This window comes from Molothrus aeneus, chromosome 8 (assembly GCF_037042795.1).
Source record: "Molothrus aeneus isolate 106 chromosome 8, BPBGC_Maene_1.0, whole genome shotgun sequence".
Taxonomy (NCBI): Eukaryota; Metazoa; Chordata; class Aves; order Passeriformes; family Icteridae; genus Molothrus; species Molothrus aeneus.
Window position 1 is genome coordinate 8,510,761 of NC_089653.1, and position 486,880 is coordinate 8,997,640.

At 42.5% G+C, this 486,880-nt stretch overlaps 8 protein-coding genes across 51 annotated transcripts; 4 read left to right on the forward strand and 4 right to left on the reverse strand.

The window, feature by feature from the left end:
• The first annotated feature begins 482 nt into the window (after positions 1–482).
• Positions 483–42,405, forward strand: TM9SF3 (transmembrane 9 superfamily member 3). Its single transcript, XM_066554292.1, has 15 exons — positions 483–612; positions 8,554–8,749; positions 12,235–12,357; positions 17,047–17,207; positions 18,763–18,840; positions 19,773–19,904; positions 20,423–20,589; positions 22,962–23,056; positions 24,961–25,091; positions 32,636–32,775; positions 34,314–34,382; positions 34,474–34,620; positions 34,770–34,853; positions 34,964–35,040; positions 39,482–42,405. Exons 1-15 carry the CDS (start codon positions 535–537, stop codon positions 39,547–39,549), a joined length of 1,746 nt encoding a protein of 581 aa, XP_066410389.1. The 5' UTR covers positions 483–534; the 3' UTR covers positions 39,550–42,405.
• Positions 42,406–96,481: 54,076 nt separating this feature from the next.
• TLL2 (tolloid like 2) lies at positions 96,482–133,897 on the forward strand. Its single transcript, XM_066554330.1, has 19 exons — positions 96,482–96,539; positions 99,011–99,181; positions 99,988–100,105; positions 100,511–100,689; positions 100,980–101,085; positions 105,979–106,103; positions 109,865–109,980; positions 111,904–112,006; positions 114,807–114,923; positions 118,365–118,510; positions 119,448–119,643; positions 122,943–123,068; positions 124,783–124,943; positions 126,297–126,477; positions 127,769–127,894; positions 128,705–128,832; positions 129,607–129,820; positions 130,846–131,096; positions 132,268–133,897. The coding sequence occupies exons 2-19, from the start codon at positions 99,076–99,078 to the stop codon at positions 132,400–132,402; spliced, it is 2,634 nt and encodes an 877-aa protein (XP_066410427.1). The 5' UTR covers positions 96,482–96,539; positions 99,011–99,075; the 3' UTR covers positions 132,403–133,897.
• A 4,222-nt stretch (positions 133,898–138,119) lies between these two features.
• LOC136559213 (cytochrome P450 2C9-like) lies at positions 138,120–143,618 on the reverse strand. Of its 3 annotated transcripts, none has more exons than XM_066554238.1 (9): positions 143,439–143,618; positions 142,945–143,107; positions 142,320–142,469; positions 141,855–142,015; positions 141,275–141,451; positions 140,634–140,775; positions 140,140–140,327; positions 138,854–138,995; positions 138,120–138,575 (listed from the first exon to the last, which is right to left on the reverse strand). In XM_066554238.1, exons 1-9 carry the CDS (start codon positions 143,616–143,618, stop codon positions 138,394–138,396), a joined length of 1,485 nt encoding a protein of 494 aa, XP_066410335.1. In that variant the 3' UTR covers positions 138,120–138,393. The 3 variants fall into 3 exon arrangements, with proteins under 3 accessions (XP_066410335.1, XP_066410336.1, XP_066410337.1); XM_066554239.1 differs by having other exon boundaries at positions 141,275–141,442; positions 141,846–142,015; XM_066554240.1 differs by lacking the exon at positions 141,275–141,451.
• A 3,669-nt stretch (positions 143,619–147,287) lies between these two features.
• On the forward strand, positions 147,288–151,532 carry LOC136559613 (zona pellucida sperm-binding protein 4-like). Its single transcript, XM_066554919.1, is given in 15 exon segments — positions 147,288–147,486; positions 147,829–147,909; positions 147,912–147,946; positions 148,025–148,040; positions 148,043–148,099; positions 148,102–148,125; positions 148,684–148,731; positions 148,734–148,838; positions 149,210–149,347; positions 149,350–149,384; positions 149,551–149,648; positions 149,983–150,113; positions 150,309–150,509; positions 150,571–150,717; positions 151,501–151,532. Coding segments are annotated over 15 exon segments (1,347 nt in total).
• A 4,282-nt stretch (positions 151,533–155,814) lies between these two features.
• Positions 155,815–186,540, reverse strand: LOC136559379 (uncharacterized). 2 transcript variants are annotated; one of them, XM_066554554.1, is made up of 9 exons: positions 186,483–186,540; positions 176,289–177,148; positions 168,935–169,096; positions 166,221–166,407; positions 165,267–165,421; positions 163,957–163,983; positions 162,401–162,519; positions 158,474–158,598; positions 155,815–157,975 (listed from the first exon to the last, which is right to left on the reverse strand). In XM_066554554.1, the coding sequence occupies exons 1-8, from the start codon at positions 186,523–186,525 to the stop codon at positions 158,502–158,504; spliced, it is 1,650 nt and encodes a 549-aa protein (XP_066410651.1). In that variant the 5' UTR covers positions 186,526–186,540; the 3' UTR covers positions 155,815–157,975; positions 158,474–158,501. The 2 variants fall into 2 exon arrangements, with proteins under 2 accessions (XP_066410651.1, XP_066410650.1); XM_066554553.1 differs by having other exon boundaries at positions 176,289–177,151; positions 186,483–186,538.
• Positions 186,541–208,634: 22,094 nt separating this feature from the next.
• Positions 208,635–230,304, forward strand: HELLS (helicase, lymphoid specific). Of its 2 annotated transcripts, none has more exons than XR_010783994.1 (21): positions 208,635–208,767; positions 212,386–212,508; positions 213,807–213,866; positions 214,350–214,386; positions 214,479–214,543; positions 215,007–215,048; positions 215,807–216,031; positions 217,188–217,370; positions 217,604–217,747; positions 218,312–218,508; positions 219,183–219,279; positions 220,217–220,378; positions 220,887–221,029; positions 222,181–222,319; positions 223,727–223,810; positions 223,898–224,017; positions 224,354–224,470; positions 225,394–225,553; positions 227,421–227,484; positions 227,761–227,857; positions 228,021–228,043. XR_010783994.1 is itself a non-coding variant. In XM_066554373.1 (21 exons), exons 1-21 carry the CDS (start codon positions 208,663–208,665, stop codon positions 229,872–229,874), a joined length of 2,475 nt encoding a protein of 824 aa, XP_066410470.1. In that variant the 5' UTR covers positions 208,635–208,662; the 3' UTR covers positions 229,875–230,304. The 2 variants fall into 2 exon arrangements, 1 of the variants encoding a protein (XP_066410470.1); XM_066554373.1 differs by lacking the exon at positions 227,421–227,484 and adding an exon at positions 229,777–230,304 and having other exon boundaries at positions 228,021–228,097.
• A 4,277-nt stretch (positions 230,305–234,581) lies between these two features.
• Positions 234,582–279,253, reverse strand: PDLIM1 (PDZ and LIM domain 1). 5 transcript variants are annotated; one of them, XM_066554457.1, is made up of 8 exons: positions 279,179–279,253; positions 266,255–266,406; positions 256,554–256,638; positions 246,300–246,490; positions 243,651–243,986; positions 239,775–239,929; positions 236,741–236,858; positions 234,582–235,118 (listed from the first exon to the last, which is right to left on the reverse strand). In XM_066554457.1, the coding sequence occupies exons 2-8, from the start codon at positions 266,320–266,322 to the stop codon at positions 234,932–234,934; spliced, it is 1,140 nt and encodes a 379-aa protein (XP_066410554.1). In that variant the 5' UTR covers positions 266,323–266,406; positions 279,179–279,253; the 3' UTR covers positions 234,582–234,931. The 5 variants fall into 5 exon arrangements, with proteins under 5 accessions (XP_066410554.1, XP_066410553.1, XP_066410555.1 ...); XM_066554456.1 differs by lacking the exon at positions 279,179–279,253 and adding an exon at positions 278,867–279,009; XM_066554458.1 differs by lacking the exons at positions 243,651–243,986; positions 279,179–279,253 and adding an exon at positions 278,867–279,009.
• Positions 279,254–281,166: 1,913 nt separating this feature from the next.
• Positions 281,167–438,838, reverse strand: SORBS1 (sorbin and SH3 domain containing 1). 36 transcript variants are annotated; one of them, XM_066554419.1, is made up of 37 exons: positions 438,775–438,838; positions 399,612–399,670; positions 361,294–361,400; positions 344,412–344,467; positions 343,511–343,576; positions 341,425–341,520; positions 338,341–338,460; positions 336,819–336,845; positions 336,533–336,648; positions 332,582–332,953; positions 329,491–329,632; positions 327,349–327,378; positions 326,007–326,182; positions 325,227–325,290; positions 324,018–324,092; positions 323,633–323,695; positions 319,795–319,842; positions 319,557–319,680; positions 317,472–317,586; positions 314,175–314,258; positions 311,351–311,416; positions 310,680–310,781; positions 309,283–309,332; positions 306,296–306,471; positions 303,167–304,687; positions 302,352–302,437; positions 300,649–300,816; positions 299,169–299,215; positions 297,561–297,675; positions 297,328–297,453; positions 296,096–296,290; positions 293,445–294,173; positions 292,011–292,127; positions 286,399–286,458; positions 285,566–285,756; positions 284,201–284,313; positions 281,167–283,395 (listed from the first exon to the last, which is right to left on the reverse strand). In XM_066554419.1, exons 4-37 carry the CDS (start codon positions 344,419–344,421, stop codon positions 283,328–283,330), a joined length of 5,658 nt encoding a protein of 1,885 aa, XP_066410516.1. In that variant the 5' UTR covers positions 344,422–344,467; positions 361,294–361,400; positions 399,612–399,670; positions 438,775–438,838; the 3' UTR covers positions 281,167–283,327. The 36 variants fall into 36 exon arrangements, with proteins under 36 accessions (XP_066410516.1, XP_066410518.1, XP_066410517.1 ...); XM_066554421.1 differs by lacking the exon at positions 341,425–341,520; XM_066554420.1 differs by lacking the exon at positions 336,819–336,845.
• Positions 438,839–486,880: the final 48,042 nt, after the last annotated feature.

Here is a 486,880-nt window from a genome sequence, read left to right on the forward strand (position 1 = left end):
CCGTGCAGAAATTGCGCCTAATGTCCAAGCTCGGGCCCCTTTCCGCTTGTCCTGTCACTGGCTCCCAGGGAGAAGAGACGGACCCTGCCTCGCTGGAGCCTCCTTTTGGGGAGTTGCAGAGAGCGATAAGGGTCTCCCCTAAGCCTCCTCCTCTCCAGGCTCAAAAACCGCAGCTCCCTCAGCTGCTGCTCCCAACACTTGTGCCTCCAGAGGGTTCTTGTACACTGCCCTGCGTCCCGCCCTTCCCAAAGACCTTTCCATTACTTTATCGATCAAAACGAAATATCAATTACAATTCCATCCCGTAAGAACGGCGCTCCCGCTTGCCGCGCTCGGTCCCAGGCTCGCGGGGCGAGGCCGCCCTGTGCCCGCCCTCGGTACCTGCCGGGCTCCGCCCGCCCCGCGGGGCTCCCGTATCGCCCCCGCGGTTCCGGCAGGCGGGAGGGTGACGTGGCGGGCGGGGCGGAAGTGGCGTCGGCGGCGGGCGCGGGCCGGTGCCGCGGCGGGGCCTGCTGGGGACGCCGAGGGCCCGAGATGGCGGCGCCCGGGCTGCTCCTGCTGCTCCTGCCGCTCCTGCCGCTGCGCGCCCGCGCCGACGAGCACGAGCACACGGTGAGGCGGCCCCGGCTTCCCGGGAGCGGCGCTTGGGCCGGGCCTCCGTGGCGCTCCGCGGGGAGCGCGGCTCGGTGGGCGGGAGGGACGGGGAGCCACGGGCCGCGGCCTCGGGGGGGGCGGGCGGCCGCCGCCCCGCGGGGCTCCCGCCGCGCCCGCTGCGCTGCTCGGGCTTTTCCGGCCGCGCCGGGCGGAGCCGGGCCCCGCGATCCGAATCGCGCTCGGGGAGCACCGGGGCGCTCGGGGCAGGGCCGGCGGGTTCTCTGATCCGGTTTGCACATCCTTGTGCGGCCGGGCGGGGTGTCCCACCTTTTCCTGGAGCAGATAAACGGCCCGGCAGGTACCGTGCTTTGTTTGGAGAGCGCTGTTTGCCCTCCTCTTGGGTGGATGTTTGCTCTGGCTTCAGAGCTCAGTCCGAGCCGGAGCGGTTCTGACAGCTCCCCTCGGGAAGAGGCACGGATAGCGTGGGAATGGGCTGGGGAGTGAGAGCAGGACGGGGACACTGCCACGGACCCGCAAGGAAAATGGGTGCAGAAAATACTACTGATCTAAGAGCTCGCCCATTGGCATGAGGATAGTTTTTCTGAAGTGCTCGCAATATTATCCAAAAAGAATCTCTAGGAAAAATATACTAGTGCTTCGTCAGTTTCTGATTTTACATCAGAGTGCTTTTCCCGTGGCTTTCAGTGTGAGAAAGTGGAAGTTTGTGTGATGAGCTATGATTTTGGAACAAGACTTTCCTAGAAATCATCTCTTCTGCAAGTGGAGTGTATTAGAACGTGGCTGTGATTAAACACTGGCTCTCTCAGACTGTTAGTACTTTTTTTACTCTTGAGCAGCCTGGCTGGTAAACGCTTGCTGAGTTTCTTAACATAGTTTTCTCAAGGTGAGGTTGGTAAAGCTTACCAAGTGTTCTTAATGAAACAGATAAATGTATTGATAGCTTTTGTATAAGGGGTGGTTAATTAGTTGCCTCATTCCGTTTATTTTTGAGGACTTTAAAACTGATTAGGATTGTGTTTGTTTTTTGAAAGGGAAAGAACTTTATTAGTTCTTCAGATAATGACAGAAAAGTTAATCTAATATTCAGTACTTTCAAGAAACAGATATTCTTTGAACTAGTTTAGGTGCCAGTTTTCTTGCTGAACATATGCTTTACAGTGAGGCTTCTGCTGAGGTGAGATGGTTTTCAGCATTGCACTGTGTTTATTTTAAGGGCTGGTTGACTTAAGGGATTATTCATTATTAAATTAATATTGGTAGTTTTCTAGGGAAAAAAAAATAAAGCTGCCACTGAATTTATTTGGGTTTGAGCTCTCCCTTCAAAAGTGATTGTTTTAGATCTTCTGTGATGGTTTTAGATCTTCTGAATGATTACCTAAACAATTACCCATGGAGATCACAAATTCCTTTTGAAGGCTCGTCATTTTTTTCATCTAAACTACTCAACTCTGAGGGATTGTAAGTCTATTTTGGTTTAGTATTCTTGTTCACATAGCGTCCAGTTTATTAACTGGATAGGTTATGTGATAGGTTAGGAATAGTTGGTGTAGAAAGACAGTTTCCTTTTTTTGGAAGGCTATCTCCTTGCTTGGGTATTTTGATATTTTAATCTTGTGTGGGAGATTGGAGTGGAAGCATTAATAGCATGAATGAAGCATGGCCAGGGTTTTGTAGTAGTGTACTGATGTTAAGATAAAGAACCTGAAGGAAATATTCCTTAAATACTGCATTTTAATGAATTTCACTTTTAAATATGATTGCAGCTGGGAGATTAATTTTCTTATAATCAAAGTACTTTACTACATTTTGAAGGCTCTGCTCATTTTTGGAGAAGTGGAAGGGAAATTTAGGATTTGATAATCCCAAACTAAATTTTCACTGCCTTTAAGACTCGAGACCTGTTGGTAGGAGTACACATCCTTGTCCTTCCATTTCCTCGGTGTGCAGCTCCCTGGGGGAAGGTATGCTGGTGCACCTTACACAGCTGAGCAGGGTGTTGTCAGTGCTCAGCATGTTGGACATACAGAAGTGCTGTCTTAAGCTTTTAATGCTGCTGTAACATGGAATTGTATGCAGTGTGTGCTGTAATAGGTATTACATGTGTCCTTTATTTTAAGGTTGTGGACTTCTAAGCAAATACTATAAAAGGTAATTGTGAGATGACTCTGCATGAAGCTCTAGGTCTGTGCTAGTGTTTCTGGAGATGTTAGGTATGGATAGTGTCATTGAATCAACAGCTTATATCCTTTATCTTAAATTTCAGTCTTTAGAAATCACATCTGCCTTTCTTTGGAGGAAGAATAGTTTAAATACAATTATAAGATAAAGACATGGTTATTTAAAATGAATAGTAAGTGAAGAGAAATTTTTGCCACAGTATTTAAAATCTCCATTGTCTAAAGACAGTACAGCAGCATAACTTCAGACCATGACAGAACAGTTAGTTTATCGGGAACTAACTGAAAACTTGTCTGGTGATTCTTTAACTTATTTTTATGCTTCAGAGCATGTAATGTACTTGCTCATTGCCTATATTATAACAATTGCAACATTTCTTGACAATTGTCCTTTCATTTGCGGAAGCGATAGTATCAATGGGGTGCTGGTGGCCTTATCACAATGTATACTGATCCTGCAGAAACAGGGCTGGGGGCTCCTGCCTGGCCTTTGCTTTCACATCTTCTGTTGCTAGACTTGTTGAAATTGATGATGTAATAGACAAACCATAAAACATTCTGAAATATCCTGTGGTTTTTGTTGCAGGAGAATGGTCTAGAGAGTAGGTAGCATTTTAATTTTAATGTTGCTTCAGTTTAATTATCGGTGCTCTGTAAGAATGGAAATACATGAAAAACATTGAAAATAAACAAAACCCAGCCTATATTGCATAGCAAAATTCCTAATTTAATATGGTTGAGAAAAGCATTTTTGCTTGATTTATACCCTGATCAAGTACGTTAAAACCCTGAGAATGTAAGGCTTACTTAAAATTAGTATGTAAAATTAGGAACTTTGTATAGTATCTGAAAATTGTCAGTTAGAGAAGTACTGTGGAAAACATTTCCCTTCATGTAAAATACTTATTTGCACGTGAAGTTGAGCACAGATGAGTGGCCTGATTCCTCTTTGAAGTTGTGTTTCCATTTTGAAGAGGTGAAATAAATGTCACGGAAGCAGGACGTGGTGTGCCTGAGCAATCTTGTGCATCTAGGAAGTGTAACAGTAAAAGTACTGCATGTACACAAGTTCAGCCTGTGCCACTGGTGCAGTTCTAGACACATCTTGATGAGGCCTAAAATTCAGAGAGAAATAAAGAAGTGTTACTGGAAATAGCCTGCTTTGTCCAAAGGTGAGCATGAGGCTGAAACCCACAGTTTAATAGGGTGTGGATGTGAGCTGCAAACATTGAGTATTATCACAGTGCTCAGTAGATGGGATATCTCTAAGATACTGGGGACTGCAAGCCTGGGATATTACTTGCCAGCTGAGTCTTGCTTGATGCCTCCTGTATTTCTTGTCTTGCTTCTACATCTTTGCTTTGCCAGTAACAAATAATGTTGGTTCTTTTTTTCCCCCGGCAAGATGTGCATTGTAGAGCACGTCATTCCAGACATCTGTTCAAGGAAAGGAGTAAAATCACATGTTTTCTGAAAGAAACTGTCTTGATTTGAATTTATTTTGCTGAATCATCACGTGAGGTTTGGCAGATGTAATCCTCTTCTTGTCTCCCATCACTTTTTTGCAAAATGTTTTCCTGGTTTAAAGAAGAATATCAGCAACAGTCTCATATCTATTTCTGTAACCTTTTGTAACTGACTTCATCTAGCCTTAATTGTTTTGTAGAATAAATAGTCTATTTTTAGGGTTAGCATGCTAATTTCTACAGTTGAGCAAAGAGAACATAAAGTTGCTTTCCACACCGTGAGTGCCCTGTTGGGTAACAGGAAAGAAAAGATGCATGTGCTGTACTGAAGGCAATATTGCTATACTTGAATAGTTTCTAAATTGTATAGACGTATGGAAATTGTCTTTATATTAAGCCTCAAAGTAGTGCACACCCCCAGTTTTTCACTAGCTGTATTACACAGAAGAGATGCACTCCTGGCCATGTCAGGCTACACAGGGTTCCTGCCACTTCAGTGCCACTCTGCAGGGAGTAGAGTGGACCCATCAATACCGGCAGCCAGGAGGAACTGTGGATGGGTTGGATGTGATTTTAGCTTGCACGGGCACATCCCTGCAGCCCAGTGCTCTGAACAGGCAGTGTGACTATATTGTGCTGCTTTGGAACAGATGTCCTCAGCTGTGGTGAGGGTTGTAGTTGATACGTAGTTGCATTTGAAGTGCAGGTTGGTTCTCCACCACCTGGTTGGCAATTACAGAAAGAAGTTTCTGAAGCTTTGTCTCCCTTAGCTTAAGAGATTTATGGTAGGTAGCTTGTGTCTATGCTGAGACTTTTCAGGCTGCATCTATAAATATATCATTATATATTCCATATAGCTACAGAAATTACTGAGCTGATATTAAGCATAGTGCAGAAAAATATATGAAGCTTACAGACATTTTTTCATAAATTACAGTAAGTGAAACATAAATAAAATTGTGTTCTGTAGCCTTCTCTCACATGTGAAAGTACTGAACTGTGGGAGTTGTGGCACTGTGACCAAGTTGTTAAATGCTTGTATCTGTGAATATAATTGGGATCTCTGAGCTATGTGCAGTATATTATCCCTTCATATGAACCAAAACCAGAAGAGATTGCTGAGATATACCAGAGTACAGATTGCATCTTATTTGTTGACCTTCTTTGCCTTGTCATTTACTATGTTCATCTTGGCTTACTTTATGTTCTCTCTCTCTCTCATAGTGTGACCTTTTTGCTGAAAGGTGTGTTACATGTAAGGCTTCTCAAAACTTAGCAGCCCTCATAAAGAGGTGACAGGACAGTATCCTACAAAATACTCTAGTGCTTTGTCTTGCCTAAATAAGTTTTCCTTTGTGTTGGCACTGTTATTTATTGTGGACTTTTTGATATTATGAAGGCCCTAATGGAACAGAACAGAAAAGAAACCAGACAGAAAGCCCACCATCAAACTGCCACCCTTGAACTCTTTAATAGCACTGTGTTCTTGCCAACATCTTACCCTAGCACTAGGCTAAGAATGCAAGGATAAGATATGTCATGTCGGAGAAATGTATTTAAATGTGAAAGCTCATCCTTATAAGTGACAATGAGCAAAACCCAACAAATGGAGAGAGAAGAAAATGTCCTTCCGTTTCTGCTAGGCACCACCCCCAAATCTAAGCTGAAGGTGCTTAAGTTGTTTTACTTGCTACAACGCCCTTAATTTGAGGAAGTCACTGGGAGCACCTGATGGGTGGCAGATGGCTGTGCCTAAGGACTGTGTGAGTGAGGTGCACCCTGGGCTGGCTGAGGTGTTGTGTTTCTTTATGTAGCAATCCTGAAAAGATTTATCTAGTGCTGTTCTGGGGTGGTTGTGAGAAAGGAGGAAGTAATAAATGCAGACTGAGTTCTTTGCATCTGTTTGATGTGGCCCCTTTTTCTCTCTAGAGTAGGTTGATGGCATCTTGGAGTCATTGTGGGAAAAACATGTAGGCCCTGAAGAGGGTCTAAGCCACATGCAGATAAGAGACAAGCAAAAAACAGATTGGTTTTTGCAGATGTTGTAATTACTACTTAGTTACATTGGTAGATCAGAAAACAAAGCAAGATTTTGCATATTATGTTCTAAATCTGTTGGTTTCTGCCTCATCTGTCACGAGTTCCAAAAATGTGGAGGTCCCAGCTCAGTATGAAGCATATCAGAAAGGAACAGCTGAGGAAAGCAGTGGTCAGTGCTTTCTTGATTCAGGCTGTCAATGATGAACTGACAGACCCAAGGATGTTGTCATATTCTATTACTGAAGGTTAAGTAGAGACATAGGTCAGCTCACATGTAAGCTGTTTGGTATAAGTAGTGCTAAAGTGGGCTCTTGACAAGTAAAGACCATTTTGAGAAAGGGCTGGAAATATGTTCTGCAGCTGTTAGAGGAAGAAACAGAAGACATGATAGAAATAACAGGCTAGGAAGAGAGATGGACCAGCTTGTCCCGTGCTCTCTTGGCAGGAGCTAGAGGCGGATTCCAAGTGCAGACTCCACTGTCTGTTTCTGCAGCTGAGGGGATTGGAACTGGGATTTTGCTTTCTTTCTTTTATCTTTCCCAACTTTGGACAACTGTGCTGCACTGGTATAACCTTTCTGATTGCTGACAGAGAGGAGGAATGTCTACTTTCTCATGCTTTCTCTTGTTTTTATTTGATGTTTCTCTGACATTCTTTAGCTGTCAGAACTGCTCTGAAGTGTGTGCTCTGCGAAGGGGCAAGTTTGTGAAACCAGTAAGTGTTTGGTCTCTGCTGCAGCTCACAATGAAATTAGTAAGATATTTTAAGTTTCTTGTTGGAAATCACTCACACAGGAGGCTGGAATGACCTTTGTACATCTTTGTAAACAAAAAACGATGAGCCTTTAATTGAGATGGTGTGTTAGTTTAAAGGGATGAAATTATTTTCCGAAGCATGTTTATTTAAATCCTTGAGTTTAACTTTTAAACACTTCATCTGGATTTTTTTTTTAATTTCTGCACTGACCTCTTGGTATGACTGTGGTTGTTCAGAATAAATGGAGTTGAACAACCTTTGTTCATTTATTAAAAAGGGAGATACAAAACTGTGTTCAGTATTTCAGCTGTGCACTGTATAATAGTTATGTCTAATTAACATTTTGCTTTCTTTTCTTCTCCAAGGTGTTTTGTGTCTGTGTTATGGTCTTATAACAATACTTTATATTTCTGTACCTAAAAAAATTCAAGACCTGTATAGTGACTTGCTTTTATGTGTATATAATTTTAAATAGAGTTTTTTCCTGCCTTAGAAGTTACATTGTTGTCCCTGTCCCTCTTATTCTGTTGAAATTGTAGGTGAAGTAGTGTTGTGTGAGAGACTTTGTGTAGTAATCAGCAAATCTGATACCTCATCCAGATGCATACAGATATAATGCAAATTACTATTTCAGATCATTTAATTTTCCTGAATTTGTCCAGTATTTGAATACTGATAGATTAATGACCTATAAGTACCTTTTTTTGTTGTTCAGAAGTAATAAGGGCTTGGGAAAAAATATTGGCTCCTAGACAAGGAATATATTTTCCTGGCTAACAGTAGCTGTGGAAAGTGAAGAGTAAATGTTCCCAGAGAGAATTTTATGGCAGCCACCAGACTTCTTGCTGTTCTGTTTTTTCACTGTGGGAATGCTGGAAATGCATCAAAATACAGTTCTTCTGTCTGACTTTGGCTCTTGGCTACTATAGGTACGCAACAGTTTAATTTTAGTGCTTCCTGTGAGGCATTGTGCTCTTCTGGGAATTTTGAATGCAGTTTATACCCTTTCTAAAAAGAAAGGGAGCTGTATTTTAGGAAAATACAAAATACCTGGCAGTGTGGGTAGATTGCCTGACTACTTTGCTAAGATCTTGTTTAACAAAACATTAATTTGGTGTTTCCTTTATTTCAGTTGAGATAAGCAGAGTTTTGCTTTTAACTGATCTGTGTTTTTACAAAATTAGTTAAAGCTTATTTATTTTCAAGACTTCTGCTCGCTGCATCTTCTACATCTTTCTTAAATCCCCCTTGTCTGATACTTCACTGATAGGCTGTAAGAAAGTGTATGATCAACTTGGCTTTTTATTCCCTATGAAAGCAGGCTGAAATTTTATCCTGGAGTCCCTGTCATGTGAAAGACAAAAATGCTCAGCTGTCTTTAAATGTGGCTGTTGCCTGTGATTGAGCAATCCTGCCCTGCTAGTTAATATGAATAAGAGCTTCTTGAACATTTTTATTCTGCTGAGCTTCTCATCTAACTCAATAACTTTGTTTTTCAGTACCAAGATAAAGAGGAAGTTGTTCTATGGATGAATACTGTAGGACCCTACCACAATCGCCAAGAAACGTACAAATACTTCTCTCTCCCTTTCTGTGTGGGATCAAAAAAAAGCATTGGCCATTACCATGAAACCCTAGGGGAAGCACTTCAAGGAGTTGAGTTGGAATTTAGTGGGCTTGACATCAAATTTAAAGGTAAGTAATTCAAAGTGCATTTAGTCACTTAAAAAAATACACAAACTCTTCAAACTTGATCTTTTAATGAGAAGAACTGAAATTTTCTTGCTGCTAGCAGCTGAGTGTATTTTGTATGGTTGATTGGTACTACCACTGACTTTTGAGTTTACACTTCCATCTGTGTGCCCTTGAAGGAAAATGCTTGCAGCAGATATTGCTTCTGAAGTAACTGATATCATTTTACAAAGTAAAACTAAGTTTTCTGCGTATGAATGTTCGGTAATTTACTGGAATTAATGTCCTGGAATTACCGGTTCTGAAGATGTAATTTTTTCCTGTGATGATGAATACTTGTAGACTTACTGCAATTGCAAAGGAGTAGCAAGGGCTCAATATCTCAGAGTTCCATCTCAACACAAAGTTGATGATTGTATCCTTCTGATTACTGTCTAGTTTAGAATAACTTTGACAAATACCTTTGTAGTGCTGTCTCTAACTCATGCCAATCAGGCTGGAGCAGGATGAAGCTAGTTGTTGTTTTTTTTTCCTGTTGTTCCCTGTCCTCACCATCTTTCCATACTGTTCCAAAGAAGACATTTAACTTCTTTAGCAAATATATTTCTTGGTATTAAGGCCTGAGTCTTCTATTGCATAATTTCCCTCTGTGTGTCCTTTCAGATATCTGTAGCTAATAGTTGCAGAACTTCAAATAGTAACAGATTCTTTTTGCCTCTTGAATTTTAACATTTATTAATTTAATTCAGTTTATGTTTCTGTGTATCTTTTTTTCCAGAACACTGCATTTCATCACTAGGGCTTAACTGGATGGAGAACTTAAGCATAGTATCTCTTGTCTGAGCATTTACAGTCAGATGGGATTTAGTTTCTGTAAGCTGTAAATTTTTATCCAAAACTGGACATCTGTAAAATAAAAGAGCTAATGATGTTTTTGCTAGCAGTCGGATAAGTTGAATAAAAGATTTTTACAAAGTTTGTTAATATCTTAAATTCTTCATAATTTTTAAATTTGCATAGAGTTTGGAGTTGAATCTTTTCTTTTAAGAAAGAAAGAGTACCTGTACAAACACTGGGAAACAGTCCTACTACTGATTTGTTACACTTGTAGCATGCTGAAAATTTTGCTCAATGTGGGAGAAATCATCTTCTTGTCAAACCTCATAGAATGTCCTCAGAAACACAAAATGGAAAGGACAGTGAAGGCAACTGGCAGCAATTCAACAATTGGTGAAGATTAATAAAGTTTATTCATTTTTTAGAGGCTTAGAAGTTGTCATAAACCCAGTACAATTTGTATCCAATTTATGTATTGTAAAATTTGGATTTCATAGACCAGTCTCTAACATTTAGCATTTGTATAATGAATTCCTTTCCAGTTAGATTGTTAAATTGTGATGGTAGCTCAGTTTTTCGGTGACATTTTAGTGGTAGACCTTGTTCTATGCAGAAAGGATGTTCACTTTTATTTTTTCCCCTTGTAACTTGATTGTATCAGTGAAATTGAAAAAATATTTTTCTAATGGATGAATTTTATTTCAGTGTGATTGATATCGGCTTCAACTCTGCATCAGTGTTCCAGAAGTTGCTGCAATTAAATTGAAACAGGGCTGTTAGTGTTTTTGTGGTGATTTGGCTTTTTGGTTGGTTTTTGTTTTCCTTTTTCTTTCTTTTTGTAAACAGATAGAGGCTTGGTTGGTACCAATAGATTCATGTGTTCTTAATTAAAGATGCAGCTTGAAGGAGTGTTGAGTATCTAAAATCTGCAGCTGAAATAATTAAGATAATAAGTAATCAACTTGCACAGATTTTCTTCATGAATATGTGAATGATATCTAAGTTCTGAGTTTACAGGCATCTGTGCTTTTCTTTATGTGCCTTTGGCATTATGGCAAGATTAACAGTTGCAGGCATTTCTTTCTCTTTAAAGTATTGTATGAGTTTACAAAATTAGATTTGAACTTCATACTCTTAGGTTTTTATTCTCTAACGTTAGTAAAAGGGAAATAGAATTGTTCTAATAAATTAGCTTCTGCAATAAAAAATAATTCCCTTCTCAACATTGTTTGACTGGACAGCAGTAGCAGGTAAGCGTGAAGCTGCACGTTGTTCATCATATTCAAAGAATTGTTTAGGCTACAGCTGTTATTAGCTGAAGTACTAAACTGTGTAAGTAAAACTGGCACTTGAATCAGTAGGCATTGCCTGTATTTTTTGAACTAGAATAAAAACATGATTTTGCAGAAATGTGCCCTTCTGAGAGTGAAGGTTTTCACTTGCACTCCCATGGTGGTGACTGGTGGAGCAAATCTACAGTGTATTCAAGCCTCCATGAAGTAGTGTTTATTGTACTAAGTGGGGCATATGAAAGGATACGAGCAGTCAGACAAGATAGTTGGGTTTTCCTTTTGTTACAATATGAAAAATGTTCTTACATCACAGGTCTCAAATCTGTATAAATACCTGTGTGAAGAAAGAAATTAATTAATAACATACACTCATATTGTAATATAACTTCTGTGTTTTTGGTTGGCTTAATTATCTTGTCAAGCTAAATCTAGGATAATAATGCTTTTTAATTAATATGTCAAGTTCTTTACTCAAGTGTTTGAGTGACATCCTCTGTTACACCTGAGACCTAATAAATTATTAAATGGATTGAACATTGGTATCATGGTAACTTAAATTTGAAAATTTATTTTTGATATTACCATACTGTGCTGTTAGAGAAGATGAATGTAAAGAGGAAAAGGATGATTTAACAAAATTGCATTTTGTACTTCTTCCGAAATGTAAAAGAATGGCTGCTAACAGTGTGACTTAGGAATTATAGATAGGGAAGAATAACTTTCTGGGTGAAAGAGGTGGATTTATTTTATTTCCAAACGCAGCCTTTTGTGCATCCTTTGCGTTATTCCTATTTTTGTCTTCTCTCCTTTTTTTCTCTGTCTTTACTCTGATTGCTTTCTTTCTTCCTTAGGATAGTTACTTCAAAACTGCTGAGAACTTTGAAAAGTTTTAGGTTTTTTTACAAACATTATTCCTAGTCAGTGAAGCCGATTATACTAAAACAAAGATAATGTGTAAACAGTTTTAGGTATTTCTTAATAATTTCATACCTCTTGTTAAAGTTAGAGAGATCTCATTATCTGTTCAGGTGAATCTGTCATCAGCTTTTTTACCTTAATCTAGTGTGGGTGAAGCAGCAAAAGGATACTGTGGAACCTTTCCCTGTCCAGTATGTGGGAAGCCTCTGCATGCAGAAGTGTAGATTTCTGAGCACAAGAAATGTGCTCAGAAATCTACATGCATCTACACTTTCATGCATTTGCTTTAATGGTTCTTTTTAAAATGTCCTTTATTGTTCTCTACTTGAGGATACCCAAGAGGGCTTGGAGACTTCAGCTCTGTCCATTTCTCCATTTGATTTGCCTTCACTTTGAGCCAGCTCATTAATAAATCTTCAACTGTGCTTTAATTTTTTGCAGATGATGTGATGCAGACCACTTACTGTGAAGTTGACTTGGACAAGGGAAGAAGAGATGCATTTGTGTATGCTATCAAAAATCACTATTGGTACCAGATGTATATTGATGACTTGCCAATATGGGGTGAGTGATTTTGTGTATTAATGATTGGATTACACCTACTCAAGTCCTGTACTAGTGGGTTTCATGGAGTCATTTAATGACTAAGCTTTGTTACAAGAATTTCACAAGAAATTTACATGCAAGTCAAATTCACAAGAATATGAAGTAAAGTAGTAGAGGACATAATCTTAACCTGCACCATGGGAGAGTTAGGTTGAACATTAGGAAGCATTTCTTCACAGAAAGGGTGATTAGACTTTGGAATGGGCTGCCCAGGGAGATGTTGGAGTCACCATCCCTGGAGGTGTCTAAGGAAAGACTGGATGTGGCACTCAGTGCTGTGGTGTAGTTGACGAGGTGATGTTGGGTCATAGGTTGGACTCAATGATCTCAGTGGTCTTTTCCAACCTAATCAGTTCTGTGTGAAATAAGTTGAAGGCTTATTGCATTGAAAGAACAGTAGGATGGCTGTACTAGTGAAATACAAAAACAGTGAAAAGCTGTTTTGTTTCTAAAGCCCTGATTTAATAACAATAAGTTCTTAGGTTTAAATTTGTTCAGATGTTCAAGTAGGTGGTAATTAGGTAGGTTACTTGTAAGGGCCATGTTATTGTGATCATGAATAACAAGCTTATTTGAGAGTTGAAACTTTATTTTGCTACTTTTCTTTATTACTCATGCAAAAACTGTTTGGTTTAATTTTATGGGAATTTAGTGGCTGTTAACAGTGTTGCTTTGTTGTCTGTGTTTATATGGAGTTTTATTTTACTTACTCTTTTACAGTTCTCAGAATTTCTCTTGCTGAGTATTATTTACCTGGGTTTAGAAGTGCTTGTGTCTTGAATAATAAAAATGTGCGTATCTTTATTGCCATTGTCTCCTAAGGTCTCTGTGTTTTGTTGCTCCCTCAACCTGTGATCACTTACCTAGTAAGGAGTGCTCTGCAGATTGCACTTTGCACTGATAGCAATCAACCAAACTCTCCAAGGCCTAATCTCCCTGTTGTAGATATTTAAACTGAAAGGAAATGAAAAACAGCCGTAAGCTCTTTGTTGCCTGTGTTCTGTGAAAGAGGTAAACCTGCCCAAACTAAACCAAGTCCCACAGCACCTACAGAAACACAGTTCAAGTCATGCAAGAAAAGTTCTTTGATAGCTGGTATGAGTAATGCTATCCATCATTAATTCATTTTGACAAAGGCTGCTTTTTTTTAGCTCTTTCTTATTTTATTTTGTTTTAGAAAATATCTGTTAGATGAACATGGCAGAAATATTAACACTTCATTCATTTATTATTTATCTGGTTGTCAGGAAGGTCTGGGTTTGTTTTAATGTGTCTGTTTTTAAGAGATACCATTATAATGCCTGAAGAGAAGTACTTAAGTATTGATTTGGTTCTTTTCAGCTGATTTGTTTATTGTGTGTAATGGCTCTGTAGCCAGGCTTGGAGAAGACCTGAATTATTCTGTGTGACCTTTACTGTACTGCTTGTGCAATTGCTGGTAGGCTTTTTAAAAGCATGCATGAGTGACAGTTGTTGCTACAATATTTGTTATGGCTTTGGCCTTTCAGCAAAAGACCAGTGAATTATTTTTCTAGACTAGTGGCAGATATGTAGGGTTTGAATTGCCCAGGGATAATGGATGCTAAGCTGACTTCTTTGGAATCCTGTGTGGCTAACAAGTCTTGGAGGCTTTCTTTTTTGGAATTTATTTTTCTGGTCATGTTTCATCATCCAGAATGCCAAAAAACAAACATACCTACTAAATCTTTTACACGTGACAAATGTTATGCTCTCAGCTAAAAAATCTGGTTTCCTGTGATTGAGTGTTTTTAGTGTTTCCCAGTAGTATGCTTTTTATGCACAAGAAGTCAACTAGAAAACATGTAGAATATAGGTATCATCTTTCTAAGATACAAAGAAGCTGCTTTTGATAGTTTGGAACCAGGATCTCAAGCTGTGCTACATAATGGGAACTCCAGGATCCTAAGTACAGGTAATATTATGTAAGGATATAATCTGACATCAGGTGTGAAGGCAAGTGGTGCTGACAGTTTTGGTCTGTGTCTGCTGCAGGTTAGGTGAAAGTAGCAGGACTGCAGGTTGGTCAATATTAGCCTGACTTTTATTCAAAAAATTAAAATGAGTTCTTGGTGGGGGGCTGAGAAAGGAGTGGATGCACCTGAACTAATTAGAAGAGTTTATCTGCAAGTCTGAATTAGTATTTTGGACCTTTGTTTTCCCAGTACAGTGGAGAAAACTGGGAATATAGCTTATCTGCAATAATTTTGGTTTTCCTGGGTCTCTGTTCAGCAACAGAAATGTTTTGGGCTCTGAGTGCTGCTTAAAACTTAAAGCACTGAGACTTTCTGGTAACTGAACAGTTTTTATTTTAAGTATTTCTGTTGTGAATATGGCATGAATGATGCTGTACAAACTGCAGAGGCTGTACACATGCCTCTGCCAGCTTGCTGGTGCCTTTGAGTGTGTTGTGTAGACTTGTCTAGTACCATGTAATGTGGTGGCAGGTAGAGACACTGAAGAAAGCAAATATCTTTTGCTTGATTGTTGTTTCAGAGCTGTAACTATTTCTAAATAGTTACTAAATTTCAGTAATTATAATGAAGGGAACTGTTGGGACTGTTTAAGATAAATGGATATGGGTGTAAGATCAGAAGTAGTTATGATGGCATCTCTGAAATACTCTGAATACTGAAAAGGGTTTTTTTGGTTTCATGAGGATAGTGTCCAGAACTGGTTACCCTCAGCTTGCATTAAAAATAGCTTGTGCTGAATGACTTTTTTGTTACTGTGTGAAGGCTCTCATCTTGATCCACTTTATTTGGATTACCTATCTTGAGAATCTCACTGCCCAGCATGTATTGAATGTACTGTATGACCCAATATCCTGGTTTTTTTCATTGTTGCTTTGCATCTTGTAGCTGGATTAAACCAAAATCTTGTTCCCTAAATGTAGATGGCTGGAATCCATTTTTAGTGCTACCAAAATAAAGTTCTCTGTGAAGAGTGTAAAAGAAAAGGATTCAGATGGTGCTAATGTTTGCTGAGAATTCTAGGCAACTTCTCTTTAATTCTATTCTTAAAGCAGACCATTCACTTCCCTGGGCTCCACCAGATGCATTCCTGGCACTCCTCCTGTCTCCTGGCAAACTTTAGTTAAGTTCATCCTTTATGTTCTTTATGATTTTCCACCTTGCTAAGGCTTACAGCTACCAGACATATGCACAAACACTAATTCTCAAAATTCACCCTGAAAGTCCTCAAGCCCTGTAAGGACTACTGTATTTTCAGTAGAGACTAGGCATAAATTAACCTTTCTTAACTGCTGATAACTGAAGGTCATGACATCAAAGAGGGCTCTGTAAGGTTTACACTATTTTCTAATCTGAAAAAGGCAACAAGATCTTTCTAAGTGCATTCAGAAAAAATTATTCCATTTTATATTTTTTCCTGAATTGCTGTCCCACAGTGGAGAGAGAGACTAGGCTTAATTGTTTCAGGACATTCCCTAGCTATGTGAAGCACTGTGTTAGTTCATTCCTTCAGTGAGTGATTAATCAGAATGTTCTTTAAGTAGTTTAGAGGTCTGTATTGTCTGGATACTACCATGGGAACAGATGGCATGGCAGGTGCCAGGCTATATGGTGGAGGCACAAACTGGCACATATTTTGTGTAGATGGCATATACAAGGCAATCCTGACAGATGAGCATGAGTGAAAAACTTGACAGAAATACTACCTTGAAAATTAAAAAACACAGGTGATGCACAAAGGCTCTTCCTTCATATACCTGGTGCTTTGAGGTAGTCTCTTCCATATCCTTCACCTACTTGTTCTCCCATTCCCCTCAGCCTTGTGTATCTTGGGTGCTGCTTTTTTTGTGACTTTCCATTTTGTACATCTTGCATTTGATCTTTGATCTTGACATCAAAGGTGACACAGCCTGGGAACTTGTTGACTGTTAAACTTTTTATTTTCACCCGGCATAGCACAGTCTCTGGAATTCTTCTGTGGTAGATGAGACATTTTGCACTAACTTACTGAAAATTAAGAACCTAATCATAGAATGGTTTGGATGGTTTGAATTGGAAGAGAACATAAAGCTCATCATGGTACAGCCACAGCTTGTCTTGGGCAACCTGCAACCTGTACCATTCTCACAGTAAAGAATTTCTTCCTAATATAAAACCACATTTTTGGCAAGCATTGGAAACCTGTGTGCAAACAAGAGCAAAAACCATTTGTTGGGAAGTAAACTAATGAGGATTACAGAGAAAAAGTAAAATTCTTAAGAGGAAGAAAAACGAGCAAATAGATAGTTGGAAGATGGGAAATTGTAGAGGTCTTGGCTAAGTTCTGCTAGGAAAAATGAATCTCTATTTAGCCAGTTATTTATCTGGTAATAATTGCAAATAAAAGTAGAGACACTGTTGTTGGGTCTTCTGCAGTGTTTGTAGCTGCAAGCTTTTTCTTTTAATGTCATTACAAAATGCTTCTTTCAGTGACCCATGGATTGGAAGTGGAGTCCAGATATTAGAGTTGAGAAGAAAAGTATATGGTCTTCTGTGTCCTCTTGTTTATGATCCTTTTTCTCCTGGAAAAACTTTGTAATGCATGTTTTTAAAAAGTAAAGGCAAAATATCTGAAAAGCATACCTGTAATACATGCTTGCACTTGTTTTCTATGCAGGGATTGTTGGAGAAGCAGATGAAAATGGAGAAGATTATTACCTTTGGACTTACAAAAAACTTGAAATTGGTTTCAATGGAAATAGAATTGTAGATGTCAATCTGACCAGTGAAGGAAAGGTGAAATTGGTACCAAACACAAAAATCCAGATGTCATATTCAGTAAGTAATTTGGTGATGCACGTGTAATAAGAAATTCTACATGGTGAAATAACTCAAAAATAGGTACTTGTATACTATAATATGTACTGATATGTTGGGCTGTGTTAGAGGAAGATGCATCTTCACTCCTTCAATTATTCTGTTTTGTTGCTGAAAAACCTTGATAGATTTATTAATAACGAATGTAAAATTATGATTTTTGAAGTACTCCAAACAAACTGGAGCTTCTGTAATGTGCAGAAAAGTGTTTTAGTGGGAAAGGAAGATACCCTGAAAGGATGGAGACTAGAAGTATAGAGGACCCATGAGTAGGTACACATTGTCTTCATGTTTGGACTTCTGACCATTGTATCATGGGTTTGAACTGGATTCTCAGCTGGTATAAGAACCCACTGTAAGCCTTTATACTTTGCAAGCAGTTAATGTCAAAATTTACTTTGTTTTGCAATTCCAGTAGAAATTTCTTATTTATATAACATGATTTATAAGGTTTTAAATTTCTTTTTCTGAAGCTCTCTGATATGATATTGAGTTGCTATGATAAAAGGTAATGAATAAACAATGCTTGCTGGTTGAGACAGATGAATTTTTTCAGTTTTCCTCTTTATTTAGTTGATATTACTTAAATCAAGTGATGGTTCACTTGTCATGTTCAACACGTGTATAGTGAAACCATTTTTTAATGCACTGCTTTGCTTCCATGCGTAGATGTGAGCATAGGATTTTATTTCAGAAAATATTCTTGCCACAGTTACATTTCTTTTGTGATGAATAAGTTGTATAGTTTAAAGTGCAGATAACTGGATTTTGTATGTTCATTTTAGAATTACATTTATACTAATTTCCCTATTTTTGCTGCAAAATTGATAGTAGAAATTTCAGAATTTGCTATTTCAAATTCTACCATCATTGTGAAGTCCATTTGCTCTAAATTTTAAGTTGGACAGCAACTTAAAAGCTGAGTAGCAGCCAGTAATAAAAATAAAATAAGATATTCCCTTGAAAGACTTTTTAGCATGCAAAGCTCGGAACTTCTCTATCAAATTCTGTTGGCATTACTGGGCAATTGCTGGGATGGCCTGTGTGTGGTTTAATTCACAGATTGTCACTGGTGGATTTGTTCTAAACTGTGCTTCATTGTGGCAGATGCTCAAATGAGAAATGTATCTGCTTGAAACAATTTTGAAAGCTACTAATCTTGAACAAAGTTGTAATTTGAACTGAGGAACATTAATATCAAACCTCAAAGTGAGTAGTGCTGACATCTTGGGGTTTTTAACATGTCTCAGGACTATGGTGAGTGATTGGGGTGTTCAATCTACATTTATATGCTTCCTTCTATACTCAGTAAGAGAACAGCTGGTGTTCATTCTATGCCTGACCTGTAGATGCCAGTCTTTAAGAACATCATTCCATTATTTTTTGCCAAACCCCATTCATATTGAAGAAGACACCTAAAGTGGATGATTTTTAATATGTGTTCTGAGTTTCTGCATGTGAGTATAGCTAAAAATACTGAAAGGACCTTTTCAAATATAAACATTTCTCTCTTCAGGTGAAATGGAAGAAATCAGATGTGAAGTTTGAAGACCGATTTGACAAGTATCTTGACCCATCTTTCTTTCAGCACAGAGTATGTATTGTTCCATGACAGCCTTACAATACATCCCTTTACAATGGTTGCATTAGTTTAGATGTCATGCAATTTTTGGATTACATCCTTGAATTTTCATATTTTCCAGGTGCTCTGGGACAATAAAGCAGGGAGGTCTGACTATTGTTTAAGTGGCAATGTTGCTGCTAAAATAGGATGGCTCCATTCTTTTGGAGCGCTTCAATAAATGTGCAGGCAAGCCTCAAGCTTGCAGAAAATACATTGTAGTTCAAAAAAATACATTCAGGTGACCAGAAGCAATGAAACTTCAGGGACAGGACTGTGCAACTGTGTAAGCTGAATAAGTGCAGTTGGCCATTGGTACACTTCTTTCTGAAGTAAATGCAGAGCAATAAGCATTAACTAAGCCAGTTATCAGTTGTGGCACTATCAGTTGTGTTTAAATCTGTGGTTGTAATCACCTTAGGGGTAGTTGCTGAAAAACCTCACAGTACTGAGCTGTGCTGCTTTCTGAATGGAGGGACTTGCATTCTGTTTGGAGCTCAGTGAAAACCAGAAGTATATGCTTTTGAGAGCAAAAATAATGCTGCTGCACGTTTTCATCCTGTGCAGAGCAGTAATTCCTTTGGCTTCTCTACTTGAACCTCTTCTCTAGGAAGGCAGCAGTACATCATGTTGCCTTTTGCTTACCAAGGGAGCAAGCACAGCCAATTGTTCAAACTTTGCTGCTGCTTAACTAAGTTGTGATAGCTTGGTCCTGAGCAAGGCTGGCTGATAAAAAGGTTTATGAGTGGTGTTTCACAGGCTAATTTTAGTGTCACTCTCTGAAAATGTAGTGTTACTTAGCTGGTGCTGACAAGTCGTCCTTATAGGCAACAATTTATCATTATTGGAACAATTTGAAACACATTTACAGCTCTGAATTTTAGGTGTGTGTTTTCTTTTTGTAGATTCACTGGTTTTCAATTTTCAATTCTTTTATGATGGTAATCTTTCTGGTTGGCCTGGTGTCTATGATATTAATGAGAACTTTGCGAAAAGATTATGCAAGATACAGCAAGGAGGAAGAAATGGATGATATGGTAAGACCTGCATCCATGCTTTAAAAACTCCTTTTTTAAGGCTTATTGTTTTCCTGTTGTACATTCATTGTGTTAGCAGCTCTGAATGGCTTTCTTCAACTGGACAGAAAATGCCTTTTGTGTGTCTTGGAAGTGTTACTGGTTTTCTTTATAACATGCTTCTAGGTTGCGACCCAAAAATCTCTCTCTAGTCACTGTGTTAATGTTCATATCCAACCTTAGGATTAACTAGGTCCATTCTGACTTTGTAGTAGAAGCCTGATGTACTCCTAAGCACCTCAGAGGCTTTAGGGACAGGGAGGGATTCTGATAGATTTTATTGTGTCATACATTCAGGTAGTAATTTGTTGTCTTCATAAGCATCTGAAAAGTAAACTTTTCGATTTGATGCATTTAGAAGACAAGACACACTTCACTTGAAGTTGCTTTATTAAATCAGACCTTTTGTTTTTATGTAGCTTGTGTGTTTGTCTTTAATTGTCATGACTAGACTTAAAATTTGTTGTTGTTGTTCCCAGGACAGAGATCTAGGTGATGAGTATGGGTGGAAGCAGGTCCATGGAGATGTGTTTAGACCATCCAGTCATCCTCTAATATTTTCATCGCTTATTGGGTCTGGCTGTCAAATTTTTGCTGTGTCTCTTATAGTTATTATTGTTGCAATGATAGAAGATTTATACACAGAGTAAGTATAATTGTGCCATGTCTTCCATATATAAATGTTTAAGTGAACAAAATAATTACAAAAATTATTGTTCTAACTGGCCTGAAAAAAAGTGTTTGAAAGTCTCTAGTAGTAATCTGTAGATCAGATGTAGTATTAAGAAGTGCTCTTTTAATTTGTAATGAAACTTTATCCTACTGTTATCACGTTAGTCAATCTCCTTTGATTTTCCCTTTTAGTGCTTGCTTTTTGAATGATTTATTTTGAAACTAGTTTGTTGTTCTGCAGAATCACTAGTAGATAAAATATGGGAATTATATGGATTCAAAGGTACATATTTCACTCCTGGTTTCACCCAGAGTGACAAGATGTTAGTATATTTCTGGCCCCACCATGTCCTGTGAAGACTGAAATAAGAGTGTGCTCTGTTGTGAATAGTCCTGTTTTCTGCTGACAAGTCAGTATTAAGTCAGTCTTATCACAAGTCTGCTTGGGAATGAAAATGTAATTCTTTCAGTTCTTTTGAACACATTGTGCTCAGCCTGTGTTGATGTAAAATCCCCAGAAATACGTCCTGACCGGAAAGAATCAATCAAAAAAAAGAAATAATACTCAAGTTTAAATTTAACACACTACTTGTAGTTCACCTGTTTTCTTCCTTTACCTCTTAATTTGATTGAGATTTTTGGGTTACTGGGTGGACTTCATCTGCTTCTGTAGTGATTGTGTTTTGGGTATTGGAGGGAATTATTGGCTTCTGTTTGGGTTTTTTGGGTTTTTTTACAAGTGATTTGTTTTAAGCAGTGACTAAACTTTGATCTGCATCACTTGTAACTTGATTTTAGCAAGTTGTAATACTTCTGATGTGCCGCTAGAGGGAACTCTTGCTTTTCAATTTAGTGGCCTTTTACCGGTGTGTTTAAAAAGCCACTCTGTAGTACCAGAATCTTGGCATATTTTCATTTTCCATAGGGTGTTATTCCCCTCCTTGTGTCTCATGGTTATATTTCTGGACAAGCATACACACACGCTTTTAGTTGTGCAGCATATCAGCTCCACAGAGGACAAAATGAAACCATTTCAGAATGTATGTGCCCTGTAGGGAGGCTGTAGGTTAGTCATGTCACTTGTAAAATGTATCAGATTAGTATTTTTTGAAAAGATGTGTGCACTTAGTCTTTTATTGCAATAGGCCTTTCTGTCACTTTCAAAGTGAATTTAATTCTGGGTGTGTAGTGGAACAATTGACCAAATGTGGTGCAGACAATTGTTATGTTTAGGAAAATAGCACCAAGTCTGGTGTTTTTACTTGTAGTCTGGATTTACACAGTGGCAGTGCCATTTCAGACTGTGCCTGCTCTTGGGGGTTTTGCATGTGTCTCTAAATTGTCATAAGTTACTAGAAGCTTTTAAAAAACAAATACTGGTAAAACAGTCCTTCAGTGTGTGTGACCAGCAGTTATATTTGCTTTGGTCATGCTGTCATGGAAGCTTAAGTGCTAAAGATTGCTTCTTTGAGTACAGCAGGCATCCAGGAATGGTTCCTCAAAAACCAAAATGGCAGTAACTAGAATCTCTCAGAGCACCTAATTTGAAGAAAGAACAGTAAGTCAGCTGAAAACCTACTGCTATTTGCTGTCGAAGAATAGCAGAGGGATGTGGGGAAACAATTTTGTTAATGAATAACATTTATATCTTCCTATTCTTAGATATGATCTTTTAAAATGTATTTGGAAATGGCTTCTTTGATTTAAAATTATTAGCTTTGCTTGTAAAATTTCAGAAAAATTATGCCAAAATTAGTAGTCCAACATTTAATGGGGTGACATTTAAAAATTACTAAGCTCTTCTGATTGCACTACTTAATGCTGATTTGTGACTTCATTATAGTATTTATAGTTTCTAAATCTAATTTTCTGCCAGATGAGCACTTTCCATCTTAAAAGTTAATTTCTGGGGGATGGCAGAAACATTATTCACAATCTTAGTATATTTTTGTTAATACTGGCCTTTTGACATTTTATCTGCAGTTGAATCTTACACTTAATGGATGTCATGTAAATAATTATTTATGCACAAAGTAGACACATCCAAATGTCAGGGTATATTTATCAGAGGTGAGAGTCTGTACTCCAGTTAAAATAAATGCATGTTAGGAAAGACTGTAGTATGTCCAAACTCTCTTTCCCACATAGAATTAGACTTGGCCAAAGCCTTGTGTACAAACAGTTCTCATTCTTACACAGATTTCACAGTTCAAGCACTTCTAAATATTTGTATTACATAAAAATATTAAATAACTGCTTCTGCTAAAAATACAAGGTTTTTTTGCTCTAATCATGTTTGGTTTTGTATGTCATTATGCCATTTACCAAAAACATCTTTTCTTGTAGGAGAGGATCAATGCTTAGTACAGCTATATTTGTTTATGCTGCAACATCACCAGTGAATGGATATTTTGGAGGAAGCCTTTATGCTAGACAAGGAGGTAAATTGTTTTAATGTTTCAGCATTTTCTTTGCTTTGTTAAATGGAGAAGTTATTATTTTATGATTTGTACCAATGTAGAAGAGTCTTCATGGAGTTAGATGGAATCCATTAGATTCCTAATAAAGAGGAAATATTTTGGGTGTATTTAACTTTCATATTATCTACTCAGTCAGTACTGGCTATGCTTTCTAAAAAGCTAACTGAAGTCTTAGGTTAATTTAAAAGAGCCAAAGAGCTGTTAATAGTTGTGACTTCCAAATTGCTTGTTATACTCTTGTATATAATTTTTGGCTCATGACATCCACAGAGTATAATAGCCTTTCTCCTTTGTGTAACATGTTGTTAAACAGCTCATGTCATCTTCTCCAGATGACTCCTACGTGGTCCTCTTCTTTATGCACTGGAGGGGTTGGGTTTGGCTAACACAAAAAGGACAAGTATAGATTATTTACTAGACCATTAATTGCAGATGGGGAGAACTGTTTATATCATCTTTCTTTTAAAGAGAGTTGTTCTACTTTCCAGTATTGCTCTGCTTTATAATTAGCAAATCAAAATGAGCATCAGTAGAGAGCAGAAGCCAAGTAAAATTGACAGAAGATTTGAACAGGCTGTCTTCAAATGCTCTCCACTATGCCTCTGAGTTATGACCAGTTAGATTCTTGCAGTGCACTAGCTTCATCCATTCCCTATGCTGCAATAAAAGAATAATCAATATCTATTATCTTTTAGAGTGCTTAAAAAAAATTCTGGTAAGTTCATTAAAGAAAATTTGTATCTTTTTAGCATGATATACCTGTTAATGTTCAATCTCAAGTCCACTTTGAGTTTGGAGGTTAGAAGTTTATTTTCATGTGGCTTGTTTATAAAGCTAGCAATTTGTACAAAACCAGATCTAGTTAGGAAAGGGGTTGCTGTGCTGTAATGTATTGTGATCTGTAGTTGAGCCAGATAAGCTTTTTTTTTACAGGTAAACATGTAGCAAACCATGAAATGCTGATTATGTGGGCACATGGTGAAAATACTTATGATTGTCTTGAAAAAATATGCTTTTAAAAAACATTTTTTACTTACTGCATATTAATATCACGGTGTATAAATGTAGACAGTTTTTAAGAGCATAGAAAGTACAGGGAATACAGATAGGGGAAATTTTTAAGGAGTTGCCCAAAAGGATTTCTTTGAACTCCTCAGGGAGGTCTAAACTTAGTAATAACTGCTAACAGATGTTCTGTTCCCTTGATGCTTGGACTTTAGAAATCACTTTCTTTCTACCTTTTCTGTATATATATAAAATATAAAGAGTCCAGTTTTCCTGTATGTTAAATGCTGTGGCATTTTGCTTTTTAGCAGGGATAGCCCTTTCCTTAATGCATCCTGAAGGTGTGTCTGGGTTGGCTGGGTCCAGCTTGGACCAGGGCAGCCCTGAGCAGGAGCTGCCTGGAAGCAGCTGCAGTGCTGAGCTCTCCTGGGAGCAGTGCTGAGCTCTCCTGTGCTCTCCAAGCATTGTCTAATGCAGGTGCTGCACAGGGCCAGCTCTGCTATCTCTGTCTTCTCATCTGCACCTACGTGCACCCTCAGCTTTCGCACCCCAGGTTCTTTGGCCAGCTTAGTCAGCATATGCTGTTCTTCAGCTGAAATGTTCTCATGCTGTATCCCTTTTCTTCTTTTCACCTGGCCCACTAAATTGATTAATGTGCTGCATCTTGTGAGTGACCAGAGTTAGCTGAACCTTAGTTTGCTCTTAGCTCTTGTATTGATGTAGTATGTTGTTACTTACTTCTTTCACTTTTTCTTGGGAGAAGTAGTCAAACATGTAAATTCTGGAGTGCTTGCTAATTTTTTTTTTTATTTTAAATGTGCTGTATCTTACCAGTCCCGTTGAAATGTCCCTTCTTACAGGAAGGCGATGGATAAAGCAGATGTTCATTGGAGCCTTCCTTATTCCAGCAATGGTGTGTGGAACTGCCTTCTTCATCAACTTCATTGCCATCTATTACCATGCTTCAAGAGCTATACCCTTTGCAACCATGGTGAGTTGTTTCAATGGCAAATTTAAATTCCACTGTACACACAGAAAAATATTATTTTTTAAATCGAAATATATTTGTGAGTCATAGTTTAGAGCTAGCTAATTAGAAGTTTATCATGGAATGGGGCTTAAGGTGCTTCAAATAGAATTAATTTTAATCACAATAGCAACAGCTGCTGGATGCCAAAAACAGTCTTATCTCTGCTTAAAGTGACACTTAAAGTGACGTTGCTGATTCTAGTCACCTCCTCATTAACAGTATTTTCAAAGCATGCCTAAATACCAGCTTTTTACCAGTTGAATTCATTTCTGTAAAACCACTAAATGTAATATAAAGCTAAACATGTTTATAAATTCTTCACTTATTTTTTCTCATTTTCTTCTTCAAGAAAATAGATTAAAATTCTATCTTTGAGTATGTTTGTATTAGTTGGTCAATGTGTCCCAAAGCAATATTGTGTTATTTTCTCTTTCCTATGCTAGCAACTATATACAGTACTGTCATAAAAGTTTACAGCATTGATCTTTGATATGTGTAAAGAGACTGTTTTACTGCTAAGCAGGCAGTTATGGTATCCCATCTCTCACTTGTATTCTCATTTGAAGGCCAGGAATGCTGAGGGAAGGCAATTCCACGTGTGCTGAAGTTTGTCTTGTGAATCTGTTCAACTGATTTGTATTTTAAGACCGTGGGCACGTGCATGGAAAAGCAAACTGATATATGAATCTTCAGGGTTCAATTCACCAGGATATTAGGACTCTCTATACACAGCGATTTTAATGTTTGCAAGGTTTTATGAAAGCGTTTGAATCATTGTGACTGTGGCAGTAAAACTTGAGTGGAGTTAGCAGGCAAGCAGGTTATGAATCGGAAACTTCATCAGCATGAGCAACGCTCTAATGGCTTCAAATCAACAAGCTGGTTTGTAGAAGGAAATGGAAATTGTTTGCAATTACCATGTTATGCTTCAGGTTGAAGTCCCCAGGAAGCCCTCTGGCTTTATGGATGAGATCCCTTTGTGTCTTTCCACCTCTGTTTTCAATGTAAAGAGGCTTCTGGAATTGTCTAATGTAAATTTGCTGCTTTCTTGGGGAAATAAAACCTCTGCCACCTAAATGTATTAGAACACAGAAATAACTTCCTTTACCCTGACATGTCTTGAAACCATCCTCCTTGGTTTAAATTGCTGGCCAGTATTGCCCCTTCATCTTGACTGCCATAAATCTGGGAAAAGCAGAAACTGAGTTACTGAAAAAAGTTCCATAGCAAAAAGTTTGCTAAGAGACTATTCTTAAATATGTCATTCTGTACTTAACCAGTTTTGCATTGCCACTTCCCAGTGAAGTATCTAAGTAGTCTCTGTGATTTAATTCTTCCCTCCAGAGGGATTTTCCTATGGAATTTAGGCAAGGGCAGCTAATAGAATCAAATCCAGGACATCCAAAGTGACACTCAGTTCTGTATCTGTCACCTACCTGGTATCTGTTTTTCTACACTTTGTCTTGAAGTCCTCAAATTGATTGGGCTCTTCAGGACCTTCATGCATTGTTGTAGTCTGTTTTGAACTTCAAAACTTCATTCACCTTGTATAAGTCATTCCTGGTGTCTGGGATCTCCTTGAAGATGTGGTAGGGTCTGGGAAAATGGAAAGCTTGTTTCTGAAATCAGTCTTCACTCTTGGGACTCTCCCTTTAGCCCTTTTAGATATACTTGCAAGCTGTCTTACTTATGGAATGCCAAACCTTCTGCAGGGAAATAAGCCATGAGCATAAACAAAGGCTTAATCTCTTCCTTGGGGTAGCTTTCAGCTGTTCTTCCCTTCAGAATGATATCAAGAATGTGACAGGTTTTATTCAAATATGAGACCTTTTTAAAACTTAATGCATTGAAGCTTTCCGGAGCATATGAAGGAGATACAAAATCTGCTTTTTTCACTCATCCCTTCACCTTTATAGGAATGCAATGGATACTGTTCAGTTATTCATGCCTTTGGAGTCCAAATTTGATTTTTTGGTGTATTTTGTTTATTATGTCCTCTTACTAGTGAACATTGAGTTCTGAAGTTGTTATACATCTTGACTTACTGTCTGTTGATGTTTATCAGTCTTTCTGGTATATTTAACAATCATCTTTGTATTTGTGTGTGTGTGTGTGAATGATATGTAAAAAGTGGAGCTTGGGAGATTTAAGAAGACTTTAAAAATAATGGTATGTGAAGTGATTTCTCCATAATAAGTTTGAGGAGTATGTTACTAGTTCTGTGCAGAAATACTGACTAATGCAGAATTTCTACAGAGTACAGCATCATTGAATTTGAAGGGACCATTTTAATTCTGGCATTTCATAAGTTGTGACTGCTTACCTTGTTCTGTGAGTGATGCATAATTTAAAGATTTCCATTAAGGCTACTATGACTAATGTAATATTCTGACTGCAAAATCTATGCAGCTTCTATTAACTGTTTTAAGATTTATTATTTTTGTTTTGTTTGAACAGTAGGTTCCTTTGTGGCTAAGGTTTCCAGTGTGCATTTTTAATGATTTAATTAAATACGGTTAAGGACACTGTATTTCTCTTGGGATGGAGACCCTATTGTTTGCATCTTTTGTACCTTGTTTTGAAAAGAAAAAAGTGTTTCCTCCAACAGATAGCTTAATCCAAGCTGTAGGTTTCCCTGACAGCTTTGAGTTGATATGAGTATTTACTGCCACTAAAAAAAGAGGACCTGGTAGTGCCAACCATTTTCACGCCTTAAGCCAGATAAAGAAATACACCTCACTAAAAAAAGAGAGAAAATCCTGTTACATGCATTCAGCAGAAAGTGACTGTGCAACCATTGGTCAAACTCCTTCATTTTGCTAAAAATAGACACTCCTTAATTCTTCTGCCTACATTTTCAGCAGTTCAATTTATTACCCAAAGCTGCAGTCTAGATTAACAACTTAGTTGTAATAAAGCTTGTAACACTTTATGTTGAAGCCTTCTGTTCTATTCTTTTCCTTGTAATGTTTGGACAATGTGCAGAAAACTGTTGTGTTACAGAAATTTCGTAACCTCTGTATGGGAGGGAGTCTCATGACTGAGAGTGCATTTTGGTAGCTGACAGGGAAGATCAAGCTGCTGCTTTGACAGTTAATTTTTATTGCTTTTCTTCACTGTGCCTTAAGCAGACGTGGCACCATAGCCTGCCAGTAGCTGTTTAATATTAGATATGCTCATAAAAATTTTAATTATCACCCTTGAAAGAAGTTTAATCTACAGTTGTCAGGAAATATGAAACATGTGGCACTAGGAAATAAATTATATCCCTCTTCACAATGTTTTCTTTCAAATATGGAAAACTGAATTCTGCACATTCAGTCAAGGGCAGTAGAATATTCTTTCCCCATCAAAACAAAACAAAAAAGGAGTTAGAAGGAATGCAGGCTTGGTGAGGTTGACAGTCTCTTCTACAGCAACTAAAACCTGCAAACTAAATTGGCTGCTAGTGTATAAGATATTTTGTACAACAAAATTGCAACAGTCAAAATTAAAGAAGTATTTTTTAATGTACTGGCTTGGTACAAAAACTCACATAATTTGTTTTGGGTAATATAGATTATAAAGAACCTCTTCTTGTTTGCTTGATGAAAAACCAGGTTTGAAGATCCGATGTATTTGCCTCTTTGCATAATTTGTGTTTTATGAAGTAGTCGTTAAAATGGTTCTCTGAATTTCTCATGGCTGATGTTACAGTAATAACTCTTAAAACACTCAGAAAGATATAACTTTCTTATCTCTGCCTGTCACACAACTACTGTTACTGGGATTGATTTTTTTAGTATGTTGTCAGTGACTTTGGCAGGAGGGTAGAGCAGGTTTATCTGTTGGTCTTGTCTTCATTTCTCCTTTCCATTTGTGATGGTGGAGGCCATTAAGTGCCTGAACTGCTTTTCCCATTGTATTCTTACTCTTGGAAACCTTTTAGGCAGAAGTCTTGTAACTTCACCTTTAAGATGCTTGTTACCCCAATATCCCGTGTTTGCTTCAGTTAGGATTTAGACTCTGTAGGTTTGGATATTGCCCAGCCTGCAAACATTGTCCTTGGCATTTGTGGCTACGGGCACTACCTGTTTAGTTTGAGAGGAGGGGCACTGGTTTTACCTCAGCCCTGTAATTAAGAGGAACATGCCTGAAAACCACCAGCTATCTCCAGTCATCTCTCACATCTAGGGAAGGCTTATTATTGCCAAGAGTGAAGAAAGTTGTTTTAACAGTCATCAGTCTGAGCAGGTAGACTACCTGTGAGTCAATGAGTCAGAAGCAAGAAAGAAGATGCTGCTGAGTTCAACATGATGTGTACAACCAGTACTGGTTTTGTTAGTCATCTTACTAAGACCAGTAGGTTGCTGTCTCTAGAATGGTCTTATCTCAGTAAAAAGAACATGCACAACTTCTTCATTCTGGACAGCTTATCAGAGCCAGGTGGGAGTAGGAGGCATTTCTGAGCCTCTGCTATCACTCATCTTTGTTTGCTCAGTTGTGTCTCCTTTGCACTCCAGACTCAGCTCACATAATTTTTAGACCCCTGAAGTGGCTTCAGGATAAAAAGGAAAAAATGTACTTCACTTTCACATGTCCTCAGAACACAGGATAGCATTAAGACAGGTGGCATTTCACTGTTTAACAAAATGTTGACTTTATCTAGTGCTGCTGCTAGGTATCACTGAAGATGCTGGCTGTTCTGTTTGAAATCAGTTAATTTTTCAGCCAAATGGATAACAGAATGTAAGGTGTTACACCATTATCAGTAATACTTTGGCTGATCTGATAATGAAACCACAGATTTTTTTGATGGATGCCAATTATAGGTGTACTAGGGATAGCTTGACTGTACGTATTGAAGACATTATTCAAGGGACCTTGATCTGTTTCAGCTTGTTTTATGCAGATGAACATTTTAGATTTCAAAGCTACTGCTGAGTCAGTTTCCTGGACACAACAGCCAAGCCCTGCTGGATCAGGTTGAGCCCTTTCCTTTCCCACCTGGTTTGAAGCCATTCAGCTGTGCTGAGGGTGTCACTACAGTGAAATGCTACTGACAGCCTTGTTTCATCCAGGAGTTTGCCAGCTAATCAGTAATTAGGCCTGGATGTTCCTTGCTTGGTTCCTTGTCCAAGGTTATAATCTTTGTGTGTGGGTTCTGTAAAATAGACACATTTTGCAAGATGGACAAAAACAAGATGCTAAGTGTTGTTCCAGGTGAGCTTAGAGCCCAAGGCAGTTCCTGGGCAGTTTCTTTGTGCAGTAAGGCAGTGGATTCTCTTTCTACCATGGTCCCCAGTCAGGTGAAATTTTTAAGATCAAGAAATCAAGCTACAGTCATCTTAAAACCTGCACTATAAAAGACAGTTGTGGCTGCATGAGCAGTACAGATGCCCTTTCACACTGCCTGGATCTGAGCTTTCTGCCTCAGCCAGGTGTGAAAGCTACCTGCTAGAACAACACCAAAGAGCAGGAGGGACCACCTGACACATCCAGAGGGCCTTGCAGGAAGCAGAGCACACTCTCCTTGAAAATGGAAGTGGTTTCAATTTGTTCAGCTCAGAAATTTTTTGGATACTATCCAAACTTTAATTCTTGAAAATCTCTTCTACCCACTGCACCTCAAACAAGCTGGGACATTTTGGTGAGGATTTTAATAAATGTAGCACTCAAGATGATGTTCTTTGATGTTTCTGATACTTTTTGATATTTTTCTCTGAAAATTCTCATCTGCTCCTTCACTTAGACTGAGCAGTTTTCAAGGGCAGAACCTGTATCCATTGAGTGAGTTGTATGATTCTCCTGAAATTTATTCTTAGGCAACCTCAGTATCCTACTTAAAACATTATGCTTGCTTACCTGTGTTTTTTGAGTAATGGAAGAAGACAAATGAGAGATACTAAATTGATTGTGTAAAAGCTGCTTTATTGTTATTATATTATTTATACTTCAAGTATAAGTACAGCTTTGCGTCTTCTTATTTATCAGCGTTGCTTTGTATTTTAATGGCTCATGAAGTAATTCTTTAATAACCTCTTCTCAAAGATATACAGAGCAGTCTGGAAAGTGCTTCTGCTTGTTGAGCCACCAGTTTGGTGTACTCCTCCTGTGAAGCATGAAGGCTTGCTCCATCCAACCCCAGGCAATGTTTTCCCTTCACATCTGTCCTAAGCTAGCCAGTAATAGAAGAATAACCCACTGACTTTAGTCAAATGCTGCCTTAAATTTGTGTTTCACCTATTGCTGAGTTTGTATTGAACTAATGTCATTCTTTCTTTTCAGCTGCTTGCTGTAGATTTCTTAGATACAGCATACATGAGCAGCTTTTATTGATCCTCAGAGTAACTGCTTCTAAAGCAAGTCAATGTGTGCTCTTAGATCTGTTCTGCGCTCTGTTGTTTTGCGTTAATCTGGACTTTACTTTCTGCTGGAGTGAAGGCAAATGTAGCTCCTTTGCTCAGGAGGCACCAGGGTGTACACAGAGCCTCAGGCAACAAGGCCATTAAAAGGCAATATTTTCATATGTTTGCATAGAAAAGGTCACAGGGTCAGTATTCAGTACTCTGGTGATTGCATTATGGGCAACTGTTCTGTCTTTAATTATCAATATCAAAAAGTTACCAAACTGTCTAATGCTATTTCTTTCTGTGCTACAGAGTTATGAATACAGAATGTCTTGTTTCACACTTGAAATTTTCCTATTTTGGGAGATAAATTATATTGCCTTTAAGGAATAGAAAAAATGGAGCTAGATAAGTATAGTGGCATAAAAAGATTCATGGTAGATTTTTAGAGAGGCTGTTCCACTGGAAAGAGCTGGAGCATTGGTTTGACCTTTCCTGTATTGTACATAAACTTGATTTCTATATGTAAGTAGGTTTGTTATGTTTCTAAATTATGTATCTTTGTGTACCAGTGGCCACTGGTTTCTTTGTCAGTCAATGTTCTTAATTGCCTGGTTGGTCCATAGTGGAAAACATTGAACCCAAAATTGAATCAAAATTGGTAGCATTCTTACATGGTTTTGTGATTGTTATTGGGTTGGTTGGTTGGCTTGGTTTTGGTTTTTTTTGTATTGGATTAAAAATTTTGCACCCAACACTTGTAATTTTGTGTGCAACTACCTAACTGCTAGATGTTAATTCCCAGAGAAATTCCCACTTGCACTCTCTGCAAAACTGTAAAAAGTGCTAACAACACTTTCTGTTATGAAGTACCATGAAGATTTCTTTTTATTTCTTGTGCAATGTATTGAGTATAATAATTAGGTGGAAGCAGTAAAGCAGTCTGTAATGGTTCTGTTTTCTCAACTGATGGATGAAAATAGGCTTGATAATGTTTATTAGAAAGTTTCTCAGGGAAAAAATGCTTCTATTTGATAAAATATATGGTGACTAATGCTTCATAAGTAGGAGTATGATTCTACAGCAATAACTACTAAGGACTAATACTGGTTGATTATCTTCTATTGTTGTCTTAGACTAATTTTTTTAATTGCAACTGCAAATTTTTGCTTGCAGGTGGCAGTGTGCTGTATTTGTTTCTTTGTCATCCTTCCACTGAACCTCGTTGGGACTATTCTTGGCCGAAATCTGTCAGGACAGCCTAATTTCCCATGTCGTGTCAATGCAGTGCCTCGTCCTATACCAGAGAAGAAATGGTAAAGACGAGCATAATGTTAGCTGGAAATATTCACTTCAATACATTTAAAATGGCTTTTCTGGTCTTCAGCTTTAATGGAATAATTGCTTTTAATTTAAATTGAGTTATGCCTAGAAGAACCACTCAACTGACATTTTCCTAATATGATTTTTCTTTTGAATTAAAACACCGTGGTTAATAGTTGTAGCAGATTTTACACTCCTGGATCACTGATTCACATTTTTCCTGAAATGCTCTTTAGTCCCTGTGTAAAGGGGTGGTGCCAACTCAGTTCTTGTGTAGATATATTGACACTAAAACCTCTCCACTTCAGTTAATGCCTCCTACAGGTTTAGGATTGAGTGTGCCTTGGAGGCAGAAATGTTCTGATTAATGGTCTCCTAACACAAGCTGAGACATATTTGCAGGGTTATGGTGGGGAGAAGCTTGCAATGCTGTTCCCAATTCTGTACTTTTGTTGAAGGCACAGAGCCTAAAATATTACAGGTATATGGTTTGAACTGTGAAGAAGGCTTTATAATTTTTGATGTGAATGCAAAGTGGTGCCTAGTCTCAAAAATTATACTTAGGTTTTTGGAAAATTATGAATGCAATCACTTTTTCCTATTAATTTAATTCTGAGGTGAAAGCAGCAAGCTACGGAAATTAAAATATCCTCAGAGGATTTTTAATAGACTTTTCTTGCTTTCCCTGTTCAGAGGAATGGAACAGATGAAGTGAAAGGGGCACTGAAACATGTAAGCCTGTAATGTCCAAGAAGTGCAGCACACTGAGTCTCTTGTTAGTGGTTGGTTGTGCAGCTCAGATGTTAGAATTTAAGTTATATTGTGACTGGTATCTTGGAAATCTGATGGATTTTTCTGGATCAGCATGACAGTTAAAAATACTTCTCTTGATGATGATGAAGTAACACACCATCAGCTTAGACAAGTCTCCCTATAAATAATAAAAGAAGCAGCAAATGAAATCACCGGTTACTACCTGGATTCAGCATCATTGCAAGTGCTACAGAGAGGTCACCTTTTAGTGACAGGGTCTTTTACAGGTAGCTGGGTATTCATGTTTAACTATATGTTCATGACTCAGTATAGCATTAAAAATGAACACTGGTTCTTATCTATATAACCATTATCCTGTGAAATTTTGCCTGTGCTTTTTGCTGTATCTGTAGCCATCAACAGCACTGTGTTTTCACTGCTTTCCTGCAGGGCTAGTGGATGTCATGGAACTTGATTGCTTAGGCCCTTTTTGTCCAGAAAGATTCTTTCTGTGGCCTTAAGGCTGATTAGAGGGCTAATCTTATGCCTGTAGGTGATAGGCATGAGCCTCATGTTTTGTTTCACCTTTCCCCAAGAGTAACTTCTTGTTTTATCCATACATGTGACATTTTTGAGGGAATCTTTCTAATCTGCTGGTATGAGACAGAAGTGTTCTTGTTAGCATGCCTTTTAAACAATCTTCTGTGCTATATTAATAATCTGGTCTTAATAAATGACGAATTTCAGTTGTCCCTAAACTAATCCTAATATCTTTCAGGTTCATGGAACCAGCTGTTATTGTTTGCCTAGGTGGAATCCTCCCTTTTGGATCAATTTTTATTGAAATGTGAGTACATCAGCTGTTTCCCAGTTTGGTTAAAAATTACAATTTAAGTTGAATTACAATATCATCTGCATATTTTGTTTACTCTCTTCAGGTATTTCATTTTTACTTCATTCTGGGCTTACAAGATCTACTATGTTTATGGCTTTATGATGCTGGTTCTGGTTATCCTGTGCATTGTGACAGTTTGTGTGACCATCGTTTGTACGTATTTCCTGCTAAACGCAGAGGATTACAGGTGGTAAGTGTTGCACTGTTTTCATAGTTAACCAGATTGGGAGACTTTTGTGGAAAAGCAGTGTTTCTTCAGTCTAGATGAGTCTTTTCCAAGTGCATTGTGCTTGAAGCCTTTTGGCTGGTTGTATGATGGAGATGTATGTTTACTTTTAGGCAATGGACAAGCTTTCTTTCTGCGGCATCAACTGCGATTTATGTTTACATGTACTCCTTTTACTACTACTTTTTCAAGACAAAGTAAGTGATACTTTTCTTGCTTGAGTATCAGATTTCTGTACTGCCAAATCAGTTTTATTTATAAAAAACGGGGAAAACGGCTAGCATAAATTTCTATCTTTCTTTTTCAGGATGTATGGCTTGTTTCAAACATCATTTTACTTTGGTTATATGGCGGTATTTAGCACAGCTCTGGGAATAATGTGTGGTAAGTTCCAGATATTTTGAAGGTTTTCTAACAATTTTTTTCAGACTCATATTTCTGACCTTAGTTTGTGGTTTTGGTGGTAGAGTGTGTATGTCTGCAAGATCTGCTCAAAAAGTCTTTAAGAAGAATCTGAAGAGTTTTCTGCTTATACTTGGTTCCTGCTTTATATAGGAGATTCCTATGGATTGTCTCTTCTGATAGGAAAATAATTTATATACTGTGCAGGGAATTTCACCCTCTGTGCAAGCTTGAAAGACTCAGTATTTGGCAAGAAATCCTGCAAAATAAATTCCAAATGAAGTTGAGACCATGCTAGCATTTTGCTTTGGATTTTTTACTGTCACCCAAGACAAGGAGCTAGGTGCACCCTTTGAGGCATCAATGATAGCACCATAGTGATGACAGGACCGTGTGTGTCTTGTGGCATGTATATATGAGGGTGAGCAGAACAGAGGACTGAGAGCTTGAGGATAACATTTGAGAAATAAGTATTGTAATATTCACAGGTGAGGAGAGTGCAGGGTGCTCCTGTGTGCAGCTGGATTTCATTGCTTTTTAAGATACTATTTTGACAGATGCTTATGGCAGTGAGGTCATCTGTTAAAGCCAAAAACTTATTCACATGTTAACTTTATTTTTATCATTTCCTTTATGACCTCCAGCAAGTGCTTCTTGATTCTTTTGCACTTTTCTATAATGTTGGTTTTTTGGTAAGTGATCTTAATTAAATACTACTTAGCAGTGAATGAATAGTCCTATAGCTACTGGGGAGATTTCTTAGAGTTATATTTGAGACACTAGATGTCTTACAGGAACTTATTTCTGTAAAGTATATATTTCTTGATACCTGAAAAGGGTGATTAATATTACAATGCTTTATAAAAAGGGAAGGGAATTCATCATTTAACAGCTGAGTACCTGTTCCCCTTTTCTCTCATACAATGTAATTTTGCTTCATCAGGTTCTTGGCACATTACAAGACTTCCCTGCTGTTTTGGTAGTCTTGCAGCCATTTTTTTTCTTTAATAGGCTTATACTTTTCAGCTCTAATGTTTTCTTTCAAAAGTGCTCAGGCTACTATTGATTAAAATGTCTGTGATGCAGAAGCCAACCTTGTCCACCAGTTTCTGTAATTAAAATGTGTTTTAAAATACAAAACTGGAAGATTGTCAAATTATTTCTTCTCATGGTAGGACACTTATTTGATGGAATATTAGCGTAAAATCCAAATTTTTCAAAACCAGAAAATACTTCAGCACACTAAACTTTATTTCCACAGCTCTATTGAAATTTCTTTTTGTCTTTTTAAATGTGTTGGAAGAGAAGCCGTGAGATTCCTTTTTACTGAGAAGTGCCATTTTCAGTATGTGGAGTGGAGAAAAAAAATCCCCTGTCAAAAAGCATTTGTGTAGGGAACTTGCAGCCATTGAGGTCTAACAAAAACATTTGTGTTAAAGAACTGTGCAGTGTGTGTGCTACTGCCTGTAGGTCTGTGAAAAGGGTGTGGAGCTGTTCTCTGGAGGCTCACATGGGTGGGCGTGTTGGGTATCACAGTTGGATGTGAGATGAACTAGTTAGGGTCCAAAGCAGCCACAGGGAAACTCTCTGTAGGAATGGATCATCCAGCTCTGGGTTTAATGCCCTTGACAATGCCTAGTGAACTCAATCCCACATGTAGAGGGATGCTTTGATCCACAAAGTTTGCTGCTGTCTGCCGAGCATCTGAGTTCTGGGACCGGACAGTGGGGAGCCTGTGAGAATTTCCAAACCTTTTGAGCTCCTCATGTTTCCCTCTTAGTGGCAGAAAAGGTTAAGACTCATTTCCCAACTTAGTGGAAGGCTTAGGGGCTACATAACATAGAAAGAACTCTTGCAATACCACACTTCAGCATTTAAGTGTGCTTAAAGAGCTTTAAAAAAAATTTGGTGCTTAAAAAGTCACAACTGTAGTAATTGGTTTGAAGTAATAGATGGGAGTTAATCTCTTTTTGCTTTGTGGTTGTTCTTCCTCAGTATTTGGATTTTTCTCTTTATTTAAAAGCTTATTGTTCTGCTGAAATATGCTTGCAGTCTATTTCTGCTGAACCTAAATAGGCCATAACCAGGTTATAAATATCATCTGCTAAGGTGTTTAATAAACAAATAAAATATTTCCCTTTACTATGTATTTTTTTATTCAGATGAGCCAGCTGCCTTGCATTTGAATCAGGAGGATGTTCTTTAGTCCTCATTGCCCAGGGTTTCTGCCTCCCTGCCCCATGTTTTATTCAATGCTGTGAAGTAGCCTTGAGGCTTAACCCCTGCCTTGGGTATTGGCCATTAGTGGCCTTCCTGGCTAAGGCACCTCTCTGATTCAGAATAGGTTATGATTTGTTTATGGGGATGAGAGCTTGTGGTCTCATGTGACTGCTGCTCTCTACTCCTCCCCCTCCCTTCCACCTCATGCATTCTCTAGATCCCAAGTGAAGCACAGTTAATGCTTTGTTCTCTCAAATCTCTGTGATACCTGGCATCACATCACTAGAGGAACTCTTAAAGAACAAGTTCTGGAGTGTATCTCAGTTTAGCACTGGAAATGGGCATTGGATCTATTGGCTGTGTTTGCTTTAACAGGAAAAGCCTGGTGAGTCTTAAAGCAGAAGTCCAGTGCCATTATTTTGTTAATTTACTTCAGAAGATTAATTTCTTGACAAGCAGCAGAAAAATCTGCACATGCTTCTGTATGACTCCAAGCTCTCATCATCTCTTCACAGCCTGCACTTGGGTCTGTCCAAGTGCTGCACTGGTCTCTCCTTGAACAGTCATGCCTTCCTTCTGCTGCATCCCCAGCTTGCTTGCAGGCAGCAACAACCTGATCTTGTGTGTGCTGTACTTGCTTTATGGAACTCTGCTTTGCCCAAGTTAGTAATGCAAATCTCTTGTTGCTGGCCAGTGGAATGGTTGCCATGATATTTATACAACTTGGAATGCTGTCCTGTACAGAAGCTGAATCCACAAGCTCCTTACTGCTCCAAAAACGCTGGAATGATTTATTATTATTTATTTAGTTTTGCCTTGTGCAGATTTCTTGATTGGGTATAAATATTGGACTTTTGAGGGTCTAAAAATGAAAACTTTGTGACAGCTTAATGGCTGACTTCATAAATTATCCCATCAGTCTCCAGGATTTAAAGAACTCTTCAGAATCTGAATAATTCCATAGTCAGCAATGCCAGCTGCAGGTCTGTACAGATTTAATATGTAAAGGCAAAACAACCACTTTATATTTTTACTGGAAAGTTTGGCTTGAAAATTTTAGCATGGGTTAGACTTCTATATTTAACATGTCTTCTCCAGTTCTGGTGCATCCTAATTCAGTGCAATGCTTTGTTCTGGGCTTTTCTTCATTTCTTCAAGGAAGGAAAAATATCTTCTCTCTTAAGAGTGTTCTTTACCAAGCATCCAATCATTTAATGTTAGGAGTTCTCTGTAGTGATTTACAGACCCTGACTTCTCTATCCATTCTGTAAAATACAACTGTGTTGGCAGTCAGACAGCAGTTGTCTCTAATTCTTGCCTGATTTTCAGCTTCACTTCAAACATGACGATCAGCCAAATTGACTTACTCTCATTTTGCTTGGAAGAGATGAAGACATTCCCTGCTGATGTTGTAAGACCACAGTATTTACTGAGCCTGGCAAACCTGAGCTTCTGGGTTTGACCAGGAGAGCTGATGAATCTCTTTCTGAGAAGAGGCCTTAGTCCAGTGCATTTCTTTAATTTTTCTGGATGTCCTTAATACTGCAGTATTTTGGGTTTAGCATAAACTGTTGCCCCTGTCAAAAACTCAGTGACCTGTTCTTTTATTACTGCTGTGACAATGCATACTTTGTTCATGACTCTTACTAATTTGAAAACCACAGGTTGCAATTTCTTGAACTACTAACTGCTACTTGTTAATGTCTTTGTACAGACCTCCTTGGAGTGTAAGACTCCTGGGATGGAGATCTATTATTATTTGTGCTTTGTGGGAGGGGAGAAGCCATCTGCCAATAAAACACTCATCCAGAAGGCATGTAACTTATAATAAAAACCTGCCCTCCCATCCACCTTCCCTGCAGAGTGGGTGATTGTATGTTTTTTACCCTCTGCTCAGAAAAAATGGACTTGGTTATTGGCAGCAGTAGGGGGGCTGCTATATTTATCAAGGCCAAGTGAGCTTGGCCTCTTGGTAAGATGGTTTAATGGATTTGGATTGCTAGACAGGGGAAGTTCCTGTCAGCCTTTCAGGGGGAACATGGATAATTAGAGTTTGAGAACAAGTATTGCAGGTAAGAAGTTTCTGTGTGCAGAGTAAATGCTTTGTGTGACTTTCTCTGTTGAAGTGTGCGTGGTTTATGCTGCTGGCTGGTTCTGATGATCAGCTCTCTAACATATGGAATGTTTTTGATTTCTTTTGCAGGAGCTATTGGTTACATGGGAACAAGTGCCTTTGTTCGTAAAATCTACACTAATGTGAAAATTGACTAAGGAAATAAGAAAATTGAACTATGGATCAGCTCCTGTTTTCCTGGGGATGAATTTGCACAGCAAAAAGCGCGAGAAGAGATTTGGGTTTTAACACTGGGCACTATATGGGTCTCCATTTCATGGATGGCTTAAAGTAACATCTATTTCATTGATCCTAGGTTCTTACTGACTGCTTTCTCCAACTGTTCACAGCAAATGCTTGGATTATATGCAGTAGGCATTACTACAGTATGTGGCTAATCTTTCCCCCCCAAAAAACCAACATCAAAAAACAAAAAACCTAGCTCATTAAAGATGAATAGACTAGCTCTCTTCAGTGAAGAGGACAAACAGTTTGTTTAAAGCATTTGTTCCATTCAATATAAAGAGGGAAACTTGGCTGCTAAAACTACTTGATTAGTAGTCTTCCTGGTACTCAACATTTCTAAATTATGTAAAAATGCTGTTCCAGAAAGATTACTCTTCTGATTTTTACTGCCATTGCCAGGATAGGAGGTATGTTTTGTATTTTCAACTCCAGGTGCTTTTTGGTTTATTTGCAATATCAACTACCCTACACTCATTTGTTAAAAAATAATTTAAACATATATAAAACTCCCATATGCATGTAATATATCAGCTATTGCTCTAGTTGGACCAACTTCCCTTTATTTATCTTTAAAGTAATATCCAGCTACATCTTAAATCCATCCAAAGAAAATACAGTCTGAAGACGGGATGTGTTCTCTGCAATGCAATTTACTGTACAGTTAGAAAGCAAAATGTTAAATGAAGAGGATTGTTTGTTTTTTAATAAACACTCTGAGGTCTAGATTAAAACAAAACCAACGTTTTAACTGAATGTCTAAAGTGATTCTCCTTTTTTCCAAGTTAGTCTTGCATATTTTTTTTTGGGTTTGGGTTGAATGAAGATTTTCCTTTAGACATCATACAAGGGGTAATAAGTGTATATAACATTAAATAATGTAACTTAGATGTAGATCCCAAATGTATTTGGATGTACAGATTTACTACAGAGTACTTTTTCTGATGATTCGGTGTAAAAATGTGTGAATTCGGGTGGCTTTTTACATCTTGCCTGCCATTGCATGAAAAGTTGGGGTTTCTTCACAATGTGTGTATGTCATGCTTTTCTGTTCTATTTCTCAAGCTCTTACAGGAATTAAATTTGTAATTTAGAACATTTTAATTTTTGTTAATCCTATCTGAACACTTTTGTAACATCAAAAGCACAGTTGCTTTAGAGTGTTCAGAAAACTAAAATAAACTTTTCAGACAAAATGTTTTGATTGTGAAAATAGATGAGTTTGCAATTGAGAATGTTTGAAAAGGCAATACTGCTGAGCACCAGTTTCTGTATACAATATTAGTGTGGTTTTCATCTATCAATCCCCCTTCTTTGAATTCAGAATTTGTTTACAACTGTATTGTACAATACAACTCCAAAGCGAGTGACCAACCCAAAAAAGATTCTTCTTGGCTGTGGCAAAGTGTTTTGTGATCCAGCCAGTGTACTGGGAAAAGTGGGGGTAAGTGTGGACTGAAATAAATGGGCAAATAAAGGTTAAGTCTTTCTAAGATGACTGTTAATTATGCACTGTATTTAGTTAGAAATATCCTGAATGAGTTTGTGACAGATTTGAGAGCCACTGGGCTTGATTTTTTCATGGGTTTTTTTTCAGACATCTGCCATGTAGGAATGTTTTCATCAGTGTGGCTATCTGAAATAGAGCACATGCCATGTAAAAGGAAACTTCCTGAATTTAAAAAATGAGCCAAATATTTGTATTGATTAGCACTGTACTGTTTCTGTATAAAAAGTACAGATAATGCAGTAGCCACAATGAGAAACATCCGTATTTAGCTTGGTGAACTGTACAGGTAGGTAATAGAGGGAAGCAGTGCATCCTTGCTGCATATGGCTTCTGAAAAGTATTTTAGCTTTTAGCTCTGATTTCCCTGGCCAATTTTAACTAATCTGTCAGAAAATAATTAAGTTTTGCTTCAAGTGAATCATTGCTGTCTGTAGGTAAACACTCTGCTGCACAACAGAATAATTTTTGTCTGTTTTGTTTTGAAGTACAGGCCAATTTTAAGATGAGCTTATAAACTGGGTCAACAGTTAGTTTATCATTGTTCCAAAACATGGAGACTTAAAGCAAAGAATGGATTTTGTACTAGTACTTGCTGTGGGAAGCCCTCTTTTCCTTCTAAATCTGAAGTGAGAAGCCATTTTCTCCATATAATAAATACATTAAGTATTTATCTGCCAAGATAAAAGTTTTAAAGGGAATGTTATGATAATGGGTCTGGTTCTCTGTTTAGAGCCCTGCTATGTGATTAGTCTATCAGAAACTTCACCAAACCATTTGTGAATTTCATTTAATCGCTTTTTAATGCCACAGGATGGTGGGTTGCCTACTTGCTTTTTCTATCCTCTGGTATTACTGGCTTTTGCATATCCAGACAGGATTGTATATCTTCTAAAGTGACGTTGGAAAGATACTTACTGCACAGGCATTGCTTTTGTTTCTGCAAGCAGGTTCCTCTGGAGAAGTACTGTGTTTAAATAATTGACATTTTTATACAGCCACCCTAGCACGTAAATTGGGAGTTTGCTTTGTTTTCTCCCTTTTGGTTTCTGAAGGAGTGCAAAATGTGACCAGTTTTCAACAGCTTGTCTTTATGGTTGCTGTTTGGGGCAAGGCTGTTTGCTCCCCTTCCCCCTCCTTGCCCTCCTCCCCAAAAATGTGGGTATAGCTTGAACCATCTTGCTTAATAGAAATTGGAAGCTCTCTGCTTAGATGATGTAGTCCTTCCTCTTTTATGGAAGAAATAAAGATCTTACAGACAATACTCCTCTTACCATGGTTGTTTCTTAAGAGTTTCTGGTCCTTGAATTCAGGCTTTTTGATAACTCTTGAGTTGGCTGCTCAGCGCTTTTCTTCCCATTTCTTGGTACAGAGGCCAGGGATTTGGGCAAATAGTTGCATAAGCAATAGCCAGTTTTGACCAAATGTTTTAAGTAAATATAATTGTAAATATTTTCAGGTGAGGCAGAGTGCAACATAGAAAGTGCCTCTTGTCATTCATATATGAAAATATATGAGTGCTGGATTGGAGGGAATGGACACTGTAAATAATCATTACGTTATGCTCTTTTTGATGTCTGAATGTTTTGAAGCCATAGTGTCTATTAATTCCTCTCCAAAATTACATTCCAAAGTGTATAAAGGGCACAAAAATTGTTTTTTGTAGGATAGTCCTAGGTGTATTTCTTTAACAAGTTTCAGGTTAAAAAACAAACCCAGAACACTAAAACAGTAGAAGTGATAGCACATTCTTACCACTATCATTACTGCAGAGCTAACACAAATGAGAAAATTAAGTTTTGCTCTAACTTCAACATCACCAGTATCCAGCCAAATTTGCCCAAGGGAGTGTATATATACACGGTTTCACTGAAGACAGCAAAATTCTGTAACTGAGTGCTTCAGGAATTTCTCCACTGCAATGTGTCCGGAAGGCATCAGCTCAGGAAAAGACAAGTCTCCTCTCTAGTCTGTGGACAAGTAAACTGAATAGTTGGAGCTGGAGTTTAGGGCTCCTGTTTTCTTGAATAAATTCTTGACTCTGCAGCTTATGGTTCATTTCAAGTCTGTTGGAACTGTAAATTGACGAAGAATTCCAGTTTTGGATCCCTTGGATCTTTTCCTGGTTAATGCACTATGGCAGAGCAGCCCTGCAATGGCTGTTAGCACTGCTGCCATCTACGGTCACTGTCTCATACCAGGGTTAGCCCTGAAGTCACAAAAGCCCCTGCTGTAGTTGGACTGTTGGAATAAAGCCACGCTTGAAAGTGTTGGAGCAGTGTGTTTATGGCTTGAATTCTTCAGGAGCATCATAGCTCGTTTAAAAAATAAAGTTTTGGTGCCATTTGTTTTCCAAAGCCTTTCAAGGGAACATTTTCATTCTGCTAAATGGCATCAGTGAGAAAATCCTCAAAACTTGCAGAGGAGACATCTGCACGTGCATTCTGCAAGTAGTGTGTTTTTATCCAGGAGTGCGTTTTCAGTTCAGGAAAGGGGTTCTTTCTTACTTTCAGTATTTTCATTCAGTGGTTCTGAAATTTTTCTTCCAATTTTGGGAGTTTGGGTTGTGGGGGGAAACTGTAAAGATAATGGGAGGACCCATGAATCTGGAACGCTTTGTGTAGTTCTTGGAGAGAATCACTTTAAGGGGCAGGAATTCATTTAGGAAAAGGATAAGAAAATGGCTTTTTTATCTGGTGGACTAACCTATTTTAAAGGCAGACCTTGAAACAGGTATGCTGTTAACAATGTCATTGCCCCCAGCCCTGTACCAGTTACAGCGTTCTTATTTTCATCAGTGTATTTGCCAACAGTGCAATGCTTTTGCAAAAAAAACAAGGACTCATCTGCTGTGAACAAGGGGGTGATATTGCCTGGTTTCAGCATTTTTGCCTTATTGATGTATTGATTTTCTCACCAGCTCTTAATAATACAATACAGAACAACTTGTCAAATTTCTCTGGAGGTCCTACCATGCTGAGGCTTGTTTGGTTGTGAAAACCAAACCCATTTGAGCTTTCTTTACATTCTACACAGATCTCCTTCAGGACCATGGGCTTGGAGCATTCCAAAGCATTCCTTCACCAGCTTGTGCTTATCCTTCAGCTGGCATTGCACGACTACAGCATTCCAGAAAATACATGTATTTGTAGGATTGGGAGTTTATGTATAATTAACAAAATACCTAATTTTACCGAACTGTTATTTTAGGATTCTCCTAATACTGTGAGGTCTGCTTACCCATATGATGTAATGGTTACCTAGATAGATTCCAGTTCACCAAAGCTTAGACCTAAGTCCTATAAACTGGAAATGCTGGATCTGGATGAGAAAGGCCAGTCTCCAGCAGTTCTGTGTAGCAAGCTGCCCAACCTAGAAAAATGTGCTACAGTTGGACACCACACAGTGAATTTTTTTTCCTGAACCCTGTGTGTCACAAGCTTTTATTTGGTTTCTGAAATGTTTTGAGAGCTGTAGTAACTTTTTCTGAGTAGCTTCGAAACAGGGCTGAGAACATCATATGAGGCTGAATTCAAGGAAGCTTTTGTGGCTGCTTGTTCTCATTTTTGAAAGGTTTGTATCAGGAAGTTCAGATTTAGAGCACTAAGCAAGGTACAGTGGTTTTCTGTGCTGCTAGATATGTAATTCTTTAGATTTCAATTTATGCTGTTTTTTCATTCTGAATAATTTGTCTTATCACTTTATTGGGCTGAGAAAAGTGGGTTATGTAATTAACTTAGTGTGAGGCTTCTCTTGCTCTGCTACACAGGAGTAACTACAAGACTGGGGTGGAAATATTCACCTTATTTTGTTAATGCCTGACCAGACATTAGCAGGTGAATAGTGAACATTACCTACTGTTTGCTTTAAAAAGATGTGACAGTTTTAGAGTCAGGTACCCATTTACCTGCAAGAATTGGAGACCTGTAAAATGTTGAAGAAATACTGTTAGGTTAAGTTCTGCATTTGGATTCTGCAAATCATTTTGAGTAATTTTAATTGGCAAGCTAAAAGGTGATTTTTGTTAAGAATTTTTTTTCTGTTCATCTCACTACCAGAAAGTGATTAAACACCCATCTTTGTCTGAAGCTGAAATTACCATAATTTTTAATTATGTGTATAGCAAAATAAATTATAAAAAAGGAAATTACTGTTCCTGGTTTTAGTGATCCAAAGAGTGACTTGTAAGATGAACCTATTTTAAGGTGTTGCTTACCTAAGAAGATGAATACCTGCATGTTCTCTGTCTGTGGTTTGGATGAAGATGTTACTATAGTTATTCTCTGTACAGAAATCCTGTGCAGAAGCTGTAACTGGGAAAATTCTCTAAGGCAATTTTTGATAGAGCAACATCTTTTCTGAGAGATTCATTAAATTCTACCCACTTGTCAAACAGCCTTAACTCAGGTAGCATATGGTCCAGCCTCTGTAAAGGATGCCTGCCTGTGAGCAGGGAAATGCAACTATCCCATCTTCCCATCTTCATCTTGTAACAGAGGATTGGAGATATGTTTATACTTTCCCAGATTTATTCATCTGCATAAAGAGGAGGGGAAAAAAAAAAAAAAGAACTTTTCCTATGGCAAAAAGTACTTTGGAAAAACCAATGGATTCAGCTCTTCAAATTTTTAACAGCAGATGCTTTTCCAAAGATGTTCCCATGCCCTTCTTCTTAACCTTGCAGCAGAGATCATCAAAACCACCAGCTTTGCTCAATGCTTCCCAAGCTTAACTGACTCCTGTGTGAACCCTGAAAATGGATTTTAAGTGAAGTAATGAAACATCAGTTTGACATGCCTCAGTTTGGGAGACAGTGGTCAAGCCAAAATTCATGCTTCCAGATAAGACAGATTTCTCTCCCTGCCTCCCACGGCTTGTCCCTATACAATTCAAAATTACCCCATAAGTATCTTGGTTTTTCTCACATAGTTCAAGGATTGCAGTAATGATGGGAAAAATGTTTGGTGCTTTTTTATGTGGGGTGACTTCAAATCCTTCCTGTTGCTACTTTGGTGAACAAAAAGGAATTTGCCAACCATGGCTTACTTCTAGTTTCTCTAAGTGTCACTGCCTGTTTTGACAAGGCTGTTGTTAATTATACATTGAGTTGTTAGTGCACAGGTGAATGTGCCTGTGACTACAGTGATCTCTCTACAGTGGATTTCAGAACCCCTGGGACATTTAAGCATGTATGTGTCAGCATCTTGAAAGATTCCTTTTAGGCAGCAAATAATTTAACCTTATGCAGGTATTTCCTGGGTGGTAACGCAATAAACTTGATAAAAAATTTACCCACCCCCAATCTACTGCACAAGAAACTAAAATGGGTGATGGAAGGAAGAGAGCGCAGGGGTTGACCCTTACTTAATCACCTGGATTTGTCTGTGACTGCTCAGGGAAGAAGGGACATCCCAAGAGTGGTCAACTCTAGGAGTGATAAGGAGTGTGAGAGCAATAGACTGCTAGATATAAACAGTCAGAGGAAAAGGGAGATGGAGAAGTGAAGTTTTGTCAGGGTAGGAAGCCTGCAATGGTTCTAGGAGTAAATGAGCTTCTGCTAGAAGGGGTGAAGCAAAGAGAGGGTGATGGTTCTGCAGAGGGCCCCATGGTGCAGCTCACTGGGCTACACCTGCAGCAGGAGTTCTTTCCTACCATGAAAAGAAGCAATGAAAGAATTTAAAGGAGAAGTGAGGGGCACTAGAAATGCAGAGGGAAGAAGAAAAGAGTTCTGGGTTCAGAGTCCTGCTCCATCTCTCCAGGACTCTATCTACCCTTGTATTGGTGATGCAAACACCTTGGTGTGTTTGGTTTTTTGTAGACTTGGCAGCAGCTGTGGAATCAGCAGTGGGACAGGCTCCAAGGGAGTGGTGCCTCAGACACTTTGTTAGAAGAATTGGTGGACCCCAGGTGCTGGCAAGAGGGAAGAAGCAGGTCTTGTGGAAGACCTAGCAAACTTTGTGTGTGTCTTGGCCTCAGGACATATTGTGTGCAGGGATATTCCATTAGCACTAAGTAGCTCACACATAGCTTTGCTCATGGGTGCTATTCAGAAAGAGCTGTGTGCGTTCTTGCTCAGCGAGGCTTGAAAGGACAGTGGATTTTGTCTGTGTGTGTTGGGCAGGAGAGGGTTCTGCAAAGGAAAAGACTGCCTTTGACAGCAATGGATATGGATTGTTTTCTTTCCAGATAATTAACTATTGGTGTCACAAGTTGCTCTGCTGTTGTGAGACTTCACTGACTTTTTAACAGCTCAGGTGAGAAAGATCCTTTCACAGGGCCGTGTTCCTTAGTTGCACTGATGTGGCCCTGCCAATCAAGATGACATAAGCTGATCTCCTAAACACCTGGTAGCAGTCATTGCTCTGGGTACACTGCCTTGGCTGCCAGTTGCAAAGTGCCAGGATTGTTACTGAGAACTATTTCTGGAAGGTTTGAGCAGTTCTCATGTTAGAGACTTCCAGAGTTCCCTGTAGTAGGGCAGCATTACTTTTTTGTGTGGGTAATAGTGATAGACTCCTCTGAAGTCCCTCACAGACTCACTCTAATTGCACAATTAAGGATCCATATTTTAATTTGCTCTCTTCCTCCTTCAAAGCTATAGGATGTCCTCTTCTCCATCCATCCACATCTATAATGGAGGTCCTGTGTGCAGAAGGGGTCAGGCTCCCCATTGTAAATTGTCATGCTGGAAGAGCTTAACAAGCAGTTTCCATGTGGTCAAATGACTGTTCTTAGTGGGTGACAGCCCAGCTTTCCACAGGGATGACAAGGATCCATGATCCTGATAAGTGAAGCTGTTGACCACCCTTACAAGGTTCAAGCTTTTGTTTTCCGGCTTCCCATACCCTCAGAAAGTTATATTGCCAGGCTTTGTGCAGAGAGAAAAGAGCAGCTAGTGCTCATCCCACTGGGGGTTCTGAAACACTGAGAGGTGAACAGCTTTTCTTTTAAAGATGAGCTTTCCTTTAAAGATTTTCTCTTAAAAATAACCTTTAGACTGCTCTTCCACCTGACAAAATCAGAGAAAGTAGCAACCTAATACAGAAAAAGTAAAAGTAGATAGTGTGTAAATGGGCAGTATAAAACTCAGGAAATTGATAAAGTTACTTTACTATGTTTAGTCTTGATGGCTGTTTGTCTACACTCTTCAAAAACCTACAGTGATGGAAACTCCCTGGTTCTTTGTGGAGGGATAGAATGTAAGGAAATAGTGCAGAAGGTAGTCTCACCCCTGAGGAGCTGCAGCTGTACTAATCACCAAAGATCAGGAACAAGCCTGCCCTTAATAGGCCACAGCTGTGTCCAATAAGAAGACGAGTGCTACAAAAGAGTGGGGTAGCTGGGTGAGGAGAGAGCTGGAGTTTGTTGGCTGTGCTGTGAGGAAGAAGAAGTTGGTGCTATGAGGAGCTGCCCATGAGAAATCACCGAGAAGGTATGGGAACTTTGCAATATGATGACAACAGTTCTTCATGGCAATCTGCTCTAGAACTTCCCTGTTTCACTGCTAGAAAGCTTGCCTGAAACCTAGATCATTCTTGGTTCACTGAATACCAACTGTAAGAAACTGCAGTATGTTTGAGTAGCAGAGCTGTTCACCACTCATGTCAGAGTTTGATGCAGCCTTTTTGGCTTCTGTGAAGGTTTGAAGACAATTTTAAATATTAAATGAGTGGCAGGGACAAGAGTCAGGAACAGTTTGCAGTAGACTGCATTGCTGCTGAGGAGGTGCCAGAATCATGTTGTGCCCTTTTGTGCTGAGTTATCATTTCATTGCTGTTGGCTGCAAGAGAGAAGGGACAAATTTATGGATGGCAAATGATTATCTGTCTGAGTGAAGGGAGGGCTTGGAGCCCGTGCTGTATTGCGAAATGCTGCTTGACAATCTTGCTGTGGGAGCTGGGAAGTACACAGCTGAAGGAGCAGTTTTGGCACCAGCAGACTGTGTATACACATTCACCCCGCTGAGCTTGTACCTTGTCAGCTGTACCTGCTCACTGGGATGCTAGCTGAGCCCTCTCTGCGAAATGCTGTGTTTGCCAAGCAGCATGAGCACAGGTGACCATCTAGGAAATATTGCTCCAGCCTCAACCTAGCATCTTGCAAGACCAGAGGCTGTGCTAGGCAGTGTTGAATTCATGTGGAACCATCTGGCTGGCCTTTGTGAGATTATCTGTAAGATGATTCAGCACCCAGTGAGATGGCTGGGCTTTGGGTCTCTGCCCTTTCCCTGTCACTATGCAAACAGCAGAGTCACCATGCCTGTGTGATCTACCTCCAGGGCAGCAGCCCTAAAAGTATGATGCTTTCCAGTGTGTTACCCCATGCTTTGCTGTTAGAGCTGTCCAAGATATTGTACAGGCTCACACAGCCACCAGATCAGATACCAAGGTGTAGATTTTGAAGCAATTGAGCATCTTGCATGTGATCCATCTTCCTGATTTCCCAGGTTTTGTTGTATATGGATCATGCCAAAGCCCAAATTAACAGTGTAACAGCCTAATTGCCTCTGAAAACAGCTGTGAAAAGCAGGTGAGAGGGATAAATGCACATCTTGATGTTTAGTCCCATTTTTCTTAATTTCTCCCATTCTTTAGTTTGGAGTGATTTCCCCCCCCCCCCCCTTCCCCCACCGTTCTCCATCCACGGTGTAACAACTCCACTTACACGGGGGTTATAAGGCTGCCATGTGAAACGTTGATTCTCCCGGCGGCGGACGAGCTAATTCTCTTTGGCTGCCCCTGAAGTACCGACTGAGGGAAAGTAATACTAGATAACGCTAGTAGTATCTAAGGGCACTATTAGTAATTTCCAGTGTTTGAAGCGCGTTATCGCCGCCGTCGGGCTCCGGCTCCCGAGCGCGGCGGGAGGCAGCGGCTGCCGGGCGGGGCGGGGCCGAGGCGCGGGCGCAGCGCTGATTGGCTGGCGGCGCCGTGAGTGGCAGCGGCGGCGCCCCCCGCGGCCGCGGGCCCGCTGTGGCCGCGCAGTGCCCGCACCCCGGGCAGCCGCGCCGCCCGCTCCGCCCGGCCGCCGCCATGGGCCGCGGGGCCGCCCCGCTCCGCCGCCTGCTGCTCTCCCTGCTGCTGCTGCCTGCCGCGGGCACGGGCGCACCCGGAGCCTCCTTAACGCTGGGGGAACCGGAGACGGCGGAGGAGCTGATGGAGTACCGCGACCCTTGCAAAGCCGGTAGGGAAGCGGGCTGGCTGCAACTCTGGGAGAAGTTTGGAAGCGCGGCGGCGGCGGACAGGTGTCCCTGCGAGGCGCTCCGCGGTACCTCGGCTCCGCCCGGCCGATCCGTGCCCAGGCTCACGCGGCGGCGGCGGGAGCCCCCCGGGCCGGCCGGGAGCGTCTCCGGCACCCCGCCGCCTTCCCCGACCCCGCGGGCTGCCCCGCTGTCCGGGGGCTGTAGTCCCGGTGGGAGGCTATGCCGGGCTCTTTTTTGTAAATCGCCTCACAGTCCCGCACCGCTGCCCCACCTGTGCCGCTCCCTCCCGCGCGAGATTCCCTCTGCAAAGCCGGGGAAACCCGGTCGTGCTTCGCATTTTGGGGTTGGGGTTCTCCCCCCGCGCCCTCAACCCTTTTTGCTTTTTCTGTGCATTTCCATTGCCTTTTGGCAGCTGTTGGAATTTGCCCCGAGCTCTGTCCGCCCCGAAGTTGCGGTGCGAGCCCCGGAGCGGCGCGGAGCCGGCGCGCCCCGCCTCGCACCCAGCCGGGGCAGGCAGGTACTCCGCAGCTGCCCCTCAGCACATCCTCTCCAGGCAGCCTCCAGCTGCTCCCTCCGTCCCTTTCTTGGAGTTGTTCGTTCCCTTGACAGACTGCACTCTGCTGGTTCTGAGCTCCTTGCTTTTTATCTTTTTGAGTTCCAAAAGAGCTGCTGTCGTCCCTAATGTTGCATTGCCATAATTTGAAGAGAATACGGACCTAGATTTTCTCTTTGGAAAACTAGGAGGTATTCTTGATGCGAGTGTAATTCGTTTTGGTTCTAGCTATTGGAGAATGTTGTGGTCTTGTGAATTGCTTCTCTGCTGAGAAATTGACAACTGATACCTTGTTAGTTGTGTTACATTTAGAGATAATTTTGTGTGAAGTCCTGTTTTCTTAATACTGTAGGAGTTGAAAAAAGAAAAGTGGTTCTTCGTGGGTGGTGTTCTTGCTCTCTTGAGTCGGGGCTTTGCCCCTGAATGTGCTGTTACTCAGTGTCCCTCGGTGATAGCTTCTCCTGTTATCAGCTCTCTCCTGCCTGCTGTTGCACTACTTGCAGCCGTATCTGCTCACATAGACGAACTCTGTCAATGTAATGTCTTTCAGAGCTTCTCTGCCTGGTACAGGAAGTTTAACTGGCTTTGTACGTAGGCTGAGTGTGGTGAGTTTCCTTCCAAAATTCAGCTCAGTCCTCTCCAGAGAGTATTTTTTGCACAAAACATTCCCTTGATCAGCAAGTCATCTGTCATTTGATATATAGTTTGGTGTGTGTGTGTGTGGAGGTTAATTCTTTGTAATGAATATGGGATCCAGCCCAAATATGCTTTACTGTATTTGTGTCTGCTTCTGAATGGCAATGAATTGATCTCTCTTGCTAGTGAAACTAGTTGTTAGTGACACAGCTATGGTTTAGACTTGGAGAGCTACAGGTACAGTGCTTCAGCCTTCCCATCTGAAAATGTATTATCCTTGCTTTCTCCTCAAAATTATACCATCATCTCTGCTGCCTCACCTGCCCTTGTGACTGCTGAGTGCTGATGTCAGATCAAGTACATGGAGGATGAGGAATGCTCCTTTAAGGACCACACAGAGAACATTTACTTTGACTTCTCTGCATCTAACAGGGAACCTGTGGCAGAAAAGGGAGAAAAAAATATTTCCGCAGCCTTCCCTTTGCCTGCCTTCATTGCAGGACCTTTTAGTTGTTCCTCCTGCAGTCCCCTGATTTTCCAAGTTCTCCCCCTCTCACTTCTGCGTGCACACAGAAAAAACCCTGGACTGCCAAGGACAGCCTCCCTTCATTTACATCAGCACCTCTTCTTGTGGTGGTCAGAAAAACTTTGTGTGTGTTATTCCTGTTAATTCAATTCAGGCAGGATCAATCACAGAAATTATCTTTATTTTCTGACTTCTCAGTGTTTGCCTTTTATGCTTTTCCAATGTCTTCTTTCCAGTAGCAAGGGAGGAGTGAATGAGGCCTGTGGCGGTCACACAGGTGATTCCTTTTCCTCCCAGGAGCAGGCTGGTGGTGCTGGCTGTGCTGGCACACAGCTGCCTGTGCTGGGGGTTGCCAGGCCCAGCACTGCCCTGGCTTCCTGACCTGAGTTTGCCTTCCTCAGCAGTGTGTGCATGTGTGGAGGGCAGTACAGTGCCTTCTGCTGTGCTGCAGCCTCCTGCTCTGGTGAGCACCATTTCTGGCTTTCTCAAGTTTCACTCTTGTGTTCTGTAGAAGAAAGAGACTCTGGTTCTTTCAGTGTGTCCTGGCTGGCTGTATTTCCAGGCTCTCTGATCCAGTTTCTCTTCATGTGGCTGTGTCCACCTAAAGTGCAGAGCACTTAGAGAACAGGACACTCCTTACATGCTGTGTACCTCTCTGTGTGCTGGATAGTTCCAGTTTTTAAAGTTAGCCCCAAGACAAACCAAACAAGGTTTGTACCACAGGGGTCTGTGTTAGACCCTGCCTTGCATTCACAGCCTTCTTCCTATTCTGTCCTAGACCATCAGCACCTAGTGGAGCTGGGCAGGTGCTCTCTGCTGCAGACACCCTCTCAAAGGGTTAGCTGAGATTAAGTGATCTATTTCTATTAGTGAAACAGGGTGAAGGCACCATTAGTAGGGTTGTCTGTCTAACAGGGCCTGTCTGGGCTAATGCCTGTATGGGAAGTGTATCCCACTCTGTTCCTGATGAGCTACAGCAGTGACAAATCTCCTTAACTTCCTCAGGCCTGAGCTCCTCCACTGGTGGGACAGTGTTGGGATCTGTCAAGAAGCATGACTGGAGAGGGCAGTGCTGTAGACCTGCTGTGAAATGCTCGGGTGTCTGGTATGTTTTGCAAGGGGAAACAGAGACTATGAGCACTCTGAGACTTGTGGTGATGCTTCCATCACTGCTGCAGGCACAGGTTCCTGTGCACGCTCCTGTGGCTGCAGATTGTGCAGGCTCTTAGCCTGTGGTCAAGACAAGCTGTTGCTCCTCTTGCATGATTTACAAAGCTGCTAGAACTACAGTGCTTTGCTTATTTCTTTTTATTTATCTTTTTATTTTTTCTAATTTCCTGTGGGCTAATGGCTGTGGCCCAGAAGCTGTTATGGATTTAAATCTGGCAGCTTACAATGTAAAGCTTGGCAGCTCCTCACCCCTGCAGCTCATGCCCTGAGATTGAGCGCAGGCTGTCGATGGTTGTTCTGCTGGACTGGGAGTGGAAACATGCTCCTGGCACACGCTCCTCTCTGTTGCATTAGTGGAGGATGTAATAATCTCCTGCAGCAAGGCAGGAGGGACAGCACAGGGCAGTAACCTCCTAGAGCACTGCAACCACTGAGCTACGGGTGCCCACACATGGGCTCAGATGATGTGTTATAACTCCACTGCTGCTCTTAACTCCACCCATCCAGGATTTTCTTTTCCTACTGGGGCTGCTTTCCTGCCTTTTTGTAAGGCAGAAGGAAACAAGGAGCTGCCTGAGTGGCTGATCCAGGGGCAGCTGAGGCAGCACTGCACTGTCAGGTTGAGTTGCCAGGGAAGGTGGCAGTGTTGGCTCTGTGGGGTGGATTTTGCTGAGTGTTGTAGCAGCTCACTGGAGCCTTTCAAAGGGAATAGTACAAAGGTTCCTGCCCAGAACTGCTCTGTAATAGATGGGACAGTGTCATAAGCCTCATGTGTGCTTTGGATGGATCTGCTGCTCAGAGGATGCAGTTAAGGACACCAGGCCAGTGTGCAGGTGTGAGTGAGGCTGCATGACAGGCAGGCAGCAGGAGGAACTGTGGATGCCTTCTAAACAAAACAAGGATGTCCTTCTGAGACTCCTCAGACAAACTGGAACCAAAGGAATTAAATAGCCTGTAATTTGTTCTGGTGGTTATTTGGGTGCAAGCTTGTACAAACTTTAATTTGTGGTCAAGAGCAGAATCTCTGAGGTTCAAAGTGACCTCTGGGGATAATCCAACTTAAGTCAACAAGGGGAGGTGGGTGTAAATAGGAGGGAGAGCTGGGCACTGAATAATTTGCCCTCTGGATGTTTATAGGCTTGATGATCCCTTTCTTCCTGCTCAAACCTCCTGTGAGGCTCTTTTCCACTTGCCAGGTGGGGAGAAAAAGCTGCAGTTTGGTCTCACCATCTTGATTCCTGGGTACTTCAGCTCTTAACATGGTACTTCCTGCCTTTGGTGAGCTGGAGGTGCAATAGTTCATCTTTCAGGGACAGTGTTGGAGTCCTGTTTCTCTCTGCCCTGGGCAGTTCATCCTGGTGTGAGATGTCCTGACTCCAGGCTGGCCAAGTCAGGACTCCCAGGCCAAAGCCAGTGTTCCTCTGTGCAGGTGTCTGCATTAGGGATTGGCAGAGCTGCCTGCCCAGCCATGTGCTCCTGAGCTCCTGCTGCCTCCTGTGTCTCAGGAGTCCTTCAGGAGGGTTTGTGTGGCTGAGGAGAGCTGGACCAAAGAGCAGCTGCCTTATAGGTACAGATGAGCCTTGCATCCAAACTTAGCTTCTTTCCATGAGGCTTTGATCTCTCCATGGCTTTTGCTCTGGGCCGTTGCTTGCAGTGCTCTGAGCAGAGCCTGGCCTGGAGAGGCTGCAAAACAGAGCAGGGCTCTGGCAGGGACATAGCACCTAGAAAGTGGATTAGTTCACATGGATTTTATGGAGTTCTCATGATATGAGCTCAAAATGGGAAGAACTGGGGCAAGAGGTGTGAAGTGGCATCAACTGAGCAGCAATTCCTTCTTTATCACTAGAAAAGTTATTAGAGAAGCAGTTTGGCAATGATAGATGATTTTTCCTGCATGCCAAGGCTACTTCAAGTGTGGATGCTGCTTGTCCATCATGGGATACTGCTATGCATTTTTGTTCCTGCTCCACTTGCTGATTTGATCCACTAACTTCTAAATGCCCCATGTATTTAGAGTTCTCACACCTAGTGCTGTCCTGAGAGCTGTAAATTGTGCTTCATTGTTGTTCTGTTCCTCACAGCTCTTCCTCTGTAAAGGCACAGTGCCTTTTGTTCTGGAGACTGCACATTTCATTCAGGCTGTGGTGCAAACATCTGAAGTCAGGTGCAGACATTTCTGTGGGCAGCTGAGGAATTTGCTCTTAGGAACTGAAAGCCTCGAGGGGGTAATCAAATGAGAAAGGGGAGACAGCATCTGTAAAGCCTGGGTCATTAGAATGTTGCTTGTGTTTTGAGTGGGATGCAGATGCTGTTTTCCTGGTTGGAAGTGTGGACCCACCGTGTTAGCAGGGCAACCAGAAAGCTCTTTGCAGGCTGTGCTAGGGATCCAGCCCACTCCTTGACAAGAGTTTTCCTGCAATCTTGCAGGTGGTCCTGTTTAGCTTGGCAATGGTGGGAGCACTGGCAGAGTGTGTGCCAACCTGCCCTTTGCTTGGGAATCACAGAATCCTGTGAAGAAAATCACATTTCCATCTTACAGGTTTTCTGTACAGCTTTGAAGCCTCTGGGCTTGTATGGAAAGTGGCAGTGCAGCTGTGGTGAAGGTACCAGAGCTCTGGTGTGGGGTCTGAGTTGTAGAAGACAGTGGGAGCCATGTCCGTCACTGGGGTGGTGGCAGTGCTGGGGGCTGAGTCCTGCTCTCCTGACTTTAGAAGGTATATGACCTTTCAGAAAAGAGAAATTTCTTTTTTTGCTACCAGTGCTTATAGGAGAGCTTTGAGAGAAGGGTCTGGGACATGACCCCGTCTGTGGAATCTTCAGTGCTGAGCTGATGGAAACTTTTATAGAGGAAGGAGAGAGTTCTCACTGGCAATCATTCCCTTTGCATTTTTTCCCTGGTACATTGCAGGAAGGGTTAAATACTCAAGGAGGAAATTGACTCTTTTTGGGTGGTCTGGGAAAGAATGAGACCAGACTGTTCAGTCTTTAATTTACCTGCTTTGGGGAGATGACAGCACTTACAGAACGGAAAACAGGTGGGTGAAAACTACTGGGGTCACTCCTCAGTGATGCAGCTGTTTGCCATTGGGGAGGTGCTTTGCAGCAAGGTAGAGCTGCAGCAGAAGTTTCCTCCTCAAAGGGAAGGTTTAAGGTGACTTTGATTATAATCCTAGCTGAGCACAAGCTAATGGCTCTGGCTTAAAGAAATAATAACCAGCAACCCTTTTATTGCACCTGAGATTCCTCAGTGGAGAAGTCAATGGCCTGGGGAACTGGAGAGCAAAACCTTGTGATCACTGCAACTTGAGATCTGGGTCTGAAGTCCTTCCTGTGTTTACCTGTCTTCTTGGGATCTGACTAAATCATGCCTGATCTTTGGCACTTCTTGGGGTGTGTTGTATCTGCTTGGCCTGTAGGAGATGTAATCCTCTGTTCTACACCTACACCTTGGGATTTAGCAATGGGCAGGACAAAAATGGGCATATTTAGGATGGAGGACTTTTTTTTTTCCCCTTAAGAAAGTCTGGTAGGGTGGGGAAGAGGTGCTTGCAGTTGTCATGGATACTTCTCCAGAGCTTTTATTGAGCTTCCAAGTCTGGGTGTAGTTCACAGGTGTCTGCCCTAAACCATAGCCTACACAGGTGGGATCACAGAATGCTGCTTGTTCTTCAGCTGTTCTGTAGCATAAGATTAGTAAAGTCACAGAGTCCCAGAAAAAGCCACTTAGAAACTGTGCTTTAAGTCTTCCAGGATTTAAAAGTGCACAAAGCTGAGGATTTTGGTTGGACGCACTTTGCATTTGTGTAATTACATTATACCTTTGCAGTTGTGCTTGGAGATTTTATTCTCCTCCTGCTCTAACCTGTGTAGTGTGCCTTGCCACTGGTTAACACAAGAAGTTGCTGCATTTATTGGTAACCCACCTCTTTCTTGTTGCTAACACTGTGCCTGTGGGTGTCTCCCAGGTGAGTGGCCTCTGGCCCAGCCTGGGGAAGAGCTGTGTGGCTGTGGGTACCCACTGCAGCCTGCTTAGGCTCACACCTTAGTCCTTGGGAAATTGGCAGTGCTGTGTCTGATACATTCCAACCTGCTTCCCCTGACACTTTCATTTCCTTCTTTTCTCCCTGGCCTTCACTGCAGAGACCTTTGTGCTCTCTGCCTGCTTCCCTCTGTGTTTTCTACAGATTCACTTCAGATGTTCCTCTGTCTCCCTCTTGCTGAAGCCTTCTCCAAACCCTGCCTGGAGAATTGCTCAGATCCTTCTCTGCTTCCTGCCCCAGGTGTTCTGCAATGCCCTCTCCCCCAGGCTTCTCCCAGGGGTCAGCAGGTTCTTCAGTCCTTGCTGTGCCAGAGCAGCCCTGCTGTGAGTGCTGCTGCTGTGCCCTGCCCAGCCAGCTCTGTGCAGCAGCCTGTGGGCTGTAAGAATTGGGCTGCTCTGCCCAGCTCCTCTTCCCTTGAGGAGCAGGAGGGGAATGCAGGGCTGCCTTCTGTGACTCAGAGTGCAGAGCTGTCTGTGCTGAGAGGGTGATGATGGCACTGGGGGGACACTGACCTGCCAGGGCAGTCTGTGGGCTGACTTGGAGATGGGCAGGCTTGGCAGAGAGGAGGCACCTCTGACACTGAATGACTCTGTTGTCTTGGATCACAAGTATTGCAGGTATTAAGCTGTAACAAAACCACTTTCAACTAGTGCTGAAATGTGATTTCAGTACTCAGAAGAGATAGATGACACAGCAGAAACTGGCTGTTGTTTTGATTCAGCTACTAGGACTTCTGGGTTTGTTTGGTTTCGGTTTTTTTTTCTCCTTTGTTGCAGCTGAGCTCCCAGAAGTGCTGATCTCCAATCATTCTTTGATGTTCCCATTCTAGCACTTCCTGAACAGGAAGGTTCCCTGTCAATAGAAACTGCTAAAATGTGCAAGGAAGCCCTTTATTAAAGAACTCTCAATGAGTGATTGCCCCTTCTTGGCCAGTTTGTGTTAGCCTAGCTTGCAATGGAGAGAAATCTCTAATTGCATGTTGAGAAGGAAGCCCCCAGGAAATCTCAGCAACTGGTAAATCCTGGTTTCTCAAGCCTCTGGTTTGAGTGGTACAAATAGAGACCCACAGCTGCTGCTGGTCCATGAATCAGCCCAACTTTAGACCTGAGTGGAAATTCATGTCCTCTCAAGTCATTTTGTGTTCATGTAAATGTCAGCACTCAAGTAAAAAGCATCTGTTTAATTTTTCCATCCACAAACCTTAATGCTATTGACAGAGCAAATCATACCACAATATTACAAGATGGAGATTTAAGCCTGCTAAGTGCTTTATCTTATCTTCCTGAGAGTTGCTGTTGGGAGTACAGTAGGGTCCCTCTGCCTCCTTATTAGAAGAGATGATTGATGCAGTACTGGGTGCTGAGAATTGCCTTTCTCCCCTTTTCGTGTCACTGTGGGTGTTGCCGGTCTCACACTCCTCCATCAGTGTGACTGAACTCAGCATTGCTGCAAACAGCAGTGCCTAATCAGCAGCACTTCCATTTGCTCAGAACTTTGGCAAAATTGGCTGGTTTGTTTGGCATTTTACATGCTGAGTTTAGATGGGATCTGCTGGAGGCTGTTAATTTCAAAGAGCAGACTTTGAAAGAGACAGCTGTAATTACAAACTGTGTCCTTCTCCCACTAACAGTGGCTGTAGCTGACAGAAGGGCTTGTCCCAGCTCCAGGGACAGACATCTGCTGTGAGGGATTGTCCACACTGCTGTGTGTTGGCAGCTTGGGTGTGATGAAGGTATTGGTTCAGTAAGGCATTGGTTTTGCTTTGAAATTCCACAGATATAAAAATCCTTAAACTCATCAGACTTGCAAAGTCAAAACTCACAGAAATGCCAGTGTTAGGTCTGCTTTAGAGCTTGTGGTGTGGCTCCTTGGGCATGAAGGCAGATGATGTGACATGGAACTCTGACTTGAACAGCTATCCTGTGCGATAAATCTAACCTGAGACTGCATTAATATAAATAATAAAGGGGGTTTCTGGCTGCATTATCCATGTCTCTCTTGCAGAAATTGGGTAGTGTGTAGTAAACAAGGAGCAGATGGTACAGCTGCCTGGCAGAGGTGTTTGAGCTGTACCAGAGTCAAGATGGCCAAACTGAGAAACTTCCATTGGTAAGTAATTCTTGCAGGCAGTGGGAGAACCCAACATAGTAACCTACAAGTTCGTGGCATTGAAAAAAGATGGAACTCTGCACCTGCGTTTCCCTCACTGAGTACCTTGGACCTAAGTAGATCCATTCCTTGTGTCACTTGTTGCCAGTAGCTCAAACTAGATGTGGGCAGGGGAGTGATAAAGCAGCAAGGCTCTGTGCTTTATTTATGGGGCTGCCAGTAGGGCTTCAGATGTGTTTGATATTCCAGAAGTCTAATTCAGCCTTCTGTTATCACCAGATCTTGTACTCTGCCATTGCCCAGATTCTTCTTTGTTTTGTTTTGGGTTTTTTTTTCCCCCCTGTGCATTTCCAACAAAGGTAAGGAACAGAACTTTATATAAAGTGACTTTTGAGAAGTTTTGGCCACAGGACCAAGAGCTGTCTATGTGATTTGCACAGTGTGATTTCTGGAGTCTGCTTTTCATGGTTCTATTGCAGTTACTCGCATCAGAGACCCATAGACCATTTTGTTTTGACTGTGCTGCTACTGCTGACCCAAGCAGGCAGAGATGCTCTGGCTTTTGGGGCTGACCCTTTGGGGGGCAGGGGTGGCCTGTCAGGCTGGTTTTGCCCTGGAAGAGGAGTCTGGTTTTTGCTGTGCTGTTGATGGTGGAAGGGTGTTGTGCTTGGTGACACTCTGAGCTGCAGCTGGTGCCTGTGCCAAGCTGCTGATGTGCTGTGCAGTGGACTGCTGTCTGGATTTAATCTCTAACCTTTGATTGTTCTTGAAAGCATGTTCTAGGGGTTTCATTCCCACCCACACTGCTCCTGTGACCCCTTCCATTTCCTGGGTGTCTAAGTACAGAACAGAAAAGATTCATTAACCTGGTGAGTAACCTCTTTTTATGAGGGAAGTGATTTTCCGTCACGCTCTGTTAGATCCCATTGATTTCTGCTTTTCCCCTCGTTGGCCTCTTTTGCCGTATATTCTCCTTTTTTTCATGCTTCAGTAGGAAGGTGATACGTGATATGCTGGTTTGGGTTGTTTTTTTTTCTGTTTCCTGGGCAAAGAGCTGGGATCTCCTGAGGCCACTGCTCAAGCGCCCACATCTCTGCCTTTTCTTGGAAAGCTTTGTTGTCAAGGCAAGATTCTGGTTGGTAATAGGATGTTGACATGAGGAGTAAAACTTCCTGGCTGCCCTCTTTTGTTTTGATGTTGAAAGGAGCATCTTTTTCTCTCTTTGCCCATCATACAATCCCTCATCTCTTGGCAGAGGTGTAACTCATGTGCCATGGGGTTTGCAAGCGTGCATGAAATGGAGACCTCAAACCATCACATGTGCCTGCTCTTTGTGTCCTCCTGGGCAGTGGCAGTGCCTGGATCCTGGTGCTTTGTGGTGAAATGGAAGGAGCTGCCAGGTTTGGGCTTGTCCCAGAGGTTTGTTGTTACAGAGTTTGGTAGTGGGAATTGTGCAGGGAAGAGGTTTCTCCTTGGATCTGACTGGGAGAGCTTGAGGGTGTCCCCTGTTTCAGAAGGGTGTCATTCAGTGCAAAATTCCACACAGGGCATGGGCAAAGTGTTTGCTTCCCAGCCAGTTCCCCTCCTCCTGTGCACACTTGTGTATTTCTCCCTCTGAGCAGTCGTCTCTGTGCTATTGCTGGTAAAGATAAAATATTCCAAGTATTACAATGCTAAATACATGCAGTCTCAGCAAGAAACTTTGGTTGTGAGAAGGCTGTTGTTGTTGTTTTCTGATGTACTTGATTTTTAGACAGAGCCTTTCTGTGATTCAAGGCAGATATTTTAGTAGTTGGAGAAATAGTTTTCTTTCCAAAAGTATACTTTCATCTTTTGTGTTAATTTCTCAACTTCCATGCTTCTTGCTAAATTCCTCTTCCTTATGTATAAATGTTCTGTGCTGGTCCTTTGTTTAACTATTGCAATTGAAACATCAAAGGCTTAAAATGGAAGGGAGTTTGCACTATTACAGGACAGGTCATTCTGAAGCCATGGCTGGTCCTAGGGCTGCTCACGTTCAGCTGATCTCAGCGATCAGCTTTGCCCAAATAGAGAGCAGAGCTCTGGGTGGCAAGGATTGTCATCTAGATTGTCCTAAGGAAAGGTGCACGAAGAAAAGGTCCCATTTATTTATGTGTCTTAGGCTGTGCCCTCCCTGAAAGAGGCAATTAAGCCCGAGGGGTCAGTAAGGGGTGAATTCTGTTTGCAGACTGATCCAGGGTGGTGCAGAGTGGAGAGCTGTGCTCCCAGCTCTCAGCAAAACAGGGCCTGACTCTGGTGCCAGGCTGTTGGAAGCCTTGCTTTCATGGTTCACTACATTATGTGTGGGGAAAGAAGAAAAAGGTAACTGCAAGTTTTTACTGGGAAAGGGGGTGAATGCTTCAGTTGAATACACTAGAAATCTGCTGAAGACTTTACTGGATCATAGTCTTTAGTGTTAGTTGTAAGCAGCTGAGAGGAAAAAAACAACAACAAAATAAAATGTCTTAAAATGCCTTTGATCAAACATTTAAAGTTCTTTTCCTCTTATTGCTTTCAAGGCTTTGAACTTTGAGTCTGTGATGGTTGGTTTTTTGTTGGTTTTATTTAAGTTTCTACATGTCCTTCACTAACCCCAAAGGGGCTCTGTAGTCTGTCCACATCAATGCAGGTTGGAGTAGAGAGGTTGGAGGTCTCATAGCACAACAGGGAAGGTTGGTAATGCTGCAGAGGGTGGCACCATCAGAGGAACAACTGGATGTGGGCCTGGCTAGGGAGGCTTGGGACTCTTTAAAAAACACACTTTGGAATGGTGTCTTCTGTCTGGTGAATGCAGGACTGGAGCTTGGTGTCCTCTTCCTTCAGGACTGTTCTCAGAAAGCAGAAGTGTCCTTTCAGTTGAAGGCTCAAAGGGTTGTGTTCAGGGGTGTGCAGATTTTCCTTCCTCTGTGTGAGGAGTGGGCCTTGCTCTGCTCTGGCTGCTGCTGTGTGAAGCCAGCAGCTTCTGCCTCCTCAAGGGCTGGTCTGAGGATGCCATTGTCTTCTTTGCAGGGAGACTCTGGAATGAGCCATGGACTGGAAGTGAGGGACAGGCTTGTGCCTCTTCTCTCCTGCTTTTGCTGGCGTGGAGGCAGGGAGGGTGACAGATCCACAGGAAGTTCTGTGCATCCTGGGGCTCTTGTTACTCATTGTCAAAAACTGCAGCAAACTCTGTTACGTTGTCACAAGCCAAGGTCCTGGCCTTGTCTCCATCACCCTGCCTTGCCCTGAATTTTGCTAACATGCATGAATACAGAGTCCTGAAATTCAGGTTCATGGTTCCAAAGTTCATGGTCTTGAGAATAAACAAAAAACTATTGTGGTGGCTGAGAGCTGCATACCCCATTAACCCAGAATCATGAATATTTATCGTGATGGATTACAAAAGAACATAGAGACTATATTGTATTTCCTATAACTTTATTTCCATGGCATCTTTTATTGGTGGGTCACTTTAATGTAAGCTTTGCTTATTTAGTTGCACACTTTAAGCCGATTAACTTTTTACTAATAAAATGTGTGTTGCCTCCCTTTGTCCCAGCTACCGTTTGTTTGTACCTACACTCCTGTGACAAAGAGTCCCAGAGAAATGCTTTAAGCCCTGAATAAATCCCACTGCTGGAGGCTTGGGCCCAGCTGAATGTGTCTGAGCTGATTTCAGCCATGTGTTTTCCCTTTTTCTCTCTTGCTGCCTGAAAGTTGGACCCTCAAAGCAAGGTCTTTGCCTCGAACACCTTTCCAGTTGTGAAACCATTTGTGGTGCTCTGGGGCCAGCAGGAATTATTCAGCCTGTTAGTGCTCTCTGAGGTGGGCTAGAATAAAATTGTAAGTGGTGGGAACTGGGGCTTTCCAACCATGAAGAGTGGTCTGTGGCTCTGCATCTTCAGTAGTTTCCCACCTGGTGACCATGGTATTCTTTCCTGCTTACAAAATTTGCCCTGTCATGCAGTGTCCAACATACTGCATGTTTTACTGTGACTTCTCTCTAAGAGAAGTGTCATCCCAGAGAGATGATTACACCCTGCCATTTTGTTAAAGATGCTCTATGAAAATTATCCTTTTTCACCAAGACCATTCAGACCAGAATTTTAAAGTTAGTTGGGAGCCAAAAGGCATGGAAAGGCACTTGGAAAATACTTTCTCAAGGCCTTTATTAATATGTTCTTTTATATTAGGAGCTTTGCTAAAGCTAAAATGATCCCTTAGAAATGTACTGCTAATACTTAAGAATGACTGATCTGCCTCAAAACGAACTCTGTAACCTGTTTCAGTGGGGCAGCAGTAAATGCCAAAGGAGATGGAGAAAAGCAGGGTAAGACAGAGTGGCACATCCAGAAGTCTCCCTGCCTGCTCCACAATCCCCTGTCCAGGGATGGCTCATTGCCTTTAATGTCATTGGGTAGCTTTGTCTTCCACCTGCTTTCTTTTGAACCTGTGTAGGCTTTTAGCATCCATAGCCTGCTGGAATAAGAAGTGCCAGAGCTTAACTGCAGCATCCCTGTGCTCTTTTCTTACTCACCTGTGAAGGAATCAGAGCATCTGGTGTCTCAGAGGTGTAGTTAGTGTTGCCTACCTGTTTCCATTCTTTTTTCTTTTTACACCAAGGCTTCCCACGTGTTGGCTCTTGTCTTGGGGAGATTCAGAGGAACTCAGCTGGTTTTAATAGCAGAAAATGCTCACCCTTTGCTGTTGAAGGAAAATTCCTTTCTTTAAGAAGTCTAAGATCGCACTGGCTGTGGAGAAGGAGGGGAAGCATTGAAGGCAGTAGCAGGCAGCTGTGCTCCACACCTTGTGGGAGCTGCTTACTGCCTCTCTGTAGCGCCCTGCAGCAGATCATACAAGCTTATAACTGGCTTTCAGCTGCTTTGGGATTCTACCTAGGAGCCAGGGGTGACCCAGGAAGAGCAGTTTTAAAGAGCAGTGGATAGGGACACTTCATAGCTTGTGGAAGTCCACAGCCTGTCCTCATTCTGTTGGCACCTGGAGAGCATGAAGTGGCAGTGCCAGTCCTTTGGGCAGCTCATGCTCAGCACTCCCTGCTGATGGCAGAAGCAAGTGCATTTAGTGTAGTGCGTTGGTTTCCCTCTTCAGGGGAATATTTTGGAGTTTATTTATTGCTTCAGATCTGTGAAGTTCCTTGGGTTTTCTGCCCCAAACTTGGCTGGTTGTCCTCTGTGTAGGACTGATGGAGCAGATGAGGTTTCACATGAGTCATGACAGATTTTCATCATCAGGTGTGTGGGGGTAACAGGGTGTGTTAGCAACAAGCTCAAAGAAATACACTGATGTGTTCCCCCTTTCCCTTGCTCTCCCTCCCATTGTAGCACACTTCTAATCTTTTCTGTGCAGTCAGACCTGGCAGGGAAACAAAGCCAGGCATGTGAAGCCATCACCAGCCATGGAAATAATGGTTCCCCATCCAATGACCCCCAGTTCCTGTGTGACAGTTATGCCATGTCCTGCAACGGGGACACTTTTGGTATTAAAGAACACTGTGAGCTTCTCCTGCCTAACCAGCACGTTAGTTGCTTTGTTTGAGGAATATGCTATGTTGGAAACTGAACTATGTTTTCTGAGCTCCCTCGAATATTACTTTTCTCAACATTCTCAGATTGTTGGACTCTGGTAATACCCCTTCTTGCCAGTGGATTTGCCTGCTTTCAGCTCTTCGGTGTCTGATGGTGAGGGAGCTCTGTCCTCTCTTGCACCTCGATATGTGAAGGTTTGCTCCCCACAGTACTGCAGGTCTGTGCAAAATCTGGAGGGGAATAAGAAAAGCACAGCTTGAAAACCTCCATGTTAGGCCATGCTGCTTTATGGTGGTTTTTGATCTTGTGCAAGGTGTGTGCCGTGCAGGGAGCACTGGCATTTGACGGGTGTTGGTGTGGCTGCAGAGGGATGATTGACAGGAGGGGGAGCAGATCTGCTGCTGCTAGGTTGTTAGAATAGCTGAATAGATGGAAATGTTTTTTGATGGGGGCAGCCCTTCTGGAAAGTGCCTGCATTTTGCTTTCCACTAATCCAGAGCTGGCTCTGAGAGGGTGAACCAGAGGCAAATCTCTGTTCTTGTCCTTTGTGCTTATGGTGGCAGAGAAAGGAGTTTGCTGCTGCTTCCTCAGGCTCTCCTGCTGAGCTAATCCTCTGTCCTTGGCATCTTCTGGAGGAGCAGGAGGGATTGAAAACCAGCAGCCACTGAAGCAAACACCTGAGCACCACCTCTTCTTTCTAACCCAGGACAAGTGTCCTGCAGTAAATGAGCCACTTTCTATTTTGGTGCCTTCCTTTTTTTTCCAGCAGGGCTGATGACCCTGCCTGCTGCTGATGCTCAGGGTTAAAGCTGTGGGACAGGAATTAGATTCTACTTTGCTGGTTTTGGGGTTGGAATTTTCCCTGACTAGTCTGCCTGTGGCTGGGAAGTGTTTTTTAGAGCCTGAGCCAAAAAGGGCTTAGTTGTCTCAAAGCAAGGCTAGCACAGAGGCTGTACTGGCACTGCTAAATTCTGGCAACTGCCTCACAGCAGCTCTGGTCCCTCTTGCCTTTGCTCCCTTCTTTTGTCAAACTGCGGACTCCCACTTCAAAGACAGGCACACTCCTGACACAAGACTTTGCTATCCAGAGGGCACAGACAGCTTGTCAGGGGAATAACTTGTCTGTGTAATGATATTTTATTAAAACTGAGAAAGGTCAAAATTGAAGTTTGCTTTTACACCTCCAGCCCCACCCTGCTTATGTGTTTGATAGTTGCTAATCTTGTGATTGCATGGCACTGCTTCAGGAATAGATCCAGTGGTGGGGCAGAGGGCACTGGTTTGGACAGACATCCTTTCTCTTCTCTTGCAGTCATGGCAGTACACACAGAGCAAGGATGAAAAAAAGATCCTTGCTAGCCTTGTGCTTTACTGGGTGTTTGGCATAGGAGCAGATGGATCACTTGCAAAAGTGCCAAGTACTTGCTGTCACAAAGTGGGGAGCAGAGCTTTGGCAAAGACTGGGCTAATGCACAGGGTGCAGCTGAGGTGTTCCAGAGGGGGATGGCCAGCAGAAATGCTTATGATTTAAATGTTTACATAGTTGAATATTTACAATGTAAGCTTATGAATGTTTGTGAAGGCCTGGGATGAGTATCTCTGGCTGATGCTTTGTATTCAGGACAAAACTGGAAAGCGAGGGCTGGGCACTGCCTACGGGTCCAACAAGTGCTCTCTGGCCCAGCCATGTCCACTGATGCTGCAGTCATGGCCACTCTTTATTCCAATTTAAAGCTGGGCTGCTGTTGATGAAGATGATCTTCCCTCTCATCCTCCTTCTCCCAGTATCAGTGAGCTGTAGGAACTGAGTACAAAGAGGGACTGATCTGGTTTTTACTCAGAACCAAAAGGTTTTTTACTTTCCAGTCCTCTGAACGCTCATGGTAGCACAGGCAAGTCCATAGGAACAAGTGATTGGAAATGAAGATGGGATGTAAAGAGACAAACCCAGCTGCCTCTGGGAGAGTAAATGAACAATTCTGCAAGCTGCATACCATCTACAGTTGTTGGTATTTCTGTTGTGCCTGTCTCATCCTGCTTGCTTGTCTGGAGAGTCATGGCTGTAGTTAACCTTCCCTGAGAGACCCTACAGTTTCCATGAGGTTGCAGGAAATTTCATGTATTGACAATCACATATGACTGGAAAGCACTGAGGATGAGTTAACAGTTAATGACAGTGTAAAAGGTAGATGATATTTGCATATGCATGAAGTATAAGCCTTGTTGAATATCATCTTCTGCTGGATGCCTCAGGGATCAGAGCTCAGCTCTGGCCTTCTCTGGGAGGTGTGAAGGATTAATGATGCCTCCTTCAAATTGCTGAACATTATATTTCTGTGCTGGCTCTTCACATCTGCTGTGGTGTGATACAGTGATGCTATGAAAGGCCTTTAAAAGGCAAACAGGTTCCACCTGAGATCCTCCTGATTCCAGAGCCTTTGATTCTGGTCTGGACCTGCAATCTATTTTGTGTGAGTTCCACCATCTTGCCTTTGGAGATGATGGTGTGTTGATTTTAATTCTATTCCCAATCTCCAGTGTACTGATTTCTGTTCATGAGAAGCCTTGTATTTTTTGCAGTGATATCCCCAAAAGTTAAGAGGCCTCCGATGAGGAGTTTGGATGTGTTCTGAGCACTTTCTGACACCAGCCTTCCATTCTTGTAGGCTCACGTGTGCTCCAGGCTTCCTGCAAAGTTTAGGGCATGAAGTAACTCCTGTAATTTGGACCCATGGGAAGAGGCTGAACTGGAGAGGACCCTGCACTAATGGTGGAGGAAGCAGGGGTGGCTGCTGTTAGTATGCTGAATTGCACAGCATTTTCATTCATTCCAGCTGTTTAATGGGATTACATGAGGAGTGGCTTCTGCCTGCAGACATTTAGTGCCTATGGAAATCTGCAGCTGTCTGAGTCGGTTATGTGCAAATCCCACACCTCCCCTTGATAGGCAGGAATTTCTGAATGACGGAAACCATATGAATCAATTGCATCAGTAATTTTTCATGTGCTTCACCCAATATCAGATTTGAAGGATATTTTCTGTTAACTGTGTCTGTGGTCCCCAACAACTTCCCCAAAGAGGGAGGAGATGCTGCAAGGTGGCCACTAGATGTAGGAGCAGGATAGCTTTGGTGAGTGTGGATCCCCTTCCCTTGAGCACTGGGAGAGAGCCCCCAGTGCAAGGCAGTGTGGAGCTGGATCATCTCATATTCCACTTGGTCTGACTGCCCTTTTTGCCGGTGAAGTGCCAAGGAGTGGACACCCTCCACCCTCGAGAAAGGGAGGGGAGCTCCAGCACATTGGTGCTGGTCTGCAGTGGATGGTCTGTCTAATAGTGGAGCACTGCGGTGGAGATCTGGGACATCTCTATCCTGGATTCTGTAACCATAAAATAATTGCTTCTTCAGGACAGGCTGAGAAGTGTCTTTGGATGGCTCTTTGAGGCGCCTGTTTGGTGCCTGCTCCAGCAAGCTCTGTCTGAAGAGACAATGTGGGTTTTACTGTGCAAGGCTACTTCCAGCAGGCACAGGCTCTGCACTGCACTTCCCTGGGTGCAAGTACAACGTGCCATTGTTGACAAGGAAAATAGTGGCATCCATTTAATTTCCCCTTTGAATTTTTAAATCCTTCTATTAGCTTCCTGTCCGTTTCCAAACAGAGATATTTCTTAAATGATTGTTGAGTGGATCTACCTCTTGGAGAGCAGTAACCCTGGGTGAAGGCCTTATTGACAGTCCTCCCATCTACACATCTGCAAACCATTAGTTTGATGTGGTCTAGCTGTAACTTGGCAAGTGACCTCTTGGCAGGCAGCAATAGAGAGGAAAGCCACTGTGTGTACTTTAGAAGTGAAGTGGTGTCACAGTGTTTAGAAGCTTCTGGTGTCACAGCAACATGTGGAAACATGAAATTATAGCTTACATGCAGCCACAGAGCTTCATTTATTCTTTGAACAGTTCCAACAGTTATAGCCTGGTGCACAATGGAAATGTCTGGATAAGGACTGAGCAAAAATCATGGCTGTTCTATGGGTAAGTAACTTTTTCTGGAAGAAGGAGCAGGATACCCTGATAGAGGTTAATGTAACACTGGAACAGATTGCCCAGAGAGGTGGCAGCTGCCCCATCCATGAAAAGCACTCAAGGTCAGGTGGGATGGGGCTCTGAGCAACCAGATCTAGTTCAGAGTGTCCCTGTTCATTGCAGGTGGTTAGAACTGGGTTCTTTCCAACCCAAACCCTTCTATGATTGTGATTTCCACATGTTGAGGTGTTCATCACAGGTCTTTTTCCAAAGCCTACCCACCCTGATCTGTGACGTGTGTTGCTGCTGTGGCATGATCCCAGGAGGAGGCAGTGTTTGGACTGGTCAGCAACATCTGACTGTGCAAGAGGCTGGGGATGCCCGGGCAGACCTGGGAACAAAGGAACTGTTGCTCCAAGATGAAACTTTTCTCTGTGGATGCCAGACAATCTTCTCATTTATTTGCAAGTGGCATTTGGTCACAGCTCTTTGGCAACATATGGAAAGTGTTTAAATTAGCCATATGAGCCATGCGTGAAACAGATGCATGTTCTTGAGCAGGCTTTCATCGCTGATGTCTGAGCGAGTGAAGGGTGCAGCTGGCTTGCTTGGGAAGTGAGAACATGTCCTCACCCAGATGTACTTAAGTGCTTGAATTAAAACAGGACTAGCATGTTAAAGAATGTATCAATAAAGACCAACTTCCTATGGGTACCTACTGCATAAATAATGTGAATGGAGGTAACCACACTTAACCTTTCACTGCTTTTGTGGCTGCTCATAGCTGGAGCAGGATCAGATGTGTCAGAAGAAGACAAGGTGCATGACTTCCTTGCTAGCATCTTTAACTTGTATCCTGGTCTATCAAACCTACTTTAAAACTCCAAAGTGTGATCAGAGCACAGCTCTACACCTTTCTGAGCAATCTTGGTAAATAGAGTGTAATGTGGTCTTGCTGAAGAAAACAGAAAACTGGCTGCTGTGACTCTTGGGTGTGAATCTTGAGAGCAATTTTGTATGGTGAGAAGTGGCACCCAAAGCTGATGCTTCTGTAAGGGGAGCTCCAGCAGCCTCTGAAGCTGTGTGGAGCTCTGTACAGAGGGAGGGCCGTGTTGCTGCACAGTCCTAGATGCTCACTGCAGCGTGCATGGCTGTGACCGTAAAAATGCCCTTGCATATTGAGAACTTTGACTTTATGCATGCCAGCTGTGATGGGATAGACCAAGGTGGGAGTCACTGAGAAATCAGTGATTGCTGCTGTAGATGCTTGGGTGACTGAGTTTAGCTGATGTGGAACAGTGACACTGAAATACAAGAACAGAGCATTTATGGCAGGGATGCTCAGAACAGGGGGAGGGGGCAGTGAACATTCTGGGACATCAGAACCATCTGAAGGAAAGCCATGTCAGGATGCAGACCTCTCCTGTGAGGGCTGTGTGCTGCACAGGCGTGTCTGCACACTGCAGTATTTATAGAGGGGTGTGCTTCTGCCAGATTTGTCGTGCTTGCCATGCAAAGCAGACTGGAAGAGTGCCTGCCAGAGCAGGCTGGCTCCATCCTGTGCTCTGTGTCCACAGGTGCAATTCCAGAGAGGCATTTGAGCAGGCTGGTGAGCCTTATTAGACACAGAAGGGGATGCAGGAGATCCTGTTTACTCTGTATAAATGATGAGGCAATCACCTTTTTTTTTTTTTCAGGCTTCTTGTAGGGGTTTAAAACGGACAGGGAATAACCAGAGGGGCATGGGATGCTTTAGGGGTTCTAGAACCAAGTGTTTCTCTGAACTAAGAGTAGTTTGAGCAGCCCATGCTGTGGGCTGTGTTACACTGAGCTTCCAGCACAGTACCCATCTGGGGCACCACTGTCTCCTGCAGGATTGTCCCATCCTGGGGGAGCCATGTCTTTAATCTATGGCAATAGAGGCAGGTTTCAGTGACCAAGGTGAGTTACTTGGTAAATGTCTGTTTCTGGGCAAGTGGGTGGTACAGGGACTTTGCTGAGGTGCACAGTGTGATGTGAGTGCCCCTTCTCAGACACTGGAGGGATGAGCCCTTTCCTGGGCTTGTGGACACCAGCAGCCACCTGATGAGCAGGAGCAGCCCTTGTGTGGAGGGGATTCCCATGTCTGTAGTACCAAAGGTTTCAAATGTAAAACCAATCCATCTTCAAAATGAGCAGGTGAACCAAGCAGCTGTTTGTGAGGACAAACACTGATACTTTGACTGATGGATGAACCTGGGTGGAGCACCTGTGATGTGTTTTGACCTCTCATTTGTTTTTATTTGTGTGGTTCTTTGTTTTTGCCGGTGGTGGGACTCTCTGGGAAGCATCCTTGTCCCAGGTGTTACTCTAGGAATGTTTTGTGTATTACAGGGGGTGCAACGCTTCATTTTGCAAGGTTATTTCTATCCTCTAAATATTTGTGGTGAGGCTAGTCCAGGATGGTGACAGCAAGGAAGGGCTGTGTTCCCTGCCAGGATGAGTGATTTCCACTCCTCCTGCTGAGTGCCACTGTAATTTTTTCACGTGTAGTGTCTCTTTCCAGGCAGTATTTGCAAAGTTTGATTTTTATAGAGAAGAGTGAAGAAAGGGTCTTTGGTTGTTTGTTTAGGGTTTTTTTGTCTGTTTTACTGGAGGGAAAATACATTTTTTTCCCCCTAATTAACACAACATAAAAGCAATGTTTAAGACTTCATCACAGCTCAGCATGTGCCTGGGACAGTGCTGATGCTTACTTGGGACAGTTCTCTCTAAAACTGGAATTGCCTAGTGCTTTGCTGGGCTGTGCTCACCCCTTTCCTCTGGTATCACCTCTTGCTTTTTGCTAGTGCTGTGACTTTACAGCTTGTGAGGGCCCCAGTCCTGTGGTTTCTGAGACCTTTGTTCCCCGGAGTGAGCTGTGGTCCTTTCTGGTTTGCAGAGTAGAAATGTGGCATTTGCCTGGTTTCTGAGATCTCATGCCAGGATGACTTTTTCTTGTCTTTTTTGCTGGGGCACCTGTGCCTGGCTTAAGGCACGAACTCCTCTGTAATGTGGGGTGCCTTTGATTACTTCCCATGCCCCCACCGTGCTGTCAGTGCTGCAGCCACTCTGGCTTCTAATCTCATTCTGATCTCTTCATTGTGGTGTTTTTGGCAACCCAAATTCCCCACCCAGGCCTGAGAATTTAACATCAGCACATTTGCATGACTGATCGGATTTGTCTCGCTTCTGTGATGACATTGTTTCTATGGAAAATTAATGGATTCTCACGTTGTATTTTTAATGGCTGAAACCACCTCCCTGCCCACCCTCCCATCTCTGAGCTTTCAGAAGGAAAGTCTGTAAACAGCTCAAATTAGCTATCCTCCATAAATAGCTCCCATTTCTTTCCTGCCTGCTGTCCGTTTCTTTTTTCTCTTCCAACGGTGCTGCAGCACTCCTCTCCTGGTGTTGGTGGAAAAAGAACAATGAGTAAAATGTGCCTATGTTTGCTTTCCTTGTCTGGCCCTTGAATAGATGTGATCTATCATGAACTGCCTCCTTTCATCCAGGACCATGTGGTTTTAAACTGTCAGCCTGCCTTAAAGTTTGCTCCAATCAGGCCTGCTTTGCCACCTTCCTTTTTTGAGGATGCAGCTCAGTTCATGGCTCCTCTTCTGTTCATTTTTTGCCATGAGCCAATTTCTTCCATGGCTGGACAGGTGACAGGGAATTTTCTGCCTGTTTGGGATCACCTATTCCCCTGTTGCAGTGCTTGGGGTGAGAATGGTGATGTTTTGACACCTGTGTGTGTCTGGCCACCTGAAAGAAAGACATCCCTCCCCAAATGATGCAATTTGAAATGAAATGTGCTTGGGGTGGGGGTGAGGGGGACAGTGCTTAGCCACTGAACCATTCTAAATGAAATTAGAAGAGTTTTAGTCTCAAATTTTTATTCTGTCATCTCTAAAGTTATGTTTCTTGTCTGAATTTTGAAGAATAAATCCAGGGCAAGTCCCATGGTATGGAATTATCTGAGGAGAAGGTCTGACCTGGATGTCTCCTCCCAGCAGACTGGAACTGGTGGCCATAAGGCTCAGAAAGTCTTGTGGGACAGCTGCTAAGGGACATGGAATATTTTAGGTCAAGGTCTCCAAGGTCATGGTACCAAAACCAGTAGTGATGGAAAAGAGCCTGAATTCCTGAGACAGAAACTGCTGGCAGCCAGTCTCCATGCCTGTCCTTGAGGTGTGCTGGGGTAAGAAGGTGATCCCTAACTGCTCTCATCCTTAAGTGGTTGACTGGTGACAGTCAGGGCCTGGGTCCCTACAAGGCAAAGGAGAAGTCCCATGAGAAGAGTTTGTTCCATTGCTGCACGGCTGGGCTGCACGTGGTTTGCCTTGCACCGGGGTGTGCTTGCTGCTAAAGATCCTGATTGCAGCCCCACGAGCCCGAGGTGGGATTATTAGGGACCAAGTCAAGTTACTGAGGACCTCAGCTGAGCTTTTTTCCTCCCTTCTGGTTTTAGGTCCAGATACCTGCAGTACCAAAGCAGCCTGGTAACTCACCTAGGAGGTTGTGTTTGCCAGCAGAACAGGCTTTCCATTAGTGCTGGGGTAATTGAGATGCACAGCTACAAATGGCAGGCAGGAAACCACAGGGACCTGATGTGTTAGTTACTTAGGACAAAAACATTGTCAGATTTTTAGGCAAAAATGATTAAGATAATGAAATTAGGTGGTTGCTTTGAATTTTTGTGGCGTGGGGGAAAAGGGAGCAAGAGAGAATCTTCTCTGTGCTGGCAGAGGCTGTGCTTGAAGTAATGGGCTGTGCCAAGTGTTACTTTTCTGGATGCTATTGTTGCTTGGGGCTTTGGATTATATTAGCATGGAAAAAATGCCTCCAAGGGAAGGGGCACAAATCACAGCTTGGCCAATAGGGAGGGAAAGAGGACTATAAAACAGAAAATCAATTTAATACTCAGTGGGTGTTTGCAGCGTGCTCACCCTTCCTTCAAATTGCCAAAGGAAAGATTAATTAAAGTTATATTGAGCAGCAAAAATGATGAAGGGGGTGAGATGGGGCTTGTGTCGTTCAACTTTCTCCATAATTAATTGACAAAAGCATTCTTGGATTTCATTACCCAGAACCTTGCCATTTCCTGCTCTTAAAGGGCAGCTGAAGCAATGCTGGATTTCCAAGGCAGCATTGCTGCCTTGCAGGTTGAGCTAAGAAGGGTCACTCCACAGGCACCTGGAGAAAGGGCTTCTTCTGTCAAGTAGTGCCCCTGTGTTATTTATGGGTCTTATCATTTAGGATCAGACCACAAAATCCTTTTATCTGGTTATGGTTTTGTTTCCTGGTTCCCCTTTCTGTATGCCCTGTGGGGTGCAGGCCTTGGCAGGGGTGGAGACAGCTGGTTCTTGGGTCTCTTGTCTCTGTCTGCTGCCTTCATTTAACCAACATAACTTTGAGCAGGGTGTGACAAAAGTTGTTGGAGAATCATGGCTGTGGTGGAATGGACAGAATCCAGGAAGGATACCTGTGTCCATCAGGGAGCAGGAGGGGGCCAGACTTGCCTGGTCATTAAAACCAAGTGAGTTGCTGAGCTTGGTTTCACTTGAAAGGGAGTGAGGTCTCCAAGTGAATTTACCTGATTAGGGGTGGCTTTGAGGCTGTTTGTCTGTCTGTGTTGGGGCAGAGCTCAAACTGCATGTGTTCATGAGTCCATGACAGCTTCTCCCTAAAGGCTGTTTCCTGCCTACACAAAAAATGTGGCCAAAAGGCACTCTGCAGAGTGTGTACAGCTTTCAGGGAGAAAAATTCAGAGATGCACAGCCAGATCCCTATCTCATGTCAGCATTGCCATGGAACTTGCACCATCACCTGGAGCAGAAAACAGTGTTATGAAACTCCCACAGCTTAATTTACTTCCTATGGAAGCATGAGGGGCTAAGCCAGGTGCTTGGGTTTGCCCCCTCATTAGAGGGGAGCAGATCCTAAAGCTGTGAGGTGCTCTGAGTGCTGGCACAGCCGCCCATCCTGGGCAGGCTCTCTTCAGAAGATGCAGGTGTTTAACCATTTCAGGGCCCATAGAGGGAGCTGCTTTGCTGCTTGTGGCATGGATTTCCAGCTGCTTGTGGCATGGATTTCCAGCTGCTTGTGGCATGGATTTCCAGCTGCCTGGCATGGCTTTCCAGCTCTGTGTGCTCACACATGCCCTCCTGCACTGCTCATTTTACAGGGAATGGGTTCTTAGATTACTGGATTGGTGTGACAAGATCATGCTGAAGTGGAAAAGATGAAGACCTTGAGTGAGGAAGTCACCAGCAGCAGGAGAGATGTGAATTTTAAAATGAAAACGCCTTTCTCCTAACCTGATTCTGGCAAGCTCTATTCCTTGGTTCTTGGTTAAAATAACATGGTATTCAGTCCAGGGACAGCAAAGCTGGGCATTGTGTAGGCTCACATGTATGTTTGCAGTTTTGAACAAACTCAAGCCCAAAGTATTTTATTATTCCTGCACTGTCACCCTCCAGGAAAGGAAATCCATTGAATATGAATCAAGATTTCTGGCAGATCACTTCCCAAGAGAGGGTGCTTTGGGAGCACTACACATGATAATTTAGCAGTTTAGGTTTCTGCTGAAATGTGAATAGGGGTTTGGACTCTGATTCCCAGGAAATTTTGATGTTTTTGAAATACTTGTTGCCATTTAGAAACAGACCATGTTCATAGACATTCCTACACAAACTGAGAGCAATTTCTGAAACAAAATGTGCTCCCTGGACAGGGGAACTTCCCAGTGAAGACAGAATCACCCAGTCCCTATTGCCAGGAAGCCCCACTGATGCCAGACACCAGCTCTGACTCCAGACAGCCTTGCTGAGAGGAGCTGTTACCACCAGAGCCTCCATGGCAGCTCATCCCCAAAGCTGGCCAGTGGGAGACTTCTGCTCCTTCTTACTGGGGAGAAACAAATTGATCTGGATGAAAACACAATGGCTGAATGTGGCAGTATTAATGCTCTTTGCTAACTAGCTGCTTGTTTCCCGTCTTCCTTTGTTTTGAGTGTTTGATGCTCATGATCTGGCTCTATTTCCAGATTGCTGGTCTGGGATTTTTTCTCTCTCCTCTTTCACTGGTTTCTGCCTTTGAGGCTTTGCTTTTCCCTCTGACCCAGCTGTTATTTTACCCTGAGGAATGCATTGAGTTTTTTCTCTAAGGTATAAATCTTAGCATAGTTCAGAATATTGTTCTGCTGGTTCCTGTGCCAGCAGGAGGTTCAGCAACAGACCTGTCTGCCTGTGAGAAAAGAAATATGGAGGTGCTGGGAACCTGCTTTGATCTGTTGATTTATTTTCTTATTGTTAGACTGCACAGTGTAAGCCCAAACAAGAGCCTGGCCAGCCCTGAAAGTGAAATCTCCCACCACCCAGACCCGTCAGGTTGGGAAGCATTCTATAAATACTCAAAAACAACTTGGCATAGTTTTGCCAGTGCCTGAGGAGCTCCTGTATGCCAGGAGGTGGGATGTGTTACCATGCCCACATATGGCCAGCACCCCTTGCCAGATGCTCCTGTGGCTCAGGTGGGAGGGACATTGGTTTTCTCTTCTATTTGGATGTGGTACGGTCAGTTCTAGAGCAGAAGGGGCTAATTGGTGCCCCAGGACCTTCCCATAAGGTGCATGATGGACAGCAGAGATGTGGGTGGGGACAGAGATGGTGCCGTAGAAATGCAGGGGTGACTGATCTCCTGGTGGGTTCAGAGCACATCCTGGGTTTGCACTGAGGCCCAAACAGAGGGTGTGGCTGGCTCATCACTGGGGTGACACAGCTGGGTCTGTGCCAGGCAGGCTCTGTCAGCTGCCTGCCTGTGATGCTCACAGAATTGGAGATGTCAAGGTTAATTGTGCAAGCACGTCTTCCTTGTATATTTTGTACTGGCACAAGTCATGAGGTACCTGTGCTTGGGAGCCCAGCTATTATCTACACACGGGCTGAGAATGCTCATGAAAACTGGGTTTGAGTTGTGAGTATTGATGAAACAAATCTGAGGCACCTACTTGGTGCTCTTTGTTTAACCTGCCCATTCCTGCATTACCCTGTGCGACACCTGCTCAAAAAGAGCAGCAAAACTGTGTTAGAACTGTCCTAGAAGGACTGAAAGGAAATCTGTCAGTGTGAGCTGTGCTAGTTAGCTGCAAATGCAGAGAAGATCCTTGAGCTGGTGACACAGCTTGGTGTGACCCCATAGCAAGAGGGCCCCTTTGACTAAGACATGGTCTTCAATCAGAGTTCAGATCCTGTTCAGCACTTAAAACCTGGCATTTTTTAATAAAAGCTTCAGATGGTGAATCTGTATTTGAGGTGGAGGGGGATGGAGGGTGATTTCCTGGCAGGCAGGATATCCATGTTTCCAAAGTCTCTCTTTCTGTCACTCTGTCACAGCTGGTTCTGGCCAGAGCTAGAGGGAAGATTGCAGTGCTCTTCCATAGTGTGCAGAGGGGCACTGCTCTGCTGATCCCTGTCACCGGGATAAACCTGTACTGGTGCTGGAATGGGGGCTTCCTGGCAAGAGTTTGTGACAGGCAAATGGATGAAAGGTCTGCTCCAACTTGGTGGCTGAAGATCAGTTCAAACACAGACACTGGGTAATGTTTTTCAAGTATGGAGTCATATTTTTCTTCTGGCAGCTCAAGTGGCTTGTGTTCTTGTAGAAGCTTGTAGCTAACTGTGGTGAGGGTGAAGGATACCCATCCCCAGGAATTTGTCTTGAAGTATTATAGATAAGCCTGGTTTTAACAAATTACAACAGTACATTTTGGGTTGAGATGTATTTTTAGGAAGAATATTATTTTGATTTCTGTCTGAATACCATAAGCTTCTTTTGGTGATTTATTCTTTTCCTTATGTGTCTTTGAAGGAGAGAAAAAAACATAGAAAATATGAGGTTATTATTAAAAAACCTGGATGAAACACACTTTTCATGGAAAATGAAAGTTTTAAACTGTTGTGAACATTTCTGAATTGAATTCTCATGAGAGACAGCACAATTATTTTTCTCCCCTGAAATAACATTGTGCTACTCAGAACCAGGGAAAGGAGAAAATGCAAGTGGGAATAGGAGAAGGGTGATGTTAGGGGGGGAAAATGCCAGTTGGAGGTGAGTCACAGGGGAGAGTGGTGAACTTTTTAGAAAGAAGACACCTTGTGCTGTCACATTGCTGGGGACTCCCCAAAATGTTACTGTGGAAAATGAGGACTGTGAAGACATTGATGGCTTTGGGCTCTGGCTGTGGGGGAGGCAGCTGGAAAAACTGTTGAGCCTGTCCTCTGCCAGGGGAAGTGTTCTCCTTCCCAGTGCCACCTGCCATGCCTCCCTGGTGTCATGGCACCCTGTGCTCAGCATGCATTCAGATGTCAGCATGTGGACTGTTTTCCTGTGGGAGAAATGTGCTGAGAATGCAGACAGCTTGCCAGGCTGCTTTTTTCATTTTGGTGCTGAATTTGTTTGTTTAGTACAGTCATCCTTCACTTTTGCCCAGGAAAGAACAGCTCTCTGGTTGCACGTGCTGGGGGTGTGAGGTTCAGCATTCAGGTGGTTGGTGCAGGTTCCCAGTCCAGTAGAGGAGCAAAGTCTCTCATGTTGGCTCCATCAAGCTCAATAAGAGCTGCTCGGCTCTTACTATCCAGAGGGATTAGTGCATTTTCTCAAAGAAAAGCTGGCATGCTCTTGCACTGTGTGTTAAGAGTTTGCACCTGGGTGTACACTGCAGAGCTCTGCCAAGAGAAACTCTGCTTTCCAAGCTTGTTAGCCTGCTGTTTGGAGATTTATATTTTTTGCTTGTTTCTTTCTTTTTTTTTTAATTGGAAATCCTCCCGCATTAAATTAAAATGGAGAACTCAGTAAAAGAATCCAGAAGGGATGGTTTCAGATGCTTCATTTGCCAGCATTCTCTGAACTTGTGACCCTTTAAAATAAAGTGCTTGGGCTTTCCTGTGGGACAGCTCCCCCTGGGTGCAGGCAGGCTTTCAGGCTTGCAGCCTTTGGGAAGGGGCCTTTAATGGCACAGGAGAAGTTGCAGTGTAGTGTTCTCAGCTGGGACTTCCAGCAAGGAAAATTGTTCAGCTGGTTGGGGACTGGGATAAATCATGGCTCCCCTGGAGCACACTGGGACTGCAGAGAGCTGGAAATAAATGCTGGGGAAATTCTGCTTTTGTAGTGGGCTATCTTTCAGGATGATCTATTACTATGTAAGAGAAAGAGATCCCTTTGCTAGAACTGGGAGTAAACTGCTGCCTTCCATTGGGAAGGGAAACATAACAATTCTGTAGGTGTAAATCCATGCTGCAGGCTTGCCCTGAGAGCTGTGTTCTGGCATGGGCTGCCTTAGCCTGAGAAACAGACTGTGTGGTACTAGGGAAAGAGCCACTGAGAGCCCAGGGCGGTGGCCATGAGTTGGGACAGTGGGTGTGACAAGAGGGTAGGGAATGCTGGTGGCAGATGGCCAGTACAGCAGTGACTTCCCAAATGTGGCTGGGGAGGTGATGGGATCCCATTTGCATCTCTGCATCTTCACTGCCACATTGTTCTGGGCAGGTAATTTCTGTGGATGGATAAAATGTCTTCTCTTCAAATTGCAGTCACAGGAACCTATGTCACTGCTTTCTTCCACTTCCACTTTCATCCTGGTCAGCTTGGGATGTTTGGCTGTACTGGTAGACTTGTTACCTGGGGGGGATCTGCCAGTGTTTTATGTTCTCTGTTCTGAGTCATGGCTTGGATTGCCCAGAGGTTGGGGAGAACCTGAGTTCTGTGTTTGTGTAGCAAATGAAGGGTCTACCCTAGTTATTGATGATGTTAGTCTGTTATAGATTTGTCTGCATTAACTATGTCCTCTTCTGGACCTGGGTTTTGGTAGCAATTTTAAGGAGACCCAGTCAAAAAGCTGGAACCAGCCTCTCTTGAGGCTGCCACAGCCAGGTAGACAGGGGAGACAGCTTTGTCCCAGGGAAAGGGAGAAGCAGTGGAGTCCCCCTCTGCTCATGCTAGGGCTCTGCTGCTTGTAGCAGGCAGCAGCAAGTAAAGATTTCTTTCCATGCCCACATCCCAGACCAGTGACATTGGCAAACACTATTGTACTGGCTGAGGTGCAGAATAGAGGAGTGAAGTCCTGCATCAGAACCAGTACCATGTTGTGTCAGACAAAACTCTGAGTTAACCCTTCTTAATTCAATTGCCATTTCTGATATTCAGGCAAAGGTCCATGTTCCATTTGGTCTTGGCAGTAAAAGTGAGATGATTGGTAAAGCACATTGGTTTTTCAGGTCTAACATGCTTTGATCAGTTATGTTCCTAGTGTAGCAATGGGATGGTTTTTCCCCTCAAGTAATGTAAATGTTGACTTAAGAGAAGTAAAAAGAAATTTCATCAAATCTGGCCATTGTTGCAGACAGTGCCTTGGTATTGTTCCTCGTCTGTCTTACTGAGTTCTCTTCAACTGTATCATTGATTAATTTGCTCTGTTTTTTTCTAAGTTTTCATCGGCCTGTACAGGCTTCTTGTATGAGTTTTAAGAGCTCTGTTTGTAATGTTTATATCTGAAAGATCTGCTAGGCTTGGTCAACAGCCTCATTGCCTGTGTTTATTTTGTTCAAATTCTCAAAATGGTACCTATTGGTACTGTGCAGCATCAACTCAGCCAGGATACTCCAGGGATATAATTTTTTCTACTCAAATGATTTCTAGTCTGTTTCTCTGAGCTGTGAATGTCTAGTGATCCGTTTGTTTACCTTATTTTCCTGCCTTCTGACTGAAATGCAAAGACTTTTACAAAACTGAAAACTCTGCAAACTTAAATCTAGGGAACTAATCCACAAGGGGACAAATAACTGGTGTTTCTCTAGCTAGGTGGAAATGGTAGGCTGGCTCTCAGGTTGGACTGGGACCAGCACAGTGTGTCTGGCTGTGTGAGATCCTGAAGCCTGTAGCCTTTAGATATCCACTGCTAAGCTTGAGTGCTTCACTGCTGTTCTCCAGTCTTACACACATTGTTCACCTGGAGATGGTGCAGTGCAGTGTCTCTGAGGATCTGAGCTGTGACTTACCTGGCTCCTTCACAGGAAATAGGACAATGCTGGTGGTTGCCTCCTGCAGGCTTTAATGAGGAGTGAACACCACCTCGTTGAGAGTCACACCTGTGTGAGTGAGTGGCACAAGGGATCCCAGTAATAATCTCATTTTGGTGGATCTCTGCTGGGACTTAATGTAAGTGCTGTCACTTGGCCTCCACTGATGTCCATCCACTGTTGGTACTTCTAGAACTGCAGCAACCTTTGACCTTTTTCTGGTCCATGAAGTCATTGCCTTTTATGTGTGGTACAAGCCAGCTGGGAACTGTACCATCCTTCCAAAATAAAAACTGAACTAATTGCACTTTGTTTCTCTCCAGCTGCCTTTTGGGGAGATATCGCTTTAGATGAAGATGATCTGAAGTTGTTTCAAATAGACAGAACTGCTGACTTAACAAAGCACTCAGATGGCAACGCAAGACACACTTCAGGTAAGGGCAGCCCTGGGGTGGGGATGCCTTCTTTCACCTGCTTTTGTCCTTAGGGAAGGAGCACTTCCATTTCCCTCCTGCTGCTGTTCCCACAGCCAGGGTGGTGTGTGCAGAGCTCAGCTGTGACACTGAGGGTGGGATCCAGCTCTGAACTTTGTTAAATAAAAATCAAGTCACAGTTTGATGTAGCCAAGATAGGTCTTGTCTGAAGGATATTTTCAGATTTATAGCACTGGTCTCTTTCTATGAGGAAATACCTTTTTGCTAATTTGGAAGGAGATGTGTTTGAAGTTGGGCCACTCAGTTTGTCAGGAGTTCTGACTCTTACTGTGCTCCTTTTTCTTTTGCTGTATGATCTTAATGGAATAACTCATTTTTTCAGCTGTCTGCCTAGTAAAACTCATTGCAGTCGTGCATCCAGACTGCCTTAGAAGTGATATTCTAATCAAAATACGTTAGCAATGGTGTTGATTTTATGTAAAGTGTGTGCTCAGTTTGTCCCCCTGTGCAACTCTAATGTGTGCTTGGTCTTATGCCAGACCAAAGGTGTTTCTTGACTCAGGACTCTGACTGGACTCCAGCTCTAACAGTCTCTGAAACACTGCATCTGATTCAGATGGCTCCCCACAGTGTTTTTCTCTCTAGTTCACTTTATGCTGCAAGAGAGAAGTTGCTGGAAGTCTGAGCTCTGAGAGGTACCAGAGGGACTGGAGACAAAGAAGGTCAGAACAAATTTCCGCTTTTCTTTGCTGTTCTGCCTCTAGGTTAGCAAGTAGAGTGAGAGGCTGAGTAGACGTGAAAATCACTGAAACTGTATGTTCACCTGATCCCTGTGCAACTCAGCTCATCCATCATTTGAAAGCACTGGTAGCTGGTTCTCTTTCCTTGTAACTGCCTAGCTGTGGCTTCAGAGCATCTGAGTACCATGTAGGTGTGGTTCTGGGGATGAGTGGTCCACCTTCCTATTGGGATGAGTGTGAAAGATGACACATCCAACACAGGCACATTTATTTGTCAATGTAACTGAAATTTTGGGTAGAGAAGGGCTGTCCAGTTCTTCAGATTATGGGTAGCTCCCTGGAAATGCCATTGTCCTGCATTGCTGTGTCACTTAGCCCATCATGTTTTTGGCTGTCACACATTCTTAGGTGGTAGGTTATTAGGAGCAGAAGATATATCAGAAAATGAGGACTAGGTGGGACAGGCAGCATTAATCTCTTTCATATCTTTGTTGATTCCTGAAGTTAGATGAGGATGTTACTGGGAAGCAAAGTCAGATATGTTTGAATGTATCCGTTTTCTCTGGTAACTTTTTTAGTTGTCATGTCTAGCACATTTCCTTCACTTGGCACTGGTGCCAGACCTGTGCCATCTGGAAAATGAACTGGGTTTTATAACTCGCATCTGTATCATTTAATGCTGGCACAGGTCTCTTACAGCCATGGCTCGTGTGGTGTGTTTGGACCAGTCTCTGCACTTTTTACTGATGCATCACACAATGCTTTGCCTTGAGTGAACAGAGACGTCATCTCACTCACTTTCCCTTGTCCTCATCTCTAGCAGGTTTCATTTGTACCCCTGGGAGTGCAGCTGACAAAAGGGGCGGCCCCTGGCACTGTGATGCTTTCTGCAGAGCACACACAGAGGGATCTCTGTGGTCACCTGCCCTGTGAGGGGCTCTTGGCATGGGCAGGAAGGGTTGATTTTTCTCTTGTGAGGCTTGTTTGACACTCTTGTGAATTGTAAGAGGGTGGCCTACTTCAGCATGGTGGGGGATTGGGCTTCATTCTTCCCTGGGAGAAAATCCTACTCCCTGCTTTATTTCCAGTAGAAGAATGAAACCTCTGTACAGAAACAGCCTAAGACCCTTTATGAATGGAAGCCCTTGAATGATAACATTTCAGAGTTGCCTAAAGCTGTTAATCGGATTAGTGGTATAGCGGAGGAAGTCCTTGGTACCTATATACAGACACCCAGGCTCTTCCTGCAGGGAGCTGCCCTTCTGACCATGCTGTTAGTCATCCAGGCATTCTTCTGGCCCAGTGTTGTTCCCTTGTTCCCAGAAAATGCTGTTCAGCTGGAAGGAGAATGGAAAATTGTGCAGTTTGTCACTGCTGGGCTGTTTGTAGGTGTGCATCCTGATAGCTGGTGTGGAGCATCTGCAGTTGTCAGGCTCTGCAGGAGGGTTGAGGTTCCCATGTATTTAGGAGTGATTGGGACATGAGGTCCTCTGGATCCAGCATTGCACTGTTTGAGGGAAAGCTTTGCCTTGGCTGGTAAAGACAGAGACTGTCAGATGTTTCAAGTTTTCCCCTTCTTCACCCTCTCCCAGTAATTGTCTAGAAAATAGCTAGGTACTTCTCTGGGTCCTTGAGAGAGAGGGGCAGGGAATCAGAGAACTCTTTGGATTTTGCCATGAATCTCTGTCCTGAGCTTAATTTCACAGTATGAGTGTGCTTCAGGCATGTTTTCTCCAATTACTTCCTGCTTGCAGAAATGCCATGGTAATTTTTCAGAAACGAAATATTTGTGATCCTGCTTGAGAGGGGAATACTGTGAAGTTCAGTGTTTCCAAGCATTTTCTCAGTAAATATTGGAGTCAGTGTTTTATTCCTAGTATCTGAAAGCAATGGACCAAATAGCATTGTCTCCTTGGTAAAGTCGCAGAGCAGGACCGTGGTTCCTTCCATCTGAGGAATGCTGATTCAGAGCTCTCTGGTAATCCCATCAAAAACTGCTCATGTGGATTTTAGAGGTGGCTGTCTCCTTGGTGCCTTACTTCAGTGCTCCAGCAATGATGTTCATCTTTGGCTTTGTCTGGATTTCTCTGTGCAGTGTACCCAGATTCTTTTGTGTTAGTGGTCACATTGGGAATTGACGTTACACAGAGAATTGCATCATTTGTGTTATGTACTTAAAGTCTTCTGGAGTGCAGTGTATGACCTGATAGTCCTTATTCATGTGAGCAGTCTCATTTGCTCCAAAGGAGCTTCCTTCCTAAAAATTTATCAGGAAGAGTACAGCTCAAGCATCTGAAAACTGCAGTAGGTTTTCAATAGCATCTTGTGTGCAAACATCTGAATTTGATTACATTGTACAAGTGGAGTTTCCTTCAGGTCCTGTTGAGGGAAAGGCAGGCATGGTGGTGGTCTGTGGCTGAGTGGAACCCATTTAATCCAAGCAGTTGTTAAAGTCTGCATGTTGATCTGCAGTGACTTGGGTACAGCTCTGAGCTGTGTGAGGCTATTTGCATGCAGTGCAGATTAACTGTGAGTGGATGCCAGGAGATGTGCTCTACCAGGAGCTACCAACTAGTTCATTTCTTTCTAGACCCTTCCATGACACCCCTGAAGGTTTTTCCCAAAGTGCTGTCCTCCAACCCATTTTTAATTGTGATCATTACATGACTTCTGGGCTCATTTCCACAGGTCTCTCACCTCAGCTCTGTTTTACCTGAAACCTAGTTTTATTCTAATCAGTCACCTGGCAAAAGAGCTGTTTAAAGTTGAACATTTGACCTTTCTTTGAGTTAAGATTTTTCTAATTTTCCAGATTTTTTTTCCCTCATTGGCTGTTTTCCTTTGAACCTAAGTCGTAAACTGAGACTTGCTTGTGATTTTTTTGTTTGTTGCTTTATATTATAAGAAATTTTGCAGACCAAACTATGTCCTCCACATCACCTGCTCATCCTGCTATCACCATGTGTAATACCATATAAAATCTGCCTAACAAGGAATTTCTCCTCTTCCTTAAAAATGTTTTGCTGCCACAAACAATGAGGCATATTGTTAAAATGCAGACCTTACTGCCTCCCTATCTCTGTTTCTGTGGGATTAAGTTTAGGTGTTATGTTTACTATGAAAATCAGGTGTTCTCATGCAGTGGTGTTGAAATGGATGCCCTTAGGATTTGGACCTGTAGAGAGACAGTAATGGTTCAGAACATAATGAAATTAATTAATGAAATTAATCTGTTACCTGGAGATCTGCCAGTGAGTGCTATCTCAGCAAGCTCATGCATCACCGACTCCTAATCACTTTGATGAAAGATTTTTCAAAAAGTTTGCAGTTCTGAAAAGTTTCTCTTTTTTTTTAACTCTAGTGAAAATATTTGCTTTTACAATATAATTTAGTTTAGAAGAAATTTGACTGAAAGCTTTGAGGATTCATCTGCTGCAGTGGGAAAAAAAGAGAATTCAGAGACAGGCTGGGAAATTGCAGTGTCACCTCTCTTTTGGGCCCAAATGAGTCCAGTGGTACAAGGTGATTACCTACTGAAGCATTAGGCACAGAGCAAGGAGACCTTATTTTTTGCCATCCCTCTTAGGGGTATGTGCCTGTTTAATACTAACTGGCTTGATTTAAGTTTTTATGGGCATTTTGGGGATTATGAGGACTTTTCTGATACATTTTCCTTTTACCTAATTTTTTTTTTTTCATAGAGACAGTTTCTAGTCCTGAAAGGCACCTCTGTGAGTAAGAAGGGCAAGTTTGTCTCTTCAGGGTTTGGCAGCAGCAGATCAGAAGCTGAGGGTATCTGGCTGCCCTCACTGATGCCATGCTGTGCTGGGCTTGATGCTAAGAAGCTGACTCCACATCCCACTGTGGCCAAGAATGCTTTTCAAGAACAGTCCAAACAAATTTTCTTTACCTCTCATCCTGAGAGGTTTTGAGGCTCATGGCTTGAAGGCCCTGATGAGCCTTTCACACTGCCACAAATGACTGGCAGAAGAAATTCAAAGAGCATCTTTTCTTGCTAGAGTAATGCTTCAGATAACAGTGCAACTGGAAGAGGGGTATATTTGAGCCCAGGCTCTCTGCTGAAATTAGGAGAGACAGAGGCTGCTGTCAGTGACTGGAGGCTCTGACAGCAAATTCATGCCAGTAATTCTCTGACAAATGAGGCAGACAGGAGTTCTGCATTAGACCTTGTCTTAAGAGCAGGGACCTGGTTCACTGGCAGCAGCTCTGCTGTTCTTGAGTGTGCTGGGAAAATACAGTCAGCTGCCCTGCTGCCTCACCACATCTGCACATGGGCCCATCTGCAACAGGATGCTTTGCTTGTTCTTGTTTTAAGATGCTCATCTGTCTCTGGTTGCATTCTTGAGGAAAGGCAATCCCGTGTAAGCTGGATTTACTTGCTGGACAGGTTGCTGGGGTGCAGCTCTCCTGCTGAGAGTTGTGCTGCTCCAGGTGGAGAGCAGGACTTCTCCAGTGGAATGCTTAAGGTACTGGTGGCAGCACCAGCAGGGTTCTGCTGTTTCACTTTGTGAAAGCTTCCTCAGTGGAGGGGCTGTGGCCAGTAGTAGTGCTACACATTACACCAGAGTCCTCTTGAATGCTACTCATGTGTTTCTAGTGAAATTTAACTTAGTGCAAAATATACTTCTAGAAGACTGCAAAATCCAGGGATTTAGACCGTGACTAACTGAGATTCCAGGGACGATCTGATTTATGGATCTGAAAGCAAGACTGTTAAATTCAGCTGATTTGACAGATGCTTGCCACCTCAGCTGGTTTTCCCATTGTAACTCATATTTGGTCCTCTACTGTAATGTCACTCAGTTCAGGGTAGAAGGATTGGACTTCAGCATTGCTAGATTTCACAGAACCACAGAATCATAGCATTTAGGACTTCTTGGAGCCCAACTTTTAATTCATTTAGGCTTGGAGCAAGTCTCTGGGTTGTGCTAACTTAACCTGAGCTGTATTTGTCATAATTGGCCAGGAGCAATGCAAGTAACTGTGTACGTGCTGTAACGTAACCCACATCTGTGAACTCTCTGCAGGGGTCTGCTCTTTCCCTGGGAAATCTTTAGTGAAGGTTGCTTCCTCCTGTGTGAGTAGAGGAGCATCTTTGTTCCAGCAGACCTGTCTGAGGGCTCTGTCCAGCTGTCTGCATACCTCCTTTCAGTTTTCCACAACACTTGACATGCACTCTGGGGATGTCTCTTTGCAGTCCAGGCACATTTTTAACAGGAAGAGGAGCCTCAGGAGTGGAAAGGTAGGTGCCTAGAGCTGGCCTGATGCTGAGGTTTGGTTAGCTGTGCCAGATTATTTTCCTATGACTAGTCCAAATGTTTACCTCTGTGAGTCGATTCACTCAGGGGTTTTACCAGAGCAGAGAACCATGAAATGCATTTCCCACAGTTCTGTGGTTTGCTAAGGCAAAGCAGGAGCACCCCTTTGGAGGAGCTGAGTAAGTCCTCTAGGGCTGAGAGTGTTCTTGTTCCCTCTGCTTTTCAGAGTTATTCCCTGTCCCAAACCTGCCCTTCCATGCAATAAGCCAGTGATCTTCTCTTTGAAGAAAAGCAGATACTGTGCTTTTTTTTCTCCCAGCCTAGAGTCTTACATTCCTATTGCAACCTTCTCAGACTTGCCTGATTTTCTCTAGCATAGAGATAACTAAGCATAAATCCCATACCCTTAGCTGGTGGACCTTCTAATTCCCTCTGTAGTTAAGACTCTTCTGCTAGAAAATGCCTTTCTTAGGTTTGATATTTTCACACCAAGTGCTTTTCTTTGTGGGTTTCTGAGTGCCAGCTTGAAGTCTTTTCTGGAAATTATTGAGAGGGATTTCTCTCATCTTAGGGATGCACTTTTTCTAGTCACAGAACTAGAATCTGCCAGTCTGGTGCTTGATGGTAGGAGAGGAGGGAAGATCATCAAGTCAAGATGCCAAAGCATGGAGTGTGTATATGTGCAAAGGGGACTGATCTCCCTTGTAAGGCTGGAGAAGAAGCCCTGCATCAGGACAGCATGGCTGTCAGGAGTGGGGAAGTCAGGATGTTGGCCACACCTGCCTGTTCTCAGGGGCTGTCCAGTGCCTTCCTGTGCAGTGAGTGCTGCTTGAGATCTGCCTGAGTAGCAAGCAACAAGAGGTGCTAGAGTCTTTACTGGGTAACTCAGTATCACTCTTGTCAAATGCTTCGCTTCAGAAATTAAATAGCATGGATTTTGTTAATGAGCAATTAACGTTATTTAAGCACCCAAAAACATCTGCAGAAGCTATCCATTGATGCCATGGCTGAAGCTGCTTCCAAACAGTGTTTCTGTAGTTTCTTCCTGTTCAGTGTGGTGCCACCATCAGCTCTGGGCATGGCTGCTGCAGTGCTCCTGCACAGATGATGCTAAATCCCTGCTGCTCCATGCTTAACTATGCCAGGTTTAGGCTCCCAGCCCCACTACTTTCCTCATCTCAAAGGTCTCTTGGGCACATCTAAAGCACCTGGAAGTTGGTACTGGTTGGCACAATTAACCCTTTCAGGAGCTGGGATAATCATAGTGTAGGAACATTTATAACATATGATTTCTGTTTGCAACTGTCATGCTCATGATCGCTCTTAATTAAATTTTCATTTGCTCTCGTCTACAGCTGGTGTATCACATTTGGAGGCTGTTGCTTTTACTGATGCCAGAAGAGTCTGAATGGTCTTTTGTATTTAAGTGGATGTTATTAAATAGTTTTATATTAATTAACTGTGATGAAGGGAGCACATGGGCAAATGTACTTGAGGAGATCAGTTTATCCATATGGAAATTACATTGAAAGTTAAATCCATTACCCTAATTGTAAAATTCAACAGTGCTTAGCCAATAACTGTGGCATTGACTAAATCATGCATTTGTGCTTCAGAGCTGGGCAAATGCCTAATTTCCTTGAATATTTGCTCAAATGAAAAATTGTATTTGCCTCAATTGCATAAGCTGCCTCATCATTTCTGAGAGTGTTTTAGGCGCAAATGAGTTTGGAGGCAGAAACAGTCCCTGAAAGAGTAGGGTCTAATAAGCTCTGAGAGCAGTCATTGCAGGATGGTCACTCTGAAAGACTGGCTGGGCTGTCTTGACCCTCAGGCTCTCTACTTTCAAGCAGGAATCTGTGTCCACAAAATAAAAGTTGCTCGCACTGGTCAGAAAAATGTCTGGAAGGTCCAGGGAACAATCAATTGCCAAAATGGCTTGTTGGACAATAGCAAGCAACAAATAAATTAGAAGTTGTAAACTGCTCGTGGTTGATTCTGAGCAGAAAGGGGTTACATTTGTGGAATAAATGTGTTCACTTTGAGCCACTTGTTCAGGCTTAATTTGGAGACAAGGCTGATGCTTGTAGCTGCAGTGGACAAAACCCCTTTGCTGCAGCTCCCCTTTTCAAATGGTGAGGACAAAGTATTTATTCAGCTGTCAAGTGGGGAAAGAAAGCAAATTAGTTTTAGGCTGGAACACTGGACTGTGTTTGCTGTTGTATTTCTGAGGCCAGATGGTGACTTGGACAGCCCCAGGGAATGGGTAACAAGTTTCTTCAGGGCAAAGATCAGAAGCAAAAGGAAATATTCAGATTATGTTGCAGTTCCACTTCCTAGAGAGGAAAAGAGAGTGTGAGATGCATCAGGCTGTGTTAGGGAGGGGATTAGCCACTCCTTTTCTTCAGTTGTTGCTGAATCCTGGAGTCAGTTTGTGGTGGTGGGGGTTTGAGACCTCACTCCCCCTGCAAAGCACAGCTGTCCCTGGGAGGGACAGGGCAGCTCCCCCAGCACCCATGGGGCAGGGAGGAAAGGGCCTCTGCCCTCAGTCCTCAGCTCCCCCACAGCTCTTCCAATGACAGCAAGGGATTTGGGCACCTCTTCCACTGGGGAGGCAGGGAAGACCTTGTGGGAGGAGATAGTCTGAGGTTACCTAACAGTGACTACATTTGGCTTGTGCTCCCAGAGTGTTTTAAGTCCCACTTGTCTGGCTGCACTGCTGGCTCCTGCCTCAGTTTCCCTGGCTCGGCAGTTGGTTTCAGGTGCTCTTTAAATGGGCTGTGGTGGAGCTGGTAGGTAACCAAGCAGATGAAGTGTCTCAGCTATATCTGCTTAGGCTGCTCAGCTGCCTGTTGAACATGGTTCAGGCTCCCAGGGCATAAGAAGGTACCAAAAACTCTCCAAGAAGCTCCAGGACTGTGAGTGTCTGAATGTCTAGGCAGGAAGAAAGGTCTCTCTAGTGGCACAAAACATTCTTCATGGAAAGAGTTTTAATTCCATTCAAACATAATTTAGCTTCCCATGTAAGTGTTTTCTTTTTGAGTTAATTTTTATCCAGCATAAACAAAGGTGGGGGGAAAACAAGAGGATTAGGGAGCTGAAGGGGAGGAGTGGCCTGGCTGGGTTTCTGAGAGCAGCAGGCTCTCCCTGGAGCCCCAGCTGGAGCAGGGCAGGGAGCTGCTGCAGGGCAGCACAGGGAATACTGCATGGCCTTGTCCAGAGCGGCCTGGGCTGCACTGAGGCTGAAGAAATCAGAATTGCAGGTCAGAAGGAAAGGAATGTCAGCCAAGGGGGGCTGTGAGGTTGGTACTGTCCACTAGGACAGCAATGGGTGGACCCAAGCCAACTCTTACAGTTTCCTTATTGCCTGCAAGTTCACTTTCCTTCTGCCTTTTCCTTTCTGTTTCCTTCCAAAAGAGAGACAGGGAGGGAAGGTGGTTTTTGTGAATTGAGAGGAATGTAATAGTGAAGCAGACACCTGTTAGGAGTAGATCTTGATCCATCAGATTGACAAGAAATCAAGTGCAAGGGGGATGGGGACAGTTGGTACTATGCATTACTCAGTTATATGCTGGGAGGGGAGAAGTCTTACCCCATGTGTGAGGACCTGGCTGAATAACAGAGACACTCACATGGCCAGGATACTCATGTGCCCACTTTAGTATTTCATTTTCACTTGCTTCAGTAAAAGGGCTCTTTGTCACTGGAAGAAACCAGTGAAATGACACAGGTTGTAGGTAACTTTTTTCTTTCTTTTATCTCTCATTTATCTCTCTTTTTACCCTTGGGAACAGAAGTGATTGTTACAGCCCACTAGAAAACACCTCTTTCAGTCTTCAGTCCTTCCTTTTATCCAGAGAATGTTGGTCCTCTTAAGCATTAACTCTCAGTGGAGAGGTTGGGTCAGATTGTCCCCTTTCTTGCAATGCCTTCTTTAAAAACCAGATGCATCACAGTATAAAAGCAATGTTGCCACTTCCAGAAGAGCAGGCAGTATCCAGGGAAAATACAGAATGTTTGGGAATGGTGCTGCCTGCACTTCTGCTCTGCCAGCCATCCCACTCCAAATACAGCTGGCCAGCAGAAGATTTTGGTCCGTGCTTTGCAGCTGATGTCTGTGGCAGCCCTGGGTTTGCTTAGCTGCACTCACCTTCCTCCTCTCATGAACTTCCCTGTGAGGCCACTGTCCTCCTTCCCTGCACCAGCATTCACAGCTGATGTGGAGATGACACATCTGCCTGTCAAGCCTCTGGACCTTGGGACTTTCCTGAGTTATTGCAGCTAGTCAGCTTACTCTGAATAGGAAAAACAGATTCCTGCAGGGAATTTGGGGCTCAGAATTCTTCCTTTCTTTAATTTATTTTTCTTTAAGTAAATTGAGGGAGCTTCAGCTATTCCACTGACAGGAAATGCTGAAGGATATATCTCAAATCGTTTGCTCAGATCTCCAGGGTACGGGGATTTATGAAAGGTTTTTGCTATAGACTCTCCACCAGCTCTGGGAAACATCTGTTCTGCATTCTGAATTCATTTTCCCAGCAGAAATTGTTTTAATAAAATCATCACTTTTTCTGTGCTTAGAAAACCCAGTGAAATAAAGTTTTTTCCTATGCTAAACAGTTCTTGACCACTGGTTAATGAAGTTAAAAAGTGCATGTTTGCATTGTTTGACTTACCCTGTTTTTCCAGGAGCTTCTCTGATGGTCATAATATGACAGAACTGACCAGAACTGAAGCTCTAAAGAGTGACTAGTGTTTCATGTTGGTTTTGTTGGTGCTTCATTGCAGTCTCTGTTTGAAACCCAGTCTCTAAGCCATGCCATGTGAATAGCCTGTATATTGAGTGAGACTATGAAAGCAGGGTGTTCTAATGCATAAGGTAGGGGAGGTGAAGTTGTTAATAATTTTTCAAAAGTATTTTTTTAATCACTGTGTTGTGTCCCAGCTCTGAAATGGCCTTTTCTCCACAGTAAGATATATTAGAAAAAGTCTTGCTGTGATTTGATTCACCTGAGAGCAAATAATTATGTGCACAGCCAAGTTACTCTGTGCTAAATCAGAAAAATTGGAAAATCTGTTAAAGTCCTCAGTGCTCACTGTGGACTCCTTTGTCCTCAGCAGAGGTGATGAGCATATGGGTGGTAGCTATCTTCAAAGTTCAGCTGTGGAACCCTTTCTCTGTGTGGACAGCAATCAGGAAAGGGAAAGGAAAACTCTGTGAACATGAAAAGATTCTTCATTGGTCTGGAGAGGAAAAAGTATCCTGGCTTGGACCTGTTCTGAAACAGGTTTTGATTTTAATGGGAACTTTTACAATTTGGAAAAAAGGGTGGTGTTGCAAGCTTCATCCCATCCAATTTCCTGTGTAAGAATATTCTGTGTTCTCAGACTGCAATTTTTGTTTTAGATGAACATTATAGAATAGGCATCATTTGAAAATGAAGTTGGACTCGGGATAGACTGATGTTTCTCCTTTGCTTTCAGTTGGGTAACTCATCTTGCCTCAGAGTAGCATTTTCCAATGCAAGCTGAAAGACAGATGGTGCTAAAATGTTTTGGAAGTCAGCGGCCCCTCAAGCAGCTTTGAGATCTTAAATGGACCCAATAGGAGGGTGGTAGATATTTCTGGGCCAATTACATGCATTCTGATTCACCAGCAGGCTTCTTCACTCCTTTGCCTGGCTTTCCTCTTCCTTTTTCAGACAAGAATCCCTTCATGGTCCATAAACAGGTGGAAGAAGCACAGAAGCTTTAGTTGGCCAGAGATCTGATTGTCCCCTCTTTGGTGATTCAGACTACCTGGGCTTAAGCAAAAAAGCCAAACCAGACCATGCACAGCAATAAATACCTTCAATCCTAAATTGCATCTTGTAGAAGGCACATTTTCAGGTCTGATGTATTGCAACTTCTCCAAGTCCCACCCTCTCTTACTGGAAGTGAGGGTTCTGAATGGAGTCTGCTTCCTGCTCCTCCTTCAGCCTGCACAGCTCTTGCCTGTGCTAGTGGTGCAAGGGAACTACAAACAGTATAGCTTTGGTGGCATGCTTTGTGCACTCTCTCTTAATATCTCGTCCTTTATTTTGGTTTCAGCTGAACAACTTGGACTTCATTTAACAAAATTGGATTTTCATTTTCCTCTCCTGGGAGAGTGAGAGAAACTGCTTTCTTCACAGCAGTGCCCCAGCCTGCTGCTTTCTGCTTCGCTGGACCCTTACTTACCGCCTTAGGCTGCTTCCAGCTCCTGAAAACAATTTATACACCTGTTCTTCAGCCATGCTTGCAGACATGGTGGATTTATCTCAGATGTGTGGTTCTTTCGAGCTACTGGACATTTCCTTCAGTTAGCCAAGGTCCCTTGGCAGTGCTGGTCTGTGAGAAACAGAAAAACAAATTGTTGTACAAATGCACTGTAGGTAGAAAGTGAAATATTCCCCAGCCTGGGTAAAGAATCTCTTCTGTGTCTCTGCCAGGTCATGCACAGAAGCTAAGTTACCTGGTCAGGGACTCCAGCAGTGTCCTGCTGGGGTTGCAGCTGTTAAGTGGGACAAATTATTAGGAAGAATTGAATTACAAAAATGTGGAGGTTAAGAGGGTTTAGGAGATCTAGTACAGCTCTGTGCATGGAGACATGACCCAACAAATTCTGTGTTTTCAACTGACTGTGGGAGAAGCATACAAAACTCAGGCTGAAGAATGATGGGTGCTGGTCTAGCACAGCAGTGGGTGGAAAGTAGTGAGGATGAAAGTGATCTTGGGGGGCTTGTTAACTGCTGGAAATCCATTAAATTCAATGTCATGTCTTTGTGGGATACCAATCCTGCTTTTATTGGCTTTCCACAGAGCACCATGTCAAACAGGAAATCTCCCTTCTTCTCCTCAGTGCTTCCAATGATAATGGGCTTCAGTACATACCCTGGGCGTTTCATGCTCTGGAGCAGTAACACTGGAATATGTTCTGCTTCTGGGTGTGACAGAGTAGTCTGACAGAGAGGTACCACTTCAGGAATGTGTTGAGGGGACAGCAGAACCTACACATTATCTGCAATCTATGTGCAGCTGCTTCCAGATACAAGGTGCATTTCTTGGCTTCCTTATTTATTGTTAATGGCCAATCTCTTCTTCTGGGATCCCTCTCTTGGAAAGAATCAGAAAAGGACTAAATGTCTGTCCAGTGACTTTAATTTTTGGGATATCTTTAGGCATCATGATGATAAGAAATGTCTAAAAACTCAAGTGAATCAGAAAAGGGTCTTCTAAAATGTTCACGTTTGTTTCCAAACACCTTTGTGTGACACAAGGCTGTGGGTGCTCCCTGTCTGTATGAGTGAGATTAGAGTTTGAAAATATCTGGTATATGTGCACCCCCATATCTGGCCTTTGTGTAGTGCTCTCCCTTTTCACGGGCTACTATAAGACAAAATATGCAAAGATGTTGTAGATTTCATTAGTCACACTAGTTTATTCAAAGCCCCTTTTTGCATAAGAAACCAAGGCCTGTGCTGATCTCTGGGAAAGAATGTGCTCAGAGCTCGGAAAAGCCGTGTGCTCCAACGGCACCGGCGTGGCAGAGGTCAGCGGCTTGGGCAGAGCAGAGGGGCCGGCTCCAGGGGTTGGTGCCATCATTTGCAATTCAATCCCATGCAGCTCCCTCTTAGGAGAACAATTCACTAAATACAGAGTTGTTCTTTTTCCCTAATTCACCATATAATTCACCTCCTAAGTTCAATTAAGAAGCAATCTGTTTGTGACTGGAAGCAAGCTGCATTTATTTAGAAATACAAAATTATCCTTTGCCTCAGCAAAGACTGCATGCCTTAATAATTCTGGTGATGAATGGCTAGTTGGGGTTTCCTTTAAATGGAATGAGATATTGTGTGAAGAATAGCATACTTTGCAGGGGTGGGGGTGGGAGAAGTCCTGGGGATGTAAAACTGAGGAGAGGAACTTTTGTTGAGCTTGGGCTTAAGGAAGTGAGGAGGACTGGGCATGAAAGAAAACAAAGGGACATCTTGGGATGGGACATTGAAGCTGGAAAAGAGTGATAGAGTTCAGAGCAATCCATCTTGTTGAATCAGGCTTGTTCCTGTTCACACATCTAATGGCTTTTGTCCAGCCAAGCTCTGTTAAACTATGGCACTTCCTTTGGGAGACAAACCCCTGATTTACTGTGTCTCTTGGACCAGGAAGCTCTAACCTATAGCCAGCTGGAAGTCTGGGTATTTTATTTTCTTCTGAATTGTTTTGTAACTATCTTTCATCATAATCTTCCTGATACTCATACTTCCTGATAATCTTCCTACTCAGTTACAGTAGTGTAATGTTGGAGATTTGTTACCATCCTCTCAGTCCTTCTCCAAGTTGCCAGAGATGTCCTTGCCCTGTTGGACAGGCTGGAGAAGGATTTGCTAGAAGCCAGCTCCAGAGCAAAGGAGAGTTTTCCAGCTGGCAAAGCAAGACTGCTTCAGTGACTGGAAGGTGTCCAGCTGTCCTGGAAGTGAGACATCCCTCTTGGAAGTGTCCACACTGCATCCAGCAGTGCTGTATGATGAGCAGTGTATTTTTTTCTGCATGTGGTGGTTCACCATGCTTTTCGTGCTTTATCTTGCCACCAAGACTACAGAAACTTGCTCTTGCAATACCTCTGCAGAGATCAGCTCATTCAGCTCCTGCTCTCATTAAATCTCCATGAAATAAGCCTTCCCTAGAAGAGACTTTCTGCTTATTCAGCATGTGGAGAAACTTAGGCATGGTATGGTAATGAGTTGCAAAGTGTCACCGTAGGCTAGGAACAGATCTAGGAAAAGTGTCTGACTTTATCAAGGGTTTAGTCCCTTCTCCCTGAACAGGGAAAGCAGACAGTTTGTGTGGCCAGCAGACCCCCAACTGGCATTACTGATAGCTGCTGTCCTTTCCACATCAGAGCTCTGCCAGCCAGCTCACCAGAGATGAGTCTCTGCTCTTTTTTCCTTTGCAGGAGGCCTGGGAGAAGAGGTGTCAACTGAAAATGCCACTTCAACCGATCACAGTGACAAAGCAGTTAAAAAGGGTAATGTGGTACCCCACCCCGACCTTTGGGTATCTTTTATTTACTTTTTTTACCCTCTGTAAAAACATATTTTGTACTGATTTGTACATGTGTGTGCCTCCATGCCTGGGAGATCAGCCCTGCCCAGGCATTCTTTGCTGTTGGTGAACTCTCTGAAGGGGTGGGTTTGCCTTATGTAATGTGGTGGGTTGACCCCAGAAGCCAAGCACCCAGTCACTATTCCCCTCCTCCAGCAGGAGAGGTGAGAAAGCAGGAAAAGCAAGAGTGAGAAAACCCATTGGTTGAGATAAAGACAGTTTAATAAGTGAATGAAAGGGGAAAAAATAACCACAGTGATACAGAGGCAACAGCTCACCCTTACCCACAAGCAGCCCCTGCTAGAAGAATGTGTCAGGCCACTCCAGGGAGGAGAATTTAACAAATTTCAGTTGTGAAAGGCAGAAAAGTACCTACTAAGGAGCAGTCAAGAGCTGTTGTGGACTGGTGAGGAGAACTTGCCCAAGAGCGTGTGCTGCTGGCGAGGAATGGAGGTGTTGTGGCACAGAAGTGTGGACCCAGAGTCCCCTGTGCGGAGCTGCTGCTGCACCAGGCACAAGAGAGCCCAGGGCAGACACCTCCTCACTTGGGTTTGCTATCAGGAGCTGACCATGTGCAAATCCACCGAGATTTTGGGCAGGCACAGGAGCAGTTTGTGAATAGAAGACAAGACTACTTCTATCCTGAGACCCTCTCACTTCTTCTAGCTGTGGCCCTTTTAATGCCAATGTTTGTGCTGGTGCCTGGTACCAGCAGTACCAGGTGTAGGCAGGAGGGTGGTTCTTCCTTTTTTGGGAGAACCCCCAACCTTAGAGCATCTGCCTTCCAGGATCCAGCAGCTGGCTTGGAGATGGGCAGCTTCTGAAATGGCAGGAAGGTGCTTAGGAGTAAGAGGAACAAAAGGCAAATTCCAGTTTTTGTCCTGCAGCTCAGAGCAAGGTCTTCAGCAGGAAGGGCTTGACCTGGTGAAGCAGGAGGGAGGGTTTAAAGTTCATTCTTTTCATTCCCTTATACTGCCTGGATTTCCTTCCCATTGTATTGATCCCCTCAGCCTTGACAGTAGTGGTTTGCTTACTGGTGCTTCAGCTGGAGGGATGAATAGGGGAAGAGGCTCTCAGCAGCCCCCCTGGTCACTAGAGGAAGGTCTTAGCAGGACCTGTGCTTTTTAATAACCCAGCAGCCCATGTCTCTGACTTGGAAAGCAAAGCTGTAGCCAGTCTTGCTGATTTACATACAAATTGCCATCCCCTTGGGCTTCACAGCAGTCTGCTGTGGGCCACTGTCAGTGGTGCTACTCCTCAGAGCGACAAAGATGTTCACCTTGGAGTGACCCTTGAGGCCAGCACTTGCTGAAGGCATAGCAACCCCTGCACTCTGTTATTCCTTTGCCCTAGTCCAGCTGATGAGTTGGCTGAGCAGCACAGGGAGCTTATCTAAGCAGTGGTGTCTGCACAGAGAGGTTTGTAAAGCTCAGCTGAACTGAGGCTGCTTTGAGGGTTTGAGTTGCCCATGGCACCTCAATTAGGGGGTGAACAACCAGGAAGCTTGGAGTAAAGGTGCCAGCACATTAAAAGTGCAACTCGTGTAGGCATAAACCAGTATCTGAGCAGATACTGAGCAGCAGCACAAATGCAGGGCAAGCGACAGGGTCTGCCTAGAAGCCAGTATGAATCCTCTTGCGGGTTTCAAAGCCGGTGCTGAACACAACACAGACAGGGCTCCTGTACCCTTTGTAACAAGAAATGTGTTCTGCTTTCCTTTTTGTATTTTTGCTCCTTTTCATTAAAATGAAGAGATTCAGCATGGATGGAGATCTGCACTTCTGTTTTTCCCATCCTGAGCATCCTCCTCCAACAGAGACTGTCCCATCTTTATAGATTTCCAAACCACCCAAGACCTCGTATGTGAAACCAAACTAATACTTTTCAGTACAGATTTCAGAGTTAGGAGTCTGTCACCTTCTTCCAAGGCCAGCTCAAACGAGTAGTTGTTGCTGTGAAGCTGTTCATAATAGAATAAACCATTCTCTGCAGATGAGTGGATAGACAGGGCAGATTGAGAATGTACAGTGACATCTAAGCTTGATTTCCACCTTCTGTTCCCCTTGAGTACTGTGTCCCCATCTGTGATGTTGCTGTTGCAGAGAAGGAGTGGCTAGAGACAGGGAAGGATGTACTTTGACATCCTAATGGGAGAGCAGCTTTGGCATGGTGCATATGGAGGCTCCAAAACAAGAAGGGACAGTTTTCTATAGATTAGCAGTCTCAAAGTCCCAAAAAAATCACTGGCTCACTGGCAAATCAGGTTATGACTTCTGGTTTGGTTTAACACCTTGCTTTTTCTTTTTATCTTTTTTCTGAAGCTCCAGGGTATTGCCTGGTGGCTGCAGGTGGAACTAAAGAGGATTTAAACAGTGTTGCCACTCTGTCTTGCAGACGGCAGGCAGAACACAACGCTTGCAGGGAGCCCGAGGAGGAAGGAGCACACAGATGAGCCTGGGATGGATGCACACCCCTCTGCCAGAGTGCGCAGGGCAACCACGGCCAGGGCCGAGAGGATCTGGCCAGGGGGGGTCATCCCCTATGTGATCGGAGGAAATTTCACTGGTCAGTGGTGAAAACACTGCTTTCTCTTTGCCATGGGGTTTGTGTCTCAAACTGTGCAGGAAATCTCTGGAGCAGGGTTATCCCACAGACTCAGGTATCCTTGGGAATCTGTCTGCTGAGGTAGGGTGGGAATGATTGCACGAGGAGTTGTGCACTGTGGAAGCCTGAAGCTGACGTGTGCACTGAGATGGTTCTTCTCTTGGGGTCCAAGAAGTACTTGAGTGACTGAGTCACTTTTCTTTAAAGGCCAGCACCTGTGCGCCATGCTTGCCCCCCCTGTTTTTCCAGAAGAGAATTCTCTCTGCTGTTGGAAGAGCAGGAGCAGAAGTACTCTGGGGTCCTCACAATAACTTTGCCTTAGTTTTGAGGAGCATCTGTAGCACTCATGAGATTCCTGGGTCTTGAAAGATGGGCATGATCATTAATTCATGTCGTGAGAGCAAATTTGGCACATCACTTAGTAGCTGGTGTTCAGATCAGACCACCTGGCAGCTCTGCCAGAATGGCCTGTACCTAGAAAGGTGACGTGTTTTATATTCGCAAATATTGATGTACTTAATCTGTAAAGTTTTCTACCTATTTAATTAGAGCAGTAAATTCATCAGATACAAGGAGAGAAAAGATGATACAGAAAGGTAATGATATAGCTGGAAGTGGGCCCTAGAGTCCAAGAGGTGTCTACAGTATAAGGTTGGCTGTTTGAAAGGTTAACTGTTCCCATATCCAGATGAAATCTGATGAAATCCATTAGAGATTTTCCTGAAAGCCAGGCCTTCACTGTTTGCTACTCTTGGTTTCCTTTCCAGGAACCCAAAGAGCTATCTTTAAGCAAGCAATGAGGCACTGGGAGAAGCACACTTGTGTGACCTTTGTGGAGAGAACTGATGAAGAGAGCTTCATTGTGTTCACATACAGAACATGTGGGTAAGTGACGCACACATTCCCTGCAGCGCTCTATTGCAAACAGCACTTTCAGTCACACCTGGCTTTGTAAGTCTAGCCCAGAACTCACCAATGGCTAGCTTGGGGAATCTGTCACAGAGATGCAGCTGGTCACTTTCAGTGAGGATTGCTAGGATAGTTTGGTATTTGCTCAGAAGGTGCTAATCCTTTCTGGATTCTTTTTTCCTGAGATAACACTTAAGTGTACGTGTGCTTGTTTATAGATACACACTTTTTTCTTTGTTTTCTTTGTGCTTACATGTAAGTACATATAGTGCATGCAACTGCTGGCCTGTCCTGAACCCTGCCAGATGCCATGCTCTGTTCCTGTGTTTTAGAGTTCCTCAAGTCACTGATGTGCTGCATTTTGTGGGTTTTCTTTTCCAGGTGTTGTTCCTACGTGGGTCGCCGAGGGGGGGGCCCTCAGGCAATCTCCATTGGAAAGAACTGTGACAAGTTTGGTATTGTGGCTCATGAGCTGGGTCATGTGGTGGGTTTCTGGCATGAGCACACACGGCCTGACAGGGACCAGCATGTCACTATCATCAGAGAGAACATACAGCAAGGTAAAATCACGCTTCAGGTTATTCACCTGACTTTTGGCTGGGTAGAAATCTTTCTTGCTACACTTGTGGAAAATGCTGGTGGTCTGAGGGTTGGGATAGAGAACAAGAAATATTGCTGTAGGGTAAGGGTCAAAACAGCTATATGAATAGAAATTTTGGATGTCCAGCTGGAATTGTTGAAACAGAGGAGCATATCCATTTCATTCTAGGCTTCCCCAGGTAAAAGTCTTTTTTTTTTTTTTATTCTCTAAGACTGGCTTGTTTCTTTTCCTTTTTGTTTGTCATCACAGGTCAGGAGTACAACTTTTTAAAGATGGAAGCTGGGGAAGTGAACTCACTTGGAGAGACTTATGACTTTGACAGCATCATGCACTATGCTAGGAACACGTTCTCCAGGTGATAATTCAAGGTTACGTGTCCTTAGGACCATTTTTGGTAGTTGTGGTTGACTCTGTGGGATATATAGAGCCTAGAAGGAGACCTCTGATTTATTGCTGCATTGCAAGGCTCAAAAAATATTTGAAGAAGGAAGCTTGGTGTAATATGGTGGACTCCTGTTTTCCCCTTTCCCACTGTATTTACTCAGTAATAATCCTGGTAATCTCAGAGTTTCCAAAGCCTTGCTGACATTCTTTGCAGCCTTCCCAGGCAGCACATGTGTATCTGTGTGCTTATCTGCCCATGTGCGCATTGGGTAATACTAGAACAAGCTTTGAATCTTTGGAGTCACAATACAGCCATCAGAGTCTCTAGTGGTTGTGCTGAGGGAAAGTTGAACTCTAGATCATGATCTTTAATTGCTTGGGTGGTTTTTTTACCCATTTATGCATGAGCTTTCACTCATGGCCTCTGCAGCTGTGTGATTCTGTGTGACTGGGTTTTTTCCATGGAGGAGTTATCAGTCCTTTCCCAACTAATGCCAGTTTCTGCACAGGCTGTTTGTCCTTGACTCCCATCTCATGCCTCCAGATGGAGCCCATTTTCTGATCAGACTGCTCCACTGCATAGAGAGGTGATATAAGCACAGTTATGTCCTGTGTTTGGAATGAGAGTTACTGGATGACCAGATTCATTTTGCTGCATTGTTAGAAGTTTTCTTCCATGAATTCTACTATTGCTCCTTCCCAAGAGCTTTCTGTCACTACATACTGTGAATTAAGGGGTTGGAAGGTACAGTGGAAGTATTCACACTCTTGGAAAATTTTTGTTGCAAAAATTAAAGATGTCTTTGTGAGTTTTACATTTTCTTACTCCCCTGTTGTATTGAAGGGCCAAGCCTGTTGTTTTGTGCTTTTCTTTTGACAACTTCACACCAACCAGTGGAAAATTGCTGAAATGCTGCTTGTTGTGGCAGGAGGAGATGGTGCCTGGGCAGGGATGTTTTGCAGACTTCGCTGATTTCTTTGCATTAGATATCCAAAGTAAACAATTTTTCTTCCCTTGAAGCATCTGCTGGACCCTCCTAGCATTTGCTAAACTCTTAATGGTTTGAATTGTCTTGCACAAAAGCAGGATTAAGTTATTACTGCCATTTATATTGTGGATGCCTTTGAGTCTGTGTTTCTTGAAAACTGGGGTCCTTCAGAGCACTGCTGGCCCAAAATGGGTAAAAATGGCAAGAGTCCTGCTAGATTTAAATTGGTGCTTGATAGGATTTTTAAGTCTGTTTTCTTTAAGCTCTTTGTCTCTGTGACCCACCCTTACCCCAGTTGCAGTCTTTGTGCAGTAATTGAACTGAGCACTAAGTGCCCTGGTAGGCTGATTGTGCTCTCAGCACAAATAAGCAGGGCTGGAATTGGCTTTTACTTTGCCAAGACCTGTCTTGACATCTGCTCCCCTAAGGGAGCAATGCATTGACCAGCCAGAGAGACTGGTGGGTGTATGCCTCTGACCTTCCCACCTCACTGAGGTTTGCTGGCCAATTGCAACCCAAACTGACACAAGCACAGAGTCCATGAAGATTTTAATTTCCAGCAGGTTTCATTATGATCAGTGGCTAGGAAAGGGAGAGAGTTCCTGCTTGGGCCTGCAAGGAAAGGGCTGCGTTGAGTGTGTTAATGCAGTAACAGACACCAAAAGTCGACATAAGATGGTGTGAGCACCTGACCGTGGAGATGGGATGTGTGAATGAGCAGGGGAAGGACACAGTCATGTCTGTGACTTACTCTCTTATAGCAATTCTTACTTGGCACTTAGTATAACCTTGTTTTTAGCTTTTAACAGTCAATATTGATGATAGTAAATCATATGGTGCTTGCCATGGTCAAATGCTGCTATAAATCCTGGGCCCTTTTTATTCTAAACTTTTTACCTGGGACAGAAAGGTATAGCCTTTCTGAGATTTGATGAGTCCTAGCAGTTTCCAGTGATACTTTTGAGGATTGGTGTAGAGTCACCCCTTTGCATTTCATAGCAAAATATGCCTCTCATTTTTGTCTGTGGCTAATAGAAATAGGAGTATGGCACAAGAGGCTGTAATGACATCAGGAACAAGTTTTTACCATTGGAACTTCTGTTCTCATCTAGGTCAGAAATTTGCCTGTAGTGCAGAGTGTGGCTGCAGGCTTTTATTTCCTGGTGCATTCCTTACAACATGGCAGCAATCTAAACTGAATGTTGCTGTATCATGAAACAATTTCTTTTATAGCTGTCAAGACCTATAAATGACAACTTAGCAAGAAGAAAGTTTAAATCTTTACAAAGCCCTAAGCAGATAGCTGGTTACCTTCATTCAGTAAGTGGCTTGCTAGTAGACATGACGGCAGAGTCTGGAGTTACAAAACATGACCTCTGCAAAGCTCATGTTCAAATGAGGGTGTAAGTAGCCCTGCCTCCATGCCCAGGAGGCACATCGTGTGTTTGCAATGCACTGTCCTAATCCTGCACAAGACATACATGGATCCTCCACAGGTTTTACTGCATGAAGAGTCATGCTGTCTCTCTTCTGCACATGGAGATATAAGGTGGCTGCCTGCAGCTGCGTCCTTAACCTGCCTTGAATATCTGCTTCCTTGAGTGTTGCTCAGGCACCTGTATTCGTTACCCTATCTCCTGGGACATGAGTGTTTAGCATCTGTTGAGATCAATTGATAATTTCGTAGCATTGGCCTGGCACTTTGCATGTTCAGGGTGCTGTGCAGATGCTACTGACTTGTGTGAGTCTCTTGTCAGACTCTGTTGTTCTTAGCTGGTAGGAATGGTGGGGTGTTTGCTTGGCTTACACTGCGCTGGGCAGCTAATGCATGTTCTGCCTGTTCCTGGACAGCAAGAGAATGGGGCATCCAGGATTCATGGGTTCTTCTCCTACCTCTGGGAGGGGAGTTTAGATATTTTACTCAAGCATGGTTCTGGTGTTAGACTTCCTGAGCTGCTCTGTTTAATGATGTCTGTTTGTTGTTTATTAACTTTTGAGTTAAAGTATTTGCACTTTTAGAGGCACTCAACAAATGTGCAACTTTACATTCCAAATGTTTGTAAGCAGATGAGGTTTGGGTGGACAGCATGAGACTTCTGGGACTTGTGTAGCTTGGGCCAGACAGATTCTCCTGTTCTTGGTTCCTTTGATGGCAAAATAAGAGAAACTGTACTTACTGCTCTGTAGTTGAGAGTCATGTTCAGCAATTCACATGAAAGGAGAAAAAATTCAATTGGAAGAAGAAGCAAAACCAAAAATCTTACTGCCTCAGCATAGAATACAACCTTCTAGAAGAAAATGTGTTTGGCAGGTAGCAAGGGTAATTTGAAGTTGTGTGGGTTGTTTGTGTTGTGTGAGTAGTGTCTGAGGTATATACTACGTGCAGAAAGCTGAGGGCTGTGAGTGCACAGTTGTGAGGGCTGGAATGGGAAAAAGAATCAAAACTGTGCAAGTGGTGGTTTTTCTATTAAACTCTGTCATTCTTCCCTGGTTGAGCTTGGAGTTCTGCAGAAAGCATTTCAGAGGCCACAGAACTATGTCCCTGCCAAATGCTGAGTTCTTCTGTGAACTCCTGAGGAGGCTTGAAAATTTACTGTGAGCAAACTGACCTGTTTCTATGCTTGTGGTGTTTCTGGAATTGGAGGATTTATTTTCAATACATAAACTTAAATAAATTCAGCCCAAGGCATGCAGTTGGCATTTAGCATAACAAACTGAATTTATAAATTGAAATTTGAGGGACTCACCTCAGATCTTCTAAGTATTGGTTTTGGTGCTGATCAGGAATTTTTCTACTGCTGAAAAAATGCCAATACCTCCCATGCAACAGTTGATTCCAGTTTTCAAAACAGATTAAATTCCTTTCCCTCTATTTCTTTCTTCAGTTTGAACATTTACAAAACAATTTCCCCCTTCCCTCCCCACCTCTGGACTAGGCAGCACTAAGATTATTGCTTTGGCCCTGATTTCCCATTGGGCTCTCTGGACAGTTGTATCCTGTCCTTCAGAAAGAGCAGTCTGCCTCACTGAGCTGATGCTGAAGGAAACGCTCGATGTTAGCCTTGGCATCCCCAAGCCTGTTTGGTATTCAGGGTGCAGTGAAAGGTTGACTGGACTGGACAGCCTGGCTGCAAGAGCTTGGATTTTGCCAACCTGGAGCTGAGGTTTCTGATTCCCTCTCTCCTTCCCTACAGTCCTAATGCTCCCTTGGGGTCTCTTTCTGTGTGCAAGCTCTTACTTGGCTACATGGACTGCATTTTGATAGAAGTGGTGCCTGAGCTTAAATCCTTCACTGGACTGAGATCAGAAGTGCAGTAAAGAGCTCCTGAGTGTGAAGCACATGGAAGAAATAGTAGCAAGTGAAAAGAGGTAGAGACAAGTGGAGTTACTAGCTTGGAAACTCATACTAAACAAAGGTAGAGCACATGATCTTTTCTTCTTGTCTGTGGTAGCCACAGACACTGCCAGCCCAATCCCATCTACTACTGGGAAAACTCCCCTTCCTCTGCTTTGGCTTAAACGCCAGATCTGTGCTCCAGCTGAGCCAGATGTGCCATGAACTGTCTGCAGGAATATTTCATTGCTTTTTCTGATTTATGGCAAGGAATGTGCTACCTCAAACAGAGGCAGCAGCAATTTTGAGATATCCAAGAGGAATTTGGCTTGGCAGACTTGCTTGTACATTTGGAAGCTGTCTGCTATAGTGAGAAGGCTGTCTTGAGATAGTTAGCAGTTATTAGAAGCTGAACCACTACTGCTTGTTAGCATGGGATATATGGTCAGGGGGATGGGTGTGGGAGGCCTGCCAGCTCTACTTTCTGTTCATTGTGTCACTTCCCTACTTGACTGCTCTGTGTCTCTGCTCTTCCCTTCAGAGGAGTTTTCCTCGACACCATCCTTCCCCGTCGAGATGACAACGGGGTGCGGCCGACCATCGGTCAGCGTGTGCGCCTGAGCCAGGGGGACATCGCCCAGGCAAGGAAGCTGTACAAGTGCCCAGGTAAATATGGCCTGGGGAGGTGGAGCCAGCTCATCATAAACACATGGCTTATGTGGAGAGCATTGGAGTTCAAGAGCAGCACCCTTTGAGGAAAGAGACTCAGGAAACACAGACTATCAAATGCTTTAGGCTGGAGCTGTGGGGGAGAAGTGAACATGCCTAAGATGTGTCTCCTGTTAGTACTTTTCCAGGATTCTTGTTGGGTTTAGGGCTTCAGATTGCTCCAGTATAGGCTCTATTTGTAGAAAATTGAACTGATGCACAAGGCTATGGGCAGAGTGGGGACTAGGAGTTAGCAAAATGGTGGAAAAATGTCTGGTAGACTGAGGCCCTGGAAAGTGGTGGATAGTTGGTGTGCAAATCCACTGTTTTTCTGTATCCAACTACAGGTCAGAAAGTATGAGTCCATAAGGGTCTAGAATGAATTCTGAGGGCTTTAGGGTCTATATGTTTGAAGATTACTGCTTTTATCTTATAATGGGTGGTGTAACTTGTAGGTCTGTTAGTTCTAATTAATTTTTTTTTTCTTTTTACCTCATAATTACATTTTTCTTTTTACACTCATCATTATCTCTAAATTGATTTTGGTTGAATAAAATGTTGTTCTTGCAAAATTATCTCATGGATTAGTTTAGGGGTTCATTTTTTTTTGCGCTATGTTTTTTGCTGGAGTCAGACTTAGTCCAGCCAGGCTTTTCATTCCCATAGCTGGAAGAATCAATTACAGATTTAGATTTCTCAAGGCAAGCTGAAAAGCCACTTTGGCCTGAGGTACTAACTAAAAGCTACAAACTCTTCTGTGAGTCTCAAGTTTTCCATTTGTGAAGTAGAACTTTTCCTACTTTTTCTTTTTTTCACAAAGCTTTACCAGAGGTTATTGCAGTTCAGAACATATTAGGCAGGAAAATAATTAGAGATTTAAGCCTACTAAACTTCTTTTTTTCAAGTACCTGTTGTTCTGCTTTTTTTCTTAAGATTTATATACAAGTTGCATCTTAGGAGAAGAGGTGCAATATATTTAATGACAGTGACATCATCTTCTGCTATTTGAATCTGTAGCTTGGAAAGTTTTCTTCCTCTGCAAAATACAAAGCAAAGGGGTTCAAAACCAAAGGACTTCATCTGTGTGTTCAAGCAGGGTCTGAATGAGACTTTAGGATGAAGACACTTTGTTCGGCAGGCAAGCTGAGGATTTTAGGATAAAATTCTGCAACATAATTCAGAAGTTGAGTGGCAGATGGCTTCCCTTTTACAAAGAGAGTCTCCATCTGAGAATACCTAATAATATCTCCCAAAAAAAGTGCTAGTATGGTGGAGGATGAGTTACAGGCATGCACTGGAATCAGCCAGAACAACTGCTATGTCTCTTGTGAGAAACAGGGCTCTCCAGCTCATTAGACTGGACCTCATGTGCTTGCTACAGTTAGGGCTTGCTTAGCTTGTCCATTTCTAAAACCCTGCTGGTCTAAATTGCTCTTAATTCCTCAAAGCTTATACCTGCTGAGTTAAAGTTAGTGCCAAGCCAGGTGAAATGAAATGAAATTCGCTGAAGGAATTTCTGGAAGGCAAGTTGCAGTCTGCTATAGAGTAGTTAATGCTAGATTTGCTATGGCTGCACAGTTGAGGATTTGATGACTACAGTGACTATAAAAGCTTTAAAACAGCTCATCCTTCTGTCTTATGCTGTGCTAAAGGAAAAAGGCTTGTGTAGCTGTGCTAATTGCGCAGGAATGGTTAAACAGTACATTGAGAATGGTCCTGCATTATATAATTTTCTCCATTTCTCTGGGCATTTTCAAAAGGATACAGTGTACCAATAACCAGCTGATGAGCTATAAGTGCCTGTGACCCAACTGCTTCATTTACAAATGAGTTCTGAAGCATTCATCTTACTTCTTTGCTTTTCACCTCTGTTCCTTTCTACCTGCTCAGTTTCTCAGATCCCAGACGTACCGAAAAGTTGCTTTCTTGGACTTCTTGTCTTCTTTGCTACTAAGTGGAGAACAGTCATATTGCTTTTTAGGGTGCTCTGCAAGAGATTGGGCTCTCCCCACAAAGATGCATCACTGCTGTGCTTCCCCTGCTCTGCAACTGCTCTGCACTGCTCTGCACTTTGCTCCATGCTGCAAGGCCAGCCTGGCACAGGGTCTGGGGAGTCAGAGAGTTAGATAGGTCTGTTTTCATATTTCGGCAAAGTAGTCTTTGCAAGTAGACACAATAGTACCTGTTCATAATTACAGGGTCTTGCCAGTCATTGTGTAATTGCATTTTGGGAGAATTAAGTCTGGCCTGTTGGAAACCTTCACTATTTCTCATCTGAGGGATCTCCTATCAGTATGCTCATGTTGTGCAGGTTTCCTCTGATTTTGAGCTGCCTTTATAATTTCATGTTTGTTTAAATAGATTTTTGAGCAGAAAAAAAGAACATTTATTTATCCTGGTGAGTTGTGGATTGGAATCCCCTATTTATTAAAAAAATATTAAAAAGCTCCTTTCTGTGTCCCCACACTTCTTCATCTAGTCTGATCTGCCATGCTGTGGATCAAACTTCCTTAGGGAAATTAGGAAATTGCAGATTAGGTGACTCCTTCTCCCCTGCTTGAACATATTACACTTTTTTCAATGGAACCTGTCTCTCAACTGCACACCCACCCATCTAAATGTAATCTTGGCTGCAAAATTACCCTGTGATAGCATCAAGCAGAGGACCAACCCCTGGCATTTCTATGAGAAAGGGAAGGCCTTGTGGATCTTTCAAAGCACTGCTGCTCAGTCAAGGATTTTTGGGGGCTGCCTTGCCATCTCTGAGGAAACAGAGTTCCAGGTCCAGTGGAGCTTTATATCGGTTGGTTGTGAAACCGGAAAAACAACTGGGAAGCAGGCAAGCCAAGGTCCCTGCTCCTTGCAATTGGCATTTGGATGTGTCTGGTGGGCACTGTCAAGGGATGGGAGCCTTGATATTTGTGGTCCTCCCACCCAGCCAGTCAGGTGCTCTGCAGGTGTGGATGGTCCTTGTTCCAGCTCAGCCATCCTGTCTCAGAGAACAGAACTACAGTAGTCACAGCTTTTCCAGATGTTGGAAGCTGCAGTTCCCTAAAGGATCATATGCATGTGCATATTCTTTGCTTCCCAAAAGTCACTCTGGGATCTACATTTCATCAACTGCAGCAGGCCACAAAACAGGAAGTTGAAGAGCAATGGACTGCTGTGCTCATATTTTGTCCTGTGCAGTGTGGTGGTCAGGAAGGTGCTGGACAGCTGAAACATGAGGGTGATGGGACTTGCCCTGCTTTTGTGTAGGATGTTTTAAGCCCAAAAAAGAAAATTAATGATGGTAACTAAGGAGAACTTCATTGAGCAGCTTATAATGAAGTGAAAACAGATTTGCTGGCAGCAGTATGGGGTTGTGAAGTGGGATGGGGTTAATACTTTGCATTTGATTAGTGAATGAGATTCCTCAACCGAAACCTGAAAGTGCTGGCATGTGGAAGGATGATGAAGGAAGAAGGGTTCTTCTTTAGTAGCTGTTTCATATGTCCTGGCAGTGATCATCTTCTATCCCAGAAATTCTGACAAATTTCACATCAGCCCTTTGGCAAGGCTTCAGGTGGTCAGTGACCTCTGGCCAGTACCATGAATAAGCCCTGTTGGAGTGCCAGCCACCAGCCTGCACACAGCAGCCATGAGCAGTCAGTTTGGTAGATCCTGATGTCTTTCAGAGTCACTCCTTTTTGATAGGTTTTTTTTCCCCTCTCCTGCAGCTTGTGGAGAGACCTTGCAAGATTCAACAGGTAATTTCTCAGCCCCTGGCTTTCCAAATGGCTACCCCTCCTATTCCCACTGTGTCTGGAGGATCTCGGTGACCCCAGGGGAGAAGGTAGGTGCCACAGCCGCACAAGGTATACTCTGCACTTCCCTCTTGTGAGGTTTTGCCTGTGATGACAGTGTTAGAGCCTGCCAGAAGATCTCTGCATGCCTGGCGTGCAGGAATGGAGCCTAGAAAGGCTCCTGAGCACCACTCAGGAGAGAGCTGAAGTCAGGAATACGTGATTTTGAGGAGAGAAGTGGTGATGCTGGAGCAGAGCCCCTCACATATCTGGGCTGTGTGTTGATCTCTGATCCCCCCTCTCAGTTTGAGACTAAACCCTGCATGGACATTTCCTGCCACCTGTTAGATTTGGCAAGCACACATTCCAAAGCCAGTCAGATGAGTTAGATAAAATGTGCTGCAGTCTAGGGTCCTGAAGGGAGCTGAGGAGCTGTGAGTGACATTCGTGGCCTGCCCCTGTCATGCAGGCATAATGTCCCTGTCAGGGCACTTCCACTTCCCACCTGGAAATGCCAAGCCCTGCTGCACGTCAATCACCCACCCTACCCACCTTCCTCCCAGCTCCTTTTGATTTATTGATCTTCCTGTAGAAATGAAATCTTTCCTTAATCCAGCAACACCAGCCCTTCAGGCCTGTCACGCCATGCCGGGCTGCAGGAATGAGCAGCCCCCTCCTTGGCAGAGTGACTTTGCTGAGGATCACCCTCCAGACACGCTTAAGGCTCACGCTCGGACCGAGAAGCGCAGAGCTCGTTTGTTTTGCAGCAGCTGCCGGGCTCCGGGACCTGTTTCTGTCACCTGCAAGCCCAGTCCCATGCCATGCTGAGCTCCTGCCACCAGCTGCATGGAGAGCATCGCTGGGGCAGGAGGGCCAAGAGCTGTCCAGGTTTGACAACCATAGCACTGAGAGTTTCCTGGTGTCAATCTACTATAAACTCTCCCTTTGCGTCTCAGCCTCTTCAGAGCTGTGTCAGGAAGGACCCAGCATCTAATTAATGCTGAACCACTAGTGTTGAAAAAGGAAATAAAGAATTGATTTCAGATTAAATGCTTCAATTTACCTGTTTAATTCAATGCAGTGGTTGGTGCAAATTGTTGCTCTGAGTGTTAGCTCAGAACAGATACTGGGCTTATAGCATTCATCTGCATAGAAACAGATTAATCTCCTTTTGCTGTCTAAAGGCAGAATAATGCAAAACTGTGCAAAAAAAGTGAGTGACATCATTACAACTGCACTCTGCACACCCAACCAGTACTTTGGGGGAGAAATCCATTTTAACATAAAGACATTTCTGTGACTATGTTCAGATTCTGGATGTAAATTAATTACATGGGTCAAATCTTGCCAGAAAAAAAATACAAGTACATGCCAATGGTGACCTCCGTAGGTGACCTCCCAGACCTAGACCAGTGATCCATCTTAGAGAGGAAGGAAATGAAAATAACATTTTAATGCCAAGTTCTGTTTGTTAAAGCTACTGAATGCAATTGCATCACAGTGATGATGTGAGTTTGATGGTCAGAATGTGGAACCTAATTAGCAAAATTCAATATTTTTTACTCATATCATTTATATTCAGGTATAGACCCTAAATATGTGTGGTTTGTGACAACGTCTTTCTCTATGATTTTCACATTACTCAAAACCAAAGGGTTTAATTTTAAAAATCTGAACTGGGCCTTTTTTAAAGTAACATTTTAGTAACTGAGAAGTATTGAATTTGAATTACAGAATTGATAGTAAAGGGCTCTCTGCTGTTATATACTATCATGATTTCATTAAAACACCTTGAGAAGCCTTTCATTTTTGAGAAAAGGTGGTGTACAAATCCTGCAAACAGCCCAGCTGTCTTTGCCTTGCATACTCACTTAGGCAGCGCTGTAGTGAAAATAAAACATAAAACAAACTGTAGAGTCTTCTCTTTAAAGGAACTCCATCCCCAAAGAGAAATGTGCACTCTCTCCTTTCAGATTATGTTAAATTTCACATCAATGGACTTATTTAAAAGTCGCCTTTGCTGGTATGATTATGTGGAGGTGCGTGATGGCTACTGGAGGAAGGCTCCGTTACTGGGTGAGTAGCTATCTCATTTTAATTGCATTTTGTGTATACTGCTTGATGCTTTGGAGAGTGGATGGGGAAAACTAACAGAAACAAACTTTCCTTTACTTGGAAGGATCCTAGGTCCTGCTTGTGCACTGGCCATCCCTTAGTGTCTCCATCCAGAGATGTCAGTGTGCTTTATTCACTCCCAGTGACCCATGCTTCAAGCCCTGTGGTCACAAAGGCTTTATTCCTTCCTTTTCCAGCTTGAGAAATGAGGCAGGGAGGGAAGTGAGCCAGGGCCCTGGCTGGGACTAAAAATGTAGTCTCTGGAGTTTTGTGATTGCTCTTTCCTAAGTCCAGGGAAGAACTGTCAGGCAGTGAGAATGAAGCAGCTGCACAGTTCCTGACCTGAGCTCCTGCCATTATTTCTCATGAATCTGTGTTTACAAATACACAGTATTTGTACTTGGAGCCTCTGTAGTCCTAGCAGAGAACTTGCTAGACCATGCCATGTCAAATTGTGCAAGGACTCCGCTCTCCTTCTGTTCCTGGAGATCTCTACAAAGTGCAGCTGCTCTGTGTCCTCCCTGTTTCTCTGCCTCCTGCTATCATAACTGCAAGTCTTCTGTCACCTTGAATGGTTCAAGAGTCCCACCTGCTTTGCCTCTGCCTCTGATCCTGACCTCATCCCCTAAGCTTGGTGTCCCAAACATGTAAAATGTGACACTGCAACAGCCTCTTCTGCCTGAAAGGAAAGAAGCAATCGGGTTGGGCATCATCCCCAGCTCTGTTAGAGGTGCTGCACCCCATGCTGCAGCACAGGACTTGGGCTAGTGAGCATCGGGTCAGAGGGTTTAGGGAGTTTTGGGTGCTCTCCTTGGCCCCACTGGACATCCTAGTCCTAGTACCAGGTGAGGTGCTGAGGCTGAAGCCATGCTGCTTCCCAGGTTTCAGTGGGCCTCCCTTTCAGGGCAGTTGGCAGCTGGTTTTACTCTTTACTGCCTATTTTGGGGTTGGCAGCATATACTGCTGTTCTCTGCTGCATGTGTGTCAGGTAACATTGCTCCAGCAGCTGCAATTTAGCTCCTTGTTATTTTTTTTTTCCTGCTGAGTAATTTAAAGGTACTTCAGAAGCCAAGCACCTCCCTGTCCTCTAGTGCAGGTGGACTTGGGAGTGTTTCCATCTGGAAGGAGACGCTGCATGAGTGGCCATGGTTCCTGCATGGGGCTGAGCCCATGAAATTAGGTCAGAGGCAGACAGACGGCAATTCAGCAGGGGGTGAGGAGGGGGATTACTGTGAATTGTGAAAGCATGGGCTTCTTGTGGAGAGAAAAAATACATGTGTGCTGCATATTTTCCCAAGGAAGTGTGTGAAAACCCAGCCTTTAAGTGGTGTATAACTTTTTATGAATGGGCCCTTTATCACACTCTTAGGAACTTGCTCATTCTCGTTCCTCATCTGTGTTTCCTCTTCTTGACGCCCTTGTTAAACTCCAAGCCTAAAGCCAGGAGGAAGTTGCTCAGTGACCCTAGAGGAAGAAGCTTTGCAGTGCTGATGCTGTTTTTAACGTCCCCTTTGGGAGTGGAGATGGGGAATGCTGTTGATATGCTGCAGGGCTGTCACACTGCTCCAACAGCACTGGGCAGGTTAGGGGTACAATAGTAGCTGAGTGAAGCTGGGTCCAAGATAATATTTGGATGGGTGACTCTGCAAGGAAAAAAAGCTGGTTGTGAAACTGCCATTCCCAGCCAGTTAATGGGAAATACGATGTTGTCTTGAAGGTAAGGCATTAACCAGGTTTATACCCACAGGAAGTTGTTCAAAGATGCCTTTGCCTGGTGTTGGAAGGCCAGGATCCCTATCACTGCTGTCCTGACTGAATTCAACTCAAGAAGTGCTCTTTGCCTCTGTCAGATTCCAACTGGCATTCAGCTGGACAGGGTGGCAAGACCATGTTGAATTCAGTGTATACCCCTGCTGGTGTGAGCTGAAGTGAAAAACCATGTTTGCTCTGTGGAAGCTCCTGACCCAAGTGCACGTCCCTGCCTATCAGTGCACACTTGGTGCTTGCTCTGTTTCTGTCAGGAGCTTCTGGCTTCAAAATAGGAGCACCAAATTGGGGTTATTGAGGTTGTCCAAGCTGCAGATGCCATCTGCAGCTGTTCTGTTTCAGGATTCATTCCTACTGGCAAAATTTGGGAATTTACCAGTGCTGGTACATGCCAGAGAGCTCAAAGCTAGTGCAGTCATGGAGCAAAATGGCTCCTGGTCTCTTTCTCTTGAAAGAAATTAAATGACTGCTGAAGCTTAACTGGGATTTGTTGAACAGAGAATGAGAGAAGTGATTTTTTTCTCATTAGCATGGCCATGTCCTGCCCTTGGTTTGACTTGGAGTACTTGCTCCTGGGTGAAAAGTGCTGAAAGAGTTTTCAAGACTTAGCAGGTGGAAAGGCCATTCCCTAATGCCACATCTCTAGAAGGACAGGGGGATACTTCCCCACCATGGTAGTGCATTTGCTGAATTACGTGATCAAGACAAGAGCCCTTTTGAATTTACCAGGGCAATAGAGGCTTCATCTGTAACTGGATTCTACTCCCAGCTGAAGAGAACTTTAATTCACTTAATAATGAAAAAGAATATGAATTAATGAAGGGGGCGACACAGAAACTTTTTCAAAAGCACAACTGATGGGAGTGAAAGGTGTTTACACAAGCACACTCCTTTACCAAAGACTCTTTGCTTTCCAGAGTCACAGGTGCCCATTATGCTGTGCTGTCCCTCAGGATATTGTAGAGATCTTTATTGTTGCTTTCTTGCCTTCTAGGTAGGTTTTGTGGTGACAAGATTCCTGAACCAGTGATCTCCACGGACAGCAGGCTGTGGATCGAGTTCCGGAGCAGCAGTAACATCCTGGGCAAAGGCTTCTTTGCGCTCTATGAAGGTACAACCCTTAGCCAGAAGTCTGCATCATGGGGAGCAGATGGAACAGGATGGAGGGCTTTATGGGATCAGCAGAAGTTCTGCTGCACTGTGTGGTTAGATACACTATGCCTTTGTTTTTATGGGAATTGCCAGATTTTGTGGCTTGTTTCAGTAGACAAGGCATGAATTTTCCAACTATATTATCACATTTTGAGGTGCACAACAAGATGGGAACACAGAGCAATAGCTTCCCTACTTAGGCCAGGTTCTGTTTGGTCTAACCAGCCCCTGCAAGCAGCAGTGTATGGAGCAAGAGTTTATTTCAGTATTTGAACAGGCAAAGTTCTATTTGGGATCATACATTTTATATCACTTAATATAGATTGTCTTGGGGTGGTTTTGTTTGTTTGGTTGTGGTTTTTTTTCTCAAATTCAAAGGTTAGTCTTTTTCTTTTGTTTCTCCTTTGTATGTTTTACTTCCAGAAAATTGGAAATTAGAATGTCAGATCTTCTACAGGTCAGGTATTTTAGAAACTTGCATAGCACTGAGATGATGAAACCACCTCAGTGGAGGAACAATACTACCACAGTCATTAAAAACCAGTAACTTCCCTTTTCCATATATGCTTGGGTTTTTTTGCAGTAAAGATTGTAAAATGTATTCAAAGCCCTTATTGTTTTCTGGGCAGCAGGCATTTTTTTTAGAAATGCCAATGTTGTCAACAGTGTTGAGGTTGACTGTATTGATACCGACATTGCATCATCTTCTTTCTTCAGCCACAGGAGCAAGCATAATGCTGGAAGCCCAGTGCCCAAGTGTCCCATAAACTCATGAATAATGATGCTAACAGAGGGAAGCGAAGCAAACATGGGACTGTTGGGGAAGTGCAAATAAAGCATATGAGGATTTCACAGCAGTTTGGGGCTAACAAATCTGTTTCACAGGAGAAATATCTGGTTTCTGCAGGAATTGTTGCCCCAGAGACAGAACTAGCTTGCCTGATGTTGGGTTTTTTTAAACATCTCTCCTGAAAAGCAGCTGTTGCCTGGAGCATGTGGTTTGTAACCCCCCTTTTATGGTAGTTTGTTGGAATTGGAAGTGATCAAATTAATGTGTATGGCATCATCCTTCATATTGCTAAATGGTATTGGAAGAAAAAAAAAATTACATTGGCTGCATTCCAAAGTCACTTTGCCAAGTGACTTTGTTTTCCCTTGACAATTTCCCGTATTTCCTGTTGATTAATAAGTGATCCCTGAAGATTCAGTAAATATGAGCTTGCATCTCTTGATTTTTGAATAGAGCAACTGAAGGTAGAATGTGCAGCTAGTGGTCAAACTCCAAACAAACTCCAAGTTCATATTTTCCTGCCTCTTCAGGAGTGGCTTTTTATATAACCCTTTCCTGCAGGAAATTTCCCATTGTAAGGCTGCCAAATGCATGGCTTTGCCTGAGAGCAAGCACAGAGTATGACTGGTGTAAACCAGCTTGTACTACAGACACAGTGATGGCTCATTGCACAGTTTCGTTCTTACCTCTGGATGATGAAGGGAATGCTTAAGCACTGGATATCTCAGCCTCCTCTTGTCAGAACAGCAGGTAGAGAGATTGTCTACATGTCTCTCCATAATTTATTTGCTGAAATAGGAGATTTTCCAAAAGTCTTCTTTAAAATCCCTATTTCCCTCTTAGGCAAGTTCTGATAATATCTGGTTTCTTTTACCCTTTGGAAAGTGGCTTGCCTCAGGTGTTTTGTGACTTCTGTGCTTAGGCAATAAAGGTAGCTTTTATTTCCAGGAGGGATTGCATATAATTGTTTAATTTTCTATCAATTTTTGTCCAAAATCTTTCTCTGCTGCCGTAAGTTCCTCTTTTGACCTCCTTCCTCAAATTTAGCACTGCTTCTCTGTCTTCTGCTTTAGTGACAGTGTATATGAATGCTCATGCATCTGAACTTTTCTGGAAACTGTGGGTGAGGACTGATTTTTGGGCTTGGATTCCTCCAAGTCTTGGCCCTAAAGTTTTCAGAGGATGGGAGGAAAGAGGCAGAAGCATGCAGCCACATGACGGTAGAATTACTCGATCCTAAATGACAGTTTATGTAGTGAAAGTGTCCTCTTAGTTCAGTCATTCTGTTCCCTTTCTTTCATGAGATTTAAGATGGGAAGATGGTGGTGGTTTTGTCCTACAGCACTGCTGACAGCCCTGAATGTGCCATCCTTACCATCTTCTCGGGCTCTATCCGTAGATGTTCTTTCCATTTTGCAGTAAGGCTCTTCCAAGTATAGTTGACACTCAGCCGTATGTCAGTGGATAGAGAAAATATTATTTGTTGGCTGTCAGTTTCATGGCTCTTAGAAAAAAAAGTCCTCTGCTCTTGAAGGCCTCTTTTTGATGGGTGGGGGAGAGTTTTTTAAAGGGTCCCTCAGAGGTTTTCTCATGCACCACTGGTAGCACTGAATATATGAACTCAAATTGCACTCTAAATTGTGCTCTGAAGCTGGATTTTTGGGTGCAACTTTTTGGTGGTGCTTTAGCACTGATTCTGTAAAACAGAGGTTAGCTGCACTAATGAAACAGTGCTTTTAACTCTGTTACATTAGCAGCTTACAATGCAAGACCAAGACAGTGTTACCCTGTACTGGAAGCAATCTGCAGGACACTTCATGGAGACCCCTATCTGAATTGCAATGCAGTGCCTTGTGGGGAGAAGCCAAGGGTGAAGGATGGTTGATATCTGGCAGGTGTCATTGCAGTAGCATCTCTCTTGTACTTTCTGCTGGTGCTTTTTGTTTCCTTGACTTTAGGCACAGCCAAAACATTCATGTGGTTTGTAGATGTGTGTCATGCATCGTGGGTAACACAGGTTTTAGCCTGTGATCTTACTTTCATTTCTTACATAGTCTTGCAGACAATTTTGCTGAGCTGCTGTTGTCTTCAAGATATTAACTAGTTTTGTATTAAACTAGATTTCCATTAAATTTTCTATTTTGGTATTTAAACTTACTCTTATATTTGGCAGTAAAACTTAATTTTTCATGCACAGCAGTCAGCCTGATGGTCTGGTGGTGAACAGCTCAAGTTGTGCTTGTTAATATTGCCATCGTGTGGCTGGATTAGATTTGCAACTTCTCCCCTCTCCCACACCCTCACCCCCAACTTTTCTTGTTCTTAGTGCTGGTAGCAGGTTTCAAGAAAATATGAAGGTGAGCAGGAGTATGAATAACACAAATGTATAAAAAATCTCTGCCCCAGTGAGCTCACCTTCTGAGGACATTAGGACAGCAAGATAGGAGACACTGTTATAAGACAAAATGTTAAAAATGTCTATGACTTGTGTGTTGCCTTTGTATAGCAAGCAATACTGAAACAGATTTGATGAGAAAGGTGTGTATGGAGTGGGCTTTACCTGGAGACAAACTTGCAATCTTATGGGTTTGCTGCTTCTTTTTTATGAAGCTATTTGTGGTGGAGAAATACACAAAGATGCTGGCCAGATCCAATCTCCCAATTACCCAGATGACTACAGACCTTCCAAAGAGTGTATCTGGAAGATCACAGTTTCTGAGGGTTTTCACATAGGAATCACATTCCAAGCCTTTGAGGTGAGAAATATCATTGCATATTATATTGCAGATATTATTTTGCCTCTACAAACCCTTTAAAATGAAGAAGAAAGTAATAGCAATAATAATAGTAATAATTAAAAAATTGTTTGACTACTTCAGAGGACCATTTACCTTACCAGACATTTTCTCAGAGATTTTGATTTTTGAAGTTTAAAATATGCTGAGTTTTCAAAAACTGTTACTCTAGACAGAAGGAATTAGAAGGAACTCAGAAGTGTTGATGATGTTAGATAGGGACTCATGAGTCCTTAAATTTTCACTCTAGTCAAATGGAAGTAAATGGTCACAATCAAAAAAAACTCTTGTTGGTGTCACTGAGAATTGTCAGATTGCAGGATGTGACTCCCCAAAGGAACATCGTGTTCCCAGATGGCAGACAGACTTTGAAGAGAGCACAAAAAGTTTTCTTCTGCTGGTTATAGGATGTCTTACACTCTTATCTACATGTCAGTGATCAGTCTCTGATTGCTGATGTTAAAGTCACAGACAGGAGTGGGCAGGACCTTGGTTGGTGCATAAATCTCGTCCATCCCACAGGCTCCTGTGGCTTGTGTACGCTCACCATGAGTGTCCTGTAAAGGGCTGACACTACTGCCTCACCGTGGCTGTTCCTTGAGCCTTTTTGTTTGCAGTTGTTCTGCTCTGTTTCTTACAGCTTCTCTTGCAGAAGCAGTTTGTAGATGGTCAGGGGCTGGGTTTCACTGCAGGGTAGCCACGAAGCAGTGGCAGAACTGAGATGTGCCTAGGCTCAAATGCAATTTGAGCTGCAGAAGAGCTCAGTGGCATCCACAGCAAGCACTTAGCTGTAGCCAGTTGTTTGGGGAGCTGGTCTGTGGCCAAAGTCAAACTGTGTCACTAGCCTGGCTGAAGAACTCTCACTGTGAGGTACAGACAGACACTTTTCCCACTGCAGATTGAGTGGCATGATGCCTGCTCCTACGACTACCTGGAGATCCGAGACGGCCTCACTGAGCAGAGCCCCCTCCTCGGCCACTTCTGTGGCTACGAGAAGCCAGAAGACATCAAATCCAGCTCAAACAAAGTCTGGATGAAGTTTGCATCTGATGCAACCATCAATAAAGCAGGCTTTGCAGCAAATTTCTTTAAAGGTATGTGATCTAATACATCTCACAGTCAAAGCTGGGGACAATTCATCCCTTAAGCCACTGCCATCCACAAATCAATTCTATCTATCAATTCACACTTTATCATTCCATCCACTTGTACTTAGAATTTTTTTGAACAATTTGTTTGCAAATATCGAATTTTTGTACAAATTGCTTTGAGACTGTAGAGGGGGTTGATGCCTCTACAGGCAGAAACACCTCCTCCCTGATTAGGACAGAAATAAACTCTGCTGGGCTGGTATCAGCATAAATGTTGCACAGCTGGATGGAATGAAACCTCTATTTAGCCATAGCAGAGGACACTGACATTTTCAAAGTACTAATACTGCACAAGGAGTGTTAAAAACCACTCTCTGCTTAAGTTCCATTCCAAAAGAAACCTCTGGAGAGAGGATAAATCTAAATGCAAGTAGAGCCCTAGTAAAAGAATACTGAGACCTTTAGGAGATTAGGAGACGAATGTATAGCTAAACTAAGATTCTCTTCAGGAAGATGTAGAACTAAGATTTTAGTTTTTTTTTTAAGAGCTAGACCCTAGAAATGGTCCTTTACCAGCATCCTGGTGACTTGATAGAGGCAAGAACAAATATCCAACTGCTTGGGAAAATACGTGTGGAGCTGCTGGGGGTCAGTCAGTCATGTTTATCTTAGGTTCAGCGGCACTTGTACAGAAATAATAGTTGCAATGCCAATATTTGGATTGCATAAGTCCTTTATTTCTACCTTAACTTTTGTCTTGTATGAAGAGTATCATGGTCCATTTAGGTTTCTCAATTTTTCAGGAGAATATATTCTGTGAATTAAACTTTATTTCATGAACTTCAGACTTAAAACAAACATGTCAGGGCTCAATCCCCTTGGCTCAGACTAGTCTAACCTATGAATTCACTTATTCACCATTCAAGGCATAAAATGTCATCATTTATAACCCATAATTCTTAAACCATGCACTTAAGTGAAAAAAAAAAGGTAAATAAAGTTTAATTCACAGATTATATTCACCTGTAAATTTGAGAGGTCTTAATGGACTGTGACAAAGGGTGATTGCAAGATCACTGGCAAATACTGTCACATTTGATCTCAGTTCCTGGACAGGTCTCACAGTACCTAAATTTCCTTGTTTTAAGTTTCTCAGGTTCCATAAAGGCTCAGAGAATACTGCTTCCTAAAGATATTTTGGCCCTTTCAGGAGTGAACAGTGCAGGCTGAGTGTGGCAGAGATGTCTTTCAAGATTAGCACTACATGGAGACACAGCAAGTCATTCTCTAAAATCTGAGTTTCACCTACAAGTTTGTAGGAGAAGAAAGTTATACACGTGAACCTGGAGTGCTTTCTCTGTGATGCAGATAGGCAAAAATAAATTTGTTTCTTTTTTTTTTTTAATGTAAAAATGTGTGAACTTGTATACTAGTGCAATTGGAGACACAGGTATTTTCTGTGGAGTTTTTGCTGGCGGACTAGATCTTTCAGTGTCTGCTTGAATTTCTCATATTTGAATCAGAAACCATGTAGCTTGTGGTTACAGCATTTTTGGTTATAGCATTTTTAAGTCCATGCCAGTAAATTCAGCTGAGGAGCAAAGTGGTTTTGCCTGAACCAAGCCTCACAGTAGTCACAGCTGCACAATTTCTAGCCAGCTTGCATCGTGGGCAGAGCTGATGTCTGTGTGCAAAAGCTGTGTAGACACATGTGCAGGCTACATGTGGACTTTCAAGCTGGAATCTGAAGTCTGCAGTCTCTACCTCTATATCCAGGGGGATTGTGAGACAGACACTCCATGAGCAAAAGGAGTGAATCAGATGGCTCTGCAGGCACTCTTCAGACTGCTTCTCATAGCTGATTGGTAAGCTTTGCCTTAATGAATAAGGAAAGGAATAGAGTTTCAATTAAATGTCTTACAACACTGAAAGAAAATAACTTAGCCTAAAAGATCAGGGTTAAGGATGGAATTGAATGCTATGCTTTGTGAGACCATGCAATGGTAACATTCAAGTTTTCAGAGAAAATAAACCTGCAATCAGCTTACAGGGTAAGCCATTGATCACACCCAAGATGCATTGCCAGGAAGATATGGAGAGCAATTACCTCATGCCCACCCAGTCACGTAATCCTGGATACCTCCAGGGTTATTCTTGTTAGTTGTCTTCATTTTGGCAACAAATTGTTTGTATCATTGAAGCCTATTTTTATATGGTTGAAGTGTTAATTCATCTACCTGGAGCAGGGGAGAAGAATGAGAAGAAGCAGCAGGGTCACGTACTGCCTGTGGCTTCCCATCCCCTCCTGCCTTTGCACACCCGTGGCTTTGCTGAAGGGGCTGAGTGTAACTTGTAGGGGGGTACAAGGCAGAGGGAGATGGGCTTGGAGTGAAGTTGAGCCAAAAAAGGGAAGCAGAAAGATGTTTTCTCTAAGTGTTTTAATGTATTTGTTTTCAGTTTCCTCATACCTAAATCAGAACTCAAATATTTATATTAATTGGCAGTAAATTAAGTTAAATTCCCCAAAATTGAGTCTGTTTGAACAGAACAGTAATTGGTGGATAATTTGTTTGCTCAAACCAGGACTTTCTTGCTCTTATTCTTCCTGTTTTCTTCCTCATTCCATGGGAGTGGCAGGCCAGGGAATGAACCAACAGCAAGGTGGGAGTTCAGCTGCTAGCTGAGGCTAACCCACCACAGCCATGTTAATAAAACCACCTGTTAAGGGATGCATGTGGAATCAGGGGTCAGGGTGAGAAGCCAGGGCCTATCTTTGTATTAAAATGTCTGTTCAGGTTGTTGAGATGTGATTGAAGAATCTGACTTCAGACTCTAGGACAGCTCACGGGCCTGTGAAAAGGCAAATACTGGCATGTCCTGCCAGCTCCTTCGCAGCACCCTGTTCCATGGGGTATCACCTCCCTCAGCTCAATTACTGTGTGTGCCATAGTGGGTTGGTTCCTGGTAGCTCAAGTTACTCAAGAGGGTGAGGAATTTAAAACAAACAACACAAAGCCAAAAATGGCATATGAGAACAAAAGGCAATGAAGTCTCTACAGGATACAATGTTTTCCTGCTTGTGTCTAGAAAAAGCACTGTTGGCAAGTGGCAGTAATGGCAGTCCTTTATGGTTCTGGTGTTAGGAGTATTTCAGCCCTTGTGAGCTTTGCTGCAGTGCCTGCTTCACAGCCTTGGCTCAGCAGTCAGGGCTCTGTTCCTTCTGTCCAGAAGGGTTGCATGAGGAATATCAGGGTGTTTGGGTGGTCAGGAAAGTGCTACTTGCTCTGGTTTTCTCCTGACAGAGATGGATGAATGTTCTCTGCCGGACAATGGTGGGTGTGAGCAGCACTGTGAGAACACACTGGGCAGTTACAAATGCACCTGTGAGCCTGGCTATGAGTTGACAGCTGATAAAAAGAGCTGTGAAGGTAAGTAACCCACAGACTGAGCCATCTGACTCTAGGAGAGGTACTACAGCTATAAATGGAATTGAACAGTCTTGGTGTGATTTTCCTTACCCCTCCATTCTCTTTATTTCACTTTATTTTCCCCCAACAGATATTTTTGTTTTTGTTAACATCTTCCATTGAAAAACAAGTTTTGGTTCAAAAATCCCTGAAAATGCTCTGGTTTATACTGCTAGTCATCCCTAAAGCCAGTTGTCCTTCATGGCCAGAGATTGTTGTTCAGACCAGATCTTCCACAGTGCAACATAAAGGAAGCAGGCATTACAACCTAACCATTGAGTGGCCCAAAAGTATTTAAATCTAACACTGAATTTATTTGTTTTTCATAAAGGAATTTACTTCATATAATAAAATATCAGTGTTTTGTCTGCATGCAAAACAGGCTTTTCCCACTGAAGAGAATTTTCCTCCTTTCCTCTTCTATGAAGAAAAAACCCCCATGTCTATAATAGAAGGTGTTTGTGTCAGCTTTCTAGAGAGTTAATCTCATGCAACAAGTGTTGCTTCTACCAACAATACAGCTGTTGGTGTGCTGAGAATCCATCCATTGTTCTTGTCTCAAAACTCTTGGAACATTTGGAGAGCTCCACATGCTATCAGTGGTGCTCTCAACGTCACCTGGTTTGCCCTGACTTCTGCTTTTGTCAAACTCTTTGGGTAAGTGTGCTATTGACTTAGTGAGGGCAGTCAGGTGTGCAACAGGCTTCTGAAAGCTTTTTTTTTCTCCATAATCCCTTGCAATTTTAGCAAGCCAGTTGCTAAGTTGCTATAACTTGGCAGGATTTTTTTCTGAACTTCACTCTTAACCTCCTATTTTAAACTTCATTTGTGGGCAAAACAGAAAGGATAGTCTTTGAAATTGTAGCAATATACATCAGAGTAAATTGCTTTTTTTTCTCCAAAACCACTTTCTTGTTATTCTATTTATGTTGAAGCTGCTCCCTTGGGTTAGGCTTAGTCCTCTTAATGCAAAATGATGCTGGGAACAAGACACAGAAAGCTTTTATCCCTGTGGGTTTTGAAGATGTGGCTATATCTCATTATTCTCAAGAAACAGCAAGAAAAAAATGCTTTGTTGCAAATACAATTTTGCAGCAAATTGAGGTTTACTCCTTTGAGGTAATAGCCCTCTCCTCCCACAAGAGAATGAAGCTGAGATGTCTTAAATTTTTAAGGATATGGGATAATACAGTTAAGTCTTGACTTTGCCTTCAACTTTCCCTAGAGAAGATGCAGTCCAAATATAATAAACCACTGAAGAGTTGACAGGAATGTCTTCCCTATGATTCCATTATCTTGTAATTATCCCATTACTGATAAACTTAAAATAGTAAGGTTTGTAGCACTGAGTGTAGGTGAATTTACCAAGCTGGGTTTTACAACTGTGTTGTGCATGTCAAGTCAACTAATTCACAGTAAACCCAAGGAGAGAGATTAAAAAGGAAATTAAGTCTTACATGGTGGCTCTCAGGGCCATAGCCTCACTGGGAGGTGATTTACTGCAGGTGAAGTTTCTGTCTTCTTCACACTTCCCAGTATTTTAAGCCTTTTCTGGAGGCTGGGATTTGAAATGTGCCACCCACCAGGATCTGGTTCATTTGCTAGTTAACTGTGGCCCAATCTGTGTGTCTGAACACAACCAAGTAAAACTTGTGTTCATTTATTGCCTCTCCAGCTGCCTGTGGGGGCTTCATCACCAAGCTCAATGGGACCATTACTAGCCCTGGATGGCCCAAGGAATATCCTACTAACAAAAACTGCGTCTGGCAGGTGGTAGCTCCAGCCCAGTACCGGATCTCTCTGCAGTTCGAAGTGTTTGAGCTGGAAGGCAATGATGTACGTAACCAGTCCCTGCATCTCAGAGGTGGGACTACTGGCTAAATCAGAACTGGATAAATCCTTGGAGTACAAGGGAGGAGGAGGCTCTGTCTTACTGGTGGAGCTCCTGCTTGTTTTCCCACCCTCAATGTAATTACACCAATGACAGTGATTGTTTTCCTTGAAGTCTGGATTTACTTTCTCTATGGAGTGGAAGGATTAAAGCTGTTCTTTTATAAGTGGGTGCAGTGGTTTAACCCAATCTGGCAACTAAGCACCACACAACTGCTCACTCACTTCCACCCAGTGGAATGGAGGAGGGAATCAGAAAGGTAAAAGTGAGAGAAACTCATGAGTTGATTTTAATAGATAAAGCAAAAGCCACTCATGCAAGCAAAGAAAACTGAGGAATTAGTTCACTACTTCCCATGGGCAGGCAGATGTTCAGCCATCTCCAGGAGAGCTGGTCTCCATCACACATAGTAGTTACTTGGGAAGACAGACAATGTCACTCCAAATGTCTCCCCTTCCTGCTTCTTCCCTCTACTCACCCCCACTTTATATACTGGGTATGATGTCCCGTGGTATGGAATATCCATTTGTTCCGTGAGGATCAGCTGTCCTGGCCATGTCCCCTCCCAGCTCCCTGAGCAGCCCCAACCTCCTCACTGGTGGAGCAGTACAAGAAGCAAAAAAAGGTCTTGGCTCCGTGCAACTCCTGCTCAGCAGTAACAAAATGTCTTGATATTATCAAACCCTTTCTCAGCACAAGTCCAAAACACAGCCCAGTGCCAGTCACCATGAAGAAAATTTAATCTAGCCCAGCCAAAACGAGCACAATGGGCTTCTTTTCTCTACTAGTTTTGCATAATTGTAGGTATTTTTCATCCCTAATAGGAGTCCTGCCTCCCACCTCCCCAGTGCTGCTTTTGCAGGAAAATAGTTGGAAATGAACAATGAAGTAGAGTTCTTCAATGCTAAAGGAAGTAACAGTAAAAGAGTCTGTTCTCTGCCATGCATGGTAAAGTTTGAGCAAAGCATTCAGGTCTGAATTTCCCTACTGTAAATGGGAGCAGTGGCACTTCCATAATTCAAGAGGCTGCTGAAATTCATTCAACACTGTCAGGTTCTTGGGTAAGGTGGAAATAATTACTTTTGCTAAATTCAATGAACTTTTCCTCTTTTGAAAAGACACCCATCATTTAAGATCAGGGCAGCAAGCGAAGGGGTGAGAAAACTGACAGAGGAGATTTTGGGCAAGTTAGGAGTGTACTTGAGTATGAGGCTGTTTCTGTTCCTTCTCTGTCCCCTTCCTCTGAAATGTTCTGTTCCAAGGCCACAGCGGTGAGAAATCTCTTCCTCTCTTGGCAGGTCTGTAAATATGACTATGTTGAGATTCGTAGTGAGCTGGCTTCTGATTCCAAGCTACATGGCAAATTCTGTGGTTCAGAGAAGCCTGAAGTAATCACATCATATGGCAACAACATGAGACTGGAATTCAAATCTGACAACACGGTCTCCAAGAAAGGCTTTAAAGTTCACTACTTCTCTGGTATGTGACTGTATTCTTTCATTTGCTTACCTGTCTCCTCTGACTGAACCTCATGTTTTTGGTGAACTTTCTTCAACATCCTATCAGAGCCTGACCTGGTTCATTAAATCTAAAAGTGTGATTGCTCTGTTATGTGTTACCTTCATCTTGGGTTCTCAGTGCAGTGCATGGTCCAGTTCCATAATGTGGTGTCAGCAAGATGCATGAGTTCCATCAATGCCTCCAGTCCTTCTACAGCAGGAAGCAATGTGGAACCTAACCCTGGAAATTATTTCTGTCCCTAGAAGATTAGAGGAAAGCTTTTTCCTCTGAAACTAGAAGATGTAGAAAATTTCCAGTAGTGTTCTATATAGTAGTCGTTCCCATCAGAGCAGCGTTTACCTAGTGGAAGCTTTTCATCCTGTTCTCAGTCCTTTGTCAGTGATGTACCTTGTTGGCAGGCAGTTCTGGAGGTTATCTGTATGTCATTTGGAAGCAGAAATTCAATTTAGTTGTCTCTTCAGCAGAGGCCTAGGAGTATTAATGCTTTTGAGGAGAATGATCAGAAAAAAGAGCCTTGAATTAGGACAGGTGCAGAGTAAAATCAGGACTAAGGGTTTGACTTAATAAATTGTACAGGAGGAAGGATGAAGTGGGTATGATTCATCTAGAAATACGTTTGGGAGTGAGGAGACAGATTAATTTAATGAGATCTAGGGAGGGCATTATCCCAAGAAAAAGTAGAGATAAACTTCTCATACATTTAAGTGGACTGGAAACCATGAGCAGATTCTATGCTCAGAAAGTGAGACTGAGGAAAGCATAGTCCTGAACACACAGGAGTCAAGATCCACTGGGGCATATTTCAGCTTCAGGGAGCAGCTCATACCTTAGATCTTCTTCCTCAGCTGGCTGTTTGTGCTCAGACAGAGCTATTTAGAAATGGAGGCTCACTAGAGCACATAAGAACTTGAAAATAGGAAGTTGATTTTTACCTCGGCTAGTGAATTTGTGTGATTATTTTCCTGGGCTCTATTATTAAAGAATGAGATGCTGCTCTAGGTTTCTTTTAGACAGGCGTCTTTAACCAATAACTTACGTTATAAACTAGGACACATTTGTGATACATCTTATGGAATGTGAGGCATTTGAAGAGAATAGGATCTGGACTGAAAAGCTGACTGGACTAATGCAGCAGTAGAGTTGGAGGTTTGCATTGCTATCTGCAAGCCTGGGTATGGGGCTCTCAGCTGGTGACTGTGGTAGCTTGTGTCACTGTTAACTCAGTATTTGTTGGTTTGATCCTGCCCAGACAAGGATGAATGCTCCAAAGACAATGGTGGTTGCCAGCATGAATGTATCAACACCTTTGGGAGCTATATGTGCCAGTGCAGAAATGGCTTTGTGCTGCATGAAAACGGCCATGACTGTAAAGAAGGTAAAGTCCCCACTCCTGCCCTCAGGAATGCCAAGGTACTCCAAACACTGTTTGGTTCGCCTGTGCTGAAAAGAAGTTTGTACAGCTTACCAGGCAAGGGCAGTGAAAAAGCCCCAGCTAGCGGCAAAACCGGCTAGAAATAGGACCATTCCCATTCCCCAGTCTTGCTCTCTATATGCCCATAGGGGGTGGACAGGGTGGGGATGAGAAATTTGACTTGCAAAAGGAGCAGTTGTGGGACATCATCATTAGACTGGTCACTGCTGCTTCATTTAATTATTGTGTTTCAGTCAGAAGAGAGAGGATGGGCTGATCTAACCACTTGCTGGTGCCAAAACGACCTTTCTTCCTGCACCCCTATTCCTGCTGTGTGCTTCCATGACTTTCCTGTATATGGTTTCTGGTCCTTGTCTGACCTCTCCATGAGCTGATAAAGCTCTCCAAACTGGCAAAACAATGCAAGGCTGAGATAGCACCAGAGTCAACACTGTGGAGGGGTTGACATCATGGCCCTAGGAACAGGGCAGATGAGGTGAAGGAGCAGGAAAATAGATTAGGGTGTGAAGACATAGGTTAGGTTAATGAGGCCCAGGAGAGTGAGATGGTCCCTTTCACCATCGCCAGGTTAGCTCAAAATAAGTACAGGACAACCCCACCAGAACTATGGAGTAGCACTAAAAGGTCTTGTTTGGTGATTGAAGCCTTCCATATCTCTGCCCTGCAGAGGGTCTCAGTGGGCAGAGAGGACCATGTGGGACACTGCAGGGTTGCCATGTGAGACTTGCCCCAATGCAATTTCTCTCTCCCAAGCTGGTTGTGAGCACAAGCTGAGTGGTGCAGAGGGAATGATGAGCAGTCCCAACTGGCCTGACAAGTATCCCAGCCGGAAAGAGTGCACCTGGGACATCTCTGCAACACCTGGCCACCGAGTGAAAGTAGTGAGTAGCCAGAGAGCGGGCGTGTGAGGCAAGAAGCAGGCTGGGTTGTGAGCAGCTGAAGTGACTTCCCACCACCACCGTGTGAGTGGGAGGCTGATGCCCTCAGGTTCTGTTTGGGGCTCTTGGAGGAGAGTGTTCTGGGAGGCTGCCCTGGCTTGCAAAAGGGTAGATCTCAGAGGGACGCAAGGCAGAGGAGAGGCAGCTCGGAGGAGACTCCAGCAGATGACAGCTGTAGAGTATTTCTCTCTGTGAACAGATGGTGTAAATACTCTCCCTCCCCTACCCCTCCTTGTGAGCCACTCTCTTGGGGCCATTTCTACATAAGGTGGTGGCTGAGCCAGCCCCCAGCCCCTCTGAGGGAGAGGTGTCAGGCGTATTTTACAACATGGCTCGATGCAAATGGCAGGACATGTCCAAAGCTGTGCAGATGCAAATAATCCCTGTGCTGAGTGGAAGTGATATTACAGAACTGCCCTTCTGGTGTGCTGGGCAGAATTTCAGAAAAATAAGTGTTATAAGGTTTGGAGTTGATAACTGTTGTCATGCACCCATGTGAGGCAGCAAGGCTGAGGCAACACAGCACACTGATATGGAGTTCTGATCTTTGCCACCTTGAGATCACTCTTCTCTCAAAGCAAATTATTCTGCTTTAGTGTGTGGGGAGAGTGGGACAGATGTACCATTTGATCTGTTTCTCTGTTTTTACTTGCCATTTCACTGTATGCTAAATAGTCAAATTTAGAACTGTCTTAATTCTCTATATTATTGCTCTAGACCTTCAATGAGTTTGAGATTGAGCAGCACCAAGAATGTGCCTATGACCACTTAGAAATGTACGATGGGCCCAACAGCAAGTCACCTATCCTTGGCCGCTTCTGTGGCAGCAAGAAACCAGACCCTGTAGTGGCTTCTACCAACAAGATGTTCCTCAGGTTTTACTCTGATGCTTCTGTGCAAAGGAGAGGTTTCCAGGCAAAGCACAGCACAGGTAAGCTGGTTACCTGCCAATATCCCAGGGCCAGAAGATGTCGTAAAGTCTCACTACATTTTTTACTAGGTAAAAACAGACACACCTTGCTCCTAAATAAGCTTAGCCTAAGTTTTAAGTGGTGTACATTCAGTTCCCAGACCACTGCCAATGTCATACCATAAATACCAGCGCCCGTAACAGCTCCAAATTCTCTTGGTATTGGACATTCCTGTTCAGGCTCTTTTGTTAAATTTGAGGTATTTGGTTGAGTAATAATCCCTTTTGTTACACATCAACCATTGGACAAGGAGGTGATGCAATTTAGCCCATGTATTGGCCCATTCTCAGAACAGGCCCACATTAGATTGATTGTAGTAGTAGCAGAGCTGTGCTGTGGACAGACACAGCTTGATCCTCCTATCTGTGCAGGCCAGAGGTGGGTATGTTGTGCCAACACTCATTTCCTTGAAATCCCTGCCACTGTAAATAGATGAAACATGCTCGAAGTGGCTGTGCACGTGACACTGGTGAAGAAGTGTCTTCCTCATTGGCTGCAGGAAAGCTCTGCTGAAGCACACACATTCTACACAAACACAGGGCTACTTTAGTGCATTGTGTGGGCAGAAAAGGATTGTTTTGGTCACCAGTTTTCTGATGTGCTTCCGCTTCCTGCTGACAAAATACTTGGGGTCAGAATTTCATCTATAGGACAAATGCAAAGAGCAAAGTGATTTTTTTCTAATACAATAAAATTTCCCAGAGTATGTGTCAAGAACCCTATCCTACAGTTTAAACTTATCACCTCTTTCCATGTGTGTTCTGTAGCAAAAAAACCAAATTCCTCTAAGCTCTGTGGGTCTTTGGATTCATGGGTGACTGTAGAATTCACTGCTTTATTGTAGTTTGGTGCAGTGTTTAATTACCTTTCCTATTGCACTTCAAGCTGGAGGTCTTCTCTGCTCATGACTGACCCAAAAGTGGGATGAGTCTTTGTTGTGACTAAGAACTTTGAGAGACTGTTTTGTGTCCTTTTCTCCCTTCAGAGTGTGGTGGGCTCTTAAAGGCTGAAGTACAAGCTAAGGATCTGTATTCCCATGCTCAGTATGGGGACAACAACTACCCAGGTCAAGCCAACTGTGAATGGGTGATTGTAGCTGAAGATGGTTATGGGGTGGAGCTAATATTCCAGATATTCGAGATAGAGGAGGAGGCTGACTGTGGGTACGACTACATGGAGATTTATGATGGTTACGACAGCACTGCACCCCGCCTGGGACGCTTCTGTGGCTCGGGGGTAAGCCATGAGAGCAGGGATTTCAGAGGGGGCACCAAGGGGGCCAAGGAAGTACCCTCATACTGTTTTTGGAGAGGGGCAACTGTCACAAACTGGTACTGAGAATGCTTTGTGGCTGGGTTTTGCTTTTTTCCCTTCCTCAGGAGATCACAGCCACTTTCTGTTGCACAGTGTTGGCTGGAAAATTCTTCCTGACTGTTCTTTGTAGGCCAGGGCCACGTACAGCAGCATGAGACTGCCATGCTGCTGTGACCCAGCCCTGCCATCAGTCTTGTGTAAATATGGGAAATGGCTTCCAAAGGCCAGTTTCATCCTGTGTTGTTTTCTGGCTCAAGCCAAGTTGTGTTGTGGCCATGCTATGGCAAGGGTGAACAGTGGAGGGACTTAGAGCTGTGTCATGCTTGCTGCCTTTAGGGCGGCATGCTGTCTCCTAAACTGTCACCTGCATCCCCGTTACCAGGAGTGATTCTAACATGAGTAATGGTGTGCGGTTTTTGAAATCAGAGGGTCTGTGTTTGATTTCTCTAGGCCTTCAGCAATGAAATGGACATGTGTCTTATTGATTTTAAAGAGAGACAATCAGGGACCAGCTGTGTGGAAGAAGTTCTCACAAACTGGGGAAATGGTCTGGAAACCAAGGCAAACAAAGGCAGAGCAGCTTGGTGTGAAGAAGCTCAGGGCAGCTGGGTAGTAATCTACCTAACCTGCACACTGATGAATGGAAAATGGCTGAGAAAGGGAAGCACAAGGAGATTGCAGCATGTCACAATAGTGTGGGACATAACCAGAATTGTCATGTAAGATAAGTACCTGAGTTATTTGAACCCCAGGAGAGCCTCAGCTGCAAAACAGGTTCCAGTTTTCTCCTGAAAAGACAATGACAAATTAGAGTAAACCTGAAGACTGGGATGAGAATATTCAGGGAGGTCTGTGAAAAAAGCAGCTGGAAGGACTGGGGTTGTAGAGTGGACTGACATCAGTCTTCAAACATAAAGAGCAAAGGAATGTGCTTAGGGAGGCAGATCAGGGCAGGAGGTACTGAGCATTCAAGTCTTCCTGTTTACTGGCCAATCTGTCTTCACTGTGGGCTTAAACTCTAGTATCATAATGCAGACAGTTATTTAGTCTCCATATTTGACAACTGTGTACTATCTTCTTTCCTTTTCTGCAGCCTCTGGAAGAAATCTACTCTGCAGGGGATTCCATTATGATTCAATTCCATACAGATGACACCATCAACAAGAAAGGATTTCATGCCCAATACATAAGTACCAAATTTCAGGATGCATTGCACATGAAAAAATAGTTTGACTGCTCCTCACAGATATTCCCCATCTGAAGATTGAGACATTTAACTGTGATCTTTGTCTTTTTTTTTAAAGCTTCTGTGCACTTGGCCAAAAACAGTGTACATTATTTTCTGTAACTAAAACTAAATCCAGTCTCAAAGGTTTGCCTCTGCAATTATTAGCATGACCCTTTGTTGTTAACCTACCCAGGACCAAAAAATTGTCTTTTAATCATATCTGCCAGGGCATAAACATTGTATTTTGCACAACTTGCCATGGGGCTGAATGAAGACTGAACTTGAATTGAGAACAGCCTTTGTCTCTTGCATATCTTGTTTCTAGGTGACATTTCCCAAGCATCCACATGAGCTGTCTGAACGTATTTTCTGGAGCAAGTGTTTTGGACAGACATCCAGTAGGATTTTTTCAAAGGACTTTGTGAGCCACCCCTACCTGCCCCAACTACTCTGTGCAATAAGAGACCAACCAGATGGCTGTGCCTGCATCACTCTTTCTGTCCTCTCTATTATTGTCTTGCTTATTGTTGAGTGGAGAGCAAGGCAGGGGACAGGGGGAGTCTCTTCTAGCTACTTGGATTCCAGGGAATGAGGAGGACCCAGTATTTGTAGTAATTGTCATGGTATATGTTGAATGGAAATACTTCAATGCAGTGCCCGAGGCAGGGGTGGTGGCTGACAGGGAAATGCTGTGGTGAGATGCAAGGCAAAGCTGTGTGATGGTGGCAAAGCTTAGTGTTGACAGCCTGCCCCAGTTACATCACCATGCATGGCAGCTCAGAGGGCTATGGCAGCAGTCCAGGCCCCGTCTTAAATAAGGAATCTCTCCTTCTCACTCCACCCATGCCTGCTTTCTCAGCCTTCTTTACACTGCTTCCTTTCCATACTACCACTTCCCTGTGAGCCCTTCCTTTTCACAGTGGAGCAGCTCTCCCCAGGGCTCCCTACCACAACCTAGGAGTGCTCTGCAACTTCAGCTGGCCAGAACATCTTGCTGAAGAAAACACTGGGGCAGGGGAAGTCAGGGTGTCCCTGAGGCAGAGGGACACAGACCATGCTACAGGTCAGCTTTGGCGATCTCTGGGAACCTGTCAAACTTGCAAGCTGAAGGCATGGGGCTAGAAATGGAAGAGTTCTTCTGGTTTCTGCTTCCTCCCCATTTGTCACTGGTGCATGGCCCAGTCTCTTAACTTCACGGCAAGGGTGCAAGTGAGATAGTGACTTTGACTAAGAGCACTTAGAGCTGTACGATTCAGACATGTTCTTGTTTGCCCGTGAGAGCTACCCAGCCACAGGCTTGAAGAATTAACAGGTAGCTTGGTGCTTCTTTCAGGAAAAAAAAAAAAAAGTATGTTTTGGGGGAACCACTGTAACTGAGCAGTTGACATGGGAGGAAAAAAAATACTTCATTCTGAATGTTTCATTAAGACAGTCATGGGCAATTATGAGCTAAAAGCTGAGGTATGTTAGCTTTAATAAAGTATTTATAATCCAAGGATTGCTATGTTTACATAACCATTGTGCTGTCAGGCTTTGGAGTGGCACCCCCTCTCTTGTGTATGACTGTGGAGAAATGTGGGGCCAGTGCCACTGTCTGGCACAAACAACATTCCTGGAGATAAGGGCATTTTCGGATGGATAATAAATAGACCCAGCCCTCTCCAGAAATCCTTGAATAGAATATGGGCCAAGTATTGTGAATACTAGGAGAAGCAAATGCATGAAAATATTTTCTTGCTTAGATCAAGAAAAGTAAAGTAATTTATGCCTACACACAGAGGATTATTTGTATATAAAATGTGCATGTAGAAGACCAGTAGTCAAAGCCTTAATAAGTGTAATGTGAACAATAATGTACTATTGACTATAGCTTTATTGCAGGCTGTATAAAATCATGTTATCTCTGTTTTGGTTTGGGGTTTTTCGTTTGCTTTATTTTTGCTCTGCTTTGTTTATTTTTTCAAATTTTGTGGCCTTTTTACAGGCAAGACCTCAAGCTGGTTGACCATGCAGGTCTGGAGAAGTAAGCTCTGCTAGATGGGGTGTGCATTTGTCCTTCTCTTCTTTGCTTCAGTTCAAACAAAATTACAGTAACTCAGGTCTGGAAATAAAAGTGTGACATCAATCCCTGTGAAACAGAAGCAAAGTTTCAGGTGACAAGTAGCAGTTCAAGTTTCCTGATCTTTCAGTGGCAGCAATGATTCTAGAGGAAAGTGACTGTAGCAGGTTCCCATGTACTTTAACATCTTTCTTTCCATGTTCTGATAATTTCCCATACAACCCAGACTGGTTTGATGCAGATGCTTGCAATGTGGTTTGACAGATCTATGACACTTGTTAGTTTTCATCCAGGTGTCTTTTGTGACAGTGTGTTCACAAATATTGTACTGTGCATTCCAACCAACAATCTATGTAGAATATTTCTGCTGTACTGACTGGACTTTACAGTCAATAATTCTAAATGGGTGAAATTTTCTTAAGAAAAACAATGTGAAACCCTCTGATGTGTGAATATGTATTCTGGTCTTTGTGTGGTTTTACATTTCACTAACTAAAATAATTTTTAGAGGGGAGAAGAAGAGGGTGTGGGGACAATCACAAATGTACCTGTGTCCAGAACAAATCTCTGCATTCATTAAAGACTGTGGATTCAGTTGTACATTCTGCTGTATGCATGCATTTTCCACTTCCTCAAGGTGAGGAACTCTCTTACTGCATTCCTTGTCCTGCCAGCTGCTGTTTGGGTCTGCAGGTAATACCAGCAAGGAACTTTGCTGTGGTCCTTTAGGTTTGTATTGGCTATTGCAATCAAGGGAGAATTTAGAAAGCGGGGCAGAGAAACAAGTTGGCCAGCCAAAGGGCTACATTGTCCCATGTGTTGCTCACACTTTAGGGGGCCAAGATGCAGATCTGCAGTGTTAAATATCAGGGATTGGGGAATTCGTCTGAAAGCATTTTTTAAAAGGATCAGCTCGTTTGCTACACTACAACCCATGGCTTTCAGCAGCAGGTGCCAAAGACCCAGAGACTTGAAATTCCTGTGTGAAGGACAAGAGGATGAGGCAGATGTTCCTTATTGCAAAGTTTTAGTCCACAATCCATGGCAGCAAAATGCTGCTAAGGCAGCACCTAAAATGCTTTTCTTCCTCTTCCTGTATAGTGCTTGATGTCTACCCTGCTTGCTAAGGACCATGTCTGAGTTCTTTCCCCAACACACGCCTAATCGATTAATGTTCCACTCCCCAGAACAGTGCTGTGGTGTGTCACAGCTACCCAAACCTTCATGCTATCTGAATTTCCTCTCAGCTGTTCCCAAAGGCAAAGCAGGAGATGAAGTAAGGAATAAGGATCCCCATGTAGCCTCCTGCAGCTGAGTACCATGGCACAGTATGACCCAGTGTCACAACTTACTTCAGACAAATAATGATGCCTCAGACCAGACAAGCTCATTGGTCCCAGCATCAAGCCAAGAGAAATCTTCCACTTTGTCCAGGCATTTCCAGCAAATGCTGTGGCAGAGGAGGTAGTAGCCTTAGAAAGCAAAAGCAGGATTCCCCTCTGTGCCTCGTAAGTGCAGTCTTAGAGCCAGAAGCTGCCTTATTTGCCATGCTGCTGGTAGAGAAGATATGGAGGCTCCAATGCCCTGAAGCCCAGCTTCCCAGGTGTGTGCCAGAGCCTGGATGTTCTGGGACCCAGCCAGTTTGTCTGAGTCAGCCCAAGAGAAATGCCATAATCTTTTCCACTTTGCAGGTCCTGCATGTGTTAGCAGGAAAAGAAGCTTATCCTAAAAGGAGCACTAACCCGGACATTGGGCAGTCTGCTGTTACTGCACACAGGGATTTTCCATGGAGAAGCATGAAATGGTGAGTGGGAGTTGGGTATTTGGATGGGAGTAGCAGGGGGAGGTCAGAAAGCAGGAGAGGTGAGGCAGTGGACCACCTTTCTATTGGTTGGAAAGCTTCATGGGGGTGTTTAACCCCTCCCGTTCTCTGCCCCAACCACAGCAATCAAATTCACTCCTTCATTAGCTCTGCCTTTCCTTACCATGAAAGAGATGGTTTCAAATACCTGCTTGGATTTTAGCATCTGCCCTCAGCCTTTCTGTCCTGGAGGTATTGTTGGCTCTTGGGTCTTGCAGTTGGAGCAAAGAGGAGGTTGGTGCCCTAGATGATGAAGCAGACCTCTGCAAGGTCATTCTCGTGGGCAGGTGTCAAGAGGATGCTGTCATTGTTCCAAATGCCACAGCATTATTGCATCCAGCTTAGGATATCTTGAATATTATCCCAAATATTATCCTCTGTGTGGTTGGTTATCCCCTGAGCATGTTCTGTGTTCTGGAGCTCTTTAGGAAGAGAACATTTTCTCACTGCCCTGTGCTTCTCATGCAGTTGTTGGTGAATTGTTGAAAGATGATGTTTGTCATGGTTTTGTTCATTGCCTCAGATGAATCAGCATGCCAGTGGGCAGGAAGGACATGAATATGAATCATCCCCTCCAAGACCTCCAGATGTAAACCATTTTTAACTTGTTCTGACCAAAGCACACATGCTGCTGGGTTGCAGGACTGACTCTAAGGGCAGCCTTAGAGTAATGGAAACCTCAAGGTAATCTCCTCTCCGTTGTGCCTGGGTCTCATACCTGACTGCTGTTTGTGCTTGCACCACCTGTCCATTAGATGCAATCCCAGATGAGCAGTGAGCAATGGTTTGCCATTGTTTTAGAGTACACAAGCAATAGAGCTGCAGTCCTCATGGGAAAAAATTGAGGGACAAGGAGGGATGGACCTGAGCTGTGGGCAAATGTGATATCTCTATCCAAGTAATTCTAAACATTTCCAAAAGGAGGTGAGAATGTGGCCAGAGAGCTTCTGCCACAGTGGGAATTCTTGCACACTGTTTTCTTTGCAGTACTCACATGGTCTCTGAGTGCCTTGTGAGAACCAATCACAGAAATTATATTTTGCCACTATGACTTTTTTATGACCATGATGCAGGGGACAAGAAGTATCTATGTAAATGAAGATCAAGACAAACACAACAAACTGAACATCCAGACACAACCAAAGGCCACAGGAACAAAGAAGCCCAGGAGAAGGTAATCTGTCGTGGAATATTTTTATGAAAACCATCTGGCCTCTTACTGAAAGAATGGCACCAAATTGTAGCTGGAGGCAGAAATAAGAGACACTACCCTTTTCCTAAATTAATTAATTTTAATAAAGACCATCTAAATCCCTGCAGTGATACTGATGGTAGAAAAGAGGTGCCAGAGAGTTGGTTGCAGTCTCCAATGCTCAGGTAAGTGATCTCCTTGCAACAGGCTGCAAAAAGAATGAATACATTTTTTTCATTAGGCAGACAGGCTGCAGGACACCCTTCCCCTCCAGCACCATGAACCTTCCCGACTGGTGGTGTGCTGTGACTGCTCTGGAGCTCCTTGCAGGCAGCAGCATTGAGCACAGTGGGTGACAAAGGCAGGATCCTTGCCCAGGAGGGACAGCCCTTCCCACAGGCTGCTGGCCACAGGCTCTGCAGACCTACTCTGCAGTGCAGCAGCTGATGTGGGCACTGCCCCAACCCAAATTAAATAACAGTTCAAATCGTCATAAACAGATTTTTGTTTATTGGATCATTAATGTACACACATGCAGCACTCTCTATGTGCAAAGCCAGGTCTTGGAGGGGCACGTGCTGTGGGAGCAGCCAGGGGAGCTGTGCTGGTGAGAAAACCAACAGTGGCTGTTTGATGCAGCCACTGCACTCAATGATCCTGTGACAGAGCATCCATGCAAGAGGCTGCAATGTCACCCAGGGCCTCCTGCAGTGTGGTGGAGTTCTGGGAGGCTTCAGAGGTCTCTGCTTTGTGCCTTGTGTTTGGACTGCCTTTCTGAAGGCCTGGGAAAGGTGGGCCAGTGCTCCTGCTGTTGATTTTAGTAAAGAACATGTAAAGGAATAGCCAGTTTCAGGACACTGGAGAGTGGTTCAGTGCTTTTCAGCGGGGGACAGCACAGAGCTGGTAGGCAGGAGGTACATTGCCTGTCCCACTCAGAGTCGGGGTTATGTTGAGCTCCTGGGGGTTGACAACAGACTTCAAAGTAAAGTTCTGCAAGATGGTGGCTATGAGTAAGAATATCTCCATTCGTGCCAGGCCCTCTCCTGGGCATATTCGTTTTCCTGAAAGTGAAAGCAGCAAATAGAACTCAAATGGGAGTTTCTGAGTAGACCAGAGTTTGTGCTAAGCAGCTGCGTTGCACAGCTTTGTTTACTACGCACAGCCATAGCAGTGAGACAACTGTCAAAGTTACCAAGGACATTTTCAAGAGAAGAATTTGTTTACAAATGACCCCTGACAGTTTGGATGGATGTGTGAAGGAAGAACAGCAGGGAAAGGCAGGGTGATCACCAGAAGAGGAGGCTGACAGAGAGAGGAAAAGAGCAAACCTATGCCTTACCTGCTGAGAAGGGCATGAAGAATTCACTCTTCTTAAAGCTACCATTCTTATTCAAGAAATGTTCAGGATTGAACTCATGTGGATTTGGAAACTCTTTACTGTCATGGAGGACAGAAGTGAGGACGGGGAAAATTGTGGTGCCCTGGAGTAACACAAGAAGAGCAGAACGTGAAAGGTTGGCAAATGAGGTCACTCAATCTGCCTGCCAAGTTGAGACTGTGCTTCCCTGTATAACCCTACATGTGCCTTTTGTTTCCCTTTGGGGACCCTTCTTTAGAGGAGGCAGATTTAGGGAGACCCTACTGAATGTTATAGCAGTTGTTGGCTGCTCTTCCTGAATTCTCCCTGTCATCTCCAGAACATTCATTCTGACCTTGCTCTGGTCATCAGGGGACACCCCACCTAATTCTTCACTTTCTTGGTGTTTCACAATAATGACTTTGTAGATGCACCGTGTCCCTTCTTTTCTGCGAGTCCAAAATATCAAAAGCACACAAGGTTGTGGAAAAGAAGTTCCTGTAGAATTCCTCTGTCCTCACAAATTTCTCCTGCCACAATCCTCTACTTTCCCACTTCCTGGCCAGCCATTGACAGGGGCTGGAGTATTCAGCAGCAATGACACAAGAGTTCTCTCCTGGTGGCTGAGCAGTTCTCTGGGTCCTGCCTGATGATTTTACACAGAGAGCTGGAAATCACTCCACCAGCAGCCCATGTACTGCTGTTTCCCAGCTGCCCACATTCACCCAGAAGAACAACAAGCACTGCTGCAGTGGGTCAGGCCAAGCCATGGGCTGCTCTTGCCCACCAGCCTGCCTCTGGCAGTGCCCAGCAGAGACCGCCTCAGGAAGTGTGCTAGAACAGAGGCAACAGGTTTGGCTTGTTCCATTCAATGCAAACATCACCTACAGCATTTTGTGGCTCAGAGTCTTTCTGTGCTCAATAACCAGCAACTGACTTTGCTCCCAAGCATGTGCACAGGCTATCCTGGATGGTGGTGAGCTGCTTCTCAACTTTGCTGTCTTTTGTGTGCAGAATCACTGCTCTAGTTTGTGAACCTACTGTGCTTCTGCAAATATGTAACGTTGCAGAGCAAGGGAACAAAAGTGTTGGTCAGAGCTACTGTTTTAGTGTTGGCCCATGAGCATCAAGAAGAGAGTGCAAGTCAGCTCCAGCTGCCTGAGGATAAAACCTTCAGAAAGGACTGGGTGAAAACAAAATCATGCCACAACATTAACTTGTGGCTTGTAACTGACAGCCTAAGAACTGCTGAACTGGAGGGAGCTCACCTTAGGAATGACATAGTCTCTGAAGCTGGTGTCTTTGGTCACAGTGTGAGGGAGAGCCAGGGGGATAAGAGAGATGAAGCGCTGGATTTCATGGACCACAGCATCTGTGTAAGGCATCTGGGTCCGGTCAGCCACACAGGGTTTTCTTGATCGTCCTACTACCTGGTCAATCTCTTCTTGAATTTTCTCTGTCATGAGAGGCACAAATCATCAAATGGGTAAATAAAATGAAACCCATCCAAATAGGTTGCTGTAAACTACCAACAAATCTCAGATGGCAGGAGCATTAAGTTGATTTTGATGTTGACTGGAACACAGCTAACACTGCTGCCCATGCAAAGAAACTTCTATTGATTTGGCTAAATAAAGATGTGGACACAGTCAGATACCAGAGAGAGAGAGAGATAAAGGGAAAATCTGGGAGGAGGATGTGGTGTTAGTCATGTGCCCAGCCCAGAGGAACAGCTAGAGAAGAAGAGGTCACAAACTGGTACCTTGTATCTTTGGATATTTGAGAAGAAGCAGAAGCCCATATCGTACAGTGGTGCTTGTTGTCTCAGTTCCAGCAATGAACAAGTCGAAAGCACTTGTTATCAGGTTCTTCATGTGGAAACTGGAATTGGGACGACCTTTCTCCTAAGGAAAAGGCTTTGTTTTTTCCTCTGGCTGAGCTGAGAGAAGTGGCCCTTTCTCATGTCTTCCCAGACCTTCCTTTTCTTCTAGAGCTGTGGCCTTTCTCTGCTAAGGGGCCGCAGCCATCTGGGGTGTTGCAATGCAGCCTTGAGCAGTAAACTCAATACCAACCTCCTTTTAAGCTGTGCACTGAATGGCATTCTACTGCTTGTTTGCTGTGTCTAATGCTCTCCAGTGAAAGAACTGCAAGACCAGACTGAAAAGTCCCTGTGTTTTGGTGAAAGCAGAGGAAGCTCTCCCTCTCCAAACAATAGTGGTGGCTGGTGAGCACACAGACCCAGAGCTGTAAGCTCTAACACAGGCAGTATCTGGGGTATTGTTGCTGTTTTCCCATTGCACAGCTGACTGGGAAGGGGTCATCCCCATGTCTGTGTTACTTATGAGAGGGAAGGACTCAGCATAGGTGTGTTTGGGGACAAGCTGGGGCCTTCTGTCTCCTTACCTCCTGCATTTTGCTGAGGAAACAGTCGATGAAATCCTGAGGGGAATTGGGATCTAGGGAGGCTTGGTGCAACTTCACCTCCTCTGCTACAAAGGCTTTTAGAGCATCAAATTCTCCAAATATATTGTTGTGTGGGCCAGGCAGGTAGTCCATGATATTTGAGAACATCTGGTAGAGCTGGAAGGAAAGAGGAAAGTCCCTAGTATGATATTTGCCCCATCCTTTAATATTAACCAAATGCCCAGAGAAGCCACAACCCTGAGCCAAGCGTTGTGTAACTGAGCCTTGGCAGAAGGACTATGAGGCTGAGCAGTCTGGCAGGACTTGCTTAGAAGTAGTAGTAGTAGTAAGCTTAAGTGGAGAAGAAAGTTGTCCAGGGCTATTGGGAGCTATTGCACTTAGCTGGCAAAGCCAGTTCCAGCTTTGGTGAGGGAGTTTCTTACTCTTGAATGAAATGCCTTCAGTGCAGCAGAGCATTGATGGGGTCCTACTTAGAAGACTGAAATGGAACTTCATTGGGAAAGAGGCCTCCTGCTCCTCTGGAAGAATGTTGCCACTGTGAAATGCCTGCTGAACATACCTGTCCCCAGCGGGAGTTCATCATCTCAAAGATATTGTTCATGTTGTCCATCAGAGCCAGGAACTTCTTGTCTTTATAATCATATCGTTTCCCAAAGACAATGGAGCATATGACATTGGAGACAGCACAGCTCAGCATGAAGGTTGGGTCAAAAGCTGTTCCTGTGATTTCAGAAACGTTACAGACTATTAAAAAAAACCCCATGAAATGTTGTTTTTCTACTTATGGCTACTATGGGTAATCTGAACTGTGGTTGTTAGTGGAAATATCAGATCAGTCTCTGAGTGACACAGAAGTGTCCTCCAAACAGAACAGGACATGATCACAAAATTATTACGGCTTTGTAATGAAAGGTAGCTGGTGCATGGACCAAATCCTTAGGAACTTCATTCTATGCTAAAGAAGTGAGCTCTCTTAATAGAGCCTATTTTTTCAAACATAAAATATATTAAAAATGGATTGTACCCTTTGTTTTGTTGATCTCTTCCAGCAAGTAGTCAGATTCCTCCTGTATCCTCTCTTCAATGCTCCTCTTCCCCATTCCAAAGTTTCGCAGAGTGGTGAGAGAAAACCGACGGACTTGTAACCATAGCTCATTGTTGCTAAAAACAATCCCTACAGAGGAAGAAGGAAGAGGAAAGACCTGTCTTGGGCATGCTGGCTGTGAGATGAACAGTAGCTCATGGTGACAGTGAATCCTGTCCCTGGAGAGAACTGACATGGCAGCGTCACAGCATACTGTGGTTTGGAGGTTCTGTAGTCCAACTGTCTGCTTTTGGCCTTCTCCACTACATGCCAAACATCCTTGTGAATAATTCATCACTCATCCATACACAATTTCCCTTGCTGCAGCAGCTGCTGGCTGCCCCTTGTCATTTCCCTGCCCATCTTTGAGAGCAATCTGGCTCCCCTTCTCTGCCACCTCCCACCCTTTGAGTGGGAGTAACCTTCTCTGGCTTCCCCTCTCCAGGTGGGTTGCACCCAGCCCTTGCAGTTTTCCCTCCTGCAAGGTGCATTCCAGCTCTAATCTGCTGATCACATCCTCAACCCTTCTCTTCTCCTTCAGAAGGAGCTCGGTCAGCAAACATACCTAATCCATTGTTAGCCCTGTCTCCAATTGGCATGTGTCCCCTGGCAGCAAACTCGTCTGCACGATCGACCAAGGCTTCTTTCACCACGTCATATCCGTGCAGCACCACCACTGGGTCAGAGCCCAGGTGCACTGTGAACACGGGTCCATACTCTTCACTGAGCTGTAAAAGTGCAAGAGAGAACATGGCCATAGAGCAAATAGTGAGGAAGAATGGGAAAGTCTCCTTGCTGCTGCCTCCCACAGCAGGCAGTTAGCCTCACACATTGGTAACATCAAGATTTGGGTCTCTCATGATAAATGTGGCTGTGCAGATGGGTCCCACTTATCAGGCCCTAAACAACATGGCAACAGCAATGAGGGAAGCAACTGCAATCCCCATGACTTTTCTGCTCCTCTGGAATTGCAAGTCATTGAGCCATAGCCACAGGCTGACCCCACACACAGGTCCCACAGATTTCTCACCCAAAGCAGAAAGACAGAAGTGGCCTTACCTTCTGGAGGGTTTTGGCCAAGTTACTTGGTTTCACCTGCAGCAGGTTGCCTAGAATGGGAAGGGGAGCTGGTCCTGGAGGCATCTTCCCCTTCCCAGACCTTCCTTTCCATGCTGCAAAGGAGAGCAGGCAAGCAATGCAAACCAGGAGGACAACAGTGGCTCCTCCCAGGAGCTCCATTTTCGTCTGTGGCTCAGGAGGGAGTGACTCTGGCTGTCAGAATCTGAGTTTATATCCCAAAGGTCTGTGTTAGTTCAAGAGCAGGTTTTGGGTCACATGGCTGAGTCAGTCAATGTTTACTAGTCAATCATTTGTTAGATTGCCCTGTGTTATGAAACCAAGATTTTATTGGTATTAATTACTCATTGAAGTCACACCTTATCTCAAACAACTGCAGAAGCCAACAGAGATTGGGAAATCTGTAATGTGCTCATAAAACTTGTTTTCTTTTATCTATACTTAAAGAAATCATGGTCGGGACACATTGTCATTCTGAGGCACTCACAGACATTCACTGTCACAAGAGCATCTTCCAAGTACTTCAGTGACATTTGGGTTTTCTGTTCTTCCGTATTGATTGTGTAAGCCCTCAGTGGTGTGAGCCATCCTTCATTGTTCCTGAAATCTTCCTGATGTCATTAGTAAACTTCATACTGCATGTTATTTGCTAAAGGACAAGCTACTGTATTTTCCTCAGCAATTGCACAGCAGTGGCCCAGTCTCTCTCCCTAGGGGTGTCTGGCCTCACAAGAGAGGAGAGTATAAAATATCTATCCAGCAAAGCTAGAAAGGTCTCCAGACATGACAACAGACAAGAAAGGACTTGCTGGGTGAGACAAAATTAAGATGTAAGAAAAGGGTACGAGACCTTGAGACTCTGACCTCTTCAAGGGCTCCTAGAGGAGAAAAAAAAAAAAGCACAGAGAAGAGAGAAACCCAGAACTTGAGAGAGTCTCTGGGAAATGGCTTCCCAAGCTGGGACAGAGGTGCATTTGTCCAAGGCTGGGTATAGGCCATTGCAACCTGGCAACTTGTCCTTGCTCTTACCAAAGCAGCTCACCCAACCTACAGCTGGAAGCTGGCATGCACAGGTTCTTGTTTTCTTGATGTCTGACTCCACTATGAGGAACTAGTGCCCTGGAAGTTCCCTAGGTGCTCTGGGAGACAGCAGAGCATGTTGGCTGCGTTGCAAGGGCTTAAAAAAGAGCTGGAGGCTTCCTGCCCAAGATTGCCCAGGGCCTGCGTACCAGTGGGGTCCCAAGAGCAGTGGCAAGGGCTGGTAGAAAACCCTCAGGGCTGTGCTCATCTTGTTCAGTCTGACCTTAACCCTCTGTCTCTCCTGAACTGTGACACATTTGCAGGCAAAACTGATCAGAAGGTGTTGCAAGGATAGGGGATGTGGGACTTGGTGGGAATTAGCAAGAGGCCTGGCTGAATTGAGTGCTTTGTTGGGGCATGCTGTGTTTGCTGCACAGCAGTGTGTTAAGGTGAGTTTCCCTTCCACTTAGAGGAGCTAGTGAAGATCTCCATCCCTTGCAAAAGTTTTTGTACCTTCCCTACAGAAGGGAGTTCTAAGTCATCCTTGTTCTCTTGAATGGGTGCAATAATTTTCTAGTTGTTAATTTTAAATCTTATTTTACTTCTTCGAGAGCCATACTCAATGCTTTGGTGGAAAAACCAAATTGCCAACAACTTTTGGCTAGTTGCTGGTCTGCTGGGCAGAATTCCTGCATCAGCTCAGATGCTGCCAGGGTAGTTGATGGAAGTTCATGTAGGTTCATGGACTTTCATCTAATGAATGTAAAGTTCATGAGAGTTTGCACTTTGACATGAGGTAGCTGCCAGCTAGCAGCGTTCATGACCTTACCACCTTGTCTACAAAGTTCCCTTTTGCCCATGGCACTCATTGGTCAGACTAACGGTCCACAGAGAGGTTTTCTTCACCTACTTTCATCCTCTGCATGTCCTTCCTGTCTGTGGTGGTCTTGGCTGCTGTATAAACTGGTGCTTACAACTGGATCACTGGAATGCATGAGAATGATCAAATGGGTGAGGAAAAGATTTCTGAGGAAGAGAGACCTGCTTGTTTCATTTCAGCTAGGCTGCTTTCCACTTTCCATTTTCCATAACAACTTCTTTCAAATAAAGCATTTAATTTCCCTGAATTTCAGGCTTACCTGAAGAGCCTCCCATCCCTACAGGATCAAACACAGCTATTTGGTGTCTGTGTAGGAACTAGGAAAGGACAGTTACCTGAAACTGTTCTCAGCACAGGTACTCCTTGGCAAATCTACAGCACTTCTGGGGTTCTTTCATGTAGAATTATTCTTCAAGTCCATGTAAACTTTTCTTTTTATCATCATAAGTATTGATGGGTTAAAGTATAATAAAAGTTCTTCCTTATAGCTCCAAAGTACTTTACTGATTTTTACCCAGTTATCAGCAGGTAATGCAGCCAAAAGAAGCATTTGGCTGTCATTCAGTGATGATGTGATTGGGGCATACACAGTGCTCAGCTTCTAAAGAGATGAAGCCTTCCTCCCTGCCAAAGTCCAAATGCTTTCCCTGGTGTCTCTCCTCTGTTGCTGCCTGGTGCCCTGGCAGGCACTGTGGGGAGCACACTTGGTTCATGAGGGCTGCTCAAGCCTCACCTACACAGGCAGCCTGCCAAGATCCATTGCCTCTGTCTCCTGTTGTGCACAGCTGCTGACAAGGTCTTACACTTTGTGGAGCAGCCATCCTGGTTGGTGCATGAAATTAGCAGAGGTAGGCATAGTGACCTTCTTGACCAGCTGGGACCATGGCATCTTGTACAGCTGTGCAGCAAAGATGGGCTGTGGGCTGAGGTGGAAGGGCAAAAGAAATGCCTCCCTCAGACTCAGCTGCTGCCCACCCACCATGCCTGTGATGAGGGCTGGCTGGGGCCAGGGTACTGATGCTGTACAGTGCTGTGCAGACATCCAGGAGCTGGAGGATCTGCTAAATGGCAGAAGTGTAAAGACATTCACAGTTCCATGGCATGAATGCAGAAACATGCGTGGAAAGATGGACTATGAGGCATTCGCTGCCTGATGTGTGGCTGGGGAGGACACCCTCCAAGATACCTTGCACTTACAGGCAGGCAATGGTTTCTGGCAAGCGGAGTTTTCTCTGGGATCACAGAAGCTCCCCTTGCCTGTGTTTCAAGCCCAGCTCAGGGGCCCACCTGCCACTTTTTAGAGGTAGGGATCCCAGAGAGCATCCTGCCACTTAGCAGCCAGGTCTGAACCAGTCCTGCAACTATCCCCACACAAACACACTGCAAACAGGGCTGTAAGTCCACAGCCAAGAGTGTTTATGGGGAATCACCACTGTTTAGGTGTGCAAGGCCTTCTGAGCTAGATGATTTCTCACAGATTTTATGTGGAGGGCTCTTTCTGTGCTTTTGTGTCAGCACCCTGTGTCTGGCATTTGAACCCGTATAATCTTTAAAAGAATAATAGAGCATTGTCATTGTTTCTTGCACTCATGCCATGTATTGAGCAATTAGAGCAGCAATAGGGCGCATGGGGAGAAGCAACCAGATTTCCTACGTGTCCCAGCTGTGGGAAGAACTCAGGGTAGGAAAGAAGTTTTGAAGACACTCCTGGGGCTCTACAGTATGAATACAGACCCATCTCTTAACATTAGTTCAACTCTTGCCCTTTGATTTTCTTCAAAGAGCGCCAGCAGACTCCACTGAGTTCAGGTGAGGGCAATGGGAGGTGTTAAACTGCTGGGGTGGGCCCACCTGGGCACTTCAGGGATTTCTGGTCCCAGCTGGCTTCACAATTTAAAAGGACTAGGCTAAGAGCCTAGCAAGAGAGCAGGATGGGTGTTGTAGGGTGGTCTTGGGCTGCATCAGGAGCTATGCTCTTCTGGGTGTTTCTTGGCCCCCTGGCTTTGGTTCTGGGGGCTCCTATCAGTGTTTTTTCTGATCCTACCCTGCTGACTTGTGGCCAGAAATGCTTACACCTCACCTTACCACCAGGCTGGGAAGGGAATGTTTCATTTGTGCTGACTACATGGGGTGAGGCAATATCAAGAGGCATTTTTAGCCATATCTTTGCCCAAATGCAGAGATGCATGGAAGGAGAGGAAAGGAACAGATTTTGATGTGCAGTGCTGTTGTACTTTACTGAAGTTCTGTGCATCTTGCAAAATCTGGAGGCTGTTTATATGACACAGCAGTCAAGGACTTGGTGAAGTGCTGTGTCTGGATCTAGATGTCTTGGCTGCTGGATTCTCTCACTGCTGTTACAGACCCTAATATTGTCTAGGTTCCTATTTCCTACAGAAAGGTAGGATTGTAGTGGGTCTAATCTGCAATGTGGGACTCTGAAGGCCCTGCTGCTGTGTCCTCTTTCCCTAGATACTGAAGGGAAGGCACATGTTCTGCAGAATGGCTCTGGCTGTGGGCTCTTGGTATCTGGGACTCCAGAAGGCTCCAGGAAAATATCTCTTATGCAGGCTGTTATGTCTTTGAGGGGGTGAGTGGCCTTAGGGATTCTGCTGGGACTGTAACTACTGCTGCTCTGGCTGTCCTGACTGGTGTGGCTTTTTCCTAGGGTCACAATTACCTTATACAGTTGGGCTTGAAGGAACAGATGCTGCTGGGCAAAAGGTTCTTCATGAAGAGACTGCTCAGGGTGCCCTGTGGACCTTCCTGGTAAGATACAAGCACCTATCAGAATCTTGTGGTGATCAGTACCATTCCTTTCAGATGGCTGCTCCTAGTCAGTTTGGGGGCTAGGAAAGGAGACTTACTGCTGTGCAGAAATGTCCACGAAAAAAGGTTTGGACATAGGGGCCACCAAGTTGCTAAGGACTTGTGCCTTTCTGCAGGGTCAGCAGGTGAATATGTACATGGTGTCTCCCAGCCATATTCTGGCTACATGAGTTCAGCAAGTTCAGTGAATTAACTGGAGACTAGGTACAATGATTTCCTTAATTACCATGAGTCCATCTAGAAAGCTTTATCTTGACAGATCCAATGTAGGTCCAGTTTCCTGTACATGGCCTCAGGGGGAGTCTCTGCTCCATGGAAATGTGGGTCCCTCCTGAGCAGGCTTCCATGCCAGATCCAGGCCATGTGTCTGACCCTCACCTAACTCTCACTTCCCTTGATTTGTGTGCAGAATCACCAGGACTCCTTCAACCAGTGTCCTTCGTGTCTTTATCCCCCTGCTCTTGTGCTTTATCTGCAAAGACCTGATGTTTTTTCCAGCCCTGGATGCTCCAAGCAGCCGTGTCTGTCTGGCCGTTCCCAGCCAGGCTGGCTGCCGTGTGCCTCCCTGCCCATCAGCCAGGGAGACTGTGAAGCACGAGGCTGCTGCTATGACCCCAGAGACAGGGTGAAACCTTGCTACTTTGGTAACACAGGTAAGCCTGAGCACCTGTTCTCCCTCCCTCCTGAGCCGCTTCAAAACAGGATTTCTCATTTTACTGGCAGGGCAAGCCAGCACTTGATGTGTACCACTTCTGCAGGTGGCTCAGGGCTATGTTTTTGGCTGCCAAGAATATCATGTCCCAGTCAAGTGTCCAGCATTTTCCACTCTATTGCAACACACCTGGTTTTATGCCCAGCATCGGTGTTGTTGTTGGCTGCACTTGTCTTGCCATACTTAGCACTTGTTTTGTGGGTTAAAGGCAGGACATCTTGCAGGACTTGCTGGTCTTGTCTTGGTTGTGATGTTAGAGCATCCTTCCCATCTCTCTTATCTCTGAGCTCAAGACTGATTCTTTTTCTCCAGTGACAGCTCATTGCACACCAGATGGCCAGTTTTCCATTGCTGTTTCTCGAGCTGTCACCCTGCCACCTGTTGCCCTGGACTCAGTGCAACTGGCCAGTGGACACAGTACTGGCTGTGTCCCTGTCCTAACAAACAAGGCCAGTTTCCACTCTCTGCCCGTGGCACTACTTTTCAGGTAAGAGCTGCAGCTGTTGCTAGGCTGGAAGAGCTGGAACAGCCTGCCATGGCTTTGGCTGCTCAATGGACATCCTACGGACTTCCACAGGCCAAATGCTGTTCTCCAGCCTCATACTGATCCAGCCTGACTTTACCACAGTGATGGTGCCTATCTGTCATTCCAGATGAATGCAGACCAGGCCATATATGAGAATGAGTTGGTGGCAAGCAGGGATGTGAACACTGGGAGCCTTGGCTCTGCCACTAGGGATAGCATTTTCAGGTATTACCGTGGGGCTGATGTTGCTGGGTGTCCCTGTGTTCAATGTCACTAGAGATATTCCTGCTCGTCACAACCTCTGATTTCACATGAGGGCCCTGGAGTAGGTTAAAGACCAGTGTATCTCTAATTAGTAGGAATGAAGCTGGAATTGATCAGTGACAATCTGCAGATTCTCAAATCTAAACACTAAAGAGAATTTCAAGTATTTGTTAAAAGGAAGTGACAGAAGGGGATATAAGTAATTAAAGCAGATGATAGGTTGCTGTATTGGAGAAAGGGGATATCAGAGTGGCTTTTCTTATTTGCCTGATTTGGAGCTTTCCTTTCCCACCAGGTTACATGTCCGATGTACTTATTCCATCAGTGGGAGCTCCATTCCCTTGAGTGTTCAGGTCTTCACATTGCCACCACTCCCTGCTGTGTCCCAGCCAGGTCCTCTGTCTTTGGAGCTGCGTGTTGCCTCAGGTAGGAGAGGTTTGCAGGACCTGCTCAAGGCTCTCAGAGCAGGGCTCTGGTCTCTGATGTGTAACAGTGGAGTATTGATGGGTTAACCCAGCATTGCTTCCCTGCCATGGTGGGAACTTACTGATATGGCTCTAAAGGATGCCTATTCCTGCTTCTTGCTGCTCTTAAATGGCTCTTGGGTTTCTTCTGTCCCAGATGGAAGCTATACTTCCTACTATATTGACAGTGACTATCCTGTTGTGAAGACTCTGAGAGATCCTGTTTATGCAGAGGTCAAGATCCTTCAGAGGACAGACCCAGACCTGATTTTAGTTCTGCACCACTGCTGGGCCACACCAAGCACCAACCCCCAGCAACAGCAGCAGTGGCCAATTTTGGTGGATGGGTAAGTGACTTGTAAAAACTTTGGGTCGATGGAATAACTTGCTCTTTTTCACTGCTTACCTTTCCTCCTCAGGTGCCCCTTATGCAGGCGACAACTATCAGACACAGCTGATGCCTCCAAGTTTCACCTCAGGACTACTATTGCCCTCTCATTACCAGCATTTCACTGTCTACACATTCACCTTTGTGGACTCCACTTCCCATGAGAAACTCTGGGCTGGTAAGATCCTGTCCTGCCTGCCTAGTTTCTTACTGAAGTAAAATGTGTGAACAATAAGAATCACTTCATGACTATGAGTCTCTTGGCCTCCTTGGGGGAATGGGGCAAAGACTAGGAAGATCTCCTGCTGAAATAGAAGGGGAGAAGTTAATGCCAAAAACCTCATTCCCTGAAGTGAATGTGATAGAGTTAAGAGACATCACTTTTGGAGTGTGACAGAAAATGTGACTACTAGAAGGATAGTAGTGTACCTAAGCAAGTGCTAGTTTGTCTGGTGAATTAGCTTAGGGTGTGTGCTCTAGCTACACTAATCAATATTCTCTAAACTACATTTCTTGCCCAAAATGACTTGGAAATAAACTTTGAGTACATTTTGAAGCATCTGGGCTCTGAATCTCATTGAGCCCCTCCAGTTAAGTCACATGAAATTCACCCTGCCGTGTACTGTTTGCTCAGCTCTCCTGGGATCGACTAATACCCAAAATTGGTCTCAGCTGTACTTAACAAGGTTCCCAGTGAAGTGGTGCCCGGGCAGCAGTATTGCAGGTGTCAGGGAGAAGTGCTGTAATGCCGGATTGGCCCGAGCTTGAAAGTGTATGGTGTAAAGGTTTCAAAGCTGCCTTGGAGCGGACAGCAGAGGGCTCCAAGGCTACAGGCCGGGTGTTAAACAAGCCGAACAGACCTTTCTGCTTTCCCCCTTAAGGACCAGGCCCATGGTATGGAGCTACCTCTCCTCTTAGCAGCCCGTATGGTGCTGTGGCTTTGAATTTGTCCCTAAAACAGTGTTGAAAGCAGATGTTCTTGCTGACTGCTGAATGGCACTTGCAGAACACCAAGACCTTCTCTTCATTCTGCTGTCTCTCAACCCCAAGTGAGTAGGCATGGGACAGGCTAGAATCTGGGAGGCAGCAGAGCTGACTCAAAGTGGCCAAAGGACTATTCCATGCTTCATGATTTTATGCTCAGCAGTGTAAACTTTGGGGGATTTCATCTTCCAGTATAGTTGATGCCCCAACTGCCTGGGCACTGACCTGCCTGTAGGAGCAGGGTAGGTGACTTGCTTTTACATCACTTGTGCTTTAGGTCTTTTCTTCCCTCTACTCCTCTCCTTCACTTCTTTAACTGTCTTTTCTCTCCAGCTACAGGTTTTCTTGCTTTTGCTCTTCCTATTCTTTTTCTGCCCTGCTGGGGCAGAGTAGGGGGAGTAAGCAGCTGCGTGGGCGCTTAGCTACTGGCCGGGGTCAGTGCAGCACGCTAGGATATCACCAGGCCCCAGACAGTGCCTGAGGGATTTCAGGCTGTGTTCCATTTCTCTCTAGGTGTACCTGCACTGCAGTGCTTCCGTGTGCCACCAGTCTGTAAAGGAGTCCTGCATCCCCTCTTGTCCTTCCAGAGTCAGTAAGTGTCGTGTCCTGGCCTTCTGCTCCCTAGCCAAGGGGCAGCAAGGGCCTAGTCTCCCAGCTGGGGAGGAGGAGTCATGTAGCCCATGGAGTAATTCCCTTAAGGCATGGACAGCTTGAGAAAGCATTTCCTGCTCCTTTCCACTGACTAAGGGCTCTTCTTATGCCAAAAAGACAGAGGTCTTCATGGGCTCTTAGCTCTATGTGGGCTCACATGGAAACTGTGCCTTCAGCACTTTCCGTGTGTTGGGAAGCTGACTTGAACAAAGTTTGCTGACCTTCAGATCTCTACCTCTTCTTACCTACAACCTTCATGTTGCTCTGTAGGGGGTAAAAGGAGTGCTGAGCCTCCTTTTCAGGAAGGTCCTTCCCATGTCTCCAGCAAAGGCCCTGTGATTTTCCTCCAGCATGAGCTAAGACAGGACGCAGCCAAGGATGGCCTTGGTAAGTGTGGCAGCAGAGCAGGAGAAGGGGCCTGGTCTAAGGCTTTTCTGCAGAAAGGCTGAGCCCCTCAGGCATCCCTGTGCCTCCCTGGGAGCATTCATTGGGGTGTCTCTCCCCACAGGAGCGGCTGTGCATGCTGCAGCCCCTGGGCTCTGGGATTTGCTGCTGTGGCAACTGGGACATCTCTGTGTGTGGTGCTTGTGGTTTCTGTGCTGTGGCAAAGGAAGGTGTCAGCCATGCATGAAATCAATGGATTACAATAAAGTGACTGTCAAACCAGTTTGTTTGGTGGGACCTCTTCCCCTGGAGACCCTAGCTGTAAGAATTTATTTGCAAGGCAAAAACTACTCCAGTGGCTGTGCAAGCTTTCCAAATGCTCTGAATTCATCTCACTCTGGAATTCTTCTGCGTTTGCTGTTACTTGTCTGCCATAGACAAACTGGAGACCTTGTCAAGGCCTGGGCTGCAGACTGAGGCAGGATTGCTGCTGGGTGATGTTGGCATTTCTGTTAATGAATATAGTGGCTTTTAAAAGTAGTGACCTAGACTCCATTCCAACACTGAGCAGAAGTACACCAAAGCTCACTCAATGCAGATCCTGCAGCTGCTTCTCTGGAGATGCAGAACAGTTATTTTGACTCTGCTGAGGAGCTGGGACTTGCCAACTTGTCCCTAAGTCACTAGGTAAGGTAGGGCTGTGCTCATGTGGCAGGACTGGAAAGCAAGAATGCCAAAGCACTACAGAAATGGGCCTTGCTAATGATGCTGTGCATGAATTTGCCTTTCTTGCCCTAGAAACAGAAAAGGGTAGGTGGCATTTTTCTGGTGAATGAAAACATGGAAACTTCATATCAACTGGAAAAAAAAATAAAAGGGCCTAGGTGGTCTGAAATTCAGGGAGAAAAAAATCTACTTAGAGCTACTCTTAAGCTTTAATGTGACAACAGGCAGTTAGGAGTCTTCAGTGGTCTTGGATCAAGGCTAATTTGACATCGCTGTTAGCATACTAGTGCTATTCTTAATTTTTAACTTGATTCTTTTAGATGAGAAAAAAACCTTGCCTTTTTGAGCATCAGGGGTGGTTCAGTGTGGTGTTGTCAGTCTCAGCAGCTGGGCAGCATCCCTCTTGGCTTTCTGAAGTCCTGGCTGAAAACAGTACAGCAGAGCTCTCCAGGCAGTAGAGGGGAAACGGGGCTCCACCTCCTCCTTCCTGCCCAGCCTGGGGCAGCTCTGGTGCTTGCACTTACACTGATATCTGCTTATAGCTGATGGGGTAGTCCTTGAGGGGAAGGAAAAATACTTTTCCCTTTTTTCATCTAAGGCTTAATTAGAAATTCTTCCTGTTAAGGGCAGGAGAGAAGCCTTAATTGTACTGCTTTGGGGCCTTTAAAAGGGAGGATTAGCACTTATACGTGGAAGAAAAGAACTGATCAGTAACTTGCTTGAGGCAGTAGATGTTGTTCTTTTTAATTAGGTTCTGTTGATCGTGTGTGATTGGAGCGTGTTAATGAGTGGTGGGATTCCTTTCCTATTCCAAGAAACTTCAGGAGTAATTTTATGTTTTTATTTTTCTAGTAGGAATGCTTTTCCCTGCTACTGTCAGGATAACCAGTGATCTTTGTCTTGTGTGCTTTCAAAATCTAACCAGATGAAAAGACTGTTCCGAGTTGTACGGTGGGAAGGAGAAGGAGATCACGGGCAGGAAAAAAACGTCATCTGAAGACAGGTCAAACAGCCTCTTACTTTGGAGCAGGCTTCTGGTAACTAAATGACCTCGGTACAGGTGGAGCTCTGTCTGGAAAAGCTGAGTGTCAGCTCATAATGTGCCTCATGACAAGTCTTTAGTAGCAGTCTGTAATGTTATTTAACTGGGTAGTTAGAGGAGTAATATAAACCACACCTTCTCAGTGCACCAGGCAGGGTGCTCTGGCACTGGTCTTAACTGTGTGCGTGTAAGCCAAGACCTAAACACCTCCTGCTTGCTACTGGAACTTTCCTTTGCCCCAGTAAGGGAAACAGAAATAATTGCTTAGAGAGCTCAGATGACTGTGGGGATGCTGAAGGGGCTGTGAGAGTCAAACCTCTGCTGCTGTCTGTTGGGTTACTGAACCATCCCAAAGTGGCAGGGAGCTCTGGGTGTGTATCCTGTGGGAATTGCAGAGAGTCCCCTGCAGGCACTGTGCCTTTTGGTGCAGAGCTGTGTGTAGGAGGCTGGTATGATTCTTAGTGTAGGGTATGTGCAGTGCTAAGTGGAGGTGGGTGAGCAAAGGAATAAACTTAATTTCCTTATCCACGCTGGGGAGTCTTCTGTGTTTAAGGCTTGCTACTTGGTCCTCAGCTGGCAAGAAGGCTCTGAGCAGCAGTGAGATGGGAGTTGCTCTTCTGAAGCACTGGTATAGGGTGAAAGACAACCCAGAGATTTCCTCCTCTGTTGCACTGGCCCTGTGTTCACTGCCTGTTCTCCAATGCCACTGGGGTGTTAGTGGCTCTCATGGTTCCTGTTATTTACTTCTGCAAAAGTGTATTATTTCCCTTCTACCTCCACAGATGCACTTCTGTCTAACTTGTTTTCTAGGCCTCTTTTTAGTTGAGTTTCACTGACTTTTCACCATTACTTTCTTTTGAATATCTGTGTGTAAATTCTTGTGCCAGCACCCTCTTTAGCTTCACTATGTATCACCTGGTTATACAGTTCAGTTAAAGCTGTTGGGGGGTGCTGTACACAGTGCCTTAGACACCTGCTGGGGGAAAGGAAGCTGCTCTGTCCAGGAGGCTGCTGCTGGCTGGGAATCAAGGCTGAGGAAGAGCAGCCAGGAGGCCAGCTAGGATCTGTCATTTGAGGCTGTTGTGCAGTGCTGCTACCAAATCCAGATTTTCAGAACGGAACCCCAGTGCTGAGCAGCAGCACACTTTGCCCCAGTGCCTTCACTGATTCTTCTTGGAAGTGCCGTGTGTGCTGCCTGTCTGTGGAAGCAAAGTCCAGCAACATCACCTAATACAAGGCTGCTCAAAATTAACATATGTGTTTTGTGATACCTGAACTTTCAAAAGCCTCTCCTCACCCTCTAGATCTTTGAGAACAGCACCTGCTTCCAAAGAGCAAACTTGCTTCTTTGCCAAAGCTAAAGACGGCCTTTAAAAGCTTGGAGGTAACAATTCCTTTCTTGACTAGCTATGCTCACCTGATACCCTAAAGGTGTGGCGGTTGCTATACTACAAGCCAGGTGTTCATTAATAAAATATCTGAAAACAATTACCATAATAGTGATACTTTTATTAAACTTCTTATGCTTGGATTACAATGGATCCTGGAGTGGAGAACTATACAGTATGTTACACATTATAAATATACTTATTTCTGAAAAATACATGAACATATTTAACATAATGCTATAATAAAGAAGAGTGCTAGTTTATCTTAGTTAAAAAAAAACCACCCAACAAACTTATACCATGAATAGAGAGGGTTGTAGAAAATACCAGCTCACGATGCTATGTCTTAAAAGACTTTAAATTCAGTTTGCACTGATTCACATTCTGTACAGTCACTGTAAAAAAGCTGGAGGGCTAATGGAGGTTGTAAGTTAATGAAGGATTTTTGTCCCCTGTATTTATGGACATATATACAGAATATTCACAGAATAATCAAGTCATAAATCCTTCTAGCTTTGGATGAAGCTAGCAAGATATACAGTGAATAACCAAGTCCTGCAGCAGCAGCTACAGCTGAAATATTAAACACAGCACCTACTTTAGGGTGCCAACCTTGAGTCAGCACAGCCTTTTTTTTCTTTTTAATGGGTATTTGGGTTTGGGCTGTGGGGTTTGGTCATTGTGTTTGTGGGGTTTTATTGAGATGCTAAGTAACAACAGTGGCAATCCTTCTGGCTACTTGAACCCTGCCCTCACTCATCCCTGCAAACTATACTGGCCCTGGAATGGCATGGCTGAGATGCTCTGAATCCCAGAAAAGATCCTGTTCTGGTTTGGAGGACTTCAATGGTTCCAGCTGATGTGGATGAGCAAGGGAGAAGCATCTGTTATGGAAAGACTAAGCCTGCTGAAGCTGATCATTCCTGCCAACTTGTCAAATCTTGGTTCTCAGGCAAGTTGGGGTTGGGGAGGGATTTTTAATCAGCAATTGCTTGACTTGTAATTATATTATAATTAATGGGGTAGAACAATCCTTTATCAAGAGGCAATGTTAGTTTACTTAAATCTTTACCCCATGTGTATTAATTACTTTGCTAGTACTAATAAGAGCTAAGTGTGCAGAGACCTCTGCAACCATGGGACGTTCAGAAGCGTGCACTGCCTGTTCCTTGAGTCAGGAAGCAGTGGACATGTAGGCAGCCACCACACACAGTCATGGTGTTTCACAGTTGTTAGTGTATCCCAAAAGAGCACCAGTTTATAAAGGATGTATTTGAATTTCTTTCCCTTGTAGCCTTGCTCTCCTCAACTTTTCCCAGTAGAGAGAGAGAGCAGGCAGAGCCATACAGCAGCATGACTGCTCCACCTACAGCCTCAGGCCCCCACCTGCACAAACAGAGCACTTCAATGGGACTTAAACGTAGGAATTCAAGCCTGGTGTCCTGTCCCCCATCAAAAAAAGAGAAAGAGATTGATTACACGATGGCTGGGGCAGAGGCTGCCCTGGATGCTCATCCAGTCTCTTGAAAGGCTAATTCCTGCAGTGCTGCTTACTCTGGTCTTTACAATGAGCGTGTACTATGCCAGCTTCTGTGCCAGGTAGCACCAGAGTCCAGGGACCCCTGCAGAAGGAGCAGGCCCACAGGACAGGAAGCTAGTAGTGGATTCAGGAATGACCTCAGCTTTACATTCATTGTTTTCCTGTTGGATTCCAGTGAAATGGCACAGCTGGCTATAGGCTGCTCTGAAGGGAGGAACTGTGCTGGGGACAGAGACTGCAACTCAGGTTCCCAGAGGGAGGAGGCTGTCCTTTCAACAGCCACTTCTGCTCTGGGCAATGAGTCTCTGGCACTCCTCCAGATGATGCTATGTCCCATAAAGCTAATGTTTATTTCAGCTGGAGAAGTCCCCAGAAAGTAATGATAGTTTTAAAGCTTTGGTGTTTCAGGTAATTCTGTTCCCAACCCAGAGAAGAGGAAGAATTTCCAAATCTTAAAAGTCCCTGTTGCTTGTGTTGCCAAGATGCTAACAGCAATTTTCATCTGTGGCTTGACTTTTTAAAGTACACTTCAGATTTAGGAGCGAAGCCATATGTAGTTGAGCATGTATCTGCCCACAGACCCTTCTCAACATCCCCCTTCCCTCTTTCCCTTCCAACATTCAATTCAGAGTTGCTCTGTTGACAATTGTAGGATGTAGATTGCACAGAGTAACCCCGGGATTCTTGATTTTGTGTCCTTTGGTGTTCTCGCCTTGACTTTCTGAAACAGAAACGTGCAGTGAATGTGAGATTAGAGAGAGTTTCTCTGTATTTTTAGCCTGTGGGCTGAGTTGGTAAGGTAGAAGATGAAGCTGAGGCTGGTTTTCTTTTAGTCTTTATTAGGGACAGATCGTCTCTTTCCCAAGACATCTTGTTGGCTTATTATTTGGAAATCATTTGACTGACTGCAGATAAATGAATTTAGTGCCTTTTATGTTTTGTAAAAAGGCTGTGTGATGTATCCTGTATGACTATAGTTGCCTTTAAATTGTGGGTTAAAAAATATACAAACCAAAAGCTGGGGAACTATTAAAATGAAGATATATGAACTAGTTCTCAGTAGACATCAATCTGCATCATTTGAACTTCAAAAATTGGACCTATGTCTGTCCTTGCAAGCTGAAGTGTGTCTGGATGAAGGGACAGGACTGCCTCCTTTTTGTGCCGAGAAGAGGTGAAAAGCCCCAACCCACAAAGAAACACATGCTGCTTTACTTACTTCACCTTGCTCCATTTGACTCAGGTCATCAGAAAGGCCATAAGTTTTCATTCTTTGTATTTTGTCCCAGAAGAATCATGGAGTTCCTCTCAGTTTTCCTCCGGTCTGAAGACATAATATCTGGCCTTAACAAATGGAAAAATACAAGTCAAGTTGACAGTGGCCAGAATGCATGGCTGTGTTCTTAACATTAATATGCTGTGCATATGTATCTAAGCTATACCCAATGCAGCTTCCCCCTCTCCAGTGTGAAATTCCATAACAGATGCTGTCTAAATATTTGTGGCAGCATCCAAAAAAAGAGCCACAAGATGCAGCACTTGGCAAGGAGCAACATTGTAATGGATGGACACAAACATTATTTTGTTCAGAGCAACCAGTATTTTCTGCCTAGCTGGAAGACAGGGGTTAGACTTGTGGCTGAACATGATACAGAAGTTAAAATTTCTGGCCTAAAATAGTAAGGAAATGAAGTGTTTTGAAGAGCAATACTAAGCTAGCTACTGTGGACTGTCTCCAGCTCAATTTTTTGTATGTTATTTATTACATATGATTGAAATGAGTAGAATACATCCTGTTTGGTTGAAATGACTTAGTTAGCTCAGGCCTCCAGGACTTATGACAGACAAACCTTTTGAAACACTTTCTAGACACATCTTTAAAATAGGTTCTGTTTAAGAAAAAAAAAAAAAGCTGTCATTTGTTTTTTGGGTTTTTAAAAGCAATATTTGAAAGTTATTTACAGAAAATAAATAGCTAATAGATATTTACTTCAAATCTTCAATTTGAAAAATTTTCAACTCAAAGTCCTGACTAACGTGGTACAGACTCATTATTTTGTGAACTACTGTATTGGGGTTTTTCCTAAATGCTGTAAATGTTTATGTTTTGTTCTGCTCCTAGCTCTTTTACAATAGACCAGTCAATCTTCTGCTTTGATGTTCTTTAATTCTTTGGTATACCTTAGTAATAATCTTCCATGTGAAGAGCGTCATTCAGATCTGAGTCTGAGGTTCTTGTGCCCTTTTCAACCTTTACTATACAATATTGAAGATGGGGTTTTGTAATGTTAGAACTGCACTGTCCTTGCTAGCTTACTTCACACTAACCACAAAGTAGGCATCATACAGCAGCAAGCTTTTGGTGGCTTCAAACTGAAACTATCATCTTTACCATGAAAAATACTGTATTTGAGGTTAGCTCATGCCCATGCATCTGCATTAAAGCTCCCATAGATACCCAGGTGGGTATATCTGCACTGGAATGTCAGGAGGGGACTGCCTACATTAGATCCTGCCCTGGAAAGTGGAGGACCATGTGCTGCTTAAGTTCATAACACCATAATGAAGTCAGTCATCAGTCTGTTCTGGTCCTTTGCACAGAATATATCTTGCTTTGCAGGAGCAAATGTATTAGCAAGAAAAAGAAAATGAAATGAAAACCTAAGCCTGTTTAAAACAATGTATGGCAAACCACTGAGTCTTGTGCCAGTATGTTTACCTTGGCAGGCCTCCCCCTCTCTCCCATTTAAAGAACCAAGTTCTCTCTGCTATGAAAATTCTTTTGTAGATGTTAAAAAAAAAAATAAGAGAGACAGAAAAGAAAAACAAAACAACCACCCTGCAGCAGATCATTCATCATACACAGAGTAGGAGCATGAAAGGGGATTTGTTTTGACCTAGTTACAACAACAAAAACAAAGAGACTTTCTCTAATTGCCCAAATGACTCAAGTAGGACTGGGTGTCAAAAGCAACAAATCTCTGACTCCTTCAGAGCTGTATGTTAATACAGGGCACCAGGCTCCAGCCTGTTCCAGTGCAAGACCTGGAGCCCAAAAAAGCCCAGGTAAGCAAAAGCCAGCCAACTCCTTATGTCTGCATGTACAAACAGGACCAGGAGCCAGGACAAATCTGTTTCATAATTTGTAACAGTGGCTTTAAATGCTGAGAGTATCAGGGCTTCAAGGTTTGCTTTGTCAAGATTTGCAGGTGAGTGAGACTTTATTGCTTTACCATTCTGGTACTGCTGCAGGAAGGGTCCCTCTTACTGTCCAGCAGCATTTGCTGGTCTGTCATTGATCCACTAAGCCTAACTTTTTACTTCATAGGAGCCTGAGGGCAACTGCATATCCAAACTGCCACATGAACAAGGTGCCAAGCTTTTCCACACACCAGTGAAAAGGACAGGGTTTGTACACTGCTATTGCTAGGTTTGGGGTAAAAAGAGCAAGACCAAATACAGATGGGGTGGGGAATAAGAGCTAGAATGAAGGAGAAAAGGGAATGGAGGGAGATAAGGGGCACGAGTAGAGGCAAGGGTTTTATGTAGATATACGGGAGGAGAACACAGAAGAAAAGGCCATTCATCAGCTACTGAAAACAACCTGCAAAAAGCAGTGTATAAGAGCTCTGAAAATGCCTGGATACAGCCAGGCAAAAAAACTGTTCATTTGGCATCTCATTGTACAGCATTTTCATGATAGCTGTAGTTGTCCATTCTAGGAGACTAATTTCTAGGGAGCTAGAATTTCTGCCAGGAGCTGTTGGGCTGACCCTTCATGGGAAATACATTAATTTAGGCAGCTGAGGACCTAGCCTTCAATTCTTATGCAGGGACTGCTGGCGCTGTCCTCTGTGCTGTGGAGATGGGGCAAGCAGAAAGAGACAGAACTTTTCTGAAACTGAAATGAAAGTGCTGGTTCTATTCAGGCTTAGCAGGAAGGTTCACAGGAGTTTGTATTTTTTCCCCAGCTGGTTCACCATCTATTTTAGATGGAACTGTTTGATCTCTCTCTGCTTTGTGTTTCTTTCAGTTTCCCAAACAATAGGAGGAAGCTCTCCTGTTACATGTGCTTGGGCCCCAACCAACCTTTTCCCAGCTGGAAAAATCACTCCATGTATTACAGAGGATTTTTTTCCAGCTGTAATTATAAGATTCCCAGTTCCCTTATGCATTTTGTAAGGTTTGTACAGGCTGTCTTAAGGGGAACAATAGGACATTCCTGAGTGCTTAAACAACTGCTGTTTCCCCACCATCACCCCCTCTAAATCTGGAGTAGGACTTAAGCACATTTGAGCTGTTCCGCTGGAGGTTACTGAGACCTCAGCTGAAAAAACATACAGGGAGGTGCACAGCTCCATGTAATGCTCCTGCTTTGGTGACTAAGATACCCAGGCTCTTCCTGTTACCTGATTACATGCACAAACACTCCAACTTCACCAGACTAGCTGGGAGGACTTGGCAATAGGGAATATATTCCCTTGGCACAGGGAATATCTGTGCAAGCAGAACTGTCAGATGGACATGCACAACACAGTTTAGTTCAGAGGCCAGGCTACAACCAACCTGCTAGACAAAGTTGCCCAAGGGAGGAGCATGGATCCCTTAATCGAAATAAGACCTCATACTTGATCCAAATATTCATCTGCACCAACAAACGGTCCCACCCATAAGCACACACTCAGCAAACTTCATCTCTTCTTCCTCTGACAAAACCATCCAGCTGATCCTGACTGTCCCATCCCAACACACATCAGGTACAATATGGTCTGTCCCACTGGAGGAAAGGTCGGAAAGTGGACAAAAGAGAACATTAGTGCTGACTGCAATGCTTAGGAGGGAGAAGAAAGACAAATAACTAGGCTATAGACAGCTCAGGCTAATTGCCATCATCCCCTTGCCCTGCTGGGGAGAAGCGCCTTATTTTAGTGACTCTAATGTTTCCATGATTTTCACATGGATAACATCCAGTTGGGATCCTGGAGCATCTGGGCACTAAGGAAGCAAACACTACTGCTAGCCAGGACCAGCATATGCAATGGAAAGAAGGTAAGGAGTGGTCTTCTCCAGACAGCAACAACCAGAGCTAAAGCTTCTACCACCTCCTCCCAACACTAAGTGAAAATCTCCCACAGCATCCTCTCACCTATACAACTGTGGGCAGGATCTCTTCAGAGCAGCAGAAGACAGCCCCAGCTTGTTCTGGTTTGTCAACCTTGTCTTCCTCATAAGATCTCTCATTCTCCTCCAAGCATGGCTCTCACCCTAGGGAGCAAAAAGAAACCACAACTTAAAAGACCAGAGGCAAGTTGCTGGCAGACTTCAAACACATGATTCTCTGGGGTATTCCAGGGTGGTGGGAAAAAGGAAATTTCTTTATTTCAGACAGATAGGGGTTAGGGCCCACAAAAGAATTTTTTAAAACTGCAATGATGCCCAGTGGCCAGCCTGTATCTGTATACGACAAGGAGACAGGATTGATGAACTCTGAGTAATACCATCTTTTTCATATTTTGCTTGGTAACATTTCTCTGCCTAGGACTCTGCTGTTCTTTCTGATTTAGGATTTCAGAGAGTGAGGTGCCCTCACTGGTGAATGCTGAGTAGCTGCTTAAGAGCACGTTTTACCCTATTGTTATGCTATGCTAAAAGAGAAGATTGGTTTGGTTTCCTACCTACTCGCATGCAGGGGGCCTTAACAACGAAACCCAAAAAAGCAGTTTGACTCTCTTATCCTTTCTATTAGGCCAGGTGCATTGGTATCAGCCTTTTTTAAGGTGGTAGCTTTTGTGGAACAAGAATTAGGAGATCAAGCCTTTGTTTCCCTGTCACTCAGCGAGCCACAGCTATTGGCCTTACATTTGAAATGCTAATAGAGATTATCGAGAGGTCAGGGAGTCTCAGGTGGCCATCTCTAATCTTTGGTCTCTCCAGCCTGGGCTTATCTGGACCCGTGAACTAAATGGAGCTCTGAATCCAAAAATTTAATTTCTTTTTTCCAATATTGTTTTAAATTTCCTAAAGTGATGACTGGAAAACCTGGGGAACAGAACAAAAATTAGCATGTCTCAGAACTAGCATAACGGAGAGAAATTATTCCCATTTCAGTGAATTTCCCAAATCATTGTCATGCTCCTGACATTGTTTTGCTCTGTCCCGAGGTTCCTCCTTACTGTGTGCTGGGGCTGCTGTGCCACCAGCAGAGCCATTACTACAGGAGTTGTGGCCACCTTGAGAGCACAACCTGGCAGCTGCCCAGCCACACTTACCAGCCCCAGCAATGCCTATTGCAATAGTTCTTCTTGGGAATCTGCAAAGTTTTCAGTTCAAAACTTCAGATGAGGCCATGGCTCAGCTGAGAAATGCAACACCTGATTCAGTGCTATTGAGTTAATTGCCTGTAAGCAAGACTGTTTACTCAAGGAAATAGCAAACCTCTGTGTTTACTGCTAGGATTAATGTATGCTGTGGAAGGGTTTTGAGGCCTCAGCAGTTAGTCCCTCGTTGTGCTGGTGATGTCTTGGACAAGCAAGCACTGCTGATACTGCAGAAAGCCTGAGCAGCTGATGTTCCTGTCATCCATGAGAGTAAACTTTGGGGGTGAGTAAACCTCTTTTGTTCATACAATGGTGTGCACTACATGGGCATACTCACTGATAATGTAGACACAAGTTAAATATATTCTGCAAAGGCAGTACATACCGAGATGTTCTTGCTGATGTCCAGAGCCTAAAAACAAAAGGGAAATACGTTGATAAATAACAGGACAGCGAGACCAACTCACAGCATTTGCAACAGACTGTTCTCAGCTCTGCACTGGAATGTACTCATAGCCTTGGTCGAGTCCTTCATTCCGTTTTAGACTCAGTCCCCCATGTGTGATAATCCCTTCTTTCTCCTTCCACCTCTCACCTCTCTTTTGTATTTAAACTGCCAGTTTATGTGTACAGTACCTAGTAGCCTGGGCATGAGTGTAACAGACAGAATTCCCATACAGTGCAGAATTCCCCGTACAGAATTCCTACAATACCTGCACTGTAGGAATAAATGGGGCCTTTCATGTTCAGGGTATTAAATCCAATACTAAGTGACAATACTACAGTGTGATGTAACAAGAGAGGATGAGGATTCAGGTTAAAGAGCGTGGATCTCGATTCTATGGTCCTGTGAAGTCATCAGAAGTTCCCACATGCTTAAAATACTCCAAAAGCTGGCTGGACATAAGGCAGAGCATGGAGCACCTTTCAGGCCTCAGCCTTAATTTGGGTTCTGAAGTTCACTGAAGTGTTTGTGACCCATTTGCAACTTAAGGGTGGAAATTTCATGAGGTCTTTCCCGTGAGAGACCTACTCCTTCTTCTTCCTGTTTGCAGGGCTGGGAATACTCTGATTAGAGTCTCTGCTCTGGCATTTCAGCACTTCTGAACCCCACCGGAACATGAAAGTGCTGAGGCAGGCACAAACAATGGGAAAGAAAGGGAGAGGAAAGCATTCATCCTCACTCCCTTGGACTTCAGTGACACCGATTTGCTGAAACACATTCCCTGGAACATGCTTTGAGGACTGGAGCTAATTACATTGATATGCTGCCAGTCTGGTAATAAGTGTGACCAGCTAAGGATTGATCCACTAAAATTTTTATAAATGTTAATGAAAACTTGGTTTAATCTCACTAGCATCAGTAGTGGAGATACCTATGACTGAGTCCACACAGTAAGTTATTTGGAATTGGTGAGGTTGCATGAGCACCCCATGCTGCTGTCTGCAGTGCTCCTTTCCCCTGCACCAGTGATCCATTTGTGCCTTTCTTGGCATATAGACATAGTCCTTCTTCATTTAAGGTTGGGAGTAGAGAGACACAGATCCCCCTAACCCTCGCTGGCCCAGTTCCACTCGGTAGCAGACACGGTTGGCTTGCTGTCCTGTCACCTCACTGCGATCTGCCTGAGCAGAACTTCTCTCTGCTTCTCCCACAGGTCCCACTCAGAGTTAGGTTCCAAGCTTATCACTCACCTTTCTTACTGCAGGGTCCTTTGACAGAAAAGCCTGTCCCTCTGCCATACTCCCAACTTCTCTGAACTCATTCTCCTTGTTGTTCTTATTGTTTGCTGACTTCCTGAGCCCCATCGTCAGCTGGCTCTTTCCTGATTCCAGATATCTCTCACTTCCTGCAATGAAATGCAAAGACTTATTTCTTAGCAGTGTCCTGCTAGGATGGCCTCTGGGCAGTGCTGGCAGCAAGTTATGACTTCAGATGGGATGAGAACCCTAAGGACTTAAAGATGGGATAAGACCCCGTGTGATCCCAAAGGCTCTGACTCAATCCTGCAATGAAGTTGTTCTATGTTTCACCAGGTATTAGAAAAAAGCTGAAATCCAAGGTTTGAAATAAACTGATCAAGCTCATTTAGTGACAGACTAACAGACTTTTCATCTGGCTTTATCATCAGTAGGCTGAGCCCAGTGTTTCTCAGCCATCTGGAAAAGCTGGTCTCTGGATCCAAGCTTTGCAGCTGGGGCTTATTTCCACTTGGTCTATAGCATAAGTCACTCTCCAGGAATGTGTTCCATGCCTACTTGAGAGAGTAGAAGACTAATAACAGGCATAAGGTTTTCCATCTTAGATCAAATCCTACCTTGCCTGAGTGGATGGGGGCTCCACTAATGGTCCCATTCAGGCATGCTAATTTTCCAAAAGATCTATTTTATAATTCACTTGTCCTAATCTTTACAGCCACAGCTGCAAAGCAAAAACCCCCAATTCACACACATGAAGCAGCCAGTGTTAAAATCCTAGATACAGAGAGAGCATTTTAAATTGCTTCTCTTGGATTTCAGCTAGGGTTTAGTTCTACTAAAACCTTGCTCGGTTCCCAACTGTCTTTCCTTGGAAAAGAAAGCAGCTGATCAGCTTGTTTGACCAAGTGGTGGCAAACGGGAGGGCATGTTAGAGGTATTTGAACTCACCATTGCAGCTGCTCAGCTTCTCGGTGTTCGCTCCTATTTCTGGGATGATGGAAAGATCAGAAGGGTTTCCAGTCTGAACCAAAAGGCTGTGAGGTCTGCTCCTCCCAGCAAAATTTGTTTTCATGTCTTGATATGACTTAAGGAAGATACTGGCAGCTCCACAGGAGCAATGCTGCAGAATGTATTCCTGTACCAGACAAAAAGAATGTATGCAGGCTCTCAGACTGCAACAACGCAAGGTAAATGGGTGGTGTGACACTACAGAGGAATTGTAAACATACCAGCCCAGGGATGTCCATCCTTGTCCTAGGACCCACCAGAACCCAGACAAATTATTTCATTCTCTAAAATGCTGAACAACCTGTAGTTAGTAATACAGAGCTTTCATGGCTTCATTAGCATTTAACTTAAATTGCCCGATACTCGGCATCTTTTCAGTTTGTTTCCCAGAAGGAATTGAATATGAGTTTCTAAACAGAGAGCTGCTCAGCACAGAGAGCTGCTCAGCTGAGGCATGAGTGTAAATAAACAGATCAGTTATAACAATGACTCATATTTTAAGATGTTATTTGTTTTGGAGCATGCACAGACAACAATATCTTGTAATTTTATTGATGGGATGCCACAGTTTTCTTGCGTGTTATCAGCCAAATGGACTGTATGTGGTATTTCAGTCAGTGTACTTCTGCTGTTGCTGGTGGGGTGAGGAAGGGTGAGATTTTCTACCTTGCACAACCCTGTTGCAGAAGAGTTTAGTAGGGTAGGAAGGAAGGGGAACTTTATCGAGCTGAAGCAGAAAGGGAACCAAACTATTTACTGGTGTTGGAACCAGGACAGGCCAACACCAGTTTAGCACCTCTAGAGACCCCCAAGAAACTGACAGTTTCAATGTCACTCCTCATCTGCATTTGTTGTTACAGCAGTGTGGTACTTTGCATTATCAATACCCTTGGGAAATGCTTAGCAAACCTGATGAAAGATGCTGGTTTTGGCCCATGGATTTCCCTGTAAAGAAAGGATGTGAAGCAGCAGTGTTCCCTTTGTGTCCCAGGGTCAAAGCCATCATTTCCGTGGTGATGTCTGTGCACCTCTCAAGAACAGCATTGCGAGCATTGGTTATCTACAATCCTCGTGACCAGCTCTTAATACCATGCTAACCCCATGTTTGGGGGTTATGTCTTCCCTAGCCATGTCTGGGACATGGAAACCTTTCCATGCTCATAGTCTACATGGAGAGTGAACGTGGTTTGTAAAGGAGTCTTTGGACCCCTCCAAATTATGGATGGCAATCTTCATGTTTCATGGCCAGCATTCCTCTTCAATTCAGAGGGGCTATGACTGAAGAACAAAATGATGGAGAGCTGCTCAAATATAGGAGATCCAGGCACCACAGGATACCTGAGAGTGTCCAGTTTTTTAAACCACGCTGCAAGCACTGAATGTTACATCTGAGAATCCAATTCCCCACTGAACAGTATGAGACAAATGCATTTAAGAAGACACTGCTGGGAGACCTTCAGAAGTACCAAAAAGATCAAAGTTTCAAATATTTAAATGAAAGCACAGTGCCTTTCATTTCAGTGGGAGCTGGGGAGGGGGCATGTGCACCAGATGATTTTGCAGCTTGGAAGAGTTACTTTGAGCAATAACTCACAGTTGTAAAGCTTCAGGAAATGTGTTAACAATTCCCAGGCTCTATGTAGGAGGCTGCATTCCTCTGAGTGTGAGAGATGGGTACATGGAAATGACAAGCTACTCTGCTCTGCAACCTGACTCAGAACTTGGCTTTGGCTCTGAGGAGGAGTCAGTCACCTACTGCAGATCCAGTCCCAGCAGGTGGGAGAGCAGCACCAGGGAAACAATGACACTATCAGGAAAATAAAAGACTCACCACAGCACAGCTGGGAAGAAATAGCTGAGTGTGATAAACCCTTTCTGTTCCTTTGGCGAGTGTTTAAAAAAAAAAAAGGCAGGGGAGGAAAAAAGATGGAAATCTGGTATGACGACTGAAGAAGAGGTGGGGTAGAGCTTAATAAAATATGCAGGGACTAAAAAATGCTGATGGAAATGTTGGAAGACCCTGAAATTATTTGCAAATTTCAGTCAGATTTTGCAGCTAGCTCTGGCTGATAAAAATGACAAATGGGAACACTGAAATGGTTTCATGTCAGAGATTTTTCATCTGGCAGCTCAGGAGCACAGGAAGTGAGAAAAAGCATGGAGCTGGGTCATTGTGTTGCTGCTTCTCTTTCCCCTTGTGTCTGTTTTGTGAAAAATTCTGGGATTTTGACAGTTTGAAAACAGAAGGAAATGTAAGATCTTATAAATCAAAACACAATTGCTAAGGAGTTCTGTGTATTTCATTTTGATAGCATTGAGGAGAGGAAATGCGTTCTTGGGAAGTTTACAGCTTAGAGAAGAAAAAGTTACTGACTTAGAACAGGCCATTGTATGAGGTGAGAAGTGTGCTTTTTAACTCAAAAGAGGCAAGCACATTTGGGAAACAAAATTGAATAAGACCAGAAGCCCAGCCTCAGGAAAGTAAACCCACTGTGGTGTGTGAGGCCTCCCTAAAGACCAGAGTACCCATGTGGTAAATTGGCATCTTCCCACACACAGAACTTTCTGTTTGGGCCTTGAGTTTATTATTTAAGACGTATTACTCAATGGAAGATACTATGGTATCTGCTTTGGATACTATACTATGTGCTTACCTCTTTTATCTGACTCATCTTCTGCTCTTTCTGCAAGCTGCACACTTGTTTTTGGAGACGCAGGTTGTGCTCCTGAAGCTGCCCAATCTTCTCAATCAGTTGGCAGATGTGTTCTAGGTATCCCAGACCAGATCCCAGGGCTTTGCTGTTACTTTGGTTCACCTGCAATGACAATAGATCTTGGACCATGGAGTAACAAGAGAGCAATTCTTACTAGGAGCTGAGAGCCATGCACACTCCTTACAGTCATGTCCTGTGATAAAGTCAGGCTTCCTCCTGCAAGGCACTTTGGTCTTACCACAGATTGGAGCTACAGCATTACTTGCTGAAGCTCTTTTCTGAATTACTCAGCAATTTCCACTGTCAGAGGGACTCTTCTGACTGATCACAGGCTGATGCAGAGGAAAATCTTATGACAGCCTGTTTCTAGTTCCACCTCCCAGGCTAATTTTTGGGTTTTACTGGCATCAGAAGCCTTACAAACAAATATGGTTCAACTGTATGTAATGGATGGCTGGGGCTAGTGTGGCTCATTAGTCCACAATCCTCAGTGCAAGTCACACTTTTGTGTACTGAAGCTGGGCTTAGCTCCTACCCAAAGGCATGTATCTGCAGGTTGCATTGATTTGCTGAGTTGTGACCAACTTGGGGGTACACTTTGTCTGCTGTACTCTGGCCCTCATCACTGGTGTGTCTGTGAGAGAAACATACTTGAATCAAGCTGCCAAAGTGAAAGAACATCTTTCCACTAGTCTTTAGTGGATCCCAGCTTACATCCCTGCTGCTACTCTCAGTCTTGAAGAGATGCCTGAAGAAAGTTTGCAGGAGCAACTTTACTGTCTGGCTGTGGACGGATAATCTCTACCACCGATTTCTCTTCAACCAGGACCTGACAGAGTCTCACTGCTGCTCAGCCAAGGGCAATGCTGGAGACAGAGAGTAATCCTATGGCAGAAGAAAAGCTATGATGCTTCCCAGCCTCCTGCTCTGCACCTCACCATTTCTGGTGCCAAGACCTCCCCAAGCACAGCGAGTGTCCTCCCCTGTGCCGGGCTCAGGCTGTGTCAAACGTGCTGCTAACAAACACACACAGGGACTCACTTCCACCTTGGCGCTGCCTGCTGATGTGCATGTGATATCAGTGAGTAAAATAAGCCTTGATCTTTACAAAAGCAGTGCTCTAAGTTTATCTTACTTCAAAAAATAAGTTCCCTCTACAAAAGCAGGAAGCTTACTCTGTCTCCTTTCCCACAACAATCTACATTTTTGGGGAAATGCCAGCCCTGGGACTCTTCCTGTCTTTTCATTATGTCAGAAAGCTCATGGTGTGTTCAAAAATAATCAACATTAGGATTTACTTCTTTTTAAACAAATGATGATACAACGTTATTTATAAACAGGTATTATTAAATCCAGATGCTTTTGTGTCTGAAGTTGGGACAGAGGTTGTTGACTCCAAGTCAAGCAGTCATTAAATGCTCTCAAGCAGAGCCTTCAAGAAGTGATGGCAAGACAAAAGTTACTCAGCTGTAAAACTGAGTATTTACTGTGGCTGTGCAATGGGAAGGGGCACAGCCCCAGGACCCAAAGGGAGAACAAAGCCTGTGTGGCATCTGGTGGGAAAAGCTTGAATCAAAAGCACTATAACCAACATATCTAAAAGCAGCTAGGGATTTGGGGGTGCCCAGCTTGAGAAGCATAGTTTTCAGAAAGTACATGGGTATCAACTTCTGGAAATTTAATTTTGAGCTGTCTCAAAATGAACAGTCATTTTTATATACTGTTCCAATAGACAGTCAGTAGTTCCTTATTATCCCAAAATATAGGCTTTCTGCTACACTGTACCCTCCTTTTGCACATCTAGCAACTCCTCTTCCTTCCAGTATGCTAATGCATGACTGCTGGCATGTCTGTACTGCCCTAAGGAGACACTGAGACAAATCCAACCCATTATATCTGTGGAAACACAAGGGGAGGCTTCAAGGGACACACAAGGTCTTGGATGGAGTAAAACACTTGGCTCTAAGTTAGCTTGGAGAAAAAGAATGAAGCATTCAATGAAAGATGGTGACCTCTTTCACTTAGAGACCCTCTTTTTGCTCTGTATTTGTCCTGTGCTTAATGTTGTTCAGTCCTGCTTCGTGTCTGTGGCTGCTGGGTTTGTAGGCCAAAATGGGCAGGGGGAGGAGAGAAGAGGGTCCTGCTTTTCCATGCTCTGTGTTTAGAGCTGAAGGCTCTGGAAAGCAAAGGTGTGTTTGAGACAAGCATGGAAAAAAACGTGGCTTTTAGCAAAAGTTAGAGAAAATTTCTAACTCCTGAAAGTAAATACAGGTGCCCAGAAAATGAGAGGGAAAAGGTGTAGAGTGGGTGCTCCAGGTCTTGTGGCAAGGTGGATCTACCCCTGTAGAGGACCTAAATCAAACTGAAGGTTGGACTCAATATGCTGAAGATCCCTGTTTCACAGCCAGACTTCAGAGGCTGCTTAAGGCACTTTGGGCTACTTAATGACAAATTAATCTGCATTTTATTGAAGTGATCTCAGAAAGCACAAATCAGGCAGAGCCTCCAGTGCTTGCATCTTTCTGCAGGGCCAGCCTCCTCTGTGGTCAGAATGCAATGGTGAAAATTTTAGGGGTGTGCTTCACCCTGCCACAGGGCTGGTTAGCATTAGGATTGCTCAGATATGGCAAGTGTTCCATACAGAATATTTGTGTAATTTAGCTGGTTGCCCCCAAAACAATTGCACAGAGAGAGTCTCTCTAGGAACCCTTCAAAGACTTTGTTTTTTCATAGACTGGAAATACCTAAAGACCCCTAGCTATCTTTTGGTGATGCCAAGTGCACACAGACTCTGGTCTGTCATATTCTGGTCTAAATATTTTCCTCTCAGCATCTGAGACAGTTTTATGCAAGTAGTGAAGAGTCAGCAACCACAAGAAAACTGCAAACATTTTCCAGGATGTCTCTTCCAGTCTCTGTCCACCCAGCTGAAGCTTCATGACTGAAATTTGTCCTACTTTCCACATGGTAATTGTCAAATAGTGCTGGAACAAAAGCTGTGTGCCCATTTTTGAGATGATGAAGCCTATGAAGAAGGAAAAATATCTTGCCTACTTTTCTGTAAGATGAAGATGTGGAGGATCATAAAGACAATTTATGAATCACATGGTTAAAGCTTCCCTTGGAAAATAAGAATGTAATGTACAAATACATGCCAGATTTTGCTTTTAGGCATGAGACTGAGCCACACCCTCATCTGGAAGAAACAGAGTTAAAGGCTCCCAGTTATGCTATGCTGAGTTACTCATATTATGGTTTTTTTACCCTGAGGAGTTAAGATGTACTACATTGACTGCACACCTGTGTAACCAAAGAAGGATCTCTGCCCTTGTCAGTGCTCACTTGACTAAGTTTTGGGCACAGGTTTTCATTATGTGTGTCCCTGGCAATAAATCATGACAGTTGTGCAGACCCACAGATTTCTTAGGAAGCTTAAAAATACAGGATCAGCATCTGCACTGGGAACTTTGGCTTATCTAGAGCCCTCTAGTCAATATTTTGACTGGCATAAATCGCATCTTTTCCTCTGTGGTTGCACAGCTCACAGAGGTGAGAGCCTGTCCTCTTGTCTCTGGGGAGTATTGTGCTCACTGCAGCATCTGATCACTACAAAGAGTTGAAGTTCAGTGGGAGCTGTAAGAGTAAGAGTTGCTTTCAAGTACTGATGTATAATCAAAATCTGCATGTCTGATCATCTGGTCAGCACTTTGTCCAGCCTCATTTCAGCCACTATCTGTTACTTGGATGCATGTGATGTGCTTTTCTACAATTGAGCTCAATGGAGAACTGTCCTGGGCTGGACCTGGCAGCAGGAGCTGAAGAAGACAGGCAGTTTGCAGGGGAAGCTTTTCTTTGTTCAGAGAAATGCTCACTGATGTATCTTGCATTGCCTTAGGTTTCTGTGCTTCACACAATGCTCTTCACTTTTCTTGTGTATAGTTTTGGTTATACTAGGCTGCATCCTGCCATGCAACCCTCGTGGTGCACTCTGGCCATGTGAGCATGGCTGGTACAGGCAGCACGGTGGTCACTGCACCACCCGACAGGGAGCAACAGAATTTCAACTCTCCCATCCTGGGCCCAGAGCAACCAATTAGTGACACAGCCACAGGCCGAGCTGAGTGGGAAGCATTTGTCACTGGTAGCTGACAGCACCGAAAGACTCGTGAATAACAGGAAAGAGAGGGATCATGTTGTGTATTTCTGATGTCTCCACCCTGCTGTCCAGGAGGGGCTGTGCTTGCTGATAGCTTCTGGTTTCCTCTGAGCAGCATGCACAGGCTAGGGGGCTGACCATCACAGGTAGCCCAATCCTTCCCCTGAACTGTACCACTCTGTAGAGAAACATTTTGACTGCTTTGGCCCAGGATAAATAGCACTGTATGAATAATGATTTTTTTTCACTTAATGCTGATGGTGCTCCCATCCTTTTTCTTCTAGGAGGCTGGGTTGGGCTAGGCTGACTTTAAATGTAAACTTTATGGAGCGTGAGGAAGTGTTTGTAAAGGAAAAGCATCAAAAGCTATGTATCTTCAAACTTCAAGCTTAAAAGGAAATGCTTTTATTTAGGCTTCAAAGTTCTTTCTCTTGTTGTTTGACATCTTCCATTTTCTTTCATCTTTCAAAATGTAGGCAAATTTCAAAATAATGACAGTTCAAAACAAAAGATCAGAAAGCTTTGTCTAAAAATGCTGCACTGAAATGATTTGATGTATATATTCAGCCAAAGCCATTCACCAACTGAATCCAAGTGGTCAAAACATTTGGTCATTTCCAGTCTCTCTTTTTCAGCATTTTCCTTCCTGTTCTCTTGGAAGTGGCCTCAGCAGTGAGGGATGGTCAGGAGGACATCAAGGGACAACTTCATCCAGAGACTGAATCCTTGTTTGGCTGTGGTGAGCCAGTGAGCACAGTTGGCACTGCCACAGCCATCTGACCTGGGGAAAATCAACTGCTCTTCTGTTAATTGAAAGTTCCCAAAACCATCAATAGAACTGAGGAAGATGGTGTCACCTGTAACTAAATAATGCTCTCACTGAGCATTAATTATAAGCCAGTGTAAGCACTTTTGCCTTTCTATCAACATTAATTTAATGCAGGAATTGATTTGATGGTTTGCCATGTTCTTGCCAAGCAAGGTGGGAATACACTGCGCTGGCCTGCTTTCTTTCAGCCAACAGTGATTCATTTCCAGGGATATCTTAGTCCCTCAGAAGACAACAGACCACAGCAGAGATTGGTTTCTAAGTACCATTTTGTGTCTTGGACAGACAAATATGAAAACCACAGAGAAAGCCTGGAGCAGATCCTCAGATGGGATGAACTGAGATGCATCTGTCAGCTGTATGGTCAGATGACCATCTGGATCTCACTCCTGAACAGGTCTCTGTTGTATGACAGTGAGGACAGGTCAGCCTGGTGTAAGCTTAGTGAGGGCAGAAGACTCTGCATCTGCCAGAGGCTGTCCTGGTGCTGTCCTGGTGCTCTGAGGCACACAGTGCAGCAGCTGCTGCAGGGCTGTGCAGCAGTCCATGGGCATTTCTTGTCCCAGGCAACTTCGGTGCTACCTGGCATCCCAGCAGTTTGAGGAGTGCAGCTCTTGAGATACGTCAGCCTGGGGGTGTGCTGTAAAGAGGGGCAAACTTCCCCAGCATCTAGGTCACAGCTGTATTTACACAGCTCAAAAAAACAAAGAAAAGTGCTCTAGGGCACAGGGCTTTAGCACTCAGCCAGTGAGGATATTAAAAAGGAGGGGAGATAAGCCACCAAGAGCTTAATTTCCTCTTCAGCTTCTTTCTAATTTATTCTCTTGTTTATTTAAATGCTTTGCTTTGGTAAACTGAGGCTCCATTTCACTAAGGGTTTAAAGGAATTTCACAGGCATACAGAGCTGTCGACGAGACCAAATCTGGGTGCAAACTCTCCAGAGTGCAACATAGAATTTAGGTAACTTTTTATGAAGTCTCCTTATGGTCAGATTCTGCTGTTCTCATCTTTTCTTGAACTCTCTGCCAAATGGCCAGATCTGTTTGGGAGCTGTGTAAAATAGACATCTGTCTTCTGCCATGTTTGAGATAGCTCTGGGGAGGAAAACACTGCTCAGATGGGTTGTGTGTTGCTTGTACTTCTTTGGTAAGCAATGTTAACAGAGATGAGACATCTCTGACCTTCCTCACTGCTCAAGAGGTTTTAGCATCCTGGAAAGGAAGTCCAGTGCCCGATTGTTCAGGGCAGCGAGGTCACGGTTAAATTATTTGCACAGCACACATCACTTGTTACTTGGCTTACTCTCACCCATCTCCAATTCCAATTCATCACTATTACCACAATGAACACCCCCCCAAAAAATCCCTGCTAGGCACCATTTGATGCTTTTTTGTTTGTGACCCTCTTCACCCAGTCTGTCTTTCTCCTTTTTCCTTCCCTTTGCTCATGGGGCTCTTTGGTCTGTCTCTCTGTCAAGAATCAGCTTCCCACTGAGATCTTTGCTTTCCTGGTTCCTGGAACCCACTGCAGTGATCTGTCCTCACTTCAGCAGCATGAGGCTTCAGGCAAAGAGCTGGGGGGAGCACTTACCAGCACCTGCAATGGGAGAAGGTGCACAGAAGGGCTTTTTATTCTCTTGTCAGCGGCACAAGGTACCAGCAAGGGGAAAGAGAGGGAGTAAGGAGTGAGACAACCTGCTGAAATTTGGTCTTTGCAGTTTGGTCCATCACAGCTATGCTGGCAAGTTAAAATGGCATCTCCAACTCCAGCCCGACAAAAATCTGATTTTGTGAATTAACTCCCTGCTCATGCATTATTTGAGACAGTTGACTCAACAGGGCACAACAGACCTGGGCAGAAATTAATTAACTCTTGGACAAGTTCTATACAAATTTCAGTGCCCCAAAAGCAAGCCAGCTATTCCCGGAGACAAGAATAACCTGGTCTTGAAAATAAACCTATGTTCTGACCCCCCACTCCATTATCAGAGGATGATGACTTAACTTCATAATCTTCATTTTGAGACCAGAATCAAGTCCATCCTCTTATCTAGCGCTTTTATAAACACCAGATTTCAATGAGTCATTTTTCATCCTTACCCAGACCTGATATTCACAAATTAATTCAGAATTTTACTGGTAAGAAAAGAAACCTTTAAAATCAAATACCATTTTTTACTGCTTACAAGTTTCAGGGGACATATTTTAAACTCACTCAGATGTGTCTAATTTGTGACAAACAGGACTTGAACACTGACTGGGGTGTTTGGACAGGCCTAGATTTAAAATTAAGTTCACATGTTTCTCACCTCACTCAGTCTACAGCATTCATCCATGTATTCATCCAGGCTGTCACTTGTGGGGTACTTCTTCAGCTGATGTTCATGGATCTGAAGGTCTTGCATGCTGCCAAAATTCTCTGGAAAATTGTCAGCAATTGTCTCAATTGTCTTTGGCTCTTCTATGGGACCTGGGGTGGAAAGAGTGCTTTCCCTGGAAAGGTCCATCTCTGCAATAGGTTCCTTTTCTGGAGACTGCTTGTCATCCTGGTGAAAATGATCATCAGGACTTTCTTCCTGAGGGTCATTGAAGTCTTCAAGGGAAGCTGTAGGATCCTGCACAGCATCTGCCTCCTGACTATAGTAATCATCTTGCTTTTTGCTCTCTGGATCTTGTAGGCTAACTTTTCTGGCATGTTCTTTACATGTTCTCATTAACTGATGGTCAATTTCTGGAGAAGAAGAGGTGCTAAGCACACCCGAGTCACAAAATGAGTCTCTGCTGTGAAGCACAAAGCTCTTCTCTGAGCCCGTGGGCGTTGATGGAGAATTAGCACCACTTGGCAACTCAACCCCTGAGTCCTCAGATTCAAATTTGGAAAATCTGTGGAGCCTGCACTTGGACTCGAAGGCGCTGAGGTCAGGCAGGGTGGCTACATAGTCAGTGCTTGCCGGGCCATCCGCACAGTCTGCATCTGCTGGCGTGGCTGCTGCATCTGGACTTCCCAAGCAGTCTGGTGGGACACTGGCACCAGGAAGATGGGACTCCTCTGTGCAGGCTGTGTCAGCTGGAGCCTCTGGGATTAACCCTGGGTTTTGAATTCCTTCATTGCTCAGTATCTTCATGTGTGTTAACACGACTTTGTCGTCAGCAGGTGGGCTCTTCTTACCTGCTGAAAACAAGTAGAAGATCACAGGAGGCTACAAAACTCAAGTGTCTAGTACATCCCCTGAGGGATGTGGAATGTAAAACTGCCTATACCAAGGTGGTAGAGGGGGACAGCCATAATTTGTTTTTCTTGAGCTATATGACGCTTTCTTGTGGGCTTTACTGCAACAAAAGGCTTGTGTTTCATAGCCTCAGAGTCCTCCAGGGGGGCTCATAAAAGCACAATTCTGATTTGATAGGTAAAAAACAACATATGTAGGCAGGTAACATTTTAGTAATTATCTGCATATAGATGGAGAGATGTACATGTTCTTTCAGCCTGATAGACATTAATTTAAGGTTCAAATATTTTTTTCAAATTAATTGTATTCTGAACCAGCAGAAAAAAAAGAGCAAAATGAAATCACTCTTCCCAGAGGCTTAAGTGAATTTTGGGTTGCAACAAGCGATTTGAAAACTCTTTGGTATTCTCTGCAGTATTCTCTGCTCACATACATGTGACAAAAATCAAGTTCTGATAAAAAAAGCAAGTGTAAAAAGCACTATAGATCTTTTTCACTTCCTATATGGTTTTAGCTATGAAGTAATGTCTTTAAAGTGAGCTCCTACCTTATTTGTAAAGACAAAAGAGATGGGGGCAGCCTTGCTCAAGAGCTTTTGCACACAAACAAAGAAGACTTGTTTTCAAGTCACAATTATTTTACACAGTAATGTGATAGAACAGTCTCTGGACGAAAGGCTGATCTTCAAGGGTCAGAGATCTGCTCCCAGGTTTTTCTTACTGTTTTTCTGAATATAATATTTCATAGTGTAAACATTTGGGTCACGATGGCATGAGAGCCAGTGTGAAAGTTCTACATCTACCTTTTAGCAAACTGCAAATCTCAGCTCCAAGTACGTATGTTTGTGAATTTGGAACCAAGAATTGATGCAGAACAAAACTTCAGTTTCCCTGGTATCTTTTCCCTTAGTGTCCAACCCCGAGTGCCTCAGAGGGCTACAATGCATACACTTTTCTGGATGTCTTACTTTCTACTTCATTCCCCTCTCCTCTTTCTTTTTGCCTGAATCAGACCAGCATCAGCTTCACAAACTCACTGCCAATAATGTTAATGTCCCTAGGTGGGCAGGAAAGCCCAGGATCCACCCCACCAGGAGTGGATCAGGGAGAGCTGTGCTGTGCAGTTCTCCTTTGTGGTAACCCAGAAGCTCACTGTTTCAGAAATAACCCATTTTTACCTCCTCCAGCTTGCTTTCTGCTAAGTACTTAGATAAGGGAGAATTGTACTCATGAAGGCCAAGCTAACTCTTACATGGATCATTTTCTACTTTATTTGAATTCCCTTCATTTGATCTTGAGAATTTCCTGGCATACCACTGAAACATGCCCTTTGCTGTTCATAGACACCCACTGATTTAATATTTTACACTGGACTTTTATGAAGGGCAGTCAGTGATAAATAATCTGATGGGCTTCTTGTGGTACGTAGTGCTAATCCCCCTTATATAAGATTTGTTTATCATATAGAGAATTGCACTGCCTCCCTTAGCAGGATTCACAAGCATCTTCCTAGTGCCAAGAGCCATGTTTGGGACCGTCAGTGCTAGACCTCAGCAATACAACACCAGGATGTTGCTGTCATGAGAGACAAGAAAAAGACATTACCCAGGAAAGCTCATCAGGAGCTGCCTGTGCTGGGCTCTGTTGTTATTCTTCCACTTTTGGGATATGTATGAAGGACCCTGACCTGAGGACAAGGACTAGGGTGATTGGTTTGCAGCTTCACATATAGCAAAACATCAGCTCTAAGAGGGAGCTGGGTGCCAGGGCTTGGAAGGAGGAGTGGAACTGAGTCACTTTGATTTGGAGTCAAGAGGATCTACCTGCTCAGCTGCAAACACCTCTTGGCAGCCAGACACAAAATGTTGTATCTGCATGAAAAATACAAGGCTTACAGGCTCTTCTGATGGCATCACTACCCAGCTGGCCAACAAAACCACTGAGAGTCAGGAGGAGAGCAGTTGCATTCCTGCAATTACTTTTAGGAACAAACCATACAGCTTTCACTCTTACCAGGAATTACTATATGCAATGGTAGTTCTCTCCCACAGACTGATTGTTCTCTCTTATTAATCATGCCATGCTTTCCTTTGACTGGAGATTCTCTCACTTTCAATCTGCCCCTGTTTTTTCTTGCTTAACTGGTTTCACCCTGGCCTACACAAATATTGCTTTGTCTAAATCAGGAAGCAGCATATTAAAATGAGGTCTTGCTACTTACAGAAGGAGATGTCAGATGCTTTACTGCATATCTTTTAGGACTACAAAAGCTGCAATGTGAAGGTTTGGCTGGAGTAGAAAGAATAGAAAATAAGATGAAATCTTTGACCCTCTGTGGGATGGCCGCCTTGATGCCAACAACAGTTCTTTGCTCTCCCCTTATTGTGGTCACTAGCAACATGTTTTACAAAAATTGTTTATCTGTTCTAGGCTGCAAACCATTGCTCTCAGCACTGTCAGGTCCTGCAAACCATAGAGCATTTCTGATTTATTCTTCCAACGCCCTATGATGAGGCAAAATGTTATCATCCCCCTACCACAAGACCAGAATACTGGCAAAGGACAACAGGATTTTGCAACACACTTGGGCACCTCATCCTCATTCATTCAATAGTATTTTTCCTTGGTCAGTGAGGTCATCTGTGCTACAGCAGAAAGATCTCCAGTGATTAAGGCAGTGACCTGAAACTCAAGTTATTCTTGCTGCACCTCACTGACAGAAGAGTATCTCTTCTTCCTCTCTATTAACTGGATTATAGAATCTAAACCATGGGGCTTCCAAGAAGCAGATTGTTCCTGCTACAGATCTCAAAAGAGGCATACAAAAACACTTAGCTCTTTCAAGCATATTGCTAACAAACACCAGAATGGTGCAATTAAAGTTCATCTGCTTAATTGAGGGTAAAAGAAAAAAAAAAAAAAAAAGCGACCCAGACCCTCAGCTGCTATAAATTAACTCATTTTCAGGGCCCTTAACAGAACTGTGCCAGCTAATTTTGGCTGAAGGCTTGGTCTGTAAGTGCTTTGTTCAACAGTTCCAGGGGCCCTGAGTAAAGCAAGGAAGGGAGACAACTCCTGCCTGGCACTGGAGGGAGTGTGCTGCAGGGGTACGGCTGCAAACAACCCTGCACAGGGGCTTCTGAAAGGAGGTGTGAAGAGCTCCAGAGAGCTGAGTGGTGGCATTAACAATGGTAAGATGTATTTACTGGTGCTGGAGGCCAGCCAGGTTTAACGCTGCTGTTCCTGGGAATTCAGCCAAGATTTTTGTTGTTGTTGTTTGTTTCTTGTCCCCTGGACCGGTTTTCCACACCCCTCTGGTGTGGGGGTAAGATAGCAAATGCTGTAGTTTTTAGGAAGCTGGCTGCTACGCTGGTGTGGCAGCCAGGGAAGGAGTGGAGTTTTGTGTGCATGCTTCAGAATCAGTACAGGTTCCTGAAGCATATTCAACATGTATGCCCAGGCCAAACATTGTCTCAGGGTAGCTTGTGCTACTTGCCTAGTAGCCCTTTCAAAGAGTTATATGGCTCTGTAATCACCCTAGAGGTATACAGGATTCCCTGCATTGAAATATATGTCTGTAACTGGTGGTAAGTGATCATGTGTAGCCTTGGAAAGCTGAGTTTCCTGTGCCTGTAAAGCTGGAGAATCAGACTGCTTCCCAAGTCACAAGGAGGTGGTGACAGTGAACTAATATCTGAGAGTAATTGATAGGGAGTGAAAGGAGCAGATATGTCCCAGCTAAGTCTCTAGAACTTTGCTCTGCATCATGTTTAAATTGCTTTCTAGGATATTTCTATATTGCAGTTAGCATAGCCTAATAGAGAAACTTAAATCTCTCAAAGGTAAATACCCTCCCAGTCATCTCCTGTCCCAGGGTTTCACTTTCTTGGGACTTTTAAGTCCAAGTTATCTTTCTTGTTGCACAATAACTATCAGCTGCCAGGACTCAGCCTGATGTATTAGTACAGAGATCACTGACCAGGAGAGGGAGGGCAGATACCTAGATATAAAATTGCTTGAAAGTAATTTTTTTATCCCAAGATGCACAAGATGAACTCAAACAACTGCCCAGAAAAAACTCCTTCACATTTCCAGCCCTGCTCAAGCCCAATTCTTGCAAAAGCTTCCACCTTTCTAGTAAACCAAGCCAAAGTCTGTATCCTAATCCCTGTACTCCAAAGTACTGATGCCCATGTCTGTTTTTTTCTTTTTTGTATCTATGCCTGTGACTCAAAGTCGTGTTTCACTGGCAATTCCTTCAGTGCAAGACCTGTTAAGCTCTGCTATGTCCCTGAGAGAGTCCATGGTCTCTGATACACTGACTTAAGTATCATAGTGTGTGGTTTTCTGATGTATGCAACTAATGGAAGCGCTGCTGGACAGGAAGAGGCCAGGCTGGCAGTGGAATGAGTGCTGCTACTGGCAGTGGAGAGCCATACCATACCAGCACTGCCTTTTGCTGCTCTCTTCCTTTCCAGTCTCTGCCCACCTGTTGTCTCAAAATGTTCATCCTGATTTTTAGGCTACTTGGCATGGGGAGAATCTCTGTTGAACACGGCACAACTGGAGCCAAAGCTCTGCTTGTCTCCATCCACCACTGTCTAATAAAGGATAGCAGAGCCATGGCAGCCTTCTGCTTGTCTCTAGAACTGCTGCAAGGTCTATGTGCACAGCAAACCCATCTGCAGGCTTGTACAGGATGACCAGCCCAGAGATACTCAGAGAATCTCTTCCACTTCCTGCTACTGTGTGTCACACATGCCACAAGACATGCAACATCCTACACACTGCAGTTTATAAGGCCAGCACTTTCCAACTTTACTGTGCCACCAAAAATAGAGGGTATCACCAATGACTTAGGTTGTTGGCGTAGCTGGGACTTTGCACAGCTGCCCTGCAAAGGAAGACCAAAGTCAAACCACAGCACTCCTACTATTCTGCTTGGCCCTGAGTACAGGAGTAAGGTGCACATGCAAAGAGCCAGAAAAGGTTTTTCAGCATCCTTTGGAGGATACAGCCTGCTTAGTAACTCCTCTCTGGCTCCAGCTGCACCAAGGATGAAACCCTGCCATGCAGGACTGGTTCTGTGATGGGGCTGTGGCTTCCAAGTAACAGACTAAGAGATGATTTTTGCCTTTTGAAGAATTATTAGATAGCAGTGACTAGTGCACTGGAGTCAGACTCATGACCTAGAAATGAAAGGCTGCCTGTCCTATTCAGTCCTTACATTCCTTCATTTTCCTTCCTTCCCGTACAAAAAGACTCCCTTAGTTTTGTCACTGTGCCACATTCTCTAGCACTGCTGGCAGGACGGCTCAGGTGGTATTTCCCTTTCATTTCGAAGAGGTGGCTTTTTTTCTCACCAGTGATGAGGTCTCAATTTCCCAGCATTTAAGAGAGAAGGGGTCACTTCCTTTCTGAAACAATAGGCATTTTTTGCTGATGACTTTTCCCCCACGTGTGCTGAAGGGTGGAGCCGGGTGCTGGGGCCGTGCTGGCCCCTCCAGAGCAGCCCCCACGCAGGGCCAGCCGGAGCCGCGTCACCTCCCCGGCTGGGGAAGAGCTTCCCTGGCACAGCCCTGTGAGCTCAGGCAGGAGTTGCACGGACAGGACCTCGGTGCTCACTAGAACTGAATTACTCTTGCACTTCCAAAAACCCCAAACCCAACAAACAAAGTCCCCACCCCAAAAAATCAGTAACCGCTACCAACTGACCCTCTGTGAGCAGTCTATCTCCATACAGCTTTGCCATGGATTTCCACGGGGTGGGGATCACCCGACTATCTGGTGCTTTACCGGACTGTTGATCCCAGTCCTGGCAATGGCAGAGGTGCTACTTGTCACCAAAAGTCTGCGAACTATCTGCCTTCCCCAATGCTCTTCAGGCAGCGTGCTAAGTCTGCTGCCGGATCTTGGGCTGCCCAAGCTGAGCAAGGCTTCTCCTAAATAATCAAGATAATCACAAGCTGAAAAATTCATACAGAAAGCTTATCACAGGGTCTGTTATCTTCAGTGCACCAGTTACAACTTCTACCTACAACAACAGAAACTTGTGAAGGCATGAAAATCACTGTCAGAGGAAAGGTCGGGGGTTTTGTTGTTGTTTTATTTTGTTTGGTTTGCTTGTTGTTTTGGTTTTTCTTTACTGGAGTTGTGACTGAAAAATTCACATTTGCAAGGAACGTGCTGCCGTGTTGTAACAATATTTGCACAATAGATCTGATTCTCTAAACTTCAATTTATGCAGCTGGAGAAGTGAATTGCACTTGATTTCATGAATATACATATACATTTTGTTTTGCTCAAAATGTTGCATGCAAAGAAATAGTTATGACAAAGCTGGATTTCAGATAGTCCTTGAACAAAAAGCACAAAGTACTTAGATCCCTTGGTTCCAAGGTGGTCTCTCTCTGGTTAAGTGTGTGAAGTTCCTTAGGATCGTAGTTTGGTAATATAACGTGACCAGAAACGTTATAGGTCCCCACAGGTGCAGCTGGTAATGATAAATCCATATAAAGTAGATGCCGAGAGAAAGATAACAGGGTTCAAGGACTCTGACTGAGACTCTCTGAGGAGACATTCATTGCTTTAGTATCTATGTTTTAGAAAACAGGAGCTAATTATAGCTCTTTTCAAGCATTTGAGGAGGAATGAGAGGGAGATTGATTGATTGTTTACTGATTGATATAGTTGGGTGAACTAAAGAGGAAATGGATTTCCAAGTAGAGAGGCCACTTGACACTTTTACAGCTTGCTCCTATTCATTCCAAGTGACCTGTGAAGTTTTTGAAACCTAGCGACAGGTCTGATAGATTAGTGACCTCTGGCAGAAAGTCCCGGGGCACAGCAGGCCCCCTCAGACCACCTGGTTTATCGGTTACTTGTGTAGGCTGGCACTCACCAGTTTTTAGACCAACACCTGACCCTGTGCGCTGCTCCCACTCGTTTCTGCTTTCACGCTGCAACTTATTTCTTTGTATCTAGGATCCGGAGGGAAAACCTGGCCGGGGGTAATTTTGGTGCACAAGGATTAGTGCCTAAATCCTCCCTGCTTTGCAATGTAACCAGTCCTGAGGGCTGGGGGAGGGAAGAGGTTCAGCCCCTACAATCACCTATGGGTCTTATTTGAGAGATTTTTGTCAGGGAGATGACAGCTGCCACTAAAGATCTGCAAATCCTTCTCCTTGGAAATTCCCATGTGTTCCTCCAAGAGAAAGGTTCAAAACCTTAAATAAAGGAAATAGTGCTTTGATGAGCAGCCCTGTATAACAGAAAAGGATTATTTAGCACACAACTCAGAGATATGTCTGAGCAGAAAATTAAAACAATAGAAACAAATATATCACACATTGACAAAAACTGTCTAATTTAGATCTTTTCCTTGTACATCTGATCTGCAGGCTGCCTCATATCACAGAGGATTATTCAGCCAGAAATTAACTAGGAGCCAGGAGGCCCTTTGCAAGGATGGAACGTGCCCCCTAGGGATGACAGGTATGTAGTAATTCAGGTTTTATTGCCTATAATAGGCTTGGATAAACAACTGTTCAATAGCCCCAAAGACCAAGGCCATTTAGACATCAGTGCTTCAACTGAAGCCAAAGGAACTCGGGAATGGTGTTAGAAAGGTCGCTGTTAAGCCATTCTTCATGACAGTCATTGCTGTCCCTTGGTAAAACCCTGGAGAGCTGCTTCTGCTCAAACAAGGTAGCACTGGACAGGCATAACCATGCTCTGGCATGTCTGAAATCTTTTATAGTTGCAGTGAGAGAAGAGCCAAGAATGCTATTTCTGAACGGTGTCTAAATCAGGACATGCATAATATTTGGTGTCTTTTTCCTAGCTGAAGTGATTAGAGAGTGATGTTGCTGTTTCTTATTTGGATAAATTCTAGCAGAACCTCTTTTTGATCCCTCGGTGCTCTGTAGGATAACTCTGTTCTCCCACCAAAGCTTTCACCTACCCTCTTAACAATACTGCTGGGTCTGGGTGGTGAGGGACACTTCCATGTGGAAGAGCAAGCTTCCTTTCACCTCCTAACCCTGCCATCAGGTTTGCATTATATATCTTGGAGGAAACAAGTTCATGGTCATATTACATCCAGGGCAAAAAGGAGCAGTTCCCACCATACTGTAAAACACTCCTCAAACACCCTCCACATCTTAGGGGGATGCTGGCATGTTCTCACAGCAGCTTTGCTCTAGAGCCCTTTGTGTCATTGGGTAGCAGTTTCCAGACTGAACCCAGGCAGAGCAAGGGCTTCAGCAGCCTTGCTGGCAGCAGCACTGAACAGTTACCTGCTGGGGCACCTCACAGAGGCTCCAGCTCACACGGAGCTCTAAGTAGCTGCCCCAGACCAGGACAGCTGAGTACAGAGAGTACCTGAGTGTCTCCAAGAATGTGTCATTTCTGATGACTCCATGGAAACAATTGCTGCAGCACCCCAAAAGAAGCAGGAGTTTGGCATGAGGATGGAAGGTCGGGACCCCAGGAGGTATCACCGCCCCAAACACATGTGTTTGCAACATTTTTACCATCCTGCTGTTGCACTGCTCACTACACTTACGCTCTCACAAACTGTCTGTGGCCACCTCTATGCCAAGCAATCCAGCCCAGTGTAGCCATGCCAATGAGATAGAACCTGCCGATCTCGTTTACAGCTGCCACAAGCCAAGCTGAGGGATAAACAGGGATCCTAAGAGAATTGTGCTACATGGGGCTTGTCATCTCAACGCCTGCAGCTCTGGCTAAGGTATAAAATATAGTGGCCCCATTATGCCTGGAAAAGGCATACTGAGACCTAATAATTTGTTGGCACAACAGGCTTAAAAAGTTATAGGTGATAAGCTGCAGGACTATAGCTGCCTTTCTTGCCAGAGTCGCCTCATCTGTACAGGCGGGAGCAAGTAAAACACTTGGAGCCCTCGGCAATCCCTGTGGGGTGGGGATACACTGCCTAGGAAGGAGCCGATGTCCGCGGCCCGCGCCGTGACGGGCGGAGGGCAGCCCCGAGCCGCCTCACGGGGCGCCGGAGCCGCGCGGTGCCGGGAGCAGCCGCTCCGCCGGGTGCCGGTCCCTCGGCAGCGCGGACCGCTCGGAGCCACAGTGCTCCCGCCTGCCCTCCTCTCTCCCAGGCTTTGCCACGCTTAGCAAGGCGAAATAAGCCCGTTTTAAGAGGAAATGAAACCGGTTCCTTAGGGGCGATCTTTGTCCCCAGCAGGAGCTGGCGGGCCGGAGGCTGGAGCGGGGGGGGACGCGCCTGGGGCAGCCTTACCTGCGAGGGGACACAGGCAGCCGGAGAGCAGCGAGCGCAACATGGGGGGGCCGGTAGCGGCGCGGGGCCCGGGAGCAGGGCGGGCCGGGATGGGCTCGTCCTAAGTATCGTCCGCGCGGCCGCTGAGGGGAAGGAAGGGGGTGGCGGGGTGCGGGTTTGGGGAGGTGTTGGCAGCCACTGGCTGAGCGGGGGGGCGGCCGACTCACCTCTCCTCCAGGGCGCTCCCAGGGTGAAGCTCCGATGCCAGCTGAACATCCCGGCGGCAGCAGCCGCTCTCAGCGGCGGGCGGGGCACGGGGGCGGGGGTGCCATCGCTGCCGACCCTGCCCGAGTGGGTGAGCGGGCCCGGGCTAGGGCATGGCGGGGCAGCGCGGAGCGGGCAGCGCGGCCGGCGCGGAGGCTGCGGAGCGGCGGGCGGGCGCCCGGCCAGCAGTGACTTATAAAGGGAGCAGCCCAGAGGAATGTATCTCCTGTGGCTGATAAGCCGAGATGACTGGAGGGGTTTGAACTACCTTTGCAACCCCCGGAGAAGAGAGGGAGAGAGAGAGGGAAAAAAAGGATAGCAGAGAAGAAATAGAAAAATATTTCAGTACTTGCATAATATCAATAAACAACTCCCCTCTCTAGTGGCAGGGAAGGCTGGAATGTTTAGAGTGGGGAGGAGAGAGAGTAAAAGAGTAGAGTGGTTTGTTGGGTTTTTTTTTTTCCTCTCTTTTCAGGTTTTTTCTTGTTCTCTATTTAAATTGTGTGTTATGTGTTCATCATGGAAAACTGGCTTGGTTATCACTGGTACTGCAGGCTATGGGTAAGAGGGGTGAGAAGGAAGTGTCAGGACTCTGCTGGGTGCAAGCTCCCATGGGCAGATTTGCACTGTCACCATACTGGAGTGAACTCCAAACATGCATGCCAGGCATGAAGTGTTCTGGGATGCCCTGGGCATGGTTGAGCCCCCTGGAGTGTTGTCTTGGGAAACGTGTGGGAAATTACTCCTAGGCTAGGTTTAAGGAGTAAAAGTTCCCTACAACAAGCAGCCCCCAAACCTATATAGGGTCTCTGCTTGCTAAGACAGCACCAGTCCCTGTATTGCTCCCCCTTCCAGATTTCTGCTGACATGAGCACTCTCAGGATTGAAAATGTGCTGCTCCACCGGTTAAACCGGCCTAATTGCATGGACTTCAGCTGTCCATAGGATCAGTGGCCCCAAGGATATCACAGAGCGGTGCTACAAATGCCATGAGAAAGTGAGTGAGAGGGGAGCTGTCAGGGGAGGTCAGTCCAGTTGCCCCATTGCTTTGCAGGTACCAGCCTGCAGTCCTGTGCCTCTGCAGCACACGCTTCAGGTCAAGTATCAACTAAAGTGAATTCACTTTTTGCTGTAGCAGTCACTGGAGTTTGCTGACTGAAGCCAGCCACAATTCAAAGGCAGGGTATCTAATTTGCACTTTTCCCACCACATTGCTCTTGTATTTAATTATTAATTGCTCCCAAATTTGTGTCACCAACCAAAAGGCATCTTTTCTCCTCAGGCTGGGAGGATTTTACTGCTCTCCCCTTGCTTCCCACTGCAGTGAGATAGAGTTTTTGGGGGCTGCATCTGATTCTCTTCAAACACTCCAGGTACCCATGGTGCACCCAGCACCTATTCCTCCTTTTCTGGGAAACCAAAGAATGTGGTTTGTTGTGTGGACAGAGCCAAGTTTTCCATGCTCTTTGGGCTGGTGAGAAGGAAAGCTGTAGGTTCCCTTGGGAGAGGAGGTCCCTGTTTCCAGCACAGTGCTGTGGTTAGTGCTGTGTGCTTGCTGTCTGACATGCTGCCATGCTCGGCCCATGCAACCAGCTCGGGCTCCCCTCTCAGCTCCCAGCTGCAGAGAGCAGATTTAAATTATTAGAGCAGCAGAAAGCAGGTACAGATGCCTTAGCATGAATGCAATAGCACAGCCAAAGGAATTCTGGGGACAAAGAATTAGCCTCTCACCTTCAGCTCTGCTGCCCATACACCATTGCACTCTCCTTTCTTTCTGCCATTGAGCTCCATTGTTTTGTACCCTGCTGAGCACACTCCTATATTACCTGGAGACTTTTTTTTTTTTTTTTAATAACTAGTTTGGAGAAGGAAAAAAGCTACAATGCTGATGTTTATAAATAGCTTCAGCCCAAAGTGTTCTGAAAAGTATCTCATTTGTAGTAAGCAAAGTGTATGATGCAGTCAGAAATTGAAGTTCCTAAGGCATCTCAAGCTGGCTCTTTCTAAGCTTGGTTTACCCCCTTGTGTTCAACGAATGCTTGAGGCCAACAGAAATGACTGTGTTACCAAATATAATAAATAAAACAACCCCGTGACAGTAAGCTTTTGAACAAGAATAAAAATATCTCCTGGAATATGTACAAGACAAGTACTCTAGCTGTGGGCTAGGGCAAACATGGAATGAAAATGACTGGCAATGAGCATAGGACTTCAGTGCTCTAGGTACTCTCACAAGAGGGTGTGTTTGTGTGGATGAAACTGAAAATTAAATTGGAAATGCCCTGTGTTGACACAATATATGACAATGTTCAGAGTCTAGAGGGTTCCACAAAGCTGTTGTTAGTTGTTGCATGTGATTATTTTTGTCAACACTTTGAAAGTTTTAGTAGCATAACTGTGTTTTATGTTTTTTTCAACTCAGGTTTATTTGCTATATTAGCATCAAGATGTTTTACTCGAATATCTTAGCACTGAATCAGAAAAAAGCATTACCATGCCTAGGACTTTTATGCCAGTGTAAATGCATGTACCCAAAGGGAGGATTCTACCATTTTGTGCTTGTATTATGAACAGCAGTGAAGCCTTCTGAAGGGTGGACACCACCAATTCCAGCCCTCATCAAAAACAGCCCACAGGCAAGAAACAAAACTGATGCTTGGTTTTGGTGTCCAAGCTTGAGAAAAGTGCAGAAAAGGGAAACTGATTATTAATGTGCTTTTGTCTAAACCTTGTGAACACCCTTGACATGGGAAAGATCATGTTCCCTGTGTGTATTGAACCAGTTGCTGCTGCAGTACAATAAGAAAGGAAAGATGCCTCTATCTTGCAGCTTCATCTCATCTGGCAGTGAGAGTATTGTCAAATCTCACCATTTAATTGGGAGTCTTGAGAAAGATCGACTCCTTTTCCTTAAAGTCCAGTTTGTTAGTGAGGGGAGCATGGGGTGCTGGGGCTGAGCTGTAGATTGCTGTCCTGGAACAGAGCACAAGGATGGGAAGGAACCAGCCAGGAAAGGAAATAGACTTGGGACAGCCTGGCCTGGGGACTGGGGCCACTGTGGCTTTTGGCACACACTACATCTGCCCTTTCCCTGCAGCTGCCGTTCCTTGCGCTGGATCTCCTTCCCATTTAACCATGTGCTGAGAGCATGGCATGTGTTCTCCAAATATTAACTGGGCAGGAAATTCCCTCTTGAGCTGCAGAGGATGTAACAGGAAGAGGAAAAACCTCTTAGTCAGCATCAGCTTAGATTTTGATGTATGCATCAATTTCCTCAGTCATGAGAAAACTCTCCACCCAAAGAAGTCCACAAGTGTGGAAAGGTGTTGTGTCTCTGGATCCCCTTGGTGTACAGCTGCATCCTGTGTTTCTTGTCATTTCTGTAAACTCAGAGCTTGTGGAAAGCATCTTCAGAGCAGAGGGTCCTTCTCTACTGTTGAGAAGTCAGGCACAAGCTCACAGGGAGCTGCTTGACCTAAGAAGGGTGGGTGAGGGGTTTGGGCAAGGTCTGTTTGTACTACAATTCCTGAGTTAGGTACCTGGAAAGCAAGAGAGATATATTTAGTGGTGACTCCTAAAACTATTGTGCTGTTTGGACCATTGTGTTGTTGCCTCATGTCCCAATTACTACTGTGCAATCCCAGATCTTTCATAAAAATGTCTACTATGGTGTCCACTGAGATGCTCTGCAGTTGCAAAGGAGGATGCCTGTCAAATGTGAGCCTTGTTTCAAAACTTCTCCCCAGAAGAAAAAATCTGTCCTGCAGTAGCAGGACAGGTCCCTGAGCAGGTGCAGCTCTGCACAGGTGAGCTGTCCTGGCTGGGAGAGGTGTTCCTCCGCTGTTTGGCGTTAGGCGTGTCCCACATGCAAATAAGTTCATCTCCTTCTGCCACTGCTTGTCTGGGAGAACAGGATTTTTGTAAGTAGTTTCAGAGCCCATCTTGTTTAAGTTGTGCAGCCCCCAAAGCACAGGATTTCTCATGCATGTTAAAGGTCTCTCCACCTGGTGTGAAGTATTCATGGTGTCAAAAACCACATTCCAGTATCATTGTCACTGTGGCTTTCACACTGAAGCACACAATGAAATAACTGTCAAATTTTCATCATACATACATATTAGACCTTGTTTTCCATCCCATTCCCTGATTCCTTAGTTAAAGGCTGGATCTGGACAGATTGCTTGATTACCTCCTGATTTGTTTTGTACACATGCAGCATGGCACAAAAGGACTCTGCAATGCAATCACCTTCTTGACTTAAATATGTTTTCTTTCACTCTGGTACAAGCAAGGTTTTGGGAGGTAGCATGCAGAGGGACATTGGATATCTGTGTGACAGTGTGGGAAAAGGGGTGGATTTAATGACGTGTTCTGGGGGTACTCCCCAGCAGCTGAGAAAGGACAGGGAGGATATGTTCTGTGCAGCATCCATCAGGGTTGGCTTGGACCTGTGCCCGATAGCTGACTGTACGGGGATTTTTCTCTTTTAGGTTTTAGCTACCTTTGCCCAATCTGCCATGCCAGCAGTGCAGTATTAATGTCATTTAAGTGAGGCAGCACCTTCTGCATGAGGGTCTCAGTGCCAGCCGGGGGTGTTGTGGGGCTGTTGCCCTGCTGAGCCCCGTGCCAGGCAGGGTGTGGGCAGGCATGGCTCGGGGAAGCCCGTGCTGCCTCAGCCAGCAGTCTCTCACAGGAGGGACAGGTCAAGGGGGAAAAAAAGAGGTGTGGGTTCAAAGAGCAATTGCATGATAACTGCATTCCTGTAAACGGAAGTTTCCAAAAGACTCCAGCTTCCTGTGAAATGGTTCTCTTGCTAACTTGGCAGTGATCTGCATGTGTACAGCTTGTCCAGGTGAACATTTGGGGTCATATAAGAGGAAGCTGTTTCACTGCAGTGCACTTATGGTGCAAAAAATAGCTTCTTGGGGTAGTGAGCAGCTCTTGACTCTGTTAGAGGTAATGTGTTAACTCTTGCAAATCTTGTGTCTTGCTCCAGACATTTGGCCTAGTCTAAATATATTTCAGTTTTTGCTCTTCCTTCACTTAGTTAACATTTATTAACACTTAATACTCAAAATATGCAAACCCTGCCTATACAAGTAAAAACCCTCTGCAAATTCTCTGCCTTTCTTAAGGATGCTGCTGCCCCAACAATTCCCCAAACACATGAGCAGGAGAAAAATTGCCACCTAGCTCAGCACCAGTTCTGCTTGTTGGTGTGACCAGCATAGAAAGTCTTTAAGAGCAGAGAAAGTTCAAATGCCCGGTGTGTTTGTATCCTGGAGTAGGTATGTGGTCCCCACTCCATCCTGCTATAAAAGGATCCTGGTGAGCCACATGGGAAGCAGCTGCTCAGAACTCTGCCCTGGGAAGTCAGGGTCAGTGGCTTGCCAGGCACATTACTTCCTCTGGTGCACAGTGGAAGCACCTTTGTGCTCACTGAGTTGGGCTGAAGGGCTGACTTAAAGGATGTTAAAACAAGTGCTTAAACTCAGTCACTGCTTTCTAGGCCTCCTGAGCCAGGACAGTTCCCCTCACTTTCCTGTCACTACCTGCCCTCAGGGTCCACACTTTTCTCAGCCAAGGGACAAGCTGGCATACCTCATCAACACGTCCTGAAGGTAGGCTGAGCTGCATTGTACTGGGCTGTGCTGGCTGCTTTCTGGGTTATGGCACAACCCAAACCCTCTGTTTTCCTTCTGTGATGCTTCAGGCTGGATGGTGGCAATGCAGGCACAGAGGGGGTCTCTCCACCAGTGGTTTTAGGTCAGGTGTCTAAGACTGTATGCACCAGGTCTCAGCCAAGAGAGGATGGCGCCTGGTTTGGGATGGGATGGGCAGCAGAGCCGTGGTGAGCTCTTGGGGCCATACACTGGTGAGGCAGTCAAGTGTGAGTGGAGAAAGACAGAGGAGTGATGCTGGAGAGCTGGTAAGTAGCACGAAAAGTAGTAGAGGTGCTTGAGGACTGGTGGCAACAAGGAAGGAAGGAACAAAGCAAGCAAGCTGAGCTGGGTATGAGGCGGAGGTGCCTTACTCTTCTGCTGGGACCTTGGTGTCCTGGGGGTGCCAGGGGGTTGCTTCTGTGGTGCTGACAAAGGACAAGTCATGATCAGGGTCACTCTGGAAGGGCAGGATACTTTCATGTTCTGCTTTGTCATGAGGAGACTTGTAAAACTAGATGGTAATCCAAGGAACCATGACAAAAAAGACAGAAGATATGAGGGGGGGATTGAGGAGATTTCCATAATTAAATTTTGTGAAAAGGTGATGAGGAGGAACTCAAAAGAGTGCTGCTGTTGACCTGGGCCTCCCTTTTCACTCTCTGAGTTGTTAGCAGGCCTGCAAAGCACCAGCCAGGCCTGGCTTGACCTGGTTTTCTATCCCTATTATGAATCTACCCAATGTAGAAAAATGGGTACCCTCCACCCTCGCTTGATCTGTTGCTGGGAAGAAGCCAGGCTGGGCAGGGTCTGCCAGGCATGTGCCAACACTGCATCCTGAACCAGAGATGGGGTGTGAGAGTATCCAGAGAATCCCTCAGCCTCTTTGCTTCTTTGCTTTTAATGCCTGGAGAATCCCAGTGGCTGTGAAAGTGCTGCTTAAACCTTCCAATTAACAGGGCTGAGGGTTTGGCAATTGCTGCTTCATTTACCTTGTTGCAAACGCTGCATCGCTGTAAATGTTGCAGTTGCTTTAGTTTGGAAATGCTCACTCTCATTTTAGGACAATCTGTTTGAGTGGAGTAGAACAGAAGAGTTAGATGTGACTTGCTAACACATCACCAGAGTTTAAGAAGTACAAATAGCCCTTAATGAGATCCTGGACAATTTGCATTGCTTTTCTCCTGAATATATGGGCACTCACCAGTAGAACTAAATATTTTTCCTGTATAACAATTTAATTATAACTGATTAAAGTAAACATGTCCTGAATGCTTGAATATGATAGTAATACTGCATTATAAATGTAATTTTGATTAAATAATGACTTCTTTGCTTGAACAGGATAACTATCCACCTGACACACAGGGGGGAAACTTTAGTTAATAATAAAACCCCACCAATTTCAATAGAGCTATATTTCACCTTAATTGCAACCATAATTGCACGTTCACAGTTTGATTACAAAATTTACTGTTTCTTGCTTGGAGGGGGTATACATTGTTGTACACCTTCAAAAAGAAATGGGAACAGAGGATTGTTGACATGCAGTATGTGAGCCTGTATTTCCCCCATTCAGTGAAATGATGGAGTTCACATGTTCCAGGATTCAACAGAAGCACTAAGAGTTGCCACATGGGATAATACTAAAAAAAGGATAACTGTAAGCTTGGCCTTGAGCAGTGGTTGTCAGTTCCTGTGGATCTGGCTGTTCCAGTACTGGGGAGGAGTAACTAAGAAAAGTAGGCTGATGTTAGCAAATTTTAATACACTAGGAGACCTGACCTCCACTGGTAAGATATACAGGGGCCTCCCAGGCTGAAAAATGTTGAAAACAACTGTTCTTGATGAGCAGATAGGTTCAGTAGTCAAGGACCTGTCTGGATGACCTCAGGACATACTTTACAAATAGCATGTGTTTCTGAAAACCTGTTATTTAAAAAATCTCTTGCTGAAGCCAAATCAATGCTCTTTCATTTGTGTACAACTCTGATATCCAGTTCTGGGGTGTGTATTTCCTGTGGACATCCCAGAGGATATCTGTGTCTCTGCTGTTTGCGAACTGAGGTTGCTAATGTGACTGTGGATCTTACATCACAGTCTGTGTACGACTGTGTGCAGCACCAGGTGACTGCTGCTGTATCCCCCCCCCATCTGGCACCTCTTCATGTGACAGGATGGGCACAGGAGCTCAGATATGGCACCAGCACTGAGGTGCTCTCCCTCCTCAGCACATTGATTCAGTTGTCTTTGCTTTTCATCTCCCTAGCTGAGAAAAGGGGAAAAAAAAACCCTTTTTCCCTTTTGCAAAGCTGCCTGAACATTAAAGATGCGAGTCTGTATTAAACTGTTCCTATGAGCAGTAAGTGACCATGGCTTCCCAGCAAGTTTGGCATGAAGAGCTGTTTCTTCCCTTCCAAACCAACCCCACAGCAGGGCTGTTCTATGTCTAGATGGGAAATGCCACTGATATATTCATATTCCCTCTGTGCAGATCTCATCTAAGGCCACTGTAAAAAATTAAATACTACCAAGAACTTTCAGGGGTTGGAACCTTTGTGATTTTTATCTTAGCAGTGCTATTTGTGCTTTTATCTATAAAATTCTACTTCTGTTTGTATGCTTGTTTAGTGTGGGATGACTGGAGACAGTCTGCTGTTTTACTGCAGACTTCCCTGCCCTTACTAATTTAGGACTGCTGCTCAGACTGAAATTTCCAGGTTGGCTCATGATGAATCCACAGTCTATATACAGCACTTGGGGGATATTTCCGTATCCTGAAATAACAGGAGGTTTGTGACAGATCTTTTCAAGACTTTGCGGTGTTCCGCGACTCAGGGGATGGAGGACAGATGTCACCAAACTGTTGTACAGCAGAACAGCCACTGCACAACTAATCTTTTTGAAAGTCAATACAATTGAACTGACACGCAAGTTTCCATGCCAAGTAAAAATAATGGACATATGTATTTTTTGTGGTTTTGTATAAAGAGAGCTTTTGCTGGTACCTTCCCCAGAGTTCTTGGTAGTGCTCTTAAAAAAACCAAAAATAAACAAAACCAAACAAAACACAACCCCACCAAAAAGCCACCAAAAAGCCACCAAAAACCCCTGACCCCCAGATGACCCAAGTTTGATACTTGGTGAATTAAAGTCTGGTAGCACAATTTGCTTCCTCCCAAGATAATTTCAATGTAAAGCAACAGGCAAAGACACAACAAAGTATTGTCCCAAGTTTGCAAACTGAATCAGTCAAGTTACAGTCGATCAAAATCAGCAGGGACCAGCTTTACCCTTGCTCTGATAACCTGCATTGTGCAGGCTGAGGGGGCATCAGGAAACCAGGGAAGGGTTCCTAAGAGCTGCAAAAGGCTGCAGAGCAGATTTCAGGTAAGCTTGGCTGCCAGGGAGACACCAAGCTAGAGTCTGACTTTTCAGCAAAGGCTCCACATCTAACTGTTTCAGGGATATTTAAAGTAATATTTTCAAAGCACACCATGACAAAGAGCCCTCGTGGAAGAGCTGGCTTCTCATTTTACTGCCCAAAAATGCAGGCTAAGCTATTCTGAAGACCTAGTTCTGTTTGTTCCTGCTGAACTGTTTTAAAAGCCAAACCCTTTTTTCATATAAACACCAAACTGCCTGAAGTCCAGTCAGGTTTGCAAGATAAGATAAGAGTGCTTCAGTGAGGGAAAAATGGAGGAGATTTTATGGAAACTGAGTTATTGTAAATAGATAGCATCAAGAAGAAAGGGGGTATGTGTGGTGCTGTCGAGAGCAGAGGTGGATAGGAAGTGAATACATATTTTTTAGAGCTGTGGCAGAAGACAATGAGTGGGAGGTGAGGGTTCCCCCACCCCTCTCACTGCAGTGGCCAGGAACCCCATGGCACAGGTCTGAGCGAGGGGATCTGGAAGCCAGTGGATGGCAGCAGCACAGGCTCAGCGTTTCACAGGCAAGCTCAGAGGGCGGTGAGAGGAATGGAGGGAATGTGATAAGGCTGGGGGAGGATTCAGTAAGGGAATGAGCAGGGAAAAGGAGGGGGTGTGGGAAGCCAGGAGTTCCCCTTTCCAGTGTCTTGCTGTTTCCCCATGCTGAAGGCAGGTTTGGGACCTTCAGCTGAAACAACAGGGAGCTGCTGTACTGAGGGATGTCCCTGTTACTCTTATGGATGAAGCAGATACCCTGACTAGTGTCCTTTCACCCATCCTAGATAGCAGGAATGGGGGACAGTGTGCTGCCAGCAGTCACTCATCCTGGCCACCAGGAACCTCGGAAATAGCAAGACTTTGTTGTCATTATCCTTGTATTTGTAGGTGACTTGTCCCAAGCAAAGAGAAAAGACAGTGGAAATCCCTAAGCTGCTGTGGATATTCCTGTGAAGACAGAACAGATCTGTAGGATCATACTGCAGAGGGTTTTTTTAATGGAGACCTTTTGGTTTTTGAAAAGATGGAACAGTGTAATTCCACAGCACAGAAAGAAGCTCAGAGGATCACAAGTGGTTATGCTGGGAAGCTGCTGAGCTGTGCTGGGTGGCCAGGGTGTTCCTGAGTGCTGAGGGCAGAGCAGCCACAGCAGTGCACCCTCACTCCACATCAGATTTGGTGTAACGTTCCTGGCTCCAGCACTAACCCAAGTGTCTGCACATTCTTATCAGCAAGACTTGCAGGTAGCATTACATGTTTTTCCACTTGGAATAGAAATATTCCTTAACTCTGAACATCCCTGGCCTTTCTCTTCATATACTGGTCTCTGTGAGTGGACAATAAATTGATATATTTATATTTAACCTTTCTGGCTATATAAATTCCTGCCTGCAATGACTCACAACCATCAGAATTCAGAAAAAGGCAATTAGGGAAAATCCATCATGGCACATATGCACATGAGTTTGTAACTCACTTGCTATCCTAACACATGAGAGCTAATGACCTGGAAATTTTGATATATGAACTTAACCCAAGCCCTATACCTGAACAACTGAACATTTTCAGAGATTTAATACATATTTGGATTGTGTAGCTCATTAATAGTTGAGAAAGCTCTAGGAGAAAGAGAGGTAATCTTTAAAGCCATGGGTGGAGAAAGAGACAGACAAAATCAGACAAGGTAGACAGTTCTAGTTAGTAGCTGACTGTGGTTTTTTTAGGATATTCTTCCTCAGAGATATAAACTTTTATGGTTAATTGATCAGTGTTAACTGCTGATTTGTTGCAAGCCATTATATTTGTAGCTGAAAACTCTAGAAGGATGGCGCTGACCTCCCTAGAGTAGATCAGACTTCTCTGCTGGCACAGAAAATATTGTGTGGAAAGAATTGTGGTTAGCAAAAGATTTGGCAATGTCAGTAGTACCTAGAGGGAGGAGGAGGTGGAGCTCTCCATGAGTAATATGAGGTTTGGTACCAGCAGGTTTAAGTATCTCAGATAAAATTTGTGATTTCATCCTGGTATTTTGGTGAAGACCTGGGCACTCTGCTTTTTTCTCACAAAAAGAAAAGAATACTCTTCCTTCCTCTATACCAAGATGCTGGCCTCCTGCAAGGGAGAGCTTTACCTCCCTGTTCTCTGTGCATCCCACAAGCCAGCCAGCAGACCAGCCTCCTGATTCTTGCAGTGGTGCTTCCCAGACATCTCTTCCTGTGTTGAGTAGGCACATCTTGGGCAACGTCTACCTTTTCAAAACTACCATTTTCCTCAGAACAGATGCTGATTCCCACCACTTACAAACTAGCCATGCTCTCTGCCACAAAACCACACTAACAGGGGTTTAAGTCAATGTCAGGTGGGTCCTGAAATGTCTCACCTGTCTGAGAAGCAGGCAGCTGAATTCTGTTTGTGCTGCAGCAAAGGGCCACAGAGATGGATCTCAGTGACACATTTTGATTCAGTCAGACAATGTGCTGCTGAAAAATATATGTGATTGGTGTGCTGTCAGTTTTGAGGTGGAGGAGAAAATGGCAAGGAGCCTGAATAAATTAGTATTATACCACACTTGGCAGACACTAACTCCTCCACAAAGTATCTGTTGCTAGAGGATATGAAAATATACCTGTTGATTTGGATGGGTGAGGTGCAGAGATAGTGCCAAGAGGCAGGAGTTACGCCAAGACAGTGCAGAAACCAGCATAATGTTCTTGGGTGAAAAATCATTTAAAAGCAAGTAGTAATGTCCATGACTTACAGGGCCCTTTTCACCTGGGCACTGAAGTCAGCTGGTATTGAAGAGAAAATGATTGGCCTGTTCTAGGCAGGAAAATGCAACTGTGATGCTCAGTGTCTGAGAGCTCTGGGGAAAAAATATCCCAGCATATGGAAGTGACAATATTTTTCTACTGCTGTTTCACCAGTAGATCTCAATGTGTTTTGAAGCAATTTTGAAGAAGTCTCCAAGGTTATTTCCACTTTTCTGTGGGGAATACAAAGTTCAAGTACTTTAGGCAAAGGGAAGGGAGGGTAGTCAGGCATTGTAGTAAACCTGCATAAACTGTTGCCTTCTTTAGGAACAGGATAATTAAAGCAAACATAGAGAGAGCCTGTGCCTGGCATGAGATCTCAATAAACTACAACCAAAGTACCTGCAATTTATTGCCTTGATTATGACACAGTCATTTGAGTGTAAGAGTGAGTCTTGTACAAGAATGGGTATTTTTTTTTCCTGTTTACCTCTTTCTACCATGTGAAAACTGGGGTTTCCAATTAAAAAAAAAAAAAAACAAACAAAAACCCAAACAAAAAAACCCCCACAAATACAAAAAAACCAAAAACAACCCAAGGTACCAGTATAGCTGGCAATGGCAATAATTCCCTGGGCTCTCAGGTTAGTCTTCATCTTTTTGGAACCTTTACCCCAGTCAACCATATGGGTATCATCAGTGTTCATATTCACATTCTCATGAGTTTCAGGGGAAATGAGTGTCACTTCAGCTTTTTTCCCCACAAATCTTTGGTTTTCTCACCACTACCCTAACAAACACTGAAATTAGATCATTAAACCTAAATTGATGTGTTCAATATTACTGCAATACAAGTAAAGACAATTTCAACACAGCATTAAAAATGTCACCTTCACTGCAGCATTGTACAGGAACTTGACATGACTTCTTATTTTGTTTGCTCATGGAAGGGAACTGTCCTTTTCTTTTTTAAAGTATTTTTTCATGGATGGAAATAATTTCAAGTGGAACAAAACAAAATGTTTTGATTAAATACAGGGCTGGTCTTGTTTTTTCCAGTAAATGTTTCATGTTTTCAATTCTTTTTCCCCTCTCCCAGGGATAATATAATGGATAGTTAGAGATCACCTTCCATCTCAGAAGATCCTAGATTCCACAGGGATCCCTTCCTTTGCCACTGGAATTTTGGTACCCATGAAGCAAACCACCAGTAAGTAATTTATTCCCATGGGGTACCACAGTGAAGGTGAGTTATCTGCTGCAGAGCAGGGGAATTTTCAGGAGACAAGACTCCAGTTCATCATTTGTGCCAAAACCAAGGGTTAACACTGAAATGTCAGATCTGGCTAGCCCATGGCAGAGGAATGAAAACCAGCAGCTGTCTGAATTCCAGGGATGGTGCTGGGAATAGCTTCGATGAAACAAAGTTCCACCAACTTTGATCTTGGATCTCCTGCACAGGATTAAAGGAATAACTGAGTTTGGGCCTGAGGCACAGACATTTGGAGAAGCAGCAGGGGGAATTTGCTAAGTTTTCATGGGAGTTTACTAAGCATATGAGGGTAAAGCAAAGATAATTCTCTTTTATCATCGTGATCCATTTCTTTAAACTGTGAGTGTGCTTCGAAGCCCCAGTGAGATCACAGGAAGGACATCAGCAGACTTGCAGTGCTCTCTGCATAGTGCTGTGTTGTTTGGGTTAAAGAGGTGATGTTTTGTCCTGGATCAACCTTGTAAATAAGAGTGGAGCAAGGCAAGATTTGTTAGAGCAAATCCAAGTATTTTCCTCATTCGTCACTTTTTCCGAAGTTTGATGAGATCGTTTCATATACCTGCCATTTCCCTGGGATATGAGCAGCTGCCAGAAACCCCTCTGGCTGCTGCCAGTCTGGCTTAGGACATCTTTGCAGGAGTGGCTCCAAGACAAGAGAGTGCAGTCCATCCAGATACAGCATTCGATCTCTACTATTGTCAGAGCAGGGAATCATATTTCCCTCACCCCTGCCCGCTGGGTAAAAAAGGCAAATGTTTCATGAAGGTACCATAATAAGTCTGCTAGAGTTGTCTTCACAGCCTCTTTCTCCTCCCCATACTGGAATGTGCCTAAGCTCCTTCTGGTCTGTTTATTCCTTTTTTTCTAGCAGCCCCTGGGGAAGGTACCTAATACCTTTTCATAAACATTATTTATGGACTCAGAATGCCAGAAACATGTCTCTACAAATAGTCTGCACAACATGTCCTGAACCCTCCTACTGGCACCTACTTATGTCAGTCCCCAATGCTGATATTTCTTTGTCTTTTTGCTGTAAGCCAGATTTACTGATGTGGGGTTGTTTCCACATGAGCACTACTATAGTGACTGATAAGCTGCACTCATACGACTTGCCCAGCAGTGTCCCATTTGTTCAAGGTTATTCCTGCTTAGGTCCTAGGGTGAATGTTTAGTGTTTCTGGAAGAAATAGAGGTCAGGTGCTAGCCCTGCAGTGCCTGTGTTACATTGCACAGCACCCTAGGATGCACCACAGAGGGTGAGCTCCCTTGATCTACAGTGCACTCCTCTTACCCAGCACCAGTGATGTCTGTATTATTTAGATGTATGTGGGTGTTCTCCCCATGTACCCAGCATTAAGGTTAAAGAACAGGTCTGTCCCAGAGAACCAGCTGTATGTACACTTTTCATCAAAACCACTTAAAACCTTTCCTTTGGAGGAAAATCACTGGCTTTGTTAGTATTTCTGCCCATTCAGGGTCAAAACTACAGCATAAAATCTTCTGAAAGAAGCTTAGTGGGTTTTGCCTCTTCTCTTACCTAAAAGAAAGAGGAAAAGGCTGCTCTTTCACACTTTAATAGCGTTTCCCATTCCCTGTGAATCTGGAATTCTTTATAAATGACGTAGATCTTGGTCTCAATATAACAGTATTAAAGGAAATACCTCACTTCCAGTCAAGAGTTTAAGTTTAAAATGGAAAACAGTGTGTTTAACTGAGACCATAGGGCAGGAACTGATCTGAGCAAGAATTTTGTCTGGGTACAATCATTAACGACTCTATTATTCAGTGAATACTACGTGACTCTTAATGACTGTAGTTGCATAAAAACTTCAGTTTTACATTTAAATCCAAGTGCAGTATCCCACCAGCATAGGTCTTGTAGTTTATCCTGTGTTGTTTCCATATCTGGTTTGTACTGTAATAATTTCTGTGACTTGGGGGTTAAAAAAGCACAGCATCACTAGGTCACCACTTTCAAAGGCTTGTCTTCTGCTCATCCCTTATGTTGAGTCATTCATTCTTGGACTGTACATCCTGAGTGGATCACAGCAGAAGCTCTCATCAACAGCAGACTCTAGAGGTGCAAAAAATTTCTGGTGAAATCCTGAAAATTTGACAGAAATTTGGCGAGGAAAGAATATACTCTGATGGGGCAAAATCAGCAGTGGGTTCACTGAGGCTGGGATTCCATTCACTTACCCTTAACAGGCTATCTCAGTCCCTCTCCAAGGCTTCACCTACAGCTACTCCTGAAACACTGAATTTCTTGGTTTGCCTTTAAGGTAGGTTATGTTTTCCAGACCAGTGTTTTCTGAATGCTGGCAGAAAGGATGTGAGTTGCTGACTTCAGACAAGATGCCAAAGCATGCAGAGGAGACTCCACTGTAAGCAATCTCTTAGAATTCATTTTAAAAGGAAAAACAGATATGAGGAGGAAAAACAAAATACTTAAAGATGCTGACTTGCTATCTACAGTATCCTCCCTTGCTGGTGATTAATCATCTCCTCCTTTGAGCCCAATGGACCAGATACACATATTCCTCATTTGCTCTGTTGATGGAAAAATTTGATTTTTGGCATGCCTTTTGTAGGATCCAAAATACCTTTGTGCTGTGGTGAGTGTGAGGGAAGGGAGTTTCACTCCTCAGCAGATATGCTAAAAGCATGTATTAAGGGCTGGGCTCTCCACACCACCAAGGTCGCAGGGAGCCATTTGTGGCTGCCTGATCCCACATGTCTGACACATGCTAGACTTACCAGGCTGGAGACTCTGTGTTTGTGTATGCTGTTGCCTGTTGCTGAAGATCAACATACTCTTGCATAGTGGAAGTTGCTTAAGAGTCAACAAAAACTAAGCATGGAGGAATCAGAAGGTATTTTAAGTGAGATAGTTACTTTACTGTCTGTGTGCTGTGAACTAAGTGAATTTTAGGTCCTATATTTCAAAACAGAAATAAATCACATTAGTTAGTACAATTGCAGGCTAAATTGAATTCAACCTAGTTGTACTAACTAAATCACATTTGTTAGTACAATTGCAGCCAACCTTGTACCAAGTAGACTCCCCTGGAGACAATCCCTGGGAAAGAAAAATTCTTAATGGCACTGACAGACCCTTCACCACCATGGCGGTGGTTCTAGAAAGCTTTGAGAAGGTAATGTGAATGTGAATCTGGACCTCCTGTTTGCTAGGGTTAAACCATAGGTTTGCTAATTGTGCAGCATTTGCTGATATTTGTAACTATGATGAAAATTAAAAAACATTAGCTGGTAATAAATACTGTAGCTAGCCCAGTTCTGAAGGAGTTACCAAAGGCAAGACTGATTGTCTCATGCAAACCAGCTGTCATTGGATCCAGCTGTATCCCTGCCATCAAAACCCACAAAAGGAGCTGATTTATTATCCACGGACAGTTTTGTGAACATTGTGGTGCTCTGATTGCTCTCATGTCATCAGCACTGTGTTTGCCTGTGCATATCTCCCCACTCTGTGCTCTCAACCTGTACTAAGATTTCAACATGCATGTTTGGTATACATTGAGCTCACAGATGTTTGTGCTCTTCCTTTGCCTGCCAGCAAAAATTTTGCAAGAGGTAGTTTTTTTTTTTTTAGTGTGACTTAGAGGTCCTTGTCTCATGTGACACTCAAAAATGTAATCATTCCTGGTTAGAGCTGACTCTGTGGGGAGAAGCAGGGAGTTGGCATGTTCAAACCGAGGTGAGGACTCCCTGAGCTCACACCTCTGTGGGTTACTGTGCAGCACATGCAAGGCTGCATCCTGTGATCAGCTTTTCCAGATCCCTTAGTTTGTGAATTCCCAACATCCAGTGGGGATCCTAACATCCCACCAACTGCAACACGCTGCAGTTGGTGGGATGTTAGGATCTCCAGGTTTCACTGGCAAATTGGCAACAGTGATAGGCAAGTAGCAAACTAAAGCACAGAAGAATTTCTGGCCTCTTCCTCTCTGCCTGAGCTGTAACATTTTAATTTCTTGCAGCCACAAGCAAAGAGGTGGTTTATGTACCAGGCAGGAGCTTTGTGCAAGATAGTTAGGGCTTGGTTCTACCTTACCTTCCTGGAATGCCTTGAAATGAAGTTGTAAGCTCTGATTCTAGTATGTATACATGTCAAGGGAGAGGAGAATGAAATTTTGAAGCAGAAGGTATTAGGGCTCATTGTGCATTAATTTGGTGCCTGCACGGATGCACAGCCACAAACCATTGCAAAGAGTCAAACAATTATGGGAAGAGACGCTAGAAGGGGATTTTGTTACAGTTACCCAAATGTAAGCCAGGGAACACATTGCTGACAGAAATTATGCTTGAAAGATTTGGACTAGGTGATGAGCTGGATAAAACTGTCATTTCTCAGCAATGTTGTATTGTCAGTTACAAGCAGAAATGCTGAAACATGCAGACCTGGTCATGGTGAGAAAACACAAGCAATCTTTCACGTAATATATGAATAAAAGTTGTGAATTCAAACACCAGTTTAAGAGCTCGCTGAAACTGTTAGACTTATATGGTAATAATTTTGTCACTTTTGGAGGATCTTTTAAGGAAGGATCCTGCCCCTAAAGAGAACTGATCACCTGCTGAAGTGTAACATCCCGCTATCAATCCTTTTCCCTGACAACCCTAATCCTGCTCCATCTGGTCTGGGCTGCATGCTGCAGCAGGAGCTAGAAACCTGAGAGCTATATCCTGGAAATCTTTGGGATGTTGATGAACAGAACAGTGGGTGGTATTATTTAGATGTCCTTGTAAACAAACAAATATGGCTGATCAAAGCTGGACGGCCACAGAGGTTTCTGCCTCCCTCTGCAGACTCCACCCTTTGCCTGGCAGTTATGGGGATATCAGGTTTCTCAAAAGGCCAGGTTGGAAATGAGTGTCTCAGGAGTTGCTTCACATGTGATTCAGCTCCTGGTGACAGGGACATAGCAAATCTGGAGGAAGGCTGCCCCACCATGGTGTGATATTCATGTCATTTGGTGGGATGCTTAAGTCCAGCTGTCAGCAAATGCCCATCCTGCAGCTCTGCCTGCCAGCTCAGAGAACTGGATTGCCTACTAACACACAGGTGCTGGCACACAAACACACTCCACTGATCAGCACATCTCACCGTGAGTATTTCAGGTGCACAAGCTGCAAAATCAAACTTGCAGACAGCAGCAGTCTCTTGGGAGACTGTGCAGCCATCTAGTGTTATTGCATATACAGCAGGCTGGTTACCTGCCGATACCCCAGACACTTCCCTACTTTTTTCCTACACATCTCCCAGCTTGAGGCATAACTTTTAGTTACAGGAGTTTTAGTAAACTTGCCAATCCACTGGACTTGATCCCTGAAATTTCTGACCACCTGAAGATTGTGCTTGTGGATGGAGAATGGAATCCTGCTATAGTATTTCTTTTACTCATAATAACGTTTGTTACTATGAAGAAGAGTAATCAGTCTCCTTGGCTTCTACTACTGTGTTTTAGCAATCTTTAATTCTTAAGGAAACAAAAAATAACAATGGAAAAAAGAAAAAAAAAATTGAACATCAGTGAGCAAATGCCAGGGATCTACTGCTATCTGCTGGAGTGTTTTTGAGACTTTCTCATTTTATCTGGAGTAGGAAAGCTTTGTACATGTATCGTGAGGGAATAAGACAAAGACAAAATAGCCTGAATTTGTATGTCTCACTTTTCTCATCTAAAGAAAACCATCTTGTTTCAAAGTCCCAGCTTCCTCTTTGGGCATCCAGCAGACAAGGCAATTAGTACAAGGAACTACTTTTATAGTTTGTAGTAAATTAATTAGGTAATCTGTGCAGGCAAGGAGTATGATGAAATGACACACATTCTTGTACTGCATACCAGAGTGACAAGTAAAATTCAAAGGTGACAACCCAGGGTTACTGTGACTTAGCAGCAGCCACTCGGCCAACCTCAGAACAGAAACGTCTTTGTTTACAATCTGCATTTTTCTAACTCTTATCTGCTCTCTCGCATTGTAATTTTCCCCCAGCTCCCTCTGTGCCGCTAGGTTAATCTTTTTCTGCACCTTGCATTAGACTATAGAAGTGTCCAGGTGTGTTTATGAGGGACTTCCATTTTCTGAAAGAAAAGCTGATGGACCAGTGACTTTCTGCACTGCAGTAACAGGCACTGATTAATGAGGTAAATAAATGGCTTCTAGATAGAAGCTACATGTTGCAACTTCTTTGCTTTGGCAAAGCAGTGAATGAAGATATTATGCCATGGACACATATAAATTTTTGGATCCTGCTACACTTGTGGAAGGTGCTCTCAGCTCTGCCCATTTAATATATTTTGCTGGAGAAATACCCCTATTCCAAATTCCAAACAATCTACCCCATGAACAATTTACTTAAGGACTGCCTTATTCCTCTTGTTATCTCAGGCTTTTAATATCAAATACTAATATTTCAGTCTTGAGAGCAGCTTGAGCAGAGCAGTGACAAGCAGCACATACTCATTCCACAGTAGTGGAATCTGGTGGATCTGGAGGAGGATGTTTGTTGACATCACCTCCCTCACGTGTGCTAAGCCATGCTAATTGCCCTTGTCTGCAAGACTGGACAAGAATCTCTTGCACACTCCCCTTCTACGTGTCTGTCTATCTGTGGGATGTAAAAAACAGACAATGGTATGTGTCCAACAGGTTTCAACCACAACTGATTGATGTGGTAGTATTTATCTGAAAGGTTTTTTTAAAAGGCATGTTTTACAAAGCTTTCACTCCATCATGTTTTGTGGGTGTTGGATATAAGAATGTCACCAGAGAGCTGGCTATTTACCTTTCAATCATTTTTTTTCCTGATGACTTTTAAGAATAGACAGGGAAAATCATATTCTAGAGCCAAATTACAATTAGTTGAACACAGAAACACACTGCACACAGAGGCAAATAAGAGCTCACAGAGCCTCTCTCCTGCTGCAGGGCATAGTGGGGGGTCCATGGGACATGGATGTGGATGCATCCACGGAAGCTGTGATGGGAGGGAGGATGAGAGTCCCTGCACAGCAGCACAGCCTCTCCCTGAAAAACTGAATGGCAATCATGCTGAGCCACCCACAGGGAGCCACAATACCACTAGCCACAGGCAAATCCCCATCGCAAATTGCTTGCAGACAAGGTGTTGGGCAGAGCAGGAAATGGCTGAAACAAAGCTATCTCCTTTAAGTGATAATCTGAGGTAAGGTGCAGTACGTGTGTCTCACAATTCTAAAAATGGTTTAAATGATGTTACAAAATAACGTGTTACTCCATAACACAGGAGTGAGATGGAACATTTGTATTCTATTAATTATTTTACTGAGAGATTTATTCTCTTTGGATAAGAACAATTTCTGGGAAGGAAAGATTTAATGCTGGGTTTTTTTGTTTAAGTAGTAAAGGTGTTGTCATTCATTTCTCAGATAAAATCTTTGCAATTTTCCAAAGTGCTCCTTAAATTCTAGTGGCATCTTCATCCCTGCTTCCTGCCTGCAAAAGAAGTGTTGAGAACCACGGCATCCACCATCATATTCCAGCTTGGATGCCTTTCAGTGGTCATTTAGTTGATTTTTCTACTTTAATGCTATAGTTTTGAAAGCACTTTAGGTTTTACAGAATGACAGGTGCCATGACAATAAGGGGTTTTTTTGTTTATTCACTATAGAATATTTGCAAGTGAAACAGAGGCATTTGATTGAAAAAGATTTGATTGCCACCATGCCTATAAAATAACTTTATTTGGGATTAATAACATTACTCCCTGCTAACATTCCCTAAAATGGATGCAGAACCATCTCCAGTTAACCTCTGAACTATGGCTTGGAGAACAGAATCACTCTTCCATAAACCACATTATCCAGAATCAGCCTGTCAGGCTTTGGGAATGAGAAGAATGTCATCCACCTTAGTTATTCCTGGACTTGTTTGCCTTTCTTTGCTTCTTTTTTCCTCCCCCTTTCCAGGTCTCCCGGCGCAGGTCGCAGTGTGCGCGCAGCAAGTTTAAAATAGCGATTAGTTTGACAAATAGGCGTGGACAATTACCAGCACAGCATCTGAAGCGATAAGCCCTGTTATTTTGACAGCTTGTGTGTTATTTCCGTGGAGCGAAAGCGTCTGTGCTCCGAACACTGGAAATATTTATTGTAACACAGAGCCTGGCTTGGGTTTCCCGCCGGCTGGGGTACGTGCGCTCCCGCCCGGGATCCCGGCGCTCCGCCGCCCTCTGGTGGCACAGCCAGCAGCGTCCAGGGGAGCCCGCGGGCCGGGCCGGGCCGAGCCGGGGCCGGGCAGCCCGCGCCATGTCCCGCTGTCCAGCTGCCGCTGCAGCCACGGGCACCGGCGGAGGGGAGCGGGACAGAACCACAGAATCCCTCCGGCTGGGGAAGTACCCTGGGATCATCGGGTCCGCCCCGGCAGCTAGACTATGGCACCAAGTGCCACATCCAGTCTTCCCACAAACACCTGCAGGGAGGGTTACTCCCCCGGCTCCCTTGGCAGCCCATTCCAAGGGGAACGGCCCGCCCGGGCCCCTCCATGCCCGCCCCCGGAGCCTGCCAAGGGCCGAGACAGCCTCACGCGGCCCCTGCGGGCGGAGCGGGCGGAGCGGGCGGCCTCGCGAGAACGGCGCCGCCTCTCGCGCGGTTTGGGCAGCGCGCGGTTTTTGTTCTCGCGAGGCGGGCGGTGAGGCGGCGCGCGCGGGAGCGGGGCCGCGGCGGGGCAATGCCCGCCCGCAACTCGGGCAGCGGCAGCGGTGAGGGGCGGCCGGGGGTGACCGTGAGTGACCGTGCGCTCGTTGCAGAACCGCTGGGAGCCGAGATGGGGGAGCAGGCAGAGGCGGTGGTGATCACGCCGGCCATGCTGAAGGAAGAGGAGCAGCTGGAGGCGGCGGGGCTGGAGCAGGAGCGGCAGATGCTGGAGAAGGTGAGGGGCGTCAGGGGTCCCCACGGGCTGCGGGGTTTGCCGGGAGGCCGGGGCCGTGCAGCTCCTTCGATTTCAAAACAAACAAACGTGAGGGGCTAATAAAGGCCCTGCTGTGGTGTAAAGCGCCCTTTGATCATCCACCGGGGGCCTTTATTTTTCTTTTTGTTTTTAAAGGCTAGCGGGAAACTCTTGCTCTTAGGGAGAACCCTTCTGCATTTTATATGCATTGAAATTTGAGGTGGGAAGATTACGTCTTTGCTTCTGTCGTTCTGAGTCTAAAAATGTGAGGTATAATGCCTATAAAGTGACCTGATTTTTAAATAGGATAGTAAGTTCGCATTCTTTTGAATTTCTGTCTGAAACATTAAAGACAAAACTTTTCTGGTTTTGTTTCTCAAAGTGTACATAACACTTCTTTCCCTCTTTGGTTAATACAAGCTCGCCAGCCAAACGGCTTGAGTTCCAGAATAAGCCTGGTTATGTGTTTCTTTCAGTAGCGGGTATAGTTTATGCAGAACTGATGAAGTAGTCTAGCTAAGAAATCCCAGCTAACAAGGACCAGGTTTATGCCAGTCCCTGGCTTGTTTCTTTCAGTAGCGGGTATAGTTTATGCAGAACTGATGAAGTAGTCTAGCTAAGAAATCCCAGCTAACAAGGACCAGGTTTATGCCAGTCCCTGGCTTGGTCCGCACTCCTGCTCTTCCCTGCAGACAGCTGGGCGGGAGCTGCCTGTGACCTGGCATCGCTGCCAGCAGAACCGTACGCCTGAGCAAACCGGGAGGCCATGCTTGGTTTGTGTACCTTGGTTTGCCTGTGTGACAGGAAATAAAGACTGCTTCGGGGAAATGGTGCCTCCCACCGCAAGTTATGTCATCATTACTATGCTTCATTTCCCTCTTGCTGAGAATGTTTTCAAGAGTTGATGTTAAGCACTAGCTGAAACTAACCAGTCTGTTTTGGAGTGAGAACATGAGAGCATGGTGCTTCTAGACCTGTGCTGATCCCTTATGTGCTATTCTGATGATAATTTGTGTTTTGTTTCAGACGTAAGGAGATAGAAGCTTGAAGGAACTGTTTTCTTGAATGCTTTTTGGGGAATTGTATTCTAAGGAATCACAGAATGGTTTGAGTTGTAAGGAACCTTAGAGATTTTGAGATGTTCAAGAAACTATATAATAGAGAAATTAGGTGATGGGGTTTTTTCCCTATCTTACATTGACACATTATTCTAAGGGCCTGAAAATGCCAGTCTTTAAGGCCTAGAACTAATTTCGATTACTCTTTTTTCCTTACTCTAAGATAGGTTAAGTTTTATAAAGGTATGTTTTGATGATGCATTATTTTGTGATACTGTTGTTAGAAAAGAGTATCGATTCTCCCAGAAGTCTCATAACATTCTTTGTTGCAAAGTGTAAGTGATGATGTAGCATGTTGGAACTTCAGGTATTCCTTGCTTAGACTAGAAACTAAAAATTTGAAAGTAATACTTCTTGAAGGTAAAGAGGAAACCCTTGTAGAGCAAATTTTCTCATTGCACAGGAACTATTGAGAAAAAGACTTAAAATTTTAATTTCTTTCACAAGGACCACTTCTGTAATGATGCTGTAATGTGGGTTTTTTGTATTCTCCATTTCTTGAGAATGCACAGGACTTACCTCTAGCAAGAATATGCCTTCATTCTCCTGTATGCTTTATCACCTTTTCCCTGTGCAGTCAGAAGACAGTCAGACCAAGGGATTTACTCCTGCAGTTACCACAGGCATACTGGGGACAGCTTCTGTGTTTCCTATGCTTGTCACTTCGGCAAACCCCCTGGCAGGTGATCTGTAAGGCAGTTCAACAAAGGAGTTGTCAGTTCTTTTTGAGGGATAATGGTGAAATACCACTGTGCAAATATGTGTGAATGTAGCGTGGTGCCAAGAGTGGCAAGGTTTTAACCTTTTCAGTCAAAAAGGGGAAGAAAACCCACTGTCATAAGGCTTCAGGGTTTGAGTCAAAAGGCACAGTGAGATGTCATTAAAGTGCTGTTCATCTTTGAGTTTTCTTTTTTCTGCTTGAAATTTTTGAAGTTGGTCGAGGAAGCACTCCTTCAGTTTGACCAAATAAGAATGCTTTGTTCACTCCAATAAAAAGTGAGCAATAGCAGTTTGCTGAAAAAGTAGGTTAGTTTAAATTATATTCTCTCTTGGCATTGCCATTAAGAGTTGATCTTTCTGAGCTCAGATACCTGTCATCTGAAGGTAAAAACCTGGACTGGGAGAGTAGAAGCAAGGAAAATCATGAGAATGCAATCTCCTCCTCTAGAGAAATTGTGGGAATAGATCTTCCTCTCTTAAAAGAACATTGTGATTGCTACCTGGTTGGAATTACTTGGAGAAAATCAAGTTTTGATTTCTGGGGGGACAGACATTCTCCACCTTTTCAGTGTCTCCCAGTTTGTCCCATGGTTCAGGAAATGTCCCATTTCCTTGCCTATTAGTGTATTTCGATTCAGAAGAATCCCTTGTTTTTCTGTGTCTTAGCGTGCCCTTCCCCCTGTGTTTCTTTTGAAGGCAGTGACATAGATAAGCATCTTGTAAAGCCCTGCATCTTGTGCTCTGAGTTTCTCTTGGAGATGCTAATTTAAAACTTTTCACTCTATAACTACTGTAACAGTTGGGGGGATCTGTCTCTTCTTCCAGGTAACAAGCAATAGACAAGAGGAAGCATCCTCAAGTTGAGCCAAGGGGATTTTAGATGGAACATTCCTGCAAAATTTTCTTCACTGAAGGGGTGATGAAGCACAGAGACACTGCCTGGGGGAGCGGTGGAAGCAGCACTCAAAGTGCAGAGATGTCACACTTCCAAGGCATCCTTAGTGTAGTGGTTTAGTGGGAACTTGGCAGTGCTGGTTAATGCTTGGACTCCATGATCTTGGGTCTTTTCCAAACTAAATGACTCAGTGACTTGTTTGGTATCTCGGTTTTGCAAGCAATGTTAGATGAATGCAGAAGGGTGAATGTTTTTTACTTTTTGGGGGTGTCTTGATGCGAGTTTTAAAGAGTAATTTGCAAACTTCTAAATGCACAGCCCTGACTAATTCAGCAGCAGTTACTTTGCAAAGCAGGTGTGGATTTTGTAAGTGAGTAGAAGTTACTGTTTTCATATTGGCAATTGACTCGAGCCCTGTAAAACCATGTGATAGTTTTGTAGCTGTCTATATCTTGTTCTTAATGAGAAACTAACTTGGTGTAAATGTACATGAAGGGATATAATAATACTAGGGAAGCTGTGCTGAAATTTGCCAGGTAGGGTTTATTTCCTCAAAAATTTTGCAGACTACAAATAAACTGAGATTTAATTTTTGTGTTGGAGTTGAGGCATCTCTGAGTCTTTGAATGCCATGTGCTGCTATACCAGGGGTATGCATGGTGCATGTGCAAGTGAATGCAACTCTGCGACCTTACAGCGCTTCATAGCTATGTGAGAGTCCATACAGTCACAGATCATGGAGTATGATGGCTGAAATGGGTCTGTGTGTGAGACACTTCAGAGTTAATGCTTTTAACACAAGCCATGGTTCTTCAGTATAATCACCAGTGTATCTGCAAATGGTTGACATGTCTTTTTGTTGGCCAGGCTCGCACTTCTTGGGACAGGGAATCAAGTGAAATGCGCTATAAGAGGCTTCAACATTTGCTTGAAAAAAGCAACATCTATTCCAAATTCTTGCTAACCAAAATGGAACAACAGCAGCTAGAGGTAGGTGTGTTCTTGTTTGCAGTGGGGATTCTTAAGGTGCTGTCTCTTTGGGGGTTTTTTCCATCCAACTGTTTGAAGTAAAAATGTTTTTAACATTGCATTAGTAACATTAAAATCTACTGGAACCTAGTGCATAGGAATGACATTATGCTTTTTATCTAGTGTTCAGAATTTGTTCTCTAAATTAAAAGATGAATCAGAATGGAAGAACATGAATTTAAAGTCACAGTGTAAAGGTGGCACTGATGCCTTTACAGTTCTTTTGGCCTGAGTGCAAAGAAAGCAGAGTAAGTATTTCAAATAAAAACTGAAGTTTAAGGGAGCTAGAAAACATGGAGGGAGAATAGAAGGTGCAAAGAACTGACAAGCAGGAAGGTGAGTAGCCTGTTCGTGTTATTAACTGAAAGCTGAGGATGAGATATACCTTCAAGATGCTAACTTAGGCCTCCCTCAAACAAATCAGTGAATTACAGTGACCTGAGGCCATGCTGTTCCCAAAACAAGAGTTTCCATAAAACAGTGTTAAGTGTCTTCTTTTTTTTTTGAATCCATGGGCTGCTGAATTCATACCTAGCTTGGTCTTGACTTTTTTAACTGTAGGTTTATGGACAAGCTTGCAAGATTTTATGTTTGAGAGAGAGGGAAAAGCAGGAAAAGATTAAGAACAACATTTTCTGTGAAGGGACACTGATAGACTGTAGGAACCTCCTCTTCAAAATACTTCTCTAGTTGAACTGTCAGCTCAAATTCATGGTTATTTTATTGCTAGAATGTGTATTTCAGTACTAAATCTTGCTCCATCTGATAAATACCAAAGTCTTCTACTCTTTCTTCAGGATCCTTTTGCTTTTACTTCAGCAAGCAAAAATAGTAGATGGAATGAAAATCTTAAGTTCTTCAAGACATTTCATGTGTCTAGGCTATTTACATTGCTGTCTGTTTTGCAGTGATTATGTAGTATGTGTAAGTTGGATAAATGGAAAACTTACTGCAGTAGATTTAATCTTCAGGAGTTTGCAATTAGGAATATTTTTGTTAAAATCTTTCTAAATTACTGTATTTAAGTGTTTAAAGTATTTACTGACAAGCAGTTTAGAGCAGTGGCACTTTCTTGTCCAAATTTTGCTTTATTGTTGTAAGTTACACCAGAACAAACTTAGTGGGGATGCAAAAACAAAGTCTACAGAGTACATGGAACTCGGAATTAGCAATGCAATCTATTGCTTCTGTAGTGGATAGTACTCTTGTGGGTGTTATGGAAGGGTAAGAATTGCATGTGTGATTTTTATTTTGTTAAGGAACAGAGGAGGAAAGAGAAGTTGGAAAAAAAGAGAGAGATGATGTTAAAATCTGCCAAGGTAAGATTAAGTAGCTTTATGCAACTTTATAAATAAAAGTCTGAGAAATTACAATGCTTGTTTTGACCAAGGTAAGTAAAATAAGTTTGATTGTCCAGTATTTGACTTGCAGGATCTATCTAATATACCATATTTATTTTAACTGTAGTAAGACTGTTTGAAAGTGCTTAAAAGTTGTATACCATGACAGTAATTTTTAGGGAATGTTTTTGACTAGTTATTATTAGAGAAAATGGTTTCAGTTTGTCTTTAAGGAGTTTTTTGTTTTAGCAATGATTGCTTTGTTCAGCCAAAATAGTGAATAACTAGCAAGAAAAAATAAGCAGAAATTTTTTTCTTTTGCTGTGTTTTTGAAAATGTTTAGTTGTAGAAATGTTTCAAGAAGCTTTCAGAGGTAATTACACCTGATTACACCTTTTTGTCTGTGTCATGATAGTTAGAAATGCATAAGATGATGAACCTCTTTCTATGGTTATTTTCTAGGGTCAAAACCCAGTTGATGGCAAAGAGGAGAAATCGGGTAATGTATTAGGCTCTGCCTTTTTTCAGTGCTGGTGGGTTTGATTTCTTTAATGTTCGATGCATTGTATAAATTAAATTATTATCTTACAGGTGCAAAAAAGAAGAGAGGAAGAGAAGATGGGACATACAACATATCAGAAATTATGTCCAAAGAGGTATGCCCTAACTATAAATAGGTTGTCTGGATTTTTGTAGCACTTTTAATGGGTGAGTCAATATCTGTGACATCTGTATTTTAGAGCACTCCATTCTCACACATTGCTACCAGATATTATCAGCCATCAGTAGTCTATCTGTATGCAAAGATGTATGGAACAAGCAGTGTTGTCACAGCTGTAGAGGTTGGATACTCTTGTTTTTTCAAGTCTTTAGGAAGGCAAGCTGTGAAGAGTCTATGTTTCCAATTGAATTTTCAGCTACCCTTTGTAATTGAAACGTATTACCTGGTGTGTGGTCTTGTTTTAGAGTCACTTGTATGATTAATGATTTTGTATATTAAGCTTTTTAAAGTATATCCAGATTGAAAGATGAATGAAGAGATTGCATGAAATACAAATTACAGTAGCCTTTAAGGTTGAAAAGCATATAAGCATGTTTTTTTTCCCCGTTTGTTTTCAGGAAATATTATCAGTGGCAAAAAAAAGTAAAGTGGAAAATCAGGTATGTTGACACATATTATTGCAGTTTAAGAGTGCTAAGCCCAAAGGGAGGGAGGGCTTTTTATATTTTGTAGTGTATCCCTAAACTTTACTTGTAAATAAACATCTTTGCTAGTTATTGAAGTCCTGAATTAAAGTTTAGAAAGGTGGTATAAATGAATGCACTTAAATACTTATTTCAGAAATCCAAGGCGAAAACTTTTAATTTGTTTTTTAAAAGACTGAGTTTGAAGGTATTTATACTTCATAGATTGCTAGTAGCTTCAGAAATAAAGGAAATAGGAATTTATTAGAAAATATTTGTGTGTTGGTGTTTAAGACTTTAAACCAGTAATTTTTCAGCAGTCAAGTGTGGAGATAACAGGGGAGGTCTCTTTTGCTTCTGTAGTTCCAGAGCTGCATGCACAGTGTGAATTGCTTCCTAACATTTGAACAGCTTACAGAAAGGAAGGCCCTTCTGCTTACAGAAGGGAAATTGCTGCATTGAATGCCAGCCTCTGTGAGGAAGGTTTTAAGTCTGTTTACTGTTATGGGTAGAAAATTATAAGCCAAAGAGCTTCAGTAGCTGTCACTGCTCTTAAATTCTAAAGGAGAAAAGAGTTGCTCTTGAGTTGACAGTTGACTCAAAAGAAGTCTTTCTGTCAGAGACTGAGTTACTTCACTGCACGTAAAGGCTGGTGTTAATTGGGAAGAAGTATGTCTTAGCAGGCTTTGATGTGCATTGCACTTGTCACATGTTCCTTGACCTTCCTTCTACAGGATGAAAGCTCTGCTGACAACCTGCATCCAGAAGACCTGCAGAAAAATGGAGACTCAAACAGTGTCATTAAGGACAGGTTGTGTCAAGCTGTACGACACAGTGCCAAGCAATTTCTTGATCCAGTGCGAAAATTTAACGGACAACCAGTGCCTTTTCAGCAGCCAAAGATTTTTACTGGTGGTGTAATGAGGTGGTACCAAGTGGAAGGCATGGAGTGGCTAAGGGTATGGATGCAGTTGAATTTGATCAGAATTGCTGCTGATTGGAAACTGGTGTGGAGGGGAAGACATATTAGAAGTCTATGGTCATAGTTGGTACAGGGAAGGCGAAGAGGAGAGAGTTATGGTCTTTCATGGTACAAGAATCTGGTGTTATGAAAAAGTTGTCAACCAGCAAATAAAATGTTTCAGTGTGCGAAGGACGTTGGTTTTTCTAAGCCTTTCTTTATAGATTTTCTGACTGGTGTTCTCCATCATCCCTTTTTCCATCTCTTTTCTTGTTCAACTCAACCTCTCCTTTAAAAGATTTTGTGAAAGCAGGACTATACATCCTGCTGAGGAACAGCCTCATTTGTTTCTCTCAAGGGCTTCAACACCTGGCCCAAAGGTATTCAAAGATCTGATACCTTTGCAGGTTTGACACAGATGAATTTTCATTCTCTGTATCCTGGAGTCTTAACTGTTACTGGAAAGTGCCTAGTGAAGACAGGCCTCTTCTGAAGGGAAAACCAGTTTCCTTAGTTGGGCTCTCAGTTATAATAACCTTTTTATGTATCTTTATTGAATAGTAGGGAATGGCCAAAGAGCAATTCTGTGTCTTTCTGGTTTTTTGTGAGAGGTTGCTCTGCTCTTTGTCAGAGTAGGCAGTGTCTGCACAAAGAACTTTGGCTGGAGCAGGTGGCTGTGTTGGCCAGGAAGTGCACCTTTTTCTTGTGGTGAGGTAGCTACAGGAGCTCCATGCCTACAGAAGCTGCTTGAATAGATACCACTGAAATGTCAGCACAGTCATTTGGTCTTTTGGAAAGCAGAGCTAAGTGAAGTTTTGAAGCTGGGATGAGTAGAGGCTTGGTTAATGCAAGCTGTACTTGCAGTAAAAGTGCCTTCTGGTGCAACACTAAATTATGTACTTTCCTTCAATACTGTTCTGGTTTTTCTGCCCTAGTCAGGCACTTAGCTGGCTAGACATGCATACAACTACATGAGAATATCCAGCATTTACAAGATGCTGGTATTTATTTTTATTAAAGAATCATCTTCATCTGTAATATAAAATGGGCCTAGTGTAGGTAGAGCATTTTCACAGATGTTACATTCCTAAAGATCTTTGTTTTTCCAAATGTGTGTTGGTTATTTTGCATTTACTTTTTTTTTTCATATGCAGATGCTTTGGGAAAATGGTATTAATGGCATTTTAGCTGATGAAATGGGGCTGGGGAAGACAATCCAGTGTATTGCAACAATAGCACTGATGGTGGAGCGAGGGGTCCCTGGTCCATTCTTAGTATGTGGTCCTTTGTCTACTCTTCCAAATTGGATGTCTGAATTCAAGAGATTTACTCCAGAGGTAAAAGAAATTAGACTTTTCTTCTTCTTCCTTATTGTTTAATTTCTATTCTAATTCTTTGCCTTGAAGCTTTCTGTATATAGAACGTCATTTTACTTGTAGCTGTTTATGTGGTTACTACAAACTGTGCTGTGACCTGTTATGTATTTACAGCCATCTTATAAGAGATCTCGCGATTTCTACTGTCCTCCCATGGCCATCATAGTCCTGACTTGTAAATTCTTTTTTTACAGATTCCACTGATGCTCTATCATGGAGCTCAGCAGGAGCGTCGCAAACTGGTTCGTAAAATCCGCAGCAGACAAGGATCACTGCAAATCTACCCTGTGGTCATTACTTCCTTTGAAATAGCAATGCGAGACAGAAGTGCCCTGCAGGTACCCAAGTTCTCTTAGCCCCAGGACTGTGTGTGCCTCAGTACTGATAGCAGTGCTTTTGAACACAGAGAAAACCCCATATGCTGCCTGTACAATAAGTTTCATACTGTAGCATGTATATTGGCATTCACTTCTGTTTCCTTGGTAGTAGTAGCTCTGCAATTTAATGCTTAAGTTCTTCAAACAGAACATTATTCTAAAAGCAGATAGTTACAGAATACCTGCTCCTTTTGTTACCTTCCTGTAGGTGATGATTAAGGATGTTTAGAGCAAGAACTAAGTGTATAAATATTGTGGTTAATATCACAGTGGTTGTTTCAGCAAGATGAGTTTCTTGTAGAAGTTTTGTTTTAACCACCTAAGCTTTCTAAAAGGCAGTCACATGAAGATGTGTGACATTATCTGTTTGGGTTCAGCTCTATTAGTCTGGCAATATGAAAAACAGTAAATAGAACCTTTGTAACAGGCAGTATCAAACAGTCTTATTAGTGCTTCTTAATTAATCTTACACCTGTTTTGATGGAATAGACCTAAAATTTACTGAAATACTTTTTATTTTCATAGAACTGCTACTGGAAGTATCTCATAGTAGATGAAGGTCACAGGATTAAAAATATGAACTGCCGCCTTATCAGAGAATTGAAACGATTTAATGCAGACAATAAACTCCTGTTGACTGGCACTCCCCTGCAAAACAACTTGGCAGAGCTTTGGTCATTGCTTAATTTCCTGTTGCCAGATGTGTTTGATGATTTGAAAAGGTAAGTTGCAGTCTGATGGTGGAAACTATTTCTGTTTGTTCTGTTTGAGTATTATTATGACTCTTTAATTATTAAACTTATCAGCATGTGAAGAGTTGCTTTATGGTATAGTTGTATTCCAGTATGATTATTTGGTGGCAAAGGCTTTGAAATATGTCTTGCCTCACACTTAGTTGTTTCAGAAAGGAAGGAATTAATTGTTGTCTCCCTAGATAGTGGAAGCTCAGCTGTGAGCTAAGACATAAACATTTGTGGTGAGAGATGTTTGTTTTATCACAAATGCCTGGTGCTGCTTTTTGGAGATTCTCAAAGGTGTTTGGATGAAGCTGTCTGAGGCTGGCAGACAGGACCCACAGATCCTTCTCTGCAGCAGTAGGGGGTCAGGTGGAAGAGCACTGCCAAAAGAGTGTTTTGACTAATTTTTGGAACAAGCTATAACCTAGATGGAATATAACAGGTGATAATGAATATTCCAACTAGTACAAGTATTTTTACACATCACATAAAACCTCAGGCTTCTGAATTGACAGGTATATTTCAGAAATTCCTCCGATACACCTTCTATTCATGATGGATGTGAGTGCTTTATTTTTTTTTTTAATCACAGGATACTTCGTAGCTGTTATTCTTCATTATTTTAGTAAGGTATTTTTTCCCTTGCTTTGTTTTTATAGCTTTGAATCCTGGTTTGATATTACCAGCATTACAGAAACTGCTGAAGATATTATTGCTAAAGAAAGGGAGCAAAACATCTTGCATATGCTGCATCAGGTTTTCATTTATCCTTCATTTTGTATTTTTTATTATATAGTTGTAACATTATCCATTCATGTCCTGAAGTGCGTCAGAATCTTGTTTGTGATGCTGAATTTTGGTCTGAGATTTTTATTGTGGCACTTCTGGACTTCCTGAGACTTGTAGGGTTCTTTTCAATCTTTGCAGTACTTACAAATGCTAAAAGAACAATGTATCTCTTTCATAGCCACTCATTTTTGTTCTTGGAACTGTATTGAGTTTAGTCAAACTTAATTGCAGTTACAGACTTCAATTCACAAAGAGACTTAATCAGTGTATTTATTTTGTTGAAAGATAACTTTGAGGAAACTGAATGTAGCTTTTAGGTGTTGAGCAGAATACCTTTTGACAAACTAGTTATGTAATATGGCTGTCTTCAAATTTACACTTAAAGCTCTTCTTTAAGAGAGTGTATGGAAGTAAATGCTTACAAACCTATCATTTTTCCATTATAAGCTGTTGGTGAGGGATCTAACCTGAATCTTCTGTGTATAATTGTTGATGACAATTTATTTAATTTGGTTAAAGGTTTTGGGCATTTTCAGAAAAACTTGATTTAAGAAATATAACAAACAAAATGAGCAGTTTTGTATTAAGATTACTTTCAGTTACTGGAATTTGTAAGAAAGGTCTGTAAGGTAGTTACTACTGCAACCCTGCTAAGCACTTCAGAAGTTTTTACATGTTAAGGGGTGTGTTTCAACACGTGTTAGTACCAGCATGTGCATGAAAATGTTGAGTAGGCATGCATATTAAAAACCTAAATATATGTGCAAATTAACTCTCTTGCTTTAAATTGACAAAGTAGTGTTACATCGGTAGGCCTGCTTCTGTGTGGTTGTCTTGTTTTCTTTGTTTTAAACTAGTTGTGTTGACAGCTTTGAGTAATTGTAGCATCTGCTCACTATTTCAGATTCTGACACCATTCTTACTGAGGAGACTGAAATCGGATGTTGCTCTTGAGGTCCCTCCTAAACGAGAAGTTGTGGTGTATGCACCGCTGGCAAAGAAGCAGGAAACTTTCTATACTGCCATTGTCAATCGCACCATTAGGAAACTGTTTGGAAATAATGAGGTAGCTGCTGATAAGGATGTTAGCAATGTGCTAGTTTGTAATAGTTCATATGCAAAACCATATTGCTACTGCTTCATACCCGTTGTAACTAAACCTGCTTTTATTCTTAAAGTTTTAGTCTGATCTATTTGTTATCCATTTCAATAGTGGCAGTTACTGTGATAGGCCTGTGGCACAGAACTAAAACAATAGAAGTGTAAATATAGTCTTGATTACCTGTAGCTTGGGAGGGAAAGAGCACTGTTTTCATAGAGTTGACAGTTTCAGCTTTGAATCGGTAAGGTATGAATGTAGCTTTCTAAAATCAAACAGAAACTTTCAAAAGCTACAGTTGTAGACCTTTACAATTTGGCTGCATATTCTACTTAGCCAAGATTTAAGCTGCTGAGTCTAAATAAGTGTTGCATGATGCACATCACTGAGGCCTCTTTTCAGTTTTGAGAATTGGATCAGCACAGGCTGATTCTGAAGCTGGCTGCTGTTGATGCAATGTTCTCATTTCCCACAGGAAGAAGTAGTTGAGTTGAGCTCTACAGGCCGACCAAAACGCCGTAGTCGGAAAGTGGTTGATTATTGTGAAGAACATAATGGTTCACCTGATGACTTGGAAAAATTAATCAGCAAAATGCAAGAGGAAGTAGAAAAAGAGAGGTGCCTGTCTTGAATGATTTTTTTTTCTTGTTGTACTGTTTATCTCCCTCTTAGTTTGTTTCCAGTGTTTTGCTTACTGAAATTGATCAGGAAGAATGGCATTTAGTGATTCACAATCCTTATAGCTTTATTGTTCGTTTCTTTGATTTTACCTGGTATTCACTGAGCCATGATAGCAGTGATTATTGTACCATCACTCACTGGCTCAAAAGTTACAGTTAACTTCAGGACAATATTGTGGTTTAACCTGAGGCAGCAGCCAAGCACCACACAGCTGCTCACTCACAACTCTATCACTGGGGTTGGGGAAAGAATCAGAAGGGTAAAAGCTGGAAAACATGTGATTTGAGATAGAGATAGTTTAGTAGGGAAGGCAAAAGCTGCACATGCAAGCAAAACAAGGAATTAATTCACTGTTTCCTATGGGCAGGCAGGTGTTCAGCCATCCACAGGAGAACAGGGCCCCATCATGCATAGCAGTTGCTTGGAACAGTGTCACTCCAGATGTCTTCCCCTTTTCCTTCTGTTGGTGGCTCTAAATTGGTTGAAAGTCCCTTGGGCATAAGGAGGATCTTCAGGCTGAAAAGTGTTTATTTTGCTAGATTTTTATTCTAGTCTAGTTCTAGTCTAGTAGCCTCTTGAGAACAGACAATTAAATCTATGTTTGTGTTAGATTTGTGGTATGCACGGATCCCTTATATTGGAGGCAGTACTTACATGTAGAAGAGCTAAATAGCTGTATTCATTGTGATTTCTGCAATGAGGCCAAAATGGGATAGGCAGACAGCTGATTCTGGAACATCTTGGGTATTGCTCCCCAGGAAATCTGACCCTGCGGTCTGGTGAGGACTTGGTTCTGTTCCTTTTTCTGCTGGGTGACTTGCACAAGTCAAATTCTGCTTCTAATTACTACTGACTGCTCTTTTATATTTTAAATCAATAATAGCAAACAGTTATGCCTTTGTTGCCAAGTGTGGTGCTCTAAAAAGTTTTGTCTGGTAATAGCTTTACAGACTAGAAGGGATTTTGAGCATGTCACAGCATGTGACTCCATTGCTTGATTTTCTTGTAGGGTTTTTTTTTTCTCTCAAATATTTGTAGCATAATAAGGGGACACTTTCAGTACTAATAAGATGTTGTGTCTTTTCAAGGCCAGTGGTAGAAGTGAGCATTCCCATGGATTCTGAGGTGAACCTTAAGCTGCAAAATATTATGATGTTACTGAGGAAGTGTTGTAATCACCCTTATCTTATTGAGTATCCTTTGGATCCTGCGACACAGCAATTCAAGGTACACATTTTAAAAGCATTGGAGAAAATTCGTTCCAGGCACTAAAAAGCAATAGACTGGGAGGTGATGGCAGTAAAGAATGACCTTTTCAATGTATTTGGCATATGCCTGCTATTGAATTCCAGCAGTATACTGAATCAGTATTTGAAACTTCCTGTAGCAGCAGTAGCAGGGACCTGTTCAGCTGCTGTGCCCATTCAACCTTTGCACAGTGCTGCCGTGGTGTTCTTCATTGTGACAGTGCTCTTCTGCTGGTGGAGAGTTATTCAAAGAGTTGCTGGCTTCCATTTACTCCAGGTGCTTTAGGGGCTGCCTCAAGGTCTCCTCACCAGGGTTATTTTTCAAAACAAATGCTAACCTTGGTGAGCTGTTCATGAAGTAAATTGTACATGCTGCAGGAGGTGCAGTGATAGCATTTAAGTGTGAGTTGTTGAAGGACTGTACCAAATATAACAGTCATCTGCTCAGAGAATACAGCATCCTTCCTCAAAAGGGAAAAATCCAAGTTATATCAAAAAGACCAGGTGATAGTTTAATCTACACAAATCAGATGGAAATACAGTAAAGTATGAAATAATTTGAATTGAAAGAATTTTAAAGAACTGGAAGTTGCTTGTACATTCTAAATGTTGATGTAGGTATGTGTGTAGCCATGTTTCCTATTTGGTGAGTCACAACAGAGTATGCTGTACTCCAGAGTATGCTGTTGAAGTGTATTAATGTAGAGTCAGTGCATAAAAAGCAGATTCCCCAGTCAGGGAGGTGAGGGAAAATTAGTGTGTTGAAAATGGCGACTGACAGCTGACACCACCCACAGGAGTTAGTACTTGCTCAGGAGGATATATTCCTAATTACCACAGTGGCTGATGTATGTTTCAGATCTTAGAAGTTTCTATTTCCCTGCCCTTAGCCCATGGCAAGAGTTAGATCTAGCAAGCTCTCTTGAAGAGGGGTTTAAGGCAGCAGTGTGAATGAAAACTTGCAGTGAACTTTTCGCCGCTTGGCTGGTGTGTAGTAACTTGTTCAGCAGTGCCTCTCTGTGTCCAGCAGGGGGAAGCCTTGTGTCTTAATTACAAACTGGGAAAGAAACAGCAGCATTATTCCATGAGGGAAAATTAACAACATGAGGGTTTCTTCTTCCAGAAATGGGGTGAAAACTAATTAGTTTTAAAAATAATTATTTGGGCATATGAAATGGTGGAGTTCAATTTAGTTTCATTATGATGTAAGTGATTCAATGTTGTTTGCTTAAATTAACATTATTTCCAGTAGTGTAGCTTTTAGTTAAGAAAATGGTGCACACTTGTTTCAGTGAGATTTCAGAGAGCTTTTGTTGATGCTTCTGAACTGGGGAAGCCATTGGTCTCCTTCCCTGCTAATATATGATCCTTTCTTCCCTGTTCCAAGGTTGATGAAGATCTAGTAAAGAATTCAGGCAAGTTTCTACTCTTGGATCGAATGCTCCCAGAACTTAAAAAGAGAGGACATAAGGTAAAGCTGAAGATTATTGGAGGGATGAGATACAGTCATCTCCTTAGGAACAAAAAATGTTATTAAGGAATCTTTCTGGTTTTGTAGGTCTTGTTGTTCTCACAAATGACTATGATGCTTGACATTTTGATGGATTACTGTTACCTGAGAAACTTCAAATTCAGTCGATTGGATGGCTCTATGTCCTACTCAGAGAGAGAAGAAAATGTAAGTACATGGGCATGCCCTGTGAGCACATTAGCAAATTGTGCTTTTGCTGTGACACTGGGGTATGATTTTGCACAGCACTTCGCCTTCAATAGGCAAAACACCTCCATGCTGAAAACTGTATTCTGCCTTAGTATCTGTACCTCAGAAATACTGAAGCAGTAAAGTGTGCTGCTAAGCATTACCTTAAGGTATGCCTAAAATGCAGTGCTTCTTAAAACCTCTGACAGCTTGTGTTGTATTTTCTGTGATCATCTTTTTAAACAGGTCTCATTAACCATTAGCTATGTTATATTTGGTCCATCTACTTTTTTTAATATATGAAATCTCTTCCAGATGCATCAATTTAATACTGACCCTGAAGTCTTCCTGTTCTTAGTGAGCACAAGAGCTGGAGGCCTGGGCATTAACTTAACTGCAGCAGACACAGTGATCATATATGACAGTGACTGGGTATGTTGACAGATTGTTAACCTAGTGATAGGTGTCAAAAATGCTTTCTTTTGCTGCTTTTGATAATCATTTACTAACCCATTATGGTATAAACCATTTCTATAACTTTAATGAGATGTTACGTGAATGCAATAGTAGCATGTTAGCACATGCATGTGTTTTGTTTGTGAAATAATACAGCCTCATTTGAAAAGTCTTGGGTTACTGAATACAACATTAGAGCTGGTTTCTGAGTTTGCCCCTGAGTTACTAAAAGCAGGAGGTTTTTTTGTGTTGTCAATACATTTCCTTCTTTTTATTACTTAAATTTGAGTGTAGGTGGACCTTTTATGGGTTCCCTGTTCACAACAGCTGCCGTGTTAGTACCAGCTCCATGAATTTCCTCTGTGATTTGCCACATGTGTTTTAGCTAGCTAGGATTCTGCTGCTCCTGTAAATCTGGAGGCTGGGGAGAAGAGAGATTGGGAAGGAAATGACTGAGGACCTCTGCATCTTCACTTTATTTTAGTAGACAGTGCTGCTATTTTCAGCTTCAGATATGGCTGAAAACTTTAAAAATACCCTTGCTTATCCTCTAACAAAGAAACCCAACACAAATCTCAACTAAAATTATCATCTAAATCTGTTGCATTAACCATTTCCATCTGCAGAAACCTGCAGCACATAGTGCAGAAGTTGTAGTAGTAGGTTACAGTAGTGCAGTCCAAGCTGGCTGGGTTTCTCTGCCTCTGCAGCTATAGCAGCAGAGCTTGTCATGGATAAGCTTAAGAGTCAAGAGTGGTAGAGTTGTATTGTACTGTGTCTCTTGTGCTTCTGCACTGACTCTAAGCTCCCCTTCAAAAATGCTGCATGTGCTATGTCCTTCAAAAAAAGGATAATAGTATATCTAAATTGTTACTGATTTATTTCTTTTATCTGCTCAGAACCCCCAGTCAGACTTGCAGGCCCAAGACAGGTGTCACAGAATTGGCCAGACAAAGCCAGTAGTTGTTTATCGTCTTGTGACAGCAAATACTATTGACCAGAAGATTGTGGAGAGAGCTGCTGCCAAGAGGAAGCTGGAGAAGCTGATTATCCATAAAAGTTAGTATCTTTCTCTTAGGACTTCATGTCAACATGTTCCTTCTTTAAATCTCAATCTGTAACAAATTTCAGTGTCCTGTTTGCCTCTGTCCAGTGTGTATAACCACTGAAGTCCAGTCCTGTTTGAACAACTGGCCAGTGCTAAATAGAACAATAATCCTTGGGTTTATGTACAGAGCAATGGTGATTGTTGTGGTGTTCTTGATTATATAGATTGTCATACTGAAAAAGTCTTTAGAATGTAATTGCTTTGAAGTGTCCTTTTTGGGGATGAGTTTTTCTTGTACAGATCATATAGGAATCCTGCCTTGCTTGTGTAGCTTATTCTATTTGTGACATTTGGACTGTAGCTCCTTACATATAGCGATTTCCAAACATTAAGCTCACTTGAAGAATTGCAATTCTTATTACTTGGCTGCTGAACAATAACTAGTTTTATATCAAACTTCAGAGGAGGCTAAAAACTTCTCATCATTTTTGTATTATCATATTGAGGGAGAACAAAGCCTTTTCATGAGGGCATAAAGGGACAAAAAGGCCACACCTCTTTGTACTGCACAGTCCAGCCTAAGCTGTGGTTTGCCTCTGGTTCTGGATGATGTTATGTTTAATAATTACTTTATCCTAGCATTAGCCTTTTTCTCTGTAATCTTTTTGCACTGCGGTCTTGGTGTGACTGCCAGGGCTGCCTCTTCATAGGCATGTTGTTGATCAGTATACTTGCTTGGTTTGGTTTTTTTAATGATTTGATAATGGTCCAAACTGAAGTTAAAACCCAAGCAGCAAAATGAGCCCAGAATGGGTTCTAATAGATGACTGCCATGTGGTAAAGCAGCACTGGAGACTGGGACTACTTGTACTGGAAGGAAGATAAGTGTCAATGCCTTCAGTTTTGCAATAAGTTGAATATTTATCTTGGCATCTATTGGTGTATCACATGTACATCTTGCAGGTAGGGGTGTCACTTCAGGAACCTTTGGATTCATTGTGTAAATGTAAAGCTGATGTTATGGATCCTGTTATTGTGAATATTTTAACAGTATTGGAACTTAGGAGAAGCAGATGAGGAAGGAAAATCACAAAACTAACTATGTAGGGTATATACAGTACAAATACTGGAGCTTAAGAACTGGATTTTGTTACAAAACATCAATTTTTTTTTTTTTTTTTGCTTTCCATCTTGTGCTTCTGTTGCATTGAAGAAAGTTGCTTGGGAAACTGTTCTTTTCTTGCTATCATGGCAACTTGAGTCCTGCATGGCACTGATTTAATACCATGTGGTTTGTGAAACTCTGAAAGCTAAAAGTGAGAGACAGCATCACTCATAATGCATGAAAGGACCTGGACCCTGTCTGCCAGTGCTGTGGATGTTAATGGGGGAGAGAATCCTATAGCTTAGACTGCTCTGGAACTTGAATCTGATTTGCACTTCACAGATAAACTCAGAGTTCTTGAAGGGAGATGGGAAAAGATGTAGGGAGGATTTCTGAAGCCAAGATACAGAAAGGACCATCAGTGTGATGAAAGGAATCAGTGAAGACACATTAATAAAATGGATACAGATGCTGATAAAAACTGAGGAAACTTGGCACAGAACAGCAAGTCTTGCCAGTCTCTTTGAAATGTGTAAGACTGAGCTTGATTTCATGCTCAGCTTTGGTTAGGTAATAATCTTGTAAAGTTTTTTTACAGTGGGACTGACATCCAGATATGCTGTAAATAGGTGCTAGCATAGTCTCAAGCAAGCAGTCTGTGTCAAGGGTATTACTTTGTCTGTTTCATTAAACTGAGGCTGTTCTCTCTGCAAACCACATCTTTCACATATTTCCCGTCTCGTGGTTAATACAACTTACTTTGTTTTAACCAGCTTACAATACAAAGGGAACAAACTTCAGCATCCACCATATAAGTTTATTTACAGTCTTTTTACTGTAAGTAGAACTAATGGCTTTTTTGCTCTGTGTGTTCATGTGGGCATGTTGAATTGGTGTTTCAGTCAGTCCTTCTGCATACTACATATATGTCTACATTCATACACATTATAAAAGGTGAAAGGCTGCATGCAAACCTTCATGTACTTCTGAGTCTGTTACTGTAAGGTGTGTTTACATGAGGACTAAAACAGTGAAACCTAGCATTAGTTTTGATATTCAACAGTAATTTGTTCTAATCTCTGTGTGCTTTCTTAAAATTTATTCTTTCTACAGATCAGTTTAAAGGTGGCAAATCTGGTCTAGCACAGTCAAAAAGCTGCCTAGACCCTCAGGAATTGTTAGAATTACTGAAATCCAGAGACTATGAGAGGTATGCAGATTTCATATTTTCTTGGCCCATGAGTTGGTAACTTGCAAGCAGCTGTCAAGAGCTCTCTTGTCTTATGAAGTGGTATGTGGGTATTCATAGAGGAAAGAATGTCCTAGGGATTCTGCTATGTGACAACACTGAGAGATTATTTTTTCTTTAACAGGGAGGTTAAAGGATCTAAAGAAAAAGTAATCAGTGATAAAGATCTAGAGTTACTTTTGGATAGAAGTGATCTTATTGGTAAGTCTGAGTTTTCATGTTTTCTTTATTCTGTTCAGCAGTAAATTCATATTTTGTAAGAGTTCTTTGTATGTAGAAAGCTGCCATAGCTTCTTTTCCAGCTGTGTTGTCCATTGACAAAGGACCCTTTGGTCCCTTTGTTGACATTTTCAATATCGTTTGCTGGAGAAAAAGTAACAGAACTTAGGAAAAAGTATTCCAGAAAGCCACATTCAGGCATGCTGTGCCCTGAGCATACTGTGAATGACAAGCATAGATTGGGAGGTGTTCTGCAAAGCAGCTTTCATGGAGAGCTGTAATTGATCAAAATAGAAATTATTCTCAGAGAAGATTTATTCCAGCTAGCTTAAAAAATGTACTTTGATGCTGTTATAATTCAAAATACATTGATCTAACATTGTCTAACATTTTTTGGGGAAAGAAGTCAAGTCTAACATTTGGAAGAAAGAAATCCAGCTTTTTAGAGCTCCCATGAATTTTCAGTGGATCGGCTGTTTAGCAAAATAACCCAAACCAAACCACAACTCTTTTTTGAGGTTGTCTGCAAATTCTAGTGCTTGATCAGGCCAAGATATCATTGAAAAAAAACTCTTAACTTTCCTGAGTGGAAAAATTGTTGTCCAGTAATAGATCTGGAATGCTTTAGTGTGATTAGTAGATTTAGTATGCCTTGTTTCCCTCAACATCTTTAGCAGAACAAGAACTCCAAGCATAGATACAGGAAAAAAAACCCAGTTATTACAGAATTTAGAACTAAAAATTTTAGCCTTAAATAAGTATATGCTGTGTGTAGTTTGTGTAAAATTAATTTAGGAACTTAGGAAACTTTTGCTATATTTTAGATAATGTAGGAAAAAATAAGGCACTGTTCTGTAAAACGGCTTATTTCAGTTAACTGGCTGATAATATAGAAAATTATTCTTGATGAACGGGTAATAAGATCTATATCTTTACAAGTTCAGACTGTGAAACAATCTGATTTCTCTTTCCAAGTTGAAGAAGGTGCTGTTTATCTTGGTTTTTTTTAGTGTGCAACTTACTTATCATGGTTGCTTTTTTTTCTTCTTTGTTATGCAAATCAAAGTTAATATAATAAAGTTGCCAAAAAATATTAATACAAAGATATTAGTCTGGCACCATATACTGAATTTTTGCTATAGCTAACTGCAGTTTGTGCTTTAGAAAGCAAAATTCCAGCTCCCACCCTGATAAGCCATAATTATTAAATTTATATAAACATAATACTTTCTCATTAGCTTACTATTCACTGGAAGGGCAACAAAGTGATGGCAATTTCCAGGAAGACAAGTTTGCAGGTCCTTGGAGTTTTGCAAAGAATATTACTTATCAGAGCTGTAATTTTATGTTTCTCCTGGTAATTTGACTAAATAGTTTTTCTGGGTATTTTTTCCAGGAAAATGAAACTAGTTCAGGCAGCTTTTAGAACTGCTTTTCTCCATTCACATTTAGCCAGAGATGTTGGATTTTTTTCCTAGAAGCATACAGCTGAAAAATTATTTTTGAATACAAACTCCTAGTAGCCAACTGTTGATAAAAAGGAGCAAAATGGTGTTATCAGCTTGTTCTCCAATTCTGCAAAATGTTTTTTTCAACTTGTTTTCCAAATCTGTTTTCTACTACACCTTTTATTGTTGACCTTTGATTTGTTTTAATCTTAGATCAAATGAAGGCCTCTGAAAAAATGAAAAAGGAAAAAATGGGTGTCTTCAAAGTCCTAGAAGAGTCATCAGAGTCCAATGCAGAATGTGTGTTTTAATATGCAAATGTGGCCTCTAAGTTTTCAGATCTTCCAGAGATGTCACTTATGCTTGCTGGTCCTCGATGCTGACCTTCCTTAAGGCCTTATTCAAATCCCTTGTGTTCTTCCAGTGAATTTTAACATGTTCTAGACTATAATGCAGGTGGTTAGTGGTAGCTTTAGTAGGCTTTCATAAAGAAAATGAGCATGTTTCACATTTGCAGCTAGTTCTTGTACTCAGTGGTATAAACTGGCAAATTTGTTAAAAAAATCTTCCTGTGGAAGTCCTAAGCCCCAGTTTTTTGGTTGTTTTTTTAAAATATGGTGTCAATTATAGTTTTATTTGGAAGGGAGAGAACATGTACCTTTGTTAAAGCCATTTGTGTAGCTTCTGTTTTTAACTTCTGAGAATTATTTTGATTAAATAAATATCTCTTTTGTTCTAAAAGTCCGTGGAACTTGACTTCTTAAACAAGCAAAGCTGATCTAATAATTAACACTTTCCTACTTATTTAGCACATTAGCCAATGTCATACATTTAAAGAAAAACAAACTAACCCCACAAAACAGCAGAAAAACACCCACACACAAAACAAAACCCAAAAAGCAATGAGCCTAAAAATCTTTCTGGTGCAGACATTACTTCTGTATTGACTGCTGGTCAGCCTGTGCAGCTGAGTTGCCCTTTTGAAGCAGGTGTAGGGAGCTGCAAAGCTGCTGAAGAGTCTGGAGCAGAAGTTTTGGAGTGACTGAGGGGGCTGAGTGTGTTTAGCCTGGAGAAGGGGGAACTTACCATTCTACAGCTACCTGAAAGGAGGCTGTAACAAGGTGTTGGTCCCTTTTCCCAAGTAACAAGCAATAGGACAAGAGGAAATAGCCTCAGGTTACACTAGGAAAGGTTGAAATTGTATATTAGGAAGTTTGTTCACCAGAAAAGTCAAGCATTGGAACAGGCTGCCCAGGAAGGTGATGGAGTTGCCCTCCCTGGAAATATTTAAGATGTGGATGTGGCACTTGGGGACATGATTTAGGTGGATCTCCAGTGCCAGGCTAAGGGTTGGACTCAGTCTCAAAAGTCCCAATGCAATGATGACAGCTAACTCCCTTAGGTTAAATGCACAAGTAATCTCCTTCACCTCTCGACTGCCCTTCTCTTCCCAGAAAGTACTCCTTGCTTTCACACACCCACAGGGACATTCTGCACTTTACCCTGCCAGAACACTTGGTTACCTTCATTACCTTTCTCAACACTCTCTAGCACATCAGTGTCCTTCTTGTAGCAAGGGGCCCAGAACTGGCCACAGCACTGGATGAATCAGGCAGCTTTTAAACTTTCATCTCTGGTTTGTGAAAATGTCTTTTAGGTGCCATTTAAAAACTGCAGTCATGGAATTGCAGCTGGAGCTGTCACAGTTGCAGTTGTGCTCATTAACATGGCACAGGTAACACAGAAAAAAAACCCTCTACCAACTCAGACTTCAAAAACCAGTTTTCATTCACTTCATGATCAGAATTACTCTATTGGCCTGATAGAGAAGGGAATCTTATAGTAACAAGAGATATTTATACTTACCTCTAAAGGAAGAGTTAAATCTGTTAATGAGTAAGCTGACTTTGATCTTTGCCTGGTGAAAGCCCTGTTTTGTTGGTAATTGCTAAAGACAAAAGTTTCTAATTTTTCTGTTCAGTTACTAATTACCTTGAGTAGTACAAAGTCCAGCATGTGCCTCTCCTGGGGATGGCTGAACATCTGCCTGCCCATGGGAAGGAGTGAATTCATTCCTTGTTTTGCTTAGCTTGTGTGTGTGTGGCTTTTGTTTTCCCTATTCAACTGTCTGTATCTCAACTTAATTTTGTTAAAGACAACAATAATTGACAGCTGCTCCTGCACAGCCTACTTAACTTTTGAAGACTGATCTACCCTGCTTAACCTGCAATACAGTGCAAAATTAAAGTAATCAGTGTTAAAAATGATAGACTGTGCTTTGTGCTGTGCTGCCCACATTTGTGAGACACCCTCTGGCAGGATGCTCACCCACTCAAACTGCCCAACATGCTTCATGTAGGAACCTTTTACATGATAACTTCTAAAGCAGGCAGCTCAGTGTGGTTGCAAGGCTATTTTGTTATTGTTGACAGACTGCAGATGCCAACTGTTTAACTCCTGAGAAATCTGGAAAGTCAGACTACAGTGAACACTGCAGTTGTCAAATATTTTGCCCTTCATCATAAAAGATAGATACACTCCTTTTCTCAGCCAGCCACAGCAGAGCATGATCAAAGACCTCAAGTACCAAATGTGAACTTCCTCACCTAACCCATTCCCACGTAATAAATTGGATCAACCCTAATATCCACATTAGAAACCTGTTGCCATTATATTGCAAGAGCTCTTTTATCATTATATTGCAAGGCTTCCATATTGCTAGATTTTCATACCTCCTTAATGTTTCTTGTAGGCAGCTCCTCTAGGCACTAACTCTTCCTTGTCCTCACAGTAGCCAACTGACTCCAGTTCCCACAAATCCACTCTTTTATAACACTCTTCTTATTGGCTACAGGTGTGGCCTGTTAACATCAAGCCTGCTCCTAATCTTTAGTAATTGGTTCAGCTGCAACTCTTTAGGGGATAAGATTACATTCTATACCACCTTCATTTACCCATACTGTATTCCCTTACAGAAACCTACACTTCCAGATTACTCCACAAATTTTTGGTTATCCCCGAGTCCTGTGCCAGCCCCTGCAGTCAGTGTTGCCAGTTGTGCTGCCAGCCTGGCTGCAGGAGCTCGGCTGGTGACAGAGCCCATGGCCCTGCATAAAGCAGGGCTTGTCACCCGTTTGCAGGGTGGCACTGGGTGGGAGGGCAGGGAAATGCCAGGCAGGGCCAGGCTCTGACACCCTTGCCCCCAAAATCATGAGTTTTTCTGGAATGGGCGCTCTTTTGCTGACAGACATTTATGTACAAAATAATGTAGTGACTTTGTAGGCACGGGAGGGCTCAGCCCAGGCTCTGGGGCTGGGACACAGGGCTGCAGATGGCCTCAGCAGCCAGCATTTCCCTGGGGGAGCCCTGAGCCCCCAGCCTGCTGAGAAAGCAGGTGGTGTGGAGCAGCCACAGTCCCACTGCTGGGCAGGAGACTTGGTCTACAATACAGCCAGAGCAGTTTGTGCCTGCAGGGTCACTCCTTCACCCCTGCAGGTCTGTGCTTCCCACCACTGCACCGCCTTATTGTGCAGTCCCACCTGCCAACACTGCAGCACACAGAGCCTTTCCCTATGGAAGTGTCCTGTGGAGAGGTGAGAATTAACACCCCTAAGCAGTAGTGAGGGGAGACATCATCCCAGCAGGAAAAAAATCCCTCCACTCTCACCTTGAAAAAGAGCTGCTTGTGTTACTCTCTGGAGTTTGTGCAGGTGTGTGCTGATGTGTGCCAGCGGCCCAAAGCCAGGCTTTTCCCAGGGATGATCCAAACAAAGTTTGCTGCTTGAGCTACAGCAGCCTCGCTTGCCTCTGCCCATAGAAGGAGCCTGAGAGGATGAACTAAATTTAGCTGGGTTGGTCAATTAGTCCCCTGCCCAACCTGCCCAAAAGCTGCCCTGTTTATCTGAACAGCAGGAGGCTTATAGGCTTGGTGTCAGGTCAGCTTTACCTCAGATGAGGATTGGGTTTGGGGTTGTGGTTTGACTTTGGGTGCTTTGGTTTATTAGCTTTTTGTTGTTTGGATTTTTGGTTGGTTTTTTTTTTTTTTTTTAACAACACAGCTGTGCTGTGGTGTGATTCATTGTGAAGGAGAGGAGGCACAGGGTGCAGCAGTACAGCATTGCTGAACACAGACAGGACTTTACAGGGCAAGGGCATGACCCTGTCTGTAGCTGTTGCAGATGCACCCACTAATTCCAGGGACCTGTGCTGGCCACAAAAGGTCTTTGTGCAGCCATAAACCCACCCTGCTGATTTCAACCACTGGCAATCCATTTTAAAGGAAACATGACACATCTTAAAAACCATTTATTTTTACATGATTACAGAATAGCCATCATCTCACTTAGAAGTGTGAGAGAAATAAGCACTGCAGGCCTCCTCTGTGCTCTACATGGGTTCTGCTCCTCAGGCACCATCAGCCCTTTGTCCAGGGCACGAGGGGCACGTGCCCCCCTCCCCACATCAGCCCCCAAAGGCACCTCCGGGAGCTGTGCACAGCAGCAGCACGAGGAGCAGGGTGATACCTTGGGCAGCGATATGTGGTTCCCCCCAGGGGGAGCCAGAACAGGGACTGTGGCCACTCAAACTTCCCCTCTTCACTCTCAGGTTCCCTGGTTTCCAGCAAGCATCATGGGATCATTTTTCTCCTAGAGCTCAGTTTGTGACTGTGGGGAACAAAGGGCCATCTGTGGTGATGCAGTAGCAGGAAACACTGCTGTGCTCAGTCCCATCATCATGAAGCAGTGCTGGACACAGAGGAGGCAGCTCTCGGCTGCCTTGCACTGGGCACAGGCCACCAGGCTGCTCTGCAGCTTGGCTGTGCCCTCCTGCCCCTTGCTGGGTGCCAGCAGGCAGCTGCTCACAGCTCAGCTGGCAGCAAGACCAGCCTGACTTGACTTTGTAAATCCCTCCCACTATTCTCCAGGAGAAACACAGCCATGCACTGGGCACCTCTTCTGCTGCACTGCATTCTGGGAGCCACAATCCAGTGCGCAAGGAAAACAGCAGAAAGCAGACACTTCTACCTTGTGGATTCACCCCATTTATTGCAGGCAAACAGATGGCAAATAACTAGAACACAGAAAAGTTGTAATCTGACTTTGGCCTCTGATTTTCCTGTGTGATTGGCAGCACAATGAAGGAAAAAAAAATTGTTTATTAAAAAAAAGTGAAAGAGAGGATGAAAAGAATGTTGAACTATTAGTGACATCTCATGTGAACAGATGGAGGATTAATAATGACAAGGAAATTCAAAGCCATGCCTAACATTCCTTATTGCAAACAAGATTCTGCAGGGGGTAGGGATAATGCTCTTCGAGGAAAATCAGCAGAGGATAAATCATCCCCACTGGCTTTGTGAGCAGCACGTTTACTTTGGGAAGACGGTGACCACCTCGTAGCCCTCCGGGGGAATCACCCGTTCCCGCGCGTGCTTCTCGCAGTAGATCAGCTCTCCCACAAAGAAGTGTCCTTTCTGCTTGAGGTTGGTGCCGCAGTCGCTGCACACGTAGCACTCGGGGTGACGCTGCTTGTCCCGGATCTTCACAAACATCCCTCTGGGGAGGAACCAGCACTGCTCAGTGCCCACTGTCTCCCTCCTCCCCAGCCACCTCCCACCCAGCCCAGATTTCTTCTGCTCCTGACAAGTCAAAGTATAGGCCCTACCTCTGGTCAGGCAAATGTTAACAGCACTTTTAGAAGCCCAACATGTGCTGGCATGGAAACTCTCCTCTAGGAAGTGTTTCCCAGCACTGACCTGTGTAAGTTACACAGGGACAGTCCTATAACCTGTGGTGGGAAGAATTACTGTGATGGCATTAGCTGGTGGCTGCAGACAGCACAACAGCATTCAAATGCCCCGGATCAAATGGCAGGCAGTAACTTGACAATCTAGGGAAGCAAAATCCAGGTACAAGCCAACTGAATGGCAGAACAAATGCAGAAATGCAGGGATGAATACTGCACAGCCAGCACTGCCCTTTTGCTAGTGCCTGATGTGTGGGAGAAGCACAGACACTAGATCCTTGTTTTAATCTCAGACATGGCTGCTTGGGAGCTGCAGTGAACAGATCCAGCCAAATGTGGGCCAGCTCTTACTGAAGACTTCACAGCTCAACCCAACAGATGACTAGGAAAACTACAAAAACTACACAGCAGTTTGTTAACTACCATCAGCCCCAACACAACAATTTTCCAGTACTATTTTGTTCCAGCAGCCATCTCTATTTTCTGTAATTCATTAGTTTTGAGTGCTATTCAAGGCCTTGTGCTTTCTCTCCAGACCTACCCAGCTGGTTGAATAATTACAGGGTTTGTCTCTGATTCATATTTTACAGGCAATGCATTTCCTCTCTAATGAATCTGCTGGTCCAGATGCTCCAGGCATGCCAGGACTATGCAATCACAGTGTAGCAGGTCTCAGCAACAATCTGATAGCCTGTGGCAGGCAGAATCTGAAAAATCAGAATTCTTCCATGACAATGCAGGTTTGGCTACCAGTACTTGACTGCTGTGTAGTCAGCTGTTAAGTTAAGGGTGTTGCAGAGAAAGAATTTGAAGAATTTGAGGTTGAAAAACAGAGCAACTCTAAGACATAGTTTTTCAATGCCGGGTCCCCCATGTGGTTGCACTTATGATACAGCAGCTCTGTATCAAACCCAAACCCCAGGTCTGCTGGAGATGGATTTTACCCACATAAAGACAAAAAAACAATATGCCTGCATAGACACAGTGGAGGTGTGAGGTCCTACAGGAGAGTAGGGAGCAGAATGCAGCTCTGCAGTCCCCACTGCCTCTGACCACCAAGGCAAGTCTCCATGCCACACCTGGGAGCACTGAGACAGGAAATTCATTAAATACACAGGCCCTGAATGAAAAGGTCATTTTGTTTCCAAATGCTGTAAACAGATTTCAGGTCAGCCAAACACTGCAGAAACAACTGCCTCAAGGTTTGAGTCACAGGGACGTGCTCTGGTTTCCACTGATACGGATCTGTAGCTGGAAACCCAACTCCTGCCTCACTGCAGGGACCTGCGAAGTTAGTGTTATAAAAGCTGGTGAGAATAAACGTGCCTTGAGTCTCCTGGAAGCACTGATGTGGGTAAGTGAGGGTGCACTTCCTCAGCCCCTGGCACAGGCATGGGCTGCTCACCTCAACCCCAGGGACAGGCTTACTTACACAATGCCAGATCCACATTTGTCGCACATGGGCAGCTTCTGGGCATTCCCAATCGATGAGGCCACCTTTGTGGTAGGGGCTTTGACGCTCCTAAATCCAGATGGTTTGGTAGGGTCTCCTGGGGGTGGAAGGAGAGTGCTTCAGAGCATGTGACATGCGTGGCTTGAGGCTGTTCCTCTCAAGCAGGTGATCTGCTGGGGGCATGACATTCTTTAACCCCAGCTCTGAGGCAGGGATTCATGCATGGAAAGTGGGCAGGGATTTAGGGATGTGTGGGGAGGAAGGAGAGGAGGGACACAGCTGAACCTCACCCTGGAAATGTGAGGGCTTGGGATGGTGGGCAGTCAGAAGAGATTATTTTCTCATCTTAAAAGCCCATCAGACTTCAGCTGATGTGTCTCACATGCACACATGTGCAAAGCAAAGCCTGAGCCTTGGCAGCACTGGAATCTGCCTGATGTGTCCTGATCACACAAAGTCAAGCTGATTCCCAGATTTGAGCTCAGTGGGTGTTCTGTTGGGAGGCCTGTCAAAGCCCTTTTCCAGTCTGCTGTCTGTTTTACAGTGGAGTTGGTTCCCCCAAGACTCCTGGAAGTTTTGGTTAACGAACTCCTTATTGCAGAGCCCTGGGACACTGGGGATAACCTTGCACTCGCCTGCTGTTGCATAGCATGCTCCAGGTATCTCCCTCTTGCAACTTCTCTGGGGCACAGAGGCCCTTCTCTCCTGCTGGGCCTTTGCAGGAGACATTGTGCTGACCTGGATGCCTAAATAAGCAGTGGATCCTAGATGTGGGATACGAGGCAAGCCTTTAAATATTGCAGGGAAAAAGGAGCCTTTTATAAAGTGACACCAATGATGGGACTAATCTCATCTACATGACTTTTCTAAGAGGTTTGACACCAGTTAACAAGGGAAGGAGGCTGCTGAGACTCCCATGGTATTTCACCAGAAACACCTTGGACTGTGAGGGACACTGATGAAACCCTTCAGACCAGTGTCAGACCAAGAGCACACTTCCAATGGGCATTCCCAGCGCAAGGGGCGGAAAAACCCTCCAAAGACAGAGCCTGGTGACCAGTCATGTCAGGGACTCACCACAGCCCAGGGCAGCACTGCTGACAGAAGAGGAAAAAGGGGGGAACTGCCTGCCTCAGCTGTGGGGCAGGTGATGCTGTGCTGGTTTGCCTTTAGGGCAGCCTTCAGCTCAGAGGTTTGCACCCAGCTCTGTGCAGATGCTGGTCCAGAGGTACAAGTTCCTTAACCCTCCAAACATGGCAAGAGCCACCTGCCCTCCAAGAGTTGCTGCAAGTGACTGTCACTGGGAAGCAAGCAGCAGCATTTTCAGACTCTACCATATCACTTCTGTTCACTCCCTTTGCCTCAACGAGCACTTTGCTCTTATCAGCAACATCGACAACACGTTTTTAAATCTCTCCTAATCAAACACCCACAGGAACCGTGCCATGTTCCACCCTGGAATACTCTCCATTTTTGAGCACAGGGTCAGGCCTTAAAAGACCACCCATGGTGCTTTTAAACAGCCACATTTGACCGCTGTGCCTGGCCCAGGCTCTCAGCTGGTGTAAGTCAGTGCAGCCCACACAGTCAGCGATGCCCCGGGGCCTTGTCCCAGCCGGGCATGGCTCACAGCTGTCATTCACAGGCCACTGCCTGGAGCCCCGCCGGGAGAAGGTGCCACCCAATGTGCCATTTATCACAGGGAATGCCATCCAGTATGCCATTTATCAGAGGGAATGCCATCCAGTATGCCATTTATCACACCAAGGATCTGACTTGCAGCAGGCTGTGCTTGTTTGCTGCTGGCCGAGCAGCACAGGCAGGCTGGGCCATGGAGCATTGTCAGCTCACTGTGGAATAATGCCAGAGCCTATCCCGGCCCCCTGATTGGGCAGGCAAACCTTGTGCCAGAGAATCCCAACAATGCTGCAAATCTTCAAAGAAAGATAAAACAGAGAGGCTTTTGCTTCTTATCTTCTTCAGCACTGCTAAGCACAGGGGAGGACCTTGGCTTCGGGAGAAGTCCGGGCTACTCCTTCCATGCAGGAGCTGAACCCTGAGGGCAAGCTGCAAACACTCAATATTTAAAAGATTCTTTCAGGTAGGTATTTTAAAAGCATATTAGAGTCTCCATGATCCTAGTTTCTTTCTTCCTATTATTTCTTTATTTCCTTCATGTTGCTGTTTCCCTACAGATCCCTCAGACCTACCAGCACTTGGCTGATCTGTTTCTCTTTGTGGTGAATATCTCTGCACCAGGCTTTTTTTGGATTAAACTGAACATACCACTGCCAAGCTAATAACACAAAAGACTGGCCTAAGGACAAAAAAAAGGTCATTCTTGAAATTCTTTTCCCATTCATTCATTTTATTTTATGTTTTTTAAGGGGAGAAGAGAGCATGATTTAGCCCCCAAATAAATTAATTGGTTTTTTTATCTTAAACTCTATAGCTCTGAATTGTACAAGTCCAGACCTAAGATCAAGAATGCCAAGAAGAGCGAATTTTCAGAGGTTAAAAGCAATTAACTGCTCATTGTAACCCAGCTTCTATATTTTTATATTCAGCTGCAGAAGGGGATACTTTTTCTTGTGTAGGGGGATGGAGTTCAGAAGCAATAGGACTCACTGAAGAGCACTATCTTGTGATACCATCCAAAGTCTTGGCTCTAAGATGGTCTTTAATCAGTGAATACTATCTTAAAGGGAGCAAAACTTTAGAAACTATAGGAGATTTTGTAACTTTAAAAATTCCTTCTTGATAACTAAATGTTGCAAGGGTTTATTTCTGCAGCGCTCACTCAATGATTAAGCAATGATCTGGGCCCACAAACACTGAAGCTAATAAATGAGAGAATATGAAGTGATCAAATTAGTGACTAGGTCTGTAGGTTTCTGTAGAAGCCACCTACACGTGCTACCTTAAACAATCAGCAGCTAAATGGAAAATAAAGTTTTAAATGCTACTCAACCCAAAGAACAGCAGAGGGGAAGAGCTCAGATCAGGTACTCACCTTTCTCCTCTGACTCCAAGATCTCTTGCAACACAAGAAACGAAGCAGACTGTCTGGGTGGCTCATTTGACTCTTGATTCTCCTGCAGCATCTTGTAAACCTCAGATTGTTTGTCTATGGCAATGCTGCCTGGGGTCTGGTTATGCTGATCTAAACTGAGGAAGGAACACAGAATCCTCTTGTTAAATGGATGAAAATTAAAGGCAATCCCTCTAGCAGAACTTTCAGGATGCATCACATAACTGAAGAATGAACGTGCAAAGCACACGCACGATGGGAGGCCACAAACACAGAGGTGCTGGATGTGCTCCGGGCGGGACCCGCACGCTGGGCTGGGCTGTGCCCACACTGCTGTCAGCAGCTGCTCACTGACTGCCCCCAGCCAGGGCTCTCCCTGCTTCACAGTTACCACACGGTCCAGCAGCTAAAACCTGCCCAGGAAATCACAGCTCTGTTAACAGGAAAGTAAAGAATTCGTGTGCTGGGATGGGAATCCCACCGAGTAGCTGTGCAATCCATGCATGTTCCCTGCATGCATAAACCACCTTACACTGCTACCTTACACCACTGTGAATCTCAAACTAAGAAAATTTATTCCATTAAAAAGAATTCTTTGCAAGTACCCTATGAATTGCTTGTAAATGTCACCTTCACCAAGTAACAGCTGTAGGGTCTAACTAGAAGATTCTCTGATTGGAAGTAATTTAGTCTGGTTTTCAAGTGAGTGTTACTATTTCCATTTTCTAGGGGGAGCCCATTTACAGTATTTTACTAAGGTTATAATGAGCAGGTCGAGGGCAGAGATTTCTCTCAGCTAAGGCTAAGCTCTCAGTGGAGCTGCCCTGAGGTGCTGCTGCCACCCCTCATGTCAGAGGGACTTACATCCTCTACTTAGAGCCCAAGGTGCTTCAGGAGCAGCTTTTCACAGCACAGAGTCATGGTGGTCATTGTGCCACTCGACGGGTCTTTGGGGAATAAAAAGGAGTCTGGAGGCAGTACCTCAGATATACTCCACATGCTGTGGGTAGAGGTTAGGTTAAACTGCAGGAGGTTATTTAGAATATCCCTTGGGAAAAGCTTTCCAATATGTCTATTAACACTGAAATACCAGAGGAGATTGTTGTGAATAGGCAAGGAACCTCCAAGCTAAAGGATTTGAAAATAGTCTGGACAAATATACAGTGGGAATTATTTAAATCAGTGGTTTAAATTGCCAAGTGCTGGACTAAGGGACGGACTAAAGGACACAGGAAGGTCCTGCCTGCCTTGTGTTCTGCAGCTGCAGTAAAACATACACAATAAAATGAAATAGCTGACAAATCTCCTCTGATACCTCAATTCTGTAATGTAGTCTTATAAATATAAATGGTCTACTCGGTTTCACCATTCTTGCACTCTGTGATTGCATGAAAAGTACATAAACATCCTGAAGTTCAGACTAAATTGCAGAGGGAAATCTTTTTCTCAAGGAGGCAACCGCATACTTTCAATGCCAATGACCGATTGAGTCATCTGGGAGTTACTCTACATAATAAACTCTTCAAGAATCAGAAGTAAAATCATCACATGAGTTATAAAATGCTATTTCCATAAAAAGGATTTCATAAAATGTTTCCATCTTTAGCAATTTTCACTGAAGCAGGAAGCACATTAGACATGCAAACAGCTGAACCTTTGAAACCTGAATCTCAGTTACCGAAGCTTTTTACCCAAATAAAATAATTATGTGCCTTCTATTAGACAGAAGATGTCCCATGCTCCATATTACATTCATCTCATGTAAACTCATATACTCCCACTGCTCTATCCACCCATAAAAACATTATGCAAGAAGCCTTTCATTGCAGCTTGCATACTAAGAATGTTTCAATATCATGCATCCAAAAAGCAGAGGCTAAATAATCTTAGAAAGCATTAGAGTCAAACAAAGCCATCATATTTCAACCATGCATTGTGGCAGTGCACAACATACATATCAGCTCTCCCAGGTATGCACCCTATATATCCACTTGCACATACAAGATGTCCAAAAGGATATAAAAACCATCAAACCCAGATTTGTACCAGCAGAGTAAAATACCTCAAACTGTCAGAGCAGGAGGCTATGCTGCTTAAATTAAACAACATCTCCGAAAAGCATGTGTATCTTTTGAAAGGGCAAGGCCACAGGCACAGAAATTGTACCTGCAAGATATTGGGTCTCTGTATTACAGCTGATTTTTGGCACCTTCTGTTACACAGGTACTTTATCTGCAGCAATCACCAGCAAATAGTGTCCTTTTCTGTGTACACAAGTTCCCTCATGCAGAAACTTTGTAGGGAACAACCCCAGCCACATTTATTGGGTCTTAGACTTACACAACCATTACTGGATCTCATTGCTGTTACCATGGGAAACTTACAACACTGACTAATACTTGATCACTGAGCCTTAAATATTGGCAAGAAGATAGTAATAAAAACCATAAAGACACAGCCTTGCACAGAATCTTCAAAAAGCACAGTTTATTTTTTGCTAAGGGTATTTTACTATTTTATGCCAGCCTATTTTGCAACGCTTACAAGAGTCTCAAGGCTACATGAAGGCTCAGTGCTTGGAGCAGTCCCTTTTGCCATTAAACAGTTGCTGATGACTGGGGCTCCTTTGTGACCACTATCAGCTCTCCAGGCCAGCACAGAGAGCTGGCAGTGGGACCACTCCTGGTGTGCACAGTACTGACTACAAGCCAGAGCACTGACTTACAGCAAGTAACTGCACTGAGTAACAAGGCAGGAGTAAATCCTCAGCCTCCCACAATCTCTTGGCTCCTGGCACATGGCAAAGCTTGGCTGCGTGCATCCAGGGGTGAGGACATCAGCTTTTCTGCTTTGAAGTACACTGTTCCCAGAAGGGAATCGTGAGCAGTCCAGGAGCCATGAGATCTGGCTGTGTCCTTTTCTGCCCCATGGAAGCCCTGGGATTGACCACTGTCCTGGGCCACATGTCACACAGCTGCAAGCTGCTTGGTCAATAGCAGAAGGTTCACAATTCATCCTTGACTGGACTCCTGCAAGACAGATAAAAGTGCTTTCTGATTCACCTGTCCTGACACTAAAGTCCTTGCTGTAAAACCCAGAGGCTGTCACTTAGAGGCACTGGCCACAGGGTTCCCAAGTATCACAAGGATGACAGCAAACAGCACCCAGGCCCTGTGATGCTGAGGCTCACCACAGGTCCTGCAGACCTCAGAGCATGCTGAGCATCCTCCACTCCTTTGGGCAGAGGTAGCCTGTGCTGCAGCAACCTCTGCAGACAAACTGGCAGGGGTGGAAACACAGACTGTCCCTCCATGTGCCTGGTGCCTAACAGGCTGCTCCAAACTCCTGACTTGTCAGCCAAAGATGGAGAGCATGAGTACCTGCTCCAGCCTGAAATGAAACATGCTCAGCACACATCCATGGCCAATGAAAGAAAAGAACAAAGACCAGCAGCATCTGTCAGTCACAAACAACAAAAGTTATTTCAAGTGCAGGAAAAATACCAGCTTTCAGGATAAAGCACTCTCCTACCCTCAGCAAACCCATCTGCTGCAGGTGGCTCCTCCAGAAAAGCCAGCAGGTGCTGTCAAGTCCCGCTGTGGGGGTGTGCAGGGGGCAGTGGACATACTGACAAGCTAAAAACATGTTTTGGTGTTTCCCATGGTGTTGGGCACAGACACAAGGCAGAGAAAGCTCCTGTGAAGAGTCATGCACTGACATTGGAATGGTGAAATGCAAATGCTGTTTTCTTGTGACCGGACAATGCCATGAGCCACAGACGGGGACGAGGGACTCGTGGACACTGAAATGCAGATGAGCAGGTGTGCTGAGCTGGCTGCAGAGGCCAGGGCAGGTTACCTGGGGAAATCAGGGCTAACAGAAGAGATCTGCCCCTGCAGAGTGTCCATGATGTTGCTCTGTGAATAGAGCTGCAGGGGAGAATTGAACTGCACGTGCAGCACTTTGAGTCCCGGCACCTCCACTTCCACAGGGCTGTTGGGGCAGACCTGGGCCGCGTGCTTCAGCTGCTCAGGCCCCACTCGGACCTGGCTGGGGCTGGAGGAGGAGCTGTGCCTGCGCCGCAGCTCGGAGCTCTGCAGAGGGTCGTACACGGAGGCCACGGGAGCCTGCATCGCACCCACCGGCGATGGGCGGCTGCCAGCCCACGCGTCCACACGGGCAGGGGGAGGTGGGCTGTTCAAGATTTGGTTGGGGTTTACATTGCCAAATTGAGGGCAAAATGCAGGAGGAAGAAAGGAAAGAAGAAAGAAATTAATGAAGGGCAAAGCAAAATACTTCAAGCCATCAAGCAGCTGCAGAATATTGTCTTAAGGACACACCACTGAACACACAACTTTACAGGCTTCTGGCTAATGCTGTGCCTCTGGTCTCATACTCCAGATGTGTCCACACAAAAACTAAAAAGTAAGCCCTCCACGGATAAGCAAATGCATGGGTTGTAAAGCAATGAAGAAGTGGCAGCAGGGGTTTCATTTTACAGTAACTCCCTGCACACACACTTGTGGTCCCACTGTGCAGACAAGGAATGCCACCCTCACTGCTGCTCTCCTCAAAGCTAGCCTTGGCATCCTACTGAGGAGTAATCTCACCTCTCATCCCAAACCAGATATGCTTAGCAGTAGGGCTTCTCCATCCCCACCTGCTTTGTGACATCAAATCCAATGGACATATTTGCTTTTATTTCTCTATGTACTACAGCCCTGCATTTATACCACACACCCTCTAAGGATGAAGCATGGACTAGGTCTCCAGTCACATCACCATGTGCAGTAGCAGGATCAAGTGCTGGGTTCAGATAGCCTGTGTATCTGCAGGATGCAGGGTGGGGATGCAGATAAATGTCAGATAAACCCAGAGCAAGGTCAGGTATATACCAAATAACTCAGTGAAACAGATGGGCAGGAATTTAAAGGCAGCTGGAAGACTGTGTGTGAAGGGAGAACCTAGACATCCTGTGCTTGTGCACTGGGGAGACTATTCTGGGTGTTTAACATCAGGCTGAGGTCCCTGGCTCTCATTGAAAACCAGCAGTAATTCATTTGCTTTTGATGACTCTGTAAACAAAAGCATGTTAGCATCAAAGCCTCATCCACAGTTTTCCCAGCATTCCTTTGCAACTTGCTGTGTTTCAGCAAGGAAAGGATGAAAGAGATGCCCTGTATCCAAGATGGAGCAGGGCTGGCAATGGATGCTCCTGCTAGGAGGAGCAGAGTGAGCCACAGCTCTAGAAGGAACCCACCTCTTTTCTGACCCCTGCAAGAGAAAGGGATCAGCTACAATGTTCCAGCCAAATCTGCCTGGCGTCCAGGGAGCGCTCTCACATGGAGGGGACACCAGAGCAGACTAGGGATCGTATTTCACTGCCAGATGGTCCCATCAGGTTAATGCAATGTCAGATTTCCCTTGTCCTTGCTCTGCTTTTGCCCAGCCCCTGAATGAGGCAGCTGAGTCTACCAGAAGCAAATGAACAATCTGTCAGCTCGTCTGCCAGCTGCAGCACTGTAACTGCCTGGAAGGGACCATGCTGCAGACTGGGCTGCCAATGCAAGGAGCTGGTTTCACTCGCAGGAAAGTTGTCAGGCTTGTGTTAAATCACAATCAGGACTTTGTACCCTGCAACAGCAGAGGCTGAAGTTACTTTTGCCTCCCCATTCTCAAGTCAGAAATTTAATCAAGTATTACCAAAAGCACTGTTCTTCCAGCTTTTATTATAAAAATAGCCAAAGCCTTCTAGGCAGTTTGATATTGCTATGCAGAGGCTTAGGGCAGTTAAGCAACCTGACCGTCACAGCCAGAAAACTTTCAGGTAGCTTCTGGTTTATTACCTCCAATGAAAAAAGGAGAACTTTGAAAATCTAGGATAAAATAATGTCCTTGGTGAGGCTCAGTTGCAAACACAAAAATGAACAGGCCCTTTTAAGGTTGGGACCCTTTTCAATCTCATACATAAAATCCCTCACACTGAATGAATGTTTCAGCTACTCTTTAAAACTCCTGTGAAAAGCAAAGTTTGATAATAAACCACAGAAATATCCAGACCAAGGCAGAGCCTGGCTATGAATCCCAGGCCAGCTGGGAACAGGGATGGGTGTGCTTCCTTGCACTAGCTGGTGCCATTCCTGCCCAGCATGGCAGTGAAGCAGGCACAAAACACTAACTTTAGGAAGTGCTTGTAACAAGCTATCAGGCACCTGTTCAGACCAGCGGGCTGGTATGTCATGCTGAACGCACGCGGAAACTGCGACGGTCTCTGCTGAACAAAGAAACACAACAGCATTAATTTCATGTCTGCACCCATGAAACATTCCCCACTCCTCTGAGCCCTGTCCCTGGAACAACATCCAGACTTGTGCCTCTTCTACTCCCGTTGTCCTGAAAGAGAGCTTGCCTTGGTTTAACAGACTGGTACCTTTGCAGTGAACTTGTGTCTCCTGAAGCCTTTCCCTGGAGGCCCAGGGAGGGAGGGGGATTGAGGGAGGTACTTACGGCTTGGTAGGCTCCAGGGCCCCAGGTGATGTTTTTGTCTCCACTGCACTGTTGAAGGTCTGGATGTTCTCTGAGGAGTAGAGGCCTGCTGGGCTGTTGTACTGAGCAGTGATCACCCTGGGGGCAGAAGCTGTGGCAGCAGTGAAGGGCACTGCACTCCGATTGTGTGCACTTCCTATGTGCTTTATTTCCTGCATGCAAAGGAGCAGAGGCAACAGTCAGGGGTGCTCAGGCATGCAGGTGGATGCGACAGGGCAGCCCCACAGCACTGCAGTGGTGGCCTCCATGTGTGGTCTCAGCTGAGGAGCAGGTGACCACAACCACCAAAGCAAGTGAGCATCCTCCAATGGCATGAGGGCCCATCCTGGTCGGCTTCAGGATGACCTTCAGGACATTTCAGCATTGACATACTGGCAACAAAAGAGCTCAGAAACACTGCCAGAGCTATTAGCTCAAGGTGCCACACACCTGGGAACTCCTGCAAGCCTACAGTAAGCTACAGGACTAACTTCCTCATGCAAGACTACAGATTTTAAGCATTCCTTGCAATTCCTAAGAGCAGGTTTGATTTCTATGGAAAAGAGAAGATGAGGGGCAGAAAGAAGAGAACTTCTCAATGACATCTGAAAATTCAGCTTCCTTTAGATAAGGCAACCCAAAAAAGAAGGGATTTGTCATTACTGCAAGTGCTCTGGAGCATCTCTGCTCCTTCAGCTAAGACCACGGTACACAGCTGTCACTGATGAACAACTTTTGAATTTCTGGACAAGAAAATCCACAACAAAGGTGTGAAGTGCCATTGTCAATACAAAAGATTGTCCACAGGCAGTGACAGCTAACTTTCAGCAACTTCTTCAGTGTCAGAAGTACAAAATATCACCCAGATGTTCTGTGTTTGCTGCAAACTGGAGGCTTCCAGCAGTGGTAGTGTATACTTAGAAACACAGGCTACAATCTAATGAGAAAAAGGGCAAATCCAAGTTAAATAAGACTTGAGCTAGGACTCTTCTTAATCACAGGCAGTGCTAACAAAAATAAGGACATTTCTAAGCCCTTTCACCAGTTCAGCAGGCTGGGAATTAGCAGCCTTCTGGCAGAGATAACAACATCCAGGGCTTCTTTCTCCCCAGAGAAGATGCTTGACAAAAGCAAGAAGAAAGTATAATTTGGCCTCACTAGAGCAGGCATAAGAAAGGACAAAGAGCCACAGAGGTGGCTGAGGTATTGAGGGCTAAGAGAAGGCACCAAAACACAATTTTTGAAATGTTTCAGGCAGCCATAGAGATTGGCCATGGCTTCAATACATGGCTAACAGCCAATGGCACAGGATGAAAGGGGGCACTTCTCAGCCTCCTGGGTCCCAGCTCTAACCCAACTAGTTCCCACTCCCACTCCAAACAGGCCCTGACTTCTACAGCAATGACGTGAGCTTTGACTGCGCTGTGAACATCTCACAGCGCTTGTTTGATAGAGATACAGTTACAAGATAAACACTCATTAGACAAAAAGCATGACTTAAATCCCCTTACAGATTTTTCTTTAAATCACTTTTTTGTCTCCAGACTTCCTTAGGCAGCTGGCTAGTCTTCCCAGACTGACAGATGGGAGTCATCCCACTTCATGGCATTTGAATGCTATTTATGGCATCAAGCAGAGAACAGAATCCCTCAGAGAAGAGCGGCTTGGATCCAAAAGCCCTCATGAGTTACAAGCCATTTGAAATCAGCAGGGTAGCTCAAGATGTTCAGGTGTGGAGTGACAAGACTGCTCTCCCACAGCTTTCTGGCCAATATGTATGGATGTTAGCCATTAAACTTTCCCACACACCAAAGGGAAAATGACCCTGGAGTAATTAGCTAATCTCCCTTTGTTGTAATCTCAATCAAACCACATAACAGGACTTGTGAAAATACTCCTTCCCATGGCAAAAATGTGGATTTTAGCAAAAAAAAAATTACTTTAACCCGTATATCAAACCATGGGGAACCGTTATATCAGCACTAAATACACATGGTAGCCCACCATTCAGAGGCCATGAGTGGGAGAGGGTTACAGATGTGCACATAAATACTCGGTTTCATGGAAGACTGAGGCAGAAGATTTAGGCTAAGAGGGGTTATATTCTTAGGTCAAATAGACTCCACATTGAAATCATGTCACAAGATGTGTGGAGGAAACATTTAAGCATTAATCAAGAATTAAGGAAAGTAATTTACAGATTGGTTGGGTTTTTTTTAAACTCTGGTTTCCTAAGAAAGTAAAGTGTCTCAATTACATACCCAACATGCACACGGGCATATTGAATCTTTGAATGTGTCAGCCAAGGCAAATTGAGTTTGACAGTGATAGAGGCCTCAAGGATCCTTATCCTCCTGCAAGTGTTGAGACAGAAAGAACAGGGCAGCTACATGGAGAAGAGAGACTGACATCACATTAGTGCCTTGACTCCAAGAGCTGCAACACACACTGGCACAGAATCCACATCGGAGCTTTTGTCCTGCTTTTGGACACCAGGTAGGTTTTCTGCTGTGTAGTAACACCAAGACCATAAGTTAAGCTTTCAAAAGTGTTGGGGCATCTCCAGGAGCTCTCAGATGTATAGAGGTCACTGACTATAAGGGAGTTTAACAGTTAAACAGAGAAATTGGTGCAGAACCTGGTGTCTGAAGATTGGACAAATCCCATGTGGAGAACATCACAGAAAGTGAATAACTCAAGAGTATACAGACAAGTATAACAAGAGCAGTAGCATTATAAAGTGCTCTTGGATAATCCAAATTCTCCAGCAGTTCCTGTTACACCATGCTGTTCTTTTTGCTCAAGCTGTGGAAGGAATTTGCAAAGAACAAGTGCCTTCATGATCCCAAGATCAAAAGATAATGTGTTCTCACTGTCAAATATATTTATCTAGGGATTTTCCAGAACTGCCAACCTAGGGCCTGCGCTGTGCAGCAGTTTTGTTAAAGCCCCAGCTCCTGGAATCATATTTATGTGACAGTCTCTCACTTACTACTGGAAAAAAAGTCAGATTAGTGACACTCCCAAAAACCCGTCACCAGCAGGCAAGTGGAAAACATTAGTGCAAAAACCCAGCTACGCTGTGCATATGTGTGGGGACAGCACCCAGTTTGTGCATTTGAGATGCCTAGGGTTTGCAGCATCTCTAAGGCTGTGGCCTTAGAGGACCAGGACCAACACAAGGAAAAGGGGGCAAGTAGCATTAAACAGCATTCCTGGCTGGAGCACAGACTGCAAGAGCAATAAGCAATGGTCTGTTGCAGAGGGAAGAACTGGCAGTCACCTAAAAGGACATGATCTTATCCAGTCAGGACATGACCTGCTCTTTTTTTGAGAGTAGTACAGAGGAGTGTGATTAATGTTAGATCCCTTCAGAGACACCTTCTGTTGGCACCTGCAGGCAGAACTGGAAGCGCTTGCCTCACTCTCCCGGCCAGCTGTGGCACTACCTCAGTGCCCTTACACCACCCTCTCAGCAGCAAGCAGGGATACCAGCAGTGGTTATTTTGGTCTGAAGCTGGGGTATGGAAGCTCCCAAGCTACCAGGCAGGATATTCAAGAGCATTATTTTACCACTATAAACTGATACCATGGTAGTGAAATTGCTTTGTCTGCACAGACATCAGCCTTGCTCCTCTCCTTCCTTTGCAGGGGTTATGTTTCCACAGGGCCCAGCAGAGTGACTAGACCAAGCTAAACTAGATTAGCAACTGCATAGACTTCTCTACCAGCTGCTTCTGAACTCTCACTTCACTTTGAAATTGAAGCAATTCCTTCAACAGCCTCCTCCCTATCTAAAGCTAGCTCCCATAAGAACAAGCTCAAAATGGCTTTGGAGCACAACCCCATGTGCTCCTGCTGCAAATGTCCCCATCTCACAGAAAAAAAAAATTCGATTTTTTTTTCAATCCCAAGGACAAACAACATTTGTAGCTTCAGGTCAGACATGCACATCTTCTGCCAGATGAGTTTTCTGGGTGGTGGCTGTTAGTGGCAGCAGCCCTCTCTGGGGCAGATGGGACACAGCTGTGCACTGCAGGCACTGCAACACAGCCCTTCCAGCTGGGTCCTAAGGGGGTCCCACTGCCACCACCACAGCCTGCAGGCAGGGAGCTGCCAGCAAAGGTGCCAGGCTGTGAGGATGGGGAAAACATCCCTGTGCCAGGGCAGGAAGCAGATCAGCATTTCCTACTGCACCAGCTGCAGGCTGCGTCATGGGGAATTATCAGGGAAAACAATGGCCCCTTCCTCCCTCTCATATGAGGCCATCCTCAGTGACACTGACGTGCAGGCTGTAAAATCCCCACAGCTACATCAGCTGTCACTGCTGTGCCTGCAGCCAGCCAGCAGCTTGCAGCATGAGAGTCTGCTTCCTCCTCACCAACACTTCCACCACTGGACCCATGTACACCATTGGGAATGGGGGCAGGCAGCTTCAGGGAAATTCCCCAGCTGTCAGTGAAGCAGACAGACAGACAGCCCAGGATGAGCTATCTATCTATCAGCTGGGCTGGGACCCATCCAGTGGCACAAAGCCATCTGGACACCTTCATGGCCTCGTGCCCTCGAGCAGGTTGGGAGCAGACTGGGCTGAGGGTGGGCTCTTGGGTCCCTTGCACCCTGCAGTGACATGGCCAAGGCCATCCTGTGTAGGGCCTGTATGGACGTCACCACCAGAAACAGGAAAAATCTGGAGGCTTTTTGTACTCACTGAATAAACTAAACCAAGATGAGCGGGGTCAAGCAGCCTCTCCCCGTTAAGTGGGGTTTTCCTCTCCCCACAGCATGGTTGAAGGCATTCAGCTGGGCTAGACCCTCACAGGTGCTGGCTGGGCCCTCACAGGTGCTGGCTAATGCCTGCTGCCACCCACCTACAGCACCCTGACTCCCCTGCCTGCCCTCTCCCCTTCCCAGGCCACCTCTCTGTAGTCTGGAGGAAAGAGAGGTCAAACATGGAGCAAAGGCCTGCTTGAAGCCAAAAACTACTTTCAGGTGTGCAGTAGTGATTTGAAGACTGGCCAGCTCTTGGAGTCAGGGGATTCCCTCTCACCTCACGTCACAAACTAAAGAAGAAAAAAAAAATAAATCAGCACCCAGACACTGCAGTTGCAGGGAAAAGCAAAAGCCTTCACAGGCGCCTGGAGCAGCCAAGTGAACCAGCAAAACTTGCTGCCTCACAGGGCCTCAGAAACATGGGGCGTTTTTGCATCCCAAGTCAGAGCCCAGAGGCTCAGGGCAGGCAATGCTGGATTGCACACCTCAAGAGCCACGCCAAAAGGAAACAAGATGAAACATTTCTCAGCACAAATGTTTACTCATCTCTAAGAAAACGGGCCCCTGACCAAACCTCAGAGTGTGAGAGCACTCTGGTCCCGTGGGCAGCGAAGGAGAGCAGAGACCAGCAGGCAAACCCCCAGCTTCATCCTCGCCCTTGCAAAGCCACCCAGGGAGCAAAGGCCACAGCCGTGACCAGCGGGCGTGTCTGGGGGCAGGCTGCTTGTGCCAAACGCACAGCAACAGCTCAGGAGAGGACATCTTCATGGCAAACTCTACCCCATGCTATGTTTCATCAGCTGTGATCACAAGTATTAAGAAGTGCCTTTACTTTCACCTCTCCCTCTATTATTGTTTGGGGTTTTTCAGCTATGGAAGGATTTTTTGCAATGCTTTGAAATCTGATTAAAAATTAGGAAGGGTTTGGGGTTTTGTTATTGTAGGGGGGTAAAACAATAAGATTAGCTTCCCACATCCTCTCCCTCCACGTCCCTGACACATTCCACACCCATGCAGTAATGCCTTTTAACCAAAACCAGCAGGTCGCAATATGCCAGCACAGTTCCCAGTCCCAGTATTGTTACTTTATATACCTCTTGCCTCATGCATTGCCCACACATGCACAGCCTTATCAAAGGCCAGGCCAGCCACACACCCAGTTTCTATAGCCCCCGCCTGCTTCGTATCCAAGGAAATAAAATACACAAGATGGAAACAATGACATCACTCTGTAAGAATAAGGATGAACACAGGACAGACACTTTTAAGAAGCTTTGGGAAGACAGAAGTGGATGTCTATTTCCATCATCCTAAAAATACCCTGATTCACCCTCAGAACTCCTCCAGCTGCTAGGTTATTTCTGAAGGTTATTTCTATTAAATAAAAGTCCTTATGTTTGAAAAACCCTACTTTTTGTGGTTAAGAAGAACTGAACTATCCATCTCAAACCAAGAGTTTTTACTGGCATTCTCAAGGTCTGATGTTAATACTTGTGCCTTATTGCAAAGGGGATATATAGTCTGCAGGGAGCGGGACAAGTTTTTGAAGGCAGTCTGGATATTGACTGTCCTTGAAGCTGGACTCTTTCAGATCTTTCTCTATATTAGCTCACTCAGCAAAAACAGAGACCTGGACCCCACTGGCATCTGTGTCTTACCAAAAAACCCAAAACAAAATAAAAATACCCAAACAAACAAAAAACCAAAACAGACCCCAGGTCTGACAAGACTTAGCACAGTTAGAAGATATAGAATTTTATTGTTTATTTTACCAAGAGGCAATTCAGCCCCTTGGGTACAGCTGGGCCCCATGGGCCCTGTGTGACCCACGATCACCAGAGGGCATGGCTGACTTGAAGTTCTGCTGGTCTCTGGTCAGTATCATAAGCATTAAAATTACCGTAGCCATCATGTAACTTGCTCTCTCTTGCTGTGACCACTTTTCTCAAGAGACATTAAGCAGAAGGGAGAGACAGACATGTTATTTTAGTCTTTCCCACTGTTGTGAGGAAAAGACCTTGATGGGAAAATGCCACTGAGCTATCAGCCTTAGGATCTGGGTTAGAAGTGCAAGTGAACTAACTGAGTAAATATGCTAAGAAGACTGTAATTTCCTTCCTCCAGTGTTGCCATGGGCACCAAAACAAAGCTAGGTCAGCTGCTGAGCCATCAACACCGACAAGCTGCTGCCCCTTTTGATGAAATTCAATATTGTCATCACTCTTGCCTCCGTTTAAATTAATTTGGAGGGATAAGGATAATGGCAATGAAATAATAATAAGACTGTAGCTCTTTCATGGGCAAAGATCAGCTTAGACAATGAAGTCAGTCTTTGGACTCAGGACTTCAGGGAATGCATGGGAAGTTGCAGAATGGCTTTTTATTTTCCAAAGGCAAATAAAAGTATCTTGAATGTACATTCCAAGTTAGGGAAAACATTTCCACAGGCATGATGCAGCATGTCACCAAATATTAGCCTCCAAAAGGATTACAGCAGTAAACAAATAGTCCATTTCAAATAGGGTAAAAAATGTGTGAGCAGGGATCTTAAAATACGTAGCTAGTCATAGACAAGCTCTTAAGCACTGGTTCCTGAGACAAACTGAAAATTAGGTTATTTTGCAAGATTTTTTGCAAAGATTTAGCAGCTACATCAGTAAAATATGAAGACAAAAAGAAGGTGGACAAGCATGAAAAACTTTTAAGATACCAAAGGTAGGAGAGACAATATCCAACAAACTAATTCTAAGACAGATGGTAATATATCTGAATAAATCAATCTCTACAGCAAGGGTTTTAAAGGCTTTTTTTTTTTTTTGAGCCTGAAGTAAGGCTACTCACAGGTATGATTTTTTGTCTGTGTTCAAAGAGCTATGTGCAAAGCCAATGAGAACCATTGTCAGAGGACCCTGGACCAGGATTTAAACAAACAACTCAGCACTCAGCACATCCCATTTTCTTTGGTAAGTGAATTAATAAGTGCTCTGCACTAGACTGTTGCCAAGAAAAGCAAAGATACTGTTTTCACTGGCCAGCAAGTTAAAAAAACCTGAATAGCTCAGTTTTGCCTTCGAAGATTCAGCTCTACTCACAGCTTCAACCAGTCCTGCTGGAAAAATGAAATCAGCATCTTTGTGGTAAAATTCATAGCAGTGTGCCATGTTGGCATACATACACATAGCTTTTTCTGCACTCTGCTACTGCTGATTTGCAGCAGGCCTGGCCCTGATGATGCTGCAAAGACACAGCCCCAGAGCGACTTGGCCAACACTTGCCACATGCTCTGGCAGGAATCAGCATGCTCTTCTGAATTCACGCTCCAAGCAGAAACACCTCACTACAAAACTTACTTGTAGTCAGCTACTGAAAAAGCAAATGGGAAAAAACTCCCAAACAATCCACCAAACAACAAACCCCACAACCTTACAACTTGATGATATTCCTGACACTTTGGCATAGCAGATTAGGATGTTCAGGCACTGTTATGCCTTAAGAGCAAACAGGAGCTTGTGGTTTGGAGACATGATGCATCTCCCCTCACACTGCTGAGTTCCTGTCTCAGTATGCAGCAAGTGAAGCCCCATAAAGTTAAGCTCAGTGCTCTGAACAGCAGCAAACCCCACTCACATACACAACTGTAAATTATTTAATCTGCTTTAATTTAAAGGAAGGGAATAAGAAAAGACAAGACTTCTGTGAGTTTAAATGTTCCTTTCACACCAGGAAATAACTCTTCTAGCATTAGCCATCAAAGGGGTGAAGGCTAATTTTCAGGCAACCATTGATTCTTAGTACAAGATTAAGACAATGGTTACTGCTCAGAGATAAGCTCTGTAACACGAATTTCTCCACTCAGCTGTGCATCAAATTCTCCTGCTCAAGTCAGTTACAGGTTATTACCAATAAATTCAGTTGTACTACATTTATAAACTAGCAGTATCAGGGTATCTATCCAGTGGCCAGAGCCAGAACCAGATCAAAGACTTAGGAGGGAATGTCTTCCACCACCAGCATTACTGCTAAATCCTGACCATCTATCCAGATTGGACTGTGGTGGGGCAGTGAGTCACAGGGGAGTTCAGCAGCAGGTTTCTTGCTGCAGTTAACTAAAATTAGTGAGCTACTTTAAAATCCCACCTAGGGCATGTGTTGTGCTGTACGTTTGATTTTATGGCATTTAGCTGAATTCTTGCTAATGGCTGCATTGGGAAATTGGTCTCTAGGATTGAGTCTCCTGCTGAAATAATGTCAGCTCTCTGCATCACTGTAGCAAAGCCTCAGTGCAGACTCTGCCCCACTCCTTTGGCAAGAGATAGCCTCCAAGTCCCAAGGTTGAAGCAGAGCCTTTCCAAAACCTGGGCAGCAGAAGGCACAGACCAGACCTCAGCTCAACAGCGTCACAGACAGGTGTCACTACATGGCTCCAGCTCAAACTAAGTCAAAATGGCTCAGTTTCACACTGTGCCTTGGCAGAGTTATGAAATACCTGGAGAATGCCGCACCAATTTCTTGGGCCAAGCAACACAGAGAAGCCTGATGTGAAAGAGAACATGGACAGATCCCAGGCCAAGGTCTGGGCAGGGTGTTGCTGCACATGTGCTGCTTTAGTCTCAGGTCCTTTCCAACCAAAACAGCCATGTTAGTGCTTAATTAATTGCAGAGTCAAACTAGTTTTATAATCTACTTATTTTGCTAGAAAGACTCACATGGGATGTGTGCTTGGGCCAGAATCCACTGGGGCCATGTCACTGCCCCAGTGAAAATCCAGAGGAATGCCACTGACTTTAGTGTAGTTATTTTGGATTTTTTGCAGTGCAGTCCTCTAAATCTAGCCCAGGCAGTGCCCTTGCACAGGTTGCTGTTATTACTACATTTACTTGACAGAGGCAGCAGGCCAATGAAGCAAAGCTGTCAACAGGTTACAAAACCAACTTCCTAAACAGAGGCTGCATGATCTGCCACACAGATAAAAATGTAAGATGCTGGTGTATTTCTCTTCCACCTTCTCCACAGCAAGAATGCTAAGAGCTTACTGAGTAAGAGAAAAAAATCCAAACCAAACCAAGAGAAAACACTGAGTCAATAATATTCCTCACCTCTCAAGTCTTTTCTATCTATGACAACCAACTGGCTTAGTACAGTAGCAATGATTTACTGAGCCACACCTCTACAGTGCCTTCTGTGCCTTGTGGTAGGTGGGAGCACGCAGATGGCAGGAGACACCTCTGACCCAAGCAGGTTACCTCAGGCATGGCACCCAATTAGCTCTCCACAGCAACTGGCTTCTCACCATGAGGGAGGGAGTCCAACTCTCAAGGGCCACACGATCTCTGATAGTATGGGGCATGATGCTACCCCCAACATGATTTACAGAGGGACATATGCTCAGCTCCTAGGAGGATCAGGCCCAGAACTTCTCTCGCAGGAGTGAGAGGGAACAAGAGCAGTTATTCCAGGACTTACCTGTGGCTCAGAGGCCAGATTCATCTTATAAGGATGTGTCTTTTCCTCCTCGCTTACAAGTGGTGACCAGACTTTTGCCTCCGTTCTGCAACACACAAATTTTGAGTCATTAATCTGTTTTCATCAGTGAAAACTGTAATCGTTATTAAAAGACTCAAAGTTGATCAATTTCTCAAACATTTCCACAGTCTCATATATAGCACAACCCACATCAGGAGGAATCCAGACAGCCTCATTTAAGTACACAATGTAGGTGGCTTAGATAAGTGAAGTCCTTGGAGCAAGACAAGATCTCAGTAGTGACTGTCCTGGCTTACTCTCTGTGACTCCACAGGCAACACATCAGGCATGGGCTTCCACCCAGGCTGTCAAGCTCGGGGCTACCCAAAAGCAGAAGCTGGAGATATCCCACAGATGCCTTAATTAAGTGGGACAAATCAGATTGCTATGTGCTTCAGCTTTTATGGGTAGCCAGGAAGAGGAATGATTCTTGTCTGTATTTACTATATAAAGAACATTTTGTTCTTGAGGTTGGACTGCCTTGGAGATAAGCTAGAAATATTTTCTCATTTGGGTCTCCCAAATTTTCTTCTTATTTATAGTGGTATCCATGTTGAACAAACAGAAGCCTTGTGGAATGATGAAAAAAAAAAATAAAACTCCTCGCCTGCAATGGGACTAAGAACTGAGAGGACCTCATGTGACCGAGAAAGTCTACATAACCTTTACTGGTCTGTGGTCTGACCCAATTACTCACAGTAGTCTGAAACACAAGTCAAGATCTACAACTAAAACCAACTGCTTTTACCATCATCATTGTGGAATTCTGCTATGTCCCAAAGAACGACAAACAAGTGGTGAGGAAGAAGTAGAGTGCTTGGATTTGCTCGAAATATGTTGTGGGAAGCATTTCTCAGAAGTAAAGACAGTAGTTACCATCTCAGATAGAATAAACAGTGCCACTTTTCCCAAACATTGGAATAGTAGGGAATGAGTGACTGCAGTATGGTTGAATGAAAACTGCTGTTCAATGCTAAACATTGCATCATGCAGCAAACAGATGACTGATAAACTCTCAGGATGAGGTCTGAAAACCATGCTCTGTCCTGTTGACAGGAGCCCTTTCTGTAATCTGGAACTGGAAGTAGATGTACTTCCTAGGTATTTGTGGGTCAAGGACTAGCTATAATTTAAGTACTTAGTTAGCAAAACAGGAATGCTTCCATTGCAAATTAACTGGATAAATGTAAAGAGATTTTTCAGTTAAAGAAGGGAGGAAGAGACTAGAAAAAGAAAAGGCTGACAAGGATGGAGAAACACAGTATAGAGCTACCCACAATATATTCAGTCTGGTGTGCACCATTCCTCTAAAATCCCTCCAAAGTCACAACATTTTTTAAACAGCCCAAACTTAGCTGAGATGCACATATACATCCCAGACATTTGCTGCATAAATAGCATTTCAATATTTGCACCTAGAGGGCAGCTCAGTGAGAGGAGATGTGAGGCAGCATTCTCAGCCAGGAAAGAAGAATAGTTTTATGGATCTGCTATTCCCTTTATTGCACAGTGGACTTTACACAGAAGAAACCTGAATGAAGGCTGCTGTGCTGTACCTCCTTTCACAGGAAAAGTACAAACACACAGGTCACACCTGATATCCTTTATAGGTATTCAGGAACAGCAAACCTTTGACTCTTGGTTATTGCATCCTGCAAGCCCAGCTGATACCTGACAACCCATGCCACTCAAATGCTGCTATCTGGCAAGCTGGGGCACACACAGACAAGTATGACTAACAGCTGCATGGTATCAGATCCACACCAATCTGATCATAATCTTGTCACAACAGCTGCTGTTACTGGATGTCCAACATGTCTCAGGTGAATACAAAACAACAATTCTCTCCTTGCTTCTGGACACCCGTGCTTTAAGGTGCCTGAGGAACCAGCAATTTCACTCAGATTATGGCTATCAAGCCTCACAAAGTCCCACCCATTTCCAGGATAGCTGTATTTTCCACACCTGAAGACTGTTTGCATATAGGGAAGCAGCCTGATGACCAATACAAAGCCTTATTCCTTGGAAGTGTTTGGTGATCATGTGTGACCAAGTTTCATCTCCTCTGGAAAAACAGGGGACACAGCAAAATGTATGGAAATGAGACAGCCAGCCAGACTATAAGCAAAAGGACATTGGCTGGAGATGAAGGAGCAGCTCAGAGAGCCTTAAACACTTCTGATTTCTAGCATGAGGCATCCCTATGCCAGTTCTCGCAGCAGTGATCCAAGAACTTTTGAGGTAGCATTTTCTTTCATAGCAGTTTGTTATAAGCTTTCAGAAGTATGAGAAGGCTTTATTCACACTGAAAAATTTAAGCCTAGAGCAGGCCAGTGTATGAATATGGAACAGAAACTTCCCCCCAGGCACTTGTTTTCATCCCACTGGCCCTAAATGCATTTTGAGGTGCTGATGACACAGCACACTGGTCCTCCAGAAGAGAGGAGGCAATTATGGCCAACTACTGCAGCCCATGGGCAGTTTGACCAAATTTTTCTTCTTTATTTATAAGCAAGGCAAATAGCTCAAGTTTGTTCCCCAGACTGCTGCCATACTGCTCTGTCACTGGATGTAAATGGGAGCAGCAAGGTCAGTCCAAGCTTTTCTTTCAATCCAGTCTAGAAGTTATCCAAACAGAAATGTTAAATAGGCCATGCATCTGACCCTCTGAGGCAGGGAAGATAAAGCTGCCCTTTGTATTCACAACAGCTGCAGAAGAGCCCCATAGCCACTCTCAGCAGCCCATTTATGGCCCCAGTGAAGCAGAAAAAGGACACAGCTTTGCTCTTCCTGGCTTTACCCAGCAGATCTTTCAAGGCATGTGCCCCATCCCACCTGTGGAGCCCACAGTCTGTGGGTCTTAGGTAGAACCACACTGGTCCCAGCTCTTGGGAAGGGTTTCCTGGCTCTGCTTCTTGTGTCAATGCCTGTAGTTCTACTGAAGCGTAGCAGGAGGAAGAAAAACACCACCTAAAAGTTCACCTTTTGTCCCACTACTGGCCCAGGGTTTACCTTCTGCAGTGTTGGGAAGTGTGGGCACCAGGCAGACAGCAGGGCAGATTAGATTCACTGTGTTTGTATCTTATCCATATGGTTCCATATCTTAGCTATATGAAGGAGGGAGCAGGTGTCAGAGTAGACAGCTAAACCCAGCCTTGGTAACAGTACCTTCAGTTCACACCAGGCTGCTGCTGGTAGTGGCTTTCTGGAGATCTTTCTGTCCAACAGCCTGCTGGGGAATCCCACCCTGTCTGGTGAAAGCCAGGGGCTTTGGCATCCTTATCAGATCTCAGAAACTCCTGATAAACTGATGAATATTTATTTTATGATATGGTTTCTAATGCATATTCTTTCAAATGAGACTCCATCAGAGAGCAACACTCAAAACAATGAAGGAAACAAAAACATGACACAAACAAGCCTGAGAATGTGGGTCAGGAAACTAACTGCAGGCACATCTATATACAAACTCTGTCATTTTTGCAGTTCACATTTCCATGTTGCTTCCTTACTACAGGAGAGAGAGTAACTTAGACAGGGCCAGGGAATGAGCCATGTATCTTCTGTTTCATCCAGGCAGAAACCAAAACCCAAGATTACAAAGAAATTTCTCTGATGCTACTTTGGGTGCATAGGTACTGGTAGGAAAAAGAAGTAAGGAAACCACATGCAAGTCAAGGCAGGAATATGGAGAGGTATTTATGAAACAACAATTTTCAAGCAGCTTGTCTTGAACATGATGTAATATAAACATTACAAGAGCCTGGGTTTTGCTATCAGTGCTTTGCGTGCAAAGTTGGGCCATAGCTTCAAGGGAAAAGTCAGAGCTGGAAAATGAGGGTCTAATTCTTTGTGCCAGGAACTGTGTAATTTCCATAAAGAAGAAGGGCACATCTACATTCATTCACATCTCATTTCAAACACTGGGATGGACACAAGTAAGATACCAAATAGCAAATAAACTCCAAAAGACTGAAAAGTTTCTCGTGCAGCACAAAGTTCTTTGGCTGAAAAATGAGGAAAGACCTAAAAAATTTATCTTTCACAATCCTCTCACCAGAGTTTTCGACAGGCATTTTAATAAAGTTTAGAAACTAACTACAAGAGCTGTCAGGCTACCAGGAAGGTACCTTTTAATCAGCCTTTTAGCTGCAACAGCTGTCAAATACAGGCCGTTGGCTTTAAACATAAGTAGTCACTTATAACAAACATCCATTAATGGACATATTCAGTTTGGCAAGCAAAACTGTACTCAAGCTGCATACAGCCTCCTGCCAATTCAAACAGCAATGACAGTCACAACTTCCTGGAGACAGGAGGCCCCAAATGCATGTCTCCATGCCCTCTTGCATTTCGGGAGTCTCTTTATACAACTACTAAAACCAAAAAGGCAACTCCAGTTAAACTTCTGTGGCTTCTTCTGTGTATCTGGAGCAGGTTCATGACAGCCACAAAGGCTAAGACACTGACTGCTCAGACTTACACTCTTCTAACTAGCCAGCTGCAGAGTTAACTCTTACTGCCTCACTAGAGAGGCTGTAAAATCACAACAAATACCAATCTTGATATGCCAAAATTACTTTGAACGTATCTGTTGTTAGTAAAAGCTGCTGGCATGCACCCACAAGGGCTGGAAGCACCACACTGGCCATGGAGAGGTTGGGAGTGGCCACAGAGGGCCAGGCAACCTGCATGGCCTTATATAGCTGCACACTGAGCAGCTGGCTTTTCCCAGGGCCAAAGGAATTATTAGTAAGATGACAGAACTGGAAAACTCTTCCTGGCAGGGAAGCAGAAAAGCAAACCTAAATGAGTCAACAGATTCCACCAACTTCCTAGAACAGAAATCCAAGCCTATTGTGGCTTTGTGCAACTATTCCCCACAGCTCAAACCTGGGAACACATGGAGCGAGCAAGAGTGCAAGCATACCTACCACACAAAATGAAAGGACACGACACATGCGCTCTCTTCTTCCTCATGAACATCTACACGTGATCCTTCCTGACAATCCATTTAACAGCTCCTGGGAGCAGACCTGACTTCCCTGATCCTAGCACTTTTCAAAGAACAAATACATAGCTTCACTCCTTGGCAGCACTTCCAACAAATTAAAAGACTACTTTGCAAACAAAAAAGGTGCATTGATGTATTATAAGCTGGCAGCAGAGTAGCAGAAAAGCAGCTTGAAATTTGAGGAAAATGACAGTAGGAGCAGAACAGGATACTACATACTTGCAACCTTTTTTAAAAATATTCTCCTCTACCACTCTCAAACTGCCTCCAGACATAAAGGGAAGGACAGACTCACTACAGGAACACCTTTTTTGCTGAAAAACCCCCTTATATAAATATACACTTTACCTCTGAGTTCCTCAGGGCTGCACAGTTCCACCACCCATCTGGTGACTATAGCCAGAGGCAAAGAGCCATTTGTTATAGAAATAATTTTCACCTGTGCTGCAATGAACATTTGTCTGCTTTTGTACATCTGCAGCCACAACAGAGCTGTGTGTCAAATTCATTATGAGCACTTCCACTGACATGGGTGATGCCTGGATCATTTGACTATCCTGTGAATTTTGTGGTAGGAGTATCTGTTTCTCCTGCATCTTCTTTGCTTTGAATGCTCTTTTTCAGGGAAAGCATCTTACTCAAAATACACTAAATTTCCAAAGTTGATAGCTGTCTCCAATTTGTTGGACACATCTTGCTGCTTACCCCCATTAATGGAGAGCAATGCCGGGAGAGGCTTAGCTCAACCTTAACACATCAGTGCAGTGGTGTTCACACCCTAATTTGAAAAAATGAAATCACCAGGGAAAAGAAGCATAGCTCTTCTAAAATATTCAAACTTCATTTTTCCTATGGAGAGACTGAAAAATCTCCCTGTGAATTCCTCAGTTCAGCAACCAGGTAGGCTTGAGTTGACTGAAGCACTCTCTTGAGCTTGATTTTACACTGCTGAAGACAATAATGGAACCTTTACTTTGGTTTCTTGGTAACTACATTTCTTTTCAAACAAAAAGCAAAATGAATGAACAAACAGGTTCAAAAAAGAGCAGGAGCTAGACACAGTGAGTTCAGTAGGAATTTGTTATATTTGGCAACACTGCCTAATATCCACTTTTGAGGCAGAAGACAGACCTTTCCAGAAAACAACTCTGTTCCTAAGTTGAACAGCAAAGCACCAGGCAGTGCCACTTAGGAAAGAGTACTCAAAGAAAGCAATTTGTGGCTGGGTTTTAAATCCTAGGAAATTATGAGATTTGCCCCTTTGGGTGAAAAAGCAGACCAGGTATGTTTTCTTCAGCTAGCTAGAAAGTTGATACATTTTTAATGGTGACTTGTGTTAGACAAGATTTCCTGCCCACAATCTGATCTGAAATATTTTTGGACTGTTACCATTGCTAAGAAAAATAGCGAAACAGGAAACATTGGAATGCTGTTGATATACACAATCAAGCATACAGTGCAAACAGCATTTCCTTTACCAGAAGCATTTAAGTCCTTTCAATTCTCTATATTTACACTTCTCTTAAATAATCATTAGTAAGCCAAACATGAAGACATCTTAACTGCTTGGCTATCGTTAAAAGAGAAGAGAGTTGCCTATTTGAAGAACACACATGTATAAAGATTGTTTTGGTTCACAGAAGAGCAGATGAAAAAGACAAGCATGAAACACTCTCCTAGCTTCCAGCTACTTGAAGCTTAAAGGCTTTCTCTAGCAGAGATACCTCCATTGTATATATCATCCTTTAAAGATTTGGCTTGCACTAATTCACCCACTATGGTCTTCAAACCACATACACTCATCACATGTACAGCACAGTCACAAATGAAGTCTCCAGTGTCACAAAAGTGCTGATCCTTTGGTGAAACTGAAACACCTGCTGTGAGCTCAGACCTGTGTCTGAAACCCACCTGGCACAACCTTGTTGCCACACTGAATGCAGGTCAGAGAATATTTAGCATGGGTAATCATTTAGATAAGTAATCATTCAAAATTCATTAGCTAGTAATTTAAAAATCACTAAGGTCTTATGCTTTCACAAGACATCTCTCCAATGGTGAGTAGAAAAGGAAGACAGGGAAGACTTCTCACTCCAGAAAACCTAGCACAGCTGGGCCCATCCTCACACCAGCTGGGTATTGCTCCAACACACAGAGGTGCTGCTCTGTCAGAGCAAGGATCTGTGCCAGCACAGTTCCTTGGTACAACTGATTCAGCTAATGAGCTACAACTGCACAGAGTGGAGACCAGACCCAAGGGTTGCTGGTGTTGCAGTGCAAATTATATACATTCCTTTTCATACTCAGCCATCTATTTACAGAGCTACTTTGACAGAGAAAAAACTTTCTGCTCTGACCTGACTGTATTGTGAGCCTTCCTCACCAACTGTATGGTCAAGCCTTTGTGACAGAGCTGTGCCCACCAAAGCTCAGGAAGCCCAAGCCACAGCACTTGGCCAGGTGGCACTCATTTTCCCCAAGAGCCTTCCAACCTCTCCATCCCCATGGCAATGCCCTTCCCTTCTTTACAGAGGAGGGATCACCACCACACCACAGTCTGCTTTCCTCACCCACTTCCCCTACCTTAAGCTGAGCAGGAAGATGAAGTATGGCTCCAGGTCTTTGAAAATGATTTCTCTGTCACCTCTCTAGGCATCCTCTAAAGGCCTTTCATTTTAAGGCCTTAGATTGTAAAGTAAAGAAGTGCTCCTGCCTCAGAAATAAAGACTACATAGCACTTCTGACCACTGAGTGCAGCTGCATTTAGACCAACACAATTATGGGGGCCTAGAAGGAGACACTGGACATCAGGGATAAAATATTCTCAACAGAGTACAACCAGGAAAGACAACACGATATACACAGATTTTCCATAGAGCAATGGGTAGTAATATCAAACTCTAAAGTGTAAGAAGTCAGATCACTGCTTTCACATTCTTGCAGTTTTGACACTCTTCCTGGCCTTCTGTCAGCAGAACTCAGTAATCAGTACAGCAACAGAAGCATCCAACACACACTCATGCTACCTCATTGAAAGAGGGTCTTGAAACAGTCGAGTTGTGTAAACTGAAAGCCCTTGTGCAATTTTACACAGCTGCAGATGCAGCTAGAAATCTCTCCCATGGCAGCTTCCAAGCCCAAGGCCAATGTAATGTGCATAGGGTAGCTATAAACTTAACGACTTTGTAATTAACATTAGCAAACACATTTTACAGACTCAATGATCTGTAAGAGTGAACTTGCCTGCAGGCTGAAAGAGCCCTTGCCTCTCTTCCTCTTTCCCAGCCAGAACCACATGGCACTGGTTTGCCAAGTCAAGCAGCTGGATTTTGGAGAGGAAAAGGAACACTCATTTGCAGGAAGATTACACGCTGCTAAGTTCAAGGCCAGTATAAAAACTCTGGGGTTAACAGGCTGCTGCAGTGCTCACTACCCATTCAACTGCCTGCACTGTGCTCCATTCTTCCCTCTGTGAATTCCCTTAATCAACCATCAGGCATTTTTTTTGGCCAAGACCCATCGCATCCTCCTGAACTGGGAAATGCCTGCTGTACTCCTGGCATTGTCCAAGCCATGGTAAAGACTTGTGTTTATCACAGAAAAGCCCTGAACAACTGGACCACTGTGTCATTGAAGGCATGCTTTTGCACTCCTTTTGAAAGCACTTCCCCTGCATCTGCCCTGAAACTGATGGATGATCCCTCTTAGGGAAGGCAGGCACAGGAAAGACTTGCTCCAGAGCAAGTAGAAATGCCATACTGCATCTACCACCTGGCTTTGAAAAGCTCCAGTACCTGCAGCTGCAATTCACACAAAAAGGAAGGATAAATCCCTAGCACCCTCAAAAAAAGCAGGCTCCAGTTCTTTTAAGTAGCAGCAGTTCAATGCAAAGCAGAGCCTTGCCTTCCCACTCCATCTCCACTCCGTACAAAGATGGCCTAAGAACAAAGCCTGGCTGGGGAAAGGAATGAAACTGTCCATTGCTCTGCAGTTCAAGATGGTGGGAAGGCTGAAGGCAGCCTGTGCTCTACACTAGTGGCAGAACTTGTGGCTCAGCTGTCACCTGCCTTTAGTTTTTCAGGACTTGGAGAGTTTGATTCCTAAGAGGAACTTTGTTGCACCCTGGGTCATCACTGTTTAAGGCTGACAGTGCTGTTTGATCAAGAGGCTTCAAAATGTTCAACATTTCTGAGTCTGTACTTGGCAGAAACCAGGCAATTAATTGCCTGGAACAACATATAAGCATATATTTTAACTGCTAAAGGAGTGCAATAGGAAGGAAGGCCATCTCTGGTTGCACCTCCCCTGCTATGAGTGAAGTTTTCATGAGACTATCTTTGGTTTCTTGCTGCCAGGAGCCACAGAGTAAGTTGACAGACCCTGCCATAAATTATCAGCCAATTCCTCACTTGGAAAGTTGTTTTCATAAGGTCAAAGTGCAACAAATGCAAACAGCATTAGGATTAAAGGATGAAATGCAGTTCCCTTTTGCTAGCCAGCACCTGCCAGACAAAGCACTAAGAGGTCAAGTTAAACCAGTGGGAGGCCTACTGCCACACCAAAACACAGCTACTGCCCACCCTGCAATCCTCCCTCTCTCCAGCCCCAGCCCTGCCCAGCTACGTACCTGCTGACTGTCAGGGTCAGTTCATCTGTGCAGCCCTTGATTTTGTTTTGTGCCTCAAGGTGTGTCATGTTATCTGTGTTCACTCCATCAATGGCTATGATCTGGTCTCCTATACACAAGTTGGCTATTGCAGCTTTGCTGCCTGGAGTCACCTAAGAGAAAGCAAAAAGAGTGAATGGACTTTCCAGGGAGGAGATTTCCATAGCAACATTTGAAAAGGAGTTGGAGAAGTTGTGGTTTTTCTCACTGGTACCTGGAAGCAAAGAAGGTAGAATTAATGAAAGTAAATTCTAAGAAGAAATTTATCTAGGTCTTTTAGATAAAGGATTTTGTTTCGGCACCCACAGATAGAAATCTGGAGAGAGAACAACAGGTAAATAACAGAAATCATATTTTCACTCAAGACAATTCCCATGCTAGAGAGCAAGATCATAAAGAAAGCAATGATGCTCTTTCCTGGACAGAGAAGTGCTCTCTGAAACAGAAGGTGCTGAGACAGACAGAAGTCCAAGTCTCTAAGAACAGAGGCAAGAGGAAAGAGTATCAGAGTCATTGCAATACCAATGCCAATCATAAACACCTTTGCCTGCATTACAATTTCATTTGTTTTCTTCATTGAAGGAAAGGTTTGGGCTCAAGATTTTGGATTGCTTCTTTAGTTGTAATAATATGTTTTTTCCCAGAAACAGGTGCAACACACATTTACTGACTTCAGCAAGATCAATCCCAAAGCAGTGTGTGATCTATGCAGATTGGAAGCGGGAAAGGCATCAGAAACTTCATCCTTATTATAGGGATACGATCCCAATATTACCGGGTGGAACGTGCCTGGGCTCATCTGGCCCTTGCTGCTGGGCCAGAGGTGGCAACTGAGGTGCCTTTCACCTCAGAGACACCCCTGGCTGGCTGGATGCTGCAGCTGGCACTTGGAACAGGTCCAGGCAAGCAGGAACTCAGTTTTAGCTTGGTGGAAAGGCTTTAGGCCACGGTGGAGAGGAAAAGGAGACGCATTCTGCCGGAGGGTTTAATCCAGAGCTTTATTCCAGGGTCACAGAGCTCTGAATCTTGTAACAGCTCCAACAGAATCCCGACCGCATGGTCCCAGGGTCCTGTTAAGCCCCAGGGACAGGGGGAGGGAAGGGGTAGGGATCCCACCAACCAGGTAGGAGGGGGGAAGGCTCAGGAGAGAAGTGGCACCTAGGTAGCCCAATGACCCCAGGGCTGAGAGGCATCTTTTGAACTTTTGCCAATCAGACGACGCCCTTGCTGGATTGCCAAGACTGAGGGACAGCTCTCAGCAGGAGGCAAGGGGAGAGGAAGGGAGAAGGTATTGGCACACCTGGGAAAGGACTGGGATAGCTAAAACAGGATATTGTATCACGCTGCAACACTTAAATCACAAGCTGCCAACAGTGTCTGAAGAAGTAGAAGCACCAACCCCCCTGCCTGACCACAGCTCACCTTGATACCTGTTGCCATATTGATCTCCCCTTCCTCTCCATGTGGTCCCATAGAGAAGGCACTATGCAGCAATGCCATCAGTATGACACTCCTCATGAAAAAGGTCCCAGCTAAAACTTGGCATTTTCAAACAAATCAATTAAATGGCTTCTTCATTTCACCCTACTTCTTTTAAAGAGGTGTCCTCTTAACAACTGAAACCTCTTTGGGCCAAAATTATTGCTTGGGCAGAAGGTGAATAACATCATGTTTGTGGCTTTGCAAACACTACCTAAGATTTTGTGCAGTTTTAATGAGTTTGTGAAAGGTGTGTAATGATTTCTATGGGCTTTCATCCATTATTTAACAGGAAGAGGAAATGAGAAGGGTGGACTGCTCCCAGACATGAGTACAGATTAAAACATGCCTTGCAGCTGAGACATACCTCATTTGTGAGTCCATTACCACTGGTATTCATTCTATACATTCATGCTAGGTTTCAGCATGCTGGAAAGCAGCTGAGCAAACCCAGCAGAGCTTTCAGACATAAATACCATTCACAAGATTTAGAAATCTCTCCTAACTAGGGTTTGGTTGGCAAATCATTGCCCTCAGGGAAGCATTCCCCTTCTAGAGGTGTCACACATTAGCAGCAATCACTGTTTTCCCTGGGTCAAATCTGAAGCTGTTCAGCATATCTCCTCACAACTGTAGTGGGCTGTTTTCCCCAACCAGAAGAAAAATCACAAGCTGCTTTTCTTTTTTCAGCTCTCTACTAGGAAAGTGTTTAATGGAAAAAGAAAGGAAATAAAAGTGGCTCACAGATGTCCAAGCTGACCAAGGTGCTCAACATTAATCTAAAGCGCTTCAGATAGGTCAACCAATAGTGAATGACTACCTGCACACCACTTTGAATGCTGCAAGCAGTCTCTGAACTGACAGAGGAAGTGCTGATGAACATACCAGACAAAGTACCAAATGGATACAGAAAATCTGATTTACTTGTGAAGATCACCACCTGCCAAGCTGCAGCCCTCAGCTGACCGGTGACCTTTAGAGGCCACTGAGTGCAATCTGCAGCCACTCCACTGGATTCACTGCCTTGAGAGTGCCTCCTGTAAACCTTGACAGGGTGCTGTGGTTCAACCCCAGCCAGCAGCCAAGCCCCACTCAGCTGCTCACTCACTCCCCCACCTGCGGGACTAGGGAGAGAACTGGCAGAGTAGAAGCGAAAACTTCTGGGCTAAGATAAAGACAATTTAATAGGGAAAGCAAAAGCCACACACGTGCGCGAAGCAAAGCAAGGAATGAATTCACTCCTTCCCACGGGCAGGCAGGTGTTCAGCCATCCCCAGGAGAACAGGGCTCCATCATGCATAATGGTTACTTGGGAAGACAAACAACATCACTCCAAACATCTCCTGCTCTTTATATCCTGGTCATGATGTCATGTGGTCTGGAATATCCCTTTGGGCAGTTGGAGTCAGTGGTCCTGGCTGTGTCTCCTCTCAGCCTCCCCTGCATCCCCAGACTCCTCACTGCTGCATGGCAGTGCAAAAAGCAGAAAAGGCTTTGGCTCTGTGTGAGCCCTGCTCAGCAATAACAAAAACATCTCTGTATTATCAACCCTGGGCTCAGCACAAATCCAAACCACAGCCCCTTACCAGCCACTGTGAACAATTCTACCCCAGCCAAAACCTGCACACAGGGACAGTATGAAGCTCTGAAGAAATCGTGAGCACTGACAGCTGCCTACGGTCCCACCAGATCTGGGAGCTGTCATTATAAAATCCATAAGACATGTCCCTAAGGATATCATTAAAGAAAAAGCCTGCAGAAAACACAGTGTGGGTCCTCTCCTGATCTCTGGACCTTAACCGAGTGACTTGGTTTCTTGGGGCCTTTATTTCCTCTGCTACCAAAGGAGGGAGAGAGGCACATTACTCACCCCTGTAAGGAACACCAAGCTCAGTACACTGCTACCATGATTCACTGTCAATCAGATAAGCTGCCAAAGGGTCAAGAACAACAGTGGATTAATGCCAGCACTGGAACACTGCTGGAGACTGAGCCATACAGCTTGCTGTATTTCAAGACTGATAGTAATACAATATGTGATAGGCTGGTAGAAGCAGTCATGTATCACCAGGAACAGCTAAGCCACAGCAGCCAGGGACACTGAAATACTGAAGCCTCCTGAGGAACCCCCAAGAGCCATCAGGAAGAGCAGTTGGCATTCACAGTGACATCTCAGTGCATTGCCAGTGCTTGTGGTGTCAGGTCCCTGCTGTGTCCACTTCAGAGGAATTGAAAATGCAAGCACTCTTCTCCATCAGGTAAGTGCCACTGGTAGCACAGGGGCTATTCCATGCACTCAGGTACTCACATAATCCTCTCCCCTAAGGACAAGCTACAAGGTTGCACAAAAATATAAAAGAGATGTGTATCTGCCAAAAGTAAACATGTTTTAAAATCCAGCTTCTTCAGGTCTGGAAATAACTTGCCCTGAAATGCAACCTTCCACAAACTACTGCCTGCAACATCCAGCTCATACTGTCTGCCAGGACTGTTCACAGCAAACATGTCTGCACAAGGGCAGGGTATGGAGGGAATCCATCCCCCATCCTTTTAGGATGATTTATAGCTACTAATAACGTTCCCTTCCCCCCTCACAGTAAGGTCTGGGCTTATCTCAGTGCTGCCAAGCAAAAGGCGTTTCTGTTATTAAGAGAGGAGCACAGAGCTGCCACTGTGATGTTTTCCTGCTTTTATTTTTGTCACATCCCTGCCTGGTCCATGGGAAGCAGCAGGGGCAGGCATGTGGCTGGGGGGAAAGCAGGCAGAGGTGCTCAGAGCACTGGCAGCTATCAGCCAGCTTACACAAAAGGACTCCAAAAAAGAACAAAAGCTTCAGGCAAGCAGGGATCCAGTAAATTTTGTATCTGAAACTGCTCTGTTCCTGCTCTCAGATGATCTAAAGCTTTGTCCTGGCCTCTCTTACCCTTCCCTCTTGAATGAGCATGGAGCAGAGACCAGCAGGAGCCAAGGGACCAGCAGGCAGTGCTGTACAAGTGCACATCTTGTACAGGTGGGTGAGGCAGGTTTGAGCAGATAGAGCTGCACTTCTGCATGGGTAGGCAAGAAGGGCTGAAAGATACTGCAAGGAACAAACCTCGCACAAGTCACAGCTTGTGCAAGGCCACGGTTTCTTGTGTCCTTCAAAAGAGCTCCCTGACTTGGTCTGGGCTTCCTCCACTGGGCTTGAGCAGATGGAACATGGGCAGACTCACCAGGCCCCGGGAACCTCCCAGTTCCAGAGACACCATGGTTGGGTGAATAAAGCTCTGCACACCTTATAACATCATGCCCAAAGGCTTCCTGGAAAGGAGCCATGCCCTGCCTTGAGGTGATTGTTGCCAAGCAACTGGGTAACACTGCCATTAGGTCATTTTGCTGTTGAACAGACAATGCTGAGACAGGCAGAGCAGCACTGACTCACACTGTGTCCAAAACAGGTCCCAGAGTGATGCTCTGTTTGGGTGGTGTTCTGTGTAAGAAATCTGGGCTACTATAGAAATATTCTAGATACTTACAACCAGACACATCAAACCATGTCCTTGATACCAGCTCAGACACATGTGCCAGCATATGGAAGAAACAAATAATCCCCATAATCTACAGGTTTGATTGTCTTTGCACTCTTTATTCATGCAAAACTCAATGTAGTAGATAACGGTTTAGACAGTTATAGGCTTGGACCCCTTTTTTTTAAAACAGGTCCCACAGATTCAGGATTGGTTAGGATAGAAGAAAAAACTACACTACCTTCTTATCCTACAAAGTGAAGCTTTGTGCACATGTAGCCCCTTGCACACACACTTAGGGCTCCATCTTGCCAACACCACCAGGACTTTGCACAGCTCAGATGACCATCTCCCAGGCAGCTTGCTTGCTACTACCTGCTTGCACTGGTGGCCAAGCAGCAAAGAAAGTGCTATGAAATATCAACTCTTCAGAAAGTCTTTGGGCAAGTGCATTTACAATAGAAAACACTTTGATTTAGCAGCAGGAGAAACATCTGGCTGCTTATTCAGCTCCCAGGACCTCTTTATAAAACTTCTGTCTGTCCCAGAGCTTGACAAACACAACTACATTTTATATTTGATGTAATTCTCTCCACACATGCTATCTAACAAGCTTTGCAGCCCCTGGACAGTGGTATATGGTGCCTTTTTTCCTCCTGCAGGCAAGGATCCAAGAGGCAGCAAGTGGGTATACTGAGGGAAGCTGCTGCCCACAGCAAATGAGAGGGAGGAAGGGTGGGAAGCATTTTTATGAAAAGCAGCATAACTCAGCTCCCTGTGAGTCAAGATAGATGGGTGGGTCTAAATTCATTCACTTTTTTCTGGCCTTCTCCCCTCATCCATTCTGGCACCTACATGCTCACTCTGTCAGCTCTTCACAGTTTCTCACAGACCCTGCAGCCTCGGGCATCACTCCTCACTCCACACCTAAACACATTGCAAAAAGTGATGAAGAGATAAGAAATGAGAAAATTAACATCAGCCAAGAAAAAAGATCTGGAGAAATTGCACCTCTGTGTGTTTGAGAGGAAAACCCAGCTGGGTTGTTGCTGCAAAGGACAGACATGAAGCAACATCCAAGGCCACCAGTGACAGCCAGACATCTCTGACATTCACTTTAATCCTCCCCACCCACACACACTGCTCTTTTACCATGAGTAATGTCCTCAGCACTGGAGTATTATGCTAAGCAGTCAAAGTTTCTCCCAGCAAAAGCATGCAGCTGGGTCAGCAGAGATCAGAGGCTATGAGAAAACTCAGACAAGCACATTCCCCACCCCTTCTCTTTAGGGGAGCAGGAGCGAGATGCCTTACAACTGGCTCCAGGAGAGCTCCCTTCAATGCTGCTCCTGTTCTCTGCACCATCACAGTCTGGCCAGGCTGCAGCCCAAGCCTCACTGGTTGCTCTGTGCTGGCCCAGACCACATCATCACCAGGAGACAAGAAGGAGAAGGGGATGATATGTCTGGCTGGTGAAACTCCTGAGCACCAGCCCACCCCAGCAGGGTCTGGGCTTCCAGCACAAGCTCCTCTGGCAGCCCAGCCCTCACCCTCCTGCCTGCCTTTATGCCCTACCCTGACAGCCAGAGGAGCTTTGTCAACACAGAAAGGGGAAGGCATCAGGTACTGCACAGAGAGGGCTGACCTTGGTATAAAAAGACAAGGGTGAGAGGATTTGCTCAGATAGATGCTCAAATGGTGGTCAAGGAGTTACTCAGCCTCCACAGCTTCTTTTGCAACATGTCCCACATTAAAACAAATAAACAAGAGATTTTTTACAAGGCCTTAAAAGCAGCTGAGTCTTTCCTGATGGTTTATTTCATCCTCTAAATAAATCAACACATCCAGTAATCAGCAACCATCTGAGATACTGTAGTCCAGAACAACATCAATTATTTATGCACTTTAGGGCTCCTACAATTTCCCTGTTTATACTGAAAAAAAAAAATCTCCTGTTATTTTCATGCTGCACCCTTCAAATCCAATTCATTTTACATAACATATACATTTCTTGATGGACAAAGTGATTTTTAAGGGTGAAAGGTACCAAGAAGCCTGCAGGCATATGAAACTTGACATCTGGGAACAAAAAGAGCTTTCTTCCTCCCAAGAAGTCCAGCATTTGCTTTTGTCACCTAAAGCTCTAGGGCTTAAAGCTCTCACATAATGTTGAGGCTGGTACATTCACTCCAAATGTAGAGTTCTCTCTTTAGGCCCTTTGGGAAACTTGACCAGAACAAGGTGGGTCAGACACCATCAGAAGAGATTATACTGGTTGCAAAGAGGTACAGAGAAAAGGGAACTCCAAAGTTTGGGTGACATCAAGCTGCTGCATAACCAATGACAAATTAATCTGAATGTGTGAATTGAGGAAAAGAGAACCCTGGCTCCTAGCAAAGACAAGAGTACTGCTCCTGCATGTAGCTCTGGTAGAAGGCATTTGATTATCCCAAAATTGTATATATGAATATCCCAAAAATTGTAAAAGTTTTTTCAAGGTAAAAGTGCTCCCCCAGATAAGGAAACCAGACTGAAAAAGATCAAACCTGTCCTTGCCCCAAAGCGCTTCGTATTTACCCCAAGAAAATTTGCTGCTTTGCCCTTACTACAATTAAGGAAGATCTGTTTTCATCCAAACCCTGGTAGTCAGGGAAATCAGAAAAGTCTTTTCGTCTTCTCAGCAGCCACTTGTACCTCTAAGCACAGGATTTTTCCAGGAAACTGCCAGGATTGATGTTGATTTCAAAGCCTGTAGGGGCACAACCTCTGCCCTTCCCAGCCGGTGCGCTCTGACAGAGCAGACAGGGCTCCCACCAAGCAATGCACAAGGGATCCTGCTGTCCTCAGAACACCAGCCCAGCCACTTCTGAAGGGCCAGAAGCTCTTGGCAGGTGACACCAATGACCAGTGTTCCACAGGCCCTTATCAGCTGTTCTGGAGCAGCCCTGCCTGGTGTGGCACAGCAGGGCTGGTGCTGCCTCAGCTCCTGCCCCACCTGCAGCCAGGTAAACATCCGAGCAGGAAACGTAAAGCCACCTTCATCTTCCTATAAAGCCCAGCAGCTTTCCCCAGCTGCCTCCCTCTGCCCAGACAGCCCCAGAACAAATCCCCAGCACAGTGCTGAGATCTGCAGTCACGGGCACAAGAGCTGGACCCCGTGGCAGAGGAACTGCAGGCATAGGTGTGCACAGTGGGGACCAGCCAAGGCTTTCCGGGTGAGGAGGAAAGCCAGCCCAACCCTAAATCCTATCACATCCACCACACCTCATGTTTCCTTTGGCAGAGGAAAGGCCAAAATGTTTCACTCTGGGAGCAGAGGGCTGCCCAGAAAGCCCCAGCTCTCCTCATGTCTCAGAAAAATAACCTGCAGCCAGAGTCTCTTTCCACCTGGGGAAGAGGCTGGAGCGCAGCCCCCAGGGCACTCACTGTGCCACTCAGCTAAGCCCTGGCATGCATCAGGGCGAGGACAGTCTCCATCCATCCCATCAAGGGATGCCCATTAGCAGGGTGTCCCCTACCAGCAGGCCTCTCCCTCACCACTGGCTCTGGGATGCCTTTGCTCAGCTGCTTCCTACAAGGGTTACTGGCTGACAGGGTTAGGGTATCAGCTGGTACCAAAGCTAAACCTGGTATCTTTTCACACCACAGGATTCAGTCCCATGATTTCAGATGGGAAATGAATTGATTGATTGATTTCAGACCATCAAGTCCAGTTTTACCACTAAATCAAGCTTTAAGTTTATAAAGCTGGTTCAGAGGGCCATGCTTGAAAAGAAAACTAACACACTCAAATACCCAATTATGATCCAATTCTGTATTTTATATAAATTCTGAGTTTTTAAAATATCACAAATAGATAAAATATTAGACTAAGCAGGGATGAATTCATTTTACAGTGGTCAAAATCAGCAACAAGCATCATGTTGGGATTTCATCTTTTTAATGTATTTACATAACTGGGCTGTCTTGAAACCAATTTTTCATTGGAAAACTGGTTTTATAACAAAATGTCCAGTCTTACAGACTCCAAGAGGCACCCATCCTTAATGGAGCTTGGAGATTTTTGACATGACAAAACGGCAAACATCTGCTTTGCCCATATTTTGGGTCAGATGCTCAAGATCGCTACCACAAACCACAAAAATCATCTCAATAACCAAGTTTATCAGACAGCTCCATGTATTCAGCTGGAAACAAAAACCTCAATGTTTATCAAAATCAAATGCAACCAAACAAGCAACAGCTCATGTTACCTGGGGAATGGAGGGGGCTGGGGTCTGTCAACTGCACTGCTTTTCAGACCGCTCTATTTCATCAGCGGCTGCTTATACAATGTGTTGCTTCCTCCCTCCATCAGCTCCTAGCCTCAATGGGATTTAACTGAGAACTACCCTGTGCACAGGGCAGCGCTACAGAAACTATTATCCTGTATGTATTTTCCATTCCTGTCTCAGAAAGAACTTTTCTCAAATTCTACCCCACTGACTCACTGCAGAGTATCACGCAGAGAGCAGTAAAGACAAGGGCCTTTCCTACTCCTCTAAGGCAATCCAGCAGGCTTTGGCCCAGAGTTCATTACACTGATCAACACAAGTTTGGGGTTTTTTCTGAACAAAGACTGCAATAAACTGTCCACCAGAACCCTACAGTTTTAAAAAGAAATTCAAGCCAGAAACATCTGTGAAGCGTCCGTCCTAAAGAGACAGGAAACTCCACAAGAAAGTCTCATGAGCAGCACTTGTGAAACCTACATACTGAGTTCTCTCCAGGAAGACCAGTCCAATACAACCAAGAAACCAGAAGTGTTCTCACAAACAGATGCTTGTGATGTGTTTGAGCCTGAAGCAGTTTTGAACACATATTTCAAGTGGGAAGTGAGGTAGGGCAGTGACAAAAGACAAGGTAAGAGCAGTTGTGGAAATGCCACAATCTTTCATCTGCTGCTCCTCTAAGGCACAACAAGACATTGGTACCATGCAGCCACTGTCAGCCAGAAGCCCTTGGCCAGGCTGCTTGGTGGCTCCCATGCTCATGGCACCAGTGGTCCTCATCCTTCTTGGACCCAGGACTGCAACACCAAGTTTCAATGACTTCCCCCGGCGAGCAACCCAAACAGTGCTGCCTCCCACCAACACAACTACATTCCAGTGCAGCTGCTCCCCAGCTGACTGGGAGCTTGAGAAGCCAAAAGCCACCAGCAAGAAGCTGAGGCACAATGGTGATGAGGGCCATAAATACCAAGATAAACTCTAAAGCTTAACAGCACAAGCATGATGGTGCCAGAAGCCAAACATGAGCTCTTGGCAGGCAATGCAGGCTGAATTTAGGCACCTGATTCAAAGAGAGCTGCAAGACACTCAGCTGAGGTCTATGGCTGGATGGACATCTCTCCTGGCATCCCACCATGCCAGCACACGGAACAGCGTGCTGATCCCATCAGTGCATCACTGGGACAGGCTCCACTGGCTACATGGGACAGCGCTGACCCCATAGACAGCACACCCAAACAGCAGCACTCTCAGTGTCAGGATGCTGCTGCTCCCCATGCCCAGGGCAGCAGCCCAGCCCTGTGCACCCCTGCTAACAGCGCTGCTCACGAGCACATCTGTGCACACCCACTTGCAGCTCAAAGCAAACATAAGTGCTGAGGAGGGAGAGCCACAACCTCCCAGCCTCCCAGGGTAATGCTCTTATCACAGATCACAGCCTCCTCACCCTCTCAGGTAGCCTCTCTATCTCATAACACAATTGGACCAAGGCCCTCACAACCCCTGGTAGATGTCAGTCCTACGGCCACAGCTCACCCCATCCTGTGAGGGAAGAAGGGCTCTGTGCCAGAAATGTCCCTGGTGAAAACACAGGTACCAAATAAAATAAGCAAGGATATGTAAAGTCAACACACACGGAGGAACAGACTTTTTAAAACAGGTCAAAACTGGATCAGATATTTTTTTACATGGTAAGGGGAAGACTTGCCAAGAATTTCACTCCTGAGCCCGGGAGAGAAATCCAGGAGCCTTACGAGCAAACCACAGGAAAGATTAATGACTTGAAGTCTGGGAGGGGAAATTAAAAGTGTCAGAGGGGTCACAAGAGAAAGCCCTGATAAGAGCTACTAATTGTCAGCATTTACGTCACCGCGATCAGAGAGGCTATTTTATTACATTTTAGTCTCTAGGGTCAGAATTTCTCATGAGGTGGTTGTTTTTGCTGCTTTGCTGATCTATGTCCCTTGATAGGTGCCTATAAGCATTGATAAAAGCGACCAAGAAGAGCTAAGAGCAGGTAGGGCTTTAGACACCCTTCTGCCTGAGATTCTTGCTGAAAGGAAATGGCAATAATTACCATAACAATGAAGTAAATATCACTTCCCTTACAGTAAAGGTGCTTTCATGTCCCAAAAATGCTTTAGAAAAATGAAGCATTATTACTGTAATTGAAAGAGATTACATAGAAAACTGGTAACTCACCCCCCACCCCCCGTGGGCTTAAGAGCACTTGTGAGCTCTGCCTTTCCTGCAGCTGGCAGCTTCCCCGAGGCACCTGGGCTCCTTCCGGCAGTGGGACCCCATGGCAGGAGATCCCGTGGCAGGAGGAATTTATAAAAATTCACAAGTCTGACCATCCTGGTCTTCTTTAAGGGCAGTAAATTCACGTAAATTCAAGTTCTGGCACGTTCCACTTCCCGCAGCCTTTCCTCACCTGGGGCATGCGGGCACTCCAGAATTGTGCAATGGTGGCAGATGCCAGAGCCCCAGGCTAAGAGCAGCTCGCTGGATGCCTCTGCTTTGCCGAGGGATTGCTGGAACGAGGAGCAATCCCTTCGTTCCTATTCCCATCGGGAAGACCTGCAGCCAGCCCGACAAGAGTCTCTGTGCAGTGCGCCCCGCACAAAGCCGAGCAGAGTTTGGGGTTCGGGGCCGCACACGCGAGCCCGCGGCTCTGGGAGCCTGCAGGGGACGGGGGGCAGAGCCCAGCTCCCGGCCGTGCCGGGCGCCTGTGGGGACAGGTGGGGACAGGACAGCGAGGCAGCGAGCGCCGGCGTCTCACAGCCAAACGCTGGGCAGAGGAGGGAAAAGCCATGTACAACCCTAAAATTGTTCCGATGCAAAATTTTTGCCATTTCCTAACTAATTTCTCTTCAAGGGGGGAGCAAGAAGGACTTCGAACAGAGACGGGCAGAGGCACTAAATACACCTTAACATGGCTACTGTAAACAAAGGCTCTTAACTATACATGGCAAGCAGAGCCTGCGAGCACTCAGCCCAGCTCGGTGAGACGGGCTCCCACAGGCTGGGCTGCCAAACCCGAACCGGGGGCTCAGGGGATTCCTACTGCCTGCAGGGTCCCTATGGACAGGCTGAGCAGGGAGGTTCGGTGGGAAGCAAAGATGCCGGTCTGCTACAGGTGAAGGGGCTGAGCGTGCCACCATCGATTTCTCCGTAAACAAAAAAAAAAAAACCACAAACAAACTAAAAAAAACAGGGGGGAAGAAAAAGACAAGCCCACCTCCCGCACCGGCTGTGCCACCTGCCAGCCCGAGCCGACCCCGGCCGCCCCCAGCACCGCCCGCCGCAGCCCACCCTACCCGGGAGATGGCGAGGGGCTGCTCGAAGTCGCGGCCGCCCACCAGGCGGAAGCCCCAGGGCCCGGGGCCCGAGAGCACGATGCGGTGCGTCCCCATGTGCGCGCTGCACCTCGCGGCTGGCTCCGACAGCCCCGCCGCCCGCACCGGCCCGGCCCGGCCCGGCCCGGCCCGCCTCCGGCCCGCCCCCGGCCCGCCCCGGGGCAGCAGCGCCCGCTCCCCGCCGCTTCCCCGGCAGGAGCCGCTCCCCGGCTCGGGGACACGCCCGCCCCGGGCAGGGCGGCTGCCGGGGTCGGGAATCCCGGCGCCCCTCACCCGCTCCCTGCTGGCAGGCAGGACAAGCCTCCGGCAGGCAGCCGCACGCAGGAGTGAGTGCCCCGGTGCGGCACCTCCCAGGCAAATACTCTCCAGCCTAGAGCAACGTTAACTCTGAAACCTAATGGGGGCGATGGAATTAAGCTGCCCTGCCTGCAGTTTCCCCGCCAGGATGGGTTGAGTGAGGTGGAGCCTGGGAAGGGTGTTACATCTCTGCTAATTTATCCCAGGTTCACTGATTTAAACAGCGTTTTCTTTATCTCTAGCCCCTTAAGCACGGTGCCACCAATGAAAGGAATTCTTCTATACAGGTTTTTCAGCCAACCTTCTTATCTGTGATTTAGGAAAAATAGTTGTTTCAGTTGCATATTAAGCCCTCAGTAATCTGATGGTGGACAAGTGGGAAAGGTTGGTCACAGCAACAGCACTGGCATTTACAACTGGAGTGCAAGCACTGCTGCTCATTTAGTTAATGAACGCAGCTCACCGATAAGCACAACATCAGCGAGCTGTAGCTGAAGCCGGGATTCAGCCACAGCTGGGGAGCATGGAGCAGGCAGCAAGTAGGAATGATGCAGGTCATCCAGGTACTGGTCCTACAAGACATGGCCACAAATGATCCCATCACAAGGCACACCCTCACTTCTACAATCCCCTTTTGTGGTTGTGCCCTTTTTCCTGCATTAGCTTGTCTTTTCACAGGTTCTTTCCTTCCAGGGTCCATGTGTCCAGACTATTAATTTCATCCCTAGCAGAGAGAAGTAGTTCTTCCACTACATCATCGGTGTGGCACTCGTGACAGTGAAGAAAGTGACAGCTTTGCCACAGCAGTGTGCAGGATCTCCAGAGGGCTGTTGCACGCTGCTGGGTCACCTTCCCCTCTCTGCTTGCCCAGCTTCTGAAGTCACTAGCACCTCTAGCTTCCTTACCTTAGATTAGGTTAGAGTGAGTAAATACCAACATTCAGCAGTCACAGATGGGTTTCTCCCCTCCCTGTCCAGGATATAAAGCAAAGGTGAGCAGTGCTTGTCAGCAAAGCCATGGTCAGACTGCCCTTTGGCTTTTATATAGAGACCTGTGAAACAAAAAAGGGCTTGTGTCTGTGTGGTTTCTAAACACATGTACAGTAGCCAGACTTTTTCTGTCATGGTAGTTTGGTTTTAGGATCATCTGTTTACAGTTTGACTTCCTAAAAGCATTGTGAGTGCAGCCATGATGTTTATCTGTCTGCCTGGCCATCCAGTCGCATCATCACAGAGTTTGAATCTGTTGCACAATTTTGGCTTAGTCTGAGATGGAGGTCTCCAAAAAGTTAAAACTCCTTGTGAAATACCAGTCTTTAAGGTGAGCACAGTCCTGCACATGCCTTCCCTCACTCTACTTCAGGGACTGTTCCCTTACACAAGGCACGCCCAGAAAGTCCCAGCTAGGTGTATTGCTGCAGGGAGACAGGACACAATCACCACAGACCTACAAACCCCATGAGTTAATGCTGTAGCCATACCTGCCCTGTCAGGGTGCAGCTACCAGACAGCAGAGTCTTAAAGCTTTTAACACAAGTCAGGGTTAAAAATGCACATGTAAGCCCAACACCAACTGACATACCTTCCCCACAGGCTGGCATTTTGAGTTTCTTGCCTGACTTAACTTGGGTGGTCTTTTCATCTGAGGTCACAAAGACCCTTTGTAAAGCAGTGGACAGAGGTGTACTCCTAACCTGCCGGGTCTGCGTGCATGCCACAGCAACTGTACCCTGACACCATGTTATGGTGAGATCTGTGTGTAAACCAGCTTCTCCTCTGCCTTTACACCTTGGTTTCTTTAAGAAAAAGTCACAGCCAGCCTACAGCTCAGGAAGGACTGATGAGCTCAAGCCAAATCACAAGCAGGATCCTCAGGTACAGGACAGTGGTGAAGCCCATGGCAGACACCCACACATCAGTATGGATACAAAGCTACAGCGGGGCACTAATACAAAAGTCCATTGCTACAGGAACAACCAGAGTAGATTTTATTTAATAATTTGTACAAGGAACACAATAGTAATTCAATAATTCCATTTATTAATTGCCAAATAGTAATCCACTGCAATAAGAAACAAAAAATCAACACAAAAAGAAGTTGCAGTTTGTGTGGATATGTGTGGTGTGTGTGTGTGTGTTTGTGTTTAACTTAAACTGGCAAGAGCAGGAACAGAAAATTAACTTTTAAATGAGTATGTTATATACAATCAATATCAACATGTTACTTTGCTGGATAGATTTATTTGGTGTTATCCAATCTTACCAACAGGCCTAAACATTGTTGCAAATAACTAGAGGGCAAACCCAAAGCAGAACAACTAACCCATAAATAAGATGCAGGATTCAAGATACCTCCTGCAGAAAATAAACAGTGGTGCTTTGTATCATATCTGAAACCTTTCATAATGAATATTTTGTGCTAAAACTCTTTATGTGAACATACACGGAATTCCATCACTTAAATTAAAGTGGAAAAATCCCAACCTTTCACAACTGCCTTTTTTCCCCTCCCTTCACTCAATGTGTTTAAATTATTTTTCTATACAAGGTAAGTACATTGTCTGTACAAAGTTAAATATACATATTTACAGTCAAACTTCTGAGACACAGAGTCTTCTCTTCCGCTGACTGAGACGGAAGACAAGCCTTCTTGATTTCAAACCCAGGAGCATGGCTAGTTTATCAAAACATTGCAAGTCGTGCTAACAGTTAGTTGTAGTTTACTCTTAATAAATCTGTATAAAAGCATCAGCATAAAAATAGGCATTTTATATTATTAAATACGGCTTATGACAAAATAGCAATCTACCCTTTGCTATTTGTACGGCAATTGTAGGAAGCAGAGTCTGATAGAACTGGTTTTGTTTATGCTTTTTCTTAATAACAAAAAGTCTATCAAAAGAGTATTCATAGTGGATTTACAGGCAAACATACAGCCAAGCCATGGTTTTGGTTTTTTTTTTCCCTCAAGGAAATACAAATCTATGTAACTGGTAATAACTGTTGGGAACAGCTTTCCAAATTGATTAGACTTTTTTGTATGACTAAGAGGCAGCCAAAATGCATGTATTTATTTGACCTACCATCAACACTGTAACCAAAATGAAAAAAAAAGGCACCCTCAGTGATACATTGTTCAGATTTATCAGAGCCTCTAAGATTTAATGCTGGGAAAGAAGTCCCAGCATTTCATCCCAAAGCATACACTGGAAAAGTTGTGTGATCCTTTAGGGCCAGCGACAGGGCAAGAGGAGCAGAGAAAGTGAACAGCCGTAGGACTCATAAACAGGATTTGCCCTTGCGGATGTTCTGTTTATTGGTTCTATTCTTTGTGCAGATAAATGTCAAATCTAGGCTGATTTCTTTTTAAAAAACAGGTCTCAGTTAATTTTGCACACAATACATTCACACACACACCCCCTGCACAAAAGAAAAAACCCTGCAGAGATCAGTAATATGTTATTGAAGGGTTTGGGATTTTTGCACATTTGCATTATGCTTTGGCTGACCTCTCTGGATTAAATCACCAATCCCCAGCTCCTTTTCCACACAGAGCTCTGCAATTCAATTGTATCAGCTGTCCTCTGCCTCTGCTGGGTCTTAAGATGCATGACATGAAGGAAAGGTTTTCTATGGAAATGGAAGGCAGAGAAAAGTGAGTCTTCAGCAAGGCAGAAACTGGGCAGCAAGCCTATTTCTGGAACTCCTGTTCCTGAACTCCTGTGCCAACCAATGTGAGCAGCTGCAGGGCTGAGTACTGCCCCAAAGTACTACCCTATCTCAACACACAAACAAAACCTATACCATGTGCTTCCCTGAAGCCTTCTCAGAGGTAAGTACTCCGTACAAATTAAGATTATCATCAAAACTCTTACTGGGGAAGGGAGAGGAATACACAAAGGCAGCACTGTAAACTAGAAACTGTCTCTTCAGCAAACAAATCATACCCTGACTCCATGGAAGCAGGGCTACACATTCAACTCAATAGTGTACCACATAACCACATCCTCCTAACACTTCTCATGTCTTGTCTAGTACATTCATAAATTGTCTGTTTCTTCACTGTTTAAAATCACCATCTGGAAAGGAATCCCACCATCCTTGTCATGGTGGGATCACTGTTACTTTACAGGTAGAGAAGCTTCACGTAGTTGCCTGGGAAGGTGCCAAATTGCCTTGTTCTCCTGGATGTACCTGTTGCAAAATAAAACACAAGGAAGACATAGTAAGATGGAGACATGCAAGGAAGGCTCCAGGGTTTAAAAAGGTACAGGTGGCAACCTCTTCTGCTTGCAGGCATTGATTCCTAATACTAAATGGGAGCCCTAGTCAAAGAGTCTTTTGGTACAAACCAGATCACAACTAGTTCTGCTACTAATCGTCTTTGGTCATCCCCTTTAACAATTAATAAGGTGCTGATGAAAGCTCCTGGGCCTATAGGTTAGAAGTCAAACTCCTCTCAGTGTAAATGAGCTAATCCCCTTAAGAAGAGATGGCGAGCCTAGATTTGAAACATTGAGATAGAGAACACTGTCCAGACTTGCACTCCTTGAAGGTAAAGGATTTTGCGAAACATGCACTTGAGGCTGGATTTTCAGGGACTGCAACTCCTATCCATGTGTTGTCTTCACCCTCTACTTGCCACTTTCTGTAACTAGTCATGCCTCCCCTCAGCTTTCGAAATGCTACAGAAACCCAGTTTTTCTTGGTTCTCTCTGTTGCTCTGTCATCTGTCTAAACAAGAAGGATCAGGATGAAGAGAGGAATGGAGATACTAAGAAGATAAAAAAGGAAGTACTAGAGACCTAGCATGGAAAACAAAGCTCCACCACCTTGCAGCTTAATTTTAATATTCTTGGTGGGAAAAGATGGGAAATTGTGGGAAAACTGAAGTCAATTTTTTTCACCATTTTGACCCCAAAAATGAAAGCAACTTCCAGACACTCTGCAAAACTGCTCACCCCAAAAAGCTCTGCTCACAGGCAAGCGTCACACTCACCCACAAACCAGCCATCATCACATTTCTCCATGACATCAACAATGTCACCGTCCCTCAGTTCCAGCTCATCATCATTCTGAGGAGTGTAGCTGTAGAGGGCTTGGTAGCTAACTCTGAAAACCAGAGACAGTAGATGTTAGTCATTGGATTTCTATGACATCTCTTCAGGAAGAGATGTTCCTCTTCCCCTAATTCCTATTACATATTGCTGAATGCAGTCTGGACCTGTGTTTGCCTTTTGAGAGGTGGAAGCCACCTGCATTGAACTTGCTGTTGTCAAAAGGTCATGGTAGTAAAAAGTGTCATACCTACACTGTGTGGGATATGTGGAGAGCTTCTGATCCCTTTCTGCCATGTAGTTGTCTGCACAGACAAACAACCAGATTCTTCCTAACACGTAGCACCTAACAGTGTTCAGTTGCAGACACCCAACTGAGTCCAAGCCAAAACCTGGATACTCTCATTCCTGGACTAAAGGAGATAGGTGTTTCCTTGCCCAGGCACATAGGCAGAGAGAGCCATAATTGACCAAAGGGCAGAACAAAGGACTTTAGAAAAAGATATTGCCTACTCCACTGCACTCTATCTACATGGATAAATCATGGCTGAGGAGGTATGGTGGAATAAAAAACCCAGGCTGAATCCTGCCCTGAGATGTCATTTGTACCACAGGCACTCTGTATTCACTGGAAAGGATCCTTATGGAGTGGAAACAATCTTTGTGCAAATTTGGGGAGGCTAGGGTCCCCTGCCTATAGAGCATGAAAATAGAGCTGTGAGATGCTCCCGCTCTGCAAAAAGCAAAGGCTCCTTTCACAAGTCAATTGCTGTGACCATCAGTCCCCAGCACACAGTGCATGTTGCTATTCTCAAAACCATCAGTTAAGGCCCCACCAAGCTTAGTGGCAGCTCCACTGAACAGCTTTGAAAATCTCACCCCTGGTCTCTCAGCTACAAATGCACCTGTGGAACTGGTCAGCAATGCACCGAGTGGCACCGGTGCTGGGAGTCTCACTCTACTGTGAGAAGCCAAGAACAGAGTGGAACACATTGATCAGGTATAGCCAGGGGATATGAACTTGTTGCCAGCTTCAAGATACAAAGACACTGAGACAGCCTCTGTAATGGAGACCCCATCCAGGATCATTGTTGAGGTGCTATACAGGTCATTGTTTCAGGTGCTATACAGACAGAAAGGGCACAGTCTGAAACTCATTATGATGACATGTGGCTACTTCTGTTCTTTAAAGCAAAGCTGACATTTTCACATGATTCTAATTTACCACTGAGAGCTCTCATACCTCCCTATCTTCACCACCAGTCAGAAATATGGGCTGTGGAAAGATGGGAACCAAAAGAACTTACATGTCTCGTGGTGTTTGACTTCGCTCAGGGCTGGCTCCTTGCTGCTGTGCTTGAGGTTGCTGAGAAATGATGAGAGATGATTTATGGTCATTAGAGGTCACCTTGTGGCGAGAGTCAAGAGGCTGAGAAATAGTACTGCAGTAATGAACAGACTTTTCTGCAATGTTTATGATTTCATTGCAAACAGCTTCCTGTGTGGTAGGCAGCATTGACATCCAAGAACACCCAAAGGACAGTCAACAGGGGGAAGGGAGGGGAAAATATAGATAAGAAGAGATGGGACATTCCAGTTGCAGTATATAAGTCCAGTAAAAAAACCAAAAACAAAAGAAGAGTTGTAGATCCAGGTAAATATCCAGGTAGTGGAGTGCAGAAGGGATCCAGATGTAAGCATGGAAAAACAGGCAAGACACAGAAGAATTTGGCATTTAGTTTGAAGATTTGTAACAAATACATTTACACATATTTTTAAAAGAAGCAGCATAAGAGGTTGCAATTAGTTATGCAGTGGCACCATTCCAAATGCTATGAAGTCAGTTCAAGAATGCAAGGTGAGGTTGGGCTGCTCCATTCATGCATTTGGCTTCATTTAACTTATACCCAGGGTGTGGCAGCACAATTGGCTCACAATTGGCTCACTCATTGGCTGTGACAGTTTTTTCTAAGTGTTAAATTCCCTTCCTTCTGTTGCAAACAAGCAATATATGCAAAGAGATAAATATGTATCTACTTTGCAACTAAAAATAGTGCTGGCATTTTATCTCTTACTGAGGTGTTACTGTCTGGGTGAAGAATGTCTAGGACTACACATCTGAGTTAAACAGGGGCCTTACCACATAGCTCTTTTCAGACTCTGTGAGATCTGGTCCAGCTCTCAATGAATGGTGGGAAGGCTGTGTGATCACCAAGCAAATGATAAGGAAGACATTTTAGCAGATGTTACATTGGTCAGAATTAAAAAAAATGTAAATGGAGTGCAGACAACAAAAGGAAATGAACAACTCCTCCCCTCCCCAGCCCAATACCATACTTTTTGGACAGCAAGATCCTTAATTTACACAAGAGACATTGAGGCTACAGTAACACAACAGCAGCACACAATGCTGCAAGGGAAAGCAAAACAGAAGGTAGGGCAGGGAATCAGAGTGGAAGGTGATGGACACTGCTATAGCCAGAAATGGTACAATCATACTGCATTCCTGTAGGGCAAAAAGAACACAGACAGGAACACATACTTGGGAGCATCAAAATTTAAAGGCCAAAAGGAACACATACTTGGGAGCATCAAAACTGAAAGGCCAAAAGCATGCTGGAAGGCATATGTTGCTGTTTTCAGAAAAGTCCTCAATGACACAGAAGAGAACAGCAACTTGCTTTCTTTTTTTAGAAAGCCAACAGCTCAGGTCCTCAGAAGGCACAATGCCATGTAGCCCCAACAAAATCACTCTATCCTATTCCAAGCAAGGCTCTGAAATGTTTTATTAATTCCCACAACAAGGCAGAGTGTCAGGTCAGGCCTTGATTGAAAAACCCAGCTCCAAACACCAGCACCAGTGAAGCTCTGGACTCTGCCCTGCCTCACCCCACACTCACAACTCTACACAGGGACTGTGTGTCCAAGGACACATAAAGGGAAATCAGTGTTTGAGGCTGCAGGTTTTATGGGGAAGATCACTGAAAAAGCCATACAGATATCCACAGCCTGGTTTTGCACATTTTTGCATATTCAAACACCCACAGAAAGCAAGGTGCATGCTGTGAGCAAATGTAATGTCTGAGCTGGTGTACTGCCTGCAGGGCTGCTTGGCAAAGTGGGCTGAGATACAGAGCATGGTCATGCTCTGTGATCATTCATCACAATTTTCAAACTTAATTTCACTGGCCTCAATTTTAAGCTTTCTGTCCTCCTCTTTATTCACCTCAGCAGTGCCCTCCAGTAAAAAGCTTGCTTTTTCATGGCATTCTGAGAAAGAGCAGAAGCAGACAGCAGAGAGGTCTGTTACACCTTCAGCCCAAGCGTGCTCAAAAACTTTGGAGAAGTGCAGGGTGATGAGCTCATTCCTCTCAAAGCTCCACTGAACCACATCTTGGACCTCTGGAGCTGTGCCCATCACTGTATTAAAGCAAACCATCTCCTTTCTCAATGACTGTGACCCATTGTAGGCGAACCCAGCCCCACAGCAACTCCTTTGTAGTCAGCTCTACTCTCTGGTGCTGGAATCTGGGATCGCTGCCCTATGAAACAATGCTCTGTTACTATGTATATTTCTAGAGAAAGAAATTTAAACGTAAGTTCAATCTACTAATTGCAGTGGAATTTGCATTCAAAGCATTTACTGTGGAGCCTGAAATCCTCACAGGATTTCTGGAAGTCCCTCCTGCCTATCATCAGCCCTGAAAGACAAATGAAAAAAGAACAAATTTAAAGTTAATATTGTGCAGACTAACTGGATATAGTGCATCAAATTTGATGAGGCCAGAGCTAACTCAGGTGGTTAAGTACCTGGAAAAAACAATTTTCAGGCTGAGGCAGCTGTAAGAATGTTTTTAGCTTTTTTTTTTTTTTTTTTTTAATTCAAGAAAGTGCTTCTCTGTTCCATACCGATAAATTGACTGCTGAAATTGCTCCATGAGCTAAGACCACATGGTCCATTTCCCACTCATTACTTGTGACCTTCGTGCACAGCTTTTCCTCCTAAAAGCATTAGTATCTATGAATTAAATTAGTTTTTGAAAGCTAAAAAATTGATACTGCCTCTGAATGTTCCATAGTGCAGGTTTGTATTACCAGGAGGTGCAGCATCAGAACCCAGGTCACATTTCCTTTCCTGGCAGGATCTTCATGGGGACTTCCATGAGGCAGCTGGGCTGGGGCAAAGGCCAAGCAGGAACTTCCAGTTCCTGACAAGACACATGACTAAGTGATCTCCTCTGGCCTCTGCTCTGAGATCCATGCAGCTCCTACCAAAGCACTAACTCCCAGGGCTGCAGCAGAGTCCTGCAGTGAGGTGGTGAAACACCCCACAGTCAGCAACTATAGGTCCAAATGCTCTTCAAACAGAGGTTTAGACAGACCATATACTACCTACAGTGGTGGCTCCCTTGTGCCAGAGGTGGCTGAGGAACCAGGAAGTGTTTGGCACAGCTCCAAAGTATAAAAGACTTCCCCCCAGAACACTGAGCCAGCCCTGTAACTGCTGAGGACAAGCTGAAGGCCCTAAAAGTGACCAAGTATTCACAACCTGTGAGGACATCTCAACTTCTACCTGCTCAGCCACACTATCTGCTTTGTTAAGACTAAGTGAATAAACTTAAGCACGTGCTGAAGTCTCTATGTCTCCATTTCTACAGACTGTGCACACAAATATGCTGTACAGTTAGTCATAAAGCACAGCTGGCCAGTGTTTCCACCTCATATGGAGTTTGGAGATGGATGTAAAGAGTGCCACAAGTTTGTAAAATCACCAGAAAAAGGTTCTACATTAAGAGCCTAGAAAAGCCCTAAGGCAGCTTTTAAATGTTAGGCACAAAGATGCTGGGACTGCTCAGCAGTGCTCTCCCTGCTCCTAGTGAAATTCAGTGTCATCAGTGCAACTACCCATTGCAGCTCTTGTTTCTGTGTCTTCCATCCATTTCAGGTGGGAGTTAAAGAACTACATAAAGAAAGACAAAACTAAACAGAACAGACTAATAGACATACAAGACAGACAGACAAACTGGTGTTCCCTCAGAGGAGGGAACACATCAGCACCGATGCTCCCACGTGAATGAAGAACCAAGAACAGGGAGGCCTCCCCAGCGCAGGTGAAACAAAAGGAAAAGCCCTGCACACACCAAGTCCAGCTCTGGTGAAAGCGAATGGAAAGCTGGCTGAAGAGCTCTCACAAAGGACACTGAAAAGGCTGCAGAGTGGAGCAGCCTGACCTGAAGGCTGCCATAATCAGTGGAAAGACCCCCCCTGGACCCTGGATCAGAAGTTGAAGGCTGTGTCTACAGCAGAAAAAGGCATTTCTATTGGAAAACAGGTGCAAAATGCCTGCTGCAGGCTGGGCAGCTCTGCCTTGGACAGCAAGCACTCAGCAGAAACATTGCTGTGCTGAATCTGTGGAGTAACAGAAAGCCACTGCAGGAGGTATAAGTTTACCTTGAACACGGTGCAAAGCAAGGAACATGCTGGGGGTAGCTGGTCTGTGCTGGAGAACATGGGGGCTGAACATCCATCTCACATGCTCCCCTCTCTAGCAGCCAAAAGCAGGTGAATTACCACCCTGCTGGAGTGGCTCTGTACAAGTGCCAAGGAGCAGATGGGTCCCACCAACATCCCTCACGTTGCTGATACAGAGACCCTAGTCCAGCCAGTCCTGCCTTCCCCACCCCACAGCCACAGTCCAGCCCCAGGGCCAAAGCCACCACACTGCTCACACACTTGCTGCCACCACTGTTGACTGTGACACTGTGCTAATAGGATCTCTGAGTAGAACAGGAATTAGAATGGAAAATTCCTGCAGGTTCCCTGAAATAAATTAATTTGATAGATTATGTTACTCCTTAATAACATATTTTGCTAGAATATTGAGACAAGTTATCTGTAAATTATACTTGAAATATCTTCACATGCTGTGAGGTAATTCTTTTTTCTTTTTAGTTTGGACTGGGAAAACAAACAAAAGGGAACTTCAGAACAGTGTAAAGAGCCAATACAATTTATATTTTTATTTGATGTAACAGGTAAGAACAGAGTCCTTACACCAGACCTATACCAAAGGTCTTAAACCTGCAAAAAATCCTGGATCAGAATTTCATAACTGGAGAGGTTATCCATAATGAGAAAGAAAACTAAAATTCAAAATCATAAAGTATGTCAAACACCAGGGACAGACACTAATGGAAGGAAAACCCAAATGTAATGTCTTATTTCCATGTCTGCTAAGTGATTTTCTCATTTGATAAAAATCAGTTGAGAGGTACAGATTTTTGAAAAGCCTCCAGGGTATTACCTGAAGTTCTGCTGAAACCATCAGCCTCTGTATGGATCACACAGATAATGAGAAGCCATTTGCACATATAAATATCACTCCTGCTCCCTAAAGAACTGTGGACCTGGAGCTGAAAATGAGGTCAAGACTACTGCTAATGTCACACATAGTTTTAACTTGACACTGACAATGCTCTGATTGTCAAGGCATATAAAATATAAATATTGACTTGACTTTGACTACAAAGAAAAGCCATGGGGTTTTATTGCAACCAGGTGGAACACCCAAAATAGAACTGTGTGCTAATCATCACTGGAGAGAAACATCTTTGTCTAAATGTGGCTCTTTGCTCCTGTTCTTTTGGATCACATATATCCAGTGCAAGTACCAGCATGACCCAGCATATCAGAGCTCAGGAAAAAGGCCAACACAGGAAACTTCTATGGATTTTTAATGTGAAGGAGAATATGTATTCTATTGGACTCAGATGTTGAAAGTGAAAGGGAAGCAGGAGGTGGTTGTTCAGTAAAAAGTTGTGCAAGCTTCAAGTGGAAGAAAATGAGTAAAGGTAGTAGGAAAATTTCAGGGTTTAAGCTGTTTCTCTCTCTAATCAAGGAAGTAAGTAACATTGGCAACTATTTCCCACATTCATCCTGTATGACCAACTTGCCTGGTTCACTGATCAAGCTAAAGACTGCTTCCCCAATACCCATCGGTACAAACTCAGTCCAGTGTTCCAGTTTTTGTTAATGGTGAACTTTCTGTTTCAAATATTGCCATCTTGTGGAAGCTGCCTTGAAGGACTGATGAGGCACCAGCAGATGTAAGCATTGCTCATTCCCACACTCTGGGCACCTCAGACACAGTGCTGGGGCTGAGCCATGCTGCACCGACCCTACTGCATCCCTCTTCAAAAACATTTGTAGCTCTCAGCAACAGAGCTGAGAACCTCTGAATCCTACCTGAGAAGACCAGAGCAGGCCCCTGGCGTTGTGGATACCAAGATGTGCATGCCTTATCCCCAGCTCTGAGATGCTCAAACCTTGAATCCTGATCTCAGATGGTTAAACAATACCTGAACCAAATTTTCTTGTGCTACACCATTCCTACTAAGAAGGCCACCAACATTGCCTTATAATGCAATCAAGCTGTAGGAACTCAAAGTTAGAACTAAGTAAGCCCTGAGTTAATCTTTTGGAGGAACCAATAAACAGATTCTCAGCTGGTACAAACAAGCAGAAACCTAGGTTTGATCTATGTAGATTTGCAGCAGCTGAAGATTTTGCCCATACTTGCCCATCTGCACAGCCTGGAAGTAATTTTTCTTTTTTTTTAATAAAAATTCTAACTTAAGGGAAAATTATCTCACCTGTGTAATCAATGAGTTGCTAAATAAGCATATGACAAAACAATGGCATGGCATGGAAACGACTGTAAGTAATGGAAGAGTAATCAGCAAAGATGATTACCTGTGGCTTATTGACTCTGCGTGTAAGTCTGGGAGGTGGCTGTGTTGTGACAGTAGAGGAAGAGAGGGTAGAGGAAGAGAGAGGAGCAGATGAAGAGAATACTTTTGAGTCTGCAGTCTTTCGAAGAAAAGAAAAATTGGTCAGCTTGGCACATACTCTCTTATCACAACCACTGCTAGTGATAAGAGCATCTACTATCCAGTAAATTTGAAGCACACACAGCAACAGTAACTCCATGCAAGGACAAGTGCAGTTTCCAGTTGGTTTGTCTGAGTTGACCACCTCACTCTGTTTTAAACATGCAGGTTAAGTCTAAAAAAATGCTACTAAAATATATCTGGATGGTAAACAGTACAGTATTAACACAGCTCTCAGTAGACTTCTGGTTATGATTCAAGCAGAAATCAAATTATTTGTCATAAGTTTGCCCAGTGTGAAACATGTCATCTTGGAAACCCTGGTTTCTCATTATGTAATGCTGGCTAGATGGGGTATGTCATGGAGGCTATTGCAGTGCATCCAAGACAGTATTTAGAATTCTATGATTTCAAATTCTCCAAACTTACACTCCTTGGGGTACTGTAATGTAATTGGGCTGGCTGTGACCCACAATGTGCCCCAAGGCAACAGAGAGCTACAAAGTAAAGTATATGTCCTATACAAAGACTGAGGGCTGAAGATACGTTGTAGAAGCTACTGGAGAGTTCTCACCGTGTTTCCTCTAATTGTAACATATGGCTGCGTATAACTAAAAACTCTTGGGGGAAACCATCAGTAGGTCTAATTCTCTTTTGTGGTTAGAAACCTTTCATATCATTTTAGAAATGCAAAGGTAATTACTTCTCAATACATACATAACAATCAAAACTCCCTAAAAAACTCCCTTAGTCATGCATATCCCAGACTAAAGTTCACTTAGGCTCCAGGATCAACAGGGGACACCTTTTGTGATTCTAGGAACCAGGCTTATGTTTAAAATGCTTTTTGGTCCTTAGGAAAAACCAACAAATTCTATAACCAAAAATGATTCAGAGCACACTGTAAAATCTCTGATTAGCAAGAAAATGTCTGTGTTCTGCACAGTGGGCCTGTGTGTTGCTTTCATCTGATGCGTCTGGTAATAGCCACTGTCTGGGACAATCCCCTCATTCCATTCCAATCCCCTCATTCCTCATTAGATGTGACTGATTGTGTCAGTGCCGTGTTATCTATTCTAGAATAATTTTTTCTACATTGCTCTTGATCTCTCTTCCAAAATGTTTTGATCTGCTATAAGTGAATGCCACTGGTGACCCCTGAAAAAATGTCTTAAGATCATCAAAATGACATGTGGCAGCCACTGGCTCTGCTTTGCCAGCAGAGCAGCACAAACGTCAACCCACCAGTTAAACAAAAATCAGCGATTCAGAGCAGCACACACACATGCAGAAGTACCTTCTTTTCCCCGCTTTGAAACTTTCCTGTATCATCTTTCCTCACGTCTCTTTTGTCTGTTTTACCTCCCTGAACAATAGCCATTAGCTCCTGACACAACTGGTTGTCCTCAGAGGAACCCACAGGTCTCCTTTCTGGGCTCGCACGCATGTCTAGTTGGGACGGTTTCAGGCAGCGCTCAACAGAGATCTTGGGGACAGCATGAGCACTCTGCTCAGCGTGGCTGCTGCCCTCTCCTGTCTTTGGGAGCCAGGCTGGGCTGGCAGTGGTGTCACGCTGCTCTGCGAGGATGCTTTCGGGGCTCTCCACTGCCCAGCGAGAGGAGTTAGAGTAAGTCGCACTGGGAGAAGGGGAGTCAACAAACTTCTCTTCATTTTGTGGAGTGGCCTGATAGAAACTGCGGGCAGAGGACTGAGGTCTGGATGAGGAAGAGGGCACTGGGGACCTAATGGACCTGGGAGTCGAGGAGCCAGAGAGATGAGAATGGTGGAGGCTGACTGTGGGGGAAGGGCTGGCTGCAGCAGAAGGCGAGAGATAGTCAGTGTGAGAGAGGGAGGCTTCAGGCGGAGGAGGCAATGGAGGAGTTATGGCAGGAGTGGTGCTGGGAGACACTCCCACGGTCAGAGCAATCCACTCGGATGTGACCGCCTGCACCTCTGGAGACAAAGCGCGGCGCGCAAAAGGCAAAGGCGGAGGAGTTGGAGTATGGAGCAGCTCAGAGCTGGGAGACTTGAAGGAGAAAAAGCAGGAGAGAAAAAGAAAGAAATGAACAAAAAAAAATAATAAAGAAAATACAAAACCAAGCAAAAGTAAGAGAGAGAGCAAGTGTGGAGAGAAGCCGATCTGTGACCACAGGTATAAGTTTTCTTCTGCTGTGTTGGAGACAATGCTGTCCACAGCTACTCCAACCACAGAGTCCAGTCTGTACCTGTGCTGCTAATACCCTTCTCCAGCCTTTGCCAGTATCCCAGACACAAAACACCTTGTGACCTCTGACTTCATACCATAAGCTCTAAGTCCTTCAGGGAGCAGCTGAAGCCACTATCATGATGGCAGAATGCAGCATTGGACTGGCCTGGCAGCAGTAGCTGGGGTCCCAGCAACTCACACTGTGGATCCAGCCAGAGTTCACTGCTGCAATGAACTTTGACTTTATCCAACTCCAGCATGAGCAATGCCTGCTCCTCAGGAAGCATGCATTGCAGAAGGTGTGTAGGAGCAAGGGATCAAAAAAGCCAGCTGGGGCTATTAGCTCTTCAGGTGATTAAAATAGGTCCTGTATTTAAAGGACAGAACATACTACCATGTCCTATCTGTAGCTTTTACCACCAGGAGCATTGGTGAGAACAGCTACATTAACACTTGTCAGACTGTTTCTCAGTCCTCAGCCAAGTCAGGCAAAAACTAGGGAGAGACTTTATAGGGGAGGAGTCAAAAGAATAGGAAAGAAAACTAAAAAAAGGTGGATATGATGCCTTCCATCCAAGGAAGAAGCTTGCAGGGAGCTTGTGGAAGACAGGGAACAGCTATGGAGAGGCTGCCAAGCTCACAGAAAAGCTCAGCTGACGTCCACTTTGACTGAGAATCCCAAAGAAGCGTCAAGTTTTTCCTCTTTACACAGTGGCTAAGACTGAGAACACTCCTTTTTAGTGTGTTAGGAAAGATCCAGACAGTCAACAGACATGAGTCATGGCATCTTTTTTCCTATCCTTTCTGTACCATATATTCTTTCCTCACAATCCCAGTTCTCCCCTTATGTTTATTGCAGTCTTGACCTTGTTTTGGTCCCATGGGTGAGAGGGAAATGCACCAGAACCTCATGGCCATGACCCAGACATGTATGCTGACCTTCCTCTGGCATGAGTATTTGCAGGATGGGAGCAAAACAAAGGGATTTAGAGACTCACTATTTCCCTGATAAGTTTGCCATGGCAAACATTCTGGGATGCCCATATAATTACCTGCTGCCATTTTGATTTTTTCTTTGAACTGCAGCATGGTTTGTAGTGAATCTAATATTCATGGAAGATCCCAGACTGACCTGCTCTCAAAACCGGAGTTCATGTAGCAGCAGTTTCAAATAATACAGGCTGTTCTCCTGACCCTGTCTCCAAAAACCTTGGTCATGAGTTAGATCATACAGGGGCAGGTATACAGCTTAATTCAAGCTGATTGGGATCAATATAATGACTCTTACAGACTATAGCTCTTCTTAAAACCTTACAGACTATGACACTTCTAACAGCCATAATATAAAATTCCCCTCATCACAGTAAAGGTGTGTGAAGTGTAAACACATACTCAGGAGAAGCTGGATCACTCTGGATCACTAATTCATTCCATCTCTGGCAGTGAAATTTAATCACGTGGCTGTGAACTGCAGCCCTTTCAAGCTGGCCTGGATTCAAGCTCCATATCAGAGATACAAAGCTGAGTCTCCAAATCCCCAAATGATCTGTTCATTAACCTTTCTGGTAAATGAAACATCACCTCTTCCTGCAGTTGAAGCCTACTGCAGGGAGCACGTAGTTTTATGGCACAAAATTCTAGTCTTAAATACAACTTTCTTTCAGCTATTGCTTCTTGCACAAGAATGCCACTATCCCACTGTTCTGCAAGGTGTTGCACCTCGCTGCATCTAGTGCTAGTACCTGTGGTGAAGCTGTCATGCTGCGGCTGGGGGAGAGGGACACGGGTGGGTCGGGATAGTCAATGGCGTTCTTGACCACTGGCCGTTTGAGCACCTCCACGTACGTGACGGGGAAGATGCCTTGGCGACTGGTGCCAGAGATTCTTCCTTCATACCAGTTCTCATCCACTCGTCGAATCAACGTGATCCTTTCACCCTGTGGGAAGGAACAACAATGGAGTTCTGATTTTAACATGTTTAATCATTCCAAAGCAGATTACATTTTAAATCTTGGTGCAACTGACCTAAAATAATTGGTGGTTCTCAACCTATTTCCAATTATCCTAATCCTAAACTCTGGGTGGGAATGATATTTTTCAGTACAGAGAAAGAAAAAATTGTAGATCTTCTGGTACTGACTTGGTCTGTCTAGAGATTCAGTTATGCTCACATTTTCAAGACCCTACTTGCTAAAGGCAGTTAAAAATGGAAAGCAGCCATTTCAGGCTGACCATGAGACTCTCAGGCATATGAGGTGTACAGAAAGTATGCACAGGTCTGCAGTTTAAACTAGGTGACTCTGTGGTCTCTCCATGTTTTGCTGACAAAGTAACTTCCAGATCCTTAACATACACTGCAAGCCTCACCTTCATATATAATTAAAAGAGAAGACAGAGAAGATCTAATGCTGGTCGAGATGGAGAATTTCTGCTACTTAATCTAAATATGGATGACTTTCTTCTGAACGGCATTACACAGCTCCTTTCCCACACCTTCACTCTGCAGTAAGTCTAGCCAGTCACCTCAATACCACAGAACCTGGCTTGCTCAATGATTTGGCTTGTAGCATGGGGATGGTGAACCCAGTTTCCTTCTTTTCTAAATCACTGTAACTGTGTGACTGTAGTCACTGTGTAACTGTGTGGGCCTCCACTGAATCTAACCAGCCTGGAAAGACCTGTCACCAAGTATCTAATTTGCCTTGCAGAGCCAGGTTTCCAGCACTCTTGTTCAAAGTATCTTCTCAGTTGGACCTAATGAAACAATTGGCACTTCTTGATTTAGCCAACCTGCAATAAAAACCGCAATGTGCTACATAATGACTGTGGATTAAAAACATGGGTGATGAGGAGGAATCCTTCCTGAATACAGAGTCCATTTTATTGGAGCTTTCATTTGGAAATTGCAAGTTACTAGTGCTAAAAAACATCATTCATGTCTGGATTCAATTAATCAACACAACAGAAGCCCTACCTTTCTGAAGGACATTTCCACTTGGGTATCCCCATTGAAGTTGAACTTAGCAATAGCATCTCCATATTCCAATACTTGCAATGGTAATGGCTTTTTGGGTTGAGCCTTCTCAGCTGGTGGAAGGAACTAGAATGAACAAACAGAATCAGCTAAGTCTCATACATGAAGCCCATAAACTGATCTCAGGCAGAAAGGGAGCAGACAAAGAGAACACCTGCAAGGAAAGCAGCTACCTCTATGTATGATCGTGGGAAGATGCCAACTCTGCCATGGTGTTCACCTTCGAGCCAGTTCTGGTCAATCTGCTTGTAAATGTAAACAATATCTCCTTTTTGCAGAGGAAGTTCCCTGTTAACAACACAAGCACTCCATCAGAACTTCACTGGAGGAGAACAGATGTGTTCTTTTTCTGTCCAGCAATTCCTAGGTACCAAGGTGTCCATCAGCATGTTGATACACATCATGTTCCACCCAAAGCACAAGCTAATTGTTGAGGATTACTTTGTTCATATTGTGATGTGCAAGACTTCTCTTGTTCTTTGGGCATTCTGTTAAAAAAGTTGGCCTGTGAGGGCCCTAATAACCACATGGTCTCCAGAAGCAATGGGGTAAAGCTCAAGTCAAATATGACACTGGCTACTTTCATGCTGGATATGATGAGCAACCCTCAATTCAAGTTTTGAAATAGTCATGTCACAAACACCTTCCAAAGAGACATATGATTTTAATCTGAGCTAGTTTGCTGATTGGATTAACATACTCACATGGTGAAGTTCATCCTGCAATGATTACACTGATGGTCAGCCTATGGTTGAGCAGTCACTGACCTCAACTGGGCTAAAAATTGGAATTTCAATCCACAGGCTTCAGTGCTAAAATTATGAATGTCTGCAGCTTGAGGAACTGTGACCAGCTTGTACTAGGCTCATAAACTTACAACTTGGGTCCCTGGAGGAAAAGAAGCAACACAGCCTTTTCCAAGACGATTTTTACAAGCTCTGCTTTACTTTTGTCTGGCACTCTGGTATGTTCTACTCAAGGGACACAATAGCTACACCTAATCTTCCTCAGTTTTATTACAGGTGCTAGGGAGATGCTATTTAAATTATTACAAATCATCACCTATAGAACATATAAAAAGTATTCTCAGGACATTAGCTCATTCATGCAGGTCCTTAACTGAATTCTGCTCTTCTTTCTTCCCTCTCTAGCAATATTAAAATGAGAGCTTCTCCAGGCTCATGCTGACACAGAGGCTTTTCCAGGCCTTCTCTTCACAGCAGTCTTCTCTAAAAAGAACAAGTAGTGCCATAGGATTCACCCAAAGGACCAAAACAGGGCTTGGAGGCACAACAATGACATCTGAAACATCTGCTGATGTATCCATAGATGCCAGGAGAGCAGTAACCACTCTGCACACTTCTTTGTCCTGAATCAGGAGAATGCTGAGCCAGGGGCCCACATGCTTAGAGCTGGGCATCTGTTTAACTTCTGCCCATGGGCTATCCTGTGCACAGTGAAAAGGATGTTCTTCTCCTGTGGCTCCACCCACCTGCAGGGCAGAGCACTCATTTGTTGCAATAAAGAATGCAGGTTTGTCCTAAAAATCATGGGGGATAGAGATGCAGTGAGAAAGAAGACATTTTTCTAAAGGTCCTTTAGATGCTATGGTCTGCAAGGTTCATATTACTTTTTCCTGCCCTACTATGAACAACTTTGCTTTGGGAACTGGAAAGACACCCTAAAACATGAATCCAATTACATGACATGTCAAAATGCTGCATCCTAGGGGAAAAAGCAGAGGAAGAACACTCCAGGTAGGAGCAACAAGCTGTACTCACTTTAGTGTCTGTGCTTTAAAGTCAAACTTGGCTCTAGCAGGTCTCATCTGGAGATCAAAAAAAAAAAAAAATCAATATATTAAAATAATAATTAGGTTTTCAACCTTCTTCTGAGGAAAATCACCCAAACTCTTCTACAGCTAAGATTAGCATGGGGAGGAAATTGAATGCAGGTATTCTGCTACAAGCTTGCGTGCAACTGGTATTACAGTCCAAATATGCTGGATGGGCATCTCCCATCAGGACACAAAGTGCCAACTTCTGGCATAGCAATAATTAGGAGCTCTACAGGAAATGGAAGTAACAGCAGTCAACTTTTAATGTGACTAACCCTGATGAATGAAAGCTGATCCAGTAACTACAATTACTGGGGCTCCAGGACCAAATTTCTTTGGCATTTGAGTGGAAAAGCAAAATTTACTAGCTGGGAAAAACAGTAGGATATTATTAGATGTGGCTCTTATTATTATCTGGCCCTGCTGAATACTGCAATGTGACCCATGTACTCTGTAATAATTGGTAGGAAAGAGACAAAGGTGAAAGGGAAATATGAATAAATTAGGCACACGTTTAAAAAAAGTCTTCAGTGGCTAAAGAACCAAATGTATGTTGACAGCAGGCCTGGGCACTAAAAGGTTTACTTGGCTAATTTTCTAAAGGCCACAGAATATTCAGACAATTTTACAGTAATTTTGGTAACAGAGCATAAAATACAAAGCAGTCACATTGATGAGGCTCCAGAGCATTTGAAACTAAAGGCAGACAGGTGTACTCATCCATATGGTGAGCACCTCACCCACCACCACAGTGCAGCACCTCTGGGAAAACAGAGCTGCTGTCAAGAGCCCAGCAGTAATCCATGTGAGGCAGGAAAGGTATTTGGCCATGACACCTGGACACAACATCCAGCCCTCCAGGAAAGTGCCTTGGGCTCTTGGAAAAAATATGCACCTCCTCCTTTGTCTCTTTCAGCAAGTCCAACCAAGTTGAATGCAGTAAAACATGCTGAGACTTTTTTTCTGAATATTTCTAAGGGACGTTAAGCATATTTCAAGAGGAGAAACAATGTATTTCTAAAAAAAACCACAACTATGTGACAGCCACATGGCCAGATCAACAGGACATGAAGTTTCTAAGCATAAGGCACAGACAAGAAGACAATGTAGCAATATGATGCAAAAGATGTAGAATGCCTTTGATTGACTAAGTAGCTGATATTTAAAGACATGCATCACAGGTGTGCACCAGCAATTCTCAGCAGGCATGCTTTAATATATGCAGCTTGGTATAGAGATATCAAATTATTTACCAGGCATAAAAGTCAAAGCAGATCTAAATGAAGCCAGAATGAGAAAGAGGAAGGTGGAAAAAAAACAACAAACGACATTCTCTGAAGAGCTAATGTCGGCCTAAAGCACAACATTGTGAGAGGCAATTATTGCTTTGGGTCAAGCAGCAGACTGAGGTAACTAAAACAGACCTCTGACCCAGATTTCCTCTTTGCAGTATCGTCTACATTTAGGAGGTCCCCAAATCGTTCATTAGTGATAAACTGATGGTGCGTTGGAATAACCCCTGTGTGCCTTCTAGCGGCAATATCAGCTTCTTCTTGCTCACGTTTAAGCCGTCTCTGGTCCTCTAAAAGTTTCTGCCATAAAATTGCATAAAATGGGCTGTAAATCATCTAGTTAAAGGCATTCAAAAGCTGCCATAAATTTGACTTAATATTCCTGAGTTCCCTGCAAATAGCTGGGGCTTTGCAGTTCAGTATCAAATATTGTTTCTACTAACTAAACAATACCCTTTCATTTTACAAACACAGAAGGTACATCATCATTATGGCATAACTGAAATCTAATTCATACAGAGGATCTGATCCAAAGCTAATGGAAGTCAATGAGGAGTTTTTCTAAGTTTTGGGCAGGTCTTAGGAGCTTCTAAGAAGATTGCTAATAATGCAGAGACCTGATCCAAACCCCCTTCCACCAAAAAGAAGTCTCTCTCGTTGACTTCCAAGAGACCTGAATCAGCCCCATTGAGTTCTGAGGCACCAAATTCTCCTAAGCCTTGCAAAGAGCTTGGGAGAGTGCCTAAACACATTCAGGTTCTCCCATACTTCTTTTGGGCTCACGTAACACACTTTGTGTAATGAAGTAAATAAACACCTAAAAAGTATTTTGGATTTCTGAAGTCTCTGGCACATTAAATGGAAACATGCATTCTTGTGCATCTGTGAAGAAGGATTCTTCCATCTTCTGGGGCTGACTGCAGGCTGAAGAGTTCAGTTGTGTGCTAACTCATTTGAAACCAGAAGGTCTTACTGAATCCAGGTTTTTTACCTTACAGGAATTTTCATGCTGGATTTTGGAAGTGGGGGAATTACTAACTTTCACAGGAGAAGACAGCAAAAAATTTTTCACACAGGAATTAAGAACAGGTTTTACCATATTTCAAAGCATGTATAAACATTATCTGAACTCAGAAAGTTAACACTAAAAGCAAAACTTACCCCCTGCCCCCCCACCAGCAAGGGAAATTAGTTCCACCTTCCAGGAAAGCAAGCACTTTATAACTTCTTTAACTCAGCTTGAATACACTCAGTGCTGAAAAGTCTATGTGGCTTTCCTATTATTTCAGCTTGTCCCACTGTTACCCAGCCATTTCAAAAAGGACTGCTACATTCTGTTGACAACAACTTCAGACACCGGCGGAAAACTTACCAATTTCTGATAACTTAAAATATCTTGCACTCACTGTTCAAAACTTGAGGACCACCACAGGAATAATAGTGTTTTCACCAGTTTGATTAATACTGACTCAAGTGGCTTGCATGAAGAACAATTACAGATTACCAATCTTTTTCTGCAAGTACTAGGGTGTTGTACCACTTCTCACATACATTTCCAACCTTTTTATATTACTTAAAGCCTCTGTATGTAACTTTGTGCAATTGATAAGAACTATCAGGTTTATTTGAAACAAACTGAACTGGACTATACACATTATACAGCAAATCAGTGGCAGAGAGTATTGAAAGTAAAACATACTAGTTACTGCTTGTTACTCTAACTTCCAGGACACAGAGCCATAGACATACAAGCTATCCTTATGTAAGGCTGAATGCTGTATTTCTTGTATGTGGAGCAGCCACTACTGTTATAAAGCTATAAAGGAGGGCATTACCTCTTTATCGTCATACCGCCTGCGGAGGATTTCTTCTGGAGTTTCCATGTAATCAACTGGTGCAAAATGCCTTGGTGATTCTGAATCTACTTCAAAACAACATAAGGAAGTTAAAATACACATGGATTTATCTAGCATAACCAGAAAGGAAAAAAAGAAATATTTTTAAACAATTTGTTTCCATTATGACAGTAAGGATTCTCAATTGCCATTGACCAAATTGCCAATCAGATGTTGATTATTTATCCATTTTCATTTTTTTCCCTTTTGGGCTCTACATGTGAACAAAGATCCAAGAACAGGGAGAAAATAATGATACAGGAAAGAGTAAAGACATAGAAGGACTTTGTGAAGAAAAGATTCACTGTCATCTAAGTATGATTTGGCACTTTACTGTTGATAAAAGTTTAATACACACACACACACACACCCACACACACACAACTAGACCTTGAGAAACTACTCCTTAAAGCAAATCACCTGGGTTTGGTTTATAATTCCCATGTGTGTAAATGATACAGGTCTAGAAATTATCTCATGTTGAGATTCTTGCATCCCCAGAGAGACAAACTGAACCTGATGTGATTAGAAATGCAATGGAAATTGTTTCTCAGAAGTGCAGCTGTTAACAAGCCCTGAGCAAAACTGCTCAGCAAGACACTCAAAAGGACATTAGACACACCAGGGGGAGAAAACCAGAGAGTCAGGGAATGTAAATGTGGGACATAAAAATGCAAGGGTTGTGGAAGAAAAGAGGAGGAGAATGGAAGAAAGAAGACAGATAAAGGTACACCGGTAAAGAACACAAAAACCACCTCCTAGGTACGTCCCAAGTTCACTTTGCGGGTTGTTGTTTGTGTCCAGGCTGTGGTAGAGGGCATATGAAACAGGGTTCCCATTGTTTAAGGAGTCAGGAATGTCAGCCCGGCCCATGAAGCTATCCCGGCTAGACCCCATGGTGGGGAAGTAGCCAAGCCTCTCCACAATGTCAAAGGAGGACAGGCGCCTGGGAGCAAGAGGCCCACTTCTGGAGCAAGGTTGGTGCTGGGAGTGATGGCTCTTGTTTCCTACACTCCCCTGCAGCTGTATGGGGTCGTCTGGGTTCTCAAGGCTGGGCACTGCCAGGCTTGCCAGGCAGTCTGGGGGCGGAGTTCTGCAGGATTTGTGTTGGAAGGGCTTTTTCAATCGGAATGGGAGCGGGCTCATTAGGTAGACATTTCTGGGGAGCATGTGCCTGTCCCCATAGACATCCCCTTTGGAATCAGGGTGCCTGGAGGTCTGCTGCTGTTCATGCCTTCGGATGGTCGTGAACCTGGTGTAGGAAGCTGGGCATGAGCCTTTGCATCTGTTGATTTTATGCTTCTGAGGCCCATTCAGGTTGCTGGAGCTGCTGCCACTGTCATTGGAGGCATTTGAGAGAAGATCTATCTCATCAGTGCAAGCTGAAAGTGTGTCCATAGGGATGACATCACTGACATCCGAAGCCGTGTCTTCCACATTGCTGCAGGAGCGGGAGGATTTATCTGCAAAGCTGGCAACATCCTTCTCTTCTTGGTGTGCTTTTGACAAATCCAGAAGAATCTCTGCAGAGTATGCAGCACTCAGACAAGTTTTAGACTGAAGAGAAGTGGTGGGTTTGTTTTGCCCAATGGAAAAGTCAAGTGAGGGCATTGATCGGGATCTCTGGATCAGCTGCTCAAAGGCACTGATACGGGAGGAAACGGTGTCTTTGGGGATCTGCTCTGAATCCTCTCGACTAAGGCTGTGCTCCATCCTGTCCTTTGCTTCATTCTCAAACTGAGATGCAATATCCTTCACGCTGCAGGAGGAAACTGTGTCCAAATGGATCCTGGACCGGTTGATCTGGTGCATGTCTTTATAGAGTGTTGTAAACTCCACCCCACTCTTTCTGGAGGCAGCGAACAGGTAGCCTTTCCTAGAGTTGGTGCCATACTCCTGCAGGCTCATGGTACTGCCAGATTTAATGGCATACTCTTGCTTCGACTTCATCAAGATGTTTTCTATGCTTTCCCCTATGTCTACCATGAAAGCCTTTTTATTATCAAACAAGGCAGTGGAGCTACGAAGGTTTTCACAGCTTTGAGCTTTCTCATGAGACAGCAAGATACCCGTCTTGTCCTGCACAAGAACAGCTGGAGCTGCTAGTTTGGGTTTGAATTTAGAAGGGAGGATTTCAGTAATGCAGGCTTTGGCAGCTGATAAAGGCTTCTTATGCTTACATGCGTGACCTAACATACCGGTATGACTAGCATTAAAGGTTCGGCTATTAACTGAAGAGGGTGCAGTCATATGAGCATTCCCACCTTTACGATCCACTGGTAAGCATGCAGAATAAAATAAATACAACCTGTTAGCTTAAGTGCTAGAAAGCTATTGAGAAAGGAGAAAGAACATGCTTGGATTTCATAGAATGCACCTTAAAGAAACAAAATTCCAAAACATAAAGAAAAGCAGGAAGAAACTGCAAAACAAGCCACACTTAGAGGAGTAGGTGAAGTGCTGTTAATGTTTCTAAAATGAGAGGCTTGGCCAGAAGCAAATCTGGAGCACTTTTAAGGTACCCTCCTAAAAAGTGCTAAGCATCATGAGCTTCCAGGGAAGCTGTGGCACCATGGAAAAGGGCAGCTGAACTCTGGGCAGGATCAGGGTGTCAGCAAGAATGCAGAGACACTAACATTGCAAAAATGGCTTAATACCAAGCCTGTAATCACACCTACTATGGTCTTACCACAGTGCTTGCCAAACAGTTTATTCCTGGGAGAAAGAAAACAACCAGAGGCTGACTGTGCTAGCACAAGCACACTACATCAGCTGACCTCGCCCAAGAGATGCCTGCTTAGAGATTCTCCATACTAGGAATAAGCTGAGTGTCCTTCAGACAATGTGGTTGGCCATGGTTGCTTAAAAATTGAAGGGGTCAGATGAGGACATTGTTTTTTTCTTTTTTTGTTGGTTTTTTTTTAATAGGATTCAGTCTGGTTTCAGCTTAGACTGCAGTTTTTAAGTCTGTTTCCGATTTGAGTTCAAATTCAAATGTCAAAATAACCATTCAGGTTCAATTGCAGTTTGGGGAACTGTTTGAACAGATTTTTTTGTTCAGATCCAGTTTGACTCCCTGCCCTACAGGCCTGACAAAATGCTGAAAAACAGCTGGAAGATGGAGACAGAGAGACCTCTTTAGTATGATGTACTATTTTTAGGGAGAGCAGTTCAGAAACCCAGCACATTCCTTCTCCAGTCCTCTCCCCATCTCAAGCCATTTTTAGGTTGAAGTTGGCTCAGAGATACATTCCCTTGTACAATTCCCTGATGGGAGTCATGCTCTTCCTTGTCTCTTTTAGAGAGTCTGCTACAGGGGGAGAGAAGAGGAGGAGATTGGTCTCTTCTGGCTCACATTCCTGGAGCCTGCAGGGCTGGTTCAGACAGCAATTGCTGGTTCAGTGTCAGTGCATTCTCTGCACAGCCCTGGCAGGCAGGAGGCTGTGCAGCACAGGGCACCAGCTACACCAGGGTAGCTAGGCCAGCAGACTGGTGTGGCCTGCTGAGATACTGCTGTGGGAAGAACAGAAAAGCCAGGGAAGGGCTCTAGAATGGCAAGGCAGTGGGAGCAGATGGATAGCAAGGCCAGCCTAAGCAGCCTTGAGGAAGAACATGAGGGTGTGGGCTGTGGCTGAGGTGCTGAACGGAGGGAGCTGATCTCTCTTGAGAAGAGGAACCTGGATCAGTTAAAGGCATCATTAAAAATATTGGCCATTGTGGTTCTGAGAGAAAAAAGGAGGGAACACTGGGGATGGCAAAGAGGAAGGATAGCATAAATCTCAATTGGCTTGAATAGGACTCTAAACCTTGCAACAGTTTGCCCATATCACCTGGCTTCTGACACTTTGCAGAATGGAGAAGAGGTTAGTGTTCTAACCACCCACCTTTTGTGGAAGCAGAACTTGAAGGTCGCTTGAGACCACTCAGCCCCTGGAATGGGATATCTCCACCTTCCAGCACACTCTTGTAAATCTGCCTTTCATTCTCCAAGGCAGCAGGGTCCCCCACAGCTGGCTCTGACTCCCTCTTCACTGCATGGTAGTTGGGTGAATAAGTGGAGCTGGAACACACAATAAAAAGGAAAGGGACACCAGGAGGTCACACTGTTTGCTGAGAGCTTGATGTAAATTAAGAGATAACCACACTTGTGAACACAGAATAGACTGTGCATGAAGAACTGGTGATGAAGAGGTTATGAATACATTGCAATAGTGTTCTGCATTTGGCACTACCAAAGCATCCTCCACTTAAGGGAACTCTCCAGTCTTAGTCCCCCCAGAAAACAGGCAGCAGGAAAGCACTCCTCAATTTTACAGATAAGACAACAGTCACAGAGCTGATGCATGATTTCTTTGCAGACACAAGGAAATTCACTGGCTAGCTGGAAGTACACAAAACCTTCCAGCTTCTAGTTCTCTCTCCTTAAACACTAGCCATGCCTGTCCCATGCTTACAAAGCTGTTCAGGGGGTCATCTCACCCAGTTCAGCCTCCCAGTCAACACTACAGCTCAAGATTCCCTGACCAGTTTCTGAAGCCTGTCAGTGAGGGACTGTGCAGAGCAGCAATAGTAAAGGGATATAGATTTAATACTGTTTTAATTGCCAGAGGAATTTCCAGATGCACACAATCCTGTTCAGCTTTGCCAGAGGCTTCCATTACAGGGAATAAAAATCCTGGACTTTAGGTCTACCATGCATATATATAAACAGAATGATGTTAAAATTAGTACAATTTTAATTTCTTTAGGTTTTTTTTTAAATTTCTTTAGGTCTTAGGTTTTTAAAGACTGGAAATTTATTGCAAATCCCTTTTTGTATTCATGAACCTAAGCACAAGTATGCCCACACATCTGATTTCTAGATTTCCCTGTTTTCTCTCCAAAAGAATAACTGACAATGCCATGGTATAAATTGCCTTTCCAGGTGCAAAAAACTTACTAAGCAATCAGGCAGACTGTTTTCCTAAAAGCTAAGCTAAACTGATACCAGTTCTTGTGCTCAACCAGGCTCTTCAGAATAAGACGGAGTCTCACACAAAGCTATTCTGAGGCCAAAGCATGACTGCTGGAAAATTTGAAAAAATAAAAATATATAGTTTTTCCAATTAATAGAAATATTTGACATCCTCATGTCCAAGAGTGATTCAAATTTGTGAGAACTTGGAAATGTTTGTGGTTATATCTGTTTGTTGTGGATAAATTTGTACTTGTATCTGTTTAGTTTGGATAGATGCTGTACTTCTGGGGTAAAGAGAAGCTTTAAACATGTCAGAGGACTGGCTATGGAGGTAGAATTACACAATGTCTGGATCACAAAGATGACTTTAGTTTCCGGACAAGGAAAACCAGGTCATATGCAGTCTCATAAATTATTTTCTGGAGGAAAAGCTCATGAAAAGCACCATGAAAGAGAAAGGGAATATTGTCAGTTTTTCAACCTAGATAATGCCCAAACAGACCCAGAGCTACAAAGCTATTGTTTTTCAGGGATATCTCTTTGATAAAGAGTGCATCTCTTTGGCAGATACCTGAGGAAACCCAGCCAGTTGCTGCAGAGAATAATGATTACCCTGAGGTTAGTTGTTAGCCTAGTGGTTAAAAAACAAAGGGTTAAAACAATCCTCCTTTGGGACTAAACCTGGGGGAGATAGAGGAGGCATTTGGTGAATCTCTTTACTAGCTGCTCCCTTATTCAGGCCAGCAAGCAGTACTGTATTGGAGCCCAAGCAGCCTGCAAGGGCAGGGAAAAAGGTGCAACTCCACTGGGCCTCACTCCTGTGCCCCATTCCTAGCATACTCAGCTTGCTTCCCCTCCACTGGCATTCCTGAATGCTTTGTGTGGCACAGATAGTGCTGCCATGAACAGAAACCCTACCAATTGCTTGCAAACATGATATTTTTGCTAATCTCTGAGATTTCCATTTATTTTATTGCTCTCTTCCTACCAAAATGATAGAGTTGCAGTGGTTGTGTGGGTTTGCCAGCAGAATGAGCACAGACAGAAGGAAATTGTGTTGAAAGAAGTGCAGGAGACCTCTAAGGCCTCCAGAGGGGCAGTGAACACACATGATATTAATGGACGTCTGGAGGAGAAACTGCCTTTTTTAACAAACCATGCTCATAGAGGGGATCACTGTGCCTATGGACATGGAGCATTCAGTACAATTACAAGGAGCAGTAGGCTCACAGTAGGGACTGGCTCTGTGGCTCAAATAACTCAGTATAACTCAAGTAACTCAACACAGCTCAGCATTTTGCTCTGGATTTTGCGTGTGTGTGCTCCTCTTCTAAAACAAACCAACTCCATGTACAACTCATTTACACAGAATATAGTGTTCATTACATATTCTGCTGAAAAAGTAGTGCCCAATAGATCTTTGAGAAATATTGTTACTCCTACCACTGTTCCCTTCCTGTAGGCTGGAAAATTACTGCCTTTCATCAACTGCACCCATCTGCTCTGGTGCATGTAACACGGAATATCTAGCAGCAGGCAATCTATCACACATGTGTAACAAATAATTTTTGTGTATTCCACACAATAATGTTACTTGCATGAAGATACAGTCAATTTGCAAAATTCATCAGGTGAAGTTAAAGGTCTGTTGATTTTTTTAAAGCCACTGCCTAGCACAATCAGCAAATCTTACATAGACAATGCAATCAGTCATATAATCAATTCAAAACACATTCTGGATCAGAAAGCAGACAGTGTACCAGGACTTACTTAAAGCACACATATAATTCTTATGGTACATGCATTTGTCTATATCCATCCCACAAAAAGCCAAAGCATTTCCAACACCCAACACCCTATCCTACATGACCTCAGATTTTAAAAGAGACATCAACAAGCAATTGAAAAACTTACTAGGAAGAATGGTCTGTGGAAGTTTCCAGAGGAACAACACCTGCTGTATTCTGCAAAAGTCCAAACAAAGGAGTCATTGATATGCACTTACATGTGAGGAGAAAGAAAAAGGCTTGCTTAAGTAATTTTTCATCTATTACTTCAATATTAGCCTATAGGAGACATTGAGGTTTAAATCTAAATGCAATTTAAGCTGTCAATGTCTTTGCAGAAAAGCAACAATTTTCGTGAGTTCCTTCAGGGCAGTGACAGGTTTTTAGCACAGCCGATGCCTTTTTGCAGTGCCTATTCTTTTGTCTGCAAATGAGTCATTGTGAATAAAGCCAAAAGCAAGAAGAGATAACCAGCTGGGCCATGACCAGGAAACACATGCTCATAATTATTTCCCCAAGCTTTCCCCCAACCGGTCACTGCCCGCCTTTGCTTTAAAGGTGTATTACATTTCTGCAGCACAATACATTACTCAGCATTCAAAAAATATCAAAGCTCTAAAAAGAAAAGCAACATTTCAGTTCAGTTTCCTTACTTAAGAGAAGCAATGCCAGCTGCACAGGTTCAATAGCAAAAGCCAGTTCTTAGCCGCTTGCTTTTAATCCATCTAACGCTTCTTAAACACGTTATTTAAAAATTGAAGGCAATTTTAGAAGCAATTCTCTATTTGGTGTCCCCTCATCTACGTGAGGATTTCTATCTAGGAAGAAAAAGCAAATCTTGGGTTTGAAAAAGCAGCTTTTCCAAGTCCTGGTGAAATGCCGCAGCTTCAAAAAAAATCAGCAACAGAAAAAAAAAGAAAAAAATGGCGTGTTACCAATTAATCTATCATTTCATGGTTCGAGTGCTGCAGACCCTCGAAGCAGCAGCAGCAGCTGACCTGCCCTAGAAGGCCATGGCAAGGTGCAGCATAAGGAAAATTGTGTAAAATCTCTCAGGAATATCCAAAATCTTGGGTAGGCGTGAGCTCCAAGCAGAGAGCGGGGCTTGTAAGAAGGGAGAGTAGATGGCAACACGCTTGAAAGGCACGAGATGATGACGTGACACGCCAACCAAGAATTTTAAGCTGATTGCTGCTGCTGCCTATTCATGTGAAAAATAGAGAGGGTTTTTTTTGCAGACACTGAACTCTAAACCTGAAATGGGGATTGGAATGGGGGTGGGGGCAGCTGAATGCAGACGTGGTGGTGGGGAGAGAGACGAAATCACTATATCTGAAATGGATTTCAAGCTGGATTCTCAGCATCACATTCTATTATTTCTGACAGCAACACAGCAAGCCATGCAGTCAGAACGCTCAGAACCATTATTTATCCCAACCTCATTTAATAATCATCCAGCAGTGAATAGATTAGAGCAGAGAGTTTGGAAACGGGGATTGGCAGCATGAAAAGAATAGGAAATACCTTCTGTGGCTTTTTATGTGGTGCTTTATAAAGCTTCTCCATTTTTTCTAAATCTGCCTCTAACTCAGTCTGGTAGAGGTAGAGGTCTTTTTCTAGATCACTCTGGTTAAAGAAGGAGAAGAAGAATGGGAGAACAATGCTTAGGGTTAGGGGAAACCAAAGGAATGTTAATTTTGAAAAAAAAAAGAGAGCCTTTTTAATCGAAAAAGAGGAAGGTGGTATGGACAATACACAGAAAATCACTAGCAACTAATCATGTTTCAATCATTATAGAGGAAATAGTTTTAGGCAATTAACATTAAAATCAAGAGATGCACAGGCCTGCTAGACTCTATTTCTACAAACCATAAAGTTATAAAACCCACCTGTAAAGAAAAAAAAAGATACTGTAATAATATGCAATATGCTGTTAGTACAATTATCATTGCAAGTCAAGATAGCAAAACAACCACTCTAAATTATGGCTGATTATGATATCAGAATTGTTTATTAAATCAATTTTCTAGCTACTTAATTGTTAGGCTAATGAGTTCAAGCCCAATTAAAAAAGAAAATCACTCACAAGCACACAAAACCCAAGCAATGCTACAAGAAAAAAAAGAAAAGAAAACCACATACACACATATATACACGCTAGATGCTGTAGTGCAACATACGTGAGACACAATTACCTTTCTATCCTCTCTAGTAAGGATAGAGCAATCTCCAGGAGTATAATCCCAAATCTTTTTTGGAGGCTGATGGAAAGCAGAGGAAGGAAATGAGGAAATGAAGATAAGGAAAGACATCACAGAGAATATGGAAATTGGATTAGAACAGAGGGGAAATACAATAGGGAATTTGCATCAACACTGAAAAGAAATTATAAAATAACAACAAACCACAACAGAGAAAGAGAAGAGAAAGAGGGATAAATCTGCTATAGCATAAATATCAAGAAATCATGGGGGGCAGAAGGGGACATACATGCAGTGTGGAAGGGGCTGTTTTCAGTAATGTTTTCAGAATTTTTTTTTGCAAGGTGCTCTATGGGATTTTGGACTCTCTAGAGGGTGCCACAGCTGTTGTTTAAAGCATTCTTAACAAAAAAAAAAAAAAACCAAAAAAACAACCAAAACAAAATGGGGGGAGAACCACAGAGTCATAAAAAGCATTTGTTTTGCTCATTCTTCTTTTCAAAAGGAAAGGGTAAACCAAGGGCCTTTGATAAAGAAAAGGGAAAATCTTTCTCACTTCCATCAGTGTATGAATACATACCATGTGAACAAATGGCTGATTTTCCCATGGTGGCATTGTGGGGCAATGAGAATGCAGAATTGTTATTTTTTATTTATGGTTTGGGGGTTGTTTGTGGGGATTTTTGGTGGACAGAGTGGGACACAAGAAAGTTTGGGAACTAGCTATTTCAAATTCATCCTACAGCTGAAAGGGCTGATTTCAAAATGGATTTTTTCTTGTTTAGATAACGTATTAGTATCAGGCAGGATTATTCAGAGTAAAAGACTGGACTGGACTCCCATTACTGGAGTGAGCAAAGCTACAAAAACCATGTTCTTTAGGCTGTGGCAACGAAGCTCAGAAAAGGCTTGCCAGCTAAAAAAATCTGAGATGGCATCCTGAACTCGAGTGCCTGACACTGATGCACTAGTTCTGGAGTTCCACATTCAGGAACTGGCATAGCTCCTGGGGACCATGGCTGCATGGCTTCGGAACTGAAGCAAGTTCAAGGCAGGCCTTATAAGAGAGCAGCACTTGACAAAAGTGCCCTGAGCAAGGTGGGGAACTTGTCACCAGAACAGATGGTCTGCTGAACATGAGACAGATTGCCCTGAGATACCCTCTTCTGGAATAAGGCCAAGGCTGCATGACTAAAAGCACAAATCCACACTTCTAAAGAATGGGTATACCCCCAGACGTAGCAAGGACCAAGGGCATAAATGCTTTTCTTTCTTTGACACATTTTCCATTAACTCACACTAACTCAAAGGACCACAGAGATGACAAACTTTCACTCACTGCAAAAGCAGATGGCTATTAATTACATGGCAACAAAGATAAACAGGTTTCTTCTCACTGTGGAAACCTTAAACCATGACAAGTTGTGAGGAGTTAAATCCTTACATTGACAACACTTGGAAGTCTCATCAAGGTGAAATTTATCTGACTTTTACTGCCTAAACATTAGGAGGGCTCATCTCAAACACTGCTGAAACTTCTTTAGCTTAGGATGGAAGGTCCATAGCTATAAAACATAGTTTTCTATGAAAGGCTGGACCACTTAACCACTGCACATCCTTGCTTTCCAGCAAAAATTATACTATTTTTATGATGTGATCAGACTGAGCACACAACTCCAGGTAGCTACATTGTGTGCAGAGGAACTTTGCCACTTCTGCCAGAACAAGGACTCAATTGAAAGGAAACCTGCTCTCTGGTGTCCATATGCAGTTGCCTTTGAAGACAGTACTGAACCTTAAACAATACTTCTGTTTTGTTGTACACACGTGGAATCTCAGCAGCACTCAAAATTTGTGTGCATGGGCATTTGTCTACTGACCTCAAGGGGAAAGAAGAAATGAGAAACCATCAGTATGTCTGAATACGTGTGAGAGGCTGATAGTGACCCTCTGGTGCAGTAAGAGTAGCTTATTAAATAGTATTTAATAACTAAATTAATAGTGTTTAATCAGTAAGAACCAGGCCATAAAATGCTTTAAAGTCACATTTTTTCCCAGTAGCCATGACCACTGATGTGTTCCCTCCATCAAAATGTTCTTTGTTTGATTGAATAATTAAGCTTTAGTTCATCTTTTCCAGAGGGGGAATCAAGGCTTTTTTTTTTTTTTTTTCGTCTCCACATGTAGCAACACAGCTCTATTTGAGAAGAAAGAACACTGTTCTCAGACTCCTTTGGTTTCAGGGAAGGGCAAGGGCTGTCCAACACAGGCTAGTGCCCTAGTGCCCCCCATTTTATGCAATGGGCAGCTACATGCATAAGGAAATAAGCAGGAAACAAGGTCATGATCTGTTTATGGAGAGCTGGAAATTACTGACCTACAGTTTACAAGCCAGAGACAGGAATAAATAACTCTCCTTGACTTAAAGTTATCTATCAGCCATCCTAGATCTTGTTAGGCAGAAGGAGAATAAGTGCTTTGAATAAGGCCTTTTAAGAATGAGATCAGGGTATTATTTCTCACATTAACTACAAAAATGCAGTTTGAACTATGGTGTGTGAAAAAATATTACCTTGTTGATACATAGTGCTGGAAGGTAGGGAATGTTTGCAAATGGCTTCAAAACACTAAAAGTGGCCACAGAACAGCTGCTTTATGTTAGTACCAGGATGACATTATGTACAATCACATCTTTAAATGAGTAAGGCAGCTGTTTCAGATTTAGGGCCTAGGAAAGAGATGTGACAATCATAAAAAAAAAAAAAAATTAAAAAAAAGGCAGGTTGACTTCATTGGTCATTGCAACTATCAAACTTACCGGTTTCCCAAACTCCAATTCCGAAAAGAATTTATACCAAGGTTCATTCTTTAAATCTATCTCTTCTGGGCTTATATCCCGAGTCTAAAGGAATTGGTGATAGGGGAATGGAAGAAAGAGAAGGATAACATTATGCAAAGAATACACGGAAAGGGACTGTTAGAGATGCAGATCCCATGGCTTCCATTTTAAAATGTAGATATTCAGCCTTATAATTTGGTATTTCTATTGCATGTTTCTCATAAAGGCCATGAACTGCTTTGAAAACATCAGTTAAGCCAAATAGCATCATTGGGACCAACATGAATATGAATGAATTGCATTTTACAGGTCAGGAGACCCACAAAGAGAGATTATGCAGCTTGCCCAGAGTCACAGGGAGACTCAATGGAAGAACAGAGAGTCCAGCAGTCTGTCAGTCCTACTGTCAGACACTTTTATCAAGTCAAAAGCTACATATACTTTATTATTATTATTATTATTATTATTATTAAGCTTCATTTGGTTAAAAAAAGAGAGACTCCGTAAGATCTGAATCAAATACTGCATCTTTAACAGCACATGAACATGTGAGAAACCCTGTTCTATACACTGCAAACAGAGTGGAAGGTGGTTTTCTAACTCATACGAGACACATGTCAGAGAGAGCGCACCCTAAGACCTCTGAAAGGATGGATAGAATGACAATATTACATGTTTCTTCACAAATAAATGTTAGAATATCAGACAAAACTACAATGAAGGAAAATCAGACAGGACAGAAAACAGTACAGCTGAAAAGGAAATTCCCTTTCATTCATACCATCTGTCTTAATGAAACAAAAAAAAAAAATTGAAATAGTTGTAGCTGTTTGAAAACACTGCAGGTGAGGTAAGACAATAAAAGTCCGTTGCTAAAGTTTCTGAGGTACCACTCTCCAAAAGTGTGAGATAAAAGATATCTATCTAATTCTTGCATTTCAGCATACCTAGTCAAAGACAGAGTGGATCTCCGTGCATTAAAAATATACACACATTATGTCTGCTGTGCAGGTATGATCCCAAGTGCTCCATCACAAGGAAGATGGAGCCCCATAGATGCACGATGTCCTCATGGAAATAATTTTGTGATGGGGTTACTGAGGCAATTGACAAAAATGCTGGACTTGTATGTCCCAGATTCTGCCATAGCCATTAGCACCACAAAAAAAATCTCTAGGAAAAGAGCTCAGGATTGATGCTGAATGAGAGGAAATGCAAGATAAATAGTTACATCATGTTTAATGCCTGATGGCCTGGAGAATGATTTGGCTATTTCTTAAAGGCTCAAAGGAATCAATACCTCTCCTTTTTATTTACTGCACTCCAGCTAAAAGCACTCATCTTATATAACTGTGTTTACATTAAAACAGAGCCCAGTGATATCAACAGCAGGCTATTCATTGCTCTGAAATGGTTTTGGATTGGGATTCTGATAGTCACAGTTGTGGGTGTGATTACCAGGTGATATTCACAAAGCTCCTGCACCGGTCTGAAAGATGCAGTCACTAACCACTATGGTACTGTTATATTTAATGAGACTGATGGAGACTGTGAAGCTACTATTTCCAAAGCCTTCTTTCTTCTCTGGTCTATGACTTCAAATTAAAGCCCATAAAATAACATTGGAAGTAACACAGCTATCACTTTCATCTTGGTTTTGATGAGCTCTGTACATAAAATGTTTTTCAGTTATGCTGATGAAGGTTCTGCTTGTAGAACCATCAGAGGCTTTTAGACTCTGATTCCACAGCTCAGTTCAGTACCTGATGAAGTCTGAACACGTAAACAGTGCCACTGGTGATGACAGACCTTTTGCAAATGCTTAAGTACACAGATGAAGCGGGCCTTTTGCCACAAGTTTTAATCTTGTCTGTTTACCGTGAGACAAAATTGATGTTTAAGTCAGCGGAAATCTGGCTCCAGGATGGACTGCAGGAATGGAGGTGTCATACCATGTTCAAACCACTCCTCATTGGCACTTCTCTAATGGGCTGAGCCAACACCCAGTGGTATCAAGAGGGAGTCATCCACCGCCCATTGCAATAGGCACTGGGATCATGCTCCCATCAGGAGCAACTTTGTTGAAGTCAATGAAGGGACACAGGTGTGAAAAGAGGTTGGTTCCAGCATCTTCAAAAAGTGATGGACCTTGATTACACTTGGAAGGAAAAAAGAAAACCCACCAAAATACTAAGGAGAAGCATCAGGTCTCACATCAGTCTTGATTGTTACATTTCTATTGGTTTAAATTGCTATTCACTCTTGTGTAAAATCCTAGGCAGGTTTTTCAGGAGTATTCCTTTATCTATTCCATGCACGGATCAATGTCTGAGCTGTTAAGGTACAACTTACATGTTGGAAACTCACATGCAATTAGCAGTTCTAATTGAATCCTTCAAATTAATGCCTTTATAGAACAATTATATCTTTATGCACTACCTTTGTACACTACTAACAACATTCAGTATTTTCGAGCAGTTACAGTGTCACACTTGCACCATGGAAGGACACCTTTAGTGATCTGTGCTGATTTATACTGGACTGGCTGACGAGGTTAGCATCATCTCTCTGCCTGTTCCTTGTCAAGTATTCTCAACCAAGGTTGAAGAAAGAGACTTTTTTATGTCCCTAGCTGTCACACTTCACAGCACTGCTTACTAATTCAGACTGAAATTGGAAACAGCTCACTTAATATGCCAGGTTACATTCCACCATCACTGGAGAGCTCACATTGAGTCCTGCCACCTCTGTCACAGAAGTGGTGAGATCCAGCTGAGGAAAAAAGCAACGCAGGGAAAATGGCCATATCCTAATGTACCTCAGAGGCATCCACTGAGGCACACCAAAGGCGCTCTGAAAACTAGTTCAGTGTTTAAAGCATCAGAGGAACATAGAAACTCAACCTGCCTTCTCTGTTGCATAATGCCTTCAACCCTCCTGCATCAGCTAATGCTGTGCCCTAGAAAAAGTACAGCTGGCAAAACAGCTGCTGAACAGGTCACAGTGTCAAACATGGATTAAAAACTAGGGTTAGTGATCCATACTTAACATGGAAAACAACAGGTCCAGAAGGAAAGAACCTCTCAATCCCCCCTGGATCTTGCTTTAGAGAGAACAAAAATGTTAGGAAGTTATGCAGAACAGTTTTCAAAAAACATCACATGAGCACTGCAATGTCAGCATAAGGAATCCCATCCAAATAGAACCACACAAGCATTTAGAGAGTATTTCATAATCACAGGATAAAGCCACAAACTAGGATAAATCAAACATTACCATCTTTTCATTGTTCAGAACAGAGGACTTCCCTGGCTGATAGTCATAAATGCTCCTGGGTTCTGCACGGTATTTTCTGGTGTCCACTTTCTTGTCTGGAGGCTCCCAGTCAGTCCTGAGGAAAGAAAGATCAATTACCCCAAAATACTGTGGTTTCTGTGGAGATAAACTGGTTCTTTACCCTATTAATTATGGTTTTATCAGGGTACTTTTAACCTAGGAAAGGAGACTGTTACAAGAGGAACAGTTCAGATAGGGCTCCAGGCAGGTATTTGTTTATCTATCACAGGCAGAGTTGAAAATAGCTCAGCTGCTGAAACAACTGGTGTGGAGGGGGGTTATTCTAAGAACTTTTAGTAAACTTCCAGACTTCTAAATCTTTCCCCACTGGAAACACCTTAATGAGAGGCTTCAACTAAGATCACAAATATAAACATGTTCAAACTTTAAGCAGAACTCAGATTAAATTACTTTTCCTAAACTTCTGCCTTTTAGCCACATCACTGATAACCTGATTACCACTACTCTGGATTCTGAGGGCACTCTGGATTCCAAGAGGAGGTTTTTTTCTAGACACATGAATGAATTATCTCAGGTTCTATTTTAATATGGCTAAGAACAGTCCATTGACTGCCCAAACCACTATATTTTGTGCAGTGCCTATACCAACACAGTTGAAACAACAACAGTCACAAAGCATTCAGGGTCCATATGCTACAAGGTCCTGCTGGTCTCAAAATTGATATAATCAGACACCTAATGCAGAATAACAAATGATCTCCAAAAAGCTGAGAAATTAGCCCTTTAAGGATGATAAACTAATTCTGATTTTGCTCTTGGCATGTTGTCTTTGATTGGCAATGTGTATGTGGATTCATCTCACCCAGAATTCACCAAACAAAACTGACGCATCTGTGCAAAACTGCTGCTCCAGGTTTCCTCTCCCTTACCCTTCTGATCTACTAGGATGGAAACAAACCTCTGAGCTGCCTAAACTCTCTCCACTGGCTGAGAAGAGACAAAGACAACTCATTTAATTTTTTTTCCTTTCTAAAGTAAGGCAAGATGACAGCCAAAATGATTGGCATACAAACAGTGCACAAATTTCAACAAGGATGATCTTTTCTGTCCAGACTAACTTGATTAATTAAAGACTCCAACCACAAAGAAAATTCTGGTGAGGCACTGGTTTGCTACTAGATAATAGGAAGCATTAATTATGGTAATCCTTTCACTTGCAAGAGTTTTCTCAGAGGGCAAATATACTATATCTTCAATTCCTGCATAAGGAAGACACTTTCTATCAGTAAACTTTGTCTCCTAATCCAGTGACCTGAGATACTCACTAAAGCAGATATGTCAAATTACAGCTTTGCTCATATGAGGCAGCAAATGAAAAGCACTAAGAGCATGTAGAAGGTGGTAAAGGAGGGAGGAACAGTTCAAGAGCTGGGAAAGTTCAGCAGGACATAAAATATTCTTTGCTCATTCTGCTTTCCCTTCATTTGTACATGCATTCCTTACTGTTACAAAAACGTTTGAAACACATGGTAACAAACAAAGCAAAAAACCAGGAGGGAAGTAATCCTGAAGATCAGAAATTACACTGCTGACTAGAACCTACTTCAGGTAAGTTCATATGGCTAAGATTCCTCAGAGATGGAAAATTTAACTAAGTTTTTACCAAGACTCAACATAAATCCAAATTTTGCTTCTCCACAATTATCACTACTTGCTTGTATTCTGAGGTACCTTTACAGACTCATACTGAGCCAAGAGTTTCCACTGTGCCTATGTGGTAGGCACTGTATAAGCATGACACCCAACTCTTGACCCAGACAGGAGACTATGCAACAGGCTGTGTGATGCCTGATGGAAAAGACAGACAGAATGGGAGACTGGGCTGTGACGATGAAGGAGTCCACTGCCACCTAGTAAAAGACTCAGAGTTAAAACTACATATCCAACTTCCAAAAAAGTTTAACTGGAGCCGTGGATCTAAGGCTTCCACTTTTAACCCCTTCCCATTGACAGCTTTCAGATATTCTTCCAGAGCTGATCTATATAAGGCTTAGTTCAGATCACCTTTCTGGGCTTGATTTCAGTGATGAAGCACGGTTTGGCAGTGGCAAAGTGGCAGACCTCTTCACAACCTTCTCAGAATCTATATTGTCCATCTCACTCTTGGAGCGGGGAACTTGGGTTCTGCCTGTAGGAGAAATCACATAGAGGAATATTGGTGAACTGGATAGGAGGCCAATAAATACATGCTTTACATGCCCTTTCTTTTTGACAGATTAAACAAGAAATGTGAATTACTTACTGTCCTCAGAATAGGAATAACGCGGAGAGAATGAATCAGAATCTTCATCTGAAAGACAAAAGCATTTTGCAAATGAGTCGAAAAAGCCCCAGAGAAAAAGCACCAGAGACCCTTTAATTTCTTCTACTAATGCATTCACCACAATTTGAGTGATATGCCCACTACTTACCACAGGGAGAGGATCCTAAAGAATAAAATTCCAATGAGGTTAAAATTGCATTTGAAAATAATTCCTAGATTCGATATAAATATTAATATACTATTTACACTAATACCTTTCTCCAGGCTCTCAAAGTACTTCAGAAAATAATCCCTTTTTATCATAAAACTCCTCTACAGCAAGGGTTATAGATCCACTTTATCAAAAGCTGAGAGATAAATAGAGGATCCAAAGGCCATAGTATATGATTAAAACAACTCATTAGGTACTAAACACAATAATACAGCTGAGGAGCCCTGCTGACAATCACATATGACTCTTGTATTTAGAGTATTCTATATATTCAGAATATTCTGTGATTCTGTGACTGCACCATTTGCATTGCCTTCCTTTGCATGCTATTCGAGAGCATCCAAAGGAAGGCAATGAAGATGGTGAAGAGTCTAGAGGTGAAGCCACATGAGGAGCAGCTGAGGTCACTTGGTCTGTTCAGCCTGGACAAGAGGAGAGTGAGGACAGACCTCACTGCAGTTACAACTTCCTCTGAGGGGAAGAGAATGGGCAGACATTGATCTCTGCTCTAGATAGTGACAGTGACAGGACCCAAGAGAATGGCCTGAAGTTGTCAGGGGAGGTTTAGGTTGGACACTAGGAAAAGGTTCTTCACCCAGAGGGTGGTCAGGTACTGGAACAGGGTCCCCAGGGAAGTGGTGACAGCCCCAGCCTGACAGAGTTCAGAAAGTATTTGGACAATGCTTTCAGGCACATGGTGTGACTCCAAGGGGTGTCCTGTGCAGGGTCAGGAGTTGGGCTTTGATGATCCTTGCGGATCCCTTCCAACTCAGAATATTCTGTGATTCTGTGACTGCGAAGAGAATTGTGAGCCAAAGTATTACTAATATCTCTGCAAAGAAACCACTCAATGTGACAGAGGAAAACACATAAAAACTAAGAAGATGAAGCTAGAATCAACTAGATTAAAAAAACCCACAAACTTTAAAAAAAAATGTTATGTGAAATTAGTTATGACAATCAACAGCTTGAAACAACTTCTAAATTTTCTCTCATGGAGGACATCGATCAGATACTACAGCCAATCTCATCTGCTGGAAAAAACCAATTTGGCTAACACAGCTGACCTGAAGTTGCACTCAAGCCTTCATTAAGCCTTTCAGGAAGGCTCAGGGTAGTCTAAACCTCTAACCTATCTGCTTTAGTTCTCTTGGTGAATGAATTAGAAGGTTAAAGTTCCAAAAAGATGGTTATTGAGTCTTTGTAAGCCCATCATAACCTTCAGGTTAAGAAGGCCAATTCCCATTTTTAAACCTTACTGACAAAAACCAAATATCCATATTACACTGAACTGTTGACAAAAATGACTTATTCTTAAATAAAAGTTTGATTTACTCAGACAGAAAAATATTTGGTAAATCACAAAACTCAGTAGTCCCTACAAGTACAGATAAACAAATGTCTAAAACAACTTTCACAGCTATTCACCTCTAATAATCTTCTTTAGTGCTGTTAATAAATAAAAGATAATTATACTTACTTACTTGAAGAGAAATATCAACATTCATTATAGCTTGTCATTCAAACAAGAAAAACCATACAATAAAAATTCACTTCAGATAATGGCTATTTTCCTATTTCTTATATCCTAATATCTACAATAATGAAGAGAATAGCTATGTTTTGTCTCTGAGTATCTTATGAAGAAGAGTGTCTACATTTATGTCCTTTTTATACAAGAAATACAGAAACAGAAATCTGGAGTGGTTTGATAACACTAAAGAGTAAATCAGAATTGAGCATTAAAACAACATCATCTGTTTCTCAAAGCTTTATTCTAATCCATTCTCAAAGCAGTCACACACAAGTTTGTGACTTCAAAATCGGATTCCTTTAAAGAAGAGAGGCTGTTTCCCTCTAGGTGGTAGAGAATCTGCAGGGTTGGACTTAATTTCATGGATTGGACATATTCTGTATGGTTTCAGAAATGCTGAATATATTTTTGAAGGGAGCCCACATCTTGATGTTTCTAGGAGGTCTTATTCATCAATCCATTCTGACATCAATTGTATGAAAGGGAGGCTCCAATTCACCTCTGTATAAACACTGCCACTGATTATGGATCTTTAAAGTGTTTTCTAAGCATGAAACATGTCCTGCAACCCCTGCAACTCTTCTACATCATCAAATTATTTTGTATTTCTTATCAAGAAAAGAATCCAAGCAAATATTAGAGAAATGTTTCCCAATATATTGGGAATAGAAATTAGTGTTTAGTCCAATAAAATTGCAACTATCCAAACCAGCAAATTAATTTCATATGCACATTTCTAAGTGCATAGGAGACATTTATGGGAGAACAGACTCTTTAATATATTGTCATAAAGGAGTTTGAAAACTTTGTTAGCCTAGAAGTGTAAAATGAATTTTCAAACCTCATTATGAACAAGGAAATATTCTCTGTAAAATGCTTTTATCCATTAATTACTGAAACAGTGTCTCTCATACCCATACCCACATACCATTCTGCCAAGAGAAAATCACTTACCCTGCATTACAATTTGCAAGACAGGGCTCTTCACCTAATGTATTTCACTAAGAAATTATTAAGTACCTTAGATACCTGTATGACACTTCATCCACATTCATTTTGACAGTGAAATACGCCTTACATTTCCTTGCCTTCTTTGAGTATCTCAGCTCATACTGCATGCTTTCTTCTTACACAATACCCACCAGACGTTTAATACAAATACTGAATAAAATGGTTAATTAATAGTCTCACCAGGGTTGGCTTGAGGCACAGGCTAAGTAGGCAAGTTCCTAGATTGCAGGACCTAAAGCATCACCAAAGCACCAAGCTAACGAGGCTGTCACCAACAACTTCCCAATCAGGAAATGTCTGAACATCCAATGTCTGCAGCAGATTCCAGTGTTTCTCATATATAAATATTTCACACAGTCACACAATTATCACTGCAACAGGTGCTGTTTCACCATCCCTGTAATATGACTGCAAAGTATTCTGATTTGAATATGAAGTTTAAAGGAATCGGCTGAGCACATGAAGAGATAAGGTAAAGACAGTGTTATTTCAAGTTGCAAGATGTGCTGATGAAGCCAAACTCTGTCCTTGCCTAGATATGCCAAGTGCACCTAAGACCAGCCCTGAACCTATGCTATCAAGTTATTTTTATTTTAAAAGACTACACTTAAGGGACTGATCCAAAACCCACTGAAGCAAGTATAATATGCTTCAGTGACATTCTGGGTCTGGCCCTAATACTACGTTAATGTTAAAAACCAAAAGCAAATAACTAATGAAATTTATTGATTTGGAAGGGGTGGGGGGAGAAATCTCAGTTAAACCCATCTTTACACATAAAGTCAGCAACCTAGACATGTTAAATAATCACTGCACACGCAACTGATAAGTGCAGAAAACCAAGCAAACCCCAAGTTTGCAGCATTAGTCAAATACTAGTTACAAAGCCAGAGGAGCACTGCAAAGCCAAAAAGGAATCATACAGTCAAGGCAATGCTTAGAGTGCAGCAAATCATTACGAGGCAGCATAAAGCTCAGCAACTAGAAAAAACTCCAGGAAGAAAATAAATTGATAAGGCAGCATTTGTGCAGAAAAAGTAGATATGGACCTTAATTATTACCTTCAGAGATAGGACTAGGAGTAGACGCAGGAAACTGGTATGTAGGAGAATAAGGATTGTCTTCTGTAGCAGAGAAAAGCAGTGGATTTTGAGACTATCCACAGTGAAGTGGAGGTTCTGCTTCATTCCCCAACTTCTATCACCATATGATTTTATTCCCTACTTTAATAACACTAGGGTAAATGGTATCATATTTTAAAAGAGATTAATGGATTAGCAAAGATTTAGTTATTTTATGCATCACACAAGAAGCTATACTGGGAATAAGTGAATTTCCAGGCAGTGTAACAGAAAACTAGAACCTGAATCGAGTTATTATTAGGGCACTATAGTACAGTTAACTCAAAGCAAAAGACAACAGATACTCTGACTAAACTTCTGGTACCTTCAGTTTTTTGCTGGATTTCAGGAAGTTCAGGAAATGTGTAGGTAGGGCAATAAGGGTTTTCTTCAGGATTGTCTAAGGAGAGGAACATGATTTGCAAAAAAGAACAGAGAGGACAGATTTTAAGGGGAAGAAGGGCGAGCCAGGAATACATTCAAGCTGACTACAGTCCCTCTCATGCTGATGTTCTAGCATGACACAACCTAGAATGCCTCTTTGTTCATTGCTGCCCTGCATGTCTGGGCCTTGGGAGAGATCCTGGAAGCCAAGGGGACTGAACTCATTCTCTTCCATCTGAGCATGGGCTCTAGCTGAACTAAAGAACCTCTGTTAGGAGCAGCAGGATTAGGAAATAGTTCAACTCCTCCTCATCCCATCCACTGAAGCACAGCATTTATCTATGCATAAAGCTCATTAGGACAGCACCTGCAACAGCAAATACAGCTCCAGTTTTGCATGCTCTGCATTTGGTTCCAGAAGCACAGATCTGAGCTGTGCCTGCCTGTGTGTCAGGCTGTTCAGAGGGGTCAGCTTGCAAGTGCTACTGCAGCCATTTCTCACACAGAAAAATGTGAATGTATCAGCAGTCAGGCATAGAAGTGCCCCAAGGTGGGAATCTCCTGAGAGCTCACCACTGTGAAGTTTGTAAGTGCTCACCACAATTCTAGGTTTTCAAAGGAGAAAGATTAGGGTATTGAAAAAGCAGAATTCAGATTCTAAACTCACCAATAATTAATGGAAACCCTTCCACTGGTTTCAGTGAACTTCAAATCCTGCTTTGTTGTGCAGGTACTAAAGCTTAACAGTGTAAAAAGTTTCCTCTTATGCACAAAGAAGTTTCAGAGATAACCTACTGTATTTTAAAAGTGTGTAGATTGGGTTAGCTAGTAAAACTGGAGTTCAGGGATCTATTTTCCCTAAGTATGGAATTATTATCAGCTTTTCTGGTCTCAAATAGTATAGTTGATTTCATGAGGGCACTGCAGTTCACCTTTCAGAACAACTCAGACCTTTCTTTGGACTTCAGAGTTCTCCTACCTTTGACTTCAAAGATTTCAAATACATTGGTTGAGTTGTGTGGTGCAGAGCACACACTAACTAACATTAAATGCTTTTATTTAACATCCAGTAAAATTGTTCATATGGATGAAACAAAATGTCATCAAGGTGATCTTTTAAAGTAAATAAAAACCATCTGTGCTACAGTACCTCTATTTAGCTTGTGGATCTGTTTGAACATCGTCTTGTACCAGTCCTTCGATCTGTCTGTATTCTGTTGGAAAAATAAATATACATTGAAATAATCAACAGTGACTCTACCAGCCTTTCAAAGTTATCACAAATCTTCCAGCAATGAAAAAAAATTACACTCTATGTGAAAACTGCATCATATGAATATCCTGAAATATTAATTATTTCACTCAGATATATCATCTCATGTGACATTTCATTCAAATAAGTAATAATTTAAGAGCTTTGCAGAGGCAGGTCGTATGAAATGTTTTGTATATTAATCTGGTTTGACATCCAAACTTAAAAACAACTTCCCTGTTTTTAAGTATTCAGTGGACAGTTAGAAACATTGAGCGTTTAAGTAATTCCAGAAACTACTTGTAAGAGTAGGTTAATAATTCTTTTCATAATTTCCCCTGAACACTGAATGAATGTAATCACATATAAAGGAGGTATCTGCCTCTAAGATGGCTACAATGAGACAAAACTCTTCTTCAGCTGCTAGATGGGAAGGAAACAGAGGAGCAGAAAACATTATTATCATATATTATAAGAAACACTAATTTTTAATTTTCTTTTCCCTGAAGGAGCTGAAACAGGTCATAGATAGCAAATGGAATAATTCATCATAAATTATATTGGAATTAGAATTCTATTTTCCCTTAAATCTCTGCAGCTTTAGTGAGTTCCCTAAGTCCTAAGGTAAGCAGAATGTAGCCCAGGCTTTGTGTACCAACCACATGCTCAGTGTTTTACCCTCAGTGGAATTCCAATGTCATCAACAGAGGTATCAGCCATGTAGGGAGGGCTCCTGACAGTGCTTCTCTTCTCCTCCACTGCCCTCTTCTCACTTGGCGCAGCCTCCTGAGCCGGCTTGTCCCGCAGAAGTGCTGAATCAACTCTGTCAGAAACTAATCTGTCTGGCACTGAATCTGGAAATGACAATGGGGGATTTTTATCTCATCCCAGCATTTCACAACATCACCATATTGGGTCCTTTTAAGGCAAAAATTCTAGCAAGTAGTTGATGAGACAGACTGTCATTGCTGGTTGTGATTAGCAGCTACACTGAAGGAAATCTCCCAAGAAAATGCCCAATGCCAGCAAAAGCAGGCGAGCATCTCTCAGGCAGTTACCATCACACATCTCACGACAGTCTCAGCTGTCATATAAGACAGTAATTTTGGTTTCAACAATTGTTGCTTTTGACTAATTAATAACTCTACAATGTCCGTCTTCATCAAAAAGCACCTGTAATACAGTCTCCTGTACATCTTTTTCTGCCAATTTCAACCTAAATGTGTAGTGGTGCACCACTTTTTAACAGATTGCATTCACCTCTCTGACAGCCCTGTTTGTTGCAGACAGTATATGATGTTTCCAATTAATTTCCATGCCCTAATCAGAGTGTGTAAACAACAAATGTTGTTTAAGCATACATATGACATGATTTCACAGGAGTCTGCATAAGGATGGAGGGAAATAACTAATTTCTTCAGATTGCCTTGCTTCCAAATTGGAATTCCTTGACACTGCCCAACTGACACCCAGAGGTAGCAGCAGGCATCACCAAGGGACTTCAGATTGTTCTGAAGCTCTGCAGAGCTGCAGCACAGCAATCCTCAGTGAAGGATTTTTTTTCTATGTGGATTTCCTGCAGAGGAAACACCTGCAATTTCAGTCTGCCTCATCAAGACTTTTGCAAATCCTATAATTTTTACATCACTGCATGCACTGAAGAGAGAAAGATATGTTTATTCACATGCACATCACCATCCTGCCCAAAGCCATTAAATGTGTAGAAATCTGATAGGGGCAGACAGTGGAGAAAAGGCTCGTGCATAGCAATGCATTGATCTGTTGGTACCATGAGCAAACACAATTCTGCCCTGCAAAACCCAGAACTAAAGGATTCGTGTTTAAAACCTTGGTAAATTTTATGACTTAGGACAAACAGATGAGTAATTTAGGTGTTTGGTATATTTCTTTGCAGCTCCTGGGCAGTGTGTTTGCTGAAGGCACCCCACAAGCTATCAAAGCAGCAGCTTTGCTCCAGCAGAGGCAGCAGCTGAGGGGTAGCAGACCTTTCACATCATACCTGCCAGGCTACTAAGCCTTTTTTGCTGTTCTGTGGTAAAGGAAGAAACAAAACAAAAAGAAATACAGGACAAATGTGTGAGACATAAACAGCAAGTGCTCTGGTGCTGCATTTCTGACAGGCAAGAAATACACTGTAGAACGATAGCAGGTGCTGGAGAAAATCTGTTTTCAAATACCCTGCCAAAGTGACAGCCCATGGTCCCTTCTCCACACAGCAGTCTCGTGGGATAACATAAATCTCATGATGCAGTGACCAATACATTTGCAAAGAGCGTTTATATTTAAATTTTCTTTTTTTTTTATAACATAAGAATAAACATCAGAATATTTAAAGAATAAAACATTGGACAGCAGATGATTTGAAAACCAGCAAAAATTCACAGAGTCAAGCAACTTGATAACTAACTCTGTTACCATTATCATAAAGTACATTTTGAAATAATACTGCTGTAGCATTTCAAAGGGATATAGGAAAGGATAAAGTCATTGTTGGTGCTTGCTGGGTCTCATCACATATTACTGAGCCACAGATTCAATGACTTGTGCACAGACAGAGCTTGAAAGCTTTGGTTCTTGACACAGTCCCCTTGGTTAGAGGCTTTTCATTAACCAGTTCCTAGAATGGATTATCTGTGGTATCTCTCAGCAGGTTTCACCACCCTAAAGTTAGTGCTTCCTAAAAGGATTTCCAAATGACCTACCCAAATCACAGGGGAATAAAGAAGAATGCTTAGCACTCTGTTCTCTGCTTTTTTTTTTATTCCCTAGCAACTAACTATTTTCTTTAAAGCATGAAAGCCATTTGAAGAGAATAAAATATTTTACTGACATAAAAAGCACAAACAGTTTTGAAAGCTCATATTGTTAGAGCACAGATTAAAAAACTTTAATACATTAAACACATCTGTTATATATTTATGATAAACCATGCCATGCAATGCCTGAACAGGAAATAACTGTGCTTTGGGATGGCATAGAACACTTGCCAAGCAAGTTTGCCATAGTAACAAACCTCCATGTGAGTGCTGTTTTCTAGAGGAATCCACCTTCACCACATATTTGTACTAAGAGTATCATCTCAGCAAGGAAGACTGGTATTTCTCCTCGGTGTAGCTCCCTCACCAATACCTCTGAACTTGGATCTTTAGCCCCCAGCCCTCTATTCTGCTGACCACTGATGGCAAGCTGCTCCTACACATCATGTTCACCCAATAGCTGCCCACATAGGAAAAAAAACCCTACATGCACTGGGTAAAAGCAAAGGTCAGCACTCTGAGCCTTTGAAAAGGTAAGCCACAGGAATAGTGGCTAGATTCCTGGAGTTTCCCAAGTCCACTGGAAATCAAAGCAAACTGGACTGTATCTCTGTGGCCTGTTACAAGCTACGGTCTTTAGTGCTGCACAACGAAATGGGAAGCTGTAGTAATGCCAGCCATCAGGAGAACTAAAACAGAGGAGCAAAGTTTCCCTCCAAATACAGAGGTAAAGAGATAGAACTATCTATTCAGCTTGTGTGAGAAAGGTATTGATTCCTGGGAGTTCTCAAACAAGGCTGTTTTGCTCATTTGCAAATCCAGAGCTCAAGGATTACTGCAATATGAGTTTGAGTTGATCCAGTTACAGGCAGAGGAAAAAATTGCCAAGATCAAACTTGCGGGCAAGTAGATTATTTACTATTGAATAAATTCTGCTACAAATTCACAGGTCAAATCTCTCCCACAGTAAAAGAAAATACAGCTGCCTTTACACTGCAGTAGCTGAGAAGTAGCATATCACCTTTTCAAGCTACCACAAGCTACCTTGTTTCTACAAACAGATATACAGGAGCATATAACCCTTTCCACCATGACAAGACACCTGACAGCTGTTACCTTGCAATAGCTTATTCATATGTCCACAGCCCAGTTAGAAACCTCTCCCCAGCCTCAAAGAGCTTCTGATCCACAGGTTTTAATTAGAAAAAACATAGCACTCTCACTTGCCTGTTTTATGTTCCAGTCACTAAGACTATTTTGAGGCAACTTTGTTAGTTCTTAGTAATCTGGACCCAATTATCAACAGCACACACATTCTCCAGTTCCTTGTAGCATAACAGTTTGCTCATTTTGAGCCAAAATTATCTATATGCAAGTCTCCTTACCTCGATTGTGCTGCAACAGGACAATAGTGGGATTGACGATTGTGGTAGAAGGATAGGCAGAGGCAGACTTGCTGATGGAAGTGATGGAGGTTGGATAGTCAGTGCCAGGCTGGGGCACTTCATTTAGCACAGGACCTGGGTCCTGGAAAGAAGAGCAACACATGATTAGCAGCATGCCAGTGGTGCTACACTGGGAAAATCCATGAAAAACCCCAACATTTTAGGCTGAACAAGAAGCATAATCACAGCAAATTTTAGTAAAAAAGGCATAAGCATAAGTATTACCCTGCTCCTTGAACACATCCTGCTCATTGTTAATGAAATTAGTTTGCTAAGGCAGTACTATAGTTATTTGGTGTTGGGTTTCACAACTCCAACCCCAAAAGAGGGCACTAAGTTTATCTAGCAGACACTTTGGAGCAAACACAAGGTGTCAGAAATGAGCAAATCTATTTTGGGGAGGGGGGAAGATGCAGACATCTTTCCCCTGATACACCCACACACAAACATTTGTTCCAAGAGTATTCCTTTCATAGGAAGTCAGACATGCAAAACCCATGCAATTCTGGAATGAAACAGTATTGCTGCAGCCAGTTTGGTAAGAAAAGTCTAAGGAATTAAGTTAGCACTGTCACTCAGGAGACAATGTGATACCTACCTGATTAAAGTAATGACATAAAAAGGCCCCAAAACTGACAGAGGGTAACAAGTAGGACTCTAGTAAGGAAGATGGATTTGCTGCTGGAGAACAGATAGCAAGTTGCTCTTGCTCTCCTAAAGCATCCAGCTCCATTATTTGCTTATTTCAAACCCACCTATGACATCACCACTGCTCAGGTTGCTCTGTAGAAATACAGGCTGTGTCTGCAGGGAGACTTTGAAACCTAGCTCACCTTTGAAAAGCCTCAGTCCATGGATATTGGACTTCTGGTGGTGGTAAGGTGGCTAAGATAAAGAAGGGATGATGACTAAAGACTGTGTGTGCATCAGCTTACACTGAGATTTTTCAAAGCCTCTTAAGGAATTTGGACACACAATTACCCTTAATGGGGACTGAGCATCCAAACAAAGAGAATATGGGACAACAAACCAAATTCCTGCATTCCTGCTGCTCCACTGTTGGACTCAAATGCTGCAAGCCACTGGTCTGTAAAATCAACTGAGCATTCAAGGGTATTTTCATCATTATTAAAAAAAATCCCTGAATATGCCCAGAATATTGCTCCAGAAATATTCCTGCTTCCAGCTTTTCTGGCTAAATGCAACTGCAAGTCAGTGCTCTTCATTCACACCAGCATCAGATGAAAGGACTTGCAGCACCAGGCAGGGGACTGAAGAGGGGCCAAAGTGAGGCCTGGCACCAGAGCTCAAAGATAAATCATAGTGACAACTGGCCAAAATCAGAGCAAGCACCTACAGCCTCTCCAGCCTGGAGGGAAAATGGGGAAGAACAATCTTATTCTGTTGGATAAAGGTGATCTTGCTTCAAGCAGCAGCTGGTCAGGCCATAGACACTTCATGGGGACAGAAAATAACCAATGGTCTTCAGGAACAGATGTCCCCTAGAGAGAGACCAGCTCCACTTTGCTGACTGCAATAATATTCCAAACAATGCAATTAGCAATAAGGAGGAAGAGTCAGGGAAAAGTGTGAGAAGTGGCTTTGAGCTTCACTTTGATAACTAAACTACAAATAAGAATCCCTCAAAGAAGAGGGATGCTGGATCAGGACAGGCTCAGCAGCCCCAGTGAAGTCACCAAAGAGGGTGAACAAAGACCAAAGACCATTTAAATCATTGTGGAAAACAGCTTGGTGACTACATGCCTGAAGTGAGTATGTCCAAAAATGTTTAAACTCTCATCTCAAGAAAGTCAGGCACAGCAAAATTTCCACTGCTCCTCTAAGATTTGGATGCCTCCTGATTGTTTTTTTTCTGGAATCTGCAGATAGACTCCATTAAAAAAAAACAACCACAAAACACTCAAAAAAACTCCTACAAAACACAAACAAACAAAGAACATCAAACAAACAAAAACCAAAACACCAAATCCAAACTTTCATTCATTGCTCTCTGCAATAAAAACCCTACCAATTTTAATAAAAATAGAAAGGCCAATGCTGAGAACTTTTGAAAATATCATCCTTGGTTGTTTTTTACTTTTCCCCAGCCCACATGCCTGTTTGCTAGATCCCTATACAGTCAAAGGGCAGAGCAAGCATCATCATGAGAGAATGCATTTTCTTCTGAACTTCTACCTTGTCCCCACAAGCAAGCATAAAAAAAAGGTGGCCGTAAGACTTTCAGCACAGGGAGCTACTTTTTGCCTCCTCTGCAATTTTAACTGAGAGCCGCTTTTCCTCCTTGTCCTCGAGGACTTTTTAAAAAGGTGATGAGCTTAACGAGAAACAAAATCCAACTCAAGAAGAACACAATAAAGTCCAAGTTCAAACTCTTGTGGACTTAATTATTAAAATTTTCAAAGACAAGCAATTGCAAAATGAAGAAATACTCTCTGCCTAATCTATTGCATAGCACCTCCATGCTTGGAGGGCTCTTAGTACAGTAACTGATCTTATAACTTGTAGGTCATTGGATACTGGCAGCAATCTTACACTGATTTTATCAGGGATTTGTGTGGAGACCATATGGTCTTGTGGCTCCAAGTGGAACAGAAAGCCAGCCCTAACCTTTAACTGGCCTGCTGTTGCTGCTTTAAATGTTATTCAAACACAATTAAGGATGCTATAAAAAGAGCCTGAAAAGATCAGTTAGTTGCAGCTATTCAGTTTATGCAGAATTCATTACTCTGAGCAAATCCTGTGAAGATTCTTAAGGTGTACATAACCCAGCAGAATGGGCACAAAGGGAGACAGTCAAATGTTGCAAGAAGTCAAAAGAAAGTTCAAAACTGCACAAGGCAGGCAAACTGCATGCACTAGCACAGGACGCAAACGCGGTTTCAGTTGTCATGCTGCTGGCAGGGAGTGAGTCATCACTCCTCCCTCAAGTTTAGTATTGCAAGGAGAAAGTAATTTTAATCCAGGAATACAAATTTAGGAAAAGGGCGAGGAGGGTACTTGGCAAGCTTACTGTATGTGAGATGACTCCAGTGATTTCAGGCTTCAAGCCCCTGTGCAAAGCCCCCGTGACTGGAGGGACAAGTGAAGGTGGTGACGAGAAGAATGGCAGTTTCGGGTAAACAGAGGGTAATGTGCCAGATGTGGAGGGTGCTTGGTTATGGTGGGAGCCCCTCTGGAGATGTGGGGGAATGAAATCGTCTAGAGTTGGAAAAGTCAAGGGTGAGCCAGGAGGAACAATCTCAGGGAATACGGAGCCTTGCCCGAAAGGAACCAGAGGCGGTGGTGGAGTGCTGGAGCTGCCTTCTTGTTGTCTGTCTGGATTAACCTGAAGGAGGGGGACTACTATAACTCCAGGCTGAGCTGAGGTGGTGGCAGTGGCATCCTGTTGGAAACAAGGCGTTGTTATGCACTGGGGGAGATTGTTACTTTAGTCTAATGCAGCCATATCGTGTCATGCAAGGAGTGTACCCAAAATGATACAAAGATCATCTTCCCCTAAGGAGACATACTTCTTCAGGCTTGCAGCCCTGGCCTCTATGAACACAATGTTTTTTTGCAAAAATATTTATTTCCCCTCATCACCCCTCTTCTCCAGTTCTTTGTAGTGAGGCTAAAATCAAACAAAGAACAGCTCAGCATTCACCATCACTTGAGAAGCTCTAACCATTATACATTACAGAGCTTGTTTCTTTTACATGTCCCTAAAATAGAAAGATCCTCGCCAGTCCAACCCAACTCCCTGCAAACACCACACACATACACAGACACACAGATCAACATTGAGGGGGACACATATGGGGTGTTAAATATTATCAAGTAAAAGACCACAAGACTCAGGGCAGCACAACAAGTGCTGAGAAATTAAGGTAGGAGGGGAATAAAGCATTAAGGGAACATTGTAACGAATTAAAGAACTGTTCGCTCAGCTGAAAGAAAACAAGGTTATGGAGAAAACATGTACCATGCTGCGTCCCATTGCCTTGTATGGTGGCTGTCGCTGCTGAGTAAGGTAAGGCTCTTTTCTCATCCTGTCCTCTGTGGCAGCTGTGCTCTGGGGCTCTAGCACTCTGTCCCTCACAGCTTGCGGAGGTGACGGCTGAGTCCGGGAGGGCTGGCCTGCACCATAACTAACTGCGTCTTTGCTGAGAACAATGTAAAAGTACGGCCTGGGAGGAATAGGAGGAGGAGGAGCAGCAGGAAGAGACTTTTCAGTGTCTGTTACAGAGGGAACAATGTTGGTGGCTGGTGCCTGAGTGAGCTCAGCGCCCAAACTGGTGCTGGCTGCTGGGTCATGTGTGCTGCCAGTGGAATTTTGAGATGCGCCTGAGCAAGTGCTGTTAGATAAACAAGCTACATATAGTTTGCTGACCTTTTTATCTGCCTTCGTCTCATGACTGGAATTCATTCCAGCCTTGCTACTGGGATCTGCCCTGACAGGGTTGAGTTGTATGGATGATGCACCTGATGAGGAGTGACTTTCCAAGAGTGGCTGCCCAGCATGCACCTCATCTTTGGGGCCTGAAGAGGGAGAACGCCCTGCTGGTAAGCCTTGCATCCCACTGGGGACAGCCCCGTAGGGGGTAGGTGATGACAAATAACAGCGTGCACTGGTGTTTGGTGATGCACGCTGTGAGTAAGGCTTGGGTGCATTCAGGTACACACAGTCCATGATGGGCACTGGCAACAGGTTGGTCACTTTAGTGTCAGTGCGAGGACGCCATGCAAAGCTTTCCTCTTTGGGAAGAGGAGGACGGGGAGGAGCCTGATCAGGCAGAGTCAAGAAGGTAGGAAGGAGAGAGGAAGCAGCATCAAATGAAAGGAAAAAGGAAGGAAAAAAATTAAATTCTCAGAACGAATTTGATCATTAGACTTGGGTTAAGCAGGTTTTAATACAGCAAGAATAAAAAGCAAATACAGTATCTGAAGGCCACTCACTCACATCCATCGTCCCACACATTCTTTCTCAGCACAGCTCACTGCAGCACACAAACTCAACCCAGCCCTCAAGTCCCTGCCTATGTGTTTCTCTCTCTGCTCTCAATAATTCTCACTACTGTGCGGTTTCAAGAGGCCTGCACAGCTACACTCACTGTGCCTCAGTCAAGATTTAACATCATGGCTAACTAAATTCAGTTTCATGCTTGCATAACTAAACACTTCCCAGCACTGGGGACATTTGAACTGCAAAGCCAAATTCAGAGTTCTAGGCCATCTCTGCATGTTAAGTGCACTGCTGAAAAGTGAATATTGCCAATGCTAATGAAAGCAGACATCAAGTGAGTGCTGTAGCCTACTGTAGCTGGCTAAATAAAAAGTGAGCATTTCTTCATTCTAAAGGCCAGCTCTTCAATTCTCTTTAGGATTTTTCCATCCTGAAAAAACTTTCAGGAAGACCAGAAAAATTACAGTTTTTTGAGGAACTGAGATCATCAGAATTTGCCTCCAGAATCAAGATCACCAAGAGAGAAATCCTGCTTCTAGTAAATAATAAGAAAAGCTTTACTGGTTTTGGTACTTGGCAACATATAGCTTGCTAACTCCAAATCATCTGCCTACTGCATCTCCAATTACAGTGAATTTTTTCTGAAAGCCAAACTGTTTTGAGATAAAATAACAATACAGAGGTTTCATTTTATTTATTACTTTTTTGCTAGTAGCTGAAAACAAAGATCTACTGGAAAGAAGAGAATACCCACCTGGTGAACAACAGCTCCCTGGATTTTTAATTAACCCTTTGGAGACTGTGAAAATAGGCTTTACAAACACCCCGTTGTCATACCTTTATGGGCAAAGGCTGCCTAAACCACTGCTAAAAATGTCAAAACCAGAGAATGAAGATGCCTTAACAGCTTGCAACATTTAAATCTGGAAAGAGACATCCTTAAAAGTCATCCATATATGACAAGTTGTGGCAAGTACCTATTCTTGTTATATGGATATAGATGTAGAAAAGTTTCATAAAATTACAGGTGCTGTTCCAAAATCTGCTGTCCTCATGTTGCCCCTCTGCCCCTCCCACCCTTTTTCTGAAGCATAAGGGAGTGAAGAAGTGGGTTGTTTAGTGCTGTTCTAAAGGGCTTCTGCCTCTGAATAGGTTCATTCCTTTTGGAACTTCTTCCATTTCAGCTCAGTTTGTACAGTAGCTCTTGAGACTCCTGTGACAAGTATTATGTGCACCAGTGCTCCCTCTGTTCATCAACAAGACCAGGAAAGGGCTACAGGACAGCTCTAAGTATTGAGCAGAAATGGGTCTCTCTTTAGGGTGCTGCTCCTTCCCACACCTTCATTGGAGCTGTTCCTTCTCCCACTTTCACTTACAGTACCTGGTCTGTAGCATTGCTAAAGGGACCTTGATGATGGGGAGCAGTCACACTGATAGGGGACTGGGCTTTAAAGGGACTCAGTTTCACACAAGAATCCAGTTTCTAACGAAGGATTTCCTTACCAGCTTCCAGACTGCTTCTGAGCACCCCCCCAAAAAAAATAAAAAGGATGGCATTGCACTTCTCTTAGCAGACTGACTTCAACAATTTACCTTCACATACAAATAACCTTTCCCTTGTCAGCTTCTGTCAGTTATAGTGTAAAAACTGAAAGGCATTTCCCCAATATTTTATTTTTAATGTAGGGTGCAACTCTGATTTCAGCCTGCAGCAATTTCTAGGAAATAAACCAGCATAAAATACAAAATAATTACAGATGGTTACTTCACCTTTTTTTCTTGCAAATAGCATTGTCCTCCTCCTTCATCCACTGAGGAAACACTGTGGTGTGCCTGAATACATGAGCTCCACAACATTTTGCTGACATCGGTGCTGCCCCCATTTTAAAGGCAGAAAAAGCTGAGGCACAGCAACTTACCCATCTGCAGTCAAGTTTGGAGTTCAGCCCAGGACTCCTGATCATGAATTCAGTGCTTGAACCCAGATGATCACCTCAGGGTCACAGAAGAAAGGCTTACCTGTGGCTTGCTCTCTGAAGAGAGGTTTGGACGCACACTCCTATAACCCTTGGCAGCCAGAGAAGATGGCTGGGCATCCCCATTGGCATCAGTGTTAGACGACGACCTCCAATCATCTGCAAGGGGAAAGAAAACTCAGATCACAGATTCCCTCCAGTTGCAGGATAAGTGAAAGGAGGGGACGCTTTTTTCCCTTCCCCTCCCCCCTTTCTTTTTTTCCCCCAGGCAACAAGAAATAATTCCAATAAGCAACGGAAGTAACAACAGAAGCAGCCAATGTTTATACCTGTTTCTGAGTTTTCTGGCTCCAGACCTAAGTGTTTCACAGAAAGGAGGGACAGAGGAGATGGGGGTGGAGGATAGGCATAGAGGAAAAGAAAGGGGGAAAAAATAAACCATTACATTTCCAGAAAACATGTACCAATTGAAGTCAAGAGTCAAGCTACTTCATTTCACACATAAAATGCTTTCTGACAGGGCTGTGTAATTACCATAGAGACCAGCCCTAAACATGATGTCCTCCTTGTTTCTGACCTTTGTAAACACAAGGCAATTCATTCAGAGCAATGAAGAAACAATTGTTCATTGACATTCTTACTTCAGAGGCAAAAAGGCTGCCCAGCTAGCTACTTTCTAAAGTTGCAGCTTGACATCCAGACACCACAAATTACTGGAAATGTAGGGACCCTGTATTCAGATTATGAAGACATAGCTATCCTTAACAATATCACTATATGTGATTGAGATAAAGGATTACCAACAAATAGATCAAGTTTTGCAGACTAAGTGCATGAAGGGTGTAATAAGATACATCATCACTTTACAAGCCTGTCCCTGCAGCTACATGCAGTGGTTTCATCACATATTTACCTGCTTCTCACTGGGGTCCTCCCCACCCTGTACCCATTTTAGTGTTTAAGTTATATGCACAAAGCTCTTCCAGCTCCAAAGTACATTTCATAAAGCAATTGAGAGAGTCAGCAAAAGAAGTATTAATGAACTGATTTCCATAGTAATGGACCCATTGCCATTCAAGCTGTTGGAAATTTATGAAGCCATCAACAGAAAGGAGAGAGGCAACAGCAGGGGGTAGGAGTGAAGAAAGAGAGAAAGGCAAGCATAAAAAGAGGGTAGGTCATGGGTGGAGCAGAACAGGAGAAGACAGAGCAGAAAGTAGCACATTAGGGCTGGAATTAATGGAATTGCCCTTTCTCCAACAATACAGTCAGAAACAATGTACGCTTTGTTTTCAGGAGCACGTTTTACCCCCTCCCCTTTAACGGCATCTTGCCTTTGGGAGTTCATCCTCTTTGCCAGACCCACGACACTGGCCAGGTTTGCTATGCTGTGCCTGTCTCCCACAATTAAGTAATTACACATCTGCTATTGAAAGGCAGCAGAGCTCTGTGGCAACACTGTCCAGCGGGGGGACGCTTTGCCTGCTTCCCTGACAACCCAGCTGAATGCTGCAGGGGCAGCAGCACTGCTCAGCTTCCTTCTGTTCCACCTCATGCTGGGGTAAAAAGAGATGACACAGGCTGCCCTGGGAGCAGTGAGGGTGGGAGGGGAAGAAAGAAAAGAACTGAGAGTTTTTGGTGCTCCTGACAAACTTCAGTCAATGACTGGGCAGTCATGAAACCGGCACTAGGAGTCAGTCTCTCCACTGGTCTGGTCCTTGCAAGAGGTTTCCAACTATGCTATGGAATTCTGGGCTTTAAAGCATAATATAAAGTAAGCCCAAGATCCTGGACTGACCTGTCTTGAGGTTACTGTGAGTAACAGATGTCAGTTAACCTTCCACCACTTACTTTCAGGTTGCTCAGCATCCTGAGGACATGGTGAAGTGACATTCCGATTCCCTTCATAGGACGGGGTTGCCCGGAGAGTTACAGCTCCTTTTCCACTGCAGACTTTTGTGGGATCCATTTCTACAGAAAATGCACATGCACAGAAGAAACACATAGAAAGGGATGATGCAAAGCTATCAGGAGCCATCAGAGTGCTAGAGTAATTTTAGCATGGCTGCCTCCAGGTGAATCAATCTAGTAATGTTTGTGCAGATGAAGATTAGCTCTGTATTTAAAGCATTGAGAAATCAAAGCAGTTTTATAGTCATGTAATCGATGAATGCAGCAGTTAAGTTCTGAGTTGGTGCAACAGAGCTAAGAGGGAGGGGGGAAAAAAAGGACTGTTTGAACCAAAGGTCACAGGGCCATTTTCTATATTTGTTCTACTTTGTACAGAGATACTGTGCTAGCAAGGACAGTCTTCCATTACACCTGTAGCTCTTCTATAGGGATGTCCCAGTGACATAATGCACAGACTTTGTGTGCCAAAGCTTAAAAATGCCTTTTGTGGAGGACTGAAATAGGAAAAAAAAAACAAACCACAAACTTTTGACCACTGGAAGATAAAATCTTCTAACAATGCTGAATACAAGCTAAAGGCAAGGCACTGCAAGTCACCTTCCTGCCATCTCCCCACTTCATTGCAGTGTTTCACCTTCTGACACAGGAACCCAAATCCCGGGAAGTAGGAGATTTAACACATGCCTATTCAGATCAACCTGTGATCATGATCAGGTACCAGATCTTGCCTTGCTGAGGCACAATTCAGCACAGCTTCTGTGCAGGCTTACCTTTGTGTATTTCAGTCCATGATCTGGGTTTTCTCCTCCTGTCCTCCTATTAAGTAATAACAAACCAGTCCTTCAAAGCTACTTCTCTTTCTCCTCCTACTTAACATCTTTCTGGAGAGTTGCTTCCTTTAAGATACCTCTGGAAATCATAAGCCTGAAAAGTGTCTTGTTTCTCTAGGCTATTTCCATAGACGAACATATCACCTCCTCTTCTCATCCACTATTAGTGACCCTGCAGCTGCCATCAGACTTCACTTACCTACACAGAGGCACCAGCCCTACCATGACTGCACAGGGAGTGTGAAGAGGTACTGAGTGCATGCTGCATTACACAAGTGACAACACAATAATTTCTATTTTTATGGGTTGAGGATCCTTCTATCTCTGCATGGGGAAGGATGCAGCTCTTCCCCAGGAACTGCTATTTTAACAAAAATGATGCCTTCAGACTGGAGAGAGGGGGCAAAGGCTGTTGTTTATTGTCCAGACAACAGCCCACATTTGTGCAGATCAGTATTCCCTGGCTGATTTCAGCAAGGCAATATCCCACCAAACCCACACCAGTACAGTGCCTAGAGACCGTGGTAACACCTTGGCTAAGGTTGCAAACCATGCAAACCACAGCCAGTGAAGCCACAATATGGGGAAACATCAGTATTCCAGATGAACAATGGCAGTAAGAGGAGAAACTCAATGAATGCCAGACTCCTGGCTCCCACTGAGAGCCCTCTGTTCTGGAATCTCTACTGTTGAAACCCTTCCATAGGCTTCCAGTGCTTTAGGGATTTCACAAAAAGCACAGTTTTAGATCCATACTTAGGACTATAAAAAGGATGGAGTAAGTAAGAAATCAGAGGATGCTTTCCTACAGTTCAGCCTTTAGCTAACTGAGGCAGAATTGAGGCAGCCTCTGTGAGGGGAAAGACTATCCACCCAGACACATCAAAAGGTGTTTCATCCTTAAATATACCACAGCTGATCACAGCTTAAGGTCACCCACATTCCTGGTGAAATAGAAGTTGACTTCTCTGACTGATTTTTGCATGATCCAGGAAGGGTCAGGATTCCTTTTTCGCCCAAGAGTGCAGTTCTGGCTATCACAACACAGAGCCCAAGGACTCTATGGACTCACTTTCAAACCAAAGACAAAGGTTTAAGCTCCAAGACTCCAATTTTAAGAGTGTTGTAACTGTAAAGCATGGACATGATGTTGGGAGTCACTGGGCCTGATATAAACATCCAAAAAAGGTGCAGGGTAGCTGTCCTCCTACAACCCTATGCCTACATTTGCTTCACAGGCACTGGAGAGAAATGGAAGCAGAGCTCAACACATATGACATGCCAAAACAATATCTTCATCACACTGGAGGAGAATCAAATTTGGGAATCAATGCTTTTTTTTTATTTTCCATACAACAGATTAAACCTGTATACTGAACCAAAAGAATAAGAGTCAGAAAAAAAAGCTCTGAATTAAAAAAAAATTAAATGCTTTGAAAATATTTGAAAATAAAATCTTGCCAGACTATCTCACCTTGGGAGATGAAAACAAATGTCTGGAATGATGTATTCCCTCAAAAATGACAGAAAACAAGAATCTGAATTGCTCAATATAGAAATCCAGCAGCTAGTAATAAACAGGACATTAGCACTGTACTAGTCCAACAAAGCACATGTGTGACAGATTAGGAGAGACAAGCAGTATCAGCTACACTAGTCTGACTGTCCAGCTAAGTACAAGCATAATCTTGTACTTCTAGTGGGGAAGCATGCTCTTGGGGAGAGGGTGACAGCCTAACATCCTTACTCATTCACATGTGGATTAAATTCGGTGCATGTACAGAAAAACAAAACCATACCACCAATGTTGAACTATGTTTGAACCATTTGTTTTCATAAAAACCAAAGATATGCAGGAAATATTCTTTGGTTCTTCAGGAGTTTGGTTCAAAATGAGTCTAGAATAATAATAACAATATTTTTCATAATCAAGCATTAGTAGAAGAGCTTACAATGATCCCAGATTCAAGCAGACACAATTAGGTCTGCAGAAGAGCAGCATAATTGAGAACAGTGTATTGTGCCATAAGAGCTAACTGCATTACCTACCAATGAAATCTGCAGCTCTGGGAGGAGTGAGAGGAGCATGAAGCTGAGAATTAGCAAAAGCATGTGGGTGAAGCAGAGAGACAATGATAAAGGGAGAGAGACAATGATGGCTAACTAAGGCATGGCAGGGGAGGAAAGAAGATACCTGTAGGCAGCACTAGGTGAGGAGAACTTTTCACTTTCTTCACAGGGATTATTTTAACGGCAGAAATAGAACGTGTACATAAAGGGACGTCAACAGCTGCAAACACAAAAGTGTAAATGGCACATCCAAAAAGGAAAGAACAGAGCTTGGGAAGCATGCCACAAAATTTTCTAACGTACTTGGAGACACAATAGCAGGAAATTTCAAATACAAAAGCAGTCTAGAGAGCAATGATGCAACTGTTAAAAATATCCCTTCATGCGCCCTAATTCAGGATGTGTCTGTTTTATGCAGCATACAGAACTGCTTACTGAATGGACTAACTAACTAATGCTGACTGCCACTATGCTGCAGGCAAAAAGAATCTGGAAGCATTAGTTTTTAGAAGCCATCAAAAAATTTTAGTGTAATCATTTAACTGAGGTACACTACATGCAAAAATAAAAATGTTAAGTAAAACATTAATATGGTTCAGCAAAAACAAAATAAAGTGAAAAAAAAACCAAACCAAGTACTGAAAGGCTGAGAGAAGAACATCAACCTAGCCACATTACATTAATTCTGAATTTCATGGCTCATTTTTTACAAGTTCAACAACAGAAGGAAGTAAAATAATCTTGAAAAAGGTCCCATGCTAAAGCGTAGCATCCATATAGCTATTTCAGAAAAAAAAAATCCATCCATATAAACAGTAAATTGAAGATTTCTACTTGACTTCATTAGCTAGCACACTAATTATACTATATGTGGTGACACTGGGGAAAACCACACATAGCGCTATGCAAAATTCTAGCAATTGTTACAAAACTGTTCAAACCAACGGGTACAAAGAGGGGTCGTTGTGAAAAAGGCAGTACTATTCATAGGTGAAGCTCAACAGGAGTCGCCAAGATAAACATCTTGTATATCAGAATCTACCAGCATAATTTGAGTAGTGTTCTTGATTCTGCAGAGCCAGGATTTTCTTCTATAAAACCTGTTTCCTGCATGTATTTTCTGGAAAATGATAAATGTCTTGTCATATTCCATGCCATCTCAAGACTGTAAAATCAGGAGTAAGAGGAGCCACATTTCTAATACTTTACAGACTAACACTGAGCACTGGGCCAGCTTTGAGGGAGGCACTGACATCAGGGTGGTGTGTACGCCCCCTCTTGTGGCAGATCTTTCTGATACCCGGCAAAATTGCAGAGCACAGATTTCACAACCTAGAAAAGGGGTCTCAAGCATCAAAAGCCTGAGCAAAGAGCCTAACAGAATTTTTTCAAAACTCATAAAATCATTAGTATTTAATTTGATAGGTTTGTTTAATTTTTTTTTTTTTTTTTTTTATAAAAGAGGAAGCCAAATCAATCCCTGTTTTCCATACTTCTTCCTGACCAGAGACCCTGTGAATACAACAGAAACCAAATCAAACAGCCTGTGGCTTAGGAAAAATCCTGATTCTGTTCTGCTTTGAAACTGACTGAATTCATCCATCCACAATGCAGTCAAAATACTAACCACTATAAAAAGGCATCAAAGGAAAAGAAAGGAAGTTAAACCAACAGAAAATCAGTCCATACCCACATACTTTCACTCTGCCAAAACAGACACAGTCACTCCACAAAACTGAATGCTATAAAGCACACTGCAAACCCACTGATGTTAACATGAAGACTGGTTTGTTTAGATTTTTTTCATCACTTAAATGGTTAGTTCCTGCTGTTTAATCCCAGACTCAGACCTTCACCTCACCCTGAAGTTAACACAGTTCACACCTAGGCACCACACACCCATGCTGTCTCAACTCACTAAGATACCGATTCACAGGTGCTCACAAGTAGTGTACAGCTTTCCTCACACAGCACTAAAAATATACAAAGAGGCAAGTCCAGCCTGCCACTTTAAAGAGACAAAGAACACTTGTTGAGCTAAGAAATGCTGCTGTTACTAGCATGGTGCAGTACAAGACTTTTCTTGTGTCTGTCGCCAAGTGAACTGAATTTGGAAGCCCCCGCTGCAGTGAATTTCCGGGAAAATCAAGTACATCAGCAGCTGACATGCAGGAGGAGCTCTGGAGGTGTCTCTGGAGATCTTAACCCACCTTTTTCTTGTCCATTGCTGCTCAGCCCATTGACAACAGTTTTTGTAACATCAATTTCTTCATGTTCTGTAAGACAAATGCAGTGGTTTTCAGTCAAGATTTTTGCAAGTCTAAAAGATCTTCAGCTGACATGAATAAAACTGGCTCTTGCAAATTCTGGGAAACACAGGAGACAGTGCTAGAAAGAGGCTCCAAAGCTCATCTAAAGCCCCGTTTCTGAACATGAATGAAACAAATCTACCTCTGTCACTCCTGACAAATGTTTGCCTAACGTGTTCCTACAAACTTCCAGCACCACCCTAATGCAACCTGTTCAGGTGCTTACCAGCCTGTAAGCTTATCAGTGCTTACACTGAATTCCCAGGTCATGTTTTTCTGGACTCTTTTCAAATAGTTCACATTTTTTTCAAAATGTTGTGCCAAAACCAGGACATGATACCCTAGTCAAGACTTGCTAAGATGCTAAAATAAAGTGGGAATATCATTCTACAGATCTTACAGATCTCTCTTCAAGTCTGGCATCTGCTTTATTTTTCATCCTGTTTTAGGCTGTTACCCAGACAAGCACAGAAGTTTTCCTCTTCCCAATCAGCTCCCATTTCCCAGTCCCTTGTTTTTCTTTGAACAGCTGATTTTTTTCCTATCCATATGTCAAACTATGTTTTCATCTCTACTAAAATATATCAAATTCAGCTGATTTTTTCAGGTTATCAGTAATTTTGAATTCTTATATTCCACACTGAAAAAAGCTACAGGACCTACTCCAGTTCACGATGTTTCTTGCTACTTTTTGGGCCAAAATTCAAGTAACAAATGTGAATAATTGCATCAGAAACAAACAGAAATATTACTAATAGAAAGGAACACCAATGAGTGCAAGTAGAAAACAACATAGACTCACCAGAGCTCATTGTGGCAGAGGGACTTGCCTTTTCCACTTCTGGATTTTGTTTATGTCTGTTTAGAGTGAAAGGCAGAATGATTACCTTATGTTTCATGTCTGTCCAGACAGCACTGGACACAATGCCGAACATTCACCACAGAGTCAAGGTAACAGTCATAGTTTCTTTTGAAAAATTAGTTTCAAATGCCAAGTGGATTCATGTCAAGCACCATATAATTTTTTTTTGCTGATAATTATCATAAATTAAAGATTATTTCTAACCAATACAAGCACTGCTTCCAGACTTTAAGACTAATCTTCATATGAAATTGAAAGATAGTAATTTAAGTCTAAGCGTCTATAAAGGGCAAAGTTCAAGTCTGACTGGTTCCTAATATATAAACTATGCATCACCTTTTGAGAGAATTTTACAAAATCAAAGTGACACTAAAAGCTTTAAACTAAAACCCTCAAATTAAAGCTCTTCCATATTTCAAGGCAATCTGTTGCTCATATGAAAGCTAGTATCTCCTTTGAAAGATATAACAATACAGAAGAGATGCACTTGTTAAAATGCATATTATAACTTCTGCACCAATCATTTCCAGCTGTGCAGTACTACTGATATTTTCAGGATCAGACTCCAGTAAGTGAAAGGTGACAGCTGGAAGGTTTAATTCTCCTGTTACCAAAGGCAGTGAAATTGCCAACCCAAGAGAAAAAGTACCAGATGGGGATCAGAAGAAAAAGTCAATTTTCATGGTGATGCCAATCTGTGGAGGACAATTGTGAGGCCTATCTGTCCTCACTCCTTTAGGGACCTGATACCTGCAGCAAACCGGTTTCAATGTCACTGATTGGTGGTTAGAATAGCCAAAGAGCACTTAAAAAAAAAAAAATTGTGTTTGACAAGATTGCTCAACTCTCTAAAGATCCTAGGTTGAATTAAAAGTCCTTTAATTTTGTGTTCCAATCTCCATCTCTCCCCCCCCCCCCCCAAATAAAGTGAGATCAAGTGTAGCTCCACACAGTTTATGGCTTTCATGACACCAATAGAAATATGCATCTGAAATCACAAAATCATGCAAAACCAAGAAGCCCAAAGTGAGGAGCATAGGGAAAATAGCTTGGGGAACAAGAAACTAAACAACAGAGTTGGAAATACTTAAATACTTTTCCTTTTTTTCCTTTTACATGAATTGGAGGCAGCAGTGGAACATTGTAAGAGCTGAAAATTCCCTTCAGGGAATTGAATTTGTTCTCCTGCCTCAAGCACCTCCTTTCCTAACCAGCATTTGTTTCATGCCAGCCAGAATATAATGAGCATGTTCAACAGACACTCAAAAGGAAAGAAAACCCAACAAGCAAGTATAGTAACAGATGAGTCTATGAAATGAGACAATATCTGAGCTCCCCAGTAAGCCACCCTAGGAATAGCTGCCAACACTTAATTGTTTAAATATTTCCTTCACTAAAATACCCATATAAGATATACATTGTGGGTTCGTGAATCCTCAGCAGGATTCAGCCTAGCTCCAAGCTGATCCCAGTAAAATACAATGTAAAATGGGGAGTACAGTATAAAATCAGTCAACAACAAAAACTGAGTCCAACTAGAAAGGCTGCCTGATTTTGCCTGCCCATACAGGATCTGCTTTTTATTTCTACCATTTCATATTAGATGTGAGTCCCTGAAATAGTAATGGTTGACACAGCCTGAAAATGTGGACAAACATACTTAGTAATAATGATCCTTCTGATCTCTGTATGTTTGCATTCCAGAAAGATGCCTTAGTTCAAGCAAATCAAAAAGAAGCAGTCTAAAATTATGTTATCCAGCTTAAGGAGATTTGTAGCAACTCTGTGCTTTTCTACCCATAGAAAAATGATACATATTAACTCACTGGGATAACTACCAGTCATTCCATGGGCCAGGAGAGAAGCACAAGAAGGGGCAACACTGCAGTAAATCTCATCTCAGCTTTAGGATAAACCTCTCTCTGAAGCTGAGGAGGTTGCTGATACCCAGGTGTTTTAACTCATCACTGGCCCTCCCCATGGGCTTCACGCAAGTCAACACAGAATTTCTTCCACTCCAAGCATCCCCAAGAGGTTGCAATGCCTTCCTCTGGTATGCAAGATTAAAAAGGAGTGGGCAAAAATAATTCAATATATTATCTTTTCAGGAGAGGAAAGAGAATTTACTGGCTATAATGTCCAGGCAAAGGCAGGGTCCACTGCTATTGCAATGCCAGAGCAACACTTCCCCTCCCACAATAGGGAGCAATTAAACTCATGACCACATGCTTCACCCTTTTAAAAAGTCTCATTTGTTTGGAAACAGTGACATCACAACTGCCATAAAACTCTGATTTCCATCATGTCTTTTTGATTCAAGTCTTGACATTGCTTACAGTACAAAGCACTGACCTTCACTAAGAAAAGCATTTAGGAAAAAATTCACACCAAAAAGAAGCATAACTATTTAGCATTAATAGATTAAATTACCTTTTACAAACAAGTGATTTGAGGAAAAAACCAAAGCAATAATTAAAGAAGATTGCTAAAATTAAATGGAAGATGGGTACAAACTCATTAGATCTAGATTGGATCTGGAAAAATTACTTTTCCACATATCCCCACACTTACTAGCAATTATGGAATTCAATTAAAATAACAAGCATCCAGTGTTCACTTACTGTGAAACTAATCAGCTTCCTTCAAGCACTCAAATACATGCTTAGTGCGAGTTCCCATACACAGAATGGATTCAGCATGCTCAGGGTGAGAGTAACCATACCCAAGTCCCTGCACTGGTCTAACTCCAGAAACTCCATTTAAAAGCTGATTTTGATCAGCTGAGAATCTGCACACAGATCTGCTGCATACAAGTAGAAATAACTCCTGTTTAGATTGACAAAATTACAGTGCATGTTTGGAGTTGAGAACATGCTGTGGCACCTGATTGCATCAGGGCTACAGAGTTATTCTACCTGTCTGCCACATACTTGATCCAAACCACAAAATGAAGTCCTATTAGGCCTATCTCAGTCTTAGGGCTGCTCTTGGGATCAGATGGACAGTCCAGCCAGGTAACACATCTGGCTCCATGGGACTGGTGCATCCAAGTATTGGCCTGTACCAGCTGGGAAGGCACATGCTGTAAGCCAGGGTGCTAGGGATGTTTGGATGGTACATCCTTAGGTAGACTAGTCCCTGCCAGGCTGGGCAGACAGGCTGTCCCTGGAAACAGGTGGGTCTGGAATCATTTGCTGCTCCCTTCAAGAACTTTCATGGCCAAGCTGTTCCTGCAGACACACACAGTATGCACAGCAGTACTTCAGAAGGGAGCATTTCAGAGGGAGCCAAGAATGAGGTCCTCCATGTCAGTGTTAAAAACTGAGAACTCCCTATTGCCAGATCAGGCAAAGAAAAAAAAAATACTAGAAAAAGTACTCTAAAGCAAAACCCCTACATGTCTCCTTTCAGCTCCCTGCTCCAACCAGCTAGCCAGTGTGTCCTTGCCAGACTGGAATTAGTGCCCTTCCTGAAACAACAGACAGAGCAACAAAGGCTTCAAAGCTGCACACATGCAAAACACAATGAAAGATAATGAATTCCTCAGGGCATAAACCAGCAGCTGTAACCCTGAACATGCCAATGTCCATACATAACATACAGCAACTCCTTGTCAGTTCAATCCTACCTCTAGACGGATGTTTAACTTTTCCTTCCTCCCTTTCACCCCCAACACATTTCTCCAAGGCTGCAGTTCTTTCCCTACTTGGTATGGAAAAGAGAGCAGCATGTTCAGAAGCCTATTTAGGAGGAATGCAGATAAGTGGCAACCACTTCTGTACAGCCTGTCTGGATTATCTCACATGCTCTAAAGGTTTGAATACTCCCCCTACAAAGGCAGGGGTAACAAACAGTTCATTAATAGTTCTGAGCAAGGACATATGCTCTTAGGTCACTGGTATCTCAGCTAAGAGTCGTGGGCAGTCGTTATTTTTGGTGGTCTAATATGAGTGTGGGGAAAAGTAACTTCCTTTCCTCCCATATTACTACTGACAGCTCTGGTGACTCACATAGCATTTTAAACCAATTGCTATGCATGAGATGAACATTCAAAACTTACTGTGTTTGTCCCTTATATTCCTGAGATGTAGACCCTTTATTTTTCTCATTTTCAAGTTTTTCACATTTTCAAAGTTTTCTTTCTAAATACAAGAAGAGCTTTAAGTGTTTTGTGGATGCATTTAAATGAAAAATCAAAATCTTATGTATATTAGTATAAAGTATGATTTGAGTCTATCAGAAAAATTGCAAGCTTTCAGACTAAAAGGATGATTAGCAATCGCAAAACTTACTTTTCACCTGGTCAGGTCTTACACATCACTGGCAGCATTCACCTGTTTCACCCTGGCTCAGACCCTTTCTCACAATGCCATCAGTGTCCCTGACACAAATGCTCCTCTTCAATGAGCCACGTCAGCAATATAGAGTCCCAAATCTGGAAAGTGGGCAAAGAGCTGCACTGCAGTCAGTGCCTCCCACCAGCATGTTCCTCTGCTTAAAGGAACTTTCTGGAAAAACACATCTCCTGTGCACTTCTCACCTTGCATCATATAAAATGTGACAAGAAAAAAAAAAAAAACTTAGAATAGAGCAGGCAGCTCAGGTTAACCCAGGCAATCGGCTCTCTTTTCAACTATCATTATTCTCTTATTCTGGAATACTGAAATATGTTGTCTGTCATTTTTATTTTAAGGGTTAAAGAACATCCTGTCATTCCTTCAGAAGACATTATGCTCCTAAGAATAAGAGTCATGAAAAGCCTGTGAGTAAGCAAGCAGTGCACATTGAATAATCACACCAATTCTGTACAAGACAACAGCTTCCACACACTCTTCAGCAAGTGTTAAGACAGCACAGAGAGAGCACTGAAAGCTTACTAAATGAAACAAATGGCATCATTACACACCAGCTTGGATAAGGCATTCTTATAAATAATTGAACTTACAGCTGTTACAATAAACAAACACAGCACATTTCAAATGCAGTACTGCTTCCTTTTTTTCCTTTAAATATAGTGCGTGTCTGTTGCCTTCCAAATGAGCAAATTAAATTATCTGGGCATAGGTGCCAGTTTTTGTGCAATTTATAAGGAATGTGCCTCTCTAAATAACAAAAATTAAATAGAAAATGTAAACTAGGAGCTACAGCTTTAAGAATTCCGAGATGCTTTTGAACTAAGTCATCTTACAGTCATCAGCTTCAGAGTAAACAAAGTTTACTGCAACCTGAGTTGACTCAGTTCAAGGTCACCACTTGTGGAGCAGGGGGCAGAAAAGAATCTCCTGGGTCATCCAGCCTACTCCTATGCTATTGCAGGCAACTGTGTCATACAACCCTGTGCAAGAACACTTCACATTCCAGTTTAAAACTGCTAAAATTTCCCGCCTCCACTGCTCTTCCTGGAAGCCTGCTCCAGAACTCATTCCCCTTATGGCATGAATGCTGTTTCTCATTTGCGACCTAAATCATATTCATGAGTAGCTACAGATAAATTGTTTTGCACCAGCACAATTTTTCTGTTTGAGCAGGTCCTCCTCCTTGCACTCACCCCTATCCACGCATTTTTAGAAAGCAATTGCACCTCTGAGTCTTCCACAGAAGTGCAATTGCATTCCCAAAGAAATTGGCCAGCATGCTGCTACCCATCTCATTAAAATCTGGCAAATAGTGAAAGAATTTAAAAGGTCGGCAGGCCAAAGTCTAAACTCCACTGAATGTCACAAAGGCAGCGAGCAAAGCCTACAGCTGACATGCCCAACAGTTGAACAGCAAGGCTGAAAAGGTAAATTATCTCTTTTTGTCCATTCTACCTCTGACCTCTATACTAAAATGAATTCCATGATTAGTGCTAGTTCAGATAGTGACTTGATGTCTATAGGAACCTCCCTGCAAAGAAACAGACTGGAATAATTTCATACTAGGCACTAAACCTTCATTAAAAAACACTGACTTATACCTGGAAGATTGTGTGGATGAAAGGTGGCTCTTGCTTGAGCCATACACCTCCTGCTCTGCTGCAGACTCAGGGTTGAGAAACAGCCATCCAGAAGGTTGTTTGGATCACAGCAGACTTGACATGCACTTTAGCACCATTCCCTCTGGATAAGAAACTGCTTACATCCCTGCCTTACAGTCAAAACATTTCTTCTCCTGACAATAGACTCTCCTGACAACAGACTCCAAATACATTGTGACTGGGCTTTGACTTCCTCCTGAGTCCGTCATGACTGCCCTCTGTCTTTAGTATTTGGTGGCTGAGACATGGTGACAGTAGCCCTGGCCCATGTATCGTGGGTGTCAGCTGAAGAAACAAATGCCTTTCTGCCACACCCATACGCCCAAGCAACTCACATGAATATTTTGAAACTTCAGAAAGAAAACCAACATTTTCCAGGATATTTTAAATAAAGTCTCATCTCCATCTTAGCAAAAGACACAAAGCACAGCACTTGACAGCAGCAGCAGTTGAGATTTCTGTTCAGATTTATATGCAATATGTACAATCACATCTCATAGAAGGAAACACTTTACAAACAAGCTGATGTACATCCTATAAAAGGGAGCTCACTGGGCACAGATCTCAGGCTGCCAGCTCCAGGGAAGGCTGTAAACATTTAACAGCATAGCACAGCCTGGGACTGTTCAGGACACTTAACTGAAATTCACGCAGGAACTGGGGCAAGGAGCACACAACTGCTGAAACTGGAATTTATTTACAGGTAGGGGGTAACTCGTTCCATGACACCCAATTTACCTTTGTTGCAAAAGGAAAATCTTTCAATCTGCAATGACCGCACCTAGCCAAGAGGATGTTGGCTTTGTACTTCAGCTGGAAGAAATGGAGGATTCATTGAGTTCAAGTTGTTGTGAGACTACTTGTAAGAGCTGTGCAGCTGGGGTGCTCTGGGTACTGCACCTAACTCTCTGCAGACCTCTGACATGGGGCCACTTGTGCCTCGGCAGAACAATTGCTGTAAATAAACAGACACAAATTCCAGAAGCCCTAATTATGTATAACAATGAACCCATTCAGCTGACTGCAGGATTGAGGGACACAAACACTGCACTACATTTACTACAGTGAATGGCATTCTATAAATACAAATCAATTAGATCATCTAAACAACATCCAGCAGCTTCTCTTGCATGACTTTGTATAACAAAGACTACAAAGGCTGTCTTCACCTTTATCACACACTCTCAAACAGTAAAGTAGTAAATAAGAGGAAGTTGCATTAAGTAGAAATACTAATCAGAGAATGACTAGTGTCTCAAAGTTCAAATCCAGTTTACAAACATTTCATAAATATTAGAGTAAAGAGAAGACTCTGATGCACCTTTGAGATATAAAACAGATCCTCTAGATACTTTAATGCTACAGATCACCTTATACCATTCCAGACACATCCTGAGATTTCCAGTTGTGTAAGGCAGAGGAATTGTGCAGGCCTGAATGAGTGCTCACTGTGGCAGCCACACCAAATGTTAATTACAACCTCTTCTAGCATTAGCTGTTCTAAAGCTCTGTACAAACACTCACTAAGCTACAGCTAATACTTTTCAATACATAGAGGTGATAGTTTTATTTTATACCAAGATGGAAGATTTAGGCCTCTATCCTATGCAACATCCATAACTAGCTGATCTGGCATAGTGTAACAGGGCCTTATAAGTATCAGTCTTACAGGTTGCTTTTTATAGTTTCAAAATAAGAAAAATCTGTTTGAGAGTTGGTCTCCTTTACAAACAACTGCAACAACCTCCAGAGAACCACACAGAGCTAAGTCTAACCAAAGCACACAGGGAGCCAGGCATACAATACTGCCAACACATCTCTGACAAGCCTAGTTTGAAGCAAGCTGAAATCAGACAAGGTCATTTTCTTTAACCTCTTCCAACCTGGGAGCACTGCTATGCTAGCAAAATTGCTAGGAGACTATATTTATCTGCCTGGATATCAGACACAAAATGGTCTCAGCAAAGCTCAGAAGGCTGGCCACTGGCTTGCTAGTCCTGATGGACTGTGCTGCCTCCAGAGTCACCTACACGTCAGAAGGAAGGACACAGTGTCTGCTTCTCTACTCACTACTGAAAACACTTGCAGAAAACCAAACTGATGGGTGAAGCAACAGTCTGACATTCCAAGTGTCTCCAGAAATAGCAGAAAGTTACATTCCAGAAACCAGTCCTCATCTTTACTTCTCTCTGACTCCGCCTGCCTCAGGTGACAAATTCATATATTGCTGAGAATTCCACATCCATTCTCTTCACTTTCCGCTTAAGTAGCTGCCTCAGAATCTTCATTCAGGAGCTCCTTTCAATTTCTTTTTCCCATAAAAATAATTAGGAGAAAGATCCAGTCACTAGGGCAAGGAGGCAAGGACATGCCCATTTCCCTTAATGAGAACACAGACCCATGTAATGACTACCTTGATTTGCCTCTTTTGCCTGATCAGCAACCAGAAATACCTATCCAAATGAAAGCAGCATTCTGAAAATCAGTGTGCACTGCCCACCAGACCTACCCACTCAGTGTATATTAGCATACACCAGAGTCATATAAAGTTCTGGAAGTTCAGCTCACAGCAGGTCTAGCAGAGGTAGATGTGAGTAACTGTGACTAAAAACCACACTTGTGTCCTTACCTCAATTCAGGTTTTTCAGTCAATGGAGCCATTTTCTTAGTCTCTTGATTTCACTCCATGAGAGGCACGAAAGAGTTAAGAAAACCTTTCACTGTGTTGCCCAGTCACTTGGCTGCTGAAGTGTAAGAAATTTGTGGAGACATCTCTCTTTCTCTCTGGCACCCTTAAATACTTTGCTCCTCCTACTGCTGTGCTTTAATTAGCCAGCTGGTTCTTAGTCACCCCATCCTGTCACTAGGCTTGCTCACCAACAGCCACCCCCACCCAGCCTGCCTGTCACTCCCCTGCCACTGTCATCACCAAGGACACTGTCTCTTCCTGCAGCTCTGGAGCTGGGGAAGGGAAGGAGAAAAAGGTTGGAGGTGACGCTCCAGGGTAGCATTGGGATGCACTTGAAAAGTGAAGTGACAGAGAGACCTTGAAGGGATGTTAAATTACAGGGAAAGTACTTGAAAAAGCACTTTTCTGGTTTTTTCAAATCAGGCAGCATCCACTTGTCTAGGAAGGAAAATTTTCATTAGCACTGGACATGGCAGATCCTATTTCATTGTCTAGGAGCTGAAGGGGCAGCTAAAGTTTCTGCTCTTGGCTGGGGAGATTTGTAGCATAAATACCTGACATGACACAAGGGGAAACTAACTGCTTGTATGGCTACTACGTATTATATGCCCACTCCTTGAGCATTGTAACAGGCATCAAAGAAGTTTCTGAGCCATCAGCAGTACTAGGGTGTCCCGAGAGTGGAGTGCCCCCACCACAGTGTGGCTTGGCAACCTAAAACTTGCCATGGAGAGGAGGTGATGGTAGCTTTTAAAAGAGCAGGAGTATCTCACATCCCCAGGCCTGGGCAGCCCTTTAGTCAGAATGCAAATTGCAGCACAGAATCACCCTTCCTTCCACAGCCAATGTCTACAACACAAACAAATGGGACAAAGACTTCATCAACTCAGCCCCTGGAGGCTGCCTCATGCAAGACCAAGTGGTAATTTAATAGAGGAAATAATTTGGAGGCCCCTAAGCCTCTTGGTACTATCCTTTGTCACCAGCACTGGCTTTCATGACTGACACTCCAATGTGTCTCTATTTGGAGCCTGTCCCTGGATTTTGATTCCTCAAATACACACGTACAGACATTGATCTGCTGCCAAACTTACAGACTGATAAAATGTACTGAAAATGATTGCAAGACGAGAATCTCAGCATTCAAATGAGACCTAGAAAGCAACACAGATGGCAAGAGTTGCTGATTGCAGAAGGGCATAGAGCAAAACTGATTCTGTAGGTCAAAGCTTACACTACTGATTCTTTCAGTAATATGTTAGCCAAGGACACAGAATAAAGGTCTCCAAATACCTACACATATAAACCCACACTGATCCTCTGTCAAACGCTGACTCAGCAACACAAGCTCTTCTTTTTCCCTCCCCAGTAAATCCTTTACCATCCCAATACTTACCTCCCACCAAATGAAGCATTTCATTGTAAACCAAAATAGGCATAACTCCAACTTGGTATATTGGCTAAGGGGCCAGGCAGGGCTGCTCTATTTTACTTCATTGAAGACCAATCCCAAACCTCAGTGTGAACATGGCAATGATAGTTCTAATCAAAGTAAACAAAGGGCTCTGGAGCCCACATTTACTACCACATCCCAAAGACTAATGTTGGGGAGCTTGTACCTGGGTTTTTGATTTCATCTACCACAGCAGATTACAGACACTATTAGCAAAACTCAGGCCTGGATCTGGGTTTAGGTTCTAGTCCCTTTACATTTGAGGTGTGTTTGGTTTGGGTGGAGGAAGAGGGTCATTTCAGACATATCAACAGTCAGAATAAAGGGCGATGGAAAACAATTTGTATGTTTTGAGTAGTCAGATTCTACTCTCCTATTTACAAAAAAAATGCAAACCAATCAACCAAACAAAAAACCCTAAGCCCATGTGGCTCTCAAAAACAAACCAGAAAAGCAAAAAAAAAACCCCCATATTCTCCAAAGTAAGCTGTGCAGTCATCACCAACTCCAATTATTTGAAACATACTTATTTACACAATATGAAACACAGTTTACACAGTATGCAACAGGAGATACCCATCAGAACCCAAGGACAACATCCTTGATCTCCTTCATGTCTCTTGTGAAGCCTGGACCACATGAGAGCAGATCAGCTGGAAGCTGTATTTGCTGTGTAGCAGGGGATTATAAACAAGCCCCTGATAATTTGTCTTCAGGTAACAAAAATGACAGTGATTAAGAAAAAACATACTGTAAAAATAACAGGTAGTGAATGAAAGCATGGCACCTAGGGAGAGGCAAAGTAAGGAAGGATCCAGAAGTTGGCTCAGGTCCAAAGTTAGGATGGTCAGATCAAGATGGGGTTTGAAACATTGCTCGTCTTTGCAGAAACCAGCTTAGAGGACCTTCAAACAGCTTGGGAGGAGTTTCTGTTACAGACACCACTTGAATGGAAAACAGAATTTTCACTGAATTCCACCTGGGTGAAGAGGACCAAACTTTGTCTGGCTGCAGGGCCACAATGCTTGGCTGTTTCTAAAGTCAACCTTGAGTGCAGGATAAAAAAACTTTATGAAGTGTTGATGTTTTACCATCAACCCACTGTACTAATGTACAGTGCACTGCAATTTTCCTGGTATCTGCTGCTGCACAAGCTCTGCTGTGTATTTCCCCATAATACCATGTCTTTGTGAAAGATAACTTCACCGTGGTGGTGGAAGGAAATAGCAAAAAGGAACAGATTCATTTTTTTCAACAAAGGAAGTCTTTGGCGTAACAGAAGTAGATGTTGGTTCCAGGATATTCTGGACACCTGCTCTAGTGGCCACTGGACAAACCTGTTTTCACTGGAGGGAGTAATTTTACCAGTTATAAGCTACCCTGAAAAGTTCTGTTGCACAATCCAAGCAGGTTTTTTTTTAGTTTGGTAAATATCACACAGCTATACTAGTTCTTTTATGCCACCCCAATATGCGGTGGGACTAGGCTTTCCAGCTACCAGAAGAAGGCAGAGGTGCTGTGACGTGCAGTTTAGAAAAGGAGGTACTTTTGATAGATCTGGGAAATGCTAAACAAAAGTTATTGAAGTTACTTCATTCTGCAGATGGAGGAGGAAGGCAAGCAAGCTTACATCATGCTAGTGCTTTTAGTTCAGTTCCAGGGTTTGAATTGCAAAACAAAATTCAGCCAAAATAACACGTTGCTGCCAGAGTTCCACCCAGTACTGTCAATGAGCACAAACTCATTCACCCAACATCCTTGCCCTCCTTAGTTACAAAACAGCCACCCAGGTTGTGGTTAGGATAGTATGACAGCACCTCCCTGCTACAAAAGATGAGCCCCACCTTGCCTCAAAGCTCCCAACACATGGACCCCCTTGACCTGAGCCTGAATTCTGCAGCTCAGTCCTGCCCAGCTGAAATGCAAGGGAAGCAGCACCACTGCAGAATGAAATACTGTCATCAGCAGCCCCTACAATCTGCCAGGCTCCTCCTTCCAATGGCACAAGGACCCAGGAAGCACTTCTAGCTGAGTCTGCATGGCATGAGGGGTTCAGACTGTTATCAGAGACTGAGAAAAATTCCTTAGAAAGGTGTATACAGGTCTTTTAAGAGCCCTAGACAGGAACTTAATCTATCAGTAGGAGCAAGTCTTCAGGACAGAAGTTAAGGGACAACAAGAGGTCCTTGTAACAACAAGGTATGTACTAATCAGTGAAAGCACATAACCTGCTAAGCATAGAGAGAGACCAGCAGATAATACAAAACAAAGTGCTAAAAATTTTTCTCAAATGGCTGAGAAAAACAAATGCAAAATTTGTCTTCCTTGCTGAAGATTGAAGAACTGTCCTAGTGTCCCTTTTGGCTGTTGAAAATTAGGGCTGTACTGGAGATCAGTGATGCCCCATTTAAAACAGAATGAAATACCACCTGGTAGGATCCCAGTTTACCTGCACTTAGGATCTGAAGCATCTTAAGGGAAACCTCAGTGAGAGGCATGGCACCTGCTGCTGTTGTTGTCTGACTGCCAAACTCCACAGGAGGTAGACAGACTCTCTTACACCAGCACAAGCTTGGAGTGATGAGTTGGTTAGCAGGCACCTGAGTAGAACATTTTTTCCAGCTCCTACTGATCTGCTGACCTATTTTAACTCCCATGCATAAAAGAAAGTATAACCTTGCTCCTCTTCCTAGAATATCTGCTGACCCTGGTCCAAGCAATTTTGTGGAATTCAGGACGTGCTGACTGCAACACTATAAGGGAAAAACTTGGGGCTCAGCTATGTTCACTCTAAGGAAAGTCCTAGGAAATAAATGGCAGTTACAGAATGAGACTGACAAAGCCTGCATCCTCACCTACACATAAGCATCTCCAGCCCTTTGTGCCCTCTGCTGCCACGTACACACAGACAAAATGGAAGCAAAACTTGCACGCTGGGATTTGTGGCATATGTGCCACATATGTGCCAAACTGGGGTGTGGGATACAAGGGACTCAATGATCACTGGATTGCTTGTGGCAGGAGAACCCAGGCTTGTGTTCTTCTACTATAAAAGGACAAAGGCACTTCCTAAGTTTACTTTAGGCCAGAGCTGTGCTTGCTGATCCAACCAGCACCTCAGTCAATGAAAGGCACTGCTGACTGTGAAGGCAACAAGAATACACCCCAATCAATATTAAAAGCCTCTGTAAAGGCACCAGCTGTTCACCACTGCTCTTAACCTTTGTGCTGTAGAGCTTAAATGAACGTCAAGGCAGTGTCAGGTCAAAAATCACCTCCTATATGACACAGAAAGAAGCTGAATTTTGCAAAATTCTCTCATTTTTCTTTAGACCCCAAATACTCAGACACTAGCAAAATCTCTGTGCCAGCACCTGAGTTAACTGGTTCTTCCAACGACAGTGATTTGTTAAGTTGCTGAGAGTAAAAAAGGAGACACAGCAATGTGGTAAAGAAGAGAACTTGTAGAAGCAGAAAAGAAAATTTAAACTGTGCTCTCTCTCCATCTCAGTATTTTCTTGCAATGCTTTTTCCTGCACCCTAAGTGCTAAAGACAAATGAATATCAAATCAGGCTACCCACAGCTGATTTTCTGTTCTCCAGGAACAGAACTGCAGAGCCAAAAGAAGCAACACGTCTTCCAGCAGACAAGCCTGGGCATTCACGGAAATGAAGTCCCAGCAGTTCTGTCAAACGTATTTGCTCTGTGTGTCATTAATAAGAAAAAATCCTGCCCAAAAAGCCAGGCTGAGGAGAAATGTAGATTCTAACTCGGCCAGCTGGCCAGTTACATTTGTAACTATGAAAGCTAATGAGAGAGTAATCATATTTCACAGTTCACAGCCGAAAGTCATTTCCTTCAGGAATTAATGATGGTTTAAATTTTTTTTTGATTCCTCTCCCATAAACTGTGGCTGTCACAGAGTTTTGAAGGCCATACTTTAAATCTGTCTTCAAAGAGCAACACTTTGGTAAACGTGCATTGAGAGGAAAAGCCCTTAAACCTCTCCAAGGGGAAGAAGAGAAAAGCTGATCTTCCCTCATCCCTGCTCCCAACAACACAAACATTTCTTGTAACAGCAAAGAAACAGCAACTGGATGACTAAATAATGGTAATGACTGCTGCTCAGTGCACTGCTGGGCTTTGATTAGATTCTTCTTGGCCTCTAACCAGATTTAAGGAAAAAAAAACGAAACACAAAACCCCAAAGAAAACACATTGGCCATTTAGAACAGGCAGGACTGATCCTAATAGGATCAGTACAGTGCTCAGTTAAGATGCTCCAGGGTCATTGTCTCTGTCCAGAAAGACCAGATCCTTCACTTCAGTGACTTGGAATGAAGTAAACAAAGACATTGCCCATCAGGCCATGAGCTACTCCCATGGCCCTTTACATCAAAAGTTCCATAGCCCAAAAAACACAGCTAAACAGGCCGTGGGGAACATCCACCTCTGGAAGCCCGGGGATGTTTAAATTTTCACATCCTAAACTAACTGCCCTGTGCCAAAGAGGCAGGAGCTATGAATGTATGAGCAGATTGGGAAGACATTAAGGAAAACCTTTGAAACACACAGTCCCTTCCAGAATCTCTGCCTCATCAACGCTCCATCTGTTCCCAAAAATTCAATGGAAAAAATGAAAACTCCATTTTCCTGATTTCTTTAAATTCACTGTTGCTGCCCTGGTTTCTGGCACAGTGCTGCATCATTTAAACCTCTATTACAGTCTCTGATGGGCAGAGCCAGTGGAGAGGTGGTGTGATCAACCAGCTGAAACCAAAAGTACATTCTGGGCAACACCTTCCTCTAGAAGACATTCTGCTCTGACCCAAGGGAAAGTTGTGAAAGAAGACTTGTTACACCTTACAGCAGCTTGTCTGAATAACCTTAAGCATTCACCCAAAGCAACAAACTCCAGAACTGAATAAGGCAGCAGTTATTGACCAGCAGGCTCTGGGAAATCTGGCCATCAGTATATCTTTAACTTTTTACCGGCTCTCCAACAGTTCTGTGTGTACACTAAGGGCACTTTTTCTCAGTTATTGAGCCTTGGACCGACTGTATCATTTTCCACCCTTTGACAACAAAAGATTCAGTCAATATATATCCACTGTGCTTCCACAGATTAACTTTCTTTCCTGGTGCACTGGCTAGATATTTTCCTTCCCTTTCCATGCCTTTGGTCCATCTTGACAGGCCTGGAACTGTTTTGCACTGCAGATCAATGCATACTGCATTGATGTAGCACGCATCTTTCTCTCATATAAAAAAGGTAATGTAAAAAGGGCCATTTAGGGCTCCACCTAAGCTGGAATAGGGGCTAAAGAGTAGGTTGTTCTCCTTCAAACTCCCATACGGGCTATTCAGGCCCTGGTACTCAATGCTATGAACTCCCTGAAGAACAGATGTGCTATGCCTTGGTGCCACATGACAGCCAGTAGGACTAAGCAGGCACCACAAATAGGGGAAGAAAGAGAGGCAGATGTCATCACTTGGCTGATGACACAGGTCAGCCATAGCCCAAGCATGAGGCACAGTGACTGCCAGGCATGTCTCTGAGAATCAAGGCTTCTTGGAGATGCTCTTTTTCCAGATCAATGCCTGACTGCGTATTTCTGCCTGGAAGAGAACCAAACATCATATTCTCTTTCCTCTAAAGCAGTAAAACAGGGGGGGAGCTTCCATCCCTTTTAGTACAGGCTCACATTCAGGCCGGGTGTAAAACAGCCCATTGTGCCAGTTCAACAGTGGGATCAATGTGATTTTGCTCATAAGGCAGTAGTAGGAGAATGACATAAAATTTGGCTTCATACATCCCAAAAGTTTCTCCAGCTTCCTCTCCAACAGCTTGAACTTTAATTCCTTAGAGAAAAGTAATTCATGAAAGACAGCACCATCAGCTAACAACAGCCTCTGCATCTCCAGCAGGTAAGAGGCTGATGCAGCCTCACTGGAAGGGTTGTGTATCCCCAGAGGAAATAGACACAAGCAACCCTTGAGAATCATAGTGTCAGTATGGCCATGACCCTGGCATAGAGACAAACACCAGGTAAAGAAAGAAGTAGCCAAAATGAATTGTATGTGTAATTTCTGTAAAGCCAGAAATTCAGTCTTTGGTAATTGTGTTTTGACCTTTGCCCTCCTGATCACAAGCAGGCTCCCTAGAACAGTCATCCTAAAGGGAAATTCCAAAATCCCACCACCTCCATCTGTTTCTGACCTGGAATAAGGCACAGAATATTTACTAGCACTAGCATCAAAATCAACAGAAAAGGATGTCACAAATGCAGATAATAAACAAGGGAGATGTAACAAATGCAGATGGCACAAACACAAATAGGAACACATGTGATGGTGGCAAAGGTGAATTCTTTCTGGGACTACGTTTTATCTAATACATCCATGAATCATCACAAAAGTAGCATTTGGAGATTGTCCTTCAAGAACTGGAGCTTTTGACTGGCTCACATACCAAAAAAAGCCTCTGTAATACAGTGGCACTCTGGCCACCATACAGCTTTCTGCTGCACAACCCAGGTAGGTTGCTGCTAGGATGAAAACTCCTTCACTACAAGTGATAGAGGCAGCTGTGATTTTCGTGCCTGAAGTCAGGATGAAGTCTCCCAGTAATGCACTCCTTCCCCTCCCTTTCAGGCTACTCACACCAGCCAGCTGGATGAACTTTCAGGCCCAGCTTAGGACAGGATCTTCTGACGACGACTTGTATTCTGCCTTCTCCTCACATGCAACTGCTACATAACAGCTCATACCTACAAAAGCCAAAGAGAAAGAAAATTCTTATTAGTGCCATTAATCCCACTATCTAACACATTCACAGAGAGGGCTGTACCAAAGCAATAATTCATTCATAGAAATAATGCTACTTTTAGATGAAACAATTACCTCTGCTCACCATGCAGGAAGCATAGCAGAGTTAGTATAAACATCAGTCTGCCCAGATCCACATCCCAGCATCCTCTGTATGAGAACCAATATTTATGGTTGTCTCCAGGGAAGGCTGAAACCACATCCGTTTTCCTGCCTTTCTGTTAGAGATTCCCCCTCGAGCAGCAAGGAAAACTGAATAGCACAAATATTCATGCCTCCTTACAACCTACAGTCTGTTTACCAATGTAAATCACTGTTGATTTCACTTCATTCAGTATACTAGTTTGCAAAATGCAAAAAGAAGAAGTAAACACACATCTCTGCTGCTATCCCTGATGTGTGAATAGGCTTGTCTGATACAAAGCCTGGGCTGGGAACTAGGGATAACAGCAACTATGAAATGTAACTCACCACTGCCAGGAATAAAGAAGGAAGGATAGATAGTAAATGTATATTAAGAAACACACACATTAGGTTGTATTCAGACAAATTCCTTAGTTAGGATACACAGCTAGACAGACACAGAGGCAGAATTCACACAGAAAAATTTAATTATTTTTTCCATGCATTGATGCTTACTAAATGAAATTATTTAACTCCAGTCCAATGTTAAGTCTAAATGGTAAGATCTGACATAGATTTGATAGATGGCTGTGCACCTTTATTGTTTCACTCAATAACATTAACAGCAGTCTGCTGTAGTGAGATGCCTCTGCAGTTAGACTTGTAAGTATTGACACCCCTCATCTTTAATCATGTCATTTACCAGGCTGAACTAGTCAGCCAATCACTCTGAGCTCTTGCTGTACCAAGTGAACAGAGGGGATCTTCCAGAGAGTGGTGCAACTTTTTTCTACACTACCTTCCTGATACTTCTCTGTACTCAAGAACTTCAAGAAGAGGTTGAGGAGACCAACTAGCAAAGTTTGATGCCTGTGCTGGATGACTGAACAAATCCTCATATGTGTTTTATTCAAGCTCTGAGGGGAATGAAGTCACATTGCTTTCAACTAGCAATGCAGGACCAGGACCTCCAAGGGCCTTGTACAACCAGCCTCACCAGTCAGATATTCTCAGTGCACACAGGGCAGAAACACAACACAGAGAAAGCAGAAGGTGATGCTCAGAGAGAAAAGCACACATAAGGAGTATCAAGGACCTGGCACAGGAGCCATCTCAGACCATGCTTACAGAGCTCCAATAATATGATTTTTTTACAAGCCCCAAGACTTCTTTCAAAACCCACGAAGATCCCAAGCAATGAGCCTAGATGAACCAGGATAGTTTTTTAACAAAACTAGAATAGTCCTAGGAAAACACAAGCTGAAACAAATTAGAGTTTTCTGTTGAGAATGGTTTAATAGCTTCTCCATCTTCAACGAGTCAAAAGGGATCAGCAAAAGGACACATTTGAAAGGCTTACTGCTAGTACTGGAAAGATATTTTCTATAAAGATGTCCAGAGTATGCATCAAGAGAGAGTCAATATTCCAGTGGCAAGGTCAAGCCTGGTTTTCCTGCAACACAAGAAGCTGCCCTGCTGGCATTAATTGCAGTTTGTTTGCTTTCCCAACTTGCCTTGTCCTTGTGAGTTGGCAAAAGGCTGAAGCTGGCCAGAGTCCCAGCTACCAAAAGCTGCCCAAAGCAGAGAACTGCTATCACAAGGACTAAGAGCAAGACTGAAAGGGGGAGGAGAGAGCAAATGGCACAAAACCCAAAGGACAGAAACTTCTCTGGTGCTGAGAATTGTTACAAGCAAGGCTGTAACCTGGCACATAGCCAGGGAGCTCAGCAAGACAAGAGAATACAAAGGTTATGACTGGTCTGTGCCCCAGCCTAGAAGTAACACCAAAATGCTCAAACTTTGCTTGGATATATGTACCCCTTTAGCTCCTGGAGGACCATAAGAAGCTATTTTTGCTGAAAAATCTATGCAGGACTCACAGGAAGATTCAGTTTAGACAAACTTTATACCTTCTGCTGTGGGAGTACTTCACTTTCTGTCAATGGCAGCAAAATTAGGGAGCTGAGAGTGTCAGAGAGAAAGGACACCATACCAAGAAGTTTTCAACGTGTTTTAATTTTACTTCTGTTAGTAGTCAGCTGTGTGCTGGCTTTATCTATTTCTAAGAGGTTGATTTCCACCACAGAAGCAAAGTGTGATGAAATAGTTTCTAATAATACAAAAGGTACTTGGATACTGCCTGCATAAGGAGCCAGCAACCAGCACCAATGATAACTGAGCTGCTCAGTGAGCTACAAAAAGCAAGTTCCACACAGAAACTTTGAATGAATGCAGCAGGTGAGAAAATCAAGCAAATGGAGAGAAAACAAAAAAAACCACAAAACCAAACCAAACCAAAATCTCACCCCATGGCTAATAAAGAGGTTTCCCTGCAGAGTGTAGACCTTTCTTCCTTATTTTTTTTTTTTTCCCTTTAATTTTTATAACTAAGGCTTTCCCTGACTCTAGACACACTTTGAGTTTAAAGACAAATAAATCACTGTGGTTTAGTACTTCTGATGCACTGAGCGACAGCCTCAGTCTGTCCTGGTACCCAAACCTGGTATAAGAGGCTTTTCAGAATGACATGGGAAGGGAATAGCAGGAACACCATGGGGATGAGACTAAAGTACCAAAGTAATAAGGTCTACAATTTTACAGATGTTTCTGGAGGCTGTTTTATTCCATGCTAAGGACTGATATGCTGGCTGACAATACTACGGTAGTGCAGAATCAAGCTCTCTTGCTTCTTCTCCCTTTTTCAAATCAACAGCCAGGCACATCTTAAATGAGTTGGACACAGGCCACACTCAAACCACATCCCTATGGAGGAAGGAATACTGCCAAAAGAAAACAGGAGATGTGAGAAACAGGAGAAAATTTCTTGTTGCAGACAGTGGCCAGGCATGATCCAGAAGGACAAATCTAAGAATACACTTATGAGCCCTGATAAGGACACCTAGTCCCAACAAACCCACTGTAGACACAAACATCAGCTCAGCATGCTGCTATTCTTGCAGTAATTTTCCACACTTCACAGCCTGAGCTCACACACAACCAAGCAGACAGCACAGCTTCCAGTACCCCTTAGGCAGCAATGGAAAACGCTCTCCAAGTGATCTCACACCTGTACACAACAGGAGGGCAGCACACACACACACACACGGCCTCCAGTTCAAGAACTGGAGGTGCCAAGCAAAAGAAACATAGGAGTCTCACATTGTTTTCAAGGTAAAAAGAAAAAGGGCCTGACCCTGCTTGACTTCATCATGTTGTTTGTACAGCACAGTGCTTTGGGCACTGAGCTGCAAAATCAAAGCAAGTACAATGGCAATGAAAATATAATCAAACACATCAGTGTGGGACCAGCTTTGCAATGGAAAAGTTAGGAGCTGGAAACTAAGATCAACAAACAATCCTGAGATCTAAAGGCCATTTAGAAAACAACAAATTCAAGCAGCTCTGTAAGACTAGTAGGATAAAAACATTATATTTCCCATTGTCCACATAAGAACAGGCAGTCCCTTTTCAAGGAATGTAAATGGGCAAGACACATGAGGGGGGAAAAGATGCACAGATGAGGAGTGATTTGACCTGATCACACCAGAATCAGTGCCAGGAACAAACTGTGACTCCAGCTTTCCTAGCACAATGCTCTTCCCATGGTCAATACTGCCTCCAAGGTTGAAAACTGCCACCCACCTTTTGAAAGCGTTTTCACTGAAAACTGTTTGTCACCATCCCACCTGCTGGAGCTTACAACTGCCTGCAGAGCTCATAGCAGAGGTGTTCAAGTGAGCACTTCATAATCCACAGAAGGCTGAATCCACCAAGGTAAATTGATCAACCAGTGACAATAAATCAAGCTGATCTATTTTCACGATGCTCACATGGACCCTTCAGCTGGGAAAGCTACAAGTGAGGCCAACCATCAGTATTGATAAAGCAACAAGAAGCAGCGTGGAAGGGAAGACAAGGGTCCCTGTTTTTAACCTGAGCAACTGTTTGCTAAGTTGATGCTTGTCCTTGGTCTCAGATATAGTTATGCCCTTCCACCCTGGAAGTCCTAAGACTCGTCATTCAGCTCAGGAGAGATATCAAGATCTTTTGAAAATTTCTTACCTATCTAACATTTATATCATTTATCTTACTGCTTACGCAGGTGCAGTGATCTGAGAAAACACAAAGCCTAACATTTTCAAAGTCTATCTTTAACATTTTCCAGGGCTCCACTATCACTGTCAGCCCCAGAGAGGTGAGATGTGACTCTGCCCAGGGTAACACCATCCACATACTGAGGTTACTCTCAACTGACCCCAACCTAAGGGAGATTAGAGTCAACCCCTCCCCCTCCCACCTCTTTCACCACCTCTATATTTAACTGCAGATTAACTCATTTCCTCTATCCACATGTAAGATTAAAGTGCACCAAGTGCTGTCAGCTCAAGCAGAGCCTCAATGCATCCTCATGCAAATCACCACTCAGTGCATGTTTTAAAGTATGTCAAGGAGGAGAATGAGTCACACCTTCATACTCACAAAACCACACACTTGCTTCTCAAGAAATAAAATTGGCTGGCAGCCCAGGTGCCCAGAATAGTAAGAGATATCTCCAATTCTAATCTTTCCCTGTCTGTTACATAAATCTCAGCAACATAAGAAGTGCCACTATTTACCAACGCATTTGAATGAAATGTGGGTCAGTGACCAAAGCAAAGGGTCAAACACAGTGACCTGGCCTTCAGGCACTGCATTGATTACACTTCTCTAGGAGGAAACAATAGCTTCTCATTCCAGGAAGAGGGGAAAATAATGCAACAAAATCTCACTGAGATCTCATGCTCGCTAGGTTTGCTTCAAAGAGGCTGAGAACTACAAAACTGACTAGAAAAAATGAAACACCAGCAGGGAAGAGAGAGAGAAATAGAAAGCACCGAAAGACTTCTCAGCCTGCAATGCCACTCATGAAGGGCTTTGTACAAGGATGAAAATGCTTTCCTCAGACTGGAGCTCTCCACCCACTGTGAGGCAGACTCCCAGGAAGGAGAGAGGTGCTCTACACTGTGAGGGGGGCAGCAGCCACAGCCCCAGGGCTGCAGGGATCCCACCCTTGTCTGCTCACAGCACTGCTGTGCTCCCACCCTTGAGGGCCACAGCCAGCACCTGACACTCCCATGGAAAGCAGGTGCCTTTTGCATTTGTACGCTCCCTCTGCATCTCAAGTCACTACACCAGAAGACAGCATTTTATTTCTATCTGACCTCTCTGGAAATCACTTGGAAACCTGCTTTGTAAGATCTTTATCACAGCTTGAAGAAAACATTAGGAAGTTGTAAATAAAGCTGGGACTTTAAATCCAGCCACATGAGTTAACATCATAGGGAATATAATTTTTCACAGCTAGCAACTATGGTATTTTACTTCAATGAACACAGAAAGGGTTAAGCATGCAAAATTGAGAACAGGAGTAAGTTTCTTGCCTTAAATTTTATATCAGTAATCCTTTAAAGTAAAAGCACTTGTTTTCCTCATCTCCCTAATCTCTCTTGGTCTAACACTTCAAGCAATGAGGTTCCCCTTAAATTCCAGTGGCTAAAAAAAGAGGCCTCCCTATTTTTGCCAAGAATAATAGAAAATCATAGTGGACGGCAAGCAGGGAAACATGCAGAAGAGCTACTGGCATTTGCTTCAGCTGAACAGCTGGAATAAGTTGTCAATTCCCCTTACTGTATCCTCCAACTGCACTGCCTGGCAAAGGGGGCTACTAAAAAAGAAAAAAAAAGAAAGAAAATGCTTATGACAAACTTATAACACATCTCAAAAGCAATCACTGCATCTCCATTATTCAAGAAACTCTGAAAAGACAAACAGATGGAAATGAGAAAAGAAACAGGAGAATGACAAAGAGGATTCAGCCATAGATTGCAGGAGCAATGGGGCATGGCAGGCAGATGTACCATTGCCAGAGCAGAATCTGTCTGATCCAACACAGGGAATGTATTGCCTGTGAATGAAATCAAAACATGCTGTGCAAAGAGAGACACAACTGCTAATATTTGGTGCTGCCACGCATATACCAAAAGAGAGACAAACATATACCAAAATATAGAGAACAAAGGGTAAAGTGTCTGAAACCTCCCATGAAAAGAAAGATCTACCTTGCAGGGATCAAAAACTACCAAGGTGGTGGTGATTCTCTTTCAGCTCAGGCATTCCCAGAAGGCTATATCGATTGTCATGATTTTCCACTTATTTAAGAATGTATTTTGGGGTGAACGTGCATTAGTTTTGTTTTCTGGCAGTATGAGGTCACTATATAAAATTTATGGCAAACTTAGGACACATCTAAAAATCAATAGCAGGCTTCCAGTGAGCTGAGAAGCTGAAACATTGAACAGATGGAAGGGAGAAAAAGAACAATGCACTGTATGGGGTCACTATCAGTTCACAGAAAAGACACACAGTCCATGAGCTGTGTAATAGATGTGAAAGGCCTCTCTGCTCTCTCTGTACATTGGCTCCATGTTGCAATGAAACTGCAAGCAGGTCTCATGGAAGTCAGTCACATTTCTTGCTTCTATCCTTGTCCACCAATGTGCTTACACACCACCATCCCCTGTGTTTGCACACATGCTTATTTTATTTTTCTGCTGAGAATTTAAAAATGGAGTTCTTTTTGTTGCTCTTGTAATTCAGAAATTGGACCCCAAAAACATGGTCTATTCTTGGCAAAACAAAGGGCAAAAGACTCTTGATCAGGTCTACAGGAAAAGAATACTTCCTGTTCTAAAAAACAAATTAATGCTTCGTGTTTCTTTTAGCCTCATATTGTTTTGATGTCTTTATAAATAACAGAAGAAATGAAAATTGACTGTAACCACTATGACACAAATTCTCATCAGATTCCCTTCCAATTCTGTATTTTGTACCTGAACAGTGCAAGTGGCCAAGCAGCTGGCAAAGTTACATCAGGTATTATTGTGGCAATGCTAACTGTCAGGCATCCTTAAAAGGGGTGAAAACAACTAACAGAGAAACATCTTCTGCTCAGACAGCCTTTCTGCAAGTCTAACCCCCAATCAGTCATCAGCTCTCAGAGGGTCAGTGTTTGGCCCAGAGCATGGCAAGTCACAGCTACTTCACGCTGCAGGGTACTGCTACAGGATGCTGAAGGGAGAACACAGGAGACAATCTCAAGGCTGCTATTTCTGCTGGATAATGCACAACCCTGCCTAGGGTGGCAGGATCTTACAAACATAATTTAAGACAATTCCTCCTTGTCTTAAGCATAGGAAGGGAAGAATGGAAGGAGCAGCCTGAACCAGGTACGTGGAAGCTGTGGAAGTCCAGGGACCACACCATTACCTGGACTGGGATTCATAATGAACCAGGCAAAAGCCACAGTAAGAATCAGGCAGACTCTTGAAGCAGCAGCCCAGAAAACCTGACTTGTTAACCAATGTATAATTAAATAATACCAAGGAACCTTGTAAGATTAGACAACTGAATTAAATCAGTGCTTAAGAGAAAAGGTGACAAATTTACATTGAGGTTACAAAGAAGGATTAAAGGAATATTTAGCTGAAAAAGATGGAAGCATAGAAGAAAAGCTGATTAATTTCAGGCTGAAAGTGAAATAATGAATGAATAATTGTGAAGCAAAAATGGGAAGCACTGATTTATCCTGCTCTATGCTAGAAGAAGGCACTAGGTGTAACAGATATTATTTTATAAAAATAAATTTTTAAAGTTGGCATGAAAATCAGCCTGAAGAATTTATTACCACAGGGCAAGAAGGGAACACTGTAGGGAAATACCTTTACTGGCTTTCAAAAATGATTAGACAATTATATTAACACAAATAATAGCTACAGCTGGCAGAGCTACATGAAGAGTTTCAAGAATAATCAGCCTAAAGGCACCTCTCCTCCATTTGCCGCCCTGTACTTGTGCCTTCAGGCAAGGTCTGCTCTTTCTGAGTCACTGCTGGAATTAAACAGGCTGTAAAATTCCTATTTGGCTCTTACATGGTTTTGTGTGTGATGGATGCTCCAACCATAGGTTTGGATTCTCAGTAGTTTTGGGATGCGCCCAGGCCAGTGAGCAAGGCTGAAGCTTTGTCTGGTAGGACTGCTAATTCTACTCCTTTAGTGAGCTGGAAAGCTCATGAGCACAGCAGCAAGTTGCTTACTTTAGCTCAAGCATCATCCCACTAAAGTCTGCCCTAGCCGTGACTCAGTCTGCTCTTGTGAATGAAGATGAGCACCAAAAAGATCCATCTTTGGTCTTCATACTCAGACCTCCCTGAAGTCCAGGAGATTTGACAGATTCATTTCTCATATAATGGTCATAAAAACCACCCTGTCTTCAACAAAGCCCCCATGCTAAAAAAACAGCCCAGATTTTTAAAATCCACTCTTCCAAAAACTTAAATAATTCCAAAATGTCACTGCAAAAATACTGAATTCTTCACACATAGCTCTAGTTATGTAACAACATTCAGTCTTTAACCAAAAATCACCTGGGGAATTCTTGAAGCTTGAACCTATTCAGAATTGCCCTCAACAGAGTTGCTCTAAACCCTATACAATCCCCCAGTTAGTTAAGGATGGACACAGCAAAAAGTGCCACCTCCTGGTCTGATAACACTGTAGGGCACTGCACATCTAGTGTGGTGTTGTCAGCTCCTACAATGTGTGATGTTTTCATACAGCCACACCTGATGGAAATGAGAGATTGCACGAGACTCAGCTTCCCTGCAAGATAAATAAAAAAACAAGCCCCAAAATAAAAAACTCATGGTGAAGAAAAAAAGCTTGGACAACCAGGAAAGATCAGAAAGAACAAGAAGGCAAAGAAAAGTAATTCTAATATATATTCTTGAATAACGAGCAGAGATAGTTTAATTTGGGATGAGGGGAGCCCACATTCTGATTGAAGAACGTCTGAAGTGGCAATACCACAAACATAGAATATAGAACTTCACAGGGTCCCCCAGGCATTCACTCTTAGGAAATACAGATCCCGCTTTAGACACAGGTCTATAATACCAAGGACAAAGAAGGGGAAAGTCAAAAAGAAGCTGAAATGCTAAAAAGCTAAATACTTGGTGAGGTTTCTCAGGAGTCACTGCCATCCTCTGACCATCACATGAGTGCTCAGGGTGCTGTGACAAGGTGATGTACTCAGTTGAGGATCCCCCAGCAGAGCTCAGTCACTTCTGCCTGTGCACACTGAGAGCCAGAGCAGCAAACACATCAGACTTCTGCTACATACTGCCAGGTGTTGGCAGAGCTGGAAAAAGCCCAACCTGAACAAAATCAGAGGTTTTCTTCAGCCTCTTAGCCCTCAGCCTCTGCTGTCCAGTGTAATTTCAACTGCTCAACAGGAGGAAGAGCTGAATCCTCACAGGGGACACTTGCTTTCCCATCTGTCTTTCATGAACATACTTGATCAGAAATTCTGTCCTCCCCTGATGCAGGAGGATGTGCCTTGGTCAGCCAGAGAAACATGAGAATGGGATGTTGAGCTCAGCAAAAAGAGGCATAAGTGTGAAAGCAGTAGTTCTCCTTGGTCCAGCTCCTTTCACAGTTTACTCTGCAGCAGACATGAAACAGAAATCGATCCTGCCTTGCAGGAGGGTTTCCTTCCCTGGAAAGTCAGGGGATACTAACCCATAGCAGGTCAAATGTGGACTGAATGCACAAGGTGCAGCCATGCCAACTCTTGTGCCTTGACTGTGATTCCCACAATAGCTGGGTTTTCCTGCAAAATCCGCATCTCATGCAGTAACCAGGAGTCTTAGGCTTCAACTAAACAAAAACCCAAAGTTCTGGGAATGCCTACTCTGCACAAGGTGGGGTTACACAAAGACTTGTGAGCAAGCTCTGTGCTAGCTGTTAACTGGCTATGGCAGCATCATGCTCCTGGGCACAAAGAAGGCTGCTGCCAGTCCCAGTTGAGATCAGCTACGTGTTTCATGTGGGTATTTCCAGTGCAAATCTACACCTGGCCTAGGCATTTTACACCTCTTACATTCATACAGGCTGACTTCCTTTAAAGATACTTTTTATTGCCTCTGAAGGCCCAGGCTGGGCATCATCCTTCAGAACCAACAGCCACCTTCATTTTCTGCAAAAGTGAGCACTGTGCTTCAACTGCAGAAGAACTGCAATGGCTCCGTCCTCTTGCAGAGTAGGTACAGCCATCCTCCATAAAGGGCTAATAATTTATTTTTCTTTTTAATTAGTGGACCATATAAATATTTAAGGACCTCAGGCCTCTTTGTGACTACAGAAAATAAGTCTGAAAAACATTATCAAAAAACTCAGAAGAAATAAAAAAACAAAATTGCAGAGATAGATCCCAGTACTATTTAAAAATCCACATACCTAGTAATGGATTACAACCTTGCTATTGCATTGAAAGTCCTTCTATTCATTGGGATTCTATCAAAATGCAGAGAAACAAACATTTCGTAGCTAAACATCTCACAAAATGTGAGATATAATGGTAACACAGTTAAGAAAGGAGCACATCTGCTCAGGTTGTACAGAACATCCCTTAAAATTTCTCTGTCCACATGAATATCAATGCCTCCTTGTCCTGTACTTGTATGTTGACCCCTTTACATTTTAGATGGTCAAAGGGTACAACAACAGCATGAGCTACTTTTTAGGTATCTAGGTACCTACTCCAAGAGTTACTTGCCAAAATAGATGCTATCCTTGAATCTGAATAAGTGGGCTTTTCTTGTCTTTCCCGTGAGATAATATTAAATTTCATATCTGTGAACAAGCCAAGCTTTGATTACTCTCCTCTTGTTTACAGCTTTGCATAAAATGCAAGGTCATCAAGTCAAGTTGTTTTTCAAATGCTGTAATCATACTAAACTTTCAGAGTTAATTCTATAAACTAGATTCTCTGGGCTTTCAGAGGTTCCCTAATATGGTCATTAAATATCTAAGAGATGAGGACACCTCACAAAACCCCAAATGAACTATAAACTCTTTAGACTTCTCATGGAAAAAAAAAAGTTAGAGACAAAAGATATGGCAAATTACAAACTGGCACCAAGACACAACTAAGGCACATGCCTGATGAGAGCAGCAAAGATGTCCAAGATAGCACAGACAGAGCTGTCAAATATGGTTGCAGAATTTTGAAATGAAAAAGGGATACTATTTGGAAGACTAAGATGAGATTACCCAATACCCTGGTGCTTTTACAAATGGTCCTGAGGTGACATTACTCCATTTTTCCCACATGTAAAAATCAGAAAAGTATTAAAACCTGAGAGAAGTACATCAGTAACTCTTTTGGCATTAGACATCCAGATCAAACTCAACTTCTTTCTTATTTAGTGCTGTATAAGATTCCAGCTACTCATACTGATGTCTCTGCAAATATTTATACATTTAATACAATCAAAACTTCAGCCTCAGATAGTGTTGCCATTTATAAGACCACATCTTGATTAGATGAATTTTCTATTAACTCTGATGGATTTTACAGAGCCTCTTCTCCTTCAGACCCAGGAACTGAAGTTTAACATGGACTTCATGGAACTTCACCAGACAGACCAAATCAGTGCTGTGGAGAATCAAGTGTCCTTTCACCCATCTGTCATCTATCACACCTGCTCTTTTTAACGCTGGCTGAGAATTTAGCAGACCCTGCCCATGTAAGCAGCTTACCTGCCCTAGTGAAGGGGCTGCTTAGCAGAGCTTGGCCATGCATTCCAAAGCAGAGAATGCTTTGGTTTAAGCAGACAATTTCCTCTCGATGGTAAGGGCTGAAAAGACCTTTTGAACCTGACTTCATAGTAAAAGCAACCCATGTTTCAGAAGACCAGCAACTCATCTGCTTTGTATTTGGCTATAATATATGAAATATTTTTTTCTATCCACCCATTCAGATAAGACAGGGCTTGGCTTGATTAGAGCACAGCTCAGCTAGCTATTGTGATGCTGGGCCAAAATGTTTTCAACAAGTTGTTCAAACATTATTAGTTTTGTCCTGAAAGGAGCAAGGTACTCACTTGTCTAGGGGGTTATACACTGAACAGATGTTCAAACACGAACAAAGACCTGCAGCATCCAATTCCTAAGCCAGGATCCTGGGAACTTCCATTGCACCGTACTGCTGTTCTCAGCTAGCATAAGCCAGCACTTTCACCACATTTCCCTGTAACTGGAGTAAACAGAACTGCTCCCATCATGACAGGAGTGGAATGAATCAGGAAGATATCCCAGTTCCAAAGATCAGTATCAAGAGGCACAAAGTATTACAGGCTCAGTTGTTTGCTTCTTGACAGCTAAAATCTGTGAGGCCTGTACGCAGTGAAGGTGACTGTGATGAACTGTTATGCTGTCATTTGTAATGTGTGCTCATGGCAAGAAACTTTTGAAACAAGTTCAAACTTTACAAGAACTATTTCATTCTAAACTCCTCATAGCTCACATATGTTATAGAGTTCCAGCTGTATTACATGCCAAAAGAAGCTGAATAAATTTTCACAATAATTCAAAACTTTATCTTAATTTCCCACCTTTTACTGAACCAGATACTTCTTGTGTATTTTGAAGTGGGGTTCAAACAGAATAGTCTTAGGAGTCTCTCTAACATTTAGAAGTTGCTTAGACGATCCATGTACATGCATGCCATGGAGGCACCTGCATGAACAGTCTCTGTTGAGCCTTAGCTTCACCCCAAAGTCACCTCCACACTGGAGGTATTTCTTAACCAGGCCCATAGATTTCCATAGCCCCATGAGCCAGCAATTACCACACCTCTTTGTCTTGTTGATGATGTAGTGACAATAAACCTTTCGTGTGCATGAGATGAACATGGCCATGCTCTATGGCAAAGCATCCATTGATTTCAAGGCATTTTTATGTAAGCAAATTCTTGAGCCCCGTTTCAAAAGCAATAAAGCAGCATCTCTTTGTTTAACAGGGATAAGATCAAGGTCCTTGAAAAAGGAAGGAGCTGATGAAATGAAAGTTGATCTGCTGAGGAACTGGTATGAAATATGATCCATTACTAACTTTACCAAGGTTGTGTCAGTGCAGTTATAGCCATGCTCTGGGATCTTGCTGTTTCTTTTTAGAGATTGCGGAAGGTGGAGTGATCTGTGTCCAGAAGCTGCAGTTTTTCCATAACTTAAAATTCACAGCATGCACACACATTTCTGTCACAGGGTGTGTGATGTTCTTCTCATGGACATGACATTGTACTAATTAATCCTCTTTTGCTTCACTATCAGGAAACCATCACGTAGCAAGAAGGAAAGAGGAATGCTGCATGTACTTTGTGAAGAGAGTGACTTAACAGATTTTAATGCAGTTTAGATTACACATCTCAGGGTGAGTTATCTCAGTTGTACAGTCAGTCTTCTATGGAAGGAGATCTTCCATAGAAGACTGACTGATTCACTGAGGTCTCTGGTACATGCATTTCCTGGAAGGAGACAAAATTCTACAATGCAAACAATTTCTTCTCTAGTAACTTCTGTGAACCAAATTTGGATGTATTCTGGCCTGGTTTACTCTCATCATCAACATAACTCACAGGAAAGCATTCAGGAAGTCTAACCCTAGACAAGCAAAGGAAAAATTCTAACTTAGAGCTTTCAGAAGTCAAAAGTCCATACACAGATGATTCAACAGATTTGATACTGGTAACTAAAATAGTATCTGCAGTTAATTAGCAGTTCGAAGTTCCAACAGCACCCCGTGCTCCACAAAACACTGCAGGAGCTCTACTGAAACAGAATCCCAGGCTCACTTTCATCTTCTACCAAATCTTATCCTCCCACTGTGTCACACGGAGAACTGTCCTAAGGGCTTGATCCAGAGGTAGGTCTGTCACCGCCACAGGCTGGCAATAGGCACCTCCTTGGGAGTTCACAGCTTTTCCACTCTCCATTTGCCATTCAGAACTCTGTGCTTTCCTAGCCCCAGGGTTCCTCCTTAGCTCAGACTGAGTAGGATGTATTTCACGTCTTTGCTGAAGTAAATCACACAAATGCTTTGCATGTTTGGCAAGCAATATCCTTCCCTAACATTTTCTATAGCTAGATGCCAAGTCATGCTGTTTTACTAACTCAGCTGCTGAAAATTAGAACAGCACTTTCCATAAAGCCCACACTGCTCCAAGACCTTAGTTTGAGGGGTTGGACATTGGCTCTTTTATTCTGAGAGGGTGACTTAAAGTTAATTGCCTCACCGTGAGGCCCTTTTGGTGGCATCAGCAGCCTTGAAGCAGTATTTTGTCACACACTCCAAGTGTAAACCACTCCTCACTCTTGGCTCCTGCACACAGAAAAATAGCCATGTTGCAGCATCTTGCAGCAAGTTGCCTTCCACCAGCATTCTTTGGGCTGCAGAAGGCAAAAGTCAGTACAATGCTGTGGTTTACCACTGACCATACATTATTACATCTTGTAACACACGTGGTAATTCCCCAGAGTTGCAGAGAGGCAGTGCTTGATTAGGAATTGCTCCTGACAGGTGAAAACACTGTTGGCAATTAGTGGGGATTGCCATGCAAATTGCCAGCGGCAGGCAGCCTATTACCAGATATAGACCTGTGAGGAGAAGCACTGTGAAAACAGACTGAGTGCACTGTCACCTCCATGGCTGGCTGCCAGTTCCAAATGTCAGGACTGTGCTACTGCAGGTCTCAGAATCCTGTCCACTGTAGGAGCCACTTGACATCTTAATAGGCTTGCCAAAACAAGAAGCATTAGCTATTCAAACCCCTGTTTCTCTCTTGCACCAACAAGTCTCTTGTTTTTTAAACACTGCTAACAGCACTTACTGACAATGCAGAAGGGTGCTCAGCACTCAGGAAAGCAGCCTTGCTTCTGTCAATGCTGGCATGATAAGTAAGGTGAAGAGGAAACAGAATGAAAATATTTAAGCCTTATTTAGTCTCAGCAAAACCTCTGGTAGTTCAGCCTGATCTACTGCCAACCCTCTACATCTGGACTTGGTTTCTGATGAAAGCATCTACAGAAACAAATAAAGTGATATATTCCAGTCCTAACTAATGAGCAAAGCTTAGAAATAGTCTGTCATGACAAATGGAAACTATTCTGTTACAAATAGTAAGAACTTCCACAGAGATGGGGTGGGAAAACTGCTCTAAGTGCTGAAGTCCTAGAACTCTCTTCTTAAAGGTAATTAATTACAAGGGGAAGGGCAATGCTGCATTTCAGTCAGAACAAAATGATACATTTCTCTAACATATGTCATCTCAACAACTTCACATTGTCCTTTAAGGGACATAACTCCTTCTTGCTGGGACTAAGCAACAGTCCTCACTCTGTCAATGGAGAAATTCGAAGCACCAGCAGGATGCTTTGTCTCAAGTCCCAAAGGAAACCACAAATAGCCCAATGAACTGTGTCTACAGTGCACTCAATTGTCAGCAGACTACTGGAATGACAAAGAGCATCCTTAATAATACAGCAAACCCTCTCCAGGTTTTGCTTCTCTAAATAAGCAAAGTGATTTGGGGTTCCATGTCTACAATAAAGATAAATATGAATTAATTAATATGCTTATACAGCAAAGTGTTGACTCCCTTCAACAGAGACACTCCACAAGCGTGCCTACAGGAGTATGTAAACAACATAATGAAGAAATTAGATGACTCTGAAAAGAATCACTCTCTACACAATAACTGCTCTAGCACAACAGGATCTTGAAGCCAGTCTGGGAGCAAGCAGAAGTCACCTCTATATCACAGCATTATTGGACTGTGTGAAACAAGTTACCTGCTCAGCGTCTTGTGAAGAGGAACTCATCATACACACATGGAAGCACCTTCCATCCAAACAGTCCTGACCAGGAAACAGCTCAGGTCACATCGGTGAAGTAATTCAGCAGATGACAGAGTGAAATCCACCATTGCTAATAGACAAGGACACAGTATCTTACTACAACTCCTTCTTCCTCCCCCCTCAATAAGTTACTAAAAACAGAACACAAGCCCTCCTGATGGAATGATAAATTTGGTCTCCTGACATTCTCTGTGTCAAGGAAAACACAGTATGACTTGGATACCAGCAGGTACAGGTTACAAAAAGCTGAAAAACGAGAACTTGTCCCTGCAGCTATTTAGCTCTGTGTCCATGACCTCTTTCACTGAACAGAATTAAATAGTACTATAATTTTAAGGATGTAAACAGCTACAATTCTGGGGTTCTGAAGAAGGACACCCCTTATGCAAAGCCATTGGACCTTACTAAATAGATTTAACTTTACCTCAGCTTGTTCTGGATACTTATATATTTTGAAAATTCATAATGATAAGATTTCAACAATTATGTTATATGTTCAGAGCAGAACTCCTAATTAACAACTGTACACACGCTAAAAGGCTAAATCCCACTCAGGTCTAAGTAACCACTGAAGTAACCACTCAAAGCATTTGTAACACAAAAAATCTAATATTTTTAAATTCTCAGAAACTTTAGATCTTGCATAAATCTGTAGTTTTCATTATCTCTTCATGACCCAGTACTTTCTATTTTCCAATGTGACCAGCTATTCATTGCTTTCCCACAGTAAGAATCCTCAAAAAAACTCATGTTGCCAAAGTGTGGCTTGCAAATCAGCACATACACACACAGGACATTCATAAATCCTCATTCAAGATGCTATTAATTCTAAACATGGACATTTCACATGAACAAACATGAGAGACAAATAGTAATGGTCGGATCCACTTCACCTAACTGGAATTAGTAAAATGTCAGGCATGTAGACAGTTGCCTCTGTAGTCAATGGTGAGCGACAAGGGCTTTGAAGGGACAAGTAATCCTGTTCTACAAAGAACACATAAGCTGGAACAAATCACCACATGGCAGTGCTTTTATTTCTCTACTCATTATGGAAAGAGCCTAGAAACCTAGGGGTTTTTAACAGAGATGTGGATTTCCTCTAGGAATCACAGCAATAAAATCTCTGTCACAGCCTCAGGTGGCAGTAGCCAAGATCATGACATGTGGATCACAGCATACAGGCAGCACCACACATTTGCAGGGCTGTTCTCATTCCCTGCAACATGGAGACACTTAATCCTTTACAGAAGGAAAGGGAACAACTGGCACTGAACAGCCCCACAGGTTTCTTCTCCCATCAGAACAGTACATACAGAGCTGGGTAGCATCAGCTTGTAACAGACTTAAATGTGTGGGTTTTAAAGTTGTGGTTTGTGTTGGCAATAAGATCGTTTGAAGCCAACCATATTTGGGGTCACAGCTAAAGGAGTCGATTCCAGACTGGAAATATGGTTGCACTTAAAATATAGACCAATATGGGCTATGCTGGAATATCAGGATCCTGCAGCATTAGGATTACTAACCAAATGGCAAGCAGCACAGTTCCTTGGTGAAAGTGGGAAGTCTGGAATGGTAAAACAGCAGTTTCATAACAGGGTCAACCTTTCACCTTCACAAAGTTCCCATGGGACTGTGTAGCTGTGCATTCAAACTAACTAAAATCCTGGCACCCCTCTCTGCTCTGACAGAGACGAGGTCAGGGCCCATCTCATAAAAGCTGTGTTAGGGTCTATATTCCTCAGAGGAAAAAACCTGCACCCTGGCTTCAGCCATAGTCCTAAGGATGGTCATTAACTACTGATGGTCTCTGGATACAACATCCTCAGAGTACTGGGAGATCTGGACAGCTGTACAAATTGTAATAGTGTAGCCAATGAAGTGTAATGCATTTAAACATAAGCTGTGTAACATGTGCTGCACTGGACACCAGAGAAGGTAAGTAGCCCTCTCAGCTAGTAACACAGTTACCAGGAAAGTGCAGATTTACTCATTTCCAACCTGCTTTACTGCTCCTGTGCTAACAAACCCAAGGTAGTCTTCACTAACTGTAAAATCAGGCTGCATTCCAGGAACAGTCAATATCAGCTGTATTTAATAGGCTGTTCTGGTGGATCCTGTTGTCAAATTCTGATGTTGACAGATAAAAAATACAATACCAAAAGAAAGAAATATAGATTATGTCCATGAAAGTTGTTGTACATTATCGATCATGTAAATCCAGAGAACATTACAGAATGGAAATGGAATAAGGTGTTTCCTGAAGTAACATTTTAGACCATGACCTTTTTTGCACCATACTCATCTATTTAAAGAGATGGCAAAAGCCCTCTGTCACAAGGCAACCCCACACTTGCCATGCTGCATTTTTTATTTACTATCTGATTTTGCAATTTTGTACACAAACAGCCTTTTCCAAGCAAGTCCACTGACTGCAAGGCAGTTGCTCATGTAGGCAGAGATTCTCTTTCAGGCAAGGGTTTTTAGGCATCTGTTAGTACATGTTTGTATGTTCCAATTAAATTGAATGCTTACTATTGTAGTCTCTGAACTTATATAACAACTATTTCAGCTCATGTAACGATAACACTTAAAATATATTTTTATTTTTATTCCTGCTAACAGTTGTAGTATAAATTGAGCGATGTGATCCTAAGCTACAGAGTGGTATTAATTTGAGCTCTAGAATATCAAAAGGAGAAGAAAAGGCAGTTTATCTGGGTAACAAAATGCTTCATTATCAGTCTGCAAAATACACGTGACATTTAGAAGACAGTGATCCTCATATCCTTTTGAACTTCTACAAGGATCTGTTACAAAATACCATTAACAACTGATAGATTCTTGTAGCGTTGGGACAGAAACAAATTGGCTCCCACCAAGAGTCTCGTGACCTGCAGCATGGTTAACACGGAGCCAGCACCTCCTGCCATGATACAGTCCTACACAGCAGAAGTCCTCAGCACATGTGAGGCTCTTAAATTAATGAACAACACATCATCTTACTAAACTGAATTGCCTGAATTTAGGATATTTCTCATTGAGATAAAATACAATACAAAATTTTTACTGATGAGAAGGTTAGATCAAGTTAATGATACAAGCGGACACTTAGGCAGCCCTGGACATCTTCAAACAGCTGGACAAACATTTCATTAGCTTTGTTGCATTTGTAGGTAAATGAAGTAGGTACATGATACTAGGCTTATTTTTATAGTAGGAAAACACAGAAGCTGAAGCTGAAATTATTTAAAAGTGAATCTGTTTGTTTAATCTTTCTTCCACTGAAGTCAATGGAAAAATTGTCAGTCACATATTTGCATTTCCATGGGATCCCTTTATATTCCTTTGGTAGGGCAAAAAGCCTAGTTTTAAGTATCTTGACCCTGGCCAGGCAGTGTAATGGAGTCTTAGTGGAAATGAGAATTAGGCCTCCATCAGCTTGAATAGGAATAGGTTTACATACAAATTTACATTTACAACTGCTGTGTGCTTTTGAAAATTCCACCCAAAACAAGTAGATTATTTGACCAATAAGACCAACAGGCTTGTGACAGACAGTAGAACAACTCAGTTCATCTGACATTAGTGAGCACTAGACCAAATCAAATCCCTCAATACGTTTCTAGCTTGGAAGAGGGCTCAGTTACACAGAAGTCTTTAAATTATTTTAAAGGACATTTTTAAAATAGAAATGGTATACAACATTTGATCCAATGCTGATGACCTATTACCAAGCTGCTCACTAAGTGCTGTCCATGACAAGCTACTTTAAGGGGAGAACAAGATAGATATGCAAAGGTTTCCCACCATTAAAAGACCAATAATATTAACCAAGTTATTTCAATAATGTGTGTAAAAGATGGACAAAGGCAGAAAGGCCTATTTCTACAAGATTCCTGGCTAAGAAGGTGGGCCTGAATGGAGGGAGCATTGAGGCTATCTACCTTGGCTGGATACCAACCCGCTGCATGTACTCTATATGGATACTTAATTTCTCTAGCTTCCAGCATGATTATGACTGAGAAATGCCCCGCATGAATATATATGTATGACTTGGGCTTGAAACTCTGTCTCAACAAAACCACCCAAGTTTGTTTAGAATTCTATCAGCTCGGTAGGTTGTTCCCTCCATCCTCCCCCTTCCCCCCCCTCCCCCTGCCATCAGTGGTTACACTTTAACCATGTATGGAAGAGTTTCCAGAGGTCTGAGCCATTAAAACCTACAGAGAATACAAGAACTTGGCAAATATGAAATAAAAGCATTTTAAATGGCTCTGAGACAGCATGCTTCCCCTTGCTACTGAAAATGTGATAGATGTGCTCCCATTTCTGTGTAGGAGGTCATAATCTGAGGTTTTTGGACAAGTCTATAAACTTAACTACACACAATGCGCCCCCAAAGCTGTTTGAATACAGACCAGCACATCAAAACCTGCAGGAAATCTTTTGGTATTATTTAAAACAACAAAACAAACAAAGAGCTACACAAACACAAAAAACCCTACACCCCAACACTTAAAGCAGTAGTGCTGTGTGTTATCTGCAGACAAGCTTTCTGCCAAGCTTGTACATGCCAAAAACTATGGTTATTCTTGGTCAATTTCTTATTTACAACCCATTAGTGTGCACGGAACAGTGAAGTTCTGCCATTTTTAAGAGTCACAGGTCACAAGAAAACCACTAATACATCTCCTCTCACAGCACATGATTTATGGGGAAAACGTTACAGCTATCTTCCTCTTCCCTATAAGAAACAGACATTAAAGAAAGAAACAACAATCCAATAGAACATTAAGAAAATATGCAGGACTCAGGAGACATTGTATAGAAGCTTACACAATGATAAGACATTACCTAGAGGCATGTGGAATTTACCATGGGCAACATTCTGCCCCTGATAATACTGTAAGGTGCAAAGAGAATTAATGAATAAGTATCCCCTCTTCCTCCATATTTTAGAAGACTACCAAACCTGCCTTTAGAAAAACAGATTTTCTGATGATGCTCCCTTTCAAACCTTTTAGGATGTTCCGATTCAGAGAGTTGCTAAGTAATCGCAATTCAGTGGAATATCTCCTCCCTGAAGATAATTCAGGGGGACTCAGGCAGAGCTCATTAAGGAATTCAGGAAATCTAAACTTTATTCCCAACCTTCTGCAATCACTGCACTAGAAAGCAGCATCTCATTTTCTCAATTAGAAAAAAGAACTAAAACTGCTGGTCTCCTTGTCAAATGTTTAAGAACTTAATCAATACCCTATAAAAGCTCTGGACTTCTATCATTGTATTGAGTACTCAGTCTCTCCATCTGAAACCAATCAGATTTTGACATTTATTTTTCATACTCTCCTGGAATATTCCAGACAACATTTATATCAATTCCACCACAGAATCACGATTCAAGAGCAGAGACTTACTGCTGTATCAACCCAGAATGATCAATTTCAAAAGCTGTTAGTCCAAGTCTCAGTTCTATTGCTGTAAATCCAAGTCATGGCCCTCATCATGGAATCTGATCAATGCCACTACCTGCAGCCATACAGATCCCAAACAGAAAGTGTGCCTTTTTCTGTCCAGTCACAAAATAATTTAGGAAGTGTAACACAGAAAAATATAGGTCCTAAGTGATTTCCCACTGCCATTTGACTTCTGGAAGCATCATTAATGATTCCTTTACTTCTAAGAACCCCCCTTCTCTCCTACCAAGCCATCGTGACTTTGTGACATGAATAATTTGGGAAGAATAAGAATACTGTATATATTGAAAGAAAAATGCACCTATACCTTTTTAGTACTTCATGAATGACAGCCTTTCTATGCATTCTATTCTTCAACAAATTAATTAATTTCATGAAATGTTTAAAGTATCACTTCTACATCACGTGGAAAATCATAGTCCAGTAATACAGTCTATAAATCTTTTTCTATTTTGTCACATAGAACGTATTAGGGCACTGAGTGAGGATGAAAACTCTGAAGAAGTGTCTGAGAGCAAGCTGCAAAAAAGATTAGCAAAGATTTGAGTGCCAAAAGCTTCTCATAACCTGACAAAATTATGAGATATAGACAAAAAAACCCCCAGATTTCAGACTCTATTCTCTGTAAAAATTAAGAAGGTCCTAGAAGTCTTGGTTGCTCAGAATATATAACTGTGGGAATTCAAAAACTAATCAAGTTTTTGAATTGGGATTTCTTATAAAACAGGACAGCCTAAGTTATGTGCTCTTGGTCCTGGGGAACCTACCACATACAGAGCCAACAGATTTTAATGAAATCTAAAAATAATTTTAGAAGTTATATTAACATATAATCATGTGCTAAACATTACTGTAGTATGCATAGTAAGGGACATCAATATTTAAATCTGTGCTTCCCTCCCTTTAGGTATTACCAGAAATTACAATCAAAAATAAGAGACAAATCTCTCGTTTCTCTGTATTGATTGAAGAGAAGAAAAAAAGACATGCTCTGTGTGACAGATATGACTCTTCTCTATTAAAGCTTTCAGCAGTTCTTTAATTCAGTATATGCTTTTATATGGATAAATAAAGATAGTTTTTGTAGTACAATATTTTTTATCACAGCATTACCTAAAGGTCCAGTCAAATCCTATCCCTAATGTGCAGGTGTTATAAAACTAGACACCTTACCAGACTATACAGACAAATGAAGTATCATTACTGCCTATCATTCACAGGTAGGGAAATTTAATGAACACAGATGAAATAAAATGCTACAGATCACACAGAGTTAGATATTAAACTTGCTCCTCTTAGTGAGCCTCAGTTCACTGCCAAAGCTCATTTTCAGCTGCCACAGGGGAGGCTGGACAAGGCTGCTGCGCCCAGTTATGCCTCCATGCAGTTATTCCTCTCACTTGTTGGCCACAGACCATACATGTGCAAGACAGTAAATCATCATATGATGGCCATATAGAGAGGGTATTTTACATAAGGGGAGACCATTCAGTCACCTCAAAGGAGTCCCAATGGAAGTCTCTCCTGCAGAGCAGGCAGTAAGCTCTCTACAAGATGCTTTAAAAGCTATTAGCCACACTCTGGGTTCTGGCTCTTCCTCTAAATGATTGCCTCTGTTGAACTGCATGCCTTAGGAAGTTGCAGAATAACAAACTTTGTCACTTAAATGTCAAGAAAATATTCTGAAAAAACTTTAAAGAAAACTGAGTCATGGTATTAAGGGCTGCTCAGCCTCCTGAGCTCAGACCATTAGCAGCCATCTCAAGTCACAGATGGCAGAACTGGGAAAGCACTTACGGGTGCTGCAGAGTGGGATTCCACCTGGGAGCAGCAGCAGAGAGCCTTTTATGTGCAACAGTTTATAATGTAGCTCCAGCCTTTCAGAGTGACCATAAATTAGTAAGCAAGAGGATGAATACCTAAAGGAAGCATTAAAGTTTAAGTCAATCATGAGAAAGAGACAGGGTTACTATCTTCAGCTATCACCCAAATCTATCTAAAACCAAGGTGGTTTTAAATGATCCTGGATCTACTATAACCTCCCTCTGCTTAATTTAATCTTGGTTTTCCCAACTAGAACAGAGGGGCTGTTCGTACCCTGGAGCTATGCCAAAATGAAATTAATTTCTTTGGCTAATTTCTTAAACCAGAGCATGTGGAAGAACTCCAGTATCCAAAAGCAGTTGCTGGGCTCTCTCCACAACATAGGCTACTTGTGGCCATGCTGCCATGCCAATCTCAGGTGAGGACAGATGCAGGTGATTATTGCAAGGACAGATGCAGGTGATTATTGCAAGGACAGATGCAGGCGATTCCTGGAGTAGAATAAAACTGGAAAACGAGAATGAAGAACCTGCCCTGATATCAACCACTATGCTTGTCTCAAAGTCCAAGCATCTGGATGAAATGAAAGAACTCCCATATTTATGCCAGAATAACTAAGAAAGACCTAACCCTAGGTCTCATTCAAAATGTTTGAAATGTGCTACTAATTATTGAGTCAAATCATCAAGTTTGAGTCTGGCCCTAAATTGTTCCAGTTGCAACTGAGAAATCTAGAATCAAACCCAAACTTAAGTTTCAAAGGCTTAAGGTCATCCTTGACTTTCTGTTAAATTAAGACAATAATTTAAGCCACAAATTAATTAAATCATTAACAGGCTTAAAAATGAGCCCATCTTACTTCCAGTTTAAGTTTAAAAAAATCTCAACTTGAATTTGCAGTTTATGCATGGCATCTCTGACTTTTTTTTCAGGATATTCATTTGGGGAAATTTAACAGGCAAGAGATGCCTATCTGAGAATGGGATTGATCAGGAATGCAGTTACAACAGAAAGAATTTCAGCAGACCATAAAAGAGAAAGAGGAAAAAAAAAAAGAAAAGCCTACTACAAGAACAGTCGAGCAAAACGCAACCGTAGTGAGTTTGGGCTGTTTTCCAGTACTCCAGGGGGAATTCTGCTATTTGCTGAGTTCAGTGAACATAATCTAGCACAGAAGGAAAAAAAAAGTGCCGCTGCTTTCACCATTTTCTCAGTTCAGCTTCATATGAGAAATCATATAAAAGACAGAAAAATTATTGTATTATTACGACAGCACACAGAGGCTTGCAAAGCAGATGTTCTCAGCACACATAAGAGGGACTGATTGGACTCTGAATAAAACTACACAACCAGAATGAAAAAAATTAACTCATTCAGCTGGCAGAGATGAATCAAGAAGTAGGGGACTCAAAAAGTAGTTTGGAAATAACATCTCTAGTGATAAGTCAGTCTCATTTTGTTAAACAGCAAAAGGGAAGCAATACTTTCCACTACACTTCATAGACAGCACTATTTGAGTTATTTTCCTCCAAGAATCTCAGTATGCAAGTTTAAGGAAATTAAAAATTGTTCAGAATATACACAAACAGTTAACAGGAAATATAAAATTAAGTAATTGAAACAAAATCTACCCCCAAAACCAGCATATACTCCACAAGTTATTTATAGCAGAAAATTTATACGAGATTGGAAAGGTCCTAAACCTTCTGCAGTTTTAAATACTTACTTCTTGCTGCCAAAATCACATCAGTGGAATATCCAGGAAAATTTTTAAAATATTGCATTAAGGAGCTTGACTAGCTGAGAACATGATGCAGCCTTTCCTTTGGACTGTCCAGCCATAGGCATTTACTCATTCAACAGAAGCACAGAGAGTGATCCTGTAGTGCAGCCTTTTACATAGGGATACCAAAAAGGGGGGAGGGAGGGGAAAGCCCTTCCCCAAAGACTTAGTTCAGCCCACTCACTAAAATAGAGTGGAAACAGCCCCTGTAGAAAGGAAGAGGATGTGTAAGCAATTTTTTGTTAACTTTCATAGGTGTAAACTCATTTCATTCTGGAGTCTCAGTAAGAAAAATAATTTTTCTTTTGAACATCACTCTTCATCTGGCATTGCTCTTTAAGAAAGTGACTCTAGCTCCACTTAATAATAAAAATAACAGTGTATAGTGAGCTCTTAGTTTTCAAAATCATTACATCTCACTAGGGGAAAACAGATCCCTAACATATCTCCCTCTCCACCATGCAAGCTCTAGTACAAGTACACATGTGCTTTATAATGCTTGAGTCTTCACACAATGTAATATTAATCTCAAATTACTTCCCACAAGAAGTCCCAGGCAAACAACAAATACAAGCTCACTGACAGCAACATTTAGAATTGATAGTGTGTCTCCTAAAGATTAGCACCTCAAAGTTAAAACCAGATAAAGAACGGAGGAAGGAGGTAAGAACAATGAAAGCTGCTCAAGTGCTTTACCAGGAGACACTGGATAAACAAGGATTCTTCAGTCTGGGAAAGAGTTGGCAGAGGGGAGATGAGAGAGTGTTCTATTCAATCGTGAAATGCACCAAAAATGCTAATCTGGGAATGGCAGCCCATTCCTTCTGGTAACAAGAACCAAGGGACACTAAACCAAATATTTAGGCAGAAGTTTTAATACAAACAAAAGGAAGTTATTTTTCATATCATTCATGGAATGATTGCAGAGCTTGTTGCTCATGATCTTGTAGAAGTCCACTCTGTGAGCAAACTCAAAAAATGCAATTAAAAAAAAATGAAAGAACAGTTCTAATCCTAGAATTTTTGGCTTGGGAAGCTATCAACCACGAGTTACTGGAAGGTGTGGATATCTCAGGTATGGTAACAATTTGAACTTTCCCTCTACATGAATCCTTCCCCTAAACCAGTGACACTGACCACTGCCAGAGCAGCAGTCTACGTTGGAAGGATCTTTGAACCACAACTGTGCCCATTCTCATACTTCTATTTATCTAGTTTTCACAACACTCCTTAATGAGAAATTGTCTGTATTATTAGGTCCATTTCACAGATGGGGAATTAACTATCTACATCAAGACCCTGAGTAGAACAACTTTTTGGAAATTTTGACTGGTAACCACAATTCAGAAGGTATGTACTATCCATAAAAGTCGTCCTGAAGGGACTTTCTACTTCTAAAGGGCAGCACCCTTTCAAACTTCTGGACTTGTGACTGTTCCCTGTTCACTCCAGTACACCCACTCTACTATCGACTTTCATGGCCAAAGTTATTTACTAACAGGAGCTTTTCCACAACTATTTCAGCAGCTATTACTCCTATTTTCTGCTCTCTCTTTGCCTACAAAAACTAAAGCATGCTGATAGTGAAATCTTACTGCAGCAAACCTATTTGCTGCAAATAATACATATGTGCTTTTTATATATTATCAAATAGCATTTTTTGGTATAAGGCAAGTTAATTGTTCTTAGAGCAGCAACTAGCAAATAGATTGTGCAATCAAAATTGTTGTTTTGTTGTTTGCTTTTTTAAAAAATAAGAGATATATTTTAAAAATACTCTCAGAGTGGCCATTATGCGGTAAAAGGGTAACTGTCCCCCGACCTTGCTGGTACAACAGCTTGTCTGAATTAATACTGAGAAACAAGATACTTTTATGCAAAATAAGTAAATTGACTTGAGATTTTTTTCATATCAGGTCTGAGAAAATCAGACAAAAACCCTGTTTCACTTCTGTGCTCCTAATTTTAAACAGAGGCTTCAGAGCTTTTTGTCTGTCTCAGTGTGTTTAATGTTTCCTGGAGGCCTGCAAAGGCATGCAAAATATTTTAGTTCAGGGCCTCTATATGGTTGTAATAGGAAATAGATGTCTCCCTTAAAGAGAGGGGTTCGTATAGAAACAGATTATCTGAACGACAGCAGAGTCTTAAGTGTTTATTTCAAAGGGAAGGAAAGGACAGATAAATATTTACTGCTTTCTGTCCACATTGTAAAATACAGACACTGCCCATTTTCAGTTACTTCTTGTTTAGTAATCCAGGTTATTGTCTATCCTGCTCTCTTGGTCAGGATTTGTCTTGATGTTCAAAAAAGTTCTGATGCCATCATTGACAGATACATGCTTTAAGCTGCAGAAGAGTTTCACAAAGAGAAAGCTGCTTTCTAAAATGTGGGCTGGTCAAGATCTTTATGTTTGTACAAGATGTGTGGTCACCAGAAATGAATCACAGACTTTTTGGTCTACCTGGGAAAATGCACATTTCCTGTGTAAGGCTCACTGAAATAGCCTTTTGGAAGAATGCTGAAATAGCCTTTTGGAAAAAATCTGAGCTTTCCAATGCTAACAGGCTGAAAAATGGTGGAGACACAAATGTAAAGAAGGGTTCACTTCTTACTCCTATCCCCTCTCTCACTTGACCCAACCTGAAGGGTAAGTGCCACCCCTCCCCAGCAGGGTAGAGCATGATAGAACAAGAACAGATGTTCTCTTTCCTCATGCACAGACCTTAATCAATAATCTTCCGGTCCTGATCTTTGATCCATTTGTGGCAGGAAGCTTTGAGTCTGAGTCTCCTATTCCTGTCAGATCCACCCTTTCTCCTTTTCACTCTCTCATGTACCTACTGATAGAGAACCAACAGAATTAAAAGTAATTTTGGGACATAACAATTTCCTAGATGCAGTCTTATCTTCCCTATTTCACAACTTGACTAAAACGCATGAGATCTCTCTTCTTCACCCCTTCTTTCTCTCTTTTAATTAAAAGTGGCATGGTAAATCAAGAGGAATCCAGAGGGGCTTAGAGTAAATCTTCCTTTAGCTGCAACTGCACTCTTATATAAGAAGATATTAAGGAAATGACTGATGGAGTTAAGTGCAGTAGGTGCAACTCAGTGGAATTTGGTTATCAAAACAACAGCCAAGGGGCAATCATACATTCTGTTCAGCAGATGAATGAAAGATCAATACCAATGGGACATATTCTGGGATGCTTCTGTATGCACAGGCATTCCTCTTCACAAAGCAACTTTATTAAAATCCCCTAAAATAAGCAGACTTCTGATAATTCAATAGCTGGATAGGAAGTCCCGAAGGTGTTACAGAGGAAAATGGTCATTCAATAAATACCATTTTCCTCTGAACAAAGTACTTTAGCACAAAGACTTCAAACACAAGTGTTTTTACAGATCGGGAAAGTTGCTGTCATGTTTGAAGGTGCAAATGGATAACCTTCAGCAGGCCCAGTTGATGAGAGTCACACCTGTGTTATGAGCTAAAACAGCATAATAAATTTTTGCAGCAACTGTAATCCAACAAGATTTTCTGTGCAGCTCCTCAGAGTTTTCACCTTGTCTCATTTTAAAAATACATAATTTTTTAAGGTAATAAATCAAGTTTGGGATACCAGTGAATTTCTCCCAAATCTGTTTTCTCTTTACCCTCTTTTCCATTGGGTGGAGCAAAGAGATGAAAAGGAAAGGAGAAGAAAGCTATTTAGATCAAGGAAGAGGAAACAGAAGAAAGGAGAACATTTTTTTCAGGGAAAGGAAGGGATTTCAAAGCTGAGAAGTGAAAACTTTCTGTCTCATTCTGGAAACATAATGCAATTATTCCTGACATTAAAACAGAAGATCTTCTTTTGCCACATTTTGTTATACAATTCACATCACCTTCTGGAAACATACATAATTATTCAAATTCAATACTGAGAGGGAGAGGGGAGTTGCACTATAAATGGACTAGATGGCCAAATGCACCAAAACAACAAACTTAGATTTTTGGTTCTGGAATGGCATGCACTGTATTACTAGTGATGCTATTATCTCTGGAAAATTCACAGTGATTTTATTAATACGTTAATTATTAACTTAAGATACATAAGATTATTAAGTTTGGCTTTAGACCAACGTTTCTATGACATAATCAAGGTGTCTATGGGATCTTTCCCAAATTCTGCCACATTGTACTTTTTCAATCCATTTCTACAGTCTGTCTTGAAAAACAGCTTTGTGTTTGCGCAAAAATATCACCAAAAACTGTTGGTGAACAACATCTATCCTGACTGGTCTCTCATCACAAATCCCTAAAAAGTGGTAAAGGGCTACTGCCCTTTAACTAGCATCTGCAGGCTAATCAATGGGCCTGAGAAATCAGACACAGCCCTAGATTCTAAATGCAATACTTTTGGATAAGCTCTCAATTCTCATTTTCAGGCTAACACGTACTAACACATTCCTCAGCAATGTTACCATCTAAAGAAACAAGCATTTCTTCAACAGAGAGCAGCAAGTTGTCTATGCCCTGCACTTTACATGACCATGGAAGATAAAGTTCATTTTGACGGAGGTCACCACAAACTGCAAGGCTTAATCTGAAGTTCCATGGGATATTTTAATACTTTCCCTGAGCAGAGAAGGTCTACATTTTTCAGAATCCATTAAAAAAATGCACACTCTTTATGGAACCAAACTGAGATTGACCTAACTTGGACAACTGGCTGGCTGTGGCAATGTGATCGAGCATCTTAGATGCTGAGCAGAACCTCAGCAGTCTCAATCTGTTCAGTGGATTATGAAGCCTCTCCCTTCCTGCTCCCTTCCCCACCCACCCTGAAAGCACTCTGCTTTGGGAGTGGCTGTTCTCACCAGGGAAGCGAAACTTTCTTTTAATGTGGTTCATGGAAAGTTTAGCTGGTTTTCTTTCTCCAACCCACCTAGGCTGGAAAAAGACATTAGTCCCAAGCAAAAACCAGTATAATAACTGGCCATCTGTGGACAGTTCTTTTCAACTTGCAAGGAAGCAATCCCACAATTGCAATTTCTTGTGTCTCATTATGATAATGGTGGCGTAGCACAACCACGGAAAGAGCTGAACTGGAATTGAGTATAATTATTGTACAAGCACTTTCAGATGCCTTCATCCAAAAAAAGGAAAACAGGGATTAGATCAATTCTAGGAGTCCTCTAAGTATAGGAAGAACTATACCAATAAATTCAAGGGTAATAGAGGCAATGGCCTGCATAGGATGAATTTTAATGATACACCATGGGATATAGAAACTGAGCTGTGCAGTATAAACAGTACAACCACGAGGCATAATGAATGGATTTATTTCTGATCCAAAGTCTGCTATCAGTAACATGTATTATGTTACTGCTTTCAATGAGCTTTGGATCAGTCTCCCATGAGCACCATGTAAAGGATATGAAGTCAGACAATGAGAGAAACAAGGACAGCATAATTTCAGCAATGTATGTGGGGGTAAAATTTACTCTCCAGAAAAATAGGACCTGGGAGATGCTGCATATTATCAGATCACTGATTTACATAAAGCAAAAGCTTTAATCAGTACCAGAAGCCTCAGGGTCACATACAAAAAACCAATCAGTAATTCCAGGAAAGCTGCAGCTGGGTATTCCTCCTGTTTGACAAAGGCACATAGTAGCTTCCCCATGTCTGTGGGGCTCCATTTTTTCTTTGCTGGGTAAGTTTTCAGCTGGATTCATTCTCAGTTCACCTGATCATGTCATATCAACACTAGAGCCAGCAAAAAGTAAAGGTGAAGTTGGGATAGGGCCATATTCTTTCATAGCAGCCAGGACTTGGATGAGTTTACACCAGTCCTGAAACCACAGATCCACAGAAGAACATAAAAGATCTTTTATAGTTCAGTGCAACAAAGTAAAAGCCAAGAGAACAAAGGTTCAAGAAACCAGGTATTTGGGAATAAGTAAGCCTGTACTTCCAGAGCAATGCGCTTGGCCCTTCTAAAGAGCAAGAAACAAAGATCTGAATTGACTCCCAAGGAAGAGAGGAAGGTCTCAAAGCCCTAATCTAGCCCTAATCTATTCCTCTTTGGCTGGCTTAATGTTCTCCAGGCAGATAATTTTCCTCCTGATTACAGGGTGATATATCCCCCTCCATGAAGGACACAATTTCTGATACAAGGTTCTGTATGTTTACCACCTACCCTGCTTTCAGCACAAATCCAAAGAAAGCACCCTGCTCCTTTCCCTGGGATGAGTCTAACTCAAAGGCAGTGCACTACCCACAGACACTCCAAATTTACACTTTCATTCTAGACCAGAGTGATCTCTTGGTCACAAAATTGCAGTCTGGGTCCTCCCTCTGCCTAATTCTTTGATTTGTCTGAAGCCTTATCCTAGCTCTGCCTCCTTTTCTCTCCTGTTTATTACTGCAGCCCTGGTGGTCCCTGCACATTGCACAGCTGCTCCTCCTTCCCTCCTAACTCTGAAATGCCTCCTTGGACCAGATGTTTTCCACGTGTTTCACCCTCTACTTTCTTCCCCACCCCCACCTATTCCAAGGCAAGTAACAATCTATCTCCTTGATCCTTCAGATCCAATCCTAAAGTATCCCTTAATCAACTTGTCCAGTTTGGTTCTGTGGCACGCAAAAAACAGGTCTCTGCTTTTTCCTCCATGATAATACATGGGCAGAAGACAAAAATAAGCCTTAACCTTGGCACTGCCTTTAGTTTCCATTTTACCTTCAGATGATCAGCTTTGGCTTTGGTATTTTTTTGGCTTTCTTGCTGGATTAAATTTTATTTCTTGGAAATATTTTGTTAAGCACAATTAATATCTGTATCACTTGCCACTTTTCCTTCTAATCATCCTTCTGTTTATTAGCTGCCACTGAAGGTTTATTTACAGGTACGATTGTTAAGTTCATAGGTACTTCACAGGTCCCATCCCCCTTCTCTGTGACATTTTCCACTCTCCATCTGTCTTTCCTTGGCACCAGTGCCTGCAGTGGCAGTAGACATTTATACAAATTACCACCACTCTGTTTCATCTCTCAAAAATCGGTTTCAGAATCAGCCCAATTCAAGCCAGTTTCACAAGCTTTTATTAACTGTAGATCAGACCTAAATTCATTGAACTCCAGCTGGACCAGTACTGTAACACCCATTTTAAGGTACTAAAACTTCCAGCCACTACAGGTTTTGCAGGAAAGGGTTGGATGCAGCGTTTCCCTCCTCTCCTGTGCAATGTAATGTTTCTCTAAGCAGGCCTACCCACTTTAGCCCAAGTCCTGAACAAGGTCATCAGTGTACCAAAGGAGCAGTAAACAAACACATTCCATAGGCTGGTGGGCCACAAGGAGTGGGTGAGCATCTGAGAACACAGTGCCAAAGCTGCTGAGAGAGATGTCAGCAGCAGATCCCAAGCACCTCCAAACCTGAAACCAGAAACTAAAGTCACACAGATTTTGTCTAAACCACAGGAGGTCCACAAAATACTTGTCAATAGGGGCTTCATTCTTTCCAGTCTTGGCTCTGGTCTCAGTCAGGAGCAGAGAGCAGCTGGTGGCTGTGCAGTTTCTGTCCCTCACAAATGGCCTTGAGCTGGCCAGAGGGGACAGGGCAGGCAGCATGAGCAGCCCCCTCCCTTCACTGGTAACCGTGTCAGAGAACAAAGGCCAGTGGCAGGACATCCCTTTTCTGACAGCATTACTCCAGAATTTGCTGTCTCTGGGAGAGTAGCACTCCAGCATGTGATTTCCCACATACCACCAGGGCTCCAATAAAAGCTGTTGCATTCAGCCAAATGTTTAGTACTCCTCTGATATCTGTATATTAAAAATTACTGTGGGGGTGAGGGAGAGCAAAAAGAAGTGTAATAGTCTGAGAATATTAAGTGTAGCACTGGGTGAAGAAAAATTTTGCTTTCCAAATGCCACATGCAGATTAATTGCAGGAACAAAATGGGTGCGTAGGCACTGAAAAGCCTTAGGCAAAGTGCTGCATTTCATATTCTGCATTACCCAGAGTCCCTCTCCAGGACTTGAGCTGTGTCACTTCACTTCTTGATATTTCATAAACAGGCAAAAGTTTACACTAATGTTATATATTTTTAAAGATTGTATACTCAGAGTCTTTCACTATGCCCACTAAGATGGTCAAGATTGTATGCAATTTAATGATGAACCTGGCTGTGTGGAAATTGCTGGGGAGTCCTGCTGCTCCCAATACTGCCAACAGACAGCAAGGAGGAAAGTAGCAAGTGATGGCAATTCTTTCTCAGCACCAGCTATCTCACTGCTTCATGTACACTTTCACTTGGACAGTTTTGGTTTTAAAGAGCAGAGAGGAGGGGTTTTGAGGGTGGGTGGTTTTTTGCTGCTTGTTGGGTTTTTGTGGTTTCTTGGGGTACTTTTTGTTTTGGTTTGGGTTTCTTTTGGGCTATCTAGTGCCCTAGACAGTTCTCCTCAATGGCTGCTCATGTTATAACATCACTATTTCTCTCTTCCTATAGAGTTCACTAGACTTAGAGATTTATTGAGATTCCATTTGGCTGGAAGCTCATTATTCACTGTTTCCTATAGTTCCCATATAGAACACATTTCAAGCAACAGATAAAAATATCTGTACCACTCTTTGGTTTTCAATTCCTTGATACTGCTGTTAAAAATGAAAAGGAAAAGCTGTGAAAAGTCTCAAGAATTTAGTATTAACTTAGGGAAAAGAAATTCAGTTCTAGAAGCACCAAACAATAAAATAAGCTTCCCAGGTGGAGCAAGAGAAGGGAAAAAAAAAGTGTAGAGCTCCAAAGACCAAGAGGAAATAAAGAACACTTGCATTTTGATCAGGACAGACCAAAGAAACCATACATATGCTTTTAAAGAGAAAGACTTCATTCTATTCTGTCCCATCCTCAATACCTGCAAGACACTTTCTACCAGATCTGCATACCGAACACATCACTTGAATGTTAAAAAGTGACAAGAGAAAATCCTCCTATCCATTCCTGGCCATTTCATATTCAAGCTTATCTCACAGTTAACAACTTCCTTTCCATTCTTTACTACCTCCTAAACTCATTATCTTTCTTCATTTCCCATTTTCACTCTTTTTACACTTTCTGATTTGTTAGTTCCTTGACCTGCAAATCCCTTTCTCCAGTCATCACCGTCTCAGAAATCACTTTTCCTACAAACATTTCTCACCCTTCCTCCTATAAGCAGCTTTCTCTATGTTATTATCTATGCAGGATTGAGACTGGAGACTCTACAGTGCAAAGAACAGGTCTTATTTATGTTTGTGAATCCTTGTCTAACTTTATGCTGCTGTGTAAATGTTTAATAGGTACTAATGCATTTGCTGGAACAAGCTGCGTTGCTAATACTCAGTGGACTGTTTGGATACAATCCTTGCTGACTGTCAGAAGCTTCTGGAATAAAACAAAATGCAGCTTTTTGGTGACACTGCAGTTTCAAAGCTAAAGGATCCAACAGCTGAAGTAGTCTAACAAACTAACAAGTAGTACCGGAAATGGCCTTATCTACTCTTTCCATGTCTGAAACAGGATAGAGCTGGAAAGCTAAGCACTGTGGATGTGAGGCTGCATTCAGCTACAGCCACTGTACCTTATCTCCTCTATGCTATCTATCTCCACACCTCCAAGGTCACATTTTAAACAAATATTTCATATCTTCGCTCTCTCCTTAATGTTGGCTGAAGAGAATAGAATGGTCTTGTCCTCTTTTCACACTGGTCTTGGCAAGATTTTCCTGTGGGCTTGACTGTATCATGTCCTGTGTAGAAGTAATTGTGAAATAGAAAGCCCAGTGGCAGATCAGATGCATAGTTTTTACTTCAGGCACCAAATAGGAGCTGAGTGATTCATCAGCACAAGCACACCACACAAGCAGCAACTGCTCAAGCAAAAAGGGAATGAATGATGTCTTGGTCTCAGAGCCAATGAACAGTGATGCTAACATGGAAAATGCAACAAGGACAGCAGGAGTGTCAGGCCTATGTGTCATCAAGTCTCATGCTAAAACTCAGAGAGACAAACCACATCACAAATTTCCACAATTTGTGTGAAAGGAAAACTTTGGGGTTTGTTGTTTCTATATCAGATTGCTCCTAATGGTGAGACTGGTGATTACAAGTCTTATCCCATAATCTTAACAATTTGTGCCCTGTTGCCATGAAATCCAAGGATATAAAGAGTCACTGCTGTGGTGTGTTTGTAGGGGCTCTGAAATGAGTGCTGGGGCCCATCCAGGCATCCACTTCCAACACTGCATCCTAGGATCAGGTTCTCTTTCCTGTTAATTTTAACGGTGTTTCAAGAACAGTACTCTTGATGTCTTAGCCTTGAAAGAGAATTTGACCAAGAAATGAATTGAGAAGGTTTTCCCAAGTGGCAGTGTGCATGTGTACTAGGAAAGAAAAATAGCTAAACCTGGTAGAAGCAAGTCCAAGCAAAAGACAACTCTATTAGGAAAAAATCCTGTAGCAGCGAAATCTGTTGAACAGTTTCTTCTGTGGCATAAAACATATACTACCACTTCAGTCTTTAAAAGGAGATTGGACTAAGCAGTACATGCACTGCATGCCCTGTGCATTGCAGGGCCACAGCTACAGCAGCACAGCAGTAGAACTGACGAGCTAATAACTCTCTTTTCTCTCATGTTCAAGATTATGCATGACAAGATTTCAGTACTAGTCAACATCTATTTTTCTGTAACCAACACAATTTTCAGAGTTCAGATTTGGTGTAAATTACGACCTGCTTGGGAGGAAAGCTGTGCATGATTCATCAAGTGATGATTATTACAGATGTAAAGGAAGGAGTATGGAGGAAAAAGGTTGATTGTTGTAAATGAGTTAGGGACAGAGACTTTCAAAAATATCAGAACAGAAACACTTTAGAAAATCTGACCCTGTATGACTGAAAGCTGAACTCTTTAGAGAAATTCCTACCCAGTTGCAAATGTTCAGCACTTGCAACAAAATCTGTCCCCAGCTCTCTACCTGCTGTAACTGGTGCCAGGCACATTTCTCTTAAAGATGTAATAATTTTCATGAATTTTCCAGCTCATCAAATATCAGAGCTCACATGTGAGAGAATTTTCACAGGACAATGTAAATCTTTTGGTGAAGTCCTCATTGTTTGAGGAACATTATTGTCAAATAATATTAACTGCTGCATTGTGAGCTGGACAGGTGGTACAATGCCTTTGTGCTTAATGCAAACTAATTTGAAACAAAGAGAAGATGGAGATCTGTTTGTTGTTTTATACTGCCTCTAAAGAAGACAGTTTCAAATACTCAAATAAATAATGAAAAGAATAGAAAACTGAGCAATTAATCTTACATGATCAATTCAGAGCTCACAGCTTGTAGGAAGTCTGAACTTGTTGCTGAAAGTGTGCCCTTCACCTGTGAATTAGTTTTGTCAAGGAATCCAGACCTAATTCACAACTATGTATATTCCTGTAGAAACCATAAAACTGCTTTCATAAATGTTTTGCTTTGTATCTAGTTCCTTTAAAATGTAACCAGTTTGGACTCAGATATGATTTGACTCATTTGCATTCATTCTGGTATGAACCAAATTATGATGCCTTGCGTATTCACAGTAGAGTCCTGTCTTCAAAAGGTTTGTTTCAAGGATGAACTGGTAAGCCTTGGGGACTAAGAAGCCCTTTAAAATTGGGGTCAAGCTAGGCAGTTAGATTCAAAAATAATAAATAAATCCATTTGGAGACAAAGGCCTATTGTATACCAGTCTTCCAGGAAAACCCATGGGTGGCTGAGAATTATGTGGGAAAACTTAGTGGAAATTAATTCCGACTCATTCTCAGTTCTTTCTTCCACACTGAAAAGAGGGGTCTATGGAGGCAGAAAAACATTGGTGAGTTTCACAGGGTCAGGGAATATCTGGCATTGCAAATGCAGAGCTAGAAAACGTTCACATTTCCTGTACCACTGAAAGAGACAATCTGCACTTTCCCTGCCTATGGCTCATTGAGAACCCGGGCCACCACCAGCTCCAGCTACAAGAGGGTGGTGTATACTTAGAAGGTACAGAGAGGAATAAAAATTGCAGTCAAAGCTTATGTGGCACAATAGTTCAAAGGAACCACTTCCCACTCTGTTCAAAAGGAAGAGAAAAACCCAAAAATACAACTAAACCCAAAAACGAGTCCCACTGTTCCTCATCATACATTGCTTTCTGTTACTAGGCAGGCGCTGTCAAGCTGACATGTACAGTTTATTAGAAATTAGGATTTTACTCAGGAATTCTGCATTTATATATATATATATTAATCATTAGGCTACATGGTTCTTTACATTTGTTCAAAAAAAGAAATATACTGTATTATGGGCTTTTAAAGTGACAATTATAGAAAAACACAACTCTTTACTCTTAACTTTGCAATCATATGTTAATAATTATCACCACAAAAGCTATTTCAATTCTTCCAAGTTATACAACCAACTAGACAGTAAAGACAGCTTTGAACTTTTGAACATGAGGTTTTTATTTACCATATTATCCTATTTTTAGGTCAAAACTTCACACATTTGCTGAAACCACTTTCTTTATGTCAGGCACTTCTCCTGGTAAAACTCCTTCAGGTACCAAGCTGCTGAGGAGGAACAGTACAGTCTTGATTCAGCGCCAAACTAGAAATCCAGACATTCTTACAGAGAGTGAGGAAGACTCACTCCCAGACTTGGCAAGGGAAGGAGACGGTGCCTCCTTCATGCCATGTTTTTTGCTCAGGAGGTGGAGTATTATATAGGGAATCATTAATTAACAGACACCTTGAAACCAGAGTCCACCTACTATTAAATAGCTCTGTTCTTGCTCTTCAGCCTCTGAAACACCTATCATCTATTATCAGGCAGCCTAAACTTGAACACCACTTGCAGCAGTGTACAAACAGGATGAACACTGTTGTATGCATTAACCTGAATTCCCAAACTTAGTTCAGATTCTATGCAACTCTCTGGAGAAGACTTTTGAATTGTGTTTGAAATACTGCATTCAAAAATCAAGGAAGCAGTCATCTCCTGCCACTAAATTTGAATGTCACTTTTCTGGAAATTTCCATAGTGCTATTTAGATGAACACAGAGGAAAACAACAGTGCATAACATACATCTACATACCTTTGGCAGAGCTCAGAGAAAGAGAAGCTGGAGCTCTACAGGTATGTTCTGGACTCCCCCTAGAAAAGAAAAAAAACCCCAGTAAGTGTCATAGAATACAATAATCTAATGCAGCTGTTAGGGGAAAAAAAAAAACCCCACAATAAAATGCTCTCTCAGTTTAAAATAAAAGAAACCACCACCCTGGAGTAAACAAGAAAATTGGACAATTATTTCTAGCCTATCAGTTCAACTAGCCTTGTTAGCCTAGCCTAACTCTTAAAGCTAAGAGTCACCATTTGTCTGTGAATTGGCTTTTATAAGACAAGATCCTCCTTGTCTATATGAAAGCCAAGGCAGCACTATTTGTGTTTATCACTCTGTAAAGAGAAGCAGAGCCAAAATTCTGCAACACCTACTTTAGCTGCTGAAATCCAGAGAACTGAATGTGCTGCTGTTAGCATTTGGAGACAGGAATATGTTTTGATCTAATACATCCTACACAGATTCACTTGATGTCAAGAAGGTACCAGATTCCATAACAGGTTAAAATAGAGACAAATATGAAAACACTCTGCATGCAACTTATGCAGAGTAACTTCTACTCATATTTGATTTTTTTCAAATATAGGTTCTAAACGTTCTAAAAATACCATAGAAGTCTGCAAATAGCTAAATTCTCCTAGCTTGTCACAAAAAATGACAGCTTGATTGATATATATGAATGTTTTAATAATACTTTTACTATGTTGTGTTTAATTCAGAGTTGTGTGAGAGGCAGGACTAGTACAGAAGTTCTCATATACAAAGAAATCTGCCTCAGAACTTTGGTCTTTACTACTTAGTCAGGTGCCTTCTTAAGCACTTACCAAGGACACAGCCTGTGGATACCTATACGTGCAGATACAGTGAGTGTGCCACTGCCCCAGTGGAAGGTGTCCCTGCCTATGGTGAGGGGCTCAGAACTAGGTGATCTTCAAGGTCCCCCACAACCAAACCATTCCAGGATTCTAAGATTTTCTAACCTACTGGTCCTTTTTCAGACTTATATATGTGTTAATATGTTCTTACGGGTACCCCAGTCAGTGAAGAATTTTTGCCTCCCTGTCACAATATTGCTACATGGAGTAAAATGCCCTTCAGCTTTCCTATCTCTTCCTCCCTCTCAGAAAGCAACATGCCTCACAGCTTCCTGGCACCCAGAAGTAAGGACTGGTGCTAGGAACACCTCACCCTCTTCACTCTGTGTCCTCAGTTTCTGATCCTTGTTTTCCTCAAGAGTCAATAGATAAACCTTACCACCCTGGATAGTACAACCCAGAGCCATGCCATAACACCACCAGGCACACCAAGCAGGTATGACCTGGTGCCACTGACACCCTCAAGCCCCTTTCACCAGCACACATTTTGCCTGCATGCCTAGCCTGGCTCTCTGTCTTCCTGTGTCACTCAGTTCTTAATTTGTCACTTACTGTAAGTAATGAGGGAAGAGTAACCCTGTTCTATCCAAGTTGATGTGCTGGCCTCCCTGTAAAGGAACTCTAATAACAAAAAAAAAAAGAGACACACTACCAATGGCAGAGCTGTATTTTCTATTTCTGTCCTATACTTACTCTAGTTCAGACCTATTCAACATCTATCTTATGCTCTAATGCCTGTGCTGTTATGGAAAATACAGTTTCACCCCCACCCCATATTAATTTATGAGGGGCAAATGCTGGCTACAGGTTTCCTATAATGTGATAAACAGATTGTTTATCTGCACAAAAGCTTTTAAACTCAAGTTATGTCCTACCCTCGGCCACACAAATAAATGGCTCTGGAAATAGAAACAAAACAGGACAAAAAAATTCAGACCTCTACAAAAAATAAAGTCCTGGATGGTTTTTGCTAGAATTTAGAGTCAAAGGCCCAGAACAGTAAGCAAGACACACATGCCAATTCCAGCAGGAATTACTTAAGGAAAATCAAGGATTTTCCATGCACCACAAAATAGCCAAAAGCCTAAGTATAGTGGAGCAAATATTATTACGAATAGCAGCAATAGATAAGTAACTATGACATGAACCATTCTCATCTAATGTTAATTCAGAGCAGCAAAGGAATGTTCTTTCCATTGGTCTGCAATGAAGGAGAAATTCTCTGAAAGTCCAATTAAATTCAATCAGTAACACATGCTTCCTACGGATATCCCTGCAGATCAGACACACATTGCAACTACATTCCAAACAGCTGGAAAGGCAGCAACAGCAAAATGAAATTCTGTTTTTAAACTGATTTACAGTTTGAAGAAACAGTATCCAGGATGCCACCCATTCCCTGCAAAAGGGTCTGGTGAGGGCAAAATATGCAGAAATTTCCTTTCTGGCAAGTGCAATAGTCTTTTTGGTTAAGTGGCAATCATGCAGCTTCCAAACAGCTTGAGCAAGATGACAGTGCAGTATCCAAATTATTAACTTTTAAATTAAGGAGTATGCCAAGTGGGGCTCAAGCAGATTTTCTAAATTACTTAAAATTGGAAATGTTTGGATATCTAGGTTGAAGCAGTAAAAATACATATCATAAATACCATCACTAAAGAGGATACAGTACTGGAAGTTGCTGGAGGTAGGAGGAGATATTCTGGGCAACCTTCCCTGCATCTCATGAAGAAATCTCATTCATAACTATCAAATCATCCTTTGCTGTACTTCCCAATTACTGTTCACTGTGAGCATTTCACTTCTCCCTTGTGCACTGTTCAACATCCTAGATGATACTTCTGTTAAGCACAGATGATACCTGTTAAGTATTCAAGCATAAACCAGGTAGAAGACCTGGCAAAGAGAATATATCTGACAAAGCTGGATAAGACATGATGAGAGCCCTGGAATAATCACTAGAATTTTATGGAGCTGAACTCCATAGCTCAAATGTGCTACCAAACACGATCCATGTTTAAAAGAAACAAACAAAACCAACCCCCCCTTCCACACATACACTATACCGAATCACACAATTATTAGAAAACAAAGAGAATGTATATCCACCCTTCTACCCACAAGAGTCTAACACAGGGCTAATTCTTGCCTGCAAAAAGTAGTTTGGCACATCAAAAGATGACTGCTGTACCACTTGAAATAATGTGATGGCTGTCATTTTCCACACATTGCCTGTGAAGGACACACGTGCCTGGCTCTGCAGTGTACGTGACACATCAGAGTCAGCAGCCGCGTCTGTAAAACCTGAGTGCTGGGGAGAAGGGAGGAAGGAGACAGAACTGAGCAGGGTCACTGCCTCTGTCATTTTGGAGCACTTGTACCTTTTCATCACAAATCAGTCCCTGTGCAAGGTACTGAAGGTTTTACTCACAGTATACAATGAGAATAAATAACTTTTCCCAACTTAATCACTAACTTTCAATGCCTTTTTAAACAAAAAGCTCGGAAGAGCATCAAGACACATAGCAAGCAGTGTTGCTGTTGAAAGGTCTTAAAACAAACGTGAATATGTCTTTGGAAAAAATTACTTATGTAAAGAAAAGAACAAGCAAAGATCCCTAAAGGAAGCTGAAGGGACATTTTTTCCTCCTCCTCTAGCCTTATGAGAACTGTAATCTTAACAACCATAGCTGTTCAAAAGTGGGTGTAGGACGATAGGGGAAAGAAAGGATAGCATTGTTTATGGTACAGCAGGAGCCAAATGAGGAGAATAACTTCTGTGCAAGAACGGAAGAGTGAAAGGAAATGGGTAGGTAAAGACAATTGTAGGATTTGTACAGTACAGAAGAGAATCCCTTCCATGTAGGATGCAATTTCTTCCATGGAAAAGATGTTTCATCCATGGAGCTAGCTGATGTAACTCCTCTGGAATAGTAACCTTTCAATGTTTATCTGTAGCTCTGTTACTAGACAGGTTGTGGTTCTTATAATTAGCACTTTATCAGCTAAAAAGTCAAAACATTCCTTGCATCAATGTATTTAGTCTTATGTCACCTTAATGAGATGGGTGTCAATTAAGACTGAAAGGAGTGTCTGGTATGAATCATAAATACTTTAAAGGGTTCTCAAAGTATGAATAATCAACACTTTCTGAATATAAACTTCCTGGAATAAGCTTCAGGGTCACTTCACATCAGCAAGCCTTTCTGATATCCTGGCCATTCCCCCTCTTCTGATATCCTGGCCATTCCCCCCAGCTAACAAGATGGAGGTGCATAAAGGCACCAGACAGCTTCTTTAAAGGAATCACATGTATAAACCTAAAAGGAGGCACTTCTTTTTTCACCAGTTGTCAAGTACTTCAGATCTCACTAGGAAAATTCCACGTGCAGAATGCTATACAACTGTTTGAAAAGCCATTGAAAGGCATCTAATAAATCCCACAGGATTCAAAACAATGCCTCCCAAAGCTCCATTGCACTCATCTAGCACCTGCACAAGCTTCTCTACGGGCAGATTAAGCAAAGTGGTCTGCTTGTTGACCTGCCTAAATATGACATTAAGTACTCAGTCCACAATTGTGAAAATACTTTCTTAACTGAATTGTGTCAGGACAAGAAATATGTGCAGAGCCCGTATTTTCTGACTAATAGTATTATTTTACCACAATTACTTCTATGTGGACTCCTTCCCTACAGCACCAGAGGAGTCCAACCAGCTGCTCTTTATACATGTTTTTCTGTGAACTGCTTCAAGGATGACCATGAAGAAAAGAAAGTCTGCTTTCAATAGATTTAAGTCAGACAGGGAGGGATCTGCCACTAACAAAAACTCCTAAAGGATCACACACAGAAAAGTGCTGGAAAACAATTATTTTAAATTATGGTATATTAATTATTGTCCTGGAAATAATTTCTTGAAGGTTCTTTACACAGTCTAAATAGTCACGCTACTATATGATGCTCTCAGATTAACAGCTAAATCATCTGAAAACACATGTTGCAGCAAGGCAAAAATACACCAAAACAAAGTGAAAAAAGATCCCCAGGATTTGGTGGAGCTGTGACAAACATTCAAAAGGAACACATTTCACCATTAAACTTCTTCATGTTATTTCCAACTGATTTTTGACACTAGAACTGACTTTTAATAGATGCAAAAGAGATAAATCTCTCATTACCAAAAATAAATTTGTCTGTTAAGGATGACAGAGAGAGGCAAAAGCATTGCGCTGCCTATTATGGTATTGAGCAACAGATTTCATTCCCTCTGCTATATGCCCATTTATTAAAAATGTGGCAAGCTTTACGAAAGAATTCCTGAGCTTCTTTGGTCCTCTTTTTAATTCCTCCATAATTCTTTGTATATATAAACATGTCAGGTCTGGAAAGAAGTGGGGCATGGACATAATTTACCACAGAGCTCTTTTTCTATTCAAATACTGGTAAGAAAACAATAAAAGACAAAAGGGGAATAATGCAAAAAATTAAAGCAATGAAATAAATGCATCTGCAATTCACTGTCCAATAACAAGATGAAGCTCCTTAGAACAGCAGCAGAAAAGGCAGAAAAATCATGTTTTTCTGCCTTTTTGACCACAGAGACCTTCTCTCTCTGTGTCAGAACTAGATGCATCAGCTCCCAACGAGCTGAATCATGCTGCATCACTGCCTGTGCTTCATGAACATGCGAGACACTACTTTAATAGGAAATGGGAGCTGGCTTTAGCACTACCAGCGTTTCCCGCACAGCCACAAGGCAGCCAGGCCTTTGTTCTCTTCCTGATGGGCTGCCTTTGTAAAATACCCTCCTAAGGCCAGGCAGAGGAGTAGAATTTATTCTCACAATTGATCTAACACAGACAGACCTCTCGTTCTTTCAAATACACACATGCACACATCTATGCTATCTATGCTCTCATAGATAGCCATACTCACAGATTTTTGCCTTTCTTCTTGTTCTCTTTTGATGAGTTAAAAGTCACTCCACAAAGCAAAACTGCGCATCTGTGCAATCAGAACAGTTTCTGTTCAGACCACTGTTACACTTTAAGTAAAAGAGCCTGGAAAAAATTTATCTGGAATATTGTTGCTCACAAGGTTCAAAGCTAGACGTACATGTAAAACCAGCAGCATAAAAGCCATATCATACAGAAAATGGGATCCTGTGTTTTACTCAGCTATTCATCTGTCCTTCAAAGCAAGTCCAGTTGAAGCAATTCCTCATTGGCACTCAGGAGGGCTAGATAGCCTAATAGGTCTCTTCCATCTCTAAGCAATTCATGCCTTGCATGACTTATTTTTATTGACTTATCTTACTGGCTGTTTGCGGGCAGAAGCACGTGCCTCATGCAAATGCCAGACCACTCTTGCTTTGAGATGCTGTTGCGTAAATGGAAGTGAATCAGACTTATAACAAAAAGCATGATTTTATATCTGAAGGATTAAGTCCATATCATCAAGCATCATTTTTACATATACAGAAAGAAGCTTCAGCAATACCACCCTATAAGCATTACATTAACCAATCTAGCTCTTTCTGGGCTTTACTGCTCCCACTTTACCACAGCTGATACCTGAGCTGTCTACAAAGATTAGAGCTTCAGCACTTTGAGAGCACTTTGAGCAGGGATTCCCAGTGGAATGTGCCCTGAGGCAGAAGTCTTGACAACTGACACAACCAACAAGACAGAATAAATACATGTTCTAAACATGAAACCTTTAAAAGTGAAAGAATCCTCCTCTTCCTTAAAACTATTTCCTTTGTGCACATTTTTTATCTCAGCAGAGACTGGTGGTGACATTTCAACTCAGCAGGAGGAAATGCTGCATTTGTGGCCTTAGCTGATTAGGTCCTCAGCTAGTACAAACTATGGCAGCTATGTGCATTCATAACTCAAGAGGAACACCAATTCTGAGTACGCTTTCTGCCTTATGGAGCTACTGTATCATCAATCTCAAATCACAACATTTATTAAAATGATATTTCTGACCAAAAGAGCAAGAATAGAACTTCTACTTGCAAGACAAAGTACAGAGGGGAGGGGAAAAAAATCAATCTCTTACCTTAAAAAAACTTACTATACATTTCAGCACTAATTCACTGCATGAGATTCTTCCCCTATCACCTGGAAGCAAGAAGCAGCCTGGGTGAGAGCACTTAAACAGAGAATTCCTAATTTTTAGCTATCTACAATTACCAAGCAAGCTGTAGTTTTAAAAGTTAAGCAGCAAAACTTGACTACAGGAAAGGAAAGTCTGCTTTCACTGCTTGGAAACATTCCTGATTTTCTCAGTGGGAACATTCAGTAGTGGACGTTAATATTTAACTCTGTGTTTTTCCAGTATTACACCAATCTTTCTCCAGGGATGCAGAGAAGTCAGTGGCATAGCTGAACTGTTATCCTTTAAGAGCAAGAAAAGTGACCACCACAGAAAAGAAAAAAACAGCAGCAAAAATTCCAAGAAGAAATTTTCTGAAAAGATACTTTTCATATCACACATCACAGAACATCCCAATGAATCAGCAATTCACATAGACAGTAAGCGATGAAAAAGGAGTTAATAAAAATCATTAACTGTCATATTTAAAGCTGCTCAGAGAGCAACAGAACTGCTTCACTTGGTCACTGAGTCTTTCTTTTGCACTCATCTAGCAAACTAGCGAGTGAACACCTGCTATGCCACTGCTGCTCCAACTGCTGGGGCAAACACAACAAGCTAAGGGGAAAATGCCCCAGATGTCCTACTGGAAGGAATTCCTACTGTCTAGTTCTCCCTAATCTTGTTATGAGACACTCCCTTTTGCCTGCCCACTTTTTCCCTGAATGCTTTCCAAGTCCATTTCCTTGTTTTTGGAGTTAGCTAGAAACAAGAATTCCAAATCAAATGCCAAAAGGAATCTGACCATGCTCACAGTGAAACATAAGCAAGAAATAACTACATGTTCAGAGATGGTAACACCTGAGGTCCTCTGGTGAGCGCGTGCCCCATATCCCATCTTGTGCCAGAGCACAGGGGCATGGCATACTTGCAGACCTGTTCTTCAAACACACTGGACAGGAGAACACAGTTCTGACATTTCCTATGGAAACTGGTTGTGAGTGATGGAGGAGTGACCATCATCTTTAAAAGAAGAGACAAGCTGTTTTGGAGCTTCAAAGGCTTTGGACAGAAAATGCCTTTAATGGTAGAAAACACAACGAGCAAATAGAAATTGGCATGTATTTTCAGATACCCGCCTCACTGCAATGAGATGCACAGGGAAAGCTGATACTCCTACAGACAGTAAAAGCCTCATCATATCACTGCCTTCTACCCCCACCATTCTATTCACCATCTTCAAGTGGGAGGTATTCTGCAGCCTTTCACACTTGACCTCTTAATTAAAGCATGATAAAATTAACATCTCAGACGCAATAGATCTTTTACCCACCTACATCAGTAATTAAACTAATTCTCAAGGGAGCAAGAGCATTTGTTATGTGTAATGTAACTTTAGCTGGGGTATTCCAAAGAAGGAAAAGGAGCTGATGTAATAAATGCAGTCATTTATATTTTAATGGAGCTATTGTAAATGAAAGAAGAACACCTGTGACAGCTTGAGACAGCCCCAGCCAAATGAAATCTATTGTGTCATGCAGGGACAGCACGCTGCATATGGCCTCCCCATCTCCAGCTGCAATATTGAATAACTTAGTGAAGCAGATAGGCCTTATGCCTTTTCTGACTCTCAGATGCACTATAATCTGCTTTCAAAACCAATGGAACTGAACCAGATATATATATGAATATATGTGTGTGGTGTGTGTGTGTGTGTGTGTGTGTGTGTATATATACATATATATGTACATATATATATTAACTTCATATTCACTCTACATGAAAAGATAAGCCAAAGTAGGTCTAAGGTCTTTCTTACTGGCAATACACACTTCTGCATTTGTAAAAATCCATGCAAACCTTCAGACAAGACACTACCACAATACAAAGAGTTGAACAATCTTATGCAAAGAGTTCATGTAATTAAAGATGGAAATGACACCACATCAGAGTGGCAGAATTAAATATTCTTTTCATCCTGATGTATAAAAGACCAAGCAATAAGAAAAAAGGTCCAAGAAGGTAACAAAAAAAGTACATGGAGCAAAGAAGATATAGAGGACGGAATATGGATACAGAGGACACTTGAAGAGCTACAATAGCACAGAACACAAATCCCATTCCTTTAGGAAACAAGACTGACTAGTGACATCTCAGATGCATGTTTTAGGGCTTTGGTTTGTGCTTGAGCCCAAAAGCATGACAAACATTATTTCAGCTGTCAAATCTGGTCCTTGTTCAAAGGGCGTATTTACTCTGCTGAGGCATAACTGTTGAGAAACATGGCCTGGCAAAGGTCTGTGCAGTGACTAGGTAACCTTGCTAAAGATTTGTCTTAATTTGCACACAGGCAATCCAGCCTCAGTGAGCTTCAGAGTGCTCTCTCCCAGGCATCTCACCAGCCAGGTCTTAAATGTATAGCGTTCATATTATAAGCAGCCAGCATGCATGTGACATGCTGTCTCTCCCCAAAACCCAGTTAAATCCACACCAGGCAAGATCAAAATTTCCTCAGTCCCTCCCTGCTGTATTACAAAGTATTCAAACAAACTACAAACAACAGTCTAAATGTTCATCTTCAAGTTTAGTTGATCCCATGACTCATTCATTCACAGCTACTCAGTTAAGACTGATTTCTTGTCAGAAAAATAAAACAAATCAAGCCAAAACAAAACATACCAATATATTATTTCAGAAAGAGACCAGAAACTTGGTAATCTCCCTGACACAAAGACCATTGCTTCAGCTGCTTGGAAGTCTATACCTTTGCCTCTGCCTGGGGTTTATCAAATGAATGACCACCTCTACAATCCCAAAGGAAGCATGTCCAATTCTGCCACTGGTATTAAACATCTGTTCACTGCAATCTTGTCAAAGGCCAAGAAACAGGCTCAACAAACTTAGCCTGGCATATTTAAGAATTGCTCTATTGCTGCTCATCCAAATTTCAGTCACATGAACAAGTAATTCTGGTTGTTTTGCATTCTGCACCAAGTTACCGAAATATTGAGTCCAAGCAAAACACCATGAAGAAAAATCTATTTCAACTGTATTTTTCTTGGCTTACACTGCTCTCTATGATTAATCTTTAAAATATTGCTAAGGAAATGAGACAGCTAAGTGGTCATTGTCTTAAGTACACACTGAACATCCTATAGCCCAGTCAGTTTATTCCAGTTCTACTATGCAAAGCATCAAATACTGAACACACGACAGCTAAAATAATCAGAGGCATTCAGTCGTGAATAAACAAGGCCAAGGCAGAACATGAATATAAAAAGAGAGGATAAAAAACCTTTAATAAACAGATTCTTATCAGCCCATGGAAGGCAAAATTCATTGGGGAAATTCCCATCATATCCAGGGTATCATCTGGAAAACTAAGAGAACATTTTCAAAAGTAATTAAGATAACTTATTATGATATTAACAGCATTACTTGGAGTAAGTATAGGCTCAAAAGACTGAATTCTCAAGAAGTACAGATAGAGTACCTTCTTTAGTCAATGGCTTTACACCAGTTTATAGTGTAACACTGTAATAACAATACTAACACATAATTTTTACTTCTCCTCTTTCTGTTTTTACTTGCCAACATAAGAATTTCAACCTTTAAATACATCTCTTAGCTATAGATCCCACACAAGCTTCTAATCTTCATTATCGTGCGTCCAGTACCTTCTCTCTAAATAGAATTGCTCTAAACTTACAGTAGTGTAATTACACAAAATCACAGAATCAGTTAGGTTGGAAAAGACCCTTGAGATCATCAACTCTAACCTATGACTTAACACCACCTTGCTAACTAGACCCTAGCACTGAGTGCCACATAGTCTTCTTAAAATTTCCAGAGATGGTGACTCCACCACCTGGGCAGCTCATTCTAATGCCCAATCACTCTTTCTGTGAAGAAATTCTTCCTTATGTCTAGCCTAACCCTGCCCTGGCATAGCTTAAGGCTGCGTACTCTTGTCCTGGTACTCCTGTCACTGGTTGCCTGGGAGAAGAGACCAACCCCCACCTGCCTGGAGCCTCCTTTCAGGAGCCTCCTTTCACTCATAGAGTGATGAGGTTTCCCCTGAGCCCCCTCTTCTCCAGGCTAAACAACCCCAGCTCCCTCAGCCATTCCTTGCAAGATTTGTGTTCCAGACCCTTCACCAGCTTTGCTGCCCCTCTATGGAGTCACTCCAGCATCAGAATGTCCTTCCCAAACTGAAGGGCCCAGAACTGGACACAGCCCTCAGGGTGGGGCCTCACCAGTGCCAAGTATGGGGGAAGATTCACTTCCTAGGCGTTCTGGCCTCACTATTTCTGATACAGGCCAGGGTGCCATTGGCCTTCTTGGCCATGGCATACTGCTGGGCTCATATCCAGGCAGACCTCCAGGTCCCTTTCTGCTTGGCCGCTGCCCAGCCACTGTCCCCAGCCTGTAACACTGCATGGGGTTGTTGTGGCAAAGTACAAGACCTGGCACTTGGTCTTGTTAAACCTTGTATCATTGAATTGGTCCATCTATGCAGCCTGTCCAGGTCCCTCTGCATAGTCCTCCTACCCTTCAGCAGATCAACACTCCCCCTGAAACTTGGTGTCATCTGCAAATTTGCTAATGGTAGGCTCAATCCCATCATCCAGCTTAGTTCACAGCTCTTAGCTCACACCCTGAGGGACTGGCCACAACTGGGTGTGGCACTACTCACCACCACTCTCTGGGCCCAGCCATGCAGCCAGCTCTTGACCCAACAAAGGGTACGCCTCTCCAAGCTGTGGGCTGCCAGCTTTTCCAGGAGATGCTGTCAAAGGCCTTGCTGAAGACCAGGTAGACAACATCCACAGCCTTCCCCTCATCCACCAGGCAGGTCACCTATCCACCAGGTGCATCAACTTAATTTTTTAAGACTTATTAAGAATTAGATGTAATATCATTAATATCTTAAGTGTTGAAATTTCTGTAATTCCTTAAATTGTTTCAGGTAAAACAATTTTCAATACAATTGAAAGCAGGAGTACAGCCCACATGATCTAGATTTTACATTTGCAGATTTCACTCTACTCTATGCAATGGAAATGCACCGATGCCAAGAACTGACACCTTCCTTTGTCCACCTCAGTACAGAGTCAATTATTTGTCACTTAAACAAATCCTATGAATTATATGCCAGAATAATGTAGTCCTAATATTTACAACACTGGATATTCAACTGAGAAACTTTATATTCATATAGGCAAGAAATTAGTGAAGAAAAAACTACAGTAACACAGTAATGTAAAGAAATGTCAATTTTTTTCACTATAAGAGAATTTTTGAAAGTTTCAGATATGAAATGACATATGAAACTTGTTCCTAAATCTTTTGGCATAAAACAGTAGCCACTGATTAGGAGACAATTTAACAAATAAAAGAACTTCAGTGGTCTGAAGACAAGACAGATAAATGTTCAAATTAAGCCAGAGGATGACCTGCTCCCTATTTATTTTTTACTAACAGGAAACTGCTCCAACTTCACAGAAGTAGGGTACCATGGCATGAAAAGCAAAATTCATTTCTTCATTGTGTCTGGACTGACTAGTTTCCAGCAGATGCTTCTAAGGTCATGATTTCTGTTAGAAGCACCCCCAAAAAATGTTAAAAATGAAAGGGAGAGTAATGCTCCAAAACTACATTGGCAAAAATGTTGCTGTCTCCATCCAGAGACACTGGAGTGCATTAGCTTTGAGGTCATTAAATTTCTGCTCTGTTGGAGAAGGAACAGGGCAGGAGACAGTAAATCATTCACTTCAGAAACTCTCCCAGAAAATCTCTCAGGACCAAAAGGACTGAGGCTATCTATTATCACTGTATGGAATGCAACCCCCCTGAAAATATGGTCTGAAGGAAAAATATCCTGAGCTGGACTGCAGACAACATTTGAAAAGTAATCACTCTGTACAAGGCATAGCTTAAGACCTGTAAAGATCCTCTAGACAAGTCTGCTTAGGATTTCATACCATCCTCCACTGAAACAAACGACCACAACTTACATCTACCTGGCAGCAACTCTCTTAAGCTGGCTGCTCTGGCTCTATCAGCCTGTAGTCCACACAGCTCATTTCCAGAGAGCCCTGACTACCCACTTAGGTCACCAGCAACCAGCTCTTCTCCTCACCTCCCCATTCTCTTTTCTGTAAGGAAGCCAAAGGACAGGACTCTCAGAGGTGACAACTGCAAACTGTCTGTTATCTACTGTCACAGAGACCATTCCAGCTCATGTTTGTTTCCCCATACATGAACACAGCTATCAGGAGAACAGCAGAGAAGGAACACACACCATGTTCAGGTTGCTGGAGAGGGCTGGGAGTCCTGCACCAAGGACACACAACAGAATGAAGATTATTTTGCTAGACTTTGAGCACCACAGAATCGTAGACTTTTCGTGGTGTTAGATTTGGAGGACAGGTGGACTGAACTTTATTCAGTTGTTTTACAAGAGTGCAAACTAAACCAGATCAAGGGTACTATGATCAGTTCAACCCTGTTATGGGAAGGACAAATTACGTCCCCTGCAAAGGGAAAGGGTTTTCAGAAGGGGCTACAACTCCATCAGTACAACGTGCCTGTATATTACATTTCTGAAGATCAAAGAAGAGGGAGTTGTAGGTACATGTCCCCTTCCCTGATCACTTTGCTAGCACAGCTATAGACAGCAGTGTAGCCACTGACAGCTCAAAAACATCTGATACTCCAGGCTGAGAAGTACAATGACAGCTCAAGACATGAGTCCACTCAGAGTGCCTGGTACCTGACCTGCTGTCTGACCTGGACAGGGTCATGGGAAGGGGTATAGCAGCGAGTCAGAGGAACACACATAGTTTGCTTCTCTTCTGGCTACTTTTCTGAATATTCTTCATCTTTTCTTAAATAAAAGAGGAAGGAAAATAAAGTAAGTTTCTTGCCACATATCATCCTTGGAGGGACACACTGATGACATTACACTTGAACATGATCCTATGCTAATATCATAATTAGATCCCAGCTAATCATCACATCCAGACAGCCAAAATTGTCAATCTTTCCTATCAGAGACAACAGTTTAGGAACATGAAAGTGCAATTTACAGTTTCCTTGTTATTTCCTTCCTTCCAATTTACAGTTTCCTTCAGTTTCTGAGGCTGCCAGAAACTGAAAGTTACGGTTGCAAAATAGCAGTATTTTTCATTCAAATCCCAGGGCATTAATTACATAAATATTATTATATACTGCATTTCACAGTCTCTTCCCATCAACCTGGCTAGGCCCTTTTAATAATGCACAAGCATCATTTTATTCCCATGAAATGGAGGAAACCATGTTCAGCACAACTACACATGTCACTGTGAGGTGTTCCTGCAAAAACATAACAGGCATCAACCTCTACTTTTGTGTAGAGGCAGAAATTGGCCCTGATTGCATGTTCAATGATATCAGAAAAGATAAAATATTTCATGAGGACAAGGGCAATGGTGCCCCAATCAAGGACTTGTCATCACTTCCCATTAGAAGTTCGTGAGCACAAAGCCTGTTTTCATTTTAGAGACGCAGGGAAAATAGCAGCAGACTAAGGGATGCATGTGAGAAATTAAACAAAAATTAAGGGAGAAAAGAAGCAAAAAAATCTCCCAGTTTGAAAAAGGAGAGCTGCCATTTAGTCACACTTCTGCAGTGAGAAAGAAAACACTGCTGGTCTCCTTTAGGAGCTAAGTGTACAGGCTCAAGAGAATGGAGAGAGTTTTTTCTTTTTTCTTTTCCCAAGCTTTGTTTTTCATCCAGATTACAGTTCATTAAGATAGAAGAAGGAGCTAAAGAGCACAAAGAAGTACATTTTCTCCTCTATAGCCTAATAACTCCTGCCTGATTTCAATCTTCTGTAACTACTGGGTATCATTACATATTCCGTCAGGAAGTTAGGACAGCTCTGATTAGTCCGTGATAATGAAAGATACCTTTAACTGCTACATCCTTTCTATCACATCCTGGAGGCCATTAGAAGTTTTAACAAACTAAAGCATGGAGGGATTTGACCAGACCAGTGCATTCCTATTAACCCTGGTGCCTATAGCCACCAGATGGGACTACCAAAAAATCCAGCTATGGTGAAGTGAGAGGACACTAGACACCAATTAAAATACCAGTGGCTATCTATCATCACTGTGTAGCACTAGGGCACCTTAGGGAAGGGAAATGCTACTGTAGATTAGGCCGTTCACTACAATGGATGTTTCCTGGTTTTGCCATGCTATGTTAAAGCTAAGTAAGAAACACAACAATAAAAAAGAGGTTAAGCTTACACTTTTTTAGTTCAGAAGCTAAGAAAATAAAAGCTTTTCCTACTGCGCCCACATGCTCCATTTTATGACTGAACCAAAGCATATAACAAGTTCCCTATTTTTATAGATGAAGGAACACAGGAACAGAGCTTCTAATTTAGTTATAGTTCATACCACCTCCTAAAGCCTTATCATCCCACCCACATGGGCACCTGGAGCCAGCCTTCAAATGTAAAGAAGGTGATTCCACTTTACAACATGATCTATTCAATTACAGCTGAAGAGATCATCAAATAAATAAGTCCTGTGGCTCTGCATACACTGTAACATGTACGCTCAAGTATATTGCAAATTGAACCACCATAACAAGATGAGGAAAGACTTCCAAATCAAGTTGTTTCAGGGCATTTGGGGTTGAGTTTTTTCCTCCTTTTTTTTTTTTTCCTCAAACCCACAATACATCCAGCTGACTGCTAAAGTGATACAACATATTACTTTAAGAACATCTCTGCAGTGGGTGGTGGATAGTTAACGAGTACATAAACTGAGATCCAGGATGCAGATGTCAAATAAAGTGAGAATAAATTAATTTGAAGAAGTCTGAAAAACTGACATTCAGTAGCAGCCATTGCTACAGTTTGAGAAAAAAAGAAACCACTCAGAAGTGTCATAAGGAAGAATTATACAGCACTGTTTTAGGCTGAGTGAAAATTGCTTTCCACCTCTCAAGCTTTCACTTCGTTATATGATCCTTCAATGAGGTAGATAAAAAAAAAAGATACTTTCATTTAACCACTGATAAAATGTTTCTACATTACGACACTTGTTTGAAATGTAAGCTTTTTGGGGCAAGAAATCAATTTACTTTTGTTTAGAGCCTGAAAAATAGATTCTGTGGTTCTGTGTCCTACCAGCACTACTGTAATACAAACAGTATAATAAAGTAATTGTCTCCTTTCCTTCTAACTGACGACATCCATCAAATGCAGCTATATGGAAATAGGAGATATAACATCCTTTCATCCTCACCACCCTTTGCAGACACCCAGGCTGCAGTAAAAGACAGTTTATCATTTCACTTTTAGCAGTCATAGAGCAGTTAAGTTAAATGACCTGGGGAAAACAGGTCTTGAGGAAGTCTCAAGCTACTGAGAAAATTGCATCTTTGACTTTGTCTCTACAGAGAAGATATCATGGACTTTAAGATAACAAATAAAGTTGAATACCACTTCCTGACTCTGGATCTTGTTCTTGGCACTACTTAAAGAATAATATCCACAGATCTTCACAACAATAGGGCTTTTTTATTGGTGGTGGTGTTCTTTTTAGAAGCTGTTTTTTCCATGATACACACATTTCCCACAGCTCACACCGAGGTATCTGATCAGGTTTTAGACTCTTATCTTACAGTCCCTGTCTCTTGTTAGTGAGTTCATCTCTGGGAATAATGCTACAAAAAGTGCTGAAAAGAGAAAGACATTGCAAAGGATCTTGTGTGAAAAGCTATTTTGGCTTAAGTGTTTTAAATCTAAAAGGCTTTTCATTCTGATTCCCCAAAAAATCATTTTAATTCACGTTTATGAAAAAAAAAATGTTCAAGGAAGATTATTATAGATGAATTGCTACTATCAGTGAATCATATGGGCTCTGAATAGGAAAGTATAATGCCTGTCAAACAAATAAACATAATATTTAGAACACTCAAAGCAAGCTATCAAATGGACAGATTGCAACACTGCACGTATCACCTAATCTAGCAGACACACACAGGAGTTATTCTGCTCTCAAGCTGCAATGTCATTTACCAAAATACTTTCTTTGTCTGAGCATCGAATATCTTATTTGTGAGGACTTTGGACTAATTCAAGATCCCTACCAACAAGCAACCTGATGCCTGATACACAGTGAACTGGACTAGTTACACCACAGCACAACCTTTTGTTCATACAAAACAGAAACCATCTTGAAGGAAACATTCATTTGAGGCTTAGGCATTAAAGATACACTTCCATATTTCTGATGGCTTGTTTACCCTCCATCCACCTGGGCTTGCATCAGATACTACACAATTTCTGCTCATATTTATTTCTAAGCCTTTAATACTTGGTTCATCTCCTGCTTCCACGTGACTACGCAGTAATAAAAGCTAGAATTATAGCCCCTAAAAGCACTGTCTTAAAGACTTAAAGCCTAGGAATCAGTCATCACAACCTTTTCTATTATATTTGCTTCTTCCCCATCTAGCATGCTTAATAATCTACTACCACTTTGCCTTATAACAGTCACAATAAAAACCCAGTAAACATGGAGCCACATCTAACCATTTCAAAGGTTACTTAAACTAGTAAACTGCAAAATATCCAGAAGCAGGCTTACAATAAACATTCAGACTTTCAATTTTTAGTGTGAGAATGGGTCTGAAACTTTTATTGTACAATATATTTTCCTGCATAAGAAAAGTCTCTGCATAAATGGAAATTAAATATTCATTAACTAACTGTATTTGGTATGCAAGTAAGCAGAAAACAAAACTGCCTATTGTAGCAAAAAAAAAGAGGCAGACATATTCAAGAACATGGAATGAAAAACTTTTAAGGGGATATTAATGGACTTCCATTTAACAGCTTACTACAGAGCTTCAGCATTTTCAAGTGACAGCAGCATGCCATTACAACTATGAATACAGTAATATTTTCCCAGCTGTAGTTACAGCCTTTGCGAACCACTGCTCAAAAACAAGTGTTTTGTCCTCTCCATGTGGTACATTCTCAGAAGGGTGTTATTGACTTTTTCTACTCAGGATTTTCAGAGAGGTCCAAGGTATTTGGGAACCTAAGTGTCATTAAGAATCTCATGCCTTTAAGCACCTGTGAAATTCCCAATAAAATAAACAAGGGAATTTGTCTTGATATTTCAAACTCTTCAAAGCACTTTAACTTAGAAATATGAATCTCTGCTGCTTCAGACTAAAAGACTTTGTCCACCAGCTCTAAGAACACAACAAATACAAAAAGCTTTACCATGTGGTCCTGCCCTGGGGTATATAGAGCCACCCTTTATTACTGAGAGCTACTCTACCATTGTTGTAAGTTAATAAAGGTTTCTCTGACTTATCTACCTTTACCACTTTTAATGATAAGTGTTCTTCAGCATCCAGGAAATTCCAGGTGTATTTCACAATGTAGTTGTAGTTGCTAATGTCTGGTGTAAGTCTTTATTCACATCAATGGAAGTATGACATGGCTCCAGACTAAGCCCAGCTGGTGCTGCAAGTGGCACAGGCCACATTTGTATCCTGTCAGCCCCACATCCACTCCAGCCCAGCACTGAAACAACATGGGCTCACAAACTGGTGACTCACAGCACTTTGAAAAACAAACATCAATAACAAATTCAAAGCCTTTTGTCTCTTCTTCAGTAATTTGAATTGAATTACTAATTTCAAAAGTCTGCAAAAACTGCTGTGCTTTGGCAAGGCCTTGAGGGATGCTTCCAGGCCAGCTCCAGTATCCAACAGGCAGCTGTACAAAGGTGTTTAGGCACCTGGAGATACATGAAGTCTCCTAATAAGATCTACAGTGTGAATTAGGATTCTAATTTACTTAGGCAATTCTGAAATCCCATTTAGAGTCTAATGGCTCTTAAGCAAATAAATACCTTGAAAATCTGACTCCAGGTCACTTAAAGTATAAAGATTATAACAATGGATGTCAGCAGTCAGTAGTCTCAACACAAAGGCTGCATGTCTTGTCAGAGGTGAAATTTGCCCTTTAATTCCAGAGACAAATCCCCTGAAAGAAGAATAAAGGACTTTCTAGAATATATATTGAAGAGACTGGGCAGCCTTATTAGTGTAACCATTTGCTACTTACAGATTCTGCACTTTCAAATGAGTATTGAATGGCATAAAAGACAACTATTTCTAATTATATCTAGTATTACTATATATAAACACCACTTTTATAACATTTCCTCCAAGTTAATAGATCACATCATATCAATTATTACAAGGGAGGGTTCTAAACAAACACCAAATAGTGCCTCAAACAGAAAAAGACCGAAAATTATTTCTTAAGCATTGAATAGTGCCAAAATATAAATATAGTCAAACATATATCATTCCCTTACCACCCTCTGGGGATCCTTCCCTTTGTTTAGCTGTCCTGGGAGCAAATACCCAGCTGCCGTTCCCATGGTAGTACAGTTCTATCCCATATCCTTACATCTGATTTTTGCAGATCTGCCACAATATAGTCCAAAGGATAAAAGTTTACAGAAAGGTTTTTGATTCCACTGTAGAACCAGTGGATCTTCTTCACCCTCCTGTCACTGTGCTCTAACAAGAGAAATTAATGCTTTTCTGAAGGCTGAGATGTGAAAGCTAGAATCAGTGCCTGCAATGGTTTAAAAATGGCTTGGTTCTGTTAAAGGCAATGTTGATTAACACCAACTGGGGATGCAATTTTTTTTAACAGAGTCTCTTCTAGGCACAGAAGGGTTTCATTCTTCAGTAGCTAAACTGAGAATACAGTGATTTCAAAATGTGGTTTTAAAAAAAAGTATTTTAAAAACACAAAATCCAGCCTGCACCTAAATATTCCTGGTTTTTCCCTGAAACAATGCAGAGCAGAATTGCAGAACAGTGTGGCTCCCTCATTAAATTGGCCAATGCACGTAAACACAAATGAAATCATGTCTCACTAAAAAATATTTTCTAGCTACTCGCTAAAATAGCTTTGAGAGACCAGGTCCATACATGGAATAAAATGGCTTTCTCTGCCTAAGAAAAGAAGTCTATGCCAAATTCTCCTCTGGAATGACATTTTAACTATTATAAACAGTTTAACAGCAAATGTAGAGCAGAGCAGTGTAGTTTTATACAAACACAGCAACAACACTGAGATTTATTCTGTTCTGAATTAAGCTCTTTATATTGTTTCTACTTAAAAAGGAAAAGTATCAAACACAACAATTCCTACAAATTTCTTTCACAACAAACATTTTCAGCTTCTATTTGTAATTTCACCAAACAAAAGCAGGCCCAAGTCATGTGGCAGAATTTTGGCTGTACTGAAAACACTGTAAGCTTTGCCCTTTCTACCAGTCAGGCAACTTAAATAGGGGCACTATTTTTTAAAAAGAACGACTTTTCCAATAAACTTTGCAACAATAGCCACATGAAACTCTTGGAATACGTGGCTTAAATACGAAGAGATGCTTTTCATAATATCTGCTCGAACCCTTCAACTCATATCAGAAATGCAGAATCTTTATACAGGGACAAAAACCCCTTCCAAGCACTCTGTAACATTCAGAGCATGGTGGGATGAGTCATTAACCCTCACAACTTTCTAGTACACTGTGTACAACCACTCTCATTTTATCTGGGAACACAGGGGAGAAGCAAGAGAAAAAGGCTCATCATCAGCACACAGCATTATGGCAAATAGTAAATAAGACATTCACTTTTTAGCTCTGGTTCACAAGTGGTTCTGAATGTTTGTAAATAAAGCCTAATGAGGATTTACACAGAAACTAAGGACAAAAATGACCAAGTGGGAAGTGTTACAAAGCCACCTGAAACACAGCCCCTGGTAGACCCTGTTCCCCATACCTGACCCCTCTCCAGGACTCAGACACATCTCTCTCCTCATGGTGTCCTGGTGCAGCATCATCATAAATATTCATCAGAGCATGTTTCAGTCCATGACACGTGTGCGGGTGGATTTGGCACGACAACCCCTCCTCCCCATTTCACCTGTGAATTCATGAAGGTGTAAAGTGGTGGGCAGATATCAACAGGAGCACAGAGTTAGCAAGGGGGTGCCAGGCAGCCCAGGCAAGTGGGGGAGAAGCTACTCAATAACCTGAATCTCAGATGCACTAGAATAATTGCTAAAAGAATGAAAAGCCTGGCTGAAAAAGAAATCAGAACAATAGCGACAAAAGAAAAAAATAAGCAGATGGCTACATGTTAAACTAGGATAGAAGAGTGTTTAGAAAAAACAGAATGCCTACATTTAGCCAGGACAATAGCAAAACCAGCAAGAAAGAATTGCTAAGTATTACTTCAGATAAAATTTCAGAATAGCAGCACTGCCAACAAAGAATTACAGAAGCAGGGAATTTTGACTCTAGGCCCATGGATGAGGAAATACAACTGTAATAGTTTAAAGGAGAAATTTCACACAGAACATTTGGATATAGAAATTACAATTGCAGGTCCTGACCAGCCTGGGTCTGACACATATTTTTATCATTATCATAGGACAACTTTAATGGATGATTTTTGTGTCTCATAACAGCCACACAGAGAACTACTTGCTTTTAGGACTTGCGCTATAGCTCATTAGAGATACAAGAGTTGCAACAGCAATGAGCTCTGAATTAAGGTTTTTGTGGCACAAGTATTCTGGGCTTCAATTTGCAGAATTTGGCTATCTTAGAATCTTTATGCAATAAAAGCTGAGTTTACATGACCACTTTGAAACTAGGGCTATGGCTAAACATTCACAAATCGGGGCAGCTGCCTTTCTCAACTCAAGAATTTTGTTTTAATCAATGTTTTGCTTTGTTTTTCAGATAACCTCATATATTAGACATTTTGAATCTTTATTATATTTCATTTTTTCCTGTTTGGTTCAGAACTTTTAGAAATCCCATTTTAATGCTTCCCTCTCAAAATTCCTTCTGTGGTTTTCCAGAGAAACTATAATCCTGCAATGGGACACCTCATTATTGTAATGAAAATAAATCTTCATTTTTCCTTTTCTAAGCATGTTAAGAAGGAGGTTGAAAAGAAGAGAAGAGTTCATACTTAATCATCTGGAGTACTTCATAAACAATTTTAAGTGTCTGAAGAGTATCAATAACTAATTAACTAATTTAAATCTGAGCCTAAGCCATCCAATTTTTATCTCAAATTTAAAATACCATATATATATATACATATATATATATATATATATATAATCTTAAAGGATGCCCAGATTCTGGGTTCAAACCTTACTCATGAAAGAAAAGGAAAACAAAAACGAATTCTGAGAGCACTCAGACACTATTTTGGAGGAGAGAAGGGATCAGCTATAGAGATATCAACATATGAAAGTCACAGAATTTGACTCAGAATTTGACACAGAATTTGACTCAGAATTTGACACAGAATTACATAGATGCTCTTGTCTATCATTAAACAACCTCGTATTGTCACCAACCTCTTTTACTGGTTGCCATCATCCTGCTTGGCAGAGGAAATAAAAAGACCAGTGTCTAATGTTCCAGACAGAAACCATGACAATATATTTAAAAAATGCTGAATTTAAATTCTAGTACAGACTGATTAGATTGAAAGACAAGTTAGAGTGAAATGGTGTCAGGTTCAGTGAACCAAGCGTAAAGGCCTTTATGACTACATTGGCATTTCTGCCTCAGTTGCAGGCATCAGTGACTATATTAGATTAGGTCACCTGAGAATTTAAATAGAATCACACATTTCTAATTAAAAAAAGGGCCCATGTGAGTAATACAGTTCCATATCACCTTAACTACATATTGTAATTACAGTTATAGCAGCACTGCTACTGGGATGTAATTACTGCAACTGAGCTTCTCCATGCTCCATGCAGGCATTTTCATGGGAGCATCATGCAGCATCACCTGAACTTGCATTAGAAACTCAGTGACAAGGATCAGAATGTGAACTGTCCAGGCATAAGGATGGGGCTTTTGCTGCTCTGAGTTGGCTCAGAAATAGAAAGAACAAAACTTAATTTCTATGTAGAATAGTCAGATTCCTTGAAGCAGGAGCTAAAAGTAAGCAAAGGCATTTTCCCTCAAAGAAAATGGACAGTCATTGTACTCGATGGAAAATACACTTCAGTGATCACTCCAAATTCATGATGATGATGGCCCTTAAGGCCAAAAACTACCAACTGAATTAAACTCACCAAACTCTCCTTCCTGTGCTTCTTAAAAAGAGTGATCTGGAATTCTGGGCTATCTTGAAGTACCTACAAAGACAGCTTTCTAGTCAGTTACCAGCCTTAACAGCACCCAAAAATATGGTACCCACCACAGGGTTTCCTTCACAGCATGCTGGTATGATGAATTTCACACAGAGAAGGCATTACAGTCATTTTATATTAACTTTGCAAGTTTGCTTTCCCCAGTTTAGTGTCAGGATTCACCAGAACCACAGATCTGAAAGATTGCACTGGAGTAATCAAATGCAGCTCTAGTGAGAGCAATTTGCTGAAATCCAGGTCAAACTTCTAATTCTAATCTTGCCTGAACTTAGGCCTGAATTGTGTAAACCAGTACAGGAAAAGTGTCACTCTCTCATCCATTTCCTAAAGATAGAAGCAACAATGTGAGGAAGAGCTGAGGCAGTAAAGATTGGCATGTGTCCTCTTCTCTTCTTGCATTCTCCTCAATGTCTTCTCATGGTTGTTCTCCTCCCTCTCCTAAAGCAGCACTTGAGAGGCATGTTCCCCATGGTATTTATGTAGTATTTATAAACCACCAGCTAGTGCAAAGGAGCACCTTATTGCACTAAGACTGCGCAAGGTTCTTAACTATGGAAACAACACCTGAGCTATCTGTGGCTTCACCAATGGCACAATAGGTAGAAGAACGTCATTCACAGCTCTTCAGAAAGGACAGCAGGCACATGCTCTTGCTCCAAAAGCACAAATTCCTTAACAAGCAGATAATGATTTTCAATACTCTTCAATAGCTACTCCAAATGCAGCAGAGGACTCATGACAATTCTCACAGTTTGAACAGTTAGCATTTATCCTACAGAGCATTGAGTACATAGACATACAAATCAACCAAAAACCAGCCCATCACAACGCACTAGTAGAATACTTTATAATCCCCAAAAACATCTAAGGGAAAATGCTTTCTGTTCTATAAATTAGTTTAAGAAAAAAGATCTCATTTTTATACTGCTCTAAGCTTCTCTGAGAATCAGTCAATTAAATTGGCTAGCTGTGTTAAGGTAATTGAGAAGCAGTTCCCAGAAGACATTACATACCTACAAACACAGTACAAACCAAATACATAGAGTTAAGCAAGACAGAAGCAGGACTCTAGCTTGTTTTCTGTCTGGAACTGAAGGACAGAGTGTGACTTTATGAGTTACCTTATTCCCCAGAAAAGGAGGACAATCCTGGTCTGTATTACCAGAGAGATTGTGCCTAGCAGCATTCTCAGCTCTTCCCTCCACTTCAGCCCTATGCATCTGCATCACCCCCAGCAATACACTCATATAAACACTAATCCTTTATCAAAGTTTTACACAGCAAGGCACAGTGGCTTGACTAGGGCCTGATAAAAACCAAAATCCTCTGGCAGAAAGAAATGGAATCATTTCCTAAAGCCAGAGTAATTACTAATCATCAATAATAGCAAAAAAAGATGTTTTCCAAACTTCTTCATGTTCTGTGGAACAGAAATTATGAAGATATCTATACAACTGGTGAGGGGAAAAAAAGTTGCAACTCAGAGATTTTTTTACCTCCAGCAAACAGCAGCTGCCTGGCTGTTTCTTCATACAAAAGTACGTTAAACACATTTTGTATTTCATACAAAAGTATGTGTTCAACAAATTAGTCAATATTTACTACCATAAATTCTATCTTGCTTATCAGTCTAAATATATATAACACAGACTTCCAAGGTAAAATACATAAAAGATGACCTTTTCGGTTCTGTGTCCTCTTTTTTTTTTTCTTTTTTAAATCCCTAAAGCCTGAAAACTTTAAAATGAGAGGGAGAGGTGTTCACATTTTTAATTTTTTTACCACTTGCTCCTTTCATTTAAAATATCACTTCTCTTATTCTGTAGTGTCCTTAGATGTCTTAGACATAAAGCTCCTTCAGCCATCTATCGGAACAAGCTGTTACTTTCTGTTATATTCTGGCAAACAGCAACTTTTCTCCCAAATATTTATTCAGGTGTTCAAAAACATGGAGACTTTATTTGTTTGTTTTAAACTTTTAAGCAATCAAAATAAAAATATTTCTTCCCTGGACGGTTAGCCAACTTCCATTCTTATAATAACCCAGAGATATTTCTACCAGATCATCAATACTGCATATACTCTGGAAGAAATTACTTTTTAAAAAAGGAAAATCAAAGGAAACTGACATGCTTTTCTCTAGAAGAAAACCAGAGGTACAAAACAGAGGGACGCTTTGGGCCTTTTTTTATACAAAATGGAGGAAAAAAAGCATAATAAATCACAAGTGCAGTTTTTATCTTTTTTAGATTACTTAATGAAAGCTTGCAGAAGTCCCCAGAAGAACATTAAATATTTCATACATTTAGTGCATCCTAAATTTCAGGGGGTTATAGAAATTAACAACCCTCTGGTAGTGGACAAACATCTAGCAGGCAGCCAGCTGCTCTGCAAGCCTATCATACACACAATTTTTAGATCCAAAATTATATTTTCTTATTAAATATTAAAGTGGCTGAAAGGGAAATTATTATAAGATTTGCATAACAAACAGAATTGCTTTGGACTAAAAAAAAAAATCTAAAAAGGATTTTTAAGTCAAAGGCAGAAAAACAGCTGATCATAAGAATCCAGCTGAAAGGAGATCGCGTGCTAAATCCCTTCTTCCTTTAGCTAAGAGTATTTTTCTGTTTCCTTGTGCTCCTTTGCTTTTGTGCTTCCAGCTTTCCTAATTTGGACATCCAAAACTTAACCAAGGACTAATCATGTAGATGCTTTCTATAGTAAATGGAGTAGGATAACTAATGGCTCAGAGTAACTAGAGAAGGCTACGATGAAATAAGAAAGGTGCACAATTGATCATTCTGCTGTTCCTTGTCCACACCCTCCTATTCTGGCTGGGTCAGCACAGAGCACAAGGGTCTCCTGGTCCACACCTGGGAGCTCAAGGCACAAGAGCCCAACTCCCAGCAGGGAGAATGGCCACCTTTACTTTTATAGTTGCAGTGAAATTCGTGCACAGTCCTTCTCTCAACATAAGCCTACAAGATCTGTGATCCATGCTAGGCCAGCTGTCACAACAAAAGCTAATTCTGCCACATCCATGTCCCTGATTGATCTGGAGTTGGCCTTTACAAAAAAGAAAAAAGAACTAGATGCAAACTGATGGACCCAAATACCCTCTAAGTCATTGGTTGGTCAATGTTAGCGTTGTTAACAGTGCTAACAAAAAAGGAGTAAACTTATGTAAGTATTTTAAGAGGGCTTGAACATGTAATTCACAGCCAAGGATGTGAATACTGTGGTATACTGAGTGAATTCAGCATCATCCAGTCTGAAATTCAAGCAACAGAGGTTCTTCTATAGGAACCATCAGGGACCTTGGGAAGATCCATGACACTTGTTAACTTTACCTTCACATATAAAGTGAGTGTCTGAGGTATAGAATGGTTGGGGGAATAAACAGTTATTTTAATGCTGGGGTATACAGTGAATTGAATTGTGTGATTAGTGATTGAAGAGCTGCTCCTCTATTACATGGCCCATTTGGCTCAAGAGTCTCCCTGTGCTATCACTGTTGTGTGAGCATAAATAAGTCTTCTGCTCTTGATCATACCAGGACACCTTTTGGGTATGCTCTCTGTTGCATACAACTAAAAAAGAAATTTTTCTCACTTGCACTCAGACCTGGCATCAGGTTAGGCTCCAAATACTCGATCTATGCTTTGGGTTCAGATCTCAGCATCAGCACTGTATCCAGCTGGGTTACAATGCAGTTCCTCAAGTCAGTGTGCCTGATAGCACACAGTACACACAGAGAACAACTTAATGGAAACAGAATACCTCAGTGGGAAATTATAACTTTTACAGGAACATATGGCCCACAACCACTCAGTGTCTAGAAAAGTATTTATTTCAACATTTCATAGAGGGGAAAGCAAAATAGAAAGATACATACACTGCTTTTGAAAACCTTGTCACTAGCAGACTTACACAAAGCACTGACCAAACAAAACAAAATGTAGAAAATTCCAGCATTTAGCATGGAAGCTTATGGAAGGGAAGATGATTAAATCAACTCCAGCAATGACTTTTTTTTCCCACAAAGATAGCGTCTACAGTTCTATTGTACTTTCCACTCACAGTGACTCAAAAGTCACTCCCATAAACCACACGTGGTGAAAGTTCCTGTACTCACTACAGGGAGCACAGATGCTTCTGGGGAAGATTACGACAGATGCTTGGAGCTGTGACTCTATGGCATATCCAAAATTAGTGGAGTTACCAGAATTAATGGCTCTCTACACTTACAAAATGCTAAGTGTTAAGACAACCAGATCTCTTGCTCCCATTATCTCTTGAGTTCACCAGCCACTTGCTGTGGATGGTAGCACAGTCAGCATGCACCTAGCAGGGACTGCCTTGCACTGAGCCATCAGCATTGCTTCCCGCAGAATCCATGTTTTCACATAAGTTCACGTGTTAGCTGTGGGTAGAACATCCCTCTCCTGTCCCAAAATCATCTTGGACATTAGCACAAATAAACCAGGGTTCCTACTGCACAGTAGAAGGCTACCCTGACTGGGCTGGATCCTTCAGCCACTTCGGAGACGAGAGAGTAGAAGCATAAAAGAACGTTGTGTAATTTACACGTCACCCTGCACTATATCAGTAACAGAGCTGGAAATAGAAACCTCCCCTTTCAGACACTGCATCAAGAGGCGTGACAGGTGCTTCAGAGAGCCCTGTTCCAAAGCATGTGTCAACTAGAGCATGGGCATATCGCGCTGCAGGGAGGAAAGGACTGCTGCTGAGACAGGCTCAGTGAAGCTTGCTGTTAAACACTTTCCCCTACATCTATCCTCTACTCAGTCACCAGCTTGCAGAAGGTGAATTATCACCTGTACCTATGCACGTATATGATGACAAGAGGAGGTAACATGACTCACTTCTAATAGAGCCTTAATAATGAAAAGCAGTGATTCCAATGCTCCTTATTGAAGCAAAATGGTCTTCATTTCAGAAGTAGCCTTTCCAACTACAAAATAAATTGCATTCTCAGACCTGGCCTTAGTTTATTAAGCCATTAGAAACAGAATTGATTAATTAAATCTGAATTAAAACAAGGACAGACCATGGCTTGGCAAGATGCCACGTAAAGCAGACTTTTCACAGGATTAAGCTCTGTCTGAGGAGCTAACTGTCAACCAAAGGCTAGTTCAGGATGAAGGAGTCACCCAAGACAAGGAGATCTGTGACACCCAGCAGCTCAAGTAGTGAGAACTTCTTGTCACTCAATGCCACTAGGCAAACAGAGGCTTCGGGGTGTCCTTGTACTCAGGACTGACAAATTACTTCTGTTGCCAGGTGACTGAATTTTTATCATAGCTGATTTGCCAGAAAAGCAGCATGATATTTCTGAAGGTCATGAGTTTATATACAATTATTATGTTTGATTTTTTTTTTAATTCAACAGTAGATTTCAGTTCCGTAAGCTTCACCAAATTGACTTATATGACTGTATAACCTGGATGGGATCCAATTGCTGAGCACTGAGTTAGTATCCACTAACAGTGATTTTGCTTTAGCTTATGTATCAGGGAATGTACTCCTTCATCCTGAACACATGGGTCTTAAAGCCTGTAATCAGCCTGAAATGCCTGTAGACTTTTCCAATCTTCACCAGAAAGGTGGGAGACCTCATGGTCTTTGTGCTGCTACTGTACTGCAAAATACTAATAGAAGCATAAAACTTCTGATAGGCATGAAATAATTTATCATAAAATTTTAGTTTTCCTGTAAAAGAAATGAAACTATCTATGAAATGTCTATCATATATCTTAGCCAAAGGCTTGTAAATTTCCATTATAGAACAAGGAGATATGATGAATTAGTCACAGGATTTCACAGGGCTGAACTAGAAGCCTTTATGAATACCAGACTTTGCAAATTAGATTACATTATTTTTAAAAGCAAAAAACAAACAACGAACAACACAACACAGTACTTCACCTAAAGAGGTAATGTTTGAGGAAAAGGAGGAGAAATGTCACATTCAATAAAAAGAAAACTTACACAGTTCCAGTGTCAACAAGAAATTAAAATGGTCATTTAAATACATTAAGAGTGGGAAATTTTCTGTGTTGGAAGGGAGAGCTAGAGATGCCCACATTGTCTTTTCTTACTGGACTGTGAACTGGTGGTATCTGTGGCACTCTCCAGAGCTACTCTATCAACTCTTTTTGAGGAATCTATACAAGCCCTAGAGATACAGGGAACACTGAACCACTCATGACTGGAACTTCCCCTTGTGCTGACCTCTGGAAATTGCAAACATCTTCTCTTCACAGCAGGGAATTTCTGCAGTGGTGGATAGAATCACAGGCCCAACAATGTGGTGTTCAAGAGGTGTTTTTGTCATCTCCTGTGAAACATGTCACCTAGGGTATGGCAGTAATGGGCTACACCATCCACTGAGCCTCAAATGTTGCTCAAAAGCAACAACAATGCCATTGCAGTATTTCCACAGTCTCTCTCACTCTCTATTAATTCCAGACCAATGTACTGAAATTTAAAAATCAAAAGGGAGAAATTATTTAACATGCTATCCTGACAACTCAGCCCAAAATCCTTGTGGATGAATCTAGCTGATTGAAGGCAATGAGAGATTGTTTCCATCAAGTCCAATAAGTTTGGATCAGATATTAAATCCCTTGCACTGGTAAAGGCTAAATAACAGCTAACAGTTACAGCTTGATGAAGCATGAGTCACAAAATACCACAGCTCACCCAGTGTCTGAGCTCTAGTGAGGCAGTATCAGCAGCAGAACATTTGTTCAGATCAACACAATGAGCACATGCCTAACGTGATGGGTTTCACTGGGCACAAATAACGCGCATCTGAGCTGTTCACAGCTTGTTTGTTCTAGTAAAAAACAATGCAAGACAGCCCGGCAGAACAAAAGTGAAGGCTGTGAGATGGCAAAGGGTTGCTGTTGTTGTTGTTGATCTCTCTTTAACAGGCCTCACAACATAGCAGGTGATTCTCCAGATGCTATCTCCCAATCTTACAAATGCACACATTAGGACTCTGTAAAACCCTCTCCCGAGGGAAAAGCTGAAGAAGCTGAGGTGAGATGCTGAGGTGCTTCTACTCTTGCCAGAAAACTGATTGCAAAACAAGAAACCTGGATTGTTTTTAATCAAAATTCCACCCAAAGGGAAACAGGCACACAAAATATGTACATTGAGGAAAAAGACTTATTGGCAGGAGTGCCATGAGTTAAAGCCAGCTGTAGGGAGAAGGAACACCTCTGCCTCATTCATTTCCTGCATTGAACAGAGTGATTTTATATGGAATGTCTGGCTGCTAAGTCCATACCAGTTTCCACCCTTCAGAGCTAAGTAACAGTACTCCCTTCTGTCTCTCCATGGCTGCTAACCCAGTGATCTCCATCTCGTCTTCTTGCTTGATAAATCCTTTCTCTTGGAGTTCTTACTGTTTGGTTTTAGCACCAATACAGATATCAACTAGTTTTTTTAATAAAAGATCACAACAATTATGTAAAGATACATCATATCTCTCAGCTAATTAGAAATAAAACATGAGTAACATGGTTTAAGTCTAATAATCACTCATTCAACACCATAAACACAAAGACTGATGGCCAGTCATTTACCCTATTCATATTCATTTATTATACAATGGGGTGCAGTGACCCAGAAATTGTAATAGGAAATGGTCTCTGAGGGTTTTGTTTCCTTTTTTTAAGTAGAAATTATTTTTAAGAAAACAAGCACAGCCTTGTGATTAAAACATAGGTATTTTTAGAATAGCGTTCTATAGACCATGTAGCAAACTAAAGCAATAAATTATACATATTTTAAGAACCCTTTCATTAAAAGCTTACTGTTAATAAGTATACCCAGGCTTGAAGATCTGTTCTGTCATGAGTATGTCATACAGCCAGTAAAACAGCAATCCCTCTGTGAAGCCATTGTGAAGTTTCTTTTCTTTCCAGTACTTTCAGGATTTGTTTATGGATAACATATCTCACAACTGAATAAGCAGTGTATTACTTATGAAAGTCCTCACAAAGGAAATCTCACAAAACAATGTGAACTGCTAGAAAAGAGAGATTAGAATGTCTGTGAGGTTTTTTCTGCTAGGTTTTTCTGCTACCGCATACCTGTCTGAGGCAGGAAAAGACTCACTACCAAGTACACAAACTCCCCAGTAATGCCAGATCACAGACCAAAGCCAAACTACAAAGGAAAGGAAAAGGTGGAGCCCCCCAGGCCTCCTGTCATTCCTCAGGCAAGAGTCCATGTCAGCAGCACTATGCCCCGTTGTCTTTTCATCCTTCTCCCAGTCTTTCCTATCCCAGTCTTCCCACTGGCTTAGTCCAAAAGCTGTCTCTGGTGTATTTGCACAAGCCTATTCTTATGAGGACTTTGATCTTAGCTGGTACCAGTGCTCTTTGAATCCAGGCAGTAAAACAGAAAAAAGGTCCAGAACGATAATACATTGTTTGTGTACACATCTGTGCACTACCATATGTGTAACTAAGCACCACTTTTAGGAGAATCACAACACCATTTGTACAGATCTTGGAAACACCTAGATGTTAGAATAGCAAGTGAAGTATTTTCTTGCCTTTCACAAGTTTTAAATTCAAATCCAGTGTCTTCAGTGTCTGAGGAAATGTGATTTCCAGGTTTGGAGTCTCAGATTCTATGATTTTTTTGTACATTTGTATAGTTGGCTGTAAAGATTCAAAACTCACAAATGCGCTAAGAGATGGTGCCCAATAATACAGCAAGGTAGGACACAAACCACGTGCTCTTCATGACTGTGTGTCTATTCCAGACTTATAACAGTACTGTTGCTTGGTACATCCTATCTTCTAGAAAGTTAACTTTCTGCCACATGGATTTGCATTTATTGTACATTCACGTATCATCTTACATGAAGAAAGCACACATCTGCTGGACATATAAGTTCTCAAAAAAGAAACAGTTATTTGGTTACTCACCCAACTGAAAGATTCAGAGATGTACAATAGAGAAAGAGAGAAGAAACTGAAGCAAAGATAGAGTGAGAAAATGAATACTTACACAACCTTTGAACTTGTCAGTCTTTTATAGGAAGTTATATAAATTCTTAACACATATTATAAGAAGGCTTCCTCTCATATCGTAATCTCTTTGAAGAAAAGTGTATAGAGATAGGATTAAAAAATTAAAGCATGTAAAATATTTAGTGGGCTGTTCCAAAAATTAATCAGCCTAAAAGCTTTCAGTCTAGTTGTACTGACAGCTCAAACAGACTTTTCAAGACAAGAAACAAAACCAAATATCTAGTCACCTATTAAAATGTGTAATAAGAGTACTACTTCTCGCTCCTCAAATGTCACACTGCATCAAGAGAAACTGCAATATCTAATGATTTTTTCTGGAAGCTGTAACTCTGGGGCATATATAGCTTTTACCTGCCCCCCAACATGTTTGTGTATGTGATATATTCTTTTCCGATTTTGCAGAGTTGTGCCCAACAGGCTTGTGGGAAGATATCTTCTTGAAACACATTATACTGGAACAGGGCAGTGAACAGAAATTCATTGCAATTTTTTTGCAACAAAAGACATGACTGGTAATTCGAAATTGATACATCACTGAATACCACGTGCCATATCTTTCACACTACCTGACGGAGGGAATTCCACACAAAGAGCTTCTCTAAGGCTTCTGGAGACAGAGATTGTATCCTCACAACTGTGTGGAGCACTGAATTCACCTCCTGGAAATAACCTCAGGATGAGCATTCAGTGACTCTGCTGGCATTGCCAGAGAAAAAGCTTAGAAACAGCCAGCACAATGAGGAGACTCTCCACAGTACAGCCTCTAGTCAAGTATTCTATGCTTGCAGTGACAATTTCAGATGAGGCAAGATGAGGTGGGAATCATCTGAAAATAGCCCACAGTCTTACAGTATCTGCTGCAAGGACTCACAGCCTTTTTAGGCAGCTTCAACTCCCACTCAGTTCAGACGTTTTGTTAGGATGAAGTCAGACCCCAGGTGCATTACCCAATATGTAGGACCTGGGTCATCCTCCAAGGCACAACATAGACACCAACAGGTCACCCAATCTTCCTGGGGTCTCCTCCCCTGCCAAGCACTGGTCTGCCTCCTGTCATGACCATACAAAACTCAATTCAGAGTTAAGCAAAAAACTGCCAACCACACTTTAATATCCAACAAGTGTCTGTGGAGCTCAGTGCTGTATGACTGGCAACTCTCTCAGTACAGCTTATATTTTGTGACTGGCTTGTCCCCAAAACATAAGGGGCTTCCCATAAGGATTAGAGGTACTTCACAGGCAAATAAATTTCAGCCAAGTTTTCAGAAAAGCAACCATTTATAAAACCAACACTTCATTCCATAAAATTCTACAAAATTGACCAACAGAAGGAAGTTACAAGTACCACCACTGCAAAGACATGTCTTACTTGAACAGTTTTTCCCAGTATTTAAAGAGCTCAGTCAGAGCACATCACAATAGAATAAACAGAGCAGGAAACAGACCTAGTTCAATCTTGTACTCTTTCTTGCTTAAGTAACACCAATGACAAAAGGATAAATAACTATTAATTTACCTAGACTGGTTTTTTTAAATTATATCCTTACCTACCATAAATGCTGTACAAATTACAGATGGATTGATATGAATATTTTTAAGATAACACCTGCTATAACTCCAGATTATGTCAAACAAGATTCTGTGCTGATGCAGGGCTCATTGCTTTTTCTTAGCTCCTCTAAACTGTGGTCTTGATCAAAGTGAGTGCTACTACTACCTCACGTGTAGCTGGGCAAAAGCTCAAGTGCATAGGCCCTAAATCTGGCCCTTCTCTCTTATGGCTGCACATGCCTAACTCGCCTTGCCTAACTTGGAAAAACCATGCCTGTGATTATAAAAAGGCATTTGACTCCAAGGACCATTAGACTTGGCCTTCTGGCACCACTGGTATGTCTCTTGTAATGGCAACACTGCAGACACTGGAAAGTGGTAGCAAATTCACAAAGCTCATCATAATAACTCATCAACCACTACTTCTGACTCTTAAATTATAGAATCGATACCAACATAGAAAAAAGGAAAATGAACTCATATTCTGGTATCAGTCTCTTTTTCCAAACTGTCACCTTCATTCTAATTATGTTCATTCTGCTCTAAGAAAATATAACTTCTGTTACTTATGTGAATGAGGGTTGCAGTGTTTATTCAAAACCAGAAGAGCCTTCTGGTCTTGGGGCAGACTTCATTCATATTGTGATTATGTGCAAATAATTGATTCTTTGAAAGACCATTATAGCTATAAATCAATTCTGTAGACAAACTGCATTTTCCTGCATGCTCCCATTTCCTGTCTACCCATTTTGATGGAGGCATTGAAAAGCCTCAGCTGTTACAGCACCAAATACTCTTCTCTTACTTCTCAGTGTAAGAGGAAGTAGAATTATTTCAGAAGTTTTCCTAGCAAAGAATAATTTTAGCAACAGTTTGCTTTCTAAGATAAGGTCACTCACTTCAAAGTTTTTATTGTTTATGAAGAGGGAAAACATCAATAAACTGTTACAAGATTGGCTATGGATATAAAAGATAAATTTTTTTAGAAATTGCTTTACCTCTCCACATCTCATTTCCTTCAACTGGAAAGTGATAGCAGAGTTGCCTGCTATGCTCACATTTGTAGATAAGAAACAGACTTAGTGCTACACTGTAATTCTGTGGCTAGAGAGACTTCATACAGGATATGGAAGCAACTTGCCCAAAAATCAATCTAGATCATCTCCTCTTACTCTGAATAGGTAAGAAATCCAAATACCCAGGCTTACATTGTACGCATTAGATAGATGTCAAGATATAAAGAAAGTGAGAAAGAATAAAATACCAACTGACATATGGGCATTTACACACCCAAATTCCAATACAAAGTGTCTGATCTGAGAAGCGCATTACAAACCAGTTTTTCTACCTCATTATTCTCATCTAATAGTATTTGTTTTCCTAAACACATTCCAACGAACAGCATCCATGATGCAAGAATCCAAAATTACTTAATCATGCTTCATTATATCTTAGTGAAGCCATGAAAAAGGATATACAGAAGTGCTATTTCTCCCAGTATTTAAATAGTATTTCTGTCTGTGATAGCACATAGTGTCTGTTTTAGCAACCCTAATGAGAGTGAGGCATGACTATTATCTAGTTGGCAGAGTTATCACAAAGTGTCTGACCACCACTGCCCAAGCAGTTTGGCATGGATCAATTTTCATGCAAAAAGAATTCAGAAGTGCTGAGAACCCAAGCACATATGGCATCAGTATGACACCTTCTTTGAAAGACACCTACAGTAGCACACTTGCCTTTACTGTCATGCTTGGGTAAGCATTCTCTTGGCTGAGTGTGAAGACATGACAGTATCACTTCCCATAGCCTGTCCTATAACTGATCCAAATACTGAGCCCAAAACCTGCTTATACTGTAATAAGCAGAACGGTCACAATACAGTCTGCAAAGGAAGCTGAAATCATACTAAAGCCTAAGGTCAGGTTCATAAAGCCTTATTTAGATATACAGACTAAGTATCAGTCACCCAAGGAAAAGGAAAAAGTGAAGGAAAGCATCTGGGTATCCAACATTGTTGAAAACCCAGGCTTTTATATTCCTACTTCAGAGATCCTAAGCAGCAAGTAAAAGCCCTAGCATAGTCTTTTACACAATAAAAGTAAAGACTAAAACAACCTACCCATGACTGAGAACTTCAAAGGTCTGAAGTAAAAACAATTTTCAAAGAACACTGAACTTTATCCATGCTGCCAGCACATTTCCCAATGCTGAATAAATCCAAATCAAATATCTCACACACACACACCAAAAAAAAAAAAAAGGCAAGATTCTCAGCTGAAAACTTGTCTGTTCTTAAAGGCACAGCAGTTTCATTAATCCTATAGGTAATCTCTGCTCTAATATAAATTACACTAATCAATGAAAGTGCTGACCCTGTCTTAACTTGCACCTGCACCACAAACAACACACACTGTACAACCTAATTCCTTAATGCTCATTCACATATATAGCACCACAGCAGATAATGGGATTATGGAAGAGATTGAAGACTTCAGAATCAGACCAACAGAACTTCTGTGGCTACTTGCAAAGGACTCAGCAGAGAGAGAAAACATCACAATTGTTCATCCATCTTAGGAGATATACATTATAGTTTTTGCTTAAAGCAAACAGAACCAGCAAAGGGCACTGTTGTGGTCTCCCCATCTGCACTGTGCTGTCATAAGACCAAAAGGGCATTTAGCAAAGTCAAGATACAAAAAACTTAAAAATAACACCAAAGAAACATGGAGGAACAGAGAATGAACCAGTGTAGCTCTCTACTGCAGAACACCATTGTGACAAAGCAGTCTGTAGTAGGTTCATCAATTAATTAGCACATTGTATACAGTAACACAACAGTATGTGTAAATTCTGTGAACGTCTGCTGCCATGTCTCAATAGTGACCCGAGTGTGCGCGCACACACACTACACCCACAAACACAGCACACTCTTCAAAATACAATGTGTAATTTTCACAAAGGTTTAACATTCCTGGTTTTCCCCCAGATTCAACCTTTGCAAAAGCAGTAAACTTGTAATTCAACATTTGCAGAATGCTTCAAAGTTTCTCCAAGTTCTCCTTTCCCCCTACTCCAAATATTTTCCCTCCCCTACAAACAGAAAACACAAGAAGAGACCTGTTTATCACATGACCGTCCTTTGGAGGAACCCTTACATTTGTACCCTTTGAATCACTTATGTATCAAAGAAAAAGGAAGCTGCTAATAATACTCACATGGAGCACATAATTCTTAGCTTCCTGACTTTTAGATTAGCCTCCTGGGCATGTGAAATTTACTAAGCACTGTTTCTTTCTTCTTCTAAGCACCTTAGGTGTGAGCTTGTGTGTATGTGCGTTTCTCTGTCTGTATACAAAATATCTGATGTATTCCAAAAAAGGAACACCTCCTGTGTTTTAACTCTATAAATATCACTACTTATATCACTACTTTATATATATCATTATGAATCTATATTGGCTTTACAGAACAGGATTATCTTTAAAAATAACTATTTGTATTTAAAGATAATAAGTACGCCTACGGAAGAAAAGGGGAGTGCAAAAGAAAAGGAAATGGGATTCATTAGGGACATTCAAATGTGATACATACATGTTTTTGGTATGTCTACCCATGCAGCAGAACCAATGTGGTCCAGCCTTTAGAAGCCAAGAGGTACCAATCAGTCACTAACCTTGTGCAAGTTAAACCAGCCCTTGCCTTGTCTCATGTCTTAGAGAGAGAAGCATTTGGGACAGATGTCTTTTTATGCCAAGGTATCAAGACATACAAGAGAGAACCATCTTCAAGTGGCATAATCAATAAAATGAAATACTAATATACCAAATATTTATGCAAAGCAGCAGCAATAATAGCAATACCACGCAGAATATAAAAGCAACAACTACAAGTAAGGAAACACTGCTCTTTGGGCAGAAGAGTGAAGAAAAGATTCTACTTAGAACAAATCCCACTATCAACCATCTGGATTCCACTCAGGTGCCCTTGATCTGGGAGCTCCTTTATTGAACCTATACATAAAGGAGTAACAACCACGGCACTGACACGAGTGTAGGCCACTTACTGGTTAAAAATCAAACAAGGGTAACAGCAGGAGCCCAGGCAGTTTTGCTGAAATGAGATCTGCACAGCAGGGCAGGCATGGCTTTTCTTCATTACCCTAATAGCCTAATAAATAAATAAGGAATTGTTGTGTCCATGGCAATCATGCTGGTGATTTTTTTCTCCTTCTCTTCCAAGACACCTCACGATTGAGGTAGCCATACCCCAGCTGCAGAATCTGATCTGTAAATAAAAAACTGAGAGCTAAATGAAGCCCTTTCTCTGATAGGATTTGACCAAAATCCTCTGCATATTCTCAGACATTTATACCACCTACCATTCATGAGGCACTGGTGATACCTGAAGCTGTTGCCAATTATTTTTCACTCCTGAATTCCTTATGAACTGCTTGCAAAAGGTATTTACACCTCTGCAGAGAAGCACACAAAATACAAATCTTCAGAAACAATAGAGTGAGACCAACCAGTAGCCTCTTTTCCACTCAAAGACACAACGGTTTCATACCCTGCCATTCCCAGCTTCTGTTTTTATCCAAACTACAGCAAGTGTTGGCTTCCTAAAGTACAGTATTCTCAGCATGTCGCACGCAGGGCAGCATCCATGCGCCGCTGACTTGGTAATTGCATTATCTGCAGCCGCTGATGAATGAACAACCGTAATGCATACATCCTGGCTTTAGCCCTCTCGGGACGAGTAGACACACACTGCCCGCACCAGATTCACTCAGTTTGCTGAGTCCGAAGGTATACAAAAAAATGCCCGTGCGCATTCCCTCTCATTTTAAAAGCAATGTTGTAATCTGCTCTCCCTTCCCCCTAACAGAAATACAGCACCTCTATTTACAAGCACGAGAAGCTCATTCCCAAACCTACTTCTCTGCATCTGCAATCTATTCTACCTGCAAATAATAAGGCTTGAGTAAAGGCTCGAAAAAAATATGTGGTGTAACATCGACACCGTCTCTGGATACTAGGAAGAGAGGCGCTAATATCCCATAGCATGATGGCCCTTTAAAGAACGACTAGTCCTTATGGGTATAAATAATCTGAAGAATAAAATGGAGCCAAGGCGATTTCCATTGCAGACGGAGGGCAATGACCAGCTGCCATAGCTACGAAAGCCCCGGCCGACCCGCAAAGTTCCCCGCGCAGAGGAGCTTACCTCGGAGCGGCACGGCAGCCTCCGTGCCCGCCCGGACGGGACGCCGCAGCCGCGCCGAGCCGCGGCTCCCCGGCAGGCGGCGGCCGCGATGGGCACCGCCCCCCGCCCGCCCGGCGGCAGCGGCGCGGGAACCACCCGCTCGGCGCCGGCACGGAGCGAGCCCCTGCCGGGAACCAGGAGCAAAGAGGGCCTGCGCTTCCCAGCCGGGAAAGCGAGCCCAGGCCGGAGCGGAGGAAGGCGGGAGCAGCCCGGGAACGGGGGCGCGGAGAGCCCTGCCCGACCTGTTGCGCGTATCGGGCGCTGCTGGCCCCTGGGGAGTGGAACTGGCCGAGGACTGAGCGCGGGGGAAGCCGTGTCCCTGTGCGGGTGGGCACACGGCTGAGCAAGGGGCGCTCAGTGCAGCCATCGGTGTCTCGATTGTGTGTAACACAAGTCACTGAAGAATGGGGAGGAAGAGACGAAGGAAGGGGGAAGAGGTCTCTGGTAAATCACTAAATGCTCCATCTGGGGAAAAAAGATCAAATAGAGGAGAGGGGAAATCCCTGTCTCATTCACACTGCTTTTCACCGGATTAATATTACTATTAGTACTACTATTTTGGTTTCATTAATGCTTAGGGCACAACTCCCAGATCAGCTTGGGTACTCCACAAAAGTGGAGGAAAGGCAGTCCAGACTCAAAAGCATACAACAAAACATGTGAAGGTATCAATCCACAGATGGCCTGACTGTGCTGCCTCTCTGTAAGGAAGAAACACCATGGACACGCAGGGAATTTCATCCTTCTCAGGCTAACATGGCACATCATGACCTTTTTTAATATTCAGATGTTATCATTGTGTTTTTCTTTATTTTTCACCTTCAAAGTTCCTGCTGATTTTAATATACTGACAGCCATAAGAATGTGGTTTGTCTTTTCTTGAATACTATGCATGAATCAAAACATCACCAAATAATTCAAACCAATTGCCAAAATAAACTAATTAGATCTCAATCTGTAAATTTGTTTGAGAAAAGATCAAACACGTTTTGTTTTCAATGGCCAGACGATACAAAGGAAGTTAAACCCTAAACTTTGCTCCCTTCTAAAAGCACACTAACCTCTCAAGAGCAGCTGGAGTAATCTCCTTCATTTTAGAGAGATGAATAAATACAAAAGGCAGGCTAGCTGCCTTCCAGACGGGGACAGGAAGTTTGCCGGGATGATCCTGAGCAGCCCTCTGCTTCTTGAAATCCCCAGGAGAGAGGAACGTGACCATCATCTCAGAGCAGAATGGACAGCCGGGAAATCTCAAATCTGAAATCCAGACAGTGATCCAGCTAGTGAAAATAGATGTCTGTTTCTCTTTCATCCGATGGAGAGAAGGGTGATAAAATTTGTGGCATCCTGCCAAAGCCATTGAACCCATTTAGGCACAAAACCTCATGTTAGCCAGGCTTAATAGCATCAAGAAGAAAAAAACCCGACATTTTATTCATTGGTATTCCCGCCCCCAAAACATCCCATCATAAGAAAAGCCATCTGTGAGAATAATTGAAAACAAGGCCTGGGATTAACCTAATAGCTGAAATGCTCTTTTTTAATTTAGAAGTTTACTGAAATGCCAAATGTGTGCAAGTCTATATGTACATCTCCATGCAACAGAGGGAGAAGCCAGGAGCAATATAGGTAGAGAGACAGTTAAACATTGTAACCTTGTTCTCTCCTGATCTTCTCAGGGTCTACAAGCCTCTCTCTGCTCCTGAGCAGTGCTTCTAAAAGCCAGTTCAAGTACCTTTTATTAGACTGGAGACTCACTGGTTCATCTCTGAACCCAGGAATGTCAAGCCACCAATCTAGAAGAGCTATTCTGTTCCAGGTTTTTATGTGGGGGAGGCAGAAAGCTGCTTTGCAGGATAGGTTGATTCTTCAGAGAGATATACCAGAAGCACAAAGTAAACCTGGTTTTGCCTCTCTAATGCGTTAGTGCTTCTCAATACAAGAAGTTCTGGACTGTATTTTTTATCTGCACTGTTGAAATACCACTCTCACTATCCTTAGATTAGACAGTTGCTTATGGACACTGTGAAACAGTAAAAATGCATACACAAGATCACAAGGAATGCAATGTAGGTCTTTTCTGCTGGCAACAGAGGAGTCGGGTCTGTCAAAACCTCAGCACTGGCATGGCCACCACACTAGTCCCACCCAGACCAGCAGGCAAAAGCAAGTCAAACCATGGAGAAACGATGATTTTAAGTGAAAGCACACTTACACACATCCAGTTTTCAAAAGCTTTTGGACATTTCTGAAAATTCACCTAAATAAGAGCAGATATTTTTCAAAATATGCTCAAACCCCAAGTCTGCCCCATGTAGCTGAGGCAGATAAAAACCCTTAAAACCTTACTTTGGCTATCTGTGAGAAACAAGCATTTCCTCTGAAACACAAGAGGGCTTTGTACCTCACTGCTGTCAGCAGGTGACTTTACAGCTACCCATCTGCTATGCATTTTGTAAATACCAAACATTTGTTCCCTGAACTGCCCCATCTTCCTGCTCCTCTCAAAAGCAGGAAGTCTGCCTTCCTGCTTGTGTCCAGGCTGTATTAAAAAAAGCATGTAATGGACTGTTATCTTACTAGCAGCCAAACTAATAACAGCAGTCAGTCTAAGATGACACGTGAACACAAGAGCCTAAAGTGTGTGGTAGGGCCAATGGTTTCACAAGGAAGTGAACTCAGCCCTTCTTGCAAAGAGCTATGTTACCAGACAGAGCAAAGCAAATCTTTCATCACAAAGTTCATGCTCTGAATCCAATGCAGAGACATCTCAGGTTGAATGAATGAATGTCCCCCACTGCTACTGCATCCTAGGCAAACTGCCCCAGAGCAAGGACTGAACCCTATTTTTCTCTTGAACAGTGTCTCTCAGGGACAAGTACCAGGAGGAAACTAGCAGTGCTGATACTTCAGGTAGAGGCCCATAAGAGCAACTGACAGCCTTCACAGTATTGTCAATTGACAGGCATCTCTCCCTCTAAGGGCCTTGTCCTGTGTGCACATACAAAGACTGCATCACACTTAAAACTCTGACGTGAGGCAGGTGCATTGGAATTTTAATGCTAATCTAAGTACCCTCACTGAAACTAGATAAATGTAATGGCTAAAAACTGGTTAGAGAAAACAGAGATAAATGGATTATGGGGCAACACAGACAAAAAGCACTCAAACACATATCTGAATCCTTCTTAGTACTAAGACTTTGGCTACACTGCACATTTGCTCTCCACTCCCATCCCTTCCCATGGACATTTTGAGCTGTGAGGTTGAAAGAGAAGTGACCCTTCATCAGACAGGGAGTATTTGAGTCCACGTGCCATCCCAGGAGCTGTGATACCTCTTGTGAAATTTTTCTGTACTTCACAAACTTTTTAGATTCTTAGTGACAAATGCTCATAGGTAATAAGTACACAGGCACAAATACTCCTCACTTACTGAAGTTTGTGGGACTTCTGTGATCATCTTTGCTGATTTGAGAATTTATCTCATTGACCACAAAATTCCTAAATTGTGCCTCTAGATTATGTTAAAGGAGGCACATATTTTATGCCAGAATGGCAATCTCCTACCTGAGGTGACACAGGAACTCAATGGGACAGCTTCTTAACAGCCTGCTGGCAACGATGTGAAAAGAAGAAAAATCCCTACTTGACTCAAGCCAAGATAAACTTTCCACAGCACTAAAGCAACAACACCTTTTTATTTGTAAAATGGAGAAGTCTTTAAAATAAAATCCGTGACATCACTGATCCCAAATCCTGCCATTTCCATAGCCATAGCCTGAACAAAAGTGCACTTTGCAGTTGAACTACCCTACTTCGTAAGACAGCAGCTTAAACAAGAAAATCAAGTGTGTCTCAGGTCAGTGTCCCAGTGTCTCCAACTCAACACAGGTATACTGACTCCAGGCCCCTTCTCTGGGCTTCCCACCATTCTTCATCACACCATTTAAACCAGACACAAAGTCATGCTGATTCTGTGAAGGCATCCAGACAGACCAACTGCAACATTTTCCAAAGGCAAAATCATAGAGTGTAGCGAAAGGGAAATTGTATTGACCTTTTGCATTGCTAACAAGGGATTTGCAAGCACACAGGCTATGTTTGTTCAACCAGAGTTGAAAAGAAAACCAGAATCATATGAAACATCCCTCTAATCCATGAACCCAGTGAACAGGATGGCCCTAGCTATTGTGTCAGGACATACAGCTTGGAGTCCTTAATCCTTCAAATTATTGGCATGGTGCACTTGTTCTGTGACAGTTCTTTCAGATCTTTTCCCATCTCTATTGTTTTGTTTTCTGCTTGAGTAAATAGTAGGGCAAAAGTGAGACACATTTATTTCTGCTGTCATCTGCCAAAATGGGCGGTCTGGAACTTCACCTCCCCGCTTTTTCTGTCAACATTGTATCTTGGCTACTGCAGGTGAGCTACCATCAAGGAGAGAGTCCTCTCTCATTTAGTCTCGTATGAAAAGTGCAGAGTGAAAATGATGGCACAAAGTACAAAGCTGTCAAGGATGAGGGTTAAAAATAGAGATTAAAAATGAAAAACCAGAATCCAGCTTATTTACATCACAGACTACCATTCACATCCATGCTGGGCAAAAACAAAGTGAACAAATTGCCTCCGATTTACAGAAGGAGAAAACTGAGGGAGAGAATGGCAATCTGACCATAATCACCCCTCATATTAGAGACCTCATCTCTTATTTTCTTAGTCCTAATTTCATCATCTACCCACTAGGCAGCACTGCCTTTTTTTGCATCAGAATTACTACAAATTATTAAATCAAGATTATGGTCATTTACACCAACTTGGCACAGACAAACAAGGAAAGCAGAGAAACTACAGTGTGGAAAGGTTCAGCTATGAGGTGATCTTGAACAGCTCAGGGATTTTGTGTCCAGGTTTTCAACCTTGGTTGTGGTAAATGCTGCCAACTCCCACCTGGTATGAGAGGGGTCATGACAGCATTGGCTTCTGGAAATCTTTTACAAAAAAAGATTTGAACTCAGTGACCAGTCTTCATTTGTCCCCAAAAGACAAACTAGACAGTCCCCCTACCTTCATTCTTTATAATTTAAATGGAATCATTGTAAGAAACCATGATTATTGTTGGTGTTGAAAGTAGAAAGGGAAGAAGAGCAGCATTCTGTTTGTGCCTGCACTGGAGCCGCACTGGGAGACAGGACAAAGGTAACCTTGGCATCTGCTGTTATGTTCCAAATCCCAGGAGGAATGAGGACTCTGAATGCTGCTTTAACACTTCTCTTGCTGGGAACAATGTAACAGAACAAGCAAATTCTGCAAACAAAGACAGGTTTTTTCTGAGCAGAGATAAAGTTTGACTTCTCTTTCTCTGCCTTCCACCACAGCCTATTTCTTCTCTCTGTCTGGTAGACAGGGTAGTATAGAGGAGGATATTTAGATAAAATCATTCCGAGACCTGTCTCTGTTTCCAGCTTTGCCACTACTGCATGCAGCCTCGTACAAAGAACTTGTCCACTCTCTTGCATTGCCTGTGTTTCCAGCCCTTTCAATTCAAGCAGCAGCTGCCACACATACCAGTGCCCACATACATGCTCTCTGTCCCTAACACAGAAAGCCAAGGAAGTTTTGATTTGTCTAGGTCTACTACAGACCATATGTGCAAGAAATCCATGCTTCCTCAAAGGGAATGCCTTGCTGTGCAGTCGTGACAGGGTGTGTGGGCATATGTTTCTGCTTGCCCTAATTAATCATTAAATGGTTTCAATAACCAATTCTTTGGCAGGCTATGCAGGTCAATTCACATCTGTTACTACATACGTGCACATTGACACAGAAAACATACAGCCATCTTTGCTAGTTAAACACAGCTCCTCATTTCAGCTGGGAACATTGTGTTCCTTGGTAAGGTATAGGTAATGCTTAGAATAAGATTCTCCATAAAAATAGAAATAATTTATGAACCTGGAATACTTCCAATAAATAGCATTAATATAAAATAAAAAGAATAAAAAGCATTATAATGCTACTTCAACTTTTTCTTGTGATTAACAGTACTGACTTCAGACTAGAAAGTTTATGAGTAAATAACAACAACATTAAAAGGGTATGGACAGAGTCCAAGCACATTTCAGGTTTTGTTTTGAACAATTTTCAACATATGTTTACTTTCACTGATAAATTCTAATCTCTAATCTTAGGGCCATCCTATCCTAAAAAGGGATCAGAACTGACATAGGGAACAAGAAGCTTCAGCAGTAGAGAAACTTCCCTTCTATCTCTACAGGTAGAAAAATACCGTTATCTAGCTGGAAAGGGAAAGGGAAACATAACCCATGAGATGCATAAAGTGTGCCAGGTCTCAAAAGTAAATAGTGAGGAAAATGCTTAGCAATCACTAGGAGTGCACAATGTCCGTGGACTGTAACCATATACTCCTCAGAATGGATGCCTATTCTGTAATCCCACTTTTCAAGATTTGCTATTATTTCTACCTTAAAAGAGCAGAAATAGCCTCTCTCTCAGGACATTTTCTTCCCTTCCATTCATGAAAGAATTGAGTGGTCTCTTCTGCCCATTCTTGCCCCACCCACCATGGAAAAGGAGAGTGAAGAAATTTTTAAAAAATTAAAAACCTTCAGGAGAAGGTGCACTGTGTTGTTTGGAACAGGTTTTAAAAGTGAAATTGCTAAAACAGTGTAGGATTAGAAACAGATTTAACAGTTTACATAGACAAATGGAAGAGCAAAAGCACAGGTAATTATATGGTTTTTTCTTTAATGTAGAACTACTTAGAGCTGAATGGTTTGGATGAAATAACAATACATCTTCCTTAGCCTAATTTTTAATTTATAAACCAAATTGAACTGAGCAGGTCTAGAAAAGTTCTGACATTTCTTCTTTGCATTACTTTCTACATGTTTTTATCCAAAAGATAAAGAGACAATCTGGAGATGTGCTAAATCTAAAATATTTGGAAATAGGGAACAAGAGGCTTAGGGGACATAGGAACATAATGCAAAAGAACCTAAGCTTGTAATACTTTGGACCAAGGCCCATCATGAAGTCTCTGACCTGTGGATTTTACTCAGCACCACTGGCAGTTAAGTTTATTTCTCAGTATGTTCACTTGTAAGACTGAAGCCTTGAAAGCAGTTTGAGAGAGGAGCAAAGCACTTATTCTCTGCTGGGATTTAATTTGCTTTCTGTCTTTATTTCTGTCAGCTGCAAGGGAATCTTTATCTAACCACAGCAAGCCTAAAACTTTTGCAATATGAAGGATCTGAGCACAGCAACATTAAACAGAAACAAACATAAACAAAACCAGAAATAAATTAAAGATTGATTAAAAAAAAAAAAAGTAGATTCCTTCATCTCTCCTGCATCAAGAAGATTTAAGTTTGTAGAAAATGTTAGATCTAAGTTCTGACCTCTCTTGCATAAGAAATCATAGTAAATAGTGGTAAACTTAATACTCAGATTTTGAAATAATAACAGTCATCATCATAATCTTCATTTCCATTAAAGGCTCAGAAGGCATTTTGAAACTCTTACTAAACTCATATTCCCAGTTTGGCCATTGCACAGGCAGATTTTTCTTTCCCAATTCTTTTTGTCAAAGAATTAAGTAATATGATATATAATCCCTTTCTTAGCCTTAAAATTTAATCTAAAATAATCTAGAAGGCTTCACTCAATAGCCCAACTGAAAACATCCTAGGTGACCTGTTTAAAGCTGCAGAGTTCTTCTCTATTCACAAACTCCCAAAGCCTCCATTTCCCACCAGCACAGTCTCTTATCCTACTGGGTGGGCATTTTACACAAAACCAGAGACAGAGTAAAGAAGTAGCTCCCAAGTAGTTGTCCTTTGACCAATCCACTTGCAACTGAGAAAATATTAGCTCCTGCTGAGTCCCAGCTGAGTCCATGGCTGAGTCCCAGCCATGGTTAACCTGCTTTCAGTACCCAGTTGTGTTCTAGACCTCAGTATCCTTCCTGACGAATTCAAGTGCCTTGTTGACTCATACCCTGTCTCTTTCAAATACCCAAACTACCAATGTAATCCACACTCTGAAAATCATTATTTTCTAGTCTTCTGAGCAGCCACCGTCCCACTGTGGTAAATTCAGTGCTGTGCACAAACTTTAGCCATGGACTTGCTTCCCAGCACCAGTCTACCAAGTAGCTTAAGCAAGGTACCAGTATTAAAGTCCTAGGACAGAGCATAAACCCTACTGTGCATGCCTTTGACAGGATGTTTAATTTTAATAAAGGGCCAAAAAAGAAAACTGAGGTGAGTATTGTTTTAAAAGTTATCACAACTAGTCAACCAAAACCCTTGAGTCACCACATTTGTGTTTTGCTACATAGTCTACATCTGCCTCAGTCTGAGGCTTAAAACTGATGAGGGAGAAGTAAGCTGTATATACAGAATCCCTAAGGTTCTGAAATGTTAGGTAATAACAAGTCATTTGTAACATTTGCTTGAAATAAACATACAAATTACAGAGAATTACTGAAAGACATACCCTGAGTCACACAGCTTTTGCTGTCACTTCTCTACTGAATAAACCACTCCACTCTGGAAATGCCAGTGCTTTCTGTTGAAAACACAAAATATCTACAAGTTGTGTCTCTATGACATATTCCATATATATGTGGCATACAGAAATACTGCTGTTTAATTTGGGATACCATTAATGTCCAAGCAAGGAGTTAAGTTTCCTCTGTAGTTTTCAACACAGCTTCAGATAGAAAGCAAAGCTCAATTATTTTTGAGACTTTGAAAATTAAATGACTTTCACAGTCTAACACCAAGCTGTGAATCTGGGACAGAAGTCCTGAGGTCCTGTATACCACACGTTCCCATCACAGTACACTGGCTGCAAGATGTAACTATTTCTTTTAACACAAATTAAGAATTGTGTTGAATTACCCTGAAAACTCCCTTCATTATCTCCAAGCCACTAAACCAGTCACAGTTTTATTTTGCCATTGCAGCACTTCTATTAGGTGTGAAACTAGTGCTTTCCTCTGGGCTTGCATAGCATTTTAGGAAACCTATCTGTACACAAGCCTTTGTCTGAGAATGTTTAACAATAGAAAACATATCTATAATAAATCAATAAACATTTAAAATGGGTAACATGGTGCAGCTGAAGTAGGGAGATAAGAGCTTCCACCTAAGGATTATGAATGTGCAACCTCATTGCGTTAAATAGTAACACAGGTTGTGACCTCTGGGGTATTTACAGTACTCTCTTTGTGCTTATGCTAGTTAGAGACCATTTCTAAGAAATAAGCACCTTCCTTATTTAGCTGGTGTCTTGGTTGACTGACCCTGATGGGGTGGACAAAGGAAAAGAGACTGAGTATCATTTACGACATGCAGTTCAGAGTGATGAGAGGATAACAGTGGAAACTACAGGGCAAAGCCTAGGTACTGATTTAGATACTGGACTGCAATGATTAATCTCCTGTGCCAACTCAGTCTGACTGCCATTATTACCCAGAAGCTTGGGGACAGATTTTCCTCCCCTGCATATTAACTAAGGGAATATATGCAAATGCAACAAGCCTTAAAACTATCAGTCATACATCTTGACCTTAGTACATAAATTTGGATATTGCATCGAGACCTTTCCAGCTTTATTGGCTGTAGCAACCATTTTAAAGACATTGCCACGTGCCATTTTATCACAATGCATACAAGAAGTGTACTCAATGTTTTTCTTCCAACAAGAACTTCACTGTAACTGATTTAAGGACACATTCACTAGCAATTCTGATAGAAAAAAATCACAGTCCAAGGTATGTACATCTGTAATCCTGTCAGATACATTCTTGTTTGAAAACCCATGTAAGTATGTGCGTACATCCGTACATTATTGTTCCCATGCCACACAATTCATTCTGTGAAAATCACCATACTTTGTAGCATCATCATCTGGTGATGTTTGAAGATGCAAATTTAAAGAAATTCCTCTGCCTTCCAGTGGGCATTGAATTTGCCTAAATGTTAGCAGCCATTTATCTATTACTTCATTGCAACTTGAGTCTGTGAAAGGTGCTTGATGGTTATGGAAAATTAACTGCATTTAGTATAGCAAGACTATTAATAGCTTCCTAATACTTCAAAATAATAGATACACGTCCCTTCATGAGTTGGGTACATCAGAAGAGTCATCCCATGCCTCTGTACCCCATGCAATCACATGTATCCCTCTGCATTCCATGCAAATACAGTCTGGGGCAGAACAACAGTGCAATAAGGACTACTGCAGCAGAGTCAGAAAGATAAATTCTATATGGTTTGCAGAAAATGTCAGATGTTAACCTGAATACCCTTTTCATAGAAACAAATTACTAGACTAGATGGTAATGGTTTAGAAGAAGAACAATTGTCAATGACAGAAATTTTGTTTTATGAGATAAATCTTCAAAAGTTCATAGAAGAAATTGCAACGCAAAAGCATCACCTTGGTAAAAGAAATGGTGATCTGATGGCTACTGTTGAAATCAACCTTCAGCCTCAAGGTAGGACTCCTACCATTGTTGCCAGCACTTTTGATGGAGCAATAATATTTATTAACATGTTGAAATCTGATGCTAGCAACAACACACTTAATGATTATGTTCTGAAAAGTTTTGTCACACCTTTGAGCCAAAGAAGCAGGCCTGTAGGCTAAGCTGTTTGTGCTGGCAGAAGTCTCAAGTCTCAGATGAGAGGCAGGCAAGGAAAGGGAACCAGAAGGTTTTCCAAACCTCTAGCACCAAGCCAGGAACAGCTCTGGGGAAACACAGAACAGGAGTTACATGCTGAACAAGGCCCTCGTGGGTTTATGCATGTGGTACTGGCATTTTCCTTCATCTGCAGAACTTGAATAGATTGTGAAGACACAGAGAAATCACTCTAAAAGTAAGTATATGACAACACTGGATTGCATTCCCCTGGGTCCCTAATGGAACATGAAAAGCATATGGTGAAATAGGGAAGATTGTATTGGGTTTTTATTAATTTTAAGCCCACTTCTTTATTTTTCTCCTATCGTTTCTAAATGCTTATGAAGTTGTACATATACCTAAAACACAATAATATGTAGTAAGTAGACATACACCAATTTGAGTTACTATTATTAGGAAAGAGAAAGAACAGTCATCATCATTTAGCCAAAAGTGCATTGGTGATGTGCTACACAACTCTAGAATTTTTACAGAAACTTATTCCACTGCAATTCATTGCTTTACCTTTCAGGAACCCTTAGACAGGAATATAAGTGTATAAAAATAAAAAGTAACTGGGATGTGTTAACAAGATAAATAGTACTGAGATGTCAGGACTCAGATTTTAGGCAAACCACCATCTGCACCGTGCACAGGTCTAGCAGAAATTTTAGATTTTAGTGTCTTTACTGACATCCTAAAACTGTTGTGATCTTCAGGCTCCACCATGAACTTGAGAACTTTTCATAAGTTCTGGGTTATTTTTCTTTACTGTGCTTAGGCAGAGCAATTACAGTAGAGCCTATAAAGACCCAGTGTCACTTCAAATCTTGCTAAGCCCTTAGTCTCACTGACATTCATCAACAGTAGGCCCTACTCCCTAATTATTATAAATTAATGCTGTGTGAAAAAATATTTACTTTACAGCTACATCAGCACACTTCTCTGTGTCTTGTTGTTGTTGCTCCATCTTTGCTGCAGCAGCCAGACACATACCTTAAGGAACCATGGAAATAAGCAACTTGGATGCTGGAACCAGCTGAACAGCTTAAAGCAACTACACGTCCTGGAATGTTCAAATAGATTTCTATCACCTAAATGAAGCATATTTTATTTAATGAACAATACACCAAATCTCTTTGTCTTGTGAACTGAAATTAAACTCATGAGCTTAACCTCAAACTGGATGCATATTAAAATAAATTCCTAGGGATGTATTATCAACAGAAACCTGACCTTTAAAATAATCACCATGTAATCAGTTTCTGTGCAGAAACAGAAGTCAGGGTTTCCCCCTCTCTCTCTTTCTGGCTGTAAAAAGCTGGTCCATATTAATTTAACGTGTGCCTTTGACTTCCCCATCTTTGGAGCTTGTGGCTGTGTGTCGTCTGTTCTCTCTGTAGAGTATGACCAGCAATTCATGTGTGTCTTCTACATTTGTTCAACAGCCATGAGTGGCCCAGAGTATCTCTGCAAAGTAAGACACATATGGCAATGATTAATGGGGGCTGAGAAGTAAATAAATAAGTTGTGGGGGAGACTTGGAAAGGTCCACAGAATAGAAGAGAACAAAGCATCCCTTGAGTTTGATAATGAATTCGTAACTAACTGTAAGAGCAAATGAAGAGATTGTGCCAACACCTAGAAGCAAGAGAAAACAAATTAGGCGGACACATTATGAACCAAGATTTATAACACAATAAAAATGAAGAATATAATATCTGGAAAGATCATAATAAAAGCACCAGCTTCCTGCCAGTTCTGAAACAGGCAGCAGGGCAACTGGACTATGAGAGATAGCATCAAGCAGTGGATAGAAATCAAGGGGAGAGCAAGAAAAATGGTATCCCTTATATTAACCTATAGAGTTCTGGGTTGTTACTTTGCAGATTGCACCTTTCATCAGTAAATACCTACAAATTGTATGTGAGATATATGCATGAGACCATAGAGCTGCACACAGAAATATCTATTGGGATATGAATGGTATAGCTGACAAGATACATAGGATTCAGGATAACTTTTGTGTTGATACTTGAGTATTGTTTCTTTCTCCAGGGTCAGGCTAGAAGGATCTGAACTTGCTCAAGATACCAGCAGCCTTATAATGAAAATATGGGACAAAAGAATACAATTGCCTGGGCCAAACACTGGGGTCAGGAGTCTTCAAGTTGCCTTGACCATGGTATTTTTCTTCCTGCCATGCTCCTTTTTCATTTCTTCGCAGATGTCATTTTTATCTATGCAATGAAAGGGGGAAAAGATGAGATTTCATAACTGTTGGGTTTACTTGCCATGCTGCAAATAGTGCAGTACAGCCCAGCCTTATGGCACTACCATCCCACACAGCCACCTCAAGTGTAGAAAAAAAACCATGGGAACTGCAAAGCAGCAATCAATGCTAAGGACTCTACTCTAGGGGCCACTGAGGGTTGCTGCCCTGTCTCTGGGCTTCCTCAAAACAGAAGTGAATATTCTCAAAATACCTCTTCTTCAATGGAGATCAGATTATGATCAATGTTTGACCAGACCAAGTGTGAAACACTGGGTAATTTCCTGCTGATTCCACAATTTTCTATCATGGGGGCACAAGGCACCATTCAGACACTCATGCAATGCACTGAAGAGTCTCAAGAGAGATGGAATCATAAACCTCTCTGAAGCAGGCTGCCTTCTTAAGGAGCAAAACTTAACAAACCTGAAACAAGCAAGCAAGCTTTCACATAACTTAGGTTTTCACTTTTTTTTTTTTCTGCTAACCAATCTCTATACACCAATGTCTATGGGTAATATATATTACAGGTAAAGTTCTCAATACATCACAGCCTACACCACTTCACCATCTCTGCTACTGGCTGTCATAAGAAGAATGAGGCCAGTTCCAGGATTTGAGGCATTCAATTTAAGTGTATTTCATCCACCATGTGCAGCTTTCCTAATGCTTAGCTGAGAAGGAGAGTGTCAATCATCTGACCATGTGCAATGATCAATTCAGATAGGGAAGAATATAAAAGGAAATAGTCAAAGTAAGAGTTGTTTTCTAGGGCTTTTTTCTATTAACATTTTCAATTAGCTGTATGTTTTTACATCTTTGGCTCCTCTAGTTAAGTCTGAGCACGATACCACAGAAATAACGTCTTAATGCATAGGATAATGAATAGAAGAGCAATACATACTACATACTTGTGTAAATATATTCTCAGGTCACTGCTAGGCTGATAAAACATTCATATGCTGCTCCTTGGTTCTGTGACATGAGCAGAGCTCCTTTACTGAATTATGATACTGCATTAATTCACTCCAGGTCCAGCTGTTAGGCAGCACAGCTATCGTTCTATTTGGATGTCATGAGCTTTGCACATGTAATAAATCACTGTGACAGCAGAGGGATTTATGTGAACAATTCCTCATACATTTATACAAATTCATACACCTATCAAAGGCTGTCTTGTTTTGCAGCTCATTTCAAATACCACCTGCAAAAGCCTGCAAGGTTTCAGGATCTGACATGTTCATTGAGTCAATTTATGAAATGAGAAATTCAGTAGGACCAAAGACTCACAGAACCTTTTGGAGAAATGTTGAACATGGACACTCGTTACTTCCTTATTACTTGTTACTCTATAGAGCCCCAAAACATTCTGTAGGCTCATGTATTCAAATCAAAGTTATAGTAATCTATGCATTCTTAACTGTCCTCACATTTTAGGGCATTCACCATGTCCCAGATGCACTGGCATGGCAGTTTCAAGCAAGCAGTAAACCAAATATATATTTAGCAAAGCTGATACACAGAAGAAAGAAATACCTTCTGGCCCAGAGTTATGCTGAACAAAAGGGACAGGTCAGGATTCTCAGAAAAGCTCAGGGCACTGGACACACAACTCCCATTAAAAATTGGTTAAGTGACTTCATGGGTTTTTTTTAAATACTAGCTGCAGTTATTCAAAGAACACACCAGTTAATATATTTGGATGCCATTACTCTGGTTAATAAAAATAGGAGCCTAAATCAGGCTCCTGAAGCCATAGTGAGGCATTGAAGTGTCCTGGTTTGTAAAAGTGCTGAATACCAGCCCCTCCCACTGACTCAATGAATGTGCTCAGCACCTTTCTAGCAAATCAGGCTCAATTTAGAGCATGAAGCTGACATGAAGCTATTAATCAGCCAAGTCTCAAAGCAAAAACAATTCATCAGGGGAAGCAAGGCATAGAGAAAAATTAAGACTACAGAGAAGAGTGAAGAGATTGCTCTACAAAGTCAGCTTTAGATTGCTACAAGAGATTTTTCTTCAGAAGTTTGACATTATTAATTAACATAAAACAGTTCCACAAACAGAAACTCTTTGCTTGAGTCTGCTTCAACAACAGCAACACCAGTTTCATATAATGCATCCCCAGAGATTTGTACTAAATCAGGTTGACAAGAAAATCAAGACAGAAACCATGCAGAAGAGCTTTGAAAAATAAATCAAAAAGGCGATGCTGATTCTGCAGCATAGCTCTGTGCACAGATAAGTCAGCTTTCTCCAAAGTCATCTCAGATTGTTGCTAGGGCATGTGAAAATGTACAGAGGCAGGATAGGAGCAATGTAGACATTACACATCATCCATGGATATGGAGAAGAAACCTTCACTTACATGAATTCTGTTGTAACTACTTCAGCATTATTACTGTTTCAGCACAGCCAGGATTGGGCCCCTGTTGTTGAATATATCATGTTTCTCTAAAATGTTTGAACTACCACTAAATTAATTTCATGATCACTTGATACAGGTTTTCCCAAACAATGTCTCTTCTGATTGATTGCACAGATTTTGCACAGTTTTCTTTGCACAGATTTATATGTTTTCCACTTAGGGATTTTCCTATCTTGTCTTGATATTGTTTTATAAAAGGGTAAACTATTGGTCTCTTTCCAGAGACACATGGCAGCCAAAAAGCTTTCTTAATGTGTCCCTTGAGAAGTCTCTAGGGCAGAGGAGTCCCACATGCAATAGATCTCCTAGAAAATTCTATGTCATACCATGCCCTGGTCTCTGTTACTAGTGCTGGGAGTTTAACCATGTATGAAAGAAGCTCTGGTGCATCCTGATGAGTGTGAAAGACACGAAAATTCAGAAAGATTCAATGTTACTCTGAGTTAGATGGCATGTTAAGGCCTGAAGTTTATGAGATATTTAAGTCACCAAAACCCTTCAGGTCATTGGCAGGATCAGTGATTCTGGCCTACATATTTTGGTAGACACATCCTCCTCCACAATTCATTTCATACAATCTTGTTTTGACAAATATGCGCTTCAAACATTTTATTATTTCCTGACATATTTTTCACAAAGCTCTACATATGTTTTGCACCTTATATTCATTATTTTAGGCAGCTTTCACCCCAGAGTCCTTGCACCCCATATTCCCAAGACAAGAAATTGAGTGACTAAGGGAAAAACGTATGAAAGAAGGTGGCATGAATAACAATGAAGACGGGTGTGCTCACATAAATCAGAAGTCACCATGGTCACAGATGGCCTCCAGCGTCAAGTCTGCCAGGTGACAGTGATTTGTAGGCAGTGCAGCAAAGACAGGCCTTGAAGGGGGTTTTTGGAAGACAGTCAGGGGGTAGTTGAAGTTTGGCAAAAAATTTTACAGGAGAAGGCATCTAAATGGAAAAATGCAGACAATAAGGAGATAAATGTTAGTGGAATAAAGCAAAGGCACAGAAAATCAGGTATTGCATTAAATAGGGAAGGAAGTCTTAGCAATGAAACAGAAACTGCTCCTTTGGCTTTGTTACAAGTACCAAAGCTGGTATTTTTTTAAATGAAACATGATTTTTTGTTTGGTTTTATTTGTTCAGCTTATATTACAAGCTTATATTAACAGGCTTGTTGGGTCTTCTTCCACTTGGAAAAAATAGTGACAACTCATGTTCTGAAAATATTAAGAACTTTCACTGGAACTTTGGTGAAAGGCTAAGTCTATTAGTATATTGTTAAGAAACAAGGTACACACAAAATCAATCTGACATAGCAAACGTAACTTTGCATTCCTGCTCACCTATCATGTTTGGTAGCTTTTTCTGAATCATAACTATTTGTAATTTTACTAGTAAAATCTTTGAGGGCAAATTTTGTAAGCAAAGGTAATAGCTCTTCCTAAATTAACTGATGCAGGTGAGAAAAACCAGACAAGCTTCTGTACTATCAGTTTCCTAAGCCTTTGACAGAAACACTTCATCATTCCCTGTAGATTTACCTTCTCTGACCCTCTGACACAAACATCTGAATATGCCACTGAACTTGTTAGTAACATAACTACAGAGAATAGCACAGTCTTGCGTAAGACATGGACATGTTCAGACAAAGAACAAAGTGAGGAGTCCAAATAAGCACTGTTCTAGAACAAATTTGCAAACCTGGATTAGGTCCTGACAGAGTCCATGGCTTTCATTGGCATCTGGGAGTGATTGAAAGGAGGGAGCACTTGCAAAGACCATTAAATTATTGAAGATCTTGAAAACCATTATTCAATTTCTCTGTATATCAGAAGAGAAAGAGGAGGGCAAAAGCCCCCACAAACCCAGAACTATTCACCAATTTCCTTAAATTTCTAGGAAAACAGAGAGAAATTTCACACCTTCCTTAGTGACATGTAGTGAGGGCAAGTAGCCAGACATAAAGCATTACAGATTTAGGAGCCATGCACTGGCCCATTGACTTGTTTCAGTATTAGTTACGCTAATAAACAGAACCAGCTCTTTCTTTGCAAGAGAAAGATTCTGGGCATGTATCTGACTTTGGAATGTGGCTGTTTAGAGACTGAATGGAGTGCTACTGTTCAAAGAAAAAAATTCCAACAAGCTCATTGTACTTGAAATGTATACAACTGTACAAGGTTACTGAAGAAAACCCCAACAACAAACTGAAACAAAGTGCCTAACCATTAGTGACCTGGTTAGAAGGACTCTCTCTAACAGGTATCTGGTGTTGTTACTTAATGACCAAGCCTAACTTCAGGACTTTTCACGTGGGGATGAGCTACAGGTCATTGCATTGGTCTGTTGCAAGTGGGAGGAAGCAGGAGTTCCCCAGGAGGGTGCCAAGCCACAGGCTGCTCTCCATATCCAGGGGACAGAGCAGGAATGTAGGGAACACACAAGATCCTTCTTCCACTTGGTGTGTCCAGACCAATGCTGAGCACTTCACAAATGCTGTGCAAGGTTCATAGACAAGCTGGAACAAGACCAAAACTTCTCAGGCAATCCACCTCCCTCAGCTATTCTGAGTTTGTGTCAAACAGAAGTTTGGACATGGCTAATGCGTTTTCCAATTGTAGACCATAAAATCCAGAGATCATTTGAGAGCAGAGTTATTTTATTGGGATCAAAAAGCAGCTAATGTCATGGTTCATAACATCCACAAAATCCTGACCCAAATCTCACCAAAGGTTTACAAAATTCAAATGTCACTTTCTTGGTCTATCTCTGACAGAGACAAGGAAATTAAAGCCATCTAAACCATATGAAAAGTCTTGGCAAACCAGTTCTGTTACTTCATGAAAAGGTCTGGACACAGTTGCAGAATGTGTGTTTATCCAAAGCTACTAAGCCATGAAAAGGTGGGGCAGTCACTAGCAGAAGTACTTTTAGTGGGAGGTGTTATGCAGCGTGGTGATAGTATCATTTAGTATATTATGTTATATTATTACTATTAATATTATTGTATTATTATTTAACATTTCTAGCAACATATCAGACTAGTCTAATAATTCATATTTCTGCTCTCTAATCTGTTAAAGCTCATCAGTAAATCAGAAAATTATGATTAATTCTGAAAGTACTGCTGCTCTACTTCCTCAAAAGCAGATTTTTAAACCAAATTCTCTGCACATCATCATATTTATACAGCAGAGATAATTTCCATTAGAAACATAAATAAGATGGAATTCTCCACTAACAAAATAGCTGTATGTTAAGACCTCTGATCATGAAACTCAAGACATGGTTTGAGCTGCATGCCAGCATATGCAGGTGGAATTAAAACTGTAACCAAATGTGATTATAGCTTTATTTTGCAAAAAGCATAATAGCCTCTCTTTCTCAAAAACTGTATACCAGGATAATTCAATGTCTGTGTTTTCCAAAAATGAGTGTTGGTGACTAAGGTCTTTTACAATACTCACAGCTTTCCATAAAGTATTAAAATGAGAGATGTTTATATAAAGCTGACACCCTGAATGCACTAATCAAGTATCTTTGTGACATAAATGTCAAATAAATTAAATCTGGTGAGGTAGAAACGTGTCCTGTAGCATTTTTTACATGACATTAGGAATGCAGTAGCATGGTAGTTCAGAACAGAGCTGTACTATGTAAGGAAAAGCAGCAAGGATAAGGAGGAGAGCAGCAACAAGAGTTAAAATTGTTTTAAGTGATTGCTGACTGCAGGTGCCCAATTTGAATTTTCTTGTGTCTGTACTTTTTCCCTCACAAGTGCTGAATGTCTGCAGTATGCAGCATTTTTGAAAACAGTTTTTAAGTTATGTGGAGCTCAATTTAAATATATCAGGCATAAGGATTCATTCAAATGTTAGCTTTCTTTTCTTCCAAATCTAACAATAGTGGAGCCATTTTCAGCAATTTCTTTCATTTTTCTGACAAAGAAAAAATTACCTAGTTGGAGCTCAATGATATTCTGGTTTCCCTGATGATGTAACTAAATAAATAGCTTTAAAACAAAACAAGGATAGGTTCAGCACAGCTAACATGGAATGGGAAAATGAAGCTGATCTGTCACTGCCTTCTGGGTGACAACAGGAAAGACCTTCTCTGATTCAGCTCCTGCCTCTGCATAGTGCTGGTTGAAATTTATTCCACCTTCATAAAAATTGGGTGGACATGTTTTTTCTTCTCTCCACCCCTCCATGGCTAAAGCTTCTCACACAGTATTCTGTTGACAGATTCTTCTGTTTCAAGGCAGCTGCTAAAGCATACCTTAGGAATTAATTTCTCTTAGCATCAAAAGCCCTGGCTGGTGGTGTCAGAGGGCAGTATTTCCTTGCCACAGCCTTCAGGTCACTTTACGTAAAGCTGTAGCATAAGGAAAATACTGAAGTTTCCCCAGAGGTGGCATTTGATCACAAAGCAGAGTGTATGTCTCAGAGAACCATCTTTGGATTTATGGTAAATGCAGAGAAAAACCTAGAAAAAACAGTGCTAACATATTTTCACCTAGTCATGTTTGAAATTAATGTTAAAGTTATATATCAAAGGCAAAGTCATCCAGTAGCACATTACCACACCCCCTTATCTTCCAGATGCATAACTTGTTTTCACTCAGATAATTACTACACAAAGACTGTAAGTCTGTCAAACATAATAGGAGTGGGACAGGGGGTTGTTATACAATGTTTTTATATCCCAAATAACACCTAAAGACTGGACTGTATAGGTGAAAGAGTAATAGTTTTTAGCTGTTCTATCTTGCACATGACTTCTCACAATAAGCACAACCTTCCTTTACATGTAATTGCAACAAAGGACAAATCTATTTGCTTTCTGCTGATTCACACTTAGCACAGCATCCAACAAAAATCTTACTGTCCTTCTGCTGGCTTGTAACAAATGCAAGTTTGCACAAAGTTTATGTGAATTTCCCAACCTGAATGAGAGCAGCAGGACTTGAATGAACTTTCACAATCTGTGTCAGAACCAGCACAGGAAGGAAACTTGTCTCCCAAGTCAGTGCATCTCTGGTGTGATGTTGATGCTGCAGCACCAGTTCTGGAGGGGAGGCTGCACAGTGGAGGCTCAAGTGCATCTAAGTGGATGGTACTGGTCTGGAATAATCTGGGTTTTCCTCTTAGTGAATGCTTCTTGCAGCTACTCAGGGGTCTACTACATGTCACAGCTTCTAGTGCTCTGGCCAACAGAGATACCAGAGATCTCCCCTCCAACAGAAATGTTACAGTCCAGTGTCTTCCAGACAACACCAACCAAATCCTAGGGACTCTAAATCTCTATCCCATTGAGAGCTGTACTATTTATAGATCCTCTAGGAAACAGTCCACATAGAAGCAACCTCAGCAGTAATTAAAGTCATAGTAGAGATGCCATGAATTTTTCCACTACCATTTATATAATTTTGCTAATAAATACATCCAATCACAGCTTAAAATCATCTGAAGATTTCAAAGCAGTAAATCACTGCAGCATGAGACTGCTGGCATTGATGAAGAGGTGTCAGCCAAATCTCTTTTATGGGAATTCCAGAGACCAAATCTCTTCCTATTGCAGAGTGTCCCAGGAGACTGCAGAGAATTGCTTTTCCCAGCAAAGATGACCCTGGGTCTGCTCAACAATGGTAAGAGTTCAAACCATAGGCAATTTGTCCTGTGTTGCCTTTAGCAACACTGATATGAAAATAATGATAGATACCCTGGTGATAACAACTCCTGGCATCCTAGCTGGGCTGTTTTAAAAGAGAAACAAGCCTTTCTCTTATGCTAGCACAGACACAGCTCAAAATAAAGGCTGCAAAAGCAATACCTACCTGCCTTTGAAATAGATGTGCTGGGAGCTTGCCTGTACTGCTGGTGTGTGTTCCTGCAGCAACATTAGCCAAACGTTGCCTCACTCTGCTTCAGCTGCCTGGCTCTGGAAACGGGACAGCGTTTGTGCAGCAATGCCATCTGCTCCCTTCCAGTCATGAAGGATGTTGAGGATAAGCTAGCAGGAGTGGTGATTCACTGCATTCCTCCCACCCGCAACAGTGACCTGTTGTCACTGACTTGCATCTTGGTTACAGCCAAGTCTCTCTGCTCCATGCTCATTTCTCTTCCATAGTTCAGAGGAAGCAGAATAGGATGAAAACTACTGCCCTAATGACCTTCAAGATGGACCTGGTCTGGCAGAGCATCTCTCAAATGAAGCCACCAGAAACATTCTGCAAGGCCAGTACAGTTTCAAGTAAATGCTAATGTTGTCAGGATTCCATACACTGCGCATTTTCTATAGCCACATGTGCTGTCACTAGCATGGATTGATCTACATTACTAGTGTTTTATAAAAGTTTACAGAAATCAAATACCAGAAAATGTGTGAGCATCATATTACAGTTTACTACCACAATAATTTTGTGGCTGGCACTGAGGTTTTACTACTGGCTTTCCAAGCAAAGTCTACAGAAACATGAAAGAATTTTCTATGCCTAAGTAAATGCTGTTTAAGGAACAAGACAACCTCCAGCAGGAAAAGGAAATTCCTGCAGCATTGGATGGGAGAGATGCCACAGTATTTCATTAAAAGGAACAGAAAATTGATGATTGTTTCTATCCATGTGGTGTGTATTCAAACACTCACTAAATTGTTCAAAACACACACTAAAATCGCAACACATTTCAGTTGCTCTGACCAGTCTTCTATAACCCCTGGACTTGTTAAAGCATTTTCCAATATGCATAAATATCCTATCTTTATTACATTTCTAATTTGCACCCAAAGAGCAAGGATGCAGAGGTACTGCTAGAGGCTCCTCACTTCTAACAAGTCAAATTGACCTCTTGAAGAAAAAGCAACTGCTCCTGCATTTAATTTCTGTCACTAGTCTTTCTAATTCTTTGTGAGACAGACACAGTCAATATTATTTGTTTTTAATAAAGAAGAGATCACTGAGATTGATGGAAGGAGAGACTAAGGTGAAACACCTAAGTGGAGCATTGTGGATAGCTCCTTGTGCCACTGTTAGAAATAAGACAGTCACACAGGATCTAGAGAAGGCAAAAGCAATACTTTAGGTTATGGAATTATGATTGTTTACATTTAGATGACCTTCAGGAAGAGGTTACAGATTCACACAATACTCAGGAGGGTAAATCCTCACTGGAGGATAGTAGAGCATTATTGACACAGATGGTACTATTTACAAGACACAGAAGTCTCACAGCTAGGGGTTAACTTGAGAGAACTACAAGTCACATATACAGTGCCTAACAGAACACACAAGAATATGTGCTGAGATCCATGAGAGGGGAACATCAGAAAAGGTATTCTAACATCACTTCTCAGAAAGCATCTGTTCTATATCTGCCCTTATCTGTGAAACACTGAATTCTATAGCCTTTAAAGCTGCCCTATGTGTGACACTCTGCACGAAGCAGGCTCAAAACCTAGTGAATCCAGTCAGCAAGGTATCTCTCCTCTGAGAGGGAATCCTTTTGTAGCATAAGGCAATTGAAGCTGTTCCTTCCTCAGCTCCTGCTATAGGAAATGCAGCTGGAAGAGTGTGCAAGGCCTGGACAGCAACAACTCCTCTGGATCCCAGCTTCTGGAATAACAAGTCAGCCACTCTTTAGAAAAAGGTATGAACAGACAAATTTTGCAGGGACAAGTTTAGCACAGTTTGCCACAAAAATCTGAGAAATTAGCATGTTCACTGCACCCATAACCTTGTTTCCAACTCTATTTCCATCCACATTCAGAACTTAATTACATTTGAAAAAACAAGCCTTGTATGATTCAAGTCTTCCAGGAAGCTGGTGTTTCCAATTAATCTGAACCTTGCTAATCTGCTCACTGTTCCAGGGGCTGGCACAGAACTCTTTGCTCAACTACCACTTGAGATGCATATGCTGAGATCTTCTGCAGAAGGGAAGCAGAACATGATTTAAATTCACAGTTTTCTTCTAAAATATGAGAATTCATTTCAAGCCCTGTAGATAAGCATTTGAAGCACCCTGTATGAAGAGGAGCTGTGTTCTCTTAGGCTAGATGACATACTAAACAAAAAGGCTTGCCCTATTACTATTAATTAGTAAAAGTGATAGGAGATTTTGGTAATGCTTTTAAAGATGCATTTAAGCAATAGGGAACACACTACAGTCTTCTGTACTCTTTGTCTCATGCCCATCACTTAAATATGAACACTCAACACCTCCCCTTAAATCAAGTCTGGTTGTGAGGCTTTGCTCAGTTTGAGTTTTCTTAGTAGTCTTGACTTGGATACAACTGTCTTGGAAGTACTGGAGTAGCCAGACACCAGTTCAAGAAGAGCCTCATGTCTCATTAAAGTCAACAGACCAAAGCACAGGTGCTGCCGCAGCTTTTCTTATCAGCATTCTATCAAGTAACTATACAACTAATGCATTTAGGCACATCAGAGCTCTCGCTGCATCAGTCTAGTCATGCTTCTGGAACACTCAACTGAAGTCTAGCAAAATTATCCTCAGACAGCTAAATTAGATTATTTGGAACTCCAAGAGCCTGCAAATTAGGATTGCTGGTTTCCATCCATCTATCTTAGACAAGTCTCTTAAGTAATAATTTTCCCTCTACTTTATTCTCATACATTGGCTGCAATGCAGGAAAGGCCCAGAGCAGGACTCTTTTAAGAGCGCAAGCAAAACAGGACAAGATACATAAGACAAAAAAAAACTCAGAAATTTGACTTTTTAAACAATGTTTTCAGCTAGGAAAACATTATCCTTTATTGTATTAGCCATTCTGGACTTAATCAGCCTTTCCATGGTGGCTATGGAAGTTGTGTTCCAGGAGATTTAAGATAACACATGGGGAAAATAGAACAAATTCACTTGTAAAGGAACTCCACTTGTGTGTGAGATTATTCTAGGTGTGAATTAGCCTAAGTAGTTTATTTCCAAGCAATTTTCAAACTCTTGTGCCAACTAACACTTTGCCAAAAGCAGAAAACTCATGGCCAAATCTTCCCTTAGAGTTCAGCACAGTGCTGCATCTTGAAAACCCATTCTGGGAGAAGGGCTGGACTTGGAGGTGATGAACAGGATAGGGGAGTTCAATGCTATGTGGCCGCTCCTCAGAGTTCCTTCCAAAAATAAACTACTACACCCTTTAAAACAAAATGTTGACCCTGCAAGACATTAAAGCCCTCAGCTCAAGCACTCTTTGTACACAGCAGGAGGAGATGTTATCAGAAGTGGCCCAGCCAACAGAAACAACTGCTAAAGCAAAATCCTTTTGTGACTAGTCCATTGTTTCTGAACGCCCAGCAAGAAGCAAAGGGTGTCCCTCACTGGAATGGAACAAACCTGTGTTACAGCAAGAAGCTTTGCAAATATCATTAGCTACTATTCAAAACAGCAAGACAGTAGAAAAACAACGTGAGGGCTTACATATGGTTTATCACTTCTTTGCACTCCCCATGCACAATTGTCCCAAACAATAAAAGGGCAGGAGGTTGCTGTCTAATGAATGGAAATGATATTGCAAGACAGTACCTCCTGAAGCCAGGCTCAGAGTTAAGTGCAAGCTGCTGCAAAATGCACACCAGTAACCTGCAGTTAGACTGAAGTTCAGGCTTCACTGCTGCACAAGGCAGCAAGGACATGCAGGGACATTTATCATGCCTTGCACACATACTCTGAGTTTGGAGTAGCACTGCCTCTCTCTGCATCTGAGCACAGACACACTCTGGCCTATGCAGGTGCACTAATACAGTGTCAAAGGCCATCTGTGCCATTTGGACATTACTTTTTCCTCACTGGGAAGTGTCAGATTTGGTGACTGGTCTTTGGCACATCATCCACAGAACAACCCTCATTCAAAGCACGTGAAAAAGTCTCACAGAGTACAAACAAGAAACATATTATGTTGTTATAGCTGATACAGCCAGAGCAACATATAAAACAGGAGAAGTAGCTGGTAGGAGAATGTAAGAAGATTCGAGATAGAGCAGTCCCACCCGAAGATGTGCTGCCAATATTTTAAAATAACAGCTCCCAGAAGCATTTCCCTGTCATGTGATGGATCCCACACAGGAGGAGTGGCTGTGCTGTAAAGAGAAGTGCTGGGTGGGTCGAGGAATCTGTTTGCTCTTCTCTTGTTTTTCCCATTTAAACAATGTTTTTATAAACACAACCAAGGAGGGAGGTGGCTCCACTTGGCAGACTGGCTCCTCCTGTAAATTTGCTGAAAGTGATTATTCTGTGTCCTGAAAGCTGTACTGAGCATACTCAATAGCTGTGCACAGAGTTCAGCAGGTACAACCCAAAACATTGCTGAAGGTTTTATGCAGGAAATTAGATTGATCCTTCCTCCAATATTCCTCTTTCATCCTTCTAAAAGTAACTGCTCTTTCAGTATAAGATGCATTTTAAAAGTAACTTTTTTACTTTTGCTTGAACTTGCTTGTATGAACCTCACACAGTGTTGTATGACTAATAACCAGAAAATGTAATTTGGCATGAAAAATCACTTTCCTCTTCGACAAGGGCTGGTTCCTGAAATTCCAGTGACCATCCTCCCAACACAGTTGTCCCAAACCCTACAGACTGACACAGATATACTGAGTTTTATAAATATGCTTTAGATTCTTTCCCTATAATTCCCCCTTTTTTCAGGGATTCACTTGTTTTCTGACCACTTTTCAGATTCTCAGAAACAGAAGAGATGTAAAAAGTACTGCAGTGCAGCAAAGCACACTCCTGTTCTCACTAGGAGATGCAGTGTAGGAGGAACTTGCTCTTAAATCACCAGTTTCAGTCCTCTTCCCCCACACATATAGATGATGCTTAATTATAACTGACATGTATTTCTGCTGCAGGGATTGCTTTATGTATTTCAGTCACCTAATGCTAAAAAAGCCCAATCTTATTTTAGTCCCAGACTAGGTTCTCAAAAATTAGAGCTAGCCAGCTCATTTTATGCTCAGAGGGAGACCTTATACACATCTGTCTTTTAATAATTGATAGCCAGGTGTTGAATTGTTCTCTGGGGAATAGTCCTAGGAAGGCTGAGAGATTGAGGCATTACAAAGCTGCTTACTTCAAGGCCACTCATGATTTATGCACTATATGATTAGCCAGAATCAGCCTCTAGGGTTAGGCTTGCAGATACTAGTTTGCAATAGACAGAAATAGTAAGTGACCTAATCAAGTATTTTGCTATTTAATACATAGCCTAATTAAGATATTATAATATTCAGGAAGTAACATAAGGTCCATGCCCTGTAAGAGATTTCTTGTAATATGAGAAAATCACATTTGTGTAGGTTTAGAGTAATTATTGAAAGGAAACTGGCATTAGAAAAATAAATAAATAAGAACCAGAAACATGCAGGAATGTTGGCAAAGAAACACAGAGGCCCATCAACAAATCAAAGCAGCACTGTGATCTGGGCTGAAAATAGTTCCACAAGCAAATTTAGCATCTTCAGTACATTAATAAATCCATATGCACGGCATGTAGAGAATGGCACACACAGCTAAAGATGCTAGAAGTAAGGGTAAGGGAAACAGTCTGTGTTACCATCAGGTATTTAAAAGAGCCAGGTTCTTCACTCAAGGGTGAAACAAAGGTAATCTTGCTTCAGAGAAGACAATACAAAAGTGGCTTTGTGCTCTGTTCAGGACAGAATTCATGGTGGTGAAAACATAGTGACAACAGGCTGAACTTGTCAAAAAGGTCTGAGTGAGGGTAAGAGTCAGAAGCCACTGCTGGAGAAGGCTAGAAGTCAGTTCAACATCTTTATCAGAGGGTTCAGCCTGCTCCTGCTAGAGCCAGAAAAAGGAAACCTACAACTATAACATGCTGCATCCTCTCTGCAATGCATGTCTAAATGCAAGTACAGTACAGACACTGAGTTTGCCTTGCCTAGACAGCTTCCCCCCATGCAAGGGCTTACATCAGGCCACGACATTCCTCATTTTAGGACTCTGATCCCTCTGATCTGTGTTTTGGTTACAAACCAGTATTGACAGCGGGCAGCCAAGACTCCCAGAGAGCACTTAAGTCACACAAAAACACTGAAGAGTGCCCCAAAGGTATATGATGTTCCTCTGCCTCAAACTGCAGCACATCTACACCTGCAGGTGGTCACAGGCCAGATAGCTAGGGACAAACAACACAGCTGAATGGAAAGACTAATGCACAGTTTTCCATGGCTAATATCAACTTAGGTAAATAAAAAATTACCAGAGCCAAGTCACAACATTGCTTTGGTATACCATAATCCAATATTTAATCTTTCAAGGATTCATCTTCCTCCACTCCCTTAATGCTGATAGTACCACTGTTTTCCAGGGGTCAGTGTTCCATGACTGGAACACAAGAACATGCACTTCCTGTAAGGGGGAGGAAGACAATCATAAACTCATGGAAAACTTTAGAGTGAAAGCCAGACTTGATATAAGGATGTCAAACTACATAAAGCTCACTGTATTCTAGGCACATTTTGCAACTATTAACTTATCCACAGCATTAACAGTTCACCTATCATTTCTAGCTTAAATTTGCCAACTTCCATTTACCACAACTATATCTCTGTGCTTTAATCTGAGCCACCTAGGTTGCTTTTTCTTTGTGAGATATTTCACTATGCTAACTTTAGCTAAAACCATGAACCCCAAGCATATTTCATTATGCAAATTGCATCAGATTTCAGAGCCTTACTGAGAAAGTCATGTTCAGTTCATTGTATTTGTAATAGCAATTGCTAGGAAACCCAACAGATAGCTGAAAAGCAACAGTGGGTTTTTTGTTATCGGGGTAAATTCGGCTGCATGAACAAGATAGAAACCAAGTTCTGGCTTATTTCAGAGACTGCACCTTCATAATTCCCCCTGAAGGATATTGAATGGCAATAAACAGGACAAATTCAGTTGTGATAAAAGCATTAGATTAGAAAATATTACTGACTTCATAACTCCATGCACAGTGTAGTGTTGTGGGGTGGTTTTTTTTAATACCTTGTCTACTCATCATTTACCCTTCGAACTTTCTACTTAAGCTTTTGAATTATCAGTTATATCTTCATCATACCAGTGAGACACTTCCATTTCGTTCACATTTTTCTTTAAATTAAAGTAATCAGCATGGTCAGCTTTGAAGCCTTACCCAAAGTACAGTTTAACACAGTTACACATGACTTGCCAGGTCTTAATAACTCAGTGAAGGTGAAATAATTAAGTCAGTTTTATTCCTGAGAGGTAGATTTTGAGTACATGGTGATTATCATGGCTTACTAGACAAAAAGGAACCTGATCTTAGGTGTTTTATATTTAGGATTTTACTCTTGAACTGTTTTTCAATGTTTCAAATGCTCAGAAACTCATATAACAGGCAACGGACTGACTGGCTGTTTGAAACATTACAAAAGGCAAGAAAAGTTTTCATTGATTGCACTGTGTGATTTCTACAAGACAGCAGTGAAAGATTCTGTAGGGTTGACTTAATACCTTTTGTAAAAAAAAGGAAAAATCAAAAATGGCCATCATTTTTACCTTTCTTACAGATCCTGTTGTAGTGACTAGTGGTGCTGAGCCAGTCTGAGGGGCATATTGTAGATACTCAAGCCAATCTTAGTGTTATCAGCATCTCAGCATTACCTCACATTAGATATTAAGGTAGGCATAAGCACAGTAATGGAGTCACATATTTTTAAAATATGCATTTAAATGTTCCCTGAATCTGGTAGGCCTTAAGCAAGTATTCCCTATAGAGAATATTCTGATAGTTATTTCGTGCATTGATGTAACTAGGACACATATGTATCATCCTACACACTAGGCCATACTTGTCCAAGATCATGCAAAGAAGGATGACATGGCAAAATCATAAGCAGAGCTGATCAATACACTTTGAAGATGCTGGAGCAATGCAACAACGTGACTGTAAAAGTGTTCTGTGACTGCCAGTTGTTGTGTTTTATGTAGCACTTTTTAGTCTCCCATCTCAATGCTTCTGTTGAACTTACACCTACTTTTGCAAGAACGACATTTTTTTCACAAGGTGTCTCTTGTGAAAATTTTTTTTTCCTCTGCAGTTGAGCTCATGACTCTGTTTTTAGGCTTCCTATTCATAGCTGCAAAAAGTTGCTAACAAATGACATTCAGGGAATCTCAATGAAGCAGGTAAGAAAGATTTTTCTTAGAACTTCTATATCACTCTTGGGCACAGATATTTTATGACCAACAAACATCTCTGCTCCTTAGTATTCAACTTTAGGGAGAGGAAGGTCAATTCTTCAATTTGAGAAGCAACATCCTAAGACAAAGTAGCAGCAACCCTATAATGTTACTGTTACAAGGTGATTTATATTACAAGCATGGACAGAACCAAAAGAGTTTATAATAAATTGTATTAAGCATAGAGGATGCAGTGTTTACAGTAGATCCACACCCCTTTATATCTGAAACACATCTCAACCTGATATTGCTCATCTGCAGTTTAGCTACAGCATTTGAAACATTGTAGTACTGAAGTCTCAGAATTAGACCCTATATTCATTATTTTATAAATGATCCTGTTAAATTCAGAGAACCCTTCCTGAAAGCAAAGCCAACCATGTAGAGTAAAAATCTATCTGCAAAAGTTGTTTTAATACAGATTTTCTACTGTGTTCTTCTACAAAATGATATTTTAAAAATTTGCAAAACAATTACATAATTGTTCATGAAAACAGAAATCTCCACCAGATGTTTCCTTTTTTTTTTTTGGTAGAAAAATATTTGACCAGACCTTCAGAATTATGCTCCATAGTCATTGTTTGAACTCCTAAAACATGAGTAAATTAACAGGCTTATGCCAGGTATCTCAAGGCTGTTTTTCACAAATCACCCACCATCCATGTTCATTCCCCTATACTCTATGGTATCAATTTGTGCCTCACTGCATGACTCAAATCACAGTCACCACACAAAATCATGCACAAGTACTGTGCAAGCACTTCTTGCCAAGATTTTAGTCTTCTCTTTCTAGGAATGTTCACGTAAGCAAAAGTTTGCATGGACAAATACTAACAGAAAATGGTAGGATTCAAGGGTTGTGAGGTGGGTTGGTTGGCTGGTGGGGAGGATTTGCAGTTGTTTGTCAGCCTTTATTCTTGTGGAAGAGAAGGTTGGAGCATTTCCCTGTTTCTCCCATACATATGTTTGTGTCCTACACCAATATGGGTATTATCAGATGCCCAAGTGCACGCTCTAAGTCAGATAGGCTGTGTCAAAGCCTAAACTGGCAATCAGTGCAGCTCTTTTGTTCACCTGAGGGATAACTAACACCAGCTGAGGATCTGGCCCTTAACATGCTGTCAAAAGAGGAGGGCTGTAGAAATCCACACAATCAGGTTTTGTGCACATTTCCTGCCATTCTTTAGCTCTAGTTTTTCATTGGCCTGTTTCATAATTTTATAAAATATCACTCCAATTATATTTGGTTTTGCAGTTATATAATTTTCCACACCCTCCCCCAGCCCTGATTACACTACTGCTGATGATTCAACTATTAATAGACTTTATAAACTCTAGAAACAATTCTCTAGTTTTCAGGTACTAAGGAATTACATTCACTTCAATTTCATGGTAACCAGCTGGCTGTCAATTGAACAGCTTGAAACAAACAAACAAACCCCACCTGCAGACAAATAAAGGTATTTGAATCCTCTGCTGTCACAAGAATAGTAACTAGTGCAGACTCACTAACTCCAGAAGCAGAAGTGCTCACTGTTATTGCTACTCAGATTATCAGATCCATGAAAATAGCAAAATGCAATGTCCCACCCTGCAAACTGCACGTCTTCTGCAAGGCTCCATGAAGAATCAAAGACTCAACAGCATCAACTATTTATATAACATAGCCCATTTTTTTTTCTTCTGGATTCATGTTCTAGATGAACCTACAGCCTCAAAAAAGACTGATATCTCTGTCCACGATATCTGTTAACTACAGCTTCAATGATTTTTAAAACTGATGTTATTTTACTCTTTTGTACAGACTATGCTATAACTGCATTCATTTGAGGAGTCTTTAGGATTTAAGCCCCTTTCTATGCACAAATAAATTTTCAAATTCTCTGACCTAGCAAACTAGCATAATTAATCCATGAACTTCAGAGAAATAGGAAATAAGGCACACTGGATCAAGATTAAAATTACACATGATATTCAGAAGGGCTGCAAAGCTAAATTCCAGATTGAAGAGAAGTGGCAACTACTTTATGCCAAATTCATCACTAGATCAAACAGATGTGATTTCCAAAGTTATGCCAAGTTGCAGCCACTTCTTATGAGAACATAACCTTTTCCATTCCCATTACTCCTACCTCCCCCTGCCCCCAATCCCTTCTTTATTTTGGAATAAAGCCCAAGACTGAGTGCACCAGTTATGTTTTTATAATACTCCACTCTCAGTTTCCACTAAGAGGTAAGAAAAGCCAAAATGCACATTGCAGGGCCCTTATAAATAGTTAACATCTAAACAACACTCCTACAAGAACTGCAGACTGAAAACAGCAGCAAGATGCTAGATGTTACAGAATGTAAAAGTGTTGAAAATGGAGTAATCAGAGTTTGCCTAAAGAATCAGGGTGCATGAGACAGTACTGTTTCAAATATGATTCTGCATTGATTAAAAGCAATGAGTATGTGTGCCACATTTTGCTCAAGCAGAAAGCACTGAGAACTTGCAAATAAATGCTAAATAGCAGGCTAAAAGTTACAGAGGGATTCAGTTAGCAATTACTACACAGAGACTTCAATAATTCATGGAAGCCTCATCCAGATATCGAGAGTATCCAAAGACTTAAAGTGTAAGCAAACCAATAGGTCAACAATGTAGGCTTTGCTATTAATGTAATAGGGGCTTTAAAAGCTATCTGCTTAGACAGGCCTGGCTGTCTTGCCATGTTTTAAAGATTTTTGTGGTCTCTTGTCATGCCAAGTCTCAGCTTTCTCTAGAACAGAAGTGCTGAATAGAACATTGAACACGTTTAGGGCCATCCATTGCTTGATTTTTAGCACGCTTAAAAGCCTGGATTCAAACTCTTGCCTTTTATCCCTTCACTTTCACATGAATGAGGACTTGACATTCTCTCTTGCAGTAAGTCATTTCAAAGGTCTCCATTTCAAGTGATTTTAGCACAAGTATTGGACTAACAGCTCTCAAGACAAAAGAGCCAGCAAGAGAGAGCATATAACAGAGGAAAACAGTATAGCAGCCTTTCATTCACCTAACCAAGGTCCAGCTGGTGGTTATAAATGTAGACTTGATATAAATGCTGACTGTAACTTCACCAATATGGTTCTCTGTAGACTGTAATGGTAGTCTCTCTCAAAAGCTATAGATGTCTGCTTTGCAGATGCACTGAGCTGAACAAACCCAAGGGTCAGAGCAATGAGAAGACACCAGGATTTAAAACACTGTTCTAGAAATGGAAGGTTCACCTGCTTTCCATTACCCCTTGAATCAGCTACATGTTATTGCATAGAAGGTAATTCTAGATCCAGTCTAGGAGCTGGATTGTGGAAGCTGGTGAATTCAGCTATACAGAGCTTTTAAAGAGTGAACAGTATATATATGAATATAACTGCTAGGTACCTGTACATTCTTGAAATTGGTCTGTTGTCATCTTATTGCAGGGGTTCCATACTGTTGTCTCTTATCACAAAACTTCCATACCTTCTTGGTGCTTCTCGTGGGCAACTCCTCAGAGCACTGACTCTTTCTTCTTCATAAAGCAGCCAACTGACTCCAGTTCCCCTCTCAACCAGCCCCCCCACTCTTTTATAGCACTCTTCTTCTCATTGGTTACACCTGTGGCCTGTTAAAGTCAGGCCTGTTCCTAATATTTGATAATTGGCCCAGCTGCAACTCCTTAGGGGTAAGATTACTTTCTACACTATCTTTATTTTCTTATATTCCAACCCACTACAGTCTGTGACTGCCAAACTCACCTGGATGCAAATACTAAATTCATAATTTCAGCCTATCATTCTCTACACAATACCTGCAACATCAGGAGCTGGAGTGATCACCTGTATGTAGTGATCCCTAGCAGCAAGAACAACCAGAGCAACCATAGAGTTAACCATAAAGAGCCCATTTCCAGTGTTCATGAGAGTAAGGAGGCCAAAAAAAGAAACCACACACATAGCTATTGTAACAGCTGATATTACATGTAAAGGCTTAGAGGTACCAAAATATCATGCGCTGTGTTCTTCAGCAAGTTACAGTTCCAGTTTCAGAAGTTTCTATGGCAACTGAATTGCTAATCCGCATGGTTTTTATTCCCATTCATGCCACAGATCACATTTGGCAAATGCCATGAGCTCTCAATTTATGGCTAATTGATTCTGCACTTGGGGATATAAAGTCCCATTTGCTGGGTTGCAGGGATTACATTGGCTTTGTACTTTCATACGCTGCTTCTTTTAATCACAAATATGAAAACCCAGATATTTTAAACAGAAATTTACTAATACATTGAAGTACAATTTAAAAGAAGCAGACAGGCTCAATATCTGATACTAAGAGCCTAGAATGTCCCTTGTGTTACTCTCCCCACACATTTCTTGTTGCATGGGCATTAGTGGGCAGGACTTGCCTGCACCTCACAACACCTGCTGAGGCTCCAGCTCCCAGCCAGAAATGCCATGGGTTATAGAAGTGTGGGGCAGAAAACAGAACAGCAAAGGATTCACAGAGCTCACCATGGCCTGGCTCCATACCGAGGTCAGTCACTAGAAGCTGTTCTAGTAAAAATAAAAGGTGCTATATCTCTCTTAAGGGATATTTTATGGCAAGTGCACACCCTTTAAGGAAGGTGGTTATTTCTCTCCATTCAAGTGCCTTTATCTGCTTCCAGCTATAAATTATTTTGAACTATAAAACTCACCAGTTTTAACATTCAAAAATGTTATAATCAATTTCATAACACTGCTTAAATTAAAATGAGCTAATTTGAAGCTCAGACTTGAAAAAGAAAAACCAGTATTTAACAGTTTTGAATATTTAGCAGTCTTAAAAATAGGACTTGTTTCATTTTTCCAATAATTAGTATTTGTACCATAATTATAATTTGTCTATAATTTCAGTAATCCTTAAGAGCTTAGCTGCAAATAGAGTGTGCTTATTCAGTGTACAAGAATGTTTCCAACAAGAGGCAAACACTCAAAATCTCTTCATACACAGAGTTTAAAAGATCCCCATGGATGTGGGGATGGATGAAGATAACACACATATATTACCAAAAATTCAAAGCCTGCAAAACAAAGTATAATGTGACATCACAGGCTAGTGCCTTCAAAGAGGCCCAAACATTCAGAAAGTATTTGAGGTATTAGTGTTTGGTAATTACTTTGTTCTGATATTTACACTAGTCCTGTCTCTCTGTATGTTCTCAGCTCCATTTTGGATGAAGCAATTTCATTTTCCAGTTTTATCACTTAACCCTGAACCTTTTCCTCAGGCCACTTATTATCAGCATCACACCAACAAGTCTCCCAAAAGTAAAGTTTTCCTCTGTGATAGCCTTTGAACCCAGCCAAGGATTTCCACAAGACTTCTACCTAGAAACTCTGTCCCAGTCATATGAGTTACTGCAAAACCATGCCTCCAACAAGCTCTGTTATCCTGGACACAGTATCAGCTGAGAGACCACATGTATCAGTGCCTGCCGGCTGTTTACATACTCAAAGAGCCTTTTTAGACATTTGTACACAGTACATAATTTTTTTTTTCTCTGGGTCACAAGTACAAGATATGGTATTGCCCTGGGCTGTAATTTCAATGTAAAAGTCTCCATTATATACGTGATTTATTACCCATACAATTTCTACTATTTTAGGTGTAATCTTCAGACAACATAAGAGAAATACTTGAACCTAGCACAATTCTGTTAAGATCAAAAATAAGCCTTTTCAGGTGGTCAATAACTGCATTTCTTAGCTTGCAAAGTGCAAGCTACTGAACATCTAATTAATTAATTTAGCATGTGAATAAGAAATATCCATTAAAATACAGGACTTTTCATGCAGGTAAGCTAAAAACTGATCCATTGTGAAGTCTGTTCAAAACAGTAGTTCAGTTTCTGGGACAGTTCCATTTTCATGGAATGGAAACTACACTAAAAAATCCAAATTTCAGTACTTCTGTTCCTTTCTAATCTGCCATAACTCTTTTAATTCAATGTCTCTCCAATTTCAGTTATAACCTTCCAAAAGCAACATTTCTGTGCTCAGATTTTTTCACACCATCAGTCCTTTAAATACTAAAACCTGAGTCACACAGCAGAAATGGAAAAATGTTCTGAAGAACTGAAAAGGGAAAAAAAAAAGGGAAAAGATTCCATAGATTGCTTTTCAACAGAGCTATAGAATTTGCAAATCAATTTTGTTGTGTCAGCCACTAATCTGTTTTTGTATTGTGATATTATTCTACAGTTGCCAGCACACACAGCAATACAATGCTTTAGCACCTCATCAACTGCATTAGAAAAATAATGGCATTTATAATTTAAAATGGAAAGTAGATGACTAAGTCTTGGTATAATTTTGGATGTTTCACAGCAAATATTTTCAGTTGATACTCACCCTCCTTTCCCCTTCAATTTTCTTCTCAACGTGCAATTACCCATTGAAGACAAGCATTTGATCCTTGAATGAAAAAGAAAACTGGCAATTCAGTGCTCTCTAGACTCTCTCCTCAATCTGTGAGAAATACTTGAAGCCCTAGTAATAGTGAAAATCACAAAATAGAAGGTCTTCTCTATTATAGGGCAACTAGGCAACTTTGTGCTTTCCAGCAGTTGAAATACATGCTGCATGACAAGTTTGGAAGCATAATTTCTTAGAATTGGAGATTTTAAAAATCAATAACTAGATGTAGTAAGTGTTCTTGGTATTCCCAGATACTTTCCCTTTTCTAAAAAGGGAAACATGGAGGATTAAAAAAATCCACAGGTGGTATGACCTTTTGTGAAATAATTCAATTTCTAAGAGAATTTCTAAGAGACTTCTGAAAAGTGCTAAATAGAAAAAATCCAAACTTGTAGGACACTGGTAGCTCAAAAGTAGAATCATCATTCTACCAGAGTTTCCTTCAAATTGTAGTACCTGAATATGATATTATGTACAATCAATCTTATGCAAGGTGTAACACAAAGTACCCCCCCATGAAGAACACAGCAACCTTCCAAAGCTCAGACTGCACTAAGCAAGCACAGATATCTGTAAAGCAACACCATTCGGCATTCAACGCTTGGTCTCTGTTTCTACATTTCTTTTTCACTCCTTTCCCCTGCTCTCTTGGGATAAGGTCAATGAAGGTAACCATAAAGGTAAAAGAAATTAAAAGAAAAAGCAAGAATAAACTACCACTTAAGTTACTTCAGCAGTACATCCTGGCAACTCAAGATCTTTCTTAAGATCATGCCATTATCAACTACCCCAGATCACCACCTTCCTCACACTGGGCCTGCAGAAGGACATTGCAGATATGTACTGATGCCAGATGGTTTCCAGCTCCTTTTGGGCAGCACATGAGGGTCACTGAAACTGTCTTCCAAACAGACCTTAGAAAAATCTAGTGAACACTTAGTCAATGTGCTACTCTGGGTTTGCTGTGATGCTTCCTGAAGTCTTCTGTAAGGTCTTTCTTCATTTCCATAAAGACAGCTCCATCCAACAACACAGACATTACTTCCTCCAAATAAAAGACCAGCTCGTACTGGGCTGGTAACTGGGCATCTCTTATTCTCTGCATTGACACTGCTTTAAAAATGCGTGGAGGGGAAGCACTTCCAAATCTCTAGCTACTGTCCTTTGACTTCAATTATATGAACTGTTCTGTAGTCCCAGGAAGCAGTCTGAGCAGCCTGGCCTGAGCCAGCACTCCTGGTATACTAGCCAAAACCACAATACTTACAGATTATTCTCTTAACTGCCTGGAGGAACATATCATCTTCCGGCAGAATGTAAAGAATTAACAGCTTTGGAAACTCAGCATAGTAAAGAAGGAATCAAGAGCTAGCAAGCTAACAACATAAACTAGCAGGTTTCCAGGAAGTAGCAGAGAACATTCTGGTCTTGTGCCCTGTAACACACAACACTGCCAAAACAAACCACTTAGTGACATAAAGCAGCAAATAAACACTGAAAACCATCTTCTCTCTGCTTCTATGTTATTTCATGAAAATAGGCTGTACACAGGTGTTCCATGTCATAGGAAGCATCAAACTACTGCCTCTCTGGGCACACTGCTACCTTTTCTACAAATGCAGCATGCAAAAACTTATCGGATCACAGGATCAAAGGTCAGAAAACACTTCTAGGATGATCTAGTCCAAACATTAACCCAGTACCAATGTGTTCAACCTTAAACCATATCCCCATGTGCCACATGCCTTATTGAACACCTCTGGATGATTCCACTGCTTCTCGGGGTAGCATGTTCCAATGCTTGACCACCTTGTAAGTGAAGAAATTTTTCTTAATATTCAATCTAAACTTTCCCTGGTGCAACTTGAGACCATTTTCTCTTGTCCTGTCACTTGCTACCTGGAAGAAGAGCCTAACTTCACTACAGCTTCCTTTCAGACAGTTGTAGAGAGCAATGTCTCCTCTGAGCCTCCTTTTCTCCAGGCTAAACAACTCCCTCAGCTGCTCCTCATAAGACTTGTGCTCCAGACCCTTCACCAGCTCAGTATAATGCTCTTCAGAAACAGAGAGATTGCCACCATGTGGATTTCCAGCCCCACTGGAAGACAGTCCAAAGTTAACTCCTGGTCCTACTGTAAGCCAGGGTACCAAAATGCCATTCTGTAGTTCTTAAACATGCAAGATGTTTGCTATAGCCACTGCATTGCATGTTTTAGCCCTAATTGGGATGGGGAAAGATTTGAGACAGAGATAAGTAGTGTAATCTGTTCTATTTAGTGTTTCTAGAATCATACGTAGAGAGTTTTAGGCAAATAATGATCAAATTAAAATGTGAATGTCTGTGGGGAAAAATGTGATGGCTATTGGGGAGAAAAGAAAAAGACTATTTATTAAATTAGCAATAAACTTCAGAACTTATAAAGTTCAAATATATCAAATAGCATTCTGTCCAGATCATTTTAATTCACCACAAGAGCATAACACCACTCTGTGTGGGAAGAATAAGGAGTTGCATCTCAAGACAATTTAAGGATGGATGCTTTAAATCCTAACCCTTGCTAGGAATGGATTCACAGCTCAGAGAGCCCTCGAGTCGGAACATACTGGTTTTGTGCCTATTTTGGAAAATATTCTGCACTGCCAAAAGAGAAAGGTCAACCTCAAATACCACAAAGTGCATGACAATGTTACACAGCACGATCTCTCACTTGCCCATCACAAACCATCTTCTCTGTCTTTCAGGTGACCTGTATTTACTGAACAAATATTTAAATATTTAAATACTTTTGACAAATTTTGGACTCGTGACTTAAACTGATCTTTACTGGTACTCACCCTACGGGAAGACTAAATGAGGAATGAAGGGAAGGGCTAGATGTTCCCTTGTGTGCTCTGCAGTGTACTTATTTAGTAGCTTTCCATTCTGTGGCTGTTGCTTTGATTTTCTGAAGAATTTTGTGCTCAGCGGTGCATACCTAACTGTGCAGTGCCTGGCAGTGTGCCCAACCAGCTTGGCAGTGTCTACTGGTATTTATACTAGACATATTCTAGATCTCACAACAACTGGCTGTGACCTTCTTCAGACAGGTATCATGACAGAGAACTTACCCAATTCCCTCTCCTGGCAGTTGCTTTAGCACACAGACAATTGCATGGAAACCCATCTCTGCAGACACACAGGAGTCTACTGCAGAATCACACATAGCATAATATTCTATAAGCATTTATTGTTATTTTCCAAAAATATAGTTAAATTATTCTTAGAAGAACTCCTACCAATATATTCTGAACCAGCAGACACAAGGAATTTAGATGACAAATTTGCCCTTTTGATCACATGTTAAACTCATGAAAGGGGATCCAAAAATTAAAGTCATGTCCAACTTTGAAAAGTAATTTGATCCAAAAGACACAAATCAAAGCTTCCCAAGGGTTATATTGTATAAATACTGTGTTATTTCAGCTGGAGGTGGTTTTGAGCTACTTTAATTTAATCAATTATCTTTTAGATAAATATATAATCCTAGACTTATATGATGTCAAAACAGAACTGTATATTCCATGTAATAGTTATCTTTTCAAAGACTGTTAACTCTGCCAGTGAAAATTGTATTTCCAGAATATTGCATTTGAGCTAGGCCAGATAGGCTCTTCATTTTTCCTATTTTTCTTTTTTTAACTTGTTAATGCAAGTATACAGTAAAGAGAACGTCCTTCTTCCTACCCTTCAAAATCAGATTGGCTGCAAAAAAGAAAAACAAGCAAAAAACCACCTGAAACATCATGATGTCAAGATGAACAGGTGATGTCAAGAAAAATAAAAAAAAACACAAAATAGCTTTTTTTTTAATACCAAGACTTCATTTAGTATACAGTACCCATGAGTGCAGACTCTGACCATTCTGCTCGGCTTGGATAATGAGCCAGTGGCCAAGGACTTAGGAACATTTTCTTGGTAATCGCATTGGGTGCTTAAGGGACAAAGGGTCATCTGAATGTTGTGAATGGAAAAGTCACCATCCTAAAGAGCATATAATTTTATTATGATGGGAAGAAGAAAGCATTTGTCAAATTTTATAGGCAGAAAATGAAAACACACGGATACAATATGATCACAAGATCGGTGGTTGGACCTGCATATTTAAACCAACACAATTGTTCATATTATTTTGCTGGACTTTTCATTTCTCCAGTCTGACAGTACCCAGTTACAGAATAAACTGCAGACAAATTCAGCAGTTCAGATATCAGGTTTAACTTGTAATGAGCATCAGAAGCAGCTTCTGTGACCACAATTTGAAGGAACAGAAAGACAATTCAACATAATTTCAAGCTTCTAAATGCTTTTCTTGCAAACATAAGATTAGGACTGAAGGAAATGAGCTGGTTTACAAGTCTGCAGAATTTTCTGAGGAGCAGCAAGAATTCTAATAGGGAATTTACCAAACAGATACACTAAGACCAACTTCATGTTTCTAAGCAATGTCAGGAATTCTCATATACCTCCATCTTGTAGCTTTGTTTACTTTTTTCACAGATTTATCTTCTTGCTGTTTAAAAATTTCCAGCAGCAGTGAAAACTGGATCTTGCTGTTCATCCAGAATCCAACATAAGCAATCTTGCTCACAAGTTCCTTCCATTTCTTTTATTAGTCTCTTCCTTTTTCCTCAGCACCTGGGTCTCCACTGAAACCAAGAAGAAAGCTTTCTCACCAGATATATTCAGACCTTTCACAACTAAATCCCCAGAATTTTGATGTCTTTATACTAGTACCACTACAGCTACCTCAGTTATCCATTACACTGGACATACTCCAATTCCCAGCTTGCTCCTAGGCCCCAGCTCTCCAGGAAACCATTTTGTCCCTTCTCCATAATAAGAAAAGAAATGGCCTTCTAAGAATCAAAATTACAATATAGCTCTTCAAATCAATGGCTTTGTACATATGAAGCCAACAGACTCCATCATCCTACTTTGCTATTGTACAGTTGTGTCCTCTGCTGTAAAAGCCCTCAAGTATTGATTTTTCTTAGTATCAATTACCATCTCAACAAAACTGAGGCTGACTGTTGGTCTCAAACATGTGACAATGCTTTGAAGATCTGTTTAAATATTTCTAACAGTGCTTGCTATGGGCAAAAGCAAGCCCCATGAAATGTGGATAAACAGCATTGCCTCACACACATAAAACACAACTTAAAAGGTTTTTTCTAAGCTGTACATTGAACCTTGCAGTGCCTCTGGCTCATGACTTCATCTGCTCTGCCCTGTCACTTTCTTCTGCAAGAAGTCCCTTCTTGTGGGGCCTCAACAATGCCACACACTATAGTGTTCCTCATTGCTTTGTGGAGAAATTAGAAGCCACTCCCATTGCCCTCTCTGACACATAGAAAAGGCAGCCAAAGTTCCTGAAAGTGGAGGCAAAAAGGTCAGTGTCCTGAGGGCACTGGTAGTATCAAGATTGCCTATGTGAATGCCTGCATGCTTGAGTTGTGTAACAGCCAGGGAGTGTGCTCCTAGAAGCGGTTCCCTTCCTCTGAGGAAAGGAGAACCACCCAGAGATGTTTGGATTGAGGGTGGATCTATCAGTTCTTCAGATGTTCATGGGCCAGTCCTCAAGCTGCATCCCTCAGTTTGAAAAGGTCACAGATGACATACAGGGGAATGTGTTATTTACTATTAGTTTTGGTACTTTGGATAACGGCGGTTTTTATTCCTTTGAGAAGACACTTTCATGGTGCAGAGTTAACTTCCCATCCCTTACAATAGTTGAGAAGGAATGGCAAGTATGGATTACTGGCTGGCCTGTAAACCAGAACCAGCCAAAAGCGGCAGTTCATATTCACTTGCTCGCTTTGCATACAGTTCCCAGATATCAGGAAACCCAAGAAAGAAAGTCACTTGCCCAAATAAATTTCTCAAAATCACTGTAATACAAAGTCATCAACTTTCAACTCATTCAGTCATATGGACAGGCATCTACAGATCTGATATGTAACTCTCATTATTTTCCTGCTACAAATAACATGGACTTATAAGTCCCACCATGTGAGATTATTTACTTACAACATAACGGAATATTAACTCCTTTCTGTCCTCCCTGTAGGACAGAAATGACACTGTTCATCAGCAGAACTGAAAACAGAAAATGTCAGTAAAACACAACAATCTTTCAAAATGCAACACAAACAATGCTATTTAGAAACAAAAAGTGCCAAAACTTTAAAGACTTGAAAAATTCCTCCTAAGTAAGAAACAGCTTTTTTATTCCATGTAATGCCACCAGCTGACTAATTCTGATGATTCATATAGGCAGGTGGAATTAAAATAGCTTTTCAGGGAAACACTCTTCCATTTTTACATAAAGAACACTTGTACACTTTTGACTAAATTAGTGCTCAAGGAACACGTGTTGAGCAGCCTGATACCAATGCTTTAGAAAATTCAGATGAATGAACCCAGGCTTTCAAAAATACTTATATTGGAACACAGTACTTCAGAAGTAAGGTTTAGGAGACTGAATCACAACCAGTGTGATTCACAACCTTGTCATACAACAGGCAAGTCTTAGATCAACCAAAAGCAGCTGAAACTTGACTGGACCAAGGACACCTGGAAGTTCACTACCCTAAAACATGTTGCCCTATTCACAACACAGTATCTAACCTTATGCATGTATCTCCAACTCTACAGATATAAACTGCATGAAGATAGTCAGAAAAAATGCTTAGAGGTACATCATTATCTTCTCTTTAATGGAAAACAAAGTGGTTTAATTTGTGTCACACTAGATATTTTAAGCACACTCTACCTTGCTATGAGCTGCAACTCTTACTATTTGTTTATGCATCAGTGTTCTCACCCTCCTCACTCCTGACCCACACACCAAAACCAGAGTAGAACAGGATCACAGATTCCCAGTGCAAGTGTGCATCCCAAGTAAGGTGCATTGCTATATTTAATTCTTCTCTAGTTGCCAGTGCATTTCTCTGTGCCAAATTTCAACCCAGTCTCAGGACTGAGAGACCCAAGTACGTCTTCACATAAAAACATGTCTTGTTACAGTTCTATATACACACAATTCTTCTGCTTCACCAGTTGCTAGAAGACTAAAAGCAGATAGAACCTCACTAGTAGATCTGGTCAAAAAATTAAAAAGAAATCGAGTCAGACTAGACTAGAAATTAGAGTAGATAGGGCTTGAGCTGACTAATCCAGTAATTTAGTGCACTAACCAGGACTACAGGCAGTAAAGGCCCTTATTCTTCTTTTCCAAGGTAACCTAGAACCTAGAGAACTCAAGGCAAAGCACAGACCTTCTGGGCTTCCAGTACTCCTCCTCACATAGTAGAAGTTCTAGGCTGGGAATCTCAAAGCTTCCCAGTTCTAATCAGCTGTTCTGGCTTGCTCAACCCTTCATTGTGTAATAAGCAACACACAATTTCATGTAACAATTCCCATGTCCAAGGGGTTACATAAAAATTTCCAATTTGCAGATAACTTCAAACACAGGGTTTATTCTGAATTGGGGTAGGCTTGAGCTAAGATTTCCTATGAGTCAGAAATACTCCAAAAATTAATAATGCTCAAGAATAAACACAGCTTGTAATTAGGTTTGTTAGAGCATCAGTAAGTGTTTGGGGCACTGCGAAAGGCTTCTTAAGGGTAGCAGTTAAACACCCTACAAGTACAGAAAAGAGGTTGACATCAGCAATTTAGGTTTTGTTGAATCAAAGTGTTTCACAATGCCAGAGATGGAGAGAAAAACTGTGATAAATTATTCAGCCATTATTTAAAAGATGATGTCCTGGATTTACAGATCATCAATTCTAAGAAGGGAATAAAGAACGCAATCTGAGGTCAAACCAGACTGGAAAAGAAATTGCTTCATTAGAGAGTAACATGCCTGCTGCTCCTTGAACCACCAAAGTTTTCCTGGCATTTTCTAGACAATAATCAGGATGTCTTGCTTGTTTTGAATTTGTCTGTTTATAGACAGACAACTGGTGTCAGATTATGCTTAGTCCCTCTGTGAGGACAGAGTTCCTTACAGTTACATTAAAGTTAGAATATCTAGCTTCAGCTAGATGAAATCTCAACAGCTTATGTCCTAGACCCCTCACTGTCAAATGCAGAGTCTTAACTAAACTTGTAGGAGTTGTTTAAAATCAGGTATTGGAGGCTTACTCTCACTTATACAGCTCTAAGTACAACTATACAGCTACAGAACAACTATAGAGCCCATCAGCTGCTCCATCCCACAGCATGTTGCTATGGTTTCATTAACTTGAAGCTGAAGCCAATACCCCAGTTCTTTAGAGCAACCCACTGAGGCTTCTTTAAATATAGGATGAAGAAAGCCCTCCTCTTCTTCCAGACCTCACAAGGTCTGGAGCAGCGAGCAAATTAAAGCTCAAATGTCTTCCAAAACCACCTCTAGCCAAGCCATACAAACCAAGCAGTTGGCAAGGCAGCGATCTTGTTCAAGATGCTGCCAAACTGAATCCTAGGAAATACTGGGAAAGAGATTTTTGTGGCAGTGCTCTTTCCCAGGATGCATTCTTGGTGGCACAGCTGATGCATATTTAGTACAATGTCAAACTTCTAGGGAGAATCAGATGCTCTCAATCAAGCTGAGATTTTCAATGGCTTCCCCTGGATCCTAACCTCAGAAGAGCTTTGTCTGCTCTCACCATGCTCATACCACCTCATTAGAGTAATATTAGGATAATAATTTTCCAGGATTGTGACAAGTCCAAGTCAGTGTTTTTGGAACTCCCAGAGAAGATATTGAAAAAATGGTGAACAAACACCTTTCAAAGGACATCTGTTCATTAGGAGCACTCTGTGGCCACTCATATTAACTTAGTTTAATATATATCACATCACATTATGCTTTGAGAAAGCATAAGCTGAGGATTTTTAAGTGCAAATGACTCTTCTTTTCTAGCAATCTTTCTTCACCACTATTCTCCACTGGGATCTTGGATTTCAGATGGCAACAGTTATGGAATGAGATTACCTGTTCCTTGGATTCAACCATGCTGCAGTTTATGCAAAGGAGATCAATCATATTGTGTAATTTCCATGGGCACAGGCTTCATGGGAGCAGTAAAGGCAGAGCCCCTTTGGAACTTTGCTGAGGGAAGAAACCCAGTGTCAAAGCCAGTCCAAGTAAATAAAGTCACATATACAAACATGTACTTCTTTGAATTTAGGGATGTATGAACAAGGCTGGTATCTTTGCCACTTGCTCTTCTCTCTGCCTCAAGCTCTAGAAAATTTTAATTTCACAAGACATCCTGGTATCAATTACCCTGGATAGAAGGCCTACACAGGCAGGCATCACAGTTAATGAGATAAGAACCTGTCCCAACCTGAACTGCAGCACAACCAGCATTTATTTAGCTTTTCTCCTGAACACTGACACTTGGTATTTCTTACCCTGAACAAAGCTATCCAGACTGATTGACTGACACCCTTTCCAGAAAAGCAGCAAATAGCTGCTTATATCCTGGTGATTTCTGTGATTACAGTCTGATTAAGAACCCATCATCTCAGTTCTAGTTATGGATCAGGCATCTCTGTGGCCCAGGAAGGCTGTTTAGTTTATTTGTCCTCACCTTCTCTATCAGGATCTGGAGAATGACCAAGTGTTTAAGCTGCAGTTTCACAGAAACTGTTATAGAACAGCATCATCAGGCTGTACTTTTAACACATCCTGAACCAATCAAAACTGCTGGCCAGCAAAGTCCTGCTCTGTCCTTACCTCAGAGTGCCACACTCCTTCTTGGCACTAACAGAAGTGACACCAAGAAAGTTATTAATTTTCTCACCAGATCTCAGAGCAAAGATGGCACCCACTACATGAGGACAGATAAAGGTCAGAACTAGCAAATGGAAAGGCAAGAAGAAATGTATGGCCAATTAGATCAACTTCAGTCATCACAGGAGCACAGATTTTGTAATTCTTGAATCTTACGAGTCTCTGAAACATTTTTTCAAGTGCAAGTATTAGATGCAGTATGGAAAGTGTGAATGGAAGGCCAGAGCAAAGTCTCTGAATGAGTTTCACTATTAAAGCTAAATGGAGTTTATTGGGAAAAGACTCCTCTGCTATTATGAACAGAAGAAGCTCTGTTGTCGTCTACAGCAGCCCTCACAGCCAGAAATGGAAGGCCCAGAAGATGAAGTGACGTGGCAGACAGACAAGAGGGGTCCTCTAGTTGGCAGAGCACTAGAACAGGAGTGCAACTTGTCCACACAGCAAGTCAGAAACAGAACTAGGTAGCTGCCCTTTTCTTTTCCTATGTAATCTTTAACAACTTTAGCCATTCAGGCTAGTGTTTTCTAGGCTAAGCATCTGTTAGAGCTTATTTTGGCTTTGCTTCAGGTCACAGTCTTGCTCTAGGGAAGGTATTTTGCCAAATGAAATAGAAACCTTCTGGCTCTGGTGCTTGTGAGCAGATATTTAAAATACTGTTTTTGTAAAGGACAACTTCTTTTGATAGGTTGCAAAAGAGCCAAATCCAACTTGATACATTATTACAATCCCTGGAAGCTCTGGTTGGTATTGATTAAAGGGCAGCAGAAATCAAAGACTTCATTTTAATGGAGCAGTCTTTGAGCCTTTGCAGAAGTTCTATCCCAAAACCCAGAACTTGTGGTGACACAAACTGGACATTGCTTAAAACAATTAAGCATCATGTTCTCCTTGCATAGCATGTGTCCTATAATTTGACTTCAGCTGACAAAACAAATGTGCTTAGCAACAGCTAAGATACATTAAAATCAGTACTGCTATGAACCCACAGTCAGACTTATGTCTTAGGAAAGGCTTGCTATTACACAGGAAACACAATTCTAGTTCCCATGCTGAACACAGATGATAATGACTGAACACTACATAATGTAAGCCTTGTTAGATACTGGACTGTGCTCCAAGTCACTGCAGAGATAGTTGTATCTGCTTGAGTACCTCAGCAAAACATTGAAATACTCTTCCCATGATATTGACATGCAACACAACAGGATAGAGAACTGCCATGAGCAAGCAGACTGAAAAAAAGTACATAAAAGTTTTCAAGGAAAATGAATAAAAAGAGAACAAAGAAGCGTTCCATGCTAAAAATGGTTTCTGCAAAAACTCCAGGTGACATGGAGTCTCCTCACCTTTGGAGAGTTCTGTTATAGGATTCACAGTCACGCAAAGCTAAGAAGCACTTCAAGGTGAAGTTTTGCTAACTTGCTGTAGCCAAACATCAGCAGCTCTACAGTTCTTAACCAACGAGTCAGACATTTCTGTGAGCCTTTATATACCCATAAAAAAGTACAAGGCTCCCACAGAAATGAGAAATATGTTCCACACGTTACCTTTTTCCCCACAGCCCTCCGATTTACTGTAGATGGTGGCATGACTGATCATCTGACTACCATCTGTCCAACATCTGCTTCCTAGTGAAACCACTCTGCAAATACAGCTAGCTGGCTCTAGGCTACCAGAATTCATAATGAATACCCTGTTGTACATTGAAGCTATCACTAATGCTGCTCCCTTAAAAAGATTCAGCATACTGACAGAGCCTGAGCTTTCTGGTGGGGGTATGTGACAGTGATGCTATATTGCCATTAGCTTTTAACACTCAAATATCCTAACAATCCCCTAAACTCTGAAAGTAGACTACAGCAGCTTGTCTTGAAAGTCAAAAAAGAAAAGCCCAGAAAAAAAAAAAAAAACAACAAAACAACAAAAACCAAAAAGCAACAAAAACCTCCCCACAAAAACAGAATCTAAAGCCAAACCCAGGAATTATTGCAAGATTTGCAACAATATTACAAGCTTGGCATCACACTTCTGATGGCAAGACAGTAGCATGGCATCTTACACAAGAGAAAGATTTTAGGCTCATGACAGCTACAAACAGAGCTGAAGGTGCTTCAGTCATTTTAATACCC

Excerpts from the sequence above, each read along its gene's own strand:
- TM9SF3 (XM_066554292.1), top strand. The coding sequence starts at position 535 with ATGGCGGCGCCCGGGCTGCTCCTGCTGCTCCTGCCGCTCCTGCCGCTG. Across the intron at positions 8,750-12,234 it reads GCTTGACATCAAATTTAAAG|ATGATGTGATGCAGACCACT; the intron begins GTAAGTAATTCA and ends AATTTTTTGCAG. Across the intron at positions 25,092-32,635 it reads CTATACCCTTTGCAACCATG|GTGGCAGTGTGCTGTATTTG; the intron begins GTGAGTTGTTTC and ends TTTTGCTTGCAG.
- TLL2 (XM_066554330.1), top strand. The coding sequence starts at position 99,076 with ATGGATGCACACCCCTCTGCCAGAGTGCGCAGGGCAACCACGGCCAGG. Across the intron at positions 118,511-119,447 it reads TCACATTCCAAGCCTTTGAG|ATTGAGTGGCATGATGCCTG; the intron begins GTGAGAAATATC and ends TTCCCACTGCAG. Across the intron at positions 128,833-129,606 it reads CTGGCCACCGAGTGAAAGTA|ACCTTCAATGAGTTTGAGAT; the intron begins GTGAGTAGCCAG and ends TTATTGCTCTAG.
- LOC136559213 (XM_066554238.1), bottom strand. The coding sequence starts at position 143,618 with ATGGAGCTCCTGGGAGGAGCCACTGTTGTCCTCCTGGTTTGCATTGCT. Across the intron at positions 143,108-143,438 it reads TGGCCAAAACCCTCCAGAAG|CTCAGTGAAGAGTATGGACC; the intron begins GTAAGGCCACTT and ends GCACTTTTACAG. Across the intron at positions 141,452-141,854 it reads TGAACTCCCGCTGGGGACAG|CTCTACCAGATGTTCTCAAA; the intron begins GTATGTTCAGCA and ends CTTTCCTTCCAG.
- LOC136559379 (XM_066554553.1), bottom strand. The coding sequence starts at position 186,525 with ATGTTGCGCTCGCTGCTCTCCGGCTGCCTGTGTCCCCTCGCAG. Across the intron at positions 163,984-165,266 it reads AGGACCCTGCAGTAAGAAAG|GCTCTGGACATCAGCAAGAA; the intron begins GTGAGTGATAAG and ends TTTTGTTTTTAG. Across the intron at positions 162,520-163,956 it reads ACATCAGCAAGAACATCTCG|GGTGAGAGCCATGCTTGGAG; the intron begins GTATGTACTGCC and ends TTTGCTCCCTAG.
- HELLS (XM_066554373.1), top strand. The coding sequence starts at position 208,663 with ATGGGGGAGCAGGCAGAGGCGGTGGTGATCACGCCGGCCATGCTGAAG. Across the intron at positions 225,554-227,760 it reads GAAGCTGATTATCCATAAAA|ATCAGTTTAAAGGTGGCAAA; the intron begins GTTAGTATCTTT and ends TTCTTTCTACAG. Across the intron at positions 227,858-228,020 it reads AAATCCAGAGACTATGAGAG|GGAGGTTAAAGGATCTAAAG; the intron begins GTATGCAGATTT and ends TTTCTTTAACAG.
- PDLIM1 (XM_066554456.1), bottom strand. The coding sequence starts at position 278,962 with ATGGGGACGCACCGCATCGTGCTCTCGGGCCCCGGGCCCTGGGGCTTC. Across the intron at positions 243,987-246,299 it reads GCCCTGGAGCCTACCAAGCC|CCCACCTCCCCCTGCCCGTG; the intron begins GTAAGTACCTCC and ends AATCTTGAACAG. Across the intron at positions 236,859-239,774 it reads CTTGGAGTCAGAGGAGAAAG|GAGACCCTACCAAACCATCT; the intron begins GTGAGTACCTGA and ends TTCCACCCCCAG.
- SORBS1 (XM_066554408.1), bottom strand. The coding sequence starts at position 334,240 with ATGGACTGTGTGTACCTGAATGCACCCAAGCCTTACTCACAGCGTGCA. Across the intron at positions 324,093-325,226 it reads GATCCACAAGCTAAATAGAG|ACAATCCTGAAGAAAACCCT; the intron begins GTACTGTAGCAC and ends TCCTCTCCTTAG. Across the intron at positions 294,174-296,095 it reads GCATGACAGCTTCACCACAG|TCTCCCAGCTCTGAGCTGCT; the intron begins GTACTAGCACTA and ends TTCTCCTTCAAG.